The sequence below is a fragment of the Homo sapiens genome, chromosome 19 (genome assembly GCF_000001405.40).
Source record: "Homo sapiens chromosome 19, GRCh38.p14 Primary Assembly".
NCBI classification, from domain to species: Eukaryota; Metazoa; Chordata; class Mammalia; order Primates; family Hominidae; genus Homo; species Homo sapiens.
The window spans coordinates 47,311,317-47,798,903 of NC_000019.10; the positions used below are offsets into that span (position 1 = coordinate 47,311,317).

General features: G+C 51.8%; 12 protein-coding genes, 4 long non-coding RNA genes, 1 other non-coding gene and 2 pseudogenes across 80 annotated transcripts in view, besides 72 other annotated features; 10 read left to right on the top strand and 9 right to left on the bottom strand.

Annotated features, from left to right (window-relative positions):
* Nucleotides 1-10,750, top strand: part of C5AR1 (complement C5a receptor 1) — a 14,590-nt gene extending 3,840 nt beyond the window's left edge. For both annotated transcript variants that reach the window (XM_047439300.1, NM_001736.4), the window contains one exon: nucleotides 8,465-10,750. In XM_047439300.1, coding sequence (XP_047295256.1) covers nucleotides 8,465-9,514 — 1,050 coding nt within the window. In that variant the 3' untranslated portion in view covers nucleotides 9,515-10,750. The remainder of the gene's footprint in view (nucleotides 1-8,464) is intronic.
* Nucleotides 3,904-4,099: a silencer, noted in NCBI's record as "fragment chr19:47818477-47818672 (GRCh37/hg19 assembly coordinates)". NCBI's record gives its function as "represses an EF-1alpha promoter that drives an FKBP-Casp9 reporter gene in an ReSE screen in phorbol 12-myristate 13-acetate-treated (for megakaryocytic differentiation) K562 erythroleukemia cells {active_cell/tissue: K562(+PMA)}" and the evidence as "EXISTENCE:reporter gene assay evidence [ECO:0000049][PMID:32094911]".
* Nucleotides 4,056-4,350: an enhancer, noted in NCBI's record as "tiled region #10427; HepG2 Activating DNase matched - State 5:Enh, and K562 Activating DNase unmatched - State 1:Tss". NCBI's record gives its function as "activates a minimal TATA promoter and a strong SV40 promoter by Sharpr-MPRA in HepG2 and K562 cells {active_cell/tissue: HepG2 | K562}" and the evidence as "EXISTENCE:reporter gene assay evidence [ECO:0000049][PMID:27701403]".
* Nucleotides 10,751-20,858: 10,108 nt separating the features above from the next.
* Nucleotides 20,859-36,013, top strand: C5AR2 (complement C5a receptor 2). 3 transcript variants are annotated; one of them, NM_001271749.2, is made up of 2 exons: nucleotides 20,859-21,033; nucleotides 29,469-36,013. In NM_001271749.2, exon 2 carries the CDS (start codon nucleotides 29,484-29,486, stop codon nucleotides 30,495-30,497), a length of 1,014 nt encoding a protein of 337 aa, NP_001258678.1. In that variant the 5' UTR covers nucleotides 20,859-21,033; nucleotides 29,469-29,483; the 3' UTR covers nucleotides 30,498-36,013. The 3 variants fall into 3 exon arrangements, with proteins under 3 accessions (NP_001258678.1, NP_060955.1, NP_001258679.1); NM_018485.3 differs by lacking the exon at nucleotides 20,859-21,033 and adding an exon at nucleotides 25,779-25,853; NM_001271750.2 differs by lacking the exon at nucleotides 20,859-21,033 and adding an exon at nucleotides 29,171-29,296.
* Nucleotides 23,476-23,770: a silencer, noted in NCBI's record as "tiled region #4678; HepG2 Repressive non-DNase unmatched - State 22:ReprW". NCBI's record gives its function as "represses a minimal TATA promoter and a strong SV40 promoter by Sharpr-MPRA in HepG2 cells {active_cell/tissue: HepG2}" and the evidence as "EXISTENCE:reporter gene assay evidence [ECO:0000049][PMID:27701403]".
* Nucleotides 23,476-23,782: a biological region, named in NCBI's record as "Sharpr-MPRA regulatory region 4678".
* Nucleotides 23,582-23,782: a silencer, noted in NCBI's record as "peak3533 fragment used in MPRA reporter construct". NCBI's record gives its function as "represses an SCP1 promoter by STARR-seq MPRAs in K562 erythroleukemia cells {active_cell/tissue: K562}" and the evidence as "EXISTENCE:reporter gene assay evidence [ECO:0000049][PMID:32103011]".
* Nucleotides 37,839-38,743: an enhancer, noted in NCBI's record as "H3K27ac-H3K4me1 hESC enhancer chr19:47852412-47853316 (GRCh37/hg19 assembly coordinates)". NCBI's record gives its function as "activates a minimal SCP1, AML or CMV promoter by ChIP-STARR-seq in primed H9 embryonic stem cells {active_cell/tissue: H9 hESC(primed)}" and the evidence as "EXISTENCE:reporter gene assay evidence [ECO:0000049][PMID:30033119]".
* DHX34 (DExH-box helicase 34) lies at nucleotides 37,999-71,388 on the top strand. Of its 8 annotated transcripts, none has more exons than XM_047439760.1 (17): nucleotides 37,999-41,003; nucleotides 41,438-42,419; nucleotides 43,723-44,034; nucleotides 46,550-46,804; nucleotides 48,652-48,754; nucleotides 51,160-51,377; nucleotides 55,665-55,839; nucleotides 61,414-61,607; nucleotides 62,283-62,384; nucleotides 64,150-64,392; nucleotides 64,608-64,781; nucleotides 65,127-65,244; nucleotides 65,784-65,890; nucleotides 68,394-68,669; nucleotides 69,500-69,676; nucleotides 69,870-70,008; nucleotides 70,664-71,388. In XM_047439760.1, the coding sequence occupies exons 2-17, from the start codon at nucleotides 41,715-41,717 to the stop codon at nucleotides 70,795-70,797; spliced, it is 3,432 nt and encodes a 1,143-aa protein (XP_047295716.1). In that variant the 5' UTR covers nucleotides 37,999-41,003; nucleotides 41,438-41,714; the 3' UTR covers nucleotides 70,798-71,388. The 8 variants fall into 8 exon arrangements, with proteins under 8 accessions (XP_047295716.1, XP_011525852.1, XP_011525853.1 ...); XM_011527550.3 differs by having other exon boundaries at nucleotides 37,999-40,815; XM_011527551.3 differs by having other exon boundaries at nucleotides 37,999-40,102.
* Nucleotides 43,746-44,245: an enhancer, noted in NCBI's record as "H3K4me1 hESC enhancer chr19:47858319-47858818 (GRCh37/hg19 assembly coordinates)". NCBI's record gives its function as "activates a minimal SCP1, AML or CMV promoter by ChIP-STARR-seq in primed H9 embryonic stem cells {active_cell/tissue: H9 hESC(primed)}" and the evidence as "EXISTENCE:reporter gene assay evidence [ECO:0000049][PMID:30033119]".
* Nucleotides 80,992-81,638: an enhancer, noted in NCBI's record as "NANOG-H3K27ac hESC enhancer chr19:47895565-47896211 (GRCh37/hg19 assembly coordinates)". NCBI's record gives its function as "activates a minimal SCP1, AML or CMV promoter by ChIP-STARR-seq in primed H9 embryonic stem cells {active_cell/tissue: H9 hESC(primed)}" and the evidence as "EXISTENCE:reporter gene assay evidence [ECO:0000049][PMID:30033119]".
* Nucleotides 81,639-82,286: an enhancer, noted in NCBI's record as "NANOG-H3K27ac hESC enhancer chr19:47896212-47896859 (GRCh37/hg19 assembly coordinates)". NCBI's record gives its function as "activates a minimal SCP1, AML or CMV promoter by ChIP-STARR-seq in primed H9 embryonic stem cells {active_cell/tissue: H9 hESC(primed)}" and the evidence as "EXISTENCE:reporter gene assay evidence [ECO:0000049][PMID:30033119]".
* Nucleotides 86,842-87,509: an enhancer, noted in NCBI's record as "NANOG-H3K27ac-H3K4me1 hESC enhancer chr19:47901415-47902082 (GRCh37/hg19 assembly coordinates)". NCBI's record gives its function as "activates a minimal SCP1, AML or CMV promoter by ChIP-STARR-seq in naive H9 embryonic stem cells {active_cell/tissue: H9 hESC(naive)}" and the evidence as "EXISTENCE:reporter gene assay evidence [ECO:0000049][PMID:30033119]".
* Nucleotides 90,574-91,273: an enhancer, noted in NCBI's record as "H3K4me1 hESC enhancer chr19:47905147-47905846 (GRCh37/hg19 assembly coordinates)". NCBI's record gives its function as "activates a minimal SCP1, AML or CMV promoter by ChIP-STARR-seq in primed H9 embryonic stem cells {active_cell/tissue: H9 hESC(primed)}" and the evidence as "EXISTENCE:reporter gene assay evidence [ECO:0000049][PMID:30033119]".
* Nucleotides 91,274-91,973: an enhancer, noted in NCBI's record as "H3K4me1 hESC enhancer chr19:47905847-47906546 (GRCh37/hg19 assembly coordinates)". NCBI's record gives its function as "activates a minimal SCP1, AML or CMV promoter by ChIP-STARR-seq in primed H9 embryonic stem cells {active_cell/tissue: H9 hESC(primed)}" and the evidence as "EXISTENCE:reporter gene assay evidence [ECO:0000049][PMID:30033119]".
* On the bottom strand, nucleotides 91,808-110,917 carry MEIS3 (Meis homeobox 3). 29 transcript variants are annotated; one of them, NM_001346148.2, is made up of 13 exons: nucleotides 110,873-110,917; nucleotides 105,862-106,034; nucleotides 105,488-105,647; nucleotides 105,336-105,386; nucleotides 103,735-103,785; nucleotides 103,401-103,550; nucleotides 98,120-98,231; nucleotides 97,783-97,931; nucleotides 96,036-96,112; nucleotides 95,763-95,821; nucleotides 95,572-95,655; nucleotides 95,144-95,210; nucleotides 91,808-92,237 (listed from the first exon to the last, which is right to left on the bottom strand). In NM_001346148.2, exons 1-12 carry the CDS (start codon nucleotides 110,873-110,875, stop codon nucleotides 95,161-95,163), a joined length of 1,119 nt encoding a protein of 372 aa, NP_001333077.1. In that variant the 5' UTR covers nucleotides 110,876-110,917; the 3' UTR covers nucleotides 91,808-92,237; nucleotides 95,144-95,160. The 29 variants fall into 29 exon arrangements, with proteins under 29 accessions (NP_001333077.1, XP_024307383.1, NP_001009813.1 ...); XM_024451615.2 differs by having other exon boundaries at nucleotides 96,036-96,250; NM_001009813.3 differs by lacking the exon at nucleotides 110,873-110,917 and adding an exon at nucleotides 107,754-108,211 and having other exon boundaries at nucleotides 103,401-103,499.
* Nucleotides 91,974-92,671: an enhancer, noted in NCBI's record as "H3K4me1 hESC enhancer chr19:47906547-47907244 (GRCh37/hg19 assembly coordinates)". NCBI's record gives its function as "activates a minimal SCP1, AML or CMV promoter by ChIP-STARR-seq in primed H9 embryonic stem cells {active_cell/tissue: H9 hESC(primed)}" and the evidence as "EXISTENCE:reporter gene assay evidence [ECO:0000049][PMID:30033119]".
* Nucleotides 106,305-107,297: an enhancer, noted in NCBI's record as "H3K4me1 hESC enhancer chr19:47920878-47921870 (GRCh37/hg19 assembly coordinates)". NCBI's record gives its function as "activates a minimal SCP1, AML or CMV promoter by ChIP-STARR-seq in primed H9 embryonic stem cells {active_cell/tissue: H9 hESC(primed)}" and the evidence as "EXISTENCE:reporter gene assay evidence [ECO:0000049][PMID:30033119]".
* Nucleotides 107,298-108,291: an enhancer, noted in NCBI's record as "H3K27ac-H3K4me1 hESC enhancer chr19:47921871-47922864 (GRCh37/hg19 assembly coordinates)". NCBI's record gives its function as "activates a minimal SCP1, AML or CMV promoter by ChIP-STARR-seq in naive H9 embryonic stem cells {active_cell/tissue: H9 hESC(naive)}" and the evidence as "EXISTENCE:reporter gene assay evidence [ECO:0000049][PMID:30033119]".
* Nucleotides 116,518-117,086: an enhancer, noted in NCBI's record as "H3K27ac-H3K4me1 hESC enhancer chr19:47931091-47931659 (GRCh37/hg19 assembly coordinates)". NCBI's record gives its function as "activates a minimal SCP1, AML or CMV promoter by ChIP-STARR-seq in naive H9 embryonic stem cells {active_cell/tissue: H9 hESC(naive)}" and the evidence as "EXISTENCE:reporter gene assay evidence [ECO:0000049][PMID:30033119]".
* Nucleotides 116,518-117,654: a biological region, named in NCBI's record as "hESC enhancers GRCh37_chr19:47931091-47931659 and GRCh37_chr19:47931660-47932227".
* SLC8A2 (solute carrier family 8 member A2) lies at nucleotides 116,701-160,577 on the bottom strand. Its single transcript, NM_015063.3, has 10 exons — nucleotides 160,473-160,577; nucleotides 154,413-155,103; nucleotides 145,614-146,278; nucleotides 136,493-136,915; nucleotides 130,021-130,124; nucleotides 129,853-129,870; nucleotides 126,533-126,657; nucleotides 126,146-126,245; nucleotides 120,851-121,129; nucleotides 116,701-119,149 (listed from the first exon to the last, which is right to left on the bottom strand). Exons 2-10 carry the CDS (start codon nucleotides 155,085-155,087, stop codon nucleotides 118,773-118,775), a joined length of 2,766 nt encoding a protein of 921 aa, NP_055878.1. The 5' UTR covers nucleotides 155,088-155,103; nucleotides 160,473-160,577; the 3' UTR covers nucleotides 116,701-118,772.
* Nucleotides 116,876-117,170: an enhancer, noted in NCBI's record as "tiled region #6080; K562 Activating DNase unmatched - State 5:Enh". NCBI's record gives its function as "activates a minimal TATA promoter and a strong SV40 promoter by Sharpr-MPRA in K562 cells {active_cell/tissue: K562}" and the evidence as "EXISTENCE:reporter gene assay evidence [ECO:0000049][PMID:27701403]".
* Nucleotides 117,087-117,654: an enhancer, noted in NCBI's record as "H3K4me1 hESC enhancer chr19:47931660-47932227 (GRCh37/hg19 assembly coordinates)". NCBI's record gives its function as "activates a minimal SCP1, AML or CMV promoter by ChIP-STARR-seq in naive H9 embryonic stem cells {active_cell/tissue: H9 hESC(naive)}" and the evidence as "EXISTENCE:reporter gene assay evidence [ECO:0000049][PMID:30033119]".
* Nucleotides 117,856-118,150: an enhancer, noted in NCBI's record as "tiled region #169; K562 Activating non-DNase unmatched - State 7:EnhWF". NCBI's record gives its function as "activates a minimal TATA promoter and a strong SV40 promoter by Sharpr-MPRA in K562 cells {active_cell/tissue: K562}" and the evidence as "EXISTENCE:reporter gene assay evidence [ECO:0000049][PMID:27701403]".
* Nucleotides 125,278-125,779: an enhancer, noted in NCBI's record as "H3K4me1 hESC enhancer chr19:47939851-47940352 (GRCh37/hg19 assembly coordinates)". NCBI's record gives its function as "activates a minimal SCP1, AML or CMV promoter by ChIP-STARR-seq in naive H9 embryonic stem cells {active_cell/tissue: H9 hESC(naive)}" and the evidence as "EXISTENCE:reporter gene assay evidence [ECO:0000049][PMID:30033119]".
* Nucleotides 130,726-130,873: a silencer, noted in NCBI's record as "fragment chr19:47945299-47945446 (GRCh37/hg19 assembly coordinates)". NCBI's record gives its function as "represses an EF-1alpha promoter that drives an FKBP-Casp9 reporter gene in an ReSE screen in phorbol 12-myristate 13-acetate-treated (for megakaryocytic differentiation) K562 erythroleukemia cells {active_cell/tissue: K562(+PMA)}" and the evidence as "EXISTENCE:reporter gene assay evidence [ECO:0000049][PMID:32094911]".
* Nucleotides 134,895-134,944: a silencer, noted in NCBI's record as "silent region_10853". NCBI's record gives its function as "represses an Ori minimal core promoter by ATAC-STARR-seq in GM12878 lymphoblastoid cells {active_cell/tissue: GM12878}" and the evidence as "EXISTENCE:reporter gene assay evidence [ECO:0000049][PMID:35858748]".
* Nucleotides 135,331-136,256: an enhancer, noted in NCBI's record as "H3K4me1 hESC enhancer chr19:47949904-47950829 (GRCh37/hg19 assembly coordinates)". NCBI's record gives its function as "activates a minimal SCP1, AML or CMV promoter by ChIP-STARR-seq in primed H9 embryonic stem cells {active_cell/tissue: H9 hESC(primed)}" and the evidence as "EXISTENCE:reporter gene assay evidence [ECO:0000049][PMID:30033119]".
* Nucleotides 136,151-136,220: a silencer, noted in NCBI's record as "silent region_10854". NCBI's record gives its function as "represses an Ori minimal core promoter by ATAC-STARR-seq in GM12878 lymphoblastoid cells {active_cell/tissue: GM12878}" and the evidence as "EXISTENCE:reporter gene assay evidence [ECO:0000049][PMID:35858748]".
* Nucleotides 157,128-157,627: an enhancer, noted in NCBI's record as "H3K4me1 hESC enhancer chr19:47971701-47972200 (GRCh37/hg19 assembly coordinates)". NCBI's record gives its function as "activates a minimal SCP1, AML or CMV promoter by ChIP-STARR-seq in naive H9 embryonic stem cells {active_cell/tissue: H9 hESC(naive)}" and the evidence as "EXISTENCE:reporter gene assay evidence [ECO:0000049][PMID:30033119]".
* Nucleotides 158,056-158,350: a silencer, noted in NCBI's record as "tiled region #3844; K562 Repressive non-DNase unmatched - State 20:ReprD". NCBI's record gives its function as "represses a minimal TATA promoter and a strong SV40 promoter by Sharpr-MPRA in K562 cells {active_cell/tissue: K562}" and the evidence as "EXISTENCE:reporter gene assay evidence [ECO:0000049][PMID:27701403]".
* Nucleotides 163,834-174,523, bottom strand: KPTN (kaptin, actin binding protein). 6 transcript variants are annotated; one of them, XM_017026227.2, is made up of 15 exons: nucleotides 174,377-174,523; nucleotides 172,963-173,142; nucleotides 172,619-172,769; nucleotides 172,186-172,268; nucleotides 171,979-172,063; nucleotides 171,845-171,899; nucleotides 169,642-169,717; nucleotides 169,444-169,517; nucleotides 168,982-169,091; nucleotides 168,547-168,624; nucleotides 166,390-166,465; nucleotides 165,487-165,622; nucleotides 165,216-165,398; nucleotides 164,799-164,915; nucleotides 163,834-164,228 (listed from the first exon to the last, which is right to left on the bottom strand). In XM_017026227.2, the coding sequence occupies exons 1-15, from the start codon at nucleotides 174,521-174,523 to the stop codon at nucleotides 164,100-164,102; spliced, it is 1,680 nt and encodes a 559-aa protein (XP_016881716.1). In that variant the 3' UTR covers nucleotides 163,834-164,099. The 6 variants fall into 6 exon arrangements, 5 of the variants coding, with proteins under 5 accessions (XP_016881716.1, XP_016881717.1, XP_024307101.1 ...); XM_017026228.2 differs by lacking the exon at nucleotides 164,799-164,915; NR_111923.2 differs by lacking the exons at nucleotides 164,799-164,915; nucleotides 172,963-173,142; nucleotides 174,377-174,523 and adding an exon at nucleotides 170,263-170,318 and having other exon boundaries at nucleotides 169,448-169,517; nucleotides 171,810-171,899; nucleotides 172,619-172,903.
* Nucleotides 172,828-173,117: an enhancer, noted in NCBI's record as "active region_14865". NCBI's record gives its function as "activates an Ori minimal core promoter by ATAC-STARR-seq in GM12878 lymphoblastoid cells {active_cell/tissue: GM12878}" and the evidence as "EXISTENCE:reporter gene assay evidence [ECO:0000049][PMID:35858748]".
* NAPA-AS1 (NAPA antisense RNA 1) lies at nucleotides 172,966-190,281 on the top strand. The gene is made up of 4 exons (NR_038452.1): nucleotides 172,966-173,208; nucleotides 182,131-182,285; nucleotides 183,712-183,828; nucleotides 190,141-190,281. It is a non-coding gene; the product is annotated as an NAPA antisense RNA 1 (long non-coding RNA).
* Nucleotides 173,148-173,277: an enhancer, noted in NCBI's record as "active region_14866". NCBI's record gives its function as "activates an Ori minimal core promoter by ATAC-STARR-seq in GM12878 lymphoblastoid cells {active_cell/tissue: GM12878}" and the evidence as "EXISTENCE:reporter gene assay evidence [ECO:0000049][PMID:35858748]".
* On the bottom strand, nucleotides 173,214-203,747 carry NAPA (NSF attachment protein alpha). 5 transcript variants are annotated; one of them, XR_007067028.1, is made up of 13 exons: nucleotides 203,527-203,747; nucleotides 192,107-192,186; nucleotides 189,317-189,433; nucleotides 184,234-184,280; nucleotides 182,100-182,177; nucleotides 181,803-181,858; nucleotides 181,645-181,729; nucleotides 180,699-180,803; nucleotides 179,472-179,540; nucleotides 178,395-178,445; nucleotides 176,919-177,073; nucleotides 175,374-175,477; nucleotides 173,214-174,622 (listed from the first exon to the last, which is right to left on the bottom strand). XR_007067028.1 is itself a non-coding variant. In NM_003827.4 (11 exons), exons 1-11 carry the CDS (start codon nucleotides 203,622-203,624, stop codon nucleotides 176,972-176,974), a joined length of 888 nt encoding a protein of 295 aa, NP_003818.2. In that variant the 5' UTR covers nucleotides 203,625-203,747; the 3' UTR covers nucleotides 176,321-176,971. The 5 variants fall into 5 exon arrangements, 2 of the variants coding, with proteins under 2 accessions (NP_003818.2, XP_011525738.1); NR_038456.2 differs by lacking the exons at nucleotides 173,214-174,622; nucleotides 175,374-175,477 and adding an exon at nucleotides 176,321-176,574; NM_003827.4 differs by lacking the exons at nucleotides 173,214-174,622; nucleotides 175,374-175,477 and having other exon boundaries at nucleotides 176,321-177,073.
* Nucleotides 189,360-189,914: an enhancer, noted in NCBI's record as "H3K4me1 hESC enhancer chr19:48003933-48004487 (GRCh37/hg19 assembly coordinates)". NCBI's record gives its function as "activates a minimal SCP1, AML or CMV promoter by ChIP-STARR-seq in primed H9 embryonic stem cells {active_cell/tissue: H9 hESC(primed)}" and the evidence as "EXISTENCE:reporter gene assay evidence [ECO:0000049][PMID:30033119]".
* Nucleotides 203,696-204,035: a silencer, noted in NCBI's record as "silent region_10855". NCBI's record gives its function as "represses an Ori minimal core promoter by ATAC-STARR-seq in GM12878 lymphoblastoid cells {active_cell/tissue: GM12878}" and the evidence as "EXISTENCE:reporter gene assay evidence [ECO:0000049][PMID:35858748]".
* Nucleotides 204,126-204,395: an enhancer, noted in NCBI's record as "active region_14867". NCBI's record gives its function as "activates an Ori minimal core promoter by ATAC-STARR-seq in GM12878 lymphoblastoid cells {active_cell/tissue: GM12878}" and the evidence as "EXISTENCE:reporter gene assay evidence [ECO:0000049][PMID:35858748]".
* Nucleotides 206,896-207,190: a silencer, noted in NCBI's record as "tiled region #13246; K562 Repressive DNase matched - State 10:DNaseD". NCBI's record gives its function as "represses a minimal TATA promoter and a strong SV40 promoter by Sharpr-MPRA in K562 cells {active_cell/tissue: K562}" and the evidence as "EXISTENCE:reporter gene assay evidence [ECO:0000049][PMID:27701403]".
* On the bottom strand, nucleotides 209,374-261,993 carry ZNF541 (zinc finger protein 541). Of its 16 annotated transcripts, none has more exons than XM_047439506.1 (17): nucleotides 261,896-261,993; nucleotides 260,580-260,726; nucleotides 244,234-244,638; nucleotides 237,929-238,169; nucleotides 232,810-234,664; nucleotides 229,577-229,635; nucleotides 228,860-229,019; nucleotides 228,389-228,562; nucleotides 226,826-227,123; nucleotides 221,593-221,656; nucleotides 220,812-220,954; nucleotides 220,326-220,429; nucleotides 218,261-218,336; nucleotides 217,634-217,722; nucleotides 210,538-210,678; nucleotides 210,163-210,338; nucleotides 209,374-210,061 (listed from the first exon to the last, which is right to left on the bottom strand). In XM_047439506.1, exons 3-17 carry the CDS (start codon nucleotides 244,538-244,540, stop codon nucleotides 209,908-209,910), a joined length of 4,041 nt encoding a protein of 1,346 aa, XP_047295462.1. In that variant the 5' UTR covers nucleotides 244,541-244,638; nucleotides 260,580-260,726; nucleotides 261,896-261,993; the 3' UTR covers nucleotides 209,374-209,907. The 16 variants fall into 16 exon arrangements, 15 of the variants coding, with proteins under 15 accessions (XP_047295462.1, XP_011525671.1, NP_001264004.1 ...); XM_011527369.3 differs by having other exon boundaries at nucleotides 237,914-238,169; nucleotides 261,896-261,925; NM_001277075.3 differs by lacking the exon at nucleotides 261,896-261,993 and adding an exon at nucleotides 261,767-261,832.
* Nucleotides 266,559-266,638: an enhancer, noted in NCBI's record as "active region_14868". NCBI's record gives its function as "activates an Ori minimal core promoter by ATAC-STARR-seq in GM12878 lymphoblastoid cells {active_cell/tissue: GM12878}" and the evidence as "EXISTENCE:reporter gene assay evidence [ECO:0000049][PMID:35858748]".
* RN7SL322P (RNA, 7SL, cytoplasmic 322, pseudogene) lies at nucleotides 269,707-270,005 on the top strand (annotated as a pseudogene).
* Nucleotides 289,071-289,260: a silencer, noted in NCBI's record as "silent region_10856". NCBI's record gives its function as "represses an Ori minimal core promoter by ATAC-STARR-seq in GM12878 lymphoblastoid cells {active_cell/tissue: GM12878}" and the evidence as "EXISTENCE:reporter gene assay evidence [ECO:0000049][PMID:35858748]".
* Nucleotides 289,411-289,460: a silencer, noted in NCBI's record as "silent region_10857". NCBI's record gives its function as "represses an Ori minimal core promoter by ATAC-STARR-seq in GM12878 lymphoblastoid cells {active_cell/tissue: GM12878}" and the evidence as "EXISTENCE:reporter gene assay evidence [ECO:0000049][PMID:35858748]".
* Nucleotides 292,924-292,993: an enhancer, noted in NCBI's record as "active region_14869". NCBI's record gives its function as "activates an Ori minimal core promoter by ATAC-STARR-seq in GM12878 lymphoblastoid cells {active_cell/tissue: GM12878}" and the evidence as "EXISTENCE:reporter gene assay evidence [ECO:0000049][PMID:35858748]".
* On the bottom strand, nucleotides 296,557-297,313 carry BICRA-AS2 (BICRA antisense RNA 2). The gene has a single exon (NR_186352.1). It is a non-coding gene; the product is annotated as a BICRA antisense RNA 2 (long non-coding RNA).
* Nucleotides 296,823-296,902: a silencer, noted in NCBI's record as "silent region_10858". NCBI's record gives its function as "represses an Ori minimal core promoter by ATAC-STARR-seq in GM12878 lymphoblastoid cells {active_cell/tissue: GM12878}" and the evidence as "EXISTENCE:reporter gene assay evidence [ECO:0000049][PMID:35858748]".
* BICRA (BRD4 interacting chromatin remodeling complex associated protein) lies at nucleotides 296,880-391,961 on the top strand. 2 transcript variants are annotated; one of them, NM_015711.3, is made up of 15 exons: nucleotides 296,880-296,966; nucleotides 359,127-359,228; nucleotides 362,254-362,299; nucleotides 362,404-362,446; nucleotides 364,535-364,600; nucleotides 368,005-369,960; nucleotides 370,660-370,836; nucleotides 382,799-383,410; nucleotides 383,584-383,764; nucleotides 384,049-384,158; nucleotides 385,135-385,196; nucleotides 387,318-387,466; nucleotides 387,649-387,743; nucleotides 387,987-388,089; nucleotides 390,012-391,961. In NM_015711.3, exons 3-15 carry the CDS (start codon nucleotides 362,259-362,261, stop codon nucleotides 391,097-391,099), a joined length of 4,683 nt encoding a protein of 1,560 aa, NP_056526.3. In that variant the 5' UTR covers nucleotides 296,880-296,966; nucleotides 359,127-359,228; nucleotides 362,254-362,258; the 3' UTR covers nucleotides 391,100-391,961. The 2 variants fall into 2 exon arrangements, with proteins under 2 accessions (NP_056526.3, NP_001381301.1); NM_001394372.1 differs by lacking the exon at nucleotides 296,880-296,966 and adding an exon at nucleotides 297,818-297,852.
* Nucleotides 296,973-297,022: a silencer, noted in NCBI's record as "silent region_10859". NCBI's record gives its function as "represses an Ori minimal core promoter by ATAC-STARR-seq in GM12878 lymphoblastoid cells {active_cell/tissue: GM12878}" and the evidence as "EXISTENCE:reporter gene assay evidence [ECO:0000049][PMID:35858748]".
* Nucleotides 297,073-297,152: a silencer, noted in NCBI's record as "silent region_10860". NCBI's record gives its function as "represses an Ori minimal core promoter by ATAC-STARR-seq in GM12878 lymphoblastoid cells {active_cell/tissue: GM12878}" and the evidence as "EXISTENCE:reporter gene assay evidence [ECO:0000049][PMID:35858748]".
* Nucleotides 297,213-297,592: a silencer, noted in NCBI's record as "silent region_10861". NCBI's record gives its function as "represses an Ori minimal core promoter by ATAC-STARR-seq in GM12878 lymphoblastoid cells {active_cell/tissue: GM12878}" and the evidence as "EXISTENCE:reporter gene assay evidence [ECO:0000049][PMID:35858748]".
* Nucleotides 297,703-297,752: a silencer, noted in NCBI's record as "silent region_10862". NCBI's record gives its function as "represses an Ori minimal core promoter by ATAC-STARR-seq in GM12878 lymphoblastoid cells {active_cell/tissue: GM12878}" and the evidence as "EXISTENCE:reporter gene assay evidence [ECO:0000049][PMID:35858748]".
* Nucleotides 297,813-297,862: a silencer, noted in NCBI's record as "silent region_10863". NCBI's record gives its function as "represses an Ori minimal core promoter by ATAC-STARR-seq in GM12878 lymphoblastoid cells {active_cell/tissue: GM12878}" and the evidence as "EXISTENCE:reporter gene assay evidence [ECO:0000049][PMID:35858748]".
* Nucleotides 297,933-298,002: a silencer, noted in NCBI's record as "silent region_10864". NCBI's record gives its function as "represses an Ori minimal core promoter by ATAC-STARR-seq in GM12878 lymphoblastoid cells {active_cell/tissue: GM12878}" and the evidence as "EXISTENCE:reporter gene assay evidence [ECO:0000049][PMID:35858748]".
* Nucleotides 298,659-298,708: a silencer, noted in NCBI's record as "silent region_10865". NCBI's record gives its function as "represses an Ori minimal core promoter by ATAC-STARR-seq in GM12878 lymphoblastoid cells {active_cell/tissue: GM12878}" and the evidence as "EXISTENCE:reporter gene assay evidence [ECO:0000049][PMID:35858748]".
* Nucleotides 298,839-299,098: a silencer, noted in NCBI's record as "silent region_10866". NCBI's record gives its function as "represses an Ori minimal core promoter by ATAC-STARR-seq in GM12878 lymphoblastoid cells {active_cell/tissue: GM12878}" and the evidence as "EXISTENCE:reporter gene assay evidence [ECO:0000049][PMID:35858748]".
* Nucleotides 301,287-302,118: an enhancer, noted in NCBI's record as "H3K27ac-H3K4me1 hESC enhancer chr19:48115860-48116691 (GRCh37/hg19 assembly coordinates)". NCBI's record gives its function as "activates a minimal SCP1, AML or CMV promoter by ChIP-STARR-seq in primed H9 embryonic stem cells {active_cell/tissue: H9 hESC(primed)}" and the evidence as "EXISTENCE:reporter gene assay evidence [ECO:0000049][PMID:30033119]".
* Nucleotides 303,781-304,610: an enhancer, noted in NCBI's record as "H3K27ac-H3K4me1 hESC enhancer chr19:48118354-48119183 (GRCh37/hg19 assembly coordinates)". NCBI's record gives its function as "activates a minimal SCP1, AML or CMV promoter by ChIP-STARR-seq in naive H9 embryonic stem cells {active_cell/tissue: H9 hESC(naive)}" and the evidence as "EXISTENCE:reporter gene assay evidence [ECO:0000049][PMID:30033119]".
* Nucleotides 309,256-309,816: an enhancer, noted in NCBI's record as "H3K27ac-H3K4me1 hESC enhancer chr19:48123829-48124389 (GRCh37/hg19 assembly coordinates)". NCBI's record gives its function as "activates a minimal SCP1, AML or CMV promoter by ChIP-STARR-seq in primed H9 embryonic stem cells {active_cell/tissue: H9 hESC(primed)}" and the evidence as "EXISTENCE:reporter gene assay evidence [ECO:0000049][PMID:30033119]".
* Nucleotides 315,576-316,150: an enhancer, noted in NCBI's record as "H3K27ac-H3K4me1 hESC enhancer chr19:48130149-48130723 (GRCh37/hg19 assembly coordinates)". NCBI's record gives its function as "activates a minimal SCP1, AML or CMV promoter by ChIP-STARR-seq in naive H9 embryonic stem cells {active_cell/tissue: H9 hESC(naive)}" and the evidence as "EXISTENCE:reporter gene assay evidence [ECO:0000049][PMID:30033119]".
* Nucleotides 321,261-321,904: an enhancer, noted in NCBI's record as "H3K4me1 hESC enhancer chr19:48135834-48136477 (GRCh37/hg19 assembly coordinates)". NCBI's record gives its function as "activates a minimal SCP1, AML or CMV promoter by ChIP-STARR-seq in primed H9 embryonic stem cells {active_cell/tissue: H9 hESC(primed)}" and the evidence as "EXISTENCE:reporter gene assay evidence [ECO:0000049][PMID:30033119]".
* Nucleotides 334,381-334,961: an enhancer, noted in NCBI's record as "H3K27ac-H3K4me1 hESC enhancer chr19:48148954-48149534 (GRCh37/hg19 assembly coordinates)". NCBI's record gives its function as "activates a minimal SCP1, AML or CMV promoter by ChIP-STARR-seq in primed H9 embryonic stem cells {active_cell/tissue: H9 hESC(primed)}" and the evidence as "EXISTENCE:reporter gene assay evidence [ECO:0000049][PMID:30033119]".
* Nucleotides 339,285-339,991: an enhancer, noted in NCBI's record as "H3K27ac-H3K4me1 hESC enhancer chr19:48153858-48154564 (GRCh37/hg19 assembly coordinates)". NCBI's record gives its function as "activates a minimal SCP1, AML or CMV promoter by ChIP-STARR-seq in naive H9 embryonic stem cells {active_cell/tissue: H9 hESC(naive)}" and the evidence as "EXISTENCE:reporter gene assay evidence [ECO:0000049][PMID:30033119]".
* Nucleotides 349,536-350,037: an enhancer, noted in NCBI's record as "H3K4me1 hESC enhancer chr19:48164109-48164610 (GRCh37/hg19 assembly coordinates)". NCBI's record gives its function as "activates a minimal SCP1, AML or CMV promoter by ChIP-STARR-seq in primed H9 embryonic stem cells {active_cell/tissue: H9 hESC(primed)}" and the evidence as "EXISTENCE:reporter gene assay evidence [ECO:0000049][PMID:30033119]".
* Nucleotides 350,038-350,537: an enhancer, noted in NCBI's record as "H3K4me1 hESC enhancer chr19:48164611-48165110 (GRCh37/hg19 assembly coordinates)". NCBI's record gives its function as "activates a minimal SCP1, AML or CMV promoter by ChIP-STARR-seq in naive and primed H9 embryonic stem cells {active_cell/tissue: H9 hESC(naive and primed)}" and the evidence as "EXISTENCE:reporter gene assay evidence [ECO:0000049][PMID:30033119]".
* Nucleotides 381,752-382,311: an enhancer, noted in NCBI's record as "H3K27ac-H3K4me1 hESC enhancer chr19:48196325-48196884 (GRCh37/hg19 assembly coordinates)". NCBI's record gives its function as "activates a minimal SCP1, AML or CMV promoter by ChIP-STARR-seq in naive H9 embryonic stem cells {active_cell/tissue: H9 hESC(naive)}" and the evidence as "EXISTENCE:reporter gene assay evidence [ECO:0000049][PMID:30033119]".
* Nucleotides 382,312-382,869: an enhancer, noted in NCBI's record as "H3K27ac-H3K4me1 hESC enhancer chr19:48196885-48197442 (GRCh37/hg19 assembly coordinates)". NCBI's record gives its function as "activates a minimal SCP1, AML or CMV promoter by ChIP-STARR-seq in naive H9 embryonic stem cells {active_cell/tissue: H9 hESC(naive)}" and the evidence as "EXISTENCE:reporter gene assay evidence [ECO:0000049][PMID:30033119]".
* Nucleotides 387,239-387,781: an enhancer, noted in NCBI's record as "H3K4me1 hESC enhancer chr19:48201812-48202354 (GRCh37/hg19 assembly coordinates)". NCBI's record gives its function as "activates a minimal SCP1, AML or CMV promoter by ChIP-STARR-seq in primed H9 embryonic stem cells {active_cell/tissue: H9 hESC(primed)}" and the evidence as "EXISTENCE:reporter gene assay evidence [ECO:0000049][PMID:30033119]".
* Nucleotides 387,782-388,322: an enhancer, noted in NCBI's record as "H3K4me1 hESC enhancer chr19:48202355-48202895 (GRCh37/hg19 assembly coordinates)". NCBI's record gives its function as "activates a minimal SCP1, AML or CMV promoter by ChIP-STARR-seq in primed H9 embryonic stem cells {active_cell/tissue: H9 hESC(primed)}" and the evidence as "EXISTENCE:reporter gene assay evidence [ECO:0000049][PMID:30033119]".
* Nucleotides 387,782-388,350: a biological region, named in NCBI's record as "Sharpr-MPRA regulatory region 9389".
* Nucleotides 388,056-388,350: an enhancer, noted in NCBI's record as "tiled region #9389; K562 Activating DNase unmatched - State 12:CtcfO". NCBI's record gives its function as "activates a minimal TATA promoter and a strong SV40 promoter by Sharpr-MPRA in K562 cells {active_cell/tissue: K562}" and the evidence as "EXISTENCE:reporter gene assay evidence [ECO:0000049][PMID:27701403]".
* Nucleotides 401,983-402,082: a silencer, noted in NCBI's record as "silent region_10867". NCBI's record gives its function as "represses an Ori minimal core promoter by ATAC-STARR-seq in GM12878 lymphoblastoid cells {active_cell/tissue: GM12878}" and the evidence as "EXISTENCE:reporter gene assay evidence [ECO:0000049][PMID:35858748]".
* On the top strand, nucleotides 402,106-431,818 carry EHD2 (EH domain containing 2). Its single transcript, NM_014601.4, has 6 exons — nucleotides 402,106-402,222; nucleotides 405,242-405,700; nucleotides 407,193-407,290; nucleotides 414,496-414,908; nucleotides 425,053-425,217; nucleotides 429,565-431,818. Exons 2-6 carry the CDS (start codon nucleotides 405,297-405,299, stop codon nucleotides 430,114-430,116), a joined length of 1,632 nt encoding a protein of 543 aa, NP_055416.2. The 5' UTR covers nucleotides 402,106-402,222; nucleotides 405,242-405,296; the 3' UTR covers nucleotides 430,117-431,818.
* Nucleotides 414,182-414,948: an enhancer, noted in NCBI's record as "H3K27ac-H3K4me1 hESC enhancer chr19:48228755-48229521 (GRCh37/hg19 assembly coordinates)". NCBI's record gives its function as "activates a minimal SCP1, AML or CMV promoter by ChIP-STARR-seq in naive H9 embryonic stem cells {active_cell/tissue: H9 hESC(naive)}" and the evidence as "EXISTENCE:reporter gene assay evidence [ECO:0000049][PMID:30033119]".
* LOC124904733 (uncharacterized) lies at nucleotides 417,608-418,195 on the bottom strand. Its single transcript, XR_007067279.1, has 2 exons — nucleotides 418,097-418,195; nucleotides 417,608-417,805 (listed from the first exon to the last, which is right to left on the bottom strand). It is a non-coding gene; the product is annotated as an uncharacterized LOC124904733 (long non-coding RNA).
* Nucleotides 423,598-424,098: an enhancer, noted in NCBI's record as "H3K4me1 hESC enhancer chr19:48238171-48238671 (GRCh37/hg19 assembly coordinates)". NCBI's record gives its function as "activates a minimal SCP1, AML or CMV promoter by ChIP-STARR-seq in naive H9 embryonic stem cells {active_cell/tissue: H9 hESC(naive)}" and the evidence as "EXISTENCE:reporter gene assay evidence [ECO:0000049][PMID:30033119]".
* Nucleotides 432,439-432,548: a silencer, noted in NCBI's record as "silent region_10868". NCBI's record gives its function as "represses an Ori minimal core promoter by ATAC-STARR-seq in GM12878 lymphoblastoid cells {active_cell/tissue: GM12878}" and the evidence as "EXISTENCE:reporter gene assay evidence [ECO:0000049][PMID:35858748]".
* Nucleotides 434,113-434,502: an enhancer, noted in NCBI's record as "active region_14870". NCBI's record gives its function as "activates an Ori minimal core promoter by ATAC-STARR-seq in GM12878 lymphoblastoid cells {active_cell/tissue: GM12878}" and the evidence as "EXISTENCE:reporter gene assay evidence [ECO:0000049][PMID:35858748]".
* NOP53 (NOP53 ribosome biogenesis factor) lies at nucleotides 434,230-445,742 on the top strand. Its single transcript, NM_015710.5, has 13 exons — nucleotides 434,230-434,467; nucleotides 435,651-435,715; nucleotides 438,862-438,970; nucleotides 439,592-439,791; nucleotides 440,204-440,274; nucleotides 441,196-441,291; nucleotides 443,211-443,315; nucleotides 443,393-443,575; nucleotides 444,032-444,207; nucleotides 444,440-444,506; nucleotides 445,212-445,288; nucleotides 445,372-445,428; nucleotides 445,683-445,742. The coding sequence occupies exons 1-13, from the start codon at nucleotides 434,244-434,246 to the stop codon at nucleotides 445,687-445,689; spliced, it is 1,437 nt and encodes a 478-aa protein (NP_056525.2). The 5' UTR covers nucleotides 434,230-434,243; the 3' UTR covers nucleotides 445,690-445,742.
* Nucleotides 434,923-435,423: an enhancer, noted in NCBI's record as "H3K4me1 hESC enhancer chr19:48249496-48249996 (GRCh37/hg19 assembly coordinates)". NCBI's record gives its function as "activates a minimal SCP1, AML or CMV promoter by ChIP-STARR-seq in primed H9 embryonic stem cells {active_cell/tissue: H9 hESC(primed)}" and the evidence as "EXISTENCE:reporter gene assay evidence [ECO:0000049][PMID:30033119]".
* On the top strand, nucleotides 444,537-444,646 carry SNORD23 (small nucleolar RNA, C/D box 23). Its single transcript, NR_003048.1, has one exon. It is a non-coding gene; the product is annotated as a small nucleolar RNA, C/D box 23 (small nucleolar RNA).
* On the bottom strand, nucleotides 445,720-457,524 carry NOP53-AS1 (NOP53 antisense RNA 1). Its single transcript, NR_132382.1, has 3 exons — nucleotides 457,306-457,524; nucleotides 455,425-455,503; nucleotides 445,720-445,961 (listed from the first exon to the last, which is right to left on the bottom strand). It is a non-coding gene; the product is annotated as an NOP53 antisense RNA 1 (long non-coding RNA).
* Nucleotides 454,836-455,130: a silencer, noted in NCBI's record as "tiled region #15394; K562 Repressive non-DNase unmatched - State 12:CtcfO". NCBI's record gives its function as "represses a minimal TATA promoter and a strong SV40 promoter by Sharpr-MPRA in K562 cells {active_cell/tissue: K562}" and the evidence as "EXISTENCE:reporter gene assay evidence [ECO:0000049][PMID:27701403]".
* Nucleotides 455,872-456,132: a silencer, noted in NCBI's record as "fragment chr19:48270445-48270705 (GRCh37/hg19 assembly coordinates)". NCBI's record gives its function as "represses an EF-1alpha promoter that drives an FKBP-Casp9 reporter gene in an ReSE screen in HepG2 liver carcinoma cells {active_cell/tissue: HepG2}" and the evidence as "EXISTENCE:reporter gene assay evidence [ECO:0000049][PMID:32094911]".
* Nucleotides 467,275-467,534: a silencer, noted in NCBI's record as "silent region_10869". NCBI's record gives its function as "represses an Ori minimal core promoter by ATAC-STARR-seq in GM12878 lymphoblastoid cells {active_cell/tissue: GM12878}" and the evidence as "EXISTENCE:reporter gene assay evidence [ECO:0000049][PMID:35858748]".
* SELENOW (selenoprotein W) lies at nucleotides 467,387-473,366 on the top strand. The gene is made up of 6 exons (NM_003009.4): nucleotides 467,387-467,498; nucleotides 469,409-469,433; nucleotides 469,548-469,601; nucleotides 469,792-469,866; nucleotides 469,974-470,072; nucleotides 472,974-473,366. The coding sequence occupies exons 1-5, from the start codon at nucleotides 467,470-467,472 to the stop codon at nucleotides 470,052-470,054; spliced, it is 264 nt and encodes an 87-aa protein (NP_003000.1). The 5' UTR covers nucleotides 467,387-467,469; the 3' UTR covers nucleotides 470,055-470,072; nucleotides 472,974-473,366.
* Nucleotides 467,545-467,684: a silencer, noted in NCBI's record as "silent region_10870". NCBI's record gives its function as "represses an Ori minimal core promoter by ATAC-STARR-seq in GM12878 lymphoblastoid cells {active_cell/tissue: GM12878}" and the evidence as "EXISTENCE:reporter gene assay evidence [ECO:0000049][PMID:35858748]".
* Nucleotides 469,752-470,337: an enhancer, noted in NCBI's record as "H3K4me1 hESC enhancer chr19:48284325-48284910 (GRCh37/hg19 assembly coordinates)". NCBI's record gives its function as "activates a minimal SCP1, AML or CMV promoter by ChIP-STARR-seq in naive H9 embryonic stem cells {active_cell/tissue: H9 hESC(naive)}" and the evidence as "EXISTENCE:reporter gene assay evidence [ECO:0000049][PMID:30033119]".
* RPL23AP80 (ribosomal protein L23a pseudogene 80) lies at nucleotides 483,150-483,586 on the bottom strand (annotated as a pseudogene).

Consider the following 487,587-nt stretch of genomic DNA (forward strand, 5'->3'; position numbering starts at 1 on the left):
CTGGCCAACATGGTGAAACTCCGTCTCTACCAAAACTACAAAAATTAGCTGGGCATATAAGCGGGCGCCTGTAGTCCCAGCACTTGAGAGGCTGAGGCACGACAATCGCTTGAACCCATGAGGCAGAGGTTGCAGTGAGCCGAGATTGCTCTACTGCACTCCAGCCTGGCAACAGGGCCATCTCAAAAAACAAACATAGAAAAAAAAAAACTCATTCTCCCTGCCTACCCCAGAGCCTCTGACTCCTTTTCTTTCCTTTTATTTTGAGACAGAGTTTCACTCTTGTCGCCCAGGCTGGAGTGCAATGGCACGATCTTGGCTCACCACAACCTCTGCCTCGCGGCTTCAAGCAATTCTCCTGCCTCAGCCTCCCGACTAGGTGGGATTACAGGCATGCGCCACCACGCCTGGCTAATTTTTTGTCTTTTTAGTAGAGACGGAGTTTCACCATGTTGGCCAGGCTGGTCTTGAACTCCTGACCTCACGTGATCCACCCACATTGGTCTCCCAAAGTGCTGGGATTACAGGTATGAGCCACCCTACCTGGCCCTCTGACTCCTTTTCATTGCCTCCTACCCTACCTGGGGCAACCATGGGATGCCAGTTTGTGGTGGATCCTTCCAGAAACAGTTTACAGATGCCTGAGAGCACAGATGCTTAGGGAACAAAGTAAGGACTAGTGTGATGCGGGGAACCCCAAAACCGAGCTCAGCTTCTGTCTCTACTATGAAATAGTTGCGGAGATCTGTCCTCTCCGTGCTTCTGTCTCCTTATCTTTTTGTTTTTTGAGACAGTGTCTTGCTCTGTTGCCCAGGCTAGAGTGCAGTGGTGTGATCTCAGCTCACTGTAACCTCCACCTCCTGGGTTCAAGTGATTCTCCTGCCTCAGCCTCCCAGGTAGCTGGGACTACAGGTGCCTGCCACCATGCCTGGCTAATTTTTGTATTTTTAGTAGAGACGGGGTTTCACCGTGTTGGCCAGGCTGGTCTTGAACTCCTGGCCCCAAGCAATCTTCCCGCCTTGGCCTCCCAAAGTGCTGGGATTACAGGCGTGAGCCATCGCACCCAGCCTCCTTCTCCTTATCTTTAAGGTGAAGATAATACTAGAATCTACATCATAGGCTAGTTGAGAGAATTGACTGAGTGAATGCATGAAAAGTTCTTGTAGCAGTGCCTGGTATACAGTTGGCGCTCAATGTGGGTGACATTTCTATCCTTTCCCAGCCTTATAAATGGCAGTATGTTTTGTACAGTACTCTACATCTGGCTTTTTTAAATGAATAACATATAGTATTATTAACTAGCATTTATTGAGTGCTTACTGCATACCAGGCGTTGTATTAGGCATTCATTAATTTCCCCTTAACCTTGAGGAAGGTACTTCATTCCCGTGTAGTTCAAGGGAGTTGCCTCCTCCTCCTCCTCCTTTTTTTCTTTTTTCTAGACAGGGTCTACTGAGGTCTTCCACCTCAGCCTCCTGAGTAGGTGGGACTACAGGTGCATGCCACCACACCCAGCTAGATTTAAAATTTTTTGTAGAGGTGGGGTCTTGCTATGTTGCCCAGCCTGGTGCTTCTTTCTTTCTTTTATCAGCTGAGTAATATGCTAGTAGGAGGTTTCATCCCCTTCAATGGAAATTTAGTTTGCTTCTAATATTTGGTCTGTTTTGTTTTGTTTTGAGACAGAGTCTCGCTCTGTCACCCAGCCTGGAGGGCAGTGGTGCAGTCTTGGCTCACTGCACCTCTGCCTCCTGGATTCTGGTGATTCTCCTGCCTCGGCCTCCCAAGTAGCTGGTATCACAGGTGCGTGCCACCACACACGGCTAATTTTTGTATTTTATTTTAGTAGAGACGGGATTTCACCATGTTGGCCAGGCTGGTCTCGAACTCCTGACCTCGTGATCCACCCGCCTCAGCCTCCCAAAGTGCTGGGATTATAGGCGTGAGCCACCGCGCCTGGCGTCCAGCCACATTCTTTAACTCAGCATCTGCAGACCTTCCAGTCCTATCTTGGCCGCCTGCCAGCCATGCTGACCTTTCGTTTCTGCTGTGCACCACCTGCCCTTCCTCTCTCCTTTCTGCCTAGAATGCATGCCCCCCCACTCCCAATGCACTTTAGGCCTGCCTGGTAGCCACTCAAACAGAGGGCTCTGGGCTGGGCGCGGTGGCTCATGCCTGTAATCCCAGCACTTTGGGAGGCTGAGGTGGGTGGATCACGAGGTCAGGAGATCAAGACTATCCTGGCTAACACGGTGAAACCCTGTCTCTACTAAAAATAAAATTAGCCAGGCATGGTGGCGGGCACCTGTAGTCCCAGCTACTCGGGAGGCTGAGGCTAGCAAATGGTGTGAATCCAGGAGGCGGAGCTTGCAGTGAGCTGAGATCGCGCCACTGCACTCCAGCCTGGGGACAGAGCGAGATTCCGTCTCATAAAAAAAAAAAAGAGAGAGAGGGCTCTGGGGCTCAGCTCTCAGGAGTTTCTCTCCTGTCTCTGTTCTTGCTAACCGAGAAGACTTGGAGAGGTCTGTTCATTTCTCTGTAGCCTCATTTTTCTCTTCTGGAAAATGAGTGTTGCTGTTGCAACAAGTAAGTCTCCTAGGGTTGCTTTGTGGGTTCAATGAGATAATACACGAGAAAGGCTCAGGACAGCCTGGCAATGATTATGGCTGTTCTTGTAGGTACTGCGCCTTCTCCTTCACCCTGTTCTCATCCGATCGTTCACATCTTGCGGCCAGCACCCTTGTCTAAGCCACCGTCATGCCTCACGTCACCTGGACAGTTCCAATCTCCGTTTCCTCCCAGCTTCTGCTCTCTGCCCCTTTCTCCATGCAACAGACAAGGGTTGTTCCTCTAATGAGCATGTGAATTTAGGAAGAATAATAGTACCCTGCCCTTTGTGCTATTGTCACATAGATATGCACTGTGATTAGGAAATTACTAAGCCAACACCTGGGAAGCACATGGAATAGTGCCGGGCAATTAGAACCCCCAGAGTGGCCCTGGACCTGCACTGCCCAATATGTGGGCCACGTGCCACAATGCAGCTACCTACGTTTATTTTTCACTATTTTATTTTATTTTACTTTATTTATTTTATTTTTGAGATGGAGTTTTGCTCTTGTTGCCCAGGCTGGAGTATAGTGAAGCGATCTCGGCTCACTGTAGCCTCCACCTCCCGGGTTCCAGTGATTCTTCTGCCTCAGCCTCCCAGATAGCTGGGATTACAGGCGCACGCCACCACTCCTGGCTAATTTTTGTATTTTTAGTAGAGACAGGGTTTCACCATGTTGGTCAGGCTGGTCTTGAACTGCTGACCTCAGGTGATCCACCCGCCTGGGCCTCCCAAATTGCTGGAATTACAGGCGTGAACCACCGTGTCCAGCCTATTTTATTTTTTAGAGATGGAGTCTCGCTATGTTGCCCAGGCTGGAGTGCAGTGGCACGATCTCGGCTCACTACAACCTCCACCTCCTGGGTTCAAGTGTTTTTCCTGCCTCAGTCTACTGAGTAGCTGGAATTACAGGTGCCTGCCATCACACCCAGCTAATTTTTGTATTTTTAGTAGAGACGGGGTTTCACTATGTTGGCCAGTCTGGGCTTGAACTCCTGACTTCAAGTGATCCACCTTCCTTGGCCTCCCAAAGTGCTGGGATTACAGGCGTGAGCCACCACGCCTGGCCTCACCCTAGATCTTGGAGGTCTTTCCACATCATTATATAAACATTCTTTTTGTCTGTTTTTTTCCTTTTTGTAGGGATAGGGTCTTGCTAGGTTACCCAGGCTGATCTTGAACTCCTGGGCTCAAGCAATCCCCCTGCTTCAGCCTCCCAAAGTGCTAGGATTACAGGCATGAGCCACTGCACCTGGCCAACTTTTCCATTCTTTTTGATAGCTGTGTAGTATTCTGTTGCCTGGATGTACCATCATTAATTTAGCCAGTCCCCTCTTGCTGGACATGTCAGTTATTTCCAGTCTTTGGAGAGGTGCTGCAGTGGCAAACTTTGCAAGCCGTTTGCGTCTGAAGATCCCGGAAACCACAGGACGTTGGAATCAGCGTATTTTTTCTGCCTTTCTGAAGTCAACCAGAGGAAAGGACTGAGTGAGCTCATGGCAGGAACGGAGCTTTGTCAGCTGATGAGGGAGTGACAAGGCGATGTCAGAGCAGAGGGTGGGGAGGCTCCCCTTACGAGGGTCTGAGTCATTCTGCAGTCAAGGATTGCTGGGAGCTTGCGAAACCAGCAGAGGCAAAATTTACCTTCATGCGTCACAGCCAAAGGGAACATTCAAAATATTTAACAATGTGCTAAAGTGCAGAGGTCCCCTGGGCAGGGTCTAGGGCCTCCTGCTGCACCTAGCATTAACTCTTTAGTGACATGAACATGGCGACCTGGAGTGGGGGTGTCCCAGAGTAGGAAACAGGAACTTAGGGTGCTGGGAGCGGGCAATAGAAGAAGTGGGTGGCTGAGGGCAGGGGCTGTTTACCAGTGAAAATATTTTTAAAAATGTTAACCTTCTATTTGGAAATATTTTCAAACTTACGGAAAAATGACAAGAATGGAACAGGCTCATATACATATACATTTTACCTAGACTCTCCAAATTTACTGTATCTGTCTCTCCATTATCCATCCATCCATCCATCCATCTGTCCATCGATTCATCCATCCATCCATCCATCCATCCATCCGTTATCTAGCTATTTTTTTTTTTTAGACAGAGTCTTGTTCTGTTGCCCAGGCTGGAGGGCAGTGGCGCAATCTTGACTCACTGCAACCTCCACCTCCCAGGTTCAAGCGATTCTCCTGCCTCAGCCTCCCAAGTAGCTGGGACTACAGGCACACACCACTGGGCCCAGCTAATTTTTTTGTACTTTTAGTGGAGATGGGGTTTCACTATGTTGGCCAGGCTGGTCTTGATCTTCTGGCCTCAAGTGATTACAGGCATGAGCCACCATGCCCAGCCCATTATCTATGTATCTATCATCTATCTATCTATCATCTATCTCTCAATCATATCTCCATGTATCCATTGTCTGTCCATCAGTCATCTATCTGTCCATCATCCATGCATCCACTCATTCACCCATTCGTTATCTATCCATCCGTTTATTTATATCCATCCATCTTTCTATCACCTTTTTTTTTTTTTGAGACAGAGTCTTGCTCAGTCAAGGCTGGAGTGCATTGGCATGATCTCAGCTTACTGCAACCTCCGCCTCCCAGGTTCAAGTGATTCTCCTGCCTCAGTCTCTGGAGTAGCTGGGATTACAGGTGCGCGCCAACACTCTGGCTAATTTTTGTATTTTTAATGGCCTTTTGTGACTGGCTTCTTTCACTTAGCATCATGTTTTCAAGATTCATCCACATTGCAGCATGTGTCAGCACTTCCTTTTCATAGCTGAGTAATATTCCACCACGTGGCTAAACCCCACCTTTTTCATTCACTCATTAGCAGATACTGACATCTTATCTTTCAATAATTTACTCATGGATATGATTCCACCAGTAAATGCCCACTGCCCATAGCCTGGCTAACCTTGGGCAGGTGCAATGTAAGGGAACTAGAAAAAAAAAAACAAAACTATCCAGGCATGGTGGCTTACATCTGTAATCTCAGCACTTTGGGAGTTCAAGGCAGGAGGGTTGCTTGAAGTTAGGAGTTTGAGACCAGCCTGTGCAACAAAGCGAGACCCATCTCTACCAAAAAAAAAAAAGAAAAAAAATACAAAAATTAGCTGGGTGTGGTGGTGCACAATTGTAGTCCTAGCTACTCAAGAGGCTGAGGCAGGAGGATTGCTTGAGCCAGAGGGGCTGGGGTGACAGTGATCCATGATTGCACCACTGCACATAAGCCTGGGTGACAGATCAAGACCCCGTCTCAAAAAAAAAAAAAAAAAAAAAATATAAAACGGGGCTGGGCGTGGTGGTTCATGCCTGTAATCCCAGCACTTTGGGAGACCAAGGCCGGAGGATTGCTTGAACCCAGGAGTTCGAGACCAGCCTGGGCAATACAGTGAGACCCTCCTCTTTAAAAAAACATTAAAAATTAGCTGGGCACAGTAGTATGCACCTGTAGTCCCAGCTGCTTGGGAGGCTGAGGCAAGAGGATCACTTGAGCCTGAGAAGTCAAGGCTGCAGTGAGCCAAGATCACACCCCTGAGCTACAGCCTGGGTGACAGAGTGAGACTCAGTCTCAAAAAAAAAAAAATATATATATATATATAGTGGTTCAGGGATGTGGATCTGAGCTCTTCAATAACTGACAAATAATAATACCAATGGCTGCCACTTCTTGTCCTCTTCTCTGTGTCAGGCGCTGTGCTAGGTGCTTAGGCATTTTTCATCTTATTTAATCTTTGAGGTGAGTGTTTTAAAGGTAGAAAAACCAGGCCGGGTGTGGTGGCTCATGCCTGTAATCCCAGCATTTTGGGAGGCCAAGGCAGGCAGATCACGAGGTCAGGAGTTCGAGACCAGCCTGACCAACATGGTGGAACCCTGTCTCTACTAAAAATACAAAAATTAGCAGGGTGTGGTGGCAGGTGCCTTTAGTCCCAGCTACTCAGGAGGCTGAGGCAGGAGAATCGCTTGAACCTGGGAGGCAGAGGTTGCAGTGACCCGAGATCGTGCCACTGCAGTCCAGCGTGGCGACAGAGTGAGACTCCATCTCAAAAAAAAAAAAAAAATGTACAAAACTCCATCTGCAAATTCAAATATTTAGAGCTGCAAATACAGCTCTCAGTATTTCCAGAATGATTTCTATTTCTTGCTGTCCCCTTTTCTCTGGGTTGGTGTCAAAGTGGCCTTCAGGACTGGGCTAGCTCCATAGGTCACAAAACTCACCTCTTGGAAATGGTCAGGGGCAGCCTGTCTGGTTTGCATTCCAGCCCGTATGGGTTCACATCCTCTCTGAGTGACCTGGAACAGCCTACTTCACCTTCTGGTGCCTCGTGCTTCTTCATCAGCGAAATGGGCATTTTTTTTTCTTTCTTTTTTTTTTTTGAGGTGGAGTCTCACTCTGTCGCCCAGGCTGGAGTGCAGTGTCGCTATCTCAGCTCATTGCAACTTCCACCTCCCAGGTTCAAGTGATTCTCCTGCCTCAGCCTCCCGAGTAGCTGGGATTACAGGTGCCCGCCACCACGCCTGGCTAATTTTTGTATTTTTAGTAGAGACGGGGTTTCACCATGTTGGCCAGGCTGGTCTCGAACCCCTGACCTCAGGTGATCTGCCCACCTTGGCTTCCCAAAGTGCTTGGGTTATAGGTGTGCACCACCACACCTGGCCTGAAATGGGCATATTAACAGAACCTCCTTGTAGGTTGTGGTCAGGATGGAAAGAGCAAATTCCATGCCGCATGCATAGTAGGTGCTCAGTAAGTACTGGCTGCTTTCGGGTGATCACTCAGTGCCCTGATGGGTGCTTTACTGCAGTGTCTGGTGCCTCTGGACACAGATTTCACCTACAAGGCTTTCTCCAGTCCAGCTGCCATGGACTGCAGCCTTTCTTTCTTGGGTGCATGACAGCTTCCTTCAGCTCTGTCTGGGAAGAAGTGATCAGGACCTTTTTGTTCTATTTTTTTTTTTTTTTTTTTTTTTAGATGGAGTCTCACTCTGTTACCCAGGCTGGAGTGCAATGGGGCTGTTTCGGCTCACTGCAACCTCTGCCTCCTGGGTTCAAGCAAGTCTTCTGCCTCAGCCTCCCAAGTAGCTGGGATTACAGGCGCCCACTACCACGCCTGGCTAATTTTTGTATTTTTAGTAGAGGCGGGGTTTCACTACATTGGTCAGGCTGATCTTCAACTCCTGACCTCGTGATCCACCCACCTCGGCCTCCCAAAGTGCTGGATTACAGGTGTGAGCCACCGTGCCCGGCCAGTAGGGCTAGACTTTGACGTTAGGCTGCTGGATCGTGGGGAAGCCCAGGGGCTTCGCAGGATGGGACTGAGGGGAGAGGTGGCAGACTGGCAAGGGGTCCAACTAGCATGGAATCATTTCATTTTTTTTTTTTTTTTTTTTTTGAGACAGGGTCTCACTCTGTCACCTAAGCTGGAGTGCAATGGTATGATCTCGGCTCACTCTAACCTCTGCCTCCTGGGGTCAGGTGATCCTCCTACCTCAGCCTCCGGAGTAGCTGGGACTACAGGCAAGTGCAACCACGCCTGGCTAATTTTTGTATTTTCAGTAGAGACGGGGTTTTGCCATGTTGCCCAGGCTATTCTCAAACTCCTGGGCTCAAGCAGTCCGCCCGCCTCGGCCTCCCAAAGTGCTGGGATGACAGGCGTGAGCTACGGCATCTGCCTCAATATTTTAATAAGTGGTGTGACACCCTAGTTGACTCTCAGCCCTCAGCATCCCCATTTCCTAGTGAGAAAAAGCCACACAGGGGAAAAGCCACATGCCTGAGCCAGGATGCCCCCTACCCGGGCACATGTCTGCAGACTCATCCTCTCTGCTCTCTCCGATTCCCCTTAGGACTCCTTCAATTATACCACCCCTGATTATGGGCACTATGATGACAAGGATACCCTGGACCTCAACACCCCTGTGGATAAAACTTCTAACACGCTGCGTGTTCCAGACATCCTGGCCTTGGTCATCTTTGCAGTCGTCTTCCTGGTGGGAGTGCTGGGCAATGCCCTGGTGGTCTGGGTGACGGCATTCGAGGCCAAGCGGACCATCAATGCCATCTGGTTCCTCAACTTGGCGGTAGCCGACTTCCTCTCCTGCCTGGCGCTGCCCATCTTGTTCACGTCCATTGTACAGCATCACCACTGGCCCTTTGGCGGGGCCGCCTGCAGCATCCTGCCCTCCCTCATCCTGCTCAACATGTACGCCAGCATCCTGCTCCTGGCCACCATCAGCGCCGACCGCTTTCTGCTGGTGTTTAAACCCATCTGGTGCCAGAACTTCCGAGGGGCTGGCTTGGCCTGGATCGCCTGTGCCGTGGCTTGGGGTTTAGCCCTGCTGCTGACCATACCCTCCTTCCTGTACCGGGTGGTCCGGGAGGAGTACTTTCCACCAAAGGTGTTGTGTGGCGTGGACTACAGCCACGACAAACGGCGGGAGCGAGCCGTGGCCATCGTCCGGCTGGTCCTGGGCTTCCTGTGGCCTCTACTCACGCTCACGATTTGTTACACTTTCATCCTGCTCCGGACGTGGAGCCGCAGGGCCACGCGGTCCACCAAGACACTCAAGGTGGTGGTGGCAGTGGTGGCCAGTTTCTTTATCTTCTGGTTGCCCTACCAGGTGACGGGGATAATGATGTCCTTCCTGGAGCCATCGTCACCCACCTTCCTGCTGCTGAAGAAGCTGGACTCCCTGTGTGTCTCCTTTGCCTACATCAACTGCTGCATCAACCCCATCATCTACGTGGTGGCCGGCCAGGGCTTCCAGGGCCGACTGCGGAAATCCCTCCCCAGCCTCCTCCGGAACGTGTTGACTGAAGAGTCCGTGGTTAGGGAGAGCAAGTCATTCACGCGCTCCACAGTGGACACTATGGCCCAGAAGACCCAGGCAGTGTAGGCGACAGCCTCATGGGCCACTGTGGCCCGATGTCCCCTTCCTTCCCGGCCATTCTCCCTCTTGTTTTCACTTCACTTTTCGTGGGATGGTGTTACCTTAGCTAACTAACTCTCCTCCATGTTGCCTGTCTTTCCCAGACTTGTCCCTCCTTTTCCAGCGGGACTCTTCTCATCCTTCCTCATTTGCAAGGTGAACACTTCCTTCTAGGGAGCACCCTCCCACCCCCCACCCCCCCCACACACACCATCTTTCCATCCCAGGCTTTTGAAAAACAAACAGAAACCCGTGTATCTGGGATATTTCCATATGGCAATAGGTGTGAACAGGGAACTCAGAATACAGACAAGTAGAAAGATTCTCGCTTAAAAAAAATGTATTTATTTTATGGCAAGTTGGAAAATATGTAACTGGAATCTCAAAAGTTCTTTGGGACAAAACAGAAGTCCATGGAGTTATCTAAGCTCTTGTAAGTGAGTTAATTTAAAAAAGAAAATTAGGCTGAGAGCAGTGGCTCACGCCTGTAATCCCAGAACTTTGGGAGGCTAAGGTGGGTGGATCACCTGAGGTCAAGAGTTCCAGACCAGGCTGGCCAGCATGGTGAAACCCCGTCTGTACTAAAAATACAAAAAATTAACTGGGCATGGTAGTGGGTGCCTGTAATCCCAGCTACTTGGGAGGCTGAGGTGGGAGAATTGCTCGAACTTGGAGGTGGAGGTTGTGGTGAGCCATGATCGCACCACTGCACTCTAGCCTGGGTGACCGAGGGAGGCTCTGTCTCAAAAGCAAAGCAAAAACAAAAACAAAAACACCTAAAAAACCTGCAGTTTTGTTTGTACTTTGTTTTTAAATTATGCTTTCTATTTTGAGATCATTGCAAACTCAACACAATTGTAAGTAATGATACAGAGGGATCTTGTGTACCCTTCACCCAGCCTCCCCCAATGGCAACATCTTGCAAAACTACAATGTAGTCTCATAACCAGGATATTGACATTGATACAGTGAAGATACAGGACATTCTCATCACCACAGGGATCCCCAGGATGCCCACTTCCCTCCACCCCCACACCCCAGCCGTGTCCCTAACCCCTGGCAACCAGGAATCCACTCTCCATTTCTATAATGTTGTCATTTCAAGAATGTTATTCAATGGAATCATATAGTATGTAACCTGTTTTGAGCTTAAAAAAAAAGTATACATGACTTTAATGAGGAAAATAAAAATGAATATTGAAATGTTGTGTTATTTCTAGTGAATAATTGACTTTGCAGTAGGTATTAGTCGATTTTCACACTGCTGATAAAGACATACCCAAGACTGGGAAGAAAAAAGAGATTTAATTGGACTTACAGTTCCACATTGCTGGGGAGGTCTCACAGTCATGGCAGGAGGCAAAGGCACTACTTACATGGTAGTGGCAAGAGAAAATGAGGAAGAAGCAAAAGTGGAAACTACTGTGAAACCCATCAGATCTTGTGAGACTTATTAACTATCACAAGAATAGCAAGGGAAAGACCGGACCCCATGATTCAATTATCTCCCCCTGGGTCCCTCCCACAACACATGGGAATTCTGAGAGATACAATTCAAATTGAGATTTGGGTGGGGAGACAGCCAAACCATATCACAATATTTCTGCTTTGATTGTGTAGTGTGCATGTGCATGGATTATCTAGAAATAGCGTGCAGACCAGCCAGCTGTGGTGGCTCATGCCTGTAATCCCAGCACTTTGGGAGGCTGAGGCAGGCAGATCACCTGAGGTCAGGAGTTTGAGACCAGCCTGGCCAACATGGTGAAACCCCGTCTCTACTAAAAATACCAAAATTAGCTGGTGTGTTGGTGCACACCTGTAATCTAAGCTACTTAGGAGGCTGAGGCAGGAGAATTGCTTGAACCCGGGAGGTGGAGGTTGCAGTGAGCCAAGATCATGCCACTGCACTCCAGCCTAGAGTGAGACTCTGTCTCAAAAAAAAAAAAAAAAATTAAATTTAGAACTAGTGTACAGACCCAATGTCGTCCAACAGAAATATGATGTGGGCCACATGTATATCTTTGTTTTCTAGTAGCCACATTAAATAAGTAAAAAGAAATAGATGAAATACTTAATAATATAATACAATCATATGTTATATTAAGAACAATGAGGCTTATGTCTGTAATCCCAGCACTTTGGGAGGCCAGCCTGGGCAACATAGTGAGGCTCCATCTTCAAAAAAATTAGTCTGAGCATGGGGGCTCATGCTTGAAATCCCAGCACTTTGGGAGGCTGAGCTGGGCAGATCACAAAGCCAGGAGTTCGAAATCAGCTTGGCCAACATGGCGAAACCCCATCTCTACTAAAAACACAAAAATTAGCCGGACATGATGATGCACGTCTGTAATCCCAGGTACTCAGGAAGCTAAGGCATGAGAATCACTTGAACCCGGGAGGCAGAGGTTGCAGTGAGCTATGATTGTGGCTCGGCACTCTAGCCTGGGCGACAGAGTGAGACTCTCTCAGAAAAAAAAAAATTTTTTTTTTTAACGAAAAAATTAGCCGGTGTGGTTGGTAGTGCCTGTGGTCCCAGCTACTCGGGATGCCGAGGCTGGAGGATCGCTTGAGCATAGGAGTTTGAGGCTGCAGTGAGTTGTGATGCTGCACTCCAGCTTGGGTGACAGAGCAAGACCCTGTCTCCAAACAAACAAACAAACAAACAAAAAATTGCCTGAGTGTCTCGATGGACAGATGCTGCAGTCTCTTGAGCTTGCAGAAGTGGCTGTGAGTGGTGTCTGTGCCTGCTTGAGAGTAGACGTTGGTACCTGGGACAAGATCCTCTCTGTAACTTGTGCTCATTAGTGCAGATTCCCCAGGCATCGAGGTCACGGGGAAGGACCTGAGCCCCAGCCGCCTTCAGCTCCTGGGGGTGGGCTCCCGGCAGCTCCCTCCTCAAGAAGACAACACCAGCCTCCTGGCCTCCTGGCCTTCTCCCACCTGCTCCGGTCTCTTCCATGGCTGCCCCTGACCTGGATAGTTTCCCTCTGCCTCTTTGCTGGACCTTTCTCCGCGTCCTTTGCAGAGTTTTTTCCTCTTCGACGTTGGCGTTCCTCAGCTGTGTGTCCACCTCATTTGGTGCGCTCACTCCTGCAGCTTCATCCAATATCTTCAGCATCTCTCTTCCACACTGGGCCTCCCCACCCCCTTGCCACAGCCAGACTGACCTCAGCAGTCTCCCCGGAACCTCTTCCTCCCCTTCCCTCCCGACTCCAGAGACAACCCCGCGGTGCACCCAGTCACCCAGGCCTGAGCCTGGGGCCCATCCTGGATGCTACCTCCTTCCCGCCCCACGCCCTGCCTGGCCCATGCCCTCCATCCTCTCCCATTTGGCTCTCTGCCTTGCCCCTTCCCTGATTTCCTGGCTGTCCAGTCTGTTTTTCCCAGACCATCCCTGCCTCTATTCTGCCTTCCTTCAGGGGTTACCTCCTCCAGGAATACCTCCCTGACTTCCTCCTCTGCCTCCCCAACCCCTACATTCTATCTCTATTCCCAGTCATCCTGTAGCTTTCCTGGCTTCGGGAGTTGCAGGCAGTGGGTATTTTCTACCCACCCTGATTTGGGAAGGAGATAGTGTCCCAAAAGCTGGGAGGCCAAAGAGTAGGAGTCGGAGGCCAAGGAGTGGGATCCAGGTAGTCTTTCCAAGGCAGCCCCCATCTGGTGTTGACCTGCTCTGCCCAGTATGGAAGTGGGCTGAAGGGGCAGACAATTGCCAAATCTGTAGCTTGGAGAATCTGCTGGGTCAACAAGTTCCGAAGGGGAAGTGGTAGGGAAGGGAAGTGGATGATGGGCTTGGCTGAGTCAGGCTGTGTGCCCTTTCCGGCACCCACCCCCACTCCCTGCAGCCCTGGGATCTTATTCACGCATCTACTCTGCAGACCGGGATGCCTCTAAGTCCTGGAGCCAAAGCCTTCTCCTCTTTATCTGTGCCACGTGACCGTCCTGAACCCCACACCTCTCAGAGCCAGGAAGGCATTTCTCTAGATGAGCACAGTCCCATAGAAATAGACTGTGAGTGGCCGGGCGCGGTGGCTCACACCTGTAATCCCAGGGCTTTGGGAGGCCGAGGTGGGTGGATCACCTGAGGTCAGGAGTTCGAGACCAGCCTGGCCAACATGGCAAAACCTCGTCTCTACTAAAAATACAAAAACTAGCCAGGTGTGGTGGCGCATGACTGTAGTCTCAGCTACTCGGGAGGCTGAGGCAGGGGAATTACTTGAACCCGGGAGGCGGGAGTTGCGGCGAGCTGGGATCGTACCACTGCACTCCAGCCTGGGTGACAGAGCAAGACTCTGTCTCTAAATAAATAAATAAATAAAATAAAATAAAAGAGAAAGTAATAGACTGTGAGCCAGGAGGCAGGAGGATCGCTTGAGCCCAGGAGTTTAAGACCAGCCTGGGCAACATAGGGAGACCCTGTCTCTACAAAAATTAAAAACAAACAAATGAAATAACTGGGTGTGCAGGTATGCACCTGTAGTCCCAGTTACTCAGGAGGCTCAGGTGGGAGAATTGTTTGAGCTCAGGAGAGACTGAGGCTGTAGTGAGCCAAGATCGCACCACTGCACTCCAGCCTCGGTGACAGAGTAAGACCCTGTCTCAAAAAAAAAAAAAAAAAGAAATAGAATGATATTTATATTTTCCCACAGGCAAGCAACAGACAAAAAGAAACAAAAAGAATCAGGTAAAATTAATTTTGATAATACATTTTATTTAACACAATATATTTAAGGAGTATCATTTTAACATGTGTTCAATAGAAACAAATTCTTGAGACTTCATATTCTGTTTTTTTTGGTACTGTGTTTTCAAAATCTGGTGTGTATTTTCCACTCACAGCACTTCTTATCTCGGACCCGAAGACATTTCAAGTGGTCCGTAGTCTCTTGTGGCTGGTGGCTGCAGTGTTGGACTGCTCAGGGCCAGACTTCCTTGACTAATGTATAGAGCATCTACAGAATTTGAACATCTAACTGTTGGAGCCGTGCTTCTAACCCTCCGAGGTTCTGGTGTGATATTCTAGGATCCTGTGATTCAAATAGCCTGTAACTCACATTGTAGGATCTATTAGGTTCAATAGTCTATGATTCCAACATTTTAAGAGTCTGTGATTCCAATATTCTAGTCTCCAGAGTCTTTGATTGATTGATTGATTTTGAGACAGAGTCTTGCTCTGTCACCCAGGCTGTAGTGCAGTGGTGCGATCTTGGCTTACTGCAACCTCTGCCTCCCAGGTTCAAGCGATTCTCCTGCCTCAGCCATCCGAGTAGCTGGGATTACAGGCACCTGCCATCATGCCTGGCTAATTTTTTTTTTTTTTTTTGAGACAGAGTTTTGCTCTTGTCACCCAGCTGGAGTGCAATGGCACAGTCTCGGCTCACTGCAACCTCCGCCTCCCGGGTTCAAGTGATTCTCCTGCCTCAGCCTCCTGAGTAGCTGGGATTACAGGTGACCGCCCCACGCCCAGCTAATTTTGTATTTTTAGTAGATACGGGGTTTCACCATGTTGGCCAGGATGGTCTCAATCTCTTGACCTCGTGATCCACCCACCTCGGCCTTCCAAAGTGTTGAGATTACAGGCGTGAGCCACCGTGCCCGGCCGTGACTGTGTTTTATGACTCTCATATATGTTAAGACATTCTCTCCTATGCATCAAATATCACATAAATATTGTTTCATATTATATTGTTCAAAAGAGAAAAAGTCTATGGTCCTCCCCATCTTAGTCACTCATCCTTTTAAGCCCTGTAATTCCATTAGATTGAACCCTATGAAATTGCCAAGATTCAGTCCTTTTGGGGTGGGATGTGTGTGTAACAATTTATTTATTTGTTGTTTTTGAAAAATTGTGGTGCCATGGCACAGTGGCTCATGTCTGTAATCCCAACACTTTGAGAGGCTGAGGTGGGAGGATCACGTGAGCCCAAGAATTCGAGACCAGCCTGGGCAACATAGTGATACCCTATCTCTACAAAAAAAAAAAAAAAAAAATTAGCCAGGTGTGGTGACATGTACCTGTAGTCCCAGGTACTTGGGAGGCTGAGGCAGGAGGATCGCTTGAGCCCAGGAGGCAGAGGTTGCAGTGAGCTGAGATCACACCACTGCATTCCAGCCTGGGTGACAGAGTGATCCGAGGTGGGTGGATCACTAGGTCAAGAGATCAAGACCATCCTGGCCAACATGGTGAAACCCCGAGTCTACCAAAAATACAAAATTAGCTGGGCGTAGTGGCACGTGCCTGTAGTCCCAGCTACTCAGGAGGCTGAGGCAGGAGAATCGCTTGGACACAGCAGGCAGGTGGAGGTTGCAATGAGCCAAGATGGAGCCACTGCCCTCCAGCCTGGTGACAGAGCAAGACTCTGTCTAAAAACAAAAACAAAAACAAAAACAAAAAAAACGAGTAAAAGAAAAATTGTAGTAAAATGCACATAACATAAAATTTACCATTAGTGGCATTTCATGCATTTGCAGTGTTGTGCATCCATCACCGCTATCTTGTTCCAGAACATTCTCATCACCCCAAAAGGAAACCCAGTACCCATTAAGCAGTCACTCCCCCCCCATTCTTTGCCTTCAACCCCTGGCGACCACCCAGGTACATTCTAACTCTACAGATTTGCTGAAATTTGACCTTGTGGCCTGACATGGTATCTCATGTCTGTAATCTCAGCACTTTTGGAGGCCAAAGTGGGAGGACTGTTTGAGGCCAGGAGTTCAAGACCAGCCTGGGCAACATAGTGAGACCCCTGTCTCTTTTGGAAAAAAAAAAAAAAAGAAAGAAAAATAAAAAGAAATTCAACCTTTTTGACCTAGAAAAATGAAAATTTCTTTTTTTTTTTTTTTTTTTGAGACGGAGTCTTGCTCTGTCGCCCCGGCTGGAGTGCAGTGGCACGATCTCGGCTCGCCGCAAGCTCCGCCTCCCAGGTTCACGCCATTCTCCCGCCTCAGCCTCCTGAGTAGCTGGGACTGCAGGTGCCCGCCACCATGCCCAGCTAATTTTCTGTATTTTTAGTGGAGACGGGGTTTCACCATGTTAGCCAGGATGGTCTCGATCTCCTGACCTCGTAATCCACCTGCCTCGGCCTCCCAAAGTGCTGGGATTACAGGCGTGAGCCACCGCGCCCGGCTGAAAAATGATAATTTCATATGGATTGACTTAAGAACCTTTTAGGATGGTTGGGTGTGGTGGCTAATACCTGTAATCCCAGCACTTTCGGAGGCTGAAGCAGGTGGATTATTTGAGGTCAGGAGTTTGAGACAACCCTGGCCAACATGGTGAAACCCCGTTTCTACTAAAAATACAAAAATTAGCTGGGTATGGTGGCAGGTGCCTGTAATCCCAGCTACTTAGGAGGCTGAGGCTGGAGAATTGCTTGAACCTGGGAGGCAGAGGGTATAGTGAGCCAAGATCACACCACTGCACTCGAGCCTGGGCGACATAGCAAGACTCTGTCTCAAAAAAAAAAAAAAAGAAAAGAGAAAGAAAAAGAAAAAAAGAAGCAAAAAAAATCCTTGTAGGATGTTCTCATTCAAAATTTCTCCCAGGAGGAAATGGCTGGTGAGTTGAGGGGGTAGTGCTCGGCTTTTCACAGGGTGGCTGAGAGAGAATCCCCTGCACGTACACACTGGCCCCCCTCCTGCCTTCCGAGGCCTGTAGAGACCCTGTTCTTGGCCCATAGCAACCCCCAGACCTCCAAGTGACAGCCCTCAGCTCCAGGGACACCAGAAAATCTTTGCCTTCCCAAATCTAAGATTTTTGTTTTGTTTTTGTTTTTTTGGAAACGGAGTCCTGCTCTGTCGCCCAGGCTGGAGTGCAGTGGTGCCATCTTGGCTCATTGCAACCTCCACCTCCCAGGTTCAAACAATTCTCCTGCCTCAGCCTCCTGAGTAGCTGGGATTACAGGTACTCCCCAACCAAGCCTGACTAATTTTTTTTTTTTTTTGTATTTTCAGTAGAGACAGGGTTTCACAATGTTGGCCAGGTGGGTCTGGAACTCCTGACCTCAAATGATCCACTGGCCTTGGCTTCCCAAAGTGCTGGGATTACAGAAGTAAGCCACTGCGCCCAGCCTCAAATCTAAGACACTTAAAAATTTGTTTTTTTGGTTTTTTTTTTTTGAGACGCAGTTTCGCTCTTGTTGCCCAGGCTACAGTGCAATGGCGCGATCTCGGCTCACCGCAACCTCCGCCTCCCAGGTTCAAGCGATTCTCCTGCCTTAGCCTCCCGAGTAGCTGGGATTACAGGCGCCCACCACCTAGGCTAATTTTGTATTTTTAGTAGAGACGGGGTTTCTCCATGTTGGTCAGGCTGGTCTTGAACTCCCGACCTCAGGTGATCCACCCACCTTGGCATCCCAAAGTGCTGGGATTACAGGCATGAGCCACCGTGACTGGCAATTTTTTTAAAATTTTAAATTATTTTTTCGAGTCAGGGCCTTTCTCTGTTGCTCAGGCTGGAGTGCAGTGGTGCATTCACAGTTCACTGCAGCCTTGAGCTCTTGGGCTCAAGCGATCCTCCCTCCTCAGCCTCCACCTCCCACTTCAGCCTCCAGAGTAGCAGGACTACAGGCTCGCTCCAACACGCCTGGCTAATTAAAACAAATTCTAGGGGGGCAGATGCTGTGGCTAGCACACGTAATCACGGCACTTTGGAAGGCCAGTGTGGGAGGATTGCTCGAGCCTAGGAATTGGAGGCAAGACTAGGCAACAGAGACAGACCCCATCTCTACAAAAAGTTTTTTAAAAAATTAGCTGGGTGTGGTGGCTTGAGCCTGTAGTCCCAACTACTTTGGGGGCTGAGGTGGGAGGATTGCTTGAACCCAGGAGGTCAAGGCTGCGGTGAGCTGTGATCACACCACTGCACTCCAATCTGGGTGAAGAGTCAGACCCTGGATTAAAAAAATATATATTTTTCCCCCAGAGACAGCATCTCACTATGTTGGTCAGGCTGGTCTCAAAATCCTAGCCTCAAGCAGTCCTCACACCTCGGCCTCCTAAAGTGTGGAGATTAGAGGTGTAAGCCATCCTGCCTGGCTGCAATTCTAAGAAATGTATGTTGAAAAACTTAGTGGATGTATCAGGAGTTTATCAAGATGAAGCATCTGAGGAACAGACCATCGTTAACTTTTCAAGTTAAAGCAAGTTTGAGCTCCCGGGCGTGGTGGCTCATGCCTGTAATCCCAGCACTTTGGGAGGCCGAGGTGGGCAGATCATGAGGTCAGGAGATCGAGACCATCCTGGCTAACACGGCGAAACCCCGTCTCTACTAAAAATACAAAAAAAATTAGCCGGGCGTGGTGGCGGGTGCCTGTAGTCCCAGCTACTCGGGGGGGCTGAGGCAGGAGAATGGTGTGAACCCGGGAGGTGGAGCTTGCAGTGAGCCGAGATCGCGCCACTGCACTCCAGCCTGGGCAACAGAGACAGACTCCGTCTCAAAAAAAAAAAAAAAAAGAAAGAAAAAAAGAAAGTTTGAGCTGATAAAGGGAAGGTTCCACCTCGGTTTCTTTCCTCTTAATCTCTTCTTCAGGCCAGGGCAGATTCCCACAGGAGATTGGGGCTGGCAGGATGTCCCTCCTCTCCCAAGGAGGGGGCTTCCCGGGACAGAAGAGGAGGGGAGGGGACTTGGGGGATGTTTTCCTCTCTGAGGGTCCGGGGTGAGGGTCAGCCAACGCAGGGTCACCTAGTCAGGGAAACAGAGTGGAGGAAGCCCTGGGTCAAACAGTGAGTCCCAGCTCCTTGTCTCACGAACAACTTCCTCTAGCAAAGTGATTTCATTCTCTAAAACAATAACAAAAGAAGTGTGTAAATATATCCCTTGAATCCCTAAAGCACGCACAAAAAAAGCACAAACAGAAAGAACTGCTGAATAAAGAGGTTCCAAAGTTGGGGTTGGAGCCACTTCCTCTTGCTAAGCCTGCGTGGTATGTGTACTTTAAGAATTCACGTTACAGTCTTGTTGCTGTTGCGTGAGCCTAGCGTATACTATGTGCCAGGCACTGCTCCGGTTTTTTTGTTTTTGTTTTTTTGAGACAGAGTCTCACTCTGTCGCCCAGGCTGGAGTGCAATGGTGAGATCTCGGCTCACTGGAACCTCCGCCTCCTCGGTTCAAATGATTCTCCTGCCTCGGCCTCCCGAGTAGCTGGGATTACAGGCACGCACCACCACGCCCAGCTAATTTTTGTATTTTTAGTAGAGATGGTGTTCTGCCATGTTGGCCAGGCTGGTCTTGAACACTTGACTTCAAGTGATCCACCTGCCTCGGCCTCCCAAAGTGCTGGGATTACAGATGTGAGCTACCGCGCCCAGCCAGTTCTGTGCGTTTTAAATGTATCCAACGCTCATAGCAAACATCCACTGCACAGATGAGGAAGTTGAGGTTCAGAGGGGCTGAGGCCCTGAACTTTGATGAGGGTGTGTCGACCTGGAATATGAATCTCATCATTCTGGCCCTTGAGTTCTTGTTCTCAGCCACTGTGATATGCTGGAAGAGGTTAAGAATTGCTATCACGGCTGTGGCTCACTTCTGTAATCCCAGCCCTTTGGGAGGTCGAGGTGTGAGGATGGCTTGAGGCTGGGCAACACAGCAAGGCCGCACCTCTACAGAAAATTTTAAAAAATTAGCCAGGTATGTTGGTGCATGCCTGTAGTCCTAGCTACTCAGGAGGCTGAGGTGGGAGGATCACTTGAGCCTAGGAGTTTGAGGCTGCAGTGAGGCATAATGTTTTCACTGCACGCCAGTCTGAGCGACAGAGCAAGACTCCATCTCTAAAAAAAGTAAAGCATCGCTATGGCCAACAACATCTTCCCATTCTACAGATGGAAAATTGAGGCCCAAGAAAGGAGTTGTTTGTGCTTTTTCTACCACTGAGGCGTTGGGCCCTGCGCTCAGCTGCTGTGGTCTTTTTGTGGAGAATGTGACCCCAGGCTGTCTTCCTCAGAGCCGAGGAGGAGGGAGGGATGTTTGTCTGTCCTGAGGCTGCAGAAGGGAGGGGTTGAACACAGTTAGAGGCCTGGAGGTGGCTGGGGGCAGCTGGCATGTTGTGGGCAAACAGAATCCAGGCCAAGACCTCTAAGGCGTTAAAGAGCAAACCGCATGCAGGTCTGGCTTCCAGGAAGGTGGGACTTCGAGACTAGGGTTGGGGACTTGGGATCAGCCCTCCACCCAACCGAGCCCTCTCCTGCCCTGCCAGCCACCCCGTAATTTTGGGTTCTGTGAGTCACGGGAAGAAGACAGGACAAACACACCCTGAGAGCGAGACAAGGCCACTCCTATTTTGTACTGCTTATAAAGATTCACTGGGACTGGTGAGGTGGCAGTGCTCAGCAGCATCCGACAGGAGCCCTGGCAAACAGGACGGATTTCCAGGACTCTACCAGCTGCCAGACACGGCAGGGAGAGACCCCAGACCTCCTGGGTCCTGGCTGTGGGCCCGGATTGGGCTCCCAAGTGGCGTTTGACTCACGTGGGGACACTCTTGGAAGAGACGGTAAGGATGGAGGCTACAAGGGCGGGAAGGAGGGAGAGAGAGATTGCATGATCTTGGCTTCTCGGAATCATTACTTTCAGAATCTGGGAAGCAGAACTAGAGTTTGAGAAGTGCAGTCTTATTACAGCCACACTGGAACGCACGTCACAGTCCTGGGCTCTTGAATTAACTTGGGCAGCCCAGCAGCAAAGCTCTTGTCAAAGGATCTAAGCATTTTTTTTCTTTCTCTTTTTGGAGACAGGTTTTCATTCTTGTTGCCCAGGCTGGAGTGCAATGGTGCCATCTTGGCTCACCGCAACCTCCACCTCCCAGGTTCAAGGGATTCTCTTGTCTCAGCTGGGATTACAAGCGCATGCCACCATGCCTGGCTAATTTTGTATTTTTAGTAGAGATGGGGTTTCTCCATGTTGGTCAGGCTGGTCTCGAACTCCCGACCTCAGGTGATCTGTCCGCCTTGGCCTCCCAAAGTGCTGGGATTACAGGCGTGAGCCACTGTGCCCTGCCCAAATGGTTTTTCACACACAGATGTATGGGAAACAGCCTCTCTCAAACCTGCAGGAATTCCTGCAGCTTTCGGCAGATCCACCAAACTGTAGCATGTGTAGCAAGCAAGCCCTTTAACTCAGCGATTCCAATTCTTTTCTCTTTCTTTCCTTTTCTCTCTTTCTTTCTTTTGACAGGGTCTCACTCTGTCTCCCAGGCTGGAGTGCAGTGGTGCGATCTTGGCTCACTGCAACCTCCGCCTCCCAGGTTCAAGTGATTCTCCTGCCCCAGCCTGCTGAGTAGCTGGGATTACAGGTGCACGCCACCACACCTAGCTAATTTTTGTATTTTTAGTAGAGATGGGGTTTCACCATGTTGGCCAGGCTGGTCTCCAACTTTTGACCTCAGGTGATCCACCTACCTTGGCCTCCCAAAGTGCTGGGATTACAGGCGTGAATCACCGTGCCTGGCCCCCTCAATGTTCTATCACAAAATCTGTCCACATTCTTGTGTGGTGTTTGTTCATTCTCATCGTGTAGAATATTCCACAGGGTGAACACCCCATGATGTGTTTATCCATTCTGCTGTGGGTGGCTATTTGGACGGTTTCTCATCTTGGGCTGCTGTGAACATTCTGGCACATGTATTCTGGTGAGCATATGTGTTCTTTTGCGGAAAGGAGGCTGATTGCTGGGTCGTGAGGGAGGAATCCTAGAAGATGGATGTTCAGGAATAAAGAATGTTCAGACTCCTTTTTTTTTTTTTTTTTTTTGAGATGGAGTCTTGCTCAGGCTGGAGTGCAGTGGTGCGATCTCGGCTCACTGCAACCTCCGCCTCCTGGGTTCACGCCATTCTCCTGCCTCAGCCTCCTGAGTAGCTGGGACTACAGGCGCCCGCCACCGCGCCCAGCTAATTTTTTGTATTTTTTAGTAGAGATGGGGTTTCACCATGTTAGCCAGGATGGTCTCGATCTCCTGACCTCGTGATCCACCTGCCTGGGCCTCCCAAAGTGCCGGGGATTACAGGTGTGAGCCACTGCGCCCGGCCAGCCTTCTTTGATTCTGCTCCAGGGTTTTCCAGAGCAGAGAACCCAGCAAGACTGGATGCACAGACAGGCGTGCACCAAGAGGCACATGTGAGGGTGCTTGCAATCACAACAAAAGAAACCTAAGTGACCACTTAGTCTCTCTGTGCCTCAGTTTACTCTTTTATCCTTTCACTTACCAAATATCGACCATGCCTGTGCTGTGTGCCAGGTTCTGTCCCAGATGCCAGGGACACAGCGGCACCCGAGGCTGGAAGGAGCTGATGTTGTGGGATATGAGGATGATAATATTGACCTCAAGGGTTTGTGTTGAGGGTTATATCTTGTAGGTCATAGGTGCTCAATAAAAGCCATCTATTATTTTAATTATTATGAAATAATAAGAAGGGTACCTATGATTTAAAAGCTAGATATAAGTACAGACGCTCTTTGACTTACAATGGGGTCCCATCTCTATCAACCCATCGTAAGGCTGGGCACAGTGGCTCACGCCTGTAATGGCAGCACTTTTGGGAGGCTGAGGTGGGAGGATTTCTTGAGCCCAGGAGTTTGAGATCAGCCTGGGCAACAGAGTAAGGGCTGTCCATACAGAAAAAAAAAAAAAAATTAGCTGGGCATGATGGCGTGCACCCGTAGTCCCAGCTACTCCAGAGGCTGAGGCAGGAGGATCAGTTGAGCCTAGGAGGTAGAGGCTGTGGTGAGCCGAGGTTGAACCACTGAACTCAGCTTGGGTGACTGAACAAGACGAAAACACAAAACAAAAGCCCCCAACATTTTCAACATAAGTTGAAAATATTGTAAATCAAATTGGATTTAATACACCTAGCTTACTGAACATCATAGCCTACTTTTTTTTTTTGAGACAGGGTCTCACTCTGTTGTCCAGGCTGGAGTGCAGTGGCGCGATCTTGGCTCACTGCAGCCTTGACCTCACGGGCGTAGCCTACCTCAAATGTGTTCAGAACATTTACATTACCCAACAGCAAGACAAAATCATCTAAGCCAAATCCAATTTTTTTTTTTTTGAGATGGAGTCTCACTCTGTCACCCATGCTGGAGTGCAGTGGTGTGATCTCAGCTGACTGCAACCTCCACCTCCCAGCTTCAAGGGATTCTCCTGCCTCGGCCTTCTGAGTAGCTGAGATTACAGGCACTCGCCCCCACGCCCAGCTAATTTTTTTTTTTTTTTAAATCTTTAGCAGAGATGAGATTTTATCATGTTGGCCAGGCTGGTCTCAAACTCCTGACCTCAAGTGATCCGTCTGCCTAGGACTCCCAAAGCGTTGGGATTACAGGTGTGAGCTTCTGCACCTGGCCCTGTTTCTCATTATTCTCCTTACCATTGTTATTGAATGGCCTTTAGTTAATAAGCACCACTTGGGCAGACAGTGGACTGTTTTTGATGCTTTGAGGACGAATGGGGTTGATATCTGTACAGATAGACAGGAAAACAGATATCGGGCACGTTAAGTGGAAAAGATGAAGAAATGGAACAACGTATGTTGAAAGCTCCCATTTCTGGTTAAGACGTTACAAAGGAAATGCCATCTACGATACCATTGCTTTGGGCTTACAGCTGGGCAAATTATATGCACAGAAAGTTTCCTGGATTGGGCTGGGCATGTTGACTCACGCCTGTAATCCCAGCACTTTGGGAGGCCGAGGTGGGCGGATCATGAGGTCAGGAGATTGAGACCATCCTGGCTAACACGGTGAAACCCTGTCTCTACTAAAAATACAAAAAATTAGCCGGAAGTGGTAGCGGGCGCCTGTAGTCCCAGCTACTCGGGAGACTGAGGCAGGAGAATCATGCGAACCCGGGAGGTGGAGCTTGCAGTGAGCCGAGATCGCACCACTGCACTCCAGCCTGGGCGACAGAGTGATACTCCGTCTCAAAAAAAAAAAAAAAAAAAAAAAAAAAAAAAGAAAGTTTTCGTTTTCTGGATTGTAATCAACAAGGGCCAGGAAGGGTGGAGTCTTTGCGGGGTGAGAGGATGCGTGTGGACAGTGATAACAGCAGCTAGCCTACGTATGACACCCACTGAAAACCAGCGCTATACACTCAGCTCTACCCTTCTAACTTGTTGAATTCTTACAACACCCCCTAAGGCAGGAATATTATTATTCCCATTTTACTGAGGCACAGATAGTTTAGGTGACTTGCCCAAGGCCACACAGCTGGTAGGAATTTGAGGGTTTTTGTTGTTGTTGTTTGTTTGTTTGTTTTTTATGATGCAGTCTCGCTGTTGTCGCCCAGGCTGGAGTGCAGTGGCATGATCTTGGCTCACTGCAACCTCTGCCTCCCGGGTTCCAGCGATTCTCTTGCCTCAGTCTCCCGAGTAGCTGGAATTACAGGAGCCCACAACCATGCCTGGCTGATTTTTGTATTTTTAGTAGAGACCAGGTTTCACCATGTTGCTCAGGCTGGTCTTGAACTCCTGGCCTCAAGTGATCCGCCCACCTCGGCCTCCCAAAGTGCTGGGATTACAGGTGTGAGCCACTGTGCCCGGCTAGGGGGGGTTCAGTTTTTAAATGCTGTACTCTTTCTTTCTTTCTTTCCTTCCTTCCTTCCTTCCTTCCTTCCTTCCTTCCTTCCTTCCTTCCTTCCTTCCTTTCTTTCTTTCTTTCTTTCTTTTTCTTTCTTTCTTGGGACAGGGTCTCACTCTGTTGCTCAGGCTGGAGTGCAGTGGCGCGATCATGGCTAACTGCAGCCTCAAACTCCTGGGCTCATGTGATCTTCCACCCCAGTCTTAGAAAAGGTTGGGATTGCAGGCACGAACCACTATGCCTGGCTAATTTTTAAATTTTTTGTAGAGACAGAGGGTCTCACTGTGTTGCCTAGGCTGGTCTTGAACTCTTGGCCTCAAGCGATCCTTCCTCCTCAACTCAGCCTCCCAATGTACTGGGATTACAGGTGTGAGCCACTGCACCTGGCTAAATTCTGCACACCTTTTACTCTAGGGATAAAAATAATACGAAAGTGGAATGCCAGACTCCGAATACACACACCAAGTGGCCTGGACTCTTCACTGCTACCTGGCATGGGGGAGGGGAGTGCCCCAACTTCCTCTCTGTCCTTCCTGTTGCCTCAACACCAGCTGGAGTGCTGAGCAGTGCCAGCCAACCCATAATAGTCAGCAGAGAGCCTCAGGGCCAGGTCACTCTGACATTGTGGGGGTGGGGGGGTGGGGACTCCTGCCTGGGTCCTGTGCTACCCACAGCTTTGTCTACCGGAGCCTGTGTGCCACGTGCTGGACAAATCTTAACTCCTCAAGGACTCCCAAAACCAGAGGTAGGTTCACCTCAATGACTCTTGTTTCCCCGATGAGGAAATAGGCACAGCCAGCTGCAACTGACACCCACAGTCATGGAGGCCGGGGCTGCTCAGGACCACTTGCTGTGCTGCCTGCCAGCTCTCCAGAGCCCAAGATTTGGAGATGGTAATATTCTAGGGCATGGGGTTCTGCAGCGGGGACTAACACACTTTGAAATTTACCTACTTAGGGCTGGGCGCGGTGGCTCATGCCTGCAATCCCAGCACTTTGGGAGGCTGAGGTGGGCGGATCACAAGGTCAGGAGTTCGAGACCAGCCTGGCCAATATGATGAAACCCCGTATCTACTAAAAATACACAAATTAGTTGGGCATGGTGGCGGGTGCCTGTAGTCCCAGCTACTCAGGAGGCTGAGGCGGGAGAATTGCTTGAACCCTGGAGGCGGAGGTTGCAGTGAGCCGAGATTGCGTCACTGCACTCCAGCCTGGATGACAGAGCGAGACTCTGTCTCAAAAAAAAAAATTTTACCTACTTAGCTGAGTGATCTTAGGTAAATTACTTAACTTCTCTGTGCCTTATCTGTAGAATAAATATAACAATAGTGTCAAATTCAGACAGTTATTATAAGGTTTCAGTGAGGTCAGGCACGGTGGCTCATGCCTGTAATCCTAGCACTTTGGGAGGCCGTGGCAGGCAGACCACTTGAGGTCAGGAATTCCAAACCAGCCTGACCAACATGGTGAAACCCCGTCTCTACTAAAAATACAAAAAATTAGCCCCGGGCATGGTGGTGCACGCCTGTAATCCCAGCTACTCGGGAGGCTTGTGGCAGGAGTAATGCTTGAACCCAGGAAGCAGAGGTTGCAGTGAGCCAAAATAGCGCCACTGCACTCCAGCCTGGGTAGCAGAGTGAGACTCCGTCTCAAAAAAAAAAATAAATAAAATAAAATAAAACAAGGTTTCAGTGATACAGTGTTTAAAGCTGCGTGGTGGCCACTGCCTGTAGTCCCAGCTACTCAGGGGGCAGAGGTGGGAGGATCACTTGAGCACAGAGTTTGAGGCTGCAGTGAGCCGTGATTGCACCACTGCACTCCAGCGTTGGCAAGATGGCGAGACCCTGTCTCTAAAAAAAATATATATATATAAATTTGCCAGGTGTGGTGGTGCACACCTGTAGTCCCACGTACTCAGGAGGCTGAGGTGGGAGGACCACTTGAGCCCAGGAGTTCGAGGCTGCAGTGAGCCAAGATAGTGCCATTGCATTCCAGCCTGAGTGACAGAGCAATATCTGTCCCTAAAAAAAAAAAAAAAGTTGACACAAAACACAAAATGTTCAAGAAACAGTGGCTTCCAATAATAATAATTTTATTATTATTATTATTGTCAGGCACAGTGGCAATCATGCCTGTAATCCCAGCAGTTTGAGAGGCTGAGACAAGGCAGGTTGCTTAAGCCCCAGAATTCAAGACCAGCATGGGCAACATGGTGAAACCAGATGACCTCCAAAATAATAATAATAATAATAATAATAATAATAATTAATCAGGCATGATGGTGTGCACCTGTAGTCCTAGCTACTTGGGAGGGTGAGGTGGAGGGTTGCTTGAGCCCAGGAGATGGAGGCTGCAGTGAGCTGGGAAAGTGCCGCTGCAGTCCAGTCTGGGCTACAGAGCCAGACCCTGTCTCAAAAAATAGTAATAATATAGTAATAATATTATTGTGGCCCGACATGGTGGCTCACGCCTGTAATCCCAGCACTTTGGGAGGCTGAGGCAGGTGGATCACCTGAGGTCAGGAGTTCGACACCAGCCTGGCTAACATGGTGAAACCCCATCTCTACTAAAAATACAAAAATTAGCCAGGTGTGGTGGCATGTACCTGTAATCTCAGCTACTTGGGAGGCTGAGGCAGGAGAATTGCTTGAACCCAGGAGGCGGAGGTTGCAGTGAGCCGAGATCATGCCACCACACTCCAGCCTGGGCAACAGAGCAAAACTCTGTCTCAAAAAAAATAAATTATTGCTATGATAGATTATGTCGCTTCCTTGCTCAGCACCCTCCTATAGCACCTGTCTCATTTGGAATAAATGATGATGTCCTTGCGTTGCCCACGTGGCCCTACATGCCGTGGCCCCTGATAACTGTTTTTCATTTGTTTTGTTTTGTTTTGTTTTTTTCTTTTTTTGAGATGGAGTCTTGCTCTGTTGCCCAGGCTGGAGTGCACTGGCATGATCTCAGCTCACAGCAACCTCCGCCTCCCTGGTTCAAGTGATCCCTCCTGCCTCAGCCTCCTGAGTAGCTGGGATTACAGGCGTCCACCATCACTCCAGGTTATTTTTGTGTTTTTAGGAGAGATGGGGTTTCACCATGTTGGCCAGGCTGGTCTCAAACTCCTGACCTCAGGTGATCCACCCACCTTGGCCTCCCAAATTCCCGTGATTACTGGCATGAGCCACTGTGCCCGGCCCCTGATGACTCTGCTATTGCCTCTCACCCTCTCCCTCTGGCAGATTCCACTCCAGCCACACTGGGCTCCTTGCTGTTCTTGGACATGACCGTCATGTTCCCACCTCAGGGCCTTTGCACTGGCTGTTCTCGATGCCTGAAACACTCTTCCCCCAGATCTCGATGCATCTCTCCCACTGTTCCTTCAGATTTTTATGCAAATGTCACCTTCTCAAGAAGCCTTCCCTGACCATGCCTGTACAACTCCAACATAGCCAGCTTCCCTGTGTGATATTTTTCCCATAGTATTTATTATCTTCTAAAATACTGTGGATTTTGGATTTTGCTCATTTCTTTCTTTCTTTTCCTATTTTTTTTTATTTTTTGAGACAGAGTCTCTCTCTGTCATCCTGGCTGGAGTGCAGGGGTATGATCAAGCTCACTCAATCTCCTGGGCTCAAATGATTCTCCCACTTCAGCCTTTTCGGCAGCTAGGATCACAGGCACGCATGACCATGCCTGGCTATGTTTTAAAAAATTTTCGTAGAGATGGGGTCTCCCTATGTTGCCCAGGCTGGTCTAGAACTCCTGACCTCAAGTGATCTTCCCACCTTGGCCTCTCAAATCGTTGGGATTACAGGCCTGAACCACCGTGCCCAGCCCCAATATTCCAATGTACTAGGGTTCTGGCATTGTAATATTCTAGAATTCCAAGATGCCACTTCTAACAACACTAAGTTCTAGAATTCCAATTTTTTTTTTTTTTTTTTGAGATGGAGTCTCACTCTGTCTCCCAGGCTGGAGTGCAGTGGTGTGAGCTCAGCTCACTGCCACCTCCACCTTCTGGGTTCAAGAAATTCTCAGCCTCCCAAGTAGCTGGGATTACAGGTGCCCGCCACCACACCCAGCTAATTTTTGTATTTTTAGTAGAGACGGTGTTTCACCATGTTGGCCTGTCTTGAATTCCTGACCTCAAGTGATCCACCTGTCTTGGCCTCCCAAAGTGTTAAGATTACAGGTGTGAGCCACCACACCCGGCCTAGAATTCCAATATTCTAAAGCACTGGAGTCCTTATGACGCAATATTCCAGTTTGCAAGGTGCTGGTGGGCCGGGCTGATGGACACCCTAGATCTCCAGGGCCATGGAGTTTCCTCCTCTGAGTTTTCATCGTCTTTCTCTCCTGCCCAGACACCAGGAGCCTGAATGGGGAACGATTCTGTCAGCTACGAGTATGGGGATTACAGCGACCTCTCGGACCGCCCTGTGGACTGCCTGGATGGCGCCTGCCTGGCCATCGACCCGCTGCGCGTGGCCCCGCTCCCACTGTATGCCGCCATCTTCCTGGTGGGGGTGCCGGGCAATGCCATGGTGGCCTGGGTGGCTGGGAAGGTGGCCCGCCGGAGGGTGGGTGCCACCTGGTTGCTCCACCTGGCCGTGGCGGATTTGCTGTGCTGTTTGTCTCTGCCCATCCTGGCAGTGCCCATTGCCCGTGGAGGCCACTGGCCGTATGGTGCAGTGGGCTGTCGGGCGCTGCCCTCCATCATCCTGCTGACCATGTATGCCAGCGTCCTGCTCCTGGCAGCTCTCAGTGCCGACCTCTGCTTCCTGGCTCTCGGGCCTGCCTGGTGGTCTACGGTTCAGCGGGCGTGCGGGGTGCAGGTGGCCTGTGGGGCAGCCTGGACACTGGCCTTGCTGCTCACCGTGCCCTCCGCCATCTACCGCCGGCTGCACCAGGAGCACTTCCCAGCCCGGCTGCAGTGTGTGGTGGACTACGGCGGCTCCTCCAGCACCGAGAATGCGGTGACTGCCATCCGGTTTCTTTTTGGCTTCCTGGGGCCCCTGGTGGCCGTGGCCAGCTGCCACAGTGCCCTCCTGTGCTGGGCAGCCCGACGCTGCCGGCCGCTGGGCACAGCCATTGTGGTGGGGTTTTTTGTCTGCTGGGCACCCTACCACCTGCTGGGGCTGGTGCTCACTGTGGCGGCCCCGAACTCCGCACTCCTGGCCAGGGCCCTGCGGGCTGAACCCCTCATCGTGGGCCTTGCCCTCGCTCACAGCTGCCTCAATCCCATGCTCTTCCTGTATTTTGGGAGGGCTCAACTCCGCCGGTCACTGCCAGCTGCCTGTCACTGGGCCCTGAGGGAGTCCCAGGGCCAGGACGAAAGTGTGGACAGCAAGAAATCCACCAGCCATGACCTGGTCTCGGAGATGGAGGTGTAGGCTGGAGAGACATTGTGGGTGTGTATCTTCTTATCTCATTTCACAAGACTGGCTTCAGGCATAGCTGGATCCAGGAGCTCAATGATGTCTTCATTTTATTCCTTCCTTCATTCAACAGATATCCATCATGCACTTGCTATGTGCAAGGCCTTTTTAGGCACTAGAGATATAGCAGTGACCAAAACAGACACAAATCCTGCCCTCAGGGAGCTGATATTCTTCTAGTGGAGGAAGACAGACTATAAACAAAGATATATAGGGCCATTTGCGGTGGCTCACGCCTGTAATTCCAGGGCTTTGGGAGGCTGAGGCAGGTAGATCACTTGAGGTCAGGACTTCAAGACCAGCCTAGCCAATATGGTGAAACCCTGTCTCTACTAAAAATACAAAAATTAGCCGGGCATGGTGGCGCATGCCTGTAGTCCCAGCTACTTGGGAGGCTGAGGCAGAAGAATCGTTTTGAACCCGGGAGGCAGAGGTGACAGTGAGCCAAGATTGAGCCCCTGCACTCCAGCCTGGGCGACAGAGCGAGACTCCGTCTCAAAAAATAAATAAATAAAAGATTCTATTTATTTATTTATTTTTTTGAGATGGAGTCTCGCTCTGTCGCCCAGGCTGGAGTGCAGTGGCACAATCTCGGCTCACTGCAAGCTCCGCCTCCTGAGTTCACGCCATTCTCCTGCCTCAGCCTCCTGAGTAGCTGGGACTACAGGCGCCCGCCACCATGCCCAGCTAATTTTTGTATTTTTAGTAGAGAAGGGGTTTCACCTTGTTAGCCAGGATGGTCTTGATCTCCTGACCTGGTGATCCACCCGCCTCAGCCTCCCAAAGTGCTGGGATTACAGGCGTGAGCCACCGCACCCGGCCAAAAGATTTTAATAGGATCCCTCTGGTTGCTGGTGGAGGTGAGAGTATGGTGTAGGGGCAGTGAAGATCCCAGAGAGGAGGCTACTGTAATGGTCCAAGCAGGAGGTGATAGCGATTTGGATCAGGGTAACAGAGCTGAGGTGGTGAGAGGCTGACAGGTCATGCATCTATTTTGAAGGAAAGGCCAAGTCCAGGCTCCTTAGCTCGGCATTCAAGGCTTCTCTCCACCACTGGACACACTTACTCTCTAGCTTCTCAGACCCTGTAGCAATCAGAATCATGACCCCCGGTGATGTCCACATCTTAATCCCCTGAACCTGTGAAGAGGTGACCTTCCATGGCAAAAGGGACTTTGCAGGTGAGATTAAGTAAAGGATCTTGAGAAGGGGTGGTTATCCTGGATTGTCTGGGTGGGCTCAATGGAGTCACGAGGGTCCTTTTAAGAGGGAGGCAGGAGGGTCAGGGTCAGTCACAGGAGGTGACAACGGAAGCAGATGTCATAGTGACGTGAGGAGGTGCCAAGAAATGCAGGCAGCTTCCAGAAGCTGAAACAGACAAGGAAACAGATTCTCTCTGAAGCTCCCAGAAGGAACACAGACCTCCTGACACTTTTAGACCTCTGATCCGCAGACCTTTAAGAAAATACATTTGTATTGTTTTAAGTCACTATGTTTGGGGTGATTTGTTATAGCAGCCGTGGGAAGCTAATACACACCCTTCGGGCTATATTCACGCTTCTGCATCTTTCCTGAAGCTGTGCCACTGGCTGGAATGTCCTTCTGATCTATGTTGTGCAGTTCAACAATCAAGAGCCATCTGTGGCTATTCAAATTCGAATCAATTGGCCAGGCCTGGTGGCTCCTGCCTATAATCTCAGCACTTTGGGAGGCCGAGGTGGGAGGATTGCATGAGCCCAGGAGTTTGAGACCAGCCTGGGCGACATAGCAAGACCCCATCTCTACAAAAAATACAAAAATTAGCCAGACGTGGTGGGGCGTGCCTGTAGTTCCAGCTACTGAGGAGGGAGTTGCTTGAATCCTTCTGCTTCAATCCTCCTTAAAGCAGGTAGATTGCTTGAGCCCGGGAAGTGGAGTTTGCAGTGAGCTTAGATCACACCGCTGCACTCCAGCCTGGATGTCAGAATGAGACTCCATCTCAAAAAAAAAAAGAAAGAAAGAATAAATTTTCATTTCAAATTTAGTTCCTCGGGCACACTGGCCATAGTTCAAGTGCTCAGTAGCCACATATGGCTGGTGACTGCCATATTCGACAGCACAGCTATAGAACATTGCCATCATAACAGAGATTTCTGTTACAAAATGCTGTTCTAGAATTTACTTTTGAACTCTACCTGCTCAGATCTTTTAAATTACATGGTAGGCCAGGCATGGTGGCTCACGCCTGTGATCCCAGCACTTTCGGAGGCCCAGTCGGGAGGATCCCTTGAGCCCAGAAGCTGGAGACCTGCCTGGGCAACAGAGCAAGACCCCATCTCTACAAAAATAAAAAAAAGAAAATTAGCCTGGTTTGGTGGCACATGCCTGTAGTGCCAGCTACTAGGGAGACTGAAGTGGGAGGATTGCTTCAGCCTGGGAGGTTGAGGCTGCAGTGAGCCGTGATCTCATCACTGCACTCTAGCCTAGGTGACGGAGCGGGACCCTGCCGCTAAATAAATAAATAAATAAATAACATAGTAGTGATACCTGTGTCTGCGGTCATTACTCCAGAACAGCACTTCACATATAGTTTCTCCTTTAAGGTCATTCTCACAACAGCCCAGGGAGATAGGGTGGCATGCTTCATTTTATAAGCTGAGGTCCTGGGAGGGGAGGTCATTTACCCAAGATCACACAGCAAGAACACCAGACAGCTGGAATTTGATCCCAGTTTTGACTCCAATGCTCTTGCTCTTCATCATCAATAATTTCCTTCAAGGCGTCCCTCAAATGTCACTTCCTCCAGGAAGCCCTCCCTGATTTATGCTCCTTCCAGAAAGAATGGGCTCTTCCTTTCTCTGAGTCTCTGGAACACAAGGTCCCAGCTAAACTGTAAATTCCCCAAGGGTAACAACTGGACTAATTTTTTTTAATTTAATTTAATTTTATTTTTTTGAGATGAAGTCTTGCTCTGTCACCCAGGCTGGATTGTAGTGGCACGATCTCGGCTGACCGCAACCTCCACCTCCCGGGTTCAAGCGATTCTTATGCCTCAGCCTCCCGAGTAGCTGGGATTACAGGCGCTGCCACCACACTTGGCTAATTTTTGTATTTTTAGTAGAGACAGGGTTTCACCATGTTGGCCAGGCTGGTCTCGAACTCCTGACCTCAGGTGATCCACCCACCTTGGCCTCCCAAAGTGCTGGGAATACAGGCATGAGCCACCGTTCCCGGCCTTATCCTTGACTTAGAATACCTAACCTCCTGGGAATGCAGCCCATAGGTCTCAGCCTTATTTCACCCAGCTCCTGTTCAAGATGGAGTCACTCTGGTTCACATGCCTCTGACATTTCCCCGCTCCCTTTTATAAGAGAACCTTTAATCCTAAGGGTTGTAGAGGGAGGAAGATACAACTTCTGTGACTTCTTCAGGCTGGACAGGGGTGACGATATACCTGCCTAACTCTTAGGATCTATTGGATTCAGGGTAGACAGGAGCTCAGTCAGAAAGCACTGGTATCACTTTTTTTTTTTTTTTTTTTTTTTGAGACGGAGTTTCACTCTTGTTGCCCAGGCTGGAGTGCAATGGCACGATCTCAGCTCACCACAGCCTCCGCCTCCCAGGTTCAAGCGATTCTCCTGCCTCAGCCTCCCCAGTAGCTGGGACTACAGGCGTGTGCCACCAAACCCAGCTAATGTTTTTTTTTTTTTATTTTTAGTAGAGACGGGGTTTCTCCATGTTGGCCAGGCTGGTCTCGAACTCCCGACCTCAGGTGATCCACCCGCCTCGGCCTCCCAAAGTGCTGGGATTACAGACATGAGCCACCACGCCCGGCCTGATATTTTATTACTTAGTATTTTACTCTGAATTATCATGCGTGAATTAAGACCAAGGCTGTCTTGTAAAATAAAATTTGTTGTGGAACAATTTATACAGCTCCTTTGAGGTAGGAGGCAGGACTCAACTCTGGAGATGGGGCTCGGCTCGAATATTGGACCAAATTGAGGACCAGCTAAAACAGGGAGGAGGCTGAAGCAACTTATTATTTTTATTTATTTTTATTTTTTGGAGAAGGAGTCTTGCTCTGTTACCCAGGCTGGAGTGCAGTGACACGATCTCGGCTCACTGCAACCTCCACCTTCCGGATTCAAGTGATTCTCCTGCCGCAGCCTCCCGAGTAGCTGGGACTACAGGCGCATGCCACCATGCCCAGCTAATATTTTTGTATTTTTTAGTAGAGATGGGGTTTCGCCATATTAGCCAGGCTGGTCTTGAACTCCTGACTCAGGTGATCTGCCCACCTCGGCCTCCCAAAGTGCTGGGATTACAGGTGTGGGCCACCACGCCTGGCCCGAAGCAACTTTCTATGACACGCCTACCAGTGTGCCATGTCAGTTTGCCATTGCCATGGCAACACACCCAGGAGTTACTGCCCCTTCCCATGGCAATGACCCCATGACCCAGAAGTTACTGCCCCTTCCCTAGATATTTCTGCATAAACTGCCCCTTAATCTACATGTAATTAAAAATAGGTATAGGCTATTTTTATACCTATATAAATAGGTATAGGCTAAAAATAGGTATAGGCTGGGCGTGGTGGCTCATGTCTGTAATCCCAGTACTTTGGGAGGCCAATGCAGGTGGATCACCTGAGGTCAGGAGATCAAGACCATCCTGGCTAACATAGTGAAACCCTGTCTCTACTAAAAATACAAAAAATTAGCCAGGCGTGTTGGCGGGAGCCTGTAGACTCAGCTACTCGGGAGGTTGAGGCAGGAGAATGGCGTGAACCCAGGAGGCGGAGCTTGCAGTGAGCCGAGATCACACCACTGCACTCCAGCCTGGGTGACAGAGCAAGACTCCGTCTAAAAAAAAAAAATAGTAAGAAAGAAGGAAAGACACAAAGACAGAAAGAAGGAAGGAAAGAAAGCAAGCTGTTTTCCCCTGCCTTGCCCCTGCTCACCTTTGAATTCTTTTCTGGGCAAAGCCAAGAACCCTCGTGGGCTAAAACCCCGCTTTGGGGCTTAAAGTTTGCAAAATCCTCCCATTAATCTATTGGGACCAGTTGCCACTTAGGAGCATTCTTTGATAACTTTTACAAAACATCTTTTGTGGTTTTTGAAATGTTTTCATTTTGTAGATCATTAGCCCTTCTTTTTTGAACTGGAATACATTTCACGGGAATTTTCAAATTTAAGTCTGTGCAATGTTACATAAAATACCTTTGATTATTAAAAGCCATCTGTTTTGCTATAACTTCCCTTTTTTGTTCTAAAGTTTGTCTATTTCTGCTATTTGTTTTTTTACCATAGAAATATTGATTTCCTTAAGTTTTCAAAGAACCAAGTTATTAATAATTTCTCTAAGAACTAGTCTCAAGCTTGCTATACAATCCTATGGTTGATAGACTGTGGCTTTCTTGTTGATTTCCATTTGTTGTTCATTTCCTCCAATTTTCCTTTTTTAAAAATTATAATTATTGTTTGGATTATTTATTTATTTATTTATTTGTTTGTTTGTTTATTTGAGACAGAGTTTCTCCTTGTCGCCCAGGCTAGAGTGCAATGATGCGATGTTGGCTCACTGCAACCTCCACCTCCTGGGTTCAAGCGATTCTCTTGCCTCAGCCTCCCGAGAAGCTGGGATTACAGGTGTCCGTCATCATGCCTGGCTAATTTTTTATATTTTTAGTAGAGACGGGATTTCATCATGTTGGCTTAGCTGGTCTCGAACTCCTGACCTCAGGTAATCCACCTGCCTCGGCCTCCCAAAGTGCTGGGATTACAGGCGTGAGCCACCGCACCTGGCCTTGTTTGGAAATTTTAAGCAGAATGCTTAGTCCATTTATTCTTCTTCTTTTGATAATAATGTATGAATTGGCTTCTCTATCTCTAAGTTGTTTTCCAGAGGCTTGATAATTATATCCAACGTTCCACTTGACATCCCCAGTTGATGTCCAATGCATAACTCAAACAATATGCTGAAAACAGATCTTCGGATTTTCTCTCTAGCCTCTCTCCCACGTCTTCCTGATGGTAGTAGATGGTGACTCCATATTTCCAAATGCTCAGGCCAAAAACTTTAGAGTCCTTCTTTTTTTTAGACATAGAACTTTTTTCTGGCCAGGCACGGTGGCTCATGCCTGTAATCCCAGCACTTTGGGAGGCCGAGGTGGGCGGATCACGAGGTCAGGAGATCGAGACCATCCTGGCTAACACAGTGAAACCCCGTCTCTACTAAAAATACAAAAAATTAGCCGGGCGTGGTGGCGGGCGCCTGTAGTCCCAGCTATGCGGGAGGCTCAGGCAGGAGAATGGCGGGAACCTGGGAGGCGGAGCCTGCAGTGGGCCGAGATCGCGCCACCGCACTCCAACCTGGGCGACAGCGAGACTCCGTCTCAGAAAAAAAAAACAACAACACTTTTTTCTTTTTTTGAGACAGTCTGGCTCTGTCACCCAGGCTGGAGTGCGGTGGTACCATCATGGCTCACTGCAGCCTCAGTCTCTCAGCCTCCTAGGTTCAATCGATCCTCCCACCTCAGCCTCTTGAGTAGCTGGGACTACAGGCACACACTACCATATCCGACTAACTTTTGTATTTTTTTGTAGAAACAGGGGTTGGCCATATTGCCCAGGCTGGTGTGGAACGCCTGACCTCAGGTGATCCACCTACCCCGGCCTCTCAAACTGTTGGGATTACAGGCGTGAGCCGCCGTGCCCAGCTGTTTCTTCTTTCAGTTAATAAAAGAGAGGGTGCATTGCTGGCTAATGAGATTGTTTCTATACTTGGGGGTCTTCCTGAATGTGTGTGATTGAGTTTATTGCAGAGAAAGGTAACAGAAAATGGGGTTGTAGAAAGAAAAGAGGTAGAGGCTGAGTGAGATGCCCCACATCTGTAATCTCAGTGCTTTGGGAGGCCAAGGCGGGCGGATCACTTGAGATCAGGAGCTGGAGACCAGCCTGGCCCAAATCGTGAAACCTCGTCTCTACTAAAAATACAAAAATCAGCCAGGTGTAGTGGTGTGCGCCTGTAATCCCAGCTACTCGAGAGGCTGAGGCAGGAGAATGGTTTGAACTTGGGAGGCGGAGATTGCAATGAGGTGAGATAACGCCACTGCACTCTAGCCTGGGAGACAGTGAGACTATGTCTCAAAAGAAAAAAAAAAGTTCCTGGGCCCCAGACCAGCTCTCTCTTTGGGTTAAAACCCCGGCGTCCCGGAGCTGAGGCGCACGTGGCTATGCTTGGGGAGGAGAGGGCGGGGCCGGGGAGGAGGCGCTTGCAAGTCTGTACCGCAATGCCTCTACTGGCCTCTAGAGGGCGCAATCACTCGAGGCTCCGCCCCAAGCGAGGCGGGGCGGAAGCGTGCTGTGCACAGGCGCAAGATGGGTCTTGGGCAGCCCAGAGCTTCCGATTGGCTCTTCTGTGGTGGCGGGGCGGGGTCAGAACGAGATGGCTGTGTGCGCAGGCGCAAGACTAGCGCTCTTGGGACCGGAAGTTAAGGCGTTCGCGGCGTGTGGTAAGTGAGGGGGGCGGGACGGGTGTACCGGGTTGTGGCGGCGATGGCTGTCGGAGTTGGGCCGCTTGGGGGTAGTTTGGGGTGCGAGTCCAGGGGCGAGGGAAGTCTCGAGATGAGGAGAAATGTAGGAGGCAGCCGAAGGGCCGGCAAACGCGGACAGAGATGGCACCTGAGCGTCCCTGGGAGAACCTGGGCGACAGGCCAGAGACCGAAAGAAATGGAGGCACGAAAAGAAGCTTCGAGAAACTGAGGGACTGAAAGACGAGGGTGTTGGGAGAGGAGGGAAGCTGAAAACTAGAGAGCGTGGGCGAGAGTGCCGATGGGTTCCAGCGAGAGTCTTAGAGCCCACGAGGCCGAGAGGCGTGGTCGCCCATGAACTTGGGGAGTGGAGGGAAAAGTCGGAAACTGATCGTGGACACTAGAAACAGAAAAAATGGAATTTAGATGGAGAAACGAGACACTGAATCACGGGGGAGACCGAGAGATACGGAAGGATGGAGACAGTTGAAATAGGAAGAACCCCACAAAAGCTGGAGATAATGGAGAACGATGCTGAGAAATGGAAAAGCGAGGGAGTGGAGCCCGAACCCCTGGATTTGAGTGGCTCATGTAACACTCGGCTACTCACTTAGCCTCTCTATTGCTCAGTAAAATAGGGGGTGATCATAGTGCCTGACAGTCGTGAGAAAAGTGTGTGTGTGTATGTACATAGGTGTGGGATAGGAATAGATCATGCAGATAGGATAGGTCTGTGTGTTAATGTGAGTAAGTAAGCATGAGCTATTACTAAAGCTTCTGATATTGGGAGATAAAGTATTAGATGGGGAAATGGAGAGAGGTGGTGATGGAGAGTGAATACTGGAAGGACAAAAGGGAGGAAAAAAAGATTCAAACAGAAAATGAGAAAGGGCGTGGTGACTCACTCCTGTCATCCACAGCACTTTGGGAGGCTGCGGTGGGAGGATCACTTGAGCTTGGGAGGTCGAGGCTGCTGTACGCCGTGATTGTGCCACTGCACTTCAGGCTGGGTGACAGAGTGAGACCCTGTTTCAAAAAAACAAAAATGAATTTTTTTTTTTTTTTTTTGAGATGGAGTTTCGCTCTTGTTGCCCAGGCTGGAGTGCAGTGGTGCGATCTTGGCTCACTGCAACCTCTGCCTCCTGGGTTCAAGCGAGTCTCCTGCCTCAGCCTCCAGAGTAGCTGGGATTACAGGCAGGTGCCACCACCCTGGCTAATTTTGTATTTTTAGTAGAGACGGGATTTTTCCATGTTCGTCAGGCTGGTCTCGCACTCCCGACCTCAGGTGATCTGCCTGCCTCAGCCTCCCAAAGTGCTGGGATTATAGGCGTGAGCCACCATGCCCGGCCTGAAAAAGCATTTTTTTTTTAATGAGAAAGATGGAGAAAGTCAAATGGAGAACTGAAGAGAGATGGAGAAAGGAAGAGTTGGATTACAGAGAAAAATCAGACTACAGAATGACTCATAAGTGAAGAGAGATGCGAGCTGACTAGGACAGGGAAGAGAGATGAGGGTGATGATGAACAAGACGGACTGAAAAAGAGACAGAGGCCTGAAGATGGAGTGGAGAGAGATGGAGGGGACAGAGGGGGAAACAAACCCACTGAAGGCCATGAGCCCAGGGCAAATAGGCCAAGAGACCAAAAGATGGTCAGAGACACAGTTATACAGAAACTAGAAGATGCAGACAATCTAGAAGCCAAAAAAGATAGATACCTTGAGAGGAGCGGGATGCTGTCAGTGGGGCCCAGCATGCATAAGCAGTTTCTAGCCTCAGAAGAATGCTCTCATTTTCTTTTTCTTTTTTTTTTTTTTTTTTTTTTTTTGAGACAGAGTCTCGCTCTGTTGCCCAGGCTGGAGTGCAGTGGCTCAGTCTTGGCTTCCTGCAAGCTCTGCCTCCAGGGTTCGAGTGATTCTCCTGCCTCAGCCTCCCGAGTCGCTGGGACTACCCGAGTAGCCAGGTGCCCGCCACCACACCTGGCTAATTTTTTTTCTCCAGCCTGGGTGACAGAGCAAGACTCCATCTCAAAACAAAAAAGACTCCAACTGTAAGCAAAAAGGCATTTTCTGGTGTAGCTGAGAAGTGGGGGGTTGAAGGGAACTAAGCTTCAAGACCTAAATGATGTTGCCAAGCTTCTCTTCCTCTCCCTCTTTCACCTCTCCCTGTGGTGCAGTGACCATTCTTGTGCCTGTATCTAGTTATTTCTCTAGGATAGATTTTAGGAAAGACTCTGTCATGTTCCAGAGCTACCACAAAGAGCTCCAGGCTTATATCAAACTTGCCTGATTATGATGGATAAAATGAGAGCTTTTCTGTCCTAGCAACCGAGTGTAAATTCCACAAAAGGGCCCTGATTGGCCCTTCTTGGATCATGTGTCCGCTTCTCAGGCCAATCCTTGGTTAGAGGGGGAGTAGACTACTAAGACTGGCCAGGTCTTTGTTACTTGCCTACCCAATAGGGGTTCTTTGTCTTAAAGGCCCTCAGAACCATGTAGAATCGAGGAAGGGCTGTTGTCCAAAGGAAGGTGGATACTGTCCTCAGAAAAGAAGTAAAGGGTTGTGCCAGGCAGGCAAAAATTACATATAACACTTGCAAAATTTTGCCTTTTATCTCAATGTTCTGAATCTCACTGGACCCCGGGTGAAGAACCCTTGCCTTATTCTTTTCATTATATCACACCTCTCTCCTATTACTGCCTGTGGAGACAAGGTTCTGCTGTTGGTTGGCCATGTGACCTACATCTCTCCTTTAGGTCTCAGGTGAAACATCCCCTCCTCCCAGGATCCTTCCCTGATTCCCAAGCATGGGAAGGAGGAGGAACCTCCTTTGGTGTCCCACAGCTCCCTAGGATTCTGTTATCACAGTCCCCATCACTGGATTGTCACAGTCTGATGACGTGTGTGTCACATGAGAGATCATGTGATCATGGCCGTCTGTGAGGACTCTGGTAGTCATATTCATTACCTCCTTTTTCTAGTTCAGTGCTTAAGAAACAGGCTGTTAGAAATGTTTCTAAAAATGGGCTGGGCATGGTGGCTCACACTGGTAATCCCAACACTTTGGGAGGCTAAGGTGGGGGAATTGCTTGAGCCCAGAAGTTTGATATCAACCTGGGCAACATAGTGAGATCTCATCTCTACAAACAGTAAAAAATTAGCTGGGTGTGGTGGCATGTGCCTGTAGTCCCAGCTGCTCGGGAGGCTGAGGCGGGAGGATCGCTTGAGTCCAGGAGGTCGAGGCTGTGGTGAGCCATGATTACGGCACTGCACTCCAGCCTGGGAAACAGAGTGAGACCCTGCCTCAAAAAGAAAAAAACAAAACAAAACCAAAAAAAGCAATGTTCCCAAAAGAGAATTAATGTCTTCTGTTCTCTCTCTTAAGAATCCAGGGCCTGAAAACCCAGAATGAACTTGTGTCCATCCCAGAGATCACTGCAGATGTCATGAGGTACCCTTTGTGTCACCAGCTCAAGCAGGCCTCTGGCCACTTTATCATCTGTGGTGGTCCTGTGCCGTGACCAGGAGGAAAAATTAGCTCTTTGAAGAGAAAGTAGTTCTCTATTGCAGGCACTGGCCTCTTAAATTGTTGCAGGTGGGGAATGGATGAGAATATTTGTTTTGGGTGATCAGAACTGAGACTCCTATTGTGGATTAGTAACATGCCTCCTCCTAGAACAAGGGAGGGCAGGGATCGCCGAGACCACCACCGGGCTCCCAGCGAGGAAGAGGCCTTGGAGAAATGGGACTGGAATTGTCCAGAGACGCGTCGCCTCTTGGAAGATGCCTTCTTCCGTGAAGAGGATTACATCCGTCAGGGTTCTGAGGAATGTCAGAAGTTTTGGACCTTCTTTGAACGCCTGCAGAGATTCCAGAATCTCAAGACCTCCAGGAAGGAGGAGAAAGACCCTGGACAGCCCAAGCACAGCATCCCAGCGCTGGCCGACCTACCTCGCACTTACGACCCACGTTACCGCATCAACCTCTCTGTTCTTGGCCCTGCCACGCGGGGCTCTCAGGGACTGGGCAGGCACTTGCCCGCGGAGAGAGTGGCTGAGTTCCGCCGAGCCCTGTTGCACTACCTGGACTTTGGCCAGAAGCAGGCATTTGGGCGTCTGGCCAAGCTGCAGCGTGAGCGGGCAGCCCTCCCCATCGCCCAGTATGGGAACCGCATCCTGCAGACGCTGAAGGAGCACCAGGTGGTGGTAGTGGCCGGTGACACCGGCTGTGGCAAGTCCACTCAGGTGCCCCAGTACCTGCTGGCTGCTGGCTTCAGTCATGTGGCGTGCACCCAGCCCCGGCGGATCGCCTGCATCTCACTGGCCAAGCGTGTGGGCTTTGAGAGCCTCAGTCAGTATGGCTCACAGGTGAGTGGGACGCACCAGGTTTCCGATTTTTCCAGCGTGACCTTGGGGGAATAGGTTGCTTGTCCATATGGCAGTATCAATAAAAATGAAGCACTTACCCTTGGACCCAGCGATGATTCTTCTAGAACTTTATCCACAGAGTGGCTTGTCTGTGGTCTACATGACAAAGGAGCTAGCATTAACCAGTGTAGCACTTTAACAGCAAAACAATGGGAAATGTCCTAAAGGCTCATCACTTTTTTTTTGAGACGGAGTCTCACTCTGTGGCCCAGGCTGGAGTGCATTGGTGCGATCTTGGCTGACTGCAACCTCTGCCTCCCGGGTTCAAGCAATTCTCCTGCCTCAGCCTCCTGAGTAGCTGGGATTACAGGCACCCGCCACCATGCCCAGCTAATTTTTGTAATTTTAGTAGAGACGGGGTTTCACCATGTTGGTCAGGCTGGGCTCAAACTCCTGACCTCAGGTGATCCACCCACTTCGGCCTCCCAAAGTTTTGGGATTACAGGTGTGAGCCACCACGTTGGGCTGCGAGGGTAATTCTTGACGATCACTGCAATGCAAACTGCCATCTTGGAAGGCCAATAATAGTCCTTCTGTCTCATGGTGGTCATGAGGATGAAATGGGTTGATATACATAAAGCACTTAGAGTGGCATATAATGTCCTGGCACATAGCAGGGACTCAAGAAAAGGTTATTGCTATATAGTTAATATTATATATACATGAGGCACAGTGCTAGATACTTTCTGTGCATTGTCACATGGAATTCTCACAGCATCTAGGAGGAGAACTATAAGGGATGGCATTGCCTGCCCAAGGTCAGTTGGCACTAAGTGGCAGAGGTGAGATTCAAACCCAAGCTGTTGGACTCCAGAGTCTGATGGGTAGGCATGGTATTTGCTTAGATTTTCTTTTTGCTTTTTCTTTTTTTTGAGATGGAGTTTCACTCTTGTTGCCCAGGCTGGAGTGCAATGGTGCGATCTTGGCTCACTGCAACCTCCGCCTCCCGGGTTTAGGTGATTCTCCTGCCTCAGCCTCCCAAGTAGCTGGGATTACAGGCATGCGCCACCACGCCCGGCTAATTTTGTTTGTATTTTTAGTAGAGATGGGGTTTCTCTATGTTAGTCAGGCGGATCTCGAACTCCCTACCTCAGGTGATCCGCCCGCCTCTGCCTCCCAAAGTGCTGGGATTACAGGCGTGAGCCACCGCACCCGGCCTGCTTAGATTTTCAATTTGGGCAGGGCCAGGGGCTGGTACCCAGGCTCAGGGTCCTCTCCTGATCCTTTCTTTCTCCCACCCCAGGTCGGCTACCAGATCCGCTTTGAGAGCACACGTTCGGCGGCCACCAAGATTGTATTCCTGACAGTGGGGCTGCTCCTGCGACAAATCCAGCGGGAACCCAGCCTGCCCCAGTATGAGGTCCTGATTGTGGATGAAGTCCATGAGCGGCATCTCCACAACGATTTCCTCCTGGGCGTCCTCCAGCGCCTGTTGCCCACGCGGCCTGACCTCAAGGTCATCCTCATGTCGGCCACCATCAACATCTCGCTCTTCTCCAGCTATTTCAGCAATGCCCCTGTGGTACAGGTGCCTGGGAGGCTGTTCCCCATCACGGTGAGTACTTCCCCCTCCTCCCACATCCCCAGACCTCCAACCTGGTCTCTGTCCAAACCTGGACATGCCTCTTCTCTCTGCTGCTGTATCTCCCATCTCTTTCATTTAAAGATGTTCTCTTTTTTTAAAGCTACCATTTTCTGAGCATTCATAATCAGCTGGTTAGAGTGCTAAGTGCTTGTTAGAGTAAAAGCTGTTACAAGAAGACCCAAAAATGGCTGGGCGCCGTGGCTCATGCCTGTAATCCCAGCACTTTGGGAGGCCGAGGTGGGTGGATCACGAGGTCAGGAGATTGAGACCATCCTGGCTAACATGGTGAAACCCCATCTCTACTAAAAACACAAAAACAAAATTACCCAGGCATGGTGGTGGGTGCCTGTAGTCCCAGCTACTCGGGAGGCTGAGGCAGGAGAGTGGCGTGAACCTGGGAGGCGGAGCTTGCAGTGAGCCGAGATCGCGCCACTGCACTCCAGCCTAGGTGACAGAGTGAGACTTTGTCTCAAAAAAAAAAAAGACCCAAAAATGTAAAGTCTCAAATAAGAGAAGTTTATTTCTCTCATATAACAGTGTGGCTGGTCCAGGCTGTTGGGCAACTCTGTTCCATGTGGTCATTCAGGGATCCGGGCTCCTCCTTTGTCATTACTCTGCCATCTCACTGGGCAGGATTTCTCAAAGTCAGCAAGATTGACATTTCAGTCTGGATAATTCCTTGTCGTGGGGGCTGTCCTGTGCATTGTAGGATATCTAGCAGCATCCCTGGCCCTACCCACTAGATGCTAGTAGTCTTCTCCTCTGGTTGTGACTATTAAAAATGTCTCCAGACATTGCCATATGTTCCCTCTGGGGCAAAACCACCCCTAATTGAGAAACACTGTCCTAGTGAGTTATCCTTGTCTGTATAGTCAAGACTTACAGGAAGAACTTCATTGTCTCTTGTGATTTCTGGTTCCGGATGCCCATCAATTTGCCTTCTAAGCAGCCATAAAAAAAGAAAGAATGGGTCGGGCACGGTGGCTGGTGCCTGTAATCCCAGCACTTTGGGAGGCTAAGGCAGAAAGATCACGAGGTCAGGAGCCCAAGACCATCCTGGCCAACATGGTGAAATCCCATCTCCACTAAAAATACAAAAATTAGCTGGGCATGGTGACGCACGCCTGTAATCCCAGCTACTTGGAAGGCTGAGGCAGGAGAATTGCTTGAACCCGGAGGTCGAGGTTGCAGTGAGCCAAGATGGCTCCACTGCACTCCACCCTGGGAACAGAGCAAGATCCCATCTCAAAAAAAAAAAAAAGAAAGAAAAGAAAGAGAGAGAGAGAGTGCGAGCCGAGTGTGGTGGCTCATGCCTATAATCCCAGCACTTTAGGAGGCCGAGGCGGGTGGATCACCTAAGGTCAGGAGTTCGAGACCAGCCTGGCCAACAAGGTAAAACCCCGTCTCTACTAAAAATGCAAAAATTAGCTCGAGTGGTGGTGCGCCCCTGTTATCCCAGTTACTCAGGAGGCTGAGGTGGGAGAATTGCTTGAACCTGGGAGGTGGAGGCTGCAGTGAGCCGAGATCATGCCACTGGGTGACAGAGCGAGACCCTGTCTCAAAAAGAATGAGGCTGCTTCCTGAGAAATGTTTTCTAGGGTTTTTGTTTTTTGTTTTTTGTTTTTTTTAGTAGAGACGACGTGTTGCTATGTTGTCTGCCTGGTCACGCATACCTGAGCTCAAGCAATCCTCCCGCCTTGGCCTCCCAAAGAGCTAGGATTACAGGTGTGAGCCAACTATGCTGGGAAATCAGCCAACCAACCTGGCTCAGGCTCAGGGTCCTCTCCTGGTCAGCCAACCAACCTGATTTCTAGGTTTTTAATCCTGGTTTCATCACCTAGAATATTTTTCTTGTTGAAGCTACTCTAAACATAAGATAATGCATGCATTGTAAGTATATAGCTTAATTAGTTTTCACCAGTTACATACATCTGTGTAGCTAGCACCCAGGTTTAGAAAAGTCAAACATTGCCAGCACCCCACAAGCCTTGCAGTTGCTTTGTTACTTTGTCTTTTTATTACATCCTTCAGAAATTATCTAGCTGGAGTGTGCTGTCTGTCACCTGACTGTTTCTCAATTAGGGGTGGTTTTGCCCCAGAGGGAACATATGGCAATGTCTGGAGACATTTTTAATAGTCACAAGCAGTGGAGAAGACTACTAGCATCTAGTGGGTAGGGCCAGGGATGCTGCTAGATATCCTACGATGCACAGGACAGCCCCCACGACAAGGAATTATCCAGACTGAAATGTCAATCTTGCTGACTTTGAGAAATCCTGCCCAATGAGATGGTGGCATAATGAGAAAGGAGAAGCCTGGATCCCTGAATGACCACATGGAACAGAGTTGCCCACCAGCCTGGACCCGTTGCACTGTGTCTTCTCCGTTAGCCTGTGGTCTCCCCCGTCAGCCTGCAGCCTCCCCAGCCCATTGCTCTGAGCTGGAGGGACAGGGTGTGCTTCTACCTGGGGCTGTCTCCTCTCAGGTTGTGTACCAGCCGCAGGAGGCGGAGCCGACCACGTCCAAGTCAGAGAAGCTGGACCCGCGGCCTTTCCTGAGGGTGCTGGAGTCCATTGACCACAAGTACCCGCCTGAGGAGCGGGGTGACCTCCTCGTCTTCCTCAGCGGCATGGCGGAGATCAGCGCCGTGCTGGAGGCTGCCCAGACCTATGCCAGCCACACCCAGCGCTGGGTGGTACTGCCACTGCACAGCGCCCTGTCTGTGGCCGACCAGGACAAGGTATCACAGGAAGCCCGAGTGGGGCAGGCGGGGGGTCTGCATGAGTCAGGGGTGGCTGCGCACAGGACTTGTGTAACTCCACAAACACAGGGCTCGGGGGCTGTACTTGTGCAAAGTCGTAGCCACCTAGTGGCAGAGCCAGGCTGCGAACCCAGGTAGTCTGGCCCCGGAGCCCATGCTCTAAACCAGAGGTCGGCAAACTTTCTATAAAGGGTCGGAGTAGATGATGTCAGTCCTATCGACCATGGGCTCTCTGTCTGTCACAGCTACTCAGCCCCACTGTTGCAGCATGAAAGCAGCCATAAACTGAGTGGGTGAGGCTGTGTTCCAAAACAGTTTTTTTTTTTTTTTGAAACAGGGTCTTGCTCTGTTGTCCAGGCTGGAGTGCAGTGGCACGATCAGGGCTCACTGCAGCCTTGACTTCTTGGGCTCAAGTGATCCTCTCTCCTTAGTCTCCCAAGTAGCAACTATAGGTGTGTGTCACTAAACTCCATTAATTTTTTTTTCTTTTTGGGACAGAGTCTCACTCTGTCGTCCAGGCTGGAGTGCAGTGGCATGATCGTGGCTTACTGCAATCTCCACCTCCCGGGTTCAAGCGATTCTCCTGCCTCAGCCTCCTGAGTAGCTGGGACTACAGGCACCCGCCACCACGTCCGGCTAATCTTTTGTATATTGAGTAGAGACGGGGTTTCGCCATGTTGGCCAGGCTGGTCTCGAACTCCTGACCTCAAGTGATCTGCCTGCCTCAGCCTCCCAAAGTGCTGGGGTTACAGGTGTGAGCCACTGTGTCCGGCCTCCGTTAATTTTTTTTTGAATTTTAGTAGCAAAGAGGTCTCACTGTGTTGCGCAGGCTGGTTTCAAACTCCTGAGCTCAAGCGATCCTCCCCTAGTGGGGGCAGTGCCAGTTTATGCTTCAGCAGATCCCTCTGGCTGCCATGTGAGTCTACAGGCCAGAGATCTGAGGGGAAGCTGGAGTAGGATCAGAGTGGGCGAGGAGAGGCCTGGACCAGGGCAGGGGCTGGGCTGTCGGAGGAGGGAAGGATTTCAAGAAAAGTTCCAGATGGCCTGGTACATTGGCTCATGCCTATAATCCCAGCACAGGAAGCTGAGACAGGAGGATCACTCGAGCTCAGGAGTTAGAGACCATCCTAGGCAACACAGTGAGACCTTGTCTCTACAAAACGGAAGAAAACTAGCTGGGCATGGTGGCATGTGCCTATAATCCCAGCTACTTGGGAGGCTGATGCAGGAGGATCGCATGAGCTCAGGAGGTCAGGGCTGCAGTGAGCTGTGATCACGCCACTGCACTCCATTGTAGGCCACAGAGTGGGATCCTGTCTCAAAAAAAAAAAAAAAAGTTCAAGATGTTCAGGTCGGGGGAGCAGGTGTGGTGGCTCATGCCTGTAATCCCAGCACATTGGGAGGCCAAGGCAGGCGGATCACCTGAGGTCAAGAGTTCAAGACCAGCCTGGCCGACATGGTGAGACCCCGTCTCTACTTAAAATACAAAAATTAGCCGGGCATGGTGGCGGGCACCTGTAATCCCAGCTGCTCGGGAGGCTGAGGCAAGATAATTGCTTGAACCCGGGAGGCAGAGGTTGCAGTGAGCCGAGATCACGCCACTGCACTCCAGCCTGGGCGACAGAGCAAGACTCCGTCTGAGGGTGGGGGAGGGCCCAGGATGGCCCAGGTGATGGGGTGGACGGTGAGCCATCTCCAAAAGGGAGGTCTCTGAAGGAGGAAAGGGTTCCAGGGAAGCTGCTGACACGGGGGTGGGCAAGAAATTGGACACATAGGTTAGTCGGGGCTGAGTTAGTTCCTGACACCACCCCCTCCCTTCCTCCCAGGTATTTGATGTGGCACCCCCTGGAGTCCGGAAATGCATCCTCTCCACCAACATTGCTGAGACCTCAGTCACCATTGACGGGATCCGCTTCGTAGTAGATTCCGGTAAGGACCACCATGAGCCCCTACCCACCACCCCCAAGGACTTAGGAGCATGGGGTCCGGAGGTGTGCGTGTGTGGCAGGGGCGCACCAGCTTGGATTGGGAAGTACAGTTGACTTTCCCATATCCAAAATGCTTGCTTGCAACCAGAAGTGTTTGGAATTTCGGGTTTTTTTGAATTTGGAATATTTGTATCAATTTTATTATTTGAGTATGTCAAATCCAGAAATCTGAAATCCTCCAGTGAGCATTTCATTGGAGGGTCACGTTAGTGCTGAAAACATTTCAGATTTTCGAGCATTTCAGACTTTGGATTTCCAGAATTGGGATGCTGGAAGACGATGTGTGGGGCCATGGACCAATGGCAACATCTTAGTTTTTCTCACACCTTCCAAGCCTGCTTCTGCCCTGGGGCCTTTGTACTGTTCTCTCTGCCGAGAGCTGTCTTTCTCCAGGTATCCACACAGGTGACGCCCTCACCTCATTTCAGGGCCCGCATAAATGTCCACCCGTCAGAGAGGCCCATACTGTCCACTCTGTCTAAGAGATATCCCCTCCTCCATCCGCTGTTGCTTGTCATATGAGGGGGATTGACATTCTGTTTGTTGTTGTTGTTGTTGTTGTTGTTGTTGTTGTTTTGAGACGGAGTCTTGCTCTGTTGCCAGACTGGAGTGCAATGGTGCAAGCTCCGCCTCCCGGGTTCAAGTGATTCTCCTGCTTCAGCCTCCCAAGTAGCTGGGATTACAGACATGCATCACCACGCCCGGCTAATTTTTGTATGTTTAGGAGAGATGGGGTTTCACCATGTTGGCCAGGCTGGTCTCGAACTCCTGACCTCAAGTGCTGCCTGCCTCAGCCTCCCAAAGTGCTGGGATTACGGGCATGAGCCACCACGCCCAGCCCGACATTCTATTTTATGTGCTGCTCTGTTTGCTCACTTTCTGTCTTCCTGACTGGAATGTTCTCTGGGAAGTCAGCATAGCATAGTGTTTGGAGACACTGGAGCCTGCCTGGCCAGGTTTAGTGCTGGCTGTGTGGCTGGGGTCATGTGACTGACACTTCATGTATCGGTTGGCTCATCTGAAAAATGACAATGGCAGGCCGTCCCGGCTGGGCGCGGTGGCTCACACATGTAATACCAGCACTTTGGGAGGCCAAGGCAGGCAGGTCACTTGAAGTTAGGAGTTTGAGACCAGCCTGGACAACATGGTGAAACTCCGCCCCTACTAAAAATACAAAAATTAGCCAGGCATGGTAGTGCGTGCTTGTAGTCCCAGCTGCTCAGGAGGCTGAAGTGGGAGAATCACCTGAGCCCAGGAAATCGAGGCTGCAGTGACCTGTGATTGTGCCACTGCACTCAAGCCTGGGCAACAGAGCGAGACCCTGTTTAAAAAAAAAAGAGAGAGAGAGAAATTAAAAAAATAATGTCTGCCAGGTGCTGTGGCTCATGCCTGTAATCCCAGCACTTTGGGAGGCTGAGGCAGGTGGATCACCTGAAGTCAGGAGTTCAAGACCAGCCTGGCCAACATGGTGAAACCCCATCTCTACTAAAAATACAAAAATGACCCGGGCATGGTGGCGGGTTCCTGTAATCCCAGCTACTCAGGAGGCTGAGGCAGGAGAATCGCTTGAACTCAGGAGGCAGAGTGAGCCGAGATTGTGCCATTGCACTCCAGCCTGGGCAATAAGAGTGAAACTCCATCTCAAAAAAAGAAAAGAAAGAAAATGTAAAAAAAGGTTGTTCTGACACTGGAGGAAATATGGTGCTCTGTTCAGTCCTGTGAGACTAGGACCTTTGTTTAGCTCACTGCTGTTCCCCTAGTGCCTAGTGCAGTGCCTGGTATATAGTAGGTGCTTAATAAGTATTTATTGGATAAGTGAACCTCTGAAGAAACAAAGACTTGGGAAAATAAATGAAAAGATGTGTGAGTGAAAGGCTGGGTGCAGTGGCCCACGCTTGTAACCCCATCACTTTGGGAGCCTGAGGCAGGCAGATTGCTTGAGCCCAGGAGTTTGAGATCAGCCTGTGAAACCCCGTCACTGCAAAAAATTAGCCGGGTGTGTTGGTGTGCACCTTTAGTCCCAGCTACTCGGGAGGCTGAGCTAGTAGGATCATCGCTTGAGCCTGGGAGGTTGAGACTGCAGTGAGCTCTGACTGAGCCACTGCACTCCAGCCTGGGAGACAGTGAGACCCTGTCTCAAAAAAAAAAAAAAAAAAAAAAAGATGTGTGAGGAAATGAAAGAATAAATGAACAAAATGTCAGAGTTGGGCCCAGAATAAGCCCTCAGTTAGCATTAACAGAATAAAGGAGTAAGTGAGGGTGTTGGCGAGTGACAAGAGCCAGGCGCGTGGCCAGCTGCACGTGGCTGCCACACACAGACTCCCTTTCCTCATTGCTCCCATCCAGGAAAGGTGAAGGAGATGAGCTACGATCCGCAGGCCAAGCTGCAACGGCTGCAGGAGTTCTGGATTAGTCAGGCCAGCGCAGAGCAGCGGAAGGGCCGGGCGGGCCGCACGGGCCCCGGAGTCTGCTTCCGCCTCTATGCCGAATCGGACTATGATGCCTTCGCCCCCTACCCCGTCCCAGAAATTCGGAGGGTGGCCCTGGACTCGTTGGTGCTGCAGGTGAGGCATGGGCAGAAAGGGGACTATATCCTAACTGCTGGCACAGGGAGGAACCTGGGAGGCCTTTTTTATTTTATTTTATTTTATTTTATTTTGAGATAGCGTCTTGCTCTGTCACTCAGGCTAGAGTGCAGTGCTGTGATCATGGCTCACTGCAGCCTCCATATTACAGGCTCAAATGATCCTCCTACCTCCACCTGCCAAGTAGCTGGGACCACAGGCACACACCACCACGCTTGGCTAACTTTTAAATTTTTATTTATTTATTTATTTTTGAGACGGAGTCTCCCTCTGTCGCCCATGCTGGAGTGCAGTGGTGCGATCTCGGCTCACTGAAACCTCCGCCTCCCAGGTTTAAGTGATTCTCCTGCCTCAGCCTTCCTAGTAGCTGGGACTACAGGTGTGCACCACCAAGCCCAGTTAATTTTTTGTATTTTTTTTTAGTAGAGATGGGGTTACACCATGTTAGCCAGGATGGTCTTGATTTCCTGACCTTGTAATCCACCCTCCTCGGCCTCCCAAAGTGCTGGGATTACAGGCATGAGCCACCGCGCCCGGCCTAACTTTTTTTATTTTTAGTAGAGATCAGGTCTTGCTATGTTGCCCAGGCTGGTCTCAAACTCCTGAGCTCAAGTGATCTTCCCACCTTGGCCTTCCAAAGTACTGGGATTACAGCCATGAGCCATTGTGCCCAGCCAGCCAGGAAGCATTTACATAGGACCCAACCCCAGAGTGTCAGGGTCAGGAAGGATAGGGCTAGCCAAGCCACTGAGGGGAACCCATCCCTTCCAAATGTCAAAACCCTTGTTGAGGGGAGAATTGTTCCTTAAATCCATAGGGTCAGCTGGGCATGGTGGCTCACACCTGTAATCCCAGCACTTTGGGAGGCCAAGGCAGGTGGATCACTTGATACCAGGAGTTTGAGACCAGCATGACCAACATGGTGAAACCAGTCTCTATTAAAAATACAAAAAATTAGCCGGGTGTGGTGGTGTGCACCTGTAAGCCCGGCTATTTGGGAGGCTGAGGCAGGAGAATTGCTTGAACCCAGGAGGTGGAGGTTGCGGTGAGCCGAGATCACACCACTGCACTCCAGCCTGGGCGATAGAACAAGACTCCATCTCAAAAAAAAAAAAAAAAAAAATGTCCATAGGGTCAAAGGAAGAACCAGTGACTCAATCAGAATGCTTTCAGCTGTAACAGGAAACCTAGCAGGAAAGGGCTTTTAAAACCAGGGTTTCTCAATACATTTTATGTCATGATTTGTATCTCATTTGTTAATTTAGCATAGGTTAGACTGCCATGACAAATACACATGGTCACGAATGGCCAACAGCGGAATGGTGGTTTACAGGTTGGCAGGCAATTTTCTTTATTCAGGGACCCAGGGTCCTTCACTCTTGTGGCTCTATAATCTCCCCAGGGGCTTTTCCTGCATATGTGTCCAGCCAGCCAAAGGGTCAAGGGCATGGGAAGTGAGTACAGGAGGGTTTGCGGGTCGAGCCTGCAAATGGTGCACTTGCCTTGCACTCACCACTCCTGGTCAGTCCTCAGTCTCGTGGCCACGCCCAACCGTGAAGGAGGCTGGGAAGTGTAGTCCTTGTGCTCAGGAACAAAAGGAAAAGGAAAGTTGGGAGCAGCTGATGGTGTCTGCCACAGGCTCACGTGCGGGTGTAGCACAAACCAGTGGCCTTCCTGCAGGAGGTGCACACTATTTTCTATTCTGTTTGATTTCATCTTTTAAAAAAAAAAATACTAGTGCTGCCGGGCACAATGAGTGACTCATGCCTGTTATCCCAGCACTTTGGGAGGCTGAGGCAGGAGGATTGCTTGAGGCCAGGAAGTCGAGACCAGCCTAGGCAACACGGTGAGGCCCTGACTCTAGAAAAAATTTAAAAATTAGCCCAGTGTGATGGCACACACCTGTGGTCCCACGCAGGAGGCTGAGGCAGGAGGATCGCTAGAGCCCAGGAGTTCGAGGCTGCAGTGAGCCTTGATTGCATCACTGCACTCCAGCCTGAGTGATAGAGCAAGACCCTGTCTCATAAAAAAACAAAGTCCATGGGGTAGGTAGTCTTACCCTAATTTTTGGACCAGAAGAAGGATGCAGAGAGAGAGAAAATATTGCCCCAGGTCACACAGCTGGCAAGTAGTAGAGTCAGGGCTCCATCCGAGGCCACCAGGCGTCAGAGCCTGCTTCGTGAGTGGCCGCTGGCTCCAGGCACAGTGGGCGTCACCTCCTCCTCCTTTACCATCCGGAGGCAGAAGCAAGGAACTGCCCTTCTCTGTGGGTCTAATTTTTAAGGCCACAGGAACATTTTCTAGACTCCTCTGGCCAGTCTCTCATCCTCTCTTGTCAGCAGAACCGGGTCATATGTGTTCACCCTATGCCCCGCAATTGTCTAGGGTTGTGGCATTGCCTGAGTTGATCAGAGCAGTGTCTCAGCCCCAGCTGCATACTAGAAACACCTGGAGAATTTAAAAAAACCCCAGGCCCTGCCCCCTGCCTCTTTAAATTGAGCTTCTAATGTAAAGGTTATTTATTTATTTATTTATTTATTTATTTATTTATTTTTGGGACAGAGTCTCACTCTGTCGCCCAGGCTGGAGTGCAGTGGTGTTATCTCGGCTCACTGCAACCTCCACCTCCCAGGCTCAAGTGGTTCTCCTGCCTTGGCCTCCCGAGTAGCTGGGACCACAGATGGGTGCCACCAGGCCCAGCTAATTTTTGTAATTTTAGTAGAGAGGGAGTTTCACCATGTTGATCAGGCTGGTCTTGAACTTCTGACCTCAGGTGATCTGCCTGCCTTAGCCTCCCAAAGTGTTGGGATTACAGGCATGAGCCACCGCGCCCGGCCTATAAAGGTTTTTAAATGAGTATTGGGTGAACTCATAGACGGCATCAAGGCTTGGTCAGCAGGGAGGAAGGAGCAGCAGCTGCTTGCAGGTGGACGCCAGAACTTCTAGTGCCCTCGGATCAAAGCCAGGCAAACAGACTTCTCTGAGCTTCCTTCTCGCTCTCTGGCTGTCACATGAGCTGCCTTGCCAGCCTCTCCTTCTTCCAGTCACCAGAGAGGTGCTGTTTGCTTACGTATGCCACGCCAGACCCCGGGGTGGACATATGCTGTCACTTAATTCTCCCACCATCTACTGCCTGCCTGGACTGCTGCATTAATTGGGATTCTTTTGGTTGTAAGTGAGAGAAATACAACTGAAACTATTGTAGGCAGAAAGGGGGATCTTACCATTTTGTGCATTCATGAGGCGGCATGTCTAACTTAGGAACAATCCAAGAATTTCTCCATCTGCTGTAGGTGGGCCCATTTCCAAAAAATGGACAAAGTCAAAGGTCACAGCAGTTCTGGGTTAATAAGATAGCCTTCCATCCTGGCCACAACCAGAGAGGATGCTGGGAATGCTCTTCCTGGCTCCAGTCTCATGGAAGGATTCTGATTGGTCCAGCTCAGGTCACGTGCCTCTCCTCCATGGTCTGGGGCAAGATGTGCTAGGCAGACAGATACAGAGACAGCAGCCCTCCTTGCCTGCCTCTGCACAGTGGATCTTGACATTGGGAATTTTATTTTATTTTATTTTATTTTATTTTTGAGATAGAATCTCACTCTGTGGCCCAGGCTGGAGTGCAGTGGTGCAATCTCGGCTCACTGCAACCTCCGCCTTCCAGGTTCAAGCAATTCTCCTGCCTCAGCCTCCCAAGTAGTTGAGATTACAGGCACTCGCCACCACACCTGGCTAATTTTTGTATTTTTAGTAGAGATGGGGTTTCACCATGTTGGCCAGTCTGGTCTCAAACTCCTGACCTCAAGTGATCCACCTGCTGTGGCCTCCCAAAGTGCTAGGATTACAGGCATGAGCCACTGTGCCTGGCTGACACTGGGAATTTGAGATGGAGTCTCGGTGTATTGCCAGGCTGGAGTGCAGTGCAGAGGCGCGATCTCGGCTTACTGCGATCTCCACCTCCTGGGTTCAAGCGATTCTCCTGCCTCAGCCTCCCGAGTAGCTGGGATTACAGTCATGCACCACCACTAATTTTTGTATTTTTAGTAGAGACGGGGTTTCACCATGTTGGCCAGGATGGTCTTGAACTCCTGACCTCAAGTGATCCGCTTGCCTTGGCCTTTCAAAGTGCTGGGATTACAGGCATGAGCCACAACGCCCGGCCAACACTAGGAATTTTAAAACGTCATGAATTTGTGATCTCTGAGCCCCGCTGTGCTGCACAGTGGCTCTTGTGTTCCCCAATCTTGGGGGTTTTGCTTCTCATTCTAGATGAAGAGCATGAGTGTGGGGGACCCCCGAACCTTCCCCTTCATCGAGCCCCCACCACCAGCCAGCCTGGAAACCGCCATCCTCTACCTCCGGGACCAGGGGGCCCTGGACAGCTCAGAGGCCCTCACACCCATTGGGTCCCTGCTAGCCCAGCTGCCTGTGGACGTTGTGATTGGTGAGTACCCACCCCCCTCCTGATCACTCAGGGCCCCAGGAGCGGGTATGGGCACAGCTCACTCTCTGAGTGGCCTGGGGGCAAGTCTGTTTCTTCCCTGGGTCCAGTTCATTTATTCACTCTTCACTGGGCCAGGCACTGTTCTAGGTGCTGGGCATATAGCAGTGGACAGAACAGACACAAATCTCTGGCCTCAGGGAGCTGACATTTTGGTGAAGAAGACCAGCAATACATTAGGACAATAAGGAAAAGGCATAGTAGATCAGATGGTGCCTAGTGTTCTGGAGAGAAGAAACAACGGGGTTGGGGAATGGGGAGTTGCAGTTTGTAATACAGGCCTCATGTATAAGGCAGACCTCATGGGGAAGGTAACATCTGTGCAGAGAAATGGAGATGAGGGCTAGGAGCCATGCAAATACTAGAACATGCTTGCCAGCAGAAGTCGAGAAACATGGCCGGCACAGTGGCCCACACCTGTAATCCCAGCACTTTGGGAGGCTGAGGCAGGTAGATCACGAGGTCAGCAGTTCGAGACCAGCCTGGCCAACATGGTGAAACCCTGTCTCTACTAAAAATACAAAAATTAGCTGGGTGTGGTGGCACACGCCTGTAATCCCAGCCACTTGGGAGGGTGAGGTAGGAGAATCGCTTGAACCTGGGAGGTAGAGGTTGCAGTGATGCAGTGAGCCGAGACCATGCCATTGTACTCTAGCCTGGGCGACAGAGCGAGACTCCATCTCAAAAAAAAAAAAAAAAAAAAGCAAAAACAAACAGGTGAGATTCATTTTGATAAAATAGCTGATTCAACCTAATATACCTAAAACATCACAATTTTAACATAATCAATAGAAACATTTTTGCAAGATTTTATGTTATTTTTTACCATACGACGTCTTGGAAATCTTGGTTTGGACCAGCCATGTTCAACTGCTCAGTAGCCATGTGTGGCCAGAGGCGGCCGTATTGGACAGTGCAGATGGTGCATGAGGGTGTTCGGGCAGTGGGAACAGCCAGTACAGAGGCCCTGTGGGGGCACATGCCTGCTGCTACAGGAACAGTGAGGAGCCCCGTGTGGCTGCAGTGGAGTGAGAGGGAGAAGGTGGGAGATGTAACCAACAGTCTCATCATTCATTCATTAAATCCTTTTTTTTTTTTTTTTTTTTTTTTTGAGACTGAGTTTCGCTCTTGTTGCCCAGGCTGGAGTGCAATGGTGCCATCTCGGCTCACCACAACCTCCACCTCTTGAGTTCAAGCGATTCTCCTGCCTCAGCCTCCCGAGTAGCTGGGATTACAGGCATGCGCCACCATGCCCGGCTAATTTTGTATTTTTAGTAGAGCTGGGGTTTCTCTATGTTGGTCAGGCTGGTCTTGAACTCCCGACCTCAGGTGATCTGCCCGCCTTGACCTCCCAAAGTGCTGTGATTACAGGCTTGAGCCACTGCTCCCGGTCCATTGAATGTGTGTGTGTGTGTGTGTATATATATACACACACACACACACACACACATACACACACATATATATACATACACACATATATATACACACACATATATATATGTTTTTTTTTCTTTTTGAGATGGAGTCTCGCTCTGTTGCCCAGGCTGAAGTGCAGTGGTGCAATCCCAGCTCATTGGAACTTCTGCCTCCTGGATTCAAGCAATTCTCCTGCCTCAGCCTCCTGAGTAGCTGAGACTGTAGGTGCCCGCCATCATACCTGGCTAATTTTTGTTTTGTTTTGTTTTGAGACAGTGTTTTTGCTCTGTTGCCTAGGCTGGAGTGCAGTGGTGTGATCTCAGCTAACTGCCACCTCCTGTGTTCAAGCAATTCTCCTGCCTCAGCTTCATGAGTAGCTAAAATTACAGGCTCACGCCACCACGCCTGGCTAATTTTTGTATTTTTAGTAGAGACGGGGTTTCATCATGTTGGCCAGGCTGGTCTCGAAGTCCTGACCTCAAGTGATCTGCCCACCTCAGCCTCCCAAAGTGCTGGGATTGCAGACTTGAGCCACCGTGCCCGGCCAGTATTTGTTTTTTCAGTAGAGAAGGAGTTTCACCATGTTGGTCAGGCTGATCTCAAACTACTGACCTCAAGTGTTCTGCCTGCCTCCCAAAGTGCTGGGATTACAGGCATGAGCCACTGCGCCCGGCCAATATTTGTTTTTTTAGTAGTGTCAAGGTTTCACCATGTCGGCCGTGCTGGTCTTGAACTCCTGACTTTAAGTGATCTGCCCACTTCGGCCTTTCAAACTGCTGGGATTACAGGTGTGAGCCACAGCTCCTGGCCCATTCATTAAATAATTTTTGAGCACCTGCTCTGTGCCAGGTCCTAGTCTAGATGCCAGAGATACAACAGTGAATAAAACAAAACTCCTGCCCTCACGGAGCTCACATGTAACAGGGGAGATGGACAGGGGCAGATAAATGAGTGAAAACACGGAATGTCAGCCGCTGATTGCTGCTCAGGTGGATGCAGGGCACGGTGGGCACAGTGGGGGCTGGGAGCAGTGTTAATTGGCTGTCCTGGGAGGCCAATTAACAGTGACATCTGGGCAGAGGCCTGAAGGAGGGGAGGGGACAGCTGTCCCTCTGGCCCTGGGTCAGGTGAGGAGCTTTGAATTAAATGGGAAGTGTTTAAGTGGAACTGGGTCCTAAGTGGCTGAAGGTGGCCAGAAAATTGATCAGTTGACCTGGCGGTTCTGTGAGGATCTGGAAAGGGCGGGTCCACAGAGGTCGACGGAGACCATTTTCAGTTCCCAGCCCTCCTGATCTCAGGTCTTCAGTAGCCAGTCACAAGCAGATGTGGTGCTCCTCGTCCCCACGCTGTGTCATCAGGAATAGGGCGTTAATCTTGAGGGATTTGGGGCCAGCAGACCCTCTGACCCTGTCGTTCTTGTGTGCACCGTCAGTGTCTCAGGCACTCACCTGACGCTGCAGATGCCACCACCAGAGGCTGGGTGTGGCCTGTGGTGTCTGGCTTGCAAGGCTGTTTCAGAGAATGTGACGCAAAGTGCCCTGGTTGTGCGTGAGTGACAGGAAAGACAGGCTCTCTCGCTTGGATTCCCCAGCACTTGGGGTCATGACAGGGCCTCCCTTGGGAGGCACAGGCAGGTGGAGTACCCAAGATCCCCCAAACGCAGAAAGAAGTCTTGGCTTTTCCACAGCTCAGACCCCTCCCACCTCTCTCCTCTGCACAGCGTGTCCCCAGCTCTGCCCCGCACCCCTCTCTTGCGGGCTCAAGGATGTCAAAACTCTTCCTCTCCCTCATTCCTGAGTCATGCTCACCCCTCCCGGGGAGCTCACTGACTGAGGCTTGTTCATCTTGCCTGATTCTCCTGACTCAAGACTTTCTATTTCCAGCAGCCTGAGGCCCACCATGGCAGGACCACCCATGTATGTGTGTTAACACCATTAAAGCCCCCATCCTTGCAGCACAGCAGGGCTTCAGTGTGGGCAGGAGGCTGGATCCGCTGGACTTGGAGGGCTGCCCAGGCTAAGAAGATGGTTCATTTTTGTTTTATTTATTTATTTATTTATTTAGAGATGGAGTTTCACTCTGTCCTCCAGGCTGGAGTGCAGTGGCATGATCTTGGCTCACTGCAACCTCCACCTCCCGGGTTCAAGTGATCCTCCCACCTCAGCCTCCTGAGTAGCTGGGATTATAGGCATGTGCCACCACACTCAGTTTTTGTATTTTTTAGTAGAAACAGGGTTTCACCACATTGGCCAGGCTAGTCTTGAACTCCTGACCTCAAGTGATCCGCCAGCCTCGGCATCCCTAAGTGCTGGGATTACAGGCGTGAGCCCCTGCGCCCGGCTTCATTTTTGTTTTGGAAGGAAACAGGGCTAGAGCAGGGAGAATCTGAACTGAGAAGCAGAAGAATGTTCTGTGAGCTCTTGCTGTGTGCCGGCGAAAGGCTCTGTGGACTTTCCGTTATTTCATCCTTACCTGCTGAGGGCAGGGCCTCTGATCGCCCCCAGTGTGTAGATGGGGAAACTGAGGCTGGGCCCAGGAGGCTCCTGAGGGCATGGGGAAGCCTGGCTTTGATCGGAGGTGATGGTAAATGCCTCACTCACATTATCTCCCTGAGGGCTGGGGGCAGGTGCCCCCACTTGCCCTGTGGGGAAAACGAGGCTCAGAGAACTGCTGCTCAGGGTCACAGTGGGAACTGAGAGGCACGGATGACCCTGTGCTGGGCGTCCTCTGTGCCAGGTGGAGTTCTGAACGCTTCACAGGGTGAAACACAAAGCATCCTCTTGGCAGCCTGAGGAGAGGCCAATGCTGTTGTTCCCCCGTTTACAGATGGGGAAGCAGCGTCACGGCGAGGTGGGGCCACTTTTCCCTGGTGACAGAGCTGGGGTGTCCTGGAATAGGACAGGGGCCTGCACAGTACAGCCCCAAGCCCTGCTTTACTGCCACCTTTGTTTTATGAGGCCAGCTTTTTTTGTTTGTTTGGTTTTTGAGACGAAGTCTTGCTCTGTTCACTCAGGCTAGAGTGTAATGGCAAGATCTCAGCTCACTGCAGCCTCCGCCTCCAGGGTTCAAGTGATTCTTCTGCCTCAGCCTCCCAAGTAGCTGGGATTACAGGCGCCTGCCACCACACCCAGCTAATTTTTGTATTTTTAGTAGAGATGGAGTTTCACCAGGTTTGCCAGGCTGGTCTCGAACTCCTGACCTCAGGTGATCTGCTTGAGTCCAGTTTTGTGACAGGCACTATGGAAAGTCAGTGAAGGTCAACGGTGGGGGCGGGTCAGACACATGACACAGACCACTAGTTACTGGACAGGTGGGCAAGGGAGCCCCCAGAAGTCCAGCGTCAGCTCGGGCGCCCAGAACCAGGGGATGTCTAGATGCCCGCTGTGGAGCGCTCACAGATGGAGACAGGGTTCACCTGTCTCCAGGTGAGACTCGGCCACCCTGGGAGACGGTTCCTGCCACTTTTCCTCTCTGTGGCCTCCCCTCTGTCCTTCCTCCCCTTTCCCTACCTCTCCCAGCCCCTGCCCCATCTTTCTCCATGTCTTCGCCTTCTGTCCCCTCTTCCTCTTCCACTTCCACCTTGACCTAAACAAAGGCTGCAGGAGAAGATTCATCCTGTGATAAGCACAGGAGTCAGTGCCTGCCTGTGCCAGGGCAGAGCTAGAGGGACTCACTTACAGGTGACACTCTAGCGCGGAGGAGAGACGTCCACCGTGATGGGTCAAAATGAGCTCCTAGAGCAAAGACCAAGCCAGGGAAGCATCAGAGCGCTGGGGGAGTGGGTTGTAAATAGCAAAGTGGGGAACTTGGTGACAGGAGTAGTCAGCGCTTAGACAGTATCTCCTGTGTGTCCAAGGAGGCAGGGACTGGCCATCTCCAATCTACAAATGGGGAAACTGAGGCCCTTGCCCATGGCCACGTGACCAGAAAGCACAGCGCGTGGGTTTGAATCTCCATCTGGGTCACAAGACCCTTAGTGGGCAAGATGGAGGGGGTGGGAGCAGGAGGGCAGGCGGGAGGGCAGGCTGGGGCCCCGAGGGGTGAGGGCTGCGCCTGTCCTGGCACCCAGGAGCCTCAACCCCGTGTCCGCCGCTGCAGGGAAGATGCTGATCCTGGGCTCCATGTTCAGCCTGGTGGAGCCTGTGCTCACCATCGCAGCCGCACTTAGCGTCCAGTCGCCCTTCACCCGCAGCGCCCAGAGCAGCCCAGAGTGCGCGGCAGCACGGCGGCCGCTGGAGAGCGACCAGGGTGACCCCTTCACGCTCTTCAACGTCTTCAACGCCTGGGTGCAGGTGAGGCTGGTGGTGGGGGCCCTCTGTCTGTCACCCTGCTCAGGGCCAAGGCCTTCTGTGGCTGTGGCTCCTCCTCGTGTCCCACCCTCAGCCCCACCCTGGGAGGACCACTGAGCCCCCCACAGACTGGGCCTGCCTGGGGAGGGCCATGTCTCCATCATCCATGCTTTCGGCTCAGGACAGCATGTGCCCAGGCCCGGGGCTGAGAGGAGCCTGGGGTTTCTGAAGCACTGATGAAAACCTGTGCCACCTGGAGAAAGTCCAGGCTCCTTGGGAGGCATCTGGAGATCCAGTATATGTCCCTTGAGTCCTCACCCTAACCCTGGCCCTGTAGTGTAGTGCTGGGGGCCCATCAGTGCCAAAACTACCCTGGCCCTGCCCTCCCGGGGTTCACAGCCCAGTGCAGGGAGACAGACCACTGATGTGACAGTGACAACCCAGAGAGGGCTGGAATGGGGAGTCCAGGGGGCTGGGACAACCCAGCGGGGCATCTAACCCAGTTTGTGGGTAGTCTGGGAGGGCTTCCCATAGGAGGGGGCACTGGGGCTGAGACCTGGAAGCAGGAGAGCAGGTGTCCCTGAGGGATGCCCATTTTGGGGCTCTGGGTGCTCGGTCAGCCCCTCCCTCCCCGCACTGGCCAGGCCCTGACACCCTGGCGTCTGCTCCTCCACCCAGGTGAAATCTGAACGGAGCAGAAACTCTCGCAAGTGGTGCCGCCGCCGGGGCATAGAGGAGCATCGACTGTACGAAATGGCCAACCTTCGGCGCCAGTTCAAGGTGAGGCTCGGGAGGAGGGGTAAGGCCGGCCCCACTCAGGCAGACGTGTGTAAGCACACTCCAGAACACTGCTTCCCCTTCCCAGACAGTGGTCAGACCAGAATCCCACCCTGCACCCACCTCCCCCACCACCCGGTGACCAGGTGTTGGGGCAGCTGGGCAGAGCAAAGGGAGCAGAAATCCAGGAGGGCTTCCTGGAGGGGTGGACCGAGTCAGTGGACATGCAGCATCCTCGGGAAGAGCTCGCCCTCCGGACTGGGGATGCTGAGCTGGCTGCATGGGCATGGTGTTGGAGGCAGCCTACGGTTGTGGTTGGCCGGCACATCTGGAGCCAGACACCTCAGCCACAGATCCCAGCTCTGCCATTTCTGACAGCGTGGCCCCGGGTGTGTTACTGCTTGTCTCTGGGCCTCAGCTTCCCCTCGATAAAAAGAGAGGATAAAAATAGCACTTGCCAGCCGGGCGTGGTGGCTCACGCCTATAATCCTAGCACTTTGGGAGGGCGAGGTGGGTGGATCACGAGGTCAGGAGATCGTGACCATCCTGGACAACATGGTAAAACTCCGTCTCTTCTAAAAATACAAAAATTAGCCAGGCATGGTGGCACGTGCCTGTAATCCCAGCTACTTGGGAGGCTGAAGCAGGAGAGTCGTTTGAACCCAGGAGGTGGAGGTTGTGGTGAGCCGAGATTGAGCCATTGCACTCCAGCCTGGGCAACAAGAGCGAAACTCCACTCAAAAAAAAAAAAAAAAAAAGATTTGGGTTTCTCCTGCGCCCACACAGTTCTGCAGCTTGTTTCATAGATACTGTTCTCCATCTGAGTGCAGACAGACCTGCTGTTAGGTCCTTTTCCATGGTTGTATCCATGGATTGAGAATAGAATAAAAGGGTTCCTGGTGTAATCCATTCTGTTTGGTTGGAGATGGGCAAGCTGAGGCCCAGAGGGGGCAGTCACCCAGCCGACACCTCCGGTACCATTTCTGGGGTCCCGGTGTTGGGGACCACAGATGCCCCGATTGCTCTGAGCATGGGTCCCGAGTTCTCTCTGGCTGCTAGAGCAGTGTTCAGGCTTCATTGGTCCCCAGATGCTTTGAGAATCTAATGGAAAGTGTGAGCCCTTTGCACCCACATGCACACATACAGACACACATGCACGCACAATCTCCTGTGTCCTCCATCGGTCAGGGCTCAGCAGGAAACAGAAGGTCCAACCAAATTGGGTCACTTGAGGAATGTTGACAAGATGTGGGCACGGGGAGGGCAGGGGTCTCAGATTTTATGGGTCACAGGCAGCTGGAGGGTCTGTTGGGTCCAGATGGCCAACCCCGCCGAGCCCCCTCCTCTCTCCACTTGGTCGTTCTGGGATGAGGCCCAGGACTTGGCATTCCCAGCATGTGCCTAGATGCCCCAGGGCTACACTCAGAAGCACTAGTGCAGGACGCCCACCAGGGCTGTGTGGGAAAGCAGGGCCCCCCAGACCCAAGGGGCAGGTGGGGCAGTCAGCAGAGCCTGGAGCCAGCTGTGGGAAAAGGCACTGGACGCCCGCACCTGCCTCCTCTTGCCCCTGGCCCCGGTGTTCCCTCCACTGACCAGCGAGGACAGCTCTCTCTCTGGAGCAGCGATCCATGCCCAGCACCATGCGAGGGGCTGTTTTCAGCCCCCTTTGGGCACTAGCAGCCCTGCCACTGGGAGGGTCCCCATTTCCATGAGTCCAGAGCCCACTGAGTCTGCCCTGAGGCCCTCACCCCTACCCACCTGCCCCTAGGAGCTGTTGGAGGACCACGGGCTGCTGGCTGGGGCCCAGGCCGCGCAGGTAGGGGACAGCTACAGTCGGTTGCAGCAGCGCCGGGAGCGCCGGGCCCTGCACCAGCTGAAACGCCAGCACGAGGAGGGCGCGGGGCGCAGGCGCAAGGTGCTGCGGCTGCAGGAGGAGCAGGACGGCGGCTCCAGTGACGAGGACAGGGCTGGCCCAGCCCCCCCAGGGGCCAGTGATGGCGTGGACATCCAGGTGGGCGCCATGGGCTGTGGGGTGTGGGGGTTTACCAAGGTGGGCCTTGGCCTCTCCTGGGGGGGTCCCAGGGGACATGGCCCTGTCCTCATTTCAGGAGCCGGGTTTCCATGGACGGTGCTTGGTCCCAGGTATCTGCAGAGCCTGGGGGTCTGCGGATCATGGTAGGAGCCCCTCAGGTCCCCTAAGACTCTGCCTCCCCGTGCTCCCCCCAGGATGTGAAGTTCAAGCTTCGGCATGACCTGGCGCAGCTGCAGGCCGCTGCCAGCTCAGCCCAGGACCTGAGCCGCGAGCAGCTGGCTCTGCTGAAGCTGGTGCTGGGCCGGGGCCTGTACCCACAGCTGGCCGTCCCCGACGCCTTCAACAGCAGCCGAAAGGACTCAGACCAGGTGGGGCCTGTTCTGCCCCATCCTATGTTTTGTCCTCCAACACACGAACCCTGAGTGCCTGTCCTGTGCCGGGAATGCAGTGGTGACTGAAACAACCCTGGTTCTGTCCCCATGGGGCTCACAACCCAGTGGGAGGACAGACCCATCCCCAGACAACCCAGAGTGGGCAGGGCTTGGGGAGTCAAGAGCACTATAGGAGCCCACAGGGGGCATCTGCCCCAGATTTGGAGGAGTCAGGGAGGGCTTCCTGGAGGAGGGAACCTGGGCCAGAGGGTGGAGGAGAGGCATCCTGGGCAGAGGAGAGAGCAGATAGGAGGGCTTGTGCTTTCTCTCTGTCCTCCGCAGATTTTCCACACGCAGGCCAAGCAGGGCGCCGTGCTGCACCCCACCTGCGTCTTCGCTGGCAGCCCCGAGGTGCTGCACGCACAGGAGCTGGAGGCCAGCAACTGCGACGGAAGCCGAGGTACAGTGAGCCCAGGCGGAAGGAACCCCCATCCGGGATGTGAGGGGCAGGGATACCGTGAACTCCCAGGCCCCTCTGGCTGGGGCTCCCACACCGGCCCAGGCTGGTATTGACGGGGGCCCACAGGAGGGGAAGTTCCAGGGCCAGGCCTCCCTGGGTAGCCTTGGGTGACTCACCCCTGCTGGGCCTCACCTTCCGCATGGTGGTGATAGTCAACCTAAGCCAGTGTGGCTGTGCCCAGAGAGTGAGCACCGGTCAGGGGGCCTGTCCTATGGACTCTGTGAGCTCCCAGGTGGGTCCTGCAGAGGGAGGCCCCCCTGGCACCCGTGTGCATGGAAGGGTGTCTCGCTGCAGGCATGGCTGCGTGCTGGGAGTCACATTCAGATTTGGCTGACCTTCTTGTCTGAGCCAGGCCACCAAAGCCATGCCGTAAGCATACTCTTTCTATCGATGTGTACTTTGACCGGGTGGGACAGGCGGGCTTCTGATGGGCCTGGGTGGGCCAGGGTGGGCCTGAGCGGTCCTCCTCAACCTTTCAGACGACAAGGACAAGATGAGCAGCAAACACCAGCTCCTCAGCTTCGTGTCCCTGCTGGAGACCAACAAGCCGTACCTGGTGAACTGCGTCCGCATCCCTGCCCTCCAGGTGGGCCTCTGCCCCACCCCGCCCCCATGCCCAGATATGAGAGCTGCGTTGCCCAGGGTGGTGGGTGGGGGCACCGCGTGGGCTTGGAGGGGCCACCTGGCACCTGGGCTGGCCGCAGGCGTCAGCCTTGGGCCGTTGCTGTGGCTGCTTTTTCTCTCATTCATGGACTTGCTCAACAGTTAACCTGCCAAGTGCCTGCTGGGTGCCAGGCGCTGTGCCAGGTGCCAAGGGCGCAGCAGGGAACCAGGCATGAAGCCCAGCCCCTGCCCTCTCGGGCTCTAGTGGCAGGGGACAGTGACAGCAGTAGCACAGTGATGCCCTGAGCGACGTGTGGGAGGGTGGACACAGGGTGTGGTACAAGATAAGGCCACCTGGTGTCCCCAGGCAGAGACCCAAAGAGGAGAGCGTGTGGATCTCGGGGCAGAGTGTTCCAGGCAGTGGGGTGGCCTGCACAGAGGCTCCGAGGCAGACATGTGCCTGGCGTGCAGTCAGCAAGGGAGAGCGTGTGGAGATGAGGCCAGAGAGGCGAGGGAGACAGGACCCTGGGGACTTCTCAGAGCTGGGACAGGGTCCCAGCCAGGAGGGCTGGCAGCTGCCAGGAGGGAGAGGAGGGTGCTGCCCCGGTGGAGGCTGAGGCCGAACTCAGATCATGGATGCCCTTGCATGGGCACCGGCAGCAGAGCCATGGGCCCCATGGCAGCCACTGCCCTGCCCCTAGTGCTCCTCGAGCGTCTTTGTGATCCTAGGCCTGGCCTCGGAGTCCTCACGCAGCCCTGTGGGTCTCCCTTTATAGAGGGGACTGAAGCTCAGGCAGGGGCGGGGATACGTCACCTAAGTCACACACCGAGCAGGTGGCCAAGCCAGAGCTCCTGGGTCACACTGCCCCCTCCTGCCTCCTGGCTCACTACCAGCACTCCCCGGCTTGGGTCCCAGGGAACGTGGAGGGGAGAGAGGAACCTGCAGGCTCCTAGAGCCTCAGGGTTTTGTTGACACTGCGATTGCCACCAACACCACAAAAGCCAGCTCAGCTCAGTCACTTCTGTGTGTGTCCACACCTCCCTCGAGCCCGTCTGGTGGGCCAGGCACTGTTAGTGTTCAGTGTTCTGGGGCCGGGGGTGCAGCTGTGGTCAATGTCAACCAAACTCCCCACCCTCATGGGGCTCAGATAGGATGGTAGAGGCAGACGGCAAACCAAAAGGGTGATGCCAGGTGCTCATGTGAGCATGGGAAAGCAGGCAGCACGCAGGCCGAGGGACAGAGGATTGGCGACCAGCCGGGCCGCAGGAAGCGGAACAGACCTGCTACCTGAGGCGCTCTCTCCCTGCACTGGACTGCTTGTTGAGAGAATCTGGCCAGCTCACACCTGGAATCCCAGCACCTTGGGAGGCTGAGGTGGGAGGATTGTTTGAGCCCAGGAGTTCAAAGGCAGCCTGGGCAACATAGGGAGACTCTATCTATCTCTACAAAAAATTTTAAAAAGTTAGCTGGGCGTGGTGTTGTGTGCCTGTAATCCCAGCTACTCGGGAGGCTGAGGCAGGAGGATTGCTTGAGCCTGGGAGATTGAGGCTGCAGTGAGCTGTGATTGTTGACACTGCACTCCAGCCTGGGTGACAGAGTGAGACACTGTCTCAAAAAATAATAAGCCGGGCATGGTGGCTCACGCCTATAATCCCGGCACTTTGGGAGGCCGAGGTGTGTGGATCAGTTGAGGCCAGGAGTTTGGGACCAGCCTAGCCAATGTGGTGAAACCCCATCTCTACTAAAAATACAAAAATTAGCCGGGTGGGTGGCGCGTGCCTGTAATCCCAGCTACTAGGGAGGCTGAGGCAGGAAAATCGCTTGAACCTGGGAGGTGGAGGTTGCAGTGAGCCAAGATTGCGCCATTGCATTCCAGCCTGGGCAACAGAGTGAGACTCATCTCAAATAAATAAATAAATTAATAATAATAATAATAAGAAGAAGAAGATGGAGAAACTTCACATTCACATAAGCAGGCAGAACAGTATATGGAGCCCTCCTGTACCATCCCCGGTCCCCAAACCATCCACGCATGGCCAGTCCTGCCCTTTCCTCTGCCCTGGCCCCAGCCCTGAGGATTTTCCCCAACATCTTATGAGCCACAGCACTGGTAATTACAGCGCTGACTTCCGTCCTCACAGAGGAGCGTGTGCTCAGGGTCTGGGCTCTCCCTGCACGTCGTGTGTGTCTGAGTGCCTGCTGTCCCTCTGCCACCCTGCCTGAGAATGCAGCTGTCTCTCTCCCAGCACGCTCCCATCTGCCGCCCCGCCACCCCAGCCCCCTTCCCTGACTCAGCGGCTGCCTTGTTCATGCCGTATCCCCAGCACCCGAAGGGGTGCCTGGTACAGCGGGTAGATGGCGGGTAGGTGGATGCCTCACATAGACAGGGCTGGTGGGTGGGCAGGAGCCCAGCCGGGCAGGGCCTGTCTCCAATAGCGCCCTGCCCCTCCCACCTACTCCCTGTCTTCTGCCCCCTCTCTTTCAGTCCCTCCTGCTTTTTAGCCGGTCTTTGGACACCAATGGTGACTGCTCCCGCCTGGTGGCCGATGGCTGGCTGGAGCTGCAGCTAGCAGACAGTGAAAGTGCCATCCGACTCCTGGCGGCTTCCCTGCGGCTCCGTGCCCGCTGGGAAAGTGCCCTGGACCGGCAGCTGGCGCACCAGGCCCAGCAGCAGCTGGAGGAGGAGGAGGAGGATACGCCAGTCAGCCCCAAGGAGGTGGCCACCCTGAGCAAGGAACTCCTGCAATTCACGGCATCCAAGGTACCCTCCACCAGGGTGCCCGTGCCTCCCTATGGCCAGAAGGGGCATCCGTCACTGGGCTTGAGCCTCGGGAAGGCCTGGCTTCCCATTCACTCCACATGGGCACATTTGGGGGTTTTCAGGCCACAGAGGTTCAGTCACTTACACAAGGTCACTCCACTGGTCTGGGTGGAGCTAGGATTTGATCCCAGGAGCCTGGTTCCAGAGGCCACACTACCCACTGCTGCCTTGTTTACTAAGCACCTTCTGCAAGCGTGGCTGATCCCCTCTTGCTAACAGTAAAGGACAGGCAGGGTGTGAGAGGGAAGCCGTAGACGTCTGCTTGTGGATGGGAAGAACTGAACTGAGCAGACTTGAAACCAGCCCCTGACTCTTAGGTGGGGAGTGGAAATTGCTCGTGGTTCTACTTCATGTGGGTGGGGTGGGGAGAAGGGTACAATCCAGGCTGACTTCCTGGAGTAGAAGGGCTTGAGGACAAAGGAGCAGGAACCCAGTGAGCCATGGAGAGGGGACCAAGGCTGACATGCTAGGAGGAGGAGGGGGGAGGTGGCCAGACTTGAAGGTTAGACTCAAGGTCTGAATGGGGTCCCACCAGTGACAGGGGCAGAAGAGGGGCCTGGGGAGGGCAATTTAGATGGGGGTGGGTTATCAGGTATATTCTAGACAGACCCCTGGTCATGTGTGTCTGCAGCCAAATTGTGATTGGTGTAAGCACTTGGCTCCCGTAACTGCAAAGCCCGAGGGAGGGCTTCAGGCACAGCTGGATCCAGGTGCTTTGGCGGCATCTCCCTGAGTCTGTCTCTCTCCATTTCCTGTCTCTCCTTCCTTAGATTCCTTACAGCCTCCGGCGGCTCACAGGGCTAGAAGTCCAGAACATGTATGTGGGACCCCAGACCATCCCAGCCACCCCCCATCTTCCTGGCCTCTTTGGCAGCTCCACCCTGTCCCCCCACCCCACAAAGGGGGGCTACGCAGTCACTGACTTCCTCACCTACAACTGCCTCACGGTAAGCATGAACCCTCCTTCCCTGAAGGTGGGATTTCAGGAAGACCCCACCACCCCGTTTCACCTTAGTCCAGGGACATAGTTCCCAAGTGGGGCCCGTGGCCCTGAGGGCTTCTGGGAAGGGTCCCGGGGGGGCACTTGGGTGGTGGGTGGCACTTGGCGGGGGCCCAGCCCTGACAGCTGGCCTGCCACAGAATGACACAGACCTGTACAGCGACTGTCTCCGAACCTTCTGGACCTGCCCCCACTGTGGCCTGCATGCGCCCCTCACGCCCCTGGAGCGCATCGCCCATGAGAACACCTGCCCCCAGGCCCCACAGGATGGGCCCCCAGGTAAGCACAGGACTGTGGGGACCCGGCCACCTCTGCCCAGCCGTCTGCCCATCCCATGATGGTCTCCTGTGCGTGTGAGCACTTGCTAGAGCTTCGAGGACTGACGACCTCCACCCGCTGGCCCTGGCTGGTGCCACACACAGGCCTTGTCCTGAAGATCAGGAGCCCAAGGCAGGGAGAGCCTGGAGCGCCACCTCTTTCTGTCTGCCTGTCCCCTGTGGTGTCTCTGTGTTGCTGTCTTTGTCTCTGTTTCTGTCTCTCTGTGGCTATGTCTCTTGTTATTTTTCTCTGTCCTGCAGCTATCTCTGCCTTGGTCACCTCCACCCTGTTGTCACCCAGGGATGCCACACACTGGGGTTCAGTGGGGGAGATAGCACTGGGGCCACATGCCTCCATCCCCGGCTGGCTGTGTCTGCCTCTCAGTCTCCATGTCTCTCCTTGTGTCTTTCTCTCTGTCTCTCTCACTGGCAGGGATGCGGAGTAAAGACAGACCTGTGTATTTTTATTAATCTGGGAGGGCTTCCTGGAGGAGGCAAAACTGGGTTCTCCAAAGGCCAGGAGAGAACCTGAGCCCCACAGGTGCCTGGCATTTGGGTGCAGGTAGACCTGTGCACTGGAACACGCCCCTCACAGCCTCCTCCTTTTCCTCCCTTAGGGGCTGAGGAAGCTGCCCTCGAAACCCTCCAGAAGACATCTGTCCTGCAGAGGCCCTACCACTGCGAGGCCTGCGGGAAGGACTTCCTCTTTACACCCACAGAGGTGCTGCGCCACCGGAAGCAGCACGTGTGAGCTGGGCCAGGAGCCCTGCCCACCTCCGTGCAGCTGACCTGCCCTCCAGCCCAGGACTAGGGGCAGGACTCTTGCCTGAACCCCCAGCCTGGGCTTAGCCCTGTGGTCCTGTCCCAGTGCAGAGGGCCTGGAGCACGGATTGTGAATAAAGCCTCACATGCTGATACACACTGTTAGGCCTGCACCTGCCCATCCAGAAAGCAGCAGCTGCCTTGTTAGTCCTCCCCAGGGTCTAGCTTTCCTTCTTCCTGCTGCAGGGTGCTGCCTGAGGGGTCCTGGGTAGGAGGGGCGTTAGAGCCAGCAGGGACCTCCCATGTCTCCAGATTCCAGGTGCAGGTTCTTAGCACCTCCGCAGCCGCTCTCTCTTGAGTCCATCCTCAGTCTCTCCTACCCCTTGAAGTAGGGGGACCCTGAATTTGCCCATCCACCTGGGTCACTTTGAGAGTTGTGCAGGGGGGCTGGGAGCACTGGTGTTCACGTGGGACCACAGGCTGCACCATAAGACCCACTCACAATAAAAAAATAAAAGGCCGAGCCGGGCATGGTTGCTCACTCCCGTAATAAAAAAATAAAAGAACAGGCTGAGCCGGGCATGGTTGCTCACTCCCGTAATCCCAGCACTTTGGGAGGCTGAGGCGGGTGGATCGCCTGAGGTCAGGAGTTCGAGACCAGCCTGGCCAACATAGTGAAACCCTGTCTCTACTAGAAATACAAAAACTTAGCTGGGTGTGGTGGTGGGCATCTTTAATCCCAGCTACTGGGGAGGCTGAGGCAGGGGAATCACTTGAACCTGGGAGGCAGAGGTTGCAATGAGCTGAGATCATGCCATTGCACTCCAGCCTGGGCGACAAGAGTGAAACTCCATCTCAAAAAAAAAAAAAAAAAAATCAGGCTGAGGCAGGTGGTTTGCCTGAGCTCAGGAGTTTGAGACCAGCCTGGGCAACACGGTGAAACCCCATCTCTATTAAAATACAAAAAATTAGCTGGGCGTGGCAGCGTGTGCCTGTAATCCCAGCTATTCAGGAGGCTGAGACAGGAGAATTGCTAGAACCCAGGAGGCGGAGGTTGCTTGTGAGCCGAGATCGTGCCACTGCACTCCAGCCTGGGTGACAGAGCGAGACTCCATCTCTAAAAGAAAAAAAGAAAATGAAAAGAACAATAAAATCACTCAGGAGAAAAAGAAGGCACGGCATAGGAATGGAAGGAGGACAACCTGTAGGTCCTACAGATGCGAAAAGGAGAAGAGAATACGATAAACAACGTGCCACACAGAAATTCACTCATTTGAAATGGAAAAAATTATTGAAAGACACTAGCTACCCAAAGCTCATTCAGGAAGAAATAGATAACCGGAACAACTCTATTAAGGAAATGTAATTCATAGTTAACAAAGAGAACAGGCTCAGATGGGCTCCCTGGTGACGTCTACCAAACATGGAAATGATACTCGCCCACACCCACTTGGCCACAGCATAGGGGAGGACGCCTCCTGACTGATGTTATGAGGTCAGCATTATCCTGCTGCTAAAAGCAGGCTATGACAATGCAAGAAAAGAAAACTCTAAGCCTTATGAACATAGACAAAAACCCTAAATAGGAGTTCAGCACATCATATTTAGCAATATATAAATACAGTACATCATGGCCAACTGGGGCTTATTCTAGGAATGGAAGGTTGATTTAACATTTGAAAATCAATCTGATTCACCATATTAGAAACAGAAAAAAAAAAAAAGGTTGGGCATGGTGGTTCATGCCTGTAATTCCAGCACTTTGGGAGGCCGATAAGGGTGGATCAGTTGAGTCCAGGAGTTCCAGACTGGGATGGGGAACATAGCAAGACCCTGTCTCTATTAAAAAACACAAAAATTAGCCAGGTGTGGTGGTGCACGCCTATAGTCCCAGCTGCTCGGGAGGCTGAGGTGGGAAGATCACTTGGTGTCAGAAGGCAGACATTGCAGTGAGCTGAGATTGTGCCACTGCACTCCAGCCTGGGCAACAGAGCAAGACCCCATCTCAAAGAAAAAAAGTATATAAACCCCTAGTCTTAGTCAGGGAGATGGATTTGAGAGTCATTTCCCATCTCCTTGGCTGCACATCTCATTAAAGCCTTCTTCTTGGCAATACTCGCTTTAGTGATTGGCTTTCTGTGCGACCAGCAGCAGGACCTGGACTGAACCCCTGATTTTTGGTAACAGATTCCATTCAACAGTTTTTTTTTTTTTTTTTTTTTTTTTTTTTTTTTTTTTTTTTTTGAGGCAGGGTCTCGTTCTGTTGCCCGGGCTGGAGTGCAGTGGTGCAATCTCAGCTTACTGCAGCCTCCACCTCCTGGGCTCAAGTGATCCTCCCAAATCAGTCTCCCAAGTACCTGGGATTACAGGCATGTGCCACCATGCCCAGCTAATTTTTGGGTGTGAATAGGTTTTTTTGTTTGTTTTTTGTAGAGAGTTTCACCATGATGCCCAGGTTGGTCTGGAACCATGGGCTTCCTTTCTTTCCAAGGAAGAAGGCTTTAATCAGATGCGTGGCTGAGGAGATGGGAAATCAGTCTCAAATCCGTCTCCCTAACTAAAACTAGGGGTTTATATACTTTTTTTCTTTGAGATGGGGTCTTGCTCTGTTGCCCAGGCTGGAGTGCAGTGGCACAATCTCAGCTCACTGCAATGTCTGCCTTCTGACACCAAGTGATCTTCCCACCTCAGCCTCCCGAGTAGCTGGGACTATAAGCGTGCACCACCACACCTGGCTAAATTTTGTGTTTGGTGATCTGCCCACCTCAGCTTCCCAAAATGCTGAGATTACAGGTGTGAGCCACTGCACCCGGCTCATTCAACAGTATTTATTTAATTTATTTATTTTTGAGGCGGAGTTTCGCTCTTGTTGCTGAGGCTGGAGTGCAATGGCTCAATCTCGGCTCACTGCAACCTCCGCCTCCCGGGTTCAAGTGGTTCTCCTGCCTCAGCCTCCCAAGTACCTGGGATTACAGGCGAGTGTCACCACACCCAGCTAATTTTGTATTTTTAGTAGAGACGGGGGTTTCTCTATGTTGGTCAGGCTGGTCTCGAACTCCCGACCTCAGGTGATCTGCCCGCCTCAGCCTCCTAAAAATGTTGAGATTACAGGCATGAGCCACCACGCTCAGCCTCAACAGTCTTTTAAAATGTTCCTCTTGAAGGCTAACATGCACAAATTATAAGTAAACAGCTTGGTGAATTTTCCCAGATGAAACATACCTGTGCCAGCAGCACCCAGATAAAAAAATAAAACACCAGCAGCCCTCCACCCGCTGCAGCCCAGCTCCTCCGTCTCCCAGGAGTGTCCAATATTCTTTTTTTTTGAGATGGAGTTTTGCTCTTGTCGCCCAGGCTGGAGTGCAACGGTGCAATCTCGGCTCCCTGCAACCTCTGCTTCTGGGATTCAAGCAATTCTCCTGCCTCAGCCTTCCGAGTATGTGGGATTACAGGCACCCGCCACCATGCCCAGCTAATTTTGCATTTTTAGTAGAGACGGGTTTTCACCATGTTGGCCAAGTTGGTCTTGAACTACTGACCTCAGGTGATCCTCCCGCCTCAGCCTCCCAAAGTGCTGGGATTACAGGCGTGAGCCACTGCACCCGGCCGTGACCAACATTCTTAATCTGTCCTCTAGTGCTGGCCACTCTAAAACTTCACAAGAATGTGCTGTCTGTGTCTAGCTTCTTTTACCCAACATGAGGTTGCATGGGCTTGGTTCATTCATTCTGTTCCATGAATTCATCACAATATATCCATTCTTTTGTCCAGGGACATTTGGCTTCCAGAAACCTACCCCTAACACCAGCCCTTCCCTCCCTCTGCAGAACAAAGGCCCCATCAGAGGGGACGTGCTGGGTGTCAGCGTCAGCTTCTGGGAGGAGGAAGGTCAGAGCTAAGGCCTGAAGGATGATGAGGTATCAGGTGGGTGGAGGGGAGACGCTCAGGAGGTGGGAAAGGCGGAGGTGCACAGGCTTGGTTCCAGGTACAAATAACGTTACTAGGAGCACACAGTACCTGGATTTTGATGAATACATTGTACATTTCTGTCCTGTATGTATCCAGGGTTATAGGACGTGATTATAGGACACGCATATATGTTTGGTTTTAGTGGACTCTTAAAAATTGTTTTCCAGGGGCCGGGCACAGTGGCTTACGCCTGTAATCCCAGCACTTTGGGAGGCCTAGGCGGGCAGATCACCTGAGGTCAGGAGTTCAAGATCAGCCTGACCAACATGGAGAAACCCCGTCTCTATTGGGAGGCCGAGGCGGGAGGATCACAAAGTCAGGAGATCGAGACCATCCTGGCTAACACGGTGAAACCCCGTCTCTACTAAAAATACAAAAAAATTAGCTGGGCGTGGTGGCGGGCGCCTGTAGTCCCAGCTACTCGGGAGGCTGAGGCAGGAGAATGGAGTGAACCCGGGAGGCAGAGCTTGCAGTGAGCCAAGATCGTGCCACTGCACTCCAGCCTGGTTGACAGAGCAAGACTCCGTCTCAAAAAAGAAAAAAAAAAAAAAAAAGAAAACCCGTCTCTACTAAAAATACAAAATTTAGCCAGGCATGGTGGCGCATGCCTGTAATCCCAGCTACTCCAGAGGCTGAGGCAGGAGAATTGCTTGAACCCGGGAGGCGGAGGTTGTGGTGAGCTGAGGTTGCGGTGAGCTGAGATTGCGCCATTGCACTCCAGCCTGGGCAACAAGAGCAAAACTCCGCCTCAAAAAAAAAAAGAAATTGTTTTCCAGGCCAGGTGCAGTAGCTCACACCTGTAATCCCAGCACTTTAGGAGGCTGAGGCGGGCGGATCACGAGGTCAGGAGTTTGAGATCAGCCTGGCCAACACGGTGAAACCTTGTCTCTATGAAAAATTCAAAAATTAGCCAGGTGTGGTGGCGGGCACCTGTAATCCCAGCTACTTGGGAGGCTGAGGCAGGAGAATCGCTTGAACCCAGGAGGTGGAGGTTGCAGTGAGCCAAGATTGCACTACTGCACTCCAGCATTGATGACAGATCTAGACTCCATCTCAAAAAAAAAAAAGAAAAAAAAAAAGAGTTGTTTACATATTCCTGAAACAAGTCGTTTGTTAGATATGCATATTGTAAATATTTTCTCCAAGTCTATACTTGCCTTTTCATTTCATTATTTCTATTTTTTGTAGAGACAGGCAGGGTCTTGCTGTGTTACCCAGGCTGGTCTCAAACTCCTGGCCTCAAGTGATCCTTCCGCCTCAGCCTCCCAAAATGCTGGGATTACAGGTGTGAAACAGTGCGCCTGACCCATCTTTATCATTTTCTTAACAGTATCTTTTGCAGAGCAGAATTTGTTTTTTTGAGACAGGGTCTCACTGTGTTGCCCAGGCTGGAATGCAGTGGTGTGATCATGGCTCACTGCAGCCTCGACCTGCCCGGGCTCAGGTGATCCTCTCACCTCAGCCTCCTGAGTAGCTGGGACTAGACGCACATGCTACCACACCTGGCTAATTTTTGTTTTTTTTTGTAGAGATGAGGTTTTGCCATATTGCCCAGCCTGGTCTTGACTTCCTGGGGCTCAAGTGATCCTCTCACCTTGGCATCCCAAAGTGCTGGGATTACAGGCATGAACTACTGCACCTGACCCACGTTTATCATTTTCTTAACAGTGTCTTTTGCGGAGCAGAAGTTGTTGTTGTTGTTGTTGTTTTGAGATAGGGTCTCACTGTGTTGCCCAGGCTGGAGTGCAGTGGCATAATCACAGCTCACTGCAGCCTCAGCCTCCTTGGGCTCAGGTGATTCTCCCAGTTCAGCCTCCTGAGTAGCTGGGACTACAGGCAGGTGCCACCACACCCAACTAATTTTTGTATTTTTTGTAGAGATGGCATCTGGCCATGTTGCCCAGGCTGGTCTCGAACTGGGCTTAAGCAATCCTCCCACGTTGGCCTTCCAAAGTGCTGGGATTACAGGTGTGAGTTGCTGCTCCTGGACAAGAGAAGTTTTGTATTTTGATGGAATTTCAAATTATCATTTTCTTTTGTCATTTCTACTTTTTCTGTTCTACCTAACAAATCTTTGCCTACCCTCAAGATCATGAAGTTTTTTCTTATGTTTTCTTCTAGTTTAATAGTTTTAGATTTTTAATATAAACCGTTAGGTCTGTGGTCCATTTCCAGTTAGGCATTGTGTATGATGTGAGTTAACGCTCATGGCTCATTTTTCTGCATATGGATGTCTAATGGTTCCAGAACCATTTTTTGAAAAAAGTATTCATTTCCCCATTGAATTAATTTAATACCTTTACTGAAAATCAGTAGACTAGGCTGGGCGCAGTGGCTCACGCCAGTAATCCCAGCACTTTGGGAGGCTGAAGCGGGCAGATCACTTGAGGTCAGGAGTTCAAGACCAGCCTGGCCAACATGGTGAAACCCTGTCTGTATGAAAAATCCAAAAATTAGCTGGGTGTGGTGGCATGCGCCTGTAGTCCCAGCTACTTGGGAGGCTGAGGCGGGAGGATCGCTTGAACCTGGGAGCAGAGGTTACAGTGAGCTGAGATCGCACCATTGCACTCCAGCCTGGGCGACAGAGCGAAACTCCGTCTCAGAGTAAATAAATAAGCAAAAATTAGCCTGGCATGGTGGTGGGCACCTGTAATCCCAGCTACTCAGGAGGCTGAGGCAGGAGAATCACTTGAACTTGGGAGGCAGAGGTTGCAGTGAGCTGAGCCGAGATCACGCCACTGCCCTCCAGCCTGGGCAACACAGTGAGACTCTGTCTCAAAAAAAAAAAGAGACAGATTCTCGCTTTCGCTTTGTCATCTGGGGTGGAGTGCAATAGAGCAATGGCTCAATCTCAGCTCACTGCAACCTCCACTTCCTGGATTCAAGTGATTCTCATGCTGCAGCCTCCAAAGTAGCTGGAATTACAGGCAAGCACCACCACGCCCAGCTAATTTTTTATTTTTATTATTTTTTATTTTTTTATTTTTTGTAGGGACAGGTTTTCACTCTGTTGGCCAGGCTGGTCTCAAACTCCTGGCTTCAAGTGATCTGCCTGCCTCAGCCTCCCAAAGTGTTGGGATTACAGGCGTGAGCTACCGCGCCTGGTCGGTTCTTCTTTAATTTAGCAATATTTCATAATTTTCAGAATACAGATCTTGCACAAACATAGTGCAGGCGCCCAGGCCACAGTTTCCCCTCACCAGGGGCCAACCATTGCTGAATCACAGAGAGCCCTGTGGGCCGGGAGTAGGCAAGGAGAATGTTGTCATCCTCATTTTGTATGGCTGCTTTATCATTTGTAAAAGGAAGTTAAGGATCGTTCCCACCTCACAAGTTGTTGTTGAGAGTTGATGCATTAGTCCACGTGCTTAGAGCAGGGATTGGCACATAAACGGTTCTCAGCAAACATCAGCTACAGTGATCACTAAGGCAACAGGAAAAGTAACCAACATTTGACTGTCACTCTTCTTCTGTGACATCAGAGACAAATAGGGCTACTTCCCAAGTCAGCAATATGGGTATAGGTTTTCTCTCTTACCTGCTGCACCCAATGAGTCCGTAGGCCCTGTCCTTCCTCCCTCCATCTTCTGCTGTGTGTGTGTGCGCACGTGTGTTTGAGACAGAGTCTTTTACTGTCACCCAGGATGGAGTGCAGTAGTGCAATCTCGGCTCACTGCAACCTCCGCCTCCCAGATTCAAACAATTCTTGTGCCTCAGCCTCCCAAGTAGCTGAGACTACAGGCATGCACCACCACGCCTGGCTAAACTTTTTGTATTTTTAGTAGAGGTGGGGTTTCACTATGTTGGCCAGGCTGGTCTTGAATTCCTGGGCTCAAGCGATCCTCCCACCTCTGCCTCCCAAAGTGCTGGGATTACAGGCGTGAGCCACTGCACCCAGCCATGTTTTGCTGTTTACCCCCTGCCAGTTGCTGTAGCAGCCACACACTGACCATCCCTGGAAGGTGACACATGCTCATTTTGGTGACACCCTCATCTCCAAAATGCCTGGCTCTGTTTCCCAATATCCTTTCTCTCTTTTTTTTTTTTAGATGGAGTCTTGCTCTGTCATGCAGGCTGGAGTGCAGTGGCACCATCTCAGCTCACTGCAGGCTCTGCCTCCTGGGTTCAAATGATTGTCCTGCCTCAGCCTCCTGAGTAGCTGGGATTATAAATGCCCGCCACCACGCCTGGCTAATTTTTGTATTTTTAGTAGAGACAGGGATTCACCATGTTGGCCAGGCTGGTCTCGAACTCCTGACCTCAAGTGATCCTCCCACCTCGGCCTCCCAAAGTACTGGGATTACAGGCATGAGCCACCATGCTGGGCCCCAATATCCTTTATGCACCTTCCTGCAGTCCCTGGATGAGCCCCTCCCTCCCTGTGCTCCTCCCCTCCTCGCCACCCTCTCGCCTCCACTCTGCCTCCCTGTGTACCAAAACCCCACAGACTGGATGACTTGAAACAACAGATCTCTCACATTCTTGGGGGCCAGAAATTGGAAGTCAAGGTGTTGGCTGGGCTGAGCTCCCTCGGGAACCTGCCAGGAGTCTTCCCTGCCTCTCTCTAGCTTCTGTCACACTGCCGGCAGTCCCCTTTTATAGAAGGGCATGTGTCATATTGGACCAGAGCCCACCCTATGACCTCATCTGAAAAGACCCTTTTTCCAAATAAGGTCACATGCACAGGCGCTGGGAAGAGGAATTAGCATACCCTCTGGCGGGACACAATTCAACCCATCCTACCCCGTCTAATCCACTGGAGGGATAAAGCGCTAGCCCGACTCTGTCCCTTCTCTGCTCAGAGTTCTTCCAGGACAATGAAATATCATTCAGCAATGAAAAGGAATGACAGGCTGGGCGTGGTGACTCACGCCTTTAATCCTAGCTCTTTGGGAGGCTGAGGCTTAAGCCCAGGAGATCGAGACCAGCCTGGACAACATAGTGAGACCCCATCTCTACAAAAGATACAAAAAATAGCTGGGCGTGGTGGTATATGCCTGTAGTCCTAGCTATTTGAGAGGCTGAGGTGGGAAGATCGCTTGAGCCTGGGTGATCCAGGTTGCAGTGAGCCGAGATCACACCACTGCACTCAGCCTGGGCAACGGAGCGAGACCCTGTCTCTAAAAAAGAAACAAAACAAAAAATACACACAAAAAAATGGAATGACTGACAGACACTACAGCAGTGCTGCAGCTGGAAGACATGCTACTGAAAGAAGCCAGTCACAAAGGGCAGTGTAGCGTGATTCCACTTACGTGAAATGTCCAGAATAGGCAAACCCATGGAGACAGAAAGGGGATTAGTGGTTGCCGAGGACTGGGGGCCGGCGATCACTGTTAGGAGGTTCAGAGTTTCTTTTGGGGATGTTGAAAATATTCTAGAATTGATTGTGGTGACAGGTGCACAACCCTATAAATACACTAAAAGCCATTGAACTGTACGCTTTAAATGGGTGAATTTTATGTATGAATCAGGTCTCAATGAAGCTGTTAACAAAAAGAACTCTATGGCTCTCCAGCGCCCCCTGGAGGGATGCAGGATCATTGCCTTCCCTCAAGGTTCCACCAGGCCGGCCTCCCTTCCGCGGCTCCCTCTATCCTGTCAGGGCCTGTGCACCTCCGCCTTCCCCATCTCCTGAGCTTCTCCCCTCCACCCACATCACGCCTCATCATCCTTCAGGTCTTAGCTCCCACCTTCCTCCTCCCGGAAGCCGACCCTGACGCCCAGCATGTCCCCTCTGATGGGGCCTTTGTTCTGCAGAGGGAGGGGAGGGGCTGGTGTTAGGGGTGGATTCCTGGAATTCTTTTTAAAAATGTATTATCTTTAGAGATAGAGTCTCATTCTGTTGCCCAGGCTGGAGTGCAGTGGCACAATCACAGCTCACTGCAGCCTCGACCTCCTGGGCTCAAGTGATCCTCCTGCCTCAGCCTCCCGAGTAGCTGGGACCACAGGCCTGCACCACCACATCTGGCTAATTGTTTAAACTTTTTGTAGAGACAGGTCTCACTATGTTGCCCAGGCTAGTCTCGAACTCCTGGCCTTAAGAGATTCTCCCACCTGGGCCTCCCAATGTGTTGGGATTACTGGCATGAACCACCGCCCGGCCAAGTCATAGCACTCTGGTGGCTGCTCTGACTCTGCTGTCCAAGCGGTAACCACCCACCTTGCCTTTGGTCATTAAGTTCTGTCACTTGGTCCCTGCCACCCTGAGATCCAATTATCCCCATTGGAGTCAGGCTTTCCGATTCTTGCTCTGTCCACCCAGGCTGGAGTGCAGTGGCGTAATCTCAGCTCACTGCAACCTCCGCCTCCCAGGTTCAAGCAATTCTCCTGCCTCAGCCTCCTGAGTAGCCAGGGATTACAGGCACCCGCCACCACACCCAGCTAATTGTTTTGTATTTTTAGTAGAGATGGGGTTTCATCTTGTTGGCCAGGCTGGTCTCGAACCCCTGACCTCAGTGATCCGCCTGCCTTGGCCTCCCAAAGTGCAGAGATTACAGGCGAGAGCCACCGTGCCCACCATAATTTTTGTATTTGTAAAGAGCCAGGATTTCACCATGTTGGCCAGGCTGGTCTTGAACTCCTGATTTCAGGTGATCCACCCACTTCGGCCTCCCAAACTCCCACTGTAAGTTCTGACCTAGGAGGAGCGCGATCGCAACACAACAATGCCGTGGACACAGACACGGTTGATAGAGACCAGCTTGTCACACAATCCCAACCCTAGTTCAGTCTTGTCAGGCCTCTGAGCCCAAGTCAAGCCATCACATCCCCTGTGACTTGCACGTATACGCCCAGGTGGCCTGAAGTAACTGAAGAATCACACAACAAGTGAATATGCCCTGCCCCACCTTAACTGATGACATTCCACCACAAAAGAATTGAAAATAGCTTGTTCCTGCCTTAACTGATGACACTATCTTGTGAAATTCCTTCTCCTGGCTCATCCTGGCTCAAAAGCTCCCCTACTGAGCACCTTGTGACCCCCCACTCCTGCCCGCCAGAGAACAACCCCCCTTTTTCCTTTACCTACCCAAATCCTATAAAACGGCCCCACCCTTATCTCCCTTCACTGACTCTCTTTTCCGACTCAGCCCTCCTGCACCCAGGTGAAATAAACATCTTTATTGCTCACACAAAGCCTGTTTGGTGGTCTCTTCACATGGACGCGCATAAAATTTGGTACCATGACTCGGATCAGGGGACCTCCCTTGGGAGATCAATCCCCTGTCTTCCTGCTCTTTGCTCCGTGAGAAAAGATCCACCTGTGACCTCAGGTCCTCAGACCCACCAGCCCAAGAAACATTTCACCAATTTCAAATCCGGTAAGCGGCCTCTTTTTACTCTCTTCTCCAACCTCCCTCACTATCCCTCAACCTCTTTCTCCTTTCAATCTTGGCACCACACTTCAATCTCTCCCTTCTCTTAATTTCAATTCCTTTCATTTTCTGGTAGAGACAAAGGAGACACGTTTTATCTGTGGACCCAAAACTCCGGTGCCGGTCACGGACTGGGAAGGCAGCCTTCCCTTGGTGTTTAATCATTGCAGGGACACCTCTCTGATTATTCACCCAGGTTTCAGAGGTGTCAGACCGCGCAGGGATGCCTGCCTTGGTCTTTCACCCTTAGCGGCAAGTCCCGCTTTTCTGGGGGAGGGGCAAGTACCCCAACCCCTTCTGTGTCTCTACCCCTTCTCCACCTTTTCTAGGGGGCAAGAACCCCCAATCCCTTATTTCCACATCCCGACCCCTTTCCCACTTTTCTGGAGGGTAAGAACCCCCGAACCCCTTCCCTCCGTGTCTCTATGCTCTCTTTTCTCTGGGCTTGCCTCCTTCACTATGGGCAACCTTCCACCCTCCATTCCTCCTTCTTCTCCCTTAGCCTGTGTTCTCAAGAACTTAAAACCTCTTCAACTCACACCTGACCTAAAACCTAAACCCCTTGTTTTCTTCTGCAACACCGCTTGGCCCCAATACAAACTGGGCAATGGCTCTAAATGGCCAGAAAACAGCACTTTCGATTTCTCCATCCTACAAGACCTAAATATTTTTTGTCAAAAAATGGGCAAATGGTCTGAGGTGCCTGACGTCCAGGTATTCTTTTACACATCGGTCCCTTTCTAGTCTCTGTTCCCAATGCAACTCGTCCCAAATCCTCCTTCTTTCCCTCCCGCCTGTCCCCTCAGTCCCAACCCCAAGCGTCGCTGAGTCTTTCCAGTCTTCCTTTTCTACAGACCCATCTGACCTCTCCCCTCCTCGCCAGGCCGAGCTAAGTCCCAATTCTTCCTCAGCCTCCGCTCCTCCACCCGATAATCCTTCTGTCGTCCTCACACCCAGGGTGTCCTCACACCCTGTCCAGCTTACAGTTTAGTTCCACGACTAGCTCTTCCCCACCTGCCCAACAATTTCCTCTTAGAGAGGTGGCTGGAGCTGAAGGCACAGTCAGGGTACATGTACGTTTTTCTCTATCAGACCTCTCTCAGGTGAGTCAGCGTTTAGGCTCTTTCTCATCAGACCCCACTAAACATATACAGGAATTCCGATATCTAACTCTGTCCTACAACTTAACCTGGAGTGACTTAATATCATCCTGACTTCTGCCCTCTCCCCAGATGAGTGGGAAAGAGTTTTTCTCTAGCCCAATCTCACGCTGATAACCGCCGGCTTCATGAGCCAGACCTCCAGGAAGGCAGTAGAGCAGTTCCCCGAGAGGGTCCCCAATGGAACTATCAGGCAAATTCCCCAGGTATAGCTAGGTGAGATTACATGGTTTCCTACCTAGTTGAAGGGCTTAAAAAGGCAGCTTACAAAGCTGTTAATTATGACAAACTTAAAGAAACTACCCAAGGTAAAGAGGAAAACCCAGCCCAGTTCGTGGCCCACTTAGCAGCAACACTTAGACGCTATACCGCCCTAGACCCAGAAGGGCCAGAAGGCCGCCTTATTCTTAATATGCATTTTATCACTCAGTCCACTCCTGACATTAGGAAAAAACTTCAAAAATTAGAATCTGGCCCTCAAACCCCACAACAGGAATTAAGCAACCTCGCCTTCAAGGTGTACAATAATAGAGAGGAAGCAGCCAGATGGCAACGCATTTCTGAGTTACAATTACTTGTCTCTGCTGTGAGACAAAACCCAGCCATACCTCCAGCTACAAGAACTTCAAAATGCCTAAGCAGCAGCAGTCAAGCATTCCTACAAGACTTCCTCCATCAGGATCTTGCTTCAAGTGCCAGAAATCTGGCCACTGGGCCAAGGAATGCCCACAGCCCAGGATTCCTTCCAAGCCATGTCCCATCTGTGCAGGGACCCACTGGAAGGCAGACTGCCCAGCTCACCCAGGAGCCACTCCTAGAGCCCCTAAAGCTCTGGCCCAAGGCTCTCTGACTGCTTCCCAGATCTTCTCGGCTTAGCGGCTGAAGACTGATGCTGCCCGATCGCCTCGGAAGCCCCCTAGACCATCACAGACGCCAAGCTTCATGCAACTCTCACAGTGGAAGGTAAGTCCGTCCCCTTCTTAATCAATATGGAGGCCACCCACTCCACATTACCTTATTTTCAAGGGCCTGTTTCCCTGCCACCATAACTGTTGTGGGTATTGACAGCCAGGCTTCTAAACCTTTTAAAACTCCCCAACTCTGGTGCCAACTTAGACGATACTCTTTAAAGCACTCCTTTTAGTTATCCCCACCTGCCCAGTTCCCTTATTAGGCCGAGATATTTTAACCAAATTATCTGCTTCCCTGACTGTTCCTGGACTACAGCTGCATCTCATTGCCGCCCTTCTTCCCAACCCAAAGCCTCCTTCGCGTCTTCCTCTTGTGTCCCACCTTAACCCACAAGTATAAGATACCTCTACTCCTTCCCTGGCAACCGATCACATGCCCATCACCATCCCATTAAAACCTAATCACCCTTACCCCGCTCAACGCCAATATCCCATCCCACAGCACGCTTTAAAAGGATTAAAACTTGTTATCACTCTCCTGCTACAGCATGGCCTTTTAAAGCCTACAAACTCCCCTTACAATTCCCCCATTTCACCTGTCCTAAAACCAGACAAGCCTTACAGGTTAGTTCAGGATCTGTGCCTTATCAACCAAATTGTTTTGCCTATCCACCCCATGGTGCCAAACCCATATACTCTCCTATCCTCAATACCTCCCTCCTCAACCCATTATTCTGTTCTGGATCTCAAACATGCTTTCTTTACTCTTCCTTTGCACCCATCATCCCAGCCTCTCTTCGCTTTCACTTGGACTGACCCTGACACCCATCAGGCTCAGCAAACTACCTGGGCTGTACTGCCGCAAGGCTTCACAGACAGCCCCCATTACTTCAGTCAAGCCCAAATTTCATCCTCATCTGTTACCTATCTCAGCATAATTATCATAAAAACACAGGTGCTCTCCCTGCTGATCGTGTCCAATTAATCTCCCAAACCTCAATCCCTTATAAAACAACTCCTTTCCTTCCTAGGCATGGTTAGTGTGGTCAGAATTCTTACACAAGAGCCAGGACCGCACCCTGTAGCCTTTCTGTCCAAACAACTTGACCTTACTGTTTTAGCCTAGCCCTCATGTCTGCGTGCAGCGGCTGCCGCTGCTTTAATACTTTTAGAGGCCCTAAAAATCACAAACTATGCTCAACTCACTCTCTACATTTCTCATAACTTCCAAAATCTATTTTCTTCCTCATACCTGACGCATGTACTTTCTGCTCCCCGGCTCCTTCAGCTGCACTCACTCTTAAGTCCCACAATTACCATTGTTCCTGGCCCGGACTTCAATCTGGCCTCCCACATTATTCCTGATACCACACCTGACCCCCATGACTGTATCTCTCTGATCCACCTGATATTCACCCCATTTCCCCATATTTCCTTCTTTCCTGTTCCTCACTCTGATCACGCTTGATTTACTGATGGCAGTTCCACCAGGCCTAATCGCCACACACCAGCAAAGGCAGGCTATGCTATAGTACAAGCCACTAGCCCGCCTCTTAGAACCTCTCATTTTCTTTCCATCGTGGAAATCTGTCCTCAAGGAAATCACTTCTCAGTGTTCCATCTGCTGTTCTACTACTCCTCAGGGATTATTCAGGCCCCCTCCCTTCCCTACACATCAAGCTCAGGGATTTGCCCCCACCCAGGACTGGCAAATTAGCTTTACTCAACATGCCCCGAGTCAGGAAACCAAAATACCTCTTAGTCTAGGCAGACACTTTCACTGGATAGGTACAGGCCTTTTCTACAAGGTCTGAGAAGGCCACCGCAGTCATTTCTTCCCTTCTGTCAGACATAATTCCTCAGTTTAGCCTTCCCACCTCTATACAGTCTGATAACAGACCAGCCTTTATTAGTCAAATCAGCCAAGCAGTTTTTCAGGCTCTTAGTATTCAGTGAAACCTTTATATCCCTTACGGTCCTCCGTCTTCAGGAAAAGTAGAACAGACTAAAGGTCTTTTAAAAACACACCTCACCAAGCTCAGCCGCCAACTTAAAAAGGACTGGACAATACTTTTACCTCTTTCGCTTCTCAGAATGCTGCAGGGTACAGCCTATTTGAGCTCCTGTATGGACAATCCTTTTTATTAGGCCCCAGTCTCATTCCAGACACCGGACCAACTTAGACTGTGCCCCCAAAAAACTTGTCATCCCTACTATCTTCTGTCTAGTCATACTCCTATTCTCCGTTCTCAACTACTCATACGTGCCCTGCTCTTGTTCACACTGCCGGTTTACACTGTTTCTCCAAGCCATCACAGCTGATATCTCCTCGTGCTATCCCCAAACTGCCACTCTTAACTCCTGAAGTAAACAAATAATCTTTGCTGGCAGGACTATGCTGAATCTCCTTAGGCACTCTCTAATCAGATGTCCTGAGTCGTCCCAATTCTTAGACATTTTATACCTGTTTTTCTCCTTCTCTTATTCCATTTAGTTTTTCAATTCATACAAAACTGTACCCAGGCCATCACCAATAATTCTAAATGACAAATGTTTCTTCTAACAACCCCACAATATCACCCCTTACCACAAAATCTTCCTTCAGCTTAATCTCTCCCACTCTAGGTTCCCACGCCGCCCCTAATCCCGCTTGAAGCAGCCCCGAGAAATCGCCCATTCTCTCTCCATACCACCCCCCAAAAAAATTTTCGCCGCCCCAACACTTCAACACTATTTTGTTTTATTTTTCTTATTAATATAAGAAGGCATGAATGTCAGGCCTCTGAGCCCAAGCCAAGCCATCGCATCCCCTGTGACTTGCACGTATACGCCCAGGTGGCCTGAAGTAACTGAAGAATCACAAAACAAGTGAATATGCCCTACCCGGCCTTAACTGATGACATTCCACCACAAAAGAAGTGAAAATAGCCTGTTCCTGCCTTAACTGATGTCACTGTCTTGTGAAATTCCTTCTCCTGGCTCATCCTGGCTCAAAAGCTCCCCCACTGAGTACCTTGTGACCCCCCACTCCTGCCCACCAGAGAACAACCCCCCTTTTTCCTTTACCTACCCAAATCCTGTAAAACAGCCCCGCCCTTATCTCCCTTCACTGACTCTCTTTTTGGACTCAGCCCTCCTGCCCCCAGGTGAAATAAACAGCTTTATTGCTCACACAAAGCCTGTTTGGTGGTCTCTTCACACGGACGCGCATGAAAAGTCTCATCGTCACAGTCAGGAACCTACACAGAGACACACAACCTATACCAAGGCACGTGTGACGGACACCGCCACTCAGCGACAGACACACACACCACATTCAGCAACAGGACACGGGCGGTGCCTCCAGCCACACCGACATCCCTCAACCACTGCCCTCGACCACCACATTCCAAGTCCACAGGCCCAGAGGACACACAGGGGTCAGACACACACCAACTGCAGCCCCCGAGCCCCGCCTGCCTATCCCCTGGGTCCTCACCCCACGACCCAGGATGCCCCTGAACCAGGGGCCCCTCCTGCTCTGAGATGCCAACCTACCATACACGCAGGTCCAGTGGCTGCTTCCTCCTCTCAGGAAGTGGGGGAGATATTTTTAGTTACAATTAACCTCCCACCCAATTTCCCTTCTCCCCAGGCACATCCAATTGGTTTAATTAGAGATGATTAAGTTAATGAGAGGCATTTCCAGATTCTGGGAAAAGGGGGAGGAGGGGAAGAGGAGAGCTGTCCCCTCCCCAACTTCCCAGTGTACCAGCCGCTGGGACCCCTTCCCAGCACCAGGCAGGGGATACACTAAGCAACTGCCTCCCCTCTCAGCCGACCTCAAAGTCTTGGCCTGGCCCTGCCCCTCCCCCATATTCCTTCCCCCACCTGCCATCAAGGGAGGGTGATTGTTTGAAGTCCTTCCTGCTGTCCACCCATCACCCATCCCACCTGAGTCCCGGGGAGTTTTGGGAGAGAGAAACTCTCATCATAGTCACGAAAACAATATCAGGCCAGGTGCGGTAGCTCACGCCAGTATTCCCAGCATCTTGGGAGGCCGAGGCGGCTGGACGGCTTGAACCCAGGAGTTCAAGACCAGCCTGGGAACACCATGAAAAGCCATCTCTACCAACAAATATAAATAATTAGCCAGGCATGGTGGTTTGTGCCTGTAGTCTCGGCTGCTGAGGAGGCTAAGGAAGGAGGATTGCTGGAGTGTTGGAGTTTGAGGCTGCAATGAGCTGTGATTACAGAGGGAGACCCTATCTCAAAAACAAAAGCAATTTAAAAAATTAAAAATCAGGCCAGGCACGGTGGCTCACATCTGTAATCCCAGCACTTTGGGAGGCCGAGGCAGGTGGATCACTTGAGGTCAGGAGTTCGAGACCAGCCTGGCCAACACAGCAAAACCCCGTCTCCACTAAAAATTACAAAAATTAGCCAGGCCTGGTGGTGCATGCCTGTAGTCCAAGCTACTTGGGAGGCTGAGGCAGCAGAATTGCTTGAACCTGGAAGGAGGAGGTTGTGGTGAGCTGAAATCACACCCCTGCATTCCAGCCTGGGCGACAGAGTGAGACTCTTGTCTCAAAAAAATTAAATAAATAAATAAATAAAAATTAGAATTTCAGAGAATTCTATTTTAAGAAAAAGAGGCTGGGGCCGGGCGTGGCAGCTCACGCCTGTAATCCCAGCACTTTGGGAGGCCGAGGCGGCGGATCACCTGAGGTCAGGAGTTCGAGACTAGCCTGGCCAACATGGCGAAACCCCATCTCTACAAAAGTACAAAAATTAGCCGGGCATGATGGTGGGTGTCTGTAATTCCAGCTACTCGGGAGGCTGATGTGGAAGAATCACTTGAACCTGGGAGGTGGAGGTTGCAATGAGCTGAGATCACACCATTGCACTCCAGCCTGGGTGAGAGAGACAGTGAGACTCCATCTCAAAAAAAAAAAAAGAAAAGAGAGGCTGGAAGCACAGTGGTTAGTGTCCAGGCCCTGGAGCCAGGCTGCCTGGGTTCAAATGGAGCCCAGCCTCACAATCTCCAGCTGTGTGACCTTGGATGAGCCACTTCACCTCTCTGGTCCTGCTTCCTCACCTGGGAAATGGGGACCGTGATGGCACCCACCTCCTGGGGCTGCCATAGGGTTTAACAGATTCCCAGGTATACGGCTCCTAGAACAGAGCCTGGGACACAGCACTTACTGAAGGGCTCCATAAGGTCATAAAAGTGGCAGCCCATGCTCTCATCCTGTGCCTGTTCTGCTTTTTGTGACACTCATCCCTTTCTTCCTTTTTTGAGATGGAGTCTCGCTCTGTCACCCAGGCTGGAGTGCAGTGGCATGATCTCAGCTCACTGCAACCTCCACCTTTTGGGTTCAAGGGATTCTCCTGCTTCAGTTTGCCAAGTAGCTGGGACTACAGGCGCCCGCCACCATGCCCGGCTAATTTTTATATTTCAGTAGAGATGGGGTTTCACCATGTTGCCCAGGCTGTGTCCTCAAGTGATTTGCCTCCCAAAATGCTGGGATCACAGGCGTGAGCCACCACTCCTGGCCTATCCTAAGATTTTGTTCATTCACTCGTCTGCTCAGCGGATATTTTCTTTCTTTTTTTCGGGGGGCAGAGGGGGACGGAATCTCGCTCTGTTGTCCAGGCTGGAGTGCAGTGGTATGATCTCAGCTCACTGCAACCTCTACCACCTCCTGGGTTCAAGTGATTCTCCTGCCTCAGCCTGCTGAGTAGCTGGGATTACAGGCATGTGCCACCACACCTGGCTAATTTTTTGTATTTTAGTAGAGACGGGGTTTCGCTATGTTGGCCAGGCTGGTCTTGAACTCCTGACCTCAAGTGATCCTCCCACCTCGGCCTCTCAAAGTGCTGGGATTACAGGCGTGAGCCACCGCGCCCGGCTGAGTGTGGCATATCTTCTGTGCATCCTTTATGTGTGTGTATGTTTCCGAGTGTGCATGTGCGTATTTGCATGTGTGTCTGTTTGTAGCGATGTGTGTCTCTGTGCAAATCTCTCCATCCAGGCCCACCCCAAAGGGACTCCGGGGGTCCAGGAACACATTTTTCACGGGGTCCTTCAAAAACCCACACACGTGCCCCTTGGGCCTTGAGCACAGAGCAGCAGTGTACGTGGTTGGGGGTGCCCGAGAGACTCAGAGGTCCAAGGATGGCTCTGGGGAGAGGATGGCAAAGGGGGCGCTTGGATGGCGGAGGGGCTGAGGGGCACTTGGGAGAGGGGACTGGAAGGCAGTGAGCCAAGACGAAGCAGCCCGGGTCTGAAGGAAAGAGCTCACCTGGCCTCTGAAGGAGAAGGGAGGGGGAGGCCCCGAAGATGTGGGTTTCCAGTGGGGAAGGGGACAGAGAGAGACAAGGTCTGAACAAGACAGAGACAGAAAGAATGGCTGGGCGCGGTGGCTCATACCTGTAACCCCAGCACTTTGGGAAGTGGAGGTGGGTGGATCACCTGAGGTCAGGAGTTCAAGACCAGCCAGGCCAACATGGTGAAACTCCGTCTCTACTAAAAATACAAAAAGTAGCCGGGCGTGGTAGCGCATGCCTGTAATCCCAGCTACTCAGGGGGCTGAGGCAGGAGAATCGCTTGAACCCAGGAGGTGGAGGTTGCAGTGAGCTGAGATCCCAGCATTGCACTCCAGCCTGGTGTGGGCAAGAAAGTGAGACTCCCTCTCAAAAAAAAAAAAAAAAAAAAAAAAAAAAGGTACCAGAGGGAGAGAGACAGAGCCAAACAGGGGAGCGATCCACACTCTGCCTTGGTGGTCTCTCTCTCTGGGGGGTGGAGGGGACAGAGATCTGGAAAACTGAGAACCCCAAGGGACTCACACTGGTTTCTGAGCCTCAGTTTTCCTAGTTACAAAGGACAGCCTCTGCCTGTGATGGGCGCTGACACACGTGGCACAGTTCCCCATGTGTCCCTCGAAATACCTCCACCATCAGCACAATCATCCTACGAGACAGGCACGGCCGCTCTCCCCATTCTCCAGATGTGGAAACCGGGGCCCAGCCAGGTGAAGTCGTAACCCGAGGTGCCATAGCTGTTGCGTTCCAGAGGCGAGATTCAAACCCACGTCCGTCCGGAAGCCTTGGAAGTGAGGGTGTGCCTGCCTAACCTGCTCATTTCCCATGGGACAGAGGACGTGATTGGACAGCCACAGCTGGTGAAGTGACGCAGGCGTGGCCCTGAGTCTTCATTCTCCCCTGCACACACATCTCTTGCAGGAATTCTGCAGCTCCCTCTAGTTAAGAGGTGGAGTCTTGGCCAGGCCTGGTGGCTCGTTTGTAATCCCAGCACTCTGGGAGGCTCCCAAGTAGCTGAAACTGCAGGCGTGCACCACCATGCCCAAGCAATTCGTTTGCTTGCTTCGTAGAGATGGGGTCTCACTATGTTGCCAGGCTGGTCTTGAACTCCTGGCCTTAAGTGATCCACTCGCCTTGGCCTCCCAAAGGGTTGGGATTATAGGCGTGAGCCATCGTGCTTGCAGCCGGCCAATCAGTATTCTTATTCGTGATTTACGAGCTTCAAATTGGTAAGAATTTGAAATCTTGGGATAGACACAAGAACTCCAGTTGGTGGCTCCGTGTTTTTAAGACTTTATCATTAAAAAAAAGAAGAAATTAGAGAAGGGAGGTAGGGGGGACAGGAGAGTGAAGGAATCTCTCCAAAATGTCGGATCCGGGCGACCCTCCTTCCCTGACTGCCCAGCCACCCCGTCCCTTCTCTGTCCTGGCGGCGAGGCCCTAGCCGCCATCTTCTGGGGACCAAGGCCCAGGAGCCCAGCTCGGGTCCCAGGCAGAGGTGAAGGCAGAAGTGGGGCTCAGGGCCTGGAGGCCTTGCCGGTGTCCTTGAGAGCCCTTGGATGGGCACTCAGGCCCCCATGTCCCAGCAGGGCCCTAGGGAGGTAGGCATTGAGCAGAGGGGCCTTTGGAGGTGGGGTCCTGAAGCTGGAGGACCAGGCGGGAACCAGAGGCAGGTGTGAGGCTGGGGGTCACAGCCGGAGGCTGGGTCTGTGGAGAGGGGAGGAGAGGCCAAGTCAGGAGCGGGCAGGGGGCCTGGCCCCACCCCAGCCCATCTGTGCAGGCCTCATCAGCCCCAATGTGAGGGGGACACAGAGAGAGTGGCTGGCGGGGAATGGCACAGGGATGTGGGAGGGTCACAGAGAGAAGAGACGCAGTGACGAGAAAGAGGGAGACAGAGAATCAGAGTGGAGGTGAGGGAGGGAGAGACCTACAGACAGAGACAGAGAACAAGGAGAGAGACAGGCAGAGTAGGACAGAGACAGACCTGGAGGGAGTCAGAGAGAACGACATGGGAAGAGAGAGAAGAAGTCATGAAGAAATAGACGAAATGGAGAGAGAGAAAGAGAGACAGGAGGCTGGGCGCGGTGACTCATGCCTGTAACCCCAACACTTTGGGAGGCAGAGGCAGGGGGATCGCTTGAGCCCAGGAGTTCGAGACCAGCCTGGGGAACAAAGCGAGACCCGTCTCTACAAAAATAAAAATAAAAATTAGCCAGGTATGGTGGCGCACGCCTGTAGTCTCAGCCACTTGGGAGGCTGAGGCCAGAGGATCGCTTAACCTGGGGAGGTCGAGGCTACAGTGAGCCATGATCAGGAGTGGAGAGACAGAAAAGGAGACAGAAAGGAGCAGAGAAAAGAGCCCACTGGGCAGCCAGGCAGTGGGATGAGAAGACCCCTCCATCACTACTGACCCCAAAGGTCCCCTGACACTCACCCCAGACCATCCCTACCCACACTTGGCCATGAAAGAGCTGAGTCGCCCACTGCCCTACCTGGCCTGGATACGCCTGCCCATCTCTCTCCCAGGCTCGGCCTCCAGCACCCGCCTCCATGCATAAGCCCTGTGCAGGCCTCCACTCTCATCCCCAGGGCTTTTCTGCTGGCCCTGAATTCATTAGCCACCTGTCCGGCCGCCTGCCTCAACCCAGTCCAAAGAGAACTTCCTCCTTGTGTGTAGGGGGCTGGGGCTGTCTCACAGCCACGAGATTTCCAAGCTCTCCTGGCCTTGGCACGTGCTATTCCCTCTGCAGATGCTCCTCTCCTGCTTCACTCCTCCCATTCTGCTGGTCTCACCTCCAAAGTCCTCTCCTCCAGGCAGCCCTCCTTGAATCCTCTAGTCTGGGTCAGATGCCCCCTCCTCCAGGAAGCCCTCTCTAAACACCTCCCCCCATCCCAGGTCCAACACCCGCCCCCTGTGAGCTCCTCCAGTTCCTTGGCTTCACCATCCCAGCCCTGCCCGTTCTGGGGCATCACCATCTGGGGATGGGTCTGTCCCCTTCACTAGACTTTGTGCCCCATGAGGGCAGGGCTGAGGCTGTCATGGTCACTGTTGTGTCCCCAACATTACCCAGCACAGGGCTGGGCACAGAGGGGCTCAGGGGATGGATGGACAGATGGATGCTAAACTAAGGAGTTAGGACTTTGTCCAGATGGCACTAGGGAGCCACAAATGGTTTAATCCAGAGAGAGTCAAACTCTGATCTGGGCTTTGGAAACTCTAGGCTGCCTCCCTACCCTGGGCCTTTGCACATGCTGTTCCCTCTGCTTTTGTGAGCAGGGTAGACCTGTGCAAGTGACCTCTTCTCTCTGAACCTCAGTCTTCTTATCTATGAAATTAAAATTGTTAATAGTCTCCCCTTTCGGGATCGTTGTAAGGACTAAATGAGAAGATGCTCTAAAGTGCCGCCATCATACCAGGCCACAGAAGACTCAAGGCCTGGGAAAGTCAAATAATGCCCCCCTTCCACATTACTCCCTACTCTGCCCAGTGGACTCCTATTCATCCTTCAGTGCCCCATCCAGAGGCCACTTCCTCTAGGAAATCTTCCCTGATACCCCAGAGATAGCTGATGACTCCCTCCTATGGGGAAACTACGTTTTATTGTTTGAACTGTTACACTGGATTGTCACTGGGGTTGCCAACTTCCCCACAAGACCAGAATCTTCTCAAGATCCAGACCCTACCTGAGGCATGTCAGGATGGAGTGAGGGCTCAATTTTTTTTTTTTTTTTTTTTTAGATGGAGTCTCACTTTATTGCCCAGGTTGATCTTGGCTCACTGTAACCTCCGCCTCCTGGGTTCAAGTGATTCTCCTGCCTCAGCCTCCAGAGTAGCTGGGACTATGGGTACATGCCACCACACCTGGCTAATTTTTGTATTTTTAGTAGAGACAGGGTTTTACCATGTTGGCCAGGCTGGTCTCGAACTTCTGACCTCAGGTGATCCACCTGCCTCAGCCTCCTAAAGTGCTGGGATTACAGGCGTGAGCTACCGTGCCCAGCCAAGGGCTCAGTTTATGTTTGGAGATGTATCATAGATGAATGGGTGTATGTAGGTATGGATGGATGGATGGATAGTGGGTGGTGGGTGGGTGGATATATGGATAATGGGATGTGTGGGTGGATGGATGGGTGAGTTGATGGGTAGGTGGGTGGAAGCCTGGGTAGGGAGGTGGGTGAATGCACAGATAAATGGGTAGATGTGTGGGTGGTTGGTCAGTGTGGAGGTAGATGGATGAGTGGGTTGGCGAGTGGAGAGATGAATGGAGTGAGTGGGTGAATGTGTGGTCAGATGGGTAATGAGTGGGTAGGTGGGTGGACTAGGTTTGGATGGATGGATTGCGGGTGAATGAGTAATTGAGTAACGGATGGATAAAGATATGGATGGGTGAGTGAGTGGGTAGATGGATGGATACATGGAGGAGGAGGATGGATGGATGGATGGATGGATGGACGGACGGACAGATGGATGAATATCTTCCCATCAAGCCTCAGAGAACCCACAGTACAGGGACCCAGGCTGACCCACTACTCTGGAAGTGCCCACTCTTGGAGTCCTGAGGTCTAATGGAGGTTTGAGAATTGCACAATCCCCAGCCCTTAGACCCTCACACCTCTCCTGCATCAGCCTCTATAGATAATGCCATTCTCCTTCCAAGTTCAAACTCATCCCCACTGATCCTGGAAGACAAAAAAAAAGGAGGGTAAGTGCGTCTTTCAGAGACACCCCCAGATGCCTCTAAGTCTCCCTCACCCCTTCCTACACCAGGGGATCCCTCTACCAGGATAGACTGAGTCATAAGAAGGTGCTGGCCCTTTAAGAAAAAGTGGAGCCTTCCGAGGTATTGGGCTTGAAGTCTGGAAGAAATGAGGTTGTAAGGAAAAGATGGGGGACCAGGAAATCTGCCTTGGCATCACCTGCTTCTCACTAGGCAAGTGACACACTGTATTCCGCTTGAATTGAATCTCAGGTGGGCATCTTTGTTTTACAGGTGGGTCATGGTGCGCAGGGGCGGGGCCTAGCTAAGGGGGCGAGGCTTACCCGGAGGCCGGACGGCCACGTGTGGCTGCGTCTCGGTATAGCCCCCGATGGGCTGGCCCTCTGGGCTGAAGGCTGCACCCTGCCCTGCGAAGGGGGTTCAGAGGTGCAGGCTGAGCCCCAGGAAGCCCGGGACCCGGCTTTGACGCCCTCCTAAGAACCCCAGGCTCTCCGTCCCCGCCTTCCCCCTGTACCTGTGCGGTTGGATTGATCGATCATAGGTTGCACGATGCGTCTCCGGGCGTTAATGAACCTGGGAGGCGGTCATGGAAACGGAGGGGAATGAAAAGAGGGAGTGGGAGAGAGGCCAAGACGAACACAGAGCGGGCCGGAGGACAGCGGCGGGGGAGGCAGAGCGGGGCGAGCAGGGGCAGTGGCTCTGCGGGGCTCGGGGCCTCCGTCAGCACCGCGGACAGCGCCCGGGCTCTCGCCCCGGGCCGGCCCGCGGGCCCTCCTGGGCCACTCACCAGTTGTTGACTTGCAGGATGGTGAGCCCCGTGTCCTGCGCCAGCTGTTTCTTCTGCTCCTCCGAGGGGTACGGGTGCTGCAGCCACCAGCAAGAGTCACTCTGCCTGCCTGGCCGGCCGCAGTCTGAACCCCAAGGTCTGGCCCACCGGGGTCCGGGGGATGGGGAGCCCAGGCCCAGGCAGACGTCTGGGAGAACCGGCGCTTCTGAGCGTCTCTGCGCTCCCCAGGATGGAGACCAAGGGAGCCTCAGGCTTGGGGCAATTACATGCCTGCCAGCCCCCGCCTGTTCCAGCAATTAGAGGTTAACTGGCCAGCTCTGATTAGAGAGACTGTGTTGGGGGAGGGGGCTCCTGTGGCGTGGGGGAGGGGCTTCACTGGCGTCGGGGAGGGAAGCAAAGCCCAGGCCCTCCCTCTCTGAATCTGTCAGAGTCTCTGTGTGGCCCTCTCCCTATCCATTTATTTATTTATTTATTTGAGATGGAGTCTTGCTCTGTCGCCAGGCTGGAATGCAGTGGCGCGATCTCTGCTCACCGCAAACTCCGCCTCCGGGGTTCAAGGGATTCCCCGCCTCAGCCTCCCCAGTAGCTGGGACTACAGGTGCGCGCCACCATGCCCGACTAATTTTTTGTATTTTAGTAGAGATAGGGTTTTACCATGTTGGCCAGGATGGTCTCGATCTCCTGACCTCGTGATCCGCCCGCCTCGGCCTCCCAAAGTGTTGGGATTACAGGCATAAGCCACCGCACCCAGCCCTCCCTATCCATTTCTTTCTTTCTCTTTCTCTCTTTTTTTTAAACAGGGTCTCACTCTGTCACTCAGGCTGGAGTGCAGTGGCGCCTTCATGGCTCACTGCAGCCTCAATCTCCCTGGCTCAAGCAATCCTCCGGCCTCAGCCTCCTGAGTAGCTGGGATCACAGGTGTGTGCCACCATGCCTGGCTAATTTTTTTTTTTAGAGATGGGGTCTTGCTATGTTGCCCAGGCTGGTCTCGAACTCCTGGGCTCAAGTGATCCTCCTGCCATGGCCTCCGAAAGTGCTGGGATTACAGGCATGAGCCACTGTGTCTGGCCCTCCATTTCTCTCTTTGTGGCTCTCACATTCTCTCTCTGACTCACTATCTCTGTGTGTGTGTGTTTCTGTCTGTATCTCTCTCTCTCTCTGGGATTCAGTCCGTCCCTGCCTCCGAGTTTCTGTCTGTCTCTGTCCCTCTGTGACTCGGCCTCTCCCTGTCTCCATCTTGCTCTGACTTGGTCCTCCCCGAATCTCTGTGTCTCTCTGTTTTAGCCTCTTCCTGGCTCTATTTTTCTCCTCTGTCCTTGAAGCAGTATGGTGCGGTGGTTAAGGCCAGACTGCCTGCATTTGAATCCACTTCTGGCTGTGTGACCTTAGGCAAGTCTCCTAACCTCTCTGTTCCTCAGTCTCCTCCTCACCTGTTAAATGGAGATAATAGTAGCCCCTCCCTCCGAGGGTACACTGGGTGGATGGTGGGCAGGTGGATGATTGATGCGCGGGTTAATGGACAGTTTTCGGGGAGGACTTAGTGAGTTAAGTGTCCTGAGCGGCACCTGCACTCAGGTGACACTCAGTGCTGCTGGCTCCTGTCACAATTCTCCACCTCCATGAGAGTCTCGAAAAATTTCCTGCCGTCTTTCTCCCACTTCTGGGTTTCTCTGGGGTTTCGGTCTCTGTGGTCCACCCTTCTCCCTCTCTCCATTCCCACCCTGCACCTGGGCAGCAGGGCTCTCACCGAGAGGTGCTGGAACAACCAGGCTCGCATGATGTTGGTGGCCACCTTGGGGAAGATCCCCCTCTTCTTGTTTCGCCGTCGCTCCTGGTCCAAGTCCTCATCTTCTCCACCAGAACTGGGAGAGGCCACGCTGGTGTCCAGCCCGTCTCCTGAGGGAAGGCAGGCATGCTGTGTGTGTGGGTAGTGAAGAGTGGAGGACCAGAGGGCCCCAGAACTCTCCCCCAAGACAACACTCCACACCCCAGCCATCTCTGCCCCTCTACAAGTCTTACTTGCGATCTAACTTCAATCCTCTGGTTGACTCCCATGTTTCCCTTCCACCTCCCAAGATTCTCACCTTGGTCACTGGAGTTGTCCCCACTCTGGGAGGCCAGGCCCCCACTGGATGGACCTGGGGTCCCCAAATGTACAGACCCACTATCCTCATGGTCTCGAATCCACATATTATTCTAGAAAACAAGAGTTAGAAGTTAGTGCCAAGGCGGCCGGGCGCAGTGGCTCACGCCTGTAATCCCAGCACTTTGGGAGGCCAAGGCAGGCAGATCACAAGGTCAAGAGATCAAGACCATCATGGCTAACATGGTGAAACCCCGTCTCTACTAAAAATACAAAAAATTAGCCGGGTGTGGTGGCATGCACCTGTAGTCCTAGCTACTCAGGAGGCTGAGGCAGGAGAATCGCTTGAACCCGGGAGGCAGAGGTTGCAGTGAGCCGAGATTGCGCCACTGCACTCCAGCCTGGGTGACAGAGCAAGACTCCGTGTCAAAAAAAAAAAAAAAGTTAGTGCCAAGGCTTTGGGCATGGACTCTGGAGCTAGGACTCCTGGATGGGAAGCCAGTCCCTGCCTCCTTCCTAGCTGTGTGATCTTGGGCAGGTCACTTCCCCACTCTGAGCCTCCGTTTCCTTAACTGGAAAATGAAGGACAGGACCAGGCACGGTGGCTCACGCCTGTAATGCCAGCACTTTTGGAGGCTGAGGCAGGCAGATCACCTGAGGTCGGGCATTTGAGACCAGCCTGGCCAACATGGTGAAACCCCATCTCTACTAAAAATACAAAAACCAGGCTGGCTTGGGCACAGTGGCTCACACCTATAATCCCAGCACTTTGGGAGGCCGAGGCAGGCGGATCACCTGAGGTCAGGAGTTGAAGACCAGCCTGGCCGACATGGTGAAACTTTGTCTCTACCAAAAATACAAAAATTAGCTGGGCATGATGGTGGGTTCCTGTAATCCCAGCTACTCGGGAGGCTGAGGCGGGAGAATCGCTTGAACCCGGGAGGGGGAGGTTGCAGTGAGCCAAGATTGTGCCACTGCACTCCAGCCTGGCCGGGGTGACAAAGTGAGACTACGTCTCAAAAAAAAAAAAAAAAGAAAAAGGAAAAGAAGGGCCGGGCGCGATGGCTCATGCCTGTAATCCCATCACTGTGGGAGGCCCAGGCGGGTAGATCACAAGGTCAGGAGATCGAGACCATCCTGGCTAACATGGTGAAACCCCGTCTCTACTAAAAATACAAAAAATTAGCTGGGCGTGGTGGTGGGCGCCTGTAGTCCCAGCTACTCGGGAGGCTGAGGCAGGAGAATGGCATGAACCTGGGAGGCAGAACTTGCAGTGAGCCGAGATCACACCAATGCACTCCAGCCTGGGTGACAGAGTGAGACTCCGTCTCAAAAAAAAGAAAAGGAAAATGAAGGACAATAATAGTCCTGACAGTGTGTGGCCAGTATTCAATGATGAGTTTGTCTACACAGGGGCTCAAACAAGATGACCTTACACAGGTCTATGGCATCTTATCTAAAATCCTTGGGGCAAGAAGTGTCTCAGGATTCCGAACATTTCACATTTTTATCTTTATTTTTAGTCAGTGTCTCACTCTGTCGCCCAGGCTGGAGTGTAGTTGCATGATCTAGGCTCAATGCAGCCTCTGCCTCCCAGGTTCACGTGATTCTCATGCCTCAGTCTCCCGAGTAGCTGGGATTACAGGTGCCTGCCACCACACCTGGCTAATTTTTGTATTTTTAGTAGAGACGGCGTTTCACCACATTGGCCAGGCTGGTCTCGAACTCCTGGGCTCAAGTGATCCACCCACTTCTGCCTCCCAAAGTCTTGGATAACAGGCGTGAGCCACTGCGCCAGGCCCATTTCACATTTCTAGGCAATAAATCAGCGCATACACCATGCAGTTCGCAACCATCCTAGGCAGGGTCTGGGGCACAACCTCGTCATCAAACTCATGAACATTTCCATAGCAACATGGATGAGTATTTAACTAAGTGGAATAAATAAAGGCTATAAATAGCCCCTCATTAGTTCAGGTCAGCTTTTGCTGCCAAATGAGTTTGCACTAAATTTATGGGACAAAATCCAAAACTTTGAAGTTTCAGAGATTCTGGGGTCTCAGAATTGTAGCTAAGGGGGTCTGGGGCTGTATTATCTTTTTCTTTTCTTTTTTTTTTTTTTTTGAGACGGAGTCTCGCCCTGTCCCCCAGGCTGGAGTGCAATGGCATGATCTCAGCTCACTGAAACCTATACCTCCTGGGTTCAGGCGATTCTCCTGCCTCAGCCTCCCGAGTAGCTGGGATTACAGGTGTGTGCCACCATGCCCGGCTAATTTTTTGTATCTCTAGTAGAGATGGGGTTTCACCATGTTGGCCAGGTTGGTCTCAAACTCCTGACCTTGTGATCCACCCCCCTCAGACTCACAAATCGCTGGGATTACAGGTGTGAGCCACCGTGCCCGGCCTTATCTTTTTTTTTTCTTTGAAGAGACAGAGTCTTGCTCTGTCACCTAGGCTGGAGTGCAGTGGTGCAATCTTAGCTCTCTGCAGCTTCAAACTCCTGGGCTTAAGCAATCCTCCCGCCTCAGCCTCCCAAGTAGCTGGAACTACAGTTGCGCCTGGCTAATTTTTCTTATTTTTTGTCGAGATGGGATTTCACAGTTTGTCCAGACTGCTCTCGAACTCCTGGGCTCAAGCAATCCTCCTGCCTCGACTTCCCAAAGTGCTGGGATTACAGCCATGAAGCCACTGCAGCCAGCCTCACAGTTTCTTTATGCAAACTCCAACACACTTTGAGGAACTCAACAATCGGGTAGGATTTACCCTCTACCCAGATCTGTGCCCCAGGAGGTCAGCTCACCCATATGGACTGCAGTAACAGTTCTTTGTTTTTCAGTTTAACGTTGGGTTAAATCTGCCAAGTGGTTTTAGATTAACTGTATTCTTCTACCAAAAATCTTAGCCGCTGTCAAGCAATCTGCTCCTCTCTCCAGTTCTGGTGACCACGCCTCCTCCCACCCTTCTTTTTTTTGAGACAGAGTATCACTCTGTCGCCCAGGCTAGAGTGCAGTGGCGAGATCTCGGCTCACTGCAGCTTCCGCCTCCCGGGTTCAAGTGATTCTCCTGCCTCAGCCTCCCAAGTAGATGGGACTACAGGCGCACGACATAACACCCAGCTAATTTGTTGTTGTTTGTTTGTTTTTTTGAGACAGAGTCTTGCCCTGTCACCCAGGCTGAAGTGCAATAGCGCGATCTTGGCTCACTGCAACCTTCGCCTCCCGGGTTCAAGCAATTCTCCTGCCTCAGCCTCCTGAGTAGCTGGGATCAGAGGTGCGTGCCACCACGCCTGTCTAATTTTTTGTTTTTTTTATGTTTAGTAGAGACGGGGTTTCACCATGTTGGCCTGGCTGGTCTCAAACTCCTGACCTCGTGATCTGCCCACCTCAGCCTCCCAAAGTGCTGGGATTACAGTCGTGAGCCACTGCACCTGGCCTAAGTTTTGTATTTTTAGTAGAGCCGGGTTTTTGCCATGTTGGCCAGGCTGGTCTTGAACTCCTGACCTCAGATGATCTGCTCACCTCGGCCTCCCAAAGTACTGGGATTACAGGCATGAGCCACTGCGCCCAGCCATCACCAGTCTACATTTTCCTTTCTGTGACTGCAGTTTGAAGGTTTGGTTGTCCTGTTTGTGACACTGTTGTTGCGATTCCTGTGCGAGTGGGTATAAGGCTCCAGGACTTGGCCGGCTGCAGTGGCTCATGCCTGTAATCCCAGCACTTTGGGAGGCCGAGGCGGGAGGATCACTTGAAGTCAGGAGTTCGAGGCCAGCCTGGCCAACATGGTGAAACCCCGTCTCTACTGAACAAAAATTAGCCCGGTGTGGTCGTGGGCACCTGTAGTCCCAGCTACCCGGGAGGCTGAGGCAGGGGAATAGCTTGAACCCAGGAGGCAGAGCTTGCAGTGAGCCGAGATCGTGCCACTGCACTCCATTCCGGTCTGGGTGACAAAACAAGACTCCATCTCAAAAAAAAAAAAAAATGTCTCCGGGACTGTGTCTGGGTGGGTCTGGCTGTGGCGTGGTCGTCATAGGAGTGTATCTGAGGTGGTGTGGAGTGGGTGTGCGTGTGCTGTGAAGATGTCATTGCCAGGTGTGTTCACAGTAGGATTGCCTGAGTGTGGCTCTCATGCGACTTCTCAAGGCTTTGCCCCTGTACTCTGTATGGAGCTGTGGCAAGTCGGGATCCACACGGCTGTGCTGTGTGTGTTTTCCGTCTGGTGTCCTAAGTGGATAAAACTGTAGTGAGGCTGCGTCTGAGATGGTGCCACCTTACTGAGTTGCTTTGCTGGGTTTGATTCTTTTTTTTTTTTTTTGAGATGGAGTCTTGCTCTGTCGCCCAGGCTGGAGTGCAGTGGTGCGATCCTGGCTGACTGCAAGCTCCACCTCCCGGGTTCATGCCATTCTCCTGCCTCAGCCTCCTGAGTAGCTGGGACTACAGGCACCCGCCACCACACCCAGCTAATTTTTTTTTTTTTTGTATTTTTAGTAGAGACGGGGTTTCACCGTGTTAGCCAGAATGGTCTTGATCTCCTGACCTCATGATCCACCCACCTCAGCCTCCCAAAGTGCTGGGATTACAGGTGAGAGCCACCGCACCCGGCCTGGGTTTGATTCTTTGTGGCCGCATCTGAGCCTGTGAGTCTATTTCCAAGTCTGCGTAGATGAGTCTGGGGCCATGTGGCTGTGAGTGGTGTGTGCGTGTGATCTCGGCTGCAGCCCGACTGTGATGTGGCCAGGGTCACGTGTGTGCAAGAGGGCACCGTGGTCAGTCCGGGCCCAAGTGTGGTTATATCTGAGTTTGCCGGGCAGTACCTGGGGCTGTTTGGCTCTATGTCCATCTGTGTGGCTGGAGCGGGTGTGTGTATGCAGTGGACACATACTCAATTGAGAACGGCGTGCGGAACCCGGCTGTGTGTTCTATGCTGCTGTCGTATGGCTGGGCTGGGGGGCGTGTGTGAGTACCCGGTGGACGCTACTGTCTGGCTGTGAGCAGAAATGGCTGTTGCTGAGTTGGTGTGGCTGTATGTGGACCTGTGTGGGTGTAGCTGAATCTGTGGGTGGCATCTGCAGCCGCTGGTGTGCGTGTGTCTGTGCACTGTTGCCCAGCCGCATCCGAGTCTGCGTAGCTGTTGTGTAGTGGGTGTGTGGCTGTGTGCATATGCGTGCCCTGTGATCAGGCTGACTGTGGCTTCGTCTGAGGCTGTGTAGTGCACATGCGCCCTCATGCGGTGTCCAGGCACAGCTGTGGCTGCAGGACGATGCCTGGTGCCCGTCCCGGGCCCACCTGGTCTGGGAGGCTGGGGCAGGAGGCTGGGTAGTCCTCGAAGTCCTCCCTGCAGCCGCCGTCCCGATCCTCGATGACCAGGTCGATGGGCATCTTTCCCTTGAGGCAGGTGATGTAGCGGTGACAGAAGTTGTCGCACAGGTCGTGGACCTGGGGGGGCACCGGGGTACTGGGGGGGGCCACCCACGGGGGCAGGGCGGGGGTGCTCAGGGACGGGGGCGGCATTCTGCTTCAACTCCGGTGGGGAGAGAGCTGGAAGGTGGGGGGCAGAGGCGACGAGAGGGGGTGGGATGACAGGGGCAAGTGAGGGTGTGGGGAGGTGAGACGCGCTCACCTTCTCCAGCTCCAGCAGGTGGAACCGCAGCACCTGGATGGCCTGGATCATCTGAAAACGTGGGCGGGAGGTGGGGGGAGACAGAGGGAATTGGGGGAGGGAGCAGGGAGGAAGAAGGAAGAGGAAGAGAAGGAGGAAGAGGAGACACAGAGAAACAGAAAGAGTGAGACAAAATGACAGGGACAGGGAGATGCAGCAAAGAGAGACAAAGACACCAGGTGCAAGGGGGAAAGAGAGAACAGAGATGCAGCCCAGAATTAAGGAAAGAGCAGATGTTAGATTGAGAGAAGCAAGAGACGAAAAAGGACCCATCACAAGCGGGGAGAGCTAAGGTGAGCCATGCTGACTGGCATTCCCATCCTCTGCCTGTTGGCCCCCAGCTCCAGGCCCCACCCACCTGCAAGCTACATTTCCCAGAACACTTGCCAAAGGGTTTGGCCAATAGGAAGCCCTGGCAAGAGCTTGGGGAGCAAAGGATGGGAGAAGCTGGGTATTCCTCCCTCCTTTCTTCTCTCTCTCTCTCTTTTTTTTTTTTTTTTTTGATATGGAGTCTTGCTCTGTTGCCCAGGCTGGAATGCAGTGGTGTGATCTTGGCTCACTGCAACCTCTGCCTCCCAGGTTCAAGCGATTCTCCTGCCTCAGCCTCCTGAGTAGCTGGGACTACAGGCGTGCACCACTGTGCCCAGCTAATTTTTGTATTTTTAGTAGAGACAGGGTTTCATCATTTGGTCAGGCTGGTCTCGAACTCCTGACCTCAGGTGATCTGCTTGCCTCAGCCTCCCAAAGTGCTGGGATTACAAGCATGAGCCACCGCACCCGGCCCTCTTTTTCTTTCTTTCTTTCTCTTTCTCTAGCTCTCTATGAGAGACAGGGTCTTGCCCTGTTGCCTGGGCTGGTATGCAGTGGAGCTGATCAAGGGTCACTACAGCCTCGACCTCTTGGGGCTCAAGCGATCCTCCCGCCTCAGCCTCCAAAGTAGCTGAGACCACAGGTGCATGCCACCACACCCCGCTAATTAAATGTTTTTGTAGAGGTGGGGTCTCGCTACGTTGCCCAGGCTGGTCTCGATCCCTGGCCTCAAGCTATCTCCTGGCCTTGGCCTCCCAAAGTGCTGGCATTACAGGCGTGAGCTGCCGCACCCAGCCTCCTCTCCTTGGGCAGCAGTCCCTGCGCTCACTTTGGCATAGGTGCTGATCTTCTGACGGATGGAACATCAGACACTTTTTGAGCCCTATTCTGTGCCAGGTGCTGTTCCACGCACTTGAATCGCATTCACTCATTAAACCCCCACAGCAGCCCTCCAAGACAGACATTACTACCAGCCACACTTCACAGACGGGACACCAAGGCACGGAGATGCAGAGTGACTTGCCCTGGGTCACAGAGCTGGTGAGTGGCAGAGCTGGGATTTGAACTCGGGCCATGGGTCCCGTTCTCAGACTCTAGGCTGTACCACACGGCACGTGGGCAACAATCATGACGGTTTGGGGACATGGACCAGGTGGCCTTCTCTCTGCACCCCCCCCACCAACCCCAGGGATGGGGCGTCAGGGAAGGAGACCCATTGGAGGAGGGGGTGTGGGGGAGGGCTCGGGTCTCACCAGATTGTCCAGTTCTGGGTTGGAGGAGAAGAGGGGCCTCTCAGAGCGAACCTGGGAGGGAAGAGAGAGGCCGGCAGGGGGATGTCCCGCCTTCCACCCACCCCTCCTCGCTGGCTCTCTGACTCGGTGTGTGGTGGGTGGGAGGTGCCCACCTGCTTGGCAAAGGCAGCGATGTCCTCGTTGAAGGAATCAGAGGAGCAGACGTCACCTCCAGGGGGTGTCCCCAGCCCAGCTCCGGCCCCGTCACGGGGAGAGCATGTAGCCAGTTCACATTTCTCAAAGACCAGGGCCAAGAGGGGGAAGAGCGGGTGTCTGGGGAGGCAGGAAAGGAGAGAGGTTGAGGGAGAGGCTGGGAGGTGGATGGAGGGGCTGCCAAGATGCAGAACAGCTGGGGAGGGGACAAGAGACCCAGAGAGGGAAGGAGACAGAGACTCGTACACAGAGAGAGACAGAAGCAGACCCAGGGAGCAAAGAAGCAGAAAGACAGAGAGAGAGAGACAGGAGCCTGAGACCCGGCCCCACTCACCCATAGATCTCATCCTTCTCCCTCTTCAGGCCGTCGCTGTCCAAGCCTGGGGGCAGGGGCTGGGGAGGCCGGTGCGGGCCATAGGGCCCTGGTACTGCGGGCACTGTCTCTGGGAAGCTAGCCAGGGCTGCGGGGCCATCCACGATGCCTGGGTAGTGCGGCAGCTCATCATACTGGGGGAAGGTGAGAAGAGAAGGGCGGAGCCCCAGGGAGGGGTCAGCACCCCGAGACTCGGCTGAGGAGCTTCTCTATCCTGGAACCCAGGAGATGCCCTTCTGTGTCCCAGAAACCTGCCTGTGGTCCCCAGGTGTCTGAGCCCCCAAGCTTGAAGCCCTCCAGGTCCCCTGGAGCTGCCTCGGTGGGGAGTGAGGACCCCGTCCAGGCAGAGATTCCTGACATGTGGGCAGGAGGACCCAGAGGGAGAGACGGCAGGGTCTGGCTGGGAGGGAAAAGAGATGGAGAAAGTGGCGTGAGAAGACAGTGACAGAGACAGAGAGAGAGACAGACAGAGAGGGAGATCCATGGACACCTCCTGTAGGAACCGCGCATTGTTGTACACAAAGTACACATACGAAGCCTCCCTGTCTTCTATTTCATTTCACAGTTGGCAGATAAGCGCATCAGAGTAAGTCTCAACAACATGTCACACTCCACTCGCCACGTGAATCTACCACACATGTAGACACAGCCATACACACCAACCCACGTGCACACTCATGTGTCAGTCACACCCAAATCCCCCCCCCCACACACACATGCACACACACATGCACACAGCCCAACACCAGGCACAAGAATGAATGCATGATTGAGACATTTGGCACATGGATGAATGAATGAATGAGGCATTTAGCACAGGGCCTGGCTCATGCTGTGAGCACTTGTTGCCGGAGAGGGTCACTCCGCACCACCATACAGACACGATTGCGCACCCAAGAGAAACACCATTATGGGGTAGGACGACCGCGTCCTGTCGTCACAGAACCATGCACCTGGGAAGCCAGGGGCACCTTCCTCTCATCAGGTCAAATCCCTTCCTCAGTGATGAAGACACGGAGGCTCAAAGAGGCAGCAGGACTCGCACGGGAAGAGGCTAGAACGTTCCTGCCTCGGACCCTCGCCTGGCTGGGCACCCTGGTTCTGTGTGTCCCACTCTTTCCCTCTCCCTCTTCTCCTAACTTCTCCTGTGCCCTGAAGTTGAATCCAACTGCTCCCCGCTGCTCAAGGCACTCTCACCAAAAGCGGTCCTCACAGCCTACCCGGAACCCCCAAAACGGGCGCGCGCCTCCTCCCCTGTCTTCTATCCCCGTTCCCATCCCCAGGGAGACAGGCTCCGTGGGGCCAGCAGCCTGGTGAGACCACCTCTCCCACCCCTGTCCCACTCCTAGCCCTGGAGAGGCAGGGGCGGCTTGGAACAAAAGTAGAGCGAAGGGAAGGACGGAGGAGAGCAGAAAAAAGGGGGGACGGTGAGGTGCGGGCGGCTGAGATGGAGGAGGAAGCCCAGGAACAGAGGAGAGAGACTGCGGGTGGGGGAGGGCAGAGAGAGGGGGATAGAGAGGCAGAAAGAGGGGGGAGACCAGGGACAGAGAGAGGGGGACAGAGAGGCAGAAAGGAGGAGGAGAGTGGGGCAGACAGAGGGGGACAGAGGGGCAGGGAGAAGGAGAAGCTAAACGATGGGGAGGAGGCGAGGCCGAGGGCCAGGAAGAGACACTTGGGGGCAGAGAGGGGGCACACAGGGACTGGGAGACCCAGGGGCGGAGGGAGGGGCAGAGAGAGAGCGAGGTGGTGTAGAGGACGGATGGGCTAATGGGGGCCAGCGCCGGAGAGTGGGGGATGCAGGGACAGGGGGTGCGGAAGCGGCCGGGACGCGGGGTCCCCGCCCCGAGACCTACCCTCCGGGCCATGGGCTGAGGCCGGCGGCAGCTCCTGGGTCCCTCCAGAGCCTGGCCGCGGGGGAGGGCGCAGCCCGGGGCCGCAGCCCCTGACGGCCCGCGGTGTTGACGCCAGGGGGTGGGCAGGAGGCCAGGCGCGCGCCCCCCCACCCCCGCCGCCGTCAGCGGCAGGCGCCGGGCCGGGTGGGGACTCCGCGCATGGACCCCGGCCCCCGCCCCCAGCGGGGGTCACGGCCAGGAGCGCATCGCCGCCGGGGCGGGGGCAGCAGGCGCAGGCGGGGCGCCCGAGGCCCCCTCCTCTGGGCCCCCCCCGTCCCTTCCCCGGCTCTGGAGGGAATCGAACCGTCCCGAGACGGACACACCGGGGACCGCAGGGGGCGGGGGGCGGCCCGGGGCGACGGAGGGTCCGGCGGCGGCTCAGGGGTGCTGGCAGCCGCGCTCCCCGTTCCCGGTCTCTCCCTTGTCTTGTGGAAATTAAACAGAACCACCAAGGAGCGGGATAGGGGATGAGCCAGAGTGAGCCTGCAGAGCTACAGCACGAGGGATTGGGGTTAGGGCAGCAGCAGCACTTCCGGTGGGAGTCGGGGAGGGGCAGGCTGTGGGGGGAGGAGAGGAAGAGACCGCGGCCCTGGTGCCCCCAGGCCCCTCCTCTCCTACCCAGGGCTGGGGTTCCTGCTCCGGGTTTCTCAGTCTCCCTCTTTCCCAGTCTCTCTCTCCTTGTCTCTCTCTGTCTCCGCTTCTCCCGTCCTTTCTCTCCTCTGGCTCTCTGTTCTCCGAGCCCCCTGGACACACCACGGACCCCCTCCCTGGCCATCTCCAGGGGTCACGTGGGAATCTGGAGTCTGGTCCCACCGTAGGCTCTCCCCTCTCTGAGGCTCGATTCCCCCTCTGCAGGATGGGCAGTGCGCTGGGGGCGGCGGGGGTGGGCTGTGGATAACGGAGAAACAGTTAAGCTAGAGGGTGCCAGGACTCAGGGTCTTGGCTGAGTCTGGGGGTCCCCATGCCGGCGGGCTCTGCCCCCGTGGCTGTCCTGCGGTGAGGCTGGCCGTTTAAGGCAGTCCGAGGGGAAGGGTCTGGAGGCCTTGCCTTTCCTCAAGGCCGGCGCACCCCAGATAGGGGTTTTGGAGCAGAAAATTAATTTAAATCACTTTTTAATTAAAGACACAAGGCCCTTTGGTCTGCTCCACCCCCACCTCACCCTCAGCCAAGACTTGGGGTGAGGGATGCAAGGGTTAGGAGTCTCTGGCTCTATTTGCTTTTTTGGGGGGTGGTGCATGCTAAGGTCCCCTTAGCCCAGGCTGATTCTGAAACCTAGAGGAGCAAGTGCGGCCTCATCTGACGGCCAGTGGTGGGGGGCGTGGACAGAGCAGGAAGGGAGGGAGGGGGCACCTGGGATGGGGATGGGGCCTAACTGGAGTGGGGAGGGAGGTAACTCCAGTGACGGTGTGATTCAGAGAGAGAGAGAGACAGAGACAGACGCGGGTGGGAGGAGAGAGAGAGAGAGGTGCAGACAGAGTGAGACAGACAGGAGGGGGAGGGAGTGGGGGACAGGAGCTCCAATAGAGACCCTGGAGTCGTCCCTGCCACCCCCAAAACAAGAGCAGGGGGCTTGGACTCTGAAGCATAAATCTTTCTAATTAAAGAAAGAGACGAGCTGTTGGGAAGGGAGAAATAAGTGTGTGGGAGAGAAATTGATTGGGGGAGGATGGAGGATGCCGGCGGGGGACGGAGGGAGCAGGGGGGAGGCTCCGGCTTTCTGAGGCTCTTCCTCCAGTCTTTCCCTCTGTCTGTCCATCCGTCTGTCTGTCCGTCTCTGTCTCTCGCTCTCTCTCTCTCTCTCTCACACACACACACACACACACACACACACACTCTCTCTCTCTCTCTCTCTCTCTCTCTCTCTCTTCCTGGCTGTCTCCCTTAAATAGTCCTGGGACCCTTCTGTTCCCAGGGGGAGGGAGCAGGTGGCGGCCAGGCCTGGTGCTGGAGCGGGGGTGCCTGTGTCACTGCGTCGCGGCTGCCTGTCGGCTCTTCGAGGGTGTGCTTGGGCCTCCCTGTGACAGTGTCTGGAAGCGTCTTCCCTGCCCGGCTGAGTGGCTCCCTGGGTGGCATCAGAGTGACCCCAGCTCCCAGTCTGCAGGGGTCTCCGCCCTCTAGCCCTGTCCTGCACCTGTTTTACAGACGGGAAGCGTGGAGCCCTCTATGAGTAGATCTGGGGGACCTCATGGGTCTCCCCAGCACGGGCTGGGCGATCTCTCAGCGGACTGGCCCTTCAGTGCCCCAACCTGAGCACCGACCACTGGGGCTATGCCCACCAGGCAGCCACGTCCCCCGGGGATCCGCAGTGGTCCCCAGGATCCCCTCTGAAAGCCTACAGGAGCAGACCGAATGAACGAGGATCCACCTTGGGTTCCTCCTGTCCTCTCTCTCGGGCCTGCTAGCCTCCTGCCTCGGTTTCCCCTCTTTATCAACCGCTCTGTGTCTGTCTCTCTCCTTCTGGGGGCCCAGGTTTGCTTCCTCCTCCTCATTCCAGGCTCTCTCTGAGAATCTGTGTCTCTGCTCAGGAGGGTGGGGGAAGAAGGGACCCTAAAAGACAGGCCGTCTCTGTCTCCATCTCCGCCTGGGCTATGTCTGTCTGTCTGTCACCTGGGCTGTGTCTGTCTGTCTGTCTCCTGGCTTTTTTTTTTTTTCTTGTATCTCTGTGTCTCTTTGTCTGGATGTCTTCTCTGCCTCATCTTTCTTATCTCTCTTTCTCTCCATCTTTCTCGGTCTCTCTCTCCAGGGGCCTCTGTCTCTTCTCCCTCCTTCCTCTCCCTCTCTCCGCCTCCCTGTCCCCCCCACCGTATCCTCCCTGGGCTTCTGTCTCCCTGGCTCTCTCCCCTCTCCTCCACCCGGGCCCTTCATAAATACATCGCCCCCTTCCCGTCCTCCCGCTGCCTGGCCCAGCTCCAGGAGAAGGAAACATTTATCTTGGTGGGGGCGCCCACCCCTGCGCCCGCCCCTCCGCCCGCTGGCCACGCCATCCATCACCCGAGCCCAGACTCCTGTGGCTCATTCGTCACCGGCCCTGACAAATGCCTGCCGCCCCCTTCCCCTCCCGCCCCACCAAGCAATCATACCATTAGCCACGGCTCAGCGGTGGCGGGAAGGACCCGGCCTGACCCGGGCGGGGGGCGGGGCACAGGCTGCGGCTCCCACCGAGACCCCTCTCTCCCTCTTTTCCTTCCCTTTCTATCTCTCCTCGCCCTCTCCGTCTTTTTTGTTGGAATCTGCTTTCCTCTGCCAGTTTCTCGCTGTGCCTCTGGGTCCTGTCTCCGGTCCGTCCTCCTCCTCATCCTCCTTTTCCTCACCCTCTCTCCTTCTCTCCTTCTGTCTCTGTCTCTCTCTTACTGAGTCTCTTTCCAGTTCTGACTCTGTCTCTGTGTCTCTCTATAACTGTATCTCTCTGTCTCTGCCCGTCTGTCTCTCCCTCTCTGTCTCTCATCTCTCTCTGTCTCTCCCTCTCTGCCTCTCCATCTCTCTCTCTGTCTCTCCACTCTGTCTCTCCCTCTGTCTCTCCCTCTCTGTGTCTCTTCATCTCTCTGTTGCTCCCTCTCTCTCTGTCTCTCCATCTCTGTCTCTCCCTCTCTCTCTGTCTCTCCATCTCTCTGTCTCTCCATCTCTCTCTGTCTCTCCATCTCTGTCTCTCTATCTCTCTCTGTCTCTCCTTCTCTCTCTGTCTCTTCATCTCTGTCTCTCCCTCTCTGTCTCTCCATTTCTTTCTCTGTCTCTCCATCTCTCTGTCTCTACCTCTCTCTCCATCTGTCTCTCCCTCTTGCTCTCTGTCTCTCCATTTCTCTCTGTGTCTCTCCTTCTCTGTCTCTTCATCTCTATCTCTCCCTCTCTGTCTCTCCATTTCTCTCTGTCTCTCTCTTTCTGTCTCTCCCTCTCTCTCCCTCTCTCTCTGTCTCTCCCTCTCTCTCCATCTCTCTCTGTCTCTCCCTCTTGGGGTCTGTCTCTCCATTTCTGTCTGTCTCACCATCTCTCTGTCTCTCCATTTCTCTCTGTCTCTGTCTCTCTCTGTCTCTCCATTTCTCTCTCTGTCCCTCCCTCTCTCTCTGTCTCTCCATCTCTCTCTGTCTCTCCATCTCTCTCTGTCTCTCCCTCTGTCTCTGTGTGTCTCTCTCCCTGTCTCTCCATGTCCCTCTGTCTGCCATGGGCTCTGTCGGCCCAGCCGTGCCTTTTAAATCTCTGGTCTCTGAGAGTACCCTCGGCGTTGGCCTCACTGGCTTTGTGTGCTGGGAATGGGGTGAGGGTCTTGCCCTGGCGCCCTGGGACGCCCGCCCCGCCCCGCTCCCCACCTCGCTCTCCTCCCTGGTGCTGTGTTCTGAGTCTCTGGGCTTCCTCCGTCTGCATCTTCTCTGCATCCTGTCTGTATCTCTGTCTCTGCTGCCTCTCCGGCCCCTGTGTTTTGTTCTTGGCTCTCTGCTCCCTCTCCAACTTCCCCTCCTCTTTTTGTGTCCCTTCTCCACCTCCTCCACCGTCTGTGTTCCCCCTCTACTGACCCCACCTACCCCTTTCAATCCACCACCCATGACATTCCCTTCCCCGCACTTCCCCAGGGAGAGAATTGCAGGGAGCAGGCAGGGAACGGGAGGCAAAGGTGGCGAGAAGGAGAGAGTGAGGAGGTACCTTGGGAGGCACTGAAGCCTGGAGCCTCATCCCTCTCTCCTTTGGCCATGTGTGCCTGGAAGTCCTCCCTAGTGTCTGATTTCAATCCTCAGGGGGACGGCAGAACGTGGAGGAGATGCCAGGTACCAACCCTTCCCGATTCCCTGGGAGAGGCCGAGGAGGGAGCTGGGGGCATCAGACCAGGAGAGAGGGCAACCTGGGCACAGTCAGTGCTGTGCTGGTGGCCACCCATTGCCTTACTGGAAGAGGGAGGTAGTGAGACCCCCGTTCTGGGAAGTAATCATAGCAGAGGCTGTCTCTGACCCACTCATACCACCTAGGACCCAACAGCATCTCTCACGCTGGCACCTGCGACCCTTCCCTGAATGCTTTCCAGACCAGGGTAGGAGGCGCTAGAAGTCAGCACCCCTAAAGAGGTCCTGGGCCACCATCAGACAGGAGTTAGTGGATACATAACCCAAAGTCTTCAGGTGGGGAACTCCAGAGTTCCCTGAGAGGTCCCCAGCAGGATGGAGACCTCATTGTCCACAGGGTGACCTGCTCATTCAACACTGCCTTTATTATTTATTTATTTATTTATTTGAGATGGAGTCTCGGTCTGTCACCCAGGCTGGAGTGCAGTGGTGTGATCTCGGCTCACTGCAGACTCTGCCTCCTGGGTTCAAGTGATCCTCCTGCCTCAGCCTCCCGAGTAGCTGGGATTATAGCCACCTGCCACCGTGCCCGGCTAATTTTTGTATTTTTAGTAGAGATGGGGTTTCACCATGTTGGCCAGGCTGGTCTTGAACTCCTGACCTCAGGTGATCCGCCCACCTTGGCCTCCCAAAGTGCTGGGATTACAGGCGTGAGCCACCGCGCCCAGCCTTCAACACCACCTTTAATGGTTTTCTTTCCCATCTCCCTCCAGTGCCTCCTGGGATCACCTCACAAATAAACTATTTCCCTCCCATCCTTGCTGTGGGCTGGCTTCTGTTGGTGCTCAGCCTAAGACGGTGGCCAGCGGGGGCATGATGGATGGGCAGAGAGGAAACAAAGGGAAAAGAGGGACCTCTCGTGGTGGTGAATCATATGTGTCTACGTGGCTAGGCTGTGCTGCCCTCATGTTCAGGCATCAGCCTAGATGTTGCTGTGAAGGGGTGTGTGTGTGTTTGAGACAGGGTCTTGCTCTGTTGCCCGGGTTGGAGTGCAGTGGTGCAATCTTGGCTCACTGCAACCTCTGCCTCCCGGGTTCAAGCGATTCTCCCACCTCAGCCTCCTGAATAGCTGGGACTACAGGTGTGAGCTACCACGCCCAGCCATTGTAAAGGTATTTTAAAAATGAGATTAATAGCCGGGCGCGGTGGCTCACTTTGGGAGGCCGAGGTGGGTGGATCACAAGGTCAGGAGATCGAGACCATTCTGGCTAATGCGGTGAAGCCCCGTCTGTACTAAAAATACAAAAAATTAGCCGGGCGTGGTGGCCGGCGCCTGTAGTCCCAGCTACTCATAGTCCCAGCCACTCGGGAGGCTGAGCCAGGAGAATGGCGTGAACCTGGGAGGCGGAGCTTGCAGTGAGCTGAGATCGCACCACTGCACTGCAGCCTGGGCGACAGAGCCAGACTCCATCTCAAAAATAAAAAAAATGAGATTAACATTTAATATCGATTGACTTTGAGTGAAGCAGATTGTATGGGTGGGCCTTATCCAATCAGTTGAAGGCCTTAAGACTGAGGTCCCTCCAGGAAGAAGGAGTTCTGCCTCCAGATGACTTTTAGGTTTTGCTTGGGTTTTGTTCATTTGTTTGTTTTTTGAGACAGGGTCTCACTCTGTCACCTAGGCTGCAGTGCAGTGGCATGATCATGACTCACTGCAGCCTCAACCTTGTGGGCTCAAGTGATCCTCCCACCCCAGCCTCTGGAGCAGCTAGGACTACAGGTGTGCACCACGATGCCTAGATAATTTTTATTTTTAGTAGAGATGGGGTCTCACTGTGTTGCCCAGGCTGGTGTCGAACTTCTGGGCTCAAACAATCCTCCCACCTTGGCCTCCCAAAGTGCTGGGATAACAGACATGAGCCACCACACCCGGCCTGGGAGGCTAATATATATTCATTTAATCCCCACGACAACCCTGTGACATAGGTACTGTTAGCATCATCATCACGCATTTTCCAGATGAGGGAACTGAGGCACAGAGAAAGTCAGCCGCTACACTATGCTGCCTCCCAGGACAATGTTAATCACTCCCAAGCTGACCCCATAGAGCTCTTTGCATCCAGGTGAGAATCATGACCTTCGGGGTGAGGTGACGGGACAGGTGTGAAAGTCCTCATGTTTTCCAAGCCTCAAGCTCTCAATGTGTCTCTCTTTGCAGCTGAGACCTTACTCATCTTCCTGCACCAAGACTCTACACCCCCTTTGTTTGCATTTGTTAAGATGAAGGTGTCCCAGACCTGGCACGATGGTTCACGCCTGTAATCCTTTGGGATTACAGTAGTTCACTTTGGGAGGCTGAGGTGGGTGGATGACCTGAGGTAAGGAGTTCAAAGGAGTTTGAGAACAGCCTGGGCAACATGGTAAAACCTGTCTCTACTAAAAATACAACAATTGGCCAGGTGTGGTGGCGGGCGCCTGTAATCCCAGCTACTTGGGAGGCTGAGGCAGGAAAATCGTTTGAACCCGGGAGGTGGAGGTTGCAGTGAGCCGAGATCGCGCCATTGCACTCCAGCCTAGGCAAAAGGAGTGAAACTCCATCTAAAAAAAAAAAAATTTGAAGGTGTCCCTTGTCCCATTCTACATCGTGGAACTCATCCTGTCCCATCTTTGCCCTTCTACCTGTGAAACTTTGGGCACATTGCTTCACCTCTCTGAGCCTTAGTTTCCTCTTCCGTGGAATGGGGTGATGTATAGAACTGGCAATAGGTTTAAGCAGATCATGCTTGGGGGGGTCCCCATCACTGCCAGCTGCTGTTAGCACAGGCCTCCCTTGCTTTCCTGTGCCCCTGTAGTCAATGCCCTCTACTGCTCCTCCAGCAACCTCCCCTCCTCACATCAGGACTCTCCAGAGAGTGATCTACATGCCCTGACTCAATTTCCCCACCTCCCACTGCAGATCAGTGCACCGTCTGCCCCTACACCTTCCACAAACCTGTTCTCATCAAGGCCTAAAGCCAAAGGTCGATTTTTTTTTTTTTTTGGTAGTGGGGAGACAGGGTTTTTCTCTGTCACTCAGGCTGGAGTGCAGTGGTGCAGTCCTAGCTCACGGCAGCCTCGACCTCCTGGGCTCAAGCAATCCTCCTGCTTCAGCCTCCTGAGTATCTGGGACTACAGGCACATGCCACCACGCTTGGCTAACTTTTAAAGTTTGTGGAGACACGAGGACTCGCTATGTTGTCCAGGCTGGTCTTGAATTCCTAGGCTCAAGCGACCCTTCTGCTTTGGCTTCCCAAAGTGCTGGGATTACAGGCGTGAGCCACCATGCCGTGGGCCTATTGTCTTACCTTGGACTTCAGGTTGGGTGCGGCCGGTGGGAGGAAGTGGCAGGAGACTAGCAGGTGGGAGCAGAATGAGGTCGAGGTGCTTACTCTCCCGGCGCCCCGCTATCCCCAGTGCAGGTTGGTGATGCCTGTACTCTTCTACTCTACAGACTCAGGTCCCCAGGTCTCTGCAGCCTCGGGTGCCTCTGCTCACCCCTTCTAGCCCAGGTATGGCAACTGCTCCCTCTGCTGCTAGCCCTGGGGTACTACACCTTCCCTCGTTTTCCCCAACCCTGCCCACTCCTCAGTAGCCCTTTCACCCAACTCTCCCTGGCTACTCCGTTTGAATGAACACACCACCTCTCTCCTGCCAAGATGCACTCCCTGAACTCCCTCACGCAGCCCCATCCATTCTCTCTCTCAACCACTCCCTTCTCACCATCGCCCTCCCACCCTCCTACTCCCCTCTCCCCTCGTCTGCTGCCTCTGTCCCTGCTCCAGCCTTGTCCCTGGTCTCCCAGCCCCCAGTAGCCAGGAGGAACGTCTCATAAAATAAATCAGGTGATATCAACCGCCTGCCTCCTTCCCCCACTTAAATCCCTTGCAAAGCTCCCCTTTACTCTTAGGATATATTCCAAGCTCCCTAGAGTGGCTGATAAAGTCTCTTATGATTTGTCCTCAAGTTCACTCCCCACGCACCCCATACCTCGTTCATGATAACCATTTCCAGGGCTCTGAAAAAGCCATTATCTCCCAACTCTGCACACCTTTACACAGGCTGTGTCCTTTGGCACAACACACACACACACACCCCTCCTCCTGTAGGATCTGAGAAAATTACTTGCTTTATTTAGGAAACCCCATCAACCCCAGCTCTTTGGCTCAGGCAAATGAACGTCTCTCTTTTGTGTTCCCAGGATGCCCATAAAGAGAAACAGTTTGTGGCTCATGCATGGGGGCGTGGCTAGTGGAAGCCCCTGACTGAAGCAGGAAGGCGTGGCTGAAGCACGACTGATAAGTGGGGGTGTGATTAGTGGAAGAGCTAGGCTGATGAATGGGGGCGTGGTTAGTGGAAACCCGTAATTGACGGATGCGGGCGTAGCAAGTGGAGGAGCTTGGCTGATGAATGGGGGCGTGGTTAGTGGAAACCCACGACTGACGAATGGGGGCATGGAGAGTGGAGGTGCGTGGCTTGTGGAAGCCCATGACTGATGGATGGGGGTGTGGCTAGTGGAAGAGCTAGGCTGACGGATGGGGGCGTGGCTAGTGGAAGCTCATTACTGATGGGGGCGTGGCGAGTGGAAGAGCTTGGCGGCTGGACCCCGGCGCTGCTGCTATATGTGGGTGTGTCCCGCAGACGACCGCGGGCCGCAAAAACCCAGATTACTTGGTTTAACAGTTGCCCAAATCTCAGTCAGAGACCTTATTAGCCCCCTCCTCCTGAATCCCAGCTTCCCACGGGACTGTTTTTCAGGCAGAATTTCAAAGTTTTATGGCAACTTTTACAGAAATCACAGAAAAGAGACAGCGACTGATGATGAGCTGGGGGAGAGAAGGGTAGTGGGTAACGGGTCTGGGATGTTGGGGCTGAGCACAACAGGACGATAGAATGCTGAAAACCTGTGGGAAGCAGAAAGTTATGGGGGTAGTTGGGTCATCCTAGGGGCCCAAGGAGTGGGTGGCACTGCCCAAATGTGTCCTTTGGGCAGGAAACATCAACAGTAAGAAAATGCAGATGGCCTACCGACAGATGGAAGGCCTCCAAAGTTAAAAATGCCCACCCAGATCCCTTGGCCCAGTCCCATCCCCCCACCCATCCCCACCCCCCATCAGGCAGAGATGTGGCAGCATTTGCTGGCTTGTAGCATTGGTCCTCTGGGACCCTCGGTCTCCTCTTCGAGGGTCCTGCCCGGATTGGCTGGCACTGAGGGCAAAAGGAACCTTCCAGATTGTCAGGGGAGATCAACTGGACTCGCTTTGATTCCCGGCCTCCTCCCCAAAGCTGGTTCTCATGGCTGAGGGAGTCTGCTGCCCTCTCAAAAGTTGTCTGTCACCCCCTTTTCCCAAGACATGCACCCTCCCGCGTCCCCCCTCCCCCAAACACACTATATACACACACAAGCCCCTCCCTCCAAGGCGTGGCTGGGCTCTCAGAGGTAGTGGAGGGCGAGTGGGGGAGCTGGAATGTCTGAAGTTGCAGGTTCAAAATGTGCTTCCTCCGGCTAAGCCCTGGGACTGAAACCCCAAACTTCTCCCCTCGTCTCCGAGCCTGGAGAATGAGTGTCCTCCCAAGAACCCGAGTGGAGGGATTGGAAGGAACGGTGTGCGGCCTCCTTGCGCGCACACCCACCCGCTCCTCCCCGCCGGGGCTGAGCGGAGCTCCCTGAGGGCTGGGGGGAAGGGCTGGGAGCTGAGACGGCCTCTGACAGCCTCCTTCGAGGGTCCCCCAGGGAGGGTGGGTTCTGAGGCTCTGGGACATGGGGTGAAGTGGGGGGGGGGTCACTAGGGGAAGGGAGACTTTGGGGGCAAAGCCAGGCTGGGTGACCAAGGAGAGAGACCTTAAACTCCCCAGGATGGTTACTGGGGGTGGTTCCCTGGGGAGGGGACTGGGGTGGAAATTTCCCCAGGGATATAGACGGTCACCAACAGGATGGGCTGGAGTTGGGGTCACCGCAGGGGAGGAACCGGGGAGGCTCCCGAGAGGAAGAGGGAAGGCTGAGCTACTGGGGACACAGAACAGGGCAATCAAAGCCAGGGGAGGGGGCGGAGAAGGGAGGCCGAGTCCCAGGAGAGGAGGCCGAGTCTGGGGGGAAAAGGAGACCAGGGTCCAAGAGCAGGTGCAGCCGAGTCCCTAGCCCCGGGCGGGCGGTGGGGACGAGTCTCTGCGCGAGGCCCTAGAAGCCCCGGATGTGGCAGTACGCCTCCAGGCTGGCGAAGAGGATGTACAGGAGCCAGAGGCCCAGGAAGAGCGCGGTGGTGGCGAGCTTGGGTCCGCGCGGGCCGCCCAGCTCGCCGCCGATGTGCGGCCGGCGCCGGTACAGCAGCACGGCAATGCCCACGAAGGCGAAGACGGTGAAGAGCGTGACGGAGAAGGCCAGCGTGCCAGTGCGCACCTCGAAGGGGCGGCCCTGCACCGCCCAGTACACGGCGGCCACAGACCAGGCGACGCCCAGGCCAAGGAACACGTTCACCGCGTTGGAGCCGGTCACGTTGCCGATGGACGCGTCGGCGCACTGGTCCTGCAGCGCCGCCACCTTGCTGGCGAACGTGTCTGCGAGGCAGAGACATACAGGTCGGAGGGGCTTTGCGCCGCCACCCACAGGGGCGGGCATCCGCCTGCCCCCTCCCAGCCTTTCCCGGTCGCCTGCTTTCTGCGGGCAGTGTGGGCTCAAGACCCCTGACCCCCACCCAAGAGGCAAAGTCCATCACCACCTTTAGGCCTGCTCGCCACTGGAACCGCTGCCGGCTTTCTATGGGACCTGCCGCCTGCTTTCTGTGGGATTCATTCTCTTCTATGGGACTCACTGCGTGATTTCTTTTTTTTTCCTCCGAGACGGAGTTTTGCTCTGTCACCCAGGCTGGAGTGCAGTGGCGTGATCTCAGCTCACTGCAACTTCCGCCTCCCAGGTTCAAGCGATTCTCTTGCCGGAGCCTCTGAGTAGCTGGGATTACAGGCGCCCACCACGCCCTGCTAAGATTTTGTGTTTTTAGTAGAGACGGGGTTTCACCATGTTGGCCAGGCTGGTCTCGAACTCCTGATCTGAGGTGATCCACTCGCCTCGGTCTCCCAAAGTGCTGGGATTACAGGTATGAGCCACCGCGCCTAGCTGTATTTTTTGTTTGTTTTGTTTTGAGACAGGGTCTTGCTCTGTTGCCCAGGCTGGAGTACAGTGGTGCGATCATGGCTCACTGCAGCCTCATTTTCCCCAGCTCAGGTGATCCTCCCACCTCAGCCTCCCGAGCAGCTGGGATCACAGGCATGCGCCACCACGTCCAGCTAATTTTTGTATATTTTGTAGATACGGGGTTTCACCATGTTGCCCAGGCTGGTCTCAAACTCCTGGGCCCAAGCAATCCTACCCCTGCCTTGGCCCCCCGCCTTTGCCTCCCAAAGTGCTGGCGTGAGCCACCACACCCCACCTGCCCCCTCATCTTAGTTAAAACTCTGAGGTTTGGCCAGGCGTGGTGGCTCACGCCTGTAATCCCAGCACTTTGGGAGGCAGAGGTGGGCGGATCACGAGGTCAGGAGTTCGAGACCAGCCTGGCCAATATGGTGAAACCCCGTCTCTACTAAAAACGTAAAAATTAGCTGGATGTGGTGGCGCACGCCTGTAGTCTCAGCTGCTCAGGAGGCTGAGACAGAAGAATCGCTTGAACCTGGGAGGCAGAGGTTGCAGTGAGCCGAGATCACAAGATCACTGCACTCCAGCCTGGGTGACAGAGCGAGACTCTGTCCCCACACCAAAAAAAAAAAAAAAAAAAAAAACAAAACCCAAAAAAACCAACTTTGAGGTTCACTGGCCTGGTTTCTGTCATGTCCCCCAACATAGTTCCATGGACTCTTCTGTCTGGTTTCTTGCGGGATGGGACATCAACAGCTTGTTTCTATGGAACCCACTGATTGGCTTCTCTGACAATCCCCACCGTCTTCCTAGGAACCCCTCTCCCCACAGCTGTCTCTTCCCCACCCTGCCACCTTCTCTCTATGAAATCCATTGTCTGGTTTCTAGCATTTCCTGCTACCTTAGTTTTATGGGACCTTCTACCTGGGTGCTTTTGGGGAGGATTCAATTCACATCTTGCACCTAGGGGACCCGCTGCCTGGCTTCTATTATGCCCCACCTCCGTATTTCTCTGAGACCCACCACATGGGCGCTGTGTGACTCCACCCACCTCATTTTGGCAGGATCCTGTGTTGCCCCTGCCTGGCTCATCTGAGATCCTACCCCACCAAAGTCTCCCAGGGTGTTACCAGGGATGGAGGTGCCCAGGGCAACGAAGACAACAGCATTGACAGAGTCCTTGAGGCCAACGGTGCAGCCGAAGTGGGAGGCGAGGTCCCCAATGAGGGCGGTGAGCAGGCCGATGACCAGGATGGAGACACCAAAGCAGGCCCAGCCGTGGCAGTACTCGGTGGGGGGCACACAGGCGAAGAGCACCTTCCAGAACACCGTCAGGAAGTGCATCACGTAGTCAAAGCACGACGGCAGCCGCTCCTCCCGGGACCCGTCCTCCTCCTCCTCCTCGTCCCCTGTGGGCACACGACCCAGCTGGGGCATACACTCAGACTTCCTTCCTTGCCTACAGAGGCCCCATTTTGTCTAACTTCCTGACAGCAAGTCCCATTGAATGAACTTCTTTCCCAGAATCCCTTGCACCTACCTGTGGCCAAGTCAACTGCTAAAAACAGTTACTTTCCCAGAATCCCTTGAAGCTAGGAGCTTGATTGGGCCCAGGTGAAAAATATTTACTTTCCCAGAATCCTTTGGATCTAAATATGGCTAAGTCAGCAGTAAAAACAGTTACTTCCATAGAATCCCTTGGAGCTAGGGGCATGACTGAGTCCAGGTAAAAAAATTTTACTTTCCCAGAATCCCTTGCACCTAAGTGTGGCCATGTCAGCAGCTAAAAACAGTTACTTTCCCTGCATCCTTTGAAGCTAGGAGTGTGAATGGGCCCAGGTGACAAATATTTATTTTCCCAGAATCCCTTGCACCTAAATGTGGCCAAGTCAGCAGCTAAAACCCATTACTTTCCCAGAATCCCTTGAAGCTAGGAGCATGAATGGACCCAGGTGAAAAATATTTAGTTTCCCGGAACTGCTTGCACCTAAATGTGGCCAAGTCAATGCTAAAAACAGTTACTTTCCCAGAATCCCTTGAAGCTAGAGGAAGCCACATCTGCCCAGCTAAAAACATCCAGTTCCCCAAGACCGTTTGCTGCCAGGGACAGCCATACCCCTAGCTAAAATTATTCATTTTCCCAGAAGCCTTCACAGCTGCTGAAAGCCAGTCCACAGCTAGAAGTATTCACTTCCTCAGATTCACTGCAGCTAACCAGAGCCACAGTCTCCACTAAATGTACTCACTTTCCCAGAATCCCTTGCAGCTAGAGGGCTATATACCCAGCCAAAATTAATCACTTTCCTAGAATCCCTTGAGACTAGCAACAGCTATGGCCTCAGATAAAAATATGGTATTCACTTTCCCAGAATCCCTTGCAGTTGGCAGTTGCCATGTCCCTGGCTAAATACTTGTTTTGCCAGAATTCCTCCTGTGAGTGACTATCTGACCCAGTCTGCCAATGAGATATAAACAGAGGGTTTCTGGAAAGCCCTGGCTTTCCTGATGTGGGCATTGGGTTACAGATGTGTTTTCTGAGCTTTGTAAATGATGCCTCATGCTTAGAGCTGTATCACCTATTGTGACCTAATTTGACCAGCTTTTGACCTGCAGTGACTTTTTTTTTTTTTTGAGACAGAGCCTCCCTCCGTTACCAAGGCAGTAGTGTGATCTCAGCTTACTGTAACCTCCGCCTCCTGAGTTCGAGTGATTCTCATGCCTCAGTCTACTGAGTAGCTGGAATCACAGGTGTGCACCACCCCACCTGGCTGATTTTTTTGTATTTTTACTAGAGATGGGATTTCGCCATGTTGGCCAGGCTGGTCTTAAACTCCTGGCCTCAACTGATCTGCCCTCCTAGGCCTCCCAAAGTTTTGGGATTACAGGTGTCGGCCACCGTGCCCAGCCGACCTGCAGTGGCTTTTATAACCTGAAAGCCCTAAGGCAGTGTTTTGTTTACCTCACCCTAAGCTGATTAGTATAAAGCAATGAATGAGAATCAATGAGCACACTTGTGTGTGGCACGCATTACATCTGGAAGGATGCTCATGAGAACGAACGTAGCTCCTGACCAGTCACTGCTGAACGCATCCCTAACTGATGTAAGACATGGCTGAGGTCAGAGCAGGGAGGCCACGCTCTTTGGGAGAGAGGTGGCTGCTATTACCGCATCACTATGTCAGTTGAGGCTTCTGCCTGCCCTGCTTCAAATCCTTCCTTGGTTCTTGTACTACCTTCAAACCCAGGCCCACATGCCTAGGCTTGGCATTCTGCGGACTCTGGCCTCAGCTGACTTCCCCAGCTGCTCCCCTCTACAGGGAGGCTCGTGGTTATGCCTGTCACTCTGAAGTCACCTCTCTGGTGTCCAACCCTGGATCCACTGTGTGATCCTGAATCAGTGTCCTCACCTCTCTGGGCTTCTGGGTGCCTATCTGTGATAAATAATTGGACCTGCTTCATGGGAAACTTGTGATGACAGAATGAGTTGGTTCATGTAAAGTGCTGTCAACGGTCTCGGACACCTCCAGCGTTATTACTGTTGTTTCGATTGTTATGATTGAAGGCCTTTTTTGGTGCCTGGGGGAAATTCAAAGATGCTCCATGCCAAGTCCAGCCCACAAGGAGCTTACAGTAGGAAGGGAGGTAAAGGAAGTACAAAAGCTCTGCGACAAGATGGGACCCGACTCATCTCCTAAGGGAGTGAGGACTACCCTTCTCCCTCACCCCTCCAGCAGCTCTGTGCTCGCACAGCAAAGAACCAAAAGGCACGTGCTGAACAAAGTGCAAAGTGACCAAGCTCTGATCCAGACACTGAGGATACATTAATTAAAATGAGTTCACACAGGAAATAAATTTCCAACCATGCCTGGCACTCAAGACACGATAGGGTCAGCTGGGCACAGTAGCTTACACCTGTAATCCCAGCACTTTGGGAGGCGGATGTGGGCAGATCACTTGAGGTCAGGAGTTCAAGACCAGTCCGGCCAACATGGTGAAATCCCATCTCTACTAAAAATACAAAACTTAGCCAGACATGGTGGTGGGTGCCTGTAATCCCAGCTACTCAGGAGGCTGAGTCAGGAGGATCGCTTGAACCCAGGAGGAGGAGGCTGAGGAGGCTGCAGTGAGCCGAGATCACACCACTACACTCCAGCCTGGATGACAGAGACTACATATCTCAAAAAAAAAAGACATGATAGGGTCACCGTTGTCATAATCAGGATTATTATTACAGTTATTATTATTGTTATGTTGTTATTCTTCCTCCACCCCGATCTAATCACCTGATCTAACCACCTGGTTTCTATAAACCCACAGCACGATGTACGCTGGGTCTCTACGACCGCCACCTCCCACCTCGTTTCAGTTCCGCCTCATCCTCCGTCTCCACTAAGTCCCCAGAGGAAGGAAATGCTCCGAAGCTCAAAGAGCCCCTTGCCATCTCCCCGTTGTTCGTGGAATGAACCTCAAAGGAGCCTCTGCAGGGCCCGTCTCCTGCTAGTTTCTTTTCTTCGTTTTTTTTTTTTTTTTTAGACGGAGTTTCGCTTTGTTGCCCAGGCTGGAGTGCAATGGTGCTATCTCGGCTCACCGCAACCTCTGCCTCCCAGGTTCAAGCGATTCTCCTGCCTCAGCCTCCTGAGTACCTAGGATTACAGGCGCAGGCCACCATGCCCGGCTAATTTTGTATTTTTAGTAGAGACGGGGTTTCTCCATGTTGGTCAGGCTGGTCTCGAACTCCTGACCTCAGGTGATCCACCTGCCTCGGCCTCCCAAAGTGCTAGGATTACAGGCGTGAGCCACCGCACCCAGCCTCTACTGCTAGTTTCTACAGCCTCTACCCACACCCTCTCCACTTTCCTCCCACAAGCTCTCTCTAGCCCCAGGGGCTTCCCCCATTCAAAACCCTCCATGGCTCCCCAGTGTGTTCAAATGCCACCCAAGCTCCCTACTGTGGTCCACAAGGAGCAGTGTAGAAATGTGCCGATTTCCAGCCTCATCCTGGTACCTCTTCCTCCCGCCCAACACCAGGCACCCACCCAAAAAATGTGCCATAATCTCGCACACTCCAGGGCTTCTGTGCTTGGCTCTCCCTCTGCCTGAAACACTCTCCCTGTCTTCTCCCTCCTCCTGGCTGACATCTTTACCCATTTGAAGACTCAGCTGGGAAGCCACCCCCTCCAGGAAGCCCTCCCTGACTTTCAGGCTGGGTTAGGAACCGCATCAGGGCTTTCCTCCGGGTCTCCCATCCCAGCCCTGCCTACTCTGGGTTGTCTGTGTCTTGTGACATGTCTGTCTCCTGCACTGGGCTGTAAGCTCCATGACAGGGCCAGAAATCACTTCTGTGTCCCTGGCAATGTCTCACATAGGGTCGGGCCCAGAAGATCCCTCAGAAGTATGTCAGAAGAATGTGGCTTCAGAGGGAGATGCCACTTTGTTTCTACTGGGCAAACAGTCTGGTGTTTCTAGGACTGCTGCCTTGTATTTTCCCATCCCCTTAAGCCTGGTTTCTTTGGATCCTGCTCGCCCAGTTTCTTTGCAACCACAATTCCATGTACGCCTTCAGTCCCCAAGAGCTGGGGCCTTAACCCTGATGTTATGTAAGAGATTGAAGCCCTGAGCTCCGACCTCGGGCCTTTTCTGGACTCCCTGTGGGACTTCAGGCCACTCCCTCCTCTGTCTCTGAGCCTCAGTCTCCCCAGTCCATATCACAAAGGGCCAGTGTTGGCTTCCAAGACCGTCAGTGGGTACAAGTGTCGTAGTGTCTCTAGCCACAAGGGGGCAGTGTGGGCCTGTCTGAGGCCAAGGAGGGTGGTGACCCGCGCAGGTAGGAAAGAGCTCGGTGCCCTGGTGACTGTCTCCAGGGCAACGGAGGAACCCAGGCTCTCTCTGGGGTGGCCACACCATTTAATCTGTTCCCACCCTCCTGATGCCTGATGCTGGGAGAAAGCCCAGGCTGGGAACCCTCCCGGTTCAGCCCAGAGCCAAACACAAACCCTCCCAGCCGCTCCAGCCACCACCTCTCCCTTCTCTGCCCTTTCTGTATCCTCATCTACCTGCCTCTCCCTCTCCCCGGCCCATTTCAGTTTGCACCGTTCATTCTGTCTCATGTCTTCTCCATGTCTCTCTGATTCTCCCTGTGTATTTCTGTGTGTCTCTCTCTCCTGCTTGTATTTTTTTTAGAGACAGCGTCTTGCTCTGTTGCCCAGGCTGGAGTGCAGAGGCACGATCATGGCTCATTGCAGCCTCAAACTCCTGGCCTCAAGCAATCCTCCCGCCTCACCCTCCCAAAGCGCCAGGATTCCAGGCATGAGCCACCGCGCCCGGCCTGTTTATCTTTGTGCCTGTCTCTCCATTCATTTCTCCCCCTTTCCCTGTGTCTCTGTCTCTCCATCTTTCTCTCTTCTCTCTCCTCCCTCCCCACTTACCTGCGCTCACCGTAATTGCCTCTAAAAACTGCTCCCTCCATGAATGGGTCCCAATTACCAAGGCCAAGTTCGTTTTCTTGATGAGTTTATCCACCGTGTTCTGGGGATGAGAGGGTGGGGGAGAGGTCACTGCCCCTGAGCGAACCAGGGAAGCTCCATGTTGGGTCCTGGGTCGGGGGCTCACAGCCTGTGCCCAGGGGTCCTCAACTTTCCACACCCCCGTTCTGAAGGCAAGCAAGGAAAAGGGAGGCATGTGCTGTCCGTGGTCCTGACGTGGGACCCTTCTTTGGCTTGATCTTAGGAACCTTGTGGCTCCCCGCTTTCCGGACCCTCCCCAAGGAAATGAACCAGGCTGGACTCCAGGAAGGTGAGGCCCCGGAAAATCACCTTAAAATCATATGACTCCTCGATGATGACCTCCAGCCGGCAGTTCTCCCCAAGAACTGGCTTGCCCATCTCTGCTATCCTCCGAGCCTCCTCCTCCTCGGCTGTTAGCTTCCTGTCCCCATCCCCTGCAGCATGAGGGGTGGGGGTTAGACTCCTGGGAGACCTACCTAATTGGGCCTGTGACGCCTTTACTACCTGTCCCCATAGTTAGAGAAAGCCTATCTGTTCTCCTCTGGGAAGCTCCTTGGTGACTCCTCCCAGCCTCCCACCTGACCACCGTCTCCTTCAACCCTGAGGTCCAGCTCCCAAGGGTTGGTTCATGATCTTTAGTTGGTGGGCTCTGGGGTTCGTATGGTGGAGGCTGTGAGACTTTAGGCAATACCTGAGCCTCTCTGTGCCTTAGTTTTCATAACTGTTAAACGGGCACAATAATTAGTACCTACCTCATGGGGTGGTTGTGAGACTTAAATGAGTTAATTCGTGTGAAGTGCTTAGAACAGTGCCTGGCACACAATAAATATTCAATACATGTTACTATCTTTATTATTATCACCAACATTATCATCATCGTTGCCACCCTGATAGGGGAGGCCTGGTCTCTACATCCAGTTTCTGGAAACATCCTAGAGTGTGGCTGACATGGTAAGGAAAGGGGAGGACATCCGATTTTGGCACAAATCTTGGAACCAGACCCACCTACATCCTGGTCCTGAGCTCGCTTCTCTCCCCAAAGTATGCTGACCCCTGACTCCAAGCCCAGCAGCAGCCCAACCCTAATTCTGGTCCCTAACTCTGAGCTGGACTCTCACTGTGGCCCCAAATGGAAGCCTGTCATCAACACTGACTCCAAACCCCAACCCTCAGCCCTGGATCTGACCTCAGCACAACCCTAGCCCTAAACCCTAATCCCGACTCTAACATTCACCATAACCTGGAGCATCAATAACCCCAAGCCAAATCCCACACTCTATCTCCAGATCTAACTCCAGTCCTACACCTGACCTCAAACCTCAGTCCCAACTCCCAACTCTGACACCATCACTCATGAGGAGCTTGACCACACGGCAGAAGCTGAAGTGTGTTCACCTGAACCTGTTTCCTCTCCTTCCTGGGCAAAGAGCTGAACTACATTTCCCAGCCTCCCTTGCAGCTGGGCGTGGCCACGGCCTGAGTTATGGACACTAGAATGTGGGCAGAAGTGATGGTCAGTCCCTCCAGGCTTAGCCCCCGAAAACCTCCCATGTGAGCCTCGAAACTCTCTTGCCCTGTTCACCAGCAGCAAACCCAGCCACAATGCCAAAGCTCCCTGGCACAGTGGAGTCACAAGATGGAATGGCCACATGGCAGAAGAAAGCCACCCACCAACTAGGAACACTCTCGTAAAACTTTGCCTGAGAGGCCAGGTACAGTGGCTCATGTCTGTAATCCCAGCACTTTAGGAGGCCAAGGCAGGTGGATCACCTGAGGTCAGGAGTTCGAGACCAGCCTGGCCAACATGGTGAAACCCCATCTCTACTAAAAAATACAAAAAAAATTAGCTAGGTGTGGTGGCAGGTGCCTGTAATCCCAGCTACTCGGGAGGCTGAGGCAGGAGAATCTCTTGAACCCCGGGGGGTGGAGGTTGCCATGAGCCGAGATCGCACCATTGCACTCTAGCTTGGGCAACGAGAGCAAAACTCCGTCTCACAAAGACAAACAAAGAAACAAAAAACAACTTTGCCTGAGCAAGAAATAACTTTTTTTCTCTCTTCTCCCTCCTTCCTTCCTTTCTTCCTTCCTTCCTTCCTTCCTTCCTCCCCTCCCTCCCTCTCTCTCTCTCTTTCTTACTTTTCTGAGATGGAGTCTCGCTCTGTCACCCAGGCTGGAGTGCAGTGGCACGATCTCGGCTCACTGCAACCTCCACTTTCCAGGATCAAGTGATTCTCCTGCCTTAGGCTCCTGAGTAGGTGGGATCACAGGTGCCCACCACCATGCCCGGCTAATTTTTGTATTTTTAGTAGAGACAGGGTTTCACCATGTTGGTTAGGCTGGTCTTGAACTCCTGACCTTAAGTGATCCGCCCGCCTGGGCCTCTCAAAGTGCTGGGATTACAGACATGAGGCATTGTGCCCAGTAAAGAAATAACTTTTATTGTGTTAAGCCCCTGTGACTTGTCGGTCAGTTTGTTATAGCAGCTTGTATTGCTTCCTCCAACGAATACAATCTTTAATCTAACTCTAATCCTAACCACGGATCCCAATTCTGATCTTGACTCCAAAATGACTTTGTCCATCTCCAAGCCACTGACCTTAGCCCTAACTCTTACTCCAATCTCTGACCTTGGCCCCAATTCTAACCTAAATTCCTCAAACTCTATTACTCACCTCAAAGTCCAACTTTAGCTTTGACCTAAATCTGACTCTAATTCTAATCTGATCCCACCAGCAGGAAAGCACCTCCACTGTGACTCTCACCTTAACATGGTCCTAACCCCGATCTCCAATCCAAACCCCACCTCACTCCTAATCAACCCCAAACTGGATTCTCTCTGACCTCACTCTCACAAACCCAGATCTGATTGTATGACTTACAACCCTGATTACAGACATAATCTTTTGAGATGGAGTCTTGCTCTGTTGCCCAGGCTGGAGTGCAGTGGCACCATCTTGGCTCATTGCAACCTCTGCCTCCCGGGTTCAAGCGATTCTCCTGCCTCAGCCTCCCAAGCAGCTGGGATTCCAGATGCCTGTCATCACACTCAGCTAATTTTTTTTTTTATTTGAGGCAGAGTTTCGTTCTTGTTCCCCAGCGTGGAGTGCAATGGCGCGATCTCGGCTCACCGCAACCTCCACCTCCCGGGTTCGAGCGATTCTCCTGCCTCAGCCTCCTGAGTAGCTGGAATTACAGTTGTGTGCCATCAGGCCCGGCTAATTTTGTATTTTTAATAGAGACGGAGTTTCACCATGTTGGTCAGGCTGCTCTCTAACTCCTGACCTCCGGTGATCCACTCTCCTCGGCCTCCCAAAGTGCTGGGATTATAGGTGTGAGCCACCGCACCTGGCCTCACCCAGGTAATTTTTGTATCTTTACAAGAGATGGGGTTTCACCATGTTACAGACATAATCTTGACCTCCAAAATGCTAACTGTAATCCCAAACTCATACAGGCACCACCAACTCTCAGGCCAGACCCCACTGTCCCCCAGCCCTGAATCTGCCTTTATCTCACCTCCAATCTGCCTCAAACCCAACCTGGAAGAGTAGCTTTGGGGCTGGGACCCTCCCCCAGGCCCTCTTCCAGTGGCTCCTCCCCACTCAGAGCCCAGAGGTGACTTCACTCACCTTGATTGAGTAGCAGAGCTGGGGAGAGACAGAGACAGGCAGACAGTGAGATCAGTTCCCCACGAAGCTCAGGTCCACGAGCTTTAAGGAGTGCCTGCAATTGAGCCCCTGAAAGTCCCCCGACCCTGGACCCCTTACTTCTCCCACAGCCCACTGGTCACCCCTCACCTGAAATCCCTCGCTTAAGCCACTGGGGCTGGCCCAGCTCAATGAAGAAATTATCCTTTTTCTCATATTCCTCGTCATCAACTATCTTCACCTGAAGAGTTTTCCTGTGCAGGGGGTAAGGGGGAGGCAGAACACTCAGTGTAAGGCCCCCTCCCCAGACTCACCAGGCAACCCTCCTGGCAGCCACCCAGTTTTCCAAGCACCTCCTCTGTCCCAGACTCCACAATCTCATTTACTTCTCACCACCACGCAGGGAGGAAGGCTCTATTATCATCCCCATTTGACAGAAACAAAACCAGGCACTGGTGAGGAAGCTGAGTCTGATTAAAGTAAAGCATTCTGGGTGCGGTGGCTCATGCCTCTTATCCCAGAACTTTAGGAGGCTGAGGAGGGAGGGTTGCTTGAGGCCAGGAGTTCAAGACCAGCCTGGGCAATATATTGAGAGCCCATCTCTATTTATATTAAATAATTTATTTTAAAAAATAGGCCGGGCACGGTGGCTCACGCCTGTAATCCCAGCACTTTGGGAGGCCGAGGCGGGCGGATCACGAGGTCAAGAGATTGAGACCATCCTGTCCAACATGGTGAAACTCTGTCTCTACTAAAAATACAAAAATTAGCTGGGTGTGGTGGCACATGCCTGTAGTCCCAGCTACCTGGGAGGCTGAGGCAGGAGAATTGCTTGAACCTGGGAGGTGGAGGTTGCAGTGAGCTGAGATCATGCCACTGCACTCCAGCCTGGCAACAGAGCGAGACACCATCTCAAAAAATAATAATAATAAAAAAATAAAGCAAAGCGGTATGAGCTCATGGTTGAGACAGGATTTGAACTTACAACTGTCAGAATCCAGACTGTTAACCCCTGCACTCCAGCCCAGCCACTATGGTCTCCTACCTAGATTACTAGTTGCCTGCTAAACAATCCCATGCTTCAGCCTCACCGCCCACAGTCTGTTCCTTCAAGAGCAGCCAGAGTGATCCTGATAGAACCAAAGTCAGACCGCATTCCTCCCCTGTGCAAAACATTTGCAAGGCTCCTATCTCTCACAGAATGAAAGTCAAAGTCCTTAGGATGGCCCACAAGACCCCCTGCAATCTAGCACTCATTCCCTTTCTGGCCTCCTTGCTATTCCTTGAACAAGCCAGGCCTGCTCATGCCTCAGGGCTTTTGCACTGGCTGTTCCCTCTGCCTAGAACACTCTTCCCCCAGGCTCCCTTCCTCAGTTCTTCATTCAAACTTCACCTTCTCAATGGGGCCCACTTCTTCCATCTTATTTAATAGTGAAATCCCTCACTGCTCCCCCTCCAGCACTCCCTTATACTGCTCTGTTGTCTTTCTTTTTAATGTATTTATTATTATTTTTGGAGACAAGATCTTGCTGTGTCACCCAGGTTGGAGTGCAGTGGTGCAATCATAGCTCAATGCAGCCTCAAAGTCCTGGGATCAAGCGATCCTCCTGCCTCAGCCTCTCATGTAGCTGGGACTACAGGTATACACTACCATGCTCAGTTAATTTTTTATTTTTTGTAGAGATGGGGTCTCACCACATTGCCCAGGCTGGTCTTGAACTCCTGCCCTCAAGTGATCCTCCCATCTTGGCCTCCCAAAGTGCTGGGATTACAGATGTGAGCCATGGCACCTGGCCTGTCTTCTTTAAATATCACCTTCTAACACCCTCTAACATTTATTTAGTTTATTGTTCGTCATTTACCATTTGCTTCCCCATCTTTAAATTTAAGTTCCCCCAGGTAAGTTCATTTATGTTTTTTGTTTTATCTCCAACACCCAGAACAGTCCCTGGCATAGAGCACACCCTCCATGCATATTTTGCTAACTCCAATCCTTCAGCACAGAAAACCCTCAGCTTCCTGCTCTCTGTCCCAACCAGATCTGGAGAGTTAACCAAGTGCTGATGCTAACTGATTTTCTCAGCATCTCTGCTCCTATGGTAACCAGGGGGTGGCAGGAAACAGCCAGAAGTTACCTGTCACCTTCAGGCACATAATCCACACCCCTCGACCCCAAAGACCCACAAACCCAGAATGCCCACAGCTTTGCCACTGGCAACTCTTTAGGCTGTAGGAACCATGTAGTCCCACAAGGCCTGGCCCCAGAACCCAAAAACACAAACACCCAGCCCACACAGTCACCCAATCGAGGAAGCACAGCCGATCACACCGCCCACACCCACACGCCATCACACCCTACAGCCATTCCCACTGCAGTGGCAAGACTGCATGGACCAGATGCCCGTCAGTTAGCACGACTCCCCCACCACAGCCTTGGCGACATCGCCACCCTGCAGCCCCTCACTGTGGTACCACGTAGACGCTCCTACCTTATATCTAACTCCTGACGCCTCTTGGTGTCTCTGTTTACTTCCTTCAGTGCCTCTCTGCATCTCTGTCCCTACATTTTCCATCTTCTTTTCTCTCTCTGCCTCTCTCAGCTTCTCTGGGTCTATCTCTCCATCTCTGACTCTGTCTCTCTGACTCTCCAGCAGTCTCTCTCTCTGACTCTGACTCTCTCCGTTCTCTGTCTCAGTCTCTTCTCATCTCTCTGCTCTCCCTTTTTTTGAAACAAAGTCTCGCTCTGTTGCCCAGGCTGGAGTGCAGTGGCATAATCATGGCTCACTGCAGCCTTGATCTCCAGGGCTCAAGCAATCCTCCCACCTCAGCCTCCTAAGTAGCTGGAAATATAAGCGTGTGCCACCACACCTGGCTACTTTTAAATTTTTTATAGAGACAGGATCTCACTATGTTGCCCAGGCTGGTCTTGAATTCCTGGCCTCAAGTGATCCTCCCACCTTGGCCTCCCCAGTGCTGGGGTTACAGGTGTGAGCCACAGCACCTGGCCCGCCCTTCTTTATCTGGATTCTTCTCTCCCTGTCTCTGTCTTTCAGAGTCTAAAGAATGGAGTAACAAAAGTCAACACACTTCAAGCAGAAGAGTTTCAATCAGGCAGTCATTCAAAAGACGCATCTCAACACACAAACACGCACAAGACACAGCGACACCCGCGCAAGGACAGGCGCACACAAGACGGCCATGTGGGGACATCCGCCCACCTCCACCCTCCTGGTTTCAGGATATTTTCAATTTTCTGTGGGTGGAAAGAAAGGGCCGCCCCCGACCTCGGCGTGGGCTGTGAGCTGTCCGCGGTGCTGAAATGCTGGGGCCGGCGAGGAGGGAGGGTCTCCCGAGACATGCTCCTCACACACCCTGACACACACAGACAGCTGCCGACACAGTGACATGCTGACAGGGTGACACACACACCTCTGTCGCTCACTCTCGCAGACATGCTGCGATCCGCTGACACACAGTGACTGACGTGCAGTGACAGGCACGTCAACTGCGCCTGGCAGGCGCACCCTCAGGGGACCCAAATGCAGGAGAAACCCAACGCGCAGGAAACAGCAAGAGGGACTCGAGCTAGACCAAGACAGGACTTCCTGAGATCAAAGGAAGCAGATTTCCTCCCCAGCCTGCCCCCTTGTTTCCTGAAAACTCCACTCTCCTGCCCTTCTCCCCTGCCAGTCTCTGATCTCAGACCCAGTCTCCTCATCCTGTCTCTCACTGACCCAAACTCCCTTTTCTCTCTGCAGCATCGTGAGAACCTCTCCTTCCCTGGGTCAGTCTCTCTCCTCCATGAATGTCTTTATCGCGTCTCCATCTCTCTGCCTTTCAGTCTCCCTCCATCTCAGCTTTCAATATCCACCTCTCTCCCTCCCTCAAAGCATCTCTGTCTCTGTGTCTCTTCCTTTTTTTCGGGGGTGGGGTGGGTGGGAGATGGAGTTTCGCTCTTGTTGCCCAGGCCAGAGTGCAATGGCGTGACCTCGGCTCACAGCAACCTTCGCCTGCTGGGTTCAAGCGATTCTCCTGTCTCAGCCTCCCGAGTAGCTGGGATTACAGGTGCATGCCACCAGGCCTGGCTAATTTTTGTATTTTTAGTAGAGACGGGGTTTCATCATATTGGTCAGGCTGGTCTCGAACTCCTGACCTCAGATGATCCACCCGTGTTGGCCTCCCAAAGTGCTGAGATTACAGGCATGAGCCACCGTGCCCGACCTCTAAGTTCCTGTCTTTCTGTGTCTCTGTCTCTCTGTTCTGTCTCTGTTTCTCTCTCCAGTTCTGTTATTCTGTCTTCAGCTCTCCCTGTGTCTATCTCTGTGTCTCTGTCTCTGTCTCTCATGCTCTCCCTGCCACCCCATCTCTGGGTGTCTCTCCTCCATCTCCAGCCCAGCTGCTTCAAAGCGCCTCTAATTAGTGCCTGCCCATCAGAGGAAGGAAGAGTTTCCCTAAACACTAATTAGCCTCCTGTTCTCTGTCTTCTGAAGCCACAGCTGGGAGCTTGTGGGGGTGGGGGACAGAGGGTGTCCCAGCCTGGGGAAGCCATGTGGGGGAGGACAGGGCCGTAAGGTTGCAGCAGCAGGAGGGAAGCAGGTTGGACTATAAGAAGGACCGGAAAAAGCAGAAAGAAAACTCTCCATTCCCCCATCTCTTGGTGTGAGAGAGGGGTCTGGGATGGTGCCTCTCGCAGCCCCCAACCCAAGTTCTCAACAACCCTCAGACAGAGACCAAGCCAGACAGAGAGAGAGAAGGAAAGGTGTGGAGTGTGCCTGAAATATAAGCTGAGTCAGAGAGCGAGGTGCTGGGGACAGACAGCTGCAGATGAACAGAGACGCAGAGACCCAGAGAGAGACAGCCCAGGGAGTGAGAGATGCAGAGATGCAGAGGGAGAGACGGAGAGACAGCGAGAGCAGTGAGAAGCTGAGTGCTGCCCGAGGCGGAAGCGCAGAGGCTGGGAGGAGGAGGGAGGGGGAGCGCGGTGGGGACTCCGCTTGAGTAGGAGGCGCGTGGGCGGCACGGAGGAGGGAGACAGACGGGCATGCGGGGGCGGAAGAGAGCGGGCAGAGGAGGGGCAGGCGCTGCCTGCATCCTGGGCAGGGGGGTGGGGGAATGTGAGGCTTCAGGCACACATTGGGGGACACTCGGTCACCTGTGTAAGGGGTGGCCAGGGATCTGGGCGTGAGAACAGCCCTGACTTAATAATTTAGTGTACGTGTCCGTGATTTTATGTGTGTCTGCGTGTTTTTTTTCTTTTTTTGAGACAGGGTCTCACTGTGTCGCCCAGGCTGGAGTGCAGTGGGTGATCACAGCTCACTACAGCACCTAACTCGTGGGCTCAAGCCATCTTCCTGCTTTGGCTTCCCAAGTAGCTGGGACTACAAGTGCACACCACCATGCCCAGCTAATTTTAAACAATTTTTAGCAGAGTAGAGGCTGATCTCCAACTCCAAGGCTCATGCCATCCTCCCGCCTCAGTTTCCTAAAGTGCTGGCACTACAGACATGCGCCACCACTAATTAGAAAAATTATTTTTAGAGTAGGAGTCTTGCTATGTTGCCCAGGTTGCTCTCAAACTCCTGGCCTCAAATGATCCTCCTGCTTCGTCCTCCCAAAGCGCTGGGATTACAGGTGTTGACCACCACGCCTGGCCCTGCCGTGTGTGTCTATGTGTGTGTGGTGCGTATAAATGGCTTTGTGTCCAATCTGTAAACGTCTGTCTACATGTGTGTGTCTGAGTGTATCCAGCCAGCCCACCTCCCCAGACCCCATTTTCCTAAATCCCAGCCCTCAGGCTCCCCAGTGTCTCCCCAGGCCCTGCCCTGCCTTCCCAGGCCCCCAGATTCCAGCACCATCTTTTCCCAAATCCTCGCCCAGATTCGCGTTAGGTGCCCCGCTATTTCCCCAGGTTCTTCCTCATACCCAGAAGCCCCACCCCTTCCCTAGCTCCGCGCGCCCAGGCCCCACCCATCTTGTTAGGCCCCGCCTTCTTCCGCAGCCCACATCCATTTTCCCATTTCCTGATGTCGTATGTCCAAACCCAGACCCCACCTATCGCCCTGGACCCGCCCCCTCTCCACAGCCACCGACAGCGTCTCATCTCCACAAGCCTCTCCCCACATCTCCCTGGGTACTCTTCAGCACACACTCCACGAGCTACCAATTAAGGCCCCACACCGCTCTCCCCAGGCCCCGTCCCATCTCTCCTCACCTCGTCCCCCCTTCCTCCTTGGGGCCCTCTTCTCACCTGTCCGGCCACCCTTCTAGGCCTCGCCTCTTCATTTCACAGTCACAACCCCACCAGGCCCCGCCCACGTGGTAGACACAGCACACCTAGGCCCCGCCCCTCCCGAGGCCAAGCCCACTTTGGAGAACGATTCACTCAGGCCCCTCTCCTCCTGAGGGCCCAGCTGTTCAGTGAAGCCCCGCCCACGTCGTGGGCATGGGTCACAGGCCCCGCCCACGTTGCGGGCACGGCCACGCAGGCCCCTCCCCTCCCGAGGCCCAACCAAGACCCGCCCACTATGTGGGCATGGCTCACCCAGGCCCCGCCCCTGAGCCACATCAGGCCTCGCCCATTCCGAAGCCCCGCCCCTCTCCGGGCCGCCTCGGGCGTGCTCACATGGTCTCGTCGTCGCCAAACTCCAGCTCTCCGCACGCGTCCTCGTAGTGCACGCCGCCGCCGCGCGCCGTGCCGTCCACCGTGCGGTAGGGAAGGCGCACGGTGCCGCGCGCGCCCGAGCTGCGCACGACGCGCACGTCCACGGTGCCCATGCACTCGCTCACGTGCAGCAGGCGGTCCTGGAAGGAGAAGATGCCTGCGTGGTCGTCGTCCAGGATGGTGACGGTGGCCAGCAGCGGCGCCACCAGCCGCCCCTTGGGCCGCCCGCCGCCGTCCGGCTCGAACATGCCCTGCGCGTCGCCCACGCGCAGGTTCAGCAGCCGCACGAAGAAATGCTCGTCCTCCTCGAAGATGTCGTCGTCGATGATGCCGATGCGCAGCTCCTTCTGCGTCTCGCCTGGTTTGAACACCAGCGTGCCCTCGCTGCGGCGGGGTGGGGAGGGGGAAGAGCGGGGTGAGGGTCGGTCATCGGCTGTGTGTTGTACGGGGGGAGTCTGGACGTGCTTCCCAGAGGAGACGTAGGTGCCATAGAAGAACTCCCAAGTATGAGGGTCGACAGGCATTAAACAAGTAATACTGAGGGTGAATCGGGGTGGGCGTCCTGGAGGAAGGGCTGCAGAGCGGGAACAAGACAGAGTGGGCCCCTCCCCGCGTGGAACTCGTGAAGAGCAGAAGGTGGGAATTAAACAGGTAATGATAAGGTTGAGATCAGGGCAGGCTTCCTGGAGGAGGCATTAGCAGGTGGGCATACTCCAGGCAGAAGGAACAGCACATGCAAAGTCCAAGAGTTGAGAGGGAGCCTGGGGTGTTCTACATCCCTGCTTCTCAAACCTTAATATGCATATGAATCCCCTGGTGGAGCTTGTGAAAATGCAGATTCTGGTTTAGAAGCTCCCGGGTTTCTAGAATCGCATTTCTAACGAGCTCCAGGGGATGTCCTGGTCACATTTTAAGTGGCAGGGATATAGGACCCAGAAAGGACTCTGTCATTCCTCTGATAAAAACCCTTCCCAGATGCCCCCAAGAGGAAGTCCATACACCTTAACTTGGCATCACTCATTCATTCAACAAACACTCCTAAGGGCACCCGTTGTGTGCCTTGTGCCGAGTGGTGCTGGGGACACAGCAGTAACCAGGCCCTGTCCTCACAGGGTTCACAGCCCCATGGGAGAGCCATATCACCATGACAATTGCACATTTAATGATTTAATTACGGTTCATTCATTCAACAGATAACTGACCGTTGTGTGCCAGGCATTGTTTTAAGTGTTGGGGGAACGGCACCAATAAGAAGCTTTGAGATTCTGTTTTAGTGCAGAAGAATGAACAATAAACAAACACAGGATGTCAGGTGGTGATGGTGCTATGGAGAGAAACAGGAGGGTAGGGAGTGAGGAGAGGGAGCTGTTGGCATGGTCAAGAAAGCCTTTTGGAGGAGGTAACATTTGAGCAGAGACCTGAAGGAGGGGAGGGAGTGAGCCATAGGGAGGATGCCTGGAAAAGAGTTTTTTGTTGTGTTTTGTTTTGTTTTTTTGAGACAGAGTCTCGCTGTCATCCAGACTGGAGTGCAGTGTCTCCATCTTGGCTCACTGCAACCTCCCCTCCCGGGTTCAAGGGATTCTCCCACCTCAGCCTCCCGAGCAGCTGGGACTACAGGCGCCTGCCACCATGCCTGGCTAATTTTGTGTACTTTTTTGTAGAGACAGGGTTTCATCATGTTGGCCAGGCCGGTCTCGAACTCCTGACCTCAAAAGATCCGCCTGTCTTGGCTTCCCAAAGTGCTGGGATTACAGGCGTGAGCAACCGTGCCTGGCCAAAAAGAGTATTTTTGGTAAAGGGAACAGGCAATGTGAATGCTCTGACCTGGGACTGGACAGCCGGACAGGGGACAGGATCTGACTTAGGGACGGGTCACCTCTTCGAGGAACTGCAGGGAGACCAGCATGATGACAGCAGAGGGAGCCAGGACGAGAGGGTGGAAGATGACATCACAGTGGGAACGGGGGCAGATCACCTAGGGCCTGGGTGGGCCACGGTGAAGACTTCTGCGTTTACCCTGAGTGAGGAAGGAGCCCTGTGAAGCTTCGTTCCGAGCAGAGGAGGGACACGAGCTGGCTTGGTGTTAAAAGAGTAACAGTTGTGGAAATCTCTGAAACACCCATAAGATACTCTGTAATGGGGGGAGCCGGGGAGGGAACAAGGCAGTGACATTAGATTACTCAGAGTGAAATTCTGAGGGGTCATGGAGTAAGTGGACTCTTCCTGGCAGGGCTGCAGACATCAGCGTGACTCTGGGATATTAAGAAATCTTGAAAATCTATCATTTCCCCCAATCCCTCCTACTGTGCATGTAAGGGGCTCAGCACCATCTCTGAACCCTGCTATGTGATCCATATGCATTCACTATCACTTTCATATTAAAGGGGTTCTGGGGCCGGGCGCGGTGGCTCACGCCTGTAATACCAACACTTTGGGAGGCTGAAGTGAATGGATGACTTGAGGTCAGGAGTTCAAGACCAGCCTGGCCAACACAGTGAAAACCCGTTTCTACTAAAAATACAAAAATTAGTGGGGTGTAGCAGCGCATGCCTGTAGTCCCAGCTACTCTGGAGGCTGAGGCATGAGAATTGTTTGAACTGGGGAGGTGGAGGTTGCAGTGAGCCAAGATCACGTCACTGCACTCCAGTCTGGGTGACAGAGCAAGACTCCGTCTCAAAAAGGTGGGGGCGGGGAGTCAGGCTCCAGTTTTCCAGCTCTGTGGGAGGAAGAGAGGGACCGCAAGGTTCTGGCAAGAGGTAGGGGGCATAGAACCTGGTGAAAAGACCTGCAGTGGAGGGATGAGGGAGTCCCTCAGCTCAGGATTCACTGTCCGTGGTGATGGAGCACCCAGGAGGGTGGGCTGACCTGCTTCAAGCCCAGTTTGGCCACCATGCCAGCTGTGTGATCTTGGGCGGTCAGGATTCTGCAGTCCTCTGAGCCTTGGTTTCCTTATCTGTGGAATGGGCTAATAATAGTGTTTACCTCCTGGCGCTGTGGTGAGGACTGAATTGATACAGGGGAAGCACCCAGAGGCACAGTTAGCTAGTGATATCCACATATTAATATCATAATCTTAGAGTCCTAAAAGTCATGGGATATGAGACATTTACATGTAAGGGATAAAGGGATCAGTAAAATATGGAGATTGTAGCACTATCTTTTTTTTTTTTTTTTTTTTTTTGAGACGGAGTCACCCTGTCGCCCAGGCTGGAGTGCAGTGGCACGATCTCAGCTCACTGCAACCTCCGCCTCTTGGGTTCAGGCGATTCTTCTGCCTCAGCCTTCCAAGTAGCTGGGATTACAGATGTGTGCCACCATGCCTGGCTAATTTTTTGTATCTTTAGTAGAGATGGGGTTTCACCATGTTGGCCAGGCTGGTCTCAAACTCCTGACCTCGTGATCTGCCAGCCTCGGCCTCCCAAAGTGCTGGGATTACAGGCATAAGCCACCGCGCCCAGACCTTTTTTTTGTTTTTGTTTGAGACAGGGTCTTGTTCTGTCATCCAAGCTGGAGTGCAGTTGCACAATCCCAGCTCACTGCAGCCTCGACTTCCTGGGCTTAAGCAGCCCTCCTGCCTCAGCCTCTCGAGCAGCTGGGACTACAGGCTCGTGCCACCACATCTGGCTAATTTTTATACTTTTGGTAGACATGGGGTTTTGCCATGTTGCCCAGGCTGGTCTTGAACTCCTGGGCTCAAGCAATCCGCTGGCCTTGGGCTCCCAAAGTGCTGGGATTGCAGGCATGATCCACTGCATACATCCTGTAGCATCATCTTTGCCAAACAATTAATCCAAAGATTTAGCAACATCTTTACCAAACAATTAAACTGGGCATCACAGTAATGGACGAGTGGACATCATGTTCCTCCTGATACAATGCACCCAGGGGGATAGAGCATCGCTTGCATGGGATTCCTGCCAAAAGTGCAGGACTCCAATCATCAGGAAGCATTAGACAAACCCAGATTGAGAATCATTCTAGTAACTGGCCTATCATCTTCAAAAGCATCAGGTCACAAAAGTCATGGGAAGGCTGAGAAACTGATCCAGACTGAAGGAGACTAAAGAGATTTGACAGGGAAATGCAATGTGTGGTTCTGGATCAAATGGGAAGAGAGGGCAGGAGTGAAAATACAGCCATCAAGGATATTACAGGGATGACTGGGGAAATGGAAACACGGGCTGTGCATCACTCAATTGACGTTGAGTTAACAGTATCAATTCAGTGTTAGATTTCTTGAGTGAGATCATAGTATTGTGATTAGGTAGGAGAATGCCATTATTCTCAAAAGATGCATGCTCAAGTATTTAGGCATGAAGGTCATGGTATTTGCAACTCGTGGTCACAGAGTGTCACAATTATTGTTATTATTTTATTATTATTTTGAGACAGATTCTGGCTCTGTCATCCAGGCTGGAGTGCAGTGGCACAATCTTGGCTCACTGCAACCTCTGCCTCCTGGGCTCAAGCGATTCCCCTACCTCTGCCTTCTGAGTAGCAGCGACTACAGGCACATGTTACCATGCCCAGCTTATATATATATATATATGGAGAGAGAGAGAGAGAGAGAGAGAGAGAGAGAGAGAGAGAGAGAGAGAGTGTGTGTGTGTGTGTGTGTGTGTGTGTGTGTGTGTGTGTGTGTGTCTTGGTCTGTCTCCCAGGCTGGAATGCAGTGGCGCGATCTTGGCTCACTGCAACCTCTGACTCCTGGGTTCAAGCAATTCTCCTGCCTCAGCCTCCCAAGTAGCTGGGATTGGACTTTAGAAGCCAGGCATCAGAATCATAGAAGGCTAGATTCACAGGACTTATGTTTCAGCACTGGACACAGAATCTGAGAAGATAAAAATCTTAAAGCCATCAAGTCAGAGACTGGATAGGGTTTGGATTAGAATACCAAAATGTTGGCTGGTCGTGGTAGCTCATGCCTGTAATCCCGGCACTTTGGGAGGCCGGGGTGGATGGGTCACCTGAGGTCAGGAGTTTGAGACCAGCCTGGCCAACATGGTGAAACCCCATCTCTACTAAAAATACAAAAATTAACCAGGTGTGGCGGTGCACACCTGTAATCCCAGCTACTCAAGACGCTGAGGCATGAGAATCACTTGAACGCGGGAGGCAGAGGTTGCAGTGAGCCGAGATCGTGCCACTGCACTCCAGCCTGGTCAACAGAGTGAGATGCAGTCTCAAAAAAATAAAGAATATCAAAATGTTAGAATTCTAGAATCTTAGAACTTCAGACCCTTAGTGTGTCAACATCATAGGGGATTAAATCTCAGAATCTTGGAAAAACTGTGCTGTTTAGGGTTCTCAGAGATCACGTTTAGTTTGGAGAAACTAAGGCTCACAGGTGTGAACCTGTGGGAAACTTAGAAAAAGAAAAAGGCTTTCCTTCTTCAAGACACTTATTTCCATAAGTCAGAAAACTCTTATAATAGAAATGCAAATCTACAATGTCCACTATGAAGAGAGCTTCCTCAGATATGGTGGTTTTATGCAGTGCACAGCTTCAACAACTGTACATGGCAGACCTGCCTGCTCAGACTGAGGCAGGAACTTGCCCAAGGAACAGGGTCCAGGGCTAAGCTCGGAGTGGAACCCAAGTCTCCTTCCTCCCAGTCTTTGGCCTAAGGTACCTTGATAAGGCAATGCCAGGCCTCGAATGTCTTCCAGGATAGGAAATCAAGGAAGGATAGGAAGATGTTGACTCTTCTTAGCCCTTTGGTTCCAGCACTGAACAGCATTTCCTCCTTCACTTCAAACATCTTGGTCCTGGCCAGGTGCAGTGGCTCACACCTGTAATCCCAGCATTTTGGGAGGCTAAGGCAGGTGGATTGCTTGAGCCCAGGAGTTAAAGACCAGCCTAGACAACATGGTGAAACCTTGTCTCTACAAAACATACCAAAACAACAACAACAACAACAAAAACAATTAGCCAGGCTTGGTGGCATGTGCCTGTAGTCCCAGCTATATTGGAGGCTGAGGTGGGAGGATTGCTTGAGCTTGGGAGGCGGAGGCTGCAGTGAGCCATGATTGCGCCACTGTGCTCCAGCGTGAGTGACAGAGTGAGACTCTGTCTCAGACAAAACAAAACAAAACCACACCAGCCTGGGCAACATGGCAAAAACCCATCTTTACAAAAAATATATAAATTAGCTGGGCGCTGTGGTGCACACCTGTAGTCCCAGCTACCTGGGAGGCTGAGATGGGAGGATCACTTGAGTCCAGGAGGTTGAGGCTGCAGTGAGCTGTGATTGTGCCACTGCACTCCAGTCTGGGTGATAGAGCAAGACCCTGTCTCAAAAAACAATAAAAAACAATCTTGGTCCTGAGGTCATTTGTAAGTGACAAAGTGGGCTGTTATCCCAGGAGGTGACACCTGTACTCACTTCCTTCTGCAAAGCCTCAGGGCTCTAGATGGGGACAGTGCGGACCAGGGGTGGGTAGGAGTGGAAAGGTGAAAAGATAGTTGAAAGCAGGCCCCAATATGGTGAATGCAGTTCCCTCAACTGAGGGCATGTGGATGATATGGTGCACTGGGAGAGGATGGACCGAGTGGCCAAAGGGATCCCATGCTGCAGGGTGATGGAACAAAGACCTGTGAACAGCTGCATTTTGTTTTGTTTTGTTTGAGACAGTGTCTCACTCTGTCACTCAGGCTGGAGCACAGCACACCATGCACCTGTAGTCCCAGCTACTTTGGAGGCTGAGGTGGGAGGATCAGTTTAGCCCAGGAGGTGGAGGCTGCAGTAAGCCAGGAAGGCTGGGGTGGGCAGGGTAGGAAAGGTGGATGGAGATGGGCAGACAAAAGGATCCTGGACTGACTGAGGTGGAGGGAAAGACCTGCAAATGTCCAAGCGCTGGAAAGAGAAGTGATGAGGGCAGAGAGGGAAGAAGACTGGCTACAAAAAGCAGCCAGGCACACAGTGGTGGAACTCAAGATCGATGAAACAGAGAACTGCCAGGTGCGGTGGCTCACGCCTGTAGTCCCAGCACTTTGGGAGGCCGAGGCGGGTGGATCACCTGAGGTCAGGAGTTCAAGACCAGCCTGGCCAACACGATGAAACCCCATCTCTACTAAAAATACAAAAGATTAGCTGGGTGTGGTGGTGGGCACCTGTAATCCCAGCTACTTGGAAGGCTGAGGCAGGAGAATCATTTGAACCTGGAAGGTGAAGGTTGCAGTGAGCCGAGATCGTACCACTGTACTCCAGTCTGGGCAACAAGTGCGAAACTCTGAGAAAAAGAAGAAAGGAAGAGAGGAGAGGAGAGAGTAGAGGAGAGAGAGGAGAGAGGGGAGAGAAGAGGTGAGAGGAGAGGAGAGAAGATGAGCGAACTGAGTCCCAGGAAGAGAAGGGTTAAAGGGATGAGGGATTGGCTGCTGCTTGATGGCAGAACCAAAGATCTGGGAACAGTTCAGCCTCAGCTGTACCCCAGGGAGAAGATTAAAGGGGGATGTGTCAGGCTACTGAGCAGGTAGAACCTCTGAAAAGCTCAGCCATTGGCCCTCTTTCTCCCTGTCTCCTGATTTATTTTTCTTCACAGCTCCTACCACTACCTGGCATTTTTATGTAATCAGTGTTTACTTCCTAACTGCCTGTCTTTCCCAGGAGAATGTCAGCTCCATTTGGGCCGGGACTTTATGAGTTTTGTTCACCACTAGTCGCCGGTGCCAGATCTGTTTGTTTCTTGCACATAGTAGACACATGATAAATGTCATTATGGGAAAGGGGAGACTTGTGCATGAATTAACAACACATACTGTTCAAAGCATGATGTAGGCTGGTGAAAATCATTGAAAAGAACATACTGTAAAGCTATAAGTCTTAAAATAGTGTGTCATGGACAGAAGAACTACAAATAGATGAATTTTGTGGGCCACATGAGGACAGAGATCTTATCTATCTTGGTTATTGTTCTAGGTTGATCCCCTAAATAAAGACATCTGGCACACAGTAGGTGCTCAGGAGGAACTGTTGAATGAGAGAATATCACAGATTTGCAAGGAGAGGGGTAAGGAGAGGGACTGGGGCTGTGAGATATGGTAGAGGGTGATGGGTGGGTTGCTTTATGGCACAACCAAAGACCTTTAGCCATCGTCTCTCTCCTCCACTCCTATTTTATTTTCCTCCATAGCACTTATTGCCACTTCAAGTTTTTATATGTTTAGTAGTTTATATCCTCATTGCAATTTGAGGGCAGGGACCTTAGCTGCTTGTTCCCATGGTACACCCATTGGCATACAGTGCATGCTCAATAAGCATTTTTACTTTAGTAATGGTGGGAGAAGGCTTGTTCTACCAGGTAGCAATACACATAATGGAGCTATAATAATTAAAACAGTGTGGCACCAGCACAAAACCACAGAAATATAAAGAATGCAGGAGGAGTGGTGTGAAGACTGAGAGTTTGTCTCATTCATCATGTGCACTGAATGCCTGGAGGCAGCACCTGGCACATGGTAGGTGCCCACTAAACATTAATGTTCCTATGCACATGAGGAGACAGCTGTTTTACCAGACAATAAAACACAGAACATGGCCGGATGATGGCTCATGCTTGTAATCCCAGCATTCTGGGAGGCCGAGGCAGGTGGATCACTTGAGGCCAGGAGTTCAAGACCAGCCTGGCCAACGTGGTGAAACCCCATCTCTCTACTAAAAGTACAAAAATAAGCCGGGTGTGGTGGCACACACCTATAATCCCAGCAACTCAAGAGGCTGAGGCACGAGAATCGCTTGAACCTGGAAGGCAGAGGTTGCAGTGAGCGGAGATCTTGCCACTCACTCCAGCCTGGGCAGCATAGTGAGACTCTATCTCAAACAAACAAAAACCCAGAGGTAGATAATGAAGGCGGGAGGTGTAGCCTTCGGATAGCCATGCTCTCTGCCTGGCCCAGAGGTGTGTGCCCCACGTCTAGAGCAGCGCCTGGCACAAAGCAGGCTCTCAGGAATGAATGAATGAACAAATGAACCAATGAATCCTGCAGGAGTCAGTTGGGAGGCGAAGAGCCTGGAGGCCGCCGGACGGCGGGACCCACGGCCTGCGCCAGCCCCCTGCACACCCCCCACCCCGGGGGACCCACCTGTACTCGTAGTCGGAGCCCGCCTTGGCAGAGCCGTCCTCAGTGCGGTAGTCCACGTAGAAGGTGCTGTTGCCCTCGCCGCCCTGGCACGTGACGGACAGCAGCACGGAGCCGCAGTTCTCCAGGCAGTGGTAGAGGCTAGGCTCGAAGAAGATGCGGCTGGCGCCGTCGTCTTCGTCCTCGCCCGCGCCCTCGGCCGGCGCCGCCCTGCGCGAGGCGTCCGCCGCGTGTCTGCGCAGCACGTTCCCGGCGCCGGTCATCAGCCGCGTGGCCTGGATGCGGTAGAAGGCGCGGCTCTTCTGCTGGTGCAGCAGCGCGTAGTAGTTGGCGATGCCCACCAGCTGCTCCAGATCCTTGTCCGGGTGCTTCTGCTTGAGGTCCTTGAGGATCTGGATGACCTCGCGGCGGCTGGCGTCCAGCTCGCGCGCCTCGGCGGGGCCCGGGCCCAGGCCGCCCAGCTCACCTGGGGCCTCGGCGCCCACGAACGTGCCGTCCAGCTCGATGCTCTTCGGGGGGTCGCCCTCGGCGCCTATGATGATGCCGCTGCGTGGGTCGGTGCGGTAGCGCTTGTACACGTACTTGTAGAAGAGCAGCCGCTTGTCGGCCATCCAGGCGAATACCACGCACACCGGGAAGAAGACCAGGGTCAGCAGCGCCTCCCACACCTGCGGGCGGCGGGCGTCAGGGCGAGGCCGGGCGGGCCGCCTTCTCCCTCCCCGCCTCTCTGTCTCAGTCTCTGTCCGCCTCTGCCACTCCTCATCTCTCTCCCCAACCCCCAACCCCGCCCCGTCGTCTCTCCCTATCCCTTTCTGTTTCTTTTCTTTCTTTCTTTCTTTCCTTTCTTTCTTTTTCTTTTCTTTTCTTTTCTCTTCCTTCCTTTCTTCCTTCTTTCTCTCTCTCTTTCTTTCTTTCTTTTTTTTTTTATTTGAGACAGAGTCTTTCTCTGTAGCCCAGGCTGGAGTGCAGTGGTGCAGCCTCGGCTCACTAAACCTTGAACCTTGGCCTCCCGGGTCCCGGTTCAAGCAGTTTTCCTGCCTCAGCCTCCCGAGTAGCTGGGATTACAGGCATGCGCCACCATGGCCAGCTAAGTTTTGTATTTTTTTTAGTAGAGACGGGGGTTCACCATGTTGGCCAGCCTGGTCTTGAAATCCTGACCTTGTGATCCTCCCACCTCGAGCTCCCAAAGTGCTGGGATTACAGGCGTGAGCCCTGTCTCTTTGTTCATCTCTGCCTCTCCCCATCTCTCTCTCCTCCCCACTCCCCGTCTCTCCCCACCTCTTTCTGACTGTTCATCTCTGCCTCCCCCCATGTCTCTCTCCCCTCTCCCCCAAGTTCTGTTCCCCCCATTTCTCTCTCTCCCTCTTCTTTCCCCATCTCTCTCCATCTCAATCTCTGTTCATCTCTGCCTCTCCCTGTCTCTCTTTCCTCCCCTCTCCCCGTCTCTCCCCACCTCTTTCTGTCTCTCTTCATGTCTGCCTTTCCCCATCTCTCTCCCCCGAGTTCTCCGTTTCCCCCCATTTCTCTCTTTCCCTCTCCATCTTGTTCTGTCTCTGTTCATCTCTGCCTCTCCCCCACTTCTCTCCTCCTCATTTCTCTCTCCTTTCCGTCCCTCTCTTAGTTTCTCTCAACCTCCCTCTTGTCTCTGTTCATCTCTGCCTCTCCCCATCTCTCTCCCCCCATTTCTCTCTCTCCTTCCCCCCATCTCTTTCTATCTCTGTCCCTCCCTTTTTGTCTCTGTTTGGCTCTTGCCTCTCCCCATGTCTGGACGTGTCTCCATGTCCTGTTATATCCTGGTAGATCTCCATCTCCCTCCCTTGTGAGTTTCTTTCTTTTTCTCTCTCAATACCTGTGTTTCTCCAGAGCTAATTTTTTCCCCTCTCCCGTCACCGTTTCTCTCTCTCCTTTCCCTTGTCCTTCTCTTAGTTTCTATTTCCCTCTTGTCTCTGTTCACCTCTCTCTCCCCATCTCTCTCTCTCCTTTCTCCCACCCCTTTCCATCTTGTTCTGTCTGTTCGCCCCCTCTGTCTCTGTCTCTGCTCATCTCTGCCTCTCCCTATCTCTCCCCACCCCCTTTTCTCTCTCTCTCCTTGCTCCCGTTCCTCTCCATCTCTGTCTCTCTGTTCCTCACTTATTCTCTATTTCCCTCTCATCTCTGTTCACCTCTGCCTCTCCCCATCTCTCTCCCTCCCCTTCCTCCCATCTCTTTTTAACTCTGTCCTCCCTTTTTGTCTGTGGCCTCTCCCCATCTCCCCCACATTTCTCTCTCTCCATCTCGTTCTCTCTCTCTCTGTCCCTGTTCGTCTCTGCCTCTCTCCATCGCTCTCTGCGTGTGCTGCTGTCTCTTTCCCTCCTTGCCTCTGTCTCAGCGGTTTTCTTAGCCTTTCCTCCTCCTCTGTCTCTCTCCCTGGCTCCCTCTCTTTTCTTGTTGCCTCGGTCTCCTTGGCTCCATCTCCTTCTTTTGTATCTATTGGTAGATATCTATTTCCCTCCCTTGTGAGTTTCTTTCTCTTTCTCAGTATCTGTGTTTCTCCAGAGCTACTTTTCTCTCTCTCCCTCCCTCTCTCTCTTGCTCCCCATCTCTGTGTGTGTGCACGTGCGTGCGCGTGTGTGCGCATGTGTGAGCGTATGTGCATGTGTATATGTGTATGTGCGTGTGTGTGTCCTGTGTGTGCGTGCTTGTGTGTGCATGTGTGTATGTGTATGTGCGTGTGTCCATCTGTGTGTGTGTCCTTCTGTGTGTGTGCATGTGTGTGTGTGCATGGGTGTGTCCTTCTGTGTGTGCGCGCATGTGTGTACGTCTGTGTGTGTATGTGTACGTGTGTGTCCATCTGTGTGCATGTGTGTGCATGTGTGTCCATCTGTGTGTGTGTGTGCGCACATGTGTGTATGTGTTCTCTTTCTCTCCTAGTCTCTTCATCCATCTATCCACCTTTTAGATGCTGAGAACCATGCCCAGCTGCCCAGGTGCCAGGAACCCGGACATCCTCATCCACTACCAAGCAACAGACAATCCCCACCCTGTGGTCCCAGCTGCTGTCAAGGGACAGAGCCTGTGTGTCTTCTGGCCTCTCTCTCCCTCCATCTTTTTTCTGCCTGCTCCATTTCTCCCCCATCACCTGGGGGTGCCTCCACTTCTCCAAACCTCGCCCATCATCCAGGGCCTGCTCTCTGTTCACCCAAACGCCCTCAGTGCCCCACCCATGACCCCTACCAGTGCCTCCTTAGCATTTGCCTGGCCCTCATGGACAGGCTGTGTCTCTAACAGAGACACACATCTGGCTCTTCTGCCTCATAAAACCAGTTCCCATGCACAGCCAGGGCAGCTCTGAGTTGGGAGCCTGGCTTTACCACAGGGATGGCTGTCTCATCTCTTGGTCTATACAATGGGGACATTTCCAAGACTGAATGAGCACCTGCATTCCTAGTGCACAGCATTCTCAGTTTCTGACACATGGAAAAGACTCAAGATGTGAAATTAACATTGCCTGGCCAAGCGTGGTGGCTCACGCCTGTAATCCCAGCACTTTGGGAGGCCAAAGTGGGTGGATCACCTGAGGCCAGGAGTTCGAGACCAGCCTGGCCAACATGGTGAAACCCCATCTCTACCAAAAATACAAAATTAGCCAGGCATGGTGGTGTGCATCTGTAGTCCCAGTTACTCGGGAGGCTGAGGCAGGAGAATTGCTTGAGCCCAGGAGGGGGAGGTTGCAGTGAGCCGAGATCACGCCACTGCACTCCAGCCTGGGTGACAGAATGAGACTCCATCTTAAAAAAAAAAAAGAAAGAAAAAGAAAAAAAAGAACATCGCCATCGTTATTATTTAGTACTATTATCTTGGGCTTGCAGAGGCCTAAGACTCAGTCTGCTGGTGGCCCAGCACAGGCCTGGCACATGGAAAGCATCCACCAAGACTCGAGGGTTTGCCTTGAAGATATTCATGGAAAGACTCAAATGTTACCTTTCTCATCAAAGATGAAGAAGAAAAGATAAAAGAGTATTTATGGGCCAGGCGTGGTGGCTCATGCCTGTAATCCCAGCACTTTGGGAGGCGGAAGTGGGTGGATCACGAGGGCCAACATGGTGAAACCCCGTCTCTACTAAAAATACAAAAATTAGCTGGGCGTGGTGGCAGGCGCCTGTAATCCCAGCTACTTGGGAAGCTGAGGCAGGAGAATCGCTTGAACCCGGGAGGCGGAGGTTGCAGTGAGCTGAGATCACCCCACTGCACTCCAGCCTGGCGACCGAGCGAGACTCTGTTTCAAAAAAAAAAGAGTATTTACGATGACAAGGCCCCCGAAGGCCAGGCACAGTGGCTCACGCCTATAATCCCTGCACTTTGGGAGGCCAAAGTGGGTGGATCACTTGAGCTCAGGAGTTCAAGGCCAGCCTGGCCAACATGGTGAAACCCCATCTCTACTAAAAATACAAAAATCAGCCAGGTGTGGTGGCGTGCGCCTGTAATTCCAGCTATTAGGAAGGCTGAGGCAGGAGAATCACTTGAATCTAGGAGGCGGAGGTTGCAGTGAGCTGAGATTACACCACTGAACTCCAGCCTGGGGGACAGAGTGAGACTCCATCTCGAAAAAAAGAAGGCCCCCAGAGTATCTTAAAAATGAGCCTGGTAGGAAAAATATCTAAGATCCAGTTGCCACACCTGCTATCACTGTGTTTACTGCTGGCTCAGAGAACAGTCAAGACTTGCAAATAGTAAAACTGCATGAAGCCAACAGGCAGATTTGGGAAAAGGAGCCGAATGTTCAGCGCAAGCTGTGAAATGAACTCTCTCCCTTGTATTAATTGAACCTACCATTATGTATATTGCAAGGAAGTCTCTATTCATCAGAAGACAATCCCAAACCCCTAAGATTTTCCTTCCTCCCTGCAGGTCAATAAAAAGTGATTCTAGCCGATTCACAATGTCTTTCTAGAGCACCCACTAAGAATGTGTCCAGCCTGGGAGGGCACTGTGACATTTTCAGGTCTCAGTGGAGCAGGCACACCCCTGAGACAGAGTATTGGAAATCTGGGGGTATTTATGGGCTGCCATCATCACTAGGGAGGGGGACATGGTCTTGGCCTTTCCTGGCCTGATGACATCCAGCAACTCATGGGACAGTCCCACACAATACAGAAATGTCCCACATGCCGGCTCATTTCAGAACCTGCCACTAACATTCTTATCCGCACGGGACAGTCCCACACAATGCAGAAATGTCCCATATGCCGTCTCATTTCAGAACCTGCCACTAATGTTCTTATCCGTGAAAACACTGTTTATGATAGTTAGAATTTATAACTCTGTTTTATGTATTTCTTTCTTTTTCTTTTTCTTTCTTTCTTTCTTTCTCTTTTTGAGACAGAGTTTCGCTCTTGTTGCCCAGGCTGGAGTGCAGTGGTGCAATCTCGGCTTACCGCAACCTCCGCCTCCCGGGTTCAAGCGATTCTCCTGCCTCACGCTCCCGAGTACCTGGGATTACAGGCATGCACCACCACGCCCGGCTAATTTTGTATTTTTAGTAGAGTTAGGGTTTCCCCATGTTGGTCAGGCTGGTCTTGAACTCCTGACCTCGGGTGATCTGCCCACCTCAGCCTCCCAAAGTGCTGGGATTACAGGCATGAGCCTTTGCGCCCGGCCTATGTATATCTTTTTTAAATTTCTTTTTTTTTTTTTTTTTCTGAGATGGAGTCTCACTCTGTCACCCAGGCTGGAGTGCAGCGGCTCAATCTCAGCTCACTGCAAACTTCACCTCCCAGGTTCAAGCGATTCTCCTGCCTCAGCCTCCCAAGTAGCTGGGATTACAGGCGCCTGCCACCATGCCCAGCTATTTTTTGTATTTTTAGTAGAGACAGAGTTTCACCATGTCGGTCAGGCTGGTTTCGAACTCATGACCTCAGGTGATCCATCCACTTCGACCTCCCAAAGTGCTAGGATTACAGGCGTGAGCCACTGTGCCCGGCCTTATGTATATCTTATATGAAGTATTTTCCTGTATGGTTTAACATACTGCAAATACACTTGTTTTAAATCTCGTGGCTACCTGCTCCTCTGCCTAGACTTCTTGCATGCAATGGTTTCTGATCTTTTTCTTTCTCTGAAGCCCAGCTTATTCATTATAAATAGATGCCTGCATCTGGCTCCCTTGTCATGAGGGTAGTTGTGATGAAGCATTTCCAGGTGGAAATGCAGACTGTTCTGTTAGAAACCTTTTCTTTTTTTTTTTTGAGACGGAGTCTCGCTCTGTCGCCTAGGCCTGAGTGCAGCGGCGCGATCTTGGCGCACTGCAAGCTCCGCCTCCCGGGTTCACGCTATTCTCCTGCCTCAGCCTCCCGAGTAGCTGGGACTACAGGCGCCCGCCACCACGCCCGGCTAATTTTTTTGTATTTTTAGCAGAGACGGGGTTTCACCGTGTTAGCCAGGATGGTCCCTATCTCCTGACCTTGTGATCCGCCCGCCTCAGCCTCCCAAAGTGCTGGGATTACAGGCGTGAGCCACAGCACCCGGCCCAGAAACCTTTTCTTTAGGCAGGGCACAGTGGCTCACGCCTGTAATCCCAGCACTTTGGGAGGCTGAGGCGGGCAGATCACTTGAGGTTGGGAGTTCGAGACCAGCCTGGCCAACATGACAAAACCCCGTCTCTACTAAAAATACAAAAATTAGCTGACGTGGTGGAACACACCTGTAATCTCAGCTACTCAGGAGGCTGAGGCAGGAGAATCGCTGCCTCAGAGCGACAGAGAAAGACTCTGTCTCAAAAAAAAAAAAAAAGAAAGAAATAGAAATCTTTTCTTTATAACACAGTTTGGACATTATACTGACTTTTTGGGAAGCCAAATGCATAGGGGAGTTTGTTAATGAATAGCTAACATTTACTCTGTTTCAGGCAGACTATTTTAAGTCTTTCCACACGGAACAATTCAGTTAATCCTCATGGTAGCCCTATGAAGTCAGCACTCTCATGATCCCCATTTTACAGTTGAGGAAACTGAGGCCTGGAGAAGATAAGGAACCTGCCCTAGGTCACACAGTGAGGGAATGGCAGAGGTGGGATTTGAACCCAAATCTCTGGCTTCAGGTGCATGGATCAAACTCTGAGGCCACAAGATCTCTCTTTGATTACCTAAGAATTTCATATCAGCAGAAATAAAGGGGATGTAACAAAATATCTGTTATATTCTCCTTTCTTCCTTTTCTTTCTTTTTTTAGATAGAGTCTCACTCTGTCACCCAGGCTGGAGTGCAGTGGGGCCACCTCGGCTCACTGCAACCTCCACCTCCCAGGTTCAAGCAATTCCCTTGCTTCAGCCTCCCGAGTAGCTGGGATTACAGGCGGGTACCACCATGCCAGGCTAGTTTTTATATTTTTAGTAGAGATGGGGTTTCACCATGTTGGCCAGGCTGGTCTCGAACTCCTGACCTCAAGTGATCTTCCTGCCTCGACCTCCCAAAGTGCTAGGATTACAGGCATGAACCACCACACCTAGCTTCAAAGGCCTTTCTGAAAGCCTAAGTCAGGACACCATTCATTTTAACAGCACCTTAAACTGTACGATATATCACTGCACACTTTTCACCATGGCAGATGGGAAACTCTCTCCTCTTTCTCTCTCCCTCTTTCAGGAGCCCTGTCTTCTGGTGCCACTGTCCTCCCCTTTCCTCACTGTGGCTTCTGATCCCTCTGTTATATATCCTCCTTCACAGAAAACCCACAAGGCATTTTTCTATCTCTAGCTTCAGATCCTTCCTGGGAAGAAACTGTAACTGGCAGAAACCTGACAGATAGGCAAAAATAGATTACACACATGTGTGAATGAATCCTGGACACCTGCAAATAAATTATGCATGTGTGTGACTGAATTAGGCCAGGCCCATAAATAAATTATGCAAATGTAGGAGGCAGTCACGGGGTTGTGGGAAATACATTAGGCAAACGTTGTCAAGGAAGACTACATAGTATGCGAGTTAAGACATGGGGTGAGCGAAAGGCTAATGATTATGAGAATATAGGTATAAATTATGCAGCTGTGGGTCTAAATTTTGTCTCACTATTGGAATAAATTATGCAAAGTGGTCACAGGGCTTATATTGATGTTGGGTTGGATGGGAGTATACATTACACTGAAGTGGCATAAATTATCCCAACATCAGAAATTGATGATGAATAATGAATGAATTATGCAAACCGTGATTACATATCTGGCAAATGGCTAAATTATGCAGATGTAGGTATATATCTATGCGAGCCCATGGATAAATTATGCAAATTGCACTAAGTTACTCAAGCCAATTAGCAATGTCAGAAAACACTAGGCTGGATTATATGCAAGGGTAGTATGAATTATGCGAATGGAGGATGTCTTATTGCAAAAGCGGGAATCAGTTATGCAAAAGGTAGGGAGTGTAGGAAAACATGTGAACATACGTAGCATGCATTACACAGATCACAGGGGCTCCGTTAGTACATACAACACCCTTTTGGGAGCTAAAAGGTGCCCCTTCCAAGTGAGTGTACTGTTCTTAAGTGCAAAACAGTGCGTCCCTCTGGACAAATAAATGTTTGCTGCACCCTCCAGAGATATGGCTGGGTAGCATCAGCAGGACTCCAGCCCCTCCAGCAGGACTTGCCCTGTTTGGCTCAATTCCCTTGTGTAGTCTGGTGACCTGCACAACCGTACTTGGCAGCCCTCTCAGATGTGAGTGTGCATTTCTGCAAATACAGCAATCAACACTCCAAGCCAAGAGCACCTCTCTGGATTTTGCAGACACACATGCACCAAGAAAGCATCTATGCGTCTTTGCTCACCTGGACCACACCGGGGGAAAAAACAGCAAGGATGAGATAAAGCCAGACATAGGCGAAGATGCTCCAAGAGGCAGTGACAAAGAAGACTCTCAGGTGCTTGATCTTGCGGCTCTCGCCGGCTGGGATGACGTAGATGCACACGGCGATGACCACAAACATGTTGAAGGCAGCGCTGCCCACGATGGTGCCTGGGCCCAGCTCACCCGCCTGGAAGTTGTGGCCGCAGACTTCGATGACTGACAGCAGGATCTCAGGTGCGGAGGAGCCCAGGGCCATGAGCGTGAGGTTGGACACCGTCTCATTCCAGATGCGAACGGTGCCCACGCTGGTCTCACCGTTGGCCTTGGTGATGGTGATCTCCTTCTCTTTTGACGTGATGACCTCGATGGCCGCCATGAAACGGTCGGCGATGATGGACACTCCCAGAAACATGTAGACCATGGCCACAAAGTACACCACTGCCCGTGCCGCCTTGTCACCCAGCGACGGGTCGTCGGGCTCCCACACGGGCAGCAGCACCCCCGGCTGGCAGCGGTAGGACCCCTGGCAGCCCCCTGTGCTGGTGTCGCTGTCATTGGCCGGGGGAGGCGGCAGGGAGGGGGTTGGGGTGGCTGCCCCGGAGCATGGGGGAGCCGCCAGGAGGAGTGTGACCCCCACCAAGGCCAGGGGAGCCATGGGGGGTGGTGGGGTCCTATGGGGGAGGAGGAGGAGGTCTGGGTGAGGGAAGCAAACCTCTTTCTGTCATACAAAGGTCAAAGCTCACTGGGGAAGGAGGGTTGGGGGAGAAGCTGAGGACCAATGCAGGCAGGATGGGGACTGAGGGCGACAGAGACACAGAGAGTGACAGACAGAGACCCACAGAGAGAGAGAGAGACTGAAAGATAAGGACAGAGGAACCCCCATGCACTGCTGGTGGGAATGCAAATTGGTCTATGCACTTTGGGCAACTACAGCCGAACACCACGTATCATGCAATTCAGCAGTTTTGTTCCTCGGTATGTGCCTGAGAAATAGGTCCTTATGTCCACTAAAAGGACCTACAAGAATGTTCATAGCAGGCCGGGTGCGGTGGCTACGCCTGTAATCCCTGAACTTTGGGAGGCTGAGGTGGGTGGATCAGGAGTTTGAGACCAGCCTGGCCAACATGGTGAAACCCCGTCTCTACTAAAAATACAAAAATTAGCTGGGCAGGGTGGCGGGAGCCTGTAACCCCAGCTACTCGGGAGGCTGAGGCAGGAGAATCACTTGAACCTGGGAGGCGGAGGTTGCAGTGAGCTGAGATGGCGCTACTGTACTCCAGCCTGGGTGACAGAGTGAGACTTCATCTCAAATAAAATAAGAATGTTCATAGCAGCTTTATTTATAATAGCGCCAATCTTCAAACAACCCAGAGGCCTATCAGCAGTAAAATGGAGAAATACGTTTGGAGGATTTGCACAGTGGAATATTATAGAGCACTGAAAAGGGAGTGAACTATTTGCTGCTGCACCCAGCACATGGATGAATCTCACAGATGTCACAATGGCTGAATGAAGCCAAGCACAAAAGCACTCAAACTGCAAAATTCACTGAGAGGCAGGGAGCAGGAGGCTCTGAGTTTGTTAGGAGATTCAAATGGTCTCCAACTCGGCCCTTTGAAAGCTCTTGCTCAGGATTTGGGCTGTGGCGGGTGTTGGGCCGTGTTTGTCTGTTTCAAGTGGGGCTGGGGAGGGGTTGCTGGAGGGTCTCATTCATGTCCCTCCCCAAGGTGGTAGCAGGCATCAGTCTCTCCAGCTTCCCTGTGTCTGACCTGAGGTTTTCCCCAGGCTCTATAAGTGGTGCAGTTCCTTAGGGGCTGTGACATCTAAGACCCTGTGCTGGGCTTTCTGTCCCATTTGTGGGTGTGGGGGTTCTACTGTTTCATTATTTCTCTCCCTACCTCTGGTGCTGAGTTTGAGTGGCTATTACCGTGTCTTATCTGGGTTTCCTTTTAAAACACAAATCGCTGGACACGGTGGCTCACGCCTGTAATCCCAGCACTTTGAGGCTGAGGCGGGTGGATCACTTGAGGTCAGGAGTTTGAGACCAGCCTGGCCAACATGGTGAAACCCTGTCTCTTCTAAAAATACAAAAAAAAAAAAAAAAAAAAAAAAGCCAGGTGTGGTGGCGTGTGCCTATAATCTCAGCACTTGGGAGGCTGAAGCATGAGAATCGCTTGAGCCAGGGAGGCAGAGGTTGCAGTGAGCCGAGATCATGTCATTGCACTCCAGTCTGGGCGACAAAACCAGACTCTGCCTCAAAAACAAAACAAAACCAAAAACAAAGCCCACAAATCAGCTTGCCTCATCCCCCTACTGTTCAGAACCCCCGCCAGCTCCCATCTCACTCACAGCACCAGCGTCCTCTCCAGGGCCCGTGAGGTCCTGCCCAACCTGGCCCCGACTCCCTCTCTGGCCTCTTTTCCCACCCTCTCCCCCTTGCCCAGTCTGCCTCAGCCACCCTCTCCTCCCCTCTGCTCCTCAGCCTCACCAGACAAGCTTCTGCCTTGGAGCCCTGGCACCTGCTGTTCCCCCTTCCTCGAACACGCTTCTCTATTTATGTATTTTTGAGACGGGATCTCACTCTGCCACCCAGGCTGAAGTGCAGTGGTGCCATCACATCTCACTGCAGCCTCGACCTCCAGGGCTCAAGCGACCCTCCCTCCTCAGCCTCCCAAGTAGCGGGAAGTACAGGCGTGCGCCACCATGCCCAGCTAATTTATTGTAGAGCCGGGAGTCTCTATGTTGCCCAGGCTGTTTTTGAACTCCTGGGTTCAGGTGCTCCACCTGCCTTGGCCTCCCAAAGTGCTGGGATCACAGGTGCGTGCCACCGTGCCCCGCCCACTCTTCCCCTCATATCCGCTAGCCTTGCTCTCTCTGCCCTTTCAGGTTTCCACTCTGATGTCAGCTTCCCCAAACACCCCATCCAAAATGACACCCTCCCCCTCTGGGGAGCACCCCTCCATTCCACAGGTGAGAGGACCAAGGCGCAGAGAGGTTACGGAACTTGCCCACATCATCCAGCACCAACTCTGGCTCCCAGGTCGCCTCTCCAAGAGTGGCCCTGACTCTGAGCTCCTCCGCCCCACCCTCATGTTGCCATGGTAACCCAGTGGCTTATCAAAAAGAGAAGGAGAGAGGAAGAGAGGTGTCCTGGGAACCTCCACCCTCCCAGACCCCTCTGCCACCAGCCTCATTTCTTCCAGGGGCTTCCATTTGCTTGAAAAGTTCTTCTGAGAGTCTAACCCACAGCCTGTCCCCAACTCACACCTACATACCCATGGGCTGGGAGCTGGCTCCTCTGGGGGAGGGAGGCAGCGTGTTGGCAGAACTTCCCAAGAAGGAGAGAGCAAGCGAGGAGCATGCCTGTGTGCGTGTGTGTGTGTGTGTGTGTGTGTGTGTGTGTGTGCAGGCAAGGGTGGGGGAGAGGGGTGATTCTTAAAGGGCCACCGCACAATTAGCCCCCTCAGCAAGGCCCCTAATGATACGTCTAATTAGCAGCCCCCTAATTAGCAACAACTTAGGCATAATTACAAACCCACCAGGATCCAAAGCAAAGGCTCATGCTCCCTTCTCCCTCCGCCTCCCTGGCTTTCAGGAGAAACAGGGGCCAGCCGGGAGTCAGGAATTCTTCTAAAGCATCAAACCAAACCCCGCTCTCTCTGGGAGGAAGCCTCGGCCTGGGAAGTCCTCCCTCAGGTTTAACCACCTGTCCTTCCTGCTGCAGTCCTCAAGAGAGACCACAGCCAGGTGATGCGGGTTCTCATGTCCACCCTCCTAGCCCAGGGGCTGGGTCAAGCACAGCCTAGTGCAATCCCTTTTTCCTGCAAAACCTGGTTTCTCGCTGGGGCCTTGCGAGAGGAGCAGTCAGGGAGAGAAAGCACTAGATAAATATTTGTGAAATGAATGACCAAGAGGTCTGAGCCCTGTCACCAGGGACCGTGGGCTCCCTCTGCTCCTGGCTCCTGCCTCTCCCTCTCCATCCACCAGCAGCCCTGAAACCCAATCTGCTTTTAGAATCCAGGGGCAAAAGGATCAGGTGGAGCCCAGGGTGGGAGCGGGGAGGGCAGATGGCAGGTACCGTCTCCCAGGGCCATCTCTCCCTCCCTTCGTGGGCGTGCGGCCAGCTGGGTCGGCAGTGAGCACCCCTGTTCTGCCTCACGTGCCTCTTAGGTCCTTGATCAGAAGAACAGGACTGCATGCCTGGGGGTGGGTGCAGTCTGGCGTGCCAGGTAAGACCCGTCCTTCATATCCCTCACGCTACCACCCCACAGTGGGGCGGCAAGGGAGGGTGCTTTTCTGACTGTGCCTGTGTTGGGGGGCTGGCCCTTGCAGGACCGAGCTGGGGACTCAGACTTCTAAACATGCACATTTACTGCCCCAGCATGAGCGCAGGCGCTCCCATCACCTCAAAATGGTCCAGTGTGGGGATCACACCACAGAGCTTGGGTGCTCGAGGCTGTGATACACTGATAATACGTAAACTGAGGCCCAGAGGAGGAACAGGGCTCTTAACCTAGTGCTCTTTAAAGCCATCTGAAGCCCCCTCCGTGGGCACTGTCACACAGGGCTGGGACCTCACCTGCAGCCAGGGAGACATCATACACACACACACACACACACACACACACACACACACACACCAGGGCTACAGGCACAGCCTCGTACCTTTTCGCCATCACTCACTCTCTTGCCCACCTTCTCCAGGGCCCCCTTCTCTCAAGGAAGGCAGACAGTGTGTTGGCCAGGGCCCTCTCAGCACCCCCCACTGAGACAGTGTGAGGCTGGCACACCAGGAAAGGGATGGAAGTGAGACTGCAGGAAGGACTGGCCCGGTCTAACTCAGTACCTAGTGCTTGCCCAGAGCAGGAAAGGCGCTCAGTAATTATCAACAAGAATGAATGAATCAAGAGCTGGACAAACAGCAAGAGGTATGGAAGTGAGACGGCAGGAAGGACTGGTCCAGTTACACGAGGAAGACTGGGGAGGTTAGATTGAAGGGAGGTCTGGTCTCATCTCTACTACAGAGGCTACCGGTTAAACTGCAAGAAGGACCGGCCTCAGAACGCCAGAAACAAGGCAGGGGGAGGTGGGCTCGGTCCTCAGGGGAGAGCTGGGGTGGGTGCCGGCTGGGAGGAGTGGAGAGAGCAGGGGAGCTCTGCTGAAGTGGGGAGAGGAGTTTAGAGGACTCCAGGCCTGGGGGAGCCCACTCTGCGGGTGGGGGGGTCTAATTCCTCCAGGTCCCCCCTGCCAGGGGCGGAGACAAAGGTGTGTGGGAGGAGGGTGCACTGGCTCCCAGGGAGAGCCAGAGAAGAGGAAAGAGAGAGAGAAACAGAGACTGAGATATCCAGAGACAGAGATGGAGACGAGGGGGAGATGGGGAGGGAGGGAGAGAGAGAGAGAGAGAGAGAGACATGCGGACATGGGAAGAGACAGAGACACAGAGAAAGCAGAGACAGAGAGAGACACAGGAAAGCTGAGACAAGGGAGAGAGGCAGAGACACAGAGACACAGAGAAACAGAGATGGCGCAAGAGGAAAGGAGAGAGAAACCCAGGACTTAGAGACAGAGCCCCAGAGAGACTCCGAACAGACCCCGGCACAGAGACACAGAGAGAGGGAGACAGGAGTGAGAGACTGAGAGACAGGGACTCCCAGAGGCGGCCAGACTCTGCTAGACAGAGACCCCTGAGACATGTGGAGAGACAGAAAGATGAGACCCAGACACAGGAAGGCGGGGGCAGAGGTAGAGAGCGCGAGGGGGGGTGCCCCAGACGGGGTGGGGGCGGGGTGTCCTCGCCCCCCAGTACCCAGGCGGTCCCCCTCCCCAGCCGCCCGAGAACCAGGAGGGACTGAAGGTGTTGGGGCGGCTGGTGGCACTCCCACCCCACAGAAGGTACGCGTGCTGGGCCAGGCAGCCCCCCACCTCCATAAACCAGCCCAGGGAAGCCAGCTCCAGGCTTCCCGAACCGCCCCCACTCCGCACCTGGGGTAACCCCGTCCTTTTCCCACGCCCCCACCTCCCCACCAATGGGGTCTCTTACCTGCGGCTACAGCCTGGAGCAGGTCCCCCCAGCGCTGGGCTGGCAGTGGTGGGCGACTCCGCCCGAAAGAGAGAGAGAGATTGAGAGAGAGAAAAGCCTGAGACTGAGAGGGAGAGCCGGGGAGGAGGGGAGGGAGAGGGGATAGAGGGAGGAGAAGAGGAGAGGGGAGGGACACGGGGGAGGGGGAGGCGGCGAGGGAGCGAGGGAGGGGGAGGAGCCGGAGAGAGGGGGAGGAGGCGGAGGCGGGCAGAGGGAAGGCGGTGCGGGAGGCGGGGGGAGGCCCGGGGAGGGGCCTGGGGGAGCAGGGAGCCCGAGCCTCCTCCCCAGCCTCCGGGTTCAGCACCAGAGGCAGGGGACAGCACCGGAGGGCGCTCCTGTGTGTTTCAGAAGCAGCCCCCGCCCCCCAACACACACACACACACACGCACACACACACACGCACGCAGTCTCCCAGCCATACAAGGGCCAACAGCTACAAATAGTTACAGACTTACAGAACTAGGGGGAGGGCAAGAATGTTTAGCTGGAGTCAGATCCAAATTCACATACTGTGCCTGCACAGCCTCACAAAGGAGGCCAGAAACAACCACAAAGACACCCATTAATAAGAATAACAACAGCTGCCATACATACAGGCAGCCCTGACCACGTGCCTGGCATCGGCAGCACATTATTATTATTTGAGACAGGGTCTCACTCTGTCACCCAGGCTGGAGTGCAGTGGCACGATCTTGGCTTACTGCAGCCTCAACCTCCTGGGCTCAAGCAATCCTCCTGCCTCAGCCTCCTGAGTAGCTGGGACTACAGGTGCCCGCCACCACCACGCCAGGCTTTTTCCCTCCATTTTTTTTTTTTAGGAGATGGGATCTCACCATGTTACCCAGGCTGGTCTCCAACTCCTGGGCTCAAGCGATCCTTCTGCCTTGGCCTCCCGAGTAGCTGGGACTACAGGTGCCCACCACCACCACGCCAGGCTTTTTTTCTCTTCATTTTTTTTAAGAGACGGGGTCTCACTATTTTACCTAGGCTAGTCTCCAACTCCCGGGCTTAAGCAATCCTTCTGCCTCGGCCTCCCAAAGCGCTGAGATTACAGGTGAGAGCCACCGCACAGGTGAGAGCCACCGCACCTGGCATGTTCTAATGTTTTTTATAAATTTAGGTAAATGCTATTATGAGCTTCACTTACAGACAGGGAAACCAAGGCATGAGGTGGTAAATATGGCTCCAGATTCTACACCCTTAACTGCTGCACCGCACAATTCCCCAGGCTGAGGACGGGTCAGGTCAAGAAGAGACTTGCAGGCTGGGTGCGGTGGCTCACGCCTGTAATCCCAGCACTTTAGGAGGCTGAGGCGAGCAGATCACTTGACGTCAGGAGTTGGAGACCAGCCTGGCCAACATGGCGAAACCCTGTCTCTTCTAAAAATACAAAAATTAGCCAGGCCAGGTGGCACACGCCTGTAATCCCAGCTACTTGGGAGGCTGAGGCAGGAGAAATCGCTTGAACCTGGGAGGTGGAGGCTGCAGTGAGCTGAGATCATGCCACCGCACTCTAGCCTGGGTGACAGAGTGAGACTCCATCTCCAAAAAAAAAAAAAAAAAAGAAAGAAATGAACTGCAAAGGGCCAGGCAGGTGGCCTGGGCTCCTGAAGACACAAACTCATGCACCCTGCGATGGGCCCACACACATACCCCCACGCAAGCACACACCTCTGCAAGGCACACCAGCACTACACCCACCCCCAATCCTGCTCCCCCCCACAACAGGGGGTGATGGCGTGTTAGTCGGTGTGGAGTGCTCCTTCTCTAGAGGCGGACAGTGGGAGGGAGGGGGCCTTGCTCGTGCCACCGGTCCTGCCCACTGCCAGTCCTGGCTGGACACCGTCAGGCCTGCTGGCCAGGGGAGGGAGAGGATCCGGCTTCCTCCAACTTCCCACGCCTGGGCCTGGCTTCTGGGAAAGAGGGTGAAGACAGGGGTGGCCAGGAGTTGCTGAGCTCCTAACTCCCATAAACGCTCGGTAGAGAACTGGTGGCTGGGTCTTCCCTGTCAGTGCTGGTGGTCAGACTTCTGAGTGGACCTCCATAGCGGGAGGTAGACAGATGGCCAAAATGACTACGGTGTCTGCCTCTCCCCTGAACCCCCAGGAAGCAGATGTCCTGCCCAACCCCTGCCCCCAGCCTGGATACGGCCCAGGGAATGATCATCCCCCAACCCTGCTGACCCAGATTCTATTCCTGGCCTGCAGTGGACGGAGGACAAGACTTCCATCGTTCCCACCCTCCACTGATCCTAGAGACACAGGCCTCTGATTCCTTCTCCTGGTAATACAGAACGGAGCACAGGAGGCCGGGCTCAGTGACTCACGCCTGTCATCCCAGCACTTTGGGAGGCCGAGGCGGGCAGATCACCTGAGGTCAGGAGTTTGAGACCAGCCTGGCCAACACGGTGAAACCCTGTCTCTACTAAAAATACAAAAAAATTAGCCAGGCGTGGTGGCGTACGCTTGTAATCCCAGCTACTCAGGAGGCCGAGGCAGGAGAATCGCTTGAACCAGGAGGTGGAGGTTGCAGTGAGCCGAGATCGCGCCACTGCACTCCAACCAGTGCATCAGAATGAGACTCCGTCTCTCACACACACACAAAAGACCACAGGCAAGGCAACTCCTACCACCACAGGCTGGGAGAATCAGGCTTGTCTCCCACTCCCTGGGCCCCCAACCCCCTAGGCTTTTTAGATTAGGTCTAAGCTTAGCCCTTTCCAGCATGGTCTAGCCTGGGTCTTCTCCCTGGGTCTTGCCTCAGTGCTCTCCACTGGGAACTAAGCTCACTTTCTGCTGGGGTTTAACCCTGGCCCCTTGCACAGGATCTGGCCATAGCAATTTTTTGTTGGGGTCCAACCTCAGCATTATTCATAGGGAGTCTAGCCTCAGACCCTCTGCTACAAATGGACCACTGCTTTCCCACAGCAGCCCTTTCTACCCACAAGTTTTCCTCTAAACGCTCAAGCTCCTTACCTTTCCACTGGGATCTACCCTTAGATCTAGATCTTTCCACTGGGGTCTCATGTCAGCTCTCTCCACTAGGGTCTAACCTCAGCTCTTTCCCTTCCATTTTACGTAATCTGTTCCACAGTGGTTTAACTTTTAGCCTTTCTGCTAAGGTGTCACCCCATTTCTTTCTCTTGGGTTCTACCCTGGGATCTAACCTCCGGCCTGTATCTGGGTCTAGCCTTGGATTCCCTCTCCCCCAAATCCCTCTCCCTCAATTCCTCTGGGTGAATCCAGCATCCAACACAGAGCCAGGCATACAGCAGGTGCTCACCAAATGCTTGCCGAAAAAAAGAATCGAGACAACTGGGAAATGATGTTCTTCTGGACGTATAAATAACCATCAGGTGGCCAATTCTCATCCAGAGTGGACAGGGTGGAATGGGATCATCCCTGCTTTCAAATAGGGACATTGACGTACAGAGAGAGGAGTGGGTTAGCTGGGGCCCCAGGGCACAGCTTCACCACCCTGGGGAGGTCTGGGGAGAGCATCCTGTCCTTCAGGACACCCCCCACCAGCGGCTGGAGGTGAGCACGCCATGAGTCGCCCCAGGTCTGGGAAGAGTGGGTGCATGGGTGCTTAAGAGGCTGCATTCTCAGCAGGCCCTGCACCTGCCCCGTCCTCCAACCCCTGTAGCCGACGTCTCCTCTGCTCCACTTGATGTCGAAGCCGGGTCAAGACCAGCTCTGAGGCCTGAATCAGGCTGTGCTGTGGGGAACAAGAGAATGAGGGGGATGGAGCTGAGGAAGAGCTGTGGGACCACAGCGGGACCGTCTGGAGTGAAGCAACTCCAAAGGCCAGGAGCTCGGCCCACGTGGGAGGGCAGAGAGCAGACCACAGTGTGTGGGATGGGAATGGGCCTCTGTGACAGGGGTGAAGGGGAGTGGCCTTAAGCGAATTTCTAGTGGGAGGGACAAAGCCTAGACCCAAATGTAAGGAAGTGAGATTAGAAGGAATATAAAAGGAATATAAAATTTAGCCAAGCTTGGTGGCAGGTGCCTGTCATCCCAGCTACTAGGGAGGCTGAGGCAGGACAATCACTTGAACCTGGAAGGTGGAGGTTGCAGTGAACTGAGATCACACCACTGCACACCAGCCTGGGAAACTGCACTCCAGCCTGGGAAACAGAGCAAGACTCTGTCTCGAAAACAAACAAACAAACAAAAAAACCAAAAAAAAAAAAAAAAAGGCCAGGGTGTGGTGGCTCACACCTGTAATCCTAGCACTTTGGGAGGCCGAGGTGGGCGGATGACTTGAGGCCAGAAGTTTGAGACTAACCTGGGCAACATGGTGAAACTCCGTCTCTACTAAAAATACAAAAATTAGCTGGGCGTGGTGGCGTGCGGCTGTATTTCCCAGCTGCTTGAGAGGCTGAGGCATGAGAATTGTTTGAACCTGGGAGGTGGAGGTTGCAGTGAGCTGAGATCGAGTCACTGCGCTAGAGCCTGGGTGACAGAGCAAGACTCTGTCTCAAAAATAAAATAATAAATAAATAAATAAATCTCCTTCACCAGGCCGGTGCCCCCACCCCAGCTGCTGTGAGCGCTCACAGCTGCCCCTTTCTCCTGGGAGTTGTCCTGACTGGTAGGAACTGCCTCCCTGAAATGAGTTCCTCCCTCCCCCAGGAGGAGGCCTGCACCCCCTGCTCGAAACTGCTGAGGTCGACTCCCCTCCCACCCCAAGAGCTGGGGATACCTGCAGGATGTGCACGCCCTTCAGGGAGACCACGGCAAGCTCCTGCAGCCCATCCCCGGTCAGGTCCACGTGAGCCATGGCCAGCAGGGGACTGGAGAAGCTCCGCTGCCACAGCAGATGGAACCCGTGCTGGGCCTCAGGAAGCCCCGACTCTGGGCCCCGGTACTTATAACACAGCAGTTCCTGCGGGGGTGAAGAATCAGGTCACACAGGTTGATGGGGGGACAGTGGAGGGAGGCCGGTGGGTGTGGCTCCAACTGTCAGGTCCCACCTGTCCATAGGTGGCCACCAGGACTTCTGGCCGCCCATCCAAATCCACATCGGTGACCAGGCTGCAGAGGACGCTGTCAAACTGGTCACTGCCGGGCAGGAGAAGCTGGTCTTCAAGACCCCGGTTCAGCAGGTCCCTGAGGGTCCCAAATACAGCATATAGACTGGGGTCAGCTTGCAGTGCCCAGCACCCTTGGCGGATGCTAAGCTGGGTACCGGTACTGCTTCCCTTCTCAGGCCTAGACACACTGGTCCTCCGGAAGCCTAGACATCATCATCTCAGATTTGGACATATTCATAGACCCAGCAAGGGGTCAACCTGTGCACTCAAGCCCTTCATCTCGGAGACCATCTCACTCCCAAATGGAAAGCCACAGTGTCCCATCTGAGGATTCAGATGCATGTGTCCTCAATTTAGACACCCACGCTGCCTTCGTGGAGCCCGAAGAGGGCTTGGCCCTGGCCTGGACACCTTCACCACCCCTAGAGGGGTGCCAGAGCTGGCTATAGTTGCTTCCGAGAGCTGACTGGGAAATGTTCCCATGTAATCATGTTCATGGTTTGAAAGCCACCATGGTGGGAGTATTTACACTTTGGAAACTCTGGTAAATGCTACAAACCTGGGCTTTCCTCGTGCATAGCCAGTGATTAACCATTTTCCAGCATACCTACTACATCTACTCCAGGGGGCACAGGCATCTCTGCTCCCACCCCCCAGCCTCAACATATTCCCTACAAGTCTAGACTTCAATATTCACAGCCCCCACCCCTGGGTCACGAGTATCTGTACTTGTCCAGCTCTGGGTAATCCACCCAGAGGAACTTACTGTAGAGAATGACAAGGTTAGACCACAGTGCAAAGAAAGAAGGTTAGACCACACCCATGTGTCTCAGGCCCCCTCACCGATACACCACTGCTGGCTCCAACATGCTGGCCACGAGCACGCTGTACTCATCTTGTAGTGGCCTGTCCTTGGTCTCTGGAGAAGAAACATGAATGGTAATCCCAGCACTTTGGGAGGCCAAGGCGGGTGGATCAGCTGAGGTCAGGAGTTCGAGACCAGCCTGGTCAACATGATAAAACCCCGCCTCTACTAAAAACACAAAAATTAGCCGGGCATGGTGGCGGGCACCTGTAATGCCAGCTACTCAGGAGGCTGAGGCAGGAGACTTGCTTGAACCTGGGAGGCGGAGGTTGGAGTGAGCCAAGATCACACCACTGCACTCCAGCCTGGGTGACAGAGCGAGACTCCGTCTCAGAAAAAGAAAAAAAAAAAAAGAAACATGAATGAATAGGGGAAAGGTTTTGTGGGGACAGGTTCCAGGCTCCTCGTCATACCCCAGGCCCCTTTAATGAGAGACATGCAGGTTAGATCTCAGGAAAAAGTCTTGAGGCTGTGCTACACAGGGAGGGTTAGAGATTGGCCCATGAGACAAATTATAAGTCAGACACCAGAAGGAGAAATAGGTGTTAGATGATGGCTTAAAAAGTCTGAGGTTCTGGGTGTGGTGGCTCATGTAATCCCAGCACTTTTGGAGGCCGAGGCAGGCGGATCACCTGAGGTCAAGAGTTCGAGACTAGCCTGGCCAACATGGTGAAACCCTGTGTCTACTAAAAACACAAAAATTAGCCTGGCATGATGGCATACACTTGTAATCCCAGCTACTCAGGAGGCTGAGGCAGGAGAATTGCTTGAACCTGGGAGGTGGAGGTGATAGTGAGCCGAGATTGTGCCACTGCAACCAGCCTGACCAAGACTCTGTCTAAAAAAAAAAAAAAAAAAAAAGACATTTGTGCATGTATGTTTACAACAGCCCAATTCACAACTGCAAAGATGTGGAACTAACCTAAGTGGCCATTGACTAATGAGTGGAGAAAGAAAATGTGGTATATATACACCATGGAGTACTACTCAAGTCATAAAAATGTTGTCTTTTGCAGCAACTTAGATGGAACTGGAGACCATTATTCTAAGTGCAGTAACATAGGAGTGGAAAACCAAAAAATGTATGTTCTCACAGAAGAGGGGGCCAACCTATGAGTATGCAAAGGCATACAGAGTGTATAATGGTGTTTGGAGATTCAGAAGCAGGAAGGTGGGAGGCGGTGTGGGATAGAAGCTACACATTAGGTACAACGGACACTAGCTGGGTGATGGGTGTGCTAAGATCTCAGAATCCATCACTATAGAATTCATCCATGCAACCAAAACCACTTGTGTCCCCGAAGTGATTGAAATAATTTTTTTTTTCTTTTTTGAGATGGAGCCTGGCTCCGCCACCCAGGCTGGAGTGCAGTGGTGAGATCTCAGCTCACTGCCACTTCCACATCCTGGGTTCAATCGATTCTCCTGCCTCAGCCTTCCGAGTAGCTGGGATTACAGGTGCCCGCCACCACGCTCCACTAATTTTTGTATTTTTAGTAGAGACAGGGTTTCACCGTGTTGGTCAGGCTGGTCTTGAACTCCCGACCTCAGGTGATCCGTCCGCTTCGGCCTCCCAAAGTGCTGGGATTACCGCGCCTAGTCAAAACTTTTTTAAAAAAGCAAAATGCCAGTCAGGGACAGACCCCAGTAAAGGAGCAGGAATGATCAACATATTGGGGGAAAAGGCTAGACTCTGAGTGGTGGGACAGCGGTGAGTCCAGGAGCATAGCCGGGAGCTAGAATGCAACAAGAGACACAGTGAAGGGGCCACAGAGCGGGGTGAGGAAATACCGATGTGAGACGTGCAGGTTAGAGTACAGAGGGAGAGGTGGATGCTCAGCCCCAGGGTACGGGGCTAAGGTTACACCAAAGTGAGGAGAACAACTATGGACCCTAACAGAAAAGATATGGGTTAGGCCCCATGTGCCAGTCCTGGAAGTTAAATTCACAAGAGGGGAGGGGAGGGAAGAGGTGCACTGTAGCTCAAGGCCTGGAGTGGGGGATCCAGGAGAGAGGGACTGGGGTCTGCACACTTTGGGAGAGGGGTGCAAATCTGGGTAGAAGGACCCAAGAATGCAGAGTTGCCTCTTCCCTCCCACCCGCTCTCTCCCCATCCCCTCAAACCCAGAGCTCACCCTTGGCGGCCGAGAGGCTGAACACAATCACTCGGGAGATGGGACCGTCCTGCAGGACCGACCACATCTGCAGAACCTCTGCGTGGAGAGCGAGGATTCAGAGCCCCAACCCCACCCCGGTCCCGCCCGCAGCCCTGAAACCATCGACTTTCCGCCCCCACCGTTCATCCCCACCCTAGCCCCGCCCCTCTGAAGCCCTCAACCCCACCCTAGCCCCGCCCCCAATCCCCACCCTCATCCCTTCCCCCACTTCCCCTACCTCACCCAGCAATAGCCCTCGGCCCCACCCTAGCCCCACCCGGCAAGCCCCACCCTCATCCCTCAACCCACTTATCCTCCTCCCCTACCCCACCCAGCTCCAGCCCTCAGCCCCACCCTGGCCCCGCCCTCTAGCCCTCAACCCCACCCCTTACCCCGCCTCACCGCGGCCCTCACCTCGACTCCGCTGGTCCACGTGGGCGACACGGACATAACCACTCTGACAGCCCAGAGCTGAGAGGCGCCGGGACGTGCCGGGGAAGTTGTGGACGTCCAGCCAGAGGACGCTGGCGGGCGGGTGGATGGACAGGACGGACGGCCATTGCTGGGCCCAGCCCCGCCCCTCTGCCTCCCCAGGGGCAGCCGCCCCTCCCTGTAGCCCTGGGACCCTGCTGCTTGATTCCTCCTGGATAATCCCCACCGCCCAATTCCTCTGAGGTCAATTCTCACCACCCGAGGGCTGAGTCCACCTCTTGTTTTTTCTGGGGTCACCCCTGCTGATCAATTTCTCTGAAGTCATGCCGTGGACTGATTTTTCTGAGCTCCTCCCCGGTGACCAATTTCTCTAAGGTCTCACCGCCCGATTTCTCTGATGTCAGTGCCCCGGTCCCCAGTGGCCTCTTTCGGGGCCTCTCCTACCTACTGGTCAGGTTCGTCAGCTCTGGGAAGAGGTTTTCCACGGGCTGTTCCTCAAACTGATGCAGCCCCTCGTTCTGGGGAAACCAAGACCCACCCCACCCCCGCTTAAGTCAGCCGTCAGCTTCACACATATACCCACCCAGCGCCAGCCCACAGTGAATCCCACAGGGCTCTGCCCAGCACGCCGCCCCACCTCACCTCCTTGTAGAGATGAATGGCCGGGTCGTTCCCACTCAAGAGAAACACAGTCTCAAGTTGATCCCCGACCTGGACCCTGAAAGCAGAGAAATCTAGAACCCAAGGTAGTGGAATCCACATGGTCTGAGAACCAGAACTCTCCTCTTGCAAAAACCCCTGCCTGTTGAGAACCTTAACATTCTGGGATCCAGACACTAGACCCAGGGTTAGAATCTCAGGGCTCAAGCTCCTGAGTACTGTATCTCCTTGAAATACATAACTGTAGAAACGAGCCCTCATAGAATCTCAAAATCAAGGAATGTACCTCCCAATCTCAGAATTGCGGGAACATGGCTTGCTAGAACCTCCCGCTCTTAGAGCCCGCATCTACTCCTACCTTCACTCTGTGGATTCAGGAATCGAATGTGGAACTCTAGAATGAACTGCAGAACCTTAGAAAGCTAGGACCTCTTCATTCTGAAACCCTGGTATTCTAGAAGTGCTGTTTTCTGTCTCCTTAAAAATACAAGAACTTCTAGAATTTGCCATCATAGATTTCAGATTCACGGAATGATAGAATATCCAAATCCTAGCAAGGAGAACATTAGTGCAATTAGAATCTTCAGTTTTGGGGACTCTCACCTGTTAGACCAGAGGTTGGCCAAGTTATGACCTGCAGACCAAATCCAACCCACCATCTGTTTTTGTAAATAAAGTTTTATTGGAACATAGCCACATCCATTCATTTATAGTGTCAATGGCTGCTTTCTGGCTACAATGGCAAAGTGAGTAGTTGTGACAGACTGGCCCTCAAAGCCTAATATTTACTATCTGGATCTCTACCAAAAAAAGTTTGCCAATCCCTGTTCTAGACCATCTGTGTTCTGGAATGGAATCTGGAACTCTAGAATGGAACCCACACACTTTGGGGTTCTAGCACCTTGGTATTCTAGATGCTCTATGTTCTATCTCCTCGAAAGATGAGAATGTCAGGACTTTATCATTACAGAACCTCAGAAGATTCTGGCTTCTATCGTACTGTAGAATATTCAAATGTTGGAATCTTAGAGCCTACGACTCTAGAAAACTTAGCATCTCTGATCTTGGAATGTCAGACTCTAGAACATTAGAATCTGGGAATTCTAGATGTGCAGAATTCCCAGAATTCACAGGTGCTCCATCAACTCTCTCAGATTATCTAGTTCAGGAATGGCAGTGTGGTGGCCCCTTGGCCATCCGGTCCATGGCCACCTTAAAAGCATGATGCTCCGGCCAGGCGTGGTGGCTCACGCCTGTAATCCCAGCACTTTGGGAGGCCAAGGCGGGCGGATCACCTGAGGTCAGGAGTTCGAGACTAGCCTGGCCAACATGGCAAAAACCTATCTATACTAAAAATACAAAAATTAGCCGGGCATGGTGGTGTGAGCCTGTAATCCTAGCTACTCAGGAGGCTGAGGCAGTAGAATCACTTGAACCAGGGAGGTAGAGGTTGCAGAGATCGAGCCACTGCACTCCAGCCTGGCAACAGAGCGAGCATCTATCTCAAAAAAAAAAAAAAAGAAAGAAAAAAAAAGTGCAATGCTTTAAAAAACAAATGTAGAATCTGATTGTCTATGGACAAGTTCGTGGTCTCCAGTTAGCTACAGCTTTCCAACCTCAGCTGCATATGTGTGTGTGCACATGTGCTCCCTGTTATATTACATTTGTGCTTTCCATTCTCACATGACCTCTCTGGTCCCCAAAGGCATTTTAGTTTAATTTCATTTTATTTTATTTATTTATTTTTGAGACAGAGTTTCGCTCTTGTCACCCAGGTTGGAGTGCTGTGGTGCAATCTTGGCTCACTGCAACCTCCGCCTCCCGGGTTCAAGTGATTCTCCTGCCTCAGCCTCCTGAGTAGGCTGGGATTACAGGCACACACCACCATGCCCAGCTAATTTTTGTATTTTTAGTAGAGACGGGGTTTCGCCATGTTGGCCAGGCTGGTCTCAAACTCCTGACCTCAGGTGATCCGTCTGCCTCAGCCTCTCAAAGTGCTGGGATTACAGGTGTGAGCCACCGTGCCCGGCTGGCATTTTAGTTTTCAATCCCTAATCTAGTACAACCTCTTTATTTTCCAGAAGGGGAAACAGACTACAGGGGTCTGTAAGTAAAGAAGGGGTTCGAGAAGCCAGGGTTTCTACATTTACAGTGGAGTGGGCGTCGATGCGCAGGGGACACTCACTCCGCATGGCACAGCTGGAACGGAGTGAACTGGAGCTCCAGGTTCAGGCAGCTCTCTGTAGGCAGGGCACAGGCAGGTTAGCATGGGGGACCTGCTGGGGACTCTCTCCCTCCTCCCGTCCACGCCTCACTCACGGGCAATAGAGTCAAGGTTGTACTCAGAGCCGGGCTCGTAGTCGCAGTAAATGTTCAGGAAGGGGCTGCCCTTGTCCCCTGAATCCTGGCGGAGGACACGGGGTTCAGGGGAGGGCAGGGGTGGCAGGAGGGATCCGGGGCGGCTCAGTGGAACTCACCATGTGTGTAAGGAGGAGGGCGAAGGGAGGTGGAGGGGGCTCTAGGTACCTTGATGAACGTGATCCCCACAACCAGACCCCGCTTGGGGGGTGACTTGTTGAAAGTGTCGATGGAGACAATCTCCGCATCCACTGGGAGGGGAGAGTTCTAAGTTCAGTGTCAGGCAGACTCATGCTTCCAATCTCCCCAACATGGTGAGCTCTGGCTACCGCAATGATCATGCCCTCTGGTCTGAGTCCTGACCACCATCACCTGATCTCTGTTCCCTGGGTACTAGGGATCCTGACCTGTAAGTCTGAAGAATCCTGAAACCCTAGGCTCATCCGGGCCCCAACTATGCCTGCCCGCTGATCCCAGTGACCCCCTTAAAACCACCTGATCCCATTCTTCCAGCACGGTGACCCGGCTCAGACAGAGCCTCAGAAGCCTTCTCAACACCACGTTCCAGGCCCCCGCCCCCCAGCACCATAGCGCCACCCACCGGGAATGTAGTTGAACTGCAGCTCCTTGGCCACTGGCCGGATTTTCTGTCGGAGGTCTTGGTAGCGGAAGCCGAGCACCTTGCCTTTAAGGGTGGCGGCCAGCAGCTCCCCGCGCCCGCCGGCGCCGCCTGCCAGCCCGTACACATTGCTCTGCGACGAGAAGCGCGTGAAGCTGTCCTCGCGCAACGGACAAGGCCCCGCGGCCACGGCCGCCTCCCCCATCATGCCCCTCAGTTAAGCACCCTCTCCGCAGCCCCCGCCCCAACCCGCACTACCCAACCTACGACTCTCTAAGCGACCTGAACCGCCGGGTGCCCGGCCGTTGCGCGGGCTGATGACGTACGGAAGCTGCCGGCGTTGCCCTCTCCCAAGATGGCGGCCAGGTCGCCTGCTCGGGCCTCCCAGGCGACTTTGCCCCACTGCGCCCGCGCTCTCTTCTCCTTTCCATTTCTGGACCAAGGGGCTGCCATAAGGAGTCTGTGACTAGAGATGGGAGGTGGTGGCCACGGCCTCTCGCTGTATGCTGTGTGGAAGGTCGAATCATCATCATCATAAAACTTAATATTGCCCTTATGTGCCAGGAACTACTGTAAGTGCATTCCATCTAATACTTTATTAAAAATTCGCAAGGGGGTGGAGGTAGGTACTTAAATCCATTTTAGAGATGAAGGAATTGAGGCACAGAGGGGTAAAGTAACTTGCCTAAGATCACACAGCTAGTAACGAGCGGTCAGTACTGGAAACCAAACAAGGTAACTCCACAGTTCACTATTTTTTTTTTTTTTTTTTTTGAGACGGAGTCTTGCTCTGTCACCCTGGAGTGCAGTGGTGCGATCTCGGCTCACTGCAACCTCTGCCTCCTGGGTTCAAGCGATTCTCCTGCCTCAGCCTCCCAGCAGCTGGGATTACAGGCGCCACCACACCTGGCTAGTTTTTCTATTTTTAGTAGAGATGGGGTTTCGCCATGTTGCCCAGGCTGGTCTGGACCTCCTGACCTCAGGTGATCCGCCCACCTCGGCCTCCCAAAGTGCTAGGATTATAGGCGTGAGCCCCCTTGCCCGGCCTATAGTTCATAATCTTAACAGTATCACCTTTAAAATAATTAATACATTCTTCTTGCCCCCAAGGAAAAATGATCCAGCTATAATAACCACCTCCTTTATCGAACACCTACTTGGTGACAGTCATGCTGGCTCTGATAATCTGATTCCTTACAACTGTTCTGCAAGGGCCTACTGTTACCCTCCCTGCCGGTTCACTTATTCAGGATTCATTGAGCTTTTACTATGTGCCCGGACGTCCTTTGCAAATCTGTCTCACTAATCTTTGCAAGAAAGAAACCTCTACAAAGAGGTTTATTATCCCAGTTTAGAGAGAATCAAATGGAGGCTCAGAAAGAGTAAGTCCACTGACTGATATGCTAGCAAGTGGTGGGGACAGGATGTAAACCAGGTGTTTCCGACTCTGGGGCCTTCAGGGGTTCCTGTCTGTGCTGCTTTGTCCCTAGAAGGCCATGGAGGTTTGGGTACTATGTGCACATCTGTGTATCATTTCCAGAAGACATGGGTTGGCCAGCTGTCCTGGACACCTCGAGCACACACAGACTGCAAGCTCCATGAAGGCAGCAGGCTGATCTCCCTTGATCACGGCCTTATCGCCTGTACCTGGAACACAAGGCCTGACACAAAGCAGGCATTCAGAAAATATGTGTCAAAAATCACAAACTATGTGCTGAGCATGTAAGAGACAGCTCTTACATGATGGAAAGTTCTCAAAGGCAGACTGGATAACGGAGGTGGCAAGGAATTTGTGATGATTCCAGATTTCTGGATGTGGAGAGTAGAAGTTCCTGGAGGGCAGTCTGGGAATGCCGTCAGTGCTGCTGTATTCCCAGGGCCTGGCATGCAGCAGGTGCTTAGTGAATATTCGCTGAGGGAGTGGCACGTGGGTCTAGTGCCACTTCAGCAGTGCGTTTCCTTCAGGCGTCTTCCCGCCCTAGTAACCTATAAGCCACATGTTGAGCGGATGAATGAAAAAATGAAGTTACAGGTTAGGAAGGAATCATCCTGTTAAGAGGTTTCCAATCCTAGCTGCACACTTGAACTGCCTATGAAGTTTTAACAAAACAAACCAAAACAGGCCGGGCCTGGTGGCTCATGCCTGTAATTCCAGAACTTTGGAAGCTGAGGCAGGCGGATCAACTGAGGTCAGGAGTTTGAGACCAGCCTGGCCAACATGGTGAAACGCTGTCTCTGCTAAAAATACAAAAATTAGCTGGGCGTGGTGGCGCACGCTTGTAATCCCAGCTACTCGGGAGACTGAGGCAGGAGAATCGCTTGAACCCGGGAGGCAGAGGTTGCAGTGAACCAAGATCGCACCACTGCACTCCAGCCTGGGCGATAGAGCGAGACTCTGTCTCAAAAAAAAAACAAACCCAAAAACCCCCAAAGGGTAGGAAACCTCAGTCAAACCACAATTTATCAGAGTGCGGCCCCAGTCTGGATACTTTTATTTTTGCACCATCATGCCTAATTTTTGTATTTCTAGCAGAGACAGGGTTTTGCCATGTTGGCTAGGCTGCTCTCGAACTCTTGACCTCAAGTGATCCGCCTGCCTCGGCCTCCCAAAGTGCTACGATTACAGGCATGAGCCACAGCACCCAGCCCCAAGTCTGGATACTTTTAATGACTTTAAAGCATAGCCAGGGCGGACCATCACTGATTTAGGTCATGGATGACAGAAACAGATTCTCACACTATCCTTCAGCCAGCACCCATGATGGGGGCAGACATGGTAATCAATTTCAGGTCTCAGAAGTCTTTGCTGCCATTATCAGTGGACTGGAGCTGTGGGAGAAGCTGCAGGGGAGAGAGGAGCAGGGCAGGTGTCAAGGAATTTGAACCTCACCTGCACTTCTCTAGGCTTTCTGGGCTGGAGCCCCTCTCCCAGGAGTCCACCCTGGTTTCCTAGGCAGCCCCTCCTCTGTGCAATTACTGCCCCTGCTCACTTCCTGACATTTTCCCATCATGCCTGGGCACTGAGCCTCCTTCAGCTGTCTCCTCTGTAGCGAGGGGCCCTGCGCGGGGCAGGGTAAAGCACATGTGTACCAGACAGGGCCCCCAACATGCACATTGTGGAGTGTGGTGGAGGCAGCTGGTTTCTGCCCACCTTTCCTGGGCAAAGGCTCCTGCTATCTCCTCCCCCACTCCCCAGACCCACTCGGGCCTCAGACTCTGCCCACCAAAGCCGCTTCCTCCCCCGTCCTGTGACAGATGGAACAACTGTCACCGGGGCGTTCAGCCTTCCTGCCAGAGAAATGTGGACATGGGAGATTCGGTGGGCTTCCACCCATTCTCATCCAAAGCAGTCATGAGGACCGTCACATTCGACCCTCCCACTGGCTCTGAGGGGTGGCATCACCACCGTGCATCCCAGTTGAGGAAATCAAGGCCCCTGGACCCCAAGAACCCAGAGAAAGATCAAGATGGGCGCTCTGGGACTCCCAAGCCAGAGCTCCTCCCCAGGCCCACCGTCCCTGGGTCTCCCCCACCTAGAAACTGACCCAGCCCACACGTGTTTCAAGGATGCATGCGCCTGACCTCCCAAGAGCTCGCCCAGAGTCTGGGGGACCAGGAGTGTGAGAGGGACTGGTGACTGGCCCAGGGGCAGAGTGGGTAGCAGAGGTGAGGAGGAAGAGAGACTCATGCAAAAGTGTTGTTTTTTATTTTCTTTCTTGGGCCAGCTGCAGCTTCCAACCAAGAAAACCTCAAAGCATTAGGGAAGGAGCAGGTGTGGGGCTGGGGTGGGGAGAATCCCCTAAGCTCCAGGGCCCAGGGTCTAACCTGAGAGGTCGGGGCTGCAGGAAGCTGGGGGAGGCTCCCGGGGCTGGGGGAAGAGGAGCCTGCCCCCAGCAGAAACAGCAGGTCTCAGCGGCTACATGTGCTTTAGAGCTTGGCTGGGGGACAAAAGTGGGAGAGAGAGAGAAACCGGCCTCATGACTCAGCTGGTCAGGAGATAGGGGGCCAGATGCTGACCCCAAATCCCCGGCAGCACCCCTAGCAAATAGGTCTGTATCAAAGATTCTGTACAGCTGGTTTTGGGGGTGAAGGGCACCTATGGGGGCTTAAATAAATGGACAGGGGGCAAGGGATGTAGCGAGAACAGAGGGTGACTGTCCGGCCAGCAGCCTGGGCCTCTGGCGCCCCTGCATGCTGACCCCCGGTGCCACCTGCCCACTGTGGCCCGCGGCACTCCCCAGATGGGAAAGGAGGGAAGCTCTCCAGCAAGTCTCGGCCCCACCTCTCTCTGAGCAGATGGGACAGGAAGACGGGCACTGGGGGGCTGGGTGGGGCTTAGCGCAGGTCCTCCTCATCGCCCTGGATGGTCTTCTTGATGCGCAGCAGCATGGTGGTGAGCCACTGGTCCAGCCGGGAGATGGAGTCGTATTCCTTCACCTGAGGGCACACCAGGTGATAGGCTGGCCATGCTCCCCCCGTTCCCAACCCTGCAGCCCAAGGGCACTTGTCCCAAGGTTTTCAAGATCTGTCTCTGTCACCCCTGGTCTCTGAGGAGGAGTAGAGGGAGGGCTTGAGGCCCCAACTCAGCCATGGGAGCTCCCTCTTGTCTGTCTTGACTATGCTGGGCACATCATTTCCCTTGGGGGAGAAAGATATTGTAGCTTTAAAAAAAAAAAAAGGTCCATGGCTGGGCGCAGTAGCTCACGCCTGTAATACCAGCACTTTGGGAGGCTGAGGCGGGCGGATCACGAGGTCAGGAGATTGAGACCATCCTGGCTAACAGTGAAACCCCGTCTCTACTAAAAATACAAAAAATTAGCCAGGCGTGGTGGTGGGCGCCTGTAGTCCCAGCTACTCGGGAGGCTGAGGCAGGAGAATGGCGTGAACCCGGGAGGCGGGGCTTGCAGTGAGCCGAGATCACGCCACTGCACTCCAGCCTGGGCGACAGAGCGAGACTCCGTCTCAAAAAAAAAAAAAAAAGTCCAGCATCCTCACTGAATGGGTGGGAAACTGAGGCCTGGAGATATGGAAAAGGCCACTCCTGAGTGCCATGGGACACGGGGGAGAGAAGCCACGGCCTGCTGGGCATCCCCTCCCTGAGCTCCTGGCTGAGTTGCCACCCACTGTCTGGGGCAGGAGGAACAGGATGGCATTTTCACTGTCCTCAGTTAGGGGCTTCCATTCCCAAGGGGCACCTAGGGAGAAATGCTTGACATGTGCCATTAGAGGAGTGAATCAGGACCTGAGCCGGACACCACTAAGCCCGGGAATGCTGGGAACAGAGAAAGGGAAGGGAGAGAGAGCCGCGTGGGCGGCTCCACCAGGCAGAGGGAAGCTGGCACCTCTCCCATGTCCTCAGCTCCACTCTCCTTCTCACCCCTTCCCTCCCCGTCTGTGCCTCCTGGGTGCCCAAGGCGCCCACTGTGAGTCTCACACACTCACCTGGGGGACTCAAGGAACCCTGGTCTTCAGAGGCAGACAGATGTGGCTCTGAACACCAGCTCTGTCCCTGAGGGGCCAAGGCCGAGCCTCCTGACCTCCCCAACCTCAGTGCCACCATCTATAAAATGGGGAGAACACTCCCTGCGCCTCTTGGCGCTACTTGTAAGGTTTCTGGGGTGACTGGAGAAAGAACTTCACAGTGGGCTGGGGGCCAGATGAAATGGGTGAATGTCATGGAGAGCGTGTCTGAGAAGGGCAGCTTTCCTAGGAGACCCATCCCCGTGAAGGGGCCTGGCCCCCCATGCTGGCCACTCACCGACTCGGTGTAGCTGTCCACATTCTGCTCCTCGTGGGCCTCTAGCAATTTCTGCAAGCAAATGGCAGAGAGGGGTCAGGGGCCTATGCTGACCTGAGGTCTGGCCTGGATTAGATGAAAGGACACGCTATCTGTATGCCAGGCCTGGGGCTGGGGCTTCCTGAGGACTCTCAGAGGGTCAATCCGTGTGGGTTAAACTGGGGATGGGTACGGGCGTGTTGCGATCCTGCTGCCCTATTCATCAGAAACGGCTTGCTCTCAGGGCAACCTTACCAACATAGAACATCACACAGAATGTGTGTGTGTGTGGGTATGGGGGGTGTGTGTGTTGGGTGTGGTGTGTGGTGGAGGTGTGTGTGTGTGTGGTGTGTGTGTTGGGGTGTGGTGTGTAGGGGCACGTGTGGTGTTTGGTGTGTGTTGAGTTGCGTGTGTGGTGTGTTCGGTGTGTGTGTGGGGTGTGTGTGGTGTGTGTAGTGTGTGTGCAATGTGTGTGTGTGGGGTGTGTCATGTGTGGTGTGTGTGCAGTGTGTTTTGTGTGTGGGGGGGTGTGTCGTGTGGTGTGTGTACTGTGCAATGTGTTTTGTGTGAGGGGTGTGTCGTGTGTGTGTAGTGTGTGTGCGATATGTGTGGTGTGTGATGTGTTTGCTGTGTGTGGTGTGTGTGTAGTGTGTGTGGGGTGTGTGGGGTGGTGTGTGTGTAGCGTGTGGTGTGATGTGTGTGGTGTGGTGTGATGTGTGTGGTGTGGTGTGTGTAGTGTATGTTTGGTGTGTGTGGTGTGGTGTGATGTGTGTGGTGTGGTGTGTGTAGTGTATGTTTGGTGTGTGTGGTGTGGTGTGGTGTGTGTAGTGTGTGTGTGTGTGTCCACCTAGCCATCCTGAGCTCCAGCACTCCCCGAGTTGTACTTTCTTCATCTGGAAAATGGAGACTCAAATGGCCAAACAAAACAAAACAAAACAAAACAAAACAAAGACACCCTCTGAGAACTACTGGACAAGTCTTGGCGATTGTCCCACCTGGAGCCCCAGCCACCCCCGTCTGAGGTTCGGGAAGGGGGAGGCCGGAGCACCCAGCACTTACTTTCATCAACTTGCATTCCCGGGAATCAGAGAAAGCTGGGAACAGCTCCTCATACTTTTGGACAGCCAGCTGGGCAGCAGGGAAGGGAGAAGATGAGTTAGTAACAAGAGGGTCCTCAGAGCTACTGGCCTAGCAGCTGAGGGGACTTGGGGATGTCGGGTGATATTGAGTCAGCTCTTGCACCCCTCCCCCAGCCTCAGGTGTCACCTGGCTCTGTGTCTGTCAGTACCTTCCCGTAGCTGAGCTCAGCACCAGCCTGGCTGCAGAGATGGCTGCAGGGAGAGGTGGGTGGAGGGGGAAGGTTCCCCAGATAGGCACCCACTGCCTCCTCCCACCTGGCTCAGCTGGGGCAGGGGACAAATGAGCACATCCTCCATGCCAGGCCTGGGGCTGGTGCTTCTTGAGGACCCTGAGAGGGTCAAATGACGGTGAGCCCCCTTTTCAAAGTGAGGAAACAGATCCAGAGAGGGGCAGTGACCTGCCCAGGGCACGGTGAGACATGGGGTGGGAATGGGAACCTGGTCTGACAAAGCCCAAGCTTTTGCCCACCACCGGTGCCCACAGCAGGGCAGGGCTCTGTGGGGTGTGTGTGTGTGGGGTGTGTGGGGCCACCACCCCAGGCCGTGAGCCAGGGACACCAGGAAATCCTGGACTCCGTGCTTCTGCCAGGCAATGGTAAAAAAACTCCGGCCAAGCAAAATCTAGCGCCAACCCTCCAGCTCCTTCCCGCTGGCCACGCCCCCTCCCACTGCCCTCTTTGGCCCCTCTTTTGCCAAGTGTCCTGAAAATAGGTGGGCATGTGTGAGCTACAGCTAAAGCCACGACAGCAGGAGTCACAAAGATCTGGAACACTGGGGCTGCAGGTCCCTAGTCATGTGGCCTCAAACAAGGGACTCTCGTCCCAGCCTCACCATCTTCACCCATAAGACGCGGTGACAATGGTGCTGACTTTAATGGGGTGCAGTGAGGATTCAAAAAGTGCACCCATGAAGGAAAGAGCACTAAGTGAGGCAGGAGCTGGACCCGCAAAAGCCTCCAGGGCTGGGTGGGCAGGTGATGCCAGCACAGAAACACAGCTGTGAGAACCACACTTCTCATCCAAAGGCTGGCTGGCAGGGGCCAGACGTGAGGGAGGAGCACGTCCCTCTTCGGGGGCAACGGGACCTGGCCTGGAGATAAGCACATGGTGGCCTGGTGCGGTGGTCCTGCGGGCGTGGGGTGTGCTACCTTGGCGTTGAGCATGTCGATGCAGAAGTGGCAGAGGGCCGCCTTGAAGAAGTAGTCTTTGGCGCTGTACTTGAGGAGGGGGCTGTCCATGGCATTGGTCCCCACCTGTAGCCATGGAGAAGTGGCACTGGTGAGCTCAGGGCAAGCAGCCAGAGGGCCAGAGCCACTGCCAGGCACTGGGGGGCCAGCTGGGAGCTGGTTCATGTCCCGAGGTGAGGCCCTGTTAACCCAGGACCCCAAGGGCAGGGAGCCAGGGACCAGCTTGGAGAGGTCAGCGGCCAGTGCGTGAGCGACCAAGATCAGGGTGTGATGGTGGCTGGGTGGGGGTGGAGGCTGTAGCCAGGTGTTCGTGGGCCTTCTGAGAGCCTGAGACAGTGGGAAGGAGGCAGCCTGGCTGTCAGGACCAACGGGAGGCTGGCATGGCGGTGGGCAGAGCGGCGGCAGGCGGTGGGAACATGAGAGGCGGCGCCCGCCCCTCTCTCCCAGGGGGCCAGCTGCCTGCCTTTTTCTCGGCCATCACCCAGGGCTCCGTGCACGCTGGGGGGACCCCATGTGACACTCCCTCCCTCCCACTGTGGATGAGGACCATCGGGCCATGGGGTGGGGTGCCCACGGCCACCCTGGGCCTCTTGGCACTTCTTCCCATTCCCTCCCTCTGGGTTCTTTAGCCAGCCTCACTCTGGGCCCCTCCAGGAAGCTCTGCGAGGGGTGTGGGAGGGGCACAGCCAGGGAGAGAGACGGTGCTGGCACGGCATGGAGTCGTAGGTGGAGAACATTCAGCCAGGCTGAAGACAGGGTGGGGGGATGACATGGCAAGGGATGTCGGGGGAGAGGCAGAGGGTGAGCCGGGGGAGGGGTGGTTCCAGAACAAGGTGCCGGGGCTTAGGAGGAGGCACAGGCCCTGAGAGGGGGCAGGGTGGAAGCCGCCATCCCCACCTGTCCCCACCTGTTCGTAGATGTCAATGGCCTTCTGATACTGCTCCAGCAGCGCAGCGTAACCAGCCACCTTCAGCAGACACTTGTTGGCTGAGCTGTGTGGGGAGGAGTAGTGAGGGGAAGTGGTGGCGGTCCCTGCGGGGCTGGGGCAGGCAGGAAGGGGGCTACCTGTTGGACTCCTCGCCTTTGTAGTAGTCTGCAGACTGCTCGTAGTGGGCAATGGCCTGGGGAGACACGGGGGATGGGTTCCAGGGGAGGGCAGGGAAGGGAGAGGAGGCCTCCGTGAAGCTTCCACACCCTCCGCCCTGCCTGCCTGGGACACAGCCAGACCCCATTCTCCAAGCTCTGCCGGCGCCCCATGCCCCCTTCTCGGCACTCAGACACCAGAGGACTCCCCTGGTGGGAAGAAGAGAGAGCAGCACTGGTCCTGGCTGCCAGCCCATGCAGGGCCCTGCTGCCACTCACCTTCTCGATGTCCACCAACTCTGTCTCATAGATCTCAGCAATGGAGATGTGGTGCTTGGCCGCAATCGTGAATCGGCCCTGGAGGGGACACAGGAAGGGGCTGCCTGCGACTCATGACCTCCTGCGTGCCTGCCTGCTGACCTATGACCCTTCAAGTTCCCACCCCTCAGCCACGCCTGTGAGGAGGTATGAAGAAGACCTGAGGTGTGAAGAAGATCGAGAGGTGGGGGAACACAGGAGTGAGAAGGGAGGGCCCCAGCACTAGAGGCCTGGCTATGCGTGCTGGGCTGAGCGGGTGATGTTGGACAAGCCACTCCAGGGCCTTAGCCTAATTCCATCCCATCCACGAGGGCACAGATGGTGTGACACCAGAGAGAATGTGAGCACGAGCACTTGGCCAAGGCCCTGGCCCTTAGGAAGCCTCTGATAACAGCCAGAGAGGCGGAAGGACCAGTCCAGAGCCACTTGGCAAAGGGCTCTGGAGAAACCAGGATGGGAGGGAGGGCTTGAGACCTCTGCCCAAGAGTACCAGCTCTGCCCCCAGGCCAACACCTATCTGTCAGCCTCCCCCAGGCACACCCAGAGCTCCCCAGGGAGGCCTCAGGTTCCAAGGGGCCTCGCACCTTCCATCCGCCTCCACCCAGTGTCCAGGCGCTTGCCTAACTGCTCTGCACCAGGGGCTGGTCCAACGCCACCCCCTTGCTGAGGGCAGTAGGAAAGGGCAAGGCCCTGGGCTCAGCCAGACCTTGTTTCGGGTCTCAGTGACTCCTGCTTGTAGCCACATGTCCCTGGGCAAATCATGTCACTTGTCTGAGCCCCTCTCCTCCACTAAGGAACGGGGATGACAATAATGCCAACCTCACAGGGCTGTGGATTAAACCACCCTGCAGTGTCTGGCCTAATAAATGGCAGCTGCTATTATTGTTCTAATCACAGTCATCCCTGCAGCACTGCCCTGAACGCAAGGGGTAGGGCTCGTGTCCCTGCCTGGGGTTGGAGGGCTGAGACAGACAGGGCAAGCGGAGAGGCAAAAAGGAGCTGGCCAGGCACGGTGGCTCATGCCTGCAATCCCAGCACTTTGGGAGGCCAAGGCAGGTGGATCACTTGAGGTCAGGAGTCTGAGACCAGCCTGGCCAACATGGTGAAACCACATCTCTACTGAAAATACAAAAATTAGCCAGGCATGGTAGCACACGCCTGTAATCCCAGCTACTCGAGAGGCTAGGGCACGAGAATCGCTTGAACCTGGGAGGCAGAGGTTGCAGTGAGTGGAGATCACGCCACTGAACTCCAGCCTAGATGAGAGAGAAACTCTGTCTCAAAAAAAAAAAAAAAAAAAAAAAGAGAGAGAGAGAAAGCACTGACAGGAGCCCCGGCCTGGGTGGGACCCTTCACTCTGGCTCCAGTTGGCAGCTGCCCATCTGGTCTGCATCTGTCGTTGGCAACGCGCCCTGGGGGCAGGGCAGGTGCTGAGCCTCCTGTGGGCTCTGCCTATCCCTGTGGCCTGCTGCAAGATGCTTATCAAATGTGACACTTGCGGGAAGGCTGGGCAAGGGGAAGTGCCGGACACACACTCTCCAGTAACCTAATTTCTTTTTTTGTTTTGAGACAGGGTCTTGTTTTGTCGCCTACGCTGGAGTGCAGTGGTGTGATCACAGCTCACTGCAGCCTCAACTTCCTGGACTCAAGCGATTTTCCTGCCTCAACCTCCCAAGAACTAGGACCCCAGGTGCATGCCACTACACCAGGCTAATTTGTTGTAGAGAGGAGGTCTTGCTATGTTGCCCAGGCTGGTCTCGAACTCCTGTGCCCAAAAGATCCTCCCACCTCAGCCTCCCAACATGCCAGGATTACAGGCATGAGCCACCCTGCCCAGCTCAATAACCTAAGTTCTATGAATGAAAACCATGACTGCCTGTGGAGTGAGGGGGCCGTCAGGCTGGTGGGGAGCTGGGTGAAGACCCAGCCAGCCCAGGCCAGCTCAGGTGACCTAATCCCCCCAGCTCCCACTTCCCCCTCCCCAAGTGGTTTGGCCGCAGAATAAGAACAGTGCTGGGGGTGCTGAAAGAGGGGACGCAAGGCTGGGGCAATGCAGTGGGACCCGGGGGTGTCAGGACAAGCAAGCAGCCCTTACCATGTCTGTGTAGATCTCGATTGCTCGCATCAAACAGTTAATGGCCTCTGGAGAGAAAGGGAGGTGGGAGGAGACATGAGAAAGTGAAGTCGTTTCAGCAGAAGCTGAGGAGAGGAGGCGGACGCAGGCGCACCTGGCTGCCAGCAGAGAGATCAATAGGCGCTCAGAGCTGCCAGCGCTGCCACACACTCTCAAGGGGCTGGGAAGAAGGGGACGGAATCCCTGAGCCCCAGGAAATCTGGTGAGAGGGCTGACTCTGCAGACTGTGACTTGCTGGGCACATGCTTCTGGGGGAGCCCTTCTCTCCTCGGGCTGCCAGGATGCTACCAGCTTCCCACAACCCCAGGGACAGGGCACAGCAGTGCTAGGCCAGGATGATGGCCAGACTCCCACGGTGTTTTAAGACAGACCTGCCAAGGCCCTGCTCTTGAAGGACTGAGCTGCTGGCAAAGGGGAAGGAGGCATGGGAGGCGGCCAAACCAGCATCTGAGGTGGTCTTGGAGGCAACAGGGTGCCAGGTTCTACCTGGGCTCTGCCACCATCTCTGCAGGATCCTGAGCAGCTTCTGCTCCTGCACCAGGAGGACCTGGACCTCTGGCACGAGGAGGCTGGATGTCATCAACACTGAGCCCTCAGTGTGCTCTCCACTGCCCCCTCTTCCTCGTAGCTCAGCAGTCGGGAGCCCTCTGCTCAGTCCCTTTAACCTAGTCCTGCCACCCACCAGCTCCTCAAAGGTTTTGCCAAAAAACCTGAACACACCAGGATGGCACTGAGGAAGAACTGGGCTACCTTTGTTGTACTATCTCTTGCAAGATTTTAAATTTGGGAAAGGCTTTTTTTTGACAAGTTATTTGGAGGAGAGAGAAAAGCATGAGTGGGAGGCATTTTCTAGCAGACAGAAATGAGCTCTCAGGGGGTATTTTTTAAGAACACCATTTTAGCACATCTCAGGAGGACAGGGGTGTTGTGGGGAGGGAGGCCTGGGTTGGGGAGAGGGAAAGGCAGGGAGCTTGGACAGGCCACAGGGCATGGGCTCTGAGCTTCAGCCTGGGCATCTGAAAGTTCCTGGTCACCGTGGGGGTCTCCATGGTCACCCAGGCCATGTTCGCCTGAGAAGAGGGTGCTACCAAGAAGCGCCGGGGCTGGGCTCCTCTCAAGGGGCTCACGGTCTGGATGGGACTCCAAACTCCCTCCGTGGGGAGGCATCTGGACAGAGGCTCTTTGTCTCAGGTCTGTGGCTGGGCTTTCAGGGAGTCCAACCCCTCCTTCTGACATGTAAACAGTGGGGTCCATAAGCACTCCTCTGGGGAGTGGGGTCTGTAGGTTTTGTCCAATTCAGAAAGACCTCTGGGGATCTAAAAGGGACTGAGAGAAGGTACAGCACTCAGTCCAGGTTCTAGGGCTGACAGACCGAGACTGTGGCAGCAGACAGTGGAAACGGTGGCAAAAAGGGGGCAGATGAGGAGGAAGGGGAGAGAACACAACCTAAATCCGGCAGTTTGAAGACACATACATCCTGTAATCGGCGGACCCAGAAGCAACGGCTAAGCCGGGCCACGCTGCAGAGGAGAGCAGCAGCTGGAGTGAGGTGAGAGGCCCGCCTTGCCCCGCCCCACCTGGCTGCAGTCTCCACATGGAGGCCCCGGGCTGCTCACTGGTTCACTCTCCTGGCCGGAACACCCAGGACACCAACCTGGCACCCTGTGGGCTGAGGCGGCAAAGGCTGCTGCTCCGCAGTGAGCAGTGAGATCTGCAGCTGCCACCTGGGCCTGCTGGCACTGGCTCTGGAGCACCCGCCGTCAGCATGGCACAGTCCTTGCAGTAGCAGCAGGGAGACAGCTTACCCCCCAGGCAGCAACATGGACTCACGGGGTTAAGTCCCCTCCATGTCTGGAAAGCGGCGGGCCACCAGCAGACACCTGGGACAGCTGGCTCCTGGACGAGCTTCTGACACACTCATGACTGCTACTCTTATCTCAGGTCACCAGGCCTTGTGCACTCGGACAGGCAGAGCAACACCCAGTTCTGTGGCCTGGCCCCTCCTGTACCCACCCACAGAGGGCTGGAAAGGGGCTCAGAGCAATACAGCCCAAGTTGGGGAGCTATGGCCCAGGCCACCGCCCATCCCCGCAGTCACTCCTACCAGCGACGCCCAACCTGACTTCTGCGTCTCTGAAGCCCTTCCTGGTTACACTTGGTCATCTCCTCCTTAGTAAAATGGGGGCAAATCACAGAATGCACAAAGAAATCAAATGGGTTAAAAGATGCCAAGCATCTGGTACACAGTAGAAACCCAGTAAATGGCAGCTGGGGAGGAAGTGGGGGACAAGCAGGGGCCAGGTCGCTTCTCTGCCCCAGGTACACACACTGCCCCCACCCCCAACTATCAGGCAGGCCTGGGAAGAGGCCTCGCTGGCCCGAGTCTGCCCTGAGCAGCAGCCATGGTTGGGTAACTGAGGAACCAATAACACATATGAGCATCACCCTTCCCCACCCAGAGCCACCAAGGTGGCAGCAGGCCACCCTCTGCGAGAGGGAGAGGAATTCGGGAGCCCAGTCGGGCCTCAGGCACACTCCAGCTGCCACTTGGGGGCAGGTCCTTCTGGAGGGAGTCCTGGAGGAAGCCCTAGAAGTGCTGACCCAAGACAGAGGCCTTCTAGGCTGCTGAGGAGACCAGTGATGAGGACGGCCCCAGGGTACCGGCCACCTGCTTGGGGAAGCCAGGCAAGGTTCCAAATCGGGCCTCCAGCGCTGTCTCACAAGGCACCCGGCCAAGGGCAGAGGCTGTGGGGAGCCCAGGGCAGGCAGGGGCCCCTGGACTGATGAAAGCCAAGGGTGTCCTGACTGGAAGTTTATCACACACCAGGTGCCGCGCTGGGCATGACTGCATCATCTCACAGCAGTCTCTGCTTTAACAGACGAGGAAACAGAGGCCCAAAAGACTGACTTGCCCAGGATCACAGGGGAGGCAGGGTCCTCCCAGACCACCCACCACCTGCGCTGCTGAGCCACACACAGTTGCTACATGACATTCTCTGTGAGGCTTTTTTTTGGGGACAGGATCTCACTATGTTGTCCAGACTGGTCTTGAACTCCTGGGCTTGAGCGATCCTCCTGCCTCAGCCTCCCAAAGCACTGAAATTACAGGCATGAGCCACTGCACCTGGCCTTGTGTGAGGCCTGACTAGCCTCAGACACAAAGCAGCCACTGCCCTTGATGCCAATGTGCCCCTTGCCCCACTGGGAGTCATGGCTGGCGTGCGTATCTTTAGGCTGTAGCTCTGGAAGCTGCACTAACACCCTTCCCTGCTCAACACCACGTCCCCAGGGCTCTGGACACGGCACCTGCTCTCAGCTCTACCCAGGTGAGGCTCTCCTTTCAGAACTGCCCCCTTTCTTCCTTGAAAGATCTCCCATAGCCAAATTCACGCCCCCAGCCTCAGCTCTGTGCAAGTTGGCCTCTGTGCCCTGGATGTAACATCATCTTTATACTTTCCTACCGGTCGGAGTCCTCAGCCACCTTCTGAGCTTCCTAAGGCCAGGGAGGGGCCACATCCAGACTCCAGGCCCACACCCTGCAGAGTCTCGCTGGAGAGCTAGAAAAGCTCAGATCAAACGCAGGGGAGGGACCCCACCATATCCCACTGCCAGGCAGGGCCTGTCTGCAGGAAGTGAGGGGTCTGCTGAAAGAGCAAATGGCACTCTCTGTTCGGCAGCCTGGCGCTCAGTGTTGCCCCAGAGTGTCCTTCCAGTCACTCCAGATGGGGCAGCAGCTGAACGTCACAGATGCTAAGACAGCACCTCTAGGCCAACCAGTTTCCCAGGGAGCAGAAGGAAAGGCTTGGCGGGGCAGTTTAATGGAAGGCATGGAGACTCCATGTGGTGAATCAAGCTTAAAACCAACCCAGGGTCTCCCTGGGTCATCACTGCATCAACCACGCAGCCTGCTGTGGCCCAGTGCTACCAGCCAGGCAAGCCCCATGGCCCACCCAGTTACAAGGCTGCTCCTCGGCCTCTTGCCAGGCCTGAGCCCCACCATGTGACCACTGAGGCCAACGCATGAGATGCCCAGCTGCTGAGGAGCAACTGGTCAGTCTAAGGACAGAGAAGAGCTACTGGTCAACACAAATTCATCCTCATCTGGGAACTAACACGTCAGATCACGACAAAGGGGTATGCCAGCAGTTCTCAAACACGCCATGTGAACCAGTGCTCACTGATCCATGGAGGAAGCTCCCTGCACTGCTGCAAACCTGTCTTCTCTTGGGAAGGACAGGCTTTTATTCCAAGATTATATAGCTGCTTTTTATTTTTTAAAGATTCATATATTTTCCATTCCCCTGAGATGACAGTGACAATAGATGGTCATTTTTAAAAACTGCCTGTGCTTTCTAATTAGCAACCTGTACCTGGCACCAACATTTTAAAAAATAAATTAAAATTCCCGCCACATGCAAGCAAACACTGGGCTGGACCTCCTCTTCGGGAGGCACCCAGGGGGACAAAACTGTTTTCTCACCATGAGTCAGCCCCAAACTGGGTTTCTGTCCCTAGCACGCTCTCATTTTAAGTAATTTGTTCTCTGGCAACTACATCTCGGGCTCTGTTCTCTCTAATTCCTCCCCAGGATGTAGGGAAGCCAGGTTGGGCTAATTTCCGCTCCTTTTTCGGCAGCAACTCCTACCTGGCTGGTCTCAGAATCCTCCCCGCCCCCCACACCGCTCCCTTCTGCATGTTAATTCTGACAACAGAACAGATTTTCCTCTCTCCCCGGCAGGCGGTGGGTCTGCAATGGAACTCCCACTCCCAAATGCTCCGGGATTGGGAAGGGGTGATCAGCTGCACCGACACCACCGACACGGTAGATAGGGGGGCGGAGACTTGAGCAGGGCGCGAATGCCAACTGGAAGGAAGAGAGCCAGTTCTAAAGTCAACGCTCACTCTGCCTCAGGCACGCCCCTGCCAGCCTATCACATGTCGGCCACTGGAAAAACCAGAGCCGCCAGGAAACCTGAGGAATCAATGCAGGGTGCTAGGATGGCGCTCCGGACAGCCAGCCCGTGTGGCCCGCAGAGGCCCTCACCTTGGGGGTCGGCTTTCTTGAATGCGTTGCCAGCGTCCACAAAGCAGGTGGCTGCGTCGTGCTTGCTCTGGAGCTGCAGGTGCAGCTGTGCAGCCTGGCAGAACGCGTTTCCAGCAGCTGGAACAGAAGAGAAGGGCAGTCCTGGCCTCAGTGGGGCTCCACACTTTATGAAGCCACAGAGACACTGCCCTGGGAGGTGGGTCGGGCTCTCGAGAATGCGGAAAGAGTCCCCAAGACAGGACGAGGGTGACCTGAGCGAGCCCAGACCGAGGCCTAGAACTCAGGTCTCCTGGCTCCTGCGCTCAGGTCTGCTGGCTCCTGCGCTGAGGCTCCTGGTGGCCCACCTGACAGTCTCTGAGGGCGGCAGGAAGCTGCCTCGGGGGAAGGCCCTGAGCCCCAGGTATATGGAAAGAGAGCCAGGGTAAGCCCAGGTAAAACACCATGTCCCTAATCCCAGCTATGCCAGCATTTCCAGGGCCACCACTTCTAAAGATCCAAGGAGAAGGCAGATAGAGCTGAGTTGGAAAGGATATAAAACAGAGTGAGGTGGCCTCCTGCACCTCCCGGCCTGGGCAGTCCTCCCCAGGGGAGCCTCGAAGCACAGGGCCCAGAACCACCACTAGAAGGCAAAGTACAGGCTGAAATCATGGGGTGGCTTCGGAGGGGTATTTTGGGAAGCAAGGGGCAACTGAGATTAAACCACATAACATCTTCCCATCTACTCCCCTTTCCAAGTCCTGTTTCTTTTTCCACAGCTCCCCAAAGCTCTTCCTGATTCTCCCAACTCCTCTGCCTCTGTTCACATTCTGTTCCCTTCACTGCAGATCCCCATGGACAAGGCACTTGCATGAATTGTGAGGCTCATGGAGTTGGGGTCGGACAACACAGAGCCGGCTCCCTCCAGGAGCTGCATGTCCAGAGAGGGAAACAGGATGTGGACAGCAAGAATGAATACATGCAGACCAGTGCCCATGGGCGGAGGGCAGAAGAGACCGTGCCTGAAGCCTCATCCATCCTGTGCTCATCTGCACACGGTCAGCTTCTGTGGGTCCCAAGCCATTCTGCCCACACATCTCCTAACTGACGTTTGGGAGGCAGCAGCATCTCTCCTCCTCCTCGTGCAGCTGACCACCTCCAGCTCAGCTCTGAGGCTTCTCCCCTTCATTCTCCTCCAGCTGAATCTGAGTCAGAGTTTCTAAGCTGGAAGAGGACCAGGAGGCCTGGCCCTATCCTCTTAAGTTTTGAGCAGCAGAAAAGACAAAGCCTTCCGGGTTTTCACTATATGATTTCATTATTTTCAAGAGTTCCAAATTTGAGTATAAAATTACGGCCAGGCGCGGTGGCTCATGCCTGTAATCCCAGCACTTTGGGAGGCCGAGGTGGGCGGATCACGAGATCAGGAGATGGAGACCATCCTGGACAACATGGTAAAACTCTGTCTCTACTAAAAATACAAAAATAAGCTGGGCGTAGTGGCACGTGCCTGTAATCCCAGCTAGTCAAGAGGCTGAGGCAGGAGAATCACTTGAACCAGGGAGGCGGAGGTTGCAGTGAGCCAAGATCGCGCCACTGCACTCCAGCCTGGCAACAGAGCAAGACTGTCTCAAAAAAAAAAAAAAAAAAAAAAAAAAAAAAATTTCAAGAAAAGGGGATATTACCGGGGGGAAATGGCCTAGGGCTTTTCTTTGAAGAGTTTGGGGGCAGAGGTAACAAATTTTAGGGGAAAAGCAACACCTATGTAATTAAAAAATAAGCTTTTTTTCTCTAGAGGAATTTTCTAAGTTTGGGAGCATAAAAATACAAAAAACATTTGGCTTTATTCACAACGTATTTTGTGAAAACTCAGGAATAACTCTTTGAATTTTGGGGAAACCAACAACATTCTCAAAAACGATGATAATCAATTTTATTGTGCACCTCTGCACCCTGCCTCCATGGTCCCACCACCAGGTTCCCTCTCCTCCACAGTCAGAAGTTCCTCCCTGCATTCAAACACTGGGTCTCTTGCCGTATTTCCTTAATTCAATCTTGGTGACATGAAAGATGTATGATGAAATGAGCCTCGAAAGGGCTCAACACACTGGCTTGTTGGACTTCTTGGGCCTGCAGGGAGCTCCAAACAGATCTCCAGCCTCCCTGAGCCCAAGGGGCTCCTCCCCACCCCTCTCCTCTGTGAAGCTATCCTGCCTCACTGGGGCAGGTTAAACACTCAGGCTCTGCAGTCAGAGCCTTGGTTTCTGAATCTTGGTTCTGTCACTTACTAGTTCTGGCATCCTGGGCAAGAGACTAAGCCAAGCCTCAGTTTCCAAATCTGTAAAATAGGGATATTTATAGACTGACCCTTAGGGCTGCTGTGCTAACGCAATTAAATGATGAGCACTTAGGACTCAACAAACAGCAGCCATGATTCACGTTGTTATTGGAATCACCTGAACATCCTCCCCCAGCCTAGAATTTAGACACTGATGGAAGCACTAAGGAAGTTACCAGGAAACCTGAAGTTCTGAATTTAAGGAGGACTCTAAGAGCTCATCAATCCACATGGGTTTATCTAGGTCTAATAATCTATTTATTCCCATCCTCTCTGTCCTTTCACCAAGGCCCCATGACCCAGAGTATAAAGTAACCCAGCAGGCACAAAACAAGAGAGCAGGCCAGTGGCTTTCCGATGCCGGAGAGGGCATACAAAGAGAAAGGGCCCTCAAGGCCAACCTCTCGGGCAGGCCTGTGTGAGTGGAAGCTGAGGGAGGAGGAGAGCACCTTGGAGGAGCTCTAGCGGAGATGACATACCACTCCAGTTTTTGGCCATTTTGAACATGTTTGCTGCTCTGGCGTAGATTTCGCATGCTTCCTCTATTTTGGATGAGCCTCTGGGGAAAAAGGAAAGAAAAAAAGGAGACAATCTAGTCGGCTATCCAGGAGAAAGCAAGCATTCTGCTCCAGTGCCGGGCACAGACGTGCCCCTACCCCTCACCCTTCACCTGTGAAGCCAGCTTCCCCCAGGCCTCTTGAGTCTGTGGCCCCCGCCCCTGCATACAATGGCACACTCACTTCGGGCAGACCAGCTCCCTCCGGGAGTACTGGGGTAGATACTGGGTGCTTGCTGGGGTAGTGGGGCGAAGAGTTCCTGACCCCACCACAACCCCAGGGTCTGACAGCCTCTTCTACTTCCTGCCTGGGATACTAGGGGCCCACTGGGTCCCAGGCGCGCTACAAATCCCCTTTCCCCGGGAGACTGCAAAGCATTCTGGGGGACTAGCCCAGTTTAAGACATCGTGTTGCTTTCGCAGAGGCAGCCTTAATCCTGTGCCTTGCACTCTGTGGTTGCTCAATAAAGACCTTGCAGCCCTGGAGTGTGTCATTACCAGCTCAGGACTGGGCATATATATCACACAGCCATACAAAGAAATGGGAAGCACTATTTTAAAGTGTAGATATAAGATGTTCCCATTTGTGTTTAAAAAAAAAAGAGGGTGGGCTGGGTGTGGTGGTTCATGGCTCCTGTAATCCCAACACTTTGGGAGGCCAAGGTTGGCGGATTGCTTGAGCTCAAGAGTTCGAGACCAGCCTGGGCCACACGGCAAAACCCCAACTCTACAAAAAATACAAAAAATTAGCAGGGTGTGATGGTGCACGCCTGTAGTCCTAGCTACTAGAGAGGCTGATGTGGGAGGATCACTTGAGCCTGGGAGGCAGAGGTTGCAGTAAGCCAAGATCACACCATTGAACTCCAGCCTGGACGACGACAGAGCCAGACCTTGTCTCAAAAAAAAAAAAAAAAAAAAAAAGAGAAAGAGAGTGAAAATAATAGAAACATACATGTTTATATAAACATAGGATATTTCTGGGCAAATACACAAAAACCTAGTAACAGCATTTTTCTCTTAAGGTGAAGCCTGCAGAAGGAGGGCCAGGTGTGGGAGGCAGACTTATTCACTGGACATCCCGTATTTGTACTGTCTGAATTTTTTTTTAACTGTTTGTACATCTTTTCGAGAAAAAAAATATATACATATATACACACACGTGTACATATATACACATGTGTATATATGTGTATGTGTATATATGTGTGTATATATCTATACATTTACACATACACAGACACACACACACACATATTTTTAAGTATTAGGATTTATATTTGGCCCTGTGGTCCAGCAATGAATTACATCTCTAGCAATTTATCCTAAAAAAACTAATCAGAAAAGTTACAAGGATGTTCAGCATAGCATTATTTAAAACAGCAAAACCCCCCAAAAACTTATTGTCCAACAGTAGGGATACACTGGGAGATAGACAGGAATTTGAAAACATAAAGGGTACCCTGTTTGGGCAGCTTCACTCTGGCTTCTTGACCTCCACATGTACATAATGAGCCTCCTCTTGACTTGGGGGACCTCATTAGTACCTCAAACCCGTAAGTCCCACTGCATTCTTCTGCCCTTAATAATACAACCAGGCTTAGCCCGCGAGGTCTGTAGTCTCTGTAACTGCTCAAACTCCCAATATCTACATAATCAGTAGAATAAAATCCACACACTCTGGAGTCCCACCAAATGGATTTCAGGGCCTCTCTTCACTGGCATAACTAGTGTTTAGTTTATTTTTAAGGAAGAGAAAAGGGAGGAGTGGGTACTTTCCCATTCAAATCATCCTCACCATCCCATCCCACACCCTGTGTCAACTGGCCCAACATTATACCTGGGAACTTGTCCACACCAACCCCAGCTGTGGAGGGGCTCAAAGGTAATTTTGGGAGCTGGGATGTGAGCATTCCTTCCCTCTGCACTGCGGATTCAGTGTGTCCAACCTGCCCATCCCTTTCAGCCACATGAAGTGCTCATTTCATCAAACCAGAGTCCCACAGCCACACACTTTGGGATTCGCTCAGTAGGGTCTGGATGGGGCCTGCAAATGAGATTTTTAACAATTGGGGTTTGGGGGGCCCAGGTAATTCAGCTGATCAGGTGAGTTTGAGAAGGAAAAATTGACTGAGACCGACTACCTGGAAAGCAGCCACCAGCGATCAGATCAGCGGCCAGGCCTGGCAATGTCAGCAGGCAAATAAATGCCCCCACGGTGGGCGGGCTGGTTGGGCCAGGGATCCTGGCCTCCTGAATCCACATCACACCAGGTAAATAATCTATTTATTCCTATCCTCTCTGTCATCTTGCCAGATGAAAAGCCTACCCTCTGCCTTCTGGGGCTGTGCTGATGCTGTCCCCCACCCTCTGCTGTCCCTGGGAAGTGGCCCTGAGCAATGTGTTCTTCCCGCACTCGCCCTGCTGCACTCTGTCTTCCCTCACCCACCTCACCTCAGCCAGCCCAACACACCTTGGGCCTTGTTTGGAGTGACTTCTTTTTTTTTTTTTTTTTTTTGAGATGGAGTTTCGCTCTTGTCGCCCAGGCTGGAGTACAGTGGCACGATCTCAGCTTACTGCAACCTCCAACTCCCGGGTTCAAGCAATTCTCCTGCCTCAGCCTCCTGAGTAGCTGGGATTACAGATGTGTGCCATCACACCCTACTAATTTTTGTATTATTAGTAGAGACAGGGTTTCACCACGTTGGCCAGGCTGGTCTCGAACTCCTGACCTCAAGTGGTCCACTCGCCTCGGCCTCCCAAAGTGCTGGGATTACAGGCATGAGCCACCGTGCCCAGCCTGGAATGACTTCTTTAGAACCCATTCCTGGCCTTGGAGAGGTAAGAAACTTTCAAAACCTTCTGGCTGAGAATCCTGAAGGGTCCTTTGGGGCCTGGCTGCAAAAAACCCTCAGAAGGACCTTCTCTGGAATGTTCTCTTAAAGGGACATTTTCAGACCTTAATCACAGGTCTGCCCACCCCACAGGTCCCCCAGCTCAGCCTTCCCTTCTTTTTGAGTGTGACTAAGTCCTATCCAGCTCCATGCACTCTCTGAAAAAGCACAGACCCTGGATGGGCAGAAATGACCCACGTCACTGAGTGGCCCACAGCGGGCAATCAACAATGAGCAGAGTCAGCCCAGCCGGGTTTATTTCAGGACGGACACAAAGCCTACCAGCTGCCCGGGCTGAAACTCTGTGATCCCAGGCTAAGCACAGCCAACCCTGCACGGGGTCAATGATTCTGTGGGGTGGAAAGGCCAGAGGGATTAACACCTGCTCAGGCCCCAGGCTTGCCTCCTTCTTCCCCTGCACCCCGCGGTCTTGCCCATTACCATGGCCAGGGGATGACAGGAGATCTCCAGGGTCCCATCCTCTTCTTTTAGAAATGGGAGTGAAGTCCCCAAAGGGGGAAAGTGACGTGCCTAGGTTCCAGTGGAAGATCCTGAAGAAGCCATTCACATACACATTTATTCACCTGGGGAACAGGTATCCGAGCATTTATTACGTGCCAGGAGATAACAACAGTACACGAAAGGAAAATCTAGCTGGGCCTCCTCTCCTGAGGGCCTGGGTGGCAGCGCATGTGACAGCTGACTGTCCCTCCCCCACTGACCTCCCCCAAGCTGCCTCTGCTTCACTCCTCCCATCCCACGGCTCTGAGCCACTCCGGGAATAGAGGGAACTGGTTTGGGCTGCCTGATGCAGGGCTGTCTATAATTACCCGCTCAGCTTTGCTCTCTCCCCCTCCAAGGCGGAGGAAGGAGTCTCAGGTCTCCCAAACACAGCCACCAACCTCAGGGACTGCCATATGGAAGGCTGGGCACTGCCAGGAATACACAGATGCCTGATGGGACCTGGGCCAGGGGGTTGTGCAGGGCAGAGTCTTAGCCCCCTCCTTCCTTCCTCCATCCACCAGGCACTTCCTGGCTGCCAGAAATACACCATGCCCTGAGACCCACCACCTGCAGCTCCCGAAGGACCTCACGAGGCAGGGTGGACAAAGTCAGGCCCCCATTTCGGGTCCTGGACTCACTCTATCTCTCTTGCCTCTGTGGAAGCCACAGCCACAGGCCTACGGTTTCCTCCTCAGACTTAAGGCCCACTGCCCCAAGTCTCCAGTCAGCACCCTCAGTGGGGAAGGTGTCCTAGGGCCCGTCACATGCCTGTGTCTTCCCTGTAAGCCCACCTCCTGCACGGCTCTCGAGACCATGTGCCTTAATCACGGCTGGCGCATGGCGTTCCCTGCCTCCCAGGCACTCCCCTGGAAGGAGCCCACAGCTCCTCACGAGAGCCCTTTGGGTGCTGCCCTTGCTTTACAGGCGAGGAAGCTGGGGCTCAGAGAGGGCGGAGGGCTTGTCCAAGCTTACCCTGCCAGGAAGCAGCAGGGCTTGGAAAGAGGACTGGGGCCCTGGGGATCCAGTCCTGCCCTTGCCTCTCACTCAGTGATCAGGAAGGCTTCCTTCCCCATGCCCAAGGCTCCTTGGGAAAATAAGGAGGGAGGACAAGGTCCCTGCCTGCCCCCACCCCTCCTCTAGATTAAAGAAGCCAGGGAGCCTGTACTGCCTAGGCTTCCCTCATCTCACGAGCAGAGGCTGCTCTCTGCTGGGGCTGCGTGGAGCATCCTCTAGGCAAAGGAGTATGAATTAAGCCAGCCCCCTACCGAGCCTGCCAGTAACAAGCCAACAGGCAGAAGGAACGTCAGAAAAAGTTAAGGCTGCCTGTGGTGCAGGGTCCACCCTGGCACAGGGAGCCGGGGGCCACCAGCCCTGCTAGTCCACTGACTGCACTGGAGCTGGGAGCTGCCAGAGGCTCAGCATCCTGAAGGCACCGCCACCAGTATCACCTGGAAGCGGGAAACCACCAGCTGCCTCCCGCCACTCTGCAGTGGGCCTTGCCTGACCAAGCAGAGTATGAGTTCCTGCAGGGCGGGGCCTGAGCCCAGCTCTGCTTTCCCATCTCTCCACAAGCCCCAGTTAACAACGGTGAAAGAATAAAGTGTCACAGGCTAACTGCCCAGCTCTGAAATCGCCACAGGACCCTCTTGTGACATGCCTGTCTGGGCAAAGACAAGGGGTAGAAAGAGAATGACTTTGGGGTGGCGAGACCTGGGCTGAAGTCCGTTTCAGGTACTTTGCTAAGTGTTCGACCTGGGGCTAGTTATCCCTGAGGCTTTTTTTTTTTAAATAAGAGATGGGGTCTCCCTGTGTTGCCTACACTGGTCTCGAACTCCTGGGCTCAAGCAATCCTCCTGCCTCTGCTCCCAAAGTGCTGAGATTCCATTCTTTATCTACAAAATGGCAGCATGTCTGGCCACAGTGGCTCACACCTACAATCCCAGGGCTTTGGGAGGCCGAAGCAGGAGGGTTGCTTGATCTCGAGTTTGAGACCAGCCTGGGCAACACAGTGAGACCCCAACTCTACTAAAAATTAGCCAGGCATGGTGGCATATGCCTACAGTCCCAGCTACTTGGGAAGCTGAGGTGAGAGGATCACTTGAGCCCAGGAGGTTGAGACTGCAATGAGCTATGATCGCGCCACTGCCCTCCAGCCTGGGCAACAGAACAAGACCCTGTCTCTCAAAAAATGAAAAATGAAATAAAATGGAGACAATGAATCTGGCCTGGGAGGAGTCTTTGTGAGGATTAGAAATGACACATAGTCAATACTTGGCACAGAGCGCAGAATGGAAAAGGTGCTCAATGGTTGCTATTACACAAAGGAAGAGAAATACGCTCAAAGGGGTGCCTGCCACCCAGGAATGGGAATTCTAGAGAGTTTCTTGTGGTGGTAAAAATAAAATAAAATAAAATAAAATAAAATAAAATAAAATAAAATAAAATAAAATAAAATAAATAAAATAAAATAAAATAAAATAAATGCTGACAGTAGTCAGACAGGCCTGGCCTCAGCGCCAGCTCATCGTGTGCCAGCCTGCGTTTCCTTATGTGTAACTAGGCATAAGACTCCACACCTTGCAGGGCTGCTGAAGCACGAGCAATCTTGCAGGCAGCACCCCACGGCGTGCCCAGCAGAGAGCTGGCCACACCACGGGCGTTCAGTAAACGAGAGCATCCCTCTCATCAGGCCCCGCAGAGGACCGATTCCAGGCACGCTTCCCTACTTCAGAATAGCAGCATGGGCTTCATCTCCATCCCAGATTAGCTAAGTAATGCTCCTCCTTCGGCTTCCAGAGTCCTGGCCTCCCATGCCCCACCCCTTACTGCACAATGCTCAAAATACATACAGGCCCACGGCCCTTCGAGATGAGCTCAGAGCCAGGATCTCACCTGCCACACGGCACACAGCCTGGCAGGCGCCCTGTTTCTTATTTTCTTATACGGATGCCCTCCTGCACCCCAACGGGATTACATTTCACCACAGACCAAGGGCGAATGTACTTCCTTTTTCTTAAAAGGTGTTCTCAAAGACCCTTGCCTCTCAGTAGCCCCATCCCAAAAAGGAGACGGAAATGTTTGTATGGCCAGGCAGCAAAGTCCTATCCATCAGGAAAGCCAGGAACTCTCGGATTCCCCAGAAACCTTGTGTGCCCTCAGGAAAGACTCCACTCTGAGACTGGGCAAGAGATGCCAAGTTTTCAGTTGTGGATCTTGGCAGCTGGCAGGGCACTGTGATTCACCAGGGTGCCCACTGGAAATGGCGCCGGGGTTTCTGCACGCTCTGCAGAGGAAGGCGGTCTGGAGAGAAATCTGGAAGCTCGTGCCCACACCAGTCTCAGCCAAGGCCCTGGGCAGGCCCTGTACAGACAAGCTGGCCCTCCCAGGGTCCCGCCGTTATTGCCTACAGGTAGTTCAAACAGGAACTGATTTGTCAAGATCTGATCTTAGGAATGCACTGTTTGTATACAGAACACCCTCTGCCACCTATTTCTCCAGCACTTCTAGCTCAACTTCCAATGACAATACCTACTAATAAAGATGACAGTGAGCCCTTAATAAACATTAGCAGAGCCAGGCAACGTGCTCCCACCACTTCCCACACATCGTCTCATTTATCCTTAAAACCACCTGAGGAAACAGTTACCATGATTTTCATTTCACAGATGAAGAAACTCCCTCTACACGTTTGTATCCAAGAGGAAGGAAGTTTTTATTTTGGCTATTTTGGGGACAGGGGAGGTGGCTGGGAAACATCAGGGATGAGGAAAAGCCCCAGGGAACAGAGCCGCCATTCAGAACCTGCAGGATCCCCAAACGGCACAGCAGGCACTCTGGATTCCCCAGGAGACACGCAGCAGGGAGGAGGAACTAGTGTGCCTGGACTCAGCCATCCCCTTCTGCTGCTGGCTCACTGTGCTGTAGTTAGGAAGTCTCCGTCTTTTTGCTTCCAGAGCAGAAGTTTGAGCTGCGCCCCCATCACCAAGGGGAGGAACAGGTATGGCTTTGAGCTTCTCCTAACTGGCTGGTGCTGTCGCCTTCAGTGGCTGCTGGTGCATCAAAGCCCCCTAGCGTCTGGCAGCCCAGAAATAATGAAGAGCAAGGGTGGCATCTGAGCACCAAGGCAGGCGACAGCACAGACACCCATCGCCTTGCGTCCCAGGTGCGGGCTCTCTGACTTGCCCTTTGACAGGGGCAGAGGCCCCTCAATGTGGGATGCTGTCATTGCTGGGGTTCCCAAAGGGGAAGGGAGAGGCACCAAGGACAAGCTGAGCCGCAACGCTCCCTTCTCCAGTCCCGGCAGCTACCAAGGACCTTGAATAAAGGTGGGTTATGAAATGTTGAACACAAGCAAACCCAGATCAGAGAGGAGGAGGTGCCTGAGTGATTCCCGCCCGCCAAGCAGGTCCTCCCAAGCTGGCCTCTGGCTGTGCTCCCAGCTCCCAGGCACACAAGCTCCGGTCAGGCCAGCCTCCCATCCTCCCTGCCCTCTGCCCTAACCTCACTCATACTCCCACAGCACCAGGTCAGCTCCTCTGGGAGCTGGAAGGAACTGAGATGAACACACCAGCTCTTTTTTTCACATATTTGGAGAAAACAGCCATGGGAGGACAGTTAAGAGGGTGGCAGCTCTCCAACACACCTAGTTTGCCAACATCCTTCCTAAATGTAGTGCCCAGAGATGGTCATGAACCTTGAGGAGAAACTACCGTGGTAGCACAGCAAAGGGGCTAAGTGAGAAGGCTCTGGAATCACACAGAACTGGGTTTGAATGCCACTTCTCCCACTTACTGTGGGGCTGGGCAAATAAGTCAACTTCTCTAAGCCCCCAAGTTTCTCTACCTCCACGGGGATTTTGTAAGGACTAAATCCATACCATCCATCAGCAGGTTGAGCCTGGCCCAGGCCAGGGTCTGAGTCAGAGCGAGCACTTAATAACCAGCATCTGCTAGTATTACCGGCACTGCAACAGCCTCCTGCTGTCACTCTCCCCCACACCAGCTGCTGCAGTCCTTTCTAGAAGGCAAACAGGAGCTCGCCAGGATGGGCCTCCCTTAGCCTCCTCGGAGATCTTCAGTGCCTCCTCCAGGCCCAGCCCTTGCTCACCAGACCTTCCTTGTCTGGCCTCACCTGCCGCTTCCACCTTTATGGTCTAACGTGGAACTCCCTGTGTTCCATCTTCCTAAGGCATGCTCCATAATAATCCTTGCCTGGAGTGCTGCTCCCTGCCAGAGAGCACCCCAGAACTCATGTTCATCCCCCCAGGGTTGGGGCCTCTCCCCCAGGAAGCCATTTCTGATCCCTCTGGATCTCAGTTCCCTGTCTTTCCAGGCAGAACCTCCCGTCACGGTAGATCTCTGTTGCACCATCCCTGCTGCCTAGAGCACCCTCCCCGGCCCCACTCCCCAGCAAGTCCTGGGATTCCTTGGGGCCCAGCTCACTCCTCACCAAGAGCCTCCCCCTGGTTCACGCTGCTTCCTCTGAGCTCAGACAGTCACAGGAATGACATCATCGAGCCCCTCCTTACAGTAGGTAATTCCACTTTATTGGTGTTTGCTGTTCATCCTGCCTTCCCAATCAGGTAGCAAATGCCTTGGGGCTGACTTAGCTGCTCCCTCCAAGCACACAGTCCAACAGCCCACTAATCCCTGGGCCAAAGGGACCAGACACCCAGAGCCACCCAGGAAAACTATCACCAAAAACCCAGCTCGTGGCCCCACCCCCAAACACAGCACTTGAACTTCTCCCCTTGTGAAGAAAAAGAAACACACACACACCCTCTCTCTCCTCGCAGCCTCTAAAATAAAACATTTTTCACCTAATCAATCCAGTCCATCAGCCCCGGATGTTTCTCCACACCAGGCAATTCGCCATCATGTTCTTCAAGTTATTTTGCTAAACATTATCCAACCTCAAACAAGGGGCGTGGCCTAGAGCCCTTTTCCTGTTCCTTCCTCTCTTGTAAAGATCCCTCTCCTTCGTGTCTTACCAGCCTCTGCCAGGCTCCTACCACAGTCTCTTCCCATCCCCAGGCCCTCCTCCCAAACCCCCTTCTCCAGCCTTCTGCAGATGTTCCCAGTCCCACCACCGTCCCCAGGCTCTGCTTCTGAGTGGCCACCACACACTGTTCTCTCTACAAGCCCACTAGTCCTTTCCCAGGTCTCCTCTCAGTTTCCACAACCTCCCCTTGACCCTTTCGGGTCGTCCCATCAGCACAGATCCCACCACCTCCCACACCACCGCCCCCTGCCAAACTCCCTTCTCCTTCCTCTGCCCAGAGCCTCATGCTCCTCTCAACCCTACTAAGTCTTCGTGGATCCCTTTTCTGTTCCCTTTCAGCTCCTCTTAGCACACTCATGTTTCTCAGTCTCTCCCTCTCCTGACCCCTCCCAGACCTCTCCGCTCGGGCGTCCACCTTGAACCCCCATCAGCTCTCTGCACGCTCCGAACCTGTTTCCTTCTGGAAGTCACATTAACAACAGCTAACACTCTCAGAGATGTAACTCCACGCCAGGCTCAATTCTAACACTCATAGCAAATGGGAGGTAGGTTTGATTTGTGATCTCCTTTAGCAGGGAGACTAAACAATTTACCCAAAGTCATGAAGTAAGTGGCAGAGCTACTTGGGCTCTTGGCACTTCTAAGCCACTACAATTTATCACAGGATGGTCGTGTCAGCTTTTAGGAGCTAACGTGAGTTTTATGCCACGTCATATGTGTTAGTTCTGTCTCCCAGGCCTTTTCCCATCCCTCTTCTCAGCATGTCTCTGTCATCCCTATTACTCGAGGATCACACAGCAGGAATTTGATCCCCCGTTTTGGTTCTCTCAGTCCCCCTGTCTCTCCCTGTTATCCCTCCATCTCCTTGGCCAAGCCACCACCACGCATTCCCCCACCCAGGAGTCTCCAGCCTCAACCCAGGCCTCCTCAGGCTTTTTTCTTTCTTTCTTTCTTTTTTTTTTTTTTTTTTTTTGAGACAGAGTCTCGCTCTGTCCCCCAGGCTGTAGTGCAGTGGCTCGATCTCGGCTCACTGCAACCTCTACCTCCGGGTTCAAGTGATTCTCCTGCCCCAGCCTCCCGAGTAGCTGGGATTACAGGTACCCGCCACCAGGCCCAGATAACTTTTGTATTTTTAGTAGAGACGGGGTTTCACCATGTTGTCCAGGCTGGTCTCGAACTCCCCGCCTCAGATAATCTGCCCACCTCGGCCTCCCAAAGTGCTGAGACCTCCACAGTCTTGACTCCATCATCCCGGGTTCCTCCGTTCAGCTGTCCTTAAACTAGTCACTGCTAACCAGGGCCGTACTCACCCCATGCACCCCCCACACTTCAGACGCGGCTCACCGCTCCTAGGATCATCTAGCCCTGAGCCCCTCTGCCTGGTGTCAGCCCCCTTCAGCCTTCACCCTCACCGCCCAGGGCCCACGCAAATCCACTGCTCCAGGGGTTGAAAAGGTCAGTCCCTCGGGCAGGCGTCCTCAGCCCCAGGCCCCATCACTGCCGCCTGAGAGCCTTCAAACAGACTCCCCTAGAGCTCCGAAAAGCCTCTGGACCTGGCTTCTCTCCCGGACTCCCTCCGTCCCCCCAGGCCGGTCCCCTCCAAGGCTTCAGGACGTACTCCCTCGGTCCAGGTTCTCCCCCGCCCGCTGGCCTGTCTTCGGCCTGGGTCCCCTTCCTCGCCTCAAGATAGTGTCGCCTCGGTCCGTGTGTCCTCAGCCCAAATCCCTTCCGCCATGTCAGACCGTCTCTCCTCAAACCGTGTTGCCCCGGCCCAGGCTCTTGGCCCTCAGCCTGCGTCCCCTCTGCCGCCTCAGGCCATGTCACCTTATTGCAGGTTCCTCTCCGTCCCCTCGGCCCGAGCTCTGCGTGCCCTAACCCGCCACCTCCGAGCGTGACTCCTTCGTCCTCTCAGCCTAGGTCCCGGCCGACCCCTCAGCCCGGTTCTCACCCAAAGAGGCCAGAGAAGAAGGACTGCGAGTTCTTCACTTTGCGCTCCGCCTCGGCCAACAGCGCCATCGCCTCCGCTTCCTTCCCGGAATTGTCCATGGCGGCCACAAAGGGACTCAGCAAAGCGCCTGACCCTGACCCTGGGAAGACTCAGCCGCGGCCGGGCCGCGGAACACAGATCGGTAAAACTCGCCCGGCTGCGTTGACGTCGCACCGGCGCGCGTCGCTTGCGGCCAGGAACCACGTGACTAGCGCTGGCCAACCAGCGGCCTCGTAACGCCGCGCCCGCTCCGCCGGACACGCCCCCACCAGCCGCCGCACGCCGCCCGTGACTCGTGACCCCCCAATCGGCGTCAAGAGACCTCAACGCATGCGCACATACCGGCGAACGGCGCTCCACTCTCTCCCCAGCGCTCTGTACCTCACCTCCCACGTGACCCTGTGGAAGGCAATGGCAGTACCCCCCGCCGAGGCCCCGCCCCACGGTGTTGCTGCTGGATCCTCCTCCACCAATCAGCAGGAGCCCTCGGCTCGCGCTGGGGCGGGGGGTCCCCCACTCGCCCTCCCCGCGGAACTCTGGCACAGTCAGCTGACCGCAGACACTCACGTGACAGCTCGGGGCCCACGCCCGGGTTTGACAGTTCTGCGCAGAACTTAGTCCCGCCCCCGCGGCTGGTCTCGCCGGTTTCTTCACTTGGAAAGGCGTTTGTGGGAAAAGGAAACCGTTCTGCTTTTTCTTGCTCCCTCTGTCGGCCAGTACTAGAACTGCTTTGGGGAGACCGGTGAAGAGAGACTGCAAACAAAAACTTAAGAGGTTCTCTAACTCTGGTTTCATAAAAAATAGCTGAAGAGGGCCGGGCACGGTGGCTTACGCCTGTAATCCCAGCACTTTGGGAGGCCGAGGCGGGCGGATCACTTGAGGTCATGAGTTTGAGACCAGCCCGGCCAACATGGCGAAACCCCGCTCTACTAAAATACAAATATTAACCGGGTGTGGTGGCACACTCCTGTAATCCCAGCTACTGAGGAGGCTGAGAGAGGAGAATCGCTTGAACCGGGGAGGTGGAGGTTGCAACGGGCCGAGATCGTGCCACTGCACTCCAGCCTGGGCGACAGAGTGAGACTTAGTCTCAGAAAAAAAAAAAAAATAGCTGAAGAGAGCGTGTTAAAAAAAAATTCAGATTCGAAGATGGGCGCGGTGTCTCGTGCCTATAATCCCAGCTACTCGGGAGGCGAGAGGATCGCTTGGGCCCAGGAGTTTGAGTCTAGTTCAAGTCCCGCCTTGGGCAACATAGCAAGACTCTGTCTCTAAAAAAAAAAGTTTAGGCTCAAACACACCTCCTGCTGTCCCAGAAAATTGAGTTGCTGGTTTCTGAGACAGGGTCTCACTCTTTGGGTTGTTGGTTTTGGAGACAGGGTCTCGGTCTGTCGCCCAGGCTGGAGTGCAGCAGCACAATCATAGCTCACCTCAGTATAACTTTGTAGTGCCAGAAAGGAAGGAAGTATTCCACACGTGTGCTCACACACAAAATTAGGGGGTATGCCAAAGGAGCCAACTGAAAGAACTCCCAATGGCCAAAGCTGGAACAATTTGAGCATCAAAATAAAGTAGTATTGGATTATAATCCCAAACATAAAGTATCCATGAGCCTATGGTCATATAGATGAATATAGAACAAATAAATAAAGGGGGGAGAATAGACAAATAGTTTGTGCAGAAGAATTCCAAATAATCTGCGTAGATACTCTGCTCTCAAGAAGGTGAAGGATACCTCCCCATTCTGTAAGTATGGACTGTGCATAGTGACTTCCTTTCAAAGAAGAGGGTACAAGAAAGGGGAGAAAAAGCCTAAATTTACAGTGGAGAAACCTGACATTGACATCTAGGTGATTGAGGTTAACCTCAACATTGATAAGTCATGTGATTAAAATGGCTCTTTACTTCTGGGATCTTTCAATCTAATCATGAAAAAAACACTAGACAAATTCCAGTTGAGCCACATCCTCCAAAATACTTGCCCAGTACTCCTCAACACTGTTGGTGGGTGCAGTGTGTCACATCTGTAGTCCTGGTACTTTGGGAGGCCAAGGCAGGAGGATCACTTGAGGCCAGGAGTTTGAGACCAGCCTGTCCAACATGGGGAAACCCCGTCGCTACTGAAAATACAAAAAACTTAGCCCGGTGAGGTGGTGCATGCCTGTAATCACAGCTACTTGGGAGGCTGAGGCAGGAGGATCACTTGTACCCTGGAGGTGGAGGTTGCAGTGAGCGGAGATTGCCTCACTGCACTCCAGCCTGGGGGACAAGAGGGAGACTCCGTCTCAAACAAATAACACTGTCAAGTCATCAAAACAAGGAAAGCCTGAGAAACCATCACAGCCAAGGAGACGTGACTGCTAAATGTAATGTCTTACCTTCGGTGGGATCCTGGAACAGAAGGGCATTGAGTTAAAAAACCAAGGAAATTGGCCGGGTGCGGTGGCTCATACCTGTAATCCCACCACTTTGAGAGGCTGAGGCGGGTGGATCACCTGAGGTCAGGAGTTCCAGACCAGCCTGGCTAACATGGAGAAACACTGTCTCTACTAAAAATACAAACATTAGCTGGGCCTGGTGGAGGGCGCCTATAGTCCCAGCTACTCAGGAAGCTGAAGCAGAATTGCTTGAACCCAGGAGGTGGAGGTTGTGGTGAGCCGAGATTGTGCCACTGTGCTACAGCCTGGGTGACAGAGTGAGACTCCATCTCAAAACAAACAAAAACACTAAGGAAATCTAAATAAACTATGAAGTTTAGTTAATAATATTGTGCCATACTGGTTCATACGTGGTAATAAATGTACCATTCTAATATAAGATGTTAATCATAGGGGAAACTGGGGTATGTGGGAATTTTTTTTTGCTGTCATTGCAGTTTTTCTACAAATCTAAAACTATCCTAAAAATCTTCTTTAAATAAAACAGTTTCCAAGGCCGTACCCACAATGGTTCCAATTCTGAGTCTGTGGTGGGTCACAGGAATCTGCATTTTTAAAAAACAGAACCCTATATAATTAGGATGCAGCCAGACCTGGTGGTTCATGCCTGTAATCCCAACACTCTGGGAGACCAAGGCGGGAGGACCGCTTGAGCCTAGGAGTTAAGGACCAACCTAGGCAAAAAGCAAGATCCTATCTCCACAAAATTAAAAAAATTTTAATTACTCCTTGGGAGGCTGAGGTGGGAGGATTGTTTGACCCCAGGAGTTTGAGGCTGCAGTGAGCTATGACTGTGCCACTGCACTCCAACCGGGACAACAGAGTGAGACCCTGTCTCATCTCAAAAAAAAAAAAAAGTAAAATTAGGATGCAGATAATCCCGGGACCACAGTTTGAGAAACCGCTATTATCTAGGGGGTTGGCTGAGCCGAGCAAGGCATAAGAAGCCTTCCCCCAACTCTCTTCATACATGAATAGACTTGCCTGGACCACCTACTTGTGGTTGCCACTGTGTCCTGACCACAGAGCAGGTGGGGGTGAGCCTGGATTACCACAAGCGGTTTTGGTTCCATGTCTGTCAAAGCAACACTATGTAAAAGCTTCTGTTTAAGCTGTTCCATTTCAGGGTAATTTGTCATGCAGCAACAGATAATATAACCCCTCAGCCTTTTCAACCAGGGAATTTTTTTCCATTTCCAGAGTTCATTGGATTTATTTAGGATGGGATCCAAACAATATTAGCAATCACATGAGAGCTTGTTAACTAGTAGCCATTCAGTTCTTATGGTGCACCCTCCCAAGTGCTTAATTTACATTTTATTTCTATTTATTTATTTATTTTGACATGGAGTCTTGCTCTGTTGCCCAGGCTGGAGTGCAGTGGCACGATCTCTGCTCACTGCAACCTCTGCCTCTGGATTCAAGCAATTCTTGTGCCTTAGCCACCCAAGTAGCTGGGATTACAGTCATGTACCACCACACCTGGCTAATTTTGTATTTTATATTTTTAGTAGAGATGGGGTTTCACCATGTTGGCCAGGCTGGTCTCGAGCTCCTGACCTCAAGTGATCCGCCCACCTTGGACTTCCAAAGTGCTGGCATTACAGGCGTAAGCCACCACGCCTGGCCATAATTTACATTTTATTTAACTGATAGGTTGCGGGGGTTGAGGAGGGGCAATTTTCATCCCATTTTACAGATTGAGAAAACTGAGGCTCCCACAGGGAAAGTGATTCGCCCTAGTTTACAAGGAGGTAAGAGGAGCCAGGATGGAATTGAGGTTCATCTCACACCTGAACCCTTTCCCTTAACTGCAGTGTTCCAACTGCTTCAAACTCAGCGTCCACCTCTGCCCCACTCCCAGCCAATCTTTAAGCCTTAGCTGATAGGTGGGCCCTCTGTGAAACCTTCTCACGCTGCCGTCTACTTTCCCAGCTCTTCAGAACACGGCTCACCCTATCATAGACACGATCACACCCTGATGCAATCAATCCTCTGCAGTCAATTCCCCATCTGAGCTAATGGCATCAACTACAGCTGCTCAGGCTCAAACCTGCCCTGCTGGCCTTGATCTGTCCTTTCCTTGACCACCTCCCACTGATGTGTGAGCCACTGACAACTCTGTCGCCCAGGCTGGAGTGCAGTGGCGCGATCTTGGCCCACTGCAACCTCCACCTCCCAGGTTCAAGTGATTCTCCTGCCTCAGCCTCCTGAGTAACTGGGACTACAGGTGTTCACCATCATGCCTGGCTAATTTTTTTGCATTTTTAGTAGAGACGGAGTTTCACCATGTTGGCCAGGCTGGTCTCAAACTCCTGACCTCAAATGATCCACCTACCTTGACCTCCCAAAGTGCTGGGATTACAGGTGTGAGCCACTGCGGAGCCTACCTTTCTTTTCTTTCTTTCTTTCTGATGGAGTCTTCCTCTACCAGGCCGAAATGCAGTGACGCAATCTCGGTTCACTGCAATCTCCACCTCCCAGGTTCAAGCGATTTTCCTACCTCAGCCTCCCAAGTCACTGGGATTATAGTCATGTGGCACCACACCCAGCTAATTTTTGTATTTTTAGGAGAAATGGGGTTTCACCATGTTGGCCACAATGGTCTTGATCTCTTGACCTCATGATCCGCCCGCCTTGGCCTCCCAAAGTGCTGGGATTAGTGGAGAGAGCCACTGCACCTGGCCATGGAGCTGCATCTTGAGTGGTCTAGGCTAACTGTGGTCATTTCCCTTCTCACTAACAGGGATCAGTTTAGAAGCGAACACAGGCTCAATGAGACATACGGGCATCTGCTGGGAGCTGTTAAAAGTTTTCCTCACTCTTAAAAAGGGAGGCAGGGAGGGGGGCTGTTTTCTCTTCTTTCCCCCGCCGCCCGCCCCCTGCCGGTCTGGATTTTGGTTCGAGGTTATTCTCGCCTCTGCTGGAGCCCTCGTTCTGCCCCTGCCCCTGCCCCTGCCAGGGGTCCCTGATTTCAAGGCTGAGCCCCTACTGGGACAGCCAAACTCCATGATTGTTTAAATCAACACCAACTCTTCTGTTACAGTCAAAAGCATTTCCAGTACCATGACCTAAAATCACCTTGTTTGCTTATTACTGCTACCTTCCTGCTCCTACAAGAGAAGGTCCGTGAGGAAAAGGGCCTCTCTTGCTTCACTATCCCTGTTGTACGGATTGGCAACGTCCAGTGCATTCTACAGCAGGTGCTTCGTAGATGTTTGCTGAATGAATGTCCAAATCAACATGCCCGTGTTCTCCCCAAGGCCCCCAGCCCCCAGGGCAGGCCACAGCTGACTCACCTCCTGCCCTTAGCACGTGGTGGGGTTCCTAAGCCTTTATTGGATCAATAGGCAGGGAAGTCAAAGACAGCAGCTCAAGAACCCAATTTAATCAGATTTACGAGTTGACATGTACAAAAAACACCGAACAATGCAGAATTCATCGCAAGACTAGGGACTGAATCTGGAAGGTAGAGTCCCCGCCCCAGGGAGGGGCCCAGCGTGTTGGAGATCTCAAGGTTTTTTCCCACTGATTCTCTAAGTCTTGGCCTTATCTAACACATGAAACCAAACCCCACAACTGAGGCTAAGATTTAAGAGCTACCCAGAGCTAAATTTTCCCCTCCCCAAGCCTCCCTGCTCTAGAAGTGGAAGGGAAAGAAGGGGAGAGACTATGAACCTAAGGAGAGTGGAGCCTCCAGCACCACCGGACAGGGACTGCATAGCTGTCCGACAACTGAGCTCCTCCTGCCTATCTGTGGCCAAATGCCCTCCATGTTTGCAGGCAGGTTGGCCAACAGGGGACAGGGAGGGTGGGGGGAGGCAGAGGGGTGCCCCAAACGCCCTGGAGAGGCCGAAGGGAGGAGGGGCAGCACTGGAGGCCCCATTCGGACTTGCTGCCACGGGAGTCACCACTGCAGGGGGCCGATGTCAGCTCCCAGCTCCTCTTCCTTTAGCTGGAAGGGCTTCACTGGCCACTTCACCCTGATGATGGGCTCCACGTGGTCCTGAAGGCGGTGCCGCTTCATATGGGCATTTCGACTCTTGATCTTGTCAAACACCCTGAGGAGTCACCAGAGGACATGGGGTCAGAGCAGGGAGGAAGGGATCACAGGGGCTGAGGCTGGGAGCCCTGGGAGTGTTTCCAGGAGAAAGCTGGGTACCTTTCACACTCTCTGCATGGAAAAATGCCCTGGCTCTCTGCACTTCCCAACAGCTCGGGGGTCCGCTTGGAGCCTGCATTTGGGCTGGAGCTGAGGATGGACTCCCTCCTATAACTCTTGGTCTTTAACTTGGGAGTTGGATGGTGGCTGGGTCTCTCCCGAGGGCTGCATGGGACCTGCAGAGGGAGCAAAAGTGACATAAGGGTGCTGACCTGTCCTGCTGTAAGAGAGACACAGAGCTGGGGGCATACGTGTCTCCTGCAGGAAAACCCTTCCATCAGGAGCACCCCCGCCCTCTGACCCCACCGTCCAACTCAACGGGTAGCAGGCACTGGGAGGAGAGAAGAGCTCCCGACACAGCCCTGGTTCCTCTACCTTTTCCTCTGTCCTTTCCACTTCCTCCGGCTCTCTCTTGACCCTCTTTTCTAGCCCTGGGGCTCGGCCACAGTCAAACTTGATCATTTTTTTCCAGATGTAATAATACTCAACGCACTGAGCTACCGTCTTTGTCTGGATCTAGTGAAAGAAAACAAGCAGGCTGTGGCTGTGCCACGCGGGCCCTGGGAGTGTGACCTTGCCATTGGGCCGGCCGCCTCCTTTGGAAAGCCCTCCGGAAGCACCTCTTCCTTTGGCTTGGCGTTACCACTCACCACAAAGGCACAGGACCACAAAATCCTTCCTGGGGACGAGGGCGTTCAAACTGGAGCCACATAGTAGCCACCAGTACCTAAGCCTGCACACTCTGAGCAGCCATTCCAGCTCAGGAATTCTTTCCTAAGGAAGATGGGCACAAAGGTTGCACCAGGGATGCCAACTGTGACATCATGCTAATAAATCGGAATGCTCTCTGCAGGCAGAATACCACACAGACATTACAACAGCTAGGCAGAGCCTCTAAAGTCTTGGCAGGAAGTGACCCACTCTAGAAGAAGGGGAGGTTTTGAGTGCACAGTGTGAACCTAGGGGATTATTTTCCCGTTCCTCCACTAAGAAAGGATCCCACTAAAAATAACTTCTGTTAAAAACAAAAGGGAAGCTGGGCTTGGTGGCTCACGCCTGTAATCCCAGCACTTTGAGAGGCTGAGGCAGGAGGACGACTTGAGGTCAGGAGTTCAAGACCAGCCTGGGCAACATAGCAAGACCCCATCTCTACAGAATTTTTAAAAAATTAGCCAGTCATGGTGGTGCATGCCTGTGGTCCCAGCTACTTAAGATGCTGAGGCGAGATGATCGCTTGAGCCCAGGTGTTCAAGGCTGCAGTGAGCCTTTTTTTTTTTTTTTTTTTTGAGACAGAATCTCGCTCTGTCGCCCAGGCTGGAGTGCAATGGCACGATCTTGGCTCACTGCAACCTCCGCCTCCCGGGTCCAAGTGATTCTCCTGCCTCAGCCTCCTGAGTAGCTGGGATTATAGGTACCCTCCATCATGCCCACCTAATTTTTGTATCTTTGTAGAGACAGGGTTTCACCATGTTGGCCAGGCTGGTCTTGAACTCCTGACCTCAGGTGATCTGCCTGCCCCGACCTCCCAAAGTGCTGGGATTACAGGCCTGAACCACCGCACCCGGCCAGCAGTGAGCTATGATAGTGTCACGGTACTCCAGAGCGAGTATCTTTTTTTTTTTTCACTGCAACCTCCACCTCCCAGGTTCAAGCAATTCCTCTGCCTCAGCCTCCCGAGTAGCTGGGACTATAGGCGCGCACCACCATGCCCAGCTATTTTTTTGTGTTTTTAGTAGAGACGGGGTTTCACCTTATTGGCCAGGCTGGTCTCGAACTCCTGACCTTGTGATCTACCTGCCTCAGCCTCCTAAAGTGCTGGCATTACAGGCGTGAGCCACCGCGCCCGGCGAGCGTCTCTTTTAAAAAAAAAAAAAAAAAAAAAAAGGAAAAGTTTAATTGCTCTAGGAAGAAAATTTCTTGGGAAATTAAATCGGCTATTGAGCGAACTCCAGAAAAGACATTCTCCACCCAAATGTTTTTCAGCTTTGTGAGTATTCACAAACGAGGAGTCAAAACAGCACAAACTCTGCCTAAGAGACATCACTAAGTTTAAAAAAAAGTTGGACTTCTGCTTCTGAACAAGATGGAGCAACAGAACCAGATTTACCCTCTCGTCCAAAACAATGAAAACACAGAGTCAAAATATAAACAATGTTTGGCAAGACACCAGGCGTCATTCAACAAAGGGCAGTGAACCCTGACAGGAAGCAAGCTGCCACCGCTCCAGCTTATCAACTTGTGTTTCCAGGCCACCACCCAGGCAGGGGCAATTTAGGCAGAACCCAGCAGGACTTAGGGAGCTGAGGTGGAGCACAGTGCCTCCGGAGACCACGGCGGTAGAGCCCACAGGACAGAGGATGGGAGAGGAGAGAGCTACACACAGAACATTCCAGAGATGGGGAGCAAATTTCCCCCAAGAACTCACCCAAAGACTGCCCAGCACATGCATGGGAAGAGACCAGCCAAAGCTGGGCAAAGAGCCATCCAAAAGGATGAGAGGGGAAAGTGTGTGCTGCTCCTACAGGGCCAGGAAGAGTGCCCGTTCCCACAGCCAGAGTGGGAAATTTTATGATGCAGGGGGCACTGGGTAGGGCAGTGACACAGTCTTGCCTCAGTAAGGAGAAATAATCAGCCTTAGAGAAGAGCTATGCTGGTCCCATCTAAAAAATCTAAAACTGAACCTAAAAGTAACTGTGTCCCAGAACAAAACTCAAGAATATTTACAAGGCTGCAAAAATATCCAGCATCCAACAGCTAACATTCACAATGCCCGTGATCTGGTGAAAATCACCATGCACGCAAAGACGCAGGATAACACGGCACATCAGGAGGAGAAAACCCAATGTATCAAAGTCAACCCACCAGAGACACAGGTGTTAGAATGAGCAGGGAAGGACATGAAAGGTTACCATAACTGTTTAATATATGTTCAAAGAGTTATGCCAGAGGCCAGGCGCGGTGGCTCACTTGAAATCCCAGCACTTTGGGAGGCCGAGGCAGGAGGATCACCTGAGGTCAGGAGTTTGAGACCACCCTGGCCAACATGGGGAAACCCCATCTCTACTAAAAATACAAAAAATTTAGCCGGGTGTGGTGGCACGCACCTGTAATCCCAGCTACTCAGGAGGCTGAGGCAGCAGAATCGCTTGAACCCAGGAGGTGGAGGTTACAGTGAGCTGAGATCGTACCACTGCACTCCAGACTGGGTGACATAGCGAGACTCTGTCTAAAAAAAAAAAAAAAAAAAGAGTTATACCAGAGCTAGGTGTGATTGCACACACCTGTAGTCCCAGCTACTCAAAGTTGGAGGATCACTTGAGCCCAGGAGGTCAAAGGGTGCAGTGAACTATGATCACACCCCTGTACTCCAGCTTGGGCGACAGAGTGAGATCCTAGATCTTAAAAGAAATAAGAACCAGTAAAACCTTCAAAACACTGCTAAGAGAAATTAAAGATGATGCATAGAGACACAGCCCCTGTTCATGAGTCAGAAACTGAATGTTGTTAGAATGTCAACTCTCCTTGGCTGGGTGCGGTGGCTCACGCCTGTAATCCCAGCACTTTGGGAGGCTGAGGCAGGTAGATCACCTGAGGTCAGGAGTTCAAGATCAGCCTGGCCAACATGGTGAAACCCTGTCTCTACTAAAAATACAAAAATTAGCCAGGTGTGGTTGTGCGCACCTGTAATCCCAGCTACTCGGGAGGCTGAGGTACGAGAATCGCTTGAACCCGGGAGGTGGACGTTGCAGTGAGTGAAGAGCGCGCCACTGCACTCCAGCCTGGGCAACGAGAGTGAAACTCTGTCTCCAAAAAAAAAAAAAAGTCAACTCTCCTCAATTGGCCTATAGAGCCAATGCAGTACCAATCAAAATCCTAGCAGGTTTTTTGTTTTGTTTTGTTTTGTTTTTTTTGGTAAAAATGGATAAGCTACTTAGAAAGTTCATATGGTAATACATGATCTTAAGACTTAGAAAGCTACAGTAGTAAAAACAGTATGGTATTACATTTTTTTGTCTTTTCAACAAAAGGTACAAATGAATATCCACATGCAAAAAATGAACTTTAACTCATACTTTACACCATATACAAAAATTAACACAAACTGAATTGTAAACCTAATTGTAAAACCTAAAACTATAAAACTTCTAGAGAAGGCCGGGCAAGGTGGCTCACGCCTGTAATCCCAGCACTTTGGGAGGCCGAGGCGGGCAGATCACGAGGTCAGGAGATAGAGACCATCCTGGTTAACACGGTGAAACCCCGTCTCTACTAAAAATACAAAAAATTAGGCGGGCATGGTGGTGGCATGTGCCTGTAGTCGCAGCTACTCGGGAGGCTGAGGCAGGAGAATGGCATGAACCTGGAAGGCGTAGCTTGCAGTGAGCCAAGATCTCGCCACTGCACTCCAGTCTGGGCGACAGAGCGAGACTCCGTCTCACAAAAAAAAAAAAAAAAAAAAAAAACTTCTAGAGAAAACAAGGGGAAAATCTTTGTGGTTGGGTTAGGCAAAGAATTCTTAGATACAACACCAAAAGCACAGTCCATAAAAGAAAAATTAATAAATGACTTCATCAAAATGACAAAATTTTTCTTTAAAAGACATTGTTAAGAGATTAAAAAGCTACAGATTGGGAGAAAACATTCACAAAGCATGGATCTGGATAAATGACGTGTCCTGAATCAATAAAGAACTGCTGTAACTCAATAATAAAAACACAGCCGGCTGGGCGCGGTGGCTCACGCCTGTAATCCCAGCACTTTGGGAGGCCAAGGTGGGCAGATCACCTGAGGTTGGGAGTTCGAGACCAGCCTGGTCAACATAGCAAAACCCCGTCCCTACTAAAAATACAAAAATTAGCCAGGCGTGGTAGCAGGCGCCTGTAATCCCAGCTACTCAGGAAGCTAAGGCAGGAGCATCGCTTGAACCTGGGAGGCAGAGGTTGCAGTGAGCATGGATTGCGCCACTGCATTCCAGCCTGGGCAACAGAGTGAGACTCCATCTCAAAAAAAAAAAAAAAAAAAGAAAACACAGACATCTCAATAAAAACATATGCAAGAGATATGAACAGACACCTCACCAAATAAGGCATACAGACAGCAAACAGGCCCATGAAAAGATGCTCAGCATCGTCAGTTGTGAAGGAAACACAATGCGATGCCACCACACTGTCATGAGAATGGCTGGAATTAAAAGGACTGGCCCTACCCAGGGCTAGCGAGTTTGTGGAGCAACTAGAAATCTCTTTTCCTGCCGGTAGGAATGTGAAATGATACAACTACTTTGGAAAATTGTTTGGCGGTTTCTTAAAAAGTTAAGCATACACCTACTAAGTCATTCCATTCCTGGTATTTACTCCTCTAGAAAACAAAGTACATGTCCATACCAAGACTGGTACCTGAATGTTCATAACGAATTTATTTATAGTCATCCCAAACTGGAAACCACTCAAATGTCCACCAACAGGCAAATGATTCTTTAAACCGTGGTACATCCACCCAGTGGAATACTATTCAGCAGTGAAAAGGGGAGACCTATCAATACCTGGAACATGGATGAACTCAAAATCATGATGCTGAGTGTGAGAAAGCTGGACCAAGTAGAGTCCATACTGTGTGACTACTCCATTTATAGCAAACTCTAGGAAATGAAAACGAATTTACAGTGCCCTGGCAGATCAGTGCTGACTGAGGACAGGGGGTGCAATGGGGAGTGATTACTATGTGGCAGGAGGAGATTCAGGGCTGAGGGACATGCTCATTATCTTGACTGTGGTGATGGTTTCCCAGGTATAGTATCAATATGTCAAAACTTAGCAAATCTTATTATACTGCAATTATGTGCAATTTTGTATACATCCAATTTTTTTTTTAGAACAGAAAATAAGCAGCAGGACATTATATGCAGTGAGATCTCATCCTTTGGCTTTTTTCGGGGTGGTGAGAGTCTCATCTTGTCACCCAGGCTGGAGTGCAGTGGTGCAATCTTGGCTCATTGCAGCCTTCACCTCCTATGCTCAAGCAATCCTCCCACCTCAGCCTCCCGAGTAGCTGGGACCACAAGCACGCGGCACCATGCTAGGCTAGTTTTTAACTTTTTTGTAGAGACAAGGTCTCACTATATTGCCCAGGCTGGTCTTGAACTCCTAGCCTCAAGCAATCCTCCCACCTTGGCCTCCCAAAGTGCTAGGATTACAGGCGTGAGCCACTGCGCCTGACCTCATCCTTTTTTTCTTTTTTTGAGACGGAGTTTCACTCTTGTTGTCCAGGCTGGAGTGCAGTGGCGAGATCTTGGCTCACCGCAACCTCCGCTTCCCGGGTTCAAGCGATTCTCCTGTCTCAGCCTCCCGAGTAGCTGGGATTACAGGCATGTGCCACCATGCCCAGCTAATTTTGTATTTTTAGTAGAGACAGGGTTTCTCCATGTTGGTCAGGCTGGTCTCGAACTCCCAACCTCAGGTGATCCACATGCCTCGGCCTCCCAAAGTGCTGGGATTACAGGCATAAACCACCACGCCAGGCCCTTTTTTTTTTTTTTTTTTTGAGACAGAGTCCTGGGCCGGGCGCCGTGGCTCACGCCTGTAATCCCAGCACTTTGGGAGGCTGAGGCAGGTGGATCACCTGAGGTCGGGGGTTCGAGACTAGCCTGACCAACATGGAGAAACCCCATCTCTACTAAAAAATACAAAATTAGCTGGGCATGGTGGCGCATGCCTGTAATCCCAGCTACTCGGAAGGCTGAGGCAGGAGAATCGCTTGAACCCGGGAGGCGGAGGTTGCGGTGAGCCAAGATTGCGCCACTGCACTCCACCCTGAGCAACAAGAGCAAAACTCCGTCTCAAAAAAAAAAAAAAAAAAAAGAGACAGAGTCCTACTCTGTTGCCCAGCCTGGAGTGCAGTGGCACAATCCCCACTCACTGCAACTCTGCCTCCCGGGTTCAAACGATTCTCATGCCTCAGCCTCCTAACTAGTTGGGATTACAGGCACTCACCACCATGCCCGGCTAATTTTTGTATTTTTAGTAGAGACAGGGTTTCACCATGTTGGCCAGGCTGGTCTTGAACTCCTGATCTCAAGTGATCCTCCCGCCTTTGGCCTCCCAAAGTGTTGGGATTACAGGCGTAAGCCACCATGGCCGGCCCTTATCTTTTTTAAAGTACATGCATACCTATATATATAAAATTTGTACAGACAGAAATGCCTGTTGCTTGGTGGAATAGGTAACAGAGGTTGCCAAGCAGAAGTAGGACTGCGGGGAGGGGCATGGAAGACTGTTCTGTGCAGGTGATGCAGGTCTGTACCATCTGGAGCTGTTCATGAGGATAGCTTTTTGACATTGTAAACTGTCTACAGTAAGAGTGCTGCCACAGGCAGGTGAGGGTGGGGCCCTCCGACCCCCGACCAGCCCTGCAGCTCTAGCTTGTCTCAGCTGTGTGAGGCAGGGCCTTGGACACCAGCCCACATTCACTTTACCATCTTGTGTATCAAGTAGAAGTCCTTCTTGTGGGCATAGAACGCCTTCTTAAAAAGCCTCTTCTCTATAGGGGTCCAGACGTCTGAACCTATCAAAGAACACAGCCAACAGGGGGAAGGCCATTTGTCCTGGGACCACAGCCATGGCTGAAATGCAGACCACCTTCCCATTTATAGCTGCCATTACTGAGTACCAATTATGTGCCAATCTCATAAAAAACTCAAAAAGTCTCCAGAAGGGAGGGACCACTACTAGCCCCACTTAACAGATGTGGCAACTGAGGCTTCAGTCGCTTGCTAAAGGCAGGTGGGGGCCCTGGCATCCTGTTTCCAGAGCTGATGGGTTCAACCACTGAACCTAAGCCCATCTTCCCTCCCCCTGGCCATGATCATTCCCCTTCCAGCTGGGCAGAGTCCGTAAGGAAACCACTGGGAAAGGGCGAAGCAGGATCCCACTAGCAGAATGTGGCGCCCACTGAGTCATCCCGACAAGGACAGGCCCTCCTGAAAGGCAGGCAAAGGTCCCGAGGAGAACTCCAGGAGGCAGGGGCAGAGCTTGCAACAGAGCTGGCCGATTCATAGGGGTCTCAGCTGGGCCAAACCAGCTCAGCAGCCTTTCCCCGTCACCTGTGTAGCGATAGTCAGCGAGCAGGTGTGTCCGTGGCTTGTGGGGCCCTCGGAGCAGAAGAGTCTCCAGGGCGACCTGGAACAAGAGGAGCGACAGGCTGCCCAGGACCAGGTGGGGGAAGAGGACCACAGGCATCCTCCCATTCATCTGAAAAACACTTGCGGCTGTCCCTGAAGACACTGCCTGTCCCAGGGCTATTCAAAGTTGCCCTGGATGGGCCACCAGCCTGTGAACTGTCTGTGCGTGCATCAACCGTGTCACCAGGCACACCACTGAATGCAGCTGAAGTTATTTTTTCACAGCAAGCCTATCCTGACGAAGGAGACTGTGTGTGGATTTATTCTGGCACAAGCTCCTTACTCCCTCAGGGACTGGCATTTTGAGGAGTATGACCCTTGCGTAGGGCCCCATTTTTATTTTCTTCATAGCACTAGTCAATAGCTAACAATTGAAAACATTTTATTTTTAAAGATGAGGTCTCACTATGTTGTCCAGGCTGAGCTCCAATTTCTGGGCTCCTTCAGCCTCTGCCTCCCAAGTAGCCAGGAATACAGGTGGGTACCACTGTACCCAGCTAGCTAACAATTTTCTTTGTTTTTTCTTTTTTTTGAGACAGAGTCTTGCTCTGTCACCCAGGCTGGAGTGCAGTGGCATGATCTTGGCTCACTGCAGCCTCCACCTCCCCAGTTCAAGTGATTCTCCTGCCTCAGCCTCCCAACTAGCTGGGACTACAGGTATCTGCCACCACTCCCTGCTAATTTTTTTTTTTTTTTTTTTTGTATTTTTAGTAGAGACGGGATTTTACCATGTTAGCCAGGCTGGTCTCGAACTCACGACCTCAGGTGATCCACCCCCGCCTTGGCCTCCCAAAGTGCTGGGATTACAGGCGTGAGCCATGCGCCTGGCCTAGCTAACAATTTGACTTTCCTAAAATGTAAGCCCCCTGAGGGCAGGGATTTTATCTCAATCACAAGTGTAAGCCATCATTGCAGGGTTTGCATAATTTGTGGGGCCCACTGCAAAATGAAGATGCAGGACTCCTTGTTTAAAAAGTATTAAGAATTTCTTTTCTTTTTTTTTCTTTTTTGAGACGGAGTCTCACTCTGTTGCCCAGGCTGGAGTGCAGTGGTGCGATCTCGGCTCACTGCAACTGCACTCCACCTCCCAGGTTCAAGCAATTCTCCTGCCTCAGCTTCCCAAGTAGCTGGGATTACAGGCGCCCACCACCATGCCTGGCTAATTTTTTTATTTTTAGTAGAGATGGGGTTTTACCATGTTGTCCAGGCTGGTCTCGAACTCCTGAGCTCAGGTGATCCACCCGTCTCGGCCTCCCAAAGTGCTGGGATTACAGGCGTGAGCCACCGCGCCTGGCCAAGAATTTCAAGACAGAGACAGCAGAGCATTAAACCAAGCGTGGAGCCCCTCAGCTGGCCCTGGCCCCAGTGCCTACAGTACAGGCAACCAGCAGGTACCCAATAAATATGTACTGCCACTCTGCTGAGGACCTGCTATATGCCAGACACTGCCTCTCAGGTTGGTGAAAAGCAAGACCATGGCATGACTCTTAGATCCTTAACACAGGCAATGTGGCTCTTCCTCTCCCGCTCCTCACAGTTAGACTTTTAATATACTTTCTAACACCCAGAATTGTGAGCGGGGGGGGGGGGGGGGGTCCTTGGAGTAGGTAGAGGCATTTATGTTGCATCAGAGGTTTGTATATATAAGTTTTCAATTGAAAGCTAAAACTCAAGGAATTAAGTAGATGAATGCAGGGCCTGAGCTGGGTCTTTGGGGCTTCCCTTCTCCAGTGCCCCCTGAGATCTCAGAGGAACCCCTGCGCTTGATTGTTGCCCCAGACAAGTAGCTATGAATTGGGCCCACGTCTTAGCATTCCCCTACAGTCCGTGCACAAGGACCACTGCAATCCCAAAGCCGCTGTGGAGGAGGATGGGCGGCCTTCTTCCAGCTTCCATCCGCTCTGAACCCCCAAGCAGACAGCACGTCACATGCACCTAGAACCCTGGGCCCCAGGAAAGCAGGGAGGGTCCCCTTGCTGTTCCTCACCTGAACGTTGCCCTGAGCCTCGTGCAGGCAGTGCAGAGCGAGCTCCAGGTTGGTGCCCCCTCCTGGCATCACGCTGGAGCATGCCACATTGCAGAGCTCGGTCACTGTTTCCAAGAAGGACATGAGGAAGAGGAGGCACACAGGAGTCATCAGGTGCTAGGGAGGAACCTTTCCCGAAAGACAGCAGAGAGGGGGTGCCTTCCCCTTCTCTCTCCTGCATCTCAGGGAGGGACAAGGAGGAAGAGCAGAACCCTGTCCCCAGCACCCACTCCTGATGGCCTGACCAGCCACCATGTGACAAAAGAGGTAGGGGAGGGAGAGTGCAGCAGGGAAGAAGCAACGCTGGCCAAGAGCCAGCTCCCTCCCACGCCCAGGGGACACTACTTGGATCTAGCGGTCAGGAGTTCCAGACCTAGGAGGAAAAACACCCTGGAAATGGAGGGGGAAGAAGGGCCCTTAGGAATTTAGCCCCAAAGCCTCAGCCACCTCTATCCTGTGTCTCTGAGCTGATCATCATATCTCCCCATGGCTTCCAGACCAGAGAAGCTACATGCTCGTCAGTTCCAGCCAGGGATCTCTCCTGGAGTTCCGGGATCTCTGCCTGAAACCGGCTTCCTATATTGATATGTCTGAAATGAGGCCACACACAGATAAGGGAGACGTACAAACATGACTGAGATGGGAAGTGAAATGGAGACGCTCTGTATGCCCTGCTCTTGGGCCACAGCCTGCTCCATGGAAACCCTCTGCTGTCTCAGGTGCATCAGGTACGTGCTGTTCCCGACAGATGCACACAGACATTTCAGAAACTTCTGCAGGGACACTTCCTCCCTTCCTCTGTTTTCCTTCATTGCCACATTTCTCTCTCAGGGTCAAGGCAGGGGAGGTACAAGCTGACACCCGGCATGTGTCTACGTCCACACCACAGCCATCCAGCCACATCCCTCAGGCATGCTTGAGTCCCACTCTGTGCCATCACCAATTCTACCTGGAACCCCAAGGTCCAGGGCATTCTGTCCCCATGTGCCACATATATATTTCTAGAAGGAATAATTTGGGGGGATTTTCATATATATATATATATTTGTAGAAGGAATAATATTGGGGGATCTTCCTACATATATTTGGAAAAATCTACCGCTTCACGCCTAGGGAGCCTATGTGAGTAAACCTGAACCCCACCATGGGAAGAAGGAACCCTTGGGAAAAGTGACACTAGAACTCAAGGTGGGGTAAAAGCAGCTTCACTGGAAAGGACCCAACTTACGGCTCAATGCTGATTTTGGTGTCATCCTTCACCACACAGATGCCAAAGGACCCATCCACTTGATCTAGAAAGCACAGAGTGAAAAGGCTCAAGAAGACAGACAGCAGGTAACCGACAGGGTCCTCTGCCTGCCTGTGTGGACGCAGCTGAAAGCAGGGTCTTTAAGATCCCATGGGTTGGCCGGGCACAGTGGTTCACGCCTGTAATCCCAGCACTTTGGGAGGCTGAGGTGGGAGGATCACGAGGTCAGGAGATCAAGACCATCCTGGCTAACACACAGTGAAACCCTGTTCCTACTTAAAATACAAAAAAAAGTAGCCGGGCGTGGTAGTGGGTGCCTGTAGTCCCAGCTGAGACAGAAGAATGGCGTGAACCCAGGAGGCGGAGCTTGCGGTGAGCCGAGATCGCGCCACTGCACTCCAGCCTGGGCGACAGAGCGAGACTCCATCTCAAAAAAAAAAAAAAAAAAAAAAAAAAAAAAAAAAAAATCCCATGGGAAAGGGCAGCACTTCAGAAAAGGTAGAGGAAGGAACTCTAACAAATTAACTCATGACAAGTATACGTATATATAAAAACAGCACACTAAAGTCTCTGGAAATTGTCCTAAGGTCATTCAGCACTTGGAGAAATATTCATTAAAAAAAATCAACTAGGCCGGGTGGGGTGGCTCACGCCTGTAATCCCAGCACTTTGGGACACTGAGGTGGGCGGATCACTTGAGGTCAGGAGTTCAAGACCAGCCTGGCCAACATGGCAAAACCCCATCTCTACTGAAAATACAAAAATTGGCTGGGCGTGGTGGAATGTGCCTGTAATCCCAGCTACTTGGGAGGCTGAGGCAGGAATCACTTGAACCTGGGAGGCAGAGTGAGCCGAGACTGTGCCACTGTGCTCCAGCCTGGGCAACAGAGTGAGATTCCATCTCAAAAAAATAAAAAATAAAAAATAATCAACTGAATATTGGTAAGAACAAGAGGCTGTTGCATCTGAGCTGTGACCTGCTCCCTTACCCAGCCAGCTCCCAGCTCCAAGGGTTCTATTCCAGGTAGGTGCAGCCCAGACAGGGGCTGCCTCTCCTGTCAGCTCCCATGCTTAAAGAATTAAAGGAAGGTATAATGACAATTTCTCATCATAGACAGAATATCATTAAGAGGTAGAAATTATTAAAAAGAGAGAACCAAATGGGAATTCTGGGGTTAGAAAGTAAAATATTGGCAAGTGAAGCTGTTGAGGAAAATAATAAAATAACCAAAATGGGGCTCAATAGGTTTGAGTTGACAGGAAGAAAATAATCTGTAAACTTGAAGACAGATCAGTAGAGACTATGGAATCCGAAGAACAAAGAGAAAAATAAAGAGAGCCTCAGAGAAATGTGGGATACCATTAAGTACAGCAGCTACATGTAACAGGAGTACCAGATGGAAAGGAGAAAGAGACAGAAAGAAATATCTAAAGAAAAAGGCCTGATGCAGTGGCTCACGCCTGTAATCCCAGCACTTTGGGAGGCCGAGGCGGGCGGATCACCTGAAGTCAGGAGTTCAAGACCAGCCTGGCTAACATAACAAAACCCCGTCTCTACTAAAAATACAAAAATTAGCCTGGTGTGGTGGTGTACCCCTGTAATCCCAGCTACTCGGGAGGCTGAAGTGGGAGGCTAACTTGGGAGTTAGAGGCTGCAGTGAGCCGAGATCATGCCACTGCACTCCAGCTGGGGTGACACAGCAAGACTCTGTCTCAAAAAAAAACCCCTCCAAACCACCCCCCCAAAACAAAAAAACAAAAGTTAAAAGCTACAGTAATCAAAACAGTGTGATACTGGCATAAGGATAAGTATACAGATCAATAGAATTGAACACCCAGAAATACACCCACACGTTTATGGTCAATTGATTTCTAACAATGAATTGTGCTGAGTCAATTCAATGGGAAGTCTTCAAAAAATGCTGCTGGAAGAACTGCATATACACATGCAAAAAAATGAATTTGGACCTTTACCTCATGTAATATATAAAAGTTATCTTCAAATTGATTACAGACCTAACCTAAGAGTCAAAATTACAAAGCTCTTTTTTTTTTTTTTCTGTTGCCCAGGCTGGAGTGCAGTGGTGCCATCCTGGCTCACTGCAACCTCCGCCTCCTGGGTTCAAGCGATTCTCTGTCTCAGCCTCCTGAGTAGCTGGGATTACAGTGCCTGCCACCACACCCGGCTAATTCTTTTGTATTTTTAGTAGAGACGGGATTTCACCATGTTGGCCAGGCTGGTCTTGAGCTCCTGACCTCGTGATCCGCCTGCCTCGGCTTCCCAAAGTGCTGGCATTACAGGCGTGAGCCACCGCACCTGGACCAAAATTACAAAACTCTTACAGGGAAACAAGAGTGACTCTGCATGACTTGGGTCAGGCAAATCTTCACATATAACACCACAAGAACAAGTAACAAAAGAAAGGAAATTGGGCTTCATGAAAATTAGAAATGTTTGTCCTGCAAAAGGACCACTTTACACCTACTAGGATGGTTATACTTAAAAAGATAGACAATAACAAGTGTTGACAAGAAGGAGGAGAAATGAAAATGTTCATATACTGCTACTGGAAATTTAAAGTGGCCCAGCCATTTTGGAAAACAATCCGGCAGTTTGTAAACAGTTAAATATGGAGTTACCATATGACCCAGCACTACACTCCTAGTTATCTACCCAAGAGAGCTGAGAACATAAATCCACACAAAAACCTGTACATAAGGCTGGGTGTGGTGGCTCAGGCCTCTAATCCCAGCACTTTGGAAGGCCAATGCAGGAGGACTGTTTCACCCCAGAGTTGTTTTTTTTTTTTTGAGACCAAATTTAGCTCTTTCGCCCAGGCTAAAGTGAAATGGCATGGTCTCGGCTTACTGCAACCTCCGCTGCCGAGACCAGCTCGGTCGGGGAGACCCTAACCCAGCGGCGCTAGAGGAATTAAAGACACACACAGAAATATAGAGGAGTGGAGTGGGAAATCAGGGGTCTCACAGCTTTCAGAGCTAAGAGCCCTGAACAGAGATTTACCCACATATTTATTGACAGCAAGCCAGTGATAAGCATTGTTTCTATAGATTATAGATCAATTAAAAGTATTCCTTACAGGAAACAAAGGGATGGGCCAAAATATAGGGATATGTCTGGCTAGTTATCTGCAGCAGGTGCATGTCCTTAAGGCACAGATCGCTCATGCTATTGTTTGTGGTTTAAGAACGCCTTTAAGCAGTTTTCTGCCCTGGGTCGGCCAGGTGTTCCTTGCCCTCATTCCGGTAAATCCACAACCTTCCAGCGTGGGTGTCATGGCCATTATGAACATGTCACAGTGCTGCAGAGATTTTGTTTATGGCCAGTTTTGGGGCCAGTTTATGGCCAGATTTTGGGGGGCCTGTTCCCAACACTGCACCCTCAGTTCAAGCGATTCTCCTGCCTCAGCCTCCTGAGTGGCCAGGATTATAGGCACCCGCCACCATGCTCGTCTAATTTTTATATTTTTAGTAGAGACGAGGTTTTGCCATGTTGGCCAGCCTGGTCTTGAACTCCTGACCTTAGGTGATCCACCCGCCCCAGCCTCCCAAAGTGCTAGGATTACAGGCATGAGCCACCATGCCTGGCCCACCTCAGAGTTTGAGACCAGTCTGGGCAACATGGCAAGACCCCCCTCCCTACATAAAAACAATTACAAAAAATTAGCCAGGCATGGGGGTGCATGCCTGTAGGCCCAGCTACTCTGGGCCGAAGCAGAAGGATCAGTTGAGCCCAGGAGGTTGAAGCTGCAGTGAGCTGTGATCATACAACTGCACTCCAGCCTGGGTGACAAGAGTGAGACCTTGTCTCCCAAAAAAACCCCAAAAATTTCTATATGAATGTTTATGGCAGCATTATTCATAATAGCCCAAAGTGGAAACAACCCAAATGTCCATCAACTGATAAATAAACAAAATGGGGCCCATCTGTACAAGGGAAAAATGTTCGGCCATAAAAAGGAATTGAGCACTGATATGCACTACAATATGAAGGGACTCTGAAAACATGCCAAGTGAAATAAACTAGACACAAAAGGCTGCATATTGTATGATTCTACTTACATGAAATGTCCTGAATAGGCAAATCCAAAGAGAGAAGGCAGATGAGTGGGTGCCCAGGCTGGGGGAAGAAGGGACTGTGGGGATATGGGCGGAGTCACTGCTAATGAGCTCTGGCTTCTTCTGGGGATGCTAAGCGTGCTCTAAAATTAAGACTATGTGATAGTTGCACGGCCTTGTGAATATCCTAAAAATCACTGCATACTCTAAATGGGTGATTTGCATGGTATGTGAAGTACAGCTCAATAAATCTGTTAGGAAAATTACATAGGCCAGGCCAGGCACAGTGGCTCACACCTGTAATCCCAGCACTTTGGGAGGCTGAGGAGGGTGGATCACTGGAAGTCAGGAGCTCGAGACCAGCCTGGCCAACATGGTGAAATCCCATCTCTACTAAAAATACAAAAATTAGCCAGGCATGATGGCGCACGCCTGTAGTCCCAGCTACTTGGGAGGCTGAGGCAGGAGAACTGCTTGAACTTGGGAGTTGGAGGTTTCAGTCAGCCAAGATCACGCCACTGCACTCTGGCCTGGGTGATAGAGTGATACTCTGTCTCAAAAAAAAAAAAAAAAAAAAGGAAATGACACAGACTGGACAGGGTGGCTCACACATTTAATGCCAGTACTTTGGGAGGTCAAGGCAGCAAAATCACAAGTCCAGGAGCTCGAGACCAGCCTGGACAACATAGCAAGACCCCATCTCTAAGAAAAATAAAAAATTAGCCAGGTGTGGTGATGCGCACCTGTAGTCCCAACTATTTGGGAGTCTGAGGCTGGAGGATCTCTTGAGACCAGGAGATCGAGGCTGCAGTGAGCTGTGATCAAGCCACTGCACTCCAGCCTGGGTGACAGAGCAAGACCCTGCCTCAAAAAAGAAAAAGAAAATGACACAGAAGGGCAGGCAGAAGCATGGTCAGGCTAAATGGCCTCTACGTTTTCTTTCGGGCTGTAAAATTCTATGCACTAGAAGGCACTTAGATCAGTCCTGGGGCACATCTGAATAGCAAAGGAACCCTCAGACTAGGTACACCCAGGCAGGAGACAATCACTGAACCCAATGCTACAAGGTAGAGTGGCTGTGGTCCGCAGGCAATCCACCCTGGGATCACAGAGTGAGTGCCCCAGCCTCACTCACCGAGCATGGAGCTGATGAGCTGGTCAGGGCTGGCCTGAGTGGACGTGGAACAGAGGGTGTTGAAGTACACCCCAGAGCCCTCCCGGATGGGGCTGAGCATTGGGGGTGGTGTGTAGGGGGAGCACTGGAATAAGCCCTTCAGGAGGCAGTCCACCAGGAACATGGGTGACCGCAGGCGGCTCTGGTGGCATCCTGCAGGGCCAGGCTCCCCAGCCGTGGAGGGTGGGGGCCGCTTCTTCCGCTTTCTCTGCTGGCTGCTCTCCTTGCTGTCTCGCTCCTCCCCGTCTTTCTCTTGTCCCTGAAGAAGTTTAGAACCACAGGTGGTCGCCTGAAGCCACCTACTGCACCACTCCATCTCCAGGATGGAAAGAGAGCAGGAAAAGGAGACCGGCCAGAGACAGGAAACTAGGAAATGCACGCCCGGCAAAGGAGGCTGGCCACACCTGAGCCAGACCTGACGTACTGAGCCTGGCGATGATCCGGCTGCAGCCTTCTCCTGCACCCACTGCCCCAGCAGAGCCCCTGACTCTGTGTAAGAATAGCCTCAATCATTAAGATGACTGGCCCTTAAAAAGAGAGAGATCCCCAGAGATACAGTGTGACGGTGAAGAAAGAAATGCTGCTCCACCCAAATGACAAGCACCGAAATGACCCAGCCACTGACTCAGGGGACCTTCAGGTCCACGGACTGTGTCCCCGAGTCCAGCAGGAGCTTCTTCAGTAGGGGGTCCTCCAGTACAGGCTGCAGAGACAAGCCCTACGAGACTGATCACTCGTAACTCACCATGCTCTCTCTCACTTCCACAAAATCTCCTCTCCGCTCTGCCAGCCCTACTCCTCCTCATCCTCTAGGTCTCAGATCCCATACCTCCTCCTCCAGGAAGCCCTCCCTTACCTCCTCAGGCTGGGTCAGGAGCCCCCTGGGAACTCTCTGGGCTCCCTCTGCTCCCAGCTCTGCCCACTCTGGGTTGTCACTGTCTGGGGACAGGCCTGTCTCCTCCACTGGACTAGGAGCCCTGGGAGGCAGGGCCCAGGCTATTGTGGTCACCTCTGTGTCCCCAGCACCACCCAGCACAGGGCCTGGCACAGAGGGGCTCAGTGAATGCTGAATGACTGAATTAACATGCAAACCAGGTTCTTCTGGATCAAGATTTTCTTTTTTTTTTTTTTTTTTTTGAGACAGAGTCTCACTCTGTTACCCAGGCTAGAGTGCAGTGTTGTGATCTCAGCTCACTGCAACCTCTCCTTCCTGGGTTCAAGTGATTCTCGGGCCTCAGCCTCCCGAGTAGCTGGGTTTACAGGTGCCTGCCACCATGCCCAGCTAATTTTTTTGTATTTTTAGTAGACACAGGGTTTCACCATGTTGCCCAGGCTGGTCTCGAATACCTGAGCTCAGGCAATCCACCCGCCTCAGCCTCCCAAAGTGCTGGGATTACAGGCATGAGCCACCACATCCAGCCTGGAGTCAAAGATTTTCTGTGGTATCTGGTTTGGGTTTTTCCTACGGCTTCCCCCAGCAGCTGCGGGCAGTGGCAGGAAGGAGGCAGGCCGACAAGCACCCACCATGGCCATGCTCCCTATGTGTCGGGTCACTGGAACCACGGGGATCGATTGGGGGACCACCAAAGGGGCTGCAGCTGTGGGGTCCAAGGGCTTCTTGGTTCCTGGGGGACTATGCCTGTCCCCTTCTGGCCTCAGCACCTGTCTTAGCGGCTTGCAAAACTCTGTGCCAAACACCTAAACACAGAAGAGAAGAGATGGCTCTTTAAGAGATAAGGTAGGTGGGGAAAGGAAGAGCTGCTTCAGCAAAAAAAGCTGTCATAGAAAACAGCAGTGAGTCTGTGGCATGGACCAAGCTGGAGAGCTGCTGCAGCCCATGGCAATGGCCTGCCCCTGGAGAGCCACACAGCCTGACTCCAGCCCCCGACCCAGAGTGACGTCCCCATCCTGAGATAAGTGACACCAATCTCGTTTACTCCCCACAGGCCTGCCAGAAACCCAGTAACCACCAAGCCACTGGTCGTCCCCCTTCACCTGCGGTTCCTGCTTCCCTCGAGGTGACGGCCACTGGTCGCTGTGAAAACACATGTGGCTGCTCAGCCCTTTCTCCGTATAAAACATCTGGCTGCAGTTCTTGCAGACAAAAGTGCTCCTGGGCTTCGTCCAGTCTGTGGGACTGCCGTTTTGCTGGTTACTGTGGGACATGGCAGGAAAGAAGAGTGGGAGATTAGGACTCTGTCCTTGATCACTGATTTTTTGTTGTTTTTTTTTCTTTTTTGTCTATAACTCCAATCCACTGACTTTTTTTTTTTTTTGGAGATGGAGTCTCACTCTGTTGCCCAGACTGGAGTGCGGTGGCACCATCTCGGCTCACTGTAACCTCCACCTCCTGGGTTCAAGTGATTTTCGTGCCTCAGCCTCCCAAGTAGCTAAGATTACAGGTGTGTGCCAATATACGTGGCTAATTTTTATATTTCTAGTAGAGACAGAGTTTCACCATGTTGGCCAGGCTGGTCTCGAATTCCTGACCTCAAATGATCCCCCTGCCTCAGCCTCCTGAAGTGCTGGGATTACAGGCGTGAGCCACCGCGTCCAGCCTGACTACTCTTGATAAACCCTATAAAATGGAGGCTGTACCCTAATCCCATTAGGACTGAAAGCATCCTCCCCACTCACTTGTCCAGGGCCGGCACAGGAAGGCCAGAGGACTCCTGCCAGGGTGCATGCAGGATCGGGGGCTTCTTAACTTACCCTCTGCCTGCCACATTCTCTTCCTTCACCGGATGGGGGAGCCTGTAGATGTTTCCACCCTGAAGATGAAAATGCATCTGAACCAACACATCCAAAATGAAGAGGCAAGAAGAGCTCAAATTACAGACTTTTAGAAGAAAACATCAGAGTAAATCTTCATGACCTTGGATTAGACAGTGGTTTCTTAGATAAGACACCAAAGCAAAACAGACAAATTAGACTTCATCAAAATGTAAAACTTTTAGCCAGGCGTGGTGGCTCATGCCTGTGATCCCAGGACTTTGGGAGGCCGAGGTGGGAGGATTGCTTCAGCCCAGGAGTTTGAGACCAGCCTGGGCAACATGGCAAAACCCCATCTCTACAAAAAATACAAAAATTGGCCTGGCATACTGGCATGGGCCTGAGGTCCCAGCGACTCAGGAGGCTGAGGTGGGAGAATCACTTGAGCCAGGAGTTCAAGGTTGCAGTGAGCCATGATCGTACAACTTCACTCCAGCCTGAGTGACAGTGAGACCCTGTCTCAAAAAAAAATAAAAAATAAAAAATAAAAACTTTTGTCCTGCAAATGGTATCATAAATAAAGTGAAAAGACAGACCACAAAATGAAAGAATATTTGCAAGTCATGTGTCAGATAAGGGTCTTGCATCCAGAATATATAGAGAACTCAAAAAATAGTAATCTGATTTTAAAAAATAAGCAAAGGACCTGAACAGACATTTCTTCTAGAAAGATACACAGATGGCCAATAAGAACACAGAAAGGTGTTCAACGTCAGCAGCCACGGGGAAATACAAATCAAAACCACAATGAGATACTGCTTCACACCCGCCAGGGTAGTTATAATTTAAACAAACCACGGACAATAACAAGTGTTAGTGAGGACATGGAGAATGTGGAGCCCTCATACACTGTGGGTGGGAAGAGGAAACAAGCAAAACAGCCTAGTAGTTCCTCAGACCTAAAACAGAACTGCTGTACGACCTGGCGATTCTACTCCTAGAACATAAATCCCCATAAAAATTTGTACATGGGTGAATATTCACAGCAGCACCATATTCAAAATAGCCAAAAAGTGGAAACAACCCAAATGTCCATCCACTGATGAACAGACAAATAAAACGCGGCCTTATCCATCCAACAGAGGATCACTCAGTCATGGAAAGGAATGCAGCTCTGCCGTTTGCCACCCCACGGATGAGCCTGGAAAACGTCATGCTGAGTGAAGGAAGCCAGATACGAATGCCACAGAGTGCATGATTCCACTCATATGCAATGTCCAGAACAGACACATCCACAGAGACAGAAAGGAGACTCGTGGCTGCCAGGCCCTGGGGGGAGGGCGAGATTGTGGGTGACAACTAAGAAATGTGGGGTTCCTTTTGGGGAGATGAAACTGTTCTGGCAAAGAGTGGGGATGGTTGCACGATCTTGTGAATATACTACAAATTACCCAACGCTACACTTTAAAATGGTGTATTCAGGCCAGGCACCATGACTCATGCCTGTAATCTCAGCACTTTGGGAGGCCGAGGCAAGCACATCACCTGAGGTCAGGAAAGACCAGCCTGGCCAACACAGTGACACCCTGGCTCTACTAAAAATACAAAAATTAGCTGGGCATGGTGATGTGTGCCTGTAATCCCAGCTACTTGGAAGGCCCAGGCAGGAGAATTGCTTGAACTTGGGAGGCAGAGGCTGCAGTAAGCCAAGATTGCACCACTATACTCCAGCCTGGGCAACAGAGTGAGAGACTCCGTCTCAAAAATAAATTTGGCCAGGCACAGTGGCTCACACCTGCAATCTCAGCACTTTGGGAGGCTGAGGCGGGTGGATCACGAGGTCAGGAGTTCAAGACCAGCCTGGCCAAGATGGTGAAACCTCGTCTCTACTAAACACACAAAAATTAGCCAGATGTGGTGGCGCATGCCTGTAATCCCAGCTACTCGGAGGCTGAGGCAGAGAACTGCTTGAACCCAGGAGGCGGAGGTTGCAATGAGCTGAGATAGCACCACTGCATTCCAGCCTGGGCGACAGAGTGAGACTCCATCATAAATAAATAAATAAAATAAATTTAAAAAATAAAATAAAGTGGTGGATTTGGCTGGGCATGGTGGCTCATGCCTGTAATCCCAACACTTTAGGAGGCCGAGATGAGAGGATTGCTTGAGCCCAGGGGTTCAAGACCAGGCTGGGCAACATAGCGAGACCCCCTCCATCTCTAAAAAATATATAAAAAATAAAATGGTGCATTATTTGGCACCTGAATAATAAAGATGTTAACAAAACAAAAATGAGGTAGCTGTGGTATGATGGGAAGCTACTCATCCTCCTGAGTAGCTGGGACCACAGGCGTGCACCACCATGCCCAACTAATTTTTTTTAAATTTTGGTAGAGACAGGGTTTCGCCATGTTGCCCAGGTTGGACATGGAGTCAGGAGACCTGGATGAGCTCTTTGGACCAGGCCCTCCAAACACAACATCTGGAGGAACCAGTGAATAATTATCAATGTGCTTAAGTGTGGGGCACGATGCAGGTGCCCACTTGTGCTTGTGGAAACCAAGACTCACAATCAGAAAACACATGGCCATTTCAAGCAGGAATCTTTAAAGGAAAGAGAGCATCTACCTTCATATCCTCTGAAGATTCTAAAAAGGCAAATCCAAAGGGAAACAAGAGAAAAAAAAAAGCAAAAAAGGCTTTGTGAGATAACAGTGTTTTGAACAACTCTGGGATATCCTCATGTTGATCTTTTTTTTTTTTTTTAAGACAGGGTCTTGCTCTGTTGCCCAGGCTGGAGTGCAGAGACACAATCTCAGCTCACTGAAACCTCCATCTTCCAGGTTCAAGCGATTCTCCCCCACCTCAGCCTCTCGAGTAGCTGGGACCACAGGCGTGTGCCACCACGCCCAGCTACTTTTTTAAAATTTTGGTAGAGACTGGGTTTCGCCATGTTGCCTAGGCTGATCTCGAACTCCTGAGCTCAAGCAGTCTCCCCACTTCAGCCTCCCATCCCAAAGGGCTGGGATTACAGGCATAAGCCACCTCACCTGGCCTCATTCTGGTCTTTTTTTTTTTAGTGGGGAAAACCACAATCTTTCGGAACCTTAATTCCTTCCTCTGTAAAATTGCATCTGGGGACTCTCTGAAATGAAATAAAATGCCTGGACAACTAACAAATGCAAAGGAAACTCACTCCACTCTGGTCAGGCCACGTGAGAGAGAGCTGGTACCTGGATTCTGCTGAATATTGTCAGCTTGGACTTGGAGGGATCTGCCGGGGGCCCGGCCGATGAGAAGGAGGCCATGGCTACCTGGCTCGGAGAAGCCGCACAGCACATATCCATCTTCGCCTTCTCTTTCCGGAAGCCGGAGAATCGCGGGGCCCTGGGGTTGCCCAAGAGCCGGTAGCCTCCACCCCGGGAGCAGGCTGGGCCCTTTTCACCTTTTGTGATCCTTGAAGCCGCGCCATTCTCGGCTGGGGCCTGCTTCCCTGGCAGCGAGGCTCCTGGTGGCTCCTCCCCACCTAACTGGGTCTGCCGTTGGCCTGTGGAGGGGAAGATGTCCTCCAGGTCCAAGGTCCCTTTAGAGGATCGCAGCTGCTTGGCCAGAGAAGAGATGTCTGGATTCCTGGAAGGGTCCAGAGACGGTGCTGCAAGGGGCGTTGGAACCGCGGCCACTTTCAGTCCCCCCTTTGCGTCTCGTCTCGTGCTGCCGGGGGAGGCCTCTCTGGGAACCCCGGGTGTGGTTTTTCTCCTGCGGGCTGGGGAGCCCTCTGCCTCGGGGTTTCCAGGGCCGGCGTGGAGAGAGTCCACAGCAGGAGCCAGTGGTGGGGGCTGCTGCGGCCACGGCCCCTGCAGCGGCCTCAGGGCGGCTGGTTTGCCCTCGGGCGCAGGGAGCTGGGAGGAGACTGCTGCCACCTGGGCATGGGAGAAGATCCGCTGGGACTTGGTGATCATCTGGAACACCTGCATCTGCTCGTGGCTCACAAGAGGTTCCTGCGACTTGAGGAAGAGCTGGCGGAAGAGCGGCGAGGCATCCGCAGGGAGCCCGCCTGCCTTCTGGGCCTCCTGGAGGCCGGGCTCCCCGGGGTTCTGGCACAGGAAGGAGTCGCAGTCGACCTTGACCTTCTTGGGGGCGCAGGGGTCATCTTCCCCGCTGGCCGACCTGGGGTCGCTCGGGGCCTCCGCGGGGACCCTGAGGAGCGCGGCAGGGAAGGGCAGAGCATCCTCCAGGCCACCGCCGGGGCCGGGCGGGGACTCCTCCGAGGGGCTTCCGCTGCTGGGTCCCGGGCCAGACTCGGAGCCCTCCCGCGAGGGCACGGCCGAGGGCTTGTGGACAACAAACACGTTGTTGCCTTTGCTTTTGGGACAGCCCGGCAGGTTCCGGAGCCACTGGAAGCTGTGGCTCGATGGCTGGGAACTGGCAGGGACCGTCTGGCCTCGGAAGAGAGGCAGGCAGGCAGGCACGGAGCCGCCTTCGGGCCAGCACTCCGCGGTGGACCGGGCCTGGAGCAGCGCGGTATCTGGCTCCGGCTCTGGCGGGTCGGGGGCGCCGTTCTCGGCGGCCCTGGAATTAGGGGCTGTGAACACGTCAGTGGCCGGCTCTTTCTGTGGGAGGCAAGGCTCCTCGGGAAGCTCGGTGTCCAGCGCTGCTGGGGCCGCGTGGGGGCCGGCTGGGGTGCAGGACGAGGACCCCGATGAGGCGGGGCAGGGACAGGCAGTGTTCCTCCCTTCGCTGTCTGAAGCCCCCGCCGGGGCTGGGCCAGGAGAAGGGGTCTTCTGGTGGACGATGCTACTCACGATGCGGCGCAGGAGGTCCCGGTGGGGCAGGAGGGAGCCGGGGGACCTGGCCTCTGGGGGCACCAGGGACCGCAGGCTGCTGGGGGGCGGCTGGCCGGCCGACTCGTGGGCGTGGGGGGAGTCCCCGCAGGCCTCTTCCTCCGGGGGGGCTTCCTTCAGGATGCACAGGCCGTGATGGACCTCGTAGTGCCGGCGCAGAGAGCGGTAGTCGCAGTAGCTCTTGCTGCAGCCCTGCTCGATGCACACGAAGGGCTTTGTCTTCTGGTGGGTGAGCATGTGCCCGGTCCTGGAGCCAGACACAAGCAGGGGCGTCACCGGGGCACCTGGGACCGGGCTTTCTGCTGTAGGACCCTGGTGGCCCCCAAAAGTCTGTGGTACAGTTGCACCACAATTCAGAAATTGTACTCAGCCCCCACGAGGAAAGACCACCCAGCAAACCCTGCTTCGGTCAAAGCCATCTGGCAGGGGAGTTCCTCTCCCCTCACCTTTAAGCAAACCCCTTACAGAAAAGTAAAAAAAAAAAAAAAAACCAGCGGGGCACAGTGGCTCATGCCTGTAATCCCAGCACTTTGGGAGGCCGAGGTGAGTGGATCACTTGAGGTCAGGAGTTTGAGACCAGCCTGGCCAACATGGTAAAACCCGTCTCTACTAAAAATACAAAAAATTTAGCTGGGTGTAGTGGCACATGCCAGTAATCCCAGCTACTGGGGAAGCTGAGGCAAGAGAATCACTTGTACCCAGGAGATGAAGTGCATTGCAGTGAGCCGAGATCACACCACTGCACTCCAGCCTGGGTGACAGAGTGAGACTCTATCTCAATAAACAAACAAACAAATAAATAAAATTTTAAAAAATACAAAAAAAAAAATCCACTGAGGCCAGATCAGATTTCCCCAGAGTGGGTTCCCAAGGAACACAAAGACCTCCAGAGTTGCTCCTCAAGGACTTTGGCACAGCTAATAAATAAGTTTTGAAAAAACACCATTCACTCCTTGGAGGTTCACGATGCACAGTAGCAAATTTAATTAATTAATTTTTTGTTTTTGAGACGGAGTCTTGCTCTGTCACCCAGGCTGGAGTGCAATGGCACGATCTCGGCTCACTGCAACTCTGCCCCCCAGGTTCAAGCGATTCTTGTGCCTCAGCCTCCAAGTAGCTGGGACTACAGGTGCGTGCCACCACGCCCAGCTAATTTTTGTATTTTTAGTAGAGACGGGGTTTTGCCTTGTTGGCCAAGCTGGTCTCGAACTCCTGACCCTCAAGTGATCTGCCTGCCTTGGCCTCCCAAAGTGCTGAGATTACAGGCGTGAGCCACTGTAGCCGGCACACAGTAGCAAATGTAAAAGCCACACAGAGAGAGACCTGTTTAACTTTCAGTGTCTCTCAAACTTATTTGCCCAGAGAACTGTTTTTGGTTTTGTTTTCAAAAAGCCCCTATTAGCATTCCTGAGAACCAGAATTCTGCAGAATAGACTGGAGGAGATGCTAACTTGGGGACGATCCTTCCTTTAACAAAGGAATCTGTGCCTTACCGTAGGAGACCCCTAAGAAGATGCTACCTGGAACCCCCCACAGCAAAGAAGCCAATTTACAGAGGCCCAATCCATAGAAACATTATAGAGCCAAACAGCCAAATGTGCCTATAGTTTCTGCAAACAGAAATGCATGTAAATATGTATTGCATCACACCTACCTCTGCATTAACACATTATAAATATAAGCAGAGGAGTACATCACCCTCTGGGCCCCCAACAGCCCTGCTCTGGACAGTCCTAGTCGATGTGGACTAAATCATAAAGTCTTTCCCCAAAGGCTCACCCTCAGCCTCTGTCTGAGGGAAGCAACAGAGAGGGAATCAGGAGACCTAAGTTCTACCCCCAGCTATTACCAACTTGTGACATGAGCAAATTGGCTCCTTTTCCTGGGGTAGGTGTGGGTGAGAGGATAAGATGAAAGATGGATTAGTCAAAGCCCCTTGTGAAAGGGAGGAGCCCCATAAGAATGCTAAGTACTTTCATCTCCCACTTGCAGGTCTCCTGGTTTGAAAAACATGTGTCTTTCTTTCCCCCACAGGCAAGACAAGCTTATCATTTCCAAGACATTAAGCGGTGGCTCACACCTGTAATCCCAGCACTTTGGGGAGGCCGAGTCACGCAGATCACTTGAGAAATCCTGTCTCTACTAAAAATACAAAAATTAGCCAGGCATGATAGTGCATGCCTGTAGTCCTAGCTACTCAAGATGAGGAGGCAGGAAAATCACTTGAACCCAGGAGGCAGAGGCTTGCAGTGAGCTGAGATCACACCTCTGCACTCCAGCCTGAGTGACAGAGCAAGACTGTCCAAAAAAAAAAAAAAAGGAAATTTTGCTCCTGACACTTTTTAAGTCAAAAGTTAAAAGGAAAAGAATGAGTTTTTTAAAAAAGAAAAAAAAACAAAAAAAAAAATAGAAAAGAAAAACAAAGCTGGGGCCGGGTGCGGTGGCTCACGCTTGTAATCCCAGCACTTTGGGAGGCTGAGGCAGGTGGATCACAAGGTCAGGAGTTTGAGACCAGCCTGGCCAATATGGTGAAACCCCATCTCTACTAAAAATACAAAAATTAGCTGGGCGGGGTGGCATGCGCCTGTAGTCCCAGCTGCTCTGGAGGCTGAGGCAGGAGAATCGCTTGAACCTGGGAGGTGAAGGTTGTAGTGAGCCGAGATCGTGCCACTGCACTCCAGCCTGGGTGACAGAGCAAGACTCCATCTCAAAAAAAAAAAAAAAAAAAGAAAAAAAAAGAAAAACAAGGGTTAATTCTCCATTGCCATGTTCTAGAAGCAGGCGTCTCATCTTTCCTGTCTCGTGCTATCCCAAAACACAGAGAACACAGATCCGTTTTCCTCAGACACCTACCAGAGACTCAGGACATAGCTCTATAAAGTTAGCCCAACTCCTCCCATGACACAATTGACTCAGAAGCCAGCTGTTAGGCGTTTTTAACCCACAAGCAGCCCATCTGCAAACAGAAGCAGGGGCTTCCTCACAGGCGTGAATTTAGGGGCTGGGACAGCAGCGCCCACTCTCTTCCCTGCGCTCTGATGGTGTGAGAAGAACGGAGTGGGCTGGGCACGGTGGCTCACACCTGTAATCCCAGAACTTTGGGAGGCCAAGGCGGGAGGATCACTTGAGGTCAGGAGTTCAAGATCAGCCTGGCCAACATGGTGAAACCCTGTCTCTACTAAAAATAATACAAAAATTAGCTGGGTGTGGTGGCGGGCGCTTGTAATCCTAGCTACTCAGGAGGCTGAGGCAGGAGAATCACTTGAACCCGGGAGGCGGAGGTTGCAGTGAGCCGAGATCATGCCACTACACTCCAGCCCGGATGACAGACAAAAAAAAAAAAAAAGCATGGAGTGGCTGTGGCTGCGGCTGAGCAGAGGTAATACACGTCTGGAAAACCCAACAGAGGACGAGACAGCAGGTTGATCTGGGAGAATAGGAAGAAGACCCAGGAACATGTCCCCACCCCCAGCCCCTGAACAGACGTTTTTCTGACCAGACTCCCACATACAGGTGGTCCTGGCGCTTAAAGGCCTTGCTGCAGATTTTGCAGACGTGCTTCCTTTCCTGGCTGTGTGTCAGGTAGTGCTTGCTCAGAGAACTGGCGCTGCTGAACACCTTCCCGCACAGGCTGCAGTCCAGAAGTGGGTTTTGAGGGGAACTGTGCTGCCGCTTTCCTTTCCTGGCACTCCCCGAGGTGGCCCTTCCTCCTTCGTCAGCCTCTTTAGCCTTAAGCACACCTAGCCCCAGGTCTAAACAGAGGGAGAAAGCACAGGTTATACACAGCCAAGGCAACCAAGCGAAAAGCACGACTAAGGCACTCTACACCTCTTAGAACCATGGTGGCCTTGTAAGTGTTGCGCGAGAACTCTTGCTCCACACAAAGTAAACAAGGTTCAGGAGCAGGTGAGGGGAACAGAAGCCCTGCAGGATGGCACCCGGACTTGGTGCCACGTGTGGAGGGATGACTGCAGACTGAAGCCCTTCCAGAGCAGCATGACCACAATGGGCTGGGCTTTATGACCACACCATCACCTGGTACTCTTGGAACGGCAATTAGAAATATATTATCCAAAACCTTGGAAAAGTAGAAATCCTTGCACACACCCAGCCAATTCTGTTTTTGGGGTTTTCACATAAGGAAATAAATGTAGCTTTGTACAAAGATCTAGCTGCAAGGGAGTAAACTGTCATACTGCTTTTCCTGGTGAAATGTTATAAACAACCTAATATCTGGGTTGGGTGTGGTAGCTCACACCTGTAATCCCAGCACTTTGGGAGGCTGAAGCAGGCGGATCATTTGAGGTCAGGAGTTCAGGACGAGCCTGGCCAACATGGTGAAACCCCGTCTCTACCAAAAATACAAAAATTAGCTGGGCATGGTGGTGTGTGTCTGTAATCCCGGCTATTTGGGAGGCTGAGGCACGAGAACTGCTTGAACCCAGGAGGCGGAAGCTGCAGTAAGCTGAGATAGCACCACTGCACTCTAGCCTGGGCGACAGAGTGGGACTCTGTCAAAGAAAAAGAAAAAGAAAGAAAGAAAGACAGGAAGGAAGGAAGGAGGAAGGAAGGAAGGAAAGAGAGAGAGAAAGAGAGAGAGAGAAAGAGAAAGAAAGGAAGGAAGGAAGGAAAGAAGGAAAGAGAAAGAGAAAGATAAGGAGAGAAGCAAAGAAAGAAAGGAAAGAAAAAGAAAAAGAAAGGAAAAGAAAGAAAGAAAAGAAAGAAAGAATCAGATGGACTAGTAGGATTATTAGCTGGTTTTATTTTCCTCTTTTTGTATAGGTAAATTGTTTATATTTTATGTATCCCTTGGATAAAATGATAAAATATATAGTTATGAATCACATCACCCAAGAAATAGTTAAAGGAACTGGGAATATTCAGTTTGGAGAGGTCAGACGTCTTCAAATATCTGAAGGGCCAGTGTATACAGGAGACAGCAGACTGCTTCTGTCTTGCTCTAAGTACAGTGGTGCGATCACAGCTCATTGCAGTCTCTAAGTCCTGGGCTCAAGTGATCCTCCCACCTCAGCCTACTGAGTAGCTGGGACTACACGGGCCACCACCACTCCCAGCTGATTTTTAAATTGTTATTTGTTGTAGAGCTAGGCTTGGTGAATGAAAATTAAAGGGAAGCTGACCTCACACCACTGGAAACATAGGGTTTGGCCTTGCTCACTGCTGTGTTCTCAGATGCGAGAGTTCCCATTCTGGCACTCACAGGCACTCAATAACTGTATGTTAGATGAAGGAATAATAAAAGATTTTTCTACTTTTTAGATTGACCTGAAAGGTGGATTAGACTGTCTTTTTTTTTTTAATTTTTTTTTTTTTTGAGACTGAGTCTTACTCTGTTGCCCAGGCTAGAGGGCAGTGGCGCAATCTCGGCTCACTGCAACCTCTGCCTCCCAGGTTCAAGCCTCAGCCTCTGCAGTAGCTGGGACTACAGGTACCTGCCACCATGTCCAACTAACTTTTGTATTTTTAGTAGAGATGGGGTTTCACCATGTTGGCCAGGCTGGTCTCGAACTTCTGGCCTCAGGTGATCCACCCACCTCAGCCTCCCAAAGTGCTGGGATTACAGGTGTGAGCCACCGCGCCCAGCCTGCCTTTTTAACTTCTTATTTCTTATTATTTTCTTGATAGAGATGGGGTCTCACTATGTTGTCCAGGCTAGAGTGCAGGGGTTATTCACAGACGCAATCATAGCTCACCGCAGCCTTGAACTCCTGGGCGTGAGCAGTCCTTCTGACTCAGCCTCCCAAGCAGGTGAGACTACACGTGCACACCACCATGCCCAGCTAATTTTTATTTTTATTTCTTGAGACAGGGTCTTATTCTGTCACCCAGGCTACAGTACAGTGGTGCGATCACAGCTCATTGCAGTCTCTAAGTCCTGGTCTCAAGTGATCCTCCCACCTCAGCCTATTGAGTAGCACGGGCCACCACCACCCCAGCTGATTTTTAAATTGTTATTTGTTGTAGAGATGGGGTCTCACTATGTTGCCCAGGTTAGTCTCAATCTCCTGGACTCAAGCAATCCTCCTGACTTGGCCTCCCAAAGTGCTGGGATTACAGGCGTGAACCATACATAGCACCTGGCTTAAACTGCCTTATGAGATGGCAAGTTTGTTTGTTTGTTGAGATGGAGTCTCACTCAGTCACCCACGCTGGAGTGCAATGGCGCCATCTTGGCTCACTGCAACCTCTGCCTCCTGGGTTCAAGTGATTCTCCTGCGTCAGCCTCCTGAGTGGCTGAGATTAGAGGCGCCTGCCACCATGCCAGGCTAATTCTTATATTTTTAGTAGAGACGGGGTTTTGCCATGTTGGCCAGGCTAGTCTCAAACTTCTGGCCTCAAGCGATCCTCCCACCTCAGCCTCCCAAAGTGCTGGGATTACAAAGTGCATGAGCCACTGTGCCCAGCCAAGATGGCAAGTTTGGAAATAATAATTTATCAGGGATACTATGGAGATGGGATCCAAGAATTCAATGGGCCAGGGCATGGGAAGAGCAGGAGGTTGCTCTAAAGGATCCAATCGTGCAAATTCTCTGTGGCTCATGAGATGCAGTGTGACAGACACAGCAGAAGGGAAACTGGGCTGGGAGTCTTGAGGCCTAGACTCTCCTCCCAATCCTGCCTGTGGCCATTTGTCATGGAACTTGCTTGGCCTTTGTCTTTGTCCTCTGAGAAATTACTATAATGAGTAGTCAAATAACTCCAACAGTTTCAACAAGGAAAAACCGGGCTCCCTCAGGCAAAAGTCCTTAGCCTTACTCAGTCACTTAAAAATGCCTATTAAAATCGAGACCATCCTGGCTAACATGGTGAAACCCCGTCTCTACTAAAAATACAAAAAATTAGCTGGGGGCAGTGGCGGGCGCCTGTGGTCCCAGCTACTAGGGAGGCTGAGGCAGGAGAATGGCATGAACCCGGGAGGCGGAGCTTGCAGTGAGCCGAGATCGCACCACTGCACTCTAGCCTGGGCGATAGAGCGAGACTCCATCTCAAAAAAAAAAAAAAAAAAAAAAAAAAAAAGCCTATTAAAGCAACTATAAAACTAGAAAACAAAACGTTTTTAAAAATTGGCAAGGAGGCCGGGCACGGTGGCTTATGCCTGTAATCCCAGCACTTTGGGAGGCCGAGGAGGGTGGATCATGAGGTCAGGAGTTTGAGACCAGTCTGGCCAAGATGGTGAAACCCCGTCTCTACTAAAAATACAAAAATTAGCTGGGCGTGGTGGGGGACACCTGTAATCCCAGCTACTCGGGAGGCTGAGGCAGGAGAATCGCCTGAACCCGGGAGGTGGAGGTTGCAGTGAGCCAAGATTGCACCATTACACTCTAACCTGGTGACAGAGAAAGACTCCGTCTCAAAAAAATAAATAAATAAATAAAAATTGGCAAGGACACTGAAAAACAGGCAAACAGAGGAACTAGCCTGGGAAGTCACTTGATCTTCTTAGAAACCAGTGTTATAAGGGCTCTACAGTTTTTTAACATTTATTTATTTATTTATTTGTTGAGATGGAGTCTCACTCTGTTGCCCAGCCTGGAGTGCAGTAGCATGATCTCAGCTCACTGTAACCTCCATCTCCCAGATTCAAGCAGTTCTCCTGCCTCAGCCTCCCGAGTAGCTGGGATTACAGGCACCCACCACCATGCCAGGCTAATTCTTTTTTTTTTTTTTTTTTTGAGACGGAGTCTTGCTCTGTTGCCAGGCTGGAGTGCTGTGGTGCAATCTCGGCTCACTGCAACCTCCGACTCCCTGGTTCAAGCGATTTTCCTGCCTCAGCCTCCCAAGTAGCTGGGATTACAGGCACGTACCACCACACCCAGATAATTTTTGTATTTTTAGTAGACAGATTTCACTATGTTAGCCAGGATGGTCTTGAACTCCTGACCTCATGATCCGCCTGCCTCGGCCTCCCAAAGTGCTGGGATTACAGGCGTGAGCCACCACGCCTGGCCAAATTATTGTATTTTTAGTAGAGATGGGGTTTCGCCATGTTGGCTGGGCTGGAGTGGAACTCCTTATCTCAAGCGATCCGCCCACCTCAGCCTCCCAAAGTACTAGGATTATAGGCATGAGCCACCATGTCCGGCCAGAGCTATAAAATTGTTTAATGCTCCGTCTGGGTAAACTGACTTTGAGGAAAATATTCAAAGAACTAATCCAAAAGAAAACTCAACATGTACAAAGTTGTTCACAGAAACACTTTAACAGTCCAAACAGCAAGAATATGGTCTAACAGTCCAATGGAATAGCTATTTCAGTGACCCTCAGTATGAAGGTCTACCTTCAATATGAAAGCAAATACACCAACTCTTACAACTTAAATGGAATTATATACTTAATATTATCTCTGCAAGACTATGTATGTCTGACTTTACCCACGTTTAAAAATTTACAAGTGAGGTCAGGTGTGGTGGTTCACACCTGTAATCCCAAGCACTTTGGAAGGCCAAGGTAGGCAGATTGCTTGAGCTCAGTTCGAGACCAGACTGGGAAACATAGTGAAACCCCTTCACTACTAAAAATACAAAAGTTAGCTGGGTGTGGTGGCACACACTTGTAATCCCAGCTACTCAGGAGGCTGAGGCGGGAGAATCACTTGAACCTGGGAGGCAGAGGTTGCAATGAGCCGAGATTGTGCCACTGCACTCCAGCCTGGGCGACAGAGCGAGACTCCGTCTCAAAAAAAAAGAAAACAAAACAAACAAAAAAACCACGAATATCTCGCCAGTGCTTTAAGGTCTATGAAGTGTGTTTACAATAGTTCCTTCTTTTGTTTTACTCTGGGGGGAAGCAGAGAGGATATTATTGTCCACCTGCTTTATGGATAAAGACACTGGGGTCTAAGAAGGCCTGACAACCAAAGATCAGAAGGGACCGGACCCCAGTTCATTCTGGAAATGTGACATCAGCCTCTAAGGTGTGGTAATGGGAAGGAAAGTCTTCAGTAAATGCTAACATCTGCCCACACACCACACAAAAGATAAGGATATCCCCAGACACCTAAGTTTCTGAACATTATTCCCTAGAATGAGTGTTCTGTTTCCTTTACTAAGAATTGGGGGCCGAGTGTGGTGGCTCACGCCTGCAATCCCACCACTTTGGGAGGCGGAGGTGGGAGGATCACTTGAGGTCAGGAGTTCGAGACCAGCCTGGCCAATATGATGAAACCCCATCTCTACTAAAAATACAAAAATTAGCCGGGCATGGTGGCAGGCGCCTGTAATCCCAGCTACTGGGGAGGCTGAGGCAGGAGAATTGCTTGAACCCGGAAGCCAGAGGTTGCAGTGAGCCAAGAATGCACCACTGTACTCTGCCTAAAAAAAAAAAAAAAGAATTGGCCGGGTGCGGTGGCTCATGCCTGTAATCCCAGCACTTTGGGAGGCTGAGGCGGGCGGATCATGAGGTCAGGAGATCAAGACCATCCTGGCTAATGCAGTGAAACTCCGTTTCTACTAAAAATACAAAAAAATTAGCCGGGCGTGGTGGCGGGCGCCTGTAGTCCCAGCTACTCCGGAGGCTGAGGCAGGAGAATGGTGTGAACCCAGGAGGCGGAGCTTGCAGTGAGCTGAGATCGCGCCACTGCACTCCAGCCTGGGCAACAGAGCAAGACTCCATCTCAAAAAAAAAAAAAAAAAGAATTGGGGAATGATTCCCAAGTAGGAAAAAAGGTGACTGTTCCCTAAGTCACCTGTAGGAGGGAAAAATTTTCTTAACCAATCCATGCAGAATCAGTCCCTAGCTGGCCACAGAAACTGTCGAACATCCTGCAGGGCCCTTCTACCCAGGTGACAGCCTCACCTTGTAAGGATGCCTGAGACTCCGAATCTGCGTACTCCTCCAGCAGCTTCACAGAATCACTGTCCTTCCCGGAGTACAGGGACAAGGTGTCTAAGTTGTCCTCCAGCACCTCGCTGGACATGTCAGGCGTTGGGAGGCTGGGGTCCGGGTCCAGACCACTCAGGCCAGCATAAAGAAAGCCTCGCGTGTTGGGACCCAAATCCCGGTTGAGGGTGTCGCTGCAGTTGAGCCCTTGGCTCTCTGAAAATGAAGGGAGGTGCATTTCTGATGGGAGGGCACCCTCGTCTCCAAGGCTGTACTGGTCCATGGCTCTCCACTGCCAGGTCTTGGCCAAAAGCTACTCTCCAGATAAGCAAAACCATGTAAGGAGACAGGGAGGAGAGAGCCCTTGATGGCAACTAATTCCTGAAAATGAAGCAAGAAGAATGAAAGTTATTAGGTGGCAAAACAGCATTGTGGGCAGAGCACGGACTTGCAATGCAAGCAGACCTCGATCTGGGTCTGTTCTCTGCCTCATAACAGCCATGTGGCTTTGGGCAAGTCACTTAAGCTCCACGAGCCCCAGGTGCCTCATCTGTAAACTGGGCATAAGAGTACTTCCTTCACAAGGTTGTTGTAACAAATAAAAGTACTTCCAGCAACATGGTGGACTGAACTGACCTCTTGCTCCAGCTATAAACATATACATGTATGACAAAAGATAATTTTTTAACACATAGCCTAGGTCAAAAGACAGGAAAAATCCCAAGTGCCAGCAGCAACAAGAAAACTCAATGCTGGAGGTGTAAGCTCACGTAGGCCCCAGGGGAAAATCAGAATCAGATACAGGGCCTAGAGCCATTTGTCCAATATGGTGGCCACTAGCTCCATGTGGCTATGAAGTACTTGATTTTTTCTTTTAATTTTTTACAGATATCAAATCGAAAATGGATAATTTTTTTTAAGATATGGGGTCTCACCATGTTGCCCAGGCTGGTCTCGAACTCCTGGGCTCAAGCGATCCTCCCACCTTGGCTTCCCAAAGTGCTGGGATTACAGGTGTGAACCAGCGCACATGGCCCTGTGAAGCACTTGAAATGTGGCTGGCTTGAACTGAGACAGGCTGTGAGTGTAAAATACAACCTGGATTTGGAAAACTTTGTACCCAAAAAAGTCAATTTAATACGTTTCTATATAGATTAAATGTGGAATGATAATTTTTTTTCTTTTCCTTTTTTTTTTTTTTTGAGATGGAGTCTCATTCTGTCGCCCAGGCTGGAGTGCAGTGGCGGGATCTCGGCTCACTGCAACCTCTGCCTCCCAGGTTCAAGTGATTCTACTGCCTGAGCATCCCAAGTAGCTGGGACTACAGGTGCACGCCACCACACCTGGCTAATTTTTGTATTTTTAGTAGAGATAGGGTTTCACCATGTTTCCCAGGCTGATCTCGAACTCCTGACCTCAGATGATCCACCTGCCTTGGCCTCCCAAAGTGCTGGGATTACAGGCGTGAGCCACTGAGTCCAGCCTGGAATGGTAATATTTTCCATATAATGGGCTAAATGCAACATGTTATTAAAATTAACTTCATCTGCTTATCTTTTTAATGTGGCTCCTAGGAAATTTAGATTATATATGGCTCGTATTCTGTATTATCAAATGCTGCCCTGCCGTCTGGGACCTGGGATGATAGCAGACACGTGGGTGAGGGAAACAGGGCCTTGAGTTCCCAGGAAACGGAGGCCTGGGGCCCTGGAAGAGCTGAACCATCCACAGGAAAACTAAATAAATGAAAAGAAAAGCTTCACACAAGCCTAGAAAAGTACCCCCAAGAACCAGAAAAAAATAGCCAGTGAGAGATGACAAAGCTGAGCATTCTACAAGTCTACAAAAGAATGACAATTACCCTGATGGCAAACTTCTCAACAGAAACAAGCCTCGAAGATAAGAATAAGAATATCATCAGTGGACTAAGGAAAAGTCAGCCAGCACAGAGCTCAACATACAGGCATGAGAGAGGGAGGGAGGAGGCTGGGCGCCAGGGCTCACATCTGTAACCCCAACACTTTGGGAGGCAGAGGAGGGAGGATTGCTTGAGGCCAAGAGTTTGAGACCAGCCTGGGCAAGACAGCAAGACTGGCTTCTACAAAAAATTAAAATATCAGCCAGGTGTGGTGGCGTCTATCTGTAGTCCCAGCTATTCAGAAGGCTGAGGCAGGAGGATCACTTCAGCCTGGGAGCTTATAGACTTTTACACACAAGGCCTAAGAATCTACCTTACAGACCCTGGTCCAAAAAATGACTAAAAGTTTTGAATCAATTGGGAAAAAAAAAAAAGAGATGATGGTAACTTCATACTTTTAAGCTTGCACACTAAAAGAATCTAAGTATAACCACCAAGAGAAGAAAAATAAACCACATAACATCTAAACTAGTAGAATTTATTCCCCCCAAAATGGGCAGGGGGAGTGGGGCAGCAGAGTTTACTTTAAAATACTGTAGGGAAAAGAGAGAAAAGACTCATAGTACTGCAACTAGGAATTAAAGAGGAAACACATCACTAATGGCCTTAGAAAAAATAAGAAGGATTATAAAAGAATACTACAGGCCAGGCGTGGTGGCTTACGCCTGTAATCCCAGCACTTTGGGAGACCGAGGTGGGCGGATCATGAGGTCAGGAGATCGAGACCATCCCGGCTAACACGGTGAAACCCCATCTCTATTAAAAATACAAAAAATTAGCCGGGCATGGTGGTGGGCGCCTGTAGTCCCAGCTACTCGGGAGGCTGAGGCAGGAGAATGGTATGAACCCAGGAGGCGGAGCTTGCAGTGAGCCGAGATCGTGCCACTGCACTCCAGCCTGGGCAACAGAGCGAGACTCCATCTCAAAAAATAAATAAATAAATAAATAGAAATAAAATAATACTATAAACAACTGTATTCAGATAATTAAAAAATTAGATAACTTAGATACATTAACTTAGTTATTTAAATTAGATAACAGATTAAAATGGGCAAACTGCTAGAAAGATACAAATTACCAAAACTTACTCAAGAAGAAACAGAATTTCTTTTTTTTTTTTGAGATGGAGTTTCGCTCTGTCGCCCAGGCTGGAGTACAGTGGCGCAATCTCAGCTCACTGCATCCTCCGCCTCCCGGGTTTAAGCAATTCTCTGTCTCAGCCGGATTACAGGTGCCCACCACCACGCCCAGCTAATTTTTTTTTTTTTTTCCTGAGACAGTTTCACTCTGTTGCCCAGGCTAGAGTGCAGTGGCGCCATCTCCGCTCACTGCAAGCTCCACCTCCCAGGTTCACGCCATTCTCCTGCCTCAGCCTCCCGAGTAGCTGGGACTACAGGTGCCCGCCCCCGCGCCCGGCTAACTTTTTGTATTTTTAGTACAGACGGGGTTTCACCATCTTGGCGAGGCTGGTCTTGAACTTCTGACCTCGTGATCCACCCGCCTCGGCCTCCCAAAGTGCTGGGATTACAGGCGTGACCCACCGCGCCCAGCCAAGAAACAGAATTTCTGAATAGACCTATGAGAAATAAAAAGACTGGGCCAGGCACAGTGGCTCACGCCTGTAATCCCAGCACTCTGGGAGGCCGAGGTGGGCAAATCACTGGAGGTCAGGAGTTTGGGACCAGCCTGACAAACATGGTGAAACCCCATCTCTACTAAAAATACAAAAACTTAGCTGGGCATGATGGTAGGCACCTGTAATCTCAGCTACTCAGGAGGCTGAGGCACAAGAATCACTTGAACCCGGGAAGCAGAGGTTGCAGTGAGCTGAGATCGTGCCACTGCACTCCAGCCTGGGCAACAGAGTGAAACTCTATCTCAAAAAAAAGAAAGAAAGAAAAGAAAGAAAGAAGGAAGGAAGGAAGGAAAGAAAGACAGACTCAACTAGTAATTTTAAAGCTCCCTGTACATCTTGCCATAGAAACACCAAAAACAAAAAATCAACTTTAACAAAACTCTGGGAAGCAGTCAAAGCTTTATAGCAACCAAGCAAACCCTAAGAAAAAGGTGACTTTGATGTTTGATTACAGGCTCACGCCTGTAATCGCAGCACTTTAGGAGGCCGAGATGGGCAGATCACCTGAGGCCAGGAGTTTGAGACCAGCCTGGCCAGCATAGTAAAACCCCATCTCTACTGAAAATATAAAAGTTAGCTGGGTGTGGTAGTGCACGCCTGTAGTCCCAGCTACTTGCGAGGCTGAGGCAGGAGGATCGCTCGAACCCAGGAAGCGGAGGTTGTAGTGAGCCGAGATTGTGCCTCTGCACTCCAGCCTGGGTGACAGAGCAAGACTCTGTCTCAAAAAAAAAAAAAAAAAAATGGTGACTGAAACCCAGTGGGAGAACTTTGTGGCATATTTAACTTACCCCTGCCCCATCCCTACTCCCTGGCTCAGCAGTGGTCTCGAAGGTAGCAGCCCATGTTTCTGGTGTGGGTTCCCTGGTGCTGGAGGGAACAGAGAGGATCTGGTTTTCAAAGAACAGTGGTTGTCTGTCTGACCTGTCAGTGGCTCCCTGAAAGCCCAATGCAAAGATCTTGCCTTTTTTTGTACCTAACTGGCAGCTCTCTGGGGTGCAGAGTGGCTACAGACAGGGCGTTTGTTGCAAACATTAAAGTCAAATGAACTAGATGCTGCAGGCTGGCGCAAAAGATATTGATTGGGGCAAACAACTGACTTGCTAAAAGCCAGGGAGGAAAAGCTGGGAAGTTGGATACTTTGGAGAAATAAAGGCTTTGAAAAAATGAGCCAGGCATGGTGGCTCATGCTTGTTATGCCAGCATTTTGGGAGGCCGAGGCAGGTGAATCACCTGACATCAGGAGTTTGAGACCAGCCTGGCCAACACGGTGAAACTCCGTTTCCACTAAAAACACAAAAATTAGCTGGGCATGGTGGCAGGTGCCTGTAATCCCAGCTGCTTGGGAGGCTGAGGCAGGAGAATCACTTGAATGTGGGAGGTGGAGGTTGCAATGAGCCAAGATTGCGCCACTGCACTCCAGCCTAGGAGACAAGGGCAAAACTCTGTCCCAAAAAAAAAAAAAAAAAAAAGTCCACACTGGCAGTTTCTTATAAAGCTACACATAGTTTTTTTCTGCATCTATTTGATGATTGTAATATATATATGTATAAAATCTTATCATGCAATCCAGCAACTACACTCTTAGGCATCCATCCAACTGAGCTGAAAACTTCAGTCCACACAAAAGCCTGCACACACATGTTTATAGCAGCTTTGTTCATAACTGCCCAAAACTGGAAGCAATCAAGACATCCCTCAATAGGTGAATGGATCAACAAACTGTGGAACATCCAGACAATGGAATGTTCTTCAGGAATAAAAAGCAATAAGCTATCAAACCACACAATGACATGGAGGAACCTTAAATGCACATTGCTAAGTGAAGGAAGCCAGTATGAAAAGATTACATACCGAAAAAAAAGAAAGACAAGACTACATACTGTGAGACTCCAACTATATCACATTCTGGAAAAGGCAAAACTATAGAGACAATAAAAAGACCAGCAGTTGTGTGGTTTGTGGGGTGAGGAGTGAAACTATTTTGCATGATAATCTAATGCTGCATACCTGACATTATACCATAGTCAAAACCCACAGAACTATACAACACAGAGACTGAGCTCTGGCTGGGTGTGGTGGCTCACACCTGTAATCCCAGCACTTTGGCCCAGGAGTTTGACAAAGTCAGACCCTGTCTCTATGAAAAAAAATTTTTTTTTAATTAGCTGGGCATGGTGGCACATGCTTGTGGTTTCAGCTACTTGGGAGGCTGAGGAGGGTGAATCGCTTGAGCCCAAGAATTGGAGGCTTCATTGAGCTATGATTGCGCCACTGCACTCCAGCCTGGGCAACAAAGTGATACCCTGTCTCAAAATAATTAATTAATTAAGTATTAAAAAAATTAAAAAATCCAAATGAATAAAAAAAGAGCTTCCACATATTCCTGGGAATTTAGAAGGTGGCATCTCAGGGTGGGCACATGTTTGGAAAGGACCAGAGAAGGCTTCCAAGCTCTCACCTCTGGCTGACCTTCGCTCTGTGCAGGCAGAGAGTGAAGGCGAAGGTAGGGTTGTTAACCGCCTGCCTGAGTGTGGAAGCAGTGCCCCGCTGCAACTACTGGGAGCTTTTTGTTTTTTGTTTTCTGTTTTGTTTTTTTTTTAGCTCCAGGAGTTTAAGAAGATCTCTGTTAAGTCACTAGCTGACCACTAAACTAACAGAACAGACTACTGACCACACCCCACAAAGAACACAATCTTTACAAAAATAGCTTAGAAAAGCCACTAAACAAACAGTTACAACCCACAATAAGCAGAAACAACCAAGCCTGAGGACAGGGAAGAAAGGAAGAATCCCATTCCCAGAGTTACCAGACTGCAATATGCAAAATATCCAGTTTACAGGCTGGGTGCAGTGGCTCACGCCTGTAATCCCAGCATTTTGGGAGGCCGAGGCGGGTGGATCACCTGAGGTCAGGAGTTCAAGACTGGCCTGGCCAACATGGCGAACCCCCGTCCCTACTAAAAATATAAAAATTAGCTGGCTGTGGTGGCAGGCACCTGCAATCCCAGCTACACGGGAGGCTGAGGCAGGAGAATCGCTTGAACTCGGGAGGTGGAGGCTGCAGTGAGCCAAGATCGTGCCACTGCACTCCAGCCTGGGCGACAGAGACTGTCTCCCCAAAAAAAACAAAAACAGGCCAGGCGCGCTGGCTCATGCCTGTAACCCCTGCACTTTGGGAGGTCCGGGAGGGCGGATCACTTGAGGTCAGGAGTTCAAGACCAGCCTGGCCAACATGGTGAAACGCCATCTCTACTAAAAATACAAAAATTAGCTGGGCGTGGTGGTGTGTGCCTGTAATGCCAGCTACTCAGGAAGCTGAGGCAGGAGAATCGCTTGAACCCGGGAGATGGAGTCTGCAGTGAGTTGAGATTGTGCCACTGCACTCCAGCCTGGGTGACAGACTGAGACTCCATTTCAAAAAAAACTAAAAACAAAAAACAAAACAAAAAAAACCAAACAGATAAAATGTCCAGTTTTCGAATCATGGAAGCTTGAGAAAAATGAGAGATCGAGTTTTTCAGCAAAAAATTATGAGTCATGAAAACAAAAAAGCATAGCCCCTTCAGATGGCCATCTGTCTCACACAAATGGAATCAGATGACCTGTGGCCTTCTGTGTCTGGCTTCTTTCACTAAGCACAGTGTTTTCAAGGTTCACCCCCATTGCAGCACGTGTCACTGCTCCATTTCTTTCCAGGGCTAAATAATGTTCCCCTGTCTGGAGAGACCACATTTTGTTTAACCACTCTCCTGTTGATGAACATTTGGGTTACTTCCATTTGGGGGCTATTGTGAATAATTCTGCTCACACCTAGATGTTAAAGAAATGCTTCATGACTCACTGAATAACAAATCTAGTGCATACTTGAATAACGGGAGTTTGGGACTAGATTTCTAGGCCACCAGTTTCTACTTTCTAAGAACTTTTCATGTTGATATGTAATAGAACCTCTGCACCTGCAATGTCTGCATTGCATGTTATATGTCTACCTGCCTGTCTGCGTGTATGCAGCCTATTGAGGCAGCACAAATTTAAAGTCACATACAGGTACGTAATCCCATATACAACTCTGAGACCCAACTGAGTTTCAGAATTTGAGGGGGTTTTAGAAGTGTAAATCAATGCATACCCCGTATTTTAAGTAACTTCCAGTGGGGTTCAAGGCAGTACCTGGTAACCAAATAATTATTTCTGCATCATTGCCTATGACCACTCAGCGTACGTGAAATAAAGGCTGTGAAAAGCAACATGTAGGGTCAGGTTTGGCCACCAGATGATATTCGAGATGCCTCAGGATTCTCAGAGCTTTTTGGGTTTCCAAAAAATCAGGGAGAGGAGTGTGGATCTGTAAGCCAAATTCAAATTTCACCAGTTCCACAGTGTCTGCTACAGTGCTGCTATAAACTGTTTTCACCACTCTATGAGGGGAAAAACCCATCTCCCCCTGCATCTCCCAATAATAAAAACAAGTGAATAAAAATCACATATATATTTTTTGAGACGAAGTCTTGCTGTGTCCCCTAGGCTAGAGTGCAGTGGTGCAATCTCGGCTCACTGCAACCTCTGCCTCCTGGGTTCAAGCAATTCTCTTGTCTCAGCCTCCCAGTACCTGGGATTACAGGCACTCACCACCACGCCTGGCAAATTTTTGTACTTTTAGTAGAGATAGGGTTTCACCACGCTGGTCAGGCTGGTCTCAAACTCCTGACCTCAGGTGATCCACCCGCCTCGGCCTCCCAAAGTGCTGGGATTACAGGCATAAGCCCCCGCGCCTGGCCTAAAAATCGTATTTATTAAGCACTTTCTCCACATCGGGTATCATACCAAGTGCTTTATATGCATTAACTTACTTCTCACAAAAACCTAGATTGTAGTATTACTTCCCTTTTACAAATAAGAGAGACTAATTTGTCCAAAGTCAAAACCCAACAGCCAGATCTTAAACCCAGATACTCTGACATTAGCGCTAATGGTCTTGCCCATTACACAGTACTGATTCCCTATAAACTGAACTGTATACTGCACTGCTCCAATTAAACTACAAAACACATAAGGTGCTGGGTCAGGGGGAAGAATGTCTCTGGACTCCCCAAGGCCAAATCACCTGCTTTCCAATATACTCCCATAGTCCACAGAACAAACTGGTCAGGTTACAACCTCAGACAGGCAAGCCAAAAGTCCAAAGGCCATGCCTTGATATTTACATCCTTCTCCAGACAGTAAAGCAAAACCCTCTCTACCGATACTGAGCTTCCTTTTATTCTGTCAACAAATACATTCAATTCAACAAGAGTTTTAGCACCTTCTAGGTACAAAACTCTCTGCTAGCCCTTACGAGGCAGAGTTTATGGTCTCCTGCAACCCGGCAGACATTCCCAAGGACCCAAATACTCTTTCCAAGAATTTTATCATTTTGTGTTTTCATTTAAATGCTCAACATCACTAACGATCAGGGAAATGCAAATCAGAACCACAATGGGATACCACCTTACTCCTGCAAGAATGGCCGTAATCAAAAAATAAAAAAATAACAGATGTTGGCATGGATGCGGTGAACAAGAAACCTTTCTACACTGCTGGTGGGAATGTAAACTAGTACAGCCACTATAGAAAACAGTGTGGACATTCCTTAAAGAACAAAAAGTGGAACTACCATTTGATCCAGCAATCTCACTCCTGGGTATCTACCCAGAGGAAAAGAAGTCATTATAAGAAAAAGATACTTGCACATGCATGTTTAGAGCAGCATAATTTGCAATTCCAAAAATACGGAACCAGCCCAAATGCCCACCATCAATCAAGGAGTGGATAAAGAAATATATATATGATGGAATACTACTCAGCCATAAAAAGGAACGAAATAATGGCATTCACAGCAACCTGGATTGAACTGGAGACTATTATTCTTCTAAGTGAAGTAACTCAGGAATGGAAAATCAAACATCGTATGTTCTCACTTTGTAAGTGAGAGCTAAGCTATGAGGATTAAAGGCATAAGAATGATACAATGGACTTTGGGGACTTGGGGGGAAAGGGTGGGAGGGGATGAGGGATAAAAGACTACAAATTGGGTTCAATGTATACTGCTTGGGTGATGGGTACACTAAAATCTTACAAATCACCACTAAAGAACTTACTCATATAACCGAGTACCACCTGTTCCCCCAAAATCTATGGAAATAAAAAACTAAAAAAAGAAAAAAGAAAAGAAAAACCCAGTACATCTGGATCATTAGAGGACTCCCTTGTAACCGAGTACTACCATGTGGTTTCAATGCCTGGGTGTGTTTATGATTGCACTCATGCCAAAAAGGACTACTTAATTGCTTCAGGCTAAAAAGAAGAGGATGGAGGGGGATTTAGTTCATAATAATGCCTTCGGGCTCTACTAGAGGCCAGCTGGCATCACGGTACAAATGGAAGTTTTGCTGCAGTTCAAATTGAGACAAGGGATGGGAGAATTGAGACCTCACAGGGCCTGCTAAACCCAAAAGGGCCCAGAGTGGCAGTCGGCAAAGTAATTGTTTCAAGGAGCAGGTAAGTTTCAGGAAATGGTATCCCTCTCATTAAATTAAATCGGTTTGGTTGCTTTGTTTATATTTAATTTGCAAATTGATTTTGGCTTTATAGCTGCACAGGAGCTATACACTTTAGGAACTTATGTCTTGTTCTATCATCACTGATGCCTTAATAGTTTTAAAACAATTTAAGTCAACATTGGGGATCCGAAGCAATTTTAATTTTTTTTCTTTTAAAAAAATGCTATCAGCCCAGCGCAGTGGCTCACGTCTGTAATCCCAGCATTTTGGGAAGCTGAGGTGTGCGGATCACTTGAGGTCAGGAGTTCGAGACCAGACTGGCCAACATGGCGAAACCCCGTCTCTACTAAAAATACAAAAATTAGCCGCGCATGGTGGTGGGTGCCTGTAACCCCAGCTACTCAGGAGGCTGAGGCCCAAGAATCTCTTGGACCCGGGAGGCGGAGGTTGCAGTGAGCCAAGATTGTGCCACTGCACTCCAGCCTGGGTGACAGAGTGAGACTCCATCTCAAAAAAAAATAAAATAAAATTTAAAGGGGCCATCATTCCATGACTGGTGGGGGTGAGGGGAAACAAAGGATTCTTCTATGAAATGCTACGACCTTTTGGGAAGGTAACCTACCATGAGATTCTAGACTGTAGAAGTAAGTCCACAATAGATAAATAATATTTACTATGTGTGTTGTTTGGAGGGGAGGGAACAATCTGAATGCCCATCTGATTTACAAATATATTTTATTTAGTCTGCAATATATTTAAATATGTTTCCATTAGTTATCCAGTTAAAGAATAGATGGGGCCAGGTATGGTGGCTCACACCTATAATCCCACCACTTTGGACAGCTGAGGCAGGCAGATCACCTGAGGTCAGGAGTTCAAGACCAGCCTGACCAATATAGTGAAACCCCATCTCTACCAAAACTACAAAAATTAGCTCGGCATAGTGGCACTCACCTGTAGTACCAGCTACTCAGGAGGCTGAGGCAGGAGAATTGCTTGAACTTGGGAGGCGGAGGTTGCAGTGAGCCAAGATCATGCCACTGCACTCCATCCTGGTGACAAAGCCAGACTCCATCTCAAAAATAAATAAATAAATAAAATAAGGCCAGGTGCGGTGGCTCACACCTGTAATCCCAGCACTTTGGGAGGCTGAGGCGGGCGGATCACAAGGTCAGGAGATTGAGACCATCCTGGCTAACATGGTGAAACCCCGTCTTTACTAAAAATACAAAAAATTAGCCAGGCGTGGTGGCGGGTGCCTGTAGTCCCAGCTACTCGGGAGGCTGAGGCAGGAGAATGGCATGAACCCGGGAGGCGGAGCTTGCAGTGAGCCAAGATCAGGCCGCTGCACTCCAGCCTGGGCCACAGAGCGAGACTCCATCTCAAAAATAAATAAATAAATAAATAAAATAAAATAAATAATAGAAAAATAGATGGATAGAGCACTAGAGCATCACTATCCAAAAGCACTTTCTGTGCTACTAAGCCTGCACTGCCCAATACTGCAGTCTTTAGCCACATACACAGAAATGCAGCTAACACCCTTGAGGAACTAAACTCTTTATTTTATTTAAGTTTAGTTAAATTTATTTATTTATTTATTTATTTAGAGACAGAGTCTCACTGTGTCACCCAGGCTGGAGTGTAGTGGTGCAATCTCAGTTCACTGCAACCTCCACCTCCTGGGCTCAAGTGATTCTCCTGCCTCAGCCTCCTGAGTAGCTGGGGATTACAGGCGCCCGCCATCATGCCCAGCTAATTTTTGTATTTTTAGTAGAGATGGGGTTTCACCATGTTGGCTAAGCTGGGTCTCGAACTCCTTACCTCAAATGATCCGCCCTCCTCGGCTTCCCAAAGCGCTGGGATTACAGGCGTGCGCCACCGCGCCTGGCCAGTTAAATTTAAACAGGTACAAGCGGCTAATGGCTACCATATCAGATGGTGCAAATCTAGGGATTTCTCATTCAAGTTAGGCTTTCCAACTTCTATTTAAAAATGTGAAAGAAAAAATCAGAAGATCTGCCAATGCTGAGTCCACATTCCTGCAAGGCAACAATTGGTTGGAGGTGAGAAGCCCCCACCACTCCCTATTCTCTCAGCTCACTGATTTCTGTGCCCTGCCAGGCCTCTGGAGGCATCTGAGTTTATGACCCTCCAAATGAAACCCTCCAAACTCAGGCTTAAATGTCACCTCCACTATAGAGAACACTTCCAACATAACAAAGTCTGAGATTAATTTCTCCCTCCTCTGAACCCTGACAAGCACTTGTGTAACAATCCACTTAACATTTACTCTAAATTATCTAGGAAGTTAATTATCTTTAAAGTTCTCCCATTTTCTCCAGACTCTCAGCTCTAGGATGGCTGGGACTCGGCCTTAGGTGTCTAAACTTCTCACAGTATCTTGCCTAGCACAGAACTTTGATCACAGAAGGCTCTGAGCATCCTTTTCATTCATGAGTGACAGAATTCCATTGTGCCACCTCTTTTCCTCTTTGAAAAGCTCCAACCACTGTTCTGCCACCACACCCCCCACCTCCTAAGCACCACCTTCTCCCTTCTCTCCCTGCATCCATGTTACCAGGGAAAGGGTCATCAAGTCTGAGTAACAGCAGGTTCCTGGGAGTTGAGCAGACAGACTTGCAGCTTTCACCCTAGCTATGCAATTTCCTTCATTTTATTTTATTTTATTTTTTGAGACAGGGTCTTACTCTGTCGCCCAGACTGGAGTGCAGTGGCGTGATCTCGGCTCACTGAACCTCCACCTCGCGGATTCAAGCGATTCTCCCATCTCAGCCACCCGAGTAGCTGGGTTTACAAGCATGTGCCACCACACCTGGCTAATTTTTGTATTTTTAATAGAGACAGGGTTTTGCCATGTTGGCCAGGCTGGCCTCGACCTCCTGCCGTCAAGCAATCCACCTGCCTCAGCCTCCCAAAGTGCTGGTATTACAGGTGCAAGCCACTGCACCCGGCCTGCAATTTCCTTCCTTACTTTCCTACTCCAATTTTTTTTGTTTTCCTGAGTTGAAGTCTCTCTCTGTCACTCAGGCTGGAGTGCAATGGCGTGGCCTTGGCTCATTGCAACCTCCGCCTCCTGGGTTCAAGTGATTTTCCTCCTCAACCTTCCGAGTAGCTGGGACTACAGGTGCACACCACCACACTGGGCTAATTTTTGTATTTTTAGTAGAGACGAGGTTTCACTATGTTGGCCAGGCTGGTCTCAAACTCCTGACCTCGTGATCCACCCACCTCGGCCTCTCAAAATGCTAGGATTACAGGCGTGAGCCACTGTGCCCAGCCTCCACTCCAAATATTATTGTAAACTATAGACCCATTTTGTTTGGCCTACACAGTATTTTTACAAATTGGATTAGTCATCAACATTTTTTTTTAATGGGGAGATTTCACCTTCCTATATGGATTTCTGGTTTCTTTTGAAAATGATTAGATTTGATATTCCTTCACAGTTAACAACGAGGTAGATCTGAGGGACAAATGGCATCTCTAGAAAGGGCTTATGGTCTCCAGTTTTCCCAGCCCTCACTTATCTTCCTGCCTGGCCCTTATAATATTCATCATTGTAATAATAATAATAATAATAACAGTGAACATTTATTGAGGCTTTATGACATGCCAGGTACTCTTGTAATCACTTGTATGTCATCGTATTTAATTCCCACAATACTTGAGGCATATACTGTATTATTAACCCTATTTCACCAATGAGGTAAATAGTCCAGAGAAGTTGAGTAACTTGCCCAAAACCAAGCTAGGATTCAACCCTGGGTAGTCTAATTTCGAAACCCTTACGCTTGCCCGCTCCACTATGCTTTTATCACACACTTGAGACTGGGACTCCTGCTTCACACTCGTGCCTACATTCTTAAGTAGAACAATCAAGAAAGACTTCCAGCTGGGCAAGGTCATTCTCGCCTGTAATCCCAGCACTTTCTGAGGCCTAGGTAGGAAGATTGCTTGAGTCCAGGAGTTCAAGACCAGCCCGGGCAACAAAGTGAGATCCCCGCCGCCCCCCACCCATCTCTACAAAAAAAATCAAAAATTAGCCAGGTGTGGTGGTGCACACCTGTGGTCCCAGCTACTCGGGAGACTGAAGCAGAAGGATTGCTTGATGTTGGGAGGTCGAGGCTCCAGTGAGCCAGGATCACACCACGGCACTCCAGCCTGGGCAAACAGCGAAACCCTGTCTCAAGAAAAGAAAGGAGAAAAGAAAAGAGCAAAACAAAGCACAAAGACTCCCTCCTATAGTCTTATAGTTATGTAACCAATAACTAATTTTAACCAGAAGGTAAAGTCATTTTCTCTGGCCGGGCACGGTGGCTCACGACTCTAATTCCAGCACTTTGGGAGGCTGAGGCGGGCAGATCACAAGGTCAGGAGATCGAGACCATCCTGGCTAACACGGTGAAATCCTGTCTGTACTAAAAATACAAAAAATTAGCCAGGAGTGGTAGCGGGTGCCTGTTGTCCCAGCTACTCGGGAGGCTGAGGCAGGAGAATGGTGTGAACCCAGGAGGTAGAGCTTGCAGCAAGCCGAGATCACTCCACTGCACTCCAGCCTGGGCGACAGAGCGAGACTCCATCTCCAAAAAAAAAAAAGTCCATTTTGGCTGGGCGTGGTGGTTCATGCCTGTAATCCCAGCACTTTGGGAGGCTGACGCAGGCAGATCACTGGAGGCCAGGAGTTTGAGACCGCCTTGCCAACATGGTGAAAACCCGTCTCTACTAAAAATACAAAAATTAGCCGGGCATGGTGGTGGGCACCTGTAATCCCAGGTACTCAGGAGGCTGAGGCATGAGAATCACTTGAACCTGGGAGGTAGAGTTTGCAGTGAGCTGAGATAGTGCCAATGCACTCCAGTCTGGGCGACAGAGCAAGACTCTGTCCTAAAAAAAAAAAAAAAAAAAAAAAAGCGCATTTTGTTTTTTTGTTTATATATAATGGGTTTATTACTGCCCTTTTAAAATCAATTAATAAACATTTTGAAAGTTGATTAGTTTAAACTTCTAATACAGCAAATGCCAGTAGATAAAGTTTACATAAACAAAAATTCTCTACAGCCTTCAATAATTTTTAAGTGCAAAGGGGTCTTAAGAGCAAAAGTTTTAAATTAGCTGGGCGTGGTGGTGCACGCCTGCAGTCCCAGCTACTTGGGAGGCTGAGGCAGGAGAATTGCTTGAACCCAGGAGGCAGAGGTTGCAGTGAGCCGAGATCGCACCACTGCACTCCAGCCTGGGAAACAGAGAGAGACTCCATCTCAAAAAGAAAAAAAAAAAAAAAGTTTGAGAACTACTATTCCAATAAGAAAAAGTCCTGCATGTCCACATACACATGTGCCCAAGCAGACACGCATCTAAAAGAAAGAAACCCGAAACTGAAAATTCCAAAGTGGTGGCCGGCAGGCATATTTTATAAGTTCCCTATGCTGTCTTTTTTTTTTTTGAGACGGAGTCTCGCTCTGTTGCCCAGGTTGGAGTGCAGTGGTGCAATCTCGGCTCACCACAACCTCCGCCTCCCAGGTTCAAGCGATTCTCATGCTTCAGCCTTCCCAGTAGCTGGGACTACAGGCGCCTGCCACCACATCCAACTAATTTTTTGTATTTTTAGTAGAGACAGGGTTTTACTATATTGGCCAGGCTGGTCTCAAACTCCTCAGCCGCCTCGGCCTCCCAAAGTGCTGGGATTACAGGCATGAGCCACTGCGCCCAGCCTACGCTGTCTTATTTAATTCTTAAATTATCAAATGTGTTGCTAGCATTTAAAAATCAGAAGGTTTCACCTAAGGATAGTTTTCTGGCCTCTTCTCAAAGAAATCGAAAGTTCTGGCAACACTGGCCTGGCATTTCCACTGCCTGGCATCACTTAGATGGGACATACAATCTTTGCTTCACGACAATCCTTACTTCTTCCCTTTACCTGTGCCTTACCTGTAAGTATCTGAGTTGCCACCCTGAGCTAGGGAAGGAAAAACGTTTTTTGCAATAAACATCAATAAAGAAACACACATCAATCTATGTCTGCACTCCTCCTAACAGGTCAACATGCACAATAAATAGCCCTTTTCCCTGTTTGACTTCTCCAAAGCAGTAACTTGTATGATTACCATTAGTACGGACTTTGGTATTGCTTAGAAACCCTCTTGAGAAAGAACGAGATCTATCCAACAAAGCAGGTGTCTTTGGCTCAGTGCAAAGGAAGGAAACTCACCAGAAGAGCAAGTTAGTGAATCTCCAGGGAACAGGAGGACCCAGTTTAGGCCCCACAGGGAGGGGGTTCAGGTGACAAGCAGACCACTGGATATGTCCTCCTGGAACACTGAGTGGTAAATGCAGGATACTCCCAATTTCTTTTGCCCTGAAAGCAGGTGGTGGGAAGGAAGAAGCAGTCAGGACTTGGGTCCCAAAGAAACAAGAACAGAGATGTGAAAATGGAGAAGAGCAACAATTTTTGGAAGAAGGCAGAAAGCAGTATCAACAGCGGAGATTTGAGTGAGGAGGAAAGGTTTTTTTGGTAAGAAGAAATAATTGTTCCTTCTTTCCTTATTTTTCCCCCGTGGGAAGAGACCTAGAGAATTTTACCGGGAGAAACTTAATTAGGGCAGAATTGGTGATAAAATAAGGATATTTGCTGGAAAGTTGGGGGTAGGTGAGGAGGACTGGAAACATAAATATTAGACGAGAGAGAAACTGGAAGGAATTAGTTGGTTTGTTCTAAGCGAAGATATTCCAAAAAGGGGCACTCTAGGTGTGAAGAAAAAAATTTTGCTGGAAAGTGATCCTGAACGGATGAAAAAAAACTGGGTTAATTTTTTTTCTTTTTTTGCGCTAAGGGAAGTTACTTAAAGGAGGGGGAGGGGCATGTCAAGGAAAGGAGGAGAGATTTGGAGTTTTGCTGGAAGATCCTAAAAAGGGATAAATCTGGGTGCCCCAAAGTGGGACTATGGAGGAGGAAGGGGGATTCTGAGCAGAAGGGGCCTGGAAGAGGCTAGCGAATGCAAGGCCCAGATGCAGAAGGTGGGGAGGTCGGGTAGGGCCCGCGGCGCGAGCTGGGGGGCTGCGAGGGGGCAGTTGAGGCCCGGGGGGACGGAGTGGGAAAGAAAAGGGGGTGCAGCGGGCCAGGGGATCCTGAGGAGGGTCTTCTCCAAGGGGGAAGGGCCTGTGGGGTGCAGCGGGGCCCGGAGCTGTTGGGTTGCAGAAGATGCGTGCGTGACGCAGGGTGAGGGGCGCCCGCCGCGCCTGCTGCGCCCCTCGAAAGGCAGATGGGGCCCCCTAAAAAAAGAAATCAAGAAACGAATGAGATTGTAAAAAGGGGGAGGGGTTGAAAAAAGAGGAAATAATAGTAATGGGGGATAAGGAGGAAAGGGAGGGGCAGGGGCAGCAGCAACCGGGTTTTACCCGCCCCCGGGGGCTCGCGCGCCGGGCCTCGCGCCTGGCGCCTCGCGGGGCTCCCAGCGGCCTCCCGCCTTCCCCGCGCCGCCCGGGGCGCACGCGCAGCCCGGCCCACCCCCGGATCTCCTCGCTCACGCGCGGCGCAGGCGCGCGTACGTGACCGCGGGCCGCCTCACGCCTCCCAGAGCGGCCTCGCGCGTGCCTCCTGGCCGCGCGCTCTCGGCTGCTTCTCCGAGGGGCGGGGCTTGCCGCGGGCGGGAAAGGAGGCGGTTGGTCGCCATTTTGGGAGGGGGCGGTTGAGGGCGGAGAGTGAGAAGAGTGAGCCGGGGAGGAGCGGCGGGGGGAGGGGCCAGTCCCCCAAGACCCGCATCCCGAGGCCGAGAGTCCCGGGAGCCTCCACTCCAGCCATTGTTCCTGGTGGGCGGTGTTAGAACGCGGTGGCGGCCGCTGGATGGCTGCCCCCAGTCCCCGGAGGGGCCTCTGAGCAGCGTCCTGGTGCTGGGAGGCCGTATCGTCTGTTTCCGAGGACCCTGTCGCGAGCGCGGGAGTCTCTCAGGGTCTCTTCTGCGTCATTGGGTGGGGGAGATGTGGGGCGAGCTGCTCCTCCCTTTTTTTAAAATTTTTTTCAGAGACAGGGTCTCTCCCTGTTCCCCAGGCTGCGATCACGGCTGCCGCACCCTCCCCTTCCTGGGCTCAGGCGATCCTCCTGCCTCAGTCTCTTGAGTAGCAGCGACCACAGGCGGGCGCCGCCACACCTTGCTAATTTTTACATTTTTTTTAGAGATAAGGTCTCGCCATGTTGCCCAGGCTAGCCTGGTTCCCCTGGGCTCAAGCGATCCTCCTGCCTCAGTCTCCCAAAGCATTGGGATTATAGGTGAGAGCCACCGCGCCCAGCCTATTCCTCCCTTCTTTGGGGAAAGGCTGAGCCATCTGGGGCCCCTGCTCCGTGCTGAGCTGTGTTGGGAAGGGCGGTAGGCCCTGGTGCCGACTGGCCAAGGACCATCTTTTTTTTCTTTTTTTTTTTTTTTGAGACAGGGTCTTGTTCTGCCGCCCAGGCTGGAGTTCAGTGGTGCGATCTCGGCTCACTGCAATCTCCGCCTCCCGGGTTAAAGCGATTCTCCTGTCTCAGCCTCCCGAGTAGCTGGGATTACAGGCACGTGCCACCACGCCCGGCTAATTTGTTGTATTTTCAGTAGAGACGGGGTTTCACCATGTTGGCCAGGCTGGTCTTAAATTCCTGACCTCGGGTGATCAGGTGATCCGCCTGCTTCTGCCTCCCAAAGTGCTGGGATTACAGACCTGAGCCACCGTGCCCGACCTGGCCAAGGGGTTTGAACTGTCCTGCAACTGAGGCAGATAATTCATTCCTTAGAAACGGAGTGCTGAAGATCTGTGGAGAATGAGAGCAGATTAGTGGTTGCCCGGGGTGGAAAGGGGCATCGCGGATCTTATCTGGGTAATGGAAATATTCTAAAACTGAGCTATGGGCCAGGCGTGGTGGCTCACGCCTGTAATCCCAGCTCTTTGGGAGGCCAAGGTAGGAGGATCCCTTGAGCCTAGGAGTTTGAGACCAACCTGGGCAACCTAGTGAAACCCTGTCTCTAAAAAAAAAAAAAAAAAAAAATTAACTGGAGATGGTGGCATGCGCCTGTAGTCCCAGCTACTTGGGAGGCTGAGGCAGGAGGATCGCTTGAGCCTGGGAGTCCAAGGCTGCAGTGAGCTATATGATCAGGCCATTGCACCCCAGACTGGGGGATAGAGCGAGACTCTGATGGGGGAAAAAAAGGGTTATGGTGATGGTTGCACAACTCAGTAAATTTCTAAAAATCAGTAAGTATACACTTAAGTGAGTGACTTTTATGTAAATTATACCTCAAAGTTTTTTTTTTTTTTAATTGATTATTGGGGGAGGAAACAGAGGAAAGAAGAGGGCCTGTCATCTTGCTTTAGGATCCCTTCATTTAGCAAGTTTTTATTGGGTCTCTGTTCTAGGTGCTCAGATATAGTGTCTGGGTCAAACAGACATTCCTCTCCTCCTGGAACTTATGTTTTAGAGCAGTGCTGTTCAGTAGTAATAAAATGCAAACTTCAAGCACCAGCCACTTATGTAATTTTACATTTTCTAGTAGCCATGTTTAAAAGGAACAAAATGTAAAGAAGGCAGGTGTGGCGGCTGGCACTTGTAGCCCAGCTACTTGTGAGGCTGAGACAGGAGGATCACTTGAACCCAAGAGTTGGAGACTGCAGTGAGCTATGGCCCTGTCTGTGTAGAGCCACTGCACCAGCCTGGGCAACATAGTGGGACCCATTCTCTTAAAAAAAAAAAAAAATGGCTTGGGACGGGTGTGGTGGTTCACACCTGTAATCTCAACACTTTGAGAGGCTGAGGCAGGAGGATTGCTTGAGTTCAGGAGGTCAAGACCAGCCTGGGCAACACACCCAAACCTAAAAATCAAATAAATAAAAGTAAATAATAAAATAAAAGAGAAAGAAACACAAGTGAAATTAATTTGGTAATATTTAATCCCAAATATTTCAACACATTATCAGTATAAAAACTAAGAGATAATTTACACTTTTGGGGCTGTCTTTAAAACCCCACATATACAGTATTTTACATTCACGGGACATCTCAATTCAGACCAGCCACATTTCCAGGGCTCCATGGAACCTTGTAGCGAGTGGCTCTGGTACTGACAGCATACCTCTACAGGGGGACAAGCAAATGCATTTACTTTTTTTGTTGTATTTTTTTGATACAGGGTCTCACTATGTCACCTAGGCTGAAGTGCATTGTTGTAATCATGCCTCGCTGCATCCTTGACTTCCTGGGCCCAAGCTATTATACCACCTCAGCCTCCTGAGTAGCTGGTACTACAGGCCTGCACCACCACACCCAGCTAATTTTTTGTATTTTTAGTAGAGACAGGGTTTTGCCATGTTGGCCAGGCTGGTTTTGAACTCCTAGGCTCAAGCAGTCTTCCTGCCTTGGCCTCCCAACATGCTGGGATTACAGGAGTGAGCCACCGTGCCTGGCTGCAAATACATTTATAATGCAGTATGTTATACCTTGAAGAAAAACAAAGGAAAGAGGATGGGGTCAGAGGGTATTGTTTTATACAGGTCAGTAAAGGCTTCTCTGGTGAGATTGCATTGAGCAGAGATCTGAAGGAAGTAAGGAAGGGTCCTATGAAAATATCTGGGGGAAGAAGAGAGGGAACAGCACGTGCACAGGCACTGAGGCAGGAAGATGTGGAACCCTTTTGAAAGACAGCAGAGAGGCCAGGCATGGTGGCTTATGCTTGTAATCCCAGCAATTTGGGGGGCCCAGGTAGGCTGATCACTTGAGCCCAGGAGTTCGAGACCAGCCTGGCCAACATGTTGAAACCCCATCTCTACTAAAAATACAAAAAATTATCTGGGCATGGTGGTGCACACCTGTAGTCCCAGCTACTCGGGAGGCTGAGGCATGAGAATCTCTTGAACCTGGGAGGCAGCGGTTGCAGTGAGCCGAGATCACGCCATTGTGCTCCATCCTTGGTAACAGAGTGAGACTCTGTCTCAAAAAAAAAAAAAAAATCAGAAGAAGAGAGACCAGTGTGGCCAGAACCACGTGAGTGAAGAAACTAGGGGCAGATGGCATAGGGACTTACAGGTCATGCTAAGGCAGGAATTAAACTCCTGGAAACAATTTCAGAGGGTTCTTCCTTTATTTAGCACACTTTTTGTTTTGTGGGGTTTTTTGTTTGTTTCTTTTATTTTCTTTCTTTTTTTCTTTTTTCTTTTTCTTCTTTTTTTTCTTTTGAGACAGAGTCGCGCTCTGTAACCCAGGCTGGAGTGCAGTGGCACCATCTCGGCTCAATGCAACCTCTGTCTCCTGGGTTCAAGTGATTCTCCTGCCTCAGCCTTCTAAGTACCTGGGATTACAGGCTCGTGCCACCACGCCCAGCTAATTTTTTGTATTTTTAGTAGAGACGGGGTTCCACCATGTTAGCCAGGATGGTCTCCATCTCCTGACCTCGTGATCCACCCGCCTCAGCTCCCAAAGTGCTAGGATTACAGGTGAGAGCCACTGTGCCTGGCCTTCTTTTCTTTTTCTTGTTTTCTTTTTTTTTTTCGCTTATTTAGCACACATTTTAAAAATGCTTTGTTTCAGCCATGTAATCTCTCTTCTTGATGGAGGAAATAAGGATCCTAGCCACTGGACAGATGAGAATCTAGTTAAAAAACAGGACTTAAGCTCCTGAAATAAATTAGCATCTTCTGTCATTGATAGACATTGAACACTTCATGGACACAGAAGATAAATGCAACACATAAACAAAAAATTAGCATTAGCCAAGCATGCTTGTAATCCCAGCACTTTGGGAGGCCAAGGCAGGTGGATCACCTGAGGTCAGGAGTTCGAGACCAGCCTGGCCAACATGGTGAAACGTCCATCTCCACTAAAAATACAAAACTTAGCCAGGTGTGCTGGTGCGTGCCTGTAATCCCAGCTACGCAGGAAGTTGAGACAGGAGAATTGCTTGAACCTGGGAGGTTGAGTCTGCAGTGAGCCGAGATCGCACCATTGCACTCCAGGCTGGGCAACAGAGCGAGACTCTGTCTCAAATAAAAAAAAGCATTTAGCATTTATTTTAAAGGCCTACAAATTAAGGTGACAACCTAATAAAAAAAAAGAATATAAGATTTGAAGAGGCACTTCATACAAGAGGAAACATGAAGTGAGGACTAACCACAACAACAAGAGAATGCAAATTAAAACCAAAGATACCGCAGCACACCTACCACTTCGGTGAATCAAAAAACATTTTTTTTTTTCTGTTTGCTGAAGCAAGACGAACTGAGTATACAGGACTAGTGACAGGTAAAATTGGTAGAACCACACTGACAAACCCAGGGGTTAACTCTAGAAAACTTCTTGATCATGTGCGCCAAGAGATGCAACAGAAGAACAAGCAGCAATGTTTGTAATAGCAAAAAAAAGAACAGAAAAGAAAGGAAAGAAACAGATTGGATCCTGGATTCTGGATTGAATAATCCTGGAACAAGATAAATAAATAAATAAATAAATAGGCCAGGCATGGTGGCTCACGCCTGTAATCCCAGCCCTGTGGGAGGCCGAGGCAGGTGGATAACTTGAGGTCGAGAATTTGAGACCATCCTGGTCAACATGGTGAAACCCCATCTCTACTAAAAATATAAAAATTAGCTGGGCATGGTGGTAGGCACCTGTAATCCAGCTAAGGCTTAGGAGGCTGAGGCAGGAGAATCGCTTGAATTTGGGAGGTGGAAGTTGCTGTCAGTGAGCTGAGATGGTGCCACTGCACTCCAGCCTGGGAAACAGAGTGACAGTGACTTCATCTAAAAAAAAAAAAAAAGACATTACTTAAAAAACTAGAGAAATCTCCAACAAAGGCCAGGCATCTGTAATTCCAGCACTTTGGGACCCCAAGGCAGGAGGATCACTTGAGCTCAGGAGTTCAAGACCACCCTGGGCAACTTGGTGAGATCCTGTCTCTACGAAAAAATTTTAAAAGTTACCCAAGCATAGTAGCACACACCTGTGGTCCCAGCTACTCCACAGGCTAAGGCGAGAGGATTGCTTTAGCTCAGGACTGCATTCCTATCTGGTTAACAGAGCAAGACTGTCTCAAAAAAAAAAAAGAAAAAATCTCAACAAAGATTGGAATTTAGTTAATAGTAATGTATCCACTTTTTGGGGTTTTTTTTTTTTTTTGAGACAGAGTCTCGCTCTGTCGCCCAGGCTGGAGTGCAGTGGCGCAATCTCAGCTTGCTGTAAGCTCCGCCTCCCGGGTTCACGCCATTCTCCTGCCTCAGCCTCCCGAGTAGCTGGGACTACAGGCGCCCGACACCACGCCCAGCTAATTTTTGTATTTTTAGTAGATGGGGTTTCACCGTGTTAGTCAAGATGGTCTCGATCTCCTGACCTCGTGATCTGCCGGCCTCGGCCTCCCAAATGCTGGGATTACAGGCGTGAGCCACCACGCCCAGCCTTTTTTTTTTTTGAGATGGAGTCTGGCTCTGTCTCCCAGGCTGCAGTGCAATAGCATGATCTTGACTCACTGCAACCACCGCCTCCCAGGTTCTGCCTCAGCCTCCAGAGTAGCTGGGATTACAGGCGCCCGTCACCACACCCAACTAATTTTTATACTTTTAGTAGAGACGGAGTTTCACCATGTTGGCCAGGGTGGTCTAGAACTCATCCTGACCTCAGGTGATCCGCCCGCCTCAGCCTCCCAAAGTGCTGAAATTACAGGCATGAACCATTGCACCCCGCCTGTTTTGTGTGTGTGTGTTTTTTTTTTTTTTTTTTTTGAGACAGGGTCTCATTCTGTCGCCCAGGCTGCAGTGCAGTGGTGCCATCTGGGCTCACTGCAATCTCCGCCTCCCAGGTTCAAGCCATTCTCCTGCCTCACCCTCCTGAGTAGCTGGGACTACAGAAGTGCACCACCATGCCTGGCTTATACATTTTTTATTTTTTGGTAGTGACGGGGTTTCACTGTGTTAGCCAGGCTGGTCTCAAACTCCTGGCCTCAGGTGAGCCGCCTGCCTCGGCCTTCCAAAGTATGAGGATTTTAGGCATGAGCCACCGAGCCTGGCCAATGTTTTTGTAGTTTTGACAAATGTATAGTTGTGTCACTTAACAACGGAGATCTGTCTGAGAGATGTATCTTCAGGTGATTTTTTCCTTGTTGCGTGAACGTCGTAAGCTGTACAAACCCAGATGGTATAGCCTAGCACACAGCTAGGCTGTATGGTGTAGCCTATTGTTCCTAGGCTACAAACATGCAGCATGCAACTGTACTGAATACTGTAGGCAGCTGAAACACAAAGGTAAGTATTTGTGCATCAAAACATAGAAAGGTACAGTAGACCAGGCGTGGTGGCTCATGCCTGTAATCCCAGCACTTTGGAGGCCGAGGCAGGTGGATCACCTGAGGTCAGGAGTTCGACACCAGCCTGGACAACATGGTAAAACCCCATCTCTACTTAAAATACAAAAATTAGCCAGGTGTGGTGGCAGGCACCTGTAATCCCAGCTACTTGGGAGGCTGAGGCAGGAGAATCACTTGAACCTGGGAGGCGGAGGCTGCAGTGAGCCGAGACCTCGCCACTGTACTCCAGCCTAGGCGATAGAGCGAGAGTCCATCTCAAACAAAAAAGAAAAGAAAAGAAAAGAAAAAAGAAAAGGTACAGTAAAAATACAGTATTATAATCTTACAGGACCTCTGTCATATGTGTAGTTCTTATTGGCCAAAACGTTGTTATGTGGCACATGACTGTCCTGTGATAAAGTAAGATGCCAACATCAGGGAAAGGGTGAGGGGGATGTGGTAACTCTTTGTACCATCTTTCCAAGTTTCCAGTAAATTTAAAATTACTCCAAAATAAAAAGTTTAGGGTGAAAAAAGAAGGAAAGGAAATGAAAATGTCCACCTATAGGAGACTGGATAAATCGTGGTATAGTTATTCAATGGAGTATTATGCAGCAGTGAAAATGAGTCAATTTCCATTACACACAGCAACACAGATGTGCTCCCATTTACATATAACATTTCAACAGGGTGTGGTGAATCGTGTCTGTAATCCCAGCACTTTGGGAGGCCGAGCCAGGAGGCATCACTTGAGGCCAGGAGTTCAAGACCAGCCTGGACCACATGGCAAGAAAAATTAAAAATAAACTGGGCATGGTGGCGTGATCTGCCTGTAGTTCCAGCTTCTCAGGAGGCAGAGGTGAGAGGAACACTTGAGCCCTGGAGGTCGAGGTTGCAGTGAGCCATGATCCCACCGCTGCACTCCAGCCTGGGCAACACAGTGAGACTCTGTCTCAAAAATAAATATCATTTCAAAACACAGGCAAAGCTAAACAATAAGCAGTTTAGGGACATAGATAGAATTATTATTTTTTTTAAAGTAAGGGAGCCAGGCATGGTGGCACACACCTGTGGTCCCAGATACTCGGGAGGCTGAGGCAGGAGGATCACTTGGGACCAGGAGTTCTGGGCTGTAGTACACTATGCCAATGCAGGGTCCACGCTAAGTTTGGCATCAGTTTGGTGGCCTCCTGAGAGCGGGGGATCACCAGGTTGCCTAAGGAGGGGTGAACTGGCCCATGTTGGAAATGGAGCAGGTCAAAACTCCTGTGTTAATCACTGGTGGGATCATGCCTGTGCATAGCCACTGCACTCCATCCTGGGCAACATAGCAAGACCCTATCTCTTAAAAAAAGAAAAAACTAGCCAGATGTGGTGGCATGTGCCTATAGTCCCAGCTACTCAGGAGGCTGAGGTGGGAGGATCGCATGAGCCCAGGAGTCCGAGGTTGCAGTGAACTATGATTGTACCACTGGACTCCAGCCTGGTCTACAAAATGTGACCTTATCTCTCATAAACAAAACAAAACAAAATAAAATGGAAGCCCCTGAGAAGCTAAGGGAAAAGATGCTCTTCAGAAGGAGAGGGGTACACCCTGGCCGCAGGTTCCTCTTCTCTGCCAACCTTTTCCTGTTGTCTCCATCTATTCACTTTGTTCAGCATTGCTTTCTGTGATTTGTCTTTTGAATCACGTCCTTCAAGCATTCTCACACTCCTCACTCCTCTCGGCCTCTAAAGGACTCACCTGGCCAAACTCCAGCCATCCTCTTCTCTGTGCCAGCCGAGCCCAGCAGAAGGAAACCACCCAGCCAGCCCAACGGGTTTTACCTGAATCAGAGAAATCACAGGCCTCAGACAGGCGCAGGGCACTCTCTATGTGTCTCTGGTGTGCTTACATTTCCCCCCTGCCCTCCAGCCCATGACTAGGTCCCACACTTCCCTGTGCACATAGAAGCCATCAGAAGGGAACCCCCTTGTCATCTGTCCCTGTGATTCCCTCTCTCAAGGATTGGGGTCTCCCTCCCTCCTTCCTTCCTTCCTTCTTTCCTTCCTTCCTTCCTTCCTTCCCTGCCTCCCGCCCTTCCTTCCTTCCTTCTCTCCCTCCCTCCCTGCCTTCCTTCCTTCCTTCTTCCCTTCCACCTCCCTCCTTCTCTCCCTCTTTCCTCTTCCATTGAAGTTTCTCCTCCTCTCCTCCTCCTCCCCCCTCCTCCTCTTCCTCCTCCTTTTCCTCCTCCCCTCCTCCTCCTCTTCCTCTGCCTGTCCTCCTCCTCCCCTCCTCTTCATCCTCCCCTTGTCCTCCTCCTCTTCCTTTCCCCCTCCTCCTCCTCTTCCTTCCCCCTCCTCCTCCCCTCCTCCTTCCCTCCTCTTCCTCTCCTCCTCCTCTTCCTCCTGCCCTCCCCCCTCTTTCTCCTCCCTCCTCTTCATTTCCTCCTCTTCTCCTCTTTCTCTTCCTGTCTCCTATATCATTCATCATCTCTCTCTCCTTCTGCCAAATCATGCCCATCACTATCCTCAAATGCTCCTGCCTCTTCCATTCATTTTTTAAAAAGAATTCCTCCCTTGAGGGAACCGAGAGATAAGAGAGACTGTAGCCACAAATCAACCACATGCAACCCAAGGACTTTGGATGCTGAGTCGAACAGACCAATGTTTTGTTTCGTTTTGTTTTTAAATTATCAGACAAGTAGAGAAATCTGAACTCTGACTGCCTATTCGATGATAGGAAAGAATTATGGTGCATTTTTTAGATGGATCACGGGATTGTGGTTATATTTCTATAAACAAACCTTATCTCCAGAGATATGAAATGAATAATCTGTACATGAAATGATGTGATGTCTGGGATGTGTTTTAAAACTATCTAGTGGGGTGAGGGTGGGGCCAATGAGAGACGGTAGAAATGAAACAGCATTGGCCATGAGTTGATAATTGGTGAGGCCCAGTGACCGGCATGTGGAGTTAATCATACTCTTTTATTTTTATATATATTTGAAAATGGGCTTATTTAAAAGTGATGTAAAAATTCCTCTCTTTGGCTGGCTGCAGTGGCTCACACCTGTAATCCCAGCACTTGGGGAGGCCAAGGTGGGCAGATCACCTAAGGTTGGGAGTTTGAGACCAGCCTGATCAACGTGGAGAAACTCTGTCTCTACTAAAAATACAAAATTAGCCAGGCGTGCTGGTGCATGCCTGTAATCCCAGCTACTGGGGAGGCTGAAGCAGGAGAATTGCTTGAACCTGGGAGGTGGAGGTTGCAGTGAGCCAAGATCACACCACTGCACTCCAGCTTGGGTGACAGAGACTCTGTCTCATAAATAAATAAATAAATAAATAAATAAATAAATAAATAAATAAAATACAACAAAATCACACAATAAAATCCAACATCCCTCGCCACATCCTGTAAATCTGGTCTGTCCACCCTCTGGCCTCACCTCCACTCTCTGTTCAGGCTTGCTCTCCTCCAAGCACACCAACAGAGCAAGTTCCTATATGCTGTTCCCTCTTTCCAGAAGATTCACCTGGCTTCTTCCCTCCCCTCCTCAGTCTATGCTCAATTGTCCCCTGCTGGGAGGTTCCTTCCACTGACTATTCTCTCCAGTTTATTTTCTTCGGGAAGCTCATCTCTACCTGACATCACGTCACACCTGGTTGTTTGTTGATCGTCAGTCTCTCTGCTAGAATGTAAGCTTCATGCTGGCAGGGGCTTTGTCTGTTTTGTTGCCTAGAACAGTGCCTGGCACGCAGTAGATAATTAATTTTTTTTTTTTTTTTAGAGATGGCATTTTACTCTGTTGCCCAGGCTGGTCTGAAACTCCTGAGCTCAAGCGATCCCCCCACCTCAGCCTCCCAAAGTGTGTGAGCCACTGCACCCAGCTAATAATTAATACTTTTTAATTTTTTTTGAGACAGGGTCTCACTCTGTGGCCCAGGCTGGAGTGCAGTGGCACAATCAAAGCTCACTGCAGCCTTGACCTCCCCAGGTTCTGGTGATTCTCCCAGCTCAGCCTCCTGAGTAGATGGGACTACAGGCATGCACCACCATACCCAGCTAATGTTTGTGTTTTTTGTAGAGACAGGGTTTCGCCATGTTGCCCAGGCTAATCTCAAACTCCTGGGCTCAAGCAATCTACCCACCTTGGCCTCCCAAATATTACTTTTAAAATAAATGAATTTAAATCTGCCAGTCTCTGACAAAATCTTATTTGGCCACAGTTGCTTTGGATGTAAAAACATGCATAAGTAAGGCTGGGTGCAGTGGATTTACCCAGACAGAGCATTACCCAGCATTTACCCAGACAGAGCCGGACACGATGGCTTATACCTGTAATCCCAGCATTCTGGGAGGCTGAGGTGGGTGGATCAATTGAAGTCAGGAGTTCAAGACCAGCCTGGCCAGCATGGTGAAACCCTGTCTCTATTAAAAATACAAAAATTAGCTGGGTGTGGTGGCTTGCGCCTGTAATTCCACCTACTCAGGATGCTGAGGCACGAAAATCGCTTGAACCCAGGAGGTGGAGGTTGCAAGGTTGCAGTGAGCTGAGATCGCACCACTACATTCCAGCCTGGGTGACAGAGTGAGACTCTGTCTCAAAAAAAAAAAGATGTGGCTGGGCATGGTGGCTCATGCCTGTAATCCCAGCATTTTAGGAGGCCGAGGTGGGCAGATCACTTTAGGTCAGGAGTTCAAGACTCAGGAGTTTGAGACTAGCCTGGCCAACAAAGTGAAACCCCATCTCTATCCAAAATACAAAAATTAGCTGGGTGTGGTGGCACACACCTGTAATCCCAGATACTCGGGAAGCGGAGGCATGAGAATTACTTGAACCCAGGAGGCGGAGGTTGCAGTGAGCTGAGATTGTGCCACTGCACTCCAGCCTGGGTGGCAGAGTGAGACTCTGTCTTAAAAAAAATAAAAACGGCTGGGCACGGTGGCTCACGCCTGTAATCCCAGCACTTTGGGAGGCCGAGGCGGGCGGATCACGAAGTCAGGAGATCGAGACCATCCTTGCTAACACAGTGAAACCCTGTCTCTACTAAAAATACAAAAAATTAGCCGGGCGTGGTGGTGGGCGCTTGTAGTCCCAGCTACTCAGGAGGCTGAGGCGGGAGAATGGCGTGAACCTGGGAGGCGGAGCTTGCAGTGAGCTGAGATTGCACCACCGCACTCCAGCCTGGGCAACAGAGCAAGACTCCGTCTCAAAATAAAAATTAAAATTAAAATTAAAAAATAAAAAATAAAAACATACATAAATAAAACACCGTCTTCCATCTTCAGCTCAGTCTACATGGTTTCTGTCATACCACTCCTCTATTTGTCATGTCCAATGGTGGGGGAGATCATCTCAATCTTGATGAAACCACTCCTATACATTTTATAAAGTTAATCAGGACAGGGAGAAATGAAAATAAACCCAGCTGGCTGGGCGTGGTGGCTCACGCTTGTAATCCCAGCGCTTTGGGAGGCCCAGGCGGGAGGATCACCTGAGGTCAGGAGTTCGAGATTAGCCTGGCCAACGTATAAAACCCCGTCTCTACTAAAAATACAAAAATTAGCCTGGTGTGGTGGCATGTGCCTGTAGTCCCAGCTACTCGGGAGGCTGAGGCAGGAGAATCGCTTGAACCTAGGAGGCAGAGGTCACAGTGAGCCAAAATTGTGTCACTGCACTCCAGCCTGGGTGACAGAGTGAGACTCTGTCTCAAAAAAGAAAAAAAAGAAAAGAAAAAAAAGAAAAGGAAAAAAAAGAAAAGAGGCCCATCTTCCGCACACTCAGCATTAATTGTGAGGCCAGCTGGCTCTCTGACCTGTTTCCCCACAATTGTTTTGTGCCTATTGTCCTAAAATCATGTAGACCTTGTTACCAGATTCTACTTCCCCTCAACTGCTCTGTAAATGACAACTTAAACATGATAAAACGTTAAGTTTTCTTTTTGAGATGTTCCCTCAGGTCCTGCATGCTGATGAAATGACTCTGCCAGCTGATCTGAGGGACCCCATGAGATGCTGACTCACCAAAGCATGCGATTTCCACGTTTGGGATTATTTCACTCCTTTCCCTGACCAATCAACAGGGCCAATTCTCCAGTCCTTTGTCCTTCATGATCACCTCAAAAATCCCAGCCCAGAACTCCTCGGGAAGACGAATTGAGGGTCTGCTTCCCTCTCCTCCCTCAGTGCCCCACAATCATTAGATCCTTTCTCTGCTGCAAACCCTGCTGTCTCTGTGCAATTGGTCTGTTGCTGCACAGCAGGCATACAAACCTGTTGTTCCTGTAACACTGAGGGAGGGTATGGAACCCAGGGGTTGGGGGACTGAAAGGGCCTCATATGGGAGGGGACAGGTTCTTACGAGACCGTCGGTAGCAGGGGTCTTCATTGGCCCTGTCCTTCCTAAAGCAGCCTCCTCTAAGCTGACTTGATGCCACACAAGTCTGTTCTCCTCCTAGGAAGAAGTCGCTGTTGGCAACATCCCCACCCAGCCCCACTCTCCTATCCCCCAGCTGCTAGTGGCTCCCAGCTGTCCCTCCAAGGCAAGTTTCCTTCAGCAAAACCACCTCTCCTGGGAGGCTACACCTGGTAACCCCCAGCCACTGGCCGACTGACCAGCCTGGGCAACATAGCAAGACCTTATCTCTACTAAAATTTTTTTTGAAAGTTAACAAGGCATGGTGACATGTGCCTGTAGTCCTAGCTACTTGGGAGGCTGAGGCAGGAGGATCCCTTGAGCCCAGGAGTTCGAGGATGCAGTGAGCCACGATTATGCCACTGCACTCCAGCCTCAGTGACAGAGTGAAACCCTGTTTCTTTTTTTGTTTTTGTTTTTTTAGACGGGGTCTCATTCTGTCACCCAGGCTGGAGTGCAGTGGCATGATCTCGGCTCACTGCAGCCTCTGCCTCCCAGGCTCAGGCGATCCTCTCACCTCGGCCTCCTGAGTAGCTGGGACTACAGGCTCGTGACACCATGTCTGGCTAATTTTTTTTACTTTTATTTTTTATTTTTGGTAGAGACAGGGTTTCACCATGTTGCCCAGGCTGGTCTTGAACTCCTGAACTGAAGCAATCCACCTGCCTTGGCCTCCCAAAGTGCTGGGATTACAGGCATGAGCCACTGTGCCCAGCCAAGAGTGAGACCCTGTTATTAAAAAAAAATTAAAAAAAGAAAATTAAGGGAGAGGGAGAGAAGGAAAAAGAAATAATTTTGGATTTCCTTTGTCATTCAATAAGTACTAAACTATGAGGTGTTGGGGTGGCCATATTTCTATATCTGATCTTAGCATCTCCCTTTTACCAGTTAGCTACAGCTGTGTAACAAATCACCAAAAAACATAGTGGCATAAAATAACAACCATATTTTTTTTTTCTCATGTGTATTTGAGTCCTCAAGATTATCCTGGTGACCCGGGCCAGGCTCAGATGACCTTGGCTGGGCTCACTCATGCATCTGTGGTCCTCTGGTGGGTTGACCAGAGACTGGCTGGTTTGGAATGCCTTCAGCTGGGATGACTCAGTTCTTCCCTACCTTTCTCTCACATTCCTCCAGCAAGCTGGCCCACACATGTTCTCATGGCGAAGACAGAGGAGCAAGAGATAGAAGAGAAATACGCAAAGCCCAAGGCCTGTTCATGAAGCTGGTACATTTTTGTTCTTTTTTTTGTTTGTTTGTTTTGTTTTGGAGACAGAGTCTCACCGTGTCACCCAGGCTGGAGTGCAATGGTGTGATCTTGGCTCACTGCAACCTCTGCCTCCTGGGTTCAAGCAATTCTCCTGCTTCAGCCTCCCAAGTAGCTGAGATTATAGCTGTGTGCCACCACACCTGGCTAATTTTTGTATTTTTAGTAGAGACGGGGTTTTGCCATGTTGGCCAGGCTGGTCTCCAACTCCTGACCTCAAGTGATCCGCCTGCATCAGCCTCCCGAAGTGCTGGGATTACAGGCGCGAGCCACCACGCCCGGCCTGGGCTTCTACTTTCTCACTCCTCTTCCCAGTCAGTCACCATTCTACCTTTTTGTGGGTCAGTCCTCTTGTTTCCATCCCCACGCCTCCACACTGGTCCAGGCCACCATCACTTCTCGCCTGGACCGACAATGACAATGACACATAAGGGTTGGAGGTGGAGGTTATGGGGTGGGGGTTGGCCCTGGGTTTCAATCCTGGTTCTGCTGTGTAGTAGCTGAGTGCCCTCAGGAGAGTGACTTTACCTCTCTGTGCCTCAGTTTCCTCCTCCATAAAGTGGGGATGATTAGCTGGGCATAGTGGTGCGTGCTTGTAGTCTTAGCTACTCAGGAGTCTGAGGCGGGAGGATCCCTTGAGCCCAGGAATTTGAGGTTGCAGTGAGCTATGATTGCGCCACTGCACTCCAGCCTAAGTGACAAAGCAAGAAACTGCCTAAAAAAAAAAAAAAATAGGCCAGGCATGATGGCTCACACCTGTATTCCAAGAGCTTTGAAAGACCCAGGTGGGGCCAGGTGCAGTGGCTCACACCTATAATCCCAGCACTTTGGGAGGCTGACACGGGTGGATCACCTGAGGTCAGGAGTTCGAGACCAGCATGACCAACATGGTGAAACCCCGCCTCTACTAAAAACACAAAAAATTAGCCGGGCATGGTGGCAGGTGCCTGTAGTCCCAGCTACTTAGGAGGCTGATGCAGGAGGATTGCTTGAGCCCAGGAGGCTGAGGTGCAGTGAGCTATGATTGAACCACTGCACATTCCAGCCTGGGTGACAAAGTGAGACCCTGTCTGTAAAATAAAAGTAAAAATAAATATGCCAGGTGCAATGGCTCATGCCTGTAATCCCAGCACTTTGGGGGACTGAGATGGGTGGATCACTTGAGGTCAGGAGTTTGAGACCAGCCTGGCCCACATAAGTGAAACCCTGTCTCTACTAAAATATACAAAAATTAGCCAGATGTGGTGGTGCAAACCTGTACTCCCAGCTACTCGAGAGTCTGAGGCACCAGAATCATTTGAACCTGGGAGGCAGAGGTTGCCATGAGCTGAGCCTGCACTCCAACCTGGGTGACAGAGTGAGAGTGTGTCTGAAAATAAATAAATAAATAAAATAAAAAGAACAGTGATTGGCACACAGTTGTCACGCCATAAATGTATTTACTGTTTGCAATAAGGAGAGGTTTGTTCTCAGGTAACAAAACATACACTAGAGCTATAATCATTAACACGGTGTGGTGTGGGGCACAAAAACCCACAAGTAGGCCAGGCATGGTGGCTTCCACTGTAATCCCAGCACTTTGGGAGGCCAAGGCAGGCAGATCTCTTGAGGCCAGGAGTTCGAGGCCAGCACGGCGAAAACCACATCTCTACCAAAAATACAAACATTAGCAGGTTGTGATAGTGAGTGCCTGTAGTCCCAGCTACTTGGGAGGCTAAGGCATGAGCATCGCTTGAACCCAGGAGACAGAGGTTGCAGTAAGCTGAGATTGTGCCACTGCACTCCAGCCTGGGTGTCAGAGGGAAACTCTGTCTCAAAATAAAGAAATAAAGAAATGGAAATAAAAATAATAAAGTGGGGATGAGGATAACACCTACTTGTAAGGTTGTTTCTTGAGGGGATCCAGAAAGTAACCATATCTGAAGAACTCAGGACTGTCCTGGGTTGTGTAATTGACTGGAATAAATGGCGGATGGGATGGTGTTGGGAAATTGATTCCGACTGATGGGCAAGGTTTGTGCTCAGCACATCCCTGGTCTCACACCAATCCTAGGAGTTAGTCCCATTTTTCTGACGCAGTAGTTGAGGCTTAAAGAAGTTCAGTCACATGCCCAAGGCCACAGTTCCTGAAAAGCTGGGCCAAGACTTGAACTGAGATCTTTCTGATTCCTAAGTTTCTCTTTCCTATTGTAAGCACCGGCTTTCTCCCTGGTCTCCCTGCTTGCCCTCTTATTCCCCCTCCGATCTTTTCTTCCCATGTCAGCCAAAGGGATTCCAGGAAAGGGCAAAGATGATTAAGTTTTTTCCTTCCTAAGATCCTTCGGCCATGTGACTTGATGCAATGTATGATCCTGTGTTGAATCCTGGGCTGGGGAAAACATTGCTATAAAGGATTTTATTGAGACAAACAGATTTGAATTTGTGGATTAAACAATTGTATTATTGTATCAACGTTTCATTTCCTGTTTCTGATTCTTGTTCTGGATTTTTTAAAGAGCATGTCTTTGTTTTTAGTAACGTCATGCTGAAGGATTTAGGGATCAAGGGACACGACGTCTTCCACTGCCTCTCAAATGTTCAGAAAAGAAACATACAGCAGAGGTGGCCAAATGTTACTGACTTGCGAATCCAGGAAAGATCTACTTACCTTTCTTGCTAGTTTTCTGTAAGCTTGAAATTATTGCTGGTAAAAAACAAAACAACAACAAAGCAAACCTTCATTCCACTCCTAGGTAGATATCCAAGAGAAATGAAAACATATATTGACACAAAAAACCTGTTATGGGTGGGTGTGGTGGCTCACACCTGTAAGCCCAGCACTTTGGGAGGCTGAGGCTGGTCAATCAGTTGACATCAAGAGTTTGAGACCAGATGGCCAACATGGTGAAACCCTGTCTGTACTAAAAATACAAAAAATAAAAATTAGCCAGGTGTGGTTGCGGGCGCCTGTAATCCCAGCTACTCGTGAGACTGAGGCAGGAGAATCACTTGAACCCAGGAGGTGGAGGTTGCAGTGAGCCGAGATTGCACCACTGCACTCCAGCCTAGGAGACAGAGCGAGACTCCGTCTCAAAATAAATATAAATAAATAAAAAAATAGGTGTTCAAACAATAACTTGTACATAAATGTCCATAGCAACACTATTCACAACAGCCAAAACAACACTATTCGCAACAGCCAAAAGAGAGAAACGTCCATCAACAAGTGAACTGATAAGTGAAATGTGGTCTATCCATACAATGGAATGTTATTCAGCCATAAAAAGGAATGAAGTACTTACTGATACTTTTTTTTTCTTTTTTTTTTTTTTTTGAGATGGAATTTCCCTCTTGTTGCCCAGGCTGGAGTGTAATGGCACGATCTCGGCTCACTGCAACCTCCGCCTCCTGGGTTCAAGCAATTCTCCTGCCTCAGCCTCCCGAGTAGCTGGGATTACAGGCATGCGCCACCACACCAGGCTAATTTTGTATTTGTAGTAGAGATGGTGTTTCCCCATGTTGGTCAGACTGGTCTCGAACTGACCTGAGGTGATCTGCCCGCCTTGGCCTCCCAAAGTGCTGGGATTACAGGTGTGAGCCACTGCGCCTGGCCAAAGTACTGCTACTTGAATGGATGAACCTTGAGAACATTATGCTAACTGAAGGAAGCCTGTCATAAGGGACTACACACTGTATGACTATTTTTATGAAATATCCAGAACAGACAAGTCCATGGAGACAGAAAGTAGATTGATAGTTGCCCAGACCTGGGGGACGGGAGATAGGAAGCGACTACTAACGGGCCAGCGGTTTTGTGCTGGGATACTGAGATGTTCTGAAGCTACATAGTGATGATGTTTGCACAGCACTGGGAATATATGAAAAACCATTGAATTATACATTTTAAAATGATGAATTTTGAGCCAGGTACAGTGGTGTGTGCTTGTAATCCCAGCTACTTTGGAGGCTGAGGCTGGAAGACGGCCGGAGCCCAGGAATTCAAGACCAGTCTGGGCAACATAGCAAGATCCTGTCTCTACTAAAAAAAATTAAAAATTGGCTGGGCGCAGTAGCTCACGCCTGTAATCCCAGCACTTTGGGAGGCCAAGCGGGGCCAGCCTGACCAACATGGAGAAACCCCATCTCTACTAAAAATACAAAATTAGCCGAGCATGGTGGTGCATGCCTGTAATCCCAGTTACTCGGGAGGCTGAGGCAGGAGAATTGAGAACTTGGGAGCCGGAGGTTGCGGGGAGCCGAGATCATGCCATTGCACTCCAGCCTCGGCAACAAGAGCGAAACTCTGTCCCCCAAAAAATAAATAAATAAATAAGGAGTTTTATGGTAGGCAAATTATATCAGAATTTTTCTTTTTTTTTTTTTTGAGACTGAGTCTTGCTCTGTTGCCCAGGTTGAAGGGCAGTGGTGTGATCTCAGTCACCAAAACTTCTGTCTCCTGGGTTAAAGTGATTCTCCTGCCTCAGCCTCCCAAGTAGCTGGAACTACAGGCACCCACTACCATGCCCAGCTAATATTTTGTGTTTTTAGTAGAGATGGGGCTTCACTATGTTGGCCAGGCTGGTCTCAAACTCCTGACCTCAGGTGATCCTCCCTCCTCGGCCTCCCAAATTGCTGGGATTACAAGCATGAGCCACCGCACATGGCCGAATTATGTAACAATTAAAAAAAACAGCAAACACTTTAATGACTGTAGATTACCTCTGGGGTCAAACCCCAAATCCCTGGTGTACCTGCAAGTCTGCCCTGTCCCTCAGACCATCTCAGCCAAACTGCTGACTTTCTAGCCACCTGCCTTTCCTCCTTCCCCAGTGCTAGGCCTTTGCATCTCCTCTTCCCTTCCACCCTCATCTGACAACTCTATTCATCTCACAAGTCTTAGCTGACTGGCCAGGAGCGGAGGCTCACACCTGTAATTCCAACACTTCAGGAGGCCAAGACCAGAGGGTTGCTTGAGCCCAGGAGTTCAAGACCAGCCTGGGCAACATGGTGAAACCCCATCTCTACAAAACATACAAAAAACTTAGCCAGGTATGGTGGCACGCATCTGTAGTCCCAGTTATTCGGGAGGCTGAAGTGGGAGGATCACCTAAGCCCAGGAAGTCAAGGCTGCAGTGAGCCATGATCATACCACTACACTCCAGCCTGGGCGACAGACTGGGACTCTGTCTCAAAATTAAAATTAAAATTAAATTAGGCCAGGTGTGATGGCTCATGTCTGTAATCTCAGCACTTTGGGAGGCCAAAGTGGTCAGTTCACTTGAGGTCAGGAGTTCAAGACCAGCCTGGCCAACATGGTCTCTACTAAAGATACAAAAATTAGCTGGGCGTTGTGGCAGGCACCTGTAATCCCAGCTACTCGGGAGACTGAGGCAGGAGAATGGTGTGAACCCGAGAGGTGGAGTTTGCAGTGAGCCGAGATAGCGCCACTGCACTCCAGCCTGGGCAACAGAGCGAGACTCCGTCTCAAAAAAAAAAAAAAAAAAAATTAAACAACCTGGAGCTTGAGATCGGCACTGGAAGTAGGGAACAGGCTTGGCTCAGTGGCTTACACCTGTAATCCCATCCCAGCACTTTGGGAGGCCAAGGGGGACGGATCATTTGAGCTTCAGAGTTCAAGACCAGCTTGGCCAAAATGGTGAAACTGTCTCTACTAAAAATACAAAAAATTAGCCAGGTGTGGTGGTGGGTGCCTGTAATCCCAGCTACTTGGGAGGGAGGCTGAGGCATGAGAATCACTTGAACCCCGGAGGCGGAGGTTGCAGTGAGCAGAAATCACACCACTGCACTCCAGCCTGGGTGACACAGGGAGACTCCATCTCAAAAAAAAAAAAAAAAAAAAAAGAGCTCAGTAACTCAGGCCTATAATCCCAGCACTTTGGGAGGCCAAGGCGGGCAGATGACCTGGGGTCAAGAGTTCCAGACCAGCCTGGCCAACATGGCGAAACCCCATCTCTACTAAAAATACAAAAATGACTTGGTCGTGGTGGCGGGCGCCTGTAATCCCAGCTACCTGGGAGACTGAGGCAGAAGAATCGCTTGAACCCGGGAGGCAGAGGTTGCTGTGAGCTGAGATTGTGCCATAGCACTCCAGCCTGGGCAACTCTTTTGAGACAGAGCGAGACTCTGTCTCAAAAAAAAAAAAGAAGTGGGGGGCAATCTTGTGGGACTCAGCCTTCAACCTGTGGGATCTGATGCTGTCTCCAGGTAGATAGTGTCAGAAGTGAATTGAATTGGAGGACAGGCTGGTGTCCCCTGGGGGGAGAAGATCCCCCTCATATCTAGTGACAGAGCGTGTTGTGAGTGTGTCGTGGGACAAACTGTTTGTGTATTCCTCTATTCTCAGAATTCCCTGCACTGTCTTTTCCTAACAATTCCTCTTTATCCTCCTCCTCCTCCAGGAAGCCTTCCCAAACCCCAGGCTGGGTCAGGTGCCTGCTCTGAGCTCCCACATCCCCAGGACTCACTCCCCCTATCCACTTTAGGGAGAAGTCTGTAACCTCCACAGACCCGAGAGTTCCACGAGGTAGACCCCAGGGTCTCCCAGTAACCGCCACAGAGCAGATACCGACAAACACTCATTGCATTGACCTAACCTCACTCCACCACCATCTCCCCAGACCTCTCGGTTCTTGCCTTCCACCAGCCCCTCACCAACCATTTTTGGCTCTTCTCCTTGCCTATGCTGCTGCCATATGTATGATTTTTTATTTTACTTAATTTAATTTAATTTATTTATTTAAGGTGGAGTCTTACTCTGTCACCTAGGCTGGAATGCAGTGGGGCCATCTTGGCTCACTGCAACCTTCACCTCCCAGGTTCAAGCGATTCTCCTGCCTCAGCCTCCCCAATAGCTGAGACTACAGGCACACACCACCACACCCAGCTAATTTTTTTCTCTCTCTTTTTTTTTTTTTTGTTGTTGTTGAGACGGAGTCTTGCTCTGTTGCCCACACTGGAGTGCAGTGGTGTGATCTCGGCTCACTGCAAGCTCCACCTCCCGGGTTCACACCATTCTCCTGCCTCAGCCTCCCAAGTAGCTGGGACTACAGGCGCCTGCCACCACGCCCGGCTAATTTTGTTTTATATTTTTAGTAGAGACGGGGTTTCACTGTGTTAGCAAGTATGGTCTCGATCTCCTGACCTCGTGATCCGCCCACCTCAGCCTCCCAAAGTGCTGGGATTACAGGAGTGAGACACCGTGCCCAGCCACGCCCAGCTATTTTTTTTTTTTTTTTTTTTGTATTTTTAGTAGAGACGGGATTTTGCCATGTTGTCCAGGCTGATCTCGAACTCCTGATCTCAAGTGATCCACCTGTCTCAGCATCCCAAAGTGCTGGGATTATAGGTGTGAGCCACCGTGCCTGGTCTGTATTATTTTTTATTTTTATTTATTTAATTATTATTATTTGTTTTTGAGATGAAGTTTCACTCTTGTTACCCAGGCTGGAGTGCAATGGTGTGATCTTGGCTCACCACAACCTTCGCCTCCCAGGTTCAAGCAGTTCTCCTGCCTCAGCCTCCCAAGTAGCTGGGATTACAGGGATGCACTACCACGATCGGCTAATTTTGTATTTTTAGTAGAGATGGGGTTTCATCATGTGGGTCAGGGTGGTATCCAACTCCTGACTTCAGGTGATCCACCCACCTCGGCCTCCCAAAGTGCTGGGATTACAGGTGTGAGCCATCACACCCAGCCTTATTTCCCACGCCGAGACAGAGTCTTGCTCTGTCGCCCAGGCTAGAGTGCAGTGGCAACATCTCGACTCACTGCAAACTCCGCCTCCCGGGTTCAAGCAATTCTCCTGCCTCAGCCTCCCGAGGAGCTGGGATTGCAGGCATGTGCTACCAGGCCCAGCTAATTTTTGTGTTTTTAGTAGAGACGGGGTTTCACCATGTTGGCCAGGCTGGTCTCGAACTCCTGACCCCGTGATCTGCCTGCCTCTGCCATCCAAAGTGCTGGGATAACAGGCGTGAGCTACTGAGCCCAATCAATTTTTAAAAATCATATATACTCAACACCTTTGCTTTTAAAAAACCCTTAAGCATTTTTTAAAATACAATTTTGTTTTATTTCAGATGGAGTCTTGCTGTTGTCGGCCTGGGCTGGAGTGCAATGGCGCGATCTCAGCTCACTGCAACCTCTGCCTCCTGGGTTCCAGCAATTCTCCTGCCTCACCCTCCCGAGTAGCTGAGATTACAGGCGCCTGCCACCACACCCGGCTAATTTTTGCATTTTTAGTAGAGACAGGGTTTCACCATGTTGGCCAGGCTGGTCTTGAACTCCTGACCTCAGGCGATCCACTCACCTTGGCCTCCCAAAGGGCTGGGATTCCAACTATGAGCCACCGAGCCCGGCCTATTTTTTCCTCTTTTGATCGTGATGATTCTAGTGGGTGTGAGGTTGTATCTCATTGTGGTTTTGACTTCCATTTCCCTAATACTGATGACTGAGCATCCTTTCCTGTGTTTCTTGGCCATTTCCTCACCACCTTCTGCAAGCTGACCTCAGCCCTCACCACCTCACTGAACCATCATTTCCACCTTCACCAGTCCAGTGGTTTATCTTAATTTCCCTTCTTTTCTCTCTCAGCAACTTTGGACACTTCCTCCCTCGCCAGCCATTCTTGGTCTTCGTCTTCCTTTTCTGGAGAGAAATGTAAGAACTTAGGCCAGTTAGTTAACTTCTCTGTGCCTCGGTTCTTCATCTGTGAAATGAAGATGACAACAGCTCCTACTTCAAGGTTGCTGTGAAGATTCCATCAGCTAATGTATGTAAAGGGCTCAGAAGTGTTGGGAGGCCTTGGCCAGGCGCGGTGGCTCACGCCTGTAATTCCAGCACTTTGGGAGGCCGAGGCGGGTGGATCACGAGGTCAGGAGTTCAAGACCAGCCTGGCCAAGATGGTGAAACCCTGTCTCTACTAAAAATACAAAAAATTAGCCGGGTGTGGCAGCGGGCGCCTGTAATCCCAGCTACTCGGGAGGCTGAGGCAGAGAATTGCTTGAACCTGGGAGGTGCAGGTTGCAGTGATCGAAGATCGTGCCACTGCACTCCAGCCTTGGCAACAGACCAAGACTCCGTCTCAAAAAAAAAGAAGTGTTGGAAGGCCCAGGCAGGCGCATCATTGGAGCCCAGGAGTTTGAGTCCAGTCTGGGCAACATGGTGAAACCCTGTCTCTACAAAAAATACAAAAATTAGTCAGGTGTGGTGGTGTGTGCCTTTATTCCCAGCTAGCCAGGAGGCTGAGGTAGGAGGATTGCTTGAGGCCAAGGGGTTGAGGCTGCAGTGAACTATGATTGCCTGTAGTCCCAGCTACTCGGGAGACTGAGGCAGGAGAATTGATGGAACCTGGGAGGTGGAGGTTGCAGTGAGCTGAGATCGCGCCACTGCACTCCAGCCTGGGTGACAGACGGAGACTCTGTCTCAAAAAAATAAATAAATAGGCCAGGCGTGGTGGCTCACGCCTGTAATGCCAGCACTTTAGGAGGCTGAGTTGGGGAGATCACAAGGTCAGAAGATCGAGACCATCCTGGCCAACATGGTGAAACCCTGTCTCTACCGAAAATACAAAAATTAGGTGGGTGTGGTGGCTCATGCCTGTAGTCCCAGCTACTCTGGAAGCTGAGGCAGGAGAATTGCTTGAACCCAGGAGGCGGAGGTTGCAGTGAGCCAAGGTTGCGTCACTGCACTCCAGCATGGCGACAGTGAGACTCTGTCTCAAAATAATAAAAATAAATAAATAAATATAATTTTAGGAAAAGTCACCAGAAATTCAAAACAAAAACAAACTCCGTTGCAGAAATCGGATGTGAAAATTGTTCACTTTCATTCAGAATCTGCGGGTCGGCCAGGCGCAGTGGCTCATGCCTGTAATCCCAGCACTTTGGGAGGCTAAGGCAGGCGGATCATGAGGTCAGGAGATAGAGACCATCCTGGCTAGCACAGTGAAACCCCGTCTCTACTAAAAACACAAAAAATTAGCCAGGTGTGGTGATGGGCGCCTGTAGTCCCAGCTACTCCGGAGGCTGAGGCAGGAGAATGGCGTGAACCCGGGAGGCAGAGCTTGCAGTGAGCCGAGATCGTGCCACTGCACTCCAGCCTGGGCCACAGAGTGAGACTCTGTCTCAAAAAAAAAAAAAAAAAAAAAAAAATCTGCGGGCTGAAGCCAGGTGCGGTGGCTCATGCCTGTAATCCCAGCACTTTGGGAGGCTGAGGTGGGTGGATAACAAGTTCAAGAGATCAAGACCATCCTGGCCAACATGGTGAAACCCCGTCTCTACTAAAAATACAAAAATTAGCTGGGTGTGGTGGCACACACCTGTACTCCCAGCTACTTGGGAGGCTGAGGCAGGAGAATAACTTGAAACCAGGAGGCAGAGGTTGCAGTGAGCTGAGATCACACCACGGCACTCCAGCCTGGCGACAGAGCAAGACTCTGTCTCAAAAAAAAAAAAAAAAAAAAAAAAGAATAAACAGAATCTGCTTAAGATTCTTATATCTTTAGCTTTTAAAACAATACATCTAAAGACAGAAAACGTTTACATGGCACAGTGTAATGTGGTGATTAAGAGTATGAATTTTGGAGCAGGTGCAGTGGCTCACATCTGTAATCCCAGCACTTTGGGAGGCCAAGGCAGGAGGATCTCTTGAGCCCATGTGTTCGAGACCAGCCTGGGAAACAGGACAAGACCTCATCTCTACAGAAAAATAAAAATAGATTAGCCAAGCATGGTGGTGGCACCTGTGGTCCCAGCCACTGTGGAGGCTGAGGTTGGAGGATCACTTGGACCCAGGAAGTCAAGTGGTGAACACGTTGTTGCACTCCAGTCAGCGAGATCCCTGCTAGAAAAAAAAAAGTATAAATTTTGGAACAGGGCTGCAAATCCCTGTGCCCCCTGACTCTGACAATTTTGCAACTTCTCTATGACTCAGTTTCCGTATCAGCAGGAGGTGATATTAGCATATCCTACCTGCTAGGATTGTTGGAGGCATTCAATGAGAGCATCCAAGTACAGAAAGAAGCTCGGTTAAGCATTACTTATAACTACATTGTAAATCCCCCTCTAGCCATGGGTGACTTTTATAGCCATCTGAACAATGTTTCACAAACCCTGTAGTAAAAAGGGGATGATCCGCCTGTCTCGGCCCCGCAAAGTGCAGGATTACAGGTGTGAGCCACCGCACTCAGCCGAGATCTGTTAACAGACTCCAAATCTCGACTTAGTCTCATTGCTGCAAGCGGTCTACTCATTCTCTCCTCCAGATCTTCGGGAACAGAGTAATAATAAAAATCAAAACCCAGCCAGCTCTTCCTCTGTCAGTGGTGTTGACCAGCAGAGACCGCTTCCCTTCTTAAAGGGGCCTTTCCTAGTTTCGACTTTCTCTTCTCTTTCCTAAGATGGCCTGGTGCGTTTCTCCTGTCACCCTCCCCCAAGCATAGCCAAGGAAGCGGCCCCTCCCACATAGTTGGAATGTTAAATATCTCAGTGATGACTACAAGGCTTAAAGCAACAAATAAATAAAGCCACTCTTGAGTCAGAATATTTTATTTGGTGGTGCATGAGTAACAATACCCGATAAATGAAGACACATTCTTAGCGTGTTCTCTATCCCCCAAACGCTGCGGGGTGCAGGGGCTGCGGGGGCTGCAGGTGGGAGGTCCACAGCCTCTAGGGCAGGAGCTCTAGGGCAAGAGCAGGAGCAAAGGGACATGTGGATGAAAACGGGAAATTCTCAGAATTTGTGTATTTATTGGATTTTTTGTGTGTATTTCTTTGAATGTTTTTGTGTATTTGATTTTTTTGTGTGTGCACGTATTTGAATATTTTGTGTGTATTTTTTTGAATAGGTGACACTAGGCTCAAACTTTACAAAGGTAGAAAAAGACCTAACATCCACCCACCCCTGTTTCCCCACGGAAAACTGCTGTGACCAGTTTGCTTTTTTTTTTTTTTTCCCTAGACAAAGTCTCGCTCTGTCACCCAGGCTGGAGTGCAGTAGCGGCTCACCGCAACCTCCGCCTCCCAGGATCAAGCGATTCTCCTTGCTCAGCCTCCCGAGTAGCTGGGATTACAGGCGCGCGCCACCATGCCCGGCTAATTTTTTGTATTTTTAGTAGAAATGGGGTTTTGCCATGTTGGCCAGTCTGGTCTCGAACTCCTGACCTCATGTGATCCGCCCGCCTCGGCCTCCCAAAGACCTGGGATTACAGGCGTGAGCCACCGCGCCCTGCCGCAGTTCGCTTCTGCTTTTCAAGATATTCTGTGTATTTAACAAGCAAAAGCTTGTATTTTTTCATCTCCACCTTTTACATTTTTATACCTTTTTTTTTCTCCTCTCCTACCTTGTCAGGCTACATAGCTCATACCGTGTCAGTTCAAGTATCCCTTCCTCGTTTTACGGTGACTCCGCATCCCATTGCGGGCCGCACCACTGCTTATCTGAGTCCCCCATCGATGGACAACTAGGTTGTTTCTGGTCTTTTTTTTTTTTTCCCACAAATTTTTACGAGAACAACAACAAAAAAAACAATGCTACTCAACCTCACCCCTTGGTTAGTGTTTGTCAAAAAACGGACAGGCAGAAGCCCCAACCTGCGCCCCCCAACGCCCGACTCTCCGCATCCGCCGAGGGTACCCCAGCTCCAGGGATCGCGGTGCTCAGGGACCGCGCGTCCAGGACTGGCCCTGCCTCCCAGAAGCTGTCAGGCGGCGGCCGTGGCCCGCTGTAGCCCCGCCCCGTGGCCCGCCCGCAGTAGGCCCGATTCAAATCTGGCCAATGATAGTGTGTAAACAAACCCAGGCCCCGCCTCCCGACGAATAATCCCCCGACCGGCGAGAGGCCCATTTAACCCGATGGGGTTTGGGGTTGGGACGGTGATGGAGTCGTGGCTCCGCCCCCAGACCTGGGCCAATAGGCGGCTGGGCTCCGCCCCCGGCACTTGCCGCGCTGAGGACCCGAGGCAGGGCTGGGCGCGCAGTTGCCTGATTTCGTGGCGGCTCGCAGTCTGGGCGCTCCGGGCGCTCGGCGCGGGCGGGCAGGGCCAGGAGCTGGGGCGGCGCACTCCGCGGTCCCAGCCGCATTTGAAGGGAGCGGTCAGAGGGCGGAGATCGCCCCGGCATCAATGCCCTCTCATCCCCCACTTTATTTCCACCGCCTAGCTGCTAAAATCCGGACCCGGAAACGTCTCCAATGGGAACTTGTTCCCCTCGCCCCTATTTAACAGAACCTGGAGGGGACGCAGGGGTGTTTTTGGATTGGGCAAGGCTTTCATTTCTTTCCCCTGGTTCTTACATGCATACGGGAAAATGCACGTATCTTGTGCGCCGCTCTACAGAAAACTAAAACTCCATGTGGCACCAGCAGCCTCCCAGGTCGAGAAACAACTTGGGTTGGAGAAATTTTCTTTTCGTTTCTTTGCTTTTCTTTCTTTCTTTCTTTCTTTTTGAGACGGAGTTTCGCTCTTGTCGCCCAAGCTGGAGTGCAATGGCGCGATCTCGGCTCACCCACAACCTCCGCCTCCCGGGTTCAAGCGATTCTCCTGTCTCAGCCTCCCGAGTAGCTGGGATTACAGGCATGCGCCACCACGCCTTGCTAATTTTTGTATTTCTAGTAGAGACGGGGTTTCTCCATGTTGGTCAGGCTGGTCTCGAACTCCCGACCTCAGGTAATCCTCCCGCCTTGGCCTCCCAAAGTGCTGGGATTACAGACGTGAGCTACCGCGCCTGGCCTGAACATTGTCATAATAAAATGTTTGGGGACAGGGGCAGATTTGGGTGCCTGACGATACACTCCCATTGAAGAGATGAGAAAATGGAGGAGCTGGAGAAGTGACTTGCCCTAGGTTCATCTGGTGACTCAGCCACAGAACACCTGGGTGTACTGATTTAGTCCCCACCCTGCCTGGCTGGCCTTGGGGACAAGTCGCTGAACCTGTCTGGGTCTGACTGCCTAACTCAGTGCTTAACCTAGGACTCATAACTTGCGCCTGATTCTCAAATAGAAGGGGCGTGTCACTCCCGAAGGACAGCAGGTCTCTTTCGATCTGGGCCCATATTGATCCCCAACACTGGTCTTTGGTCATCCCTTTGGCTGCCTCTGACCTTCCCCACTGATTCTAGAACAGTGTGGACCACACTCACTCATTAACTCTGAAACTTGGACAGGCTTTCCAGGATGTCAGGGGACAGACAGGACAGAGCAGGAAAAACAGACGTTTGCTCTCCCAGGGCAGGGATTGCCAGGGAATCAATGCCCTTTGATCCACCCCCTTAGTTCCACTGCCTGGTAGCTAAAACCCAGATGCTGTACCAAGGGATCGTTTAAAAAATTCCATTTGAGAATCATATGCAAGTTATGAGTCCCCCATTAAGAACTGAGTTGGTGCCTGTAATCCCACCACTTTGGGAGGCCAAGATGGGGGGATCACTTGAGGCCAAGAGTTCGAGACCAGCCTGGCCAATATGATGAAACCCTGTCTCTACTAAAAATACAAAAACTAGCTGGGCATGGTGGCGGGTGCCTGTAATCCCAGCTGCTTGGAATCGCTTCAACCCTTGGAGGCGCGCGTTGCAGTGAGCTGAGATTGCGCCACTGCACTCCAGCTTGCGTGACTGTCAAGAAAGAAAGAAAGAGAAAGAAAGATAGAGAAAGAGAAAGGAAGGAAGGGTGAGGTGGCTCATGCCTGTAATCCCAGAACTTTGGGAGGCCAAGGCTGGCAGATGACAAGGTCAGGAGTTCAACACCAGCCTGACCAATATGGTGAAAACCCGTCTCTACTAAAAATACAAAAAATTAGCTGGGCGTGGTGGTATGCGCGCATCTGTAGTCCCAGCTACTTGGGAGGCTGAGGCAGGAGAATTGCTTGAACCTGGGAGATGGAGGTTGCAGTGAGTCAAGATTGAGCCACTGCACTCCATCCTGGGCGACAGAGCGAGACTCCATCATCTAAAAAAAGAAAGAAAGAACGAGAGAGAGAGAGAGAGAGAAAGGGCTGGGCACGGTGGCTCACGCTTGTAATCCCAGGACTTTGGGAGGCTGAAGGCAGGTGGATCACTTGAGGTCAGGAGTTCAAAACCAGCCTGACCAACATGGTGAAACTCCGTCTGTACTGAAAAAAATAAAAATAAACATTTGCTGGGCATGGTGGTGCATACCTATAATCCCAGCTACTTGGGAGGCTGAGGCAGGAGAATTGCTTGAACCTGGGAGGCGGAGGTTGCAGTGAGCCGAGATCGCACCATTGCACTCCAGCCTGGGCAACAAGAGTGAAACTCCATCTCAGAAAAAAAGAAGAGAGGATAGAGAGAGAAGGGAAGGAAGGAAGGAGGAAAGAGAGAAAGAAAAAGGAGGGAAAAAGAGAAAGAAAGAAAGAGAAGAAAAGAAAAGAAAAAAGAAAAAGAAAGAAGTAACTGAGTTGAGCAGTCAGACCCAGACAGGTTCAGTGACTTGTCCCAGGGTCACTCAGGCAGGGTGGGGACTAATGGCTATCAGCCATGGCTAGGCATGGGGCTGGCCTCTTTTTATCTTTTTTTGAGACGGAGTTTTGCTCTCGTTGCCCAGGCTGGAGTGCTATGGCGCGATCTTGGCTCACTGCAACCTCCGGCTTCCGGATTCAAACAATTCTCTGTCCTCAGCCTCCTGAGTAGCTGGGATTACGGGCATGTGCCATGATGCCCAGCTAATTTTGTATTTTTGGTAGAGACGGGGTTTCTCCATGTTGGTCAGGCTGGTCTCAAACTCCCGACTTCGGGTGGTCCACCTGCCTCAGCGTCCCAAAGTGTTGGGATTACAGGCGTGAGACACCGTGCCCGGCCTGAGTTTTTTTGTTTTTTTGAGACGGAATCTCCCTCTGTCACCCAGGCTAGAGTGCAGTGGCGCGATCTCAGCTCACTGCAACCTCCCTCTTTTGGGTTCAAGCGATTCTCCTCCCTCAGCCTTCCAAGTAGCTGGTACTACAGGTGCGCACCACCACGCCCAGCTAATTTTTTCTATTTTTGTAGAGATGGGGTTTCGCCGTGTTGCCCAGGCTGGTCTCGAACTCCTGAGCTCTGGCAATCTGCCCACCTCAGCCTCCCAAAGTGCTAGGGTTACGGGCGTGAGCCACTGCACGGGGCCAGGGCTGGCTTCTTGTTGGTGTCCTCTGCACCCTACCAGAGCCATTCCAAGTGGCATGGCCCCAAGACCATCTCCCTAAGAGGTCAGGTGTGTGTATGAGGTGGGTGGATGTTGTTAATATCTATTCAGCAAACTTTTATTGAGCATTTACTAAGCACCAAGCACTGTTTTAGGGGCAGTGGATATTCTACAATGTACCAAAGGAACCTGGGAACTGCCAAAAAGGGCATGACCAAGGGAGGTAAACTGAGGCTCGCAAACCGAGGCTAATTAAGCGACTTATTTGCTTACTTGCTTGTTGGCTGTGTTGCCTAATAGATTGTGAGTTGTGTGGGAGGCAAATAGATTGTGAGTTGTGTGGGAGGCAAATAGATTGTGAGTTGTGTGGGAGGCAGGAACCCGGGTGGTGTTGGTCACCACAGGATCCTTGACACACTAGATACTAAAAAAATATGAATGAATAGACTCTGACGAAGTCTCCAGTGAGTCCCCTAGTTCTGAGTCCCCCGGGGCTGGCAGCTATGACAGAAACACAAGTGCTACACTTCAGGTCCCAGTGTACAGTGACGGCTTCAGATGAGGGCTGCGTCTCACTTTGTGGGTGCGTGACTGGGCAAAACACTTCCCTTCTCGGAGCCAATTGAGTTTTCTACACTGTATGATGGGGGTAACTAAAGGTCTCTCCCCTGTGGGCAGTTCTCATCAGAAACTGTGTTCACCACCCAGTTAACACTCTAAAAGTGTAGCTCCATCAGTGGCTGTGGAAGTGCAGAGTTAGGAAGACTCAGACTATACAAACATAAAGTAAAAAAAGTGTATACTGCTGCTTCTCAGAGGGTCCACACACCTCCAGTGGGTGGTGGATGATCACTGCTTGTTTTTGTTTTTTTGTTTGCTTGTTTGTTTTGTTTTTGAGATGGAGTCTTACTTTTGTTGCCCAGGCTGGAGTGCAATGGCGTGATCTCAGCTCACTGCAACCTCCGCCTCCCAGGTTCAAGCGATTCTCCTGCCTCAGCCTCCCCAGTAGCTGGGATTACAGGCGTCTTCTACCACGCCCAGCTACTTTTTGCATTTTTGTAGAGATGGGGGGGTTTCACCATGTTGGCCAGGCTGGTCTCGAACTCCTGACTTCAGGTGATCCACCTGCCTCGGCCTCCCAAAGTGCTGGGATTACAGGCGTGAGCCACCGCGCCCGGACTTGTTTTTGTTTTTGTTTGAGACGGAGTCTCACTCTCGCCGAGGCTGGAGTGCAGTGGCGTGATCCTGGCTCACTGCAACCTCCGCCTGCCGGGTTCAAGCAATTCTCCTGCCTCAGCCTCCAGAGTAGCTGGGATTATAGGTGTGCGCCACCATGCCTGGCTAATTTCTTTTGTGTTATTATTATTATTTTTTTGAGACAGAGTCTTGGGCTGTTGCCAGGCGAGTGCAGTGGCGCAATCTGAGCTCACTGCAACCACCACCTCCCGGGTTCAAGTGATTCTCCTGCCTCAGCCTCCTGAGTAGCTGGGAACACAGGCACATGCCACCACGCCTGGCTAATTTTTGTATTTTTAGTAGAGACGGGGTTTCACCATGTTGGCCAGGCTGGTCTCAAACTCCTGACTTCAGGTGATCCACCTGCCTCGGCCTCCCAAAATGCTGAGATTACAGGCATGAGCCACCGTGCCCGGCCTGTTTGTTTGTTTGTTTTGAGACAGACTCTTGCTCTGTTGCCCAGGCTGGAGTGCAGTGGCGCAATCTTGGCTCACTGCAGCCTCGACCTCTGGTGTTCAAGCAATTCTCGTGCCTCAGCATACGCCACCATGCCGGGCTGATTTTTGTATTTTTAATACATTAGATTTTGTAATTTTTGTATTTTCGCTGCGTTGAACAAGATGCTCTGGAACCCCTCACCTCAAGTGATCTGCCTGCCTTAGCCTCCCAAAGTGCTGGGATTATGGGTGTGAGCCCCTACACACCTGGGCCATGGAGGCTTTTTTTTCTTTTATTGCATGATGCCTAGGTTTGGGGTACGAATGAGCCCGTCACCTAGGTACTGAGCATAGTACCTGAAAGTTAGTTTTGTTTTGTCTTTTTTTTTGAGACAGAGTCTCACTCTGTCGCCCAGGCTGGAGTGCAATGGCATGGTCTCGGCTCACTGCAACCTCTGTGTCCCGGGTTCAAGCGATTCTCCCACTTCAGCCTCCCAAGTAGCTGGGACTACAGGCATATGCCACCATGCCTGGCTAAGTTTTGTATTTTTAGTAGAGACAGGGTTTCACTATGTTGGCGAGGCTGGTCTTGAACTCCTGATCTCGTGTTCCTCCTGCCTCGGCCTCCCAAAGGGCTGGGATTACAGGCATGAGCCACCATGCCCGCCCCCGAAAGTTAGTTTTTCAACATTTGTCTCCTATCCCTACCTCCCCACTCTGGTAGTCCCCAGTGTTTATCTGTCCCATCTTCATGTCCATGCATACCCAATGTTTACCTCCCACTTATAAGTGAGAAGATGAGGTATTTGGTTATCTGTTCCTGTGTCAGTTTGCTTAGGATAATGACCTCCAGCTGCATCTGTGTTGCTGCAAAGGACATTATTTCATTATTTATTTATTTATTTATTTTTGAGACAGAGTCTTGCTCTGTTGCCCAGCCTGGAGTGCAACGGCGCTATCTCGGCTCACTGCAACCTCCGCCTCCCAGGCTCAAGTAATTCCCTTGCCTCAGCCTCCCGAGTAGCTGGGACTACAGGTGCCTGCCACCACACCCAAATAATTTTTGTATTTTCAGTAGAGATGGGGTTTCCCTTTGCTGGCCAGGCTGGTCTCCAACTCCTGACCTCAAGTGATCCACCTGCCTCGGCCTCCCAAAGTGCTGGAATTACAGGTGTGAGCCACCGCACCAGGCTTCATTCTTTTTTATGACTGCATAGTATTCCATGGTGTACATTTATCACATTTTCTTTATCCAATCCACTGTTGGTGGGCACCTGAGTTGATTCCATGTCTTTGCTATTGTAAATAGCATTGCGGTGAACACCACTGTACTAAGTTATAGATCTATCATGCTTTTATGTTTGGGACATTGCATAAGGTATTCACTTGTGGAACTGATAACTTCCTGTTTACTTACTAATGATAACGGCCAGCATTTATATGGCACTTCCTCTCAGGTGCAGCTCTCCCTAGCTCATTCTTCCTCATGACCCTATGAAATGAGGCCTATTATTATCAGCATGTTAAAGATGAGGACACACAGAGGTGAGGTAATTTGTCCACTGTCACACAGCAAGAAAGTGGCAAAGGCAGGATATGAACCAGGGGCTGACTGGTTTCAGTCAGGGCCCTTACCCTCTGTGGTCTCTCAAAATTAATTTCTTCTTCTTCTTTTTTTTTTTGAGACAGGGTCTTGCTGTCTCCCAGACTGGAGTGCAGTGGCATGACTATGGGGAACTACAACCTCGACTTCCTGGACTCAAGCGATCCTCCTGCCTCAGCCTCCCAAGTAGCTGGGAGTACAAGCACACACCACCATGCTGGGCTAATTTTTGTTTGGACAGGGTCTCGCTATGTTGCCCAGGCTGGATAAATTATTATTATTATTACTATTTTTGAGACAGAGTTTCCCTCTTGTCGCCCAGGCTGGAGTGCAATGGTGTGATCTCGGCTCACTGCAACCTCTGCCTTCCGGATTCAAGCGATTCTCCTGCCTCAGCCTCCCAAGCAGCTGGGATTACAGGCGTGCACCACCACACCCAGCTAAGTTTTGTATTATTAGTAGAGAAGGGGTTTCACCATGTTGGCCAGGCTGGTCTCGAACTCCTGACCTCAGGTGATCTACCCTCCTCGGCCTCCCAAAGTGTTGGGATTACAGGTGTGAGCCACTGCGCCTGGCCGATAAATTATAAAAAAAAAAAATACGTTGAAGTAAATATTATGGGTAGTACCGCCAAGATACTAGAACACATGTTAAGGCTTAAAAAAACAGAGGCCGGGCACTTTGGGAGGCCGAGAATAGCTTGAACCCAGGGGACGGAGGTTGCGGTGAGCCTAGATCGTGCCACTGCACTCCAGCCTGGGCGAAAGAGCGAAACTCCGTCTCAAAACAAAACAAAATATAACACAACAACAACAAAATCACAATCTGTCTCGATTACTCATTTATTCAACCCGCATTCACCTACTGTGTGCACGAGCTTTTCTAGGGCACTGGGGAGGCAGAAGGGACTAAAACAAAGTATAAATCTCCCTGGGCTGCAAGCATCGGGAGGGCAGGTCCGGGGGCTCTGTGTCCCCACTGGGCCCCCAGCACTGCGCAGCGCACACAGTGGGCGCTCACCAAGCGCTCGCTAAGGGCAACGCGTGAATCCGTGTCCCGCCAGCAGGGCGTTTACGGCCTGGTGGGGCGGAAACGGACCCGACACCACCGCGGCGTCCTGGGGCTTCTGGGAATCCCATCAGCGCGGCCAGAGCGGCCGGGGACAGGCTCCGAGGCAGGCCCGACCCGCCTCCCCGGCGCCGCCGTGGCTCGACGGAGACCAGCTAGGGTGAGTGATCGAGCCACGCCTGGGGTCCCGGCCTGTCACCCCGAAGTCCCCGCCGCCTTCCACCCTGTCAGGCTCCAACTCTGGGCTCCGGCGCGGTCCCACCTCCGGGGGGAACTCCCCTCCATCCCCTCCATTTCCTTCATCCTCGACTCCCGCTATCTTTTCGGACCTGCGGCGCTCCCCCTGGACGCGTCCTCCCGCCGGACGACCGTCCTCCGCCTCAGGGGACGCGCCCAGGACGCACGGCGCCCCCTCCCCAGCCGGACCGGCGGTCTGGGAGCGCGGATCCCTTCAGCTCCCCCGCGCCCCAGCATCCGGATCAGGGCTCGAGGCAGTCGACAAACTACACCCGAGCTCGAGCAGGCGCGCCCCTGAACCCCCGGGACTGGGGCTGGGGGCGGGGGCGGCGCCGGCGCGGAGGGCCCAGTCCCCGGACGTCCGCAGCCTCCCATTGGCTCCGGGTCCCGCCGCTCGGCCTGGCGGGGCCGGGGCTGGTCCGCCCGGACGCGGGGCGGGGATTCCTGAAGCCCCTCCTCCGGCGAGGGCGGAGGGAAGAGGAGGAGGAGGAGGAGGAGGAAGGGGGTGGGGGGCGGAACACAAAACCTGAGAGGTTTTTTTTTTTTTTTTTCCGTTTGCATTTAATTAAAAAAAATTTTTTTTTTTTTTGCATACCCGAGGGGCGCTCCCCGGAACGGGCGCGGGCCCGGGGCGCGCGGGCCTGGGCGCGGGGCGGCGGCGGGGGCCCGGCAGCGGCTGCCGAGCGGCCGCCATGCGATCAGGCAGTGCGCTGACCGGCCCGGCCGGCCGGCCCCTTCTGGGTCCTCCCTTTGCAGCCCGTGCGGGGCCGTCTCGGAGACCCCGCGCCGACGGCTGCTCAAACATCAGGGTGAGTTTCTCACAATGTAGCAATTTCTCTTTAAATCTCTTAACTCTCTCTACCTGCGAGTCGGGGCTGTGACAGGGCGCAAAAGCGAGGGGGGAGTGGGGGTTGGCGGCGAGGGTGTGTGTGGGGGGAGCCGGAGCCGGGGCCGAACCCACCCCCGCGACACTCTCACACTCAGCCCCCCAGCCGGGGCGCAGCGCCCGCTGCCTCCTTTTTTTTTTTTTTTTTTTTTTCCTGCTCGGCGCCCACCGCCACCGGCACCCCCAGCCCCGCGTCTCTTCCACCACCGCCGCCGCCCCGATCCTATGGGGACCCCCCCCCAACCGGCTTCCCTGCCCAGACCCGGCGCCCAGTGCCTCCCCGGCCCTCCCGCCGGCTGCCGGGGATACAATGGAGCGGCGGAGAGAGGAGACCTAACGTTCCACGGGGGGAGGGGCGCGGAGACCCCCTCCCCGTCCCGGCCCCCTCCCCTCGCCCCGCTCCCCGCCTTTCGGGGAAGGCGAAGGCCACCGGGCAGCGGGCGGTGATCTCCCGGCCGGAGGCGGAGAGCCTGCATCTCCCCGCCTCGCTCGGCCCCTGCGCCCCCTCCCCAAATCCCTCCCGTGGGTGTCGCGGACAGTGGGGGGCCCTGGAAAGCTGGGGAGGGATGGATGGGGAAGGAGGCCACCGGGGCTCCCCCCTTCGCACCGCCCCTAAACAATGAAAGGAGTTGACTTGACCCCCAGCCCCCGGCAATAGAGGGAGGTGACCCCCTCCCCCACCCCCAGCTGAGGCTCATCCCGGAGGGGGCCGTTACGGGGGTGGGGGGGGTGAGCGCCTCCTGTCACTTCCCGAGGTTCGGGGCGGCCCCCCATCTCCTACCCCTCGGCCTGGGAACGGGAGGCACCAGGCCCGGCCGGGGCACCGCGCTCGGGTGGTGACCTTTAGACAAAGGCAGCCCTTTCCCCGGGGTGAGCCCGGACGAGCTGGGCCTGCGGCCTCCCCGGGCCCCTGCGGAGGGCAGCCAGGCCGCGGGCACCCGGAGGGAGGGATGGAGGAGGAGGGAGGAGGGATGGAGCCATCTGGTTTTCCCATCCCTGGCTGCCCCTCGTCTGCTTCCCCGACTCCTGTCACGGGCGGCCGCGGGGAGACGAGGGACCAGGGGCTGCTTGGGCCTTGGTGCGCGGCCAGCCGGGAGGACCGGGCAAGGAGCCGCGGGAGAGCTAGGCTCGGGCTCGGGCGCCGGCGGTGATTGGGAGGCACTGCGGCTTCTTCCTCTCCGCGCCCCTTTGTTTTGCTTTGTGGTTCTGAGCAGCTGAACTTCCCGGGAGGTGGGGTCAGAGGCCGCGGTGTCAGCTCTCCCGGGGAGGCCCAGGTGACAGGTCCTAGCTCTCTGGTGTCCCCATCCTGGTGGGCTGCAGTCTGTGCCCAGGCCCATGTCCTGACCATCGTCCCCTTTTGTCACCCCCCCCCCACACACACACCTACCTACCCACCCCATAGTATAATACAGATCTAGGGGTGCCTTTCTCTTACACCTCTTTACGGAGGGCACTTGAAAGGGAAACTAGAAACATCCAAGGCATCAAGGCCTGAGATTCATGATAAGCTCTCTGTGCTTTTAACCTCTCCCAGCACCTGGGGTGGGTGTGGGGGGTATTGTCAACTCTGACCTGCCCTGGGTCATGAGAAAATGGGAAGACAACTCAGGAAGCACCCCCTTCCCATGCACTGGTAGGACTTTTGGGACATGTTGACCTCCCTTGCCTTCCCTCATAGCTCCCCGCTCAAGATGGAAATATTAATAACAATATCAAACTAGGGAGCTTTATTCCGCTGCTGCTAAGTACATTACACGCTGGCCACAGTCCAAGGAGGAAATAGAGACGGGACAGACATTCCCGTTTTCCAGACAGGTTCATGGAGGCTCAGAGAGGTTAAGAAGCTTGCCCAGGGTCACACAGCCCTGGGTCACACAGAGCCCCAATTTGTAACCTCCTGGAGTTTTTCCAGCTTGGCTCAAAACTGTTAAGCCCTTCTTCTGTCCCACCCTTTGGCATTTTGTCCCCCTGACTTCAGTGGACCTGGTTCGGAAATGTAGATAATATTTAGAAGAAGCGGCCAGATTTTTTTTTTCCCTGGGAGCTGGTTTTGAGAAGGGGTAAGATGCACCTCGAAGTTGGGCTGAGGGCAGGATCATTTCACTTGTGGCTGGAATGGAGAATTGTCTGCAGGAACTGAGAACTGAAGGTGTGTGAGGAGTGGGGGAGGGGGAGCCCCAGGCCTGGCCAGTGATGGGCTCGGGGTACCTGGGAGCTGGCCCCACTGTCATCTTCTCCCTTCTCTACCTGAGCGGGGGACTTGGCCCCATTTGCTGCTACTCAGCCCTGAAGTAGAGAAGAGAGAAGCTGAACTGTTTGGGAATGTTGATGTCTGGTTGTTCCTATGCCCTGTGACCCGCTGTCGCTTTGCCACACCATGGCCCTTTGATGCAGCTAGCGGAGAACTTTCTTGCCTGTTCTCCTTGGCATGATCCACTCTGTAACCTTAGGCAGGTCATTTAACTGCTGGTCCTGTTTTCTCATCTGCAAGTGGGGGTAATTATAGTTCCTTTAAGTGACCTGGAGGTGGGTAAAAGTATTATCCAAACGTGTCATTCATATTTATCATTCAGCAGGCCGGGTACGCAGTGTGGGCACAGGGGAGGAATGTCAACTGGTGGCATTTAATTTTTTTTTTTTTTTGAGACAGAGTCTCGCTGTGTTGCCCAGGCTGGAGTGCAATGGCCTGATCTTGGTTCACTGCAACCTCTGCCTCCCAGGTTCAAGCGATTGTCCTGCCTCAGCGTCCCGAGTAGCTGGGATTACAGGCACCCACCACCACACCTGGCTAAATTTTGTATATTTAGTAAAGACGGGATTTCACCATATTGGCCAGGCTGGTCTTGAGGTCCTGACCTCAGGTAATCTGACTGGCATTTAAATTTAAGGCCAGGTGCCATGGCTCACACCTGTAACCCCAACACTTGGGGAGACCGAGGCTGGAGGATTGCTTGAGCCCTGGATTTTAAGACCAGCCTAGGCAACACGGTGAGACCCTGTGTCTACAAAAAATGAAAAAATTAGTTGGGCATGGTGGCACTCACCTGTGGTCCTAGCTACTTGGGGGTGCTGAGGTGGGAGGATTGCTTGAGCCTAGGAGTTTGAAGCTGGGGTGAGCCGTGATTGTGCCACTGCTCTCAAGCCTGGGCAAGAGTGAGACCCTGTCTCAAAAAAAAAAAATAAATAAAATAAAAAATGTAAAGGTGAGTGGCAGAATACCTTTGCCCCAGAAGAATTCCCTGTGGTCTGGGAAGGCCACCTGCAAACGAACAATTCCCCTTCAGTGACACGCACCCTCTGAGCGCTTTGGGGACTAGGCCCCTACCCCTTCAGCACTTTACCCATGCGGAATACATGCTTAGCTGTAGGGGCTGGGGGGCTGAGGGAGAGGGGCTGGGGGGCTGACGGAGAGGGGCTGGACCCAGCTCACCCAGTGTAGGAGGTAATACAGGTGATCTTGCCATTTTACAGATGGGGAAACTGAGGCCAGGGGAAGCATGTTCCACGGCCGAGCTGGGACTCCAAGCCAGACGGCAGAGACTAGTGGTGGGGGTTCCGTATTTGTCAACAGAACTGGGGAGATGGTGCTTCATGGGGTCTGATCCCAGGAGCTTTAAGGGACCCCTTATCCCCGCAGCCACTGTCCCCTCCTTTAAGTGCAGTTATTTCCCTTGGCGAGATGACAGGCATAAGTAATAAGAATTCTCGGGGGAGGTGGGCAGGAGGAGAGGGGCTGTGGGGACACCCAGATCTCTCAAGATTGAGTGCTGGCTGAATGTAGGAACTGATCTTTTTGGGGGGCTGGTGGGAGAAGTCCGAGTGAGGCCCTAGAGGGTCTCCCGGCTGACTTCCTTCTCAGAGGCCTGTGGCCCTTCCCTAACCTTCCTTCAGGAGGTGGGGTGTGCCCCAGGCTGTGGAAGGGCCAGGGGATCAGCACCCAGAGGCCTATGAAGGGGGAGTTCCTGGGGGTGTATAAGGCTCCCCAGGTTCCCGTGGGCCACCTTGTAGCCCAGGTCTAGCCAGCAGCCCAGTTCCCCCGCCAGCTCTCAACCCCCACCCGCCAGGCTGCCTTGACTCCAGGTCTCAAGAATGCAGAAGGCTGCTGGTAGGGGAAGTTAATTGGAAACAGGAAAACATGGCATTCCTTTCCAGGCCGCCTGGGCTTGGAAGGCAGAGGGGCTGCCATTTCCCTTCTCCCGCCCTGCAGGGGAGAGGGGTGGGGAGTATGGTTATCTTGCCCTGGTCATATTTGAGCTTTCTTCCCCGACCAGGCACCCTCACTTAGTAGAAACAAGAGCAGTCACCCGTGCCGTGTCCACGATGACAACTGCTGCCTGCTCCCCCAGCAGAAGAATTGCCCCCTCCTTACTCACCCCTTCATATCCCTCTGGTTTTTTGTCCCCTGTCTTGTCTGAGCTAGCTCCCTGGTAGGATGCACCTTATGCCACACTAGAGACGCATGGGGAGCGTTTGGTTGAGGGGTCCCCAGGGAGTGTCTCCTGGTTCCGTCCCTCGCATTCTCCTCTGCCTGGAGTACCACCAGTAGAGTTTTGTCCCAGTTGACTGAAGCTTTTGTGTCTCAGTGACACGCAAGTTTCCCCAGTGGAGAGGGAGAGTTTTCTAAGGCATTTCTAGTTTGGTGACAATTAGTTTTGTGTATGAGTGTATGTATTCATTGGGGGGAGGGGGAAAGGAGTGTTGGCACAAGCAGAGAAGGCCTTTGTTTCTTTAATTGTTCCCAATTAAACTTCCTGAGGGCCTACTGTGTGACAGGGCCCTGGGGATCAGTTAAGACCTTGGGACACAGTCCAGGAGGAGGAGAGAGAACGGTTGGATTAGCCGCTGTGGGGTTTCATTCATTCTGTCTGGGTGGTCTGAGACATCATCTTTTTCTCTGTCTGCCTTTTGTTCCTTTTGTTCTAAGTGATACACACACGGGGCAAATTCAGAACACTAAAGATGGTGTCTCTCCCTCTAACCTCTCCAGAATCCCTGGTCCCCTAGCTCTCTTCCCCAGAGACAGCACCTCCATTCTGATGTTCTGTGCATGTACTTTTATATATGGATGTTATGTGTTTAAAACTATTCAGGCCGGGCATGGTGGCTCACGCCTGTAATCCCAGCACTTTGGGAGGCTGAAGTGGGCAGATCACCTGCGGTCAGGAGTTCAAGACCAGCCTGGCCAACATGGTGAAACCCCATCTCTCCTAAAAATACAAAAATGAGCTGGGCATGGTGGTGCATGGCTGTAATCCCAGCTACTCAGGAGCCTGAGGCAGGGGAATTGCTTGAATGCAGGAGGCGGAGGTTGCGGTGAGCCGAGATTGCGGTAGCACTGCACTCCACTCCAGCCTGGGCGACACAGCGAGACTCTGTCTAAAACAAACAAACAGACAAACAAAAAACTATTCATCTTACACAGATGGTAGTCTGGTCTATGCATTGCTTTTTTTCCACGCTTCATCTCCCTGGGAGACCCTACCAATGTAGGTCTTCCTCTATCTTTTTCTTGGCTGCATGGTATTCCTCTGTGTGGGTGAATCCTCCTTTACTGTTATGGACGTGGAGGTGTTTCCAAAGGTTTCTGTGTGAAGCATGGGAAGGCATACGTCCGCACATGTTACAGGGAAATGAGTACGCCTGTGGGATAGACTCCTGGAAGTGGGATTGCTAGATCAAGGGCCAGTGATTTGTCTTTTGGTAGCTCTTACGGAGCACCTTTGATGTTGCACGTTGCATCTTTTTTTATTTTTTTGAGACAGAATCTTGCTGTGTCACCCAGGCTGGAGTGCAGTGGCGCCATCACTTTTCACTGCAGCATTATCCTTCCTGGGCTCAAGTGAGCCTCGCATCTCAGCCTCCCCAGTAGCTGGGACTACAGGTGCACGCCACCACGCCCAGGGAGTTTTAATATTTTTGGTAAAGACGAGGTCTCACTGTGTTGCCCAGGCTGGTCTTGAAATCCTGTTCAAGCACTCCTCCCGCCTTGGCCTCCCAATGTGCTGGGATTACAGGCGTGAGCCACCGTGCCCGGCCCCTCATGCTGCACCTTGAAGAAAGTTGTTCTCTTTCTCTCCTCTTCAATGTGATCCCACCTGTCGCCCAGGCAGCATCTCCAGGCTGCACGTGTCTTTGCCTCAGGTGACCTCCTTGTGTCTGATGACCTCCTTGCCTCTTCCTCCTGCTTATGGCCTGCGTCATGTGCTTGCCACCTGGTGTGGAGGTCAGGAGCGTGGGCTCTGGGCCCTGCCTGTTGGTTCTAATCCCAGTTCTGCTATTTGCTGGCTGAATGGCTGTGGACAGGGGACTTGCTTGGGGCCTTGGTTTTCCCCTCTATTAAGTGGGTTCATATCAGTACCTACTTGGTAAGGCTCTTGTGAGGGTCCCCAAACACCCATAAAGTGCCAAGGTAGCCTTGTCAGTCAGTGTCGGTGTCACCTGTCATTCTTAGGCAGTTTATTTCTCCTGGGGACTGTGACCCCCTTAATTGGCAGGTGTTGGATGGAATGCTGGCTTCTCTGCTTAATTGCAGTGTGACCCTGGGCAAGCAATTCCTTTGCATGGCCTCAGTTTCCTTGTCTATAAAATGGGCCCATGATGCCTCCCTCGTAGGGTCTGCTGTGAGGCTGAACGAAGCAATGTTCTGCCAAGCTGGGCAGGCAGTCGCTTTCAGGAACTAGCAAATGATGCTGCTGTTGTTTTCACTATGATTACTGTTCTCCTGCGGGACTCATGCTGACTCCTCCGCTCTGAAAGGTCCCCATTGTCTTCCTGAAAGGCACACAAGGAACAATGTTGGCATTCTAAACTGCATGGCAGCAGAGGGCACGCAGCAGGCTGCTCCGGCATGAGGCACACAGGGCTTCCCTGTACCGTGCCTCAGTTTCCCCAACTGGAAGAGTGGGCATGAGAGGAAACCCACCTCAGGCATGCTTAGTGTTCAGCACAGTGCCTGGGGTATAGCAAGCGCCCAAAAAATGTGAGTGGCTGTGATTGGAATAATTATTATTAAGTAGCAGAGTCTCCCATAGGATTAGATACCCAAGTTGCTATGGCCTTTCCCCCAAACCCTAGGCAATCAGTGTTGGCATTTTAAATGGAAGGCACAGGGCTGGCATTGGTGGCTCATGCCTGTAATCCCAGCACTTTGGGAGGCCAAGGCAGGCGGATCACTTGAGGTCAGGAGTTCGAGACCAGCCTGGCCAACATGGTGAAGCCCTGTCTCTACTAAAAATACAAAAAAATTAGCCAGGCGTGGTGGCGCATGCTTGTAATCCCAGCTACTCAGGAGGCTGAGGCATGAGAATCGCTTGAAACTGGGAGGCGGAGGTTGCAGTGAGCTGAGATCGCACGATTGCACTCCAGCCAGGGCGACAGAGCAAGACTCTGTCTCAAAAAAAAAAAAAGGAAGACAATGCCCAAATACCCACTGGGCCACAATTTCCTCTTCTGTAACAGAGCTTCCCCGCTTTGGGTGTTGTGACGCTTCAATGAGTGAAGACTTGGGAAGCTTTTTAGGATAGGACCTGGCTCTCAGGAATGCTCAGTGAAGCTTCACTTTGATTCTTATTATCTTTTATTTTTATTAATTTTTTTTTTTTGAGACAAGAATCTCTCTCTGCGCCCAGGCTGGAGTACAGTGGTGTGATCTTGGCTCACTGCAACCTCCGCCTCCCAGGTTCAAGTGATTCTTATGTCTCAGCCTCCCGAGTAGCTATGGCTACAGATGTGGGCCACGACACCCAGCTAATTTTGTATATTTTGTAGAGCTGGTGTTTGGCCATGTTGGCCAGGCTAGTCTCGAACTCCTGGACTCAAGCAATCCACCCGCCTCAGCTTCCCAAAGTGCTGGGATTACAAACATGAGCCACCATACCAGGCCTATTATTTTTAAATATTTTATTTTATTTTATAGAGACAAGGTCTTGCTATATTGCTCAGGCTGGTCTCCAACTTCTGGGCTCAACAGTCCTCCGACTTTGGCCTCCCAAAGTCCTGGGATTATAGGCATGAGCAACTGCACCTGGCCGTCTTTGTTTATTATTATTTTGTTTTCTTTTTTCTTTTTTTTTGCCATCTAGACTCGGCTTGGCAGATTTATTTATTGTTATTTTAACTTATATTTTTTATTTTTTTGAGACAGGCTCTCACTGTGTCACCCAGACTGGAGTGTAGTGGCGCCATATCGGCTCACTGCAACCTCCGCCTCCCAGGCTCCAGCAGTTCTCGTGCCTCAGTCTCCCGAGTAGCTGGAATTACAGGTGCCTGCCACCACACACGGCTAATTGTTGTATTTTTAGTAGAGAAGGGGTTTCACCATGTTGGCCAGGCTGGTCTCGAACTCCTGAACTCAGGTGATCTGCTCACCTAGGCCCCCCAAAGTGCTGGGATTACAAGCATGAGCTATGCACCTGGCCTTTTTAACTTTTTGTTAAGGAAATTTTAAAGCACTCACCGAGAGTTGAGAAAATAGCACAACCACCCCTGTGTAACCATCACCAGCTTCTGCAAAAATTTTCTGCTGATCTGATCTTTTTTTTTTGGCCATTACCTACTGTGCACATATATTTTTTCTTTTTTGCCAAGGTATTTTAAAGCAAATTCCAGATATCATATCATTTCCATTGTATTATTATTGTTATTAATGGTGGTGTTATTTCTGGGATCCAGAATTTGTTTCAGCACCTCCAGAGTCTGTCCTGTTCTATGAAGAAAGTGGCATTAGGCCCATTTCATAGGTTGGGAAACTGAGGCAGCAGGGAGTGGGCTTTGATCAGGTGGTCCTTTTTCTGTGATCCCCTTTTTGGGACTGTGGTGAATTCCCTGTCTTGGCCACACCAAGCCTCAAACCCTGTGGGTTGTTTCTGATTACACAGGTTTGGGGGTCACACCTGGGTGCATGCAGTGTGGGGTACAGGTTCTGTTACTCTGTGCAGAAATCGTCCTCATAAAGGAAGAGTTGAAGTGGGGCTGGCAGCAGGGGATGGACCCCTAGGATGACCCTGGAGGTGATGGGCAACTGGGTCAGCTGTGTGGGTTAAAGTCCTGTTTCTGCTCCTTCTAACCCTGTGACTTGGTGGCAAGCTATTTCCCTCCTTTAGTCCAGGTTAGAGAACTGGAAGTACAGGAGAGATAATAAATACTTATTTGGATGACCTTATTGTTAAATAAGGTCTAGCGTGGAAAAGATGTTTTGCAAGTGCCTGGCTCAGAGTAAACGGTCACTATTGTTAGTGTTGTTATTGCTTCTGTGTATACTCTTGAGGTTGGGGACAAAAATGCTGTTTCTAGGATTGCAGAGGAAGGGTTGATGCCCCTTGACCCCCCAGCCCGGCCCCGCTACCTTCATTCCCTTGCCATGCCCACCCTGTCCCTCTGCACTCTCCCTTTGAAGTGCTTGCCTGTTTAGGGGGCTGCCAACTTCAGCGTGGCCCCTCTCAGCCTCTTATGTCCTCTGTGTCCCAGCCTGGTAACCTTGGGAACGGAGTGAGCGGGAATATCTGTCTGAGGCTGTGAGACCCTTGCTAAAGACCCTTGGGGTCCTTGAGGGAGCGCCTGGTGGCCTCTGCTGCCTGGAGGCAGAGGATGGCCCAGTGTCCAGGGACACCTGCAGGTGAAGCTCCCCGGAGCCACCTTTCCAGAGGCTGGATGCCAACTCTCGTCCACCGTGTGAGGCTGGGCGGGCAGATGTCCACAGCGCCTGCCTCACAGGGTGGCTGTGACAGTTAGCTGGACTATAACCTCCATCACCTGGCACGCATAGTGTCTCATTGACCTCAGACACTTGGCGCCCGGCCTGGGTGCGGGAGTTCTCCCTGGGAGAAGTCTGAGCTCACAGCTTAGCAAGCTCTTGCTGTACTGCGGAATTTCTCTCCCTAGAACGTGCGCGGTGATCTCCTACTTTTGTGTGTATACTTACTCTTTCGTGGACAGTGTATATATATATGTATATATACATATATATATACACATTTTTTTTCCCAACCCCTTTTTTTTTTCCTTTTTTTTGTGTGTGTGTGTTTGAGATGGGGTCTCGCTGTTTCGCTCTGTCCCCTAGGCCGGAGTGCAGTGGCACTATCTCGGCTCGTTGCAACCTCCGCCTCCCGGGTTCAAGACATTCTCCCTGCCTCAGCCTTCCGAGTAGCTGGGATTATAGGCGCCCGCCACCACGCCCGGTTAGTTTTTGTATTTTTAGTAGAGATGAGGTTTCACCATGTTGGCCAGGCTGGTCTCGAACTCCTGACCTCAGGTGATCTGCCTGCTTTGGCTTCCCGAAGTGCTGGGATTACAGGTGTGAGCCACTGGTCCCAGCCTCTCCCAATCCTTTTTCATTGAAGTGTAATTCGTATACAGTAAAATCCGCAGAGGGGCCAGGCACGGTGGCTCACACCTGTAATCCCAGCACTTTTTGGGAGGGCGAGGTGGGAGGATCACTTGAGGCCGGGAGTCCGAGACCAGCCTAGGCAACATAATAAGACCCTATCTCTCCAAAAAACAAATAAAGACCTTAGCCAGTTGTGGTGGCCCCTGCCTGGATCTAATCTGGAGGCTGAGGTAGGAGAATTGCTTGAGTCCAGGAGGCTGAGGCTGCAGAGAGCCATTCATTAAAATGCACATAGTTTAAGCATGCCTTTCCATGAGTCCTAACCCCTATCAAGATACAGCACATTCTCGTCACTGCCAGAAAGTTGCCCTTTGCCCCTTCCTGGTCAGTACCTGCTCCCAGAAGCAGTCACTGGCTTGCCTTGTCATTGTGGGTCAGCCTTGCCTCTTCTAGAATTTCACAGAGGGGGAGTCCTGCCCCGTGGAGTCCGTTGGGTTGAGCATCTTCGGCTCAGCATGATCCTTTTGAGATGCAGGGATGTTGGTGTGTGTGTATCGGGAGTGTCTTCCTTTAAGAAATTCTTTCCCGTGAGTATTTCTTCAAGCCTGGCTTTCTCATGAGGCTCCAAACTGCAGAAGATGAGAAGGGAGGGCTGTGTTTCCTGTGTTCTCAGCTCCTGGTGTGCAGTAGGTGCTCTGTAGATGCTTGTTGAATGAATGGATGGGTGGATGACAGGCATGTCCCAGGGATGGAGAAAGGGGAGCAGAGACCCTGTCTTTGGAGTTCCTGTGTGTTTCTCAAAAAGTGTCCCACTGGCCAGGGCGCAGTGGCTCACACCTCTAATCCCAGCACTTTGGGAGGTCAGGGCAGGTGGATCACCTGAGGTCGGGAGTTTGAGACCAGCTTGGGCAACATGGTGAAACCCCGTCTCTACAAAAAAATACAAAAAGTAGCCGAGCATGGTGGTGCATGCTTGTAGTCCCAGCAACTTGGGAAGCTGAGAGGTGGGAGGATCACTTGAGCCCAGAAGGTCGAGGCTCCAGTTAGCTGTGATCATACCACTGCACTTTAGCTTGGGCGACAGAGTGAGACTGTCTCAAAAAAAAAAAAAAAAAAAAAACAAGAACAAAACCCACATGCTTCCAAATGACCAGGGATGCTTGTGAAAAATGACCATCCCTGGGCTCCACACAGACCAAACTCCTGGGAATCCCGATGAGTGGCGTCCAGGAAACAGCATTTTCATCAAGCGCTGTCTCTGAGTAGTTCTTTTGCACAGGTAGCCCAGCCCTAAATCCTAGGCCTCTTCCGGCAGCAGCAGAGCTCCCCAGCAGGCCTGTCATCCAGTCAAGGCGGCCATGGGTCTTGGAGCCCCACTCGATCTCTGTCTACGGCCATTGCTTGTCCTGACCCTGGCTGCCTCCCTGGTGCCTCTGTGTGAGCCTGGAGTCCTGTACTCACTCCCTAAGTGCTGTTCAAAGAGGGAATGAATGGGAACCTGGGAGGTAGGTCAGGATTGTTGACCTCCCCACTGCTCAGCGGGGAAACCGAGGCTCCATGAGTTCTGGTGTTTCTCCTGCAGTTCACCTGGGAGTGGAAGCCAGACAGGGTATTTCCTGGGCTAAGCAGCCATCAGTTGTAAGATGCAGCTTCCTTTTCAGAGACAAAAGTGTGAAAAATGCGCATCTTGGAGTTGATAAAACTCAGGAAAAGTCCTGTCCCACCCTGCAGTTTGCCCGCTGTCTCAAGGCTGTTTTGTGCAGGGTTGTCTTTTTCTGTTAAATTTCTGTCTCGTTAGCCAAAGGAACAAAATCCCCTGATGTCTTCCCAGTGCTTTGTACCTTCTCAAGCATGTCCCCTTCCATGGTCCTGCTTTTGTATTTAAAATTTTTTAGTCTTTTTTTTTTTTTTTTTTAAATGCGAGATGGAATTTTGCTCTTGTTGCCCAGGCTGGAGTGCAATGGTGCTATCTTGGCTCACTGCAACCTCCGCCTCCCAGGTTCAAGCAATTCTCCTGCCTCAGCCTCCTGAGTAGCTGGGATTACGGGCACATGCCACCACACCCGGCTGATTTTTGTATTTTTAGTAGAGAGGGGGTTTCACCATGTCAGGCTGGTTTTGAACTCCTGACCTCAGTTGATCACTGGCGTCCGCCTCCCAAAGTGCTGGGATTACAGGCGTGAGCCACTGCACCCGGCCTGAATTGAGAGACTTCTTTAACTCAGTTTCTTTTTATTTTCAAGATGGAGCCTTGCTCTGTCGCCCAGGCTGGAGTGCAATAGTGCGATCTTGGCTCACTGCAACCTCCACCTCCCAGGTTCAAGCAATTCTCCTGCCTTGGCTTCTCAAGTAGCTGGTGTTACAGGCGTGCACCACCACCCCCAGCTAATTTTTGTACTTTATTTTTTTTTTTTTGAGATGAAGTCTCACTCTGTTGCCTAAGCTGGAGTGCAGTGGTGCGATTTTGGCCCACTGCAACCTCTACCTCCCGGGTTCAAGCAGTTCTCCTGCCTCAGCCTCCCGAGTAGCTGGGACTACAGGCCTGCACCACCATGCCCAGCTAATTTTTGTATTTTTAGTAGAGACAGGTTTCACTATGTTGGCCAGGCTGGTCTCGAACTCCTCACCTTGTGATCTGCCCGCCATGGCCTCCCAAAGTGCTGGAATTACAGGTGTGAGCCACCACTCCCGGCCATACTTTTTTAGTAGAGATGGGGTTTCGCCGCCATGTTGGCCAGGCTAGTCTCGAACTCCTGACCTCAGGTGATCCTCTCGCCTTGGCCTCCCAGAGTGCTGGGATTACAGGCATGAGCCACCACGCCTGAGTGTAACTTGGTTTCTAACAAAAGTCTGCTTAAAAATATGTAGGAGTGGGCCGGGCGTGGTGGCTCACGCCTGTAATCCCAGCACTTTGGGAGGCTGAGGCGGGCAGATCACGAGGTCAGGAGATCGAGACCATCCTGGCTAATGCGGTGAAACCCTGTCTCTACTAAAAATACAAAAAATTAGCTGGACGTAGTGGCTGGCGCCTGTAGTCCCAGCTACTCGGGAGACTGAGGCAGGAGAATGGTGTGAACCCGGGAGGCGGAGCTTGCAGTGAGCCGAGATTGTGCCACTGCACTCCAGCCTGGGTGACAGAGTGAGACTCTGTCTCAAAAAAAAAAAAAAAAAAAAAAAATTTAGGAGTGGGCCGGGTGCGGTGGCTCATGCCTGTAATCCTAGCACTTTGGGAGCCCAAGGTGGGTGGATCACGAGGTCAGGAGTTCAAGACCAGCCTGGGCAACATGGTGAAGCCCCATCTCTACTAAAAATACAAAAATTAGCTGGGCATGGTGGCAGGCACCTGTAATCCTAGCTACTCAGGAGGCTGAGGCAGAGAATTGTTTGAGCCCAGGAGGCGGAGGTTGCAATGAGCCGAGATAGTGCCACTGCACTCCAGCCTGGGTGACAGAACGAGAGGCCATCTCAAAAAAAAAAAAGTGTGTGTGTGTGTACTCTCATATATTAGACATTACATAATACATAATAGAAATATAAAACTATACATTATTATATATAAAAATATATACTCCTATTTATAAAATTCCCTTTTATTTTCATTCCCCTCCCCGTCAGCGACCTCCTGTGCTGGAGTGAATTGCTTGCTTTGTGCGATGGATTTTTGCTTTACAGAAAGGATACTGCTTCTGTTTCTCCTCCTGCTGCTTTTCCTCCCAGTGCTGTGTTTAGAGGGTCGCCTTGTTGGTTACCTGTCCCTCCCTGCTGCTCCTCCCTGCTGTGCGCTCCATGGGCTGCAGGTAGTACAGTTCACTTCAAATCCTCATGAGGGTCAGACCCCCAGGTGTTCACCATCTCCCTGTCACAGAGGCACAGAGGTAAAATGACTTCCCAAGGTCACACAGGGAGCTGCTGCCTGAGCTGGGATTTTCGTCCTCCTGGTTAATTCAGACTCACACTCAGGCTTCCTACTGCTTGGACTGTGGCCCATGTTCTCACCTCCAGCACAAATAGCCGGTGCTGTGCCTTCAGGGACTGGGGAGAGCGATGAGGCAGGAACACACCCATTCCCCTGCAAAGCCAGATCAGTGTCTGAGGATTGCCAGCTGAGCCTGGGGAGGTCAGGCGGGGAGGCATCAGGGTAGGCTTCCTGGAGGAGGGAGCTTCTAGGGCAGGCTTTGGGGCTTGGGGGTAGGGTAAGAAAAACAGGGAATCTAGCATGATCCAAGGTCATTGCCCTGAGCAGCTGGGTGGAAGGAAGTGTTCTTTCTCTCTCTCTCTTTTTTTTTTTTTTTTGAGACTGAGACCGAGTTTAGTTCTTGTTGCCCAGGCTGGAGTGCAGTGGCGCGATCTTGGCTCACCGCAACCTCTGCCTTCGGCGTTCAAGAGATTCTCGTGCCTCAGCTCCCCGAGTAGCTGGGATTACAGGCACGCACCACCGCGCCCGGCTAATTTTGTGTTTTTAGTAGCGTCGGGGTTTCTCCATGTTGGCCAGGCTGGTCTTGAACTCCCGACCTCAGATGATCCGCCCACCTCTGCCTCCCAAAGTGCTGGGATTACAGGCGTGAGCCAACATGCCCGGCAGATTGTGACTCCCTAGTGCCCTCAGGTAAAACCTCTTCAGCTCCGTACAAAGTCTTTCTGATCTGGCCTGGCTTATCTCCTACCCTTTTCATCTTGCCTTTCACTCACCAAGCTGGTTCCCGCCTCCCCACCTCGGCCTGCACTGTACTCTGCCCAGAGTCATCTTCCCCTGCTACAAGCATACCCCAGAGAGCAGGCAGGTTAGGTTCTAGACAGTGCAGTAAAGTGAGTATCACAATAGAGCGAGCCACACACGTTTTTTGATTCTCCAGTGGATACAAAAGTTACGTTTATACGATACTGCAATCTGTTAAGTGTGCAATAACATCATGTCTAAAAAAACCAGTGTACATACCTTAATTAAAAATTGCTTTATTGCTAAAATATGCTGATACTGACATGAAGTGAGCTTGTGACTGGGAAAATGATGCAGATAGACTCACTGGACAAAGGGTTGCCAGAAACCTTCAGTTCGTAAAAAAATGCTGTGTCTTTGAAGTGTAGTAACAAGTTATGCCTGTACCTCCCACTGCCACGCCCTGACTTTTTTTTTTTTCTTTGGAAGATAGGGTCTCATTCTGTCGCCCAGGCTGGAATGCAGTGGTGTGATCATACTCACTCCTGTCTTGACCTCCCAGGCTCAAGCGTTCCTCCAACCTCAGCTACCCGAGTAGTTGGGACCGCAGGCATGTGCCACCATACCTGGCTGATTTTTTAAGTTTTTGCAGAGATGAGGTTTCACTATGTTGCCCAGGCTGGCCTTGAACTCCCGGGCTCAAGTGATCCTCCTGACTCAGTCTCCCACAGTGCTGGGATTACAGACATGAGCCACTGCACCTGGCTTTTTTTTTTTTTTTTTTTTTTTTTGAGACAGAGTCTCACTCTGTTGCCCAGGGTGAAGTGCAGTGACGTGATCTCAGCTCACTGCAACCTCCACCTCCTGGGTTCAAGTAGTTCTCCTGCCTCAGCCTCCTGAGTAGCTGGGATTACAGGCGTGAGCCACCACGCCCAGCTAATTTTTGTATTTTTAGTAGAGATAGGGTTTCACCATGTTGGCCAGGCTGGTCTCGAACTCCTGACCTCCAGTGATTTGCCCTCCTCAGCCTCCCAAAGTGTTGAGATTACAGGTGTGAGCCACCAACCTGGCCTTTTTTTTTTTTTTTTAAGAGACAGGGTCTCACTGGTGCCCAGGCTGGATTGCGGTGGCGTGATTGTGGTTCACTGTGGCCTCCAACTCTTTTGGGGCCACATCTCGCAGGTCTCTGCTTAAATGCTCCCTCCTCGGGGAAGCCCTCTTTGACTTTCTCGTCCAATTTCCTTCACTTCACTGAGCTTATTTCCATGTTAGGTGACATCCTCAGGGTCTGACAAGGACTGAATAAACCCCTAACTGATACTGAATGATTGAGGGGCCAGGTGACCTTTATACAGATCGTGAGGAGATTGGGTTGGGTTTGGATTGGGTTTTTGAGTTTCTGAGCTGAGTTGGAGGCTTAGGAGAGAAAAGGAAAGAAGGTGAGGGAAGGTTCTGGAAGAGCCTGGAGGAGGTGGTACTGGGTTGGGCTCAGAAGTGAAGTTTGCTCACAGTTTGCGAAGTGGAGAGGGTGTGAAGGCAGAGGTTGTGTGTACAATTGGGAAAGCGTTCAGGAGGCCAGCATGGATGGGCTGAGAGACACAGGAGGAGAGGGAGGCCGTGGGGCTGTGTGGGGGCCGGGGGCACGGGGAGCTGGTAGTTAGGGAGAGCTCTGGCAGCTGCCTTGCTCGACATGGAGAGGCGCCTTTTGTTTCTTGGCCCCTGGGTCTTATGAGCAAATGGTGGTTCTTAATTTGGGGTAAGAGGGAGCTCCAGTCCTTTTAGGAATCTGCTTAGAGGCCACAGACTTTTCCCCAGAGAAACACACACTTGACTCTGTATCCCAAAGTTTGGCAAAGGGGTTCAGGAGGGGTGGGGAGCCAGTTAAGAGCTGTTCACGGATCGTGATGGCAATAACCATGATAATCACAGCCAGCACTTACCTTGGCTCGCCCCAGCTTGGTTCTGGTCTAGGCCACTTACAAGCATCAGCTCCTTCACTCACAGAAGGACTGGAGGAGGTAGGTGCAGGGAGCACCCCGATTTTACACGAGTAAACTGAGGCACAGAGCGATTAAGTGACTTGCCCAGAGCCCGACAGCTGCTAAGTGGCAGAGCCCCCACTCTCTTCCCTGGATGGTCTGCTTCCTGGATGGAGCCTGTTTCTGTTTTGTTTTGTTTTGGAGACAGAGTGAGACTCTGTCTCCCAGGCTGGAGTGCAGTAGTGTGATCTTGGCTTGCTGCAGCCCCGACCTCTCGATCTCCCAGGCTCAAGCAATCTTCCTTCCTCAGCCGCCCAAGTAGCTGGGACTACAGTCATGTGCCACCATGGCCCGCTAATTTTTTGGTTTTTTTTTTTTTTTTTTTAGAGACAGGGTCTTGCCATGTTGCCCAGGGTGGTCTTGAACTCCTGGGCTCAGGTGATCTGCCTGCCTTGGCCTCCCAAAGCAGTGAGATTACAGGCATGAGCTACCACGTCCAGCTGCATCCTGGGTTTTTTTTTTTTTTTTTTTTCTGAGACAGAGTCTCGCTCGGTCACCTAGGCTGGAGTGCAATGGCGTGATCTCAGCTCACTGCAACCTCCACCTCCCGGGTTCAAGCAACTCTCCTGCCTCAGCCTCTGGAGCAGCTGGGATTACAGGCGCCCACCACCACACCCAGCTAATTTTTGTATTTTTAGTAGAGATGGGGTTTCACCATGTCAGTCAGGCTCGTCTTGAACTCCTGTCCTCAAGTGATCCGCCCGTCTTGGCCTCCCAGAGTGCTGGGATTACAGGCGTGAGCCACCGCGCTTGGTCCACCCTGGGTTTTTATTCATCAAGCCTCGCTGCCCCCTTGGTACAGGGGCCAAGACCACAGCTGGGAAGCTCCTTTCCTCTTGCCCCAAGAGCCAGCCTGGGTTGCTGCTGAGCCATTGCAGGCTGAGGCACAGCCTCTCTTTCTCCTTTTACGCTTCCTGATGTCTTCTTTAACATAATCATGGCCACCTCAGCTTCTTTCAGAGAGCAATATGTTCCTGAGCTAGAGACATGGGTGACCAGCTGGAGTCAGGATTTGGGGGGTGTGGTGTAGGTCTAGAGCCAACTGTGGCACTGGAACAAGGCCCCTACCTTGTTCAGCCTCAGTTTCCCTAATCAGCTAGAGAGGCCTACTTCCTCCTTGGAGGTTAAATAGATGACATTCATAGGTCAACGGAAATGCTGCATTTATGGCAATAACTGACCTTGTAGGTGTTTCAAAATTCAGGCCGTTTCAGACCAGAGTGCACACAGGATGATGTGGGACCCCCCAGCAAGGCAGGCAGCTCCCCGTCAGCACATATGCTAGCACTTCTGCGAAGATTTCTGCAGCAAATATATCTGCTGCTGTTGATACTAAGAGGGAGATCTAAGGACAGCCATTGCAGTTCCACTTTGCCCCACAATGAGCCAGGAAAAAAGAAAAGGATGGCTTTAGAGATTTTTGGAGGTTGGAATTGCAGATTAGGGGGCCACAGACCTAAAATGCCTACCGAGTAGGATGAGTGGGTTTTTTGTTTGTTTGTTTTGTTTTGTTTTGTTTTTTGAGACAGAGTCTTGCTCTGTTGCCCAGGCTGGAGTGCAGTGGCACGATCTCGGCTCACTGCAACCTCCACCTCCCGGGTTCAAGCGATTCTTCTGCCTCAGCCTCCCAAGTAGCTGGGATTACAGGCGCATGCCACTATGTCTGGCTAATTTCTGTATTTTTAGTAGAGACGGGATTTCTTCATGTTGGCCAGGCTGGTCTCGAACCCCTGACCTCGTGATCCACTCATGTCAGCTCCTCGAAGTGGTGGGATTACAGGTGTGAGCCACCGCGCCGGGCCAGGGTGTGGGGTTTAATTGGGATGATATGTTGTGGAGTGACTGGCACATGACAACATGACAAGGACTTTGTCATTGCTGGTTGCTATTACTATTGACTGTTGTTGCTATTATTATTACTAACCCCTCTTCGGTCTGTATGGGCTGGTGCAGACACATTGGGCTGTGATGCAGATCCACAGTTTTCTAGACTTGCACACCAGTTCCTGGGGGATCCTGTTACCACGTGAGTTCTGAGTCAGCTGGTGCAGACACTTTGCATTTCTTAACTCCCAGGTGAGGCTGCTGTGGTCAGGGGCCTGCCCTCTGAGTAGTAAGGTGTCCAGTGGTTTTCCAGGTGTTTCTGAGTTACTTTCAAGGATTCTGCAAATGGAGGGGAGGCATTGGATGCCAGGGTCAAAATAAGATTCCTTAGCTCTTAGCTTTGGGGTTTGCCAATTTGCAGCCAGGTCTGTGTTAATCATTACATATGGAAAAAAGTCATATAACACGACGAAAGTCTTTGCACCATCTCCTCTTCTTTCCTTTTCCAAAGGTGACCTCTGTGGGGAGTTTGGGGCTCATGGTCTCTCTCTGTTGTCCAGGCTGGAGTGCAGTGGCATGATCATAGTTCATTGCAGTCTCAACATCCTGGGTTCAGGTGATCCTTCCACCTCAGCCTCCTGAGTAGCTGGGGCTACAGGCACATGCCACCACACCCAGCTAATTTTTGTATTTTTTTTTGTAGACACAGGGTTTTGCCATGTTGCCCAGGCTGGTCTCAAACTCCTGGGCTCAAGTGATCCTCCTGCCTCGGCCTCCCAAAGTACTGGGATTACAGGTGTGAGCCACCGCACCTGGCCTTAATCATTTTTAAATGTGCAGTTCAGTAGTGTTAAATGTACTTTTATTATGTAACAGATCTCCAGAGCTTTTTCATCTTGCCCAACTGAAACTTTATTTATTTATTTTTTTGAGATGCAGTCTCGCTGTGTTGCCCAGGCTGGAGTGCAGTGGCACAATCTCGGCTCACTGCAAGCTCCGCTTCCCGGGTTCAAACCATTCTCCTGCCTCAGCCTCCCAAGTAGCTGAGACTACAGGTGCCCACCACCACGCCCGGCTAATTTTTTTTGTGTTTTTAGTAGAGACGGGGTTTCACCGTGTTAGCCAGGATAGTCTCAATCTCCTGACCTCATGATCCACCCGCCTCGGCCTCCCAAAGTGCTGGGATTACAGGCGTGAGCCACCACACCCGGCGTCCAACTGAAACTTTATATGCATTCAACAACTCCCCCCATCCCCAGTCCCTAGTAGCCTCCATTCAACTTTCTGTCTCTATGAATTTGACTTTAAGTGCCAAATTTAAGTGGACTCCTGTAGTATTTGTCATACTGTCACTGGCTTATTTCACTTATTGTATTGTCCTGAAGGCTTATTCGTGGTGTGGCATGTGACAGGATTTCTCTCCTCTTTAAGGTTGAATAATATTCCGTTGCATGAATAGACCACATTTTGCCTATCCATTTATCTGTCGATGAACACATGAGTTGCTTACTCCTCTTGGCTATTGCGAATAATGCTGCTTTGAACATGAGTGTGCAAATATCTATTTTTTTTGTGTGGTTTTTTTTGAGACGGAGTCTCGCTCTGTCGCCCAGGCTGGAGTACAGTGGTGCGATCTCGACTCACTGCAACCCCTGCCTCGCAGGTTCAAGTGATTCCTCTGCCTCAGCTTCCTGAGTAGCTGGGATTACAGGCACCCACCACCATACCCAGCTAATTTTTGTATTTTTAATAGAGATGGGGTTTCGCCATGTTGGCCAGCGTGGTCTCTAACTCCTGACCTCAGGTGATCCACCCGCTGTGGCCTCTTCTCAAAATGCTGGGATTACAGGCATGAGCCACGGCGCCCGGCCACCCATTTTAGCTCTTTTTAAGTGTATAATTCAGTGGCATTAAGTACTTTAATATTGTGTAACTGTCACCATTATCCATTACCAGAACCTTTTCATCATTCCAAATAGAAACTCTGTACCTATTAAAGAGTAACTCTCTATCCTCCCTTCCCTCAGCACCTCGTTACCTCTATTCTACTCTCTATATATTGGCCAATTCTTTTTTTTTTTTTTTTTTTGAGATGGAGTCTCACTCTGTCGCCTAGGCTGGAGTGCAGTGGCGCAATCTCGGCTCACTGCAAGCTCCGCCTCCTGGGTTCACGCCATTCTCCTGCCTCAGCCTTCTGAGTAGCTGGGACTATAGGCGTCCGCCACCACGCCTGGCTAATTTTTTTTGCTTTTTGTTTTTTTTTTAGTAGAGACGGGGTTTCACTTTGTTAGCCAGGATGGTCTCCATCTCCTGACCTCGTGATCTGCCCGCTTCGGCCTCCCAAAGTGCTGGGATTACAGGTGTGAGCCACTGCGCCCGGCCTATATTGGCTAATTCTAGGTACCTCATGTAAATGGAATCATCCAGTATTTGTCCTTTTGTGTTGATTTCACTTTACATGTCTTCATGGTTCATCCCTGTTGTAGCATGTATCAGAATTCTTTTCTTTTTTTGTGGCTAAGTTCATCTTCCATTGGATGGATAGACCACATTTGGTTTACCTATTCTGCCATCGATGGACACTTGGGTCATGTCCCCTTTTTGCTATTGTGAACGACGTTGCTGTGAACATAGGCTCTAAGTATCTGTTTGACTTTTTGCCTTCAGTTTGTTTGGGTTTATATCTAGGAGTGGAATTGCTGGGTTGTATGGTAATGATCTGTTCTAACTTTTGGAGGAGCAGTGGCTACATCATTTCACATTTCCACCTGCAGTGCACGTGGTTCCAGTTTCTCCACATCCTTGCCAACACTTGTTGTAGTCTTTTATTTTTTTTCCCCACACGAAGTTTTCAAAATCTGGTGTGTATTTTACACTCACAGCACATCTCAGTTGGGACTCGACATATTTCAAGTGCTCAAATGTCACGTGAAGCTGCTCATAGTGGAAAGCACAAGTTTAGTTGATTTATGTTTTTGGGGTTTTTTTTGAGACAGAGTCTGACTCTTTTGCCCATTCTGGAGTGCAGTCATCAAGGCTTACTGTAACGTTGAACTCCTGGGTTCAAGCGATTCTTTCACCTCAGCCTCCTGATAGCTGGGACTACAGATGTGCACCACCCCATCTGGCTAATTTTTTATTTTATTTTATTTTTTTGAGACTGAGTCATACTCTGTCACCCAGGCTGGAGTGCAGTGGCGCAATCTTGGCTCACTGCAACCTCCGCCTCCTGGGTTCAAGCAATGCTCCTGCCTCAGCCTTCTCAGTAGCTGGGATTACAGGCGCACGCCACCACACCCGGCTAATTTTTGTATTTTTAGTAAAGACAGGGTTTCACCATATTGGTCAGGCTGGTCTCGAACTCCTGACCTCAGGTGATCTGCCCTCCTCAGCCTCCCAAAGATCTGGGATTATAGGCATGAGCCACCACATCCAGCCTAATTTTAAAAATTTTTTGTAGAGGCAGGAACTCACTATGTTGCCCAGGTTGGTCTCAAACTCCTGGCCTCAAGTGATCTTTTTGCCTTGGCCTCCCAAAGTTCCGGGATTACAGATGTGAGCCACCGCACTCGGCCGATTTATGTTTATTATAATTATTGGTATGGCTGGAGGGCAGTGGTATGATCCCGGCTCATGGCAGCCTCTGCCTCTTGGGTTCAAGCAATTCTCCTGACTCAGCCTCCCAAGTAGCTGGGACTACAGGTGCACACTACCACGCCTGGCTAATTTTTGTATGCTTAGTAGAGACGGGGTTTCGCCATATTGGCCAGGCTGGTCTCAAAGTCGTGACCTCAGGTGATCCACCCGCTTCACCCTCCCAAAGTGCTGGGATTAGAGGCATGAGCTACTGCGCCCGGCCTTTCCCTGCTTCTTTTAAATGGAATATTTTAGTGTTCCATTTTATCTCCGCTTTTAGCCTGGTAGCGCTACCTCTTTATTGCTCTAGAGTTTCCATTCTCTGTCTTTGACTAGGACTTTGGCTTTGAATCTGAGTGAGATGGGAGCCATGGGAGGGCTTTGAGCTGGGGAGTGACCCGACCTGACATTTTTATATCCATACCTTGGGTTGCTTATGCAAGAGTGTTTCCACCGGCCAGATTCCTGGAAAAGGAATTGCTGAGGCAAAAGGGAGCGAGCATTTAGACTTTGGTGGCCCCGCCAAGTTGCATTCCAGAAAGGCTTCACCATTTTCACTGCTGGCAAACAGCAGCCGGAGCTTTTGAGTGGCTGTTCCATGCCAGGCCTGTGCCGGACTCTGGGGACCTTGGCAGGAGTCAGCCTGGGGCTGGCTGCTTCCTAATTCTCAGTCCTCGAGTCCTACCTCCGATCTCAAGAAAAGGTGAGGATTTCAGAGAGGCCATAAAAAGGAGAAGCAAGAGATGATTGTGGGTGGCTGAAGGCGGCCTGGCACATCCCAGGTGATGGGAGAGCTGGCTGCATCCGATGGTCCCACCGCAGGGAGCGTGACCAGGAGGTGGAGTGTATTGGACTGGGAACCGCACGTGTGGGCTCCCATCACTGTGTGCCATGTTGGGGTGCAGTTGAGGGGTCAAATAATAGTACCGCCCTCATGGGACTTGTTTGGGAGGATTCAGTGAGAGAGCAGAGAGCACACAGTCAGAACTTAAGGATCCGGGTTGTCATTTGACCAAATGATCAGCACGGTGGGAGGGGACCACCTTCAGGCACAGGCCCACCCAGCCTAGGGAAAGGCGTGACTCAAGTTTTGGACAGTGTTTAAGGCCTGTGTCAGAAGAACTTGGGCTCGGATCCCCAGCTGTCTCCTTCTCAGGCAAGTTCTCTGTTAGACGAGGTTAAATGACAGCAGAGTCTGCCTCCCGAAGTGGTGCAAGGGTTCGGCTCAGTGAGATGATAGCACCAAAGAGTTCAGTATCCATCCTGAACCACAGTAAGGGTTGATAAAGCTTAGCGGCTCTTATTAATATTGCTGTCATTTTGTTGCTGTCATTAATTTTATTTGATTTTATTTCTTTTTTTTTTTTTTTTTTTTGAGACAGTCTCACTCTGTCACCCAGGCCGGAGTGTGGTGGTGCGATCTCAGCTCACTGCAACCTCCACCTCTAAAATTCAAGCAGTTTTCCTGCCTCAGCCTCCAAGTAGCTGGGATTATAGGTGCCCGCCACCACGCCCGACTAATTTTTTTATTTTTAGTAGAGACGGGGTTTCACCATGTTGGTCAGGCTGGTCTTGAGCTCCTGACCTCAAGTGATCCGCCTGCCTTGGCCTCCCAAAGTGCTGGGATCACAGACCTAAGCCACAATGCCCCGGCGTATTTTTCCAAGATGGGATCTCCCTATGTTTTCCAGGCTGGTCTTGAACTCTGGGCTCCAGTATTCCTCCCCTCAGCCTCCCAAAGTACTGTAATTACAGACGTGAGCCACCTTTCCTGGCCAGTCATTATTTTAAATTTAAGGCCTAATAGGCAACAGCCAGACCCTTAGTCTTCCTCTAGGACTAAAGCCCCAGAGGTGTGGGGCAGTTGCTCAGGGTCAGGAAATAATAGAGTAGAGATGGGAAGCCAGGTTCCTCTGACCCAGGGTTTCCCCATTTCTGGAGAGCTTCCAGGTTTAGGGAGCAAAGTCTCTTCTCCTGTTATAATGGACAGTGAACAAGACATGATATGAAAACACCACCAATGGTATTAATCATGCTAATGGTACCTCACCTGTAGTGAGTCATCGGGTGACAAGCCCTGACCTGAAGCCAGGCTATTTATAACCCGTCTTTATTGAGCTCCATCTGAATATTCATATGTTTAGCTCAGAAATATTAAGAATGGATTGCTGGGTGTCTCAGAACCCGCCGAGGGGCGTTCTGTGCGTTCACCCTGTCCCCCTCCAAAGCCTGAAAAACCCCTCATTTCAGAACACGTCTCACTCCAGAGGTTTCCACTAAAAGATCGTGGAGCCATGTGAATGTAAATTCCGTTTCCCCCTCTTCATACATCCCAGGCTGCATACTGCACACACCGTTTGGCATCTCCCAGCCTTGTGTTTTATTGTATTTACCACTCAGCTCTCCAGTCCTTGCCAGACGAGTGAGAATGAGCAGTGGCGTCAGGCCTTGACGGGCTCTGCAGGGTGGGCGGGAGGAGTGGGCAGTGCGGCTTCTGGAACCCATTCTCTGAAGGCTCAGAGCCTGGAGCCCAGAGCGAGGCCATGGCTGGGATGAGGGAGGAAGGGGGAAAGACATCATGGACTAACTCGGGCCTGCCCTCGACATGGGATCTGCCTTGTGGGACCAGGAGGAGGCCATGTTGGCTGTGCCCACTTTGGTGGGAACCAGGAAGGAGGCCGAGCCTTGAAAGTGGCCAGGTAGAGGAAGGAATTCAGAAAGAGTGCGCCAGAAGGGGTTTCACTCACTTTCTCTCCCCCTTGATCACTGGCACGCTGTCTGCAGCCTGTACCACTTTGCGAAACTCACTAGGTTGTCGAGAGACACCTCAGACTTAATGTGTTCAATACCATGCTCCTGATACGGTTCTCCTCCCCAGGAAGAAACCCATAAAAACCAAAACAAACAAAGCCTGCTTCTCTCCATCTCAGTAAACGGCACCATCTCAGTAAATGGCAGCTCCGAGCTCCCACCCACCTGGGCCAGATACTTTGGTGCCATCCTCAACTCTCTTCTCTCTCTTAAAATTAAATTTTTTTTTTTTTTTTTTTTTTTGGAGACAGAGTCTCGCTCTGTCACCCAGGCTGGAGTGCAGTGGCGCGATCTCGGCTCACTGCAAGCTCTGCTTCCCGGGTTTACGCCATTCTCCTCCCTCAGCCTCCTGAGTAGCTGGGACTGCAGGCACCCGCCACCATGCCTGGTTAATTTTTTGTATTTTTAGTAGAGATGGGGTTTCACTGTGTTAGCCAAGATGGTCTCGATCTCCTGACCTCGTTATCCGCCCGCCTTGGCCTCCCAAAGTGCTGGGATTACAGGCGTGAGCCACCGCTCCTGGCCACATACGTAAAGCTTTTAGAATAATGCCTGATACATCAAAAGCAACATAAATGTTAGCTGCTGTTATTATAATTTTATTGTGGTACAATATACATAACATAAAATTGAACCATTTTTAAGTATACAGTTTGGTGGCACTAAGTACCTTCATAATGTTGTACAATCATCACTACTGTCCATTTCTAGGATTTTTTTTTTTTTTTTGAGACCGGGTCTGGCTCTGTCGCCCAGGCTGGAGTGCAGTGGCTGGATCTTGGCTCACTGCAACCTCCGCCTCCTGGGCTCAAGTGATCCTCCCACCTCACTCTATCAAGTAGGCGGGACTACAGGAGCGTGCCACCACATGTGGCTAATTTTTTTTTTTTACTTTTTGTAGAGACAGGGTCTCACTATGTTGCCCAGGCTGGTCTTGAACTCCTGGGCTCAAGCTATCCACCTGCCTTGGCCTCCCAAAGTGCTGGGATTGCAGGCATGAGCCACTGCACCTGTTTCTATTTCTAGGATTTTTTTCAAACAGAAGCTCGATACCTGTTGAACAATAACTCTCCATTCTCCCTGGCCCCCAGCCCCTGCAAAACTCTTCTGCTTTCTGTCTCATTGAATTCCCTACTCTAGGCACCTCATCTAAGTGGAATCATGTGATATTTGTCCCTTTGTGTCTGGTTTATTTTATTTAACACAGTAAAGGCTCATACATGCTATAGCACATATCAGAATTCATCCCTTTCTAAGGCTGGGTAATACTCCATTGTGCAGATATACCACAGTTTGTTTACCCACTTTTCTGCTGAAATGGATAAACTTGGATTGTTTCCACCTTTTAACTACAAGTTGAGCATCCCCTAATCTAAAAATCCAAAATGCCCCAAAATCTGAAACTTTTTGATCACCAGCATGAAGCCTTTGCTTTCTGATGGTTCAGTGTACACAAACTTTTTCATGCGCAAAATTATTAAAATTATTTTATAACATTACCTTCAGACTATGTGTATAAAGTGTATATGAAACATAAATGAATTTTATGTTTATACTCAGTTCCCATCCCCAAGACAGCTCATTATGTATATGCAAATATTTCAAAACTCCTACAAAATCTGAAACCTGGAGCACTTCTGGTCCCAATTATTTCAGGTTAAGGGATGCTCAACCTGTATTATTATTTTGAGACAGAGCGTTGCTCTGTTGCCCAGTCTGGAGTGCAGTGGTATAATCATAGCTCACTGCATCCTTGACCTCCTGGGCTCAAGTGATCCTTCCTCCTCAGCCTCCTGAGGATCTGGGACTACAGGCATGTGCCACCATGCCCAGCTAATCTTTAAAATTTTTCTGTAGATTTGGGATCTTGCTTTGTTGCCCAGGTTGGTCTCCAACTCTTGAGCTCAAGTGATCCTCCTGCCTGGGCCTCCCAAGGTGGTACTGGGATTACAGATGTGAGCTACTGCGCCCAGCCTGTATTATTAATATTATTGAGATGGAGTCTCTGTCACCCAGGCTGGAGTTCAGTGGTGTGATCTCAGCTCAGTGCAACCTCTGCCTCTCAGGTTCCAGCGATTCTCCTGCCTCCACCACCTGAGTGGCTAGGATTATAGGCGTGCACCACCACACCCAGCTAATTTTTCTATTTTTAGTAGAGATGGTATTTCACCATGTTGGCCAGGCTGGACTTGAATTCCTGACCTCAGGTGATCCTCCGATCTTGGCCTCCCAAAGTGCTGGGATTACAGGCATGAGCCACTGCACCCAGCCTGTATTACTGTATTTAATATGCAACCTGGCTTCTGAATTTCTCCCTGTAACCTCACTTCCCACTGAGTCCTCTTCGTTCACTCACTTCAGCCACACCAACCTCTTCCTTCAAGGCAGGCATGAGTCTTACCCCAGGGCCTTTGAACTTGTTGTTCTCCTGCTGTGGGGCCCTCCTTCCCCTCCTTAGTCAAGCCTGCTCTTATCACCCTGTTTAAAATTGCAACTCCCTTGCGCGTCTCTCTCACTGCTTATTCTTCATAGCACTTCATTTTTGACATGCCATCTATTTTACATTGATTTTATTTTATTTTATTTTATTTATTTATTTTTGGGAGGGAGTCTCGCTCTGTCACCCAGGCTGGAGTGCAGTGGTGCAATCTCGGCTCACTGAAAGCTTCACCTCCCGGGTTCACGCCATCCTCCTGCCTCAGCCTCCCAAGCAGCTGGGACTACAGGCGCCCGCCACCACACCCGGCTAATTTTTTGTATTTTTAGTAGAGACAGGGTTTCACCATGTTAGCCAGGATGGTCTCAGTCTCTTGACCTTGTGATCCACCCACCTCAGCCTCCCAAAGTGCTGGGAATACAGGCGTGAGCCACTGCGCCCAGCCTGTTTTTATTTTTTGAGACAGAGTCTTGCTCTGTTGCTCAGGCTGGAGTGCATTGGTGCAATCTCAGCTCACTACAACCTCTGCCTGCTGGGTTCAAGTGATTCTCCTGCCTTGTTGAGACACATAATTCACATATCATAAAATCCAGCCATGTAAAGGGTACAATGCAGTGGTTTTTAGTATCTCCACAGAGTTGTGCAACGGTCATCTCTGTCTAGTTTGAGAACATTTTTTCTCACCCTAAAAGGAAACCTCATACCCACTACGAAGCCACTCCCCATCCCCTGCTCCTCCCAGCCCCAGCAGCCTTTATTTCGCTTCCTGTCTCCATGGATTTGCCTGTTGTGGGTAATTCACATAAACATGATCGTACACTAGCCGATCTTTTTGTGTCTGGTGTCTTTCTCTCTGCGTCATGTTTTCCAGGTCCACCGCTGCTGCGGCGATGCCTCATTCCTTTTTATGGCTGAATAATATTCCACTGGATGGATGGACCGGATTTTGTTGATCCATTCATCCGTGGATGGACATTGGGTCCATTCCCCTTTGGCTATTACAGAAGCTGCTTGGTGGCTGTTTCTTTAGCCAGGTGGAAGGTGGCATTTCCAGCCCCTCTCTGCCCGGGGCTGCTCTTCCACTGTGCTCTCTCGGCACCCACGGGTCTCTGCCTCCCTCCTCCCTCTATTCCTCTCTTCCCTCCTCCTCCTGCTCTTTCTTTGTGTATCTCCCCCTCCCCCAGCCTCAGCCAAGAGAGAGTGAGTCTGGAAGTAATTTCCAGGGAGCCCGGGGTAGGCCCTGAGGCAGCTCTGCTCCCCCCTCAGGGAGGCCTCAGCCTGCCCTGAACACTGGCCCCAGGGGAGGGACAGAAGGGACAGCCTGCTGCTTCTTCAGCTCCCGGGAAGGCATAGGGAGAGGGCCAAGCCTGGGAAACAGCTTTTCTCTGGGCTTTAAAAATTGTGTGCATTTATTTGATTTTTTTGGAATAGGGAACACATGCTCAAGTATAAAACTCAGATGGTACCAAGGATTTCTAGTGACAAGTCTCCTCCCTCCCCCAACTCCCAGCCACCTATACCCACGTCCTCTTCCCAGAGGCAACATGGTTAGGATTTTTGGGCCTCCTTTCAAAGAGATGTTCTGTGCATGTGTAAGCATCTCTGTCACTCGCTCTCTCTGTTTCTCTCTCTCTCTCTGTCACACACACACACACACACACACTTTTTAAGGCAGGTTTGTTTTGTTTTGTTTTGTTTTTGAGACGGAGTCTCGCTCTGTTGCCCAGGCTGGAGTGCAGTGGTGCAATCTCGGCTCACTGCAACCCCCACTCCCTGGTTCAAGTGATTCTCCTGCCTCAGCCTCCCAAGTAGCTGGGATTACAGGTGGCCGCCACCATGCCCGGCTAGTATTTGTATTTTCAGTAGAAACGGGGTTTCACCATGTTGGCCAGGCTGGTCTCGAACTCCTGATCTCAAGTGACTTGCTTGCCCTGGCCTCCCAAAGTTCTGGTATTATAGGCTGGAGCCACCATGCCCTGCCAACAGCAGGTTACATTAATACCATTCTGGCCTTTGTTTTTCCTTTTCAAAAATGTTTTAATGTTTTTGAGACAGGGTCTCGCTCTGTTTCCCAGACTGGAGTGCAGTGGTGTGATCACAGCTCACTACAACCTCCACCTCCTGGGCTCAAGTGATCCTCCCATCTCAGCCTCCTGAGTAGCTGGGACTACAGGTGTGCAGCACCATACCTGACTAATTTTTTTTCATATTTTTTGTAGAGATGAGGTTTCATCATGTTGCCCAGGCTGGCCTTGAACTCCTGACCTCAAGCAGTCCACCCCTCTCTGCCTCCCAAAGTGCTGCGATTATAAGTGTGAGCCATGATGCCTTGCACCCCACCCTGCATTTTTTTTTTTTTTTTTTTTTTTTTGAGACAGAGTCTCGCTCTGTCTCCCAGGCTGGAGTCCAGTGGTGCGATCTTGGCTTACTGCAAGCTCCACCTCCCGGGTTGACACCATTCTTCTGCCTCAGCCTCCCGAGTAGCTGGGACTACAGGCGCCCGCTACTACACACCAGGCTAATTTTTTAGTATTTTTAGTAGAGACGGGGTTTCACCGTGTTAGCTAGGATGGTCTCGATCTCCTGACCTCGTGATCGCCCGTCTTGGCCTCCCAAAGTGCTGGGATTACAGGCGTGAGCCACCGCGGCCAGCCAATTTTTTTTTTTTTTTTTTTTTTTTTTAAGAGACAGGGTTTCTCTGTGTCGCCCTGGTTGGAGTACAGTGTGGCACCATCATGACTCATTGCAACCTTGACCTCCTGGGCTCAAGGAATCCTCCTGCCTTCAGTCTCCTAAGTCACTGGGACTACAGGTGTGCACCACCACGCCCACCTAATTTAAAATTTTTTTTGTAGAGATGGGGTCTAGCTATGATGCCCAGGCTGGTCTCAAATTCCTGGTCTCAGGCAACCCTCCCACCTGGGCCTCCCAAAGTGTTGAGATTACAGGCGTGAGCCACCATGCCCAGCCTGCTGTTCTTTCTAACAACATATCAAGAGGCTCTTATTTACCAGGCTCAGCCTCTTTCACAGTGGCATGGTATTCCACTGGAAGGCCCTAACCTCTTGGGCCAGTCCTGCTTTGCCGGACACCTAGGTTAGCTTCACTCTGTCATAAGGCTACATTATTGAGCATCTCTGTGATTCACATCCAAAAATGAGAGTAACATTTATCCCTTTGTTAACTTATTTGACAGTAATTTACTGAGCTCCTATTGTATTGTATACCTGGCAGTTTTGGGAGTGGGGATGTGACATGAACAAGTCAAAGATCCCTGGCTGGGCACAATGGCTCACGCCTGTCATCCCAGCACATTGGGAGGCTGAGGCAGGCAGATCACTTGAGGACAGGAGTTCGAGACCGGCCTGGCCAATGTGGCAAAAATCTCTCTACTAAAAATAGAAAAATCAGCCAGGCATGATGGTGTGTGCCTGTAATCCCAGCTACTCGGGAGGCTGAGGCAGGAGAATCACTTGAACCTGGGAGGCGGAGGTTGCAGTGAGCCGAGATCATGCCACTGCACTCCAGTCTGGGAGACAGAGTGAGACTGTCTCAAAAGAAAAAAAAAAAAAAAAAATCCCTGCCTCTGGGGAGCTGACCTGCCAGTGGAGGATACTCAAAGTTGGGCTCATCAGACTGTACTGAGTGCTGTGGAAGAAAACAGAGGGAATGGGGGCAGAGAGGGCTGGCGGTGTGGGTGGTCATTGTAACCGGCCCTTGCTGAAAAGGTGACATTTGAACAAAGACCTGAAGGAGGCGAGGGAGCAAGCCCCATCAGTGTGAAGCCCTGTCAGGGTTCCTAGCTGCAAGAACAGCAGGTGCAAAGGTCCTGAGGCAGGGATTTGAAAACACTTACCCAGTGGCACAGCCAGTAAGTGGTGGAGCTGGGGTTTGAACTGGGTAGTCTGGAGTCAGAGTCAGATTTTTTTTTTTTTTTTTTTTTTGAGACAGAGTCTCACTCTGTCACCCAGGCTGGAGTGCAGTGACATGATCTTGGCTCACTGCAACATCCGCCTCCCGGGTTCAAGCGATTCTCCTACCTCAGCCTCCTGAGTAAGCTGGGACTACAGGCACCCACCACCACCATGCCTGGCTAATTTTTTTTTTTTTTTTTTTTTTTGTATTTTTAGTACAGACCGGGTTTCACTGTGTTAGCCAGGATGGTCTCGGTCTCCTGACCTTGTGATCTGCCTGCCTCGGCCTCCCAAAGTTCTGGGATTACAGACATCAGCCACCGCACCTGGCCAGTTTTTTTTAGTAAACTTTACTTAGGTATAATTTATGTACAGTGTGACACACCCATTTAAAAAGTATCATTGGATGCAATTTGATAAATGTGTACCATTATTAACCATCATCACGATCAGGATACAGAATGTTTCTGTTACCCCAAAAGGATCAATAATGCCCTTTTGTAATCAATCCTCCCTACCCCCTGGCTCAGGCAATGCAAAAATCTCTGCTTTCTGTAACTATAGATTCAACTTGTGTTTTCTAATCAGCACATTCAGGGAGTGTGTGATGCCTCCAGCTTTTTTCTTAGAATCTCACCTGTGGTCCTAGCTACTTGGGAGGCTGAGACGGGACAGTCGCTTGAGCCCAGCAGTTGGAGCTATGATCATGCCACTGCACTCCAGCCTGGGTGACAGACCGACACCCCATTTCAAAAAATATAAAATAAAATAAAAATTCAGCTATTCAGGGCAGGGTCTTTTGTGGTTTCATAGGAATTTTAGGATTTTTTTCTATTCCTGTGAACAATGCCATTGGAATTTTGATAGTGATTACATTGAATCTATAGACCAATTTGAGTAATATATATATATTTTTTCCTTGCAATATTAAGTATTCCAATCCATGAACATGGGATATCTTTCCATTTATTTGTGTCTTCTGTAATTTCTTGCATCCATGTATCATAGTTGTCAGTGTTCAGATCTTTCACTTCCTTGGTTAAATTTAATTTAATCTTTTTGATGGTATTGTAAATGCGATTGTTTCTTAAGTCCTTTTTTGGTTAGGTTCGTTGTTAGTGTGTAGAAACACCACTGATTTTTCCATGTTGATTTTGCAACTTTCTGCAATTTCAATTTGTCTGTTCTAGAGTTTGACATAAATAGAATCACACAGCATGTACTCTTTTGTATCAGGCTTCTGTTGCTCAGCATAGTGATTTTGAAATTCATCTATGTTATGTGTACCAGTAGTTCATTCCTTCTTTTGCTGGCAATATGCCATTATGCAGATATAATTTTTTCATCCATTCACCTGCTGATGGACCTTTGGGTTATTTCCAGTGTTTGGCTGCCATAGATGATGCTGCTTGAACATGCCTGTACGAGTCTTTGTGTGGACCTATGCTATCATTTCTCTTGGGCAAATACCTAGAAGTGGATTAGTAGGGTCAGATGATAAGGGTATGTTTAATTTTGTTAGAAACTGCCCACCTGGGCGCAGTGGCTCACACCTGTAGTCCCAGCACTTTGGGAGACTGAGGCGAGAGGACTGCTTGTGCCCAGGAGTTTGAGATCAGCCTGGGAACATGGCAAAACCCAGTCTCTACCAAAAATACAAAAAAATTAGCCAAGCATGGTGGCACGCGCCTGTAGTCCCAGCTACTCGGGAAGCTGAGGCAGGAGGACCTCTTGAGCCCTGGAGGTGGAGGTTGCAGTGAGCCAAGATCATGCTACTGCACTCCAGCCTGGGTGACAAAGTGAGACCCTGTCTCAAAAAGAAAAGAAAAAAGAAAAAGAAAAAAGAAAGAAAGTGCCAAATATTTTTCAAAGCAGTTGTTTACCACCAGCAATGGATAAGCATTCCAGTTGCCCCACATCTTCCCCACCACTTACCATTATCAGTCTTTATAATGTCAGACGTTCTAACGGGTATGTAGTAATATCTCATTATGGTTGTAGTTTTAATTTCCCTGATGACTAAAGATGTTGAACATTGCATTGATTTATGGGCTGTTTGCATACCTTCTTTTGCTCATTTTAAATTGGATCATTTGTTGTCTCTTTTGAGACGGAGTCTCGCTCCAGGCTGGAGTGCAGTGGTGCAATCTTGGCTCACTGCAACCTCTGCCTCCTGGGTTCAAGTGATTCTCCTGCCTCAGCCTTCTGAGTAGCTGAGATTACAGGCGCCCTCCACCATGCCCGGCTAATTTTTGTATTTTTTGTAAAGACAAGGTTTCGCCATGTTGGCCGAGCTGGTCTTGAACTCCTGACCTCAAGTGATCTGCCCACCTCAGCCTTCCAAAGTGCTGGGATTACAGGCATGAACCACTGTGCCTGGTCTGGAATTCTTTTAAACAGCCCTTTTTCTGGATGCTAAAAATTGACCTACAAAAGTAACTCTGTAACCAACCCAAATACATCTGGGGCCCCGGTGTGCTGCCCCTGACTGACAAAGTGAAGGCTTTGAATGTGGCTCTTTCTGCATCCTAGCGGCTCAGTCCAGGCCCTGGAGGGGCATCTGTCACCTGGGACACTGGCAGCATCCCTGGCATCCAGCCATGACCATCCCTTCTCACGGCGGGGCTGCTCACGGTGCTGTCCCTGGGGTCCCTGGCATTAGGCTGTGATGAGGTACTGGGGACACCAGCCTCCCACTGGGTGGCTGTGGACAGAAGAGCTCAGCAGAAGCCACACTGTCTGACTTTGAGCAGCCTGTAGGTTAGCTGAGAAAACAAGGCATACATTTTCATGGTTTTGCTTTTCTCGTGGTGGCCCTAACAGTTAACATCGGTTGTTTGCCATATCGGGCTCTGGACTCACGAAATCCTGAAATGGCCCCGGAAGCATGGGCAATGCTGAGAATATTTAAGCGTCCAGAGCCCCACCAGAACCCAGGCTGGCTGCGAGACTACCACATGCGTGTTCAGCTGGAACACCACTGACCTGGGGGGGTTAATTCTGTTCCGATGTCCATTTTGTAGACCTAGAAACTGAGGAACAGAGAGGGAAGTAACTTGCTTCAGGTTGCACAGCCAGGAGGCACAGAGCATGATATAGAGAGACCTTTACCTACATTCACCAACCTTTTATTTATTTCTTTATTTTTTGAGACAGAGTCTTGCTCTCTTGCCCAGGCTGGAGTGCAGTGGGGGGATCATGGCTCACTGCAGCCTCTACCTGCTGGGCTCAAGGGATCCTTCCACCTCAGTCTCCCAAGTGGCTAGGACTACAGGTGTGCCCATGATGCCCAGCTAATTATTTCTTCTTCTTTTTTTTTTTGCAGAGACTTAGGTGCCCAGGTTGGTCTCAAACTCTTAGCCCTTAGCCTCAAGTGATTCTCCTGCCTCAGGCTCCCACGGTGTTGGGATTACAGGTGTGAGCCACTGCACCTGGCCCAGATTCACCAACTTTTAATATTTTGCCACATTTCCTTTCTTTTATTTTCTTTGCTTTTCCTTTTCTTTTCTTTCTTTCTCTCTCTCCTTCCTTGCTTCCTCCCTCCCTCCCTTCCTCCCTCCCTCCCTCCTTCCCCTCCCCTTTCCCTACCCCTTCCCCTTCCCCTACCCCTTCACCTTCCTTTTTTTTCTTTCTGATGGAATCTCACTCTGTCACTCAGGCTGGAGTGCAGTGGCACACTCTCAGCTCACTGCAACCTCTGCCTCTTGGGTTCAAGCAACCCTCCTGCCTCAGCCTCCAGAGCAGCTGGGATTACAGGCGCCCGCCACTATGCCCAGATAAGTTTTGTATTTTTAGTAGAGATGAGGTTTTGCTATGTTGGCCAGGCTGGTCTCAAACTCCTGGCCTCAAGTGATCCGCCTGCCTTGGCCTCCCAAAGTGCTGGGATTCCAGGCGTGAGCCACCGCGCCCGGATTTCATTCCATATGCTTTTATTTCTACAGGCCAGTAGAGCAAAAGGTTTTCTGTCTGCAGGTCTCAGTTTACTCTTAAGGAAAATGAACCAGTTTCACCTGAACTCTACACACACACACTTCCTCTTTCTCTCTCTGTCCTGTGTTTCTCCTAAACGATTTGAGAGTAGGAATGACACGAACGTGCATTTCCAAAGAACCATTCTCTTATGTAACCACAGGACAGTTATCAAATGCACCTTGTTGAACATTGATTGATACAACACCATTAATGCAGCCACTCTCCGTATTCTGGCTCTGTCAGTTCTACTAACGTCCCTCAGAGCCGTATCCTCCCCACCCCGATGTAGGATGAGGTTTGGAATCACGCCAGTTGCATTTACTTGTCTGGTCTCTTTCAGTCCCTTCATTCTGGAGGGTTTCCTCAGCCTTTCTTTGTGTTTCATGACGTTGACATTTTAGAAGGGTCCAGGCCAGTTATTGTGTAGAACGTCTCTCATTTTCAGTTTGTTGGATGTTTCCTCTCAGTGAGATCCAGGCTACGCATCGCTGGTTGGAATTTCCAGAGCCTGTGTTCTTAACCACCCTGAGGTTCTGCCTTTGAAAGGGACATTCTGGTTCCTTTCCAAAGGGCTGGTCATCATCTTGTCCTTGTTCTGGCAGGTGGTGCGTTCAGCTGGACAACCCGCTGCATTCATAATATTGGGGTCATATAATTTCAAGAAAAGGTTAAAGAAAAATGGTCTCTTAACATGAAAAGGTCATAGAGGATCATTAGAAGGAGCAAAAGAGGAAAGGGGAGGGAGCAAAAAAGAAACTGGAATATACAAAGTTCCAAAAACGCAGATAACACAAAAGTAGCTTGTAATCCTGTCACTCCTGGGGTAGAGCAAGTATGTTAATGTTTGGGCATATTTCCTTCTGATCTTCCTTCTGATTGGCTCTTCCTCTTGCCCTCAGGCATTCAGTTTGCACAGTTGACAGGAGAGACATATTTTGAGAGCTGAAGACTGAGATTCCAGGTGCAGTGGCTCACGCCTGTAATCCCAGCACTTTGGGAGGCTGAGGCAGGCAGATTGCTTGAGGCCAGGAGTTCAAGACCAGCCTGAGCAACAGAGTGAGACCCCGCCTCTACAAAAAATTAAAAAAGTTAGCCAGGCGTGGTGGCATGCGCCTGTAGGCCCAGCTATACTGGAGGCCAAAGCAGGAGGATCTCTTGAGCCCAGGAAGTTGAGGCTGCAGTGAGCCATGATTGTGCCACTGCACTGTAGCCTGGTTGACAGAGTGAGACCCTGTCTCCAAAAAAAGAAAAACGTAGAAAGAAAAAAGAAAACTCAGGGCAGGGGGGCGTCAGCCAGGGAGGTGCATTTTGGGATCTGGCAGGGGGTGGAGGAGGGGTACGTCCAGCATGCGGAATGCTCTGCCCACTGAGGGCTTGTGTCCCCAGACCTGGGATTTCTGCCTCACAGTGTGGACACCAGGGTCCTCAGGGGAGCAGAGATGGGTCCCTGCTGGAAACTTCCCTATGTCTCCAGAGCGCCTGCAAAAATCTCCAGAAATCGCCAGCCCCTCGTGAGTTTGGAGTGGAGGCTTTTAATCAAGTCCAAGGGATCAGCTCAGCCCGACACACATGCACACAGACACACGTGTGCGCGCACACACACACGGCTGAAACACCATGCTTAAGAACATTTCTCCCATGTGTTTTACTTTTTGAGCCTTAGCCCGGGGATTTGAGAATAACAGCTATTCCTGAGAGTACTTCCCGAGCACATCCTGGGAGCTCAGGTCACGCACTTCACCCGTATTAATTCGTTTAATCCTCCTGACAGTCCCTTGAAGGTGAGACTGTTACTATCAGAAATGGAAATTGAGACACAGCGAGGTGAAGTAAGTCAAGGATTCCTACAGAAAAGTGTAAAATATGCTCATTTCATCCAGCAATTATAAAGTAACACTCTCACACACAGTTATTCCTTTTTTTTAACAGCTTTATTGAGATATAATTCACATACCATACAGTTCACCCATGTAAATCGTTCACCACAGTTTATAGTGTGTTTGCAGAGTTATAACCATCACCATAATCTATTATAGAACATTTTCCTCACCTCAAAAAGAAACTCTGCATCCCTTAGCCATCATCCCCACTCCTTCTCCCCCTCCCAGCCTCCAGCAACCACAAGTCTACTTTCTGGCTCTGTGAATTTGCCTATTTTGGACATTTCGTGGAAACAGACTCTTACACGACGTGGCCTTTTGTGCCTGGCTTCTTTCACTCAGCGTGATGTTGTCAAGGTCCCTCCGTGTGTGTCAGTGTCTCATCCCTTTTCATGGCTCAGTAATACTCCATTGTATGGATAGGCCACATTTTGTTTATCCGTTCAGTTGGTGGACATTGGAGGTTTTTTTTTTCCAGTTTGCACTGTTCTGAATGATGCCGTATGAATGTTTGTGTGCAGGCTTTTGTGTGGACACTTGTTTCCATTTCTCCTGGTTTCTACATGGGAGTGGAATTGGTGGGTCACAGGGTAACTGTGTGTTAACCTACTGAGACCAGCCAGACTCTTCCACGGCAGCGGCACCCTTGTATATCGCCCAGCAATGCATGAGGGCTCTGATTTCTCTATCATTTTGATGATTCATCCATTGTCCTGTTGATAGGATCTGGGTTGTTTCAGTTTAGGGGTGCTATGAACATTCTAGAATGTGTTTTGCGGTCCACCTCTGCCCCGCTATGCATAAAGTTGGGATTCCATAGACAGTAGGTCCTGTTAGGTAACAGGAAAAATGATCTGTGGGCTCCTCTCTCTCCTTGGCACGTGTGTGTGGCCCACGTTGCATGTTCTTGTAGAATCCTCCTTCCCGGGTGAGGATTGGAAGCCATGATCGCCTGCCTCTGTTGCTGGTTTTAGTCTTTAACCCTTGCTCTGTGGACTTGAGAAATGTGCTTTTCCATGGTGCCTGTGACCAAGATGTCCGCATCGTTAGTGAAGACCCTGCTATGTCCTTGACCACACTGCACGGGGATCCTGTCCACGATGGGGGGTGTCCTGTTGGGCTTGAGTGTCTAGATATGGAGACCGTAGTTCGCGGGGGGAGTGGGGGGCCGTTTGGCATATTTGCCCTGGCATTTGGGGTTGTTTATTGGGGGTGGGAGTGCTCCTGGCATTTCCTGGGCGGGAACTACTGGTGTAGACCTACTGGATTAACTTGCTCCTGGGTCGGTGTGCGGGATAGGGGGAGGGTGCATCAGTCTTTGTGGAGCGTCTGCCTTCTCTCCGTCTCCCTGTTTTCCTGTTACCGTCTCCCCGTCCCTCTCTCTGTCTCTCTGAACTGCTCGTTCCCTCCTTGCCTTCTGTGCCGATGCCCAGTTGAACTGCCCATCCCTATAGATTGGGCGTCTCTGAGCCCGCAGTGGCTGCCTGAGCTGTAACCCACCCCGTGCCCTTTCACCTCCTCTCCCGCCTCCAGCTGACCAATCCCTGGGGTTTCTGGTCGGCCTGTGGATGTGTCCCGGTCAGGCCTAGGTCAGGCGCCTGACAGCGTCACCTGTGGCCACTGAGAATCATCCTCCTTCAGGAGTCCCAGTCAGTCAATATTTACACAAAGCGAACAAAAAGAAACCTGGAGCTCACCACTCTTGGGGGAGCCAGGCAGGAGCTAAGATAAGTCCCATTTATGGCCTGTCAGATAGCGATCGGCACCTGCAGTAAAGCAAGCAGGAGAGGGACTGGGGGAGGGCTTGTGACTACAGACGGCCCTGGTGACACTCGAGAAAAGGAAGGGCATGGCTGGGAGTGGTGACTCATGCCTGTAATCCCAGCACTTTGGGAGGCTGAGGTGGTGGATCACCTGAGGTCAGGAGTTTTTTTTTTTTGTTTGTTTTTTTTTTTTTGAGACAGAGTCTTGCTCTGCCACCCAGGCTGGAGTGTAGTAGGCTGATCTTGGCTCACTGCAGCCTCTGCCTCCTGAGTTCAAGTGAGCCCTGGGCTCTCCTCCCTCAGCCCCCTGAGTAGCTGGGACTACAGGCGTGCACCACCACGCTGGGCTATTTTTTTTTTTTTTTTTGAGGCGGAGTCTCACTTTGTTTCCCAGGCTGGAGTGCAGTGGCACGATCTTGGCTCACTGCAAGCTCCGCCTCCTGGGCTCACGCCATTCTCCTGCCTCAGCCTCACAAGTAGCTGGGACTACAGGCACCCACCACCACACCTGGCTAATTTTTTGTATTTTTAGTACAGACGGGGTTTCACCATGTTAGCTATGATGGTCTCAATCTCCTGACCTTGTGATCTGCCTGCCTCGGCATCCCAAAGTGCTGGGATTACAGGCGTGAGCCACTGCACCCGGCCTAATTTTTGTATTTTTAGTAGAAATGGGGATTCTCCATGTTGGCCAGGCTGGTCTCAAGCTCCTGACCTCAAGTGATCCACCTGCCTTGGCCTCCCAAAGGCTCGGATTACAGGCATGAGCCACTGTGCCTGGCCTGTATGTTATTAATATTATTGTTAATCTTTTCATTTATTTGTGAGCGCTGTTATATGCCCTCTGTATCTTTTGTGAGGATTAATTTAGTTAAAAGTTGATCTCATAATATATAAGTCAACACAATCAGAAATTCAAACAGGAACGTATTGACAAGCAAAGGAATGTTACTGTCTCTGCCTCGAAGATCTTGTGTCCTGCCTGGAGACACTTCACTTCCCCACTCACCTGCCACTGTCTGCTCAGTGTCAATGTATTGATTACCTGTCCAACAGAATCTATTTTATCTCTGAGGTTAGGGAATTAGTAGAAATTGATATCCTACTAATGGAATAGAACAGAGAGTCCAGAAGGAGAACCAGGCACATTAAGACATGGTATGAGGTCGATATGGCCAATGGTCAGATTTGTGGGGAAACAAGGGACTCATAATAAATAGAGGTAGGGATCAAAAGTAAAAAGGTCATCCACAGGTGGAAGGAGATGAAATCAGATCCCTACCTCACACTGTACAGCAAAGCCAACCCCAAGATTATTGAGTACTCAAAGTCAAATATAAACTTGGAAGCTGCTTAGACTTTGGGGTAGGGACAGATTCTGAAATGAGATTTAGGTTAGTGTAAAAGTAATTAGATTTTTTGCCATTAAGTGCAAAAGTAATTGCAGTTTTTGCCATTACTTTTTTTTTTTGAGACAGAGTCTCTGTCGCCCGAACTGGAGTACAGTGGCACAATATCAGCTCACTGCCACCTCCACCTCCAGGGCTCAAATGATTATCCTGCCTCAGCTTCCTGAGTAGCTGGGATTTACAGGTGCATGCCACCATGCCTGGCTAATTTTTTTGTTTGTTTGTTTGTTTGTTTTTTGAGGTGGAGTCTTGCTCTGTCACCTAGGATGGAGTGCAGTGGTGCAATCTCGGCTCACTGCAACCCTCCACCACCCAGGGTCAAGTGATTTTCCTGCCTCAGCCTTCCGAGTAGCTGGGATTACAGGCACCTGCCACCACCCCGGCTAATTTTTTGTATTTTTCATAGAGACAGGGTTTCACTATGTTGGCCAGACTAGTCTCAAACTCCCGACCTCGTGATCCTCCCGCCTTGGCCTCCCAAATTACAGGGCTGAGCCACGGCACCTGGCCAATTTTTGTATTCTTAGTAGAGACAGGATTTCACCATGTTGACTAGGCTGGTCTCGAACTCCTGACCTCAAGTGATTCTCCCACCTTGGCTTCCCAAAGTGCTGGGATTAGAGGTGTGAGCCACTGTGCCCGGCCAGTTTTTGCCATTACTTTTAATGGCAAAAGGTGCAATGATTTTTGCACCAACCCAATATAAAAGGTGTTGCTCTGAGAGGGAGGTGTGGAGTTCTTGCCCATAGCTGCCACTTCAGTATTTCTCCTTCTCTGAGGCTCTGGGCAGCCCTCCCTGCTGTGCCCTGGATTGGGGTCATCTCTTCTCTTAATAAGGTGATCAGTAGCTTTGGGACCAGCAGAATGCATTAGAGGGAAATGGGCTTCACTGAAGAGGGCAGTGGATGAGAGGAAGGAGCATGTGTGAGGGCTTGTGTGCACCACACATCCTGACACCATCCGCCCAGCCCGCACAGCCTGACACCATCTGCCCGGTCCACCCATCTTGACACCATCTGCCTGGCCCACCCGGCCTTCTCAAATGCTGGAGGGCTCTTGGCTCTGCTGTTCCCTTACACTCCTTGGCCAATCCATCTGCAAACCCTCTTGCTCTGCTATTATGTCCAGAATTTGACTGCGCCTTGTCCCCTCCGCTGTCACCATGTCTCCTGCCTGGACCATTACCGTCGCCCCCTCTCTGTGCTTCCGTCCTCACCTTCTGCAGTCCGTTCTCCACTCTACAGCCAGAAGGAACCTGTGAACACCCAAGTCAGGTCATGTCCCTGCCCTGTCCGGAGCCCTCCCTCAGCCCTGGGCTCACCTGGAATAAAAGCTGAAGTCCTCGCCCTCGTTGTCTGTCTGACCTCGCCTCTCCTGCATGCCTACTCATGCTCACGCCCTCATCACTGCCCGTGGTCCCTGAGGCGCCCACGTGATTCTGCCTCAGGACCATTGCATGTCCTCCTCCTTCTGCCTGGAGCCCGCTCTCCTGGGGTGGCCACATTGCTGCTCCCCTTACCTCCTGCACATCCTGTATGTACCCCAGCCCTCCCCAACCCATTCTTGGCATCCTTGCCCTCATCTTCTCCTCGGGACGCTGTCTCTTGGTTCAGGGTCTGACTCCTGCCGGTAGAACGTGAGCTCTGGGAGAGCAGGGATGACTTCCTCACTCCCAGCACCATCGGGAAAGCGTTTGACTTCTCTTTGTGGAGCAGTAGGGATCAGTAGGGAGCCCTAAGAAGGGGAACAGCACGATCTTAAATAAAATAGGTCGCTCTGGCCACCAAGTGGGGAACTGAGTTTAGAAGTGGGAGGTCAGTTAGAAGTCCCTGCCACCCTCCAGGCAACGAGCACGAGAGGGTTGGGCAGACAATGCTGGTTCCAAGACCTAGAGAAGGGTGGGCTGGAGTTATTTAAGAGACAGGAGGAATGGTGGCATCTTTGAGCCAACCAGCGTTGGCTGATTCCCACAGATGGCGCCACTCCTGGCTGTGATGTGGCTGCAAACCCACGGCTTGCCCGGGACCTGCTCTGGGACAGGAACGTTTGAACCGCACCAGGTCAGCATCTGAAGGTGTTTGCTGTAAGACCCAGGCCTGTGACTCTGCCAGCCCAAACCCCTGCCAGGTCCTGGGCAGATGTCGGCCTGCTGTCACTTCTCTGGACTCTAAGGCTTTTTTGCCTGTGTGGCATGTGAGAAAAATAGGGGAGTGATTAGGAAGGCTCATGCAGAATCCAGGTAAAAAACTATTTCAGGTATGGAAGGGTGGAGGGGAGGAAGGTCATCTGGAGTATTTTTTTTGAGACAAGGTCACCCAGGCTGGAGTGCAATCGTGTGACCATGGCTCACTGCAGCCTCGACCTCCCAGGCTCAAGCAATCCTCCTACCTCAGCCTCCTGAGTAGTTGCAATCAGAGGCATGTGCCACCACACCCAGCTATTTTTTTAAAAAATTTTTTAGAGAACAGGGTCTCACTATGCTGCCCAGGCTGGTCTCAAACTCCTGGGCCCAAGTGATCCTGCTCTCTTGGCTCCCAAAGTGCTGGGATTACAGGTGTGAGCCACTGTGCCCGGCCTGTCCAGACTCTGTATAGACATCAGCAGTCAGGCAGTGTGGCATCTTGGAAAGCAGCCAAGGCTTTGGTGTCCAAGAATCCCAGGTTCTAATCTCATTGCTTCCTCTTACTACTCGTGGCTTTTTAGCTTGTGTGCATTCGGCTGCAAGTAACAGTTGACTTGACCACTGATGGCTTAAATACTCTCTTATTTTTTTCAACAAATATTTCTAAATTTAGTTTTTGAGATGGCTAATTCACCAAGCTGAAAAAGCAAAAATTATTTTGAAAACTATGCAGTGGAACACCTCCTATTCCTGTTCCGATCTGCCAGGTCCCTTCATAGTTAGTCATTGTGTTTAGTGTCATATACACCCTTCCTGAAGTTCTTTAGGCATTGAAAAGCATTCAGAATATGTATCATGTCTCCTTCACCCTTTTCTTAAGCAGATGGTAACGTTTTACACACACCCTTCTACATTTTACTTTTCCATGTAGCAGTAGTCTGGGCGATCTTTCCCTATCAGTACACAAAGAACGTCCTCATTCTTTTTTTTTTTTTTTTTTTTTTTCCGAGACAGGGTCTCGCGCCGTCCGCCAGGCTGGAGTGCAGTGTTATGTTCTCAGCTCACTGCAACCTCCACCTTCACTGGCTCAAGCGATCCTCCGACCTCAGACTCCAGAGTAGCTGGGATTACAGGTGCTCACCACCACACCTGGCTAATTTTTGTATTTTAGTAGAGATGGGGTTTCATCATGTTGGCCAGGCTGGTCTCAAACTCCTGACCTCAAGTGATCCGCCTGCCTCGGCCTCCCAAAGTGCTGGGATTATAGGCATGAGCCACTGTGCCTGGCCTCATTCTATTTTTTTTTTTTTCAAGGACATCTTTACTGACATATTCACATACCATAAAATCCACCCATCTAAAGTGTACCAATTCAGTTGTTTTCAGTATATTCACAGAGTTGTGCAGACATCACCACAATCCATTTTAGAACATTTTCATCATCTCAAAAAGAAGCCGTACTCATGAGCAGCCGCTTTGAATTTCTCCCTCCCCGCAGTCCTTAGCAACCACGCATCTACTTTCGGTCTCTCTGGGTTTGCCTATTCTGGACATTTTGCATAAATGGAATCATGGAATATATGGCCTTTGTGCCTGGCTCCCTTCACTTGGTGTCATGCGTTCCAGGTTCATGCATGTTGGAGCGTGTGCCAGTGTTCCTTCCTTCTTATGGCGGAGTAATAGTCTGTGATATGGATACACCACATCTGTTTATCCGTTCATCCACGGACGGGCATTTGGGTTCTACCTTTTGCTTCTTGCAAGTAAAGGTGCTGCGGATGTTCACAGGCCAGCCTTTGTTTTGTTTTGTTTTTTTGAAACTGAGTTTCGCTCTTGTTGCCCAGGCTGGAGTGCAGTGGCGCAATCTCAGCTCACTGCAACCTGTGCCTCCCAGGTTCAAGTGACTCTCCTGCCTCAGGCTCCCGAGTAGCTGGTATTACAAGCGTGAGCCACCGCACCCAGCCTTGGGCCAGTTTTTGTGTGGACATATGTTTTCGACTCTCTTGGGTCTATAAGTAGGAGTGGAATTGCTGGGCCACGTGGCAACTCTATGTTTAACTTTTGGAGGAACTGCCAGGCGGGTTTCCACAGCAGCTGCAACCTTTTACAGTCCTACCGACAGTGAGTGAGCATTCGTGTTCCGCCACACCCTCACGAACACTTGCCCTTGTCTGTCTCTTTGATTTGAGCTATCCTAATGGATGCGAAATGGTATCCTCTGGTTCTGATGTGCACTTCCCTGGTGGCTAATGATGTTGAGTATCTTGTCATGGCCATTTGTATACCTCTTTCTTTTTTGTACAGCTGCATACTATTCCCCTGTTTAGAGAAACTGTAGTTGATTTAACCTGTTTACTACTGCAATAGTCCTGCCCAAGAAATTAAAAAAAAAAAATCAACCTGTTTACTACTGATGGCCAGTGGGTTGTTCCCAGTATCTTGCTATTATTATTATTATTATTTTTTGAGACGGAGTCTCGTTCTGTCACCCAGGCTGGAGTGCAGTGGCACGATCTCAGCTCACTGCAAGCTTTGCCTCCTGGTTTCACGCCATTCTCCTGCCTCAGCCTCCCGAGTAGCTGGGACTAAAGACACCTGCTACCGTCTTGCTATTATTAATAGAAACATAACTGTAAGGCCAGGGCATGGTGGCTTATGCCTGTAATCCCAGCACTTTGGGAGGCTGAGGTGGGAAGATTACTTGAGCCCAGGAATTCAAGACCAGCCTGGGCAACATAGCAAGACTCCATCTCTATGAAAAAAAAAAAAAAAATCACAAAACAACACACCTGTAAAAGCCCCTAACTGTATAATTTTGGTCGTGTCAATGGTACCTGCAGGATATGTTCCCATAAGTGAAGTAGCCAGGCAGAGGGTGAATGCGTCTTGATCTTAGTGGGTATTGTCATGTGCAGGGGGTCCTCATTATTCCAAGATATCATATTTGCAGATTTCATCTAATCGCCAACGCTTACTCATAACCCCAAAATCAATAACGCACAATGCTTTTCCCATCATTTATGGACACTCACAGAATAGCAAAAAATTTGAGTCACCTGGTGCACACATCTCCAGCTGCAGTCAAGCAACGCCACACCCTGCTTTCTTATTCTCTTACTATAAACAAGTGTCCTTTTTGTGGTCTAGTTAGTGCCATGTTTTCTATATTTTTGTGCTTTGTGATTTTGCTGTTTAAAATGTCCCCAGTTTGGCCAGGCGTGGTGGCTCTCACCTGTAATCCCAGCACTTTGGGAGGCCGAAGCAGGTGGATCACCTGAGATCAGGAGTTCGAGACCAGCCTGGCCAACATGGTGAAACCCTGGGTCTACTAAAAATACAAAATTAGCCGGGCGTGGTGGTGCATGCCTTTAGTTCCAGATACTTGGGAGGTGGAGGCAGGAGATTCGCTTGAACCTGGGAGGTGGAGGTTGCAGTGAGCAAAGATCACACCACTGTACTCCAGCCTGGGCAACAAGAGCAAAACTCTGTCTCAAAAAAAAAAAAAAAAAAAAAAATTAGTAAAATGTCCCCGGTTTAGGACAGGTGCAGTGGCTCATGCCTGTAATCCCAGCACTTTGGGAGGCTGAGGCGGGTGAATCACCTGAGGTCAGGAGTTCGAGACCAGCCTGGCCAACACGGTGAAACCCCATCTCTACTAAAAATACAAAAAAAATGAGCTGGGCTTGGTGGCGGGCACCTGTAATCCCAGCTACTCGGGAGGCTGAGGCAGGAGAATCCCTTGAACCTGGGAGGTGGAGGTTGCAGTGAGCCGAGATCGCTGCACTGCACTCCAGTCTGGGTGACAGAGCGAGACTCCATCTCAAAAAAAAAATAAAAATAAAAATAAAAATAAAAACGTCCCCAGTTTAGTGCTGAAGTGCCGTCTAATGTTTCTAAGCTCAAGAAAGCTATAATGTGAGGCTGGGCATGGTAGCTCACGCCTGTAACCCCAGCACTTTGGGAGGCCAAGGTGGGAGAATCGCTTGAACCCAGGAGGTCGAGACCAGCCTGGGGAACATGGTGAGATCCTGTCTCGACACACACACACACACACACACACACACACACACACACACACTCTGAATAAATAAGTAAATTTTAGAATTAGCCAAGCGTGATGGCGCACACCTAAGGAGGACCACATGAGCCTGGAAGGTCAAGGCTGCCATGAGTTCTTTTCACACCACTGCACCCCAGCCTGGGCAACAGTGAGACCCTGTCTCAAAAAAACAACGAGAAGGCTGTGACGTGCCTTTCAGAGAAAATACACGTATTAGAGAAACTGCATTCAGGCACAAGTTAGGGTGCTGCTGACGTGAGGCTCAGTGTTAATGAATCAAAACTATACATTAAATAAGGTGTCTTCGAACAGAAACACACATAAGCCAAGGTTTTATATTGGTTGGTGAAAGCATTGTGGCCAGAGGCTTTCAGGAACCTAACTTTGTATTTCCCCCAGGAGACATGGTTAATGTCTAAGTATTTGCTAATCCAATGTTCACAGTCACTTTTTAGATTCTGTAATATATAGAACACAGCCACCTGGAATAACGATCAATTGCACAGGGGTTTTTTTTCTACATGCTAGGGGTGCTTTACTGGGTTCTAATTTATGTGCAGTAAAATGCACAAAACTGAAGCGCGCAGCTTGATGTTTTCTGACAAATATTACCTGTGTAAGCATCACTCAGCTCTAGCTAGAGAACACGTCCATCATCTGAGCAGGCTCCCTTATAGCCTTTCCCAGTCATTCCTGCATCCCTCCCTTGAAGCGGCCACACGTCTGATATTTTTCCCCCACTATAAATCAGTTCTGGATATTGTAGATTTGTTTGGTTTTTTTTTTAAGATGGAGTCTTGCTCTGTCGCCCAGGCTGGAGTGCAGTGTGGCGATCTCGGCTCACTGCAACCTCCACCTCCCGGGTTCAAGAAATTCTCCTGCCTCAGCCTCCCGAGTAGCTGGGACTACAGGTGCCCACCACCACGCCCAGCTAATTTTTTGTATTTTTAGTAGAGACAGGGTTTCACTGTGTTAGCCAGGATGGTCTCGATCTCCCAACCTAGTGATCTGCCTGCCTTGGCCTCCCAAAGTGCTGGGATTACAGGCGTGAGCCACTGCGCCGGGCCCATGTTCTAGATCTTTACACAAATGGACTCACACAGTGTGTAGACTTTTGTGCCAGGCTTCCTTTGCTCAGCATGATCCATTTAAGACCCATTTGTATTGTTGCTGTAGAAGTCCTTCATTCCCTTTTACTGCCAAACTGTATTCTGTCGTGTGGATGTAACAGTGTATTCATTTACCTGTTGATGGCTTTCTGTGCCATTTACAGTTAGGGGCTTTTATGAATAAGGCTGCTGTGAAATTTTTTTTTTTTTTTGAGACGGAGTCTTGCTCTGTCGCCCAGGCTGGAGTGCAGTGGCATGATTTCGGCTCACTGCAAGCTCCGCCTCACAGGTTCATGGCATTCTCCTGCCTCAGCCTCCCAAGTAGCTGGGACTACAGGTACCCACCACCACTCCCGGCTAATATTTTGTATTTTTAGTAAAGACGGAGTTTCACTGTGTTAGCCAGGATGGTCTCGATCTCCTGACCTTGTGATCCGCCCACCTCGGCCTCCCAAAGTGCTGGGATTACAGGCATGAGCCACCATGCCCGGCTGCTGTGAAAATTTTTGTACAGGTGCTTTTGTGGACATACTTTTCACCTCCCTTGAGTAAATACCTTGGCGTGACATTGTTGGGTCATAGAGTTGGTATATATTTAACTTTACTTAATCCAGGCTTTAATTCTCTTCTGGGACAAGATGTCTAGGAGAAGGCCATTCCAGGGATGTTTGGCAGCTGAGGATTGTCAGGCCAGTAGGTCAGTGTCCCTCTTATACTCTCTCTCTCTCGTTTTTTTTTTCCCTGAGTCTGTTTTGCTAGGGAACCTCTGATTCTCTTGACCTTCCCCTCAGGAATGCATAATGGCTGCTGCGGCACCAGTCATTGTCATTATATTCATAGCAGTCTTTCAAGCAAAAAGGAGAGGGAGCAAACAGTCTTCCCAAGACAAGATTCTGCCTCTTTAGCCAAATGTGAAAACTTTCCCATATCCATTCTGAGCTGCAAGGGAGTCTGAGGAAGAAAGTTTCTGGCCAAGGAGCAGGGGTCTGCACTCACTATGGTCTGTCCTCTGTTGACCAGGATGTTGGGGCTGGAAGTGTTTGTCAGACCCTGGGCAACTTCTAAATTAGCCTTCCTGAGCCTCAGAGAAGACTCGGTGGGACCACTTGGTCAGGGGCCTGGACCTTGACCAGGAACTGGTGGCTTGTGTTTGATACAAGAACAAGAACCCCAGAAGGAAAACTAAAGAGACAGAAGCTTCTAGGCCGGGCATGGTGGCTCATGCCTGTAATCCCAACACTTTGGGAGGCTGAGGTGGGCAGATGACTTGAGGTCAGGAGTTCGCCAGGCGTGGTGGCGAGTGCCTATAATCCCAGTTACTCCTGAGGCTAAGGCGGGAGGATTGCTTGAACCGGGGAGGCAGAGTTTGCAGTGAGCTGAAATCATGCCACTGCGCTCCAGCCTGGGTGACAGAATGAGACTTCGTCTCAAAAAAAAAAAAAAAAAAAAAAGCAGCAGCAGCTTCTAGAACAGTGGTTCGCAGAGTGTGGTCTGTGCCAGCAGCATCAGCATCACCTGGGAACTCATTAGAAATGCAGAGTCTCAGGCCGCACCGGGACCTGCCGATTCCCAGATTCTCAAATCTGTATTAGGAACCAGTGGTCTACAAACCCGTGCGCACGTCTTGGGGAACGTTTGTTTTCCCCTTTGCTTCCCTTAGCTGCATTTTTTTCCCCTGAATTCGAAGCCTGCTTCGTTGCCTGATGACGTGTGAGTCCCTGTGTCCGGTGAACATAATCATTTCTTTTGTATTTCCGCCACCCACCCCGAATGCCTGTACTTTACCCTCTCCCAGGGTTTTTCCTGTTTCTCATAAGCCAGCATTGAGAAAAATCCAAACCCTTTTGAGATACCTGGTTTTCTTGGCAAGACTGCAGCTTTATAGCTGTATTTAGAACAGCGTCGAATGGTGAAAAGGGAAAAGAGAAGATGCATAAAACATTTCTAGTTTGTAACTACCTGTATAAAATAGGCTTTTAAGAGCCAGACATCAGTCGCTTTATGAGCAATCTAAGCTTTATGGGGCCCACTTTATTTGGTTAAACTAATTCAATGATTTTAGAGATCTAAAGGTCACTAAAAATAAAGATGGTGTAGATTTTAATTGCTCTTCAAATTGCTCTTTCTCTGTCTTTCCCAACAGGGGTGGAGGTGGGTGAAGAATCAACATTTTTTTCCCTGTTTTCCTTTTCTAGCTTTAAAATAGACACATCATGCAAGCGGCTACATATCCAGGGCCCAGCCAGCTCTTACGGGGCTTTTTCATGCAATTGAAAATGGTGCTTTGTCCGAGAGGGCATGACTCTGTGGTGTGTCCTTTGTATGAATTGGGAAAGGGGACTCCTTTCTCCATGTGGATGCCACCCTTCTCTGGGGCTCATAGGTGTGAGCAGAACCTGGACTGGATTTGATGCCCCACTTGCCCCTTTGTCTGGATTCCTTTGTGCAGTGAACAACCTGTGCAGCTGTACATGGTGGTGCATACACACACACACACACACACACACACACACACACACACACACACACACGTTCTCTTCTCTTCTCTCTTTCTTTTTCTTTTTTGAGACAGGGTCTCCCTCTGTCACCCAGGCTGTGGTGCAGTGGCATGATCTTGGCTCACCACAGCCTTAGCCTCCCAGGCTCAAGCAATCCTCACACCTCAGCTTCCCAAGTAGCTGGGACCACAGGTGCACACTAGCATACCTGGCTAATTTGTAAAATTTTTTGTAGAGATGGGGTCTCACTGTGTTGCCCAGGCTACATATATATCTTCTATACTCTGTACGTATTGTATGCGTCTCTGTCTTAGAAACTTACATGTACATTAGTTTCCCATTGTCGCTGTAACAAATACCACAGATGCAGGATCTTAAAACAGAAAACTATTCTCGTATAGTTCCAGAGGCCCTAAGTCCAAAATGAGGGTGTTAGCAGGGCCACTGGGGTTGTCAGAGCTGTGCTCCCTCAGGAGGCTCTAGGGAAGAGCCTAGAGCCTTCTTCGCCTGGTCCAGCCCCCGGAGCTCTAGGTGGTCCTTGGCTCGTAGCCACGTGACATTAAGCTTTGCCTCCTTCTTCACATGGCCTTCTGTTCTTCTGTGACTTCTCCTTTGCTGTTAAGAGGACATTTATCATAGGATTTTGAGCCTACCCAGATAATCCAGGACAGTCTCATCTCAACATTGTTAATCTAATTATGTCTACAAAGACCCTTTTTTCCAAATAAGGATGGCCACATCCACAGGTTCTGGGATGTTTACATATTTTTTGTGGTGGGAGCCACCATTCAACTCACTACAAAGGCCTTGGAAATACATCCTAAGAGCTTAACTTCTAGGCGTCATAGCATGTTAAGTCCACGTACCAGGTGAACACATCACCTCATTTGTCTGTCTGACCAAGGTTCACGGGAATGACTCATTCGAGGCATTTCAGGACAACTAAAGGGATAGAGGACCTGGCCGGGTGAGTGGCAGAGGTGGGGAACCTGTTGTAGTACACCCCTGCTGTGGGGGGTGGAGGGAGAGATGGCCAGGCTGGCATCATCATGTAGTTCCCACGGGCTTAGGAGTCTCAGCTGGGTTCAAATCCTGGCTCTTGGGTGACCTTGGGCAAGTACCCAACCCTTTTTGGCCTCAGTCTCCTCATTTGTGTAATGGGCATGAGGATAATGGCATCTGCCTTATAGTGTTGCTGTGAGAATGAAATGATAAGATGAAGCACTTTGCCGGGCGTGGTGGCTCACGCCTCTAATCCCAGCACTTTGGGAGGCTGACGCGGGCAGATCACGAGGTCAAGAGATTGAGACTATCCTGGCTAACACAGTGAAACCCCGTCTCTACTAAAAATACAAAAACAAAAAATTAGCTGGGCGTGGTTGTGGCGCCTGTAGTGCCAGCTACTCAGGAGGCTGAGGCTGGAGAATGGCGTGAACCCGGGAGGCAGAGGTTGCAGTGAGCTGAAATCACGCCACTGCACACCAGCCTGGGTGACTGAGCGAGACTCCGTCTCAAAAAAAAAAAAAAAAGACGAAGTACTTAGTAAGCATTCAGCAACCTTGGCTGGGGTGACGAAGATGATGAAGTCAGAGGTGGCCGTAGCCAAGGGCTCATGGGACAGAATCTGACCCATCAAATGCCCAGACTCCCAAACACCAGGGCTCATAGCCACGTGGCCCAGGCAGAGGTTGGACTCGTAGTTGGGGCAGGTCCAGTCGGTGGCCAGCGAGGAAGGGGGTTCGCGGGGAGGAGCAGAGGCCAGAGGGAGCCGGGCCGGGGAGGAGGGCTTTCTATGGTCGTTTACACATGGCATCTCGGTGTCCAGTGTGGGGCAGGCATATAGGAGGAGCTGAGGCTGCTTGGGCAGCATTTATTTACCAATCGGTAGGTCAGCTTTTGAGTATTTTAATGGCAGGAGCAGCCAGATGTCAATAAGCCAAATGTGAACCCAGGCTTGGTGATGAGAAAATACATTTACTACATTTGGGCCAGAATAGTGGTCATGGACAGGAGGGCACTGACTGGAGAGATATGGGAGGTGGGATGGATAAAACTTGGATGAGTCAGATGTGGGGTCAAACTTGGTTCCTAAGTCCCCAGAGAGAGCTGTATCAGTGAGCTGTCACTACATAACACACAGCCCTGGCTGGGCACAGTGGCTCATGTCTGTAATCCCAGCACTTTGGGAGGTCAAGATGGGAGGATCGCTTGAGCCCAGGCATTTGAGACCTGCCTGGGCAACATAGTGGGACCCCGTCTCTGCAAAGAATTAACCAGGTGTGGTGGCGTGCGCCTATAGTCCCAGCTCTTCAGGAAACTAAGGTGGGAGGATCCCTGGAGCCCAGGAAGTCAAGGCTGCAGTGAGCTGTGATTACACCACTGCAGTCCATCCTGGCCAACAGAGCGAGACCCTGTCTCAGAAAATCAAAATAATAATAAACAGAAAAAAGAAAACCATGATCCCAACGGTTAGAATTTGGACTGGGCGTAGCTAGGTGCTTCTGGCCTGGGCTGGGTGTCTGTAGTCAGCTGTTGGACAGCTGGTGACTGCGTCTAGGGCTTGGCTGGCTGTTAGCTGGGGTGATGGGGTGATGGGCACGTGGCTCTCATCCTCTTGCAGGCCAGCCTGGGCTTCTTCACCTGGCAGCTGGGCAAAGACTGGAAGTGTGCCAGGCTCAGAATCACACACCATCGGCCAGGCTCCTTGGCTCATGCCTGTAATCCCAGCACTTTGGGAGGCCGAGGCGGGCAGATCACGAGGTCAGTTCAAGACCAGCCTGACCAACATGGTGAAACCCCGTCTCTACTAAAAATACAAAAATTAGCCGGGTGTGGTGGCACGCACCTGTAATCCCAGCTACTCAGGAGGCTGAGGCAGGAGAATCGCTTGAACCCGGGAGGTGGAGGTTGCAGTGAGCCGAGATCATGCCACTGCACTCCAGCCTGGGCAACAAGAGCAAGACTCCATCTCAAAAAAAGAATCACACACCATCACTTTCACCACATTCTGTTGGCCAAAGCAAGTCAAGAAGCCAGCCCAGGGTCAAGGGCTGAAGTCATAGACCCCACTTCTTAATAGGAGGAGCTGCAAAGAGTGTGGGACGAGGGAGGAGAATTTCTGGCCACTTTGCAATCAACCACAGTGGCCTTTGTTTCAGATCCCCTTTCCACCAGCCCTCTCACATTTTGTTTGACCTCTCTTCTTAATCAGTGACCCACAAAGAACAGCCCTTGACCCATGTGAGAGGCCTTGCCATGGGTTGCAAAGAAAATCCAGAAATGGGAGCTCTTTTTGCGTCAGGTTGTATTTGTCTGCAAATAATGGGAAACCACATAGTGGCTTAAACCATAAGGATTAACAAGTTTGGAGGCGGGCAGCCCATGAAGAGTTATGAAGAGTACAGTCAGGCCGGCGCGATGGCTCACGCCTGAAATCCCAGCACTTTGGGAGGCTGAGGCGGGTGGATCACTAGAGGTCAGGAGTTCAAGACCAGCCTGGCTAACGTGGTGAACCCTGTCTCTACTAAAAATACAAAAATTAGCCGGGTGTGGTGGCACGTGCCTCTAATCCCAGCTACTCAGGAGGCTGAGGCAGGAGTCACTTGAACCTGGGAGGCGGAGGTTGCAGTGAGTCAAGATTGCGCCACTGCACTCCAGCCTGGGTGACAGAGCGAGACTCCGTCTCAAAAGAAAAAAAAGAACACGGTCTTTTTGTCAGCTCCCATCAACCATCCTCTGCTGGTGGGCTTTTCAGCCTCAGGTTTGTTGTCCCGTGGTTGCAAAATGGCTGCCACAGCTCTAGTCATCTCAACTGTATTCAAAACTGGAAGCAGGAGCAAAAGACTGTCTTTCTGGAGAAACTCTGTCTTTGTATTCTGGAAGGAAAACTTTCCCTGAAAGTCTCACTGAGCAGAACCTGTCTGTACACTTCAGTTTTTACTATTTGCACAACTGTGGTTACTCTAACTGCAAGAAAGGCTGGGAAAGTGAGTGTCTGATAAAGGAGATAGGAATGCCTCTGGCTTAGTTCAATTATTTTAAGGCTATTTTGACCACAACTCACAGTCCAAAATATGTTTCTTTGTGTCGCAGTACACACACACACACACACACACATTATTGAAACCAATTTCTCAAATACTCACTCTTACCATGTATGATACACGTTAATGTCTTCCATTCCATTCCATTCCATGCATTTTAATTATTTAAAGCAGTTCCTGGTCACAACCTGCTAATTTGATTTCACAACCTTCAAAGGCATGACCCATAGTTTGAGAAAGACTGGCCTAGAACAGTCTTTGTTTACATCTTAGCGTTGGCAAGTGTTAACCCTGCACAGAGTCAGGCTTCTGCGAGCGGAGGAGGAGAGGTGGGGAAATGGTGTTTTGAAAAGCAACAGATAGACTTTGCCACATCATTTGCACTTCTTATCAGCAAATGATATCGTTCTGGAGACTTTGTATTACTGGCAGGCAACCTGAGGTTACTCCAATTTATATTGGGAAATTAAAATTCGCCTGTTTGTGGAGCTTAGCTGGCCCTTTTAATTCCGTATCCTGCTAGCAGCCTGGCTTCTGCACAGCTCCTGATGACAGCGCAAAACTCCGATTGCATTACAAGTGGAGGAGGAATTCACACAATTTTCTGGAAGGACACTGTGTCATTGTTGCGTCATGGCTGTTCTCTGGAGCTGGTTGTGGTTTTCAGGCCCGGCCTTTCCTGCTTTTTATAGTGTGGTGGTGAAGAGTGAGGTCTTCAGAATCACAGGGTCTGAGTTCAAATTCTGGTCCCATGGTGCGATCTGGGGCAAGTGTCCTGACCACCTCCGAGTCTCCTTTTCCTGTAAGATGTGCATCAGCAGTGCTTCCGTGGGGATGGGGAGGGATCGGTGGGTATGGAGTAAGCACAGGGGCTGGTACCCGGAAGCACTCAGGCAATGCGGGCTCTTCAGGGTGTGCCAGGCAGCTTCGGCTGTGTGATGCCACAGTGACGAGTGGGCCCGGGTCGCAGTGGTCCGTGGTGGCAGAGGCTGGCTTCTCGCTCGTGTGTGTGCCCGTGGGGGGTTGGCTGTGGCTCTGGCCACATGTCCGCCCTGTTCTGGAACTCAGGGGAACTATGTGATGGCTCTTGAAGCTTCTGCTCTGAACAGACACAGTGCGCCCACTCCATCTCATGGAAGGAGAATCTTTCCGTAGGAGCAGGCCCACTGGGTGGGGGGCAGCGGACAGATGGTTAAAAAGCCAGTGTGCCACACCAGGGCTTGTCTCCAGGGTGCTGGTGACAATTTTGGGTCCGCAACCCTGCATACTAGTTTTCAACCCCCACCCCCCCGCCCCCCCACTCTGCAACCTCAGTCACTGTTTCAAAAGTTTCTGAGTGTGGGGGGTAGGGGAGAGGTCTCCAGCACCCTCCCTGGCTGAGAACCACCAGCTGTGCTCCCCAAGCCAGGGATGGGGTCTGCCTCTGCCCTTTTGCTGTCCTCAGCACCCCCCACCAGACACACAGTAGGTGCCTACTAAATGTACATTTCAGCAGGTTGCCTCTTGAATAAATGAAAGGATTTGTTTAATTTCCTCTGCAAATTCATTCATTCATCCCACAGATATTTATTGAGCTCCTACTGTATGCCACATAATGTGCCAGCCCCAGGGATCTTGCAGAGGACAAAACAAGCAAAAGTTCCTGTCCTGGGGGACATTTCGGTAGAGGAGACACACAGTAAACAACCAAACCATCAGACGGATATATGATATTTGATGTTAAAGTTTTGGTTTTGTTTTTTTTGGGATGGGGTCTCGCTGTCTTGCCCAGGCTGGAGTGCAGTGGCACGATCACAGCTCACTGCAGCCTCGAACTCCTGGGTTCAAGCAATTCTCCTGCCTCAGTCTCCTGAGTAGCTGGGATTACCGGTGTGCAACACCATGTCTGGCTGGTTGTTTTGTTTTTTTTTAATCTTCATGTGTGTCTTGAAAGGCTTCCCCTGCCTTCTGGGTTGAGAGCAGCAAGACACCTAGCTGGCCTGGTGAGGGTGCACACAGTGCAGGTGCCGCAGCGCCCCCAAAACTGCTGTTTTCCATTGCGTTTATCTCATCTGGAAAATGGGGGTAATACCAGGGTGTTTGGAAGGATTCAAAGAACCCTGGTACCTGGCTGAAGCAGGAGATCTGTTAACCCTTCCAGATACACACACAGGCCATGTGCGGCAAACAGCACCAAAGTGGGGCCGGGGACTTCTGTCCAGCCTCACTGGGCTGTGGCCCAAAAGCTCTGGGAGTCGCCCCATTAGATAGCATCAACAGTGGCAATTAAAATGATCACAACTAGCGTACACACTGCTTACAAAGTACTTTAGGGCATGGATTAGAGGTGTTCCTATGTAACAGTCCCATGGAGGACGTAGTGTTATCCTCCCCAAACGGAGGCACAGAGGGGATAAGTAACTTGTCTTAGGGTACACGGCTGGGAACGGGAAGTGGCAGCCCAGGGATGGGAGCCTCAGAATCAGTCAAGGTGCACTTGATTCCTGCTGTGAGCATGCACAGGCAGTAACCCCAGCCCCTCGCCCAATTTCTTTTTTTCTTTTTCTTTTTCTTCTTTTTTTTTTTGAGCTCTGTCATCCAGGCTGGAGTGCAGTGGCGCAATCTCAGCTCACTGCAGCCTCTGCCTCCTGGGTTCAAGCAATTCTCCTGCCTCAGCCTGCGGAGTAACTGGGATTACAGGCATGTGCCACCACACCCAGCTGTTTTGTATTTTAGTAGAGACAAGGTTTCATCATGTTGACCAGGCTGGTCTTGAACTCCTGACCTCAGTTGATCCTCCCACCCCGCCCTCCCAAAGTGCTGGCATTACAGGTGTGAGCCACCACGCCCGGCCTTCTTTTCTTTTTGAAATGGAGTCTCACTCTGTCGCCCAGGCTGGAGTGTGGTGGTGCAATCTTGGTTCACTGCAGCCTTGGCCTCTGTAGCTCAAGTAATTCTCCCACCTCAGCCTCCCGAGTAGATTGGACCACAGGTGCCCACCACCACCCCCTGGCTAATTTTAAATTTTTTTGTAGAGATGAGATCTTGCTGTGTTGCCTAGGCTGGTTCTCCAACTCCTGAGTTTAAGCCATCCTCCTGCCTCAGCTTCCCTGCCTTGGCTGGGATTACAGGTGTGAGCTAACCATGCCTCCCTCCTTTTTACTTCTTTGAAGTAAAATTTTCCTGTGTTGAAACACACAAATCCGAGCTGTTAAATTCTGAACACTCACATAACCACACCTTGGTCACAACACGGACTGTTTCCCTCTCCCCAGGAAGTTCCCGTTCATGTCTTTTTTCTTTTTTTTTTTTTTGAGACGGAGTCTTGCTCTGTCGCCCAGGCTGGAGTGCAGTGGCACGATCTCGGCTCACTGCAACCTCCGCCTCCCGGGTTCACGCCATTCTCCTGCCTCAGCCTCCCGAGTCGCTAGGACTACAGGCGCCCACCCCCACGCCGGGCTCATTTTTTGTATTTTTAGTAGAGACGGGGTTTCACCATTCACACAATGGTCTCGATCTCCTGACCTTGTGATCCGCCCGCCTTGGCCTCCCAAAGTGCTGGGATTACAGGCGTGAGCCACAGCGCCTGGCCCTATTCATGTCTTTAGTGTTGTCATTGGAATGAAAGCACATGAATACAAAATCCTCAGAGACAGCTCTGCAGCCTCCACTTTGAAATTCACCCTCGGGACTGGTTTGCAGAAGCCTCACGGGAGCTGCATCCCCTCCTGTCTCTAATTCTGCTGGTAGGTAGGTCGTGCACAGAGCTTGGGCCACGCCTACCAGAGCCAGGGAGGAGGCATGAACAGACGTGAACCCTTCATCTTGGGAGCTCGTGCACACCTTCAGGCCAGGCAGGAACAGGGCACCCGCATTCCAGAGGAAAAGAATCCTGTGTTCCAGGGTCTTGCGACATCTGCTTTCTAGCTCTTTCTGGGATCGGGACCTGAGAGGAAGAGAGAAAGCCACTCGCCACTCCTGTTCCTTCCTCCTCCTTCCATGCCAGTCCCTTTATCTCCTTTTCCAATCCGAAGCATCCCAGGCATTCATAAAATGATAACAGAGACGCACACCCCCATCACCCAGCCTCGCGATAGTGCCTGAACATTCTGCTGTATTTGTTTCAGATCCTACGAGAGAAGTAGCAGGAGAGGGTCGCCTGTTGGGTAGTGGTGAAGGGCGAGGCCTCTGCAGTGAGCCTGCCTGGGCTGAAATCCCAGCCTGGGTGGGGTGCGGTGGCTCATGCCTGTAATCCCAGCACTTTGGGAGGCCAAGGGGGCACAGATCACCTGAGGTCAGGAGTTCAGACCAGCCTGGCTGACATAGTGAAACTCTGTCTTTACTAAAAATATAAAAAATTAGCTGGGCGTGGTGGTGCATGCCTGTAATCCCAGCTACTCCGGAGGCTGAGGTAGGAGAATCGCTTGAACCTGGGAAGCAGAGGTTGCAGTGAGCCGAGATCGCGTCATTGCACCCAGCACCCAGCACATAGTGGGCCCGCAGTCAGCGTGGTTTATCATTGTCATAGTCGGTCCTTGTTCTTCACAGATCCCGTATTTGCGAATTCACCTACTTGCGAACATTGGTAACCCCAAAACGGTGCTGATCATTTGCAGAAGTGGGTAGAGTGGCCAAAAAAATTGAGCTGCCTGACATGCAGGTTCCCAGCTGAGGTGGGGCCTGATGTCTTGTTTCAGCTCAAATTGCAAAGCAGTGTCGTTTTTGCAATCTGTTTAGTGCCACATTTTTCACATCTTTGTGAGTCTTTTTTTTTTTTTTTTTGAGACGGAGTCTAGCTCTGTCACCAAGGCTGAAGTGCAAGTGGTGCGATCTCGGCTCACTGCAAGCTCCGCCTCCTGTGTTCAAGTGATTTTCGTGCCTCAGTCTCCTGAGTAGGCACGACTACAGGCACCCGCCACCAGGCCTGGCCAATTTTTTCTATTTTTAGTAGAGACTAAAGGGTTTTGCCACGTTGGCCAGGCTGGTCTCGAACTCCTGGCCTCAAGTGATTTGCCCGCCTCAGCATCCCAAAGTGCCAGGATACAGGCATGAGCCACGGCGCCCGGCTGTCTTTGTGCTTCTTATTGGTGATTTCTCTGTTTAAAATGGCTCCTAGGCCAGGCGCAGTGGCTCACTCCTGTAATCCCAACACTCTGGGAGGCCGAGGTGGGTGGATCACTTGAAGTCAGGAATTTGAGACCAGCCTGGCCAATATGATGAAACCTTGTCTCTACTTAGCCGGGTATAGTGGCAGGTGCCTTATCCCAGCTACTCAGGAGGCTGAGGCAGGAAAATCACTTGAACCTGGGAGACGGAGGTTGCAGTGAGCCGAGATCGCATCACTGCACTCCAGCCTGGGTGATAGAGCAAGACTCACACACACAAAAAAATAAATAAAATAAAATAAAATAAAATGGCTACAAGCAGGGTGCAGAAATCTAGTGTTCCTAAGGGCAGTGAGGCTGTGATGTGCCTTCTGGAGAAAATACCTGTGTTAGAGAAGCTTCCTTCAGGTGGGAGTTATAGTCCTGTTAGCCATGAGTTCAATGTGAATGAATCAACAATATAGATTAAATAAGATGGCTTCAAACAGAAACGCATATAAGTCAAGGTGATGTATCGATTGATGGGTGAAAATACAGTGGCCAGAACCTGGCAAGAACCTAGCCTTGTATTTTCCCCAGGAGTGGCAGCTCAGCGTTCACGGTGACTTTCTAGAACCTCACTACTGCAAATAGCAAGAATTGGCTGTATTTTGTTATACTGAAGTGCCAGTAAATGACATAGTATAATGTTATATACTATGTGTATACATAGTATATAACACTATATGTTATATACACTATAGTGTATGTGCTACATATATGTAGTATATATATGGGATAATAGTATGTATAGTGTGGTTTTGTTCTATTTAAATTATTCTTATTTTTATTTTTATTTTATTTTTTTGAGATGGAGTCTCACTCTGTCGCCCAGGCTGGAGTGCAGTGGCACGATCTTGGCTCGCTGCAAGCTCCGCCTCACGGGTTCACGCGATTCTCCTGCCTCAGCCTCCCGAGTAGCTGGGACTACAGGCGCCCGCCAGCACGCCCGGCTAATTTTTTGTATTTTTAGTAGAGACCGGGTTTCACCGGGTTAGCCAGGATGGTCTCGATCTCCTGACCTCGCGATCCACCTGTCTCGGCCTCCCAAAGTGCTGGGATTACAGGGGTGAGCCACCGCGCCCGGACAGATTTTTTTATTTTTGAGACAGGGTCTCACTGTCGCCCAGGCTGGAGTGTAATGCCACTATCCTAGCTCACAGCATCCTTGACCTCGTGGGCTCAAGCGATTCTCCTGCCTCAGCCTCTCAAGTAACTGGAACTACAGGCAAGCGACCATGCCCAGCCAAAAAACTTTCTTTTTGTAGAGACAAGATCTCCCTGTGTTGCCTAGCCACGCTGGTCTCGAACTCCTGAGCTCCAGTGATACTCCTGCCTCAGCCTCCCAAAGTGCTGAATTTACAGGCGTGAGCCACCGCGCCAGCCATTTTGTGTGATTCTAAATTTTTTAAACTTCCCTTGAATGTTGCCTTTTCAGCCTCCCGTCTCTCTTCCATCCCCCTCCTTTGTCCATCCCTCTCCCACCTACATCCCATAGCTCTGTCCGTCTCTGACCACGTCTTTTTCCTTTTCGCTGACTTTCTCACTCACTGTCTGTCTCTCATTTTCTCCACAGCTGGCCCCCAAGAGGACCCTTTCCAAGTCCCCAGCTGGGGGCCCTGTGTAGACCTGGAGTGGACACGCCCCTCCTTCCCTTCATGATTCGTTTGTAGCGCAGGTAACCAGCGAAGCATCCCTGTTCATTCCTGGAGGGGCAACCGTCCCTCATTCCACCTCCCCAGCACCACCTTGGCCCCTGGATGAGGAAGGAGCATTCCTTCCTGGAAGAGCCTGGCTAAGCAATATCTCTGGTTCTTTCTTCTCCCACCTGGGCCTCCTGGGTCATCTGGGCCATCACCCTGCCTCTGCATTAGCTGCAAGCAAAATCTTTCTCTCTGCCCCTTTCCCCTTTTCTCCAGATTCTTTGCAGACCATGCCTTTGCATGCCTTCTGTGAGCGGGTTGGGGAGGGAAGGGGCTCATAGGTCATGGACCTGGTGACACAGGGGGAGGAAGCCTGGTGGGGCTGGGATGTGGAGCAGGTGGTGAGAGTACGTCCTCACCACTTCTAAGGCAGCGAGAGCCCGGGAGGCACCTCCCCGGGGACACTCCCCACAGCCAGCCCCTGAGAGGTAGAGTAATTGGCGTGTGGGGCTCTGGAGATGCATGTGTCTCTGTGCTGCAGGGAGGGTGATCCGTGAACCCTGGAAAAGTATGTGTCACATTTCTTACCCACATGCATGTTTTGGCATGAAACATGCGTGTGTCATTAGATTTTTCACAACTTGATTCAGCAAATATGCCCCAGCCCACTGTGGGGGGTCCCTGGTCAGGGCTCTTCATAATGTCACTGAGCACTGGGGATGGAGGACTTGGGGGTGGCACTAAGGAGGCCCCTGTTAGGGGAGTTCAGAGTATGCTGTCAGGGTGAGGGGCTGTGAACCAGCTGAGGGTGCATGTAAGATTTTATATGTGGGGTTTTTGGGTGGGAATGGTGACCCGTGGCAGTTGTCACATCGTCAGTGAGGTTTGGGACCCCCTACCCCAACAAAAAAAGAGGGTAAGGGAACTCCACGGTCCTGAGCTGTAAATTCCCACCATTCAGGGATCAGGTCTTCTTTTCCATTGTGTATTGTATGTGTCATTGGGAGGAGACGGGAGCAGAGGGTGCAGGAAGTAATGAAGGGATGAGTGGCTGGAAGGATGGGTCTGTGTGGGTATTTGGCAGAAGGGAAGGAGGGGTGTTTGGATGGAAGCTTGGAAGGATAGAGGGATGGGTAGGTAGATGGATGGAAGGATGGAGGGATGGGTAGGTAGACGGGTAGAAGGATGGAGGGATGGGTGGGTAGATGGGTAGAAGGATGGAGGGGATGGGTAGGTAGATGGATGGAAGGATGGAGGGATGGGCAAGTAGATGGAAGGATGGAGGGATGGGTAGCTAGATGGATGGAGGGATGAATAGGTGGATGGATGGAAGGATGGGAGGGATGGGTAGGTAGATGAGTGGAAGGATGGAGGGATGGGTAGGTAGATGGATGGAGAGATGGGTAAGTAGATGGGTGGAAGGATGGAGGGATGGGTGGGTAGATGGATGGAAGGATGGAGGGGTGGGTGGGTAGATGGGTAGAAAGATGGAGGGATTGGTAGGTAGATGTATGGAAGGATGGAGGGATGGGTGGGTAGATGGATGGAAGGATGGAGGGATGGGTGGATGGATGGAGGGATCGGTAGGTAGATGGATGGAAGGATGGAGGATGGGTAGGTAGATGGATGGAAGGATGGAGCATGGGTAGGTAGATGGATGGAAGGATGGAGGATGGGTAGGTAGATGGATGGAAGGATGGAGGATGGGTAAGTAGATGGGTGGAAGGATGGAGGGATGGGTGGGTAGATGGATGGAAGGATGGAGGGATGGGTAAGTAGATGGATAGATGAAGGATGGGTAGGTAGATGGATGGAAGGATGGAGGATGGGTAGGTAGATGGATGGAAGGATGGAGGATGGGTAGGTAGATGGATGGAAGGATGGAGGATGGGTAAGTAGATGGGTGGAAGGATGGAGGGATGGGTAGGTAGGTGGATGGAAAGATGGAGGGAGGAGGAGACTGATGGCTAGAGGGAGGAAAGAGGAAGCTTTGGAGGGAGGGTTGGCTAGTTAAATGTTTCTGAGGGCTGGTTGGATGTTTGGAGAAATGTTTGGAAAGATAAAGAAGTGGATGGATGGATGGATGGATGGAGGCAGGGAAGGGAGGGATGTTTTGGAGGGTTGGAGGAATATTTGGAGGGGTGTTTGAGGGGAGGGAAGGCTAGATGGATGGGAGGGTGGATGGGTAAATAAATACAGAGAACACCTGCTTCCCCTGGTGTCAGATGGGACTAACGATCCCTTCCCTATGGGGGTGGAACAAGCTAACATTGCTGAAGTGCTCAGACAGTGCCTGGCACCTAGTGAGCACTCGACAAATGTTAGCCATCCTCATCCTCATCATTCAGACCATAGGGCTCAGCCTTGCCCCGGTGGCTTCTCTGACTCAGAGCGCCCCTCCTCATGAGCCCCTCTCCCTTGCTTCTGCCTCAGTTTCCCCACCACCCTCCCCTTCCTTGGGAACACATTGCAGACATCTTCAAGGGTCACCCAGAGCCTTGAGCCACAAAGCCCTTCTTGTCTACACTGGCTCCCTCACTCCTTCACCCGTTTATATGTAGGACAGACCCCCACCACACGCCTCATGTCTGGGGAGGCAGGACAGCAGGGTGGTGAAGAGCAGGGCTCAGGAGCCAGGCTTCCTAGGTTCCAGGCCTGGCTCTGCTGCCTGCTTGCTGGGAGACGGAGGATGACCCTCCCGGTGCCTCCAGTTCTCATCTGCAAAGTACAGGCCGTGGGACCCCTCCTGGGATACCCTGAGGATTAGCTTAGTGTGTGTGAGGCATGGTCAGGACTCACTTAGTCTTGGTTGATATCATCATTATCATCATCAGGTGCTGGGAGAGTTGGAGTGGGAGGAAAAGGACCCTGTCCCTGGTCAGGGGTTTCTGGCTGGGAGGGCACCTGGGAGGTATTCCTTGTCCCCATCTATCCCCATGGACTCAAGGGAACAGAAACTCTGACCCCCTCCAGGGGGCTCCCCTGAAGGGAGGGGGCCAGGCAAGCTGCCAAAATCTAACCTTGTCTCCCTCGCCCTCTTCCTGACCCCACCCCATCCAGTGGCGATGGATGATGAGGATGGGAGATGCTTACTAGACGTGATTTGGTGAGTAACGGGCTCCCCACCCCCTGCCCTCTGTCTCAACCCCCTCCCTTCCCTCCCCTCCCCAGCTCCTTACCTCCTCAGCGTCTCTTCCTCTTCTCTTCCAGTGACCCACAGGCCCTCAATGACTTCTTGCATGGATCCGAGAAGGTAAGCATGGGCGCAGGGAGAGGCATTCCCTGAGTGGGGGGCTGTCTAATTGGGAGTGAGGGACAGGGAGAGACATGTCCCTTTGATGAGGTAGCCATCTGCCTTGTGGCTTCTAACGCCAGGCACTGGAGTTACGGCCATGAGCAAAACTCATGGTAATCCCCTGTCCTCCTTCCATGGACACCTCCTTGGGAAACAAAGAAACCAGTCACTAATAAAGGTAATGGTGAAAAGGACCATGTAGAGTATGATAAAAAATAATAATGTCATTTGCACAATGAAAGAGGTTTAAAAGAAAATAAATGGGTCCCAGGGGCTCCTTTAGATAGTGTGATCAGAAAGGGTCACACGAGGGAGGTAACATTGAAGGTGAGACCTGAAGGATCACAGGGAGGTAGGTGGCCAGGCCCGGTGCTCCTGGCAGAGGGAAGAGCAAGTTCAAAGGTGGGAGAGAGCTTGGCATGGTTGAGGAACAGGAAGGAGGCTGATGGGGCCAAACTGAAGGGAAAACTAGTAGGAGGTGAGACTGTAGTAGGTAAAAGTCACCAGGTTGTGTAGGCCTGGAAGCCCGATAGAGGAGTTGTTATTTTTATTCTGAATGTGACAGGCAGCTCTGATGGGCCCTTAAACACGAGAATGCCATATTTGATTTGCTTCCCAGAGAACGGAACAAAATGGGGAAAAGTAGAAGTCTGTTGAGCTCTGAGCAGCTGTATTAGTATCTATGGCTGTGTAGATTATCCCAGCATGCAGTGCCTTCAACAATTGTTAGAGCTCTTGCAGTGTCTGAAGGTCAGGAATCTGGGAGCAGCTTAGCTCGGTGGTTCAGGCTCAGGGACTCTCATGAGGTTGCAGTCAAGCTGTAGGCTGGGGCTGCAGTCATCCAAAGGTTTGACTGGGGCTGGCAGATGTGCTTCCACCAGGACTCATTCCTGTGGCTGTTGGCAGGAGGCCTCAGTTCCTCACCACGGGGGCCTCTCCTTAGTGCTGCTTGAGTGTCTTCACAGCATGGCAGCTGGCTTCCCCCAGAACGAGTGATCCGAGAGAGGACACAGGAGGAACCCGCAGTGCCCTTAATGACCCAGTCTCCAAAGTCCCACACCCTTCCTCCCATCACACTGTATTCACTAGAAGCTAATCAGTCAGTCTGGCCAGCACTCAGAGGGAGGGGAATTGAGCTCCACCTCTTGAAAGGAGAGGTTTCAAATAATTTATAGAGCAGAGGCATGAGCAATGGGATGATGGCAGCCTGGGCCATGGTGCAGGCAGTGGGGGAGGCATGTGGCACTGGATTTGGGATCTATCTGGGAGGTGGCATCAACTAGACTTGCTGGTGGACTCGATGTTGAGGGGGAGAGAGTGTCCACCATGGCTCCTGGATTTTGGCTTGAGCAACTGAGTGGATTCTGGTGCCATTTTCTGAAGTTGGGAATTTGGGGAAGATTCCAGAAGTCCAGGTGGTGCTGGTGGATGTACAAGTTGGGGTTCTGGAGAGATGTCCAGATGGAACAAGAAATTAGGGAAGCCCGAGCCATGGACATACATTCACTGGGCACATATGTGGATGCCAGGGCCTGTTCTGGGCACTAAGGATGGTGCTAAGCATCTGAGAATGCCCTGCCCTTCCAGAGATGGCACCGCATGGCTTGTCAGGTGCCCGGATGGTAGGTGTGCCAGGCACTCAGGCTGCGTTGGGAAAGGAGTACTTAGTGAGAAGGGACAGGAGCTGTTGGACCACGAGTGACCACTCCTGAAGGCTGTGCTACTGGAGAGACTGGGGGGCAGTGGCAGGGCGCAGCTTGGGCAGAGGCGTGAAGGCAGGATTCCGGAATTCGAGGCAGTCACAGCAGGATCGCTTCGCAGGCCAGGCTCGGGGACTCAGTGCTGGGGATGCCTTGGGTTTTAGGCAGGCACCCAAGCCCCTGCCTTTGGGGCCTCTTTTCGGAGGCGAGAGTTTCCCATACCCCCAGCCCTCTCCCATCCCAACCCTTGTCTTTTTGTCCTGAGTGACCCTAAATTGGTTTCTGCTCCAGAGCATGGGCCTGCCCTGCTGACTTTTGACCTTGGATGGGGCGGGTCTTGTTGCAGCTTGACAGTGATGACCTCCTGGATAATCCCGGGGAGGCCCAAAGTGCCTTCTATGAAGGTCCTGGGGTAAGTGCCGTGGCTCCCGATCATTGCCTGAGCTGTTGGGGCTGCCAGCGGGAGGAGGGCCCTGAAGCCAAGAGGGGAGGCTTGGGCTCATCTCGTGAGGGCTGTTGACAGGAGGAGGGCGGGGGTGGGCCACCCAGGGTGGCTGGACCACCCTGGCAGTGCAGGAGGGAGCAGAGCTGGGGAACCCTGTGGGGGGCCAACATGGACAAGGCTGACTGTGCCTTGCAGACCCCTTGGGGAAGAGGTGAGGGTCCCCGAGGCCTTGGGGCCCTGGGGTGGCTCATGCAGAGTGGTTCTGGGGAGCTGAAGCGGATGTGGGTTGTGGGGTTCACAGGGGCACTCCTGGAGAGCAGAGGGCTGGGGGAGGCCTGGGGTCCTGCCCAACTCAGCCATGGCAGGGTGTGACCTAGGGGAGGGGCCTCCTCACCTGCAGACTTCAGTCTTCACCTGGGCAGTGAATATGGGTGCTGAGAAAAGCCCAGAGTGGCCAATGCAGAGGATGTTTATTGAGCACCTACTGTGTGCCTGACTATGCCGGTCCCATGACTAAGTGCCAGTTGTCCACACCACGGTGGCCACCTCCTTCCTCCTTCTCCCTCTTCTGTTGCTGCTTTCCCCCCTTCACCTTTTCCTCCCCCCACCTTCCTTCGGCCTCCCCCCTCCCCGCCTCCCCTTCCTCCTTCCCCCCCTCACCCTCCCCGCCTTCCCTCTTCATCATCAGAACACGCATTCACCAAACACTTATTATACGACCAGCCCTTCCTTGTTATCTTCATTTAGTTCTCACAGCTATAATATCATATTCCAAATAGCTTATCTTTCATAATATAAATGATGAGGAAATGTAGTAATTATATAATGTTGGTCTATTTACAGGCCCAGTAACAGTGGTGATCCTGTTACTATTTTGTGATCACACTTCTTACCACGACCATCATTTTTGTATACCCTAAGATCCCCATTCAGGTTCTAAACACTCTCCACACGTGACATCAGTGAATTTTCACAGGCATCCCAGGAGGCAGGTTGGTTGTGACCATCTGGCAGTTAAGAGCTCAGGGGGTTACAGTGGCCTGCCTGGTCCTCAGTCGGTTGGAGGCTGAGCCAGAGCCCTGTCTGCCTGCCACTCCCCGCCACTCACCAGTGGTTGACCCAGGCAGTTCCCTCGTCTGTGAAATGAGGAAGGGAGCAGCACCCGCCTCATGGGACTGTCACCAACAACAGCATGGAGAATCACAATAATAATGAGTGATGATGATAGATGCTTCTCGAGCACCTGCCAGGGGCCGGGTGATACCGTGAACCCTCCATGTGGATTTACTGAGAATCCTGGAAGCTGCAGATTTTGATGGGTTATCTGGTCAGTATTGGTGGAGATGGAAATCTGTATCATAAGTATTGTTTGTGGGGCTTTCCACACATATGCCTGCAGATATTTTTCCATGCGTGTCCTGGGTTGCAGTCCAGGATAGCATGAAAAGCACTTAAAAAGCATTGAGGCTGGGCACGGTGGCTCACGCCTGTAATCCCAGCACTTTGGGAGGCCGAGGTGGGCGGATCACCTGAGGTCGGGAGTTCGAGACCAGCCTGACCAACATGGAGAAACCCTGTCTCTACCAAAAATACAAAATTAGCCGGGCATGGTGGCACACGCCTGTAATCCCGGCTGCTTGGGAGGCTAAGGCAGGAGAATTGCTTGAACTCGTGGGCGGAGATTGTGGTGAGCCAGGATCACACCATTGCACTCCAGCCTGGGCAACAAGAGTGGAAACTCCGTCTCAAAAAAAACCCAAAGAAACAAAAAGCATTGAACTCACAGTGCGGTTGGCACAGAAGTTCACAAATGGGAGCCACTGCTGATGTGAGCTTTACTCCACCAGAACTACGACTGCTTGTCAGAAACCTTTAGGGCCAGGTGTGTTTCAGAATTTCGAATTTCTCCAATTCTGGAAAAGTGGTGCCATATGTGTGGTGTGTGTCATGTCACACGCTTGCCTTTCGGCGGCCAAACTTGGGATGTCACATCATGTGGATAAATGGATCCCACCTAAAGTGCCATGTTGGTTCTGGTCAGGTTTTGCTGCCAACAGAGCTATGAAAACAGTCTCAGTTCTTAGAGCTTTTTGGGTTTTGTAATTACAGATAAGTGTTGTGGGCCTATATCACTATTTAAACAATAGTTGCTTATTTTTATTTATTTTTGTTTTGTTTTGTTTTGAGATGGAGTCTCACTCTGTCACCCAGGCTGGAGGGCATTGGTAGGATCTCAGCTCATTACAGCCTCCACCTCCCAGGTTCAAGCCATTCTCCTGCCTCAGCCTCCCGAGTAGCTGGGACTGCAGGCACGTGCCACCACGCCTGGCTAATTTTCGTATTTTTAGTAGAGATGGTGTTTCACCATGTTGGTCAGGCAGGTCTCAAACTCCTAGGCTCAAGTGATCCACCTGCCTCTGCCTCCCAAAGTGCTGGGATTACAGGTGTGAGCCACCGTGCCTAGACTTTATTTTTGTTTTTTGGGCGTCAGCTGGTAGAGATTGGGGGACAGCACCCCCGCGGGCTTGGGCTGGATGGGCATGGGCGTGCGATGCAGGATCACGTTGGGCGCCGGGACCAGTGGTGACAAGCTGAGGCCTGGGGCCACCACCAGCGGCTTTCCTGAGGGTGCCCCGCTGGGTCTTACTCTTGTCACTTAGGCTGGAGTACAGTGACACAATCATAGCTCACCGTAGCCTGGAACTCCTGGGCTTAAGAGATCCTCTCACCTCAGGCTCCCAAAGTGCTAAGATTACAGGCGTGAGTCACTGTGGCCTTGAACAGTAGTTTTTTTTATTACATTTTACTGATGGGTACAGATGAAGAAACTGAGGTCAGATCAAGCACGCCCTAGGTTACACAGCTAAGCCTTGGCAGAGCTGGGATTTGATCCCGGGTCCAGCCACTTGCAGGTGGAATGTTCTTTTTTCTTTTTTTTTTCTTTTTTTCTTCTTTTTTTTTTTTTCTTCTCAAAGTCTTGCCCTGTCACCGAGGCTGGAGTGTAGTGAAGTGCTCGTAGCTCCACTCTGCAGCCTCAAACTCCTGGGCTCCAGTGATCCTCTCACCTCAGCCTCCCAAGTAGCTAAGACCACAGGCACATGCTGCCACCCCTGACTAATTTTTCTTTTTTAAAATTTTTTTCTCACTGCGTTGCCCAGGCTGGTCTCAAACTCTTTGGCTCAAGCCATCCATCCTCCTACCTCAGCCTCCCAAAGTGCTGAGATTACAAGCGTGAACCACCATGCCAGGAGGGAATGTTCTTTCTTGAACGTGGCTGCCCTGTCACCTCAGCATTCTTTGCGGCAGCTGTGGCCTAAGCGTAGCCCCTTGCTAACCTCAGCTCTTTCCTTCCCACCTTTCCCGGCCTGCAGCTCCATGTGCAAGAAGCTTCCGGCAACCACCTGAACCCAGAGCCCAACCAGCCGGCCCCCAGTGTGGACCTAGACTTCCTGGAAGATGACATCCTGGGCTCTCCTGCGACAGGGGGCGGCGGCGGGGGCAGTGGGGGCGCTGACCAGCCCTGTGACATCCTCCAGCAGAGCCTCCAAGAGGCCAACATCACGGAGCAGACGCTGGAGGCCGAGGCTGAGCTGGACCTGGGTCCCTTCCAGCTGCCCACCCTGCAGCCTGCGGATGGCGGGGCAGGCCCGACGGGCGCTGGAGGGGCAGCGGCCGTGGCTGCGGGGCCCCAAGCCCTCTTCCCAGGCAGCACCGACCTGCTGGGGCTGCAGGGCCCGCCTACCGTGCTGACCCACCAGGCCCTGGTGCCGCCCCAGGACGTGGTCAACAAGGCCCTGAGTGTGCAGCCCTTCCTGCAGCCTGTGGGCCTGGGCAATGTGACACTGCAGCCCATCCCGGGCCTCCAAGGCCTGCCCAATGGCAGCCCTGGGGGTGCCACGGCGGCCACACTGGGCCTGGCGCCCATCCAGGTGGTGGGCCAGCCCGTCATGGCGCTCAACACGCCCACCTCCCAGCTCCTGGCCAAGCAGGTGCCCGTCAGCGGCTACCTGGCCTCGGCGGCTGGCCCCTCGGAGCCCGTGACGCTGGCGTCGGCCGGTGTCTCGCCACAGGGGGCTGGCCTGGTCATCCAGAAGAACCTCTCGGCCGCTGTGGCCACCACGCTCAATGGGAACTCTGTGTTCGGAGGCGCGGGGGCCGCCTCGGCTCCCACCGGGACGCCCTCGGGACAGCCGCTGGCGGTGGCCCCAGGCCTCGGCTCGTCGCCACTGGTCCCGGCGCCCAACGTGATCCTGCATCGCACACCCACGCCCATCCAGCCCAAGCCCGCGGGGGTGCTGCCGCCCAAGCTCTACCAGCTGACGCCCAAGCCGTTTGCGCCCGCGGGCGCCACGCTCACCATCCAGGGCGAGCCGGGGGCGCTCCCGCAGCAGCCCAAGGCCCCGCAGAACCTGACGTTCATGGCGGCGGGGAAGGCGGGCCAGAACGTGGTGCTGTCGGGCTTCCCCGCGCCTGCGCTGCAAGCGAACGTCTTCAAGCAGCCACCGGCCACCACCACCGGAGCGGCCCCGCCGCAGCCCCCCGGGGCCCTGAGCAAACCCATGAGCGTCCACCTCCTGAACCAAGGCAGCAGCATCGTCATCCCCGCCCAGCACATGCTGCCGGGCCAGAACCAGTTCCTACTGCCTGGCGCCCCGGCGGTCCAGCTCCCGCAGCAGCTCTCAGCCCTGCCGGCCAACGTGGGCGGGCAGATCCTGGCGGCCGCTGCCCCCCACACAGGTGGACAGCTCATCGCGAACCCCATCCTCACAAACCAGAACCTGGCGGGCCCACTGAGCCTGGGCCCCGTGTTGGCCCCCCACTCCGGGGCCCACAGCGCGCACATCCTCTCCGCCGCTCCCATCCAGGTGGGCCAGCCTGCGCTCTTCCAGATGCCCGTGTCGCTGGCGGCGGGCAGCCTGCCCACGCAGAGCCAGCCAGCGCCCGCCGGGCCGGCCGCCACCACTGTCCTCCAGGGGGTCACCCTGCCCCCCAGCGCCGTGGCCATGCTCAACACCCCCGACGGCCTGGTGCAGCCGGCCACCCCTGCCGCTGCCACCGGGGAGGCCGCGCCTGTCCTCACGGTGCAGCCTGCCCCCCAGGCGCCCCCCGCGGTCAGCACACCCCTGCCCCTGGGCCTCCAGCAGCCGCAGGCGCAGCAGCCCCCGCAGGCCCCCACCCCACAGGCCGCCGCCCCGCCTCAGGCCACCACCCCCCAGCCCAGCCCTGGCCTGGCGTCTAGCCCGGAGAAGATCGTCCTGGGGCAGCCGCCCTCTGCCACCCCCACGGCCATCCTCACTCAGGACTCCCTGCAGATGTTCCTGCCCCAGGTAAGCAGGGCGGGGCAAGGGAGCAGGTACCGGAGGAGGCGGGTTTGGGAGGAAGAGGGGTCCTGGGGCGAGGCGCCAAGATCCAAAAGTGGATGCCACTGTGGCAGCTGGGGGGGGAAGGTCTCAGTCATGGCACAGGTGGCCCCTAAGAGGAGGCCCGAAGGGTGAGGGCCCTGGCTGAACTGGCAGGAAGATGGATTGGCAGGTTGGCTGACTGATAGACAAGGGGCAGGACAACTGTTAGGCAGTGAGAGGGACTGGCAGACAGACAGACAAAGAGAGGGACCAGTGAACAGACAGAAGGGTAGGCACTGGCTGGGCTGCTGACAGATGGAGAGGAGAGGGACCGGCAGGGAGAGGGACTACCCGACGGACAGAGAAGGGCAGGCACTGGCTGGCCTGCTGACAGACAAGGAGAGGAATCTCAGAGAGAAAGTGGACGAGACAGGGACAGAGGGACAGGCAGGTGGGGCAGGAGAGAGGCAGGGCAACGTGGAGCTGGCAGAGGGGCCAATGGGAGCTCAGAATGGAGCAGGCTGCCTGGGTTTCGGCCTCTGTGCCTGGCACCCTGCCTGCCAGGCTGCCCACTACCCCATTCTCTGGAACCCTGGGAGCGTCAATAGGGGCAGGGGTCTCGGGTGGGGAGGTCGAGGGCCTGTGGGGGCGGCTTTCTGATCCTGTGCGGGCTGCCCGTTGCAGGAGAGGAGCCAGCAGCCCCTCTCCGCAGAGGGCCCCCACCTCTCCGTGCCTGCCTCGGTCATAGTCAGCGCCCCGCCTCCCGCCCAAGACCCAGCCCCAGCCACCCCCGTCGCCAAAGGAGCTGGCCTCGGCCCTCAGGCCCCCGACAGCCAGGCTTCCCCGGCTCCGGCCCCCCAGGTAGAGGGACCCCAGCAGCCTGTGTCCGCAGCACAGACCCAGCCTCGCCCCTCCTGCCCGCTCTCCCGCTCCTCGCTCTCCGCCCTGCCTGCGTCTCTGTTCTGCTGACTTGGAACACAGAGCTCTCCTTCACCCCCCAAGTGTCTCCTAGTGATCATGGATGCCTGAGACCAGGGCCGGCCCTGGGGGAGCCCACGCGCTGCAGGAATGCAAGACACACACGGAAGGAAATCTGTTCTTTCCTAAAATTATAATTTTCAAATCTGAATAAGTAATACATTCAGATAATTCACATTTCAAACGGTACAAAAAGATGCATAGTGGAAAGCCCCCGTCTCCTGAACCGTGGCCTCCTGTTGTCCTCCCAAGGTGGTTTCTTGCATTTGTTATCTGGATAGGGAAACAGAATCAAATAGATTCTTTTCCTTCAATTTTTACAAAAAGGGTAGCATCTTCTGCCTGCGGTATTGCATCTTTTATTATTTAAAAATTGATCTTGGAGACCATTCTTCATTCTCTCTCTCTTTTTTTTTTTTTGAAATGGAGTCTCACTCTATCACCCAGGCTGGAGTGCAGTGGCGCGATCTTGGCTCACTGCAACCTCCGCCTCCGATGTTTAAGTGATTCTCCTGCCTCCACCTCCCGCGTAGCTGGAGTTACAGGTGCCCGCCACCATGCTGGGCTAATTTTTGTATTTTTAATAGAGACGGGGTTTCACCATGTTGCCCAGGCTGGTCTTGAACTCCAGACCTCAAGTGATCCGCCCGCCTCAGCCTCCCAAAGTGCTGAGATTACATGTGTAGGCCACTGTGCCTGGCCCCATTCTTCATTCTCTTGTGTGACTGCGTAGTATTCCACTGTGTGGGTGTGCGGATATTTATTTAGCCAGTCTAAATTGTTGTTAGGTTTTTAGGTCACTTCTGATCTCTAGCTATTATGAACAAGGCTGCAAAGAATGCCTTTGTATGTATGTCGTTTTGTAGGGTAAGTTCTTCAAAAGGAATTTGCTGGCTCTAAAGGCATATGCATTTTTATCTCTGACAGACATTGCCAAATTGCCGCCTGTGGAGTGTAAATTAGTTTAACCTTTATCAGCAATATGTGGTTGTGCCTTTTTTCCCCCGCCCCCCGCAACCTCACCAGTATGTTGAACTTGGCCAATCTAGATAGGTGAAAAATAGTATCTTGTTTTGTTTTCATTTGCATTTCTTTTATTGTGAATGAGGTCGGGCAGATTTTCATAAAAGTAAGAGCCATTTGTACTTTCTGTTCTATGAAACTGCTCATACCCTTTGCCATTGTAAAATCTGGGTTGCTGTCATTTTGCTGTAGATTTGTAGAAACTCTTTACATATTAGGAAAATTAGCCTTTTGTCTTAAAGTAATAACCATTATGCTTACGAGTCATAACATAACAGGTTAGGGAGGGCTACGTTCTTTTTTTTTTTTTGAGATGGAGTCTCGCTCTGTTGCCCAGGCTGGAGTGCGGTGTCGCGATCTCTGCTCACTGCAAGCTCCGCCTCTCGGGTTCACGCCATTCTCCTGCCTCAGCCTCCCGAGTAGCTGGGACTACAGGCGCCCGCCACCACGCCGGGCTAATTTTTTGTATTTTTAGTAGAGACGGGGTTTCACCATGTTAGCCAGGATGGTCTCGATCTCCTGACCTCGTTATCCACCCGCCTCAGCCTCCCAAAGTGCTGGGATTATAGGCGTGAGCCACCGCACCTGGCCTACCTTCTTATTCTAGAGCAGTGAATGTGGTACTCATTCAAAAAAGACCAGTGGATAGGTAGGAAGAGGAGAGTGTGACAGTGACAAGGGCAGGATGGCAGAAGTCAGCACAGGCTTTGACCTCGAACGGCCATGGTTTCACTTGCACGCTCTCCCACTTACCATTTAACCTTCAGCAACCAGTTTTTCATTCCATCAGCAGGTGCCTAGGCAGGCTGAGGGAGCACTTAGGTGGAGTAAACGAGTTACTATATGCTTAGCACAAAGTAAGCACTTGATAAATGTTTGCTTTTATTATTATTACTATTATCTTGAGGGGGACAGAGTCCCACTCCGTCGCCTAGGCTGCAGTGCAGTGGCAAGATCTCGGCTCGCTGCAATCTCCACCTCCTGGGTTCAAGTGATTCTCCTGCCTCAGCTTCTGGGTAGCTGGGATTACAGGTGCCTGCCACCATGTTTGGCTAATTTTCATATTTTTAGTAGAGATAGTGTATCACCATGTTGGCCAAGCTGGTCTCAAACGCCTGACCTCAGGTGAACCACCTGCCTCGGCCTCCCAAATTGCTGGGATTTACAGGCGCCCGCCACCATGCCTGGCTAATTTCTATATTTTTAGTAGAGAGATGGGGTTTCGCCATGTTGGCCAGGCTGGTCTCAAACTCCTGACCTCAGGTGATCCACCCACCTCAGCCTCCCAGAGTGCTGGGATGACAGGTGTGAGACACCGCGCCCGGCCTAGCACTCTCTCATTTAAACCTCACCACCTCCACCAGGTAGGTGGTAGCATCTCATTTTGCAGGTGAGGAAACAGAGGCACAGGGAGAATAATTAGCTTGCCCAAGGTTGCACAGCTGGCAAATGGTAGGGCCTGGATTAAAAACCCTGGGGGCTTATTGCTGGAAACACCTGAAGTCTTGAGAAAGCCAGACCTGGGTGTGAATCCAGCTCTGCTTAGTGGAGCTCTCTGAGGCATGGATTTTGCATCTAAAATGGGAATAAGCCCAGTGACCTGACATGATGGCACTGCACAGAGCCAGCGCTCAGTGAACAGACACTTACTGTTAGCAGTTGCAGTAATGATGCTGTAGCTGAACTTATTTTTTTGGAAACAGGGTCTGGTTCTGTCACCCAGGCTGGAGTACACTGGTGCAATATTGACTCCTACAACCTCCGCCTCCCATGCTTAAGTGATCCTCCCACCTCAGCCTCCGAAGTAGCTGGGACTACAGGCATGTGCCACCACGCACAGCTAATTTTTTTTTTTTTTGTATTTTGTTTTGTGGGGGAGATATGGGGTCTCACTATGCAGCCCAGGCTGGTCTCGAACTCCTAGGCTTAGTAATCCTCCCACCTTGGCTTCTCACAGGGCTGGGATTATGGACGTGAGCCACTGTGCCTGGCCACGCGGATGACCTTTGAGAAGGAAGCTTAGTGCGCACAGGCAGGTGTGCACACGAGCTGATTCTTAGTCACACACAGAGGCTCGGAGGCACAAGGTAGGGCCCTCCGCAGTAGCTGTATCTGCAGCAGTGGGGACCCAGCATGACAGAAGGTGGTCAGTGAATGTTTGTTGGGTGAGCAAATGGATGGACAGATGGATGGCTGAATAGACGGACGGATGGATGGCATGGGTGGGTGTGTGACTGGGTGATTGGCCAAGTGTCCCCTGGTGGGGACAGAATCATCCAGACTGGGAACCGCTATCCTGTGGATATGCAGGAATGCACGGAATAGCAGTTCCCAATCTGGGTGATTCTTACTGTTTGTAAGAATAGTGGTTCCCTTACTGTCCGAACTCCAACCCCTGCACTCGGAAGGAACTCTGTGCTCTCTGTACCCAGATGGATTTGGCAGCCTCTGTGTGTGTGTGTGTGTGTGTGTGTGTGTGTGTGTGTGTGTGTGTGCGCGCGCGCGCGCATGCGTACATTTTCCCTTTGTGTTAACACAAACAGAAATGCAAAGACTGTGTTCTGCATCTGGCTTTGCTTATTTAGCAACGCATCTTGGAGCACTGGCTTTCAGACCTTTTTTTTTCCTTGACCCACCACCCGGGATAAGAATTTGTTTTTTTTTTTTTTTCTCTGTCACCCAGGCTGGAGTGCAGTGGCACGATCTTGGCTAACTGCAACCTTCACCTCCCAGGTTCAAGCGATTCTCCTGCCTCAGCCTCCCGAGTAGCTGGGACTACAGGCGCACGCCACCGCATCCAGCTAATATTTGTATTTTTAGTAGAGACAGGTTTTCTCCATGTTGGCCAGGCTGGTCTTGAACTCCTTACCTCAGGTGATCTGTCTGCCTTGGCCTCCCAAAGTCCTGGGATTACAGGCATGAGCCACCATGCCCGGCACAAGAATTTCATTTTATGTCACCACCCAGGACATGCATACATATATGTATTTGTATATATACACATATCACTGAAACAAAAGTTTCATGAAATATTACCTATATTACAATGTGTGATACACATCAATATTTTCTATTTTGTTTCCATTGTTTTTTCTGGGGTTAGCGGGGAGGCATGGAGTCTCCCTCTGCTGCCCAGGCTGGAGTGTAGTGGCACTATCTCGGCTCACTGCAACCTCCACCTCCCAGGTTCAAGCGATTCTCCTGCCTCAGCTTCCCAAGTAGCTGGGATTACAGGAGTGCCCCACCATGCCAAGCTGATTTTTGTATTTTTAGTTGAGACAAGGTTTCACCATGTTGCCGAGGGTGGTCTCAAACTCCTGACCTCAGGTGATCTGCCCACCTTGGCCTCCCAAAGTGCTGAGATTACAGGCGTGAGCCACTGCGCCCAGCCTCTACTGTTCTTTTTAAGTGCTGGTTCCAACTCCCTAAGATGACTTGAGCCATTACCAATGGTTACTATGTGTAGGGGTGTGTTTTTATTTTTGGGGGTTTTTTTGCAAGCTACCATCTGGGAAGATTGCTGTGATGTGGGAGTTAGGAAATAGGACTTGGCCACTTACAGGCCCTGTGACCTTCAGCAGGCTGCTTGCCTCTCTGTTGTACCACGGTGTCCTTGCGTGCAGAATCAGAATGATAGGAACAGCGGCTACTTTGTAGAGCTGTGAGGGTTAAATAAACTAATATCTGTAAATTAATAGATGTATATTAACATTAAAATGTTTTAGAACAGAGTTGGGCATGTTGAAAGAGCTATGAAGGGAAAGAAGCCAGGCAAACTTTCTTTTTGCTTATTTGATTTTTATTCATTTATTTGTTTATTTTTCTGGGCAACTTTCTATAAAGAGGCAATAGTAAACGTTTCAGGCTTTTGCGGGCCATATGGTCTCTGTTATTATAGCACAAAAGCAGCCACAGACCATATGTAAATGAATGAACACGGGAGTGTTCCAATAAAACTTTATTTAAGGACACTGAAATTGGAATTTCATGTAATTTTTGCAAGTCACGAAATAGTATTCTTATGATTTTTTTTCTTCAACTGTTTAAAAATGTAAAAATTATTCTTGGCTTGTGGGCTATAGTTTGCCTCTTTCTTTTGATGTCTTTATTGTGTTTTGTGATATGGACATACCATTATTTCTTTATTCAGTCCCCTCTTGAGGAATACTTCAGGTGGTTTATTTGTCATTGTTAACAAACAAAACTCCTATAAGATATTCTTGACTGAGCGTGTTGGCTCACACCTGTAGTCTCAGCACTTTGGGAGGCCGAGGCGGGCAATCACCTGAGGTCAGGAGTGTGAGACCAGCCTGGCCAACATGGGGAAACCCCATCTCTACTAAAAATACAAAAATGAGCCAGGCGTGATGGTGGGCACCTGTAATCCCAGCTATGCTACTTGGGAGGCTGAGGCAGGGGAATCCCTTGAACCTGGGAGGCGGAGATTGTAGTGAGCCTAGAGAGGGTTGCAGTGAGCTGAGATCGTGCCACTACACTCTAGCCTAGGCAGCAGAGTGAGACTCTGCCTCAAAAAAAAAAAAAAAAACTTGCACCCATGCTTTGCACACAGGTATGAAAGTACTTGTAGGGTAAATTTCTAGAAATAGAATTGCCAGACGTAGATGATAAGCTTTCCAGCCATTTTGTGGAAAGTGCTAAACCTTTTTGAAAAGGTTCATGCCAGTGATGGCTTCACTTGGTCCTGCAGCTTTACTGACACACGAGATTAGCAGCTGGCCTGTTCTTTGCCAGGCTGGAAAGTGACACACCCCCTGTGCTTTTCTCTAATTGTGTGTGAAGTTGAGCATCTTGCCGCCTCCACGTGGGGCTCTCGAAATCTCTTGGAAGCTGGGCGTGGTGGCTCATGCCTGTAGTCCCAGCTACTCAGGAGGGAGGCTGAGGCAGGAGGATCACCTGAGCCCAGGAGTTTGAGGTCAGCCTGAACAACATAGCGAGATCTCATTTCTGAAGAAAGAAAGAAATGGAAGGAAGAGAAGGAGGGAATCTCTTGGTGAACAATCCACTCATATGTTAGTTTTTTTGCTTTGGGAAGCTAAGATGGGGGATCACTTGAGGCTAGCAGTTGAAGACCAAATAATAATAATAATTTTGTGCTCATTTAGAGAATGTAGAAAATACAGAAAAGAACAAAGAAGAAAAATAAGTCACATGTAATACCACTGTGTGCAAGCAGTTGGTAAAAAAAAATTTTTTCTGGCCAGGCACAGTGGCTCATGCCTGTAATCCCAACATTTTGGGAAGCCGAGTTGGGTGGATCACGAGGTCAAGATATCGAGACCATCCTGGCCAACATGGTGAAACCCCGTCTCTACTAAAAATACAAAAATTAGCTGGGCATGGTGGTGTGTGCCTGTAATCCCAGCTACTCAGGAGGCTGAGGCAGGAGAATTGCTTGAACCCGGGAGGCGGAGGTTGCAGCAAGCGAGCTGAGATTGAGCCACTGCATTCCAGCCTGGGTGACAGAGCGAGACTCCGTCTCAAAAAAAAAAAATTTTTTTTTCTTTGTTTTGTTTTATTTTTTGTTTTTGAGACAGAGTCTCTCTCTCTCTCTCGCCCGGGCTGGAGTGCAGTGGCGCGATCTCGGCTCACGGCAACCTCTGTCTCTGGGATTGGAGCAATTCTTCTGCCTCAGCCTCCCAAGTAACTTGGATTTACAGGCACATGCCAGCAAGCCCGGCTAATTTTTGTATTTTTAGAGAGACGAGGTTTCACCATGTTGGCCAGGCTGGTCTTGGACTCCTGACCTCAAGTGATCCACCCGCCTTGGCATCCCAAAGTGCTGGGATTACAGGTGTGAGCCACTATGCCAGGCCTAGCTTTGTTTTTTCTAAGACAAATATTGTAGAAGAAGTAATATTTTGGTATGAAGTTTCTGTTTAACCCCCCGACCCCAATTTTATTTAAAACATTTTTTAAATAAGTCATTTTATTCACATAGTATGATCATCAGAAAGTTTTTTTTTCTTTTTTTCCAGAGACAGGGTCTTGCTCTGTTGCCCAGGCTGGTCTTGAACTCCTGGGCTCAAGCAGTCCTCCTGCCTTGGCCTCCGAGAGTGCTGGGATTACAGGCATGAGCCACTGAGCCTGGCCTAATTTATTTTTATTTATTTTTTCTGAGACTGAGTCTCTCTCTGTCGCCCAGGCTGGAGTGCAGTGGCAAGATCTTGGCTCACTGCAAGCTACGCCTGCTGGGTTCAAGCAGTTCTCCCTGCCTCAGCCTCCGGAGTAGCTGGGATTACAGGTGCACACCATCCCGCCCTGCTAATTTCTGTATTTTTAGTAGAGACAGGGTTTCGCCATGTTGGCCAGGCTGGTCTTGAACTCCTGACCTCAGGTGATCCGCCTGCCTGGCCTCCCAAAGTACTGGGATTATTATAGGCGTGAGCCACCACGCCTGGCCACCTGGCCTAATTTTTGTATCCCTTTCCAGTTCTTCGTGTATATACAACCTAGTGCAAATATGGTTTACGTTTCTCTCCCATTTGTACCCAAAGGGGAGCTCATTATGTACTTACTGTGGCAGCAACAGTGAGTTTGCTTGTTTTCTGTTAGAGTCTTGAAGTATTCCTTTGTACAGAAGAGCCACAGTTCATTTCCCCAGGAAATGCCATATTGATGCACTTTAGACCATATCCAGATTTTGGCGTTCTACACGAAGCTGCAGGAAACAACTTGTTCACCTGTTTTGTTTTTGTTTTTGTTTTTGAGACAGAGTTTCGCTCTTTTTGCCCAGGCTGGAGTGCAATGGCGTGATACTGGCTCACTGCAACCTCCGCCTCCCAGGTTCAAGCAATTCTCCTGACTCAGCCTCCCTAGTAGCTGGGATTACAGGTGCACGCCACCATGCCCAGCTAATTTTTGTATTTTTAATAGAGACGGGGTTTCACCATGTTGGCCAGGCTGGTCTCAAACTCCTGACCTCAGGTGATCCACCCGCCTCAGCCTCCCAAAGTGCTGGGATTACAGGTGTGAGCCACCGCGCCCGGCCTACTTGTTCACCTGTTATTTCCCACATATGCAGGTCTGTTTACTTCCTGGAAGCCTGTTTGCTGGACTAAAGCAAATGTGCATTTATAACTTGGATAGCTACTGCTGAATTGCGTTCCTCTTGAGTTGTAGCAAATTGTGCCAGTTGAGACCCCTAAGGGCAGTATATACAAGCATCTTTACTAGACATAGGCTTTATTCCTAATGCGACGGGTGGTAAATGGTACCCTAGGGTGAAAAATAGTGCCCTGGGGTGCGTTTTGCTGTGCATTTCTCTTATTACAAGTGAGGTTGAGTAGCTCTGAAAATACTTAAGCCTTTTGTCTTTCCTTTTCTGTGCACTGTCTGATCATATCCTTTGCCCCTTTTTCACCAGTTGTAATTCTTAGTGATTTCTAGAGTCTCTCTATATATGAGAGAGATGAACTTTGTATTTGGAGTTGCAACTGTTTTCCCCAGTAAGTCATTTGGCATGTGACTTAATTTGTGGATTGTGTGTGTGTGTGTGTGTGTGCGCACTTTTGATGAGAATGAAATTAAATTTTTTTAATTTTTTGGTATCTTTAAGCTTTTTATGTTTAAATGACTTCAAACACATAAAAAGTTTCAGAATTAGTACAGAGAGCTCATAGGAGTTCTTTACTCCTCAACTAGATGTATTAGTTATCTATTGCTATGCAGGAAATTACCCTCAAAACTTAGCAGCTTCAAACAGCAAGTATTCACGTGTCTCACACTGTTTCTAAACATTAGGAATCTGAAAGCAGCTTAGCTAGGAGGTTCTAGCTCTGGATCTCCCATGAAGTTGTGGTCATCTGAAGGTCCCACTGATCTGGAGAACCTGCTCCCACGCTCACTTGTGTGGCTATTAGCAGGAGGCCTCAATTGCTTCCTCAGTGGGCCTCTCCAAAGGGCAGCACATGACACACAGCGGTTGGCTTCCCGCAAAGTGAGTGACCCAATAGAAACAGACAGAATGCTCAGGATGGGAGCCGCAGGCTTTTTATAACTAATCTTGGAAGTGTCATATAATCACTTCTGCCAAATTCTATTGGCCACAAAGACCAGCATATGGGAGGGGACTGAACACAAGGAGGTGAGGATTGTTGGTGGCTGCCTCCCACGTCTACCCATTGTCAGCCTTTTGCTACATCTGCCTTGACCTTAGCATTCTCATTCTGTGTACACTTTTTTCTGAATCAGTTGAGAGTAAGTTGCAACCATTATACCCGTTTGCCCCTTAATATTTTATTTTATTTATTTATGTATTTATTTATTTTTGAGTCTGAGTCTCACTCTGTCGCCTAGTCTGGAGTGCAGTGGTACAATCTTGGCTCACTGTAGCCTCTGCCTCCCAGGTTCAAGCAATTCTCTTGCCTCAGCCTCCTGAGTGGCCGGGATTACAGGCACACATCGCACCCTGCTAATTTTTGTGTTTTTAGTACAGATGGGGTTTCACCATGTTGACTAGGCTGGTCTCAAACTCCTGGGCTCAAGTGATCCACCTGCCTTGGCCTCCCAAAGTGCTGGGATTGCAAGCGTGAGCCACCGCGGCCAGCCTACCCCTTAATATTTTAGTATAATATTTCAGCCTTGGAGAACAAGGACATTCTCTTACTTAACCATCATACTGCAAAGAAATAAAGCAGACAGCATTGACATGATACTGTTGTCATATCCTCTGTCCATAATCCAACTTTACCAGGTGCCCAGGGATCCTGTAATGTTGTATTATTCTCCTATTTCATGTAGCATTGGAGTGCCGCTGCATGTGGGCCACCTCCCTGAGCCCTTGGAACCTACTGAGTGGGCCAGTTCTCTTTTCTCCGACTCAGCGACGCACCTGCCATTGGCCATTTGAGTCATTTCTCCTTTTCCTCTATTGTAAATGCTCCCAAAGTGGGCAACCCCATAGCAAGTACTTGAATATTCTTTTTTTTTTTTGAGACGGAGTTTCACTCTTGTGCCCAGGCTGGAGTGCAGTGGCGCGATCTCATTTCACTACAACCTCCGCCTCCTGGGTTCAAGCAATTCTCCAGCCTCAGTCTCCTGAGTAACTGGGATTACAGGTGCATGCCACCATGCCCGGCTAATTATTTTTGTATTTTTAGTAGAGACAGGGTTTCATCATATTGATCAGGCTGGTCTCGAACTCCTGACCTCTGGTTATCTGCCCGCCTCAGCCTCCCAAAGTGCTGGGATTACAGGCGTGAGCCACCGTGCCCGGCCGAATATTCTTCATCACAGATTCCTGGAGGGGAATTTCCAGGTCAAAGTTGTGACCCTTTCAAAGTCCCCAGACCAAGCTGCCTTCCAGGAGGCAGTCCCACCAGCCGTACACAGCGCCAAGGACTGCGCCTCTCATCTCTTCTTAGAGGTGGCAAACCTTTTGAAGACTGATTGATTGATTGGTTTGGTTTGGTTCTTTAACTGTCAGAAGTTACTCAGGGCCCAGCTTGGAAGGGATGCTGGAAGGGCCCTGGGACTTAGAGGCCAAAGCTGGTGGTGAATCTGATGTCATGCCGAGATGCCCGGTTCTGGAGTGTGGTGGTGCTGGCTGTCCTCGGGCAGATATCCTGAGCCCTCTGAGCCTGAACTCAGTCAGCTTTGAGAAATGGCTCAGAAGTCACTGAGCAGTGTAAAGGCCTCAGTTCCGCCTTCACCAGCCTGGAGAGTCTGGACCAGTTTTGGAGCCTTGGCCTCAGTTTCTTATCTGTGAAATGGGTCCAGTGTTACCACTGCCCTCAGGGCTAGGGAGAGATCACACAAATGGATGCGGGAGGCCGGCCATTCGTGTTAGATCAGCATGAGCTGTTACTAGGATGCAGATTCTGTGACAGCAAGTATCACGGTGCCAGCCCAGTGTTGGGTGCACAGCTGGTGCCCACTGGTTACACAGTGGCTGCTCTGGTTATGATTCTTTGGGAGGAGGGTCCAGAACGGCAAGGTGCTCCGTCTGAGACATGCTTTAGGCGAGGTGGCTGTGTGCGTGTGACAGAACTAGCACCAGATCGCGTGTGCTTGCAGACACAGGCTTCATCAGAGTCTGGTACGTCGTGCACACGCATGCACGCTTGTACCTGCAAGCTCACGTGGCGCCCAGGTAGGCCTGCAGCCATGGACACACAGGCACACAGAGGCAGGTGCCCAGGACACTTAGAAGGGGGTCCAGGCCTTCCCATGCCCGCATCCAGAGGTCCACACGTGGCTGTGAACCCAGGCCTGTCCCTGTGTGGCCATCCGTATTCTCGGCAGCCCCCGTGCCGTGGCCATCAACCCCGAGCCATGGTACACAGCATCATGCTGGTGTCTCTTTGCCTTGACTTGGCTGGATGGGCTGGTGGGGGCTGGCGGCTGGGACGCTGCCCTGCCTGCCCTCCTTCCCCGCTGCTGTGCTCGCCGCCCGGCCCTCCTGCCTCCTGCTGGGCAGCGGGTGTGGTGCCCCTGCTGCCACCGCCACCACTGCCTCTGCTTCCTCTGCTGCTGCCACCCCAACCCTGCAGGGCTCGCCTTTGTCTGGGGAACTGCGAGGGGTGGGGGGAATGGGGCAGAAGTGGGGTTGAGATCGGAGGCCAGAGAAATGTGGAGGAGCTGCGGTGGGGGACAGAGGTCGAGGGCAGGTGGAGGGGGTGCTGTGGGGAATGAGAGGCGAGGGAGGGAAGGGCAGCCGTGGTGGGCTCCTCTCTCAGGATGGGTGTGGGCTAGGAAGGGGGCTTCTGGCGGGGATGGCTGGGGACCCCAGTGTCTTGGGGCAACAGGAGCTATGGTTGGTTCTGACCCCCGCCCCTCCCCTCTCCCTCCCTCCCCTGCCCAGATCCCGGCAGCGGCTCCGCTGAAGGGCCCAGGCCCCTCTTCGTCCCCGTCACTACCTCACCAGGCCCCTCTGGGGGACAGCCCCCACCTGCCCTCCCCACACCCCACCCGGCCCCCTTCCCGCCCACCCTCCCGGCCACAGAGTGTGTCCCGCCCTCCCTCAGAGCCACCCTTGCACCCTTGCCCCCCACCCCAGGCCCCCCCAACTCTGCCTGGCATCTTTGTCATCCAAAACCAGCTAGGCGTTCCCCCGCCTGCCAGCAACCCGGCCCCTACTGCCCCAGGCCCGCCGCAGCCGCCTCTCCGCCCCCAGTCCCAGCCGCCTGAGGGACCGCTGCCCCCAGCCCCCCACCTCCCTCCATCCTCCACCTCCTCTGCTGTGGCCTCCTCCTCTGAGACGTCCTCCAGGTTGCCAGCCCCTACGCCATCCGACTTCCAGCTCCAGTTCCCACCCAGCCAGGGGCCCCACAAGTCCCCCACTCCCCCTCCAACCCTCCACCTGGTCCCTGAGCCGGCAGCACCCCCCCCACCGCCTCCTCGGACCTTCCAGATGGTGACCACCCCCTTCCCAGCGCTGCCCCAGCCGAAGGCTCTTCTCGAGAGATTTCACCAGGTAACGGGAGGCAGGGACTGCCCGCCCCATCAGCCCCATCCCATCCCACCCTCTCAGTCTGATGGGAGCCCCTCCGCCTTACGGCTCTGTGATCCTCCCCAGCCCTGCTGCGTCTGGACACCCCTACACCTAGCCTATGTTCCCCACCCCTCATCCACCTGTCCCCTCCTCAGGTGCCGTCCGGAATCATCCTCCAGAACAAGGCTGGGGGGGCCCCTGCCGCCCCGCAGACCTCCACCAGCCTGGGGCCCCTCACCAGCCCCGCTGCGTCTGTGCTGGTCAGTGGGCAGGCCCCATCTGGGACCCCCACTGCCCCCAGCCACGCCCCCGCCCCGGCACCCATGGCCGCCACAGGTAGGAGAGAGGTCGCCTATGTGCCCAGGGAGACGGGGCCTGAAGATGGGTGGGCGGGGCTGAGCAGGGAGAATGGGCTGGGGCAGGGCTGTGGGACTCAGCACAGGGCATCAGCCAGAACTCAAGGGACACAGGAAGGCCAGAGGTGGCAGGGCTGGCCCCAGATTTGAAGGGCCGGAGGGCCAGGAGGAGAGCGGTGGGGTACAGGATGGGGCTCCCGTTTGAGGAGGGGGCCTTCATGCAGTGACCGCAGGCCCTGTCTCCCCCACCCCACCCACCCCCAGGCCTCCCTCCTCTGCTTCCAGCCGAGAACAAGGCTTTTGCCAGCAACCTCCCGACCCTGAATGTGGCCAAGGCCGCTTCCTCCGGGCCAGGGAAGCCCTCCGGGCTGCAGGTAAGGGGCCCTTAGAGCAGGGGTCAGGACAGGACCAGGAGTCTTCGGGAACTGGGAACTGGGGCTGGCAGGGGCAGGGAGACACTGGAAGACGCGGACAGGATGAAGCTGGGACCATCAGGCAGCTGAGACACCACGAACAGCCGTGCAGGGACAGGAAGGGCAGAATGACACCCAGACAGGCAGCCAGAGATGAGGGAGAAACACGGAGACGGTGGGACGGAGACGGCACCAAGACTACTGGCAACAGTGTAAGGGACTATGACTGGGGAAAGAGCAGGTGATATGGACACAGGACGGGAAGGACAGGGCTGAGATGACAAGATGTGAGCTCAGGACAGGAAAGGCGGGTTTAGATGAGACAGACCGGAGACGGAGCAGATCAGGGACCGAGAATGAAAGGGTGAGAGGGTGGGGACAGCTGAGGCCGAGGCCACTTGTAGATGTAAGACGTGGGGGAGACAGAAGACAAGGAGAGGAGCAGGTGGGAGGACCAGGACCCAAGAGGCCGGGAGAAGCTCAGAGATGGAGATGCCAGAATGAAGGCCAGACGCTGAGGACAAGAGGGGAAGCCAGGAAGGGAGGCGGGGGGGCGAAACGACAGGAGCCACACTGGGAGAGAGACTGTGCGAGGCAGGGGCACTGGGTGCTGGGCGGTGATGTGGGAAGCAGGCATCCGGCAGAGGAGGGAGGTCACACAGAGGCAGCCCTGGGCGAGGGGACGGAGGGAACCCAGGCAGAGGACACCCAGGGCTCCAGCCTGCCTGTCACCCTCTCCGTCCACTCCCCAGCCCAGCCCAGGTCTTCCCCTGGGGTTCATTGTGATGGGCAGGGGATCCTGTAGCTGGGGCCAGGCCCCCACCTGGGTGAGACACTGGTCCCCTGTCCCGTCTTTATCCTAGGCTAGAGGGGAAGCTGGTCGGGGGAGGGAAGGCTTCTGGAGGCAAAGGCCTCTCACTCGCCTTTCTTCTCCCAGTATGAGAGCAAACTGAGTGGCCTGAAGAAGCCCCCCACGCTTCAGCCCAGCAAGGAAGCCTGGTGAGTCCACACCCCATCCTTGCATGCCTGCCCTGTACCTTCCAGAGACCTGGGGGAGCATGGGGCCACCCTCCAGAAGCAGAGTTGGGCAGGCCCAAGTGCCAAGCCCAGCTCCACCTCTTGGTAGCGATGTAGTTCCCTCATAGACCCTCAGTTTCCCCCTCTGGAAAATGGGGTGACCAGAGAGTGGTGGAGGGAGGGTGGGCTGTGGCTCCGCCAGGCTGGGGCTCAGGAGGGCGGCAGTTTGGTCCATCCTGGTTGTTGCTGTGCCCTCCATGTCTCCCACACGGCTGGGCCGCGTCGGTGCTGAGCCCCACTGGGTGGGTGAAGTGATGGGTGGGGGAAGTGAGTGGGTGGACATGGCTGTTGGGAGGATGATGGGGGGGGTGTTTGGGGATGGATGGATGGGAGTCTGGGCGGATGGATGGGTAAATGCTGGATGCCTGCCTGCCCTCTCTCCTGCCCTCCTTCCACCACCAGGGTTTTTTGTTTTGTTTTAGGGGGGGTTCTTTGAGCCAGAATCTTACTCTGTCACCTAGGCTAGAGTGCAATGGCACAATATTGGCTCACTGCAACCTCCGCCTCCCCCGTTCATGTGATTCTCCTGCCCCAGCCTCCCAAGTAGCTGTGACCACAGGCGTCTGCCACCATGCTCGGCTAATTTTTGTATTTTTAGTAGAGATGGAGTTTCACCATGTTGGCCTCAAGTGATCCACCTGCCTCGGCCTCCCAAGGTGCTGGGATTACAGGTGTGAGCCACCACGCCCAGCCCACCATGAGTGTTTTTTTAAAAACATATAAGTCCGGGGGGCAGAGGTTGCAGTGAGCCGAGATCATGCCATTGCACTTCAGCCCAGGCGACAGAGCAAGACTGCATGCCCTCACCCAAAAAAAAAAAATTTTTTTTTATATATATTGTGGAGACAAGGTCTTACTATGTTGCCCAGGCTGGTTGGTTTTGTTTTTGTTTTGTTTTGTTTTTGGAGACGAAGTCTCATTCTGTCACCCAGGCTGGAGTGCAGTGGTACAATCTCGGCTCACTGCAACCTCTGCCTCCTGGGTTCAAGTGATTCTCCTACCTCAGTCTCCCGAGTAGCTGAGATTACAGGTGCATGCCACCACACCTGCCTAATTTTTGTATTTTTAGTAGAGACGGGGTTTCATTATGTTGGCCAGTCTGGTCTTGAACTTCTGGCCTCAGGTGACCCACCCATCTCAGCCTCCCAAAGTGCTGGGAGTACAAGTGTGAGCCACCATGCCCGGCCTAGGTTGGTCTGAAACTCCTAGTCTCAAGTGATCCTCCCACCTCAGTCTCCTGAGTAGCTGGGACTACAGGCACGTGCCACCACACTCGGCTAATTTTTAAATAATTTTTGTAGAGACAGGGTCTTGCTGTGTTGCCCAGGCTGGCCTTGAACTCCTGGGCTCAGACAATCCTTCTGCCTCGGCCCCGCAAAGCGCTGGGATTGCAGGCGTGAGCCTCTGCTTGGCCTAGGAGTGTGAATTAAGTCCCCACTCAGTGCCCAGGCCTGAGCCCCATGTTGGGAACACAGGAGTAAGTGACACAAAGTCCCTGCCCCCACAGTGCAGAGAGGCTGCTGGTTTTTAGCCGAGGGTGGAGTTGGGCCTGCCTGGTGGGGGAGACAGTCACACTGCCAACAGACAAAACCCATTGTAACATGGGCTACAAAAGCGGCCCGTGAGAAGACAGGATCCAGCCTCCCTCCCTTCTTCCCGAAGGCTGCACTTTGGAGGAGGCACGGTGGAGCCACACTGGCCCCAGGTGGCAGGAGGCAGAATAGCAGCTTCCAGGCTCTGGCCTCACTTCCCGCTCTGCTCTTCCTCCCTTACGTGCTTTGGAGAGGAGTGACTTCACTTCCTCGACCTCACCTTCCCTTTCTGTAAAATGGGGATAGCGATAGCACTGCTTTGGTCGGCCCCAGGGACTCAGTGAGATGGAACAAGCACGTTCAGTACATGGGAACACCACTGCCCAAGTATTCCCCTTCCCGCTGTTGTGTTCAGTTGCGGCCTGGGGCTGAGGGTTCAGGGACTTCCCCTGGCCCTCACCCGTCCCCCCCACCCTCCGCCGTGTGTGGTCTCTCCCCTTTCCACCCGCAGTTTCCTGGAGCATTTGCACAAACACCAGGGCTCCGTCCTGCACCCCGACTACAAGACGGCCTTCCCCTCCTTTGAGGACGCCCTGCATCGCCTCCTGCCCTACCATGTCTACCAGGGCGCCCTCCCCTCCCCCAGTGACTACCACAAAGGTGAGGCCTCCCCAGGACACGGCCCTATATGTCCCAGGGGACCCCAGCCCGTGGGGCGGGGCGTCGCCAGTGTGGAGCCGCAGGTCCACGGTGCGCTATGCTGACCCTGCCCCGCCCTCCTTCCTGCGCATCCGCGGCCGCCCCCAACATCTCCGCCCTTGCCTCTCTTCCCTTCCTCGCAGTGGACGAGGAGTTTGAGACGGTCTCCACGCAGCTGCTGAAACGCACCCAGGCCATGCTCAATAAATATCGGCTCCTGCTCCTGGAGGAGTCCCGGGTAGGGTCAGAGTCGCCTTCCTCGCCTCTGGGCTCCTCCTCGCTGGGACACTGCCCCTTTCCCTCACCCGCTCTGGGCAAGGTGGAGCCTCCCGCCCCTCCTAGCCCCGGGAGGGAGGTTGGGAGGGAGGCGGGAGCTCCCATCACAAGGACAGTTTGGACCTTGCACGCATCGTCCCCGTCGCTCGCGCCCCTTCCCCCTTCTTGCTGGTTCACTCGCACGTCGTCTTTTCCCCCACCCCAGAGGGTGAGCCCCTCAGCGGAGATGGTAATGATCGACCGAATGTTCATTCAGGAGGAGAAGACCACCCTTGCCTTGGATAAACAGCTGGCCAAGGAGAAGCCGGGTGAGAGGGGGGAGTGAGAGGGGAGGGGAGGGAGAGGTGCCCCCACCCCACCTGGGCAGAAGAGTTAGATTCAGGGCGGGGAGTGGGTGTGTGGCCCTACCTCACTCCACCACTAGGCGGTGCCCCAGCTCCACCTTCCTGCTGGCAGCTGTGCCTCCCCTGACCTCCCGCCTCTCAGACCAGATAGCCCACATCCATCTTCCTCCATCCCTGTGTGGCCCTTCCACCCCCACCACTCTGGGATGGGGGGAATATTTCTGCCACCCCCGTGGGACACAAAACAGGAGAGCAGGCGCCTAGGTTGCAAAATATATAAGGTAACGCCCACTCTTGGGTGCCAGTCCTTTGCTTGGGGACCCTGAGAGTGAGCACCTCCTTAAGTGTTGCACCTTAGGTGGCTCGCTGGCCTCACTCTAGTCTCCTGTCTGCAGGAAACGGTACAGGCAGATCCCAGCTGCCAGAGTTTCCAGAATATTCCCTTAGCCTTTGCCCACATTCCAACTCCAGGGCTTCCCTGGATAAAAGCATGGTCCCTGCTTTGTGCTGCCAGGCGCAGGCTTTTTACGTCGAGCTCTGGACCTTAATTTTGAAAAAGTAGTCATTGGTACTTAAATGAGTGCAAAGGGGTGGCCATAGTGAAGGAGGGGCCAGGAGCGAGTCTGAAGTCTCTAGGGTAGGAGAGGAAGGGTAGTTCCGTGGTTAGGGGCTCGATGCTGGAGTCTTGGTTTAAATCCTGGCTCTGCCACTTACTAACTGTGTGACCTTGGGCAAGTTACTTACCTTCTCTGTGTCTCTGTATTCTCATTTTGTAAAGTGGGGGTTATGATGATCAGCTTACAATCTCTTATCTGACACCCTCGGGGCCTGATATGTTCTGGAATCTTTTTGCTTTTAGAAAGGCAATGAGCTCACTCCAGCCTGGGCGACAGAGCGAGACTCCGTCTCAAAAAAAAAGAAAGGCAATGAGCTACCTCAATGCTGTCTTCTGATTTACCCCCAGTGGGTTTGGGGAAGCACTGTGTGATCAAACACACTAGTATTTCTGGAGTGAAATCGATGGGTATCCAGAGTAGTTGAGATAAATCATGACCATAAATAACCTCATGTAGCCGGGTGTGGTGGCTCACACCTGTAATCCCAGCACTTTGGGAGGCTGAGGCGGGCGATCACCTGTGGTCAGGAGTGTGAGACCAGACTGGGCAACGTGGCGAAACCCTGTCTCTACTAAAAATACAATAATTAGCCAGGTGTGGTGTCTGGCACCTATAATCCCAGCTACTTGGGAGGCTGAGGCAGGAGACTCGCTTGAACCCAGGAGGCGGAGGTTGCAGTGAGGTGAGATGGCGCTACTGCACTCCAGCCTGGGCAACAGATTGAGACTGTCTCAAAAAAACAAACAAACAAACAAACAAAAAACCTCATGTCATTTCGGACCAGATTTTGAAATTAGATACCTCCTTAGCCCCATTTTTAAAAAGTTATGTATATAATTAGAGCAGTGCTGTCCAATAGAACTTCATATTTTATTTATTGTTTTTTTGTTTGTTTGTTTGTAGAGACAGGGGTCTCACTACTGTGGCCAGGCAGGTCTCAAACTCCTGGGCTCAAGCGATCCCCCTCCCTTGGCCTCCCAAAGTGCTGGGATTACAGGCCTGAGCCTTGTTTTGTATTCTCTTAATTTACTTATGTCTGAATGAGCCCCACGTGGCTCGTGGCGCTGTGCCAGGCACAGTGGTTTTAGAGTTGGGGGAATTTGGGCCTTGCTGAAGAGGGTCTCACCAAGCCTATCCTGAGGATTGGAGGGTCCAGGGTGCAGTCTGGTGCCTGGCAGGTAGTAGGTGCTCACTGCACACAGCTCCTCCCAGCTCGGTCGGGGGGTCCTCATCCTAACCCCGCGGGTTTTCTTTGCCCCGATTCTGCAGACGAGTACGTGTCTTCCTCCCGCTCGCTCGGCCTCCCCATCGCAGCCTCTTCCGAGGGTCATCGGCTTCCCGGCCACGGCCCCCTGTCGTCTTCAGCTCCCGGGGCCTCCACCCAGCCCCCTCCACACCTGCCCACCAAGCTTGTGATCCGGCACGGCGGGGCAGGCGGCTCCCCTTCGGTCACCTGGGCCCGGGCGTCCTCCTCCCTGTCCTCCTCTTCCTCCTCCTCCTCTGCCGCCTCCTCCTTGGACGCCGACGAGGACGGCCCCATGCCCTCCCGCAACCGCCCGCCCATCAAGACCTACGAGGCCCGGAGCCGCATCGGGCTCAAGCTCAAGATCAAGCAGGAAGCCGGGCTCAGCAAGGTCGTGCACAACACGGCCCTGGACCCCGTGCACCAGCCCCCGCCACCCCCCGCTACCCTCAAGGTGGCCGAGCCCCCGCCACGGCCGCCACCACCACCGCCGCCCACGGGCCAGATGAACGGCACGGTGGACCACCCGCCGCCTGCCGCCCCCGAGCGCAAGCCCCTGGGCACCGCCCCGCACTGCCCGCGCCTGCCACTGCGCAAGACCTACCGCGAGAACGTGGGGGGCCCTGGCGCGCCGGAGGGGACGCCCGCAGGCAGGGCACGGGGAGGCAGCCCGGCGCCGCTGCCCGCCAAAGTGGACGAGGCCACCAGCGGGCTCATCCGCGAGCTGGCGGCCGTGGAGGACGAGCTGTACCAGCGTATGCTGAAGGGCCCCCCGCCAGAGCCCGCAGCCAGCGCCGCCCAAGGCACCGGGGACCCCGACTGGGAGGCGCCCGGGCTGCCCCCTGCCAAGCGGCGCAAGTCCGAGTCGCCCGACGTGGACCAGGCCAGCTTCTCCAGCGACAGCCCGCAGGATGACACGCTCACCGAGCACCTGCAGAGCGCCATCGACAGCATCCTGAACCTGCAGCAGGCCCCCGGCCGGACGCCCGCGCCCTCGTACCCCCACGCTGCCTCGGCCGGCACCCCCGCATCCCCGCCGCCCCTGCACAGGCCCGAGGCCTACCCACCCTCCAGTCACAACGGTGGCCTCGGCGCCAGGACGTTGACCAGATAACACCGGGCCGCCTCCCCTTCCCCGTCCCCTCCTCCCGAAGACGCCGGGACAGTCGGGTGTCCGCCCTCAGCCTCCTGGGGACTCGAGCCGGGGATCCCCTGACGGTTTTTCTTGCCTAAGTTATTTGAGTCACAAAGGCCTCCTTCCCTGCCGCCTGCTTCAGCTGGGTTGCTGGGGGGTGGGCGTGGATTTAGGGAGGGGGCTGTGATGTAAAACGTCTCCCCTGCCAAAGGAGGGGCAAAGTGCTGTGTCAGTTCCTGTTTCTTCCCATTTCCTGGCACACTCTGCCCCTCTGTCCGGGGGACACGCGCATGTGTTTGCCAGGGATGGGGCCACCGGGTTGATGCCAACGCTCCGGGTGCCTGTCTTGTCTGTGTGGCTTCTCAGATGGTGGAGGGTGCTGGGAGCTGGCAGGGTCCTTCCAGACAGTCTCAGCCTCTCCCCGCCGCCCCCAACAGGCTGTCAAACAAAACCGGAGAGGGGGTGGGGGAGCCAGCCTCCCAGCGTGCTGTGCCCGCAGGCACCCGTGTGACATCCGCACGTCCAGCTCCGTGACCTGTGTGTGTGTGTGTGTGCACAAGTGAGTGAGAGATTTCGAACGCCCACCCCTCGACTTTGAAATCTGAGCAAAACAAGAAACTGGGGTCTTCCTCTCCCCCGAACCTCTCCCCAGCTAGTCTTCCCTCTGTTCTTCCTGCCTCCAGCCGCCCGCGCCAGATTTTGAAATCTCGGAGACAAAACTAGTACTGTAAGATAAATTTTTTTGTACTGTATTTATTGTGTATAACGATTTTTTTAAAGGAGAATTCTGTACATTTAGAACTCTTGTAAATTAAAAACCGATCCTTTTTTTAAAACTGTACTCATGCCCCCTTGGCCCATTGCTTTTGGGTTTGTGAGGGTGGGGGAGTGTTTGGATCTGGGATTGTGAGGCCTTCTTCCGCATGCATCTGTTGAGCACCTGCTGAGTACCAGGCCCCGTTCTAGGCTCAGGGGGTTCAACATGAACAAGGCAGACAAGAGTCCCTGCTAAGCCGGTAAGCTGACTTGTTAGTGGGGAAGGCGGGTGGTAAACAGCTAAGCCAGATCAAGCCAGTTCTTCTTATTTCCGGTAAGGTTCTATAATCTCTGCATACACTCTGAGAATTAGTGAATACTGAGCCATTGCCCCCAGGGAGACAGGGTTAGGTTTCTAAGGGCCTCTGATCACCACAGTTCAGTCAATACATCACCTTAGTTTACATGTGTTGCTGTTTAAAAACACTTCTTTATGTATTTTTGAGACGGGCTCACTCTGTCACCCAGGCTGGAGTGCAGTGGCACGATCGTGGCTCACTGCAGCCTTGATCTCCCAGGCTCAAGTGATCCTCCCACCTCAGCCTCCCGAGTAGCTGGGATTATAGGCGCACCACCACGCTTAGCTATTTTTTTTTTTAATCTTTCTGTAGCAATGGGATCTCACTATGTTGCCCAAGCTGGTCTGGAACTCCACGGCTCGAGTGATCCTCTGGCCTTGGCCTCTCAAAGTGCTGGGAATACAGACGTGAGCCACCACGCCCAGCCCTAAAGATACCTTATTTCATTTATATTGTTGATTCATTCACATTGAAGTCATGCCAACAGCATTATAACTGGAACCTGGAGCAAGCCTATTTCACACATATATTTTATCTTTTCTCCAAAGGCACATCACAGCTTCTTGGTGCTTTAAGGTCACTAGACCGCACTTCAGCTGTACGCTTGGGCCCATTTTAAACAATGAGTCACCAACAAAAAGCACAAAAATGTGAAAAGCGTGGGACTAGATAAACCAAGAAAAGGACGCGTGTTTATGGTACGAGAGCCAAAACGAGGGCAGAATGTCGCCTTATTCAACCTCAGCTGGGAACGAACGTCTGTGTTGGGCAACTTGATATTTTGCTGCCGTGTGTGTGTTGAGAGTCTTGACTTGGGGGTTACAAAGAAGTTTTGATGAGCAGATAAATGCACAAATATGGCATTTGCAAATAGTGAGGGTCCACTGTAAATGTATACAGTGTCAGATGCCCATATAAAGAAGAATCAGGCCAGGCACGGTGGCTCACACCTGTAATCCCAGCACTTTGGGAGGCCAAATCGAGTGGGTCACCTGAGGTCAGGAGTTCGAGACCTGCCTGGCCAACATAGTGAAACCCCATCTCTACTTATAAAAAATATATATATATACAAAAATTAGCTGGCATGGTGGCACACGCCTGTAGTCCCAGCTTCTTCAGAGGCTGAGGCAGGAGAATCGCCTGAACCCAGGAGATGGAGGTTGCAGTGAGACGAGACTGACACTCCAGCCTGGGCAACAGAGTGAGACTCTATCCCCCGACCAACAAAAAAAAAGAAGAAAAAAAATCATGCTAGGTGTATTAGTCCCCTCAAGCTGCTATAACAAAATGCCCCAAATAGGGCAGCTTAAAACAACAGATATTTATTCTCCCACAGCCCTAGAGGCCTGAAGTCTGAAAACAAGGTGGCATCAGGGCCATGCCCACTCCAGAGGTGCTAGGGAAGGATCCTTCCTTGTCTCTGCCAGTTTCTGGTGGCCCCAGGTTCTCCTTGGCTTGTGGCTGAATCAGTCCAATCTCTGGCTGACTTCCCACTGTATCTCTTCTCTTCTAAGGGCATCAGTCATATTGGAGTTTTGCCCATCCTACCAGTATGCCCTTGTCATAACTTAATCATATCTGCAAAGATCCTGATTCCCTTTTTTTTTTCTTCTAGCTTTCTTTTTCTTTTTCTTTTTTTGAGACAGATGTCTTGCTCTGTCGCCCAGGCTGGAGTGCAGTGGCACGATCTCAGCTCACTGCAATCTCTGCCTCCAGGGTTTAAGTGATTCTCCTGCCTCAGCCTCCCGAGTAACTGGGACTACAAGCATGTGCCACCACGCCCAGCTGATTTTTTGTATTTTTAGTAGAGACGGAGTTTCACTGTGTTAGCCAGGATGGTCTCAATCTCCTGATGGCATGATCCACCGGCCTCAGCCTCCCAAAGTGCTGGTATTACAGGCGTGAACCACCGCGCCCAGCCCTTCTAGCTTTCTTCAGATCACAGACCCTGATTCCAAATAAAATTACATTCACAGGCACTAGGGTTAGGACATCAGCCTATATTTTGAGAGGACAGAACAACTCAATCCGTAATGCAGGGTAAGGAGGTGGGTGTCACAAGTGAGTGACAATTATCTGGGCTGGTGGTGTGGGGGTAAAAGAATTTACCAAGACAGTGGTAGGTTAAAAAAAAAAAAAAAAAAGCAGATTTATGGGCTCACGCCTGTAATCCCAACTCTTTGGGAGGTGGGCGGATCACTTGAGGTCAGGAGTTCAAGACCAGCCTGACTAACAGTGAAACCCCATCTCTACTAAAAATACAAAAATTGGCTAGGTGCAGTGGCTCACGCCTGTAATCCCAGCACTTCGGGAGGCTGAGGTGGGTAAATGACCTGAGGTCAGGAGCTTGAGACCAGCCTGGCCAACTTGGCAAAACCCTGCCTCTACTAAAAAATACAAAAATTAGCCAGGTGTGGCGGCAGGCACCTGTAATCCCAGCTACTCAGGAGGCTGAGGCAAGAGAATCACTTGAACCCAGGAGGCAGAGGTTGCAGTGAGTTGAGATCGCGTCATTGCACTCCAGCCTGGGTAACAAGAGTGAAACTCCATCGAAAAAAGGTAATAAATAAATAAAAATACAAAATTAGCAGGGCGTGGTGATGCACACCTGTAGTCTCAGCTACTTGGGAACTGGGAGGATCACTTCAGCCCAGGAGGCAGAGGTTACAGTGAGCCAAGACTGCACCACTGCACTCCAGCCTGGGCAACAGAGTGAGACTCCATCAAAAAAAAAAAAAAGGCAGATTTATGAAATAAAGTAGGAAAATATATTGCAAAGTTGCAATGGGCAACACAGCCAGGGAGAAGCTGACTGCAAGGAAACAAAGGCTTGCTGGGGGTTGTATAGGATGGAGTTGGTTTTTTCATTTGCTTTTTAGATAGAGTCTCGCTCTGTCACCCAGGCTGGAGTGCAGTGGCATGATTTCAGCTCACTGCAACCTCCGCATCTCGGGTTCAAGCAATTCTCCTGCCTCAGCCTCCTGAGTAGCTGGGATTACAGGCACCCATCACCATGCCCAGCTAATTTTTGTATTTTTAGTCGAGATGGGGTTTCACCATGTTGGCCAGGCTGGTCTCGAACTCCTGACCTCAAGTGATCCGTCTGCCTCTGCCTCCCAAAGTGCTGGGATTACAGGCGTGAGCCACCATGCCCGGCATATAGGAGAGTTCATGTTGTGTGCTGAAGAGGGCTTTGTGCAGTACTGATAATGCCAGGGTTACAGTGAGCTCACTTGCAGGTGTCTGGTGATACTTGGGCGCAGGAAGATTGAGTTATTTGTATAGGAGGGCTATGTCCTGGACAGTAAAGAAAGGCAGACCTGTAACTTAGCTGCTTTATCTTTTTGCTTTCCTGCATTCTCAGCAGCCTGACTCTCCCTAATTAGGACTCCGCAAGTGGGCAAGACAGCTGTCAGGCCCTAGTATGCCTTTGTGTGAACTAGAAAAGGGCACCCCTCTCTCCTGGGCCCAGAATTTGAAGAGCAGAGCATGAGCTGGGCTCCAGTCCCCTCTCACCCATTCAGTGAGTGCCTTGTGCAGTGAACAACCTGCCCAACTGCACATCAGGGCCCTCGGGATCAGGTGGGAAGGGAAAGATTCTTTGAGGAGGTGATATTTGAGCAGAGACATGCAGGAAAAGAGGGAGGAAGCCACAGGAGAGCTCTCAGGGAAGAGCATCCAAGGCAGAGGGAACCGCCAGTGCAAAGGCCCTGTGGCAGGAGCCTGCCTGGAGTGTCGAGGAACAGCGAAAAAGCCAATGCGGCTGCAGCCCATAAGTGATGGGGAGAGGTCTGGAGGTGAGGTCCGAGGGGGAACAAAGGGCACCTCATCGTGCGGGACCGTGTCCTCCATGGGGATGATTTCGCTGTTACACTGAGACGGGAGCTTCAGGAGGGCCCTGAGCGAACTTAGGTTCCCCAGCACCCTCTGGTGGCTGTTTGCGGGAATAGACGAGGGGTAAGGGTGGAAACCAAGCGCAGCGAGGAGGCAACTGCTGTGAGTCCAGGTGGGTGGTTGTGGCGGCTGGACCGGGGTGATGCACCCTGTTTCTCTGCAGGCCCCTGGAAGTGTTTTGTTTGTTTATTTTTTGGTTGTTTTTAGGACACAGGGTCTCGGCCCAGCACAGTGGCTTGCTCCTGTAATGCCAGCACTTTGGGAGGCAGAGGCAGGTGGATCACCTAAGGTCAGAAGTTCGAGACTAGCCTGGCCAAAATGTCGAAATCCGGTCTTTACAAAAAAAAAAAAAAAATTAGCTGGGTGTGGTGGTGTGCGTCTGTGATCCCAGCTACTGGGGAGGCTGAGATGAGAGGATTGCTTGAGCCCAGGAGATGGAGGTTGCAGTGAGCTGAGATTGCACCACTGCTTGCACTTCAGCCTGGGCGATACAGCCAGACCTTGTCTTAGAGAGAGAGAGAGGCAGACAGACAGACAGAGAGAGAGAAGGTCTCACTGGGTCACCCAGGCTGGAGTGCAGTGGTGCAATCACAGCTCACTAAAGCCTCGAACTCCTGGGCTCAAAGGATCCTCCTGGCACAGCCTTCTGAGTAGGTGCATACCACCTCACTTGGCTAATTTTTATTGTTTTATTTTTATTTTTTGTAGAGACAGGGGTCTCACTGGCCTATAGCAGTCCTCCCGCATCAGCCTCCCAAAGTGGTGGGATTACAGGCATGAGCCATGGCAATGGGCCCCCTGGGGTTGTATGTGGGTGGGAAATTGATATCTGGGGTCTCAGAGGGATGGACCATCCCCTTTCCTAGCTCTAGAACTACTCCCTCCACGTGTGAAATAAAGCACTATAGGAAAACAGCTGTTTCTTAAAAAAAAAAAAAATTTTGGCTGGGCGGGGTGGCTCATGCCTGTAATCCCAGCACTTTGGGAGGCCGAGGCAGGCGGATCATGAGGTCAGGAGATCGAGACCATCCTAGCTAACACAGTGAAACCCCGTCTCTACTAAAAATACAAAAAAATTAGCCGGGCGTGGTGACTGGTGCCTGTAGTCCCAGCTACTCAGGAGGCTGAGGCAGGAGAATGGTGTGAACCCGGGAGGCGGAGCTTGCAGTGAGCTGAGATCCCACCACTGCACTCCAGCCTAGGTGACAGAGTGAGACTCCGTCTCAAAAAATAGATAAATAATAAATAAATAGATAATTTTTTTTGAGATGGAGTCTCACTCTGTCGCCCAGGCTGGAGTGCAGTGGCACAATCTTGGCTCACTGCAACATCCGCCTCCTGAGTTCAAGCCATTCTCCTGCCTCAGCCTCCCAAGTAGCTGGAATTACAGGCATGCGCCACCACGCCTGGCTAATTTTTTTGTACTTTTGGTAGAGACAGGGTTTCACCATATTGCCCAGGCTGGTCTTAAACTCCTGGGCTCAAGCGATCCACCCTCCTCGGCCTCCCAAAGTGCTGGGATTACAAGTGTGAGCCACTTCGCCCAGCCTAAATGGCTGTTTCTTAACATCCTTGGATCACAAAACTCTCGGAGAGACTCTCCTGAAAGACCCCTCCTGATTACTCACAAGGACTCGTCCACAATTTCCACGGGCTCCGGGACTCAGTTCTGCAAGGCTGACTGCCTGCAGGCGAGCGGAAGAACAGAACAGCAGTGACCAACCTTTACTAAACAGGGAACCGCATGGGTTAGCATATCTGGTCCTCACAGCAGCCCCAGCGTGGGAACTAATAGGCCCAGCTTGCAGGTGAGGAAACTGAGGCCCCAAAGATGTAGTACATGGCAGACTGGGCTGTGAGCCAACCTGCCTCAATGCATTCATTAGAGAGAGCTGGCTGTGGGGCCAGTGAGCGATGAGTGTATACAATCGCTGAAAATATCCACAACTGGGCTGGGTGCGGTGGCTCATGCCTGTAATCCTAGCACTTTGGGAGGCCAAGGCGGGTGAATTGCCTGAGCTCAGGAGTTCAAGACCAGCCTGGGCAACATGGTGAAACCCCGTCTCTACTAAAAAATACAAAAAATTAGCCAGGCTTGTTGGTAGGCACCTGTGGTCCCAGCTACTGGGGAGGCTGAGGCATGAGAATCGCTTTAACCTGGGAGGCAGAGGTTGCAGGGAGCTGAGATCGCACCACTGCACTCCAGCCTGGGAAAGAGTGTGAGACTCTGTTTCCAAAAAAAAAAAAGAAAAAAGAAAAAAAAATCCACAACTGCAAACCGATGAACGCATCAGTGATTCCTCTGGGTGGCGGGGACCCAGGTCCTGCTGATGACGCTGTGCTTTGCTGCTAACATTTGTGGTTGACAGAAACTCTGAATTTTAGTGAAAACTCCAGCTGTCTTTTTCCCCCCACATCTAAGTTCACAGATCCTCCGGAATTTTTTTTTTTTTTTTTTTTTTTGAGACGGAGTCTCACTCTGTCGCCCAGGCTGGAGTGCAGTGGTGCGATCTCGGCTCACTGCAAGCTCCGCCTGCCGGGTTCACGCCATTCTCCTGCCTCAGCCCCCAGAGTAGCTGGGACTATAGGCGCCCACCACCACGCCCGGCTAATTTTTTTGTATTTTTAGTAGAGACAGGGTTTCACCGTGTTAGCCAGGATGGTCTCAATCTCCTGATCTTGTGATCCGCCCGCCTCGGCCTCCCAAAGTGCTGAGATTACGGGTGTGAGCCACCGCGCCCAGCCGATCCTCCAGAATGTTTTGCAACAGGTTGAGAAGCCCTGGGGTAGAAGTGAAACAAGACTCTCCCATCAGACAACTCTGGCTCAACTCCGAGTTCTTCCACACCTTGGCAGGCCAAACTCTACTTTCTTTTTTTTTGAGACAGGGTCTTCTTCTTTCACCCAGGCTGGAATGCAGTGGCGCGATCACAGCTCACTGCAGCCTCGGCCTCCTAGGCTCCAGTAATCCTCCCACCTCAGCCTCCCGAGTAGCTGGGACCACAGGTGTGCACCACCACACTCGGCTAATTTTTAGATTTTTTTTATCTTGCAGAGATGGGGTCTCACTATGTTGCCCAGGCTGGTCTTGAACTCCTAGCCTCAAGCAATCCCCTGCCCCAGCCTCCCAAAGTGCTGGGATTACAGGCATGAGCCACTGCACCCAGCTCTGAGACTTTACTTCCTTGTATTTCAACTTTCCCATCTGAGACATAGCAATAATAATAATAATAACAATAATAACAGGACTTGCCCTCCTGGGGGAAGGGAGATGATTTAGGTGATGCTTTTGGAACAGGGCCTGTCTCCTAGCAGTAACAACATTAACGTAAGTTATCATTAAGCTCCAGACCTTTTATATATTATATATATAATAGTAATATTATAGTAACATGTTATTGGCTGGGCCTGCTGGTGCATGCCTGTAATCCCAGCTACTCGAGAGGCTGAGGCACGAGAATCGCTTGAGCCCGGGAGGCAGAGGTTGCAGTGAGCCAAGATCGCGCCACTGCACTCCAGCCTGGGTGACAGAGCAAGAGTCTACCTCCAAAAAAAATAGAAAAAATAAATAAAATGTTATAATTATAATAATATAATATATAATATCAGTTTTATTGAGATATAATTCAGAAGCCATGCAATTCACCCATTTAAAGCATACAATTCAGTTGGGCATGGTGGCTCATGCCTATAATCCCAGCACTTTGGGAAGCTGAGGTGGGTAAATCACTTGACGTCAGAAGTTCGAGACCAGCCAGGCCAACATGGTGAAACCCCTTGTCTGCTAAAAACACAAAATTAGGCCGGGCGCAGTGGCTCATGCCTATAATCCCAGCACTTTGGGAGGCCGAGGCGGGCAGATCACGAGGTCAGGAGATCGAGACCATCTTGGCTAACATGGTGAAACCCTGTCTGTACTAAAAATACAAAAAATTAGCCGGGAATGGTGGTGGGCGCCGTAATCCCAGCTACTCGGGAGGCTGGGGCAGGAGAATGGCGTGAACCCGGGAGGCGGAGCTTGCAGTGAGCCGAGATCGTGCCACTGCACTCCAGCCTGTGCGACAGAGCGAGACTCTGACTCAAAAAAACAAAACAAAACAAAATTAGCCAAGTGTGGTGGCATGCACCTGTAATCCCAGCTACTGGGGAGATTGAGGGAGGAGAATAGTTTGAACCCAGGAGGCGGAGGTTGCAGTGAGCTGAGATCGTGCCACTGCACTCCAGCCTGGGCGATAGAGTAAGACTGTCTCAAAAACAAAAACAAAAACCAAAACCCCAAAACTCCTGTTTCTTGGAGATATGATGAGGGTTCGATGAGCTAATACATGCATGCAAAGAGCTCAGAGCGGTGCCTGCACATAGGAATGGCTCAGTCAACATTAGGGATTGTTTCTACAAATGTTTACTGAGCCCCTGCAGGGAGTTGGGCATTGTGCAAAGCCCTCACGGGGCTCATGTTCTCAGGGCAAAGACAGTCCCTTAGGCAGAGAAATGTGGAATATGCAGAGTGGTTGGGAGGGCTGTGGAGAAAAATAGGGCAGTGATAAGAGGTAGAGAGTGGGTTCTACCTTAGCCAGGGTGATCCTGGAGGACTTCTCTGAGGAGGTGACATTTGAGCAGGGACCTGAAGGAGGGGAGAGAGTGAGGCATTCAGATCCCTATGGGGAAAGTACTCCATGGAGAGGAGTCAGCAAGTGCAAAGGCCATGAACTTGGAGGGTTGGGGGTGTGTCTGAGGAATGGTGAGGAGGCCACGGCGGTTGGAGCCGCCTGAGGAAGGGGGACAGGGGAGATGTAGGTGGATCATGCTAGGCTTTGTGGGCCTTGGTGTGGACTTCGGCTTTTACTCTGAGAGAGAGGAGAGCCAGGGAGGGTTGTCAGCTGAGAAGTTTCATCAACTCCCTTAAGTTTTAATATTAATATTATATTTACTTATTTATTTGCGATGGATTCTCACTCTGTCACCCAGGCTGGAGTGCAGTGGCGTGATCTTGGCTCACTGCAACCTCTGCCTCCTGGGTTCCAGTGATTCTGGAACTTGGGAGCCTCAGCCTCCCAAGTAGCTAGGACTACAGGTGCGTGCCTGCATCCAGCTAATTTTTGTTTATTTATTTATTTTTGAGATGGAGTCTTGCTCTGTCCCCAGGCTGGAGTGCAGTGGCGCAATCACTGCAAGCTCCACCTCCCCTGTGTTTAAGTGATTCTCCTGCCTCAGCTTCCCAAATAGCTGGGACTACAGGCGCCCGCCACCACGCCCAGCTAATTTTTTTGTATTTTTAGTAGAGATGGGTTTGCACCATGTTGGCCAGGCTGGTCTTGAACTCCTGACCTCAAGTGATCCACCCGCCTCGGCCTCCCAAAGTGCTGGGATTACAGGCGTGAGCCACCGCGCCCCGTCCTATTATTTTTTTTAGAGGTGAGGTCTCGCTCTGTCACCCAGGCTGGAGTGCAGTGGCACAATCATAGCTCACTGCAGCCTTGACCTCCTGGGTTCAAGCTATCCTCCCACCTCAGCTTTCCAAGTTGCTGGGATCACAGGTGTGCACCCCTGTGCCTGGCTAAATTATTTTATTATTTATTATTATTTTTAATAGACATGGGGTCTCGCTATATTGTCCAGGCTGGTCTTGGACTCCTGGCCTCAAGCAATCTTCCCACCCTGGCCTTCCAAAGTGTTAGGGTTACAGGCGTGAGCCAGGGCGCCCGACCTGTTATTGTTACTATTATTGCTGCTGCTGTTGTGATTCCCGTGTTAAGAAGAGAGACAGACTGGGGAGCAGCCCAACGCTGGAGGTGGAGGCGGAATTCGAACCCCAGGCTGGACGCTGGAGCTCTCGCCCGCCGTGCTAAGGCGTCTTCCCCACTCCCCACAAGGGGGCGCCAGAGGCCGGGCGCCCGGTTTTGAGGGGGGCGCCTCGTCCCGCCCCTCCCTCCTGTCCTCCCTCCCGTCCTCCCCGCTCCGGGCCCCACCCGGCTCAGACGGCTCCGGACGGGACCGCGAGCACAGGCCGCTCCGCGGGCGCTTCGGATCCTCGCGGGACCCCACCCTCTCCCAGCCTGCCCAGCCCGCTGCAGCCGCCAGCGCGCCCCGTCGGTGAGTGCTCCCAGCACCGCAGCTGTCGCCTCCCGACCCCCGCCCAAGCCTGCCCTGGTTCCTCATGCCTGACCCCTGCTCCCTGCCACCCTGTCCCCAGTCTGTAACGGTCTCCCCAGGTGTCCCCCAGTCTTCACCAGTCCCCCCAGTCTGTAACCATGTCCCCCACTCTTCCCACTCCTCCCACTCTTCCTCCCACTCTTCCTCCAGTCTTTCGCAGCCTCTCACACTCCCCCAGTCTCCTCCATCCTCCCCCAACACCCCTCCCTATCCCCTGGGCTAGAAGAGATCCTCTCTGCAGGGTCTCCCTCCACGCCCTCATCCATATCAGCTAACTTGGTCCCTCCAGCCACTCAAGAGCCCCTCTCCTGCCTCACCAGCTCCATCGGCCACCGCTGATAGCATTCTCCCCAGCTCTCTCTCAGGGCCCTCCCTGCCTGGGACACCGCCCAGAGCCCTCTCCCTCTGCCCACATCCCAGATCCTGCCTCTCTTTTCCATTCTTGCCACTCCTTTACGAACTCCTTTTGCTTTTATCTCCCCTACTCCCTGGCCACCCCTTTTAAGTCTCATGATTTTATGGATTTTAGCATATTTGATTTGCAGTTATTTTGATGCTCAAATTGCCCCATGTTTGGCCACTGGGCACCCCTGCAAGCTGGGTCCTCTGTCCCTGTAACATGCCCTATCGGCCTTTGAGCACTTCCTCACCTTCTGACCCAGGCTCACTTGTTCTTCCCTGCCCCCGCCCTGGAATCCACCATTTCTCTAAGGAGTCCCAGGTTCTTTTAGTGGGGAATGGTATTTAGAGACTCCCATCTCACCAAAAGTTGATTCTTTGAAAAGATCAGTAAAATCATAAGCATCAACGGGGAGCAATCGTTTTTGTTTTTCTTTTTTAAAAAAAGCAAATACCCACACCTGTGGCTGATATCGGGAATGAAAGAGGGGACATCACTACAGATCCTACGGTGAATAAAAGGCTAGTAAGGGAAGATAGAGAACACAGTCTGGGTGCTGGAGGTGCTCATTGCTCCTGGGTTGGTCATGGCTAACCTCCCTAACTCAGATCTTTAGACCTATAATAGGATTGCAACCTCTGAGGTCAGGCTGCCTGTGTTTGAGTCCCAGCTTGAGCATTTTCCAGCTAAGTGATCTTGGGTAATTTATTGCTGTCTTCCTGAGCCTCCTTTGCCTTGTTAAAAAAGCAGAGATGAGCCGGCATGGTGGCACACACCTGTAATCCCAACAATTTGGGAGGCTGAGGTGGGTGGATCACCTGAGCTCAGGAGTTCGAGACCACCCAGGGCAACATGGTGAAACCCATCTCTACTAAAAATACAAAAAAAAATTAACTGGGTGTGGTGGTGCATGCCTCTAGTCCCAACTACTTGGGAGGCTGAGGCAGGAGAATCCCTTGAGCCCCAGAGGTGAAGGCTGCAGTGAGCTGAGATTGTATCACTGCACTCCAGCTTGGGCTACAGAGTGAGACTCCATCTCCAAATAAATAAATAAATAAATAAATAAATAAATAAATAAATAAAAAGAAAGAAAAGCAAAGCAAAGCAGGGATGATAATAGACCTACTTTACAGGGTTATAAATGTTAAGTGAGTTAGTACAGTACCTGGCATGCAGTGATCATAAATGTTGCATTATTTTTCTTGTTAACACCCAACAGCCCTCATGACCTGGGTGCACCCAGGCAACCTTCTCAGCTCCATTTCTCACCCCTCCTCTTTGTGCCCCTGTGTCTGGCCACCTACCCAGATGTTTCATGGCTCCCAGTACACCAGGACCTTTCACATCCCCAGACCTTTGCACGCACCGTCCTCTCTGCCTAAATCCCCTTGTCTTGCCTGCTCTTCATGGAGCAGCTCAAAAGTCAACCCTGCCCTGAGTCTTACTGGTGCTGTGGTCTGTTTCTCATGCCCTCCTCTGGATGTCTGGCATGTGTCTGGGTCCTTACTGGGGGCCCTGGGTGGGTAGGGGATGATCTCTGGCTCATTTCTGGGTCCACAGTGCCTGAAGCATGGAGTGAGTGATTTCAGTGAAAAGGTGTCAAATGATGGAAGGGAGAAGGGAGGAAGAAATGAATGAAGCGATTAAGGAATCCGTTTCTTCCAGGCAGCTTCTGCATCCTTCGCCTTGTCCATCTCTTGGTCTTCCACTACCACCATCAATCCCCCTTCTTCAACCATGTCACCATTAATCTTTCTCCTCCTTCAGCTGGTTCGCTACGATCTCCCTATTTTTTTTGAAATGGAGTGTCGCTCTGTCAAGTGCAGTGGCGGGATCTCGGCTCACTGCAACCTCTGCCTCCTGGGTTCAAGTGATTCTCCTGTCTCAGCCTCCCAAGTAGCTGGGACTACAGGTGGCCACCACCAGGCCTGGCTAATTTTTTGTATGTTTAGTAGAGACAGGATTGCACCATATTGGTCAGGCTGGTCTCAAACTCCTGACCTCAGGTGGTCCACCTGCCTCAGCCTCCCGAAGTGCTGGGATTACAGGCATGAGCCACTGTGCCTGGCCTTTTTTTTTTTTTTTTTTTTTGAGATGGGGTCTTACTCTGTAGCCCAGGCTGGAGTGCAGCGGCATGATCATAGCTCACTGCAGCCTGCAGCCTTGAACTCCTGAGCTCAAGCAATCCTCCTGCCTCAGCCTCCCAAAGTGCTAGGACTACAGGCATGCACCACCATGCCCAGCTAATTATTTTTTTTGTAGAGATGGGGGTCTCACTATTTTACCCAGGCTGGTCTTCAACTACTGACCTCAAGCAATCCTCCTACCTCAGCCTCCCAAAATACTAGGATTACAGGTGTGAGCCATCGCGCCTGGCCCAATTCCATTCTTCCTCCTGCCACCTGCCATCCATGCTCTGTGACCACATATTTGTGACCACAAATATCTGTGCTCCTCCTCCTCCTCCACCCATCCTGTCACCCAGACAGTCTACACTCAGACCCCTTTCTTCCTCCTTGGCTGGGCCGCCTATGCTCATGCCCTCTCCCCCTCCCACAGGCAGCTCTCCATCTGCACGTCTCTCCGTGAACCCCGTGAGCGGTGTGCAGCCACCATGTTCAGCTGGCTGAAGCGGGGCGGGGCACGGGGCCAGCAGCCCGAGGCCATCCGCACGGTGACCTCGGCCCTCAAGGAGCTGTACCGCACGAAGCTGCTGCCGCTGGAGGAGCACTACCGCTTTGGGGCCTTCCACTCGCCGGCCCTGGAGGACGCAGACTTCGACGGCAAGCCCATGGTGCTGGTGGCCGGCCAGTACAGCACGGGCAAGACCAGCTTCATCCAGTACCTGCTGGAGCAGGAGGTGCCCGGCTCCCGCGTGGGGCCTGAGCCCACCACCGACTGCTTTGTGGCCGTCATGCACGGGGACACTGAGGGCACCGTGCCCGGCAACGCCCTCGTCGTGGACCCGGACAAGCCCTTCCGCAAACTCAACCCTTTCGGAAACACCTTCCTCAACAGGTGTGCCAGCCGCGAGCCCAGGGCGCATCTTTCTTTTTCTTTTTGTTAAGACAGAGTTTCCGCTCTTTTCGCCCAGGCTGGAGTGCAGTGGTGCGATCTCAGCTCATGGCAACCTCCACCTCCTGGGTTCAAGCAATTCTCCTGCCTCAGCCACCTGAGTAGCTGGGATTACAGACACCCACCACCACGCCAAGCGAGTTTTTGTATTATTAGGTACAGTTGGGGTTTCACCATGTTGGCCTGGCTGGTCTTGAACTCCTGGCCTCAAGTGATCCACCTGCCTCAGCCTCCCAAAGTGTTGGGATTACACGAGTGAGCCACTGCGCCCGGCCCTGGGGGCACGTCTTTCTGTCCCAGGGGTGCATCTTGCTGTCCCCCTTCTCTGTCCCCTCCCTGACTGTGTTTCCCTCCTTCTCAGCCCCAATTCCCTTCTCTCTACCCAGTTCTTCCCATGCCTGTCTCTGCTCTCTTATCCAGGGGAGCACCTAGGCTAGTGAAGTCAGTATGCCTGGTTCAAATCCCGGCCAGCTGGGTGGCCTCAGGCAAATGACTTGACCTCTCTGCCCTTCTTGTAGCCTCATCTGCAAAAATGTGGATCAATCACCTTGGGCCAGGCCCGGTGGCTCACACCTGTAATCCCAGCGCTTTGGGAGGCCAAGGCAGGTAGATCACTTGAGGCCAGGAGTTGGAGACCAGCCTGGCCAACATGGTGAAACCCCGTCTCTACCAAAAACACAAAAAATTAGCTGGGTGTGGTGGTTCGTGCCTGTAATCCCAGCTACTCGGGAGGCTGAGGCAGAAGAATTGCTTAAACCTGGGAGGCGGAGGTTGCAGTAAGCCGAGACCGTGCCACTGCATTCCAGCCTGGGCAACAGAGCGAGACTCTGTCTAAAAAAAAAAAAAAAAAAAAAGGGATCAGGATCACCATGGTCTCTATGCCATGGTTGCTGTGAGGACTTGGAATAGCACCTGGTGGCCGGGCGCAGTGTCTCACGCCTGTAATCCCAGCACTTTGGGAGGCTGAGGCGGGCAGATCACTTGAGGCCAGAAGTTTGAGACCAGCCTGGCCAACATGGTGAAACCCCGTCTCTACTAAAAATACAAAAATTAGCTGGGTGAGGTGGTGCCCACCTGTAATCCCAGCTACTCGGGAGGCTTAGGCAGGAGAATCACTTGAACTCGGGAGGCGGAGGTTGCAGTGAGCTGAGATAGTGCCATTGCACTCCAGCCTGGGCGACAACAGCAAAACTCTGTCTCAAAAAAAAAAAAAAAAAAAAGAACAGTACCTGGCACAAATTAAGTGCTCACTGAACATGAGCTGTGGCTGGTTATAACTCTGAGATGGTCCTGGTTGCCCTTTTTCTGTCCGGTGTCTTTCTTCGCCCATAAAGGATGCTTTGCCATGCGGTCCCGAGTCCCTCTTCATGTTTTCTTCGTGTTTTCCCTCCTTCTGTCCTTCCCTGTTGACCCCTGACCCTCCCTCTGCCCCCAGGTTCATGTGTGCCCAGCTCCCTAATCAGGTCCTGGAGAGCATCAGCATCATCGACACCCCGGGTATCCTGTCGGGTGCCAAGCAGAGAGTGAGCCGCGGTGAGTGGGGCCAGACCCTGGGGTCTGAGGGAGGAGGGGCTGGGGCCTGGACTCCTGGGTCTGAGGGAGGAGGGACTGGGCCCGGACTCCTGGGTCTGAGGGAGGAGGGGCTGGGGTCTGGACTCCTGGGTCTGAGGGAGGAGGGGCTGGGGTCTGGACTCCTGGATCTGAGGGAGGAGGGGCTGGGCCCAGACTCCTGGGTCTGAGGGAGGAGGGGCTGGGGGCCTGGACTCCTGGGTCTGAGGGAGGAGGGACTGGGGTCTGGACTCCTGGGTCTGAGGGAGGAGGAGCTGGGGCCTGGACTCCTGGGTCTGAGGGAGAGGGGCTGGGCCTGGACTCCTGGGTCTGAGGTAGGAGGGCCTGGGGTCTGGACTCCTGGGTCTAGAGGAGGAGGGGCGGTGTCTCCGCTGGGACTTGGGCCTGTGTCCTCTGGCCCTGGCTGGCGGGGCAGCCGCAGGGAGCTAGTGGAAGCTGTGACTGCTCCATGCTGGCTCGCATTGATGGGTGGGGGAGGTGTGTGGGTGACCACGTGGTGGGAGCGGGCAGGAGCCGCACGTCTGGGCAGGCAGGAAGGATGGGAAGGGAGAGATGAAGAGGGACAGGGATTCCGAGGCAGTGAGACAGCGACGCAGGGAGACACAAGGCCTGGAGATGAGGCAGAGCCTGGGCAGGGGAGGCAGAGCCCGGGCAGGGGAGGCTGGGCCCTGCGAGCTCCTGGCTCTGCGTCTGGGCCACAGATGGGGCCGAGAAGGGGATGGGAAGGGAATCTGGGTGGGGGCCAAGGCCAGGCCTGGAATTTATAAACAGCTGTGCAAGGAGAGTGGCGGGGGGTGGATTCCAGCCGGGGCCTCCGGGCGTGCTGAGCCCTCACCACCCCTGCCCAGCCCAGCTCAGCATCTGTGGTCCCCCAGCCCCACAGATCTGTGTCCCCCACCCCCCATGGCCTTGGAGGCCCAGAACTGGGGCAAAGGAGGCTGCTATGTGGGGCAGAGAGGATGGGAGGCCCTGGCGAGAAGGCTGGGCCTGGGGTGGGGTGGGGACGCTGGGGGTGACCATGTCTCTGGCTGCCGTCCAGAGGCCCCACGGGAGAAAGGCAGGAGGCAGCTGCAGAAACGATTGGGAGGACACGCTGCCAGCTGAGGGGGAGGAATTCCTGGGGCTCCCACCCCAGGGCCTGGACCTGGGACAGCGGGAGGGAGAGGCTCTCTCAGCCAGGGCAGGGGTGCCGGCAGGGGGGTTCAAAGGCCATGGGTGGTGGGGGAGTGGGGAACGGGGTCTCCCTCCCTGGCCTTGAGGATAGAGGAAGAGGAGGAGAGAGTGTCCAGCTGTTGGTGTGTATATGTGTGTGTGTGTGTGTGTGTGTGACTTTGTGTATATCTTGGGAAAGTGTGTCATTATGAGTGTACTCCTGGGTGTGGTGGTTCCACGCATTTGTGTATAGCAGTGGACGTGCCTCATTGTGGCCATGGCTCTGAGGTTGTATGACTTTGAATTGTGTACATGCCTCTGTGTGTGTGTGTGTGTGTGCGCATGTGCCTATAATTGTGGCTGGAAGACTTTGTTTTGTTTGTTTTTGAGACAGAGTCTCACTCTGTCGCCCAGGCTGGAGTGGAGTGGCGCGATCTCGGCTCACTGCAACCTTTGCCTCCCGAGTTCAAGTGGCTCTGCTGCCTCAGCCTCCTGAGTAGCCAGGACTACAGGCGCCCGCCGCACCCATGTCCGGCTAATTTTTGTATTTTTTTTTAGTAGAGACGGGATTTCACCATGTTGGCCAGGCTGGTCTCGAACTCCTGACCTCAGGTGATCCTCCTGCCTTGGCCTCCCAAAGTGCTGGGATTACAGGTGTGAGCCACCATGCCCGGCCTGCTGGATGACTTTGTGTGACTCTGAAGGGCTGTGTAGGGCTATGAGAGACTTTGTGGGATAGTGTGCAACTGATTCTGTCCCTATATACTGTTATATTGTGACGTGTGTGTGTGAGAGAGACAGACATAAAGGGCAACTTTTGTCTATGTGTCTATGTGGATTTAGTGTGTATCATTGTAGGTGTGAGTCTGACATTGTGTGCCTGTGTGTGAGATGGTCTAGGCATATATGTGTATCTGGGCTGTGGGCTGTGTGTGACTTTGTGTGGCTGCATGGGGCGGTCAGGGCTGCGGGGATTTTGTGGGACTGTGTGTGACTACCTGTGATTGTATCTCCGGATACAGTTGTGTGCTTCTGTGTGGTGTTGTGTATGTGAGAATGTGTGTGTGTGCAGGAGTGCATCTTTTGTGTAACTGTGTGTGATTACGTCTGTGTGTGTGCCTTTGGATTTGGGAGGGCATGGGAGGTTATGTGTGTGCGACTGTGTCTGTGTGGGTGTGCATGCATGTGTGCCTCTGTACCTGTGTGTTCGTGCAGGTCTCTGTGTCTATGCCGTGTGTGCATCTCACATTATCTTTGTGATTGTGTGACCACAAACATCTGTGTAGGTCCCAGATTGTGAACACGGGTATGTCTGGGAGCCTGCATCTTGTAGTAATTGGCTATGTTTGTGTCTGGATGTGCTACTGGGGGTGTGTGTGTGTGTGTGTGTGTGTGTGTGTGTATGCGAGCTCATGTGTGTGGCTGCCTCTGCATGTAAGATGTGTGAACACACGCATGTGTGATTGTAGCATAGTAAAGCCCTCAAATCTGGGCTCTGCTACTTTTATTTATTTATGTTATGCTACTTTTTTTTTTTTGAGATGGAGTCTTACTCTGTCTTCCAGGCTGGAGTGCAGTGGTGCGACCTCGGCTCGCTGCAACCTCCGCCTCCTGGGTTCAAGCAATTCTCTGCCTCAGCCTCCGGAGTAGCTGGGATTACAGGCGCCTGCCACCATGCCCGGCTAATTTTTTTGTATTTTTAGTAGAGACGGGGTTTCGCCGTCTTAGCCAGGCAGGTCTTGAACTCCTGACCTCGTGATCCACCCACCTCGGCCTCCCAAAGTGTTGGGATTACAGGCATGAGCCACCGCCCAGCCTATTTTCTGCTGCTTTTAAACTGTGGGACCTTAGGCAAGCCACTTAACCTCTCTTTGCCTCAGTTTTCTTACCTGCAAAATGGGAATAATGGGCTGGGCGCAGTGGTTCACGCCTGTAATCCCAGCAGTTTGAGAGGCCAAGGTGGGCAGATTACCTGAGGTCAGGAGTTCGAGACCAGCCTGGGCAACATGGTGAAACCCTGTCTATACTAAAAATACAAAAATTAGCTGGGTGTGGTGGTGCTTGCCTGTAATCCCACCTACTCGGGAGGCTGAGGCAGAAGAATTGCTTGAACCCAGGAGGTGGAGGTTGCAGTGAGCCGAGCTCATGACACTGCACTCCAGCCTGGGCGATAGAGTGAGACTTGGTCTCAAAAATAAACAAACAGAAAAACAAAACACACACACACACACACACACACACACACACACACACACACACACACTGGGAATAATAATACTAGCGGCCTCATAGTTGTCCTAAAGGTTAAATTAGTTAAAACATACAAAGCACTTAGAAGGTGCACACTTGTGTGTGCACACAGTAGGCGCTATGGAAGTGCCAACAATGCCTGTTTTCGCTGGGTGAGTGCCGTTGTGGGCCCAAGGTTCCTTTTTGCCACGTCTCCCATCCCACACTGACTCAACCTCTCTCCCTTCTTCCCTCCCCGCCCCATGAGACACACTTTCCGAATCTGGGCCAGTATGTGTGTTTGTGGAGACACCGGGAGGGAGGGGGGGCTCCAGTTGCTGTCCCTCCAGTGACTTGGCCCTTCCTCCCCCAAAACAACGGCCCCCAACCCCATCCCGGTCCCTGCGTTGCCCGCAAGGAGGCTGCTTCCTCTCAGGCAGGATGGGTGCAAGCACCAGCTCCCCGGAGGAGCATAGGGGCCCATGGGACTCCTCTTCTGTCGCCTCTTACCTGTGTGTCTTGAGTAAGTCCCCTAACTTCTCTCTCTTTTTTTTTTTTTGAGACGGAGTTTCGCTCTTGTTGCCCAGGCTGGAGTGCAGTGGCAGGACCTTGGCTCACTGCAACCTCCGCCTCCTGGGTTCAAGTGATTCTCCTGCCTCAGCCTCCCGAATAGCTGGGATTACAGGTGCCCACCACCACACCCAGCTAATTTTTTTGTATTTTTAGTGGAGACGGGGTTTCACTATGTTGGTCAGGCTGGTCTCGAACTCCTGACCTCAGGTGATCCACCCGCCTCAGCCTCCCAAAGTGCTGGGATTGCAGGCGTGAGCCACCACGCCTAGCTAGTCCCCTAACTTCTCTGTGCCTCAGTTTCCTCATCTGGAAAATGGGGTCAGAACAGTGCCCACCTCCTGGGGTTGTTGTGAAGAGTCACTGAGTGAGCTCTAGCTGGAGGGCATGAAGTCAGTAAATCAGGGCTAGCTCCTTGTTCTGCCAGTTAACTCTTCGTCCTCCGGGTTCCCACTCTGCCTTCCCTCCTCCTGGAAGTCCTCCTTGACCCCCAGGCTGGGGGTTGGGTCAGGCACTGGCCCTGGGCTCCCACAGCTCCCTGGATCCCCCTGCCCACCCTGGGCTGACCACTCAGGGGCCAGGTCTGTGTCCCCAGTGGGCTGAGAGATGTAAGGACAAAGCTGAAACTGCCTCAGCCTCCACACACACAGCAGGGACCACAGAGGGTGCTTCCCAGTGGGTGACATCACCATGACTTGCTGAGTGCTTACCGTACATCCAGCACTGTTTTTAAAAAAACAGTTTCATTGAGGATTAACGTACACGCCATAAAAACTCAACCATTATGGCCGGGCTCAGTGGCTCATGCCTGTAATCTCAGCACTTTGGGAGGCTGAGGTGGGCGGATAATGAGGTCAAGAGATGGAGACCATCCTGGCCAACATGGTGAAAACCCATCTCTACTAAAAATACAGAAATTAGCTGGGTGTGGTGGCACCTGTAATCCCAGCTACTCGGGAGGCTGAGGCAGGAGAATTGCTTGAACTCGAGAGGCAGAGGTTGCAGTGACCTGAGATCGCGCCACTGCACTCCAACCTGGGCGACAGCGAGACTCCGTCTGAAAAAAAAAAAAAAAAAAAAGCTCAACCATTTTTTTTTTTAAAGAGACAAGGTCTTGCTCTGTCTGCAGGCTGGAGTGCAATGACGCAATCATGGCTCACTGCAGCCTCCAACTGCTGGGCTCAAGTGATCCTCTTGCTTCCTCCTCCTGAGTAGCTGAGACTACAGATGCATGCCAACATGTGTGGATAATTTTTTATTTTATTTTTTTCTGTAGAGACAGGGTCTTGTCATCTTGCCCAGGCTGGTCTCAAACTCCCAGGCTCAAGCGATCCTCCTGCCTCTACCTCCCAAAGTGCTGGGATTACAGGTGTGAGCCACTCTGTCTGGCCACTTCCATCATTTTTAAATGTACAGTTCAATGCCAGGCATTATTTTAAGCTCTTTATATATATTAGCTCATTTATATTCTTTTAATCTTCACAACAGTCTTTTTTTTTTTTTGAGACAGAGTCTCACTCTGTCGCCCAGACTGGAGTGCAGTGATGCTATCTCGGCTCACTGCAACCTCTGCCTCCCAGGCTCAAGCGATTCTCGTGCCTCAGCCTTCTGAATATGTGGGACCATAGGCATGAGCCACCAACACCGGGCTAATTTTTTTGTATTTTTAGGGCTAGGCTGGTCTTGAACTCCTGGCCTCAATTGATCTGCCCACTTCAGCCTCCCAAAGTGCTGGGATTACAGGTTTGAGCCATCACACCTGGCTTCACAACAGTCCTATGATTTGCATTTTACAGAAAAGAAAACACAAGTTCAGAGAGGTTAAGCTACTTGCCTAAGGTCACACAGTGGATGGGGGCAGAGGAGGGACTCAACTCCAGGTCTTCCAGACAGCTAAGTCAGGGGGTCTCAATCGCTTCTCTCTGCTCTCCTCAGCATTGCTTGTTGGTGAATAAATGAGTGAAGAAGCAAAGGTGAGAATGAGTGGATGAAGGAGTGAATGAGGAAATGAATGGTGAAAGGAATGAATGAATGAGCATGGGAACCCATGGCTGGGATGGGTGCTTCATAAGAGCAAGAATCTTGTCTGTGTGTTCTCTGCGGTATCCCAGGCTCCCAGGACAGGGCTTGGCACACATGAGACTCTCAGTAAGTATTGCTAAATAAATGCAAAATATTTAACTTCTCAGCCTGGCCAACATGGTGAAACCCCGTCTCTACTAAAAATACAGAAATTAGCCAGGGTGGTGGTGCATGCCTGTAATCCCAGCTACTCGGGAGGCTGAGGCAGGAGAATTGCTTGAACCTGGGAGGTGGAGGTGGAGGTTGCAGTGAGCCACATTCATGCCACTGCACTCCAGCCTGGGCGACAGAGTGAGACTCTGTCTCAAAAAAAAAAAAAAAAAAAAAAAAAAAAAAAAAAAAAATTATCATCTGCTATGGCAAGAGCACAGCTATCCAGCATGAACTCTAGTTGCTGGATCGTGGGGAGATACAACAGGTCCTGGGGAGGAGCTGGGGTGATAGAGGCATGTGGCAGGCTTGGGGGTTCCATAGAAGCACAGGGGGATCTCTTAGCAAACATGTCAGTATTTTTAACAACCTATATGTACATACCGACGCACACCTGTAATAACTGCTTAATGAATGAGCAAATGAAAAAATGGAGGCCGTGAGGCTGGGCGCGGTGGCCCACGCCTGTAATCCCAACATTTTGGAGGCTGAGGCAGGAGGATCAGTTGAGCTCAGGAGTTTGAGACTAGCCCGGCAGCCCGGGTAACATAGTGAGATCCCATCTCTACTCAAAAAAAAAAAAAAAAAAAAAAATTAGCCAGGTGTGGTGATGCGCGCCTGCAGTCCCAGCTACTAGGGAGGCTGAGGTGGGAGGATCACCTGAGCTCCGGGAAGCAGAGGTTGCAGGGAGGCGTGATCCCGCCATTGTGCTCGAGCAAAGGAAAAGGGGGATGATTGCCCCCTGTAGCCAGATGGCTTGAGGGGCTGGGGCCAGAGCGAGGGGGGAAATTCTGGGCACTGGAGAGCCAGAGCAGTAGTGCCCACTGAGGGCCTTGGCTATTTTGCCCAGACAGGATTTGGACAGCCAACAACGTGAACATCTTTACAGTCCAATATGCAAGAGAATGGGATACTACTGAGAATGGCTGGAGGGTGGGGGTCTGATTTCTGCCCCTTGCGCCCCTGTCTCTCCACTCCCACTCCAGGCTACGACTTCCCGGCCGTGCTGCGCTGGTTCGCGGAGCGCGTGGACCTCATCATCCTGCTCTTTGATGCGCACAAGCTGGAGATCTCGGACGAGTTCTCAGAGGCCATCGGCGCGTTGCGGGGCCATGAGGACAAGATCCGCGTGGTGCTCAACAAGGCCGACATGGTGGAGACGCAGCAGCTGATGCGCGTCTACGGCGCGCTCATGTGGGCGCTGGGCAAGGTGGTGGGCACGCCCGAGGTGCTGCGCGTCTACATCGGCTCCTTCTGGTCCCAGCCCCTCCTCGTGCCCGACAACCGGCGCCTCTTCGAGCTGGAGGAGCAGGACCTCTTCCGCGACATCCAGGGCCTGCCCCGGCACGCAGCCTTGCGCAAGCTCAACGACCTGGTGAAGAGGGCCCGGCTGGTGCGAGTGAGTAGTCCTGAGGGCTGGGCGCGCATTCTTGGAGGAGGTTTCCTCGGTCCTCTCCTACCAGTGCTGTGAGTCCCTGACTTATCAGGGCCCAGGTTAGTTAGTTCTCTTGAAGTTGGGTCATTCTGGCACAGAGTGAAGCCGGGAGGAAGAACTGTATGGAGAGACTCATTCCTCTGCCTTTGGATTTCTGTGTCAACTCCGTGTCACCCTGGCTTCTCTGTCCTGGTATTTCTATTTCTTCTTCCTCTTCCTCCTCCTCCTCCTTCTCTTCTTCTTCTTCCTCTTTTTCTTCTTTCTTCTCTCTTTCCTCCTCCTCCTCTTCTTCTCCCTCCTCCTCCTCCTTCTTCTCTTTCTTCCTCCCCTTCCTCCTTCCTTCCTTCCTTCCTCTGTTCCTCTCTCCCTTCCTCCCTCCTCCCTTCCTCCTTCCTTACATCCTCTTTCGTTCCCTCTTCTTCCTTCTTTTTTAAGAGATGGAGTCTCGCTCTCTTGCCCTGGCTGGAATGCAATGATGCAATCACAGCTCACCACAGCCTTGAACTCCTGGGCTCAAGTGATCCTTCCTCCTTAGCCTGCCCCAAGTAGCTGAGACCACAGGCACGTGTCACCACGCCCAGCTAATTTTTTATTTTTTGTAGAGTCGAGGTCTTACTGTGTTGCCCAGGCTGGTCTTGAACTCCTGCCCTCAAGTGATCCTCCCCTTTTGGCCTCCCAAAGTGCTGGGATTGCAGGCATGAGTATGTTGAATTTTTGAACTTCCTATAAAATATAGACAGACAAATACTCATTATTCTACCCTCTTTATTTTTTGATAATTTATAAGATTGTGGTTCAAAGGTTTCCAAGTTCATTGGTTTATTCCACAAATATTTCTTTTTCTTCTTCTTTTCTTTTTTTGAGACGGAGTTTTGCTCTTATTGCCCAGGCTGGAGTGCAATGGCGTGATCTCGGCTCACCACAACCTCCGCCTCCTGAATTCAAGCGATTCTCCTGCCTCAGCCTCCCGAGTAGCTGGGATTACAGGCATTCACCACCATGCCCGGCTAATTGTGTATTTTTAGTAGAGTATTTTTAGTTGGTCAGGCTGGTCTTGAACTCTCAACCTCAGGTGATCCGCTCTCCTTGGCCTCCCAAAGTGCTGGGATTATAGGCGTGAGCCACCGCGCCAGGCCCACAAGTATTTCTGGAATGCTTTCTGTACACATGGTGCTGGGGCTGGGGATGGAGGGAACAGACAAGGTTCCAGCCCTCCTGGGGCTCATCTTTTTTTAAATTTAATTAATTAATTTATTTATAAGCTAGTCAAATTTAGCAGTGGGGGTGGGGAGTTGCATGCCAACTTTACTGACACTAATAAGTTCTGATAACCAAGGCCAGGTGCGGTGGCTCACGCCTGTAATCCCAACACTTTTGGAGGATTGCTTGAGCCCAGGCATTGAAGACCAGCTTGGGCAACATAGTGAGACACCATTTCTATTAAAAAAAAAAAAAAAAGTTCTGATAACCCACTACCATTGGACCAGCCCCGGGGCTTATCTTTTGATGGAGGGAGACAGAATAAGTAAACAGACATAAAATAACAATGAAGGCTGGGTGCGGTGGCTCACGCCTGTAATCCCAACACTTTGGGAGGCCGAGGGGGGAGCAGATCACTTGAGGTCAGGAGTTCGAGACCAGCCTGGTCAAGATGGTGAAACTGCGTCTCTACTAAAAATACAAAAATTAGCCAGGTGTGGTGGCGGGCACCTGTAATCCCAGCTACTTGGGAGGCTGAGGCATGAGAATCACTTGAACCCGGGAGGCAGAGGTTGCAGTGAGCTGAGATTGTACCACTGCACTCCAGCCTAGGCGACAGAACGAGACTCTGTCTCAAAATAAAAAAAAAAAAAAAGATGAATTTATTACATCTTAGGCGCTTCACAGCACCCGTCTCCCATGACTCTTGTTTGATTGTGGCCACAGATTGTCCCCTTCTCTCACTCCTTTCCTCTGTCCTCATCTCCCATTCCCTTCCCAGCGTCCCCTGCACTTCACGCTGGTGGCCTCAGTCCTGTGCACTTGCTGCTCCCTCTTCCTGGAAACCTCTTCTGCCTTCTTCCCCCTCCCACCTGGCCATCCACAAGGCTCACTCCCTCCTCACCCCTTTCAAGACTCTGCTCAAATGCTCCCTTCTCAGGAAGGCTGTCCATGCCCTCCTTTGAATGAATATAACTTCCCCCATATGCGTCCTTCTTTACCCTAACCCTGTTGTCCTTTCCTTTCCTTTCTTCTCCTCTCCTCTCCTTTCTCTCTTTCTCTGTTTCTCTTTCTCTCTTTCTTTCTCTTTCTCTTTCTTTTTCTTTCTTTCTTTTTTTTTTTTTTTGAGACAGGGTCTCCCTCTGTTGCCCAGGCTGGAGTGCAGTGGTGCGATATCAGCTCACTGCAACCTCCACCTCCCGGGTTCAAGCGATTCTCCTGCCTCAGCCTCCTGAGTAGCTGGGGTTACAGGCGTGTGCCACCACACCCAGCTAATTTTTTGTATTTTTAGTGGAGACGGGGTTTCACCATATTGGTCAGGCTGGTCTCGAACTCCCGACCTCAGGTGATCCGCCCGCCTTGGCCTCCCAAAGTGCTGGGATTACAGGCGTAAGCCACCACACCCAGCCAATCAGGGCTCTTTGAATTCCTTCACTGATTTATCCCCAGTGCCCGGAACAGAATTGGTGCTCTGTAAATATTTATTGAATGAATGACATTGAACAAACAGTTGCATTGAACAAAATCTCCTCTATGCCTGGCCTGGTGTTGGGTGGTGCAGGAGACACAACAGTGACCACGATGGTTCCAGTCCTGTCCTGCTGGGGCTCCCAGTCCTAAATAATGAAGGCAGTTCCAGGGCTCAGTCCTCACTGGGGCTCCTGGAGAGGAGACAGATCCATCCCCAGGCACCGATGACCCAGTGTGGTCAGAGCTGGGGCGGGGTAGCTGGGGCAGGCAGAGAGGGCTTCTTTGGAGGAGAGGGCATCTGAGGGGAAATGTCAGTGTTGAACCCAGTGTAGACAGTGTGCTAACTCAATTAGAGGCTGAGGATGTGGCTGAGATCAGAGGTGGTGTGGGCTGTGTCCGGGAATCTGTGCTTTGTCCCTAGGGCACTGGGGAGCCATGAAAAAGTTCGGAGCAGGGAAAGGAGATAATTAGACTCAAGCTACCTTTTGGAGGGTGGATTCAAGGCAGGAGAGTCTAGGAGCCTGGAGACCAGGCAAAAGGCTTGGAGGTTCCTGGATCAGGACAGGCCTTGGGGAGGGAGAGGAGAAAGGAGAGCGCGGGTTTCAGAGCGATTTTGGATGTCAGATGGAACTTTCTCAGGGGGAGGCTGCCAGGGTGGAGGCGGGGCAGGAAGCTGGGCAGGCAGGGAGGCCAAGAAGGTTCTAGGGGGTGGAGGAGCCTGAGGTGTTGGTTTAAGGAGCAGCGAGAGTGGGTGAGTCAGAGCCCCCACCCCCACCCCAGGAATCCTCCTTCGGAGGGAGCGGCCCACTGTGGACCAGGCTGCCACTCCTGGAACCTTCGGAATTCACCTTGCGCTCCTCTGCCCAGGCGGCTCTGCAGTGTCTCTCTCTCTCTTTTTCTGTCTCTATGTCAGTCTCCTTTCTACCTCTCTCTCAGTCTCTTTCTTCTCCATTTTTACTTTTTCTTTTATTCTAACTCCCTTTCCTTTTCTTTCTCGCTCTGCCTCCTCCTGTCTCTCCATCTCTCCCCCGCTCCGCCGCCGCCCTCTCTCTGTCTTCCTCCTGGTCTTGCTTAGACTCCCCCAGGTTCGTTCCCGCGGGTCCCTTGGCGGGAGCTGGAGCACAAGGCCCAGGGACAGAGGGGTGGGTCCGGGCCAGACACCTGGTGCCCCCGCCGGGCTGGGGGCGGCTCCGGAAACCCAGACAAACCCCGGAGTCAGGGACCCAGCCCCGGCCCAGCCCGCCCTCTCACCTTATCTCTTCCTGGCACCTTCCCCTGCTTCCTCTCTGGAAAAGCCATCAGCGCCCTCCCGCCTACCCTCCTTTGGTCCCTACGGAGCCGCCCTTCGGCCCTGCCCCCTGGCTCCATTGGCCCGCTCTCACAGGCCCCGCCCCCAGCCCGGCCACACCCCTGCCCTGATTGGTCCTTCAGACCATTAGGCACTCCCTCCCCCTCTTCCTGCAGGTTCATCCATGGCTCCCCAGTGCCGTTCAGGACACAGGAGCATGGGATTTAGGGTCCGCTGTGACCAAGGCTCACTGCCCCTCCTTTGCCCCGTGTCGCACCCCCACCCCTGCTCCTCACATATGAGTCCGCCACACTTGGTCGTCACCAACAATAGCCATACTGTTAACCTCCCCTCATGCTCTCCTCCAAAGATACCAGGCCTTCCTGGACTCTCTGGGAGGAGGCATTCACCCTCCTCCCAGTGCCTCAGTTTCCCATCTGTACGATGGAGGGTGTGGACGAATCCTCTGGCTCTAAGTCCTTTGGCTGAAGTGATAGCTGTTAGAAGGGGAGATTTTATGATGCTGTGATACGTAAGGCCAAGATCTTGGGAGGGTCTGATTCTATAGACGCCAAGATGCCCTGAACCTTCAGACCACATTCTCTGCAGTGGCCCAGTGACATTCATTCAGCAGTTGCCGATCGCATGTGGTACTCCTCTAGGCTCTGGGGATACAGCAGGGAACACAGATAAATTCCTTTTCTCATAGAATTACTTTTTAGTGGGGAAGCAAACATTAAACAAATCAATGGTTATGAAGAAAAATGAAGCGGAGGAAAGAGGGGCTGGCGAGGGACTATTTTAGAGCGCTCTGAAGGAGAGGAAGGGGTAAGAGGAAGGGGTGAGCCGAGTGGCGATCGGGTGGAAGAGCAGTCCATGCAGTGAGAACAGCATGTGCAAAGGCCCTGGGGCAGCCATGCACTTGATGTGTTTGAACTGAGAGCCTAACGGGGCTGGAGACAGGGTGGTGGTGGAAGGTGGAAGAGATGAAGATTTAGAACCAGTCAGGGACCACCAACGTTCTCAGCAGTCTAAATTTGTGATTCTTTAAAAAAAAAAAAATATATATATATATATATATATACATATATATATAATTTTTTTTTTTTTAGATGGAGTCTCTCTCTATCACCCAGGCTGGAGAGCAGTGGCATGATCTCGGCTCACTGCAACCTCTGCCTCCCAGGTTAAAGTGATTCTTGTGCCTCAGCTTTCCGAGTAGCTGGGACTCCAGGCAGGTGCCACCACACCTGGCTAATTTTTGTATTTTTAGTAGAGATGGGTTCTCACCATGTTGGCCAGGCTGGTCTCGAACTCCTGACCTCAGGTGATCCGCTGGCCTCGGCCTCCCGAAGTGTTGGGATTACAGGCATGAGCCACTGTGCCTGGCCTAAAAGAATTTTTTAACTAGTCTTTTTTATTGAACATTTAAGACCATCTCATGGAAAGGCATTCATACTTTATCAGACATGATTCTCCCACACCTCACCCCACCAGCTCCCAGGGCCTCTTTTCTAGAGGCAACCCCCATAAGTAGTTTCTTGTGTGTCTTTCCAGATATACTGCATTTTTTTTTTTTTTTTTTTTGAGACGGAGTCTCGCTCTGTCGCCTAGGCTGGAGTGCAGTGGCATGATCTCGGCTCACTGCAAGCTCCGCCTCCCGGGTTCACGCCATTCTCCTGCCTCAGCCTCCCGAGTAGCTGGGACTACAGGTGCCTGCCACCACGCCTGGCTAATTTTTTGTATTTTTAGTAGAGGCGGGGTTTCACTGTGTTAGCCAGGATGGTCTCGATCTCCTGACCTCATGATCCGCCTGCCTCTGCCTCCCAAAGTGCTGGGATTACAGGCGTGATATACTGTAATCACGCCCGGCCAATATACTGCATTTTGTAAAAGCATTTATTTATTATTATTTTGTTTTGAGACTGAGTCTCACTCTGTCGCCCAGGCTGGTGCAATGGCACGGTCTCAGCTCACTGCAACCTCCACCTCCCAGGTTCAAGTGATTCTCCTGCCTCAGCTTCCCATGTAGCTTGGATTATAGGTGGGCACCATCAGCCCGGCTAATTTTTGTATTTTTAGTAGAGATAGCATTTCACCATGTTGTCCAGGCTGGTCTCTAACTCCTGACCTCAGGTGATCGACCCGCTTCAGCCTCCCAAAGTGCTGGGATTACAGGCGTGAGCCACCGCGCCTGGCCTATTTATTCATTTTTTTAGAGACAAAGGCTCGCTGTGTCGCCCAGACTGGAGTGCAGTGGCGACATCATAGCTCACTTCAGTCTCAAACCTCTGGGCTCAAGTGATCCTCCCTCCTCAGCCCCGGCAATTCACTGGGACTATAGGCGCGCGCCAGTACACCCAACTAGTTTTAAAATTTTTTTTTAGAGACCAAGTCTTGCTATGTTGCCCAGGCTGGTCTCGAACTTCTGGCCTCAAGTGATCCTCCCCCCTTGGCTTCCCAAAGTGCTGGGATTATAGGCATGAGCAATATTTAATTTGTGAGCTTCCTATAAAATATAGACATACCAATATTCATTATTCTGCTCTCCTTGTTTATTTTTCGATAATTTATAAGATTGTGGACCAGGTGTGGTGGCTCACACCTGTAATCCCAGCACTTTGGGGGACCAATGTGGGCGGATCATCTGAGATCAGGAGTTCAAGACCAGCCTGACCAACATGGAGAAATCCCATCTCTACTAAAAATATAAAATTAGCTGGGCATGGTGGTGCATGCCTGTGATCCCAGCTACTCAGGAGGCTGAGGCAGGAGAATCGCTTGAACCCAGGAGGCAGAGGTTGCAGTGAGACAAGATCGCACCACTGCACTCCAGCCTGGGCAACAGAGTGAAACCCCATCTCAAAAAAAAAATAAAAAATAAAAAATAAAAAGATTGTGTTTCAAAGGTTCTCAAGTTCATTGGTTTATTCCACAAATATTTCCTGAGTGTTTTCTGTACAGATTGTACTGGTGCTGGAGATGGAGGGAACAGACAAGTTTCCAGCCCTTCTGGGGCTCCTTTTTTTTTTTTTGAGACAGTGTCTTGCTCTGTCACCCAGGCTGGAGTGCAGTGGTATGATCATGGCTCACTGTAGCCTTGACCTCCCCGGCTTCAGTGATCCTCCCATCTCAGCCTCTTGAGAAGAGAAGATTAATAAATCAAGACATTAGGCCAGGCGCGGTGGTTCATGCCTATAATCTCAGCACTTTGGAAGACTGAGGCGGGCGGATCACAAGGTCAAGAGATCGAGACCATCCTGGCCAACATGGTGGAACCCAGTCTCTACTAAAAATACAAAAATTATCATGGTGGCGGGCGCCTGTAGTCCCAGCTACTTGGGAGGCTGAGGCAGGAGAATGGCGTGAACCCGGGAGGTGGAGCTTGCAGTGAGCCGAGATTGAGCCACTGCACTCCAGCCTGGGCGGCAGAGTGAGACTCTGTCTCAAAAAATAAATAAATAAATAAATAAATAAAGTCATTATTTGCACCACTGCACTCCAGTCTGGGTGACAGAGCAAGACTCTGTCTCAAAAAAAAAAAAAAAAAAAAAAAATCCACTGTCCATTTGGGAGAAAAAAAGAGTGAAGAAAGCAAAAAGCGAATAACGTCTTAGTATTGTTCTTAAAATAATTTTGACCACAGGAACCCCCGAAAGGATCTTGAGGACCCCTGGGTTTCCCTGGACCACACTTCGTGAATTGCTGCTGTAGGGCTTTGTCGGCTTCGGTAGAAATTTTGAACTTCAATAAGCAAATAGAGAGTTATGAGCAGCATCCCCTGGGCTCATGTTCCTTCCTGAAAAATGCCCTCTTGGGCCACTGCTGCATGGAGCAAGGGTTATTGGGGCAGGATGGGGAGCTGGGAGACCTGTCGGGCCACCTTGGGTGTCTCCCCAGGCAAGAGAGGATGACGCTCGAATGGACATGGTGGCCACTGAGGTGGAGAGAAATGAGAAGCAGGGGAGAGGCTGGGCGTAGTAGCGGGTGCCTGTAGTCCCAGCTACTCAGGAGGCTGAGGTGGGAGGATGGATTGAGCTGGGAAGGTGGAGGTTGCACTGAGCCGAGATTGTGCCACTGCACTCCAGCCTGGGGGACAGAGCCAGACCCTGTCTAAAAAAAGCAAAAAAGAAAAGGAAAGTAGGGGAGAGAGGGAGAGACATAGGAGGAGGCAAAAGGGACTCATTGATAGGTTGGATGTGGCTACTTAACAGGAGGAAGAATCAAATATCAAATCAATAATGATTTCAAGAGCTGGGTACCGTGGCTCCCGCCTGTAATCCAGCACTTTGGGAGGCTGAGGCAGGCAGATCATTTGAGGTCAGGAGTTTGAGACCAGCCTGGCCAACATGGTGAAAACCCCTCTCTACTAAAAATACAAAAATTAGTGGTGGCGGGCACCTGTAATCCCAGCTACTCGAGAGGTAGAGGCAGGAGGATTGCTTGAACCCAGGAAGTGGAGGTTGCAGTGAGCCAAGATCATGCCATTGCACTCCACCCTGGGCAACAGAGTGAGACTCCCTTTCAAAAAGAAAAAAAAAGTGATTTCTAGAGCCGGACGGGGTGGCTCCCGCCTGTCATCCCAGCACTTTGGGAGGCCGAGGCGGGTGGATCTCTTGAGGTCAGGGGTTCGAGACCAGTCTGGCCAACATGGTGAAAGCCAGTCTCTACTAAACATACAAAAATTGACCAGGCATGGTGGCACGTGCCTGTAATCCCAGCTACTCGGGAGGCCAGGGCAGGAGGATTGCTTGAACCCGGAGGTGGAGGTTGCAGTGAGACAAGGTTGCGCCACTGTCCTCCAGCCTGGGTGACAGAGTGAGTGAGACTCCGTCTCAAAATAAATAAATAAATAAAAATAAAATTTCTAGATTTCTGGCCTCAACTGGGAAGGCAGGGCTGGGGATGCCCTTTTCAGAGATGGGCACAGCTGAGGGCGACACAGCTCTGAGGGCTAGGCTCAAATTCCACTTAGGGCATCCTGGTATGGAGCTATCCAGGAATGTTGACAGGGCAATTAGCTCTGAGTCCTGAGCTGGAGGGAGAGGCTTAGGCTGGTATGCAGATTCGGGAGTGGACCTCTTGGAGGGGTGTTTAAAACTGGGAGGGACTCAGCTCACTTAGTTAGCAGAGAGGAGGAGCCCAGGGTGAGCCCCAGCAGGAGGAGGCCATGAGGCTCACAGTGTGGCACCTCCGCCTGCAGCACCTGTAACTTGTCAGAAATGCAAATTCCCATCTGGGCAGTGGCTCTTGCCTGTAATCCCAGCTACTTGAGAGGCTGAGGCGGGAGGATCCCTTGAGCCCAGGAATTTGAGGCTGCAGTAAGTTATGATCGCACCACTGCACTCCTGGCTGGGTGATAGAGCGAGACCCTGTCTCCAAAAAAAAAAGAAAAAAAAGCAGGCCAGGCGCGGTGGCTCATGCCTGTAATCCCAGCACTTTGGGAGGCCACGGCGGGTGGATCACCTGAGATTAGGAGTTCAAGACCAGCCTGGCCAACATGGAGAAACCCCGTTTCTATTAAAAATACAAAAAAATTAGCCGGGTGTGGTGGCGCATGCCTGTTAATCCCAACTACTTGGGAGGCTGAGGCAGAAGAATTGCTTGAACCCAGGAGTTGGAGGTTGCAGCGAGCTGATTGCACCACTGCACTCCAGCCTGGGCAACAGAGCGAGACTCTGTCTCGAAAAAAAAAAAGACTGGGCACGGTGGCTCACACCTGTAATCCCAGCACTTTGGGAGGCCAAGGTGGGCAGATCACGAGGTCAGGAGTTTGAGACCAGCCTGACCAGCATGGTGAAACCCCATCTTTACTAAAAATACAAAAATTAGCTGGGCATAGTGGCGCATGCCTGTAATCCCAGCTACTCAGGAGCCTGAGACAGGAGAATTGCTTGAAGCCGGGAGGCGGAGGTTGCAGTGAGCCGAGATTGTGCTACTGCACTCCAGCCTCGGTGACAGAGCGAGACTCCGTCTCAAAGAAAAAAAAAGAGAGAGAGAGAGAGAAAAAGAAATAAAAGAAATACAAATTCTCATGCCCCAGCCCAGACCAAGTAAATCAGAATCTCTGGGAGTGGGGCCTGCAGCCTGTGTTTTAACAAGCTCCCTGGTGGACCCTGATGCAGGCTGAGGTGAGAACCCTTCCCACAGGTTCACGCTTACATCATCAGCTACCTGAAGAAGGAGATGCCCTCTGTGTTTGGGAAGGAGAACAAGAAGAAGCAGCTGATCCTCAAACTGCCCGTCATCTTTGCGAAGATTCAGCTGGAACATCACATCTCCCCTGGGGACTTTCCTGATTGCCAGAAAATGCAGGTGGGAAGCTGCCCAGGAGGGAATGTTGGGGGTGGGTGATGGGAAGGTTGGTTTCTGGAAGCTCTGAGATGGGACCTCAAAAGCCAGAGGGATGGATGGCAGGTTCTGGAAAGCGCCTCCCTCAAATAGTTCCGTGGGAGCATGGTTTTATGAGTCAGGCTAGGGGAGTGAAGAGAAAACCCAAAATAACAGTGGCTAAATTAAGATAGAGAGTTTTTCTTTCTTTCCTCCATAAAAAGTCCCAGAAAGTGATCCAGGACTGGTTTGGTGCTTTACAGAGCCAGGGATCTAGTCCCCTTCTGTCTTATTTCTCTTCCATGCCTGGCCTCCAGGCCCAAGGAACTTCATGGTACAAAAGGGCTGTGAAGGCTCCAGCCATTGTGTCTGCGTTCCAGCCAGCAAGAAGTTGGGAAGGGGGCCAGGCATGGTGGCTCACGCCTGTAATCCCAGCACTTTGGGAGGCCGAGGCGGGCGGATCACGAGGTCAGCAGATCAAGACCATCCTGGCTAACACGGTGAAACCCCGTCTCTACTAAAAATACAAAAAATTAGCTGGGTGTGGTGGTGGGCGCCTGTAGTCCCAGCTACTCGGGAGGCTGAGGCAGGAGAATGGTGTGAACCCGGGAGGCGGAGCTTGCACTGAGCCAAGATAGCGCCACTTTACTCCGGCCTAGGCAAAAAGAGCGAGACTCCGTCTCAAAAAAAAAAAAAAAAAGAAAAGGAAGTTGGGAAGGGGAAGAAAAGAGTAGTCTCTTTAAGAACACTGTTTATTTTATTTTCATTTATTTATTTGAGACTTAAATATTTATATTTGTAAAATATAAATATTTAAAATATACACAGCTGGGTGCAGTGGCTCATGCCTGTAATCCCAGCACTGTGGGAGGCCAAGGCGGGTGGATCACCTGAGGTCAGGAGTTCGAGACCAGCCTGGCCAACATGGTGAAACCCCGTCTGTACTAAAAATACAAAAATTAGCTGGGCATGGTGTTGCGTGCCTGTAGTCCCAGCTACTGGGGAGGCCGAGGCAGGAGAATCCCTTGAACCCGGGAGGCAGAGGTTGCAGTGAGCTGAGATCACACCACTGCAATCCAGCCTGTGTGACCGAGTAAGATTCTGTCTCAATAAATAAATAAATAAAATAAAATATATACGTTTAAAAATTTATTTATATATTTTTTAGAGATTTATTTATATATTTTTCAGAGACTCTGTTGTCCAGGCTGGAGTGCAATGGGGTGATCATAGCTCACTGTGTACTTGAACTCCTGGGCTCAAAGGTCCTTCTGCCTAGCCTCTAGAGTAGCTGGGACTACAGGCACATGCCACCATGCCTGGCTAGCTTTTTTTTTTTTTTTTTTTTTTGAGACAGAGTCTCACTCTGTCACCCAGACCGAACTGCAGAGGCGTGATCTTGGCTCACTGCAACCTCTGCCTCCTGGGTTCAAGCAGTTATCTCACCTCAGCCTCCCAAGTAGCTGGGCCTGCAGGCATGTGCCACCACGTACAGATAATTTTTCATACTTTTAGTAGAGATGGGGTTTTGTCATGTTGGCCAGGCTGGTCTCGAACTCCTGGCCTCAAGTGATCCTCCTGCCTTGGCCTCCCAAAGTGCTGGGATTATAGGCAGGAGCCACCATGCCTGACCAAGAACACTTTCTAGAACAGAGCTGTCCAGCAGTACGTTCTACAATGATGGAAATGTTTCATTCTGCACTGTCCAGTATGGTAGCCACTAGCCACATTCAAATGGAATGTTAACGTGTATTTCTTTTTTCTTTTTTTTTGAGATGGAGTCTTGCTCTGTTGCCCAGGTTGGAATGCAGTGGCAAGATCTTGACTCACTACAACCTCTGCCTCCCGGGTTCAAGCAATTATCCTGCCTCAGCCTCCCAAGTAGCTGAGATTACAGGCATCCGCCACCACGCCCAGCTAATTTTGTATTTTTGGTAGAGATGGGGTTTCACCATGTTGTCCAGGCTGGTCTCAAACTCCTGACTTCAGGTGATCCTCCTGCCTTAGCCTCCCAAAGTGCTGGGATTGCAGGCATGAGCCACTGCGCCCGGCCTGTATTTCATTTTAATTAATGTAAATAAGCACATGTGGCTAGTGGCTGCCATACTGGACAGGCTAACAGTAGAAGCTGCACATGCAACCTGTGCTTGCCTCAGTGGACTTGAACTTAGTCATACTCTGGCTGCCAGGGAATCCAGGTTGCAACCTAGGATCCCCAACCCTTCAGAGTCGTGATCAGCTGGCCTCTCTGCCTTGGCTCAGGAAATTCACATAGGGCTGTGAAAGGAATCCATTTTCGCAGAGACTGTCCTGGTGCAGTCTGGGCCACTTAGAGTAGCCCGTGTGAGAAGCAGTGTGACGCCAAGTCCACCCCTACACCCCAAAGTGACTTCTTCGGTGGGGAGGGGGTGGTCCCAGGAACCCCTGATGATCTGATCATCTCAAATCTCACCTCCAAATTTGGCAGCCAGCCACTCAGTCCTTTCTGTGTGGTGTGGTAGCACTGTGACAGGAATTAAGCTTTCTTAACTTTCTTTTTTCTCTCCCCCCCTGCACACTTTTTTGTTTTGAGACAGGGTCTTGCTCTGTCACCCAGGCTGGAGTACAGTGTGGTGCTATCTTCGCTCACTGCAACCTCTGTCTCCTGGGGTTCAAGAGATTCTGTCTCAGCCTCCCAAAGTAGTTGGGACTGCAGGCGTGCACCACCACACCTGGCTAATTTTTAATTTTTTTTTTTTTTTTTTTTTTTTTTTAAGAAATAGGGTTTTGAGGCCAGGTGCAGTGGCTCATGCCTGTAATCCCAGCACTTTGGGAGGCCGAGGTGGGCAGATTGCCTGAGGTCAGGAGTTCGAGACCAGCCTGGCCAACATGGCGAAACCCCATCTCTACTAAAAATATGAAAATCAGCTGGGCATGGTGGTAGGCGCCTGTAATCCCAGCTACTTGGGAGTCTGAGCCAGGAGAATCGCTTGAACCCATGAGACGGAGGTTGCGGTGAGCTGAGATCGCGCCATTGCACTCCAGCCTGGGTGACAGAGCGAAACTCGTCAAAAAAAAAAAAAAAAAAAGGAAAGAAAAGAAAAGAAATAGGGTTTTGCCATGTTGTCCAGGCTGGTCTTGCACTCCTGGGCTCAAGTGATTCTCCCACCTCAGCCTCCCAAAGTGCTGGGATTACAAGTGTGAGCCACCCAAGCCTGCTGAGTTTTTTTTTTTTTAACTTTTAATGTTGTACGTGCTGGCTGGGCAGCTGGAGTTGGGTAGAGGGCGGTTAGGGTTCTAGGCTGGTGTGGATGCTCTGAGAAAGCTATACTTGATGCGAAAATATTGAAATCCTTCTCTGCTAGCTGGCAAAGGGCCGCTGCTCTCACTCATCAGAGGGGCCCCAGCCTCCCCACCCTCCAGTAATTCTGGGGCACAGGAGAAAGCCTCTGGGACCTTGTTGCCCAAGTATCTTCTCATTGGTGGGTGCCCGAGCGGAACAGGTTGTTCAGATGTTCAAATACTTCTGCATGTGTCAGTAAAGAGCTGCCACTCTGGCTGGGTACAGTGGCTCACACCTGCAATCCCAGCACTTTAGGAGGTTGCGGTGGGAGGATGGCTTGAGCTCAGGAGTTCGAGACCAGCCTGGGCAACATAGCAAGACTTGGTCTCTACAAAAAATTTTTAAAACTAGTTGGGCGTAGTGGCGCACACCTATAGTCCCAGCGAATTGCGGGGGCTGAGGAGGGAGGATCACAAAAATTTAGCTGGGTGGGTGGTGTGTGCCTGTGGTCCCAGCTACTTGGGAGACTGAGGCCAGAGGATCGTTTGAGGCTGGGAGTTGGAAGCTGCAGTGAGCTATGTTGGCACCACTGCACTCTAGCCTAAGTGACAGAGCGAGACCCTGTCAAAAAAAAACAAAACAAAACAAAACAAAAATGGCTGGGCGCGGTGGCTCATGCCTGTAATCCCAGCATTGGGAGGCTGAGGCGGGCGAATCATGAGGTCAGGAGTTCGAGACCAGCCTGGCCAACATGGTGAAACGCTGTCTCTATTAAAATTACAAAAATTAGCTGGGCATGGTGGCGCATGCCTGTAATCCCAGCTACTTGGGAGGCTGAGGCAGGAGAATCGCTTGAAACCGGAAGGCGGACGTTGCAGTGAGCCGAGATTGTGCCATTTGCACTCCAGCCTGGGCAACAAGAGCAAGACTCTGTCTCAAAACAAACAACAGTAAAAAAACCCCACAACAGCTACCCCCGAGCTTCTCCAGTGTCCTGATACCACCTTGCAGCCTGAGGGCCTCAGGGATGGCGCCGCTTGAATTCTGGGTGCCCCTGTCCCCCACCACAGGAGCTGCTGATGGCGCACGACTTCACCAAGTTTCACTCGCTGAAGCCGAAGCTGCTAGAGGCACTGGACGAGATGCTGACGCACGACATCGCCAAGCTCATGCCCCTGCTGCGGCAGGAGGAGCTGGAGAGCACCGAGGTGGGCGTGCAGGGGGGCGCTTTTGAGGGCACCCACATGGGCCCGTTTGTGGAGCGGGGACCTGACGAGGCCATGGAGGACGGCGAGGAGGGCTCGGACGACGAGGCCGAGTGGGTGGTGACCAAGGACAAGTCCAAATACGACGAGATCTTCTACAACCTGGCGCCTGCCGACGGCAAGCTGAGCGGCTCCAAGGCCAAGACCTGGATGGTGGGGACCAAGCTCCCCAACTCAGTGCTGGGGCGCATCTGGAAGCTCAGCGATGTGGACCGCGACGGCATGCTGGATGATGAGGAGTTCGCGCTGGCCAGCCACCTCATCGAGGCCAAGCTGGAAGGCCACGGGCTGCCCGCCAACCTGCCCCGTCGCCTGGTGCCACCCTCCAAGCGACGCCACAAGGGCTCCGCCGAGTGAGCCGGCCCCCCTCCCATGGCCCTGCTGTGGCTCCCCAGCTCCAGTCGGCTGCACGCACACCCCTGCTCCGGCTCACACACGCCCTGCCTGCCCTCCCTGCCCAGCTGTAAGGACCGGGGGTCTCCCTCCTCACTACCGCCAGACACCCCGGTGGAAGCATTTAGAGGGGACCACGGGAGGGACAAGGCTTCTCTGTCCGCCCTTCACACCTCCAGCCTCACGTTCACTTAGGCACATCACACACACACTGGCACACGCAGGCATCCATCCATCCGTCATTCATTCAAATATTTATTGAGCACCTACTATGTGCCCAGCCCTGTTCTAGGCACTGGGCATTACCATAGAGAACAAAATAGACAAATACATCTGCCCTCATGGAAGGTGACGTTCCCAGGAGAGGGCACCTACACAGTCACGCAAACACACACTAATTCCTGGCAGGGCCCCCAGCCCCTCCCCTGGCTGAGCAGCCCTGTGGCTGAAATGACTAGCAGATAAACAGACCCCCTTCTGCTCCGCTTCCTCCTGCCCAGCCAGGCAACACCCTCAACCGGCTCCATCACATCCTCAGGTCTCGGGACCATGGGGGGCTCAGAGGGGAGACACACCTACTGCTTCCTCAGATGGGCCCCTCCGCAGCCCCTTCCCTTGCTCGGGGAAAGCCCCCAATTCTGCCCACACCCATTTATTTCCTTCCTTCCTTCCTTCTTTTCTTTCCTTCCTTCCTTCTTTTTTGTTTTTGCCCCCAATTCTGCCCATACCCATTTCTTTCTTTCCTTCCTTCCTTCTTTTTTGTTTTTGCCCCCAGTTCTGTCCACACCCCTTCCCTTTCCTGTCCTGTCCTTTCTTTCTTTTTTGATAGAATCTTGCTCTGTCGCCCAGGCTGGAGTGCAGTGGTGAGATCTCAGCTCACTGCAACCTCCACCTCCTGGGTTGAAGTGATTCTCGTGCCTCAGCCTCCTGAGTAGCTGGGACTGCAGGCACGCGCCACCACGCCCAGCTAATTTTTGTATTTGAGTAGAGACGGGGTTTCACCATGTTGGCCAGGCTGGTCTCGAACTCCGCATCTCAGGTGATCTGCTCGCCTTGGCCTCCCAAAGTGATGGGATTACAGGCATGAGCCACCGTGCCCGGCTTCACACCCATTTCTTTAAAAAGGATCCCGTAGCAGGCAGAAAAGCCCCTTCCATCCTGCTCCTCTGATACTGTGCCCCCTTGGAGATATTTCCGTCCTCCACCCACGTGTCTGTGGCTGGAACTGCCCAGCCTGCTCCTGGCCCCCTGGAAGCCTCCCCACAGCTGGTAATCTGGACTTAAGGATTGCTGGGCCACCGCCTCTCTGCCTACCACCATTCCATATTTAAGTGGAGCCCCTACGTAGAAAGGCCCCGGGGCTTTATTTTAGTCTCCTTTTCAGGGATGTCGTGGGCGGGGGAGGGGGTTCTTGGTGCTACAGCCCTCTCCCCACCCCTAAAGGGACGCCGACGCTGTTTGCTGCCTTCACCACATATTAGTGCTTGACCCTGGCAGGGGACCCCATGGAAAAGATGGGGAAGAGCAAAATACATGGAGACGACGCACCCTCCAGGATGCTCGCTGGGATTCCCACGCCCACCACTGTCCCCCACCCCATGGCTGGGAGGGGCCTCTGAACGGAACAGTGTCCCCACAGAGCGAATAAAGCCAAGGCTTCTTCCCATGTGGCAGTGAGGCTGGCTTGGGACAGGGATCGCCCGCCCTCCCCCAGGGAAAGAGAGACCTGGGCAGGATTTGGGGTGGGGGGAGGCCCCCTTCCGTGCTCTCAGGGGCGGGGTGGAGTCCGTGACTCAATGCAGCGAGGCCTGGTGACTCAGGCCTGGGCTGGGGGCCAGAACGGCATATTTTCCGAGGAAAAGTGACTCTGGGGCCCTCCCCCCGGGACATCCCTTCCTCCCACCTCCCGCGGCGGGGGCCTGGGAACCAAGCCCTGGGGCGCGCGCGGGGTGTGTGTGTGTGTGTGTGTGTGTGTGTGTGTGTGTGTGTATTCGGGCACGAAGTGCTCTCCCAGCTCCCGCCCTGCCCGGCAACGTGCCCTTGCACAACCTGGGTACATAACTCCCGACGCGTAACACCAGGAACACGCTGGTTTCTGGTTGGGGAAGTGGTGACCTTGCCCACACGGGCTGCCAGGAGTGTGCGCGCGCTCACGCACCGGGGACTCTTGGCCAGAGCTGGGCAGCGCACCGTGCGCGCCGAGTCCCGCGCACTCACATCCAGGCCACACCCACGGCGTCCCGGGACACGCTGGCCGCGCACTCATCCCGCCCACGCGGGCCCAGTTTCGCGGCTCGCGGCGCCCCCTGGCGGACGCTCAGAAAACAGATAGGCTGTGGTCGCCAAAATCCCTGCCCAGGTGATTCGGCGCTCAGGTCTCGGGGCTGCGATCCAGGGCCTGTCACCTTTAGGGCCTGTCACCTTTCCAACGCTCTGCGCAAGGATCCAGTTGAATTTCGCTGTGTGACCATGCGTGTGTCGCCTGCCCTCTCTGTGCCTTTTTCCTTTATGAGTCCAGAGTGGCTTTTATGAGGCCTGGATTCCTTTGATTTGATTGTTTTGTTTTTGAGACAGGGTCTTGCTCTGTCACCCAGGCTGGAGTGCAATGGTGCAATCACGGCTCACTGCACCCTCCAACTCCTGGGCTCAAGCGATCCTCCCACCTCAGCCTCCCGAGTACCTGGGACTACAGGCGCACACCATCACGCCTGGCTAATTTTTAAATTTTTGGCAGACACAGGATCTCACTATGTTGCCCAGGCTGGTCTTGAATTCCTGGGCTCAAGCGATCCTCCTGCATCGGCCTCCCAAAGTGCTGGGATTAGAGGCGTGAATCACCACGCCCTGCCATGGATCCCTTTGAATGGCTGCCAGGGCCCAAGAGCCTCTGAGCTTCCTTCCTTATTTGTAAATGACAAAGATGAGTTGATTCTAAGATGAAGCCTCAGAGGGCAAGGCAGTAACAATAGCTAACACTCAGATGCCAGACGCAGCCTTAAGCGCTTTACATATGTTTAATCTTCTGCATGACTTATGACGCAGATGTACTGTTATCATCTTTATTTTACAGATGAGGAAACTGAGGCACAGTGAAGTAGCCCGCTCAAGATGAATGATTCTGAGTCTGCACTTCTAGGGTCCTAAAAGTGTATGTTTCTAACATTCCTCTAATGTTCTGTGCTTCCAACTTTGATATTCCGAAAGTTACTTGATTTCTAAGATCCTAGGATTGGAACATTTGAGAGGACAAAACTTCTGAGATTGGAATGTGTGTTGTGCGGAATCTGCCACTGACGGTTCTGACTTTCTAAGAAAACGAGATTAAAAAATAATCAGGCCGAGCATGGTGGCTCACATCTGTAATCCTAGCATTTTCGGAGGCTGAGGAGGGAGAATCACTTGAGCCCAGGGGTTCAAGACCAGCCTGGACAACATAGTGAGACCTTTGTCTCTTAAAAAAAAACACACACACATCAGTTTGGACCGGGAGTGGTGGTGTGAGCCTGTAATCCCAGCGCTTTGGGAGGCCTAGGAAGGAGGATCACTTGAAACCAGATGTTTGAGACCAGCCTGGGCAACATGGGGAGGCTCCATTTCTACAAAAAATAAAAATAAAAAATTAGCCAGGTGCGGATGCACCCTTCTGTGGTCGCAGCTACTCGGGAGGCTGAGGTAGGAGAATCCCTGAGCTTAGGAGTTGGAGGCTGCAGTGAGCCATTACCCTTCCACTGCACTCCAGCCTGGGGGCAACAAAGTGAGACCTTATCTATTAAAGAAAAAAATCAGTTTGAGCAAAGACCCCAGGCGGCCGGGAAAGGTGTTCGCTTAAGGGCGAAAGCTAAGAACCTGCAACCTTCCCGTCTCTTTCCTACCACCCGCCGCCGTTAGGAATCTTCAGATCCCGCTGTAAAGAATGGAGGAAGGAGGAGCCATTTATCCTTTACCAAGATGGCAGCCTCCTGGCAACTCCAGTCACTTTATAAATATGGCTGCCACAGGAAGTACGTCACGGAAGAGGGTGGGAAATCTGCGCGCGCACGCTGCAAAGGGGCTTTTTGGGACGCCAGTGGCTGAGTTCTTCCTTTGACAAGATGGCGGCAGGAGGCAGTGGCGTTGGTGGGAAGCGCAGCTCGAAAAGCGATGCCGATTCTGGTTTCCTGGGGCTGCGGCCCACTTCGGTGGACCCAGCGCTGAGGCGGCGGCGGCGAGGCCCAAGAAATAAGAAGCGGGGCTGGCGGCGGCTTGCTCAGGAGCCGCTGGGGCTGGAGGTTGACCAGTTCCTGGAAGACGTGCGGCTACAGGAGCGCACGAGCGGGTACGTTGGGCGGGACTTCCGGGAGGTGGGACGGTTCCTGCGCCCAGGTGCAAGGCCAGGCGTGCTTGCGTGGACTCGTCGGGGGTCGGGGGTCGGGGGTCGGGGGTTGGGGGCTCCTGTCCCGGGGACCGCCGAGGAAATGGAGAGCATGGGCAGGGGACTCAGCATGGGAAGCTGGAGAGCTTGATAGAGTTACCAGATTTAGCAGATAAATATACAGGACGCTCAATTAAATTTGGATTTTAGGTAAACAATGAATAATTTTTAGCATAAATACGTTCCATGCATCCACCTTAGCTTGCTGTTTTCTAAATATGTGTGTGTGTGTATGTATATATGTGTGTGTATATATATGTGTATATGTGTGTATATATATATGTGTATATGTGTGTGTGTATATATATGTATATATATATGTTTTTCAGACGGAGTCTCGCTCTATCGCCCAGGCTGGAGTAGGCGCGATCTCAGCTCACCGCAACCTCCGCCTCCCAGGCTCAAGCGATTCTCCTGCCTCAGCTCCTTAGTAGCTGGGATTACAGGCGGGCGCCACCACGCTCGGCTATTTTTCTTTTCTTTTCTTTTTTCTTTTTTTTTTGAGACGGAGTCTTTCTCTGTAGTCCAGGCTGGAGTGCAATGGCACGATCTCGGCTCACTGCAACCTCTGCCTCCTGGGTTCAAGTGATTCTCCTGCTTCAGCCTCCCAAGTAGCTGGGATTACAGGCATGCACCACCACGTCCGGCTAATTTTTGTATTTTTAGTAGAGACAGGGTTTTGCCATGTTACAGGCCAGGCTGGTCTTGAACTCCTGACCTTAGGTGATCCACCCGCCCCGGCCCCCTAAGGTGCTAAGATTACAGGTGTGAGCCACCACACCCAGCCTAATTTTTGTATTTTTAGTAAAGGCAGGGTTTCACCATGTTGGCCAGGCTGCTCTTGAACTCCTGACCTCAGGTGAGCCACCCGCCTGGGCCTCCCAAAGTGCTGGGATTACAGGCGTGAGCCACTGCGCCTGGCAGTCCTTCCTAAATACTAAGTTCTGTAAACTGCTGGGCGAAGCCTTAGCCTGGAAGAGTCCGGTGGCGGGACTTGACTAAGCGGAAGATGAAGGCTGGACCTGCCAGGTTAAATCTCTTTCCTCTCCAACATCTCTGGCTGATGTTCTGCATTTCTGTCCCCCAGTGGCTTGTTGTCAGAGGCCCCAAATGAAAAACTCTTCTTCGTGGACACTGGCTCCAAGGAAAAAGGTGAGGAGAGGCTTTTGTGGTGTGGAATGGCGGTTATTCATTGTTAGTCAGCTTACGGTAGCCTCTGAGATCTGTGTTAATGATGTGGCTTGGAAGGCAAATATCTGCGGAAACAGGTCAACCTTAATATAAACAAGGGGACCTCAAATGGGCAGAAAGCAAGCTGGAGACGAACTTAGAGAAGGCAGGTTTTTCTTTTGAGATGTCAGTGATCTCCATGCACAGATAAGCTGCTGGGAGTCTGCCTTGATGAATAAGTTAGAAACACATTAAAGGATCTCTTTTTAGCTTGCAGAAAAGCAAGTCAAGGACCTGCTTAACTCAGTCCTGCCGGTTGCGGTGAGTCACGCCTGTATTCCCAGTACTTTGGGAGGCTCAGGCAGGCAGATCACCTGAGGTCAGGAGTTCGAGACCAGCCTGGCCAAGATGGTGAAACCCCGTCTCTGCTAAAAATACAAAAATTAGCCAGTTGTGGTGGCGGGCACCTGTAATCCCAGCTACTTGGGAGGCTGAGGCAGGAGAATCACTTGAACCTGGGAGGTGGAGGTTGCAGTGAGCCGAGATCGCGCCGCTGAACTCCAGCCTGGGATTACTATTATTTTTTTGAGACAGTGTTGCGCTGTCATCCAGGCTGGAGTACAGTGGTGTGATCTCAGTTCAAGCGATTCTCCTGCCTCAGCCTCCCAAGTAGCTGGGACTGCAGGCTGCACCATCAAGCCTGGCTAATTTCTTTTCTTTTCTCTCTCTCTTTTTTTTTTTTTTTTTTTTTTTTTGAGATGGAGTTTCAAGCCCAGGCTGGAGTGCAATGGCGTGATCTCAGCTCACCGCAACCTCCACCTCCCAGGTTCAAGCGATTCTCCTGCCTCAGCCTCCTGAGTAGCTGGGGTTACAGGCATGTGCCACCATGCCCGGCTAATTTTGTATTTTTAGTAGAGATGGGGTTTCTCTATGTTGGTCAGGCTGGTCTCGAACTCCTGACCTCAGGTGATCCGCCCGCCTCGGCCTCCCAAAGTGCTGGGATTACAGGCATGAGCCACCACGCCTGGTCAAGCCTGGCTAATTTCTGTATTTTTAGTAGAGATGGGTCTTCATCATGTCAGCTAGGCTGGTCTCAAACTCCTGACCTCAGGTGATCCACCCGCCTTGGCCTCCCAAAGTGCTGGGGTTATAGGCGTGAGCCGCTGCGCCTGGCCAAGATGAGCTTTAATAGGAATAAGAGGACTTGCTTTAGTGAGCGGGTAACACACGTCTTAACTTGCTTGCCTTAAGTTGCTAGAATGTAGGGTGGGGATCTGCTGAAACAAGATGAGGCGTGAGGGAGGGATTGCTCTGGTGAGTAATAGTGTTTACTTCAATATGTAGAAAAACAAACTAAGAACAGATGATCTGCTCTAATGAACAGCCTGGAAGCAAGCGAAGGGGTCTGCTTTAATGAGCAAGAGAGTGAGCTTGTGTGAGATCAGTCAAAGGGTATGTTTTAATGAAAATGAGCGGACCTGGTTCAGTGACCAGATAGAGTGGAAGGAGCTGCCCTGAGGTACAGGAGACTTCCAATAGGCAGGTAAAAAGTGGTTATTAGAGTCTGGGTGCAGTGGCCTACACCTGTAAGCCCAGCGCTTTGGGAGGCCGAGGTGGGGCGGATCACTTGAGGTCAGGGGTTGGAGACCAGCCTGGGCAGCATGGCGAAACCCCGTCTCTACTAAAAATACAAAAACTAGCCGGACGTCATGGTACACGCATGTAATCCCAGCTACTGAGAAGCGCTTGAACCCGGGAGGCAGAGGTTGCAGTGAGCCAAGATCATACCACTGCACTCCAGCCTGGGCGACAGAGCAAGACTCTGTCTCAAGCTGGGCGTGGTGGCTCACGCCTGTAATCCCAGCACTTTGGGAGGCTGATGCGGGTGGATCACCTGAGGTCGGGAGTTTGAGACCAGCCTGACCAACATGGAGAAACCCCGTCTTTACTAAGAGTACAAAATTAGCCGAGCGTGGTGGCGCATGCCTGTAATTCCAGCTACTCAGGAGGCTGAGGCAGGATTGTTGCTTGAACCTGGGAGGCAGAGGTTGCAGTGAGCCAAGAGCGCATCATTGCACTCCGCTCCAGCCTGGGTTACAAGACTCTGTCTCAAAAAAAAAAAAAAGTGGGGGGTTATTAGAGAAGTCAGCCTTGACCGAAGTGAGTTGATCTGGTGTGTGAGTGTAAAGGGTAAGTCAGTGACCTGCCCGTAATGAACAGATGGGAAAGTAGTTACCGGCGTGCTTTGGCGAGTGGGAAGCCTCTTTGGGGGGCAGGAAAGAGGCAGTTTATGGGTTCCACTTTAGTAAGGAAACACGGACAAAGATCATAGTGGTTGTGAGCAGTCAACCAGGTCAGCCCCTGTGCTTTGTGGGCCTTAAATGATTACATCTTCATAACGGCCTAGTGAGGGAGGTATCCACATCCTCATTTTGGGGGCACGGAGGAGCTAAGCCTCTTGTGTGAGGTCCCACAGTCCATGCAAGGGTGTTATTCCATTCTAGAGTGTTTTGCTGTAGAGTTACTGCTTTTAACTGTTAGGCTTTTGAAGTAAAAACCACAGGTATCTTTGTGGGAGGAAAAAGACAGTAAAAACCAGAGAACTAGAAGTTATGCTGAGAAGTGGCCATCCTGGGTCCCAAGTCCACTTCTGTGGCCCTCCCTGGGCTTCAGTGTCAACTGATGACTTGCTTTCTTCCTTTTTTTTTTCCCCCTGAGATGAGATCTCACTATGTTGCTCAGGCTGGCATCAAACTCCTGGGCTCAAGCGATCCTCCCACCTCAGCCTCCCAGAGTGCTGGGATTACAGGCGTGAGCCACCATGCAGGGAAGAGGTTCCCTGTTTGTCTGGAAGACCCTCCTATGTGGCTGTGGGCGTGACTCTTCGTGTCCCCAGCATGGGGCCTGCCTCCTGCTGGCCCAGCACTTGGTTGTGGAGGGTCAGAGCTTGGGCACCTTGGGCCCCATCCTTAGGGGCCTCTACCTCCAGGTAGGAGCCTGGGGACCTCCAAGTCTCCTGGGGTGACTTGGGATTCAGGTCTGATGGCTCCCATGGAGGTGAATAGGGTGGGTGGTCTTTGGCAGTGGGTAGGGCTGAGGCCTTGACTTGTTCTCTTTCCCATTCTTAGGGCTGACAAAGAAGAGAACCAAAGTCCAGAAGAAGTCACTGCTTCTCAAGAAACCCCTTCGGGTTGACCTCATCCTCGAGAACACATCCAAAGTCCCTGCCCCCAAAGAGTGAGTGTCCCAGCATCCCTGGGCCCTTCTTTCCCACCAGACTCTGGTCCTAAAGGGTTTCCGGGGCTGGGGGCTGGTAGGTGAGGGTCATTTGAAGGGTAGGGCAGGCTCAGGTTTGGGCTTCGGAGTGCAGATTAGAGGGAGGGAGTCTGGGTGCCCTGGTGCTGGGCCGAGGCAGGTGAGGAGGGGCCTGGACCCAGCTGGGGGCTTCGGGGTTGGAGAGGAGGGGCTGAGTGGGAGGCGTGTTCAGGAGGCACATCAGGTGGGTCTTGGGGCATGAGCGGGTGAGAGGGTGGACAGCTGGCCTTCCCCTGAGATGGGGATGTGGAGGAGTGGGATTTCGGGTGATGCTGAGGTTGGTTTTGACGTGGTGGTGTGAGGTGCCTGGGGTATGTCCAGGACGGGGCTGTTGCTTCGTTGAGTCTGGGGCTCAGAGGGGAGGCCTAGGCTGGAGACAGACGTGGGGAGAGGAGTTCTCTGAAGAGGGGGCGGAGTGCCACCTTTTGGAGAGGGGGTGCTGAAGCTGCCTTAATGGTGGAGGAAGCCCGACGGGGAGGAGGCCCTGCTGCCGTTCAGGCTGCCACCTCACCTGCTGCACTTGTGCCCCCTCTCCCCGACCAGCGTCCTCGCCCACCAGGTCCCCAACGCCAAGAAGCTCAGGCGGAAGGAGCAGCTATGGGAGAAGCTGGCCAAGCAGGGCGAGCTGCCCCGGGAGGTGCGCAGGGCCCAGGCCCGGCTCCTCAACCCTTCTGCAACAAGGGCCAAGCCCGGGCCCCAGGACACCGTAGAGCGGCCCTTCTACGACCTCTGGGCCTCAGACAGTGAGTGATCCTGCTGTCACCTATGAATGGGGACAGGACGGCCATGTGCAGTTTGTGTGTGTTGTGCACTGCACGAGAGTACAGTGTGAAAGGGAGTGCTTTGTGGGTGCTTTGGTGACCTCCCAGCAGAGTCGTGCGTCCTGAAGGGGCGGCCGTTTCCCACTCGTGCTTTTCCTTTCCTGAGTTGTGAGGCTTCAGGAAAGGAAGCCTTCAGCTTTGGTCTCTTCCACTTTCTGAACCCGTCCAGACACAGTTTTGTCCTGGTGATCAAGGCCCTTGGGGTCTAGAATCAGTCCTTCCCTTGCCTGAGCTTCAGGGTCACCTTTTTGAAATGTGGAGGGATTGGGGGGGAGCCTTTGGTGCCTCTTCCATGCTGGGACTGTCCCAGCAGCTCCCCTCGCTGTATCCACAGACCCCCTGGACAGGCCGTTGGTTGGCCAGGATGAGTTTTTCCTGGAGCAGACCAAGAAGAAAGGAGTGAAGGTGAGATGTGTGGGAAGGGCATCCTGGGTGATGGGAGGGTGAGGAGGGCCGGGAGCTGCTCTGTGTTCCTGCAGTAGAGTCTGTCTCAGAGCCCTTCCATCCCAGTGGCCGAGAACTCTGTGCTGGAGCCAGGTGGCTGGGATTCCTGTCCCAGCTCCAGTGCTGACTGATCCTGGGAAGGTGGTCTCACCTTTCTGCAACCTATATCTTCCTCTAAAATGCAGATGAGGGCCGGGCATGGTGGCTCACGCCTGTAATCCCAGCACTTCGGGAGGCCGAGACAGGTGGATCACCTGAGGTCGGGAGTTTGAGACCAGCCTGACCAACGTGGTGAAACCCTGTCTCTACTAAAAATACAAAAAAAAAATTAGCTGGGCTTGGTGGCACGTGCCTGTAGTCCCAGCTATTAGGGAGGCTGAGGCAGGAGAATCGCTTGGACCAGGGAGGTGGAGGTGGCAGTGAGCCGAGATCATGCCACTGCACTCCAGCCTGGGCAACAAGAGCGAAACTCTGTCTCAAAAAAAAAAATAAAATAAAATACAGATGAAATTGTACTTAGATCATGGGTCGGTGGGGAGAATGTAAAGAGGTAGCACATGAGAAGGTGGAGCCCGTGCTGGCAAGTGGCAGAAGTGTCACGGGTTTGAGTTTGGATTTGCAGCCTCCTTCTTGAGCTGCTGGACCCCAAGTGTTAGAGCCCAGGTGCTTACAATCTCCGGGGCTCAGCCTCGTGGGTAGCAGAGGATAGGCTGCTATCCTTTTTCTGAGATGGAGTCTTGCTCTGGAGTCACCTGAATGCCCCTTGAGCTCTTCCCACACCCAACCACTGGCAAGGCCTGGAGCATCTGCCCCATGGCTGTGTCCTGGGTCACCCGCAGCCCCAACGCACGGCCTTACCCTGCCTCGGCCTTTTCTCCACAGCGGCCAGCACGCCTGCACACCAAGCCGTCCCAGGCACCCGCCGTGGAGGTGGCGCCTGCCGGAGCTTCCTACAATCCATCCTTTGAAGACCACCAGGTACACTGCCCCGTCCAGGCCTCCCTCCTCAGTGGGCTCTGCCTCTTGGTCAGGCCTTCACTAGCTTCCTCCCTGTGCTGGGAACTCCAATGACCCAGACAGCCCTGGGCCTGTCCGCAACGGGGCTCACGGTCCAGTGCAAGAGACCTGTTCCCAGACAGTGATGGGCAGAGTGGTTGGGGCTGGGAGCCCAGACGGGGCACCTGGCCCAGCCTGGGGGGTCAGGAAGGGCTCCCGGGAGGAGGGGTCGCCTGAGCCGAGGCAGAGGCTGAGGGAGGGGTTTGCAGTGGGAGGAGGGGAGTGGGTTTTCCAGGTGGTGGGAACAGCACTGCAAAGGCACAGAGTTGAGAGAGACCGTGGCGCCTTCCAGGAAGCCTGTGGGGCAGAGATGAAAAAGGCTGTGGTGACACGGTGGCACACTGGCAGCCAAGTGACAGTTATATATGGGCGAGGCTAGCTCAGCGATGGGAAAGTCTAGCTGGAGCCACTGTGCATTTAGCGGGCATCTGTTGAGCACAGATGCTGTGGACAAAGGGGACAAAAACCCCTCCCTTGGCCGGGTGCGGTGCCTCACACCTGTAATCCCAGCACTTTGGGAGGCTGAGGCGGGCAGATCATTGGAGGTCAGGAGTTGGAGACCAGCCTGACCAACATGGTGAAACCCTGTCTCTACTAAATACAGAAAATTAGCAGGGCATGGCAGCACGCATCTGTGGTCCCAACTGCTTGGGAGGCTGAGGTGGGAGGATTGCTTGAGCCCAGGAGGTCCAGGCTGCAGTGAGCTATGATCGCACCACGGCACTGCAGCCTGTGTAACAGAGCGAGACTCAAAAAACAAGCACAACCCTCCCTCAAGGAACAGCCCTTCTCATGGGGTCACGTGACTGGAGAGATGCTGAGATGTTTGCGGTAGATGCAGGACCGCTTGTCCGAATCGTTTTCAGCATTCATAAGAAGGAGATAGCTAGCCAGGAACAGAGGCAGCTTCCTCATCTGGTAGAGAAAAGTGTCTGCGGAAAAAAGCAACAGTGTGCTCATGGTTGAAAGCGTGAGGGTGCCGCTCACTGCCATCTGTTCCTGGACCAGATGTGGGAGGGGGCGTGGAGATCAGACATTCACTTTTAGATTTGTACAGAACTACTTCGTAGAGATAAAATTCACTTAACCATACGGTCAGCCTAGTTAGAGTATGTGATTCAGTGGCTTTTAGTGACCATTGTGTAACCATCCCCGCAGTCAATTTTAGAACATTTTCACTGTCCGTAAAGGAAACCTCACACATGTCAGCCATCACCCCCGCAATTCCCTGTCTCGTGTGGTCTTGGGCTGCCAGGCTTCCTGTCTCAGGGACCAGCCCACCCTGACCAATTCACATAGATGAAACTGTGGGCCGGGCATGGTGGCTCACACCTGTAATCCCAGCACTTTGGGAGGCCGAGGTAGGTGGACCACCTGAGGTCAGGAGTTCAAGACCAGCCTGACCAACATGGAGAAACCCCATCTCTACTAAAGTTACAGAATTAGCCGGGTATGGTGGCACATGCCTGTAATAGTAGCTACTCGGGAGGCTGAGGCAGGAGAATCGCTTGAACCCAGGAGGCGGGGGTTGTGGTGAGCTGAGATCACACCATTGCACTCCAGTCTGGGCAACAAGACAGAAACTCTATCTCAAAAAAAAAATGTGAAGCGTGCAGGTCAGACTGCCTTCACAGACGTGCAGAGCAGGTGTGAGGGCGAGGGTTTGAGGTGCCCTCTGGCTCTGTGCAGGGTGGGTGTGCTGGTAGACGGGGTGTGGGGAGGAAAGCCTGGGCCGGGGCGGGATCCACGGGCACTGGATGAGGGACAGATGGGAGGTAAGAGGGTCTAGTCTCAGTGTCCCAGGAGGGGTTCAGGGACCCATCCTCACTCCCGCCCCTCAGACCCTGCTCTCAGCGGCCCACGAGGTGGAGTTGCAGCGGCAGAAGGAGGCGGAGAAGCTGGAGCGGCAGCTGGCCCTGCCCGCCACGGAGCAGGCCGCCACCCAGGTGAGCCCCGCACCTGCCCACTCCCTCCCCTCCCCGGGCCTCCTACCCACCCCTGACACTGCACCCCGCCTCCCCAGGAGTCCACATTCCAGGAGCTGTGCGAGGGGCTGCTGGAGGAGTCGGATGGTGAGGGGGAGCCAGGCCAGGGCGAGGGGCCGGAGGCTGGGGATGCCGAGGTCTGTCCCACGCCCGCCCGCCTGGCCACCACAGAGAAGAAGACGGAGCAGCAGCGGCGGCGGGAGAAGGCTGTGCACAGGCTGGTGAGCGCCTGGGCCAGCGGGGCCTGCCTCTGATGCCTCGCCCCCTTCCTTCCTTCCTCCCACCATGGGCTGCCCTGGGTGCTGCGGGCAGCCTGCACACCCCAAGCCCCGCATGTGGCCTGTGGTTTGGGCTGTTTGGGATCCTCACAGCTGAGACTCATTTCCCAGCCTCTTCCAGGCAGGGCTCGGGCTGGGGTGGGACAGGGTCCCTGGCGCTTCTGTTTGAGGGGCGGGGTGGGGGGAGGTTTCTGCACCGCAGACCAGGGGAGATGGATGACAAAAGGGGCTTCAGCAAACAGCTGCTGGGAAGGCACTGGAGGGGCCGCTGATGTGACGGGGTTAGGAAGGGCCTCCGGGGACAGGCAGGTTTGTGCAGGGAAGGCTCCCTGTGTAGAGAGAAGGTCTCCCTGTGTGGGCAGCACCGGCCTGAGCCCTGACCCTCCCCCGTCTCCACAGCGGGTACAGCAGGCCGCGTTGCGGGCCGCCCGGCTCCGGCACCAGGAGCTGTTCCGGCTGCGCGGGATCAAGGCCCAGGTGGCCCTGAGGCTGGCGGAGCTGGCGCGGCGGCAGAGGCGGCGGCAGGCGCGGCGGGAGGCTGAGGCTGACAAGCCCCGAAGGCTGGGGCGGCTCAAGTGAGAACCAGGCCGGGGGTTCTGGGAGAGGCTGGGGAGGGGGCCGGGTCCCAGGTCCTGACACCTTCCTGCCTTTGTTCAGGAACTGCCCACCCCCCCCATCGGGAGACCACCTCTTCCCCCACAAAACCCCACATTCTCAGAGGCCCCTTCTTCTCCAGGAGGGGGCTTTGGACTGGGTGTCCTGGGCCCCGCGGGGGTGATATTTCTGAACACCCGCCCTGTTCTGCAGGTACCAGGCACCTGACATCGACGTGCAGCTGAGCTCGGAGCTGACAGACTCGCTCAGGACCCTGAAGGTGCTCACTGTGTCCTGCCGTGGAGCCCCGTGCCCAGTGATGACACCATCCTTGCTCCCCGTGCCCCCCAGGGGCTATGGGCGACACCATGGCTGCCCCTGGGCTGGGCCAGTGGGGCCAATGCCCAGGGGCTGAGGGCACGGGATGCTGGGATGAGATCCCAGGGTGAGGGGCCAGGCTAAGGTTTGAGTCCGGGACCCTAAGAAGGCCTTTCCTTCCAGCTGGTCCCTGTTGCAGTCCCGGTCACCTTTAGGACTAGAGGGACCTTCCTGAAGCTCAGAACCAACCCTGTCCCTCCCCTGCTCGGAACCTGCTGTGGCTCCCCAGTGCCCCTGAGGAAGCCCAGCTCCTCTGTCAGCCACACGCCTGGGCCGACCCGGCCGTGGGGCTCCAGCCAGTTGTGCTCATGAGCGGACTGTGCCTTCTCCCTCTGATCCAGCCTTTGCCCTCGCTGTCCCCTTTTCTGTGTCGTCACCAGCCCACTTCCCGTGACTCCTCTAAGCCCAGCTTAGAGATGGCCATAGGTTGGTGGCTGTCATCCCAACACTGAGCCCCAGCAGCTGAGGGCCAGGCTGAGTCCCTGGTGCCCACAGGCTGCCCTGGGGGGAGACTGCATGGGGCTGAGCCCTGCCAGGACCCCGAGGAGAGGTCCAGGCCCTTGGGCTTCTGCCAGGCCCTGCTGAGGCCTCCCTCTCTGTCCTGTAGCCCGAGGGCAACATCCTTCGAGACCGGTTCAAGAGCTTCCAGAGGAGGAATATGATCGAGCCTCGAGAGAGAGCCAAGTAAGGGGCGGCCGGGGCTGCTGTGGGGCGAGGGCATCTGGGATTGGCCCCGGGCACTGATTGCTCCATTGTCCCTGCTCCAGGTTCAAACGCAAGTACAAGGTGAAGCTGGTGGAGAAGCGGGCGTTCCGTGAGATCCAGTGAGTCCACCCGGCTTCGGCGCAAGGAAGGGAGCCCTTCTCCCACCCCGTGGTGCCCACCGAGTCCCAGGGCCCCTTCCAGAGTGTGGCTAGTGGCTGAGCCACACCCCCTTGGCCATGCCCAGAAGAGGCCCTGAAACCAGAGCGGGGTTGGGAGGGTCCCCAAAGGGAAACTGAAAGGCAGGGGGTGTCAGGTCGGCAGGGGGTATGGGGCACCCTCTCACCCACCCTCAGCTCCTTTCCTCTGTCCCCAGGTTGTAGCTGCCATCAGATGCCGGAGACTCGCCCTTCAATAAAAAATCTCTTCTAGCTGATCAGTGGGCTCCACGTGTGGCTTGTGTGCCTCCTGCGGGCGGCTGCTCCCGGGTGCAGACTCTGCGTGTCCCCCCGTGGCGCACAAGCATGTAGGTGCCAGAACTCACCGCCAGAGCCTGGTGAGGGCCTAGGGTGTGTCTGAAGGGGTCATCAGCCGACTGGATCGTGGTCTGTCCAATAGCTGTGAAGCTGGCAGCCCTTCCAAGCCTGGGCAGATCCTAAAAAGACAGCAGGCAGAGGGCGCAGGGCTTATGGCCTGGCCGGAGTTGGGAGGTGAAGCAGAGGGCACAGGGCTTATGGCCTGGCCGGAGGTGGGAGGTGAAGCAGAGGGCGCGGGGCTTATGGCCTGTCTGGAGGTGGGAGGTGAAGCAGAGGTGAGGAGGAGGTTCCCCCACTGGATTCCGACTTGGAGAATAGCCCAGTTCCTTCTGCTGCGGGTGACGTAGCAGCTCTTGCCACACTGATAGAAGGAGTGGTGGCAGCTGACCTCTGCCGATAGAACACCTGCTATCGGGTTTAAGCAGGTGGATTCACTCACTGAACTCACAGCGGCCTAACCAATGAGGGCTGTACTTATTCCCATTTTAAAGGTGAGGAAATAGGGCTGGGCACAGTGGTTCACTCCTGTAATCCCATCACTTTGGGAGGCTGAGGCGGGCAGATCACTTGAGCCCAGGAGTTTGAGACCAGCCTGGGCAACATAGCCATACCCTATCTCTACCAAAAATTCGCCAGTTATGGTGGGATGCAGCTATGGTCGCAGCTACTGGGGAGGCTGAGGTGGGAGGATCACCTGAGCTTGGGAGGTGGAAGCTGCAGTGAGCCATGATCACGCCATTGCACTGCAGCCTGGGTGACAGAGGGAGACCTGTACCAAAAACTTAAGTAACAAAGGTGAGGAAACAGAGGCACATAAAATGAGGTAATTTTCCTCCCTTCTGTGCCTATTTTGAAAACGTTTTTAAAATCTTTACAAGAAACGAAAAACTTATTCTCACTGTAAATCATTGTCAAAACGTGTCTGTCACTGTTGACCTTTGCCCTCCAGTCACATCCACGCCCCTGTTCTGGAGCTGCCTGTCAAGCAGTCACTGCAGTGTGGTTTGAGTGATTATGCTCCCTGTGTGATTCTATTAAATTACATAATCGATTAGCCAGGCATGGTGGTGTGCACCTGTAGTCCCAGCTCCTGGGGAGGCTGAGGTAGGAGAATCGCTTGAACCTGGGAGGTGGAGGCTACAGTGAGCTGAGATTGCGCCACTGCAGTCTCTCCTGGATGACAAAGAGGACCCTGTCTCGACCCCCCCACCCCCCAAAAAACTAACGTAAATTTCACGCATGTACTTGTGAGGATAGAATTGGTTTTTTTTTTTTTTGGTGTCTTAGGATCACACTGTGCGTGATTCTGCAGCTTGCTGTCAGTGCATCTTGGAGGTAATTCTGTGTCTGTACAGAACTGCTTCCTTCTGTTTTGTGGCTGTGTGGAATCCCATTACGAGGGTGTGCCTTGTGTTTCTTAACCAGGCCAGTGTGGCTCCTCCTAATGAAACCGAAACAATGTCTTTGTCCACGTGCCTTTTTACTTGTGTCTGTAGTTAAGTACCTGGAAGTGAATCTTGGCTGAAGGATACATGTGTCTGTAACAGGTCATTTGATAGGTTCAACCCAATTGGTCTCCAAAGGGGCTGTGCTGATTTTTACTCTCTGGTAGCATAGGAGGAGCCTGCCTGTTGCCGTGTAGCTTTGCTACGGTGCGATTCCATTATTTTTATTTGATTGTGTCTGGTTACCAGTGAGGTTGAACTTTTTTTTTTTTTTGAGGTAGGGTTCCCCAGGTGGGAGTGCAATGGTGCAATCCCAGCTTCTTGGCTCACTGCAGCCTTGACCTCCTGGGCTCAAGTGATCCTCCCACCTCCGTCCTCCCAAGTAGCTGGGATTACAGGCACATGCCACCATGCCTGGCTACTTTAGTATTTTTATTGAAGATGGGGATTTGCCATGCTGCCCAGGCTGGCCTCAAACTCCTGACCTCAAGCGATCCACCCACCTTGGCTTCCCAAAGTGCTGGGACTACAGGCATGAGCCACTGTACCTGTCTTAAACATCTCCTTATATGATTGCTGACCATTCATTCACATTCCTCTTCTGTGTTGGTACAAACCTTTTGACCATTTTTCTCCTGTGCTGTTTGTCATTTTCTTGTTTATTTGTAGTAGCTCTTTATTTATTGTGGACCCACAGTCTGTCATACACGTCGCAAACATTTCCCCTAGGCTGCTTTTGACTTTTGACTTTGTATGTGGTGTCTTTTGTCAGGAAGGAAGGGTGTTACGTTTTCTGTTGGTCTTTCTCCGTTTTATACTATGGCCTTTGGGAAAGCTTCTCTAGGACAAAATGTTTATAAAAATAGAGCAGGCAGTTTATAAAAGAAATGAGTGAGGCTGGGCATGGTGGCTCATGCCTGTAATCCCAGCACTTTGGGAGGCTGAGGCGGGTGGATCACCTGAGGTCAGGAGTTCAAGACCAGTCTGACCAACATGGAGAAACCCCGTCTCTACTAAAAGTACTAAAAAATTAGCCGGGTGTGGTGGCGTGTGCTGGTAGTCCCAGCTACTTGGGGGGCTGAGGCAGGAGAATTGTTTGAACCCGGGAGGTGGAGGTTGCAGTCAGCCGAGATAGTGCCACTGTACTCCAGCCTGGGCGACAGAGTGAGACTCCATCTCAAAAAATAATAAAATATAATATAAATAAATAAATAAATAAAATAGAAGGGAGAGACTTACGTCAGAACTTCCCACCTCCCCACCACATGCCACAGAACAAGGCTTTAAGGAGCTATTTCTGCTGTTCTTCCCCCTCCCATATTAAATAAAAAGGTGTGTTCTGCAGGTAGGAAAACAGCTGTGTGTGTGTGTGTTGGGGGCGGCGGGGGGTGGATGTGTGGACGATAGAGCAGTAGGGAGAGGTAAAAATGAGGCCGGGCATAGTGGCTCACACTTGTAATCCCAGCACTTTGGGAGGTGGAGGTGGGTGGATCACCTGAGGTCAGGAGTTCGAGACCAGCCTGGCCAACATGGCGAAACTCCATCTCTCCTAAAAAATATAAAAATTAGCTGGGTATGGTGGCACGCACCTATAGTCCCAGCTACTTGGGAGGCTGAGGCAGGAGAATCACTTGAACCTGGGAGGCGGAGGTTGCAGTGAGCTGAGACCGCACCACTGCACTCCAGCCTGGGCAACAAGAGTGAAACTCCATCTCAGGAAAAAAAGAAAAAAAAAAACACCATCTATCAAGGAGGCCAGCCTCTGACCCAGTGACTCTGCCAGGGGTGACTGAAGGAAACTGCTGGAAATGGGGAGGAAGCTCTTAATGCCCGGACACGGCGATTGGAGCGTCGGGCACATTCCTGGATACCCAGGGGTGAGGGTGGTCACAGCCACTCAAGGACAAACTCTGTGGCCTGGACACTTAGTGTCCTCAGGAAGTCCTTGGTATTTAATTGCCTGGGAAAATGTGTCTGTTTCCGTGTGTGAAATGGGGGGTCCACAGCAAAGGGGTTTGTGGGTGTTTGCACAGAAATGACATTTCACATCCGAATTTTATGTCAGAAGCCTAAAAGTACAGAATTCAGCTGGGCGCAGTGGCTCACGCCTGTAATCTTGTCACTTTGGGAGGCCCAGGCAGGAGGATTGCTTGAGGCCAGGAATTGGAGACCACCCTGGGCAACACAGCGATACTCCATCTCTAGAAAAACATTTTTTAGGCCGGTGCAGTGGCACTTGTAATCCTAGCACTTTAGGAGGTTGAGGTGGGTGGATTGCTTGAGTCCAGGAGTTCAAGACCAGCCTGGGCACCATGGCAAAATCCCACTGGTTTCTACAAAAGATGGAAAAAATTAGCCAGGTATGGTGGTGTGTGCCATGTAGTCCCAGCTACTCAGGTGGCTGAGGTGGGATGATCAGCTGAGCTTTGGAGGTTGAGGTTGCAGGGAGCCAAAATCTACTGCCTTTCAGCCTGGGTGACACAGTGAGACCCTGTCTCAAAAAAAAAAAAGTTTTAAATTATTTAGTCATGGTGTTGTGCTCCTGTAGTCCTTGCTACTCGGGAGGCTGAGGCTGGAGCCCAGGAGGTGGAGGCTGCAGCATAGTATAATGATGCCACTGTGCTCCATCCTGGGTGACAGCGAGACTAAAACAAAATACAGAACTCTGGCTAACAATTTACAAGCCGAATTTCACTAATGTCTGCAGTTTCCTTTGAAAAATGTAAAACAGGCCTGGCGCGGTGGCTCATGCCTGTAATCCCAGCACTTTGGGAGGCAGGCGGATCACCTGAGGGTCAGGAGTTTGAGACCAGCCTGGCCAACATGGTGAAACCCCATCTCTACTAAAAATAGCAAAAGTTAGCTGGGTGTAGTGGCAGGGCGTCTGTAATCCCGGCTAGGCTACTTGGGAGGCTGAGGCAGGAGAATTACTTGAACCCCGGAGGCGGAGGTTGCAGTGAGCTGAGATCACGCCATTATACTCCAGCCTGGGCAACAAGAGTGAAACTCTGTCTCAAAAAAAGAAAAAGAAAAAAAAAACGTAAAACAAGGTGGATTAATGAACAGATGCCCCATAAAACAAAAGCACTGAAATGTTAAGGGCAGAATCTAGGTGGTGGGGTATGGGGGTATGCACAGAAAAATTCCCTTGACTTTAACTGAAAGTGTCCTAATAGGGAAATGGCACATTGGGGTTTCGGGGCCATGTAATGGCACAGGTTTCTATCATGGCCCTGCACCTGCTTTTGAGTCTGTAACTTGGTATTATTTTTCCTAAAGCGGGTCCTCCAGATTATAAAAGCCTCAGGCATCAGCCAGGTACAGTGACTCACGCCTGTAATCCCAGCATTTTGGGAGGCTGAGGTGGGTGGCTCACCTGAGGTCAGGAATTCGAGACCAGCCTGGACAACATGGTGAAACCCCATCTCTACTAAAAACACAAAAATTACCCAGGCGTGGTGGCAGGTGCCTGTAATCCCAGCTACTCAGGAGGCTGAGGCAGGAGAATGGCTTGAACCCAGGAGGCGGAGATTGCAGTGAGCCGAGATCATACCATTGCACTCCAGCCTGGGCAACAGAGTGACACTCCATCTCAAAAACAAGACAAAACAAAACAAAAAGCTTGTGGCATGGGTATGACTTTGCTTTTTAGAAGGATGGAGACCAGACGAATGTAGTGGCTTGCTCCTGTCATCCCAGCCCTTCAGGAGGCTGAGTTGGGAGGATTGCTTGAGGCCAGGAGTGAGACCAGCCTGGGCAACATAGCAAGACCCCATCTCTAAAAGAAAAAAAAAATGAGCTGGGCATAATGGCATGTGCCCATAGTCTCAGCTACTCAGGAGGCTGAGGTGGGAGGATCTCTTGAGTCCAGGAGTTTGAGGCTGCAGTAAACGGTGATCGTGCCACTACACTCTAGCCTGGGCAACAGAGTGAGACCCTGTCTATTTTTTTTCCTTTTTGAGTCTCGCTCTGTCACCCAGGCTGGAGTGCAATGATGCGATCCTGGCTCACTGTAATCTCCGCCACCCTGTCTCTTTAAAAAACAAAAACAAAAACAAAAACAAACCATGGAGACCATCTGTAGGCAGCAGTATGGGGTTGTGAAGAGCATGGTGGAGTCCGTGTCCTGATTTCAGACCCGCTCTGTTACATACTGGCTGTGTGATGTTGTGCAGGTTACTCAACCTCTCTGTGCCTCAGTGTCATATCTGTAAAATGGACATAACAATAGTGCTTATCTTGCTGTGGGTTATTACAAGGATGAGTGAGTCTGCACGGAAAGCGATCGGAACAGGCCCTGGCACAGGGGAAGCTCTAGGTGAGCATTTGCTGTTATAACAATGTTAGGGTAGGGGAAGATGATTTTAAAAAGATGCAGAAACTTGCAATTTGTGCCAGAGGCTCCTCCCAAATGCTCTGACCCTTTGACGCAGTGATTGCACGCTTGGGAACGTGGCCTACAGAAACAGCCGGAAGTTGGGGAAGAGCATTTTGCACAGGCCGGTCCTTGAGAACGTTCTGCAGAATGGGAGGAAACGTGGTCATGGACATGGGGCGGGCCCTGGCCACATGGACGCCACCTCTGTGGCCATTAACTGAGGGGTCGGAAGTGCCTGCAGCCACTGGGAGGTGTTTGTGTTTGGATACTTTGTGGGAAAAAGCAAACAGGATCTGCTGCCGTCCACACTGGCGTTCATCAGACAAACCCCCATGCCAAAAGTCTCTTGAGTGGGAGGATTTCAGAGGACTCCTTCTTACTCTTTTTTCCAGCATTTCCAATTTTTTTTTTTTTTTTTGAGAAAGGGTCTCATTCTGGAGCACAGTGGCTCTGTCTCAGCTCACTGCAGCCTCAACCTCCTGGGCTTAAGTGATCCCCTAAACTCAGCCTCCTGAGTAGCTGAGACTTACAGGCCCACGCCACCATGCCTGGCTAATTTTTTTCTTTTTGTATTTTTAGTAGAGACAGGGTTTTGCCATGTTGCCCAGGCTGGTCTCAAACTCCTGACCCCAAGTGATCCACCCACCTCGGCCTCCCAAAGTGCTGGGATTACAGATGTGAGCCATTGAGCCAGGCCCCAAATTTTCTGTAATGGAGCAAACTTGAAAAAAAAGGAATCGACAGGATTCTTCCTTTGTTTTTGTTTTTGAGATAGAATCTTGCTCTGTCCCCCAGGCTGGAGTGCAGTGGCACCATCTCGGCTCACTGCAACCTCTGCCTCCCGGGTTCAAGCGATTCTCCTGCCTTAGCCTCCCGAGTAGCTGGGATTATAGGCATGTGTCACCACGCCTGGCTAATTTTTGTCTTTTTGGTAAAGACTGGGTTTTGCCATGTTGGCCAGGCTGTTCTCGAACTCCTGACCTCAGGTGATCTACCCGCCTCGGCCTCCCAGAGTGCTGGGATTACAGGTGTGAGCCACCACGCCCTGCCTGGCGGATTTTTATTTTCTTCCTTAGATCTGCTTTTCTGTGTCCTCTCCACGTGCTCCCACGCTCTTCGTGGTGGTGGGTGCTGGGTGGGCAGGGCTGACCTCCCTCCATCCTTTCATCAGAGGTTAGAAGCAACATCTGTATTTCCCAGACACCTCAGCAGCTGGGATTCTGGATGAGAATTCGGTGCCAACAATTAGAGACACCCTGTGAGGCGTGGACGGCAGGAGTGATCCCGGAATTGCAGCTGGACCTGGCGTCCTTGAACCGAGCAGTTCCAGCAGCGGAACTGGAGACAGCAGTGCCCCTGCTGGGTCAGTTCAGTGCTGTCCTGGGTGTCATTTCTGAGGGCTTGGCCTAGAGCTGCTGCTTCCGCTTCCCATGATTTTTTTTTTTTTTGAGACGGAGTCTTGCTCTGTCACCCAGGCTGGAGTGCAGTGGCGTGATCTCAGCTCACTGCAAGCTCTGCTTCCCTGGTTCACGCCATTCTGCCTCAGCCTCCCGAGTAGCTGGGACCACAGGCGCCCGCCACCGTGCCCGGCTAATTTTTTCAATTTTTTTTAGTAGAGACAGGGTTTTACTGTGTTAGCCAGGATGGTCTCGATTTCCTGACCTCGTGATCCGCCCGCCTCGGCCTCCCAAAATGCTGGGATTACAGGTGTGAGCCACCGCGCCCGGCCAGCTTCCCATGATTTTGTAAGCACTCAATTCCCTGTAAGATACCTGGAGTGGTTTCTATTTAGGTGCTAGAGACAATCATGCATTACAGTTTTTTTTTTTTTTTTTTTTTTTTTTTTTTTTGGAGACAGGGTCTTGCTCTGTTGCCCAGGCTGGAGTGCAGTGGTGCGATCATGGTTCACTGCAAGCTCCACCTCCCCAGGCTCTGGTGATCCCCCCACCTCAGCCCCCCAAGTAGCTGGGACCACAGGTGCATGCCATTATGCCTGGCTAATTTTTGTTATTTTAGTGGAGATGGGGTCTCCCCATGTTGCCCAGGCTGGTCTCAAACTCCTAGACTCAAGTGATCCTCTTGCCTCAGCCTCCCAAGGACCGAATTAAAGGCATGAGCCATCTTGCTCAGACTCCTGTCTCTATTTTTTTTTTTTTTTTAAAAAAAGGCTGGGCGTGGTGGCTCACGCTCACGCCTGTAATCCCAGCACTTTGGGAGGCTGAGGGGGGTGGATCACTTGAGGTCAGAGGACTCCTGGCCAACATGGTGAAACCCTGCCTCTATTAAAAATACAAAAATTAGCTGGACGTGGTGGTGGGCGCCCGTAATCCCAGCTGCTCAGGAGGCTGAGGCAGGAGAATCACTTGAACGCGGGAGGCAGAGGTTGCAGTGAGCTGAGATCCCACCACTGCACTCCAGCCTGGGGGACAGAGCGAGACTCTGTCTCAAAAAAGAAAAAAGAAAAAAAAAAATCCATGTTAATGGGTAGACACAACTCAAGTGAGAGTAGGTTTTGGGGCAGAGAAATTCAGATGAGGCTTTGGCTGGATTAGGCCTGAGCTTCCCGTTTGGCTTGTGAACGGCGATGTTGCTGAGCTGGCGGACACAGGAACCAGAGCTCTGGGGACCTGGCAGGGAGAGATGTGTGGTCAGCGTGTGGGTTTGTGGCATTTGAGGCAGTGGGACTGGGTAGGAGTTGCACGTAGACCAAAGGTGACAGGTGAAAGGCAGGGAGGTCTGGGGGAAGGAGAAAAAGGTGGGGGGTGGGGACCAGCACAGGGCACTGAGCAGAGGTGGCGGGGAGGGTGTGGGAGAGAATCGGGGCTGCGGATGAGCTACTCCCCAGCCTGCCCACACAAGGCTGGAAGGCACCCTAGGAGGGTCAGCCAGGAGGCCGGGGCAGGGTATCCATTGCTGAGAACTGCCCGGGGAGGGGGTGTTCAGGGCTGGGAGCAACCTCATAGCACCACCATGGTCCTGCGTGATCAATAATGCCCCCACTCCCTGATCCTGTGTGACCATCAAATGCAGGGCCGCCCAAGTTCAAGGAGAATCTGGACGTGGGAGACAGTGGCCGCCAGGAGGCGCCTTGAGCCTGTGCCAGGAACCAGACAGTCTGGGAGGTCCCAAGCGGCCCTAGCTCTCCTGTCACTCCTGCTCAGGATCCCTCAAGGGGTCACACTGCAGCAGGCAGGGTGACAGCTAGACCCTGGGAGGGCCAGCGGGTTAGTGCTGCTTTCTGAATGGGCAGGAGCAGGTCCATGGAGACCGCTTCCTAGGTCTGTCCAGGGGGCCTTCTGGAGGTCTAGGGGCTGTGGCTTGGGGGTCAGTTGGTGAGACTTGAGTGGCTCACACTGGTTACAAAGGCCTCCACACTGGCCCTGACCGGGACTGCGGCCCACTGGAGTTGGGGAGCGGGAGCCAGCAGGGGTTCCTGACCTGGAGAGTGGGAGACGGGGGGTTTAAGGTAGAGGGTGAGCAGGAGGGAAGGGTGTGGATTCTGGCAGTGGGCCTGGAGGCGGACAGGGGTCCCTGGCCATTAGGGCCATGTGTCTGCCATGGTGGGGGCAGGGCGAGAAGTTGCTGAGACAGATCTGTCAAACCCTTGCCGCTTTTCAGTGAGCAAGGGTGTCAGGCTTCACCCCTAACAACCACCCACCTGTCTTTTCTCCCATTGCCAGTCTGGGACCTTACCTAGAACCCCTAGGGGCTGAAGGAATGTTTCCCCCTCCAGGGACAGAATTTCAGGGTGTCACATACCCAAAGCTGTGGTGGTCTAGGATTCCACATAGAGGTTCTGGGCTTCCAGTCCTGTGAGTCACCAGAGGTAGTAGGGAACCTAAGGAAGGAGAGACGAGAGATAGAGGGAGACAGACTCAGGGAGATGACGTCAGAACATCTGGATCCAGCTGTGCCTGAAGCCCTCCCTTAGGCTTTTCCATTACACGAGCGAAGTGCTTAAGCCAGTCACAACTCGGCTTCAGACACTTATGAGCAGAACTTACCTGAAACATGCCCTGATGTCCCCTCCCCCATCTCAGCTGCTTTCCCCAGGCTTCGCTTCTGCCCCTGTCACTGGCGGGAGTCCATCCAAACCTTGAGTCTGGCGTTCAAGTCTGGCCGCCTCACCCCTCCTCTTGTTGGCACATCAGCCTTGGGCCCCTCTCCCTGGCCCACTGGGTTCCTGCCCCTTTGTCCTCAAGCCCCTCTACTCCAGAAAGTCAGCCTGAATTGCACCCTTCTCCCCACCCCACCCACGTGAAGTAGAATCAAGAGCAATACCGGGCTCCCCACCTAAAAGCTGGGGGGTTGGTTTCAAGTCTTCTCAGTCCGATTATTCCCATCTGAACTCCATGAACAGGGAACTACAGCTTCTCCTCTGACATCCTAAACATCTTTAACTATTAGGGGTCATGTGAACCTTGTATGCAGAAGGTGCTTAATCAACGCCTGCTGATGCAGGTGATACAGGGCATTGGTTAGTAGCATGGACTCTGGAGCCAAGCTCCTGGAATCACATCTTGGCTCCATCCCTTACCAGCTGTGTGTCTTTGAGGAAGTTAACCTCTCTGAGCCTCAAGAGAGAGAATACTAGTGTCTATCGTTAAATGAGGTAATACCTATTACTTTATTTATGCTGTAAATGCTGACAGCAGTGCCCAGCACATTGCCAAGTGCTGTGTGATTTTTACTATATAAGGAGCTCAGAAGAAAAGGAAAGAAAAAGGACCACAATCAATTCCTTTTCTTTTTTTTTTTTTTTTTTTTTGAGACGGAGTCTTGCTCTGTCACCCAGGCTGGAGTGCAGTGGCGTGATCTCTGCTCACTGCAATCTCCACCTCCCAGGTTCAAGTGATTCTCCTGCCTCAGCCTCTGGAGTAGCTGGGATTACAGGCGCCCGCCACCACGCCTGGCTAATTTTTCTATTTTTAGTAGAGACAGGGTTTCACCCTGTTGGCCAGGCTGGTCCCAAACTCTTGGCCTCAAGTGATAGGCCCGTCTCAGCCTCCCAAAGTGCTGGGATTACAGGTGTGAACCATGGCACCTGGCCAGTAGAGTCTAGATTTAACTCCCAGTTTATAGAATATACTAGGGACAGAGGAGCATGTTAGATGACACCACAGAGTGAAACCAGTCAAATCTAGACAGTAGGAAACCCAATCAACCTGCTTTCTTCAACAAATGAATGTCATTTAAAAAGCTGAGTGATTGGCTGGGCACAGAGGCTCACGCCTGTAATCCCAGCACTTTGAGAGGCCAAGGCGGGTGGATCACGAGGTCAGGAATTCAAGACCAGCCTGGCCAATGTGGTAAAACTCTGTCTGTACTAAAAATACAAAAATTAGCCAGGTGTGGTGGCATGTGCCTGTAGTCCCAGCTATTTGGGAGGCTGAGGGAGGCTGAGGCAGAAGAATTACTTGAACCCGGGCAGCAGAGGTTGCAGTGAGCCAAGATCATGCCACTGCACTCCAGCCTGGGTGACAGAGCGAGACTCTGTCTCCAAAAAAACAACCAACCAAAAAACTGAGTGATTACTTCCACGTCAAGACACAGATATTGAGGAGGGTAGAAGGCACTGCCGTGACTAGACTGGAATCCAGGCCATCTGAAGCCCCAGGTGGGCAGAGATGCTCTGGTTACCTGGACATCCTGAATTCCAGAATTCCAGCAGGTGTCTACTTAGGGCTGCCACCTCCTTGCAGTTGATTTTTGGAGCCTCTTGTTGCCTCTGGCTTGAAGGCCCAGCTGTCTTTCTAGGTGTTTTCCCAGTGGGCATGGAGCTGCAGCGTGGCTGCTGGGAGCAGCACTATGTCTCCCTGCCCACTAGCTGGAGCTCCAGCTAGATGTGAACCACCAGGCAGGCGCAGTTGCTGCTGGTGTCCAGGGAGCATTGAACAGCAGGAGGGACTGAGGGTAGTAGGAGAGAGGAGAAAGAAGGTGGGTGTGAAGGACAGGATGTCATATCAGTGGTCTTCCTTCTGGGAGGAAACCTCACCTGGCTAGACTCCTGTCCACTCACCTACTTGCCCATCAACCCATTTATCCACCCAACTGCCCACCCATCTGTCCACTCATCCATCCATCCATTTATTCATCCATCCATCCATCCATCCACTTATTCATCCAGCCACTCATAATCCACTATTCATCCACTCATCCATTCACTAATCCACTCATCCATCCATCCATTTATTCATTCATCCATCCATCCACTCATCCATCCATCCATGGGCAACCATCATCAATGGCTGCTAAAACCATTTGGTTTAGGCCGGGCATGGTGGCTCACGCTTGTAATCCCAGCACTTTGGGAGGCTGAGGCGGGCAGATCACTTGAGGTCAGGAGTTTGAGACCAGCCTAACATGGTGAAACCCCATCTCTACTAAAAATACAAAAATTAGCCGGGCGTAGTAGCGGGCACCTGTAATCCCAGCTACTCGGGAGGCTGAGACGGGAGAATCGCTTGAACCCGGGAGGCGGAAGTTGCAGTGAGCTGAGATCACGCCATTGCACTCCAGCCTGGGCAACAGAGCGAGACTCCGTCTCAAAAAAAAAAAAAATCATTAGGTTTAGCATCCACTCATCCATCCATCCATCCATCCATCCATCCATCCATCCACCCACTCATCCATCCAATTATTCATGCACTCATCCACTTGTGCATCCGTTGATCCATCCATCAATCATCCATCCATCCATCCATCATCTATCCATCCATCCATCATCCATCCATCAATCATCCATCCATCATCCATCCATCCATCCATCCATCCATCCATCCATCATCCATCCATCCATCCATCCATCCATCCATCATCCATCCATCCACCCGCCATAGACATAATGTCAAGGGAAAGAATCCAGACATAAAGAGTACACAGTATGTGATTACGTTTATATGAAGTTTGAGAACAGGCCAAACTGATCTATGGTGAAATAAGTCAGGCCAGTGGTGACCCTTATGAGGGAATTAACTGGGAGGATGTGTGAGAAAAACTTGGGGAACTGGAAATGATCCATATCTTGATCTGGGGTGGTTAAATGATATTATACATATGGAAAATTTGCTGATCTGTACATCTGAAGATTTATGTAAAAAATATATTTTTAAAAGAAAAAAGACCTCACTGAGAAGGTGGCATTTGAGGAAGTCACCTGCACTGCAGAATGCTCCCAGACACCTGCAGATACCGTATACCTTTGTGTAGCCAGCACACAAATAACGGGATGGCTACTTTGAGTACCGTATTGACCAGAATAAATTATACCAGATTCCCGCCTCGCACCGTATGCATTTGTATTGTGGTACAATACAAATTTCAGTGTGCCTATGTTCCTGGCAAACTGAAGAGGCCTGACGGGAACTCAGTGGGTCTTTGGAAAATTCTGCACCCAGTGGAAGAAGAGCCTATAAGCCCTACTTAAAAAAAAATTTTAAATCTGAAATATGCCTTTTCCCTTTAAGGAGGTACAAAGGCTTATTTGAGCAGGAAATTAAACAGACACCCCCTCCCCACCAACATGCCTGAATTCCAAGCACCTGGTGCTGGCCCAGAGAGAGAGAGGGGAGTTATCGCAGGGAGAGTGAGATAAGAATTTCCTTGGTTGGTGCTAACAAATGACCGAGTTTGCTTTCCTGTTTCACATACGGTTTTTACATGATTTAATTGTTTTAAATGTTTGTGAACATTCAGATAAGTGCCATGTGGTTTTTTTGTTGTTGTTGTTGAGACAGAATCTCGCTCTGTCACCCGGGCTGGAGTGCAGTGGCGCGATCTCGACTCACTGAAACCTCCGCCTCTCAGGTTCAAGCAATTCTTCTGCCTCAGCCTCGCCTTGTGGTTTTATAGATGGTTTTTGTGAAAATGAATAATGTTCGAAATTGTATTCATTAATATAAGCGACTCAACAGTAAGGTTTTTTTTTTTTTTTTTTTTTTTGAGACAGAGTCTTGCTGTTGTCGCCCAGGCTGGAGTGCAGTGGCACAATCTCAGTTCACTGCAACCTCCGCCTTCGGGTTCAAGCCATTCTCGTGCCTCAGCTTCCCTAGTAGCTGGGATTACAGGCATACACCGCCACGCCTAGCTAATTTTTGTATTTTTAGTAGAGACAGGGTTTCACCATGTTGGCCAGGCTGGTCTCGAACTCCTGACCTCAGGTGATCCACCCACCTTAGTCTCCCAAAGTGCTGGGATTACAGGCCTGAACCACTGCATTCAGCCAACAGTAAACTTACTAAATATTTTCCTAAAGATGCATTTATCTGACAAGGATTTGAGTGCTTGTCACGTGCCACTCACTGTTTAGTTTCTGGGCACATACCAGGAAAGAGAACCAAAAAGAAAAACTCGAGGTGCACATTCCAGTAGGGAGAGATGGAACAGAACATGAAAAAATCATGCTTAGGCTGGGCGTGGTGGCTCATGCCTGTAATTCCAGCATTTTGGGAGGCCAGGGCTGGTGGATCACGTGAGCCCAGGAATTTCACGCTGGCCTGGGCAACATAGTGAGACTCCATCTTTGTGAAAAAAATACAAAAATTAGCCAGGCATGGTGATGTGCACCTGTAGTCTCAGCTACCTGGGAGGCTGAGTTGGAAGGATCACCTGAGCCCAGGAGGTCGAGGTTGCAGTGAGCCATGATCATGCGACTGTACTCCAGTCTGGGCAACAGAGCAAGACTCTGTCTCAAAAAAAAAAAACCAAAATCATTATTGGTAAGATACATAGAATGTCAGAGGTGACGAGGGCCATGAGGAAGAGGGGGCACAGAATGTTGGGGGAGGGGTTGCAGTTTTAAATAGGATGTCAGGGGAGGTCACAGTGAAAAGTGACATTTTGGCCAGGCATGGTGGCTCAGGCCTGTAATCCCAGCACTTGGTGGGAGGCTGAGGCGGGCAGATCATCTGAGGTCAGGAGTTCGAGACCAGCCTGGCCAACATGGTGAAACCCCGTCTCTACTTTTATAAAAATTAGCTGAGTGTGGTGGCAGGCACCTGTAATCCCAGATACTAAGGAGGCTGAGGCAGGAGAATCGCTTGAACCCGGGAGGCGGAGGTTGCAGTGAGCTGAGATTGTGCCACTACACTCCAGCCTTGTTGTCCAGCACTCCAGGCAACAAGAGCAAAACTCCATCTCAAAAAAAAAAAAAAAAGAAAGAAAAAGAAAAGAAAAGAAAAGTGACATTTGAGCAAAGATATGAAGGAAGCGAGGAGAGAAACTGGCAATTATCTGAAGGAAAACTGTTCCAGGCAGAGGGCACAGTAAATGCAAAAACTGTGAGGTGGATACGTGCTACAATGTGTGTGAACCTCAAAAACGTTATGCTAGGCCGGGTGCAGTGGCTCACACCTGTAATCCCAGCACTTTGGGAGGCCGAGGCAGGTGGATCACTTGAGGTCAGGAGTTCGAGACCAGCCTGGCCATCATGGTGAAACCCCGTCTCTACTAAAAATACAAAAATTAGCCAGGCGTGGTGGTGGGCGCGTGTAATCCCAGCTACTCGGGAGGCTGAGGCAGGAGAATCACTTGAACCCAGGAGGCGGAGGTTGCAGTGAGCTGAGATCGCACCACTGCACTCCAGCCTGGGCGACAGAGTGAGACTCCATCTCAAAACAACAACAACAAAAAACCCAAAAACGTTATGCTAAGTCAGATACAAAAGGTCACCTGTTGTACGAGTCCATTTATGTGAAATATCCAAAACAGGCAAATCCTTTAAGGCAAAAAGCAGATTCATGGAGCCAGGGACTCCTGGGGAGATGAGAAGTGGAAAGGGGCTGCTTGATGAATACGGGGCAACGTCTAGGGTGAAGAAGATATCTTGGAGCTAGACAGGAGTGATGGCTGCAAAACAGTGTCAATGCACAAAATATCCCTAATGGTACATTTTAGCTTACGTGTATCGTTTGTATCGTTTATTTATTTATTTATTTTGAGATGGAGTCTTGCTCTGTCACCCAGGCTGGAGTGCAGTGGCGTGATCTCGGCTCACTGCAACCTCTGCCTCCCAGGTTCAAGTGATTCTCCTGCCTTAGCCTCCTGAGTAGCTGGGACTACAGGCGCCTGCCACCATGCCCAGCTAATTTTTGTATTTTTAGTAGAGACGGGGTTTCACCATATTGGCCAGGCTGGTCTCGAACTCCTGACCTCAGGTGATCTGCCCGCCTCGGCCTCCCAAAGTGTTGGGATTACAGGTGTGAGTCACGCCGCGCCCAGCCTAGGAATATATTTTGAAAGTAGATCCACCGTAACTGGCCGAGGTACAAGGGGAATAAAAAAGAGCCAAAGGTGACTCCAAGGTTTCTGGACTTGGTCTAGAGTTGCCATTGCCTGAGATGGGGAAGACTGAGGAAGGAGGGGCTCAGAGGTGGGGCAGGTGCAGGGGAGAAATGGGAACTCGTGATTGAGATGCCCATTAGACGCCCGAGTATAGATGTGAAGTAGGCAGTTGGAGGTAAAAATTTGGAATTCAGAGAAAATTCCTGGGCTGGAAATATGCATTTGGAATTTGCTTATATTCACAACCTTTAAAACGTTGGGAGTGTGCCTTGTGTCTTCAACCTGTGAAAACTGCCCATTCTCTCCCTACCTAATGTAGTAGAATTTTTTTGTTTGTTTGTTTTTTATTTTTGAGACAAGAGTCTCACTCTGTTGCCCAGGTTAGAGTGCAGTGATGCAATCTTGGCTCACTGCAACCTCTGCCTCCCGGGTTCAAGCGATTCTCCTGCCTCAGCCTCCCGAGTAGCTGGGATTACAGGCGCCCGCTACCACACCCGTCTAGTTTGTATTTTTAGTAGAGACGGGGTTTCACCATGTTGGCCAGGCTGGTCTTGAATGCCTGCCTGCCCTCAAGTGATCCGCCCACCTCGGCCTCCCAAAGTGCTGGGATTACAGGCATGAGCCACTGCGCTTGGCCAGGGCTGTCATGTATTGAGAACAAGGTGTGCTTTTGTATAGCTGTGTGGCTGAATAAAGGTGTTTGATGTGTTGTGTCTCTGGGTTGGGTTTGTCTGGATGTGCAATTGTGTAAATGGGTGAAGGAGATCACTTGTGTGTTACCATTTGTCATGTGTGTGTTTGTGTGTGTGAAAGAGAGAGAAAAGGGGAGGGGGATGGCCTCCCAGCCCAGAAGTCATTACTAATTCCTCCAGCATCCCCCACTTCTGGGCAACAGAGGCCCTTTTGTTCACAGTGGCAGAGGCAGTGATGTCCCTTCTCTCTTGAGGCCCCTGGCAAGTTCTCAGCCCTGAGCCTGGTCAACAAAAGGTCCTGTGAGCTTTTGCATTGAGCCCGGCCACTTGCAGAGTGTGCTGAGGACATCAGTGAGGGCACGGGACCTGTGACAACCACAGTGGCTTGGCCAGCGATGGAGGAGCCAGGGGCTTAGAGAGGGCCTTCTTGAGGATAATGTTGTTACAAGATAATTATGGGAAAAAAGGGAAAACCATGACTGTCCTACAGATCTAAAAATGAACACATGGGGCGGACATGATGGCTCGTGCCTGTAATCAGCATTCTGGGAGGCCGAGGTAGGAGGGTTGCATGAGCCCAAGAGTTTGAGACCAGCCTGGGCAACATAGTGAGACCTCATATCTATTCTTATTTTTATTTATTTTTAGTTTTCATTTTTTCTTGAGATGGAGTCTCCCTCTGTCACCCAGGCTGGAGTGCAGTGGCATGATCTCAGCTCACTGCAACCTCTGCCTCCTGGGTTCAAGCGATTCTCGAGCCTCAGCCTCCTGAGTAGCTGGGACAACAGACATGCACCACTAGGTCCGGCTAATTTTTTTTTTTTTTTTTTTTTTTTAGTTTTAGTAGAGATGGGGTTTTGCCATGTTACCAGGCTGGTCTTGAACTCCTGGCCTCGAGTGATTTGCCCGCCTTGGCCTTCTGAAGTGCTGGGATTACAGGCGTGAGCCACCACGCCTGGCTCCATCTCTATTTTTTTTTTTTTTTTTTTTGAGACGGAGTCTCGCTCTGTCACCCAGGCTAGAATGCAGTGGCGCGATCTCTGCTCACTGCAGGCTCCACCTCCCGGGCTGACGCCGTTCTCCGGCCTCAGCCTCCGGAGTAACTGGGACTACAGGTGCCCGCTACCATGCCTGGCTAATTTTTGTATTTTCAGTAGAGACGAGGATTCACCATGTTGGCCAGGCTGGTCTCGAACTCCTGACCTCGTGATCCACCCACCTTGGCCTCCCAAAGTGCTGGGATTACAGGCGTGAGCCACCGCGCCCAGCCTGAATGATGTTGTTATGGGTTGAATTGGGTCCACTCCCAAAATTGGCATATTGAAGTCTTAACCCACCGTACTTTAGAATGTGACCTTACCTGGAAGTAGGGTCGTTGCAGATATAATCAGTTGGGGTCATACTGGAGTAGGATGGTCCCTAAACCATCATGACTGGTGTCCTTAAAAAATTCGGAAATTTGAGCCTGGAGAGGTAGCTCATGCCTGTAATCTCTGCTCTTGGGGAGGCCGAGACAGGAACATCACTTAAGCCCAGGAGTTTGAGAGCAGCCTGGACAACATAGCAAGACCTTGTCTCTACAAAATATTTTAAAAAATTGGCTGGGGCCGGGCCCGGTTCTCAAAGCCTGTAATTCCAGCACTTTGGGAGGCCGAGGTGAGCAGATCACTTGAGGTCTGGAGTTGGAGACCAGTGTGGCCAACATGATGAAAGCCTGTCTCTACTAAAAATACAAAAATTAGCTGGGCATGGTGGCGCATGCCTGTAGCTCCAGCTTGGGAGGCTGAGGCAGGAGAATTGCTTGAACCTGGGAGGCAGAGGTTGCAGTGAGCCGAGATTGTGCCACTGCACTCCAGCCTGGGCAACAGAGTGAGACTCCGTCTCAAAAAACAAACAAACAAACAAACAAAAAAATATATATGGTATGTATATATTTATTTTGTATATATATTTTTGTGTATATACATATCTATATATATAATTTGTATTTATAGAGATGGGGTCTCACTATGTTGCCCAGGCAGAGGTTTGAGTTTTTGTTGAGGGCTCTGGGAGTCACAGAAGATAGCTCTATTTGTGGGTCATTCACTTTTTGCCCAGCCCTGTGTTGCTTTACATGCACTTGCTCATTAAATCCTCCCAAGATCAGGGGGATCAGACTGAGGTGGGTGGAGTCGACTTGAACTTTGCTTAGGGTTCTAAGAGGTAAAGACTAGGGGATCTGGGGACAGGGAAATCCCAGATAGAGTTAACCTTTTTTTTTTTTTTTTTTTTTTTTTGATACAGTCTCGCTCTGTCGCCCAGGCTGGAGCGCAGTGGTGCAATCTCAGCTCACTGCCTTCTGTCTCCTGGGTTCAAGTGATTCTCCTGCCTCAGCCTCCCAAGTAGCTGGGATTACAGGCGTGCACCACCACATTGGGATAATTTTTGTATTTTTAGTAGAGACAGGGTTTCACCATGATGGCCAGGCTGGTCTTGAACTCCTGAGCTCAGGTGATCTGCCTGCCTCGGCCTCCCAAAGTGCTGGGATTACAGGTGTGAGCCACCTCATCAGGCTGAGTTTATTGAGTTATCCCCGTGTGCCAGTCAGAGCTCTAGTTCTTCCTACCTGTATAAACTCGCTTACTGCTCACATCAACCATCTAATGGAAGTGCTGTTTTCATGTTGTTTCCTGCCCTTTGTCTCTACCTGCCAGATCACTCCCATGAAGGAAGGGACTTTGTTTATTTATTCATTGCTGTATCCCTGGAAACTGGGACTGCAGGTGGTTATGAAGTACCTATTTGTTAAATGAGTGAACATTTCCTGTAGGCAATTACACCCAACTTCCAAATGGAGAAACAGGCTCAGAGATAAGCCCCTGCACCCTCACTCCTCAACTCAACTGCCTGTTTCTAGCACTTTCCATGACGATCCCCTCTGCACGGAGAGGGTTCATGGGGAGTGACTATTGTTCTGTAATGAATGACCAGGCTGTGCCAGGTCCGGCAGTAGGCCTTTTCCTTTTCCTTTTTTTTTTTTTTTTGAGATGGAGTTGAGTTTTGCTCTTGTCGCCCAAACAGGAGTGCAATGGCGTGATCTTGGCTCACTGCAACCTGTACCTCCTGGGTTCAAGTGATTCTCCTGCCTCAGCCTCCCGAAGAGCTGGGACTACAGGCATGCGCCACCACGCCTGGCTAATTTTCATATTTTTAGTAGCGACGGGGTTTTGCCATGTTGTCCAGGCTGGTCTCGAACTCCTGACTTCAGGTGATCCACCCACCCTGGCCTCCCAAAGTGCTGGGATTTCAGGTGTGACCCACTGTGCCTGGCCAGGCCTTTTCCTTTCTTTCTTTTTTCGAGACAGTGTCTTACTCTGTTGTCCAGGCTGGGGTGGCAGTGGCACAATCACGGCTCACTGCAGCCCCAAACTCCTGGGCTAAAGTGATCCTTCCACCTCAGCCTCCCCAGTAACTGGGAGTACAGGTACATGCCACCACACGGACTAATTTTAAAAGTTTTTGTAGAGATGGGGTCTTGCTATGTTGCCCCAGCTGGTCTCAGACTCTTGGGCTCAAGCAGTCCTCCTGCCTCGGCCTCCCAAAGCATTGGGATTACAGGTATGTGCCACCGTGCCCAGCCGCAGCAGGCCTTTTGTTTTTTTAGAGAGGGTCTTGCTTGGTGGCCTAAGCTGGAGTGCAGTGGTGCAATCACGGCTCACAGCAGCTTCCAAACTCCTGCGCTCAAGCGAGCCTCCTGCCTAAGCCTCTCAAGTAGCCTGGGACTGTAGGCACACACCACCACGCCCGGCTGATTTATTATCTATTTATTTATTTGAGGTGGAGCCTCGCTCTGTCACCCAGGCTGGAGTGCATTGGCCTGATCTTGGCTCACTGCAACCTCCGCCTCCCAGGTTCAAGTAATTCTCCTGCCTCAGCCTTCCGAGTAGCTGGGACTACAGGCACGCGCCACCACGCCCATCTAATTTTTGTATTTTTAATAGAGACGGGGTTCCTCCATGTTGGCCAGGCTGGTCTTGAACTCCTGACCTCAAGTGATCCGCCCGCCTCGGCCTTCCAAAGTGTTGGGATTACAGGCGTGAGCCAACGCACCCAGCCACTAATGTATTATTATTATTATTCTGTAGAGACGCAGTCTGGCTATGTTGCCCAGGCTGGTCTTGAATTCCTGCCTCTGCCTCCCAAAGCGCTGGGGTTACAGGCGTGAGCCACCGCGCCCTGCGGCTGCAGGTCTTTATAAGGCAACTGTGGGCCCTGGACCGCTCCCTGAAAACCTCCCCCTCAACTCCCTGTCTCCTCCCTCACCTGGTCTACCCCGAATCCTTCCCCTCTCGCCCCCTCGCCCTCTCCAGGGGAGGTGAGGGACTCAAGAATCGCGCCCTGCTTCTGTCCCCACCGCGCCGTCCCCAAGCCCACGCAGTGAAAAGACCACCCTTGAGGCTGATTCCGGGTCCAGCTGGGAGCGGCCAGCCGTAAATCACCGCCCCCGTGGGCCGTACCATTCTGGCCGGGGGGACCTGGGAGGGGACGCGCGGAGGGCTTCCCCCGGGGACTGCCTGTATCGAGACTCTCTCCAGCCCAACAGGAGGATGGGAAGGAGACTTGTGTGGGGGCCTCGGGCTGGCGGGTCGCGGGTTCCTTATCCTCCGCCTTGGCGCCTCTCCGCCCACCGCCCACCGCCCCTCCCTGGCATTGGTTGGCGCCAGGGGAAGCCGAGGCTCCATCCTTTCTGCGCAGGTTCCCGCCGCACTCGCGCAGACCTAGCGCGTCCAGGTGGGAGGTTAGTGTGGCCCGGGCGTCCGCTCCTCAGCGGATGTGGCAGCCCCGAGCCATGGCTCTCGCCGTCCGAGTCGTTTATTGGTAAGCCCAGCGGCCAGCGGCCCCCGTCCCCGACCCCCGCCGGGACCCGATTCTCGGAGCCGGGGTCAGGGAGCCCCGGGGAGAGGACCCATGGGAGCCCTTGTATGGGAAAAGGGAGCCCCTGTATGTGGGTGGGGTGGGCGTACGGAGGGGCGAAAAACAGAGGGCGGTCGTCCCTAGGCCCCGTCTTCGACTTGTGACACGCTGGGCATCTCGGGTTATAAAAGGTGGGGCTGAGACGAGTGTGTGTCAATTTCGAACCCCCGACTCCGGGGCTCCGCTGGGGAAGGGGCTGGGGGTCAGCTTTGTAAAGGGACCTAAGGCTCCTCCACCCTAAGGCTTCCCCTCCCCCAATATCCCGAACAGTCGCGGGGTGGGGACAGTGAGAGCCCAGAAGGTTCGAGAATGTCTCAGCCTGTGTTTCAGAAGCACTTGAATTGTTGGCCTCTGCCCAGTGGGTTCCCTTGGCCACGAACCCCACTCCTTTTCTGGCCTCAGTTTTCCGTCTGTGGCAAGAGGGAGGCTCTGTGTCAATACCGAACACGCTTAATTTCTGCAAGTCTCAGGAAGGGTATAATAGGATAGGATATAAATTACGTTCTCTCCACTCCCCAGCACCTAATACTGTGTGGCATGCTGTAGGTATTTAATAAATACGTGTTCAATGAATTTATCCTCCCAGGAATCCCTTAAGAGAGGGGAATTTTAGGCCAGGTGCCGTTGATCACGCCTGTAATCCAAACACTGGGAGGCTGAGGCGGGTGGATCGCTTGAGCCCAAGAGTTCGAGACCAGCCTGGGCAACCCAGGGAGACCCCCCCCTCGTCTCTACAGAAACTTAAAAAGTTAGCCGGGCATGGTGGCGCACTCCTGTAGTCGCAGCTGCTTGGGAGGCTGAGGCAGGAGGATCACTGGAGCCCGGAAGGCGGAAGTTGCAGTGAGCTGAAATCGTGCCACTGCACTCCATCCTGGACAGCAGAGCGAGACTCTGTCTCAAAAAAAAAAAGTAAATTAAAGAGAGGAATTTTAGTTCTATGTTACAGGTGAGAAAACTGAGGCTGGGACTGGGGTGGGGGCAGGTCAGTAGCTTCAAGTCTGGACTGCAGGTGACAGGGGTAACTGGAACCTGGGTTTGTCGGCAGCTTTCCAACGTCTCTGCCTGCTCGACAAAGCAGAGGCAAGAGTGACATTTTGAGACGCCTACCAGGCCTGTACACCAGATTCCAGTCCCGAAATAGCCTGCTGTGGGGGTTGGGTGAGCCTGTATTTCACCCTGGGGACTGGGAAGGTGTTCAGAATCTAGGAGCTGCGGGGCCGGGTGCGGTGGCTCCTGCCTGTAATCTCAGCACTTTGGGAGGCTGGGGCGGGCCGATCCCCTGAGGTTAGGAGTTCGAGACCAGCCTGGCCAACATGGTGAAAATACAAAAATTAGCTGGGCGTGGTGTAAGAATCCAGGAGCCGCAGGGTTTTCCTTGGAGTGCTGCGAGGGCTGTGGGTGAGGGTGGTGGGCACAGGGAGTGGGTGGGGACCTTACGTGTGCTGTTCTTCTCCTAATCCAGTTCTCCTGGTTTTCCCCCGTCCCCGTCTCTCGTATTTGTGGTCTCCTTGTCTCCTCTCTCCCCTTTTTCCCCTCCCCCTTCTCTGTCTCTTGCTTGGTGTTGGTTTTCTGTGTGTCTCTGTGTGTCCCCGCGCCACCCCCTGTGCTGTGTCCCAAAACTCTGCCTGGCTGGTGCCTGTCTTCTCTCTTGAGGGCATCTGTCACCTCTTCTGCTTGGTCATCTGTGTTCCTCTTTATTTCTTCCTGGCCCCATCTTGCTCTCTCCCCACACCGCCTGTGTCTACCCTCCTCTCCCCGATCCCCCACTTCTCCCTCTCTCCCCTGGGCCCCAATGTCTTGGACTCTCCTACCAGTGGCGCTTGAGGCTACAAGTCCAAGGTAAGCAGAGTGGATGCCCGGGGGGCATTCCTGGGAGCTGGGGAGGGGTAGAGTGCATATTGGGAGGGGGCTGACTGGTATGACCCCTGCTGTGACCTCTCACCGCGTTTTCAGTATCTTCAGCTCAAGAAGAAGTTAGAAGATGAGTTCCCCGGCCGCCTGGACATCGTGAGTCTTGGGATGGGGAGAAAGACTTGAGCACAGCCACTGTGTCGGTCCGTTAGGCCTGGATGGCACTGCAGGGGGGTTAGGTCAGCCCTACGCCCTTCACCCATGTTCTCATCCCCCTGGGAAGGGGAGGGTCTCCCCAAGAGGACATCTTAGCCCCTCCAACATCTCCCCTACCCCCTTTCCTCAGTGCGGCGAGGGAACTCCCCAGGCCACCGGGTTCTTTGAAGTGATGGTAGCCGGGAAGTTGATTCACTCTAAGAAGGTATGTCTGTCTGTCCGTCCTGCCTGGTTTTGGGGCTAGCATGGGGTTGGGGCTGAGGTTGGTGTCTCGGTCCCAGCTCACCCCTTCCCTCTTCCTCCCCTCCCTAGAAAGGCGATGGCTACGTGGACACAGAAAGCAAGTTTCTGAAGTTGGTGGCCGCCATCAAAGCCGCCTTGGCTCAGGGCTAATGCGCCCTGAAGGCAGAGGTGAGGGGGCCCACTAGACAGGGACACCACCCTTTGGATCTTCTCCCTGCCCCATGCTCTGACTCCTTGGCCCAGGGTGGAGAGCCTGGGAGATGGGGGGGACATCACGTGTGTCCCCAGAGCGAGCGGGATAAAGTTAGACCCGGTTGGTGGAGGACAACAACTGAGATGGGGTCAGAGGTGTGCAGGGTGACAGCTGAGATGGTGATGGGTCAGAGATATGCAGGATGACAGCTGAGATGGGGTCAAAGGTATGCAGGATGACAGCTGAGATGGTGATGGGTCAGAGGTGTGCAGGATGACAGCTGAGATGGTGATGGGTCAAAGGTATGCAGGATGACGGCTGAGATGGTGATGGGTCAGAGGTGTGCAGGATGACGGCTGAGATGCTGATGAGTCAGAGGTGTGCAGGATGATGGCTGAGATGGTGATGGGTCAGAGGTGTGCAGGATGACGGCTGAGATGGTGATGGGTCAGAGATGTGCAGGATGACAGCTGAGATGGGGTCAGAGGTGTGCAGGATGACAGCTGAGATAGGGTCAGAGGTATGCAGGATGACAGCTGAGATGGGGTATGCAAGATGACAGCTGAGTTGGTGGTGGGGTCAGAGGGCTGCCCTAAAACAGCTCTCCTGGTTTGGGAATGAAAAGTGCTAGCAACCCAACGGTTCAGAATCCGGAACTCTAGGTCTTTGTCCCATTGCCAAGAAACAGTTCCCAACCCAGCAGGTCATGTGACAGCGTCCGGCCAAGTTCCCAGCATGTTTTGAGACAGAATTTCCTTGCTCCACAATTTCGAGTAGGTCACTAATTATCACCGGGCTCTGAACCTGAGAATTAGTTCTAGGAATATTCCAGACCTGATCCAGCTCCAGAAACTTACCCACTTTGGAACTGAACATGAGTCCAAGAATGCTCTAGAAACAAATGCTAACTCTAGAATGGATTGTCTGCTCCAAAAAAACCCTAGAGCTGACTCCCAGTTCTCCCCATAGAGCCGAGAATGAAATACACCACCAGCTCCCAACACACTGTAAACCTGAGCCCCCCTTCCCAACCCAGCAATTGAAAAATGTGAACCAGCTCCTAAGCACTAGAATTGACCACTAGTTCCTGGAGTTGGCTACTGGTTCCTTATCACTGTTTTTCTTTCTTTCTTTCTTTTTTTTTTGAGATGGAGTCTTGCTCTGTCTCCCGGGCTGGAGTGCAGTGGCGCGATCTCGGCTCACTGCAGCCTCTGCCTCCCGAGTTCAAGCAATTCTCCTGTGTCAGCCTCCCAAGTAGCTGGGATTACAGGCACATGCCACTATGCCCGGCTAATTTTTGTATTTTTAGTAGGTCTGATCCTGTTGGCCAGGCTGGTCTTCAGGTGATCCACCTGCCTTGGCCTTCCAAAGTGTTGGGATTACAGGCGTGAGCCACCGTGCTTGGCCTCCTTAAGCACTCTGAACCAAGTATTGTTTCCAGCCTAATACATTGTGGAACAAGTGGCAATTTCTATATGAACCTCAGGAACAAAGAACTACTTTCCAGCACCTTCTGAGTCTGATTTTCCAGTTTGTAAGCCAGTATGGTCCAGATAAGCGTGAAACCCAACCCATTCTAGAACAGTTACTAGCCCTTTTTCTGGTCTCTGGCACTGCAGGGCCTGGAGCATAGTTTATTTTTTGAGGTGGAGTCTCGCTCTGTCGCCCAGGCTGGAGTACAGTAGTGTGATCTCGGCTCACTGCAACATCTGCCTCCTGGGTTCAAGGGATTCTTGTGTCTCAGCCTCGTGAGTAGCTGGAATTACAGATGTCTGCCACCATGCTGGGCAAATTTTTTTTTTTTTTTCTAAGACGGAGTCTCTGTCGCCCAGGCTGGAGTGCAGTGGCGTGATCTCGGCTCACTGCAAGCTCCGCCTCCCGGGTTCACGCCATTCTCCTGCCTCAGCCTCCCAAGTAGCTGGGACTACAAGCGCCTGCCACCACGCCTGGCTAATTTTTTGTATTTTTTAGTAGAGACGGGGTTTCACCGTGTTAGCCAGGCTGGTTTTGAACTCTTGACCTCAGGTGATCCGCCTGCTTCGGCCTCCCGAAGTGCTGGGATTATAGGCGTGAGCCACTGCGCCTGGCCATACTTTTTACTCCCCTCTAACCTTCAGCACCAGTTCCCATTCCATGTTGATCTAGAACAGAGTATCCCATCCCAACACACTGTGGACCCAAGTACCAGCTCCCAGTGTGCCTTGTGCCAGAAAACTAGTTTTCAAATGCGTTAAACTCAAGTTCCATTTCCTAAAATTCTTTACCAGAGCAGAATGAGGTCATGTTCAATGTGAATTGGGACGTGCCAATTTGAAGTAATGCAGAAACGATATCTTGCCTTATGTGCAGGTCTGAAACAAAGCAAATCCCTCTAACATAAAGGAAAAGAAAAATGGAATTGCCTAATTCCAAAGCTGCATCAGCTGAATGCATTGTGGACTGTTGCTGTTGAGCGTGGGGTGGGGTGCCACCATGCAGGCTTTGAATTCTTTTTTTTTTTTGAGACAGAGTCTCGCTCTGTCACCCAGGCTGGAGTGCAGTGGCGCGATCTCAGCTCACTACAACCTCCACCTCCCAGGCTCAAGCGATTCTCCTGCCACAGCCTCCCAAGTAGCTGGGACTACAGTTGTGCACCATCACGCCCAGCTAATTTTTCTAGTTTTTGTAGAGATGGGTTTTTTTCACCATGTTGCCCAGACTGGTCTCAAACTCTTGGGCTCAAGTGATCCGCCCGCCTCAGCCTCACAAAGTGCTGGGATTACAGACGTGAGCCACCACACCCGGCTATCTTTCTTCCTTTTAACATGGGCCCCACGCCTGGCCTCTGTTCCTGCAAACTGACTCCCTACCCCAACCACCTCTTTTTCTCTCCACAGTCCAGGGACCTTGACCCAGCCCCTCTCAGCAGACGCTTCATGATAGGAAGGACTGAAAAGTCTTGTGGACACCTGGTCTTTCCCTGATGTTCTCGTGGCTGCTGTTGGGGGCAGAGATTGACGCCCCCGGTCTTTGCCTCTGAGCGGGAGAGTCTGTGTGTATGTGTCTTCCCCGGAATCCACACCACCCCACCCTCCTCCTGTCCCGTGGTTTCATCATATCTCTTTGCATACCCCATGTCTTCCCCAGTTGTCCCCTGGAGTTTGGGGGGACATCCCGCCTCAGGCATCCTTCTCAAGGGGAAGCCAAGAGAGGCATCAGGATGGGTGGGTTTCTGATTGTGGCAACGTTTGCAACCGTTCACGATTCAATAAATATTGGATGAATTTAACTGAATGTGCCTGTGAGGAGTGTATCTTGTTTTACCCCTGTGCCTCCTCCCTCCAGGACCCCGTCCCAGAAATTAGCAACCACGTGTTGAGTGCTCAGTGCACCAACCCTCTGTAGGGAAGCACCTTACTGCAATGCTGAGGTTGTTATTTTTTAAGACAGTCTTGCTCTGGAGTGCAGTGGTGCGATCCCAGCTTACTGCAGTGTCCCTCTCCTGGGTTCAAGTGATTCTCCCGTCTCAGCTTCCCGAGTAGCTAGGACCACAAGTGTGAACTGCTATGCCTGGCTAATCTTTTTCTTTTTCTTTTTCTTTCTTTTTTTTTTTTTTTTTTGAGACGGAGTCTTGTTCTGTCGCCCAGGCTGGAGTGCAGTGGTGCGATCTTGGCTCACTGCAACCTCCGCCTCCCGGTTCCAGCGATTCTCCTGCCTCAGCCTCCCATGTAACTGGAATTACAGATGCCCGCCACCACACCCAGCTAATTTTTTGTATTTTTAGTAGCGATGGGGTTTCACCATGTTGGCCAGACTGGTCTCAAACTCCTGACCTTGTGACCCTCCCGCCTCGGCCTCCCAAAGTGCTGGGACTACAGGTATGAGCCACCGCGCCGGACGTAATTTTTGGATTTTGTAATAGAGACAGGGTTTCACCATGTTGGCCAGGCTCGTCTTGAACTCCTGACCTCAGGGGATCCTCCCGCCTTGGCCTCCCAAAGTGCTGGGATTATAGGCGTGAGCCACCATGCCCGGCTGTTTTTGTAACTATTGATAGCCATGAAGTGCATGGACACTTTCCTCAAATCAGGTACAATTCTAAACTGTTTCACTCTCAAACCTTGACCCACTCATTCTGGGAGGACAGAAATAAAATTGTTCCTCCCCCAAGTCAAATGCTGCGACTCCTGAAACCCACCACATTCCATGGATCTCTGCTCAGTGACATCTGGGAAACACAAGACAGCCATCAACAATAGCAACAAGAGGCCGGGTGCAGTGGCTCACGCTTGTAATCCGGCACTTTGGGAGGCCAAGGTGAGCAGATTGCTTGAGGCCAAGAGTTCAAGACCAGCCTGGGCAACATGGTGAAACCCCACCTCTACTAAAATTAGCCCAAGTGTGGTGGCAGGTGCCTGTAATCCCAGCTACTCGCCACCTGCCACTAGGTTGAGAACCGCTTCAACCTGGGAAGCAGAGGTTGCAGTGAGCTGAGATCGTGCCACTGCACTCCAGCCTGGGCGACACACTGAGACACTGTCTCAAAAAACAAAAAAACCCCAAACCAAATGAACAATAGCAACAAGAAACAAGCCCCCACATGGCTTCATTTCTAATGATTCTGAGGATTTTCTTAGTATGACAGTCCTTTGGTGGTATAGTTCTTTATTTTTTTTCTAAGACAGGTTCTCTGTCACCCAGGCTAGAATGCTGTGGTAGGATCATGGCTCACTGCAGCCTCGACCTCCTGGGCTCAAGTGATCCTCCTGCTTCAGCCTCCTGTGTATCTGGAATCACAGGCACATGCCATCATGCCTGGCTCTTTTTTTTTTTTTTTTTTAGAGATGGGGTCTTGCTATTTTGCCCAGGTGGTCTCAAACTCCTGGCCTCAAGTGATCCTCCTCCTTTGGCCTCCCAAAATGCTGGGATTACAGGCGTGAGCCACGGAGCCTGGCCTGGTGGTGTAGTTCTTTTTTTTTTTTTTTTTTGAGATGGAGTCTCGCTGTGTCGCTGAGGCTGGAGTGTAGTGGCGCGATCTTAGCTCACTGCAACCTCCACCTCCCTGGTTCAAGCAATTCCCCTGCCTCAGCTCCTGAGTAGCTGGGATTACAGGCATATGTCACCACGCCTGGCTAATTTTGTGTGTGTGTGTGTGTGTGTGTGTGTTTTGTTTTTCTTTTTTCAAGTAGAGATGGGGTTTCACCATGTTGGCCAGACTGGTCTCAAACTCCTGACCTCAGGCGATCCCCCCGCCTCGGCCTCCTAAAGTGTTGGAATTACAGGCGTGAGCCACCGCACCGGGCCCTGGTGGTGTAGTTCTAAGCTAGGTAGAGAGAGATCACAGAGAGTGGCATCTGAACATCTGAGACTCAATGGAGGTTGACCGTAATCCCATTTGCCAACTGGTCTCACATTTGGGGTCAGCCCAGTATCAACATCCTCAGCTGTCAGCACTCCACCTGTTAGCCAAGGCACACTGTGGCACCCATTCATCATTTAAATGACACAAGACTTTTCAGTTCTTTGTTTAAGCAAGAATTCTGGCAGGGCTGGGCTAGGTTGGCTTATGCTTCAGTGGGAACCTAAATCTAAACGAACCTAAAGCAGAACGAACCTAAATCTCCATGGATGAACACAGCACATGCAAAGCCCTCTCCAGAGCAACAGTTCTCCTGCTTCTAGTCAGGAATCTAGCGCAATGTTGTCCAATAGAACTTTCTGCACGATGGAATTTTTCTCTTTTTTTGTTTTTTTGAGATGGAGTTTCACTCTTGTTGCCCAGGCTGGAGTGCAATGGTGGGACCTTGGCTCACTGCAACCTCTACCTCCTGGGTTCAAGCAATTGTTCTGCCTCAGTCTCCCAAGTAGCTGAGATTACAGGCGCCTGCCTGTAGCTACCATGCCTGGCTAATTTTTTTTTTAATGTATTTTTAGTAGAGATGGGGTTTTACCACGTTGGCCAGGTTGGTCTCAAACGCCTAACCTCAGGTGGTCCACCCACCTCGGCCTCCCAAAGTGGTGGGATTACAGGCGTGAGCCACCGTGCCGGCTAGCATGATGGAATTTTTCCATATCTGCCCTGCCCAACACCATAGCAACTGACTTCATGTTACTGGTGACAACTTGAAATGTGACACGACCAAGGAACTGAATGATTATATTTGGCCGGGCGCAGTGGCTCACGCCTGGAATCCCAGCACTTTGGGAGGCTAAGCTGGGAGGATCACTTGAGCCCTGGAGTTTGAGACCAGCCTGGGCAACATAGTGAGAACCTGTCTCTACAAAAAATACAAAAAACAGCTGGGCATGGTGGTGCATGCCTGTAATCTCAGCTTCTTGGGAGGCTGAGGTGGGAGGATTGCTTGAGCCCGGGAGGTCGAGGCTGCAGTGATCTGTGATGGCACCACTGCACTCCAGCCTGGGCGACAGAGTGAGTGCCTGTCTCAAAAAAAAAAAAAAAAAGAAAAATAACATTCAACCCATGTAATATGTGGCTAGTTGTTATCGGACTGTGCAATTCTGTTATTCTGTTGCTGCACCTGGCCCCAAAGCAGCTTTAGTAGACAGAGCGGAGACAGCGTAGGCAATCTTGCATTGGCTTTTCTTTTCTCTTTTCTTTCATTTTTTTTTTTGAGACAGAGTCTTGCTCTGTTGCCCAGGCTGGAGTCCAGTGGCATGATCTTGGTTCTCTGCAACCTCCACCTCCGGGGTTCAAGCGATTCTCTTGCCTCAGCCTCCTGACCAGGTGGGACTACAGGCGCACGTCACCACGCCCAGCTAATTTTTGTATTTTTAGTAGAGACGAGGTTTCACCGTGTTGGCCAGGCTGGTCTCAAAGTCTTGACCTGGTGATCCACCCTCCTTGGCCTCCCAAAGTGCTGGATTACAGATGTGAGCCACTGTTCCCGGCCTGCTTTTCTTTTTTTTAAAGAGACGAAGGTATCGCTGTGTCGCCCAGGCTGGAGTGTTAGTGGCATGATCACGGTTCACTGCAGCCTGGAAGTCCTGGGCTCAAGCGATCTTGCCACCTCAGCCTCCGTAGTAGCTGGGACTACAAGCGCACCACCACTTCCAGCTAATTTATTTTTTTTCATTTTGTTGGGGAACTGGGCGAGGATGGGGCAGGGTGGGAGGCCTTGCTATGTTGCTCAGGCTGGTCTCGAACCTGGCCTCAAGCGATCTTTCCCGCTTCGGCCTTCAGAGCAGGCATTGGCTGCTAAAAGCATCAGCCAGGAAGTGATGCGTATCAGCTTTCGTCACAGCCCATTGGCCAGAACCAGTTACGCAGCCCCGCCCACTTTGAGAACCCCTACCACGAAACCCCTGCCTACCTGCAGAACTTGGCTGGGGAACTTAGTCTTCCTGTGTTTAGGAAAGGGATGAGAACTTGAAAACTTGGTGAGCACTACAAATATCTACCAGGGCTCTTATTTTAATCGTACCGTATGCATGAAAACGCCAGCATCGGATTTTGGCGTAATCAAGACAATTCACACCTTCAAAGAATTCAGCCTGACCATCACCCAGCCTGAAAAGGGGAGACACCGTGAATTCCTTTCTAACAGCGACAGCATGTGGCCGCGTCTGAGAACTGCATCTTCTCAGTTCACCTCGGATCACCGCGGAAGACCAGGAATCACTGTGGAATCCCTGTGGGTCACCAGGAATCACTTCCGGTCATCTAGATTTTAGGGTAGTCAAGTGAATCACCATCTTTGAATTGGTGACATGACACTTTCTTTTTAAAACTTAAAAATTAAAATTTAGCCGTGCGCGGTGGCTTACGCCTGTAATCCCAGCGCTTTGGGAGGCCGAAGAGGGCGGATCACGAGGTCAAGAGATCTAGACCAGTCTGGCCAACATGGTGAAACCCCGTCTCTACTAAAAATGCAAAAATGAGCCGGGCGTCGTAGCTCCCAGCTACTCGGGAGGCTGAGGCAGGAGAATCGCTTGAAGTCGGGAGGCGGAGGTTGTAGTGAGCTGAGATCGCGCCACTGCACTCCAGCCTGGGTGAGAGTGAAAAAAAAAAAAAAAATTAAAATTTTTCTAGGTACATAGTAGGTGTATATATTTATGGGGGACATGGGCTATTTTGATACAGGCATCCAATGCATACTAATAACATCAGGGTAAATGAGTTATCTATCCCCTCAAGCATTTAACTTTTGTGTTACAAATAATCCAATTAAACTCTTTTTTTTTCTTTTTTCTTTTTTTGAGACGGAGTCTTGCTCTGTCCCCCATGCTGGAGTGCAGTGGCAAGATCTCGGCTCACCGCAACCTCCGCCTCCTGGGTTCAAGCGATTCTCCTGCCTCAGCCTCCCGAGTAGCTGGGATTACAGGCATGCGCCACCACGCCCGGCTAATTTTTGTATTTTTAGTAGAGATGGGGTTTCACCATGTTGGCCAGGATGGTCTCGATCTCTTGATCTTGTTTATCCGCCCGCTTCGGCCTCCCAAAGTGCTGGGATTACACGCGTTAACCACCGCACTTGGCCTTTTTCTGTATTTTTAGTAGAGGCGGGGTTTCACCATGTTGGCCAGGCTGGCCTCAAATTCCTCACCTCAGGTGATCCACCCACCTCGGCCTCCCAGAGTGCTGGGATTACAGGTGTGAGTCACTGTGCCCGGCCACACAGGCGTGAGCCACACTGCGCCTGGCCAGGAGATTCTTTTTAATTTAGCAGTTTTCAGAATATTAAATTGGAGCCTCAACAACTTTCTCTAGTTTTTTTTTTCTCTCTTTTTTGAGGACCATTGTGAACCAATGGACTTTCATGCATCTGACGTCTTTCAATTCATTGCAGCTCTTCTTTGTAAGCTCAAGTTGTTCAGCCTTTGGTTTCTTTTCTTTTCTTTTAAAAAATATTATTATAGAAACGGGGTCTTGCTATGTTGCCTGGCTGGTCTCGAATTCCTGGGCTCCGGCGATTTGCCCGCTTCGACCTCCCAAAGCAGGAGGGGCTTTTGTTTTATCCAAGCTCTCTGTCCCCGCCCCCTCCCCCAGTAGCCTGTCGGGTGTCTCCTGCCTCCAAATCGGATCTAATTCTCTCTCTGCTCTGCTGAGACTGGCCCTGGCTTAAGAGGACTGGAACACTTGCTACATGGGACCAGGACAGGGTCAGAGAACCAGCGCCGGGGAGACCCAAGGGCCAGGATTGCCACCAGGGGGCAGCAGAGAGGCAGAGTAGCAGAAGGAAGAGGTGGGGGTGCTTCCATCTGACGGCGGGCAGTGGGAGGGCGGGGTGGTGGATGAGGAGGGGATGGTATAGAGGGAACAGTCCTCCCACCCCCACCAGAGTGGGTTAACAGTACTTACATGGTCACTGGATGCGTATTGAAGAATGAGCCCGGGCTCAGTGATTCACGCCTGTAATCTCAACACTGGGAGGTTGAAATGGGAGGGTCTCTGGAGGTCAGGAGTTCGAGACCAGCCTGGGCAATGTGAAAAAACCCCGTTCCTACCAAAAATACAAAAGATTAGCCAGGCGTGGTGGCACGCGCCTGTGGTCCCAGCCACTCGGGAGGCTGAGGTGGGAGGATCCCTTGAGCCCAGGAGGTGGAGGTTACAGTGAGCTGAGATCACACCCATTGCACTCCAGCCTGGGCGACAGAGTGAGACCCTGACTCAAAAAACAAACAAACAGACGAAAAAACAACAACAACAAGATAATTGAAGAAGATGTGGGCCAGGCGAGGTGGCTCACGCCTGTAATCCCAGCACTTTGGGAGGCCAAAGTGGTTGGATCACTGGAGGTCAGGAGTTCAAGACCAGCCTAGCCAACATGGTGAAACCCCGACTCTACTAAAAACACAAAAATGGCATGGTGGTACGTGCCTGTATTCCCAGCTACTTGGGAGGCTGAGGCAGGAGAATTGCTTGAAACTGGGAGGCAGAGGTTGCACTGAGCTGAGATCGCATCACTGCACTCTAGCCCCTGGGTGACAGAGAGACTTCATCCCAAAAAAAAAAAAAAAAAGAGAGAGACTGACAGAAAAAGACCAAGAACATTCTGTATGTGATGCTATTATTAGCTATAATAATGGCAGATATGGTTTGTTGATCACTGACCATAATCAGTGTTAAGATTTACATGATTTGACTCATCTAACCCTTCTCCAAACCCTCCCTTTCACCAAAAAATCTTTCATATTAAAAATTCACAGTTTTTTTTTTTTTTGAGATGGAGTCTCACTCTGTCACCTAGGCTGGAGTGCAGTGGCATGATTTCGGCTCACTGCAACTTCTGCCTCCTGGGTTCGAGAGATTCTCCTGCCTCAGCACCCCAAGTAGCTGAGACTACAGGCACGCACCACCACACTCAGCTAATTTTTTATTTTATATTTATTTATTTTTATTTTATTTTATTTTTTTGAGATGGAGTTCCGCTCTTGCTGCCCAGGTTGGAGTGCAATGGCGCGATTTCTGCTCACTGCAACCTCTGCCTCCCAGGTTCAAGCAATTCTCCTGCCTCAGCTTCCCGAGTAGCTGGGGTTACAGGCATGTGTCACTACGCCCAGCTGATTTTGTATTTTTAGTAGAGACGGGGTTTCTCCATGTTGGTCAGGCTGTTCTCAAACTCCCGACCTCAGGTGATCTGCCCGCCTCGGCCTCCCAAAGTGCTGGGATTACAGGTATGAGCCACCGCACCAGGCCCAATTCACAGAGTTTTAAAACATCAACTTTTAAAGATAGATGCTTTCTTTACATTAGATAAAACACACTTGTCTTAAGTGTTCAGTATAATTGCTTTGATAAATGTATGCAACTGTCTGGGTGCGGTGGCTCATGCCTGTAATCCCAACACTTTGGGAGGCTGAGGCAAGAGTATCACTTGAACCCGAGAGTTCAAGAGCATCCTGGGCAACATAGCAAGACCCTGTCTCTACAAAAAATAAAAAAAAATTGGCTGGGCATGGTGGTGTGCACCTGTAGTCTTAGCTACTTGGGAGGCTGAGGTGGAAGGATCACTTGAGCCTGAGAGCTTAAGGCTGCGGTAAGCCATGTTTGTGCCACTGCACTCCAGCCTGGGTGACACAGTGAGACCCGTCTCAAAAAAGGATCAACAACAACAAAGTATACAACTATGATACCAGCACCCAAACAAGAAGCATCCATCAGCCCCCAAATTTCCCTGGGACCTTTTTGCAGTCATTTTATATTCATTCTCACACCTGCCTGGGCAACCACCAATCTGCTTTCTCTAACTATAGATTACTTCTGTCTCTTCTAGAATTTCATATAAATGAAATAGTATCATATAGAGCTTTCTGTAACTACAGATTATTTCCATATCTTCTAGAATTTCATAGAAATGAAATTGCATCACATACAACCTCTTGTGTCTGGCTTTTTTCACCCAACATAAATGATTTTGAGATTCTTCCATATCACATGTGTATCCACAGCTTGTTCCTTTTCAGTGCTGTGTTATAGTCCATTGTATGGACATACCATAATTTGCTTAACCATTCACTTGGGCTGTTTCTATTTTGGTCTTTTATGAATAAAGTTGTTATGAATATTCTTGTACAAGTCTTCCTGTGGACATATGTTTATTTCTTATTTATTATTTTTCTCGAGACAGGGTCTTGCTTTGTCACTGAGGCTGGACACAAGGCTTGCTGTGTCCTTGTCCTGGGCTCTAGTGATCCTCCCATCTCAGCCTCCTAAGTAGCTGGAATTACAAGTGTGTACCATCATGCTCAGTTAATTTTAATATTTTTATAGAGATGGGGTCTCATTATATTGCCCAGACTGGTCTCAAGCAGTCCTCCTGCCTCAGCCTCCCAAAGTTTTTTTTTTGAGACGGAGTCTTGCTCTGTCACCAGGCTGGAGTGCAGTGGCATGATCTTGGCTCACTGCAACCTCCACCTCCTGGGTTCAAGCAATTCTCCTGCCTCAGCCTCCCAAGTAGCTGGGACTACAGGCATGCACCACTACACCCAGCTAATTTTTGTATTTTTAGTAGAGATGAGGTTTCACCATGTTGGCTAGGATGGTCTCGATCTCTTGACCTTGTGATCCACTCGCCTCGGCCTCCCAAAGTGCTGGGATTTCAGGCGTGAGCCACTGCATGTGGTCCATTTTAGTTTTAATATGCATTTCCCTGATGATTTTTGATGTCATGGGCTTACTGGCCTTTTTGCATATCTTTTTTTTTTTTTTTTTTTTTTTTTGAGACGGGAGGCTGGCTCTGTCACCCAGGCTGGAGTCAGTGGCACGATCTTGGTTCACTGCAACCTCCACCTCCTGGGTTCAACCAATTCTCCAGCCTCAGCCTCTGGAGTAGCCACCACACCTAATTTTTGTATTTTTAGTAGAGACAAGGTTTCACCATGTTGGTCAGGCTGGTCTCGAACTCCTGACCTCAGGTGATCCTCCGGCCTCGGCCTCCCAAAGTGCTGGGATTACAGGCATGAGCCACCGTGCCCAGCTTTTTTTGTATTTTTAGTAGAGACAGGGTTTTGCCATGTTGCCCAGGTGGTCTTGAACTCCTGGGCTCCAGCCATCCTCCTGCCAAAGCCTCTCAAAGCGCTGGAATTACAGGCATGAGCCACTGTGCACAGCCTGGTCTAAGAAATCCTTGCTCACTCCAAGACTGTAAAAATATTCTCCTATGGATGCTTCTAGAAGCTTCCTGGTTGTAGCTTTTCATTTGGAGTGAGGTGGGAGTCAAGGTTTTTTTTGTTTTTGTTTTTGTTTTTTTTTTTTTTTTTTGAGACAGAGTTTTGCTCTTGTTGCCCAGGCTGGAGTGTAATGGCGTGATTTTGGCTCATTGCAACCTCCACCTCCCGGGTTCAAGTGATTCTCCTGCCTCAGCCTCTCGGGTAGCTGGGATTACAGTCATGCACCACCACGCCCGGCTAATTTTTTAGTAGAGATGGGGTTTCTCCATGTTGGTCAGGCTGGTCTCGAACTCCTGACCTCAGGTGATCTGCCCGCCTCAACCTCCCAAAGTACTGGGATTACAGGGGTGAGCCACCGTGCCCAGCCCAGTTTATTTTTATTTATTTACTTTTTTATGGTGAAAAGATATACATATATTGAGAATTAGCCAGCTGGACTCAGTTTAGATGATCCCAATTTTGTTGGCAACATCCAAAGCATTGTAACCAGGAGTCGGTTGAACATGTGACTTCTTCTCTCCGTCAGGCCGAATCAGAGCTTCTTCACAGCCTGTTTGATCTGGTGCTCCTTGGCTTTAACATCTATAATGAAGGCAAGTGTGTTGTTGTCGTCTGTCTTCTTCATGGCGGACTCAGTGGTCGGCGGAAACGTGATGATCGCAGAGTGGCCAAGCTTGTTTCTCCAGGGGGCGCTCTTCTGAGGATATTTGGGCTCCCTCCGGAGTCGCGCTGTCTTGGGCCGCCTGAAGGTGGGTGACCTGCGGATCTTCTCTTCTGTGTGGCTGTGGACGGCTTTCAACACTGCTTTCTTGGCCTTTAAAGCCTTCGGTTTGGCTTGGGCTTTAGGAGAGGCAGGAGCTTCCTTCGCTTTCGGCAGCATCTTGTGAAAAGACAAGGTTAATTTTTGTTTTTGACCTTTTTTTTTTTTTTTTTGAGATGGAGTCTTTGCTGGGCGTGGTGGCTCACGCCTGTAATCCCAGCACTTTGGGAGGCTGAGGTGGGCGGGTCACGAGGTCAGGAGATCAAGACCATCCTGGCTGACACGGTGAAACCCTGTCTCTACTAAAAATACAAAAAATTAGCCGGGTGTGGTGGCGGGCACCTGTAGTCCCAGCTACTCGGGAGGCTGAGGCAGGAGAATGGCGTGAACCCGGGAGGCAGAGGTTGCAGTGAGCCGAGATCGCGCCACTGTACTCCAGCCTGGGCGACAGAGCTAGACTCTGTCTCAAAAATAAAAAAAAAAAATAAAAAAAAATAAAGAGGGAGTCTCTCTCTGTCGCCAGGCTGGAGTGCAGTGTCCTGATCTCGGCTCACTGCAACCTCCGCCTCCCAGGTTCAAGCAATTCTCCTGCCTCAGCCTCCCAAGTAGCTGGGATTACAGGCATGTGCCACCACGCCTGGCTAATTTTTTGTATTTTTAGTAGAGACGGGGTTTCACCATATTGGCCAGGCTGGTCTCGAACTCTTGACCTTGTGATCTGCCCGCCTCAACCTCCCAAACTGCTGGGATTACAGGTGTGAGCCACCGCGCCCGGCCCAGGACCATTTGTTAAACTCCCCATCCTCTCATCAAATTGACTTGATACTTTGTTCAAAACAAGTTGATTGCATATGTGGATCTATTTCTGGATTTTCTCTTTTATTCTACTGATCTCTTTGTTGATCTTTATGCTCATAACACACTTTCTTGACTACTGTAGCTTTATAATAAATCTTGAAATTAGGTAGTATACGTTCTCCAGTTTTGTTCTTTTTCAAGATTATTTGGCTATTCTAAATCTGCATTTCTGTCTAATTTTAGGATCATCTTATCAGTTTTATCAGAAAACTTGACTGAGATTTTGATTGGGATTGCAATGAATTTATAGGCAGATTTGGGGAGACTATCCATGAACATCAGATGCCTTTCTGTTTATTTAGGTCTTTTTTTTTTTTTCTTTTTTTTTTTGAGACTGAGTCTCGCTCTGTAGCCCAGGCTGGAGTGCAGTGGCACCATCTCTGCTCACTGCAAGCTCTGCCTCCCGGGTTCACACCATTCTCCTGCCTCAGCCTCCCGAGTAGCTGGGGCTACAGAGGACTGCCACCAGGCCCGGCTGATTTTTTTGTATTTTTTTTAAGTAAAGACGGGGTTTCACTGTGTTAGCTAGGATGGTCTCTATCTCCTGACCTCATGATCTGCCTGCCTCGGCCTCCCAAAGTGCTGGGATTACAGGCGTGAGCCACTGCGCCTGGCCTTATTTAGGTCTTCTTTAACTTCTACGGGCAATGTTTTGATAATTGTGGTCGTAGCTGTCCTGCACATCCTACTTTCTTCCTAGGCATTTTATAGGTGTGTGTGCATGCGTGCGTGTGTGTGTGTGTGTATTTTGAGACAGGGTCTTGCTCTGTTGCCCAGGCTGGAGTGCAGTGGTGCAGTGATGCTGCCTCAAACTCCTGGGCTCAAGCAATTCTCCTACCTCAGTCTCCCAAGTAGCTGGGACTACAGCTGTGCACTACCATGCCCAGCTAGTGTTATTTTTAATTTTTTTTGTGTAGATGGAGTCTTGCTTTATTTTACAGACTGGTGTTGAATTCCTGGCCTCAAAGTAGCTGGGACGACAGCTGTGCACCACCATGCCCAGCTAGTTTTATTTTTTATTTTTTTGTGTAGATGGGGTTTTGCTATGTTGTACAGGCTGGTCTTGAATTCCTGGCCTCAAGCGATCCTCCTGCCTCGATCTCCCAAAGTGCTGGGATTACAGGAATGAGCCGCCACACTCAGCCTATTTTATGTTTTTTAATGCTTTTGTAAATAGTGTTTTTAAAAAACTTATTTTCCAATTTTTTGTTGCTATTATATAGAAATATAATTTGTTTCTTTTTTTAAAAAAAAATTCCCACACAACACCAAGATATACAATTGGTTTTTGTTTATTGATTTTGTATCCTGGAACCTTGCCAAATTCATGAATTAATCCCAGGAGTTTGAGTGTGTGTGTGTGTGTGTGTGTGTGTGTGTGTGTCTGTGTGTGTGTTTATTCTGTAGATATTTTCTTATGTTAGCTACAAGAGTTACCACTTTATCCAAGATACAGTTCTGTAATGATAAAATAAAAGCACTTCTCTAGCAAGAAATTCTGAGTGTACAAAAGTGAATAGGCCGGGCGTGGTGGCTCACATCTGTAATCCCAGCACTTCGGGAGGCCAAGGCAGGTGAATCACTTGAGGTCAGGAGTTTGAGACCAGCGTGGCCAGCATGTGAAACCCTGTCTCTACTAAAAATACAAAATTAGCCAGGTGTGGTGGAGGGTGCCTGTAATCCCAGCTACTTGGGAGGCTGAGGCACGAGAATTGCTTGAACCCAGGAGGTGGAGGTTGCAGTGAGCCGAGATAGCACCATTGCACTCCAGCCTGCGTGACACAGCAAGACCGTCTCAAAAAAAGAAAAAAAAAAAAAGTGAATGAATACAGAACTAAAAATAAATTTCCATTCCATCCCCATTCCCAGAGCTGACTGCAGCCAAAAGACAGAAGAAAAAAGTGGAAGGGTTTACTTTTTTTTTTTTTTTTTTTGAGATGGAGTCTCGCCCTGTCACCCAGGCTGGAGTGCAGTGGCACGATCTCGGCTCACTGCAGCCTCTGCCTCCGGAGTTCAAGCGATTCTCCTGCCTCAGCCTCCTGAGTAGCTGGGATTACAGGTGCCCGACACCACGTCCGGCTAATTTTTGTATCTTTAGTAGAGATGAGGTTTCATCGTGTTAGCCAGGCTGGTCTCGAACTCCTGACCTCGTGATCGGCCCGCCTCAGCCTCCCAAAGTGCTGGGATTACAGGCATGAGCCACTGCGTCCGGCCAGTTTACATTTTTCATCACATATGCAGAGAAAATCAGGTGTGTCTGCGGAACATCTACAACACGTTCCACTCACTGCCCCAATCAGGGAGAGCAGATTCTGCAGCTTTGTTTTGTCTTCCTGAGGAGTCTCTCTGGGGCTTATATAGGGGAAGGGCTCCAGGAGACCCTGACAGCACCTACTGCTGTAACTGAAGTCTCACGGCCAGTAAGGAGGCATGAGAAGGTGCCAGCACGGGCTTGAGAAGGGTTTTGACATCATCCACCAATATGTCCCATCTCCCCTTCAACTCTTCTGTGACCCGGCTGAGATTCTGCAGATGCCGCCTCACCGGGCTCTAAGAGGATTGGGGCAGGTGGTGAGTTAGATTAGGTCAAGGCCAGGGAAACCTGCAAGGGAGAAACGCAGGGACTGAGAGGGAGGGAGAGAGACTAGGGAAGGAGAGGGAAGGGGAGCATGGGTCTGCACAGGGCAGAGAGAGGTAGGAGATGAGTCGGAGGTGGGAAGAGATATGGGAGGAGGGTGTTGTCTAAATGGCAGAATAATAAGATCCCCCGTTTCCTCCGAGCTTCCTGTAAGCTAGGCTCTGTGCTGGGCATGTCAATGACACAGCTCCATGTTGCTCACACCCCACACGTATGGAGAAGGTGTAGTTGATACCCAAAGTCTCATGGACATCCAGCTGTCCACAGGTCCTCCTCCAAACACTCCAAGAAGCAGATGAGCTTGGTATCACTTGATAGAGTGGAGGAGTTAAGGGCTGTGCTCTTTGGCTGGGTGGCCTGGTACATGCTCAGACTGAATCTTTTTGGTCTTCTCAGAAAGGGACTTAAACACCCTGATGTTTGGCGTAACCCCCCGTAGGCAAAGGGATTACAGGCTGCCAACCTCAAAGGACCTTTTGTAAGGATATTAGAGCACATAGGACAGCTGCTGTCACGTGGGAAGTGACACGGGCTGGGGAGACCCTACCTGTTCTGGTTTTGAGGGCAGGAAACTCCCATGCCTCAGTTTCCCCTTTTCTTTGCACCTCACTTTCCCTCTCTCCCT

Bases quoted from the DNA above. Each gene is read 5' to 3' on its own strand.
- C5AR2 (NM_001271749.2), top strand. From the start codon at position 29,484: ATGGGGAACGATTCTGTCAGCTACGAGTATGGGGATTACAGCGACCTC.
- DHX34 (XM_047439759.1), top strand. From the start codon at position 41,715: ATGCCTCCTCCTAGAACAAGGGAGGGCAGGGATCGCCGAGACCACCAC. The intron at 55,840-61,413 runs GTGAGTACCCAC...CCGCCGCTGCAG, and splicing joins GCCTGTGGACGTTGTGATTG to GGAAGATGCTGATCCTGGGC. The intron at 70,009-70,663 runs GTAAGCACAGGA...TTCCTCCCTTAG, and splicing joins CCCACAGGATGGGCCCCCAG to GGGCTGAGGAAGCTGCCCTC.
- MEIS3 (XM_024451612.2), bottom strand. From the start codon at position 106,431: ATGTGTACTTTGTGTACAACAATGCGCGGTTCCTACAGGAGGTGTCCA. The intron at 98,232-103,400 runs GTGGGCCCGGGA...CTTGTTTTCTAG, and splicing joins GCCCCAGCCTCCCAGACCAG to AATAATATGTGGATTCGAGA. The intron at 95,822-96,035 runs GTGAGTGGCCCA...ACCGCCTCCCAG, and splicing joins ATCCTGCAAGTCAACAACTG to GTTCATTAACGCCCGGAGAC.
- SLC8A2 (NM_015063.3), bottom strand. From the start codon at position 155,087: ATGGCTCCCCTGGCCTTGGTGGGGGTCACACTCCTCCTGGCGGCTCCC. The intron at 136,916-145,613 runs GTGGGTCCCCCG...ACCCCGCCGCAG, and splicing joins GGCTCCGACTACGAGTACAG to CGAGGGCACGCTGGTGTTCA. The intron at 121,130-126,145 runs GTAAGTGGGGAG...GTGTGCCCACAG, and splicing joins GGCAATTACGGTGAGCGCAG to GGGACGAGGAGGAGGAGGAG.
- KPTN (XM_017026227.2), bottom strand. From the start codon at position 174,523: ATGCCAGGCCCTGGGAATACAGCAGCACTGACGGCATTCCCAGACTGC. The intron at 173,143-174,376 runs GTAAGAGCTGTC...CCTTCCACACAG, and splicing joins CTTTGAGAACTTTCCATCAT to CATACAGCGAGAGGCCGTGG. The intron at 169,518-169,641 runs GTGAGGTGGGGC...TGGTTTCCCCAG, and splicing joins CCATTCATCTCTACAAGGAG to AACGAGGGGCTGCATCAGTT.
- NAPA (NM_003827.4), bottom strand. From the start codon at position 203,624: ATGGACAATTCCGGGAAGGAAGCGGAGGCGATGGCGCTGTTGGCCGAG. The intron at 180,804-181,644 runs GTGGGGACAGGT...CCATGGCTACAG, and splicing joins CCATTGACATCTACGAACAG to GTGGGGACCAATGCCATGGA. The intron at 177,074-178,394 runs GTGAGTGGCCAG...GTGTGCCCTCAG, and splicing joins TGGACAGCTACACCGAGTCG to GTGAAGGAATACGACTCCAT.
- ZNF541 (XM_011527369.3), bottom strand. From the start codon at position 244,540: ATGGACCAGTACAGCCTTGGAGACGAGGGTGCCCTCCCATCAGAAATG. The intron at 220,430-220,811 runs GTGGCTGAGGCT...TCTTGGAAACAG, and splicing joins CTCAGAGACACAGGATAGAG to TGACCGAGCTCTGCAATGTG. The intron at 217,723-218,260 runs GTGACGGGGAAA...GTTCTTTGATAG, and splicing joins CGCTGACTATCGCTACACAG to GTTCAGACGTCTGGACCCCT.
- BICRA (NM_015711.3), top strand. From the start codon at position 362,259: ATGGATGATGAGGATGGGAGATGCTTACTAGACGTGATTTG. The intron at 383,411-383,583 runs GTAACGGGAGGC...TCCCCTCCTCAG, and splicing joins TTCTCGAGAGATTTCACCAG to GTGCCGTCCGGAATCATCCT. The intron at 383,765-384,048 runs GTAGGAGAGAGG...ACCCACCCCCAG, and splicing joins GGCACCCATGGCCGCCACAG to GCCTCCCTCCTCTGCTTCCA.
- EHD2 (NM_014601.4), top strand. From the start codon at position 405,297: ATGTTCAGCTGGCTGAAGCGGGGCGGGGCACGGGGCCAGCAGCCCGAG. The intron at 407,291-414,495 runs GTGAGTGGGGCC...CTCCCACTCCAG, and splicing joins CAAGCAGAGAGTGAGCCGCG to GCTACGACTTCCCGGCCGTG. The intron at 414,909-425,052 runs GTGAGTAGTCCT...CCCTTCCCACAG, and splicing joins AGAGGGCCCGGCTGGTGCGA to GTTCACGCTTACATCATCAG.
- NOP53 (NM_015710.5), top strand. From the start codon at position 434,244: ATGGCGGCAGGAGGCAGTGGCGTTGGTGGGAAGCGCAGCTCGAAAAGC. The intron at 435,716-438,861 runs GTGAGGAGAGGC...TCCCATTCTTAG, and splicing joins CACTGGCTCCAAGGAAAAAG to GGCTGACAAAGAAGAGAACC. The intron at 444,507-445,211 runs GTGCTCACTGTG...TCTGTCCTGTAG, and splicing joins ACTCGCTCAGGACCCTGAAG to CCCGAGGGCAACATCCTTCG.